We start from the raw sequence: 431550 nt of genomic DNA, 5'->3' as shown, positions 1-431550 counted from the left end.
GCTGGAGAGATTTGGAGCGAAAACAATCAGAAAACACTGGCCAGAGGTAAGATGGCCTTAACAGGTTGGGGTCTGGGAGGATCCCGGCTCCCGGGGGAGGAGGATGGTGACTCCTCCTGCATCCCTGCCCTGGACCTCCCCCAACCCTGACCAGCGGTTCAACCTCAGCCCTGCAGGCTCCAGGTGGAACTTGGAACAGCACAGACAGGAGGGTGGGAGGGAAAAGCCCATAAATCAGCAGGCGGAGTCTGGCCTGGCTGGGAGGGGAGGGGGCTGTGGGGCCGGGGACGTCAGATGCCATCAGCTCCCAGGGGACCATTAAAGTGGCCGGCTGAGCCGTGCTGCCCGGAGGGCCAGAGTGTCTGCAGAGGTCCCCGCCTCCTCTTGCCACCTGCCCTGCTGCCCAGGTCCCCTGCCTCTCTCTGTCAATTTGCTCGCTCGCTCGCTCTGTCTCTCTCCACTTCTCTTGATTCTCCTGTCTTTCCTCCTGTGTTCTGTCTGTCCACTCCCATCTCTCTCTTTGTTTTGGATGTGTTCCTTTTCTCTATATCTCTGAGGCTTTTTTCCTTTTCTCTTTTGAGCGCCTCTCTTTTTCTTTCTCTCAGCTGTCTGGGTCTTTCTGTGTCTCACTCCCAACCCCCAAGTTGCAGCAACTCGGGCATCAGAGAGCCCCGCAGTGTGTCCTGGGGAAGGCCAGACCTGCCCTCTGAGGCCATCGACCGAATTCCCTGCAGCGGCACTGGTGAGGAAGACGTCTGGGCTGGACAGCGCGCTGCAGTCTCCCGGGCGGGTGGGACAGGGCCCTGGCTTTGAAGCCGTGGCCCCAGCTCACCCCAGGACCTAGTCTGGATTAGCCACTGTCTGGGCATTTCTTCCCACTGCCCAACCCACTCAGCACCTTGGGGAGGGAATGAAGGGGTGCTGGGCGTCTGGGCCAGAGCTGGGGAATTCTCAAGACCTGATGCTCTCATGCCTGCCTCTTCCAGGCAGCCAGCTCTGACTGCACTGAGCGGAGTGTGACCCTCTAGCTAGCTATGCCCCTGCTGCCCAGCACCGTGGGTCTGGCCGGCCTGCTCCTCCTCTGGGCATGTCAAACAGTGGACGGCTTGATGATGCCCAATGCCACTCTGGCTCTGGCCAGACCTGAGGACACAGCCATGAGGCCCCCCAGTGGCCTGGGGGTGCCCCGGTACCGACGGAAGCGTCACATCTCCGCCCGGGACATGAATGCCTTATTGGATTATCACAACCACATCCGGGCCAGCGTGCACCCGCCCGCTGCCAACATGGAGTACATGGTGAGTCCCCGTGCCTGCCCCCGTGCCCATTCCAGCAAACACCAGCCCATTTGCCTTGGCCTGGAGTCATGGCCGGTTCTGCAGAGCTGGACCTTTGCCCCTCTGGCCCTGCTAGCCAGTTTCTGGGTGTTTGGGACCTAGGCAAAGGGCAGGAATAAGTCTGCCCATTGTACAGATGAGGAAACTAAGGCAAGTGCCCGGGTCCTCCAGGGAGCCAGGGGCACCCCAGGTGCACACCTCTTCCCTCCAGGTGGCTAGCTCAGCCCTACTTCCCACACAAAGACAGGGAGATGCAGAGAAGGGATTTGTCCAAGGTCCCCCAGGTGTGCCTGCTGCTAAGTTGTGATCATTTTACTTTTTAAAGATTTGTTTGCTTCAAGGGCAAAGTGAGAGGTGTGGTGGGGGAGACGGTGTGGGGGGTTGGAGAGAGAGAGAGAGAGATTTTCCATCATCTGATTCACTCCCCAAATGCCTGCAAGAGCTGAGCCTGGGGACAGGTTGAAGCCAGGAGCTAGGAACGCCATCTGGGTCTCCCTCACACGGGTGGCAGGGACTCCGTGGCAGCTCGATTGCCTTCCCAGGTGCATTAGCAGGGAGCTGGGTCAGAAGTGGAGCTGCTGGAACTCCCATCTGGGATGCCCACCTCCCAAGCAGTGCTTAACCCACCTCCCCCCCCCCCCCCCCCCCCGCACCGCCCTGCCCCAGCTTGTGCTCTTAAACAGCACAATAGCCCTGCTCAAAAACTGGCTGCACAGCGTGGGGCCAAGCTTTAAAACTATTGTGTGATTGACACACCCGGGCTACCCTGTGGGACGAGGGACCAGAGAGGCGGGATCAGGCACCCGGTGACCTCAGGCTGGGGAGGACCAGCAGCTGGACAGCAGCTGCGGAGAAGCCAGACCGGCTGCATGGAGGAGGCAACCTTGCTCTTAACCCCTGCTCCTCCTTCGGGACTATTGTCCCAAGCCAGCCTGGAGAAATTCCGTCCTCCCCAACCCCACCCCGCAACCACACACACACAAGCAGGTTTCTCCAAGGAAAGAGATTGCCCATCTGCCCCCTCTACACGCTACTCAGTAGCCAGGGAATTCGTCTCCTTGGGCAAAGGGTCAGTTCAGTTCTGCGGACACTGCCCAGGACAGGACGGAAGAAGTTCCTTCCCCCCGGTACTCACATTTGGTGGGGACAAACATGGTCCGGTCGGTGCCGTGTCATGTCATGCCAGGAGGCAGGACGGCGCTGGGGAGGGGCAGAGCCAGGAGCCAGGAAGGCAGACAGCTAGAGGTGGGGAAGTCACGTATTTGTTCATGGGCTGACTCATTCACTCATTACCATTTTTCAAACAAATGACACATTCATTCAGCAGCAGCTGTGCATGCGTGGCACTGACCCTCAGCGACTTGTCACTGGCGCCTGAAGCCAGGTGTCCCCCAGGGGACCCGGAGTGGGGTGGGGGTGGGGTCACTGATGTGGGCCTGATGATGAGCAGGCTCTTCCCTCAGTTTACCCCTCTGTAGTAGGCGGAGTCCATTCCTCTGCTTCCCCCATGCGCCACCCAGCTCTGGGGAGAAGTATGTACTGCTGTCTGCCTGGCCCCATCTCTTCCCCACGTCAGGAACAGGCACCTGAAGAAACACCCCTAGCTCTAGATACTCTTGCTCCCACAGCCCCAAGAAAGCTGGGGTCCCGTGTCACCGTCCCACCCCCTTCCCAGGATGTGACAATGAATCACTTGCTCGTTGTCTTAGTCCCTGGCTAGATTGTTGGTCTTCAGTGCCTAGAAATGTCACTCAAGGGTTGAAGGAGGATTGGAGTCCCTGGGGGAAAGGGCTTCGCTGTATCAGGCTTCTTAGTGCTGCTGGTATTTGGGGCTGGGTAGTGCTTTCCTGTGGGAGCTGTCCTGGGTATTGCAGTGTTTAGCAGTATCCCCGGACTCTACCCACTCGATGCCTGTGGTGGTCACTAGTGTTTAGCACAGCGGTTAAGATGCCTTTGATGTCCGCATCCGGTATCAGAATGCATGCCATGGAGTCCCGCCCCAGCTCTGATCCAGCTTCCTGCTAATGCACACACTGGGAGGCAGCAGGTGACAGCTTGGGCACTTGGATCCCTGTCATCCACGTGGGAGACCCAGATGGAGTTTGGGGCTCCTGGCTTCAAACTGGCCTAGTCCTGGCTGTTGCTGGAATTTGGGGAATAAACCAGCAGATGGGAGATCTCTCTATCTATACACCTTTTAAATAAATAAATAAGTTTTAAAAGATTTGCTGAATGAGCAGAGAATATCTAAGAGAATCCAGGCAGTCAGAGCTAAAAGGGAGCTAAGATTTACTTAAGTGACACTTTTTCCAGCTCTCAAACTTGGGGGATTCATACACCGAAAGATCCCAAAGCTGGCCAGTGCTGTGGCGTTGCAGGTTAAGCTGCCACCTAAAGCACTGGCACCTCATAAGGGCACCGGTTCAAGTCCCAGCTGCTCCACTTCTGATCCAGCTCCTTGCTAATGCACCTGGGAAAGCAGCAGAAGATGCCCAAGTCCTTGGGCCCCTGCACCCGTGTGGGAGACCTGGAAGAAGCTGCTGGCTCCTGGATTCAGCCTGGCCCAACCCTGGCTATTCCAGCCATTTGGGAAGTGAACCAGAGGATGGAAAATCTCTCTCTGTGTCTCTCCCTCTCTGTAACTCTGCCTTTCAAATAAATATTCAAAAAAAAAAATCTCAAGGCTTATAGGAAAGATGAGAAGCAGACTTCATGTGTGCTGACGTGGAGTAGGCCCAAGGCCACCTGTGTTGTTAGGTGAGACGAGGAAGGCACAGAACACAATGTGTTTCTACAAGGCCACAGATTGGGTCAAGTCCTTGAGAAAGGGGGTCTGCTTTGGCTCATGGCTCTAGTCCAAGGCGGAGGTGCTGTGTCCGGTGGTGGCATCCTTGCTGGCAGAGGCGGGCAGAGTAGGTCACGTGGGACCGAGCGAGCTTCCTCTCTTGGGTCTCTCTTCCCTTTCACGGCCACTAGTGGCATCATGGCAGGGCACCGCCATGACTTCATGCAATCCCTATTAGTTCCCAGAGGCCGCACATCCAAACACCACTGACACCTGACTGTGGGGGATGAGCTTCCGGTGGAATTCAGGGGCCACAAATATACAATACTGTTGGAAGAGAGCACGAGTACTGGGATTGCTTCTGGGGATGGGGTGCGGAGTAGCTGGGGAACAGGTGCAGGGGAGAGAAGAGAGACTTCCACGTCTCGTTTGTCTGTAAAATTCAATCTGTGTGTGCTTTCACATTTCAAAACTGAGTTTCAAATTAAAAAAATGTTTATTGTTAACATAAACAGACTCAGAAAATGCGATACGGTATGAAATCCATCCTCTTCCCATCATCGTGGGCTCAGTCGTTTCTAGGAACTGCTGGGGACTTTTGAACAAACATCCTAGGCTGCCACTCAAGTCGGGGGGCCTCCAGCTTGACTTCCAGTGAGGACAGAAGGAAACCAAACTTGGAGTGGAGGCCTGGATGTGAACTTGCAGCTGACCTTGAAGCCACAGCCCTCCTCTGAGCCTCAGTATTCTAATCTGCCAAGTGGGTTTGTGATAGGGGAGGAAATGCACATCTCCAGACACTGTGATGATGATGGTGGATGCTTCCCCCGGGGAGTTCACAGCACCTCTTCCCCCAGGTCTGGGATGAGCGGCTGGCCAGATCCGCGGAGGCCTGGGCCTCCCAGTGCATCTGGGCCCACGGGCCCTCACAGCTGATGAAGTACGTGGGCCAGAACCTCTCCATCCATTCCGGCCGGTGAGTGGCCCTCTGCCTGCTTTCATTCAGTCATTCAGCAAACATGCAAGGAATGCTTACTCCACACCAGGTGCTGCGCTTGGCAGTGGGTGCAAGGGAGACAAGTTCCCTGCACAAGCACGAGCCCACATTCCACGTAGAGACAGGATGCGCAGGCTGTGAGGAGTGACCGGGACACTCCCGAGGCAGGGACCAGGGTCGGGGCAGCAGGGCTGGGGCTAGGGAGAGGGGGTGGGCACGTCTGGCTCCAGCAAACCTCTCTCTGGTCTGACCTCTTCCTGCCATTCCCACTTCCAAGGCAGAACCCGGGGACCGGGCAAGGTATTTCTGCTTTTGCACCACAGTGACCTTGTCTGGGAAAGAAAGGCGTCCTTCTCTTGGGCCGGGAAGTGTGGATTCCTTAGGCCGGGGAAATGTCAAGAAGACATGGGTGAGACTGCCACCCTGTTGTCACGTCTTTGCTTCGCCGAATGAGGACGTTAGGAAAACAGCGACCTGCCCTGCCCTGCCCCCACCCGCCGTAACCCCAGGGGAGTGGGAAGACAGAAGCAAAGCTGCTTCTTTCAGCTGAGCTTGGTGGACGCTCGAGCCGTTTGCCTTTTTCTTCGCCAACAACTGGTCAGGGCATCGGGGAGCCTTCCAGGGCAGACCTTGGGCTGGGCACCCCCCCCCCAGGCCCCATCACTGCCCCTCCCTGCCGGCCCCGGGCCCTGAGCTGACACTTGAGAGGCTCACGGTGCAGAGAGTAACGGGATGCAGAGGCACCACTGGGAGTTTCCGGCGTCAGTTCTCCCAGACTGTCTCCCTTATTGGCCCTCGTGTAGGTCTGTGCCTCTGACAATTGTGTCTGATGGAAGAAGCCCCTGGGTCCCAGCCTGGGCGCTTCCGGCTGTAAGGAGGTTCTCAGGTCCACAGCCAAGGGCCTGCCTCCACCCCGTCTCACACATCAGAGGCCTCGGAGGTGGTCCCCTGAGCCCTCTTCCCTGGAGACCAGCCGCCCCGTCTCAGATGCCCGTCTCCGGCCTGGCCCTTTGCATGCTGACGACGAGTGCATGCGCTTACTGCGTGCCAGGTGTGTGCGTGCACTGAACCCACTCTCCCAGGTGACCGGCAGCACTTACCTGCAAGGAGGGCGCTACTGTCCTCATTCTCAGTGAGGAAGGGGCAGAGGTGCTCACCCCAGGTCACCCAGCAGGTTGGTGGCCAAGCAGCTTGGCCGTTCTCTGCCCACTTCTCTGGCGTTCTCGGCCTCCACAGGTTCCGCTCGGTGTTGGATCTGGTAAAGGCGTGGTCGGAGGAGAAGCGGCATTACTTGTTCCCCGCCCCGAGGGACTGCAACCCGCACTGCCCCTGGCGCTGCAGCGGCCCCGTGTGCTCCCACTACACCCAGGTACACTCCGTGTCCACCGGGGCGGGACAGAAATCAGCCCGGAAACCCCACCCCGGCTCCCTGGCCTGGCCCAGGCACCTGCTCCTGCAAAGCTGGGTGGGCATAGATTGCAGGTGGATCTCGCTCTGTTTGGAATGTCTTGCCTGCTTTCTGTTGTCTAAGGCTCCCATTATCAAAATAAGCTGACAACAGCTGTAGCGGATGCCGAGTGCTAACACGGAATATGGGGACACTTTAGGACACAGAAAACCCGATGCAGGACAAGTGGGACACTAATCAGAACAGCTGGAATCCAGGATGCTCCGGAGTCCAGCATCTTCAGAGCTTTGGAAGGGTGCCCCCAGGGGAAAGTCCCAGTCCTGACCTCCGGTGCCGGGTTACACTGCAAATGCAGGCGTGAGCAGTCGTTCCCAGACCTCTGAAGGCTCGGCGTGCCTGTTCTTTCCTGAGAGCCTATCTTCCGGCTTGGAAGATGGACTTCTCTTGGGAAATCAACACACATTCTCAGGCCACAATGAGGGGGCAGCATTTATATGCAGGCCGTGAGCCTACAAGGGAAAGTTCACCAACGCCTGTATCCTGATGAGAAAGAATGTCTTTGTCCATTTTGGCTAACACGATTCTGGTATAGAAACACAAAAATGGAGGAAATGTAGCAAATAAAACCTGGAGAACAAGGAGGCTGGTGTTGTGGTGTAGTGAGTTAAGCCGATGCCTGCGACACCAGCAGCCAAATGAGTCCTGACTGCTCCACTTCTGATCCTGCTCCCTGCTGTGGCCTGGGAAAGCAACAGAAGCTGGCCCAAGAACTTGGGCTCTGCACCCACGTGGGAGATCCAGATGAAACTCCCAGCCCCTGCCATTCTGCCATTGAAGACCATTTGGGAAGATTGATTTCTCTCTCTTCCTCTCTCTCTCTCCCTCTGTAACTCTGCCTTTCAAATTAATCTTAAAAAAAAAAAATCTAGAGAACTAGAAACCGTAAAAGAACAAATAAATGAAATTATATGTGAAAAGCAACACAGGTGCATTAAAACCACCGTATATAGGGGTGGGCTTTGTGGCCCCACTGGATCCTCCCTGTCTCTGCCTCCCCTCAACAGATGGTGTGGGCATCTTCCAACCGCCTGGGCTGCGCCATCCACACCTGCAGGAGCATCAGCGTCTGGGGCAGCACCTGGCACAGGGCTGTGTACCTGGTCTGCAACTACGCCATTAGGTAAGGGCCTGCACTGAAGCCAAGCGGCTCTGGGACGGGAGGGTGGGTCCCGAGAATTTAGACGCGACACCCCGCCTTCCTCCATCATCAGCACTCTCCGTACTGTTCAGCTTGGGGGACTTTAGAACCAATCAACCATCCTTTTCCTTACGCACATTCCAGAACCAAGTGGGAGATGGAGAGGAGCAAGGCGGGGGAGGGGCTGCATCGCTGAGAAAGCCAGCAGCAGAGGATGTGGCTAGGTGGGACCCTCTCCCAGCCAAGAGGGCTTGCAAATGGTCCGGTGCAATTTTTAAAAGTTATTTTAAAGTGCTTTTAAAATGTATTTACTTATTTTTTTGTCATTCTATTTGAAAGGCAGAGAGAGAGATGGAAATAGAGAGCTAGGGCTAGACTTGTGTGTGTGTGTGGGGGGTGGGATCTTCTGTCCCCTGTCACTCCCCTGACTGGCAGTAACAGCCAGGGCTGGATCAGGCCAAAGCTGGGAACCTGGGGAACTCAATCCAGGTCTCCCAAATGGGTGCCAAGGATGCAAGTGCTTGATCCATCGTCAGCTGCCTTCCCGGGTTGCACACCAGCAGGAAACCGGAATTGGAAGCAGAGGTGCGTTTCAAACCCCGGCAGTGTGATCTGGGATGCAGGTGTCTCGAGCGCATCCTAACCACCGTGCTGGACGCTCAGCCCCCCTCCAGTAGCTCACTGTTGAGTCAGACCCTGCACACCCGCGGCAGGCCACGCTGCACAGCCACAGGTTCTTCTGACAGGAGCAGGGCCGGCCCCTCCACACTTACTCCCAGAAATATTCAACCAGGACTGCGAGCTGCCCACGGGCAGGTAGATCCCCTAGGCAGGGGGGCAGGGTAGAAATAGCCTGCGCAGCAGCTTCCCCCAGACTGCAGCATGCTGAGAGACAGGCCGGGCGCTGGCTTCAGACACAAGTCTCTTGGAACTATGGGGAAAGGCGGATGAACATTCTCCCAACATGCAGTGTGCAAGCTCACACGAAGACAAGAACAGGTTCTAAGGCGAGACTGCCGGGGTTCAGATTTGTGATTTTACTCCACTTCTTCATGCCTGGGTCTTCATCTGCAAAAGGACCATAAAATACAAGCTCCCAAATAGCACTTGTTCAAGGGACTGTTGAGAGAATTCTGGGCAACCGCCCAGGTAACACCCCAGCCCCTCCGAGGGGGAGAAAACATGCGGCCATCGCTCCTGCCAGAGCTAGGCTGAGCCCAGCTCCTCCACACACCTGCTGAAGACCTGGAGTGGGTCCCTGTGCCTCGGCAGGCTCATTTCCCCTTTATGGTAGCAAACACTACCTGACTCACAGGGCTTGCGTGGTGCCTTGTCTGCAGTATGTGCTACTTAAATAGTGGCCGTGGACTCGAACGAGGTTATGTGTGCAGGAGGGTGGGAAATCGACCCTATGCGATTTTATATCCCTCAAATTCTTCAACTTCAGTTCCTTGTTTCTTTAAGTGGAACTTTTTCCAAGTGGCTACATGCAACAAAAAAGAATGACTTTCATTCTAACGTGCCAGGCGTCACCACCTATTCTTCCTGCCCCTAAACTCCCGAGAGCATCTTTAGAAACCTGGGGACTGTGGCATCTGGCACACATCCTGATGTCCCATGGATGCTCTGAAAGTGTTTGTTGAATGAATAAGGGAGCACTGCTGGGAAATCAGAAGGGCGTGCTTTGCACTTTGGTGGACTTTATGCGGTCATTCAACAATCACTTTTGGAGAGAAGAAGATTCTACGTCTGTCCACAAGGAGGGTTCATGTAAGGTGTGAGAAAAAAAGGCACTGGGTCTTACAAAAATTGTTAACATGGCAAGTCAGCAGTGAGATTACCAGGCAGCCATGAGCAAGAGCTGGGGGTGGGGCGGATTTAAGACTTTAAGGGGAGAAGGCAGGAGAAAACGAGAAAAAGCCATGAGCTGGGGTGGAAGAGGGTGCTGGGAGATGAGATGTGCAAGTGGAGCCAGGCGCTGCCAGGGCAGTCTGGAACTCCTGGCCCGCGGCTGGTGATGTGATCTAGAAGCCAGGGGTCCGCAAACCAGGGGCCATGGCCAAAGCTGGCCCACGGCCTGTCTTTACAAATAAAGTTTTATTGAGACGGAGGCAGGACATTCCTTTACACATTATCTGCAGCTGCCTTCACATGGCAGAGATCGTCTGGCCTGCAAGGTATAAAACACAAGGGTTCTTCAAAAAGCTCACAGCAAATGGGCTTGTAAGTTTATTTTGTGAAAAAAAAAAATGGAAACCCATGCATAGTTTTCTCATTATATGCATTTCCAGACTTTTTTTGAAGACCAGTTGTAGGCACAGATTCCAAGCAAATTTTGTACCAAAATGAACTTATCCTTTAATGCTGTTTTCCTTGAGCTTTTTGAAGTCTCTTTGTATTTACACCTGCTTCTTTACAGAACAAGCTTGCCGGTCTCTGCCTGCGTGGAAAAGGGCAGTCCCCAAAAGCTCAATGGGACAGCGATCGCACGGAAGCAGGGCCTGCCTGTAGAAAGACAGCTGGGCCGGCGCCGCAGCTCACTAGGCTAATCCTCCGCCTAGCGGCGCCGGCACACCGGGTTCTAGTCCCGGTCGGGGCGCCGGATTCTGTCCCGGTTGCCCCTCTTCCAGGCCAGCTCTCTGCTGTGGCCAGGGAGTGCAGTGGAGGATGGCCCAGGTGCTTGGGCCCTGCACCCCATGGGAGACCAGGAAAAGCACCTGGCTCCTGGCTCCTGCCATCGGATCAGCGCGGTGCGCTGGCCGCAGCGCGCCGGCCGCGGCGGCCATTGGAGGGTGAACCAAAGGCAAAGGAAGACCTTCCTCTCTGTCTCTCTCTCACTGTCCACTCTGCCTGTCAAAAAAAAAAAAAAAAAAAAAAAAAACAGACAGCTGTTAAGACAGAATTCATTTGCCATACAACCCACCGCTGAGTTTTAGAACATATAACTATATAGAGAATATGTAACTATATATAGTTATATATTTTTTCTTATTTGAAGGAGAGGAACCGAGAGATCCCTCATCTACCAGTCCACTCCCCAAATGTCCTCAAGAGCTGGGACTGGGCCAGGCAGAAGCCAGGAGCCTGGGACTCAATCCAGGTCTCCCATGCGGGTAGCAGGGACCCAAGCATACGGACTATCACCTGCTGCCTCCCAGGGGGCACCTTAGCAGGCAACTGGAGTCAGGTCATTTTCTCCAGAGGACTAAAATCACATCCCAGAAATGAGGAGGCTGATCCTGTCACCGGCTGGAGGTGGCAGACTCAGGGGGTGGGGAGAGAAGTAACCTGTTGGCCTGGCACGGTGCGGGGTGCACCCACGCGGGGCCGCCTTTGGCCTTGGCCGCCTCCCTGTGAGGACAGTGAAGAGTACAGGGCCTGGGGCCCAAAGTCATGCAGCCAGTGGGTACCGTGCTGAGACCTGGACGTCTGGGTGAAAAGTCACTGACTTCACTCTCCTGACCTCCGACCGCGGCTCCCTGGGCCTCTGTTCTCTCCCCAGGGGCAACTGGCTGGGTGAGGCACCGTACAAGATGGGGAGGCCATGTTCCGCCTGCCCCCCCAGTTACCAAGGCAGCTGCAGTAGCAACATGTGCTTCTCCGGGCTCAAGTCCAACAGGCTCCAGTGGATCTGAAGTCGCCCTGGGCCCCGGGGCACCTCCAGCTGGGCCCGACCCTGCAGGGGTCCCACCCACCTACCCAGGACAGAAGCTGGCCACAGGGCACTCACCGCCTCTTGCCTCCCAGGTTCTCTCCCGAACATCCGGCTGGATGAGAAGAGAAGCCCTTGTCTGCTTCCCTTCTTTCTCCCCTCTGGCCTCTGCATCTTTCATCAACTCCTTCTCAGAGAGCGAGCCGGGGCTGCGGGGAGCGGGCCTGCACTCTTAGGCTTCAAACTCAACAGACTTTGCCCATCCAATAAAAAGCATCTGTTATTATATCACCTTTAGCCTGGATCCCACCTTCATTTATCCCTCACAACCAGCCAATCAGGACACGCAGTTCCCTCTTTGGTTGGGCATATTCCGGGTCCAAGGTTTTTAAAAGCATGGGCACCCCACCCCCACCCTCACTGCAGGTTACTGGAGCTACTACAAGGTGCAGGCCCTTTTTACAGATGGGTACACTGAGGCTCAGCCAAGGGCGAGGCTTCGAGCTGGAGCTCAGGCTCTGACATTGCTCGTACACTTCCTGAATGCACCGGCCTGAGCGGAACCCAGCAGCAAATCCCAAAGCTGGCGGGAGGGAACTCCCCCTCCAGGCCCGCCTTGTGTGCCCTGTCCGCCTTTTGCCCCTCTCTGCCTTGCCGCCTCTCTCTCTTCCTCCCCCTGTTTTCCAGTCCGGGGCTCCGTGTTTCAGATTCTCTTTTTCTCCACTGTAATCTCATTCTCATTCCAATAAACTGTTTCCCCTCTCCCCACCCCATCCACCCAGAGATCATAACACACAAAAGTCCTTTTGTCTCTGGAGATAGTAAAATCTCCTCCCTCAGACCTTGCCCTGCAGCGGGGCGCACCCCGCCTGGCTGGAGCTGGGACGTCCAGGGTCCCAGAGTGAGCTTCTCCCCTCTTGGTCACACAGGACACCCCTCTCCCTCCTGGGGGCCCCTTGTGAAGTGCAGTGGCTCTCTCTGGTCCTCTCTCCTTCGGCTCCAGGGGAGTTAAAAGAGCAGGGGAGGGAATGGGGCGTGGGACAGCGACCAGACAAGCCTGCTGGGCCAAGTGCAGGACTCCACTTTATGGAAGAGGAAAACCGAGGCTGAGGGTGAGGACCAATTTTCACAGGCTGCAAAGAAATGAAACAGAAGAACCCGGGATTCGGAGTATTGTTCTCAGATTATCTCTCTCCGACTTTCTTTCATTGGAGGATGAGGGTAGTGCGTATTAAAAAGCCCTTTCTTATGTAAAACAAAAGTCTTGTAGAAACTTCAATGGTAATGACTCCTTGGGCCATGGTGGCTTGGGGAAGTCGCATGGCCGGGAAAGAGCAGACGCAGGATTTGAATTCCGCGTTCTCTGGCGCCCAAGCCTGTGCGGTTCCGACTGCCCCCACATCGTCCTCCTGCGTCCTGACTAGCCAGACAACGAAAAGGACAATCAGCTCAGGACGTCAGCACCTCCTCTTAATCTCACGGTATTAGTATGGCTATCTTGGGTGATAGGTGCTGCTCTTATCCCCATTCTACCATGTAAACCGAAGCTGGATTTGAACCCGCTCTGTGTGATGCAAACTCTCAGTGGTTGACCCTCTCACTCTCCTGCCTCTCGTCCAGGAAGGGAGTGATTTAGGGATTTGATGAAAACAGAGACGGTTCCGCAGTTTGTTGCATGGGATGTCCGGAAGATCCCGGGTTCGTAATTTCTGACATTGCCTTTGAGGAGAGCCCACGGTGAGGGAGCAGTGGGCCAGCGGGGCTGGTCCATGCCAGCGGGGCCCACACACTGCAGATGAGGGGTGGGTGCGAGGGTCGGCACAGGCTCCTGGCTTGTTAAAGGGAGTCTGTCGCTCTCTGCATCACAACAGTGTTTGAAGCCCCTGTAAGGCTTTAGACTTCTGAAGACTTCCAGTCGCATTTGATCACTCATTCATTCAACAACCAGGAGGGCTGTCTCTGGGGCCTGGCATTGGGGGCACAAACTTCATGAAGGGGCTGCCCGTGCGTGGCTGAGTCACCGCAGCTCTCAGTGCCCCGGTCTCACCACAGATGGGAACGCCAACAGTGTCCGCCTGGTGAGGTGGTTCCAACTGTTAAATGAATGAGTACACACACAGAAAGCACTTAGGGCAGGACCGGGCACAGGACGGGGGTCATTAACATAACTCAGGGCACAGGCTAAGACACATGAGCAAATCTGGCCCATTGCTTGTTTTTGTAAATAAAGTTTTATTGAAACACAGCCTTGCTTTTTGGTTGACCTAGTGCCTATGGCTGCTTTCTGGTTTCAGGGGCAGAGATGACAGAACACAGAGCTCACAAAGCTTAAAGTATTTACTCTGGCCCTTTACAGAAAACGTACGTGCATCCCTGAGCTGCGCGATGCTCCTGTATCTTTGCAGCTTATAATTCAAGTGGAGCAGCCAGGTACCAAACAGGAGCGGAACAGAAATACCGCATCATCACTGAATTAAGTATCACCTGGGAGGAGCACGCGTCTCACGGGAGCCCTTGAATCGGCATCAGGTGTCTTCCTGCAGAGGGGTTTCTTTGCAGACTTTCCTTTCTGAACAGTTGTAGGTGCAGAGCAAAGCTGAGTGGAAGGCACACTCAGATCGAGAGATGGCCCACACGCCTCCGCGGCCACCTTCACACAGCCTCAGCTGATGAGAAACTGGCCAGGCTCTGAGAAGGCACTGGCAGTGTGGGTGGAAAGCCGGGTCAGGGAGCTCCCGGCAGTCAGTACCAGGAATGGGGAGAGGGAGAGAGATGGCCCTGTGGCAGGTGACAGGGGCCAATTTTGGATGATAACCGGAGGCGAGGGGGAGGCACATCCAGGTTCTAACCCTGGATAACTTGATCAGATTTTCACTGGGAAAGAAAATTTTGACTGCATTAATGGAGAACAGATTGGGTGAGGGCTGAAGGCTATTTCAGTGGTCCAGGTGAGATGGCCGTGGCTTGAAGGAAGGTGGTGGCTCTGGAGACGAGGTGGATACACTTTTATGTGTAGGAGGAAACAGGGGTGTAGACCCAGGTGGGTCAGGAAAGAAGGTGAGAATCATGCAGACAGGTGAGTTGGTGGTGGGGTGAGGGAGACCTGATTTAAGGTCTCTGCTCCCGCTGTGAGGAAGGTGCAGTCTCATCTGGCTGAGAATGAGAGGGGAGAAGGTTCGAGAAGGGGCCTGGAATGGGGGTAGGGAATAAGGAGAGCAAGCAGGAGCGCGGAGTTGGTGGCCCCGGTCCGTGATGGTCCCATCTGTCCTGAGGTTGGTGATTTCCTTTGTCTCTCCAGCAGCGATTGGCTGCCCAGGTGTAGACATGAGGAAGGAAGAATACTTAGGGTCACGTAGGCTTGGGGCTTTGTCAGGAGGGAGCTGAGGGAGAAGTAAGAGAGGGATGAGGTTTATGGGCTGCAGGCTTTACACTGAGCGGGAAGGAGGAGGCAGAGAGGGGGAAGAGAGGGGCCGAGAGCAGTGGAAACCGGAGCCATCCGCGGGAGTAGAGCCCCCGGCCCCCAGCACTGCTTGAGCAGGGAAGCGGGAGAGAGTTGGTGGGCGGAGGGCCGATGCCGACTCACTCTTCTCCAGGTGGAGCCTCCCATAAGGTAGGTCTTGCTCTGAGTGAATGAAAATTTACGGAACCCACAAGCCGGAAGCTGATGGAGCCAGGGTTTCATGGGTCCAAGTGCTTCACTGCCTCTCACCTGTGCTCCCTCCAACATGATGAAGCACCCCAAAAGATTTCAGAACCCCAAATGCAGGTTGTGAGCTCCAACACCGGGACAAAAGAAATGCGGCCGTTCTGGCACGTGCCAGGTGACAGGTGTGCAAGATGCGGGCGCGGGAAGCCCCAGGTGGCCCTGCTTCTGAACACCAGGATGCAGATTTCAAGGGCGGTCCCACTCAGGAGGGGGAGGGGAGTCCCACCCATGCTCCTGCAGCCCTCCGAGCACCGGGCAGTTCCTACATGGCCTCCAAAGGAGTACCTGATGCGGATACGGCTCCTTGATTAGTCCCCAAGTCCCCGGAGGCAGGCGTGACGTCTACTTTGTTTATTTCTCTATCATGAAGTCTAGCACGGAGCCTGGCCCATGGTAGGTGTTCAAAACACGTAAATGAAAGAGGGGAGGGGGTTGTAGCTCCCAATCCCCTTCGTCTCCACCGTGAGGCTGCGGGCGAGGTACTTCGTTGTGTGCCTCCATTCCCTCATCTCAGGTTTAATCCAAACATGGCAATGCCTGCATGCAAGTCCGGCATCCAGCAGGCGCTCCATAAACTCGGCGCTCCACCCTCCTCTGCTCCTCCACCCTCCCTCAGCGTCCCCGCTTCCTGCATCAGGCCACACCCAATGGTTTGTAGCCATAAAACCCAACCCAGCTTGGACTCTCACCTTCAAGCCCCTCCTGCTACGTTCCTTCCCTGGAGTTGGGGGGCTGCTGTCCCCTACATCTGGCTCCAGTTGCCCCCTAAACTCTGAGTGCAGGACTGGGGCCCGAGTGGACCTCGGGCCTGGCCAGGGTGCTGTTGTCATGGTGACAGCGACAGTCCCCAGCCGCAGGTTCCCTAAGTGACTGGTTATTCTTTAACATATCCACCCACCTTGGGTGATTAGAAGAATCAATAAGATAACCAGGCGGTGGCAGCTGGCCGGCTCGCTGCCTCGCTGCCTTCCTGGTGCACTGGCTCTGGGTAGCCCTGTTGCTGCTGTGTGTGGGCCTCGGCTCCTCCATGCTCACTGGTCTCCAGCTTGGCCATGGTCAGTGTGAACGCACCCCTCGGGGCCCCAGTGGAGAGTCGCTATGGTGAGTGGGCCAGCAGCCACGGCTGGGGGACTGGACACGGTGGGACCCCGGTCAGGCTTGGGGCGGGGGACGTGTAGAAGACCTCTGGCTGTGGTTCTGATGGGCTCAAGCGCCTCCCTGGCTCCTCTGGAGAGTCAAGAGGCCTGAGGGTGGCCTGGGACTTAACCCCACTCTCTCCACAGCGGCGCAGCTGCTGCCTGGAGTACTGGGAGAGGCCGCCGGAGTCCCGAGGCAGGGGCTTGGCCCCTTCTGCTGCCTGGAGGCTTTCCTGGGAATGTGTCCCAGGAAGTCTTTCCAAGATTCCTTGCAGGGTGGGGGTCCAGATGCAGCTACGGGCCTTGCTGCGGGGCAGAGAACCTGGTTGGGCCTAGGTCATCTGGCCAGGGCATGGTGGAGCTGCAAATGGGACCCAAGTAGGGGAGTCCCAAGGGACCTCCCCAAGGGAGGTCATCTGTGCCCCTCCAGCCCGCGTTGATGCTGGGTGACTGAGGAGGCAGCAGAGGTGTGAAACATGGCCCACAGGGGGCGTTGGAAAGTGAGCACGCTCTCGTGTTGGATGTGTGGGACCTGGATGCAGGACTGGGACAGCGTGTCACCTCCAGGCTGGGAGGGCTCTAGTTCTAGGGCTGGAAGCCACTCCAGACTGGAGGTAGCCAAATGGCCCTCGGGAGAGGGCAGTCGGGTAAACCCAGTGCGTCGTTATGATGGGATGCCCTCTGGGGTACAGACTTGTGTGCAGACAAGGAGAGCCCTGCAGACTGCAAACAGCACACGCGGTCAGCTGGAGGGCTGTGGCGGACAGGGCCCGAGAACAGAATGGATCCCCGAATGGTGACGCATTTATGTACACACACGTTTGTGTTTGCACAGAAAATTCCGTGGGATGACCCAAAGAAACAGTGACTGTTTTGTTTCTGAGAAAGGAGATTCAAGAGAATGTTGCCGTTTTTAAGGACTAGGTAGTTTACAAACCCAATTAAATCATGGATGCAGGCACGGAGCTTAGCTTCTGGAGTGGAGCAGATCTTGGTTCGGGTTCTATGACATTAGCTGAGTCCTCAGCATGTCTGTGCCTCCCTTGCTTTCTCTCTGGAGTAGAGATGATGTTGGGACGTGTCTTTGGGTCATCGTGGATGACCACAGGAGAGCAAGGGTGTAAAGGACTCAATAAATATTACTTAATGTCATCATTAGCTGCATGCAGATGGCCAGTGAGGGGCAGAATCGGGGGCTGGCCACTGCCTCTGGTCCCAAGGTCCCTCTGGTCCTGGGAGGATGGGATGCAACGGAAAAGGCTGAAAAGGAAAAGGCCTGGGGATCCACAGTCTGTGTGACAGCTGTGTGACCTGGACCAGACACTTTCCCCTCTCTGATGCTATTTCCTCATCTGTAAAATAGAGATAGGGGAGTTAGAGGAGAGAGTAGCTGTGGCCAGAGGAAGGCTGTCCCCAACAGAGGCCTGGTAGTTTCCGGAGAAGCATGGCCTGGGTTATGAGCCCAGGCTGGAAGTGAACAAAGGCCCTCTAGTATCCTTCCTAAAGGATAATAGGATAATAACCTAACTGACAGCCTCTCCCTGTCTCCCAGGCCTACACAACATATCAGATGGCCTCCTGTCCCTTCATCCTGGCCCCTGTGCGTGCACATCGCATAGCGATTATCCAGCAAACGTTTGCTGGGATAGACAGAACAGATGGAAGCATGGAGAGATGGCAATGCAGAGGTGGATGATTGGAAACATAGACAGTGATGGATGGCTGGATGGATGGATGGAGAGATGGAGGAACGAGCAGGTGGATGGATGGATGGAGAGATGGAGGAACGAGCAGGAGGATGGATGGATGGATGAAGGAAGGTTGGATGGATGGATGGATGGATGAAGGAAGGTTGGATGGATGGACGGAAGCTCTACACCTATTATCCCATTTAATACTCACGATTGTCTGAGATGAATAATGTTGTCTCCAAGGATGGGGAGAAAACTAAGCTCAGGATTGTTTTTAAAAACCATCTGACTCCAGCCCTGACACGGTGCAGCTGTTGTTGACCCTCCTGGACAGGTTACAGGTGTCTGGACAGAGAAAGAAGGGCTCCCATGGCCAGATCTGCAGCAAACATCAACCAAAAAAAAAAAAAAAAGGGGGAAGAACAAAGAGGACTTTTGTCCTACAGAGCATTCTGTGTGTGTGTGTGTGTGTGTGTGTGTGTATGAGAGAGAGAGATTGTGGCTCAGACTCTGCTTATTTGAGAAAATAAACTTGGTTACTTGGTTAGCATCCAGGATCGGCTTCCCAAGCTGTGTGGCCTTAGAGTCACCACCTCCGTTTGAGTCTCAGATGCTTCGTTTGTAAAATGAACTGGGGAAGTCTGCTGGGAGACATTTACTTTCTGATCAAAGAAGCAAGTGCGTTGAGGGAAAAAATCCTAGACTCTCTCCTGGGCTTCTCCAATGGGGACCCCAGGAAGCATCTCCTGAGGCTCCTCTGGCCGAGGTGGGCCGGTGGGTGAGGCCCATGGTGCACAGTAGAGCCCCAGTGAGGGGTGGTGGGCATCACGAGTGTTGTGAGGATCAAATAAGCTAATACTGAGTGCTCGGCCCAGTGCCAGACAGACAGCACCCAAGAAATCTCACATGTTGTCTCATGAGTTTGTTTGTTTGTGTTTGTTTTATTTATTTATATGAAAGGCAGAGTTAGAGTGGGGGGTGGGGGTGGGAGACAGACAGATCTTCCATCCACTGGCTCACTCCCCAAATGGCTCAACAACCAGAGGTGGGTTGATCTAAAACAGGGGCTGGGAGCTTCTTTAGGATCTACCACATGGGTGCAGGGGCCCAAGCACTTGGGCCATCCTCTTCTGCTTTCCCACGTGGGTTAGCAGGAAGCTGGATCTGAAGTAGAGCAGCTGGGATTCGAACTGCTGCCCGCATGCGATGCAGGCACCGGCTTTACCTGCGAGGCCACAGTGCTGGCCCCTGTCTCGTGTTTTGAACCTTGGTAGAATAGACAGGGAGGGACAGAGCGCCCCATCCACTGGCTCACTCCCCAGATGCCCACAACATCTCGGGGGCACTAGAGCTGAACCCAAGAACAAAGAAATCAGTTGAGCTCTCGCACGTGGAGGTAGGGACTTGACCACTTGAGCCACGCTGCTGCTTCGCAGTGTGCATTGGCAGGACACCAGTCAGCTACCCGAGGCAGGTGTGGAACGCGGGCACTGCAGTGTCGGGTGCAGGCTCCCCACTGCAAGGCCAAAGCCCTGCTCTCAGCAAGGCAGTCTCGGATCGGCTGGTCTCTGACGTGGTGGCCCCCTCCCCCCAGGACTTGCCCGGCACACGTTCTACTTGGTAGTATTCTTCAATACCTTGATCAGGCAGTGGCAGGTGTGAATGGTGATGCCCCGCCCCCTACCCACACTATGAACACCGTGAGGTTGGGACAGCTGTGGGTTATTCTGCCTTGCTTGTCTCACACAGAGACGGCGCGACAGAACCATTCACTAAGCATTTGAGGGGTGAACGAGTCAAGGAAGGTTTTAAAAAACATTCCTCCGCCTGTGGCGCCGGCACACCAGGTTCTAGTCCCCGTCGGGGCACTGGATTCTGTCCCGGTTGCCCCTCTTCCAGGCCAGCTCTCTGCTGTGGCCCGGAGTGCAGTGGAGGATGGCCCAAGTGCTTGGGCCCTGCATCCCATGGGAGACCAGGAGAAGCACCTGGCTCCTGGCTTCAGATCAGCGCGGTGCGCCAGCCGCAGTGTCGCTGGGGGGTGAACCAACAGGAAAGCAAGGCCTTTCTCTCTGTCTCTCTCTCACTGTCCACTCTGCCTGTCAAAGCCCTGTGTCTCGAGATCTTCCTTCCATTCTCTCTGCCATCCTCACAGTGCGGCTGATTGCCCTAGTGCTTGGCCGTCCCAGCATCAGGAATCCCGTCGGCCCCTGAGCGTCCGGAGGTGGGGGCGGGGGAGCATTTTCCTCAATGCACCAGTTTCTTTCATCACAAAGCAATTTTCCCCCAGAAACCTCCCAGCAGACTGCCCTAGTTCAAAGGCAGGTGGGAAATCAGATGCGCGTGCAGTAGAGAGCCAAGGCTGGCCTGGCACAGCAGTGCTCTTCTCTCCGAGTTGGCACACGACTGCTCCAAACCAAAGGGACTCTCTGTTCAGGGGGCTTCTCCACCTCGGCACTGTTGGCCTTGTGCTTGGAGAGTTCCCTGTGGGCGGCTGCCCCATGCTTCTTGGCTTCTACTCACTGGAAACCAGTGACATCTCTCCCCATCAAGCATGCCAACCAAAACGTCTCCAGACGGCCAAGTACACTCCGGGGTGTTAGAGGACCAGGAACAGCTGAGGTCAGCGCTGGCCACATTGAGTAGCCTGACACTCTCAGGATGTAGTGTTTGCTCGAGGTATTAAGACCCAGCGCAGGGCCGGATTTGGAGCTGCCCCGACCCAGTGTAAGGATGCGATGTTATGATAGGCCTGCCTGTGTGCTCGCCTGACTCCGGTTTTATTTCCCTACCTTTGCTTTCCACTCCACAAGTATCCCTTGATGATTTATTTTGGCCCTTTGGTAATTTGTCTTTCCTGTAAATACCTCAAATCTCTGTCAGGGAAATGTCTGTATTTCTCTGATTCTTTTTGTTGTGCTCCGGGCTTCCAAAGGGCCTGGGGGCTTGGATGGAGGTGAAATTGAATGGATGAATGAATGAAGGGGAAGGTGCATGAGTGAATTAATGAATGGATGTGTGGGTGGATGGGTGCACGGGTGGAAGATGAACAGATGTGATGGATAGACGGGTGAGTGGTGACTGGATGGGTGGAGCAGATGGAGGGAGGGATGGATGAGACAAATGGAGTAATGGGTAACTGGGAAGAAGGGTGGATTACTGAATTATGATGGCTTGGTGAGTGTGGAGGGTAAGGAATGGGTGGGTAAGTAGATAGATGGATGGGTGGTGAGATAGGTGAGTACGGGATGAAAAGGCTGGACAGATGGGTGGGTGGGTGGAAGTAGGTGATGGAGAACTGATGCGAAGGTTGAGTGGGTAGACAGAAGGATGGATGGATAGATGGATGGGTGGATGGGATGAGTGGGATGACTTGAAATAGCAGCACCTGCAGGTGCTCAGGATTCGGCCAGTGTTCAACACTGTTCCGTCAGGGCCGTCTAGCTGTTCTAAGTGCCAGGTGGGCCTGACTCTCCCCAGGTACATAGGTCTAGTCCTTTTGACCAGTATCTTCTGCCTCGAGCCAGATCGCAGGCTGTTATCAGAGGCAGTCTGGCTAAGTGGCTCCCCCACACAAACCAGGGAGATGCCGGGCTCTTTGCCTCAGCTGTTTCTCAACTGCTTCATCCACCGAATGGACCAGGGCGGAGTGAGGATTCCGTGAGCTCAGGAAGAGGAAAACATGATATAAGCCACAAGGGCTTATCCCTGTGAAGGACAGGGAGAACCACAGTTGGGTAGGACCCCAGATGCTGGTCAGCTAGGGACCATGTCCGCTATCAGGTTGTGGCTGTCCCCACTTTTTTTTTTTTTTTTTTTTTTGGACAGGCAGAGTGGACAGTGAGAGAGAGAGACAGAGAGAAAGGTCTTCCTTTTGCCATTGGTTCACCCTCCAATGGCTGCTGCGGCTGGCGCGCTGCACCGCGCTGATCCGATGGCAGGAGCCAGGTGCTTCTCCTGGTCTCCCATGGGGTGCAAGGCCGAAGGACTTGGGCCATCCTCCACTGCACTCCCGGGCCATAGCAGAGAGCTGGCCTGGAAGAGGGGCAACCGGGACAGAATCCGGCGCCCCGACCAGCACTAGAACCCGGTGTGTCGGCACCGCAAGGCGGAGGATTAGCCTAGTGAGCCGCGGCGCCGGCCTGTCCCCACTTTTTATTCTCCAAATATAGCCTCTCCCACCTCCCCCCTACCTCCTCTCCCCGTCATCTCTCACCCTATCTCAAGGCAGTCTCCAGCCCAGAGGTTCAACGGCTCACAAACCTGGTCATACAGAGTAAGTTTTCTATCTTTTTTTTTTTTTTTAAGATATTTATTTGAAAGGCAGAGTTACAGAGAGAGACAGAGACAGAGAGATCATCTTCCATCTGCTGTTTCGCTCTCCAAATGCCCACAATGACCAGGGCTGGGTCAGGCTGAAGCCAGGAGCTTCTTCCAGGTCCCCCACGTGGGTGCAGGGGCCCAAGCCCTTGGGCCATCATCTACTGCTTTCCCAGGCCATAGCAGGGAGCTGGATCGGAAGAGGGGCAGCCTGGACATGAACCTTTGCCCATATGGGATGCTAACACTGCAGGTGGAGGCTTAGTCACTCGCTATACCACAGCACCGGCCCCAGTGGTAAACTTTCTCAAACCACCGTATTTCAAGGCTCCACTACAAACTTGGGGAATCAGAACCTGCTGGGTGAATTCCAAGAATGCATAATTTTTTATTGAGTTCCTGATGTGATTTGGGGTATGTTGTAGGTCAGCTACGGGATGGAAACCATTTTTTCACTTGGCCCTGTGTAGTACAGGGAGAAAATGCATACCCAGAATGCATCCTGTCTTTTCTTAGAAGCCTCCTGCATTCATTATTCATTGTTTGCATGTTTGTTTCTTCACCAGATGCCCACTGGAGGCTCACGGTGTGCAAGGTATTCTGCTAGCACTGGGGGAACGCAGGCCTATGAGATGTGGCTTCAGATTTGGGTTGTGCCAATCTGGTGGGGGAGCAGAGAAGCCGGCAGCAGCCAAAGACCTTGCATGGTGATACAGACAGATAGGGAACTGTAGGAATGGGGTTTAGGAGGCGGCCAGGGGCCAGGGATCTCTTGACCCTGGAGCAGCGGGCTGACGTCTAAGCTGAAACCTGAAGGTTCAGCGGAGTCAGCCAGGAAAAGAGGGGAGGGGAGTTCCCAGAGCAGGGGGTAGCGCGTGACAAGGTCTAGACCCTGCCACACGGCTCTGATTTCACCTGCACTTCACTGCTATTAATTGCATCCTTTCTTGAAAGGATCTTGGGACTTCTCTGTTCCATTAATGATTTCTCTTGTCCCTAAAGTCACCACGAGATGCTTCAGATGCAGAGCTGTGACTTCCGGGTTCTGATTCCGGTGCCTCTTGCCTTAGGGGGAGCCTTTGAGCAGGAAAGACTTTGTTTCCATTTAAGCCAGCCCGTGTAATGGGAAGGACTTTGAGTGCTTTGTTTATTTGAAAAAGAGAGACATTGGCCACAGTGTCACTAGGCTAATCCTCCGCCTGCGGCGCCGGCACACCTGGTTCTAGTCCCAGTTAGGGCACTGGATTCTGTCCCGGTTGCTCCTCTTCCAGTCCAGCTCTCTGCTATGGCCAGGGAGTGCAGTGGAGGATGGCCCAAGTGCTTGGGCCCTGCACCCCATGGGAGACCAGGAGAAGCACCTGGCTCCTGGCTTCAGATCGGTGCAGCGTGCCAGCCGTGGTGGCCATTTGGGGGGTGAACCAATGGAAGGAAGACCTTTCTCTCTGTAGCTCTCTCTCTCACTGTCTAACTTTGCCTGTCAAAAAGAGAGAGAGAGAATGAGAGAGAGAGAGAGAGAGAGAGAGAGAGATTGATTCAGAGCCATCACCTTCTGCCTCCCCGGATGTGTGTCCTCAGAGAGCTAGAGCTGGAAGCAGAGGCAGGACTCGAACCCAGGTACTCCGATATGGGATGTGGGTGTCACACTCAGGGTCTTCATTGCTGTTTTCTCCCTTTTAAACCTTACAGAAAGCCATCAAAGTGGCTAGTGCCATTTTGTAGAAAAGTCAAGGTTCAGAGTTGTTAAGTCAGTTTTCCTGCAACACACAGCGTAGGAGTGATTAAAATGTAACCTGACACCACATTGTCATTCCGCTACGCTTGTCACCCCTCATGTAGCTTTAATACTGAGGTTGGCAAACCGTTTTCTGAACAAGGCTAGACAGTAAATATTTTAGGTTTTACAGACCAGATGGGCTCCATGGCAGCTGCTTAGCTCGTGGCTGGAGCACAAAAGCAGCCACAGACAACGAGCTGATAAGTGAGTGTGGCTGAGGGCCAGCAGCGCTCTACTCGCCCCAGCAAGCAGGGCCAGATTTGGTCCAGAGGTTGCAGTTTGCTAACCTTTGCTTTAATATCGTGCATATTATTTTTTAAAAGTCTTTGAAGCCCAGCTGTTTGCTTTTAAGCAGACACTATTCCTAGAGTACAATTCAGCAGTCTTCATTAGAAATTATAACTCTGTTAACCTGTGGCTCTCCGGCCTCAGTATGCTGGACAGAATAATTTCAGCATATTTGCTGTTCTCGTAATCAGTCGATTCCTTCTATTTTCGTTTCTTGTCTGTTAAAATGATGCATGTACAGGGTCCAGCGCCGTGGCTCACTTGGTTAATTCTCCGCCTGCGGCGCCGGCATCCCATATGGGCGCCAGGTTCTGGTCCTGGTCACTCCTCTTCCAGTCCAGCTCTCTGCTGTGGCCAAGGAGGGCAGTAGAGGATGGCCCAAGTGCCTGGGCCCCTGTATCCACATGGGAGACCAGGAAGAAGCTCCTGGCTCCTGGCTCCTGGCTTCGGATCGGCACAGCACCGGCCGTAGCGGCCATTTGGAGGGTGAACCAACGGAAGGAAGACCTTTCTCTCTGTTTCCCCTTCTCCTGTCTGTAACTCTACCTGTCCAAAAAAAAAAAAAATGCATGCATGTATATTTTACTTTTAGTTACCAATTAAAATGAATTCCATATATGGTTTCACAGATGTTCCTATTATTAAGAGTTACAACAAAATAACTCCCGAGAGTCATACATATCACAGTGCTAAAATAAATCACAAACTTATGCAAATTAAGAAAATAAGCAGGAATTATTTGGGGTGGTGGCTATGAGTTGCTTGCCCATTTCTTCCCTTTTCTTAAAAAATGCATCACTTAGAAAAAAAAGCTTTTTAACGATGTATAACATTCCAAACAGAGAAGGTTGTGAATCAGACACGAAGATGACCATGGTTCTACACAAGAGTAAAGTAAAATAGCACAGGAAATACGAGAGTGCATTCCATTGCGGAGCAGTAAGGGGTGTGTGTGCGTGTGTGCGTGTGTGTGTGTAACTTCTGTATGGTTTTTGTATGTTTACGGATAAGTGCTTGTCGTTGTGATAACAGGACACATCTATAAGGTACTCACTAGGGCTGTACTCGTATTTCTGATTTTCAAAACGACCCTGGGGTATCCGTGCCACCCCCATTTTACAGATGAGTAAGTGGAGGCAGCGCGTGGCTGACCCAGGCAGCGGGGTCCCGGGGCCTGTGTTCTGAGCGCCCCTCTTGCTGCTCCGTGTACACTGTGTGTGAAGCAGGATGCATTCCTACCTAGGACCATGGCCAAAGGTTGAGAAGCTGCTGGACAGAATGTTCTCAAAGTTCTTTACAAGCTTAAAAATAGCACGCGTTTCAGTCAGCCTTCCCACAGGGCACCGGGGCTGATTTGAGGGAGTACGTGGACAAACAATTTTAAATATTTGTGAATCTGTTTTACGGTTAGAAGAATTCATAACTTGCATATGGAACCATGGATGTAAAATGTCCTTTAAGGATGAACTCATGGGCTTGTGTGTTTGGCTCTGTGGTTGACAAGCCCCTTATTGGAACCTGTCTCTGATTGGCTGGGTTCAGGCCTGGCTCTGCTCCCAGTTCCAGCTTCCCATGTGCACCCTTGGAGGCAGCAGATGGGGGTTCAAGTCCATGCGCCCCTGCCTCCTATGGGGGAGACCTGGGTTGGGTTCCCAGCTCCTGGCTTTGACTTGGCCCAGTCCCCGCAGTTCAGGCATTTGGGGAGAGAACCAGAGGATGGGAGATCTCTTTCTGCCTCTCTGTGTCTCTGCCTTTCAGATAGATAGATAAATCATTTAAACATGGACCTTTGAATTCTAAAGGAAGAACAGCATCAAGTAAATGTTTACAGATAAGCCGGCAGCGCGGCTCAATAGGTTAATCCTCTGCCTGCGGCGCCGGCATCCCATATGGATGCCGAGTTCTAGTCCTGGTTGCTCCTCTTCCAGTCTAGCTCTCTGCTGTGGCCCGGGAGGGCAGTGGAGGATGGCCCAAGTGCTTGGGCCCTGCACCCGCATGGGAGACCAGGAGAAGCACCTGGCTCCTGGCTTCGGATCAACGTGGTGCACCAGCCGGCTGCAGTGAGCCGGCCGCAGCGGCCATTGGAGGATGAACCAATGGAAAAGGAAGATCTTTCTCTCTGTCTCTCTGTCTCTTTCTCACTGTCCACTCGGTCTGTAAAAAAAAAATGTTTACAGATAAATAGAGTCCGGGGGATGGGCAGGTGTGGGGTAGACCACCAGGAGGAAGACGCGTCTGCAGCGTGGTGCAGGCACTGAACTCAGCTTCAGAAGGCACAGGCCTGGGGCTTGGCTCATGTATTTCCTGCCCCCTCCCCCTTAAAGAGTTATTTTATTTATTTGAAAGGCAGATAGAGAGAGGTCTTCCATCCACTGGTTTACTCCCCAAATGGCCGCAACAGCCAGAGCTGCACCGATCCGAAGCCAGGAACCAGGAGCTTCTTCCGGGTCTCCCATGCAGGTGCAGGGGCCCAAGGACTTGAGCCATCTTCCACTGCTATCCCAGGCCATAGCAGAGAGCTGGTTTGGAAGTGGAGCAACCGGGGCTCGAACTGGCACCCATATGGAATGCTGGCGCTGCAGGCCAGGGCATTAACCCACTGCGCCACAGCGCCAGCCCTCCTGGTTCCCCTGTATTTTAGCACTTACACAGTCCTTATTATGGGCGAGCATTGTCCTAAGCACTTCATAAAAATTAGCTCCTTTAATCCTCACAGCTGCTCCTTCAGGTCGGTATCTTCATCATACCCATCTCTCAGAGATAAGAACAAGGCTCAGTGAAGTTAAATAGCTACTCCGAAGCCACACAGCCCAGGAGAAGCAGAGCTGTGATAGGAGCCTAGGCACTGTAGGGGTGAGGGCAATACCAGCTGCTCAAACAAGCAAGCCCCAGGTGCAAGGGCAGAGTTTGTCCCCCATATACAGGTGGCCAGGGGCGAGCGGTGGGCTTTAAATCAACCACTGCCCCGATGGTGATAGGTAGAATTTCCTTTCTCGTTCTGGACTGCACACCCTCCTCTGCAACTGGGGTTAACACCCATTCTGATGGCCTCCCTGGGCGGCAGGTGGGTGCAGGAGTCACGCTGTCAGGACGGTGGGGAGTCCGATCGGGAGGTTAACTGAGATAGCGCGTCAGAGGCCTTGATCGCCGAGCACACTCCGGCAGCTGTGCATGACGGCGCTGACCATGCTGTGGTCCTGCAGAGAAAACCCACGTGTGTGGACTCTCCTGAAGCACAGACAATCCCTCCTGCTGGTGGGTGACAGGAAAAGCAACGACCAGCAGGATCTCCATGACACCCAGAGACTAGAGGAAAGCGTGGGGGTGGGGGTGGGGGATGCTAAACAGCTGGAAGTGTTGCCTCTACCTGGTGGGAACCGGAAGAGTGGGTGGCCGACACCTGCTGTTAGAAGCCTTAGAGCGTTTGACACTTCCAACTGTGCACCTGTACAACGGTGCTTCAACAGTAACGTTACAGAGGAGAAGGAAGGGTTAAACACTTTCAAACACCCTCCAGTGTCCCTGAAAACACAGGGCGTGGAGGGAACAGCAGGTGCAACGGGAAGTTCAGGGCGCACTCGTGTTCCAGGTCCCTGTAGAAAGCCTGGCTTTTTATCACACTGACAATAAAACCTGGGCTCCTCTCTCGGACCGAGGCGGCCCCACAGGCTCTGTCTCTCCTGTCCTTGTTCCTTCTGACTGCTCCATTTTAGCCACGCTGGTCTTCTTACCAGCCCGTAGTCACTCTGAGCGTGTTCCTGCCTCAGGGCCTTTGCATTTGGTATTCCTACGGCCAGCACCCCTTCCCCCACCTCAGACGCTTTCAGAGCCGATTTCTTCCCCCAAAGTACGGGTCTTAGCTGAAATGTCCTCCCCTCAGAGCGGCCTGTCTTGGCCACCCAAGTCTAACCCTGCCCCGACCCGTCCATCTCTGCCAACCCCGTTACCTGCTGCAGCTCTGAAGTTCTGTTTATCGGGACTCCGGCTGTCTCGCTCCCTGCAGCTTCCCCAGCAGGTGGAGCAGTGCTTGGCACACAGTAGGCGCTCCATAAATATTTGTGGAAGGAGCAAATACAGATGGGGACAGTCGGGTCAGTGTGTGGCGCAGCTGGATGGGCCAGTGGCGTGGGGAGGAAGCCACGGCCCGCGCTGGGCCCTGCCCTGGGTAAACAGGCCTCCCTCTGCCCAGACAGCCTCTGTTTGACCATCGTCTGCTGTGGGACTGGCCGTGGCCCCAGGATTCCCTAAGACATACTGTGGCGGCAGCAGCCACACCCCCGGGAGAGCTTGTGAAGGAGCAGGTCAAAAAGTTATCCCAACAGGCAGGAGGCCAGGCCGGAGGAGGTGGCAGGACAGGGGGGCGGTGGGAAGCGGGTAGACGGCCCTGCCCTGGGCCCAGCCAGAGGAGCTGCAGGAGGCCTTGGCACACCCTTGGGCGGCTGCCCTTGGGGCTCAGCACCAGGAGCACGGAGACCGCAGTTCTCGTCCTGACCTGCAGGGGGATCTCGGGCACGCACCTAAGATCTGCGCCTAAGTTTCCTCCCTCGTGAACCAGGGCTCAGGGCACATCAGTGGTTTTTAGACTTTAAGAAAGATTTTACTTAATTTTAATTTTTTTTTTAAAAAAAAGATTCATTTATTTGAGAGGCAGAGCAGCCGAGGGGGTGTGTGTATCAGAGAAACAGAAAGAGGGAGAGACAGACAGACAGGTATCTTTACTGGCTCACTCCTCGGGTGGTGGCTGCAACAGCCAGGTCTGGACCAGGGGAAGCCAGGAGCTTGGAACTCCATCTGGTTCTCCCATGTGGGTGGCAATTGCCCGTGGCACTTGGGCCATTGCCTGCTGCCCTCCCAGGGAACTGGTTTGGAAGTGGAGCAGCTGGGAACTGGCTTCTTTGGGATGCCCGCATCGCAGGCAGCAATTTAACCTGCTGCACCACAGCGACAGACCCAGATCCTAAAGATTTTTTTTTTTTTGACAGGCAGAGTGGACAGTGAGAGAGGGAGACAGAGAGAAAGGTCTTCCTTTGCCGTTGGTTCACCCTCCAATGGCCACTGTGGCTGGCGCACCGTGCTGATCAGAAGCCAGGAGCCAGGTGCTTCTCCTGGTCTCCCATGCGGGTGCAGGGCCCAAGCACTTGGGCCATCCTCCACTGCCCTCCCGGGCCACAGCAGAGAGCTGGCCTGGAAGAGGGGCAACTGGGACAGAATCTGGCGCCCCGACCAGGACTAGAACCCGGTGTGCCGGCGCCGCAAGGCGGAGGATTAGCCTAGTGAGCTGCGGCGCCGGCCGCTAAAATAGATTTTTCAAATGGCTTAGTGGAGGCACGGGAGGCCGCCCACCCGGGAGCCCCCTGCCCTTCGGGGTAGCCCAGGCTCCTCCGTCTCTGAGGTTCTCTAGCCTGGTTCTTCAGTTGCAAAAGGAAGCTTCTAGAACCTTGCAATCAGAGCAGACCCAGGTTCAAGACTTACGGTGTGTTCCTGGTCAATTTACTCTGCCTTTCTGAGCCTTGGTGCCCTGTCCCTGCTCTTCCTAAACAGTGCCTCCTCCTGGTGTGGTTCTTGTATGTTCAGCTCGAGCCTGGCTCCTGCCAGCCCTCACACAGCACAGCCAACGGTCAGTGCCGGTTCTTGGCTTCGCGGCTGTAGTGACTGGGAAGGGGACCCTGACCAGCCCGTTCTTGGTCTTTGCTGTGAGGTGGGGAAATATTTAACCACTCTGAACTTCACTTTCCTCCTCCATAAAACACGGTCAAAGGTTTAAAGGAGACCAGAGGTTGAGACCCAGCCCATTCTAGTTTTTGAATTGACTGCTAACCTTTACAAATTCCAACTTCCTGATTCTTTAAAAAAGAAAAAAAAAAAAGGAAGCTCTAACAACCCCGATTGCCTTATTCACAAGGCAGCCATCCCTGGGAGCCAGTTTAGGTTAAGTTGCGTTTTTAGTTGGCCGCAGTCCCCTCTCTTCCTTAGTGCCTTCCTTAGGCTTGCATGCAACGTGCTGGCTGCATTGCCTTCTTCCAGGACCTGCAAAGCTTGCTGAGATGTGAGCTGCACTACACGTGTCAGTTACTTATCCGGGCACCCTGGGCCTGGGTCTGGGCCCCTGCTTACGGGATCAAGGGGAAGCTCGTTAGCTGTGAGAGCAGTCTCCTATTTTATAGCCTTATGACTTTTTTTTTTTTTTTGAAGATTTATTTATTTATTTGAAAGTTACAGAGAGAGGGAGGGAGGGAAGTCTTCGATCCGCTGGTTTACTCCCCAGATGGCCGTAATGGCCGGAACTGCACCGATCCGAAGCCAGGAGCCTCTTCCTGGTCTCCCACGTGGGTGCAGGGCCCAAGCACTTGGGCCATCTTCCACTGCTTTCCCAGGCCATAGCAGAGAGCTGGATCAGAAGTGGAGCAGCCGGGACACGAACCGGCGCCCATATGGGATGCCGGCACTGCAGGCAGTGGCTTTACCCCCTATGCCACAGCGCTGACCCCTCCCACTAATAACTTTTTAAACAATTTATTTATTTGAGAGAGAAAGAGAGCTCCCATCTGCTGGTTCACTCCCCAGATGCCTGCAACAACCTGGGCTGGGCCAGGCCGAAGCCAGGAGCTCAGTCTGGGTCTCCCACGTGGGTGGCACCTGCTGCCTCCCAAGATGCACTGCAGCAGAAAGCTGGTGGCGGGGGTGGGGTCTGAACTTGAACTGTGGCACTCTGATGTGGAATGCCTGTGTCCCAAGCGGAGGCTCAACCGTTAGGTGGAAGCCTTGTGCCTCCGCCCCCGCCCCCATTTAGTGGCTTAAGAAACTAAGTCCAAGCTGGCGGCAGGGAGAACCAGAAGGACGGACGTGAGGACTGCAAAGGACGCCTGAGGTCTCCAGGCCTTTCCCGAGGTGAGGCCCAGAAAGTTCTGCACTTAGGTGTTTGGAAAACACTGCATTAAAGAGAGCTGCCCGCGGTTCAGTAGCAGGACAGAGCCTCCCCACCCCGCAGTGCCTTGCGTACCCCGAGGGATGCCTGTGGTGGGTGGGCCCTGAGTGGGCTCACATCCCAGAGTCCCTTCAAACCCTGCACACCTACGAAAGCTCTCGCTGCCCAGCATGGCTGGACAGTCAAACGGCACCATTAGAAAGTGTATTGAGGGGCTGGCACTGTGGTGTAGCAGGTAAAGACACCTCCTGTGGTGCCAGCATCCCATATGGGCGCCGGTTCAAGTCCCGGCTGCTCCACTTCTGATCCAGCTCCCTGCTATGACCTGGGAAAGCAGTGGAAGATGGCCTAAGCATTTGGGCCCCTGTGCCCACGTGGGAGACCCGGAAGAAACTCCTGGCTCCTGGCTTCCGATTGGCCCAGCTCTGCCACTGTGGCCATTTGTGGAGTGAACCAGCAGGTGGAAGCCCTCTCTCTTTCTGGCTCTCCTTCTGCCTTTCAAATAAATAAATAAATCTTTTTTTTTTTTTTTTTAAAGAAAGTGTATTGAAGGCCCTTGTCCCCTCCCTGAGGCCGTCCCCCTGCCACCTGCCTTGAGTCTGGTGTTTGTCATTACGAGACCTGTTTCAGACGCTGCAGACACGGCCACCCAGGCGGGCTGTGCGCATCTGGAGAGTGCGTTTAAAGGCTGCGCTACACATCTCCGTCTTCAGCAGCTCCCTCTTCTTTGCTCCCTGCCGCAGCTTTTTGGGTTTTCCCACGCTGATACACACAGCACTAGTAATCGCTCATTGTAGACGCTGGGTGTGAGTATCCTACACACGTGTGTTCCGTGTTTGACCAGGGAGTGGCACCCCATCTGTCGCGCCTTCAGCACTACTTGGGTTTCTCCAGGCCAGCCCGTGGGCGTGGGATTTGGGGACGGCGGGCTGTGAAGCCTTCCCTCTCGGGATTCTGGCAAACCGCTCGCCCTTGCGGACCAGTCAAGTGCTTAGGCGTCTGCTCGCCCATGCCTCAGAGTTTCTACCTGCATTTTCCCTGTTACTATCAGAGATGATCTTTTTCTCATTTTGGCCTCTCCCACCGCGAGCCTGTTTGTCCATATCCTTTGGCCATTTGCCTATGGCACTGTTTATGTTTTCTTATCAACTTGTAGCAGTAATTCTCTTTTTTTAAGCCTTCTTAGGGACATCTTTTATGTTTGTTTTTATCTTTTTTTAAAAAAAGATTTATTTATTTATTTGAAAGACAGTTACACAGAGAAGATAGGCAGAGAGAGAGAGAGAGGTCTTCGATCTACTGGTTCACTCCCCAATTGGCCGCAACGGCTGTAGCTGCGCCGATCCAAAGCCAGGAGCCTCTTCTGGGTCTCCCACGTGGGCACAGGGGCCCAAGGACTTGGGTCATATTCTACTGCTTTCCCAGGACATAGCAGAGAGCTGGATCTGAAGAGGAGCAGCCGGGACTAGAACTAGTGCCCATGTGGGGTTCTGGCGCTTTAGGCCAGGGCGTTAACCCACTGAGCCACAGCGCTGGCCCCTGTTTGTTTTTATCTTTAAAAAAAGTTTCCTTTAAATTTATTTATTTTTAAAGATGTATTTATTTATTTGAAAGAGTTACACAGAGAGAGGAGAGCCAGAGAGAGAGAGAGGTCTTCCATCCGCTTGTTCACTCCCCAAATGGCTGCAACAGCTGGAGCTGAGCTGATCCAAAGCCAGGAGCTTTCTCCAGGTTTTCCAGTGCGGGTACAGGGGCCCAAGGACTTGGGCCATCTTCTACTGCTTTCCCAGGCCATAGCAGAGAGCTGGATCTAAAGAGGAGTAGCTGGGACTCGAACTAGCGCCAATATGGGATGCCGCACTGCTGGCGGTGGTTTTACCCACTACACAATAGCACTGGCTCCCACACCTGGCTTTATTTTTTTTTTTTTAATTTTTATTTATTTATTTATTTTTTTTTAAGATTTATTTTATTTGAAAGTCAGAGTTACACAGAGAGAAGAGCGGGAGGGAGGGAGGGAGGGGGGGGGTCTTCCATCCACTGGTTCACTCCCCAACTGGCCGCAATGGCTGGAGCTGTGCTGATCTGGAGCCAGGAGCCTCCTCCGAGTCTCCCACGTGGGTGCAGGGGCCCGAGGACTTGGGCCATCTTCTACTGCTTTCCCAGGCCACAGCAGAGAGCTGGATCGGCAGAGGAGCAGCCGGGTCTCGAACTAGAGCCCACATGGGATGCCGGCACTGCAGGCAGCGGCCTCTCCTTCCCTTATAAAGGCTGAATACTTGGGGCTGGCACTGTGGCGTAGTGGGCAAAGCCACTGCCTGCAGTGCTGGCATCCCTTGTGGGCGCTGGTTGGTGTCCCGGCTGATTCACTTCCAATCCAGCTCTCTGCTATGGCCTGGGAAAGCAGCAGAAGATGGCCCAAGTCCTCGGGCCCCTGCACCCACGTGGGAGACCCGGAAGAAGCTCCTGGCTCCTGGCTTTGGATTGGCGCAGCTCTTGCTGTTGCAGCCATCTGGGGAGTGAACCAGCGGATGGAAGACCTTTCTCTGCCCTCTCTCTCTTTCTCTCCCCCGCCACCTTCTCTCGTAACTCTGACTTTCGAATAAATATTTAAAAAATAAATAAAGGCTGAATAGTATTCTGCCTTATGGACACAACCCATTTTATTCATTTATTTTTGTCCGCTGATGAGTGGATGCCTCTGGTGTTTCCTCGTCTTGGCACTGCGCATACTGATGCTAGCTGTGTGGTTGTACAAACACCTCTCCCACACCCCACATTCAGGCGTACCCCTAGAGGCAGGGCTGCCAGTTTGACGGCGGTGAGACACGGGCAGTTTGAGGAGGCTCCGCACGGCTTCCCGCAGCAGTCGCGCCGTTCCACATTTCCGCGGTGGCGCGTCTGGCTCCGATGCCCACGCATCCTCACCAGCACTCGTTGTTTTCTGTTCGTTGTGGTTGCTTTAGAGGATCTGTCCCGAGGGAGGCGACGCGGTAGCCCCTTGTGGTTTGGATTTGCACTTCCCCGATGACTGATGATGTTGGTTCATTTGAATATCTTCTCGGGAGAAACACCTATTCCAGAACTTTGCCCATTTTAAATCGAGTTATTTATTTTATTGTTGGGTTGTAGGGGTTCTTTATATATTCAGGACGTTAAGTCTTCAACAGATGTACAATTTTTATATACTTCCCACTATTGCTTTTTTTTTTTACTCTATTGATAGTGCTGTTTGGTGTATAAGAGCTTTTAAATTTTTTAAAGATTTATTTTATTTATTTGAAAGGCAGAGTTACAGAGAGAAAAAGAGAGACTGATCTTCTAGACACTGGTTCACTCCCCAAATGGCCACAAAGGCAGGGGCTGGGCCAGGCTAAAGCCAAGAGCCAGGAGCTTCTTCCAGGTCTCCCACATGAGTAGCAGGGGCCCAACTACTTGGGCCATCTTCTGCTTTCCCAGGTGCATTAGCAGGGAGCTGGATCAGAAGTGGAGCAGCCAGGATTTGAACTGACGCCTACATGGGATGCAGGGTTGCAGGCAACGGCTTTACCCACTGTGCTACAACGCTGACCTCAAGCTTTTAACTTTGATGTAGTCCAGTTTATCTAATTTTCATTTGGCTGCCAGTATTTTTGATATCACATCTAAGAAATCATTGTGAAATCCAATGTTTATTAAAATTTCCCCCATATTTTATGCATTTAAAATATTTTTAGTTAATTTTTGTATACAACGTAAGGAAGGAGGCAGTCCAATTTCATTATTTTTAAAACATTTATTATATTTATTTGAAAGGCAGGTTTACAGAGAGAGAGGGAGTGAGGGACAGAGTGAGATCTTCATGCTACTGATTGACTCCCCTAATGGGCACATCAGCTGGGGCTGGGCCAGGCTGAAGCCAGGATCTTGGTACTCCATCTGGGTCTCCCATGTGGGCGGCAGGGGTCCCGGGACTTGGGCCATCCTCCTCCGCTGCCTTCCCAGGTGCATTAGCAGGGAGCTGGATGGGAAGTGGAGCAACCAGGACTCGAACCAGTGCTCATGTAAGATGCCAGTCAGTGGTACGGGGGCAGCTTAAGCAGCTGCACCACAGCGCCGGCCCCCAGCCCTGTTCTCTTACACGCAGACATCCGCTTTTCCCAGCATGAGCTTGGTTCTGACAGTGCTTTGTTCCAGACTTTTACACCTGGGAGATGCTGTTTTGATTTGACCTCTGACCTATGGCTGGAACCTTCTCACCATCCACCTGGACAGGCGGTCACTGAGCTAAGCCAGTGACAGGATGCCGACCACTTACAACAGCCTTTTCTGTGACATGATTGTATCTGACAGACCAGTCTGCATTTTTTTTAAAAAGATTTATCGATTTTACTTGAAAGTCAGAGTTACACAGAGAGAGAAGGAGAGGCAGAGACAAGAGAGAGGTCTTCCATCCGCTGGTTCACTTCCCAAATGGCTTCAATGGCTGGAATTGAGCCAATCTGAAGCCAGGAGCTTCTTCCAGGTCTCCCCCGTGGATGCAGGGGCTCCAGGACTTGGGCCATCTTCCACTGCTTTCCCAGGCCACAGCAGAGAGCTGGATCGGAAATGGAGCAGCTGGGACTCGAACCAGCCCTCATACAGGATACCGGCACTGTAGGCCGGGGCTTTAACCTGCTATGCCACAGCGCTGGCCCCCAGGTCTTCATTTTAAGCCCGACTTTCCTCCCTGTGGTGCTCCTCTGTGGGTCCTAGTCGGGCCCAGGAGCCATGAGAATCCCTGGGTACTCTTTTCCCAAGGACAGCGTGGTTGGCCCTGCATTTCCACAGTGTCCACATATGCAGGTCCCAGGGACTGGAAATGTGGTTGGGCCTGGAATGGTTGTGTCTATCCCTGACAGGCACGGTCTTTTCTTTCTTGTCCTTATTCCCCAAACAATACAGTAGATCAATGACTGACACAGTGCTGGCGTGGTCTTGGGTATTACAATCTAGAGAGGAGATGAAATGCATAGGAGAGGGGCCAGTGCTGTGGTGTAGCCGGTAAACCCGCCTGCAGTGCCAGCATCCCACATGGCGCTGGTTCGAGTCCTGGCTGCTCCATTTCCAATCCAGCTAATGTGCCTGGGAAACAGCAGAGGGTGGCCCAAGTCCTTGGGCCCCTGTGCCCACATAGGAGACCCAGAAGAAGCTCCTGGCTCCCGGCTTCAGATCGGTGCAGCTCCAGCTATTGCAGCCATTTGGGGAGTGAATCAGCGGATGGAAGACCTCTCTCTCTCTCGCTCTGCTTCTGCCTCTCTGTAATTCTGCTTTTCAAATAAATAAAATTTAAAAACAACAACAAAAGTGCACAGGAGGATGTGCATGGCTGTCTGCAAATGCTACACCATTTCCATAAAGAACTTGACTTCCAAGGACTCTGTTGTCCACTACGGTCCTGGAACTGATCCCCCTCAGGTACTGCAAGATGATTCTACTTTTTTCCTTTCAAAGATTTATTTTATTTGTTTGAAAGGCAAGTTACAGGCAGAGAGAGGGAGAGATGGAGAGAAAGGTCTTCCATCTACTGGTTCACTCCCCAAATGGCTGCAATGGACAGAACTGGGAGGATCCAAAGCCAGGAGCCAGGAGCTTCTTCAGCGTTTCCCAGGCGGGTCCAGGGGCCCAAGCATTTGGTTCATCTTCCAGTTCTTTCCCAGGCCATCAGCAGGGAGCTGGATTGAAAGTGGAGAAGTTGGGACTCGAACTGGTGCCCACATGGGATGCCGGTGCCACAGGCAGAAGCTTAGCCAACTGCACCACGGTGCAGGTCCCGAGGTGACTCTACTTTGAATTCAGCAAATCGCACAGCTGCATGCCAGTGGCTGCAAGGCTGGGTGGATAAGGTTTGCCCCACTTCCTCTACAAGCAGTCCAGGAAGCGGTCCTGTTGGTGGACAGACAAGCTTGTGATTTGTAGATCAAGCAGCTGTATAGAGGGCATCACTGATACTGTCAAAGGCCATGGCCTTGACCACTGGGCCACACTGCCCCTCTTCCTTCCGAGTACCCAGCCCGGACCGTCTTCAGCGCTCCAATCATTCTTCAAGTGACAGAACTTTCTCTTCCTGCCCCCTTGGATGGAGTGTTTCTATCCCAGTGGAAACCAGACACAGTTGTCTGTATGTGGCCTTTAAGGAAGAAGGCAGAGGGCCTCCTAGCGCCTCGGACTTGTCCCTACCTCCTCGCTGATGACATAGGAGATGGGGTCAGAACTCAGGGCAGCTGCTGCTGTCACACCGCTAGGCTTTGTTGAGTCTCCTGCCACCAAGAGAGCTCCCCATCAGCACCCGTCCACTGGACTGATTTTTCATTATTATTTTTTTTTGACAGGCAGAGTGGACAGTGAGAGAGAGAGAGAGAGAAAGGTCTTCTTTTTCCATTGGTTCACCCCCCAATGGCCGCTGCGGCCTGCACACTGCACTGATCCGAAGCCAGGAGCCAGGTGCTTCTCCTGGTCTCCCATGGGGTGCAGGGCCCAAGTACTTGGGCCATCCTCCACTGCCCTCCCGGGCCACAGCAGAGAGCTGGCCTGGAAGAGGGGCAACTGGGACAGAATCCGGTGCCCCAACTGGGACTAGAACCTGGTGTGCCAGAGCCGCAGGCAGAGGATTAGCCTAGTGAGCCGCGGCGCCGGCCCACTGGACTGATTTTTAACCAGTGTGGAGAAGTTTTTCTTTCCACTGAGCTCGGACACTTCTCCAAACCGGCTTGATCCTGCCGTTGTTTTGCAGGTGACGCTGCTACAGCTGCCACCACGTGCAAGGCACGCTTCTGAACCCTTTGCACACACCACCACAAGCAATCCCACAATAACCCAACGCATCCATGCTCCTGTTGCACCTAGTCTGCAAATCAGACAACAGTCACAGAGCAGTTCGGTGCCTTGTCTAGTTCAAGTCCAGGGAGTCGGGTTCCAGAATTTGCACACTCAGCCACGATGCCTTTCCAGCCTCTGGTCCAGCAGGGAGAAGACAGCCCGACAGAACCAGCTGAGGGGCAGAGCCTTCTCCCAGGAAGCACTCGGGGCTCCTTTAGGATGGGGCGGGGCGGGGGTGCTGTGACTTCCTCCTAGCTCTGTGGCTTTTGTCCCCAGAAGAGCAGCAGGCGACAGGGGCTGTGGCTGAGCCAGGATGTGGTTCTGTGCGTCCTTTGACTGGATTCTCAGGGAAGAGGAAATGGGAAGCGGAGGAGTTCAAGGCCAGGGTCCAAGTGGGTAGGGCGCCTCCCGTGGTGCGTGGTTGTCCCTGGAGCTTCCTGGAGGGGATCCCGAGGCGGGCTCCGAGGGCCCTGCTGCAGAAGCACCTGGAGCTCGCTCTCCCTCTGTCCTCGGCCCACTGTCGAGCCTGGAGCCTGGAGCCTGGAGCCTGGAGCCTGGAGCCTGGAGGCAGGAGGCAGGACCCGGGCCTCGGCATTCTTCGTGCTGGCCACAGCGGGTGCTTAGGGATGCTGCACTTTGAGAAGCACGGGGTGACGGGAAGGAAATGTCTCGTACGCCCTGAGGCCTGATGCTGTGGGTCTCCACTGGGGGACACTTGTGAGTGTGTGCAGACGCGTGGGCTTGGGAGAAAGGGACCATCCCCTGGCACCTGGTGGGCACAGACACTGTGAGATGGCCCACGCACTGTGGTGTAGCAGCGGAAGCCGCTGTTTGCCATGCTGGCATCGTGTACGGGTGCCGGTTCGTGTCCCAGCTGCTCTGCTTCGAGTCTCTCTGCTAATGCGCCTGGGAAAGCAGTGGAAGCTGGCCCAAGTGTTTGGGCCCCTGCTGCCATGTGGGGGACCTGGATGAAGCTCCTGGCTCCGTTCTGGCCGTGTGGCCACCTGGGGAGTGAACCAGCAGATGGAAAATCTCTGTCTCTCCCTCTCTGAAAGTCTCATTGTAAATCTTAGAAAGATAGATCCAGCCCTGAAGGTTGACAATGCTGAGATCAGGAAATTCACTTAACAGTTAAGAGTTTGCAGCTCTCTGCAAGCAGGAGCACATGTAACTTGTACTCTCCGCATTTTCTGTTACTTTCCAAACTTTCTACTATAAACATGGAGTCATTTTCAGTGAATATCTACGTATGACAATCGCTTTTTTTTTTTTAATTATTTATTTATTTTTGACAGGCAGAGTGGACAGTGAGAGAGAGACAGAGAGAAAGGTCTTCCCTTTGCCGTTGGTTCACCCTCCAATGGCCACCGCGCTGATCCGATGGCAGGAGCCAGGTACTTATCCTGGTCTCCCATGGGGTGCAGGGCCCAAGCACCTGGGCCATCCTCCACTGCACTCCCTGGCCACAGCAGAGAGCTGGCCTGGAAGAGGGGCAACCGGGACAGAATCCGGCGCCCCGACCGGGACTAGAACCCGGTGTGCCGGCGCCGCAAGGCGGAGGATTAGCCTAGTGAGCCGCGGCGCCGGCCCACTGGACTGATTTTTAACCAGTGTGCCTGCTATTATCTGTCTCTCAGCAAGAACCCTTCCAGTCATCCATCCAGCAGGTACCTGTGAACCACCTGCTATTTGCTTCTCTTAAACTGTGCTAGCTGCGAGAGCGCCCTGGGCAGTGCCCCAGGCAAGGTCAGCCCCCTAATGGGGGGCGGGGAGAAGTCAGGTCCGGATAAGTGCCTGTATGATTCCTAGTTGAGAAGAAATAACTGGGTCAGCGACAGATAATAAAGGGGCGAGGGGCAGGAGGAACCCACACAAACGCCAGGATGTCCTTTAATGCAAGGTGACAAGTGCGGATCACAAGGACCTTGTTGGTTGTTTTTTTTGTTTTTGTTTTTTTTTTTTTTTTTTGCCAGCCGTGTGTGTGATATTGAATGATGGGAATATGACCAAACGCCCCTGGGTGCTGCCACGTGGAGCAAGCACAACGCCCGAGGCTTTGCTTAAAGGCCCCCAAACTTCTGGACCAGGCATTAGGAACACCGCTTCTGTGGAATGACAGCGTGGTGCTGGCCGCAGGCCCGGGTTTTTAAATCTCGTGTTCTGATTGGTTCAGCGACCATGTGCTGCTGTGTGATTGGACGGAAGTGCGCCTGCGAGTTGTGATTGGTGAGCGTGCTGAGTGGGCGCCCGTGATTGGCTGCCATTGGTGACGCCGGGGCCACCCTTTGAGTTTCTGAGCGCCAGTTCCTGCTTTGGCCACTAGGAGGCGCCCGGGAAGCGCACAGAGCCGCTTTGCGGTGCTTCCTCCTGCCCGGCGCCCTGAGGGTTGCGCCCTGCGCCCTGGGGCAACCGCCGAACAGGCGAGGGGACGATGGAGAAGTATGTCCCGGCGCCTGGCTCCCGCCAGGTGGCCACGCTTCTCTGCACAGCCCCTTGCCCCGTCTTCTGGCTCCCAGCCCCAGGAGGACATTGGCTGACCCGAGGGGTGGGGCTGTGGGTTCGTGGTCTGTGAAAGCCCAGAGTTGCCAGTCCGCCTTGTAAACTCAGCAGCCCCGCCCGCCTAGGGTCCTTCTCTCCAGGACAACAGCCCACCCTACCCCTTAGGATCCCCGGAGACCTTATCCGAAGGAGTGGCCGCCGCCCTGCGGCCAGGACCCGCCCCTGGTGGGAGAGTCCTGCACCTGCCCGCCTCTGCCCTGGGTGCCTGCTTGACATTTACTTGTGTTTTTGCTTTGTTTTTTTTTTCCTCTTGGCTTGTTTACTGTCTGTTTCCACCACTTTCCCCCCAAATGTGAGATAAACAGCTTTGTATAAGGGGATGCCTCCAAGAAGTGGAGTGCTCACTCTTAGTCGTCCCGTCTGAAATCTGAGCCGGATCCTGTGTGTGTGTGTGTACTGGACCTCAGCCCCTCGAGCCATCCTGTCCGTGTCTCAGCTGCTGTGCCCCCAGCGCCCACCGTGCACGTGGAAGGCGCGGGATAAATGCTGGGCCTGTGGCTGGGCCTGGTCGCCATCCCCTCACTCACCAGCTGGGGCCCCGGGAAACTGACACAGTCCGGTGGTGGAAGCAGACAGGCGCCTGGTGGGCATCTCTGAGTCCATGATGACGATGTGATGCTTGGAGGACTGTGAGTGGGCACAGGAGGAGCCCCCGAACCCGCCCAAGCCCGCAGGGCTGCGCAGAGAGGGTGGCTGGGGAGAGCGCCTGTGTGGAGGGTGGGCGGCGGTCAGAAAGAGGTCAGGCTCGAATGATGGCTGGTATCACTGTGCCCATTCTATAGATGAGGAAACTGAGGCCCGACCTTGGTGTACAGGAAGCAAGGGAAGAGCTGAGCTTCAAACTCGGGTCTGGCACCTTCCTCGCTGTAGATGCATCCCCACCCCCACCCCCTGAGCCTGTGCCAGTCTCAGAAAGCCACCAGGTAAAGGGTTGTAACCACGGTGCGAGGCTGAGGGAAGAGGCTGGGAAGCGAGCAGCCTCTCCCTGTGACTGGGGCTCTGCCGGTCCGGCAGGGGAGCCCTGGGCAGCCCAGGGGCTGTGGTGTGGCCCAGGCCTCAGAGACAGGGTCCGGCCGCCGTGTCGCCTGTTCCCTTTTGGGTTGGAGCTCTAGGAGGCCCTCGCTGAACCCTGCGGCTAATTCCCTCCCCTCCCAGTGGGTCCCAGACAGGTCTGCGTTTCCATGGAGACTGCCTGCCACCTTCCCTGTGGTCTCATTGTGACCAGCATTAAGGGATTAACGCCGTTGGGCAGCACACGGCGTCTCGGGTGCCAGGGTGGCAGGAGGCGCTGGCCCCAGGATGAAGCGGCCGCAGCCCGCGTGGGAGCCCGCAGCACCCGCAGGAGGATGTCGGCCTGGCGCCAGGGCGTCCCCCAGGGCCCCCCAGGTATGCTCCTGAGGCCACGGCCGCCTGCAAGGGTGGTGTGGCAGGAGAAAGACAGACCAAGGGCGGAGGCCAGGTTCTTGGGCAGCGCGGAGAACTGAGACCCTCGGCCCCTAACCCAGGATGGCCAAGGGCCCTGACGGGTTCAAGGATGTTCTGGTTCCCCTCCGCAGGTGATGGAGCCCCGTAGGATCTTTCAGGGTTCTCAAAGGCTGCCCAAGGGCCGGCTGCCTGGTCTCCCTCGTGCAGCCGGGGAAGCCGAGGCGCATGAGGGGGCGGTGACTTGCCCAGAGCCAGGCGCCCAGAGGCGGCCCTGAGCGTCTGTGAGAACCCCCTTGCTGCTGAATCCCAGGAGCCGGTCGCCTCCAGCTACGGCCGCCTCTTCCTTCCTGTCCACCGTGCTTCCCTCTGCTCCCCGCCTGGCCTACCCTGCTGTGAGCACAGCCCAAGTGACAGGCAGGCACCCCTGTGCCGCTGGGCCCTGCCACCAGGCCCTGACTGTCCCGTGCAGGGGACACCCCTCCCTGGGTCCCTATCTGGATGACTTTGGGATGGTTTTGGTCCGCACTTCAGTCTCTCTTTGGAGCTTTGGGGCCCAGACCTCGCGGGACCCCACCTGGAGGGCTCTGTGCCCACTCCAGAGTGCACCTGCTGGGCCAGGCTTCCTGGGCAGCGCCCAGCCCCTGCCCCAGGGGGCCAGGGAGCCCAAGTTCCGCTGGGCAGGTGACGCCGCGTCCCTGGGTCTCGGTTTCCTTGCAGGGGAAGGAAGGCAGTGACCCTGCCCTCCTCCAAACCCGCCCTTAGCTGTGATGGAAAAGTCGCGGGGCCACGGCAGGAAGTGGGAGCTGAGCAGCGGGCCTGGGGCGTGGGCCTGCGTGCTGCGGGGTCTGTGAAGCACCCTGGGCGGCGCCTCCCTGGCAACCATGCGTCTCAGTGGGCACCTGGTCAATATTTTGATTTGAAGCCATGGCTAGAGGACCGATTCAAAACTAAGTGAAAAAAAGTTAATAAATTATGTAAAGTAGCCAGCCACAGTCACAACCTCAAGACAAGGACAGGGGTGCAGCTGGGATGGGGACCCGTGTGCCGGGAGCTGGCTCAGGAACAGAGGCGGGGCTGGTGCAGGCCACTGAAGCCTCGTCCTGGAACCTCTCGGAAACTGCCCGAAGTGCAGGTGCCTCGCGCCCACCTGCTCACTGTTCCGTGACGGGGCCTTGGCGTCTGCATTTTTTAAGGGTCCCAGATGGTTCTGTTTCACAAACCATCAGGATTGAATATCTGCCTTATGCCAGACAAAGCATGGTAAACCGAGGCCAGGCGGGGAGATGACCTTACTCAGAGTCGCTCAGCGGCTGGGACCGCGGCAGGGGCGGGCAGCCTTTGTGCAAATAAGAAAAAGGCACCCCACTCCGGGCAGACTCATGGGCCCTGAGCTTGGCAAACGCAACAAGGGCTGAGTTCCTACCCTCGTCCACCCCGTTTGCGGCAGAATGTTTATGCCGTCAGCAACCTAAGCAACTGCACACAGTGATCCTGGCCTGAGTTGCAGGACTTCCCAGCACGTCACGTCAGTGACCTCCAGGTCAGTCTCTGGGGCCCCTCAGAGCAAGGGTGCACGGAGAGTAAGCGTGCCTTCTGCATGTGGATTCATTCCAAGGCGCAGGCCTGGCGCAGGGCTCTCCATCACTCTTCAGAGCCCACAGGGCCGGCCTGGCCCATCTCACTGCCAAGGTCACTGCTGCAGATAAAGTCAGGAACACAAACAGGACAGCTGGGTATAAACAGAAGAGCAACAGCCTCGGGCCAGATGTCACAAGCCGCCTGGCTGCAGGCAGGCCCTGCCCACACAGCCCGGGGCCTCCTGGCGCCCTTCCTGAGCCGCCTCCAGGCTGCCCTGGGTGCCCTGTAGCTTCTCCCACAATGCCCTGGTCCCTGCCCATCTCCCAGCGAGCGCCTGCAGGGTGGGTGCCTGGAAGGACAGGGTGGCCTCAGAGTTAGGAGCACTGAGGCTGGAACCGTACTGCCCAGGTTTACGTTCTGCCCGTCGCTGCTTAGCAGCTGTGTGGCTTTGGACCCACGCCTTGGCCTCTCTGTGCCTGTGGTCCGGAACACGGTGAGAAAAACGTCGCCTGCCTCGTGGAGCGGCTGAGAGGAGTGATTGATTCGCTTCCACGTCCAGGCTACGAAAGTGAGCCTGGGAGAGGTCAGCAGAGCCGGAGCAGGGCTGCTGTCCCCAGAGGCAGGACGTGGCTGGGGCGCGTTATAACGTGGAGGCTCTGGCTTGCGGCTCGTGGCTGCTGGCCACTCTCCTGTGAGGGCTGCAGGACACAAGGCCGGGCGACTGCCTGCCCCCGATGTGGCTCCCTTGGTGGTTGTCTCCTAGCCAGCCTGGGAGGGACGGGAGTGCGGCAGGCACTGTGTCACCTGCAGCCAGGTCCCAGCCAGAGGGGAGTCCGGGGATGAGTGTTTCTGCCGCCTGGCCTCCAGCTGTCCGGCTGGACGCGGGGCTGGGGCTAGAGCGGAAGATGAACAAGGCTGGTGTGGGAGCGGGCACCGCCTGCCCATGCGCTCCCTGGCTCCAAGCCTCGCTGACTGTTCTCCCGGCCCTGGCGCTGCAGGATTCTAGAATCCCCAGCTCAAAGCGGCCGCGGCGCATCCCTGTTAGGAAAGCTGCCCCCACCGCACAAAGCTGTCTTTATCTTTCTTTGGTAACAGAGCAAATTTGCCTAGGACCCGGCGCAGGGGGACAGCCAGACTGTTGACTCTTGAGCAAAACCACCCCTTTGGACAGTGGCGGGGCGGCTGCTGGCCATGTGTCCGGAGGCCAGTGGCCTCTTGCATAACCCAGGAGGCCTCCTGCCCACCCGGGCCTTTGCAGGGTTAGGGGTGAGACAAACCGCAAACTCATGCCCAGTTAATTTTTTAAGGCAAAATCAACAGGCTCAGCAATGATTAGCAGGCAGCTAAGTTCATCTTAATCAAGTCGAGGAGAGGGAGGGAGGAAGGAGGCTGGTAGAGGCCCAGGGATGGGGCCCAGTTATCAGTTAACCACATGCGTGTTGTTTCCTTCCAAAGCCACTGGCCTTCAGCCCCAAGCTCCCTCATCTTCGTCTCTGAAGCACTTCCGTGGCAACCCAGGAGCCATCAGCGGTTGAGCGAGCAAACCCCCCTCTCCATCCATGCTCCGTAGGAGAGCCGCCGTGTCGCCAGGCGGGCCACCTCATGAGGCCCCGGCTCACCGCGGAGGGGCTCTGAGCAAGTCCCTCGCCCTCTGGGGCTCAGGGAAGGGCCCACACCTATGCTCCCAGTCTCCGGTGGCACCTGCAGCCGCTGCCACTCTGCCAGGGGCCTCAGTGTCTCCATCCACCAAATGGGTGGGTTGGCTTTCCAGTCTTGAAGTTCCGTGAGGTCGTGACTTGATTAAGCCCTGACAGCTTGCACCAGGGGCCCACAGCGGGAGGGGATGAGAGCAGTGGGTTGGGGGCTCCCAGAGGAAAGGGCGCCCAGGCAGGGCGGGGGCCTACCTGCTCCCTGCTCTCGGTCCCAGCGAGCGTCCGATCCCAGCTCCAAGCCCAGGGCTGTGAGATGGGGTGCAGGGGTCCCCGTGGGGTGCGCTGCAGCCGCAGGGTCAGCCGCCCAGCAGACCCCCTCTCCCCGTCCCCAAGGCCTTGGGAGCCAAAGGAAGCAGCCAGGCCCAGGCCAGCCTCGGCCGGGTGGCTGCCAGGACTGGCGGTTGGTCAGTGGTTGGGGACCTATATTGTGAGATAGTTAGGACTTTGTCCACAAACTGGAATTTGAAATTTCAAAGGGGCGAAACTGAAGGGCCCTACCCCAGAGTGGAGATGGCTCTTGGCTTCTTTCCCCCACGACTTTTGTTCTTTGTCTTGATAAGTCCCGCTTTTTGCTGCACCGCGCCCAGGGTGGCCGGCGGGGGAGGAAGGCTAGGAGATAGCGGTGTGCTGAGCTCGGAGGGGAGGCCAGGCGCCGGCAGCCTGGCGGCCAGGTGTCTGGACGGTGCTGTCGGCCCTGCAGTGCCCCGGGACAGTGCCACGAGACAGCCACTGCCTGGCACTGGCCCTGGTCCTGCAGACAATGGGGCTGCCTGCAGGAGGTAAAGCCATCAGACTCGGGTGCAACCGACAGCCCCTCTCGTTAGGGTCGGTGTGGCCGTGAGCAAGTCCCTGCACCCCTCGGGCGTCACTTGGGTCACCTATAAAGTGAGGGTGACGACAGCCCCGTCTCCAAGGACGACACGGGGAGATGGAAGGTTCTAGAAGGTTCTTAGCACGAGCCAGAGCCCATTTCTCTACCAACACCAGCCACGGTGACACTGCCAGAGGCAAATGATGCCGTTCACAGCCACAGCTCCCTTCACCTGTGTTCGCAGCAGAACACCAGCTCCCTGCCCAGAGCTGGGGCCCCAGTGGCTGGCCGCCTAGGCCTGTCCTGCCCCTTCTCCAGGTCTCCTAGGTGAGCCTCCATTCTCCCCTGGCTACTGCTGCCCCAAGAGCCTGACAGCCCAAGAGGGAGAGGCCAGTGCTCGGTGACAACAGGGCTCTGCACCCAGGTGCTCTCCACAGCAGGGGTCCTGATTCCCGAAGATCCTGTGGCCGGCAGCTCAAGGAGCCAATGACCAGTGACAATAATCCCTGCCACTGGGCGTCCCTCTGTGTCCCCGGGGGGTTGGTTCCGGGCCCTTCCCTGGCGTCAAGTCCTTTATAGAAGCTGTCCAGTATTTCGTATTTGCGTCCACCCTGTGCACCTCGTCCTGCATACTTTAAGTCACCTCCAGGCGACTGATGATGCCTGACCGCGTGGATCGCTCGTACGCTGCCTCGGTCAGGGAGTAGTGACCGGGGGAAGAAGCCTCTGCCTGTCCAGCAACGTCCACTTTTGCTGTCCAACTATTTTCAATCTGTGGTTGGTTGAGGGTACAGATGAGGATCCTGTGGGTGTCAGGGCTGGCTGTGTCCCTGCACTGAGTTGATGGATGCCCATACCACCCCGTGAGCAAGGCAAAGCCCTCCGTTTGTGCTGAAACCGTAGCCGACAGAGGTCAAGGCCAAGGTCACACAGTTCAGTAAACTGCAGATGGGCAGTGCCTGAATCGTGTCCCAGATCTGCCTGACCTCAGGGTCTGTGGTTAATGCCCCTGGAGGGCCATGGGGGAGGGAGAGCTAAGAACCATGGAGTAGCATCTCCTGGAATCTGCCCAGCAAACTACAAGCTCGGCCCATTTTACAGAAGGAGAAACAGAGGCCTGAAATAATGACTGGCCTGAGGTCATGGAGCCAGAGGGGTGGGTGTCTGGAAGACACCATCTCGAGTGGGCGGAGGGTGTCTCTGATCACGGCGAACAAGCCGATGGGTTGCCTGTGCGGACTCGTGGCAGCACACGTCTGGGCTGTGTGTCTCGCAGGCAGTGGGGCGTGTTATGCCTTCGATCAGTCATGTATATCGTGGTTTGTGTACTCCCCACGTGCGGGCCGTCTGCCCCGTGGTTCCCATGTGTAATGGGTCCTGGCTGTGGCACGGCCTGGCTGACCTGGTTGACCACAGACCTTGTTCAATGGAGTCTGCAGTGTCATCTATAGAAAGACGCATTTTAAAAATACATTTCATTTATTTATTTTGTAAGGAGAGTGACAGAGAGGGTTCACTGGCCCAAATGGCCGCAGCAGCTGGGGCTGGGCCAAGCCAAAGCCAGGAGCCAGGAGCAAGGAACTCTCTCTGGGTCTCCCCCAGGGGACCCAAGGACTTGAGCCCTCATCCATTCCTTCCCAGGTGCATTAGCTGGATCTGTGTGGAGGAGCCAGGACGAGCTGCTGTTCTGATGTGGAATGCAGGTGCCCCAAGCCTAATGCCTAATGCCTGCCCCTGCATTGTCATTCTTGTTACCAGTTTTTTTCAGCTTTTGTCAGAGACATGTTTCTTTTGTGGGAAGCTTTCTTATATCCTTTGGGCATATTTCTATTGATGTATTTCTTTTTCTTTGCAATATGAAATGTTTCATTTAAAAAAAATTATTTGAAAGGCAGAGTTACACAGAAAGACACACACACACACACACACACACAGAGAGAGAGAGAGAGAGAGAGAGAGAATCTTCTGTCTGCTGGTTCACTCCCTAAATGGCCACAACAGCCGGGGCTGGGCCAGGCCAAAGCCAGGAGCCTCAAGCTCCATCCGGGTCTCCCATGTGGGGAGCCTCCCACGGCTGCTGGCCACTTGTCCTGAGTGCCTATCCCACAGTCAGCTCATCTGCTCCCGCCCAGCTCAGCACCGATCCCTGCACCCCTGGAGCCCGGACCAGCTGTTTCTGGGCAGGGCACACAGGAAGGCACCAGCACTGGATGGAGGCTTCCCGCGGGCCCTTGGGGATCTGAAATGAGGGCTGGAGCCTCTCTCGCTCCCTCAACAAACAACTGGGCCAGGATCATCTCCCCATTTTGCTGATGGGAAAAGTAAGGCCCTGAAAGGAGATGGGATTTAAGCAAACCCATCCAAAAAGCGACAGAGCTGGCTCCTAGCCCCAGGTCTCCTGACACAAAATCCGACTCCCCTCATCCTCCAGAACAATTGCTGCGCCCTCCCTGCCCCTGGGCAACAAACCTCTAGGCCCTCAGCTCTATCGCAGGGACATAAAGCTCAAGAGAGAGGCCGGTGCTGTGGCGTAGAAGATGAAGACACCGCCTGCAGCGCCGGCATCCCATATGGGCACCTGTTCAAGTCCCGGCTGCTCCACTTCCCATCCAGCTCTCTGCTATGGCCTGGGAAAGCAGCGGAAGATGATCCAAGTGCTTGAGCCCCTGCACCCACATGGGAGACCTGGAGGAAGTTCCTGGCTCCTGCCTTTGGCCTGGCCCAGGCCTGGCTGCTGTGGAGGGATGAACCAGTTGATGGAAGATTCTCTCACTTTCAAATAAATAAAGTGAATTTTTAAAAGTATTTATTTATTTATTTATTTGAAAGGCAGAGAGAGAGAGAGAGAGAGAGAGAGAGAGAGGTCTTCGATCTGCTGGTTCACTCCCCAGGTGGCTGCAATGGCTGGAGCTGAGCTGATCTGAAACCAGGAGCTTATTCCAGGTCTCCCACGTGGGTGCAGGTGCAAGGACTTGGGCCATCTTCTACTGCTTTCCCAGGCCACAGCAGAGAGCTGGATCAGCTGGAACTAGAACTGGTGCCCATACGGGATGCCAGTGCTGCAGGCGGAGGCTTTACCCACTAAGCCACAGCACCAGCCCCAATAAAATGAATCTTTTTTTTTTTTTAAATAAATAAGCCCACGTCCTGTCCTCCTCAGCTTTATGTGGAGAGCTTGCCCCTCACACCTCTCAGACACACACAGCCCTCGCTTGATCCCCCCCCCAATTTATTCACTTATTAATTCACACTTTCACTAATCCATCCACTGTCCACTCATTCATTCATCCAACTCACACGTGAATTCAGCCTTTCTCTAGTGCGTTCACTCGTAATCCAGCCACCTGCTCGCTCACAGATGGACTTTCCCACGAAGTCGGCCATTCTTGCCCGTGGATGTCACCACGCCCCTCCCAGCTGTCCTGTGGGCCAGCAGAGGAGTCAGGCCCCTCATCCCCAGGGATCCTTGGCCTCAGCCTCCACCCTCCATCTTGCAACTTCACAGCCCAGCTGGAGTGGGAGCCCTTGGAAGTGGCAGTGGGAAGGCAGGGAGGGTGTGAGAAGGGCAGGGTGGGCCTTGGGCAGAAGTTGTCCAGGGTTCCTTGTCCCAGACTCACGGAGAATTTCAAGACGCCAGCAGCCGAGCATGAAACCAAACCAGGGCCTTCCTGAGCACGGGCCCTGGGCATCTGCATGGCAGCACCCACAATGTAAAGGGAGGGCATGGGTGCAGGGAGGCAGAAAACGGGGTGCAGGACAGGAAGAGGGCGGCAGCAGAGGGGCGGTGTTTGCCGGGGGTGGCCCGGCGTCTGCTGGTGCCTGCTGGTGCCGTCTCGATTGTCCACAGAGAAGGGAACCGGGCTCAGAGAGGACAATCATTTACCCAGAGTCACAGTGGGCAGGGGGCAGGCGCCTGAAGGCAAAGCCAGGTCTGTGGGGCGTCTCTGCCTGCTCTGGGGGCTGGGGAGGCAGGACAGGCCGGGCCTCAACAGCAGGGACTGGCCCAGCTGTAGTGAGACCCCAGGGGGCAGGGGGAGGGGAGCTACAGGTGGCCCTGGCCCTGACAAGCTTCCGGCCCGTTCTGAAGGAAGATCGGAAGGCTGGGTGGCCAGCTGGAGTGCTCGCCGCTTTATCTTGGCAGGCGCCTTGAGACTAGAAGCCGGCCATCTAGCAGTTACTGAGTCAGGGCACCTTGGAGGTGGACTGCCAGTACCCAATTTGGGGTGACCATGGCTTGAGAGGGTGGCCGCCTTGCAGGCTGGAGAACCGACTGTTGTTGAGTTAGGGCCCCAACAGTTGTCATTAGCACCCCGGGTGTCAGTCAGAAAGCAACAAACAGCCAAATCTCTGCCGCCCCGCCCAGCCTATCCCCCAGCGGCCACTGGGCCATCGATTAACCATTAACCCCCACCCCTCCCCGCCGGAGCCTCCGCCCCGCCAGAGGCTAGGCCCAGACTCCCGCAGAACCTCCCAGAGGACAGCTTGGACAGCAGGGAGGCAGAGAGGGCCCCTGGGAGGAGGCAGTGGGAGGGCGGAGGGCGGGGGGGCCGGGCTCGCCTGGAGCCTTCGGGGTGGGCACCCTGGGCAGGGCAGGTGGCCGAGGCGTGGAGGCAGGGGGAGAATGCGCCTCTCCAAAACCCTCGTCGACATGGACATGGCCGACTACAGCGCTGCACTGGACCCGGCCTACACCACCCTGGAATTTGAGAACGTGCAGGTGTTGGCGATGGGCAATGGTAGGTGGGGGCAGGTGCGCCCAGGTGTGCCCAGGTGCGGGAGTGGCACTTTGGCCCTCAACTCTGGGGTGGGAGGAGAATGACAGAAAATGGTAGGCTGGTCCTATGGACTCACACAGGTGTTGGCAGGTACAGCAGCCAAAGGCATTGTGGGAAAGGGAAGCCCATCAAGGGCGAATTTCCAGCCAAAGTAGATCCCAGGTCTTTCTCTCAGGCCCTTCCAGTCCCCGCTGGCTCCTGGCTGCTCTGCCGGGTGTCACGGGGACAGAGGCACAATGGTGAGCTGCCTGTTGGCGTCCGGCTCCAGCAATGCAGCCCAGCACAGCCCTTTCTTGGTCTCCTTGGGCGTAGGTGCAGAGAGATGGAGAGGTATGTCCTTGTCCTTGTCCCCAGACGGTGGTGGGAGGCACACCTGCCCTTGGGGTGTCTCGGGGCCCCCATGAGGAATTGGAGTTTAGAAAAAGGGCTCTGCTAACAAAGGGGCCGACAGCCGCATGCATTGTGCGTGTGTGCGGCGGTGTACTGTCACATATGTCCATGTAAGTGCGTGTAAGGCCCCGTGCTGCATGGGCAAACGTGTGCCTGTGCGGATACATGTGCCTGTTCATGTTTCTTCGCGCACGTGCGCTCTCTCTCCAGTTGTACTTGTTCAATGGTGGGTCTGTGTGTGTTCATTTCTCCTTGGGGTGCCCACATCTTGCTTATGTGTGGGAGTGCTGTGAATGTGTGTGTGTGTGGATATTTGTACACACATGCTGTGAGTGTGGGTCATGGACGGAACAGGCTTGTGGATATGGGCGCAGTGTGTGCCCTGTGCTTTCTGGATGGGCATCCCCCGAGGGCACCTTGCCAGGTGCCTGTGTAGGTGCCTGCTGTGTGTACAGCTCCCTGTCCTGGGGGCCAGCACTGGGCTGTCCACAGTTCTGCAGAACCCAAGGGAAGGCTTTTGACATCGCCATCGGCCAAGTGAGATTCCCACCAGCTGCGCGTCTGCTTGTCTCAGCCGCCTGTGTCCATTCCGCCGTGGCTGGTGGCACATCTGTCGTGGTGGACCGTTCTCCACAAGGCAGAGGAGGAGGGGTGAGGCCTGAAAGCCAGGAAGCTCCTGTTGGAGGGGGGGGGAAGGGCCCTCATGGGGGCCGAGGTCGGCCTGCCACCCGCCTTGCTCCCGTGGCTCTGAGCCACTCGCTGGTGTCAGGAGGCCTGGAAAGCTTGCGGTCAGCTCAGCTTGGAAGAGCAGACAACGGCCAGGCCCTGCTCCTGGTCCCGGTCAGCCTGGCTGCTGCCCCCACCCCGCTCCCGTGTCGTGCACCACATCACTCCTCTCTCGGCCCCTGCTGTCTTCCGCAGCAAGGACTTCGTGACCCAGGCCTGCTGGTTGGCTGCTTTTACAAATGTCCTGGGATCACATGAGGGGTGTCCTGTGACCCTGCAGGGACAGTGTGTGCTGCCACCCTCCCTGGCCGCCGCCCAGCCCCGGGCTGCTCCCTGGGGCTGGCCTTGTCATCACTTAGAGCCCAGGAACCCTGTGCTCCTGAGGCAGAGGCCAGACCCCCCCACCTGGGGGTCCCGAAGATGAGACGCTTACGGCGCCGGGGCCAGAAATATCTGGGCTCCAGTCCAGCGTCGATCCTTCCTGCCATTTCCCTCGCTGAGCCTCAGTCTTCTTACCTGCCAAATGGGGGTGGACGGACACCTGGTTCCCAGGGCCGACCAGGAGAGAAGTCAGAGATGGTGCCTGAGTCACCCCAGTCTCGGGGCAGCTGCGGGAAGGGTTTGTGGAGAGCGGGGGCCGTGCGAAGGTGTCCCGCAGTGTTTTGTGTGCGTGTGGGGCTCCGAAGCTCCAAGGATGATCCACTCCCACCCACCCTCAAATTCCACATCATCAACAAGGGCCCTGCAGACGCCCCAACACGCGGAGCGTGGCCAGAGCGAGCCTGGGCCTTCAGCGCAGCTCCGTGTGCTAACACAGGGCAAGCCCCTCGTCCTCCCTGAGCCCCCTGCCTCGGGCCTGGACAATGGGTGACCCGCTGGCCTCGGTGGGCACAGCACCCGGCCCATCCCACCCAGGGCAGGGGAGCTCCCTCCCCAGCCTCCGCCTGGATGTCTGGGAGATGTGGGGTCAGCTCTCCCCAGGGGTCAGGGGTGGAGAGGCAGAGGGAGAAAGGGCATGGATGCGGCTTAACAATTATCCCCGTCTCCAGGAATAATTCACCCAGTGGAGGGGCCGGGCTCTGGGCACACTCGGAGCCTTAGCAGGTATTAAGCCAGGGACCACAGGAAGGCGAGGTGCTGGGGGCTGGGCATCGTATCACCCATACCAAGGCACTGCTTGCTGTGTGCCAAGCGCGAGGAGGGGGAGAGAGGAGAGAGGGAGAAAGGGAGAGGAGGTCTTCCATCCACTGGTTTACTCCCCAAGTGGCCGCAATGGCCAGAGCTGGGCTGATCCGAAGCCAGGATTCAGGAGCCTCCTTCCAGGTCTCCCACGTGGGTGCTAGGGGCCCAAGCACTTGGGCCATCTTCTGCTGCTTTCCCAGGCACATTAACAGGGAGCAGGATCGGAAGTAGAGCAGCCGGGACTCAAACCAGCGCCCACATGGGATGCCAGCGCTACAGGCAGTGGCTTTACCCTCTGGTTCTTAGCTGCACATCCCTTAGAAGTCCAGGGTTGGAGGCAGGGGTCTGAGGAAACATATGTGTGGACTCTGCTGGTGTGCACACGTGTGCTTGTCCGTGGTGTGCATCTTCTCCAGAGGGCTTATCCTGGGTGGCAGATTTGCTGCCCAGAAAGGGACTTCAGCTGCTGAAAATGTTGTGAAAATTTAAAAGCAAACAGCTGGGCCAGCCCAACTGCTCCCTTTGACAGCTAGGGAAACTGAGGCCCACGTACAGATGACTTAGTGGTGGCATCGGCACGAGGGAGCCCTGTTGCCCAAAGGGAGCTGTCCACGGCCACCAGCCTTGCCTCCCTGTTCACACATCTGTGTAGCTGCAGCGCTGGCCTCTGAGACAGGAAGTCTTTGGGAGGGGTGCCCAGTGCCTTGTGGGGTTGGCTGGGGCTGTGGGCTCGCACAGGGGTTGCCAGGTACAGTGGCCAGAGGCATTGTGGGAAAGGGAAGAATTTCCAGCCACAGTGGATCCCAGCTCTTGCCCCCAGTGAGGGTTTGTTCTTGTTGCCTGTCTTCCCTGCTCCCAGGGAGCAGCTGAAGGCCCCAGCCTGGTCACCCAGTGAGAAGTGAGTGACAGGACTCCTTCCACGAGGGAGCTGGGGGTGTGCTTGTCCCTTCCACAGCTCCTTCTGCCCAACAAGGCGTCCACAAGGTCGCATGTGCCCCAGGAGGTGGCCAGGTTTCCACACCTTCCCGGGGAAGCTGGGCCACCAGCCTCTAGCGCAGGGAGAAGCAGCCCAACACGGAAGACTGCGAAGTCAGCGTCACAGCCGTGCCACGCCACAGATGCAAAAGGCGGCCATGGTGGGAGGGAGAGCACGCTCCCTGGTCTGGCCGAGGCCCGGGCACAGTGCCCGCAAAGTGGGAGAGGGTTTCTGACGTCTTGCGCCTCCTGAGACCACTGCCTTCTCTCCCGTACAGACACATCCCCATCAGAAGGCGCCAACCTCAATGCGCCCAATAGCCTGGGTGTCAGCGCCCTGTGTGCCATCTGTGGGGACAGGGCCACGGGCAAGCACTACGGCGCCTCCAGCTGCGATGGCTGCAAGGGCTTCTTCCGCAGGAGCGTGAGGAAGAACCACATGTACTCCTGCAGGTGAGCTTCCCCCCTTGGGCCTCAGTTTCTCCAGCTGGGGAATGGACGTGCATGGGTTCGAGTCCCCCTGGGGTCTGTCTTCTCTCTGAGTGGCTCCGAGAGGCATGCAGCCTTCAAGGCCTTCAAGGCTCTCTGATTTCTTGGGCCTCATGAATCCATCTCTCCTGGGAACCCCATGCAGTGATCCCAAAGCTGCCAGCTGCCCTTCACTGAGCGTGGACCTCTGCCAGGCCCCACGCCAAGTCTCTAGGTGCCTATAATTATTTGCCCCGCTTAGCAGTGGGGAGCCACGAGGCCTAGCAGCGAGCCCAGCCTGGAACAAGTGGGAATGAGCTCCATGCCTTTCCACCTGCCCAGGGGCTCCCCAAGCCTTAGGCACCCCCTCTTTCAAATGCACCTTCCGCTCTGCTCTGGGTAACGACAATGGTGCACCCACTCCAGCTACCCATGGTGAGCCCTTGCCCAGTGTACATGCTGTGCCAGGCCCATCTGTGGCTGTCACCTGTCACACCCCTCTGTGGTGGCCACACTTATAATTCCCATCTTATGGATGAGGAAGCTGTGGCCGGGAGGGCTGGGAACTCAGCCCAGGTCACGCTGCTTGAATCAACATTGGAGTCAGGGCTACTCCTCTGGGCCCCACCCCAACTTCTGTATGGCACTGCTGTCTCCTAGCCCCATCCAGAGAGAGGCTTGTGTGGCCCGAGGATGGACTTGGAGCCAGAGCCGGGAGCCTGCTGAGGGCCCTGGGCTCCTTTAGGATGTGCCCGGATTGGCAGTGCCCTGGTACTCCAGGAGCTAAGCTTCCTGGCTCACTTGTCCCTCCAACCGGCTGAGTGACCCGAGGCCACGTGTTGCCTCTCTGAGCCCCAGTTTCCTCGTGGTTAGCAGGACAGGTGGGACTCTCTGGGGCCCCCTACAGCTGCTGGTGGGTTAGCAGGAGTACCCCCGGGGATGCAGGCGGAGGCCAGGGGCCTCGCTCTGTCCTGAGAGGGGGTCTGGAGGCTGTGTCTTCTCCATCCAACCATCCGAAGCCCTCCCCAGATTTAGCCGGCAGTGCGTGGTGGACAAAGACAAGAGGAACCAGTGCCGCTACTGCAGGCTCAAGAAGTGCTTCCGGGCTGGCATGAAGAAGGAAGGTGAGCCTCAGCCTCCCCCACTGCCCCGCCCATGCCCACGCCCACACCCACGCCGCCCACAGCCATTTACAACTGGAGCTGTACTTTATGGCTCGGCCACAGGCCCCTGGGTGACTGGCAAATGGCTGAAGGGAGGGAGGGCCTGCAAATCTGGCCATGGGGAGCGGCTGGGCTGGGTCTTGAGAACGATTCAGCGAGATAAGCTCCCACTCTCAGCTCCCCGTGCCCACCCCGGCCGTCACAGATGGGACCGGCCTGGCAGCGACAGGTGCGCCGCATTCCTTTGTCCCTGTGTGTCAGGTCACCGCCAAAGCTTTCACGTTCTAGAAAGCGGGAACAAGGTGTCAGGCTCGCTCTGTGTGGCTGAGGATGGGATGGTCAGAGCACAGCTTTTGTGAGGTCTGCTTCCAGCAGGTGCACCCCCGGGCTGAGCCTCCTCTGCCTTTGAGAGTTCAGTTCGCTCTCACGACTGACTCGCTGCAGGGCGGCCGGAATTCTCTCCGGTCCCTGCTTGTCGTGGAGGAGGGAACTGAGGCCCTCAAAGGACAGGCCGCTGGTCCAGGGCCCATGGGAAGGGCTGAGGCCGGAACCCTGAGCTCCTTGCTGCCCGGACAACAGCTCCATGCTGCCCACTGTGTGCCCTACACACCCCGGGAGCATTTAGAGCTGTTTCCAGCCCGTGCTCTGGAAGCACAAATCCTCGCTTCTTTTCAGAGTAACCCAAGTTCATTTGCAAATCTCTTCATTTCCTTCTCTCCTCTGCACACCCTTCCTGGTGCTGAGATGAGCCTTGACCCTCACTAACAGCCCGCCCTTGTGCTGTACCGGCCAAGCCTCAGTCTGGTCCTGCACAAATACCCCCCTCCCCCGCCCCCAGCCCAGCCCGGAAGCAGGAGCCTGGGACCCAGCCTCCTCCCTGCCAACCAAGGAGGCGGAGGAGGAGGAGGAAGAAGGCAAGCACAGTTTGGCAGCCTCCCCCGAACCCTCCTCTGCCTCTCAGCTCCTGCTTTCTTTGCCACCTCTCTCAGACACATTTATTTTTTTTAAATTTATTTACTTATAAGGCAGAGGGAGGGAGAGGCAGAGGGAGAGAGAGGGAGAGAGGGAAAGGGAGGGAGGGGGAGAGGGAAAAGGAGAGGAAGAGAGAGGGAAAGGGAGGGAGGGGGAGAGGGAGAGGAAGAGAGAGGGAGAGAGAGGGAGGGGGAGAGGGAGAGGAAGAGAGAGGGAGAGAAGAAGGGAGAAGGAGAGCAAGGGAGAGAGAGAGAGGGAGAGAGGGAGGGAGAGAGAAACAGGGAGGGGAAGGGGGAGGGGGGAGAGGGGGAGAGGGAGAGGGAGAGAGAGAGAGAGGAAGAGAGAAAGAGAGAGAGATATTCCATTTGCCAGTTCACTCCCCAAATGACCATAATGTCCAGGATTGGGCCAGGCCAAAGCCAGGAGCCTGGAGCTCCATCTGGGTTTCCCACGTGGGTGCCAGGGGCCTAAGCACTTGGACTAGCTTCCAGTGCTTTCCCAGGTGCATTAGCAGTGAGCTTGATCAGAAGTGGAACAGCCAGGACTCGAACCTGTGCTCTGATATGGGATGCTGGCAGCACGGGCGGCCACGTAACCTGTGGAGGCACAACACCGGTTCCCAAAACACCTTCTGTGCCTCACCCCTGCAGGGCCTCAGTCTGAGCTCATGAGTTCTGTTGGAAAACCGGAGCCTGCTGATGTTTATGAAGGAGTGCGTGGTCTCCAAGGCCCCCCTCCTGCTCCACACACCAGGACCCCCGTGCCCAGTCCTCCGGGGTCCTCCACGTGAGGCGGAGCTTTCTCCAATGGCCAACCCCCCTCCCCTTCCCTACCCACTTTCCTATGGGGCTGAGCCTCTCTCACCCACTTGTATGTCCAAGTTCAGAACCGCTTTGTAGACTGGGAAATGTTATGAATGGGGATGTGATGTGTGATGGACAGCGGAAGACACACAAAAGACTGCGACCTGCGGCCTAAGGGCCTGCGTCCTGTGGTTCTCACAGGGAGGGCTAAGGTGACGCAGAGTCTGCCGCTGTGCTCAGGAACCCTTGGGCCATCTCTGTAGCACCTGCAGCCATTCAGCCTGCTCGTTTTATGCGCTTTGGTTTGGACACAGAGCCAGGTGTTGTCCCGCGGGCACGGGCTTTGGGAGACCAAGGCTGTCGTGTTGAACTTGCAGACTTTATGATGGGCAGTTGGGAGAGGGACAGGCAGCCCACCTGAGCATATGGCCACCTACCTAGGCTGGTCCTGCGTGTGGCCAGTCCTCGTTAAACTTGCAGAGTCATTGTCACCAGTATGACTTTAGAGGACTTTCTGCCCCTCTGTGGCTCTCACTTTCCCACCCATAAAAGGGAGGGTTCGGTAATGCTGCCTGCCCACTCCATAGGTCTGGCCGTGACGCCAAGGACCTACCTGGGTGCACCTGTCCACACCGCCCACAGCGTGCATGCGTGTTTGTCCCCCAGTCCTCCACCGAGCTGAGGTACAGCTGCAGGGCCCCAGCGCCTAGAAGGGAAGTGAGCCCCAGGCACTGGGCCCTGGCTCAGCCCCGAGAAGAGCCGTTTGCTTCTTGGTGTAGGGAGGCTGGAGAGTGTGCACTAGTAAAAGGCCGGGGCTTCCACACAAGCCTGGATTACTGGGAAGGCAGCCACAGGGTCGCTTTGAGGAAGGGCCAAGGTAGCACCGTGTTCTGTGGCCGCCATGCTCAAGCCCTGGGAAGTTAGATTCCCACTGGCTCTAAGTCCTCCAGGGCCCACGCCCCCCCTCAGCCTGATGGGAAATTGCCAGAGCCAAGCAAACCTGTCCGTGGGAGCCTCTCTGGCCAGGCGAGGGGCACAGGTGTTCGTGTCTTTCTCTCGGTGGCCTTGGGAGCAGCTGGGGACTGAAACCCATAAGGACCAGAAAGTGTGAGCTGCAAGTGTAGGATTTACGGACCAGCCGGGGCTGTGAGACGTCATTGACTCTCCCCTCTCCTCACTCTACAGAGAGGGAGACTGAGGCCAGAGAGGCCATGTGCTGAGTCAGAGGTGGAGCTCAGGCCCCTAGAGCTGGGCAGGCACCAGGGAATTGAACTTGAGTGATTGGTGTGGTCTTGTGGTCTAAATCCCTGCACCATTCTCTCAACTGCAGGGAAGGGGCCGAAATTGTAGGCCATAGGGGGTTCCTGGAGGGCAAATCCTGGGGTCCCTGAGCCCAACAGCCAGCAGCCACTTCTGACCTCTAACCCGAGGCCAGGCAGACACCTGCCGTGCCTCAGCTGTCAGTCCGGGACCAAGATCCAGTTTCTAGTGTCAGAACCCCAGGCCAGAGAACAGAGCAGGTGGTGCAGGGTGCGGGCAGGTGGTGGGAGCTTCTGGTGGGTCCCGCCCCCACCCCCACCCAGGGGTTCCCTGGGAAGACAGGCTCATCTCCCGCCTCTGCCCAGCTGGTTAATATTCAATAGAAGTTACATTAGGTCCCCGACCCTGCTAATACTGAGCAAACATTTGGAAAACATCATTCCGTGACTGGGCTCGCGCCGGGCCTGATAACGCCGGCCTAGCCTTGAGCTGACGGCAGCCCCTTCCCTCCGCCCGCCTCCACCATCAGGGCCCTGGTGGGTGCAGGCAGCCGGCAAGCCCTACTGCCAGGGCCCAGGTATGGCCTGCGGGGTATGGCCTGCGGGCTCCGGAGGAGATCTCCCACCCTGGGATCCTGCCGGCTTTGGTGTAGACTAGCTGGTTTTACACTTGCATTTAACAGCATTTGAAATTGGCAGAAGGCCGAGGAGCTGGGGGTCGGGGCGAGCAGGCATGGGCAGGATGCTGGGAGGAGACAGAGCCTGTCTCGCCCTGCGCCTCTTGCACCCACTCAACAAACATTTAACGAGCACCTGCTGTGCCCCAACTCCGCCCTAGGCGCCAGGGCTTCAGCAGTGAGCAAGGTGGATGAAGGGCTGGCTCTCTGGAGCTTTCCATCTCCATAGGGAGGCAGACAGTAGAGAAATTGCCCGATAATTCTGCAAGAAATGCCTTGAAGGAAAATAAAGGAGGGGGATGGCTGGAGAGGGGGTCTGAGAGAGCAACATTCGCACAGGGACATGTGTGACGGGAAGCAGCAGCAAGCCCTGTGCGAGGGGTCAGGGAGGCGGCCTGCCTCTGCTCTCTTTGGGAAGGTCAGCACAGATGGGACCCCGGCCCCTGCTGATGGGCAAGGCCTCGGGGCAGGTGTGTCCCCCGGTCCAAGGCCTCCACCCCTGTGCAGGAATCCCTGGGCCAGTTCCGTGTCGCCAGAGCCATTTGTTTGGAAAGAAAGAGACTCATTTTAGAGACAGAGCTTGAAGACCTATAGCCTGGTCAGAGGCCCCAGCGTCCACCTCCAGGGCTGCGGGGCCGTCTCTGACCTGCTTGCCACCAGCGATGGCTGGGCCCCTCCCTCAGGGTGTCTGGAAAGTTCTTCCACACGCTGAGTTAGACTCCCTCCTCACCGCTCCCCCCAGCTAGTCCGGGCTCTGTCCTCCGGGCTGCCTCCCCCCACTCCTGCCTCTAACTGTGCCTCCTTCGCTCCAGGACAGCCTGAGGTGTCTCCTCCTGGGTCCGGCTCTCTTCTCACACCTCGTCCGCACCTGCCGGTGCCAGGCCACTCCCCGTCCCCTCCCTGCCCCCTCACCTCCCTCTGCCTCTTCACAGCCGTCCAGAATGAGCGAGACCGCATCAGCACCCGGAGATCCAGCTACGAGGACAGCAGCCTGCCCTCCATCAACGCGCTCCTGCAGGCGGAGCTCCTGTCCCAGCAGGTACCGGGGGGCCGCCCCCCACCCCCACCAGGGACCCCCCCATGCTGCGGAGGAGTCTCTCCCCCTGCTCTTCTGTCCTCCCCAGCCAGGCCCTGGGCCAGCACACAGAAGGGACCCCAGCTATCCCAGAGGGGAAGCCAAGTCCAGTGTTGCACAGCCACTTCAGTAGCAAAGACAGAATTCGAACCCAGCACTCTGGGGGTCTTTCTAGTTCATGCGACTGCCTATGTTCCACAGGCCACACAGGGGCTCTGCTCTTACAGGGGCCTGAGATCAGCCTGGCCGGGAGACCCCAGAGGAGTGTTTTAAAGGGCACAGGAAGCAAACGGGCGCTCAGCCAACCCTTTGCTGTGTGGCTCTGGGCAAATCACAGCCCCGCTCTGGGCCGTGGTGGCTTCATCCATCCGATGAAGATGGCGGCTTGTGCTCTGCTTCTCCTTGAGGGCCGAGGAGTCCGGGGGGCTCTAAGGAGCTGGCAGCGGAGGGGGCAGAGGGCACAGATGCCCAGAGGGAGCCCTCGCCCTCCCGTCTGCCCCCTTCCTCTGACGGCTGCTCAGAGCTCGGAGGACCCACAGTCCAGCTGCTTCCAGACATGGAGGCTTTCCCGGGAGGGGCTCCGTGCTGGCGACAGAGCCTGGAGGGGCCCGGCCCTCCCCAGCACCTCCCCGTCTCGCACAGATCACCTCCCCCGTCTCCGGCATCAACGGCGACATCCGCGCCAAGAAGATCGCCAGCATCGCAGACGTGTGCGAGTCCATGAAGGAGCAGCTGCTGGTGCTTGTGGAGTGGGCCAAGTACATCCCAGCTTTCTGCGAGCTGCCCCTGGATGACCAGGTGAGGCGATGGGCGGGGCCCTGCCAGCCCCCCGAGCCTTGGACCTGTGTGCCCGGAACTGCGGAATCACTTTGCAAATATTAGCTCCCTTAAGCCTTCCAGGACTCTAGGAGGCAGGTACCGTCATTCCCATCTTGCAGGTGTGGAAACTGGGGCCCAGAGAGGTTAAGTAACTCACTCAAGGTCACACAGCCAGAATCCAAGACAGCAGGGATTAGGACCAGACAGGAGAGCTCCAAAGTCCAAGCTCCTAACTCATGCCCCACACAGCTCTCCTGGGAGGGAGAATGCTGGACAGGGACTAGGGCCAGGGATCAGGAGACTTGGGCTTAAACTCTGGTCCTAAGACTGGTTCCCTAGGTGACCCTGGATAAGTCACTTCCTGTCTCTGAGCCTCCTTTCTCTCTGAAGTGGGAATGATCACATCCTCTTCAGAGTGCTTTGGGGAGGATCGAGCACATTGCTAGGACAGTGAAAAGCCTCACGACCGAGCACCCACAGGCGGCCTGCCTGCACAAATGTGTTCCCTCCCTGGGAGAGGGGAGCAGGGCTGGGCCACCCTCCCAGCTTTGGAGGAAGCTCCCAGTGTGCCTGCACAAGAGGTGGAGGGGGCAGCTAGATCTTAGCGCTTTGGAGAAGCCGGGCGGCCCGGCAGCTGCTCCGTGTCATGGGAGCTGGGCCAGCCTGTCCCGGAGTATCTACTTGTGCCCCATGGTGGGACGCTCTGTGAACCCACAGGGGTTGGATCCCTCCCTCGGTCCGGAGAGTGGTGGGGCAGGGATCTTGTCCAAGCTGCCCCTGCCCTCTCCCCTGCCCCCCGTGCTCAGGTCCCCCCTGCTGGAGGGTCTGCATTAATGTTTAATCTCTCCTGTTCCTTCCCAGGGCTCAGCAGGGCAACAGGACACCCCCAAGCTGGGCAATTGCTAACCTCGATTTCCCACCCGAACCTCCCTGGCCGGGGCTCAGAGCATTCTCAGAGGGCAGTGATGGGTGGCCGGTAACACAAGACAATCATTAACTGTCCCCCCTCCCCGCCCTGCCGCCTGCCCACCCCCAGAACAGCCGCCATGTCACAGGGTTGAACCTGGGAACCCACTGGAGGTGCACACAGAGCCCATCTTGGCTGGTGGGGGTGAGGCACACCTGGGAGACTTGGGAGCCTCGTCCTCCAAAGCACAGTCCAGTTCTGGCAAAATTGTCCCAGGAGCCAGCTTCCAAGTCAGCTCGCTTCTTGATTTGTTTTGGACATCAATCCATTGAGGCCCAAGAGGCAGGATACCATTACATAAGGGGACTGAGGCCTTGAAAGGCAGAAAGTGATAGGCCTGATGTCACGGGCAAGCTGGCCCCAGAGCCAGGATTCACACCAGGCCCTCTGTCTGGTGATTAGAGAGCCGCTGGGGCAACCAGGGGAACCTCGCACAGCGCCCGGCATCCAGCAGGTGCCCGGTAATGAGCACCCTTCGCGCGGGCCACCAGGATCTCGCCTCCATGGCTGCTGCCCATTGTTCCTCTTTCTGCCTCTCTTATGAGGTTCTAACCATGGGGGGACAGAAGGTGTGAGACGCATGGATGCAAAGACATCTTATCATTTCTTCCTTCAAATGAATATGCATTGGGTGCTTTAAAAAAATTTATTACTTGAAAGAGTTCCAGAGAGAGAGGAAGAGACAGGGCAGGGTGGGGAGGGGGATGGAAAGAGAGAGAGCGAGAGAGCTTCCATCTGCTGGTTTACTCTCCAGATGGCCACAACAGCTGGGGCTGAGCCCAGAGCTCCATCCGGGTCTCCCATGTGGGTGCAGGGGCCCGAGCACTTGGTCCATCTTCCGCTGCTTTCCCAGGCGCATTAGCAGGGAACTGGATTAGAAGTAGAGCAGCCGGGACTCAAACTGGCGTCCACATGGGATGCCCGCATTGTGGGCGAGTGGCTTTATGTGCTACGCCACAGCGCTGGCCCCGTATCGCGTGCTTTCTCTACCAGGTATCTCCCAGGCCTCAGACAAGTCCGCCCCGCTGGGGAGGCCTTCTCCGGCCTCTGCGGCTCCTGCGACTCTGCAGCCGCGTTGCTCTTCCCCGCGCAGCCTCACCTCCCTCCCTTCCTGTTCAGTCTGCTCTCCTCCGCTTGTTTCCTGCTCCGTTTTCTGTCCTCCCACAGAAGGGGAGTTCTGTGAAGCTGGAGCCCCTGTCTCTCTCTACCATGGTGTCCCCATTGTCTGAAAGCATAACTGGCACTTGGCAGGCTTGTGAAATGCGTAGCTGAAGGAGTGAACATCAGATGAGCGAGGGGAAGGAAGCTTGTTAACCCTTGGCTGGGCTTGCTACGGGGCCACAGCTCCCTAACCTGACCCCGCAGACAGGGTCCGGAGGCTACGGGCTTGGTGCTCCTGTGGGCAGCAGCCCACCCTGGGTCTTCCCACGAGCGCTGAGGCAGATGGCCCTGAAAGGGCAGGCGGTGGCTTCCGCAAGCTGCACCCCCACCTCCGACTCAGTCTGCACGGCTGCCTGGCCCCCACCTGGCCCCCACTGAGGACCGGGCTCCGCCTTTACCTTGAGCAGGGCCAGCCCGAGATCCCAGATCCTCATCTGAGGTCTTGCTGTGCTCTCCCCACTCCTAGAATCTTAGAGTCAGGTGTGTGTGTGGCGGGGCGGGGGCTCATGGTGACCCCCACACACCCGCACTCCAGAATCCCTGGGGAGCTTGTTGAATGCAGATCCCTGGGCCCGCCCCTCACCCCCAGATTCCGAACCTCTGCTAGTAGGGCCTAAGAATCTGAGTTTTCCTAATGCACCCCTCATATTTCTCCATGGGGGGGTCTATGGGTGGGAGTTTGGGCCGTCGGCATCAGTGCTTTGGGGGCTCACAGGCCTGTGGGAGAATCTGACGGGCGCCTTGGAGCCGCTGTCCTGAAGCAAGCACACCACAATGTTGCTTGCAGTTTCACCAGGCATGCTGGGAGAGCGACTGGCCCGAGGACACAGCAGTTCAAGGGCAGGGTCGCCGTGAGGTCTCCCAGCTCTGCGAGCGGGTTCTTTCCCCTTCCAGGTTTCTGCCGAGTCTTTTCCAGGTCCCTGGGTCTGCCAGTTCCGGGACTTGCCCATCCTACTGTGGTTCAGGCAGAGGAAGGTGGACGGAGTCTTAAGCGGACTTGCAGATGCCAGACCCCATCTCTCTCCTCTTCCAGGTAGCCCTGCTCAGAGCCCACGCCGGCGAGCACCTGCTGCTTGGAGCCACCAAGCGATCCATGGTGTTCAAGGACGTGCTGCTCCTGGGTGAGGAGGCCGCCTGGCCCGGCCAGGGCTCCGGGGTTGGGGGTGGGGGATGCTCAGCAGGAAGACTCCCATGGTGGCGGGCCGGGGCCAGGCAGAAGGACTGCGAATGGCCCTGCCCTGGGGCTTGCCACTGGAGGACTCCGGAACTCAGGTCTCTGCTGGATGCAAGGAAGTAGGACTGCAACAGATAGAATTCCCCGGGCATTCGAGGGAGAACACACTCGGGGTCTTCCCTGGAATTACACCTGCACTCTGGTGTTCTCTTGGAGTGGGTGCAAGAGGTGGCCAGGGATGGCGCAGACCCCAGCCCAGTGCCCTGTGCCCCGTGACGTAGTTAGCGTTTTAAATGCTATGCAGCCTCCGCTCGATGCTAAGAACTTCGCATAATACTTGACAAGCCTTGCCTCTTTTCCTACAGCAGCCCAGGTTGGGAAGTCTTATTACTTATCCCCATCTCACAGATGACAAGACTGAGGCACAGAGAGGTTAAGTAACTTACCCAGAATACACTCTGCTGTAAGTGGCAGAGCCATTTAACGAGGGCAGTCCAGTCCCAGAACCTGGTCCCTGGTGCCTCCCGTGTGGCCCTTGAATGTCATCCACCTTGTGAGGCATGCTGGGAAATGGACCCTGAGTCATGTCAGAGGAGTCCTAGAATGCCACCTTCCAGGCCCAGGCTGATGATTTTGGGCGATTTATCCTCTTGGGCCTCGCCTTCCTCATCTATAAAATGGGCATGAAATCTGCACAGATCTTCTTGGGTGGGCACCAACTACAACGCCAAATCTAGAGGAGAGGGGCCAACCAAGATCTCTGTCCCATCCCGTCTCCCTCCCCAACTGCCCAGGCAACGACTACATCATCCCTCGGCACTGCCCGGAGCTGGCGGAGATGAGCCGGGTGTCCATGCGCATTCTTGATGAGTTGGTGCTGCCCTTCCAGGAGCTACAGATAGACGACAATGAGTATGCCTGCCTCAAAGCCATCATCTTCTTCGACCCAGGTGCACCCCCACCCCTGCCCCGTCCCTGATGCTCCAGTGCCCCTGCCAGACCTCAGCCAGTTCTCAGCCTCATCTTGTTGTCATGACAACCAGGAGAGGCTTTCCTGATCACCTCTGTTTAAAGATTTATTTTTATTTATTTAAAAGAGTTACAGAGAAATGTAGAGACAGAGAGAAAGGTCTTCCATCCGCTGGTTCACTCCCCAGATGACCACAGGTGCAGGAGCTACACCGATGCAAAGCCAGGAGCCAGGAGTTTCTTCTGGGTCTCCCATGTGGGTGCAGGGGCCCAAGCACCTGGGCCATCTTCTACTGCTTTCCCAGCCGGAGAGCTGGATCACAAGTGGAGCAGCCAGGACTCGAACTGGCACCCATATGGGACTTCAATGCTTCAGGCCGGGGCTTTAACCCACTGCACCACAGCAGCGGCCCCAGTCAACTCCATTTATCGGATGAGGCAAATCAAAGCTTGTTGGGCTGGTGTGTCGAGACACGGCACCCCGACTCCACAGGCCTGGACTTTTCCTTCCCATCCTCCTCCTTTTCTTTCCCTTTTGCTTCTTTTTCTCAAAACATGTTTTAAGTCTAGTTATCTATTTGAGAGTCGTGGGCACACAGACAGATTCACTCCCCAACTGCACACAGTAGTTAAGACTGGGTTAGGGGGGCTGGCACTGTGGTGTAGTGGGTAAAGCCGCCGCCTGCAGTACTGGCATCCCATATGGGTGCCAGTTCGAGTCCTGGCTGCTCCTCTTCCAATCCAGCTCTCTGCTGTGGCCTGGGAAAGCAGTGGAAGATGGTCCAAGACCTTGGGCCCCTGCACCCATGTGGGAGACCCAGAAGAAGCTCCAGGGTCCAATGGCACTGTTCTGGCTGTTGTGACCATTTGGGGGGGCGGTGAATCAGCAGATGAAAGACCTCTGTCTCTCTCTGCCTCTGCCTCTGTAACTCTGCCTTTCAAATAAATAAATAAATCTTAAAAAAAAAAAATAAGACTGGGTTAGGGCCAAAGCCAGGAGCTGAGGATAATATCCAGGTTTCCCATGTGGGTGGCAGGGACCCGATCACTTAAGCCATCACCACTGCCTCCCAGGGTCTGCATTAGCAGGAAGCTGGAGTCAGGAGCCAGAGCCAGGAATCGAACCTAGGCCCTCAGATGTGAGACTCAGCATCTCAGCCACTAGCCCAAATACCTGTCCCCAGTTATGTGCTTTGATGCACTTTTTCTTGTCTTGCCACCTGTGGCCTTCAGTGCGCTGAGAGCCGTCCCTAGGGCCAGGGCCCTGTGTGCACAGAGCTCATCTCTAGGAATCATAGCAGTGAAGAAGATGACCCCCACTTACCACTGAATGCTCACTAATGCATCACTTTATTTTATTTTTTTTTAAGATTTTATTTATTTCAGAGGTAGAGTTACAGAGAGAGAGGTCTTCCATCCGCTGATTCACTCCCCAGATGGCTACAATGGCTGGAGCTGTGCTGATCCAAAGCCAGGAGCCAGCAGCTTCCTCTGGGTCTCCCAAGCGGGTGCAGGGGCCCAAGCACTTGGGCCATCTTCTACTGCTTTCCCAGGCCACAGCAGAAAGCTGGACCGGAAGTGGAGCAGCTGGGACTTGAACTGGTGCCCATGTGGGATACCAGCCCCACAGGCAGAGGCCTAGCCTACTATGCCACAGCACCAGCCCATAATGCACCACTTTAAACACTTTGTGTGGATCAGTTTACAACAAGATACGTGTGAGGAGGATACAGATAAGGAAAGTAAGGCACAGGGAGATTGACTTGCCCAAGGTCACACCACCAGGAAATGGCAGAGCTTGAATGTGGACTTCTGGCTCCCCATCAGTCTCTACCCGTCTATAGTCAAGCCCATGCCTTACCTACCAGAGTCTAGGAAGCCATGCTGTGCTTGCACACTCTGCTGGCTGAGACCCTGAGCTCTGGTCCAGGGCTGCTGAAGGCTCCCAAGTGACCTCGGGCCACCAGGGGTCCCTGTCTGGGAACATGGGGGCTCTGCCTCCCCAGTGCTCCAGCTGGGCCCTGACGCGCCCTCCTGTTGCAGACGCCAAGGGGCTGAGCGACCCGGGCAAGATCAAGCGGCTGCGGTCGCAGGTGCAGGTGAGCCTGGAGGACTACATCAACGACCGCCAGTACGACTCGCGCGGCCGCTTCGGCGAGCTGCTGCTGCTGCTGCCCACGCTGCAGAGCATCACCTGGCAGATGATCGAGCAGATCCAGTTCATCAAGCTCTTCGGCATGGCCAAGATTGACAACCTACTGCAGGAGATGCTGCTGGGAGGTCCGTCCTGGCCCCGGAGCGGGAGGGGAGGGGAGGGGAAGGGAGGGGAGGAGAGGGGAGGGGAGGAGGAGGGGAGAGGGAGGGGAGGAGAGGGGAAGGGGGAGGAGGACAGGGAGAGGGACGGGGAGGGGAGGGGAGGGGAGGGGAGAGGGAGGGGAGGAGAGGGATGGGGAGGGGGAGGGGAGAGGGAGGGGAGGAGAGGAGAAGGAGGAGGGGGACGGGGAGGGGGGTGGGGAGGGGAGGGGAGGGGAGAGGGAGGGGAGGGGAAGGGGAAGGGGAAGGGGACAGGGAGAGGGACGGGGAGGGGAGAGGGAGGGGAGGAGAGGGGAAGGGGGAGGGGGACAGGGAGGGGGAGGGGAGGGGAGGGGAAGGGAGGGGGACGGGGAGGGGGGTGGGGAGGGGAGGAGAGGGGGCCCCTCCTGGGACACCAGCCTCACCTGCGCTCCCTTGGCAGCTTCATCATTGCCTCACTGTGTGGCTCTGGGAAACTTGCTGAACCTGGCATGCCCTAGTTTCTCCATCAGAAAAATGGGAGCAGGGGCAATGGTCCTCGTGCGCAGGCACTGAGCCTAGCCTGTGCCAGGCACTGTTTCCAGTGCTGGAGACTTAGCAAGGAACAACATCTTTGCCTCCTGGATGTTGTATGTGTGCATGCGCAGGTGAGTGTGCAGGTGTGTTTGTGTGTGTGTATGTGTGTGTGTATGTGTAGAAAGGGTCCCGGGAACACACAATAAACAAATATAGAATAAAGAAGACAATTACAGATTTTGAAACAAACATGTAATATGGTAGAGGTCTTTTTCCTTAAAGATGTATTTATTTATTTGACAGGCGGAGTTACAGAGAGAGAGAGAGGGAGAGATAGAGAGATAGAGAGAGAGAGAGATCTTCCATCTGCTGGTTCGCTCCCCAAATGGCCACAATGGCCTGGGCTGTGCCAGGCTGAAGTCAGGAGCCAGGAGCTTCTTCCAGGTCTCCCAGGTGGGTGGCAGGGGCCCAAGCACTTGGGCCGTCTTCTGATGCTTTCCCAGGTGCATTAGCAAGGAACTGGATTGGACGTGGAGCAGCAGGGACTCGAACAGGTGCCCATTTGGGATGCTAGCATTGCAGGAGGCTGCTTAACCCTCTACATCACAATGCTGGCTGTGGTAGAATTTTAAAGCAGGCCTTAAAGGTTGGCCGAAGGAGGTTTCTCTGAAGTGTTGACTTTTGTGCTAGGACCTCATGTAAAACCAGATTTAAAAGCCAAAAGAAGAACGTACCAAGCAGAAGTGGCTAGTTCAAGGTTGTGGGGCAGGAGAAGTGTGTGTCTGGAAAGGACAAGCTGCGAGGTGGGACAGTTGGATGAGATGAAGGTGTAGATTGGGCAGAAACCAGATCACAAGCATATGGCTTTGTAGGCCATGGACTGTGGTCTCATGACAACTACAGTAAGTAGAGTGGGAATCAGCCAACCGCTCTGACTGCTGGGTAGAGAGTGACTTGTGGGAAGGGTACAGAGTGGAGCAAGAGACCCCTAAGAATGCTACTACCTCTGCTCACGGGAAGCCCCGGAGGTTGGGGCTGCGGACATGCAGTGGGCAGATGCTCTTGGTCATCTGTTGGAGGGAGAATCCTAAGGACTTATCAATCGGATGTGGGGAGGAAGAGCCGAGGATGAAGTGTAGGCTTTTGCCTTGAACAGCAGAAGCGGTGCTGGAGTAGTTTTCCAAGATGAGGAGGACAGAAGAAATGGCTTGAGGCTGGGCATGGGGAGGTGGTGAGGGTGACCCCAGAGATGGTCTTGGACTTTGGTTACCTGTGGGATGACTCTCTCTATCCAGGATGAGTTATCAAGGAGGCAGTTGAATGTACAAGTCAGTTGCTCAAACATGCAGCTTTGTGAAGTTCCAGGATCCAGGAGTCAGATAAAGAGCAGGTACCCTGGAAGGTAATGGAGGAAGACCAGCCAGGGGGAGAGGAACAAACCTGGGGGAGTTGCAGAATCTAGGAGCAGAGCAAGGTTTACATTCCACAAAGGGAGAGATAGAGAGAGGACTGGATGGAGAGGTGGAGGGGGGAGAGGAAGAGGGAGGTGTCCATGGGATTGGCAACAGGGAAGCTCTTGGCAACTGCGTTGACAGTGGTGTCAGATGGCCATGGGAATGCAGACCAGGTTGGAATGGTTACAGAGTGAGAAGGAAGGTGCAGACATGGAGCTGGAGTAGACAGCCCTGGAAACGTTTTGCTAGGAAGAGGAGCTAGGAGGGGGTTGAGGATGGCCGGAAGGGAGTGACTCTACTGATGGACCATGGAATTTCAGCCAGACTCAAGCCGAAATGAAGATGGGGTGGTGGATGGTGACGAGCAGAGGTGAGTGAGGTGAGGCACGTTTGCAGTGACGGTCCTAGATTAAGTGAGCTGGGAGGATAGGAGGTGAAATCAAAGTGAGGATGCGCAAACTCAAGGCTTTGGCGGTGACACTGTTCCTGGAGATGATGTGGCCAAAGGCAAGGCATCTCAGCTTCAGCACTGTTGATATTTGGGACTAGACAATTCTTCGTGATTGGGAGGGGGGGGACTGTCCTGTACATGGTTTAGCTGCATCTCTGGCTTCCACCCACGAGATGCTAATAGCGCCTCCCAAGTGGTCACAGCCAAAAACTGTGTTCAGGTCTGGTGAGATCGTCCCAGGTGGAGAGCCAGTGTCATGTGGCTCACTTCATCCTCACCTTGACTCTGAACATGGGCTACGGTGAGTCAGGTGTCTGTGAGACCAGGATCAGGAGCTTATGGTCTGTTGCCAGATGAACTTGGATAAGCTCATCTCCCTTTGCTTGTTAGCTCACCTGTTAAAGAACAGGGCAATAATGGTGCCCACTTTGCAAGATTTTTGTGAGGATTGGATTATGTAAAACATGAAAAGTACAATAAAAAGAAGTCCTAGGCATGTGATAGGTGCTCATTAATTATTGGTTATCACAGAAACAGCTGGACTTTAGAGGTCTCTTTTTATCTATTTATTTTATTTTATTTATTTGAAAGAGTTACAGAGAGAGGTAGAGACGGAGAGAGAGGTCCTCCATCCACTGGTTCACTTCCCAAATGGCCACAATGGCTAGAGCTGAGCCAGTCTGAAGCCAGGAGCTTCTTCCGGGTCTCCCACATGGGTGCAGGGCCCAAGGACCTGGACCATCCTCCACTGCCTTCCCAGGCACATCAGCAGGGAGCTGGATCAGAAGTGGAGCAGCCAGGACTTGAACCCGTGCCCATATGGGATGCCAGCGCTGCAGGCTGGGGCTTTAACCTGCTGTGCCACTGCACCAGCCCCCTTTCCTTGTTTCTTTCAAATCACTTTTGCCCTCTTGATTTTGGGGTCCTCTCCATGCCCCATGAAGCCCAAGTTTACTAACCCAGGAATGGGTACTCAAGACGTTGGATGGACAGGTGATGAGCCACACCTGAAGAAGATGGGGGTGCTTGGGGCCTCCAGTTGGTCCCAGCTGAGACGCTGTACCCTGATTTCTTCCTTTTCTGCCTACAGGGTCCTCCAGTGATGCACCCCACGCCCACCACCCCCTGCACCCTCACCTGATGCAGGAACACATGGGCACCAACGTCATTGTGGCCAACACGATGCCCACTCACCTCAGCAATGGACAGATGTGTGAGTGGCCCCGGCCAAGGGGGCAGGCAGGTGGGCAACTTAGGCTCTCCCTTGGGATGGGTGAGGATGGGTCCTAAGAGTCGGGGCAGGAGAGGGTTAAGGCTAGAAGGCGGCACTGGATACAGCAGACCTCTGTGCTCCAAGTAGGGAAGGGCGAGGCTGATTGGCTGTTGGGTTATTCAGTGAGGTGACTGACAACCTCCACTGAGTGAAGCCATCCACCGGGTGAGCGGATTGGGTAGGAATCATGGGGAGAGGCAGTCTGCTCATTAATTATACATAATTAATAATAATGAATAATAATTAATGGCACTTCATCATCCACTGGCTGATGATAGTTACTGGAGAGAATTCCATTAGTAACACAGTCCACTCGTGACAACTGTCCATCGAAGTGAAGCTGCCCGGCTGTGGAAGGCCATCCATTACACGGTGGGAGACAGTGCACCGCACAGGGATGTCCACTGGGTTAGAGGTGAACTCTCCCAAGAATGAGTTCATCATTGTTGAAAGCCTGTCAAAAAATAAGATTAGCAGTGGAAAGAGGAAGCCCCTGAGATGAGATGGCATTTCACCGAGGTTGTTCTTGGGGTAAAATTGTCCAGTGAATGAAGTTGGCCAATTTGGTTAGAGTTTGCTCTAAACCTGCAGTGGAGATGAAGCCAGTTAGTTTCTGTTGCTCATCTCCTAAATATCAAAGAAGTGGTATTTTTAAAGCCAGTGAGCCTTGGGTCTCATTATGTTAATTTAAGTATTAGCTAGCTTAATGTTCTCAACTTATAGAAGAGGAGACTAAGTCTCAGAGTTTATTTGCTCAGCACAGGCTGGGATCTTGAGCGATCTCTGTCTCTTTGTCCCTCCAGCCACCCCTGAGACTCCACAGCCCTCACCACCAGGTGGCTCAGGGTCCGAGCCCTACAAGCTCCTGCCGGGGGCCATCGCCACAATCGTCAAGCCTCCCTCTGCCATCCCCCAGCCAACCATCACCAAGCAAGAAGTCATCTAGCAAGCGGCCGGGGGTCGGGGGCTCTGCTGGCTCCCCCCAGCCCCCTCAGAGAGTGCCTGGTGATCACCTGGTCACATCAAAGGGAGGCATGACAGCAGGGCCAGTCCCAGAGCAGTAAGGGAAAAGGCAAAGGGCCCAAGAGTGTGGGCTGAGGGCCACAGCCCATTGCCACCCTTTAGCACCCGAGCCCTGGATGGTGGGGCTTTGACTTGGGGAGCCCTTAGCTGGAGAGTCCTCTGCTGCCTTGGACAACTTTTCCATGTTGAAGCCACTGCCTTCGCCTTCATCCACACCTCCCCCAGCTTCTTCACCCCCAAAGGTCGGCTGTCTGGGACACTATGGGACCTTGCTCCAGCGCTGCTCCCGCCTCCTCCACCGGCATCTCTGCTCTCCCAGTGTGGTCGTGGCATCCAGAAGCAGAGCCCTGTCAGATGGCAGCACCTCGCCCCTCCCCCTTCTGCTGCCCCAACCCCAGATGCCCTCTCCACCCTCCCCTATCACCGGCCTCAGCCATCCTGTCTTCCCCAAAGCCACCTCTCTGCAAGACTCAGCACCAATTCCCAAGTCATCTCAGGAACATTCCAGAAGCACTGGCTGGGACTCGGCAGAGCACAGGAAACACACCCTTCTCCTCTTCCAACTGCACGGGTGCTTCCCTTCCCTGGGCTGGGCTGGATGTTTGGAGGGGTGACCACTGTAGGCGGTCCAGAATAAGAGAACAATCGCAGGCTGACAGCTGCAACAGGACCTCAGGGGGAGACCTGGGTGGGGGGGGTGGAGACTGTCTTGGAAACTAGGACCAGGCCTTTGAGGGAGGGGAGGGCTCTGAACGGTAGCGCAGGTGAGACGGGGTATCCCAAGGGAGAGCAGCCTGGGTGAAGGCCTGGCCCCTGAGGCAGGAAGAATGGTGCTATGAGCGGAACAGGCTCTCTCGAGTCCACAGGGCAAGCTGGGGAGCAGGGGGCCTTGAGTGTCGGTCTGAGGCCAGGAGTCGTCAGGGCTGTGCACCGAGCTGGGATTTCAGAAGACGAACATGGCCGTCCTGTGGAGGTTAGAAGGTTGGGAGAAAGCAGGGAACTCAGGCAGGGTCAGGATGCAATGCCGGTGAGAGCGATGAGGCTTGTAGATGCGGAGGAAGGGGTGGGGGAGTCCTTGGGTGGGCTACGAGGCGGGAGCGTCTCCCAGGACTGTCTCCTTGCTCCTAGGCACCGTCCTAGGCAGTTGGCAGGCATCAGCTCATTGCGTTCTCCCTGTTGGCTAACCATGATTGCAGAAGATGAACCCTTAAGAGGTTAAGTGATCTTTATTGGGGGGGGGGGGGGGGGAGGCTTACACTGTAAGTAGGTGGCTGAGTCAGGACTTGAACTTGGTCCCCCTTGATCGAACAGGAGCGCTCAGAGGCCCCTCTGTCCCCACCGTGGTTGAGCTGAGGGTGGAACTGACTTCTTGATACCTTCACCAGCCTCAGAAACCAAAAGCTCACTCTTCTCAGGAGCTCCGCCCACCCCCAGCACGAAGATTGGCTTCAGGCCGCACTTACACTCACGTAGGGACCAGAATCCTGTTTGCTGCTAAGTAGGAAGGGGAATTCCCGGCTCCTCGCCCCTTTGCTGTCTCTCCCCCAAGTCAGGGCAGGCAGCAGGGATCCGGTTCCAGCAGGACAGGCCCCTATGGCCCAGCCGCCTGTGGGTGGGAGAGTTTGAATGAGTGACAGGGCCGAGGTGAGATGGCCTGGGTCTGAGGGATGCTGTGGGGTCTGTGTCATCCATGGAGCATCCTGGGAGCATCCAGCCCTGGCGCGGAGCAGATGGCACTTCATTCATACAGAATCCTGGTGGCTCTGGGGAGTCTAGAAACTGCCACTGGCTGGTGGGATAACAGGGATGTGTCCTGAAGCCGGAAGTGTGATGACATAGGACATCGAATTCTCAGGTTCTCTCGCCCAGGGGTGCCCCTTCCTAGCTTACGGGGCAGCGTGCCAGGGCCCACCGTTCACCACTGTTACTGTTCACCAAAGAGGCACAGAGAGGCACTGGGCCCTAGGCTGAAGAGGAATCCACACCCCCAGAGTGGTCAGGAGCGGCCTCCCCCGCTCCACCGAGCCAGGCTCTGGTCCCAGCAGATGCTTGCTGCTCCCGGCTCAGAGTCGCAGGCCTGCCTCAGCCACCCTCGCTCACTCCAGCGCCCCAGGAGTCGTAGCCAACTGGCTCAGACTGGCCTGCGCCCCGCCAGGGAGGCGGGGAACCCACTGCTCACTCTGGTCACCCCACTCTCGGGCTCTCCACCTCCTGGCCGCAGTCTCGGAACACGGCTGAGAATTTCCCAGGGGGCGGAGTGGGCTGCACGGCAGCCTTCAATGGGCCTGTGCTCCCACCCCACCCTTTCCAGAGAAGTCCATTTCCCTTTGCGAGCTTTATTGCCAGGCAGGAAACGAAACGTTTACTGTCTCGTTCCAAGTGGAAGACACCACACTGGAGATTTTTCCTGCCTGCGTAGTGGTCCTAACACATAAAACCTGGTGGGGGGGTGGGGGTGTAAGCATGGGCCCATTAATCCCTCCACCAAGACACCCCCTTCAGGAAGCCCCCAGAAGCTTCTAGAATCCACTCGGCTCCCGTGAGCGTGGACGCGATCAGAAACGAGTGTTCCTCAGTTTCTTGTGCTGCCCAAGCCATTGCTTTCCCGACTTTCCTGTGATCTGCCCTGAGCGAGAATTGTGAAGTCGCCATCAAGCAACTGTGGAAGTGCGCTGGTGGCGCCGGGCCGACCCATGTCTTCCCGTGGCTGTGAATGTCCTCAGGTCCCGTGCCGACCCCTGAGCCCCGTCACTGCCACCCAGTGGGGCAAAGAAGCAAAAAAGCATTTCTTACTTGTATGTTTTAACAAAGTTTGTAAGACAAAATAAATGGCACATATGTTTTCTAAGTCCTTGCATGGGTGTCCGTTCTTGCTTTCAGCTGTTTGCGATGAGGGCGAGGATGGACGAGGGTTCGGCGGGGGTGTGAAATGCTTTCACAGCCATCATTAATGTTTAGTCGTTGCGCCCGGCATGCAGGCATGGGGATTATCTCCCCTTTATAGATAAGGAAACTGAAGCCCACAGGAAGCGATTTTTCTTGAGATGCGGGCGTGCAACTCTGTCCCTGGTCTCCTGACAACAAGCGCTCTGTACGAGGGGTCTCCAAAAAGTTCGCGGAAGATGAAGAGCATGGCACCCAAATACTTACCTTTTAATTCCATTTTTCACAAACTTTTTGAGTCCTCTGGGTATGAGAAAGTGGATCCTCCTGGAGAGAGGAGAGGTGAGTGGACATTCAGGGATGAGGGCAGGGGACCCCTTGAGCTTCTCCCAAACAGAGGGGACAACAGCTCTGGCCTTGGAGCCACATGTCCTGGGGGCTAGTGTACCACTGGGCAGGCGATGCTGCCTCTCCAAGCCTCGCCTGGAAAGCAGAGGGGGCACCTCCCTCGGGGACGTCAGGACGGAACTGAATGAGACGGTAGTCACCGTGAGAGCTGCCAGACTGTGAGGAGAGAGAGGAACCGTCACACCGCCCCTTCCTAGGGAGGCGCTAACCATCAAGTTCTCCAGCCTCGAGAGCCCCCATCAGCTGCCGGCCAGGTCCCTGGGGCCACTGCTGCCTTCCCCAGCCCCTCCCTTCCAGAAACTCAGCAACACCAGGAAGTGGATCCCTCAATGTTGCAATGGACGCCTTGCCCACGCTACCGCCGGCATGGCCGAGGGGGCGGGGGCTGCAGGAGGCTATTTCAGTCCTAAATTGTGCTTAATAAATCTATATCAAAACCATAAACCCCGGGCGGCCATAAATCCCTCCGACCTTGGCTCCTCCACCTCAGCGGCCCTTTGCCCCACTTAATCTCCAATCACAGTGTGGGTGGCCAGGGCTACACATCTGCTTTCCGTTTCAGTTGCTAAACAACATAGATAACAAACAGGAAGATCCCCATTTTAGAGATGATGAAGTCGAGGTTTGGAAAGGCGAAAGAACTTGCCCAGGGCTACGCAGCTAGCGAGCCATTAGCCCAGCACCAGAGCCCAGGCTGTGTCTACCCACCCGTGTGGCCTGATGGCGAAGTGGGACTTCTGGGGATGGCGTGGTGGTGCAGTGGGCTAAGCCGTTACCTGCAACACCAGCATCCCATATCGGAGCGCCTGTTCAAGTCGCCGCTGCTCCGCTTCCGATCCAGCTCCTTGCTTTTGTGCCTGGGAAAGCAGCGGAAAATGGCCCAAGTGCGTGCACCCCTGCCACCCATGTGGGAGACCCGGATAGAGTTTCTGGCTCCTGGTTTCAGTCTGGACCAGCCCTGGCCAACACTGTGGTCATTTGGGTAGAGAACAAACAGATGGAAGATATCTCTCCCTTTCTCTTCCTCTCCCCTCTCCTCTCTCTTATCACTCTGACTTTCAAATAAATAGAATAAATCTTAAAAAAAAAAAAAAAAAAAAAAAAAAAAAAAAAAGAAGAAGGGGAAAGGCCGGAACTATGGCACAGCAGGTTAACGCCCTGGCCTGAAGCGCCGGTATCCCATATGGGCGCCAGTTTGAGTCCTGGCTGCTCCTCTTCCAATCCAGCTCTCTGCTATGGCCTAGGATAGCAATGGAAGATGGCCCAAGTATTTGGGCCCCTGCACCCATGTGGGAGACCCGGAGGAAGCTCTTGGCTCCTGGCTTCAGATTGGCACAGCTCTGGCCATTGCAGCCATCTGGGGAGTGAACCAGCAGATGGAAGACCTCTCTCTCCCTCTCTCTCCCTCTCTCTTTGCCTTTCCTTCTCTCTCTGTGTAACTCCGACTTTCAAATAAATAAAAAATCTTAAAAAACAACAACAACAAAGAATTGGGACTTCTGGGCAGGCACCTTCTTTTAGCTCCACTGCCCAAGTCATGCTACTCGAAGCTTCTCATTCTAACATCCCCAACGGAGCCCCAGGTTCAGAGTGGGGACTTGAAGTAGACAGGACCCAGGGTGACAGGGCGCTTGAAGACCCAGGGTCCCACACAGCGTGGCTGACCTGTCCCACACCACACTGGTGACACTGCCCTGCTTCCTCCTCTGCAGAATCCCCTCACCTGGGTGCATCACATTTAAATTCCAGGACACGACCTTAGGATCCCCTGCAGCTGCTGGGTGATGGTGCAGCTCAAGGCCAAATCACAATGCCAAGGACAGCACTGATGACTCTTCCTCTTGGACAAACTGCGCTGGATGCAACTGAATCCCCCACAGGCCTCCAAGGCAGTCCTTCTTGTTCTGTTCCACAAAGAGGAAATGGCTCAGAAGCAGCAAGCGGCTTCCAGGAGGACCTAGCTGAGTGACCTTGGCCTGACTCGGGGGCAAAGGGGACAGTGGAAAGGTCACCATTCGATGAATGTCGTGAGCAAAGCCCCAGGCGGAGGCACGTGGGATTACAAAGAAGCCACACCCCAGATGCTTCCCCCTGTAGCCGCAGGCCACAGCTGGAGGGGAAAGTCACAGACCAAGGAGTGAGCGAAGGCCTGCGAGCTAGCGGGGATGGGACGGAAAGGGTCGATCGAGGTCTGGGGAATGGTGTGGTGTGCACTTGGGAGGAGCGCACTCAGAGGCAAGAGTGAAGCAGAAAGGGCCGGGTTTTGGTGCAGCGGTTAAGGTGCCACATCCCGTACCTGAGTACCTGGGTTCAAGTCCAGCTTCCTGAGAGGCATCAGGTGACAGCTGAAGTCCTTGGGTCCTGTCACCCACATGGGGGAGCTGGGTAGAGTTCTGGGCTCCTGGGCCGGCGCCGTGGCTCAATAGGCTAATCCTCCGCCTTGCAGCGCCGGCACACAGGGTTCTAGTCCTGGTCAGGGCGCCGGATTCTGTCCCGGTTGCCCCTCTTCCAGGCCAGCTCTCTGCTGTGGCCCGGGAGTGCAGTGGAGGATGGCCCAAGTCCTTGGGCCCTGCACCCCATGGGAGACCAGGAGAAGTACCTGACTCCTGGCTTCAGATCAGCGTGATGTGCTGGCCGCGGCGGCCATTGGAGGGTGAACCAAAGGAAAAGGAAGACCTTTCTCTCTGTCTCTCTCTCACTGTCCACTCTGCCTGTCAAAAATTAAAAAAAAAAAAAAAAGGAAGAGACCTATCTCTCTCTCTCCCTCTCTCTCTCTCTCTCTCTCTCTGCCTCTCCTCTCCTCTCCTCTCCTCTCTCTGTGTAGCTCTGCCTTTCAAATAAATAAATAAATAATAATCTTTAAAAAAAAAAAAAAGAGTTCTGGGCTCCTGGCTTCAGCCTGGCCCAGCATTTGGGGGAGAGAACCAGCAGATAGGAGTTCTTTCTCTGTCTCCCTAATTTTAAAGAAATGAAAATAATAATAACAATAATAAAGAATGAGGCAAAGAAGGCAGAAGTGCAGAAGTGTGTTCAAGGTGGAGGAGAGGAGCACTAAGTTGGAGCCTGTGGCTGGGCGGGGGGACGGAGGCCAGAATCTCCCAACCTTTTTCTTTTTCTTTTTTTTTTTAATTTTGACAGATAGAGCTAGAGAGAGAGAGAGAGAGACAGAGAGAAAGGTCTTCCTTCCATTGGTTCACCCCCCAAATGGCCGCTACGACCGGCACTGCGCCGATCCGAAGCCAGGAGCCAGGTGCTTCCTCCTGGTCTCCCATGTGGGTGCAGGGACCCAAGGACCTGGGCCATCCTCCACTGCCCTCCCGGGCCACAGCAGAGAGCTGGCCTGGAAGAGGGGCAACCAGGACTAGAACCCAGTGCCCATATGGGATGCCAGCGCCATAGACAGAGGATTAACCAAGTGAGCCATGGCGCCGGCCCCAAGCATCTCCCAACCTTCAGCCATCGCAACGCCTCCCAGACCCCCTCTGTGCCTGAGGACCACTGTGCCTTCCAGGCATTAAAGCGTTTTTAACAGTATCTTCTTATTTGTTTTTATTTGAAAGGCAGAGAGAGAGGGGAAAAGACGGACAGGAAGATCTTCCATGCACTGGTTCGCTTGCCTCGTGCCTGCAAGAGCTAGGACTAGGCCAGGCTGGAACCAGGAGCCTGGAATCTAATCTGGGTCTCCTCCATGGGTGGCAGGGACCAAAGTAGCTGCTGTCTCTCAGGTGCACGTTAGCAGGAAGCTGGCATCAGAAGAGGAGCTGGGACTCAAACTCAGGTACTTCAGTATGGGATGTGGGTTCCCCAAGTGGCATCTTAGTCCTGTGTTAAACACCCGCCCCACTTAATTCTTTTAACCAGCTCATATGCATTCTCTTCGCATTTTAGGGCACAGGTGCAAACAGGAGACCAATATTACTTACTGTAAATACGAGGTGATTACAAAACTAAAGTGAAAAGGAACCGTATTCTTAACCTCTAGCCAGGGAGAGATGCTCCAGGGGAGGTTCTGATCTTTCTTCACGGGGCTGGTCTGCGCACAGGTGACAGGGTCCCAAATACTGGTGCCTGGAAGGTCTTCATGGGAAAAAGGAAGCCCCTGGCGGGTGGAGAGCAGAGAAGGCTGCAGGCAGGTCTGCATCTTCGCAGAGTCGCCCGGGCGGGAGTTTGGAGCAGCAGTTGGGATGCCTGCACCCCATATTACAGAGCCGAAGTTCAAGTCCCAGCACGCTCCTGACTCCAGGTTCCTGCGAATGCGCACCCTGATGGCTCCAGTAATTAGGTTCCCGTTACCCATGGGGGAGACCTGGACTATAATCCTGACTCCCTCCCAGCTCCAGCCTGGCCCAGCCCGGCCCAGCCCTGGTTGTTGTGGGCATTTGGGGAGTGAACCAGAAGATGGACGCTCCCTCTCTCTGTCTCTACCTCTGTCTCTGTCTCTATGCCTTTCAAATAAATAAAGCAAACATAGATTTAAAGGGAATGAAATCTCTCTCCTCTGTTCTGTGGAAGACAGAATGGAGGGTTCCCCCCACCCCCACCGTGAGCAGACGACCAAGGACTCACCCGTGCAGGGTCTGCACCAAGACAGCAGCAGCAGACTGGGGGAGGAACCGACTCCCAAGATGCTCGTCCACTCATCATCCGCCAAGCACCCAGCGAGTGCCTACATCGCGGTGAACGTTTGTCCGAGTCTGAGAGGTGGGGAGGGGCGAGACCAGGCAGCGCCTCCCAGGCCGTGAGGGAGAGCTTGGGGTTGATTTTAGGAGCGACGGCAAAACGAGGGAACCCAGCTCGTTGCTGAACAGGGAGGGGGATCCGATGGGCTTCAGCGTCTCCTGCCGGGAGCGAAGGCATCGCTGCAGGACAGGAGCGGAAGGTGATGAGCCCACAGGAGTCTGTGTGGTGTCGCAGCGAGGGCCAGTGGCTCTCTGAGCGGGGGCTGTGCAGCCAGGAGAGTTCTAAGGCAAGTCCCCAAGAGTCAGGCCCAGGTCTAAACACACCTGCCCTCGATTCTTCAGATTTGAGAGATGTAATTAAGGTCCCAAACCAGCTGGCTTTTTTTTTTTTAGAGAGGAGGATTATCCCAAGAGGCAGGAACTAATCAGGTGAGCCCTTAAAGGGGATTAGGCTCTTTTTGGCTAATGAAATTACAAGTTTGAGAAGGAGGCCATGTGAGGGAGTCTCAGGCGGGCTTTGGAGATGGTGGTGGGCGGCCCCAAGACAAGGAGCAAGGGCAGCTGCTAGAAGCTGAGACCGATCCCCAATAGGCAGCAAAGAAATGGGGGCCTCCATCCTACAACCAGCCGACAACACGAATGAGCTTGGATCCTTTCCTGGAACCTGGGGGTAGGAATACAGCCCAGCCGACGTCCTGATTTCAACTGGAGAAGACCCTGGGCAGAAAACTCAGTCAGACCAGAGCCTGATTCTGGCCTACAGAACCGTGAGATCACACGTGGGTGTCATTGTCAGCGATGGAAAATGAATACAGGTGGTGGTGAGAGGCGATCAGAACATAAGGGCCGCCGAGAACCTGCCATGGAGCGCCGGGAAAAGTGGGGCTACAGCTACAAAGCCCAGCGCAATATCCACGGATACGTATGCACAGTTATTGCACATCACCTACAATTTAAAAAAGGATTTTCAAAACACAGAGTCCAAGCCAGAAGCACCAAAAGGAAGCTTTAAAGTCCAGTGGGGGCAGCAGGCATGGGGCTGAGCAGCTAAGAGGCCCACGACCCATATGGTAGTGCCTGGCTTTGATGCCTGGCTCGATTCCAGCTCCCTCCTAAGCCCGAGCCTGGGGGGTGGCAGGTGACGGCTCAAGTAACTGGGCTCCAGCCACTCACGTGGGAGACTCGATTGCATTCCCAGTTCTCAACCTTCAGCTCTGGCCCTGGCCATGGAAGGCATCTGGGGAATGAATCAGCTGATGGGAGCAATTTCTCTGTTTCTCTGCCTCTAAAATAAATAAATATTTTTTTAAGTCAAACCACTACACACACACAAACACACACACACACACACACAAAGCAGCAGACCACTGACGCAAGCTGTGTGATCTCCCAGATACACTAGCTGGAATGAAAAAGCCAGAGTCAGAATTTATTCTTTAAAAAAAGGAAGGAAGGCCGGCGCCGCAGCTCACTAGGCTAATCCTCCGCCTTGCAGCGCCGGCACACAGGGTTCTAGTCCCGGTCAGGGCGCCGGATTCTGTCCCGGTTGCCCCTCTTCCAGGCCAGCTCTCTGCTGTGGCCAGGGAGTGCAGTGGAGGATGGCCCAAGTCCTTGGGCCCTGCACCCCATGGGAGACCAGGAGAAGCACCTGGCTCCTGCCTTTGGATCAGCACGATGCGCCAGCTGGGGCGGCCATTGGAGGGTGAACCAACGGCAAAAAGGAAGACCTTTCTCTCTGTCTCTCTCTCTCTTACTGTCCACTCTGCCTGTCAAAAATAAAAAATAAATAAAATAAATAAAAAATAATACAAAAAGGAAGGAAAAGAAACAGCAGAGCGTTATTAGAGCTCGCTTATGAGGGAGTCGGGCAGCAAACAGGTTCCAGGTGAGGGCTTCACTCCGGGCCCAAGAACCACAGCTGCCAGGAAGAGGAAGCAAAGCCAGCCACGCAAATGCAAGGTGGCGGCCCAAAGGGACGGACGTGGGCTCTGTTGCTGCAAGCCAGCTATGCGCAGCATGGCGGTGGCGTGGGGTAAGTGCATGGACAGTCCTCGTTAGAGGAGGGGAAGGGACTTTTCCGGGGCCACACTCAGCATGGCGGAGGCAGCGTGACAAAGTCCACGCTGGCATGTCCTGGGCACATTTGCCTGTTTGTCAAACTAGTGAACGAGTGAGCAAGCGAGTGGATGAACGCGTGTCTTCGAGCTCCAGGGCTGAGTTTCCCCAGGGCACTCACGCTGAGCATATGAGGACGTGGTATTTTTAGAGAAGTTGGGGCCATAAAACTTGTTCCATTTCTTCCCCACCCCGTGCCATGCCCTGCCCCTCCCCCCGGGGCGCTCAGATTGCTCCCCGGCCTTGGGAAGGGCTGCGTGGGCTTATCTCAGGGCGAGAGTGAAACTGTAAAGGCCTTTATGGCTTTGAGATCACGTCTGGCAGGGGCGGCGATTGTCGCCATAAACCTGAGCTGGACGAGGGCGATGCCCTGGGCCGCGAGGAGCCAGGAGACGGTTGAGTAATGCCGAGGCGGGGGCCGCGGTCAGGGCCTGTCTCAGGCTCACCTTTCACCCTCCTATAAACCCCAAGGGACAGCAGTTACTGCTAAATTTAAAAATTCCATGACACACCCTTGTTCCCATCAGGAAAATCTCTGAAGTCAGGATGTGTCTTTAAGTTGACGGCATTGCACAAAACCCTGCCGGTCTGATCAGGTGACGGCCACAGCCTCCTTGTTTGTGGCTGGCCCACTGCTTTGTGTTTCCTTGCAAACAACTTCAGGACCATTTGCGGGCAGGGCGTGGTTGTTTCCTGAAATCTCCCTTTGTCGTCTTCTGAAAAGAGCAATAAAGGGAGAGAGTATTTAGCTCAGTGGTAAAGTCCTGCTCGGACACCCCTATCCCCTACGCAAGTGCCTGGTGCATTGCATGTCTTGGCTGCACTTGCAATTCCAGAATTGCAGCTCCCTGCCACTGCACACCTCAGGAAGCAGCAGGTGGCAGCCCCAGGTCCTTGGTGTACTTGGTAGTGTGTTTTCTCTCCATGTGGTGCATAAGGTGCTAGGGCCTCTTTCGCTGGAAGCATCTTGGGTCAGCCTGTCCCATTTCACAGATGAGAAAACTGAGGCAGCAGAAGCCATGGAGCACATATGATGGAGCTGGGGCTCTGGCAGCAGATCCTGTGCTCTCTCTACATATCCAAGGCTGGGGTAGAGGAAGATTAGCCCCCAGGCCTTTCCTCCTCAGAGGTCTTGCCCCCAGCCAAACAACTCTCTTGTCCTAGGGGGCTCTGGGACCCTGTGGACTATCCTGTTGTTCAGGACTCAAGCAGGGGCGAGTGTACAGGAAGGCTTGTGCCCCCGCTGTTTCCCACTGCCCGCATCAGCAATGGCATTCCCGCTGCGGCCAAGGCCTCTCCCACCCGTGCGTGCTCCTCCTGGGTGTCCGGCACAGCCTCGGCTCTCGTCCACTGGCCTGGGACCGAGACTGACTTCAACCTTATTCGTCAGCTGGGAGACCTGAGACCCAGGAAGGCTGCCTGGCTCTTAGTCGCAGGTGGGACAGAGTCTGGAGTCTGGGGCTCGGAATCAGTGCTCCTTCATGACTCACAGAGGTCCCAGATCTGGAAGCCGGAAGGGCAGGGGCAGCAAGAGGCCCAAGGTGGGTCAGAGGAAAGACTTCCGGGTCAGAGAGACTACTGAGGCCTGAGCAAGACTTGAGGCCACAGGTTATGGCCTGGGTCTTGTCGAGACCAGCAAGTGCTGGGGCCAGCGTTGTGGTGGAGCAGGTTCGAGTCCCGGCTGCTCCACTTCTGATCCAGCTCCCTGCTAATGTGCCTGGGAAGGCAGCAGAGGGTGACCCAGGTGCTTACGCCCCTGCCACCCATGTGGGAGACCTGGATGGAGTTCCAGACTCCTGGCTTCAGCTCTGCCCAGTTCCGACTGTTGCAGCCATTTGGGGAATGAACCAGTGGGAGGAGGTTCTCCTTTCTCTCTGTCTCTCCCACTCTGTAACTCTGCCTTTCAAATAAATTAATCTTTAAAAAAAAAAAAAAAAAGAGGAGTTTGGGATAGCTGCCTTGGGGTGTAGCCACGGCCCTCCACCTCCTGGGTCCTGACTACTTACTCGGTGGTCTCCCTGTGGTCACTCCGTTCCAGCCCCTTGGTCTCCTCCCTGTCCTTGATCCACCAAAGCTGTCTACCCTGATGTTCCCTTGATCTAGAATATTCTTTCCTCTGCTCTCCCCAAGGCCACTTCTTTCTAGCTGTTCAGCTCTCTGCCCAGATGTTGCTTCTTGGAGAGTCCTCCCTGGCGGGGGTCGCTTTGTGGGCTCTGCTGCGGCTACGCCAGGCCTCCGAAAGTAGCCATGAGCAACCGGAAGTGAATGGGCGTGGCTGAGTTCCCACAGAGCTTTCTGCGCTGGAGCAGGCAGCCGGCTGCATTTGGCCATGACTGTAGCTTGCCAGCCACGGCTCTCGCGCGTTGTCCTGTTTGATTTTCTTTATGGTACTTAACAATTTATTTGTTCATCAGTTTATTGTCTTCCTCCCCTCTCTGCTCTCTAGACTGTTAACTCCATTAGCACAGTCCTGCTCAACGCTGCTGGAGTGGGCAGCCTCCAGCATGGCCCCCAGGGGTCCCTGTTCCCCGGTATTCAGCCCCCTGGGGAGGCCCCTCCCAAACTAGACAGGGCTGCTGTGCATCAGGGCTGGGATCGCGTGTGGCAATGGTGGGTGTGGCCTTTGAGGCTGACGCACGGAAGGCGTTGTGACTTCCACCTTGCTGCCCTGGATCCCTTGCTCCAGGGGAGCCAGCAGCCGTGTCATGAGAACACGCACATAGTCCAGCGATGAGAACCACACCGACAGGGGCGGAGGCCTCCCGGCACCTGCCAGTCATGGGAACGAGCCTGGAGGTGGATTTCCCGGCCCCAGTCAGAGCTCTCAGGCGATCTTGGTCCCACCCTCGTACTTCCGCTGCAACCTCACGAGCAATGCCCGGGGTTCCCAGCTGCTGTGTTTCTAATATCCTCAGAGGCTTTGATTCTGAGGGTTGGGGCTCTGTTTCCCCACGTCCATGATTCTAAAGTTCTGTGATTCTATGATTGTAGCGTCTTGTGATTCACTTACCAACACATATCTGTTCTCGGCAACTCTCCCCTGCCAGGCACAGTGCTGGTAGCTAGGGATCCAGTGAGATCACCCCTGTTTCTGCCCTCCTGTGGCTCGTGAGCCGATGGGCGCAGAGGCAAGCCCTTGGGCACGGTGAGCATTCTCTGCGGATAAGCCCAGGGGCTGAGGTCGGACGTGGGGGGCTGGGAGGGAAGTGAGCAGCAACAACTTCCCAGGGCAAAGAGGAGGAGAGGGCATTTCACCCAGAGAAGAGGGTGCTGGTGTGGACTGTGTTCCACGAGAGAGGACAGCCAGAGCAAAGGCCCTGGGGTTAGGGAGAGAGAAAGCAAGCAGCCTGTTTGGCGAACTAGGACAAGTACAGTGAGCTGATATAGAGTTGGTGGGGAAATGAAGTGTCCAGAGATTGTGGCCTGATGACAGAGGACCCAGCAAACCATGTCCAAGAGTTTGAACTTTATCCTGAGGGCAAAGGGGAGCCGTGAAGGGTTTAAGGGAGAAGAGTGACAGAGTCTGCTTGGTGATCTGGAAAGAGCCTCTGCTGCCGCGTGAGGTTTTGGAAGGAGGAGACGAGAGGAGCGGCTGGACCGAGAGCCCAGGGGAGAGAAGGCCGAGCGAGACCTTTCCCCCGTGGTATGGTGCGCACACGGGGGTGGCGAGCTCTACAGGTAACCGGTGAGAGCCCAGGACTCCCGCGGTTCACGAATCCAAGGTCTCTAATTCCGTAATTCATCACAAAATGCTGTTGACGTCACTCTGCGTTTCCCACGCTCGACCTCACTCGTGCCCCCGGCCTGCCCCTCCACACCTCAGTTTTCCTGGTTTGCAGAATGGAGTCATTAACACTTCTCACACAGGGCTGGAGTGTGGTCAGTACCTGCACAGAATGGTGGACCTCTGTGGCAGGTGTGTTTGCCACACGGCACTGCCGGGAAAGAGCTGGGTGTTGAAAGCTTAGAGGGAGCAGAGTAGAGCCTGTGGAGTCAGGGCAGGGGCTGGGGGCTGGGGGCTGGGGGAGAAGGAGCCCCGTGCTTTTCTGCTCCTGGTGATCTGGGCTGCTCTGGCTTCTGAGATTCTGCCTGGGCATCTGGTGCCCAGATTTGTGCGTTTGCTTCCAGGCACTGGTGAGCTCATGAGGTGGTTGTAGGAGTCCTCACTGCTGTAGCCAGCCAGCTCTCCCACCTCCCTCCTGGTCTTGAACTCTCCTGCGTTCAAGCTACAGACACCAGTTGGGCTCGGGCAGGATCTGGTCTTCCCTGGGCGGGTCCGAGCCAGGTCCAGTCCAGCGAAGTTGATGGAATCCAACCTACTGTCAACACTGTGCGGCTCTAGGCCATACTATAGGGCTTCCCTGTGTAGACAACTGTTCTGTTGGAACCAACAACATCACAGGTTTAGAGACAGAAACCTCACTCATCCACCCCAAGCGACAAGTGCTGTCCTGAACCACTCCCAGACCTTACCTGCGCTTCTGCACTACAGTCGCTCCCTGCCCTGGCTCAGTTTTAATTCAGTTCAATCCACAAAACATCAATCAAACAGCATATGAAGGATCTTCAAAAAGTTCGTGGAAGAGGGTGTGGCAGGTAAAGCTGCCATGGTGGCACCGGCATCCTATATGGGCGCTGGTTCAAATCCTGGCTACTCTACCGCTAATGCACCTGGGAAGGCAGCAGAGGATGGCCCAGATGCTTGGACCCCTGCACTCGCGTGGGAGACTGGGATGAAGCTCCTGGCTTCAGACCGGCCCAGCTCTGGCTGTTGTGGCCACCTGGGGCAGTGAACCAAGGCGTGGAGGATGTATCTCTCTCTTCTTCTATAATTCTGCCTTTCAAATTAATGAATCTTTTTTTTTTTTAATTCACGGAAGAAGAATATTGTGAAACTATGCATGGGGTTCAATTTGCACCAAAATAGGTTTTTGTTTTTGTTTTTGTTTTTGTTTTTGTTTTTTTTTTTGAGAACCAGAGAGTCAGAGACAGAATTCCCGTCTGCTGGCTTACTCCCTAGATGTCCACAGCAACTGGGGCTGGGGTGGTCCAGGCCAAAGCCAGGAGCCGAAGCCTCAATCCGGGTCTCCCATGTGGGTAGCAGAAACCCAAGTACCTAAACCAGCATCGCCTGCCTCCCAGAGTGCAGATAAGCAGGAAGCTAGAACCGGAGTGGAGCCAGGACCCAAACCCTTGCGTATTTTTTTTAAGATTTATTTATTTATTTGAAAGTCAGAATTACACAGAGAGGAGAGAGGGAGAGGGAGGGAGAAGGAGGGAGAGGAAGAGAGGTCTTCCATCTGCTGGTTCACTCCCCAATTGGCTGCAACGGCCAGAGCTGCACTGATCCAAAGCCAGGAGCCAGGAGCTTCCTCCGGGTCTCCCACGTGGGTGCAGGGGCCAGAGGACTTGGGCCATCTGCTTTCCCAGGCCACAGCAGAGAGCTAGATCGGGAGTGGAACAGCCAGGACTTGAACTGGTGCCCATATGGGATGCCGGCGCTTCAGGCCTGGGCATTAACCCGCTGTGCCACAGCGCTGGCCCTGACTCCTTGCATATTAATATGAGATATGGACATCCCGACAGGAGAACTTATCCTAGTATCAATCTCATTTTCTTTTTTAAAGATTTATTTATTTATTTATTTATTTGGAAGTCAGAGCCAGAGAGGGAGAGGGAGAGGGAGAGGGAGAGAGAGAGAGAGAGATAGAGATATCTTCCATCTGCTGGTTCATTCCCCAAGTGGCCACAACAGCCAGGGCTGAGCCAGGCTGAAACCACAAACCAGGAGCTTCATCTGGGTCTCCCATGTGGGTGGCAGGGCCCCAAGAACCTGGGCCATCCTCTGCTACGTTCCCAGGCCACTATGAAGGAGCTGGTTGGAAAGCAGAGCAGCCAGGACATGAACCGGCGCCCACCTGGGATGCTGGTGTTGCAGGCAGCGGCTTTATCAGTTAACGCAAAGCACCGGCCCCTGTCAGTTCCATTGTCAATGAACTTTTTGAAGTACCCTCATGACTATGGACAACCCTAGAGCTGGCAGGACCCTTGGAGATCTCCTCAGTGCTTGGAGGAGACCATGTGGGGTCCAAAGGGGTTCACCTGTAGCTACACTGTGTTCAGTGGGGGATTTGGGCTCAGAATCTGAGGCTGGAGCCTCTAACCCACTTCTTCGCACTCAGTGGAGGTGCCACTAATGTCAGCGGAATCAAGGCAAAGCAGGAGTGTAACTGACACATTCACACGCGTCTATTGCTAGCAAGCAGGTGCACTGTCCATTTCTGGAAGGTTGTGAGAGACTGACTGAGACGGCCTCCGGGAAGGAGGGCTGGGCGGCTGCGGTCAGTGTGGGAGGACGCCCTCCTTTCTGTTTTACGCCCTTTTGTACCTTCTGAATGTTTTCTTTCCACCAAGTGCACACAGAACGGAGCCAATCAATCAAACAAACCAGCACAATTCCATAAACAATTCAGCGCCAGGCTCTTTTGCAACTCCGTGCCCTTGTGCAGGCTGTGCCCTCTGGTCAAATACCCTTTCCTGACGCCTTAGTCTGTTTCCTGTGGCAATGACAAAACCCCCAGGTCTGGCTAGTTTATGTAGGTTTATGTAGGTCAGGGTTCTGGAGGCCAGAACGTTCGAGAGCACGGTGCTGGCACGTGGTGAGGGCTTCTTGCTGCATCACACCACGGCGGAGGGAGCTCACTTTGATAACAAGGCCACTCTTCTGACAACCCAGTAATCCGTGAGTCTGAATCCTCTGAATTAACCCAGAGGCCTCACGGCCCAAGCCCAGCTGCGGGTCTTGCTTCTCAACGTTGTGCTGGGGACCAAGTTTCCAACACAGGAAATGTTGGGGACACACCCAGACCACTGCACCTGGGAAAGCCTGACGCACCCCCCGAACCGTGCCCAAGTGTCCTGCCTGCTGGGGCCCATCTCCACCTCCCTGGGTGGCTCATGTCTGCTCGCCCACCACCCGACTGCACCCCACCTGCTCTGTCCCCGGGAGGCACCCATACCTTCAGACATCTTGTTGTATTTAAACCAAAGAGAGGCGCCCACGGGAGATGAAAGGCAGGAGACAGTGTCTGTGCCAGCACCGCCCGCTCTGTGTTGTCCTCACGGTGCATTCTTCGCTGGCTCCCGCCTCTCTGATCCTCAGTCTGAGAACGCTGCCCACGTCTCCCACCCCAGGTGGAGGTCCCTTGGCCTTCGCACACTGTGAAACCACTGCTTGCATTTTTTTAAAAGATTTATTTATTTGAAAGTCAAAATTACACAGAGAGGAGAGGCAGAGAGAGAGAGGTCTTCCATCCGATGGTTCACTCCCCAGTTGACTGCAACGGCCAGAGCTGCACCAATCCAAAGCCAGGATCCAGGAGCTTCCTCCGGGTCTCCCACGTGGGTGCAGGGGCCCGAGGACCCACTGGCTCCCTCTGTTGAGCCAGTGGTTCTCAGCCAGGAGCCAGCTAGCAATGCCCCGGGGCATTTTCAATTGGCAGATGGCAGAGAGGCTAGTGATGATGCTAAGCCATCCTCCCGCACCCAACAGCCCCCCACCCTCCACTCCACATCCCCACAACTGAGAATTATCCAGCCCCGCTTGTCAACGGTGCTGAGACTGAGAAACCCCAAGCCATGTCTCCGCACTTTGCCTTGACCCGAGAACTCATGGCTGGAGGTTGCCGACCTCTGCTGCCCTTTCAGCCCCGGGGTGTGGTGTCCTTGTTCACACACCGGCTTCTGGGCTCTTCTTAATGGTGAGAGACGAAAAGACCCAGTTTCCCTGTAACCAAAGTTACAAGGAAACCACAGGCGAGCAAGAAATGTGCCGAGTGAATGAACAATGGCCCCGGGGAGAGAGTGGCTGGGCAGACAAGACGGCAGGCGCTCACGGCCCACCCCTGCAGCAGGTGTAACAGGACAACTCACCACCCAAGACTGTTGGGAGGATAAACGTAATGGAAAGTCCTTAGCGTGTCGGCTAGCACGTGGTTAGCACAGCTGTCTGGAGGAAGTCGGGGAGAACAGGGAGGCTGGAGGCTGGAGGGGTGGACGCTGCCGCGCACGTGCACCCTGGGGAGACAGCAGAGGAGGACTCACGTACCTGGGTCCCTGCTACCCATGTGGGAAACCCAGATGGAATTCCTGGCTGGCTTTGGCCTGGCCCAGCCATGGCTGTTGTGGCCATTTGAGGGGTGAAACAGTGGGTGGAAGATTCTCTTTCTCTTGTAAATAAAATCAAACAAGGAGCTGTCGCTGGGCATAGTGGGGAAAGCTGCCGCCTACAGTGCTGGCATCCCATATGGGTGCTGGTTCGAGTCCCGGCTGCTCCACTTCTGATCCAGCTCTCTGCTGTGGCCTGGGAAAGCAGAAGATGGCCCAAGTCCCCGGGTCCCTGCACCCGTGTGGGAGACCCAGAAGAAGCTCCTGGCTCCGGGCTTCAGATCAGCACAGCTCCTGCCTTTGCGGCCATTTGGGGAGTGAACCATCGGATGGAAGACCTCTCTCTCTCTCTTCCTCTCTCTCTCTCTCTCTGCCTCCCTATAATTCTGCCTTTCAAATAAATGAATCTTAAAAACAAAGAAGAAAAGATGGAGACTAGGAAAGAACTCTGCCGCTAACGTGGGGCTACTTTGCAGCTCTGCGTCTTAGTTTTCACATCTGTAGAGTGGGGAGAATGTTAGGTGAGCTCGGTGCTGCACACAAGCCATGTCATGGGGGTGTTTGGGGGTTCCACAACATGCGATTGGGATATCACTTTCAAACTCAAATCCGTAATTTAATGAAAGTGAAAGTACCCACGTGCTCAATGACATGAAATGCAACCACCAGGCAGGCCTGGGGCGACCAGCTGGCCTTGTCTTACCTTGCCCAGGAATTTCCCAGTTTTCAGACTGAAAGATCTTTGTCCTGAGCCTCCTCCCACCCTCCACTGCTGCCAGTCTTGGGGACACTGGGACAGTTGGTGCCCCGCGAAAGTTGAATGATCACCAGCCCACAACATTTTCAAAGATTGTAAAGAGCTGGCATATGCTGAACAATTATTGCATGTTTTGAAGTTCTAATGGATTTACAAGCATTTGCTCCTTTAATCTCCATAAGGGCCCAGCAAGGCAAATTTTGCTGGTATTTTGTTTTACATGGCAGCACAGAGAGGCTCCCTAATTGCCTGAGGTCACACAGCTTCTGAGCTGTAGAACCAGGATTTGATTCCAGGCCATCTGGGTCCAGAGCTCCCATATTTAATCATAATTGCTACTATACATTTGGAACAGTGAATTTTAAAACATCTTTTGAAAAATGACAAGAGAGTAAGGGAAAGCTATTTAAAAGTATTTTCTGTAATCATAGTGGTGACAACAAAATTTGTGAGCTCTCAGTTACTCACTGTGAAGTTTGACCCAGTGGAGACAGCTTGAATGCTCAGCTGGGCTGCCAGATTGACCTGTTGTGGGGTAGACGTCTCTGCCGAATTAAAGGCAGAGGGAAGGACCAAACTGATTACAGGGCCCGGCAGGCAGCATTGGTGAGCGATGTTAGGGCAACAAGGCGCAGTGGGGATTGTGGCAAAATGGGAATGGGGTGGGCGTGCTGAGAGGGGGCGGTGAGGCCCAGCAAAGTCAGGTCCTCCGGGAGAAAGCGGGCATCGCCTTTAACAGCGGCAAACTCACACACAGCACATCAGAGCAGCAGGTGCAGGAAACACTACTCAAACCCAAACACAGCTCAACAGAACAGCAGGTGCAAGAAACAGAACTCACTTGTGAGCCAAACCCAGCCTCCACCCCACCCCACCCCCGCCCCCAGGTTCTCTGCCTGCCAGACGAGCCGTTCCTCACTGTCTGAGGCTGTGGCCCGGCCACACGGGGGGCTCCACACCATGAACCTCACAGTGGAAGTCACACACAAAAGTGCTACGGCAACCCTATAACCCCAAACCCAGGCAGAAGCCAGTGCTGGGGTTTGCAGGCAGGGCGGTGGTTATCCTGGGAGGGGAGGGAGGGAGTGATGGGAAAAGGGGCCGATGGAGAGCAGGGGGGTTGTGAGGGGGGAGACTGGCTGTGCTCTCTTTCTTTTTTCTTTCTCTTTTTTTAGTTTGATTTATTTATTTATTTGAAAGGCAGAGTGACAGAAGGAAAGACTTTCCATCTACTGGTTCACTCCCCAGATGTCCATAACAGCTAGGACAGGCTTTGACCAGATAGAGGCCAGGAGCCTGGAACTCCATCCAGGTCTCCCACGTGGGTGCAGGGACCCAAGCACTTGGGCCACCTTCTGCTGCCTTCCCGGGTGCAACAGCAGGGAGCTGGACTGGAAGTGGAGCAGCTGGGACACAAGCTGGCGTTCACATGGGATGCTGGCGGTGCAGGTGGTGGCTCAACCCACTGCACAGCGCCGGCCCCTGTGCTCTGTTTCTTTATCTAGGTGCCAGGGACACCATGCTGTTCTCTTAGTGACAACTCCCTGAGTGCAACACGTGGCTTTGTGCATTTCCTAGACGTGTGTTTCAAATATCCCCTAACGTTCTTTGAAGCACACATACACAGAAGCCATTATCACTTTTGTAAAAAGATTTATTTACTTATTTGAAAGAGTTACACAGAGAGAAGGAGAGGCAGAGAGAGACAGACAGACAGACAGACAGACCGACAGACAGAGAGAGGTCTTCCATCCACTGCTTCACTCCCCAGTTGGCCACAACAGCTGGAGCTGTGCTGATCTGAAGTCAGAAGCCAGGAGCTTCTTCCAGGTCTCCCATGTGGATGCAGGGGCCCAAGGACTTGGGCCATCTTCCACTGCTTTCCCAGGCCATAGCAGGGAGCTGGGTCAGAAGTGGATCAGCCGGGACTCAAACCAGCGCCCATATGGAATGCTGGCACTGCAGGTGGCAGCTTTGCCTGCTTTGCCATGGCACTGGCCCCCGCCATTACCAGTAGAGCTGTTTCTCTGGGTGAAGCAGGGTTGTGTTGGGCACTGGGAGAAGGAGAGGCCACATGCAGGAAACATGGGATGACCGCTGCACACGTGACAAGGCCGCAGCTACTCTCGGCCGCAGCGCTGTGAACCTGCGATGCTGAACAAAGGCCTCGCTCCCGTAGGCGACCGCCTTATCCCGCAACCTTGGTGTTAACGTTCGCGTCTGCATTGCTCCCTGCTTTCGTGCAGCTCTTAGGCACTGGAAGTTGTAACTTTCTACTTTATAGATGAAGCTTGCACGGAGATAGCGTTCCATGGCTGTGAGAGTACAAGAAACCGAAGGTTGAAGCTGTACATTCTTTTTTTAAAAATTTTTTTTAATTATTATTATTTGAAAGGCAGAGTTACAGAGAGAAGGAGATGAGAGAGAGAGAGAATTTCATCCACTGATTTACTCCTCAAATGGTTGCAACAGCCAGGGCTGAGTCAGGCCAAAACCAGGGGCCAGGAGCTTCATCCAGGTCTCCCATGTGGGTGGCAGGGGCCCAGGTGTGTTAGCAGGGAGCTAGACTGGAAGCAGAACAGCCGTAACTCAGCCAGGATACAACAGGTGGCAGCTTACCCAGCTGTGCCGCAGGCTCAGAATTCTGTGTGCCAGAGCAGGTGCAAAGGGCAGGACGGAGCTGGGGTGGGCACGCCTTCTCTCCAAGGCCTCTCCTTGCCCTGCAACACACGTGTGCTGAGGGCTCCCTTGTGCCGGGGGTCGCACAAATCCAACAACCACAGTGTGGTGACCTCTAGCCAGGCCAGGGTGTGAGGAGTTCCAGGGGCCCCGAGACCCTCTCTGGCCTCAACCTCACCTCCCACACAGCCAAGCTGACCACTCCTCAGCACCTCCACTCGCCCCCAAGCCCACGTGTGCATCCTTGCAGCTCTCCCAGCCCCATATGCGTCATTCTGCAGGGGGTTTCTATACGCAGAGCAGAAGCTGCCACCCCCAGCTCCGCCCTGCCCCGACTTGAAAGTGACACGTAGGTCTTCCAGAGTGGCCTCCCATGCTCGCCACCATCCCTGGGCCCGCACTGGCAGCCACACTGGTGCAGCCTCAGAGCCTTCGCTGGTTCCTCGGCCAGGACTCCCCTCACTCCCCATCACCAGGGCTGCTTCATGTGGCTCAGGTGTCAGTACAAATGTCACCTACACCCAGGAACCTGGCACACAGGGCCCTCTTGGGAGGAAGGCTGCGAAGCTGGGGATGAGGGAGCTGGCGGGGAGGGGCTTGGGCTGCGGGACACGGTGCACAGCCTGAATTCTGCACCATGGACAGCCTCAAATAAACGATTAATGGCAGCCGAAGTGTCACCTTGCGACGCAGCAGTCTTCCCTGGCCAGCGAGCGCCCCTGTAACTGCCTTGCTCGCTTGGGTTTCTTCCTCTTGACGGTGTGCAGTCTGTCTCTGTGTCAGGGGGACGAGACCAGCTTAGCTTAGCTTCCCCCTGGCACAGAGGAGGTGCTCCCAAAAGACTTAGGGAGCCAACGAGACCAGCCAGGGCTGGGCAGTCGCGTTTAGTTCCGGTGGTCTGAGAACCGGAAGAAGGCCGCTGGGCGCAGGGGTGAGGCCGGCGATGAGGCCCATTGCACAGCTGAGGAATCCCCAGCTCAGCGATCCTGGTCCAGTGGGAGGCCGGCGGGAGGCTGAGGTCAGACCCAGGTCCCAGCTGCAGACTCAGCGGGGCCTCCGGCACTGAACAGGAGGGGTCCCTCCCGCCTAAGGGACGCGCAGGGGTCAAGTGTTTCTGCGCCAGAGTTAAGTTGGCTTTTAATTCCATTTTCCACGACTTGAGGGCCAGTCCGCCTGCGCTAACTCCCGCGGTGAGCGCTATTATTCCTTCCTCATTCGGGGAAGAAACCGAGGCACAGGGATTGCAAGGGAGGTGCCCAAGGTCACAGGGCCAGGGAGCAGCCAAGGCTCCGGGCTCCGCACAGCTCTCCTCCCCAGCCCCTCGCAGCTCGGGGCTGGGGGTACAAACCCCCACCCTCTCTGCAGCGTTGGGCACCCCCCAGGAGAACCCCAGAAAACCCCAAGACCTGACTCCCCCCTAATCCTAACTAAAAGCAGAATTAGTCTTGCTTGCAAGGCTACTATGAGAAAAAAAAAGATAAAAATAATTAGAGGACTTGTACGTGATAAAAAATAATTATTGGGCTCCTGAAAAACCTCCGAGTAGATAGCGAGGGACGATAGCGGCGATTTATGGCCCTGGAGGCCCAGCCTTTGCTGCGGTGATAGGAGTCGGGGTCACGAGTACAGTCACAGGCAGAAAACTCCCAGCAGCCTCTCGCCCGCACAGCCCGGGCAGCAACCTCAGGGCCTGCAAGAAGGCCAGCGCCCAGCCCAGTGGGTGGCCATGGGTCAGCCGTCTCATCCAGTCTGGCGTCTCTTGGCACTGCCTTCCCAAACCTGTGAAGGATGAACACTGTACAGTGGCTCCTTCGTGCATTCCCAGGGCCGCGAGAGCAGGCAGGGCCAGGCAGGGCGGGGTGGACAGTGATTCATTCTTCCTGTATCCAGTGCACATTGAGGGCTGCTCTCTGCCAGGGACACCAGGGACTCACCCCAGGTCACAGAGGCTCTGGGCGGGGGGAGCCAGGGCTGCACCCTGTGTCCCCAGCTCCAAGGCCGTGGTCTCACCACCTCTAAAAAGACTTAGTGGCTTGTCCCTTTGGTGAAAGGTGGTCTACAGCTTATTCTTTAAAAATATATATAAATAATTTTTTTTAAATTTGAAAGCCAGTGTTGGCTGGTGCCACGGCTCACTAGGCTAATCCTTTCTGTCCTGGTTGCCCCTCTTCCAGGCCAGCTCTCAGCTGTGGCCCAGGAGTGCAGTGGAGGATGGCCCAAGTGCTTGGGCCCTGCACCCCATGGGAGACCAGGAGAAGCACCTGGCTCCTGCCTTCGGATCAGCATGGTGCGCCGGCCGCAGTGGCCATCGGAGGGTGAACCAACAGAAAAAAGGAAAACCTTTCTCTGTGTCTCTCTCTCTCACTGTCCACTCTGCCCGTAAAAAAAAAAAAAAAAAAAAAGGCAGTGTTACAGAGAGGGGGAGAGAGAGAGAGAGAGAGAGAGAGGTTCTCCATCTGCTGCTTCACTCTGCAAACAGCCACAATTGGGCTGGTCTGAAGCCAGGAGCCAGGAGCTTCTTCTGGGTCTCTCATATAGGTGCAGAGGCCCAAGGACTTGAGCCATCCTCCACTGCTTTCCCAGGAGCATTAGCAGGGAGCTGGATGGGGAGTGGAGCAGCCAGTACTTGAACTGGCGCCTATATGGTGCCACAGACCGTGAGTTTACCCACTATGCCACAGTACCAGCCCCGCAGCTAATTCCTAAAGGCATCAAATCCCACCTGAGAACCCTAGCATTTTTTTCTTTTTTGTAAAAACAAACAGAACCTACTTCCCACCAAAGTTCAAATGATACAGAGAAGAAAGTTCACAACACTGACATTTTACTGCCCAGACAAAATTCGACCTAAGCAGAGGTCTCAGAGCCACGTGGTCAAGAACACAGCCCTGGAGACCCCAGGGCCTGGTCCGCAGGCCAGCCTGCAGCTGCCTGTGTGGCCACTGCTCGGCTTCAGCCTCCCCCTGCAGCCCTGTGTAGCGGCGGCACCTGCCACACGGGATGGTGAGGAACGTGTCACTTCTCACGGAGGGCTGAGGACTGCACCCAACATAGGTGTCACCAAAGTAGTGTTCAGTGTGGCCCTCACATGAGACCCCATGCCTGCTTGTGCTTTTAGGACCTGATGTTTGTTTGTTCAACAGTAGACAGAGTCACTCCCCAAATGCCCCCCAACAGCTGGGGCTGGACCAGGCCAAAGCCAGGAGCAGGGAACTCCCAGGTCTCCCATGTGGGTGACAGGGACCCAGTCTCTGGAGCCATCACCGCTGTCTTCCAGGGTCTGCATTTGCAGGAAGCTAGAAACTGGAGTGGAACTTTAATATGGGGATTTGGGCGTCTTAACTGCCAGGCAGGGGCCTGCTGTGGGACCTGGCATGTTAAGATACATTCAGCGAGGTAGCGTCGGCGGCTTCCCACGACCAGAAGCAAGGTCCTGGTTTCACAGCTGAGCAGCTCGCGCATTCCGGAGCCCCCCTCCTCGCTGGTGCACCACCAGAGTGTCCCCGCTGTGTGCTCTGTCCTGCCTCCACCTCCGTGAGAGCTTTCTCAGGTCCCCAGGCCACCCCGTGACCCTGCAGCCCAGAGCGGGAGGAACCGGGGCTCCCAGGCAGCCAAACCTGGGCCTGGAGCCCCCAAGCCTGGACCCGGAGTCAGGGTTTCGTTCCCACGCTGCAGCCACCCTGCTCATTGGGACTGGAAATCAAGCACGGAGGAGTCCAAGGGGGCTTTGGAGCCAGCTGATGCGGCTTTGGATCCTGGCTCTGCCGTGGACTGGCTGCAGCTCCTCGGCCAGTCCCCTCCCCTACCAGGGGATCAGTTTCCTCATCTGTAAAATAGGGGTGCTGATATCCACCAGAGAGAGGCCACTACCTGGCCAGTGGCTGCCGTGACTGGAGCAATAATGTGTGTGTGGTGTGTGTGGGGGGGGTCCATGCTAAGTGCCTTTTGATGATATTCTATTGACTAACGAGGGACAGGTAAACACCTGGCGGCAAATGAGTGCACTTCATGACGGTCGGGACTTGGCTTCTACTCATTTTGTGACTTCAGGCTCTGAAATAGAGCCTGGCACACAGCAGATGCTCAGAAAAGTGGTGACGGAGTGACTCAAATTTAGCCAACATCAGTGGCCAACGGGCTGTGCTGCTTATAGGATACCTGGCTGTGAGCCGGTCTTTTCCTGCCTCTGAACTTCACTCTTCCCCGAGGTGTAATGGGTCTGAAGGCGGGCAGCATCTCCCGAGCGCTAACTCTGTTGGCCCAGTGCTAAGTGGTCGCTGTGAGTCTGTAGTCTGTCTTTTAAATCTCATGGCAGCCCTTGGGGTACTGTTATTAGGCCACATAAAAGTGGAATGAAATGAACGTCATGTTGTATGCTGTAACTATATATCATTTTTTTTTCAATTAAAAAAAAAGTTGAACTTGTCAAGGCACAGGGAGATTCAATTACTGGACCGAGGTCTCACAAACAGAAAGAGCCGAAGCTAGGATTCCAATGCTCCAGGCTTCTGACACCGGAGTGCACCTGCTTCACTTTTCCCCACGTTGCCTTTCTAGGAGTAACCCACCTTGTCTATCAACAGCAGGAGGAGGAAATGGGTTTTGTATGGAATATTACACAACAATGAAAAATAGTCATTGACTGATAACAGCAACGTGGGAAAATCTCACAACTATGTTGAAAGAAGCCATTCACAAAAGACTACTACAGGCCGGTGCCGTGGCTCAATAGGCTAATCCTCCACCTTGCGGCACCGGCACATCAGGTGCTAGTCCCAGTCAGGGCACCGGCTTCTGTCCCAGTTGCCCCTCTTCCAGGCCAGCTCTCTGCTATGGCCCGGGAGTGCAGTGGAGGATGGCCCAAGTGCTTGGGCCCTGCACTCGAATGGGAGACCAGGAGAAGCACCTGGCTCCTGGCTTCGGATCAGCACGATGCACCGGCTGCAGCGCACCAGCCACGGTGGCCATTGGAGGGTGAACCAACGGCAAAAGGAAGACCTTTCTCTCTGTCTCTCTCTCTCTCACTGTCCACTCTGCCTGTCAAAAAAAAAAAAAAAAAAAAAAAAAAACTACAGTTGCCTGATAAAATACTGAATATCTGGCTCAAATTGAATTTCAGATAGACAATGAATAATTATTTGAGTTTAAGTATGTTCTAGGAGAAATTCAAATTTGCCTGGTATCCTGGAGTTTTATATGCTAAACCTGGCAACTGTGAATGTGACACATGAATGGTTATGTTTATATGAAGTCCAGAAACAAAATAGGCCGCACATTTGCTGCAGTAGCTAAGGTACTGCCTGGAATACGAATCCCCTATCAGTGCCTGGGTCCAAGTCTCACCTTTGATTTTTCTTTTTTTCTTTTTTTTTTAATTTATTTATTTGAAAGAGTTACACAGAGAGGGGAGGCAGAGTGAGAGAGGTCTTCCATCTGCTGGTTCACTCCCCAGTTGACCGCAACGGCTGGAGCTGTGCTGATCTGAAGCCAGGAGCCCCTTCCAGGTCTCCCATGTGGGTGCAGGGGCCCAAGGACTTGGGCCATCTTTCACTGATTTTCCAGGCCACATCAGAGAGCTGGATCTGAAGTGGAGCAGCCAGGACTGGAACCGGCGCCCATAAGGGATGCTGGCACTGCAGGTGGCGGCCTCACCCGCTACGCCACAGCACTGGGCCCCATCAAGTCTCACCTTTGTTTCCAGTGCAGCTTCCTGTCATTGCACACCCTGGGGGGCAGCAAGTGATGACTCAAGTTCTTATGTCCCTGCTACCTATGTCGGAGACCTGGGTTTAATTCCAGGTTCCTAGCTTTGGCCTGGCCCAGTCTTAGCTGTTGCAGGCATTTGGGCATTGAACCTGTAGATGGAAGAGCAGCTCACTCGCTCGCTCTCCCTTTCAAACAAACAAGCAAGTAAAATGAGTAAGTGGTGAGAGAAGTCAGGCTGGCTGTGGTGTGGGTGGGAGGTGAGTAAAGATGATGGAGAACTTTTGCATCATGATCTCAATGGAAGTTACCTGTGTGCAAACAATTCACCAAGTGGTACACTGGTATTTTTACAGTGTATAAAATGCATTAATTATAACCTCATGAAACTATTTTTAAAGACATTGTATTTATTTGAAAGGTAGAGTGACAGAGGGAGAGACAGAGAGATCTTCCATCCGCTGGTTTACTTCCCAAACATCTTCGACAGCCAGGACCAGGCCTGATGAAATCCAGGAGCCAAGAACTCCATCCAGGTCTCCCAGGCAGGTTGCAGGGACCCAAGCACTCGGGCCATCATCTGCTGCTTCCCAGGTGCATTAGAGGGAGCTGGGTCAGAAGCAGAGGCGGGACTCCATCCCAGGCACTCCCATACAGGGTGTGGGCCTCCCAAGCAACGTGGCTTAACACACTGCACAATACTTGGCCTCATAAAAATATTTTTAAAATTCAAAAGAACAATACATTCTATGTACAAAATCTTAAGTAGTGATCTCGGATGGGGAAATGAGAAGAAGTTTGTGACTCTCAACCCATTTTAGGACTTCATGGTAAGAATTCAATAAATGGTGGCCATTGTTTAATGAGACGGCTGCAGTCATTATCACCTCCTGTTTCTATTGCAAATCGATCAGAGCGCCCTCAAGTGTCTACATTTTGTCATAGCATCTCAGTGACTGGCAGGAACATCTTTAATCCAAGTTTGAAGTTTCTATTGCAAATGGCGACACTTTTTTTTTCTTTTGCTCCAGGACCTTATTAAAAAAAAAAAAAAAAAGGTACCAAAATCCAGTCAGGTCCCAAGTCCCACTCAAACGTGCCCACAACAAGCCCCTGAGTGGTGTCACAAAGGGGAAAGCAGAAGGTAACACACAGTGTACTTCCTCCGAGTTCCAGTGCCACTGGAACAGGATCTGGCTTCACCGGAAGTCTCCACAGAACATTTGAAACTGACATTGCACGAGGTTCCAAGGGCTTCGCAGTAACTACGGTCCCACCCAGCGTTCCTGACCACTTCCTGTGTGCCAGGCTCCCTACTAAGCGGGAATTCAAAAAGCCCATGGGAAAATGGAGCTAAAAGATAAGCTTATTTAAGTGCAAAAAACTTTGAAATCTGTGCAAGCTTTTTTATACAACATGTTGTCCATGAACTCTTCAAAGACCCTTTAGATGCATGGATTTGGGAATTTCTTTGCATCCAAATAAATGTTTGTCCATAAACTTTTTGAAGTCACGTTATATAGGTCCACTTGTTCCTTTCATCTGTAAAAGGACCTGGGAAGTATATATTGTTCCATAGCCTGCTTTCCCCCCTCAGCAGTGCACTCTGGGCATCTTTCCATGTCAATAACTGTATCTGGGTCGGTAAGGACTTGATTCAAAGGCTGAGAAACAAACAGTCCACAGCCTCCGTGCAGGTGAAGATCAGTAATAGTTAACATTTATTGAGTGCTTTATTACCCGCCAGGCCCCATGCTAATTGTTTAACATGAACTGGCTCTCATTTGATCCTTGAGGCAATCCCGGGTGGCTTCAATTATTATTCAGATGAGGAGCCTGCAAAGGAGCACATCCAAGGTCAGACAGCTGCTGTCTGTGCAGAGCTGGGATTCAAAACCCAGGCGGGTCTGGCGTCTGGTGCTGAGCAGGCAGTCAGGGGCACAGGGCAGGGTCCTCCAAGGGGGGAAAGGATCCCCCAAAGAAGCCTGCAGGCAGGCAGGAGGGTGTGTGGGCCGAGGCCACCTAGCGGGCAGTTTCTCAAAAGCCGCCGTCCCCCATGGAAAGGACAGGAAGGCTTCCTGCAAAGGGTGCCACTTGGACCAGCTCCCCACCTCCGGCCAAGAAGGGAGCCACCTACCAGCCCCTAAGTGGCTTCATGTCAGGCTTACGTGGGTTCAGGTCCTGACTGTGTCACTCTCCAGGGGTTTTGTTTTTGTTTTGTTCATTTTTTTTTTTTTGGAGTTATTTATCATTTATTTGAAGGGGCAGAGTGAGGGATGGAGAGAAAGAGAGATGAAAATCTTCCAACTGCTGGTTAACTTCCCACATGGCCCTGGGCCAGTCCAAAGCCAAGAGCCAGGAACTTCATCTAGGTCTCCTGAATGGGTGCAGGGCCCCAACACTCAGACCGTCTTCCCCTGCTTTCCCAGGCGCATTAGCAGGAAGCTGGGTTGGAAGCGGAATGGTGCACTGCAATATTGGATGCAGGCATCACCAGCAGTGGCTTAATGCGCCGCACCACAACACAGCCTCTGGTTCTTTGTTTTGTTTTTCAAGCATTATTGAGGGAGCCGGCAAGCCAACCTAGCAGTTAAGCTGCCCACACCCCACACTGGAGTACCTGGGTTCCATTCCTAGCTCTGGCTACTGACTCCAGCTTCCTGCCAACCCAAACCCACGGGAGGCAGTGGTGATGGTTCAGATCATCGGTTCCTGCCATCCAGGTGAGAACATGGGTTGAGTGCCCAGCTCCCCATTTCAGGCTGGTCCAGCTCTGGCCATGCAAGGGTTTGGGCGTAACAGCTTTACTGAGGTGTAATTGAAGTACATAAACGTTCATATTTAAATTGCATAATTGGATGAGTTTCCATGAAGGCACCTACTCATGGAAGCATCCAAATGATGAAAGTCTCCATAAGCCCCTCACCCAATTCTCTCATGCCCTTTTGTATGGCACCTCCCCTCCACCCACCTGCCCGCCTCCAGGCGACTGTGGTCACTACAGATGACCGTCTTCACTGGAGATGGCTTGCACTTTCTGGGATTTTATAGGAATGGGATCGTCGGTGTATACCCTTTTCATCTGACTTCTTTCACTCAGTGTAACCTTTCTGAAATTCATCCATATTGTTGCATGTACCAATAATTTGTTCCTTTTTGTCACCAAATAGCATTGAGGTTCACAGACAGTCCCAACTTACAATTTCTTTTTTTATTAAAGATTTATTTATTTATTTGAAAGTCAAAGTTACATAGAGAAGGAGAGGCAGAGAGAGAGAGAGAGAGAGAGAGGTCTTCCATCCTCTGGTTCACTCCCCAATTGGCCACAATGGCCGGAGCTGAGCCGATCCGAAGCCAGGAGCCAGGAGCCAGGAGCTTCTTCTGGGTCTCCCAGGCGGGTGCAGGGGCCCAAGCACTTGGGCCATCTTCCACTGCTTTTCCAGGCCGTAACAGAGAGTTGGATCGGAAGCAGAGCAGCCAGAACTTGGACCATATGGGATGCCAGCACTGCAGGTGGCAGCTTTACCTGCTACACCACAGCGCAGGCCCCCCAACTTACAATTTCTTAACTTTAGATGGTTGGAAAGCATACGTGCACAATCGTTCTATTTTTCACTTTCAGTATGGTACTCAGTAACTACATGGCACGTTCAATATTTTATTATAAAACAGACTGTGTTGGATGACTTTGCTCAACTAGGGCCTGAGTGTTCTGGACATGTTGAAAGCAGGCTAGGCTAAGCTATGATGTTTGATGATTCAAATGCATCTTCAATTCATGATACTTTGAGCTTCCGGTGGGTCCATCAGTGGGAAACCACGTGGTAAGTTAGGTGGCATCTGTGTTGGCTGCAAGCTGCCCTGGAGTAAGGGAAAGCCTTCTGGGTGAAGTGACTCCTGAGGCTCAGTTCTCAGGAAACGGGGACACAGCCAGGAACGGAGCAGCGAGGGGGATGGGTGTGCTGGCCCCACAAGGGCTCACGAGGACACACGTGCTCATTCCTCTCCGGGAAGTGTCTAAAAATAGAATTCTTGGGAATCAAGTGCTTCCAGAGGCACCCACATTCCTGAGCCAAGTTCTAGAACATTCTGGAACATTCACTTCCCAGACTCATGTTGGAGAAGTCCGTCTCGCGGTGACTGGCAGGTTGAACAGACTGTGACGTAATCAAAGTGCACTGTTATTTTTGTCTCCTGATGCCCCTTCTGAATGTGTTCCATGAAGAAATACTTTCCCGACCTCTGGGCGCAAACTCACCCCCATTCTTCCTCTCGGCGAACAGACAGTTCTGTGGCCACTTCCATCCTGACCACATCCCAGTTTAGAAATCAGAACATCAGAGGCTGGCTCTGTGGCTCACTAGGCTAATCCTCCGCCTTGCAGCGCCGGCACACTGGGTTCTAGTCCCAGTCAGGGCCTCGGATTCTGTCCCGGTTGCCCCTCTTCCAGTTCAGCTCTCTGCTGTGGCCTGGGAAGGCAGTGGAGGATGGCCCAAGTGCTTGGGCCCTGCACCCCATGGGAGACCAGGAGAAGCACCTGGCTCCTGCCTCCGGATCAGCGCAGTGCACCAGCCGCGGCGCGCCGGCCGCGGTGGCCATTGGAGGGTGAACCAATGGTAAAGGAAGACCTTTCTCTCTGTGTGTCTCTCTCTCACTGTCCACTCTACCTGTCAAAACAAACAAACAAAAAAGACCCATGGGGGAGAGGCAGTCATGGGGGCGCTGGGAGGGGGGTGTCCTTTTCTACATCTCCCCTCCCCTCCCCTGCAAGAGGGGAGAGGAAGTGTCTCCCTTCAGCTGTCACCATCCTGGCTGGCTTCCAGCTGTCTTGGCCCAGCAGGCATTTATTGTGGGACACCGTTGTGGTCTCCAGGGAGATAGGCAGGGTCCCTCTCACCCTTGGGGGTGCACCTCTCCTGCTGGGGCTCCCTGCTGGGAGCCGACTCCAGCTTCTTTTTGTGTCACCCCCTTGCCCCTCCAGGAGGAACTATGGGACCGGACCCAAGCTGACCCCATGTGGGCGCACTCACGTGGGTTCTCTCTGTACACAGCAGGTCCACGGGAGACACACAAGCAGCCTTTAGCAGGAACCGCCCTGAGCGTGGACGGACAGCGCATCCACCCTGCAGCTCCTTCGCCGAGGCAGCAGGCAACCCGTTTCCCAGCCTCCAGATACCCCTGCCCTCACCAGGCCCCAGGACCCCACAGGTAACAAAAGACACGAGTTTTCAGTGACCACAGCCACATTTTAGCAGCTATAAGCTTTGGACTATGCCTTTGCAAGATGATCACTGGTTGTCAGCACAGAGCCTTCTAGAAACATTGCACCCACCTCCCTGAGCCTCAATTTTCTTGTATCCTTGGTGCAGTGACAATAGGGTTAATGCAGGACTGATAGATAGAGTGAATTCACATTCACGCTCGGATTCCAGTCGCAGACCTGCAGCTCCGTCTCTGTGCTGCCATTTCCAAGGGGCTTGTGCATCTCTGGGTCTGTTTTCTCCTCTATCAAACGGTTCCCGTGAGAGCCCCCACTCCATAGCATCTCCGTGGGGCTGGTTGAGTAAATGTGTCGTCAGGGCCTAGCGCCACGCTGGGAGTTACACATGCAGCCAAGGTGGGCTGGACAGGTTCTGTGGCTGCTGCTGATGGAGCAGGGGAGGTGGGACCCCTCCCTGCCAGGCCCTGTTTTGGAATGCTTCAGCCTGGCTGCAATCCAGGGCCCTGGGAACGGAGAGGACATGCTGTCCCTCCCAGCAGCCATGCCGATCCAGGTTAGGAAATCAGCGTATGACCCTAGAGCACAGCTGGGCATGGCTTCACCCCAGCCTGCTGGCTGCTGGCTGGCTCTGTTCTAGGTCCTGATCCCAAGGCTTGCGAGCGCAGGGTTGGCACACCAAGAAGCGCGAGTCTCTGGCTCCTCAGGCATGCCGGCTCATGGATCACAAGCTTCACGTGACCCTCGGATTGCGGTCAGGCTGTCTGGGGCTTGGCAAGCGTCAGCCCCGGTCTGCACACTTCTCAAGCCACCCCAGGCTGCAGGCCACTGGTTGGGCAACGCATGACCTCGGCCTGGCAGCCCCGGCAGGTGAGCACTGTCTGAGCGTATAGAACATTTTGTTCTTTCGAATTCCAAGAGCCAGAGGATGAACTTTTCCCAGCCTCAATTCACCCCCCTGCCCACCTCCACCCCACGCCACTTACTTAATTTGTAACTTTGGGCCAGGTCCTTCACCTCGCCGAGCTGCCCGTGTTCCCGATCATCCAGTGCAGATCAACAAGTGCCTCTGCCGGTCGGGGCAGTCGAGAGACTCAGAGAGTGACAGCCTGGCAGACATGGAGCGCGCACGCGTGCGTGTGTGTGTGTGCGTGCAAGTGCCCACGCATGCACTATGGTTTGGATGTGATTCGGTGTGTTCAGGGCAGTTGTGAGACTTGGGGAAGGAGTTATAGCCATTGCACGCACACTGGCAGGCACTCAGCGTGTGTGTGTGTGTGTGTGTGTGTGATGGCTTGGATATGGCTTAGCATGTCTCCAAGGTTCATGTGTTGAAGGTGCCAGCATGCTGGAGTAGGAGGTGATGGTGGGACCTAGTGGGAGACCCTGGGGCACTGTCCTCCAGGGAATCAACAGAAGGCATGAACAGATTTCTCATGAGCCCCATGAATTCTTGTACGAGGACTTGTTATCAACAGCAAACCAGCTCTCCCCACTCTCCGACTCCTGTCCACTGTGGGACCTCTCCTTTTCCCATGGGCTCACACCATGAGGCCTTCCCCAGAGCTGAGCAGAAGGCAGCTCTTGAACCTCCCAAATGGTGAGCTCAGTAAACCCCTTTTCTTTATAATGTGCCTCGGGCACTGTTACAGCAACAGAAAGCAGGCTAATACAGGGGTTATTATCGCCATCAGGGGCAATAGCCACCAAGTAGAAAACAGTGCAGTCTACTCACTGTAGTGACTGAGAACGCAAACACAGGAGGCAGCCAGCCTGGGCTCGCCATCTGTGTGGCCACAGGCAGCTGCTCAACAGGACTCGGATCACCAGGAACAACGCCTGGCACACAGTGATCACCTGATAATCATGAACTATGGTTAATAATAACGATAGTGATGCTGCTGGAACAGCACAGATGGGGGATTTGGATAGTGTTCACATGGAAGTCCTATTTAGTGAGCACCTACTATGTACCTGGTGCTGCTGGAACCACCATGTATGGCCATGTATGTGTACATGAATTTACACACACATGCACCCACTTAGACAGGTACTTCTGTTTTCATTGTTTAAGATTTCTATGTTATAAAAATAAAACAGGTGCAGAATCACACAAATGAAAACTATAACTTAAAAAGCTGTTTCACAGCAAACACCCTTGCAACCACCAACCAGGTCATGAAACGAAGTTTTCCAGCCTCCCCAGGAGTGCCCCTTCCAACCGCCCTGCCACGTGCTACAACCCAACCACAAACCTCCCCCGAGAATAACATCTTTTTTTTTAAATATTTGCAATGTATATTTCTTTTTTTCTTTTTTTTCCTTCCCAAAGAAACCTTTTATTTATTTAAAGAATACAAACCATGCATTTCATAAGTACAAATTTAGGAATATAGTGATTCTTCCCACCATACACTGCCCTCCCACCAACACTCCCACCCCTCCTCCTCTTCCCTCTCCCATTCTCCACTAACATCCATTTTCTATTAACTTTATACACAGAAGACAAACACTATACTAAGAGTTAAACAATTTGCACACACACACACACACAATTGTTCAACAGTCAAGACAAGTGCTATTCAAAGTCATTGCATCTTGAAGTTAATTTCACTTTTTTAGAAACTTAATTTTTTTTTTTTTGACAGGCAGAGTGGACAGAGAGAGAGAGAGAGAAACAGAGAGAAAGGTCTTTCTTTACCGTTGGTTCACTCTCCAATGGCCGCTGAGGCCGGCGCACCACACTGATCCGAAGGTAGGAGCCAGGTGCTTCTCCTAGTCTCCCATGTGGATGCAGGGCCCAAGAACCACTGCACTCCCGGGCCATAGCAGAGAGCTGGACTAGAAGAGGAATAACCGGACAGAATCCGGTGCCCCGATTGGGACTAGAATCCGGGGTGCCAGCACCGCAGGTGGAGGATTAGCCTAGTGAGCCGCGGTGCCGGCCTAGAAACTTAATTTTAACTTTAAAGAAGCACCCAAGAATGATACATCTTTTGCGAGCACTTAGACATAATTAAACTTTCTTTTTATTTGACAGAGTTAGTGAGAGAGAGAGAGACAGAGAGAAAGGTCTTCCTTCCATTGGTTCACCCCCCAAATGACCTCTACCCCCGGCGCGCTGCGCTGATCCGGAGCCAGGAGCCAGGTGCTTCCTCCTGGTCTCCCATGCGGGTGCAGGGCCCAAGCACTTGGGCCATCCTCCACTGCCTTCCCAGGCCACAGCAGAGAGCTGAACTGGAAGAGGGGCAACTGGGACAGAATCCGGCACCCCAACCGGGACCAGAACCCAGAGTACTGGTTCCGCAGGCCAAGGATTAGCCTAGTGAGCCGCGGCACTGGCCCACAAGCTTTTTACTTTAGAGAAAAGTACCTCCTCCTTTGATGGCCACTTCTTTCCACTGGGGTCTCACTCATGTGAGTGAGGTCCTTCATGTAGGACATTTTTTGCCACAGTGTCTTGGCTTTCCCTGCCTGAAATGTTCTCGTGGACTTTTCAGCCAGACCAGAATGCCTTAATGGCTGATTCTGAGGTCAAAGTGCTACTTAAAGCGATTGTTATCCTATGAGTCTGCTGTGTGGACTGCTTCCCATGTTGGAGCATTCACTCCTTTTTAATTCTATCTATTACTATTACCAGATATTTAATTCTATCCATAAGATCACTTTAACACTTAAGGTGGTATTTTTATCAACTAGCTTAAGGGGATTTGGGGTCCCACAGCACATTTTAACTGTATCCTTAGAAGTAGGAATATATGAAGAACAATACAGCTTTACAATTACAATCTTCATACACTTCACAATGACTTTAGGAACGTGGTGATTCTTCCCACTGTGCCTGCTGTCCTACCCATATTCCCACTCCTCTTCCTCTTCCCTCTCTTATTCCCACTGTTATTTTTATTGAGATCTATTTTCAATTTTATTTTTAAAAGATTTATTTATTTGTTTGAAAGTCAGAGTTACACGCAGAGAGAAGGAGAGGGGGAGGGGGAGAGGGAGGGGGAGGGAGAGGTCTTCCATCCTCTGGTTCATTCCCCAAATGGCCAGAACTGCTGGAGCTGTGCCGATCTGAAGCCAGGAGCCAGGAGCTTCCTCTGGTTCTCCCCATGCAGGGGCCCAAGCACTTGGGCCACCTTCCAGTGCTTTCCCAGGCCACAGCAAAGAGCTGGATTGAAAGTGGAGCAGCCAGGACTCGAACCAGTGCCCATATGGGATGCCAGCACTGCAGGTGGTGGCTTTACCCACTATGCTGGCCCCTTCAATTGACGTTATACACATATGTTTAACTCTATGTTAAGTAAAGAGTTCAACAAATAGTATGAAAAAAAAAATGTTCCTCAACAGTCAAGACAAGGGCTGCTCAAGTGATTGCTTCTCAAAGTGTCAATTTCACTTCTATAGATTGCCTTTTAGGTGCTCTATTAGCTATCACAGGTCAGGGAGAACATATGGTATTTGTCCCTTTGAGACTGGCTTATTTCACTAAATATGATGTTTTCCAGATTCATCCATTTTGTTGCAAATGGCCAGATTTATTTTTTTACTGCTGTATAGTATTCCATGGTGTACAGATCCTATAATTTCTTTAGCCAGTTTTCAGTTGATGGGCATTTGGGTTGATTCCATGTCTTAGCTATTGTGAATTGAGCTGCAATAAACATGGGGGTGCAGATAACACTTTCATATGCTGATTCCATTTCCCTTGGGTAAATTCCCAGGAGTGGGATGGCTGGATATATGGGAGGTCTATATTCAGATTTCTGAGGTTTCTCCATACTGTCTTCCACAGTGGCTTTATCAGTTTACATTCCCACCAACAGTGGATTAGAGCACCTTTTCCCCCACATCCTCGCCAGCATTTGTTGTTTGTTGATTTCTGCGTGAAAGCCGTTCTAACTGGGGTGAGTGAGCCTCACTGTGGATTTGATTTGCACTTCCCTGACGGCTAGTGATCCTGAACACTTTTTCATGTGTCTGTCGGCCATTTGGATTTCCTCTTTTGAAAAATGCCTGTTTAAGTCCTTTGCCCATTTCTTAACTGAGTTGTTTGTTTTGTTGTTGTTAAGTTTCTTGATCTCTTTATATATTCTGGTTATTAATCCTTTATCAGTTGCATTGTTTGCAAATAATTTCTCCCATTCTGTCGTTTGCCTCTTCACTTCCCTGAGCATTTCTTTTCTCATACGGAAGTTTCTCAATTTGGTGTAATCCCATTTGTTAATTATGGCTTTGATTTCTTGTGCCTCTGGGATTTTTTCCAAGGAATTTTTGCCTGTGCCAATGTCTTGCAAGGTTCAAAAGTAACTTCTAATCTGACTTCCATAGCAGTTACTTCTTTGTATTTCTTTATGGCTCAGTTACCTGAGTATGCATTCCCAGACTTCACAGTTTGGTCTTGCTCATTTTTCAAAGTCTTGGTAAGACTGTTAAGCCTGTTTTCATCTCCGGTTTCCCCCTGTAGCCCAGTCCTTCCCTTGCAGCTTACCTGCTGAAGATTTCAGGCTGCATGACCTGCAGAGCTGACGAACAGCTGGATTTTGCCATTGCATCCGCCCAGCACAGTACGACATGGCCCTCTGACCCTGGCATTGCCTGCAAACTAGCAACTGGATCAGACCCTGGTTCTGGTCTTTCAGCATGATGATAGATAATGCTGGAGATTACTCCTCTTTAGATGTTAGCACCCAGTGTATACAATGACTGGATGCTTTCATTCATTGCTGGTCACAACATGGCAATATTGTATCATTTTTGCTTTCATATACTACCTGTAATAATTTTAATACATTTGTTTTACTCAGTGCTGCAATCCATGTAGGAAAGGTAGGAAAAATACTTGATTATTTTCCTTTTAGGGGCTATTTACCTAGTTTTCCAGAATATATTCTTCCCATGCTATATTCAGGTGATCAATTTTTTTAAAAAGATTTATTTATTTATTTGAAAGGCAGAATTGCAGAGACAGAGACAGAGACAGAGACAGAGAGAGGGGTCTTCCATCCGCTGGTTCATTCCCCAGATGGCCACAATGGCCAGAGCTGTGCCAATCTGAAGCCAGAAGCCAGGAGCTTCCTCTGGGTTTCCCACGTGGGTGCAGGAGCCCAAGCACTTGGGCCATCTTCTACTGCTTTCCCAGGCCATAGCAGAGCTGGATCGGAAGTGGAGCAGCGGGGACTTGAACTGGCACTCATATGGGATGCTGGCCCTGCAGGCAGCAGCTTTACCCTCTACACCACAGCGCTGGCTCCCCAGTGATGAATTATTGCTTTTGCTCATCATCATCACAACTCAGAAATCCAAACATATCTGTTGAGTTTCATTTTTTTAAAAGATTTATCTATTTGAAAGTCAGAGTTACACAGAGAAGCAGAGGCAGAGAGAGAGAAAGGTCCTCCAACTGCCATCACTCCCTAGATGGCCACAATGGCCAGAGCTGTGCCAATCGGAAGCCAGGAGCTTCTTCCGGGTCTCCCACACTGGGGCAGGGGCCCAAGGACTTGAGCCGTCTTCTACTGCTTTCCCAGGCCATAGCAGAGAGCTGGATCTGAAGTGGAGCAGTGGGGGCTTGAACTGGAACCCATATGGGATGCCAGCACTGCAGGCGGCAGCTTCACCCGCTATGCCACAGCGCCAGCCCCAAGTTTCAATCATTTGCAGGTATCATTGTTGGAGTTGAAATTGACCCATTCGAAAGTTACTCCTTATTCTAGCCCCCTTCCTTATTCCCAGAACATGACCGTCCACTTTCCTGTTGCTTGCTTTGATGTGACATTTGTTTGTGTGAACATCTAGAAGGAAGCTCCACAGAGCTCTCTGTTATTATTTGCCATATTGTTAATGATGACACTCCCCACTGCAGGGGAGCTGACGTCATGGTGCTTGGGTTACGAAGCCACTTGGGACACCAGTCAGCATCCCGTGTCAAGGATCCAGCTCGACTCTCGGCTGCTGCACTTCCGGTCCAGCTCCCTGCTAACGCACTGCAAGAGCATCAGAGAATTCTCCAAGCACCTGGGCCCCTGCTCCCCATGTAGGAGACCCGGATGGGGTTCTAGGATCCTGGCTTCAGCCTGGCCCAGTTCAGGCCACAGAGGCCATTTGGGGAATGAGCCAGCAAACAGAAGCTCGCTCGCTCCCTCCCTCGCTCTCTCAGTCACACTGCCTTTTAATAAACAAATAAATAAAGTCCAATACAAAAAAAAAGAAAATACCGTGACGCGCTTTGGATCCCTGTCCCCTCCCCGCTTCGATTCAGCCCTACCGTTTCCCTACTCTGCTATTTTCCCTACACTGCTCAGTTTTGATTCCTTTGCAGCAGTTCTCCTCAGCATGGGGGCTGCCTAGACGGAGGGCTCGGTGGTCAGCTCGAGAATTCAGAAATTTAGATTCATCAACCTTTGGGGCGGCCTTAAGGCAAGCCCGCTCTGCTCTGCCCGCCCTGGACTTGGCCCACCCCTCGCTGGTTCCAGCTGGTTCTCAGACAGCTCACCCAGCCCAACGCTTCCCCCAGAGCACACGCTGCCCTCCAGGGTTCCCCTCCTAAGCTCTGTCTTCTGTTGCCACTGCACAGAGGCCAGAGGCCGGGCAGCCTGGTAGCTGCTACTGATTTGTCCTCATTCATTTGTTTTCTTGGACTTCCTGACGATAGCTTGTCACCTACTTTTGCTGCAAATGTGTTTCTGGAATTTCGTTTCGGTTTTTGTTGTTGTTATTTGTTTATTTGAGAGCCAGAGCCGGAGTTCCTACCTGCTGGTCTGTGCCTCAGATGCTCAAAATGGCTGCGGCTGGGCCAAGGCAGAAGCTGGGAGCTCAATGCAGATTTCCCAAGTGGGGTGGCAGGAGCCAAGTCACAGGAACAGCCTCCTCCACCGCTCGCGGTCTGCTTTAGCGGGAAGCTGGAGTCAGGAACGCGAGCTGAGACTGGAACCAGGCACTCTGATGCAGGTCTCAGATATGTTAACCATTAGGCTAAATGCTCACCTCCCCACCCTGCAACCCCTGTCTGTTTTCACGTGGGGAATGAAGGGGATTCAAGTCCACGCCATGGGGCAGGTGTTTGGCTTAGCCATTAAGACCTCACATCCCATAGCAGGTACCTGGACTTGACACCTGGCTCCAACTCCTGATGCCAGCTTCCTGCTAATGCTGACCCTGAGAGGCAGCGATGATGGCTCAAATAATTGAGTCACTGCCCCCCACATCCAAGATCAGATTGAGTTCCTGGCTCCTAGGTTTAGCCTCACCCAACCTTGGCTGTCGTGGGTATTTGAAGAATGAGCCAGCATATGGAAGTTTTGTCTGCCTCTCTCTCTCTCTCTCTCTCTCTCTTCCCCCACCCCATCTCAAAACAAAAAAATCCATGCTGCACATCACTTCCTCTGCCTTCTAGAATCCCCCACCTGCCAGCATATTTCACAGGAAACAGCCCCCCGGGGGAGACCCCTAGTGACAGAGGAGGGAGGCACGTGTGCAAGCACCTGCTTTTGTGCATGGCACAGGGAGGACGCCCAGGCTGATGCCTGCTGCCCAGCCTCCCCCCCACCCAGCTTCCGCCCATCACTGTCCCTTCAGGCTCTGTTCCTGACAACAAGTGATGGCAGCCATGCTAAGCGCTCATCACTTCGCCTGGGAAGAAGCGCTCAGTCCCCAGCAGCTGTTAGCACAGAATTTCGTAGTTGACAACCCCAAGGATTACAGCGGTCAACAGGTGCTCCAGTGCACCCCAGCTCGTTAGTGACACAAACCAGATTTAGGCTCAGCTCTGTCTGGTCAGATAGCAGTTCTCGGCCGGGGACAGTGTGTCCCCCAGGGCATATCTGGCAATGTCTGGATATATTTTTGTTTTTCATTGCTGTGAGCGTGGAGTGCTACTGTCATCTAGTGGGTGGAGGCCAGGGATGTCGTTAAATGTTCTCAATGTATAGGACAATATCTCTACTCCCAGCAAAGACTTATCTCAAATGTCAACAACACTGCAGTTGAGAACTATGCTCTATACCCTGGTGCCACCCTCGATAAGCCTTACCTTAGGGTCAGTGCCACTGAGGAGTCCTAGGGCCCTGCGTCACAGACCCTGCTGGTCTCCTCTGGCATGCACCCAGCGTCCTTTCCCTGGAGGTTGGCTGAAGCGAGGAGAGTGGGCTGTTTGGAGTCTTCCAGCCCAAAGCGCAGGGCCAGCTGCCCTCTGGCCACCTGCCTGCTTCAGAATGAGGTGATGCTACCCAATAACCCAGAACTTCACGACATGAGGTTCCAGGACTCTGCACCTGCCATCCCATTGAATCCTCCCAAGGACCCCCCGCCTCAACGAGGGGTCCATTCCCATCGTACACACAAGGTGGGGGGGTGTTCAGAGTTGGCTACTTCTGCGTGTCCAAAGCAGAGAAGAAGACAGAAGTTCAAATCCCGGCTTGACCTCCTAGTAGTTAGGTGACCGTGGGCCTTGCCTTGTCCTCTGAGCCTGTTTCCAGACCTGTGAACACAGGGAGGCAGTGACCTTGGGACCTGGAGTCCCACAGACTCAAGCTCAAGTCTTGAGCTCCCAGCGAGTTTCTCTGTCTGGACTTTGATTTCCTCTTCTGTGAGTGGGACAGTCCTAGCTTGTTCACGGGGTGTTGTTGGCTGTATTTCAGAGCCTACCAGCACAGTGCCTGGCGGACACAAGCATACAATGGCTGAAAAGGTGACAATCTTTTATTGTCTTCATTAATTACCTGAAAGCCTTCCAATCTCAAGATAACTCAGTTCTCTAAAATGGAGCCCGGGAGGAACAAGAAATACGGCCCTCCACTGAGGGTCGGGCCAGGACTCCTGGGCCCTCTCTGACCCGCGCCCCAGGCCGCCCTGTCCCTGAAACCAAGTTGTTCTCCTCCTGCCGGCAGCATCTGGGATTGCAGTCTGGACTCCGCACCTCCGGGAGATCCTGAGTTTGCGCGGAGGGGAGGGGCTTATCCCAGCACCCAAACCCGCGCGATTGGAACAGTTATCCTGAGCTGCCGCTTAGTAAGCTTACAGCTTACCTGGCAAAGGTGCTTCCTTTTTCTGAGTTCATTCAATTGGCTTTTTGCCGGTAAGATACTCCAGGCTTTGGGAGTTTGAATAATTTGGCCAAGGTCCCCCCAGTTGGTAGCAGGGTCACCAGGTTTTGGTAGGCTGAAGTGTGGCCCTCTTCCATTTCCTCATCCTAATATCTGGAACCTGGGAGTATCCTGGGAGGAACCTGGGTGAAGGTAAGGATGTTGCCATGGTAGGAGGTGGTCCAGGTGGGCACGGTGTAATCACAGGACTCTCTAAGAGGGAAGCTAGCGGCTCAGTCGGCGGAAACCGTGAGAGCAGAGGCAAGAAGCTGAAGTGCTTTGCGGAAGGGCCATGAGCCAAGGACTGCTGGTGGCTTCCACACGCTGAAAAAAGCAAAGAAATGGCTCCTCCTCCGAAATCCTGAGAGACAATGCGACCTAGCCAACACCTTGCTTTCAGATTTCCGACCTGCAGAACCGTAAGAGGATGCATTCGTGTTGTTCCAAGCCAGTACATGTGTAGTAATTTCTTATAGCAGTCATAGAAAACTAATGCAAAGGTTTAGCAAAAACAAACACCAGGATGCCCAGTTACGTTTAAAGTTCTGATAAACAAGTTTTAAAGTGTCAGTGTGGCCCAAATGTTGCAGGAGACGGACTTAAAAAGATGATTGTTTATATGTCACTGAGGGCTTGCTGTTTCACCCGGCAACCTCGCTGGAGCTGAGAACAGGGGTCAGAACTCAGGCCTCCCGGGCCCCCACCACCCGCCCACACTCTCGCAGGTGGCAGGAACCTCCACGTTCCTGTGGCCCTGTGGGCTACTTTCCGTCTCTCTGGGCCCCGTCTTGTCTCTGCGGCAGGGAAAGGAAGGTGTCTCAGGGCTCAGAATTCTCCTGGATACCAGAACAGCTCCCCAGGGAGGGGCTTTGTCTTCCTGCCTGGGAGCGGGACCCGGGAGACCTGCGTGAGGGGCAGCCGTGCAGGTGTGTGTGCACCTGCGCGCGCAGGGGTGGCTATGGACGGGGCTGGGACGGTCTCCCAGGCTAACACTGTCCGACCAGAGCTTCCAAAGCAGAGAACGGGCCCAGGCTACAGATGAGGAGCTAGACCAGGGAGGAATGGGGCCTTGTCCAAGGTCGCGCGGCTCTTGACAGGGTGGACTCCGGTTTGGCATCTTGGCCTTCGGGGCAGCTGCCTGGGAGGCACTCCGGCCAGTCGGTCCTGAGGTCTGCGTTTGACTGATTGCCAGTCTCCCTTTCACGAAGGCGGGACACTGCGTAAACACGCAGATTTGGCGGGCTGATGGAAGCAACGCGCGCGGCTCACGGTCGCACGTTCACAGGCAACGGCGGCTTCTCCCCTTCCTTCTCTGGGCCTCAGTTTCCCCTTCATAAACAGCTCGCCAAGCGCCTCCCGCTGTTTCTCTCAGCCAGCCCCGGCCCGCAGCGCGCAGTCGCGGGCGCCAGGTGGCGACAGAGGGCCGGCAGCGCAGCGAGGTGCCACACATGCGCACTCCGGGCGCCGACACGCCCCGCACGTCACTTCCGGCGCGAGGGGCCGGGCCGGCCGGGCAGGGAGTGTGGGTCTGTTCTGTGCGCGCTGCCAGCCGAGGCTCCCGCCGCCGATTGACCCGCGCTCCGTCCCGTAGCCGGGCCGGTGAGTGCCCACGAGCCCAGGCGTGTAGCGCGCGGGCCGAGGAGGGGGACCCCTGAGAATGGAGAAAAACCGGAAGTGGGGCCGAGGCACGGGAGACCCCAGGAAATGGGGACACCTGGGGAAGGGGTGACAACCGGAAGCGGGGGTGGTAGAAAGGCTGTCCGCGGGATGTGGGGGCTGCGGGGCTCCAGGGGAGGGGGCGTCCTGACCGGTCATTGCTGGGGAGCGAGGTGGGCGGCAGGTGATGCCCTACAAGATGCCGGGCCCCAGGTGGGGAAGATTCCCGGCTCCCGCATCAGATGGTGTTGGCCTCCCGTCGGTCCCACGGGGCTGGACGCGCCGAGGCCCCGCAGGGTGGAGGTGGTGAGGCCAGGGTGGGGCTGGATGCGACCTCGCGCTGCCTCACCTGGTGTGCCCCCGGCGCGTCGCGCCACCTGCACTCTGCCACTAGTATTCCCTGAACACTGCCCTGTGCCGGGCACTGGGGCCGACGGTGAACTTGGCAGGCAGGTGCTCTGCCCTCCTGACATCTCCATGTCAGCGAGATGGGAACAGCACTAGTGTTCTCACCCGAATTGAGAAAGCCGCGTATGCTGCCTAGCAGAGCGCTTGCTAGGCGGTAAAACAGTCCATGTTTTACCTCTCGCTTCATGGTGCCAGGCTGATGGGAGCTTCGAAAGGCCCAGAATGACATTGTTTGCTGCTGTGTCCCCAGCAGCCATGAGCCCATGCCTGACATGTTTGGTTGGTAATCAGTACCTAGTTTGATCAGAGAATGGGCGATGACAGTGACACAGAGGCGGCTCATGCAGACACTGGTCACAGTGGACTGCCATGTCTAAAAGAAATGGGAACCCAGAGCTGTGGGAAACTGCAGGGGACCCCCTGGAGCGGTCGGGGAAGGCTTCACAGAGCAAGCGCTGTTGCGGTTGGGTCTTGATGAGAGTGAGTTGTCTGGTTGGGGGCAAACGAGGGGAGGAAATCCGAGGCAGAGGTGACCAAGTGCATGAGGCTCTGGGGGAACTGGGTCGTTGGCTCCTTTAGGCTGGCAGGGGAGAAGTGCGGGATGAGGCCAGAGCAACCTTGGAGGTGAGGGCGGTAGCTCGTGGCCTCTCCCAGGTACACCCTGGCTTGGGATTGCAAGCATGTTTTGGTGATGCGTAGCAGCAGAGCCTATGGTTGTGTCCCTCACCCAGCAGACCTCTGCCAAGCAGTATTTATGGAATGCAGACTGTGGGTCTAAGGCCACGTTAGGTGCTGCGTTTAAGGTGATGAACATAGCAGACACAGATCCTGCCCGCAGATTGTCTGCGGTCATGGCGTGGGCGAGTGCGGTGCCAGAGCGCCCCGTGGCTGACTGCGTGGAGCTCGCGTCACCTCGCACCTGGATGAACTGGATTAACGAGTGCCGTAGCCTCTAGGTGCGCTCTGCTCCTGTCTTCACCGCCCCCCTTCCATTCTCAGCACAGCACAGTGATCCTTCTAAAACAGAAATCGGATCATGTCACTTCCCAAAACCCTTCAAAGTCCAGGTTCCTCCCAGCCTGCAAAGCCCTGGCCACTGGACCCCCGGGGTCTGAATTCATCGCTTGTGTTGCCCACCGTGCTCATTGGGCTGGGCCACCCTGGCCTCCTCGCGACTCCTGGGAAAGCCAGGTGTGCCCCTGCCCCCAGCTTTGCGCTCGGTCTGCCCCCAGCTGTGCAGGGCTGCTTCCTCGCTTCCAACTCTCCAGCCCCTCTCCCCAGGTACTCGCAGCCCTGTTCTCTGCACCTCGTAGTAGATGACGCTGTGTATTTTGCTTCTAGACTTGTTTCTCCCACTAGGCTCGAAGGCCTAGCCCCAGGGAGAGGCTGGGTAGATTGTAAAGGTCCGCGATGTGTGTTGAATGCTCAGGACTGCAGCGTGGCTTGGCGTGGTCGGGTGAAGAACTGGAGGAAGAGCGTGCCGGTTGGGGAAGTAGGCGTGCACAGGGCAGGATGAAACACACTTTGAGAAGGAAATGAAGGAAGCTGGGTGGGGCTGGAGGTTGAGCACAGGAGTGGAGCAGGCAGAACCGCGGTTTGGAGGCATGGCCCTGTCACTGCGGACACGGCGGACTGGGGAGAACCTGGGGACGTGCAGTCAGGACATGACAGGTGTGTGGGAGGGAGGCCCCGAGACGGTCTCTGCTCTCCTTGTTGAACTCAGAATGTCGTGTCTCGCTTTATCAGTGACAGCCACGGGCACGTGTGTGGCTTTGGAACTCGGCTGTCGTGCTGCTGCCTGATTCTTGGGACACCTCTAGCCCCTGTTTTGTTCTCGTTTTCCTCTCCGTAAGCATGTTAGAGCAGACACTCGGGTGAGGTTAGACACGCAGGAGCCCTACCAGAGGCAGCACCTGTAGGAGGAAAGGGAGGGGAGCAGACGTCGGAACGAGCTTTGGTCCTCGAGCCTGGGTTGCCTGCTAGGGGAGTCCACGTCTCACTCCCTCACTGGCCGGCAGTGACCTGTGCACAGCGTGCCCATCGGAAGGTGGATCCAGAGGATGCAGCTGGGGCCATTTGTCAGTTACATTTCCCCAGCAGCAGATCTGCCCACTGCGTTTCCATGGTGACCAGTGACTTGAGTACCTGGTAAAAAGTTCAAGCCATATAGTAAAGTCTTTGTCTCACCCTAAATGTCTGTCTGTCCATTCCTGTTTCCTAGAAGTGACCACTGGTAACAGCCTCGTATCTGCTTCCAGAAATGTTCTGTGCATTCACAAACAGAATGAGATCATTTTAAGACATGGGTGATTTTCTGTGCCCCCTTTTGCAGCCTGTTCTTTTTCCTCAACATATAAAGATCTGCCTAATTCCTTGTCATGACTGAAGAGCACTCTATTCACATGGTAATCTTATTTAACCAGTCTCCTGCTATGTCTAGTCTTTTATCCTTGTAATCAGTACTTGTACTGACCACATGGTACATATACAAGTATATGTACCAGAAAGGAGTTGCTGAGCCAAGGGGTAGCTAGGGTGTTTGAGAGGCAGAGAGTTCCCATCTCACTGCCCCAAATGCCCACAGTGGCCCAGGTTGGGCTGGGCTGGGCCGAAGTCAGGATCTAGGAACTCAGTCCAGGCCTACCTAGGCGGCAGGAACTCAGTCATTTGAGGCATCCTCACTGTCTCCCAGGATGTACATTAGAGGGCAGCTGGAAACAAGAGCAAGGACTCCATGTAGGCACTCCATGTGAGCATGTGAGACTCCAACCGCCCACCCTGGGTCTGTGGTTTTTTTTTTTTCTTTTTTAAAATTTTATTTGAAAGCGGGAGAGAGAGATCTTCCATCGGCTGGTTCACTCCCCAAATGGCTGCAATGGCCAGAACTGGGCCAATCCAAAGTCTGGAGCCAAGAGCTTCCGGGTCTCCCTCACAGATGCAGGGGCCCAAGCACTTGGGTGATCTTCTGCTGATTTCCCAGGCCATACGCAGATTGGAAGTGGAGCAGCCAGGATTTGATCTAGTGCCCATACGGGATGCCAGCACTGTCGGCTGTGGCTGTACCTGCGGCTTTACCCGCTAAGCCACAGAGCTGGCCCCAGTATGTGTTTTTTTTTTTTTAAAGATTTATTTATTTGCAAGTCAGAGTTACACACAGAAAGGAGAGGCATAGAGAGAGGTCTTTCATCCACTGTTTGACTCCCCAGTTAGCCACAATGGCTGGAACTGCACTGATCTGAAACCAGGTCTCCAATGTGAGTGCAGGGGCCCAAGGACTTTGGCCATCTTGCATTGCTTTCCCAGGTCATAGCAGAGAGCTGGACCGGAAGTGGCAGCTGGGACTTGAACCAGCGCCCATGTGGGATGCCGCACTGCAGGTGGCAGCTTTGCTCACTACGCCACAGGGCCGGCCCTTCCAGATATGTGTTTTTTTTTTTTTAAATAAAGATTTATTTATTTGAAAGAGTTTTACAGAGGAAGGAGAGGCAGAGAGAAAGGTCTTCCATCCCCTGGTTCAATCCCCAATTGTCCTCAATGGCTGGAACTGCGCCGATCCGGAGCCGGGAGCTTCTTCTGGGTTTCCCACGTAGGTGCAGGGGTCCAAGGACTTGGGCCATCTTCTACTGCTTTCCCAGGCCATAGCAGAGCTGGATCGGAAGTGGAGCAGCCAGGTCTTGAACTGGTGCCCACATGGGATGCCAGCGCTTCAGGCCAGGATGTTAACCAGCTGCGCCACAGTGCCGGCCCCAAGGATATGTGGTTTTAACTTTTGATAGGTATTGACAAGTTGCCCTCCAAAGAAGCTGTGTGAGTTTCTCCTCCACCAGCAGCAAGCACATCAGAGTGCCTGTTACTTGCTTGTACCACAGTGAATCTTCGAGTTGTTTTAATGCACCTGTATTGAATGACGAGTCATGTTGAGCGCCTGTCACAGATTTATAAGCAAGGCCGTGGCGATAAAGTGAGGAACATGCTCATCGGCCATCACTGCCTGTGTACCTGCAAGATTTTTTTAAAAAAACTTATTTTGTTTATTTGAAAGGCAGAATGACACAGAGAAAGACAGAGACAGAGGGAGAAACCTCCTCTGTTCATTGGTTCACTCCCCAAATGGCCACAACAGCCATGTCTGGGCCATGCCAAAACCCGGAACCAGGGACTCCATCCTGGTCTCCCACATGGGTGGCGGGGGCCCAGGCACTTGCGCCATCTTCCGCTGCCTTCCCATCACATTTAGAAGGGAGCTGGATCAGAAGTGGAGAAGCCAGGACTCAAACTGGCACTCCGATATGGGATGCCGGTAGCACAAGCGGCAGCTTTACCCCATTGCTCCCCAGCCCTGCCCCTTCGAGAAGATTCTGGGGGGGTTCAGATCCAGTTCAGTCTCCTGGTTGAAAGCTACTGGCCTTTGAGGGAAGTGCTGCTGCCCTGGGGTTTAAGACAAGCAGTAGTGGGCTTTAACAGCTCCTCTGGGCCTTCTCTGTTTGCAGAGACCCTGGTAGCGAATGTCCGGAGGAAGCGACTCTCAGAGAACCAGCCCGTCCGCGGCCTCCCTCTCCGAGAATGAGCTGCCTCCCGGCTACGTGTGCTCTTTGTCCGAAGAGCTGGTCGCCAAAGCCCGGGAAGAGCTGCAGGAGAAGCCGGAGTGGAGGCTGCGGGACGTGCAGGCCCTTCGGGACATGGTGCGCAAGGAGCACCCGACCCTGAGCACCTCTCTGGACGACGCCTTCCTGCTGCGCTTCCTCCGAGCCCGCAAGTTCGATTATGACCGGGCCCTGCAGCTCCTGGTCAGCTACCACAGCTGCCGCAGAAGCTGGCCGGAAGTCTTCAGTAACCTGAGGCCGTCGGCCTTGAAGGATGTCCTGGCTTCCGGCTTCCTCACTGTGCTGCCCCACACCGACCCCCGTGGCTGCCACATCGTCTTAATCCGCCCAGGTATCTTCCCGAGCTCTTGGGGCAGGGGGGCCGTGGGGGTAGAGCTGCTCTGGGTTGTGCCTGTCCGGCACCGTGTCCACTTTTCCTGTTCCCTTTTTTTACCCTTCCTTGTTTTATCAAGGCTCTTGATTGAGGGTGACGAAACCTGCTCAAGGACTTAGTGTAAGGACCTGGACGTGCCTCCCAGAACTTGCTGGGAACATGGCAGCCCTTCCCAGGCCTTAGGACCCAGCGCCGGAGTGCCCCAGGAGCTGAGACGGCTCTTCCCCGTCTCTGCCTTGGCGTCTGCCCCTGCCACACATCTCTGCTCCTCTGCCTATCTTCTTCACGCTTTTTTTCTTTTTAAATTTTTAAAAATTTACTTTCATTTTATTTGAAAAGCAGACAAGTGGAGAGAGATACAGAGATACCTTTCATCTGCTGGTTCACTCCCCAAATGCTGGCAACAGCCAAGACTAGGCCAGGCTGCAACCAGGAGTCAGGATTCCATCTGAGTCTCTCACATGGGTGGCAGGCACCTCACTATTTGCACCGTGACCCGCTGCCGCCCAGGGTATACATTAGTGTGAGTGTGTTAGTGTGAGTGTGTTAGTGTTAGTGTTAGTGTTAGGAAGCTGAATTGGAAGTGGAGCCGGGACTTGAACCGAGGCACTGCAGTGGAGAGGTATCGATGTGGGGTCTTCGCCACTGCGCCGCATGCCTGCCCCTGGCTTTTACACCTCTGTGCAGTAGGGAGTTCTGGCACCCTCGGCCCTCAGGTTCCGCCGGCCACCCAAGGAGTTCCCTCCATGCAAATCCTGGATTTGTAGAGGAGAGCGGCTGAGGACAGGACCCAAGTCTGGGGGCCAGGACCCTCTTGCCCTCCTGTGTGAGTGGGCTGCAGGCTGGGCGCCTATGCCTTGCCTCCTCTACCCTCTCCTTTGCTGTCTTAGACCACCGAAAGGACTCACTTTAGATTCAGTTTTGGGTCCTAGCACTAGTGACCAGGACCCCTTTCTTTGGCCTGTAGCCTCTAGCTGGGAGCAGCTGCCCACCAGCTCCCCACAGGGAGCATTCAGAAATGGGACACGGGGCCCGGGGGATGGTGGAACTGAGACTGCAGACCCCTCATCCCGTGCCCTTGAGCACACCGAGGGCAGCATCAGCCTAGGCGTGTTCCCCGCTCTGCCCACAGCCTCAGCATTTTCCATCGGATGGAGCTGAGGAAAAATCTGGAAGTAAGACGGCAGTGTTCGTCCGCGAGCCAGACACCAAGGACGTGCTGGCGGCCCTCCCCTGCTCTGCATGCAAATGGCTCAAAAGAGGGCAGACCCCTGCGGGTGCCTCTCTCGGCCTTGCAGCCACGCATCGCTGTTCCCGTGAGTCGCCCACCAGACCCTCTGAGGAGACGGAACCAGTCTCTCCAGCCCTGACCACATACCAGGCCCCTCCAATGACTTGACCCGCCCAGGCGCTCTCCCACGTTCAAAGGTGTTTAGTCTAAAACAAGCATTGCCATGCACGTCTCAGGAGAACCAGGGACCTAGAAGCCAGCCAGCAGGCGGGGTTTTCTGTTGTTCCTCTGTACTCAGCTCATTAGAGTATTGCAAAACAGTCAGTTGCTTCCACACCGGTTGCACCACTTTGCTTGTGAGGCCACGTTTTCCCCCCAGTTGTCTGGAGCATATCTGGATTCTCCTCACTGACAAACATTTTCTTTTTTAAAGGTTTTATTTATTTCGTTGAGAGGTAGAGTTAAAGAAAGGAGGTCTTCCATCTGCTGGTTCACTCCCCAAATGGCCACAACAGCCAGAGCTGGGCCAGTCCAAAGCCAGGAGCTTCTTCCAGGTCTCCCATGGGGGTGCTGGGGCTCAAGTACTTGGGTCGTCTTCCACTGCTTTCCTAGGCCATAGCAGAGAGCTGGATTGGAATAGGAGCAGCTGGGACTCGAACCAGCTCCATATAGGACACTGGCACTGCAGGCTGAGGCTTAGCCTATTACGCCACGGGGCCGGCCCCACTGACACAGCTTTTAAGGAGGAGGCATCCACAGGTTTTGCTCCCACCTGGGTGTCGGCTTTGCCTTTCTGTAGGCTCTTAGAGCCGTGTGGTGGGAAGGGGCGGCATCCAGCACGTTGAGGCAGAGGGCGATCAGCAGCAGCAGCAAGCGGCAAACCAGGGCTGCCTGGGACAGAGTCTTCATGGGAGTTTCGCACATATTACTCAGTCCCGTCAGGGCCAAACTGGAAGTCTTGTTTTTACTAAGGCAGGGATGCACAGGTCTTGGTGGGATTTTCTTGAGACTAGCAGTCAACACCCAAAAGTTGCCAGTTTCATCTTTTTCCCAAAGAGAAAACAAGGCTCCTTTAGGAAATGGGAGCACCCCCCCGGAAAGGGACACTTGGTGCAAAGCCTCCAGAGCGTTAGGCTCCATCCTTGTGACGCCTCCTGCGGGAGGTGCGGGAGCTGTGACTCAGCTGTGTCGCAAGCGACAGAAAGCCAGCTCAATGGACTGGAACCAAAAAGAGAGCTCGTTTGCCCACAGCACTGGAGCTTGGGCACAGGTGGATTCAGGGGCACCGGAGAGCTGTCCCTGCCTCTGCTGTCCCCAGCCTGGGCTTCACTCTCAGGCCAGCCCTGGCATCACGGGGCCCTTGAGTCTCAAGCCGACAGTCTTGCCACTGTAAGAGAGAAGAGATGTTCTATTTCCAAAGGGCCAAGGCCCCGGAATTGAGCCGCCTTGGCTCTGCGTGACCTGGCTTAGAGTCACAAGAGGATGTGATGCCAAATTGGTTCAGTTCCCTGTACTCATCCCCCCACCCCGGGAGTCAGGAGTCAAGTCCATTCTTGTCAAACTTGCTGGCTAGAATGGGGAGAAGTGGCTCCCCAGGGAGAACGAGGGTGATGTCCTAAGTAGAAGGGGGACTTCCTGATGGACAAGTGTGCAGTTGTCCCTGCAGGTAAGTGTTACCTCCTGCTCTGCTCAGAGGGAGGTGGTGCCCACAGTGAGGAAGTGACTTGGCCAAGGTCACACATCTAGAACGTTCCATCCCGCTGGTGTGTCTGGATTCACAGCTCATGCTTTGAACCTCATTCCCTGAACTGCATTTCCATTGCAGAGCGTGCTGCTGCTCCTGGAGTTCAGAACAGTAGCCACAGCTTATGGTCCCCATGTGTAACCGAAATAGGAGGAATCTCCCCTTCACTTGGAAACAGTGGTCTCAGGAGGTAAAGCTTTGATCACCACCTTGTGCATTTCTGTGACGTGCCGTCCCTCTCTCGTCACCCCAGACAGATGGATCCCCAGCAACTATCCGATTACTGAGAACATCCGCGCCATATACTTGACCTTAGAGAAGCTCATTCAGTCTGAAGAAACCCAGGTGAATGGAATTGTGATTCTTGCAGACTACAAAGGAGTGAGCTTATCGAAAGCATCTCATTTTGGCCCTTTTATAGCCAAAAAGGTGATTGGCATCCTCCAGGTATGGCCCCTGTTTGCTGCGTGCCTCTTCTGTGGTTGGTTTGGCTTCCCCGGGCCCTGTCCGTTTACCCCAGGTCTCATGAAAATGACACAAATCCCGCCTCCCACGTGTGCAAGCAGAGTAAGACAAAGTGTTAGGGGAAGGTATCTCCATGTTCTGTTTTATAGCCATTCTCATCAGGGTCTCCAGTCATTTCCAAAAGCCAGGGAGATGCCTTCCCGGGGTTTGTTTTTTGCCTGGAAGGCAGAGGAGGAGGTCTAACAAACGGAAGTGGTGCTTCTGCCCGAGGTGCCGCCTGCCCGCCTGCCTGCAAGGCCCTGGGGACCTGAGCACTGTTGGAATGCTTCACACCTCCTGGTCTGTGTTTCAGGACCCAGGTCCCCGGGAACCAGGAAGCTTCTTACATGGCTGTACCATTTAGGGGTTTGCAGAGCGCTTTTACAGTCACTGTACCCATTCAGTCCTTCAGAGAATCCTCTGAGAGATGCAAGGCGAGAACGTTTTCCTGTGGGATGGACGGAGAACCTGAGGCCTAGAGAAGATGGAGCCCGGCCCCAGTGTGACAGCTGTCATAGTTTTTGATTCCCTATTTGTTCTGACCGCCCTTGTGAACGCGGGGCACCAAGGGTACGGCGGTTCTCACTGAGTTCCACAGGTGTGTCTGCACCCCTGCTGGGCACCAGGTTTACTGTCGAAATGAATCAGTGCCCGTTTGGACTTGTCCATAAACTTGAGTTCTGGCTTTCCTTAGCTCTCAGTCTTCTGATGCTGAACACCATGTAGATTCAAGTGTCAGGGGAGAGTTTGGGTCAGTGTTTCCTAGCCCCTTTCCTGGGAGCTTCACCATAAACATTTCCACATTAAAGGCTGTTGAAAAGGCTGTAGTTAATTCCATTGATATATATTCATTTCTTTAAAAAAAAAAAAGATTTAGGCCGGCGCCGCGTCTCTCTAGGCTAATCCTCCGCCTTGCGGCGCCGGCACACCGGGTTCTAGTCCCGGTCGAGGCACCGGATTCTGTCCCGGTTGCCTCTCTTCCAGGCCAGCTCTCTGCTGTGGCCAGGGAGTGCAGTGGAGGATGGCCCAAGTGCTTGGGCCCTGCACCCCATGGGAGACCAGGAGAAGCACCTGGCTCCTGCCATCGGATCAGCGCGGTGCGCCAGCCGCAGCGCGCTGACCGTGGCGGCCATTGGAGGGTGAACCAATGGCAAAGGAAGACCTTTCTCTCTGTCTCTCTCTCTCTCACTGTCCACTCTGCCTGTCCAAAAAAAAAAAAAAAGATTTATTCATTTGAAAGAGTTACAGAGAGAGGATTATACAGAGAGAGAGAGAGATCTTCCATACACTAGTTCACTTCCCCAGATGGCTGCAATGGCCAGGGCTGGACCAGGCCGAAGCCAGGAGCCAGGAGCTTCATCCAGATACTTGGGCCATCCTCCATTGCTTTTCCGGGCCATTAGCAGGGAGCTGGAGCAGAAGTGGAGCAGCCAGGACACAAACCAGCGCCCATAGAAGATTCTGGCGTTGCAGGCAGTGGCTTTACCCATTATGCCACAATGGCAGCCCCTTCTTTATTTTTCCTTAAGTTTTTGACAGATGTTGTACGTATTTATGGAGTAACTTGACATTTTGATGTTTATATCCATTGTATCATGTCCAGTCAGGGTAAATATATCTGCTTCAAACACTTCTTTATGGTGAAAACATTCAAAATCCTACTTTCTAGGTTTTGTTTTGTTTTGTTTTGTTTTTAAGATTTTATTTATTTGAGAGGTAGAGTTACAGACAGTGAGAGAGAGACAGAGAGAAAGGTCTTCCTTCTGTTGGTTCACTCCCCAAATGGCCACAACTGCCGGAGCTGCGCCGATCTGAAGCCAGGAGCCAGGTGCTTCTCCTGGTCTCCCATGCGGGTGCAGGGCCCAAGCACCTGGGCCATCCTCCACTGCCCTCCTGGGCCACAGCAGAGAGCTGGCCTGGAAGAGGAGCAAAAGGGACTAGAACCCGGCACGCACATGGGATGCTGGCACCACAGGTGGAGGATTAACTCAGTGCACCACGGCACCGGCCCCTAGGGTTTTTTGTTTGTTTGTTTGTTTGTTTGATAGAAAAATGTACTGTGTTTTCTGTGGTGAGTGCTATGCAGCGGAGCCCAGAGCTGCTGTCGGTCGGTCACTGCCCGTCCATCTCCCTCGCCAGGCTCCGGCAGCCACCCTGAGACTTCTCTCCTCTCGCAGGTTGCCTTTTTCAGGCTCCACCTGTGCACGAGCAGGGTGTGTCTTTTCTGTGCTTGGCTTGTTTCACCGTTTGACCATGTCTCTCCGTCAGACGTCTCCTACCCATTTACCTGCCAGAAACCCCTTTCTGCATTGCCTGCTGACGTCCCGAGGGAGACGCCCTGGGCAACCCTGATGTGGAAGGCCTGATCATGCCAGAGCGGCCCAGAGCCCAAGATCATTTTCCACTTGCTCGCCTGCCTCTCTTCCAAGCCAGCCTTGGGGCCCAGGAGAGCCTCGTTCCCCGAGGGTGTGGGCTGTCTCCGAGGAGAACTGGACCCAACTTACAGTGGAGATCTCGGTGGGGGCGGGAGAATGGCAAGGGGAGAGTTCTCAGGTTCTCCCCAAGCTCTAACCCCTCCCTCCTTCCCCTCAGGATGGTTTCCCCATTCGGATAAAGGCGGTCCACGTAGTGAACGAACCGCGAATATTTAAAGGCATTTTTGCCATCATCAAACCGTTTCTGAAGGAGAAAATAGCAAACAGAGTAAGTACTGAGCAGACTTGAGTTTCTCCCTCTGTACTGTTTTAGCCCTGAGACTGCTCATTTGGAGAGCAGAAGGTTCTAGATAAAAACACGAAGAATTCTTTTTGTGAGGAGAAGACAAAGTGAGTAAGAACGTACTGTTTGCTAGCAAAGAGAGCAGAATTGAGATGTGGGTAAGGGCGTCCCTGCTTTGTAATCACATAGCCTTTTTTTCCTAAGAGGGTGTGGCAAAGAGGAGCAAAAGCTCATCGCTGGGCAGGAAGTTTAAGAACTATGGTAACTCCTCACGACAGCACCCGGGGGCTCCGAGGGCCGTGTGAGCCTTGGGTCTGCCTCGCTCGCCTCCGTTCAGGGTTCCCCTCGCCCAGCGCTGCTGGCTGAGCTGCAGGGGTGCCCTTTCCTCTGCTTCCCAGGCCTGGGAACCTTGCGTCACTGCAAGAACCGGGCCTTGGATTTCATCCTCTTTGTCAAGAGGTAGCAGAGTGAGATCGAGATAGTCCCAAGGTTATAAGTGCTGGAATTTATAATCCAGATTCCCTGAAGATTTGGATTTATCAGCTCGGGGATGGAACCCAGGATCTGTGCTTTTAAAATCTCCCTGGGTAATTGTGATGCACAGCTAGGTCTGTGAATCACGTGGGCTCCTGTTTGTAGCTTTGACCAAAGCCGGCCCGTGGACAGGCATTTGTATCCGTGAATTGTGGCCCATGATGCTGTTCATTTGTCCCTTTGTATGTTCATCCATCCAAAAATACTTTATCAGCTAGTAGGTGCACGATGAACAAGATACCCAAACCCTGCCCCAGGGGTGCTCCCAGTGTAGAGATGGCCGATAGCCCCCAGACGGGGCGGGGGGCAGAGGAGGAGTCGGAGTAACAGGACCAGATTGTGATGGGCCTTGTGGGCCATAGGCCGGCCTCAAGCTCCTCACGTGTGAGCCGGGAGCCATGGCGGTTCTAGGTGGAGGGTGGCGTGATCTGACTGACAGCGAGAGCTGTTTGCGGTGGGGCTCTGGTGGGAAGTCAGGGGGACGTGAGGGCAGCACGGTACCATTCGGGTGGTTGCAAAGTACTTGGATCCTGGATATATTTCACACGTCCAGCCAAGGAAGACGTGCAGTAAAGGGAAAAGAGGATCTAGGATACTGCTGTAAACCTGTGGGGCTGAGAAGCGAGACGGTGGCGCTGCCACCCTGTCGTTCTCCAGACACTGGAGCTCGTCCCGGGACGCAGAGCGCTGCCTTGGGGATTCGTTTAAGCATGCGTATGTTCGTTTGCTTCCCCTCTAGTTCTTCCTGCACGGGTCTGACCTGAACTCTCTCCACACAAACCTCCCAAGGAGCGTTCTCCCCGGGGAGTACGGGGGCACGGCTGGAGAGCTGGACACTGCCGCCTGGAACACGCTGCTGCTGGCCTCGGAGGACGACTTTGTCAGAGAGTTCTGCCAGCCTGTCCCTGCCTGCAACAGCGTCGAGGGTCCGGCGCTGCTGCCCGAGGGGCTGGCTGCCGACGCGCAGTGTGACGACGCCGTGCGAGCTGGGAAGTCCCAGCTGTACGCCTGCTATTAGCCAGCGCCCTGCGAGCGCCGCCGTCTTCCAGTCCTCTCCCTTTGCTCTGGAGACACACGAGGAGAACAGCAGGTGCCAAGGATTCGGTCGCACTCCTTGTACTTAGTGTTGGAACAGCCCGCAGAGCTTTGACAGCCCATCACGGATGAAACTTCGCTTACTTGAGTTTCTCCGTGTAAGACGTGGGACATGTTCCCAGTGATCTCCAGGTGTTTGGAATCTTGGTTTGCAACTCTTAATCTGCAAGCCGTGTCTGGTTCCATGCCTCTCTGAAGCGAGACAGATCAGGGCCTGAGGCACTGTGAGCCCATTTTGCAGGAGAAAACCACCCACCTGGCCAATGTGGTCAGGCCTGCACGATGGCCAGTTGGAAAGCTTTGGCTTTGGGACTTTGTGTCGTCCTCGTGGACCTCAACTGTTGCTCATCAGGAAATGAATTCCAAGGTCCAGGCCCCAGTTGCTGTCACTGGGTTTGGAAGGGACCTTCACCTAATCATGCAAGCTGCAGGACGTAATCAGCACTTCGCCGTGAACTTGGGAAGCCAGAGACTGGCGCTCCTCTGGAGTTCATTGGCTGACCCTAGTAATAGAAACCTGGATTTTCCCAAACCCATAAACGCTTACCCCGGTTCTCAAAAGACTGAGTCAGGGTCCTAGAAGTACATGTTTTTACTCCCCCCTAAAGCACTGGATTCCAAGTCTGTGTAGCTAGATTTCTGGCCCAGGAATCAGACCTGGGCCCCAGTGTGAATGTAACACACGGCCTTCTGTGGGCTCAGCTTTCTTGTGGGTAGAACAAGGCCTGGATGAAAGGTACAGCCAGGGCTCTGGCTGCTGAGGTTCTGGGATTTGGTTTAGCTCCTGAATGTTCAGATTTTGCCTGGAAAGATGACTGTCCAGAGACAAGCGATTGGATCCTGTTTGCCTGTGGATTTCAGGAGGGATTGCCACCATTTGGCCCTGCCTTCAGGGAAAATAGTGTGTGTGTTCCCGGGACCCTGCTGCCTACTACCTTCATAGAGTGCTGGTTCAACTTTAAAAGGATGACTTTCGTGAGGCCGGTGGAGGCCGCCAGGATCTTGCATGGCCTTGTAAGCCTGGCTGCGGTGGGCACACAGTGCTTGAGATTTTAAGTTTTGGTCCCTGGAAGTGAACACAGGGGCAGGTTCTGGCTGGCTCATTTCCGGGGCGCCAGCTCTCCCAGACTCGCGGGAGTTTCTCTCCAGGGTGGAAGGACCCTGCATTTTGGCACTTTAGACCCTCGCTGTCAAGATGCTGGCCTCAGCCCCAGCATCAATTAGGTGGTCCATGAGATGGCTTTCGACCTGTTGCCCTTCCCCTTCATTCCATGTGTCCGTGTAGCCAGCGCTACCCGTGTGTGTGTGTACATTCTCTGTGCATCTGTTAGACGAAACGCCGGAGGAGACAGCTGTGGAGAGCAGGGCTCTCAAGTTCAAAGGCCAGCCTGTTGTTAATGAAGCCGTTCATCTTTAGAGCACTTTTACAAAGGTCTGGAGAAGCTGCTGGTGGGAATTAGTTTATTTACCTCATTAATGCCAATTCTAGGGAAAGTTCTTTTCACAGCCACAGATACTAACCCTGGATCCTCTAGGATCTGGGTAGAGCTGCAAATGCCAAAACACACACCTCTGGTTGCCTGTATTTCCCCCCCAACGGGGATGTGACCTGCATGGCTGTAAGGCCCAAGGACGGCAAGGATGGCTGAAGCCGAGGGTCCGGAACCCAACGACCTGGGCCCAGGAAATGGTTAGAAGCTTTCTTAGGGCCCATAGAGGGAGGAGAGGAGAAACAAAAAAACCCCACAGAAACAGTGAGACGGAGAGAAGAATGACTCAGTCAGCTCCACCAGTTCCTGAGGTTTAAGTTCGACCCCACATTCCTGGCCAGTGGCCGGTGGCTCTTGGCCGTGTGACCTCGCATCGTGATGGCCACGCTTTGCAGAACGTCTCAGGCAGACAGCGCGCTGTCCGTTTCCCGGCGGAGAAGCTGTGTCTTGCGGCTTCTGCAGAGGAGTCCGCCAGGTTTGTCAGCCTCGCCGAGCTGCCTGCTTCGCTTTGCCTCCAAAGAGAGCCCTGAGCCGTGGCATCTCGGGAGGCTCGGGCCAAGCTGCAAACCAGGACATCACTGGGTGCCCAAGGAGGCGGCCTCTGCGCGGCCTCACCGGGGCATTTGTGTGGTTGCCCCAGCAGGGCCAGGAGTGCACGGGATTCTTAGTAGTGGGGAGCAAACCGGGCAACGCTGAGAGCTCGGAAGTGTTTTCCTTCAGGCCAAAGCTCCAGCCGATTCGCAAACCTGCAAATTAACTCTCCCCTAAATCCAGGGCAGTACAGCGCTGGGGACGGAGGGAGTGAGGAGACCGAGTTCAGCTCCACCTTGCTCTGTGCTCTGAATGAGTGACTTCACACTCTTGACGCATATACAATAAAGGGCTCTGCACCCTGGGCTCTGCGCCCCCTGTCCTGACACTTCATTGGCTTTACTGCTTCAGGGACACTGCTCCGTTTTTACAGGTGCCTTCCCTCACCCCCCAATTTGGGTTGTTACTTAGGCCATCTAGGTCTGGATGAACTGACACCTAAAGCTTTCAAATCGGTCCACAGGTTCAGGTATCTGGTTGTTTTCCTCCGCCTCTTCCCCCATGTCCCACAGAGCATTCTGGGAAGTTGTGTTTCTTCCTAGAAACCACATCTGCTTCCATGGGGAGGGGAGGGGCTGGGCAGAACCTATGGAAGTGCCCACAAGTGCGACCCTGGCTCCACATCTGGAGCTTCTCGCTCTTGCGAAGATGGCTTTGATACCCTGCACCTTGCTTTCACAAGGGAGCACTTGTTCTAGGGTTATCAGTGCGCAGGTTACGAGACACTGTTCCTGGTCAGGGCGCGAAGAGGTATCGATTGAGCCTCTCCCCATTCTTCTGGGTGGGTGGCAGCTTTAAATGCCACCGAGCCTCACGTCCGTCATGGGCGTTAGTACGTGGTGACATCCTTCTGAGACCCATCTGAAAGTTTTCAGCTGTGAAAGCTGCTTTTATTGGGCGCAAGGTCGGCAGAGCTCACGGTGTGCACGTGGCCTTCCTGGGCCCAGGGGAGGGTGGAGATCGCCCACAGAAGCGTGCTGGCTGCTGGGGAAAGAACAGCTGAGAAAGCCTCTCGGAACGGGGATCTGTTCGTGTTGCAAATCTAAAGGAGGGTCCTTTCGGCTCTCTGGCCTCTGAGAAGCTGCTGGAAGGGCAGGAGATGAACGTGAGCTGGGCAGAGGTCCTCCTAACGGGAGCTGGCTTCGTGGGACGGCACAGCCCCGACTCTGGCAGTGTCGGCGGCCGGTGTGCATTCTCGCAAATGCGCCTGGGCTTCCTGGCATAGCAGGTAGGAACCTGTCCCAAGTGAGATACTTGACCTTCCTCGGTGGCCAGGAACCTCTGAGGGCACTCTCTGACGGGGTGGGAGCCGGGCGAATCCCCTGGCCAGCTGGGGGCACCATTTTCCGCCTCTGGCCTCATTCCTTGCTTCAAACTGAAATTCAGTTTGGTTCTGAGCTTAGGGACGTGTGTGGACTCATCTACTTCAGTGTTTGTTTTGACCAAAGGTTTATTTTTCTAGTGCATTTTCTAAGTCAAAGTGGTGAAAATCTATGTCAATTTTAGTATGCATGACTGGGTCTCAATAAAAACTGCTGTTAAGGTTGAATGTGTGTGGAGTTCTTTGTGACAAGGACAGTGTGTATAGAAGTTCCAAGGTGCATTCCTCCCGGGCCTGGGCAGAGCCTTCCTCCCGGCGAGCCGGGAGGGCCACGGTGGCAGCGTGGCACGTGCCGTACGTGGCAGGCTGCTTCCCCAGGTTGTGTGCAGTAGACTAAGGGAGAATGGACCAGCTACACCCAGTGGTAGGGAAGGAAGAGGAGGGACTCTTTATTACAGAACGAAAAGGCACCAGAAACTGGCTTATGGTCTGGCTTCTTCGAAATTACACGGCAGTGGTCCTTCACCTCGGAAACCCAGAGGTACCTGAACAATTCTCCAGAGTCCAAGCTTGCTTCTAGAGCCACTGGGATGTGGCTTCGATCGACTCCGGTTGTCGCCGGCGTGCGGTTTCTCCACTGGTCCCATCTGTTTCGATAGCAGCACACACTGCCCCAGAGTAGGCCATAAAAGCTAGGTGCCCGTGGCAGGTCCGGCGTGTGGCAGTGAGTCCGGAGAGCCCCTCTGCCACTCACTGTTGCCTCTCAGTGACACAAGAGGTAGGTCCTGGACTTGTGGAACTCAGGCCTGGCCTGCCTGTGGTGTCAGGAAAAGCAGAGCTCACAGCAGTGCGCTTTCTCAGCGCCTACCTCCAGGAGGGCTGCTCGGGCACACCTGCCACGGACGGCAGCACGAGCGTCATGGAACTGCGTGCGAGCCGGGGAGGAGGAAGATCCTCGGGGCGTCACTTTTACGAGGATTTTTATTTTACCAGCAGTTCATGTTCTTACCTGACCTCGTGCCTCGTACGAGAATCCAGCGACAGTGAAATCCTAGCTAGTGCCTTCAGGTGACCAACATTCCTTTTGAGAGAGGGCTGTGTAGGGAGCCAGAGAACTCCCTTACATGCCCCTAAGCAGTCTGTCTTCCTTATGGACCGAGACACAACGAGGCCTGGGTTCGAGGCCTGGGTTCCTGTCTCTGCTTTGCCTCTTACTAAGCAATCATAGGCAAGTCATTTGCCTCTCAAAGCCTCAGTTTGAGCAATGAAGTTGGGAAAGATAAGATAATCACCACCTTCAGGGTGGAGGGGATGGCTGCTCACTGCCTATGACATGCAGTGGTTTATATGGTATCAACAAGGAGGGCTTCAAAAAGTTCATGGAAAATGTGTATCAGAAAAACCTAGGGCCCAGCATTCTGGTGTAGTGGGTTAGGCCACTGCTTGCAATACCAGCATCCCACATCGGAGCGCTGGTTCAAGTCTTGGCTGCTCTGCTTTCGATCCAGCTTCCTGTTAACGTGCTCATGAAAGCAGCAGATGGCCCAAGTGCTTGGGCCCCTGCCAACCACGTGGGAGACCTGGATGGAGTTCCTCATGTGGCCATTTGGGGAGTGAGCCAGCAGATGGAAGATTATAAAGATTTATTTATTTGTTTAAGAGGCAGAGTTACAGAGACAGAGAAGTCTTCCATCTGCTGGTTCACTCCCCAAACAGCCTCAACAGCTGGAGCTGGGCCAATCTGAAGCCAGGAGCCAGAAGCTTCTCTGGGTCTCCTACATAGGTACAGGTGCCCGAGCACTTGGGCCATCTTCCACTGCATTCCCAGGCCATCAGCAGGGAACTGAATTGGAAGTGGAACAGCACTCAAACTGGTGCCCATATGGAATGCCAGTGCCGCAGGCAGAGGCCTAACCTACTGTGCCACAGCGCTGGCCCCAGATCTGATTCTTCCTCTTTCTGCCTTTCAGATAAATATATAATTTTTAAAACCTATGGTTTAAAAAAAAATTTAAACCAAAATAAACATGTCCTCTAATTCCATTTTTATGAATTTTTGTCAGATTACTTGTTCTGGACGTGAGGACAAAGGCATCGTGTGGCTTGAGTTCTTCAGCAGTTATTAGGCCATCACTGATGAGCTGGCTGATTTGGCTGCCTAGGTGCCAGGACAAACAGGCCAGCAGGAATGCAGAAGAGAACAGGTGCCCAAGGAATGAGCACCTGGTATCTGCTGTCAGTTTGCAGAAAGCCAACGCATGACTCACACTGACGCCACTGAATAACCACTCTAGGCAGATGTGTAAAGAAAAACACAATCAAGGACTTGTAATGGAGCTAAAGCTGCCCTGCCTTACATCAGACCCAAGTTCTGGTTTGGCCCAGAATATCAAAAGCTGCACTGAGAACCTAGTCAGTGGCCATTCTTTGGGAGAGCCTGAGTATCAAGAGAAAGTTGTATTTCCTACCCAAGTACTACCTGGCAAGCCCAACCCAGAAAGTAACCTAACCCAGCAGGATCAGGCTTCCCAGCCTTCTCCCAGCTGTTACTAGGTTAAAGTGGCTGAAGAATTCCTAGAGCAAGCGAGCGACCTCTGCGCCAGGCCTCCAGCCACAGTCCCAGGAGATGCACAGGCCTGTCCATCGTGACAAAACACCAGGTGATTCAACGCAAGAGGTGACACCATGGCATTTGATGACTCACAAATTATGCCCTGCTTTGAAGTATGGTCCTGGGCTTGCTCACATGCTGGCATTATTTATGTTTATGCATAATTCAGCACTCGTGTGTATAATTCTCTTGAGTACAGCCAGGAAGACTTATGCTTAGGATATGACCAAGCACAGCACTGACACTGCTCCCCACCACCGACTGTTAAAGAGTATTATTTCAAATTAATATCCAGGTTGTCATGAGAAAAAGTAAAAATTTTATTGGACTTTGTTACACTTATTTTACAGGTTAGTATTGCTTCTGTTTGAATTACATAAGGCGGAAGGAGGGCACTGTAATGTTTTTGAGTCTCAGGACCTTTAAAGCGCTTAACCTGGTTCCTCCTCTTGTAGGCATCTCATTTCCAATGACAAGAGAAGAGTTAACCCTGTCTGCCCCTCCAATCTCTTGCAACCTTATCTTCCTACCTTGACATAAGCCACTGATTCCAACAACCCGTATCAAACCCCGCGTCCATACTACCTTTGCCCCACCCATAAAGCCTGTCCCCTTTATGTTCACCTGTTTAATTCTGTACAAATATCTAAAAAAAAAAAACCCGCCGGATTCTGGCTGAACATCTCTGACCTCTGCATATCATCTTGCCTCAGAGAGATGAGCAGCTACTGTCAGAGTGCTCAGAATGGATCGAGCACTTTGCCCAATAACCTTACTCTCTATGCAACCTTCCATACTAGGCACTGACCCTGGGGTGCGGAGAGGTAGCGTCACTTGCCCGAGGTCAGTAAAGCTTGGTGAGTGCTCAAAAATCAGCCAGCCAGTTTGACAGCAGAAAATGGCAAAGTCGGATGCAAACCCAGTCTGACGCCCAGGTTACTAACCGTTCTACAGGGACCACCTCCCTTCTAACACAGCCTGTTCTTGGTGTTTCCCACGTAAATAAGTGGAACTGCCATCCACTGCCTCCCCCGTACATAATTAACTGCCAGGGTTAAAATTCTAAGGACTAAGTGGCTCTCGGCTGTCAGTTTCTCTCCATCCCCATTTCTGCTTCTCTGTTTCAAATATCGGATCGACCTTGGTATTCTGTAAGTCCATTCTCTTGGTCAGCCAGTGACTGAAGACGCAGTCTGCTCCTGCAGGCTGCCTTCAGTGCAAGGTCCAGACTCTTCGGTGGGGCTCACAAAGGCCTTCGTGGCTCAGCCCCTGCGCACCTCTCCCAGTCTGGCTCCAGGGAACATCGTCCACCCTCTCTCTCCCATCTCTCTCTCGGGCTCCTCCCAACAGCCTTGGCTCCGACGCCGCTTTCTCCAGGGAGCCTGCGGTGCTATCCGCCACTCCCAGGAGCTCTCCTTGGAGTTCTCTGCAGTCCCTAGAGCACAGCTCCACACGGCCAGGCTCCAGCTGCCTGTCGGCTTGTTCTCACTCTGCTCTAGACTCAAGTCCAAGATGGAGGACCCGGGGTGTGCCACGTTTAAAGCTGCAGCCCAAACCTCAAAGCCTGGTGCAGAAGAGACACTCAGGAAATCTTTGGTGAAAAACAATATTTTGTTCCACCTCCTTGTATGCTGCCTCTCGTGAATACATTTTTTTGACAATGCCTTGTCTCTCACCTACCGAAGTGCCTCCCAGAAGGTATTCAGGACAATTTCTGAAACGAGTGCAAGACTTTGCCCCCCAGTCAGACTGGAAGTTCTAGAAGAAACAGGAGCACCCTGGCTAGAAGCTTGACAAACCTGACTGTCCGCATGACCAAGAATGGCTGCCAGCTCCTCACAGCTGCAAAGAAAGGGCCTTAAAAGCTTAATGTCTATTTTAATCAAACACCTTTATAGTGCAAATGTAATAGTCACATGCATTTCACGTTTAACATACTCATAACAAGATCATTACATAGAATTGCAGTGTTTTCCCAAGTGAATCTTCATTTTAATCAAATCTACAAAGCATTTATTGAAATTAAAATATCCAGCAAAGCTACAGACTTGAATCAAGCAGCATCAATGCTGTAGTATTAAAAAAGTAAATAAAAAACTCACAATGTAGAAGCAGTGGCCACATCAGCAACCGTGCTTTTGGGGAAAGACCCAGACCCGATCCTTCCCCCAGAGCTGTGACACTACACCTCTGCAGAGTGCAAGTACTGACCAGAGTGCTTGTCTCCCAGAAGCAAGGCCTCTCACAGAGGAAGACGTCATATCAACACGTTTTGTTGGTTTTTTGTTTGTTTGTTTCTTAAGGATACTGCAATAGAAATATATTAATGATGGCCTCAAATATCCAACATTTTTCTATCTTAAATCTTAAACCAAAGTTGTAGGAACCTATAGATCTTTATAAAGAGCTCTCTTCACAGCACAGCTGTAGTTCACTTTAAATCACAAAAACATTCCTTTTGTGCTATATCCTTATAAATCAACATCATATACATATAACGAACATTTCCAATCCCGCATCACGCATTAGTCAATCTTGCCTTGTGATAGAAACCCGGATTCAGTCAAACTTGCCAAGCGTTCACTAAATATTTTAGTTGAAGCAAACTTAAAAGGGCTGTGAGTTTTCAGCAAAGGAGACCTTTATGAACTCCAGTGGGGTCCACGGCACTCAGGTTCAGCTGAAGTCCCGACTGGTGAGGAAAATGGGAGCCACAAGGGTCCAGACGTAAAGGATGAGGCACACCCAACTGGAGATGATTTTGACCCACACAGCCGGCCAGTTGCTGGTCACATTCTGGAAATTTGCATCGGGGCTAAGAAAATAAGAGTCAGGAAAAGGAGTCTGTTATCAATTTCCTGCACCCTGCCAGCCACAGCCAAGAAATCACCCAGTGCAACCTGCCTGGCACTGCTTCCCAGTGAGGTTCTAGAGGGGCCCTGGGGAAGCTGCTAATTTCAGTTCTTAGAGCAAGGGACTAAGTGCCTCGCAGGTGACTGCCTCCTTCTCGAGAGAATGGAAGACCCTGACTATTCTCTGGGCAAGGGTTTTCAGGAACATCTGCCTATTCTAGTTATTGGTAAACGCCTAGGCCAAAATGGCCCCCCTGGAATTCTCCTTCCTTAGCACACTACTACTTTGACAAGACCATCTCTAAGCACAGAAAATCAGTAAACAGAAGAGGGCTCTGATTGCTGTCTGCCATGATTTTTTTTCCTCTTGGTCAACTCAAGTCCAGTGACTTCCACTACGAAGAATTCCAATTGGGTTTCACATGTAAGAGGAGAAAAAGTCCCAAGTATTTCAGAAAAGAGCACTGGACACAGCTTCAGCATGTGGGTAAGGGAAGGGGTTCAGGACAGTGGACAGGGAGGGATTTGACAGGAGTCCAACAGGACAGGTGTCCATTAGTTTCATCACCGTCGCTCACCTGTACCAGCTGGTCAGGGTCATCATGATGTACAAGGAAGCCAAGCAGAGCATCAAGTGGAAGAAGGAGTAGCTGTACTGCACTCCCTCCTTCTCATTGTCTATAGCCCGCCGAGGCTGTCCATCTTCTTCATCGCCCGCTCCATTGGTAGCTGTATCGCCGAGGATCACGCTGTCACTTCCCGACAGAGTCAGCTTGTTCACTTGGCTATTGGTGGAAGTGCGGATGCTGGAACATGATCCCCAGGAAAACAAATCAGAAAGGGGCAATGAAAACGAACCGCTGCCCCTGGCTTGTCTACATGAAGGGTCCTTCTTTCTTTTTTTAAGCCAGCTTTTTTAAAAGGCTTACTTACTTGAAAGGTAGAACTGAGAGAGGGGGAGAGAAACAGAACTTCGGTAACAGTTCAGGGCTGGGCCAGGACAAATCCAGGAGCCAGCAAATCCATCCTGGTCTCCCAAAAGGGTAGCAGGTACCCAAGTCTTTGGACCATCAGATACATTAGCAGGGAGCTGGCTTGGAAACAGAGCAGCTGGAACTTGAACCAACACTCTGATAGGGGATTAGCCAAAACACTTTTGAAAAAGGACAAATATGGAAGACTCACACATCTGTTTCAAAACTTACTACAGAGGTATAGTCATCAAAACAGTGTGGCACTGGCATAAGGACAGACAGACAAATCGATGAAAACAGAACTGAGCGTCCAGAAACAAATAAGGACGTTATGATCGACTGACTTTTGACAAGGATGCTAGGACAATTCAATGGGGAAAGAACTGTCTGTTACAAATGGTACAGGGGCAATTGGATATCCACATGCAAAAAAACCTGTTGGACTCCTACCTCAAACCACATGAAGAGGTCATCACGTCCATGGACAATGTGCACTATGAAAAAACTACTCAGGGGACTTCAAAAAAATTGCATAAAATAAGCATCTTTGGTTTCTACTTTTCCATGGACTTTTTGAAGTCCTTCTGTACAGTTTTATAGTTAACTGTTACTTATAATGATCAGGAACTACAAATTTTTTAAAAGCATAATTTTCAGGGCTACTAGTCTTGGTCATCTAGGGTCAAGTGAGGATTTTATCCTCCTATAGAAGGAAAAGGAGTCTGTAAGATTAGGAGAAATTACTTGCTGACCTTTATAAAACATTCTCAGCTGGGTCTGAGATAAAGTACTTGCAATTAACTGAGCTAAGTCTTTTTTTTTTTTAATTTCTCACTTCATTTTGAAAGCAAAATCACTTCTTCACGTTATTATTAACTTTCATGAGAACCTTATCCTAAGTACTTTTTAACTTACCTAGAGTATAGAAGGCATAAAACGAAGACTAGCAGCCCCCCAATGTTCTCCAAGTCCAGGAAATGCCCACGCCTTGATGGTGGAGCAGGCGTGGGGGCCACGGTCGTTGAGTTTCCAGGAGCCAGGGTTGGTGCGGCTATGTGTGTGATGATGCTCAGCAGGCTGGGGTTGCAGGAACGATCTGAAAGTGGGACATTCTTCAGCCCTGTCACAGCTTATCTTGCTCCAAGAGGGAGCTGAGGGGCTGCGTACACACCACTCAGGCATCACACGGAACAGAGCAACGAGACACTTAAAAGACCCTGACACTCGGCAGTCAGTAACATACCAGGCACTTCAAAAGTTCATGTTAACATGGAATTAAAAAGTGAAAACTTATAAATTCACAGGTGTTCATAATACATATTCCCACAAACATTCTGAAGACCCTGTGTATCATAACTAGTATATCAAACTTCATAAATGTCAATCTTATTTTACGAGTTTTATAGTTTAAGTGATCAATCTTTTTAGTTCTCTCGTGCCAAGGCTTTAAGCACACGAGCTTCACCCTAGTTTTGCTTTCACATAATTCCTTAAGAAAATAAAAATTGTCATGGGGGAGGATGTGCCACCACAGAATATCCTTTTGAGAAATGATCTACAATAACTACAAAAGTTCTTCAGGAGTTTCAAAAGCCCCGTTAGGTGGACTCAGACTGTCTACAAGACTGCAGCCCTCAGGCTGTCTCTGTGAACTGTGAACAGGCACAGAGAATAAAACGCAAAAGGTAGGTATCAGCAAAGCTACAGTGAACAGCATAGTATACGTTTCAGTAAGTTTCTGTTTATTTTATATTTGCTCCAGCTCTGTTTTCTGTACCCACAAATGGGGTAATTTCCTACTCTTTTCATCCAATGCATCTGGCTCCTGCCATTTCTTTTTTTTTTTTTTTTTTTTTTTTTTTTTTTTTTTGACAGCCAGAGTGGACAGTGAGAGAGAGAGACAGAGAGAAAGGTCTTCCTTTGCTGTTGGTTCACCCTCCAATGGCCGCTGCGGCCAGCACCACACCAATCCGAAGCCAGGAGCCAGGTGCTTCTCCTGGTCTCCCATGGGGTGCAGGGCCCAAGGACCTGGGCCATCCTCCACTGCACTCCCGGGCCACAGCAGAGAGCTGGCCTGGAAGAGGGGCAACCGGGATAGAATCCGGCGCCCCAACCGGGACTAGAACCCGGTGTGCCGGCACCGCAAGGCGGAGGATTAGCCTATTGAGCCACGGCGCCGGCCTTCCTGCCATTTCTTACCAGGCTCATTGGACATGGCGGACCACGTGAGGTACATGGTGTAGAGGGTAATGATGGAGGACTGCAGGAGGCCGGAGCGAGGCTGGTGTTCCTAGGAGTCAAAGGAGAACAACGCTGCAGGTATTGTGAGGGCTGACTTCCTTCCTGCCTTTTTTTTTTTTAAAAAAAAAGATTTATTTATTTATTTGAAAGGCAGAGTTACAGAGAGGCAGAGACAGAAAGAGAGGTAGAGACAGAGAGAGACTCTTCCATCAGCTGGTTCACTCCCCAGATGGCTGCAACGGCTGGAGCTGGGCCGATCCAAAGCCAAGAGCCAGGAGCTTCTTCCGGGTCTTCCACGTGGGTGCAGGGGCCCAAGGACTTGGGCCATTTTCTACTGCTTTCCCAGGCCACAGCAGAGAGCTGGATCGGAAGTGGAGCAGCCAGGACTAGAACCAGTGCCCATATGGATGCTGGCACTGCAGGGCTGATTTTCTAAAACTCCGTCTTCCCTGGGACTCCGTGAAGTGTTGGTGACTGAGAACCTTCTGGATCTGCTTGACGCTGACAGAGGACACCTTTCTATCTGAGTTAGCTTGCAAGCAAACCAAAAGGACAAAGCACGTACTACTGATTCTCAAGGCGTTTCATCATCCTGGAAAGTCTCTGACTGACATAAAAGCTCTGATTTTTAGTTCCCTGATATAAAAAAGTATAGCTCAGCTCTGCCACTAACTAGTTAGATAACTTTTTTGAGACTCCAGTTTTCTCCCTTTTAAAAAGATAAGGTAAGGGGCCAACGTTGTGGCACAGCAGGTAAAGTTGCTGCCTGTGACACTGGCATCCCATGTGGGTACTGGTTCGAGTCCCAGCTGCTCCACTTCCAATCCAGCTCCCTGCTAGCGGCCTGGGAAAAACAGCAGAAGATGGCCCAAGTGTTTGGGCCCCTGCCACCCACATGGAGACCCAGAAGAAGCTCCTGGCTTTGGTCTGACCCAGTCCTGGTCACTGTGGTCATCTGGGGAGTGAACCAGCATATGGAAGATCAAACTCTCTCTCTCTCTCTCTCTCTGTAACTCTTTCAAAATAAGTAAATAAATCTTTTTTAAAAAATAAGGATATGTGATATCCGAATGTTCTTTCCTAATTCATTATCTAAAATACCATGAATTTTTACCATATGGCATTTAAGATGAAACTCAGACGCTTTAGTTTTTTTTAAAATAGTAAAACCCTTCTAGTTAAACAGCAAAAACGTTTCTAGTTTAATTCTCTTAACAAATCTCAGCTTATGACACATTAGAATCATTGCCATGATCTAAACACTTCTATAAGAATTAAATTCTCCTGTCACCTAGGGTTTTCTTTTTAATGGTGAGGAAATTAGTCATTTCATTAAAATACAGGCATTACCACTCAGTGGCACATTAGATATTTAGTAAATATAATTATGAAGACTTTAATATGAGAAAGTGGAAAAATTCAAAGACTCATGTACAAGCTTCCCAGGTTAGAAGCTTTGCATGAATTCTTTCACAGAAGAAAGAAGCAGGGGCCAACCATACCTGAATTTTCGGAAGGATTGATATAACCGAAACCACAACACAAAGGATCAGATTAATACTGATGAAGAACTTGTTTTCTGTGCAGTCATCTGGTTTGGTGTAGTACGTGTAGAGCAGCCCCACAGACACGATTGACAGGATGTAAAAAAGGCTTGTAACAGACAGTAAAGCTGGGAAAAGAGAAACCAGGAGCAATGTCACAATTCTATTCACTTACATGGAATTTCTTCTACTCCACATAAAAATGAAGAAGCAGCATTCCACTGTTATGGTGATCAATACAGTATATATTACATAGCAAAATTTCACCCCCAAGATCAAAGTTTCAGGCTGTGTTACAGTGAATCAATGTTAAATTCCCAAATCCACTAAGCAACTGAACTTACTTCCAAGATTACTTTATTTGATTTCACGTATTGAATAGCTAGATATTTGAGCATCATGGCTGTTACTTGCTATGTAATTCATACTTTAAGCTTCTGTTAGAAAAAAGAGATGATTCCTGGTCTTCAAAATGGCCTGGTCCACAGCAAGCTATGTGGCAGGATGGTGTTACGGGAAAACAAAACATGCATTTTTCATGGCAGTTTTCCTCTGCAGCTGCTGGCTACCTAAATTCATTTTCCATCAAAATCAATCAGACTATATCCCTGAGATGGCAAAGTGGCTTATCTGCTACTTTCAAATACCTAAGGAAGTGTTCCTTTCCATTCACATGGAAAATGAATGATTAGCTGTGTAACTCTGAAAATAGAACACATGAAACAGAGCACACAGTACACCAAGACACAGTACAATAATCTGGAGTTCAGTTAACTCATGTTCAGGACAGACTTACTTGAGAAAACTACTTCCTACTTAATGGATTTTGCATGTTTAAAATTAAAATTTTTATAGTAACTTGCTAGCACAGTTCCTAATGTTTTTCTGTCTGAGTATACAAGATTTATAAGTACACTTACTCGAAAGGATGGTCAATCTACAACTCATTATTAAATTCTTGTAAAGTTGTGTAACCCTAAATGAATTATAGAAAACAGAAGTAAATAGGCAAAAAAATAAAAGGTAGAAAGTAAAGGAGGCTGGCGCCGCAGCTTACTAGGCTAATCCTCCGCCTTGTGGCGCCGGCACATCGGGGTCTAGTCCCGGTCGGGGCACCGGATTCTGCCCCGGTTGCCCCTCTTCCAGGCCAGCTCTCTGCTGTGGCCAGGGAGTGCAATGGAGGATGGCCCAAGTGCTTGGGCCCTGCACCCCATGGGAGACCAGGAGAAGCACCTGGCTCCTGCCATCGGATCAGCATGGTGTGCCGGCCGCAGCGCGCTGGCCGCAGCGGCCATTGGAGGGTGAACCAACGGCAAAAGGAAGAACTATCTCGCTGTCTCTCTCTCACTGTCCACTCTGCCTGTCAAAAAAAAAAAAAGAAAAAAAATAAAGTAAAGGAGAAGTTTGAGGATTCCCAACTCATAATGATAAATGACAGATACTATTTTTAAAACTCTTTGTTGAAAGAAATAGTCACCATTTTCAATTTAAGTGTCCGAAAATGGGGCAAAGGTTAAATAAATTGTTATACCATGCCTTGGAATAATAAGTAATTGTATGGAATGGAATACCATGCAGATGTTAAATGAATAAGATCATGGAACAATAATCCTCTTTTAATTTAATTACAGAAATGTGTCTGCACACAAATACATAAAGGGGTGGTAATAGTGGCCACATTTAGGAAAGAAAAATGGACTGCAGGTGGGTAGGGATTTGCATTTTTTTATTTATAAATTTCTATCACTGTGTTTATAGTAAATATAGCATTCTTTTTCATATATATTTTAAATAAGCTAAATAAAAATGAAACTGGGCATTTTGATAGTATGTACTAAAAGCATTTAAAACATTCCTACTTTGACCCTTCTGCTTCAGAAATTTAGCCCAAGGAAATAATCAAATGTGTGCTCAAATAAATATTATTAGCTATTTATTACTGGACCATAAACCAAAATATAGTCATGAGTTTCTTCTAAGTGTAAAAAAAAGCCAAACTAAAATATTCAAATTATAATACATTTAAAAATAAACATATTGTACAGATTTTTCAGCAATCCTTGTTTTTCCTTTTGTAGACATATATGCACTTAGAAGACTAGAAGAATAAATATATACCAACTTGTTAAAAGTGAGTAAGAATTATTAGGTGTTGGATTACGGGAGAATTTTTCTTTCTGGCTTTTTTTTTCCAAGTTTTTGACACAGAGTTATCTATTATTTTTATAACGGGAAGGGGCTGGAGGTGAAGGAACTCAGTTTTTAAAATGAAGTGCAGCTGGGTCATTGTCCCTAATGGGTCCTACCCGTGATTCCATAGGCTCTGCGTCCTATTCGCAGTAGGAACCGACCACTGGAGGTGCGGAGCCACACTGAAGGAAGCCGTCAGGACTGCTCACCCCCATCTGATGCAATGTGGGCAGCTGTCCTGTAGGCCCCATCTGAGTTCTGTGTGCATAAAACCAAAACTATGCCACTACCTCCAGGGATGCATCTAACTCAGAAACTGACTCAGCTGGGAAACAGCAGTTTTTAAAAGGCAGCTCCACACTGGAAATATTTACTGATAAATCAATGGCGATCTCATTGAACACTGTGCTTAAGGCAGCAGGATGGCTCTCGGAGGTGAGTTTAGATACCTACCGGCATACCAGACCCTTGGGTTTCCTTCTTCCGTACGATTTACCCATGATTCATTCCAAGAGTGAGCCATGTCTACCAGGAGCACCAGCTGGATGAGGATGAAGAAAGCGGCTCCTCCCGTGCCAACAATAAACCAGACTACAAATCAAAAGGATAGAGTTATTCTTTCCCATAGAAGCAGCATTTCAGAAATCTAGTGTCCAACATTCTGAACAGATTTCAATTCAAATAAGAGACAGGGAGTAAAGATACTCCATCTCTACCAGTACAGCAAGATTATTACAATTCCAACTCAAAGGCTTCTCTGAGAATGTTCTGTTGGGTTTCAGATCGCCTAAATGATACTGTAAGTCTTTTCCTTTACTTTTAAAGGGGAAAAGAAAAAAACTGCAGTGGAAAGCCTGCTGTCCCTTGCCAACATGTTAAGGAAGCAGGTTAAAACAGGGATGATAGGGCCGGCGCCGCGGCTCACTAGGCTAATCCTCTGCCTTGCGGCACCAGCACACCGGGTTCTAGTCCCGGTCGGGGCGCCGGATTCTGTCCCGGTTGCTCCTCTTCCAGGCCAGCTCTCTGCTGTGGCCAGGGAGTGCAGTGGAGGATGGCCCAAGTGCTTGGGCCCTGCACCCCATGGGAGACCAGGAGAAGCACCTGGCTCCTGCCATCGGATCAGCGCGGTGTGCCGGCTGCGGCGGCCATTGGAGGGTGAACCAATGGCAAAGGAAGACCTTTCTCTCTCTGTCTCTCTCTCTCTCACTGTCCACTCTGCCTGTCAAAAAAAAAAAAAAAAAAAAAAAAAAAAAAAAAAAAAAACCAAAGCACAGGGATGATGGAGCATGAGAGCTCCAAGGCCCCCTGCTGACAAGCTCTCTAACTTCATTTTGCCAAGAGAGAAAGTAAACTGTTTTAAAATATTGGCAAAATACATTAAGTCCATCACAACTGTATGGTTCGAGAAAAGTTCAGAAATGGGCTGAATGCCTTCTGGCTTTAATCAGTCACCATCTGAACATTAATACCAAGTCACGTAACTGATGTCATCTTATCGAACTGCCAGCTCTGCCTAACGAGCAATGCAATGTAGCTGAGGCACTCATGCGGGGGGCGTGTTATCCTATAATGAAGCCTGCACGAGGCAGCCATACCTGAGGCGAAATAGCCCCCAGGAATGTAGAAGGATCCAACCATGATGCCAACAATGGCGGCAATTTTGAAGAACCAAAACCTAGTAAAATACAAACATGCATTTACAAATGCTAATTTTCATCCTTACACTGAGAAACATGAACTTCTGAAATATAGAACTAAAGCTTGAACAGCATTTTCAACAGGCTTGTCTGGGCTTATTTCTTCATTCAACACAAGGCTGCTTCATTCACTCAGCATTTCATTGAAGTAATATTAGCACAGGGAATAAGTCATTCACATTCATAATGAGAGAAACACCAAAACTTAAGTCTCCCTACTCTTGGCATGCAGAAGTAGGCATTTCCCGAGTTCCCAGGAGTTCTAACGCATTAGTTGTACAGAGTCACTGACTATTCTCACCAAAGCCTTCCTGTACTACACAGGACATAAGTATCTGGCCCACAATCTATAGCTCATTACTGACAAATCCAGGACCAAAGCTGATTTTCAGGCCAGAATCTGTAATGACTGCCTGTTCTGCAAAGTGGGAAGAATGAGGCTTTGGAGATGCCAGCTCCAGCCCTCTCTGGCTGAGAGGTCTCAGCTGACTTCTTTAACCTCTCTGAAATTCAGTTACTCCATGTGCACAAAGGGAATTGTAAGATGCCTAACGTTTACAAATTCCCTTCAGCCTTCAAACAAGAACTATATGCACTGGGGGAGAGAAGCAGGAAATAACAGAATACCTAAATTAGTGACTCATATATTATCTTTTTTTTTTTTGTATGCTGTTTAACTATATCAGGTACACGTCTATATTTAAACAGAAAGGAAAATATCCATGAGTGTGTATGTATCCGTGTGTGTGTGTGGTGCCTAGCACAGCATCTAACTTATTTGACAGGTATTCAATAAAAATTTAGGTACTTGAAACAAATGTTATTTAAAAAAAAAAAAAAAAAAAAAAGAGGGGCTAGCACTGTGGTGCAGAGGGTTAAGCCACTGCCAGTGATGCTGGCATCCTGGCTTCAGCCTGGCCCAGTCCCAGCTGTTGTGGCTATTTGGGGAGTGAACCAGTGGAACCAGTGGACGGAAGATCTCTCTGTCTCTCCTTCTGTAACTCTTCCAAATAAATAAATAAATCTTTAAAAAAGCAGGGGGCTCCTGGAAATGATACTGAAACAATTTCATTTGTATAATACATCAGAAATATATCTGGGCCACTGACTTATATACTCTATACCTTCCATCAGATCAGCAACATTAACTGCTGGAGGCGAGTCACAGCCTAATATAAATTAATAATTCATCTTACGTACCCGTTGTGTACTGCTGCTCTGGGATCTTTACTTGTTTTTACTTTTAACATAAGCAGAAAAAAGGCAAAGAAAAAGATGGCCAAGGCAAAGTTGATCCGATAAACAGCTTTATAACCAACCAGGACATCACAATCTTTATCCGCCTTTATTTCAGTCATCTTTATTTGGAATCCTCCTTCACAGAATCCAGGAATCTAGAAAAAAGTAATTTCAATGTCATTGGAACACCCACATTTAATCAGAGATTTGGGGCAGGCATTGGTTGTAGTGGTTAAGACACCTCTTGGGAGGCCGTCATTCCATACTGAAGTGTCTGGGTTCAAATCCCAGTTCCGCCCCCAATTCCAGCTTCTTGATGATGTGCACGTTGAGAGGCAGCAGGTGAGGGTTCAAGCAGGTGGGTCTCTCTGCTATCCATGTGGGAGATCCCCAGTGAGCTCCTGGCTGCAGCACGTCAGCCACAGCTGCTATGGGCATTTGAGGAGTGAACCACCAGATGGGAGATCTGTCTTGTCTTTCTTTCTCTCCCCATCTCTCTGTCTTTCAAATAAATTTTTAAAAATTTAAAAACTTTATAATCAGACATTCTATTCCATTACAGGAAAGCAGAGTAATAAAACTGACCACTTTAGCAACTGCAAGATTGATGGGTCAGGTTTTCTTCTGTCTTCCACATTCACTGTCTTGTTACCAGACTGTGTAAACACTTGGCATTTAAAAATCAGAAGTGCTCTTCTTTCTCTCTTTGCCGATGAGGTTATCTCCCATATTCCCAAGTTTTCCAGCTACAAACAACTCCTTCCCACAGTGAAGGACTTTTTTTGGTTTAGATGCTTACATCTTTTTTTTTTTTTTTTTTTTTTTGACAGGCAGAGTGGACAGTGAGAGAGAGACAGAGAGAGAAAGGTCTTCCTTTGCCGCTGGTTCACCCTCCAATGGCCGCCGCTGCAGCCGGCGCACCGCGCTGATCCTGGCAGGAGCCAGGAGCCAGGTGCTTTTCCTGGTCTCCCATGGGGTGCAGGGCCCAAGCACCTGGGCCATCCTCCACTGCACTCCCTGGCCATAGCAGAGAGCTGGCCTGGAAGAGGGGCAACCGGGACAGAATCCGGCGCCCCAACCGGGACTAGAACCCGGTGTGCCGGCGCCGCAAGGTGGAGGATTAGCCTATTGAGCCACGGCGCCGGCTTAGATGCTTACATCTTTAACCTTTAATGCTTTGGGTCCACTCTTCTAAACTGTTTTCTCTTCAGTTGTTAGGCAAAACCCTGAAGATGTGTGTTCTGTACACATTTATTGCTAGAAAAGGACTAATATCTTTATATTTTAGTGTCCAGATGATATCCCAAAAATCATTCAAAAACCCAAAATTACAATGACCTTTATTGAGTATAACGGTATGAATAAGTATTACCAAAATATTGTGAGCGATAATAGAATCACCAGTACAGGAGTCAGAAGGGTTCTGTTACTTCTACTCACCTTCTTCAGCTGGGCTTCCATCCCATCCACCAGCATGATACAGGACACAATCGTGCCCAGGAAGAGGATCAAGGCGTAGATGAGACGAGTCACAGTGGAATTCTTACTGTTGGGACAGCAGCTGCACAGCAGGCACGACGCACCGCTGCAGAGGCACGGGACCTGCGAGAACACGCGGACCACCTGAGCATAAGCTAAGGCAGCCACACTTTGACAGTTTTAACTGAGACAACCGTGGGCTGTGGAGTCAGTATTATTTCTGCTCCTTTACCTCTGCAAGTTACATAATCTAACCCTATTTCTGCAAAGTAGACTAAATAATAGAATTTTCTTTGATCAGACTGTGCTGTTAACTGATCATTCAACACAGTGCCTAACACACAGTAAGAGCCCAATAAACATCATATTCACATACAAAGCATACTTAATGTTAAAGCAATGAGAAAAATAAAAAAACCTACTTCTACTTGCTGTTTACTGAGAATTCTAGTTACCAAAGTTGATCTTATAGCATAAAGCAGCATTACATAGAACCCCTCTTATAAATAATGATGGGAAGAGTGATTTACCTCCATTCTAGGGTAACCTGGGTGTTTCTCAGACGGTTAAACACAGAATCATCATATGATCTAGCTATGCAACTAAGTGTATACCTTACAGCCACCTCAATGAAACAGCTGCTCTAACAGAGCCATATGGATGAATACAAGAATGTCCACCGCCGCATTCTATATAATCTCTGGAAGTAGAGATGACCCACACGTCCATCAGCTGCTAAGCACACAAGGTACAAGTAAAATGCGGCATCTCCACACGATGGGTCATCCAGCTCTATAAAGGAAGCTGCACTTTTACCCTCAAAAACATCACGCTAAGTGAAAGCAGCAACACAGAAGGTCATGTATTAGCCCACTTCTATAAAATACAAACTGAAAAGCCCAGAGACAGAAGCCTAGGGGCTGGGGGGAAAGAGGGGATGGAGAGTGACTGCTCAGGGGGCATGGGGTTTCTCTTTGGGGTGATGAAAATGTTCTGCAATTAGATGTGATGACAGCCAAACACTGAATGGACTAAATGCTGCTGGATTATTCCTGTTAAAATGGTTAATTGTATGAATTTAAAACATAGAACCTGGCTCACTGGTCAGCTACAATCTGTTCATCACCCTGGGGGAGACAGGTGATAATTTCAAACGTTCTTATACAGGGTTAGGGAATTTCTCAAATTCCTTTTTCTTAAAAAAAAAAAAAGATTTATTTATTTGAGAGACAAGGCCGGCGCTGCAGCTCACTTGGCTAATCCTTCGCCTGCAGCGCCAGCACCCCAGGTTCTAGTCCCGGTCGGGGTGCTGGATTCTGTCCCGGTTGCCCCTCTTCCAGGCCAGCTCTCTGCTGTGGCCCGGGAGTGCAGTGGAGGATGGCCCAAGTGCTTGGGTCCCTGCACCCGCATGGGAGACTAGGAGGAAGCACCTGGCTCCTGGCTTCGGATTGGTGTGGCTCCGGCCATAGCGGTCATTTGGGGGGTGAACCAACGGAAGGAAGACCTTTCTCTCTATCTCTCTCCCTCTCAATGTCTAACACTGTCTGTCCAAAAAGAAGGGCAAGAGTTAGAGAGAAAGAGGGGAAGAGAAAGAGCTGTTAGATTCACTGGTTCACTCCCCATGTGGTGACAACAGCCAGGGCGGAGCTGCGACCAGCACTCCTGGGATGCTGGCGTCACAGGTGACAGCTTAACCCACTGGGCCACGACATCGGCCCCCTCAACTGCTTTGACAGGTGAGGTTACCAAGTCACATTACAAGGACAGACTAATTCAGAATCAGCAGAGGCGGAAGTAAACAATGTATGACTAGTTTTAATAATAGGGCCCCAGTGGCTGGCGCCGTGGCTCACTAGGCTAATCCTCCTTGCGGCGCCGGCACACCAGGTTCTAGTCCCAGTCAAGGCACCGGATTCTGTCCCGGTTGCCCCTCTTCCAGGCAGCTCTCTGCTGTGGCCCAGGAGTGCAGTGGAGGATGGCCCAAGTCCTTGGGCCCTGCACTCCATGGGAGACCAGGAGAAGCACCTGGCTCCTGCCATTGGATCAGAGCAGTGCGCCAGCTGCAGCGGCCATTGGAGGGCGAATCAACGGCAAAGGAAGACCTTTCTCTCTGTCTCTCTCTCTCACTGTCCACTCTGCCTGTAAAAAAAAAAAAAAAAAGGGGCCCCAGTAATCTACTCTGTGGCCCCTGGGGTTAATTTTACCTTGATTTTCTATGGTTTGGGGTAGGCTGCTAAGCTTCTTAAAAGCTTAGCTTTCTATCTAGAAAATAAGCATAACACCACCTACCTGAACAGGGTCACTGTATGAAAAATGAGGTGGTATCAGCAATATAAAGCACTAGCATAATGCCTGACATAGAAAGGGCTCCATACATCATAATAGCCGTTATTATTTGCATTTGCAGCAGCAAGGAGAGACTGGCTAGCCAGAAAAGTCTCCAATTCTTAACTAAAATGAGGCAAAGGCCAAATTGGAAGTCTGTATCTGGAAACGGAATTTCAAGTGTTTTACAGCCAAAAACAATGCTTCGGGTTTATTTCATCCACCCACTCACACTCCTAGCTTTCCAGCCACTTTTTCATAGTCATTGCCTACTGTCCATTACCAGTTAAACTGTGTCTCTCCAAAATTCACATTGAGCACTAATTCCCAGTAATTCATACTGTGACTTTATTTGGAAACAGGATCATTGCAGACATGATCAGCCAAGATGAACACTAGTGGCCTAGTGTAGGCTCCTAAGCCAATATGACTAGTGTTTTTCTAAAAAGGGGAACTGGGTCCCAGACTGGCAGCAGAGGGCAAACCCAGGTGATGACAAGGCAGAGACCTACAAGTCAGGGGATGTCAAAGATAGGTAACCAGAAGCCAGGGAGAGGCAGCAACAGATTCTCCCTCAGCACGCCTGGGAGGGAACCCAGCCTAGTCTCCAGAACTGAGACAATACATTCCTGCTTAAGACACCCAATCTGTAGCACTTTGTTACAGAGCTCTAACAAACTACTACACCCACTTACTTGTCTCTAACTGTTGTAAATACCTTGAGGAAGAGACCGCCTTTACAGAGTTTTGATTTTGTGTTGTTTTTTTTTTTGTTTTGGTTTGGTTTTTTTTTTTAAGATTTGTTTATTTTTTTGAAAGGAAGAGTTAGAGAGGCAGGGGGAGGGGTAGGGGGAGGGGGAGAGAGAGAGAGAGATCGATCTTACATCCACTGGCCATTCCCCAAACAGCCACAATGTCCAGAGCTGGGGTGATCAGGAGCCAGGAGCTTCCTCTGGGTCTCCCATGCGGGTGCAGGGGCCCAAGGACTTGGGCCATCTTCTACTTCTTTCCCAGGCCATAGCAGAGAGCTGGATCAGAAGAGGAGCAGCTGGGACTTGAACCAGCACCCACTGGGCCACAACACCAGCCCCCTCAATTGTTTTGACAGCGCCAGCCCCTTGTACAGTTTTATCTTTCGTACCTTTTCACAGCTGGTAATCAGTAAATGTCCGTGCAACATGCCTGTTCTATGTTTTACGTCACTTCTCCATTTCAGTAAGAACACCTCCATTCCTCAGTTGCTGGGGCCAGAATCCTGGAGTCATCCTGGATGCCTTCCCCTTTTCCAATCTGCCAGCACATCTTCTATCCTCCAACTGCACGCAGAATCTGACCCCTTTCACAGCATCCTTGGCTCTCATCTCAGTCCAAACCACTGCTGTAACACTCCCCTGGATGAACCGCATTAGCTCCTATCCCACTGCTGTGAACCTCTGAGATCGCACAGGACAATTTTCAGCTGAAGAGATTTGCGATTGAATAGCTGCAGGGGAGAAACATACCTCACTGAGCTGCCACATCAGCCTAAAACCTGGGGCTTCCGGGACAGGAGGGAGCCATAAACCCCCTCCCCAGGTGGGTTTTAAGGCCATCAAAGACAAAAGGCCTCCAACCTGCATAAACAGGCATGATCACAATCTTATCTCCCTTCATTCTCCTAAAAACACAGTTGTTTTCCCTGAAGAAACCTGCTGGTCTTCCCATGGACGCCCACTTCCTCTTCTTGGGCAGGGGAATGCTCCACACTCCAACCGCCCCTCATACTCATCACTGAGCCCTCCTGTCATGTGTGTCTTGCACACTTAAGTGAAGTTTTTCTCTTGTTAACCTTTTATCAGTTTAATTTGCAGGCCCTCAGAAACTGACTCCAAGAGGGTAGACGAAAAAGTTTTCCTTTTCTATACAGCATTACCCTTACTTTTCAACCATCTATTCTCCACAGCAACCACAGAATTAATCTTGCTAAAAAGATCAGGGGTGGGCCTTGGGCCAGCTGTTGACACCCACATCCCCTAAGGCAGTGCCTGGGTTTAATAACCACTCTGTCTCCTGACTGCAACTTCCTGCTAATGCAAACCCTGGGAGGCAGCAGACACAACTCAAGTAACTGTGTCCCTCCAAAACTTATGAGGAGGTGGTGCTGTGGTCTTCTGGGGAGTGAACCCGTGGATGGGAGCTCTAACTCTCAAATAAATAAACAGAAATTGAATAAAAAATGCACTAGCACTAGCACTCCTCTTTCAAACTCTGCAGTGGATTCTCATATTACTTAAATAGTAAAAGCCAAAGTCTTCCAAAACCTGTAAGACCATACAGTAGGTGCCAATGCTATGGTGTAGCGGGTAAAGCCTCCGCCTGCAGTGCCGGCATCCCACATGGGCACTGGTTCGAGTCCCAGCTGCTCCACTCCCGATCCAGAATCAATGGGAAGAACTAGACCCATTTCCCCTATAAACCCTAGTGTGAATACAGTCTGTGCGCTCAGCTCTCAGCTTTCTGCTGAACTGCCCACCTGACCTGCCAGGTGCATTCTCTCATTAAAAAAAATGTGTTTCCTACCTTAGGTCAAGGCCAAAAAAATCAGACTAGCTCTCCTAAATGACAATTGAAGATTAACAATTTTAAAGGGTGGGAAATGCACTCTGTCTCTAAGAAACAGTAGTGGAATGAGCTGAGGCTGAATTCCTGGTTAATCACAAAAGTTGGGAAATCAGGAAACAAGACTTCAAGGAATCATACTTCTCTGAGGCAGGTATAGGAAGAAGATCCACATACTCCCTTTCACAGAGCCTACATTTTCCTTGCCAGTTAATACAGTGATTTAATTCATTTACTCACTCTATACTCACAAGAGCTCTGGAGAGGAGGCATGCTGGGGTATTTACCTTCAGGGATAAATGCGGGAAGTAAGCCCACCCAGGACCACCTACCACAAAGGACTCAGCAAACACAAAGCAGGCAGAGAGAGGCTTTTTCTGATTCCTGGTCAGACACTGAAAGCAGGCACCACCTCGGAAACTCAGCTCTTTGGGGGCAGGTGATGTAGGGGTTGTCACCGCCTGCCATGCGGGTATCCCACATGTTGTGGTTCCCAGCTGCTCCACTCCAGATCCAGTTCCCTGCTGTGGCCTGGGAAAGCACAGATGGCCCAAGCGCCCCTGCCACCCACCTGGGAGACCCACAGGAAGTTCCTGGCGTTGGCCTGGCCCAGGGCTGGCCCTTGTGGCCATCTGGGAAGTGAACCAGCGAATGGAAGACCTCTGTTTCTCCCCCTCTCTCTGTAACTCTGACTTTCAAAATAAATAACTAAATCTTTAAAAAAATAATAATAATTTCAGCTCTTTTTATCCCAGTTCTCCAATGACAGAGCATCATAGTAGGTCCAAGCTAGACCCCGACAGCACCTAGGTGGGATGGGGCAAGAGAGGAGTGGGTGCCCAGACCAGCTGCTGGGCAGACAGGAGAGAACAGAGGACTTACACTCTGCAAATCATCTCATCCCGCGGGAAAGTCAAAGGACATCTCTTAGAATTGATTAGTGCATCCAGTGGCGGGAACAGACCTACTAAAGGTGGTTGGATGGCTCTGGGGTTGATGCCTTTTGAATTGATTGGCCGAAGCCTAGGGTCCCAGCTGCTGGGGTGCACGTGCCGAACTGCAGGGTCTCGGGTAGCTATCAATCACCTTATCTGCACAAGCGGGTGCAGGAGGGGAGGGGGGAGGAGGTTAAGGCCGGGTGAGGCAAGGGTTTCATAGTTTTGGTTCCTTATCTGTACCTGGAGCACACAGTTTTAGCCTTGGGGGGAAAGGAGGTTAAGACCTGTAATTTTAAGCTCAATTCTTCAGTAAGAGAGGAGTGGGTGCCCAGACCAGCTGCTGGGCAGACAGGAGAGAAAAGAGGACCTACACTCTGCTAACAGCAAGGCCGGCACACTTCCAGGAACTGAGACACCAGAGCACTCTGTAACAAGCACCCAGTGGCCGCAGATTACCGAATTACTGAAGGTTACAAAGATAACAAGTGGCGGGGCAGGCACCAGCACCCCACATGGACAGAGGGTCAGTCTTGGCTGCTCCACTTCCGATCCAGCTTCCTGCTATGGCCTGGGAAAGCAGCGGAAGATGGCCCAAGTCCTTGGGCCCCTGCACCACATAGGAGAGCTGGGTGGAGTTCCAGGCTCCTGGCTTCCGCCTGGCTCGGCCTGGCCATTGGGACCATTTGGGGAGTGAACCAGTGGATGGAAGAGCACTCTCCCGCTGGCGCTCTCTCTGCCTCTCTCTGTAACTCTAGACTTTCAAATAAATAAATAAATCTTAAAAAAAAAAAAAAGATAACAAGTGGTGCCGCTAAAAGCAAACTCAGCAGTTGACTTATTTTGGCATCTTTGCGACTCTATCCGAGGGGCTACCGAGGCCTGGTATCACGGCCTTACACTAAGGCTAACCTAAGTCTTTTGTGGAAATGCACCACTGGGTCATTTCTCACACAGAGGGCCCCAAATGTACAGCCCATGGCTTCCCAGCTCCGAATAATAATCCACAGGACCTTTCCCTCGCATCAAAACGGCTCCTCAGCCACACAGCCCGAGCTATGGGGGCAGACGGGAGTCAAGCCAACCAGAACTAAATGACGCCATCTGAAGGGGTGCTAGGAGATGAACGCAGCAGACCCCGCCCCAGGAGCTGTCATTCCTCCGACCCACCCCGGCTCCAGAGGAACCCAGAGTCTGGAAGGTTCGCGGGGGCGGGGCAATCGGAACTGTAAACAATGGCAGCCTGGCTTCCTACGTTTCTCCCCGAACCCGGAAGGAGAGCCGCCTGATCCCGGCCCCTGGGCGTCGCGGCCCGGGGCCCACGCCTCCCGAGACGGTCACAGCAGGGCCCGCCTCAGTCTCCCATCCCCCGGGGCCTGTGGGGCCGAGGATCGCTAGGGTCTAGGTTTGGGGTCTCCATCGCCCTTGTCCTTACACCGCGGGCCCGGCCAGGACACCACTCCGAACTCACCCAGCTGGCGAGGGAGCAGATGCCCAGCACAGCCCCCATGGTGACGCTGCTGTTGGAGGTGACCTGTCCGGAGGCTTCCTGCGCGGTGGTAACTGCCAGCTGAGGCGTCGCCCCAGAAACGCGACGGTTCCCCGGGCCGGAAATACGGCCCACCCCTCCCTGGACGTGGGGCGTACGTCATCGCGCGGCCCCGCCCACCACCCCTTCCGTGGCGGCCGAGAGGGCACCTGTCATTGGTGGAGGAGGGCGTGGGCGGGGCTAAGCCAGCCTCGGGTTGCGGGAGCTGGGAAGGCTGCATTCCTTATCTGTTTTGTGTTCACTGGCAGCTCATTATTTGCAGAGACCTAGGGGGTACGCGGAGGCTCAGATCTGCCATCACAGAATTTGTGATCTGCTTAAGAGGAGATATAAATGCACCATCCTGTAGCGTGATAAGTACTGTGAGGAAGTATTATGGGGGTAATACCCTCTCAATAAGAGAATAGTTATTGCCTATCGTGTAAGAGGAAAGTGATTTAGCTGGGGAGTAGTCTTGGCAGAATCTCTAAATAATTCACATATAATTTGAGAACTGACGGATGAGTCCTCTAATCAAGGAAAGATGGGCATTGTTTTTCCTAAAATGTGGGATGTACTCCATTTGGGCTAACTGAAAGGACTTTAAGTAACACTGAAAGGTAGCGTGGCGGCGTCCTGTTTCAAACCAGCAGGCCAGTCCTCTGAGGCCGGCATGAGGACTTCTGATAGCTGGTACTTGGGCCATTGGCACCCACGTGGGAGACCCAGACTGAGTCCCAGGCTCCTGGTTTCCACCTGGGTTGCAACCATTTGGGGAGTGACGCAGTGGGTAGAAGATGTGTGTGTGTGTGTGTCCCTCTCCCTCTGTAATTCTGCCTTTCAAATCTTTTTTTAAAAAAAGATTCTAAAAATAAATTATCGAAAGACAAAGAGAAAGACATCTCTCTCATCTGAGGTTCACTTCCCAAAGGCTGGCAACAGCCAGGGAAGCCAGGAGCCTGGACTCAGTCTGGCTCTCCCACGTGGGTGGCAGGAACCCAACTACTTGAGCCACCTCCTGATGCCTCCCAGGGTGCAGGTTAGCAGGAGGCTGGAACCAGGAACAAAGTCAGGACGCAAACACAGGCCCTCCAATAAGGGATGCGGGAGTCCCAGGTAGCAGCTTAACCACTGCACCAAATGCCCTCCCTGCTTCCCCCCCCCCTTTTTTTTTTAAGATTTATTTTTTTATTCGAAAGAGTTACACAGAGAGAGGAGAGGCAGAGAGAGAGGTCTTCCATCCAATTGGCCACAGCAGCTGGAGCTGGGCCAATCTGAAGCCAGGAGCCAGGAGCTTCTTCCGGGTCTCCCACATGGGTACAGGGACCCAAGGATTTGGGCCATCTTCTACTGCTTTCCCAGGCTATAGCAGAGAGCTGGATCGGAAGTGGAACAGCCAGGTCTTGAACCAGTGCCCATATGGGATACCAGTGCTTCAGGCCAGGGTGTTAACCCACCGTGCCACAGCACTGGCCCCCCTGCTTCTCTTTTTAACAGAGTGAAGGCTTCATTTTTTGAAACTTTCCAACAGGCAATGGCATCTACAGTTTGGCAGCCTTGTTTTGTTTGGAGGCATGTGTATGTTTGCAGTGATTCTACCAAACAATGCTATTTTTTCATTTAAGTAGTAAAATAAATTTTTAAATAAATTTATGTAAAAGTTGAGAATTTGACGTTAGCACCGTGGTGTACCAGGTTAAGCTGCCGTCTGCAACAGCAGCAGCCCATATGAGCACCAGTTCAAGTCCCATACACTCCACTTCCAAACCAGCTCCCTGCTAATGCTCCTGGGAAAGCAGCAGAAGATAGTCCAAGTACTTGGGCTTCTGCTACCAGCAATGGAGTTCTTGGCTCCTGATTTTGGCCTGGCCCAGCCACAGTAATTGTAGCCATTTGGGGAGTGAACTAGTGGTTGGAAGATCTCTTTCTCTCTGTGACTCTACCTTTAAAAATTGAGTTTGTTTAAAGAAAAAAAATTGAAAAATTTTTACTAACACAGTAGTATAAGTGAAATGAAGACACAACAAAAATGAGGGCGATCTTATACAAATAACTAATGTAGGGAAATACTTACCTGTGAACAGAAGGACCTGCAGAGTCTGGAAGCCTAGATGAGGCTCGGGAAAGCCTTAGGAAGAGACTCTAAACCAATGTTTCCAAAAATGGACAACGGATCAAAGTGAAATGATTTTTTTTCAAGGTCACAGAAAGGGTTTCTGGTGGAAGGAAGAGAATTACTCAAACTTCCTAATTGCTACTCAGCCCTTCTCCCACCTCTCACGCCCACCTCCACCCCTCCCCAAGTCAGATTACTTCAGGATCACTGATTGCTTCTTCCTATCTGGATACAGCCTGACTGGACTGATGGCAGTTCAGACTATGACCAAGCCTGTTGATCAAATTCCACCGGGAACACGCCTGTAGTCAAAAGGAACTGGGTTTATTCACTGTATTTCACATAACGCAGACACTCTGAGGTGCCTTGGCGAGATACTGGGAGGAGCCTATTTTTGGATTTGGGTTTGTGCCGGACAGCTCTAGATAGTCTGAGGAAGTAGCGACCATTTTGGATCGGACACGGTCAAGAAGTGGGACAGTTCTGTGAGCAGGCATCTGAATTGTTCCCAGCAGGTGGAGGATTGAAGCAGGACTGGATTTGTCACTGGAAAAGAAGGTGGCCCCACTCAGGCTAGTCAGAAGAGGAGGAAGCTGAGGCCTATTTGTGGTGCCGGGGTAGCTGTGTTTCTGATTCCAACTACAGAGCTGGCTGGTACTTATTTCCATTCGGTGAACATTGTTTACATTCAGAACGGGGGTCTAGCAGCCAGCTGCACAGGTTTTCATTTGCTCACCTGCAAACATTTCATCCCTGAATACAACATCCCACCCACCTCTTGGTGTTTCTAACTCTAAAAGATTAAATGTGTCTCCCCTTGCAGTCGCCTGCTTTTTGTTACTTTAAATAAAATAACAGAGAGAAGCTTTTTGGGAAAGAAAAGGTTTATTTCAGCTTAAAGCTTAGAGAAAACAGTTCAGGATTGGGCAGCCCAAGGTCTAGCATCTGTGGAGGCGGGTCACAGCAGGTGCAGAGGCACGGCCACATGTGAGTGGAGAAGCAGAGAGAGAAAACCTGGGTCACACTTGAACTCAAAATTATACCCAACCTTCTTTGGAGAACCACCCTCCAAGGGCATACCCCCAGTGACCCAAACACGTCCCACTAGAACCATGTCCCAGACACCATAATTAGGTCACGTCTCCACCCTTGATCCACTAACCATTAAGACATCAGAGTTTAAACATGTTGTATGAGTTTTGGTGACACAAGTCCTGTTATGCCCATAACACCTCTCATTGGCAAAGTGGAGAAGAGCAGATCCTGCGATCGTCCACTGCCACTTCCCACTCGTGCAGGGACCCCTCACAACAGTTCTTCCAAGAAAGGGAACATACTGCCCCCCCAAGGCAGCTCCTCATCACGTGCGCATGTTCTTACTCAAAACTTCTCCTCATATAGTATATTTTTTTAATTTTTAAAGTAATGAAGTTTCCTTTTTTATGATTTATTTATTTATTTGAAAGTTAGAGTTACACAGAGAGAAGGAGGGGCAGAGAGAGAGAGAGAGAGAGAGAGAGAGAGAGGTCTTCCACCCATGGTTCACTCCCCAGATGGCCGCAACGGCTGGAGCTGTGTCAATCTGAAGCCAGGAGCTTCTTCCAGGTCTCCCACGCGGGCACAGGTGTCGCTCCCCCTCTTCGTGGAGGAACGACACTAAACCCTGCCTAGGCTTCATATCCGAGTCACGGCACCATTATGTCACTCCCCGTCTTCGTGGAGGAACGACACAGGACCCTGCGCTGTTCTTTCATCTGCTCGGCCCTCCCCGGGTTTGCTGCTGGTTCTTCCCGGGTTGGCTACCGTCCCTTCCACCTCCGTGGAAGGGCGGTTCCCCCTGCCACATTCCCCACTTCCGCGGGGGAGCGGCACACCGCCGGCCGGCTCTCTCGGGGGCTGCACAGGTGTTCCTTCAGCTAGATGTTCCCCTTAGATGTTCCCGGTGCATGCCGTCTCTCTCCTCCTTTATAGTCCTCCTCCGCCAATCCCAACTCGGCTGCCCACACGCCGAGTACGCTGCTCTCCTCCAATCAGGAGCAGGTCCTACAGTTTATTGGTTGAACTGGAGGCAGCTGTGTAGAAGCTGTTTTCTCCTCTCCCAGCGCCATATTGTGGGAGAGCAGATGCATAGAATAAGTCTTAATTCCAGTAACTCAGTCCAGTCCGGGTTGCTCCCCACACACAGGGGCCCAAGGACTTGGGCCATCTTCTACTGCTTTCCCAGGCCATAGCAGAGAGCTGGATTGGAAGTGGAGCTACCGGGTCTCGAATCAGCACCCATATGGGATGCCAGTGCTTCAGGCCAGGGTGTTAACCCACTGAGCCACAGTGCTGGCCCCTCATATAGTATTTGAAAAGGTAATACATGAACTTTGTTTAAACAAAACCGTGAGCATATAGTAATTTGATCAATGCATATTGTATTCAGGTGTCAAAAAAATCACAACGTACCTTCTGTTATGTACAATTATCACATTGATCTAAAAAAAAAATAGGGAGTCAGTGAATAACATCACAGTACCTGGATTCAGTTCTTGGCTCTGGCTCCAGACTCCAGCTAATGCAAACCTTGGGAGGCAGCAGTGAAGGCTCCAGGAATCGGATTCCAATCACCCACATGGGAGACCTGGACTGAGCTCCTCCCAGCTGCCTTTGGTCCTGGCACAGCCCCAGCTGCTGTAAGTATTTAGGGAGTGATCCAGCAGATGAGAGTGCGCTCTCTCTTCCTCTCACATAAATAAACACTTTTTAAAAATTAAAAACAGCATACAGTGAAGATGAAGAAGTGTTCTTCTCGTCCCCCCCTCATCCGTCTCCCAGACGACCTTGCAGAGTGTGTTTGTGCATATGCCAGCATTGTGTGTCTTCTCTATCACTTCTTTTAAACGTGATGGCATCCCAACCACATGGTGTTGCACATTGCTTTTGTATTCAGTTATTCATTCATGCAATAAATATTTACCAAGCTCTATGTGCCAGGCACTGTTGTGAATGATGAGAAAACAGCAGGGAACAAAACAAAGTGCCTGCCGTGGAGGAGCTTATGGTGCAGTGCAAAGAGACAAGCCGTCAACAAGTGCAGAGCTGCCAGACACGGACACCAGCTGGGGGAGGAGTAAACAGTTTAGAGTAGGCAGGGCAGGTCTTCTGGATCGCAGGACATTGGACTAGAGAACAAAGAAGTGAGGGTGCAGGACAAAAAGTTATCTGCAGAAGGAATGGCTGCAATACAGACCAACAAGAGCAAAAGCCCTGAGTTGGAAGCCTGCTTGACTTTGAAAGTTTTTACAAACCCAGCGTGGCAGGAGCATGGACAAGGGAGATAACGCGGAGAGGGAGGCTGCAGGCAGTTCACTTAGGAAGCTGTTAACTGGGACAGCCTGGATGTTATTTGAAATGTGATGGCTTTGAGCAAGGGGAAGGTGTAAAAATAAACAGGAGCATCACTATGAAAGCAACACTGAACTTTCAAAACCAACTTGGGAGGTCCTTCAGGGAGCAGGACCTACGCACTGTGAACTGTGGTCCCCACCTGGAACAACCGGATAATGACACTGTCCGGAGACTCCAGATGCTTGTCACAAGGTGACCGGACCCTGGATGTATGGACAGTTTCCAGTAGGCAAATACATTCTTTATCTTCTGGTCATGCGAGCCCGGTCTTTCTCAAAAAGATTCCCACCAAAGGATTTTTACCACTTAGTGATAAATCAATACTGCTTGACAGGATCAGCTCCCACTTCCCTGCCTTCCTCGCAACACTCATTCCCAGCTATCTGAGTCTGTATCTCCCAACTTGCAATTCCTGAGACCTCCTCCCCTTTGCAATTTTACAATTTCTGAGCTTGAGTTGATCAATAAAGGATATGATCCTTTTCACATTTTAAAAGATCATTCTCGGGGCAGCCGCTGTGACTAGTAAGCTAAGCCTCTGCCTGTGACGCCAAGCATCCCATATGGGCGCCGGTTTGTGTCCTGGCTGCTCCTCTTCCGATCCAGCTCTCTGCTTATAGGCTGGGAAAGCAGTAGAAGATGGCCCAAGTGCCTGAGCTCCTGCACTCGCGTGGGAGATCTGGAAGAAGCTCCTGGCTTCGGATCAGCGCAGCTCCGGCCATCGTGGCCGTTTGGGGAGTGAGCCAGGGATGGAAGAAGTTTCTCTCTGCCTCTCCCTCCCTCTGTCTATAACTCTACTTCTCAAAAAAAATATAATCTTAAAAAAAAAAAAAAAAGATCATTCTGGCTGCTGGTTGGAGTACAGACTGGGCAGGGGTGGGTAGGGCTGGGGACAGAACACTAGCAAAGGCAGGACTGGTTAGGAGACTTGCTACACACCTTGCAGCCAGGTCTGTACAGACTGCATCCACTTCAGTCCCTCTTAGTTCCGGCTACAGTAACCTACCTTGCGGCTGTATCATAATGTACGTACTCAGTTCCCTGCTGGTGGACATTCAGGCTGTTCTCAACCATTTCCTTTTACAAACAACTAAGTAGTGCATCTCCTTTGTGCTCAGGTCCCACCTCCTATGCAGGATGATTCCAAGAAGTCTAACTGCTGATCATATATCAAACCACTTCCCAAACTGAAATTAAATTTGGTGATCTAATTCTCGCCCAGAGAAACAGGTTTATTCACTCTCTGCCACATCAGCCTTTCAGAGATTGGGAGGGGGAGGAAACTTTAAATTAAAGGAGACTTTAATTACTCCCAGTCGAACAAGCCACCACCTGAAGCTGTCTCTTCCTCAAACAGTCCCCATCGCGGGCTCTAGAGAGATAAACTGAGGCACGGGCAGCCTCCGAGTCTGCGCTCTGGTCCCGCCATCCCTGCCCCCTCTCCACCCACCTGCCTAAGCGCCGGCCCGCAGACCCAGCCCGCACACCTCACCGCTTAGGACCGCGATTCCCACTTCCGCCCACCCTGCGGCCGCGGAAGCAGACGCCGATCTCCCTTGTCCCATCCGAGCCGCCGTAGCGCTGGCGCCGCGGGAGCTCGGCAGCTCCGGTCGCCAAGGCAACGGCTCCGCGGCTGGCGGCGGGTGCCGGGCGGCCCCGGGGAGGCGCTGCAGGCCGGCGGCCCCGGCGCGGCGAGGTGGCGAGAGGCAGGTGAGCAGGGGCTGAGCGGGCGCAGGGGACGAGGGGCTGGGGCCGCGGGCTGCACCTTCGTCCCCGGGGCCTCGGCCGCGCCGCGGGTGGCGCCCCCGATACCCTTTGACCCCGCCCTACGTTTGGTGGGAGTGCGTTTTGGATCGTTTTACTGTGTGTGTGGACGTTGGCCTCATTCGAAAGTCTCCTAAAAAGAGACGAGAGCGTTCTAACGGGGAGGGGGGTGGTGGTGGTCGTGGAGTCACCCGAAACTGCCGCAAATGTACGTGTGGGTGCGACCCCGCGGGGACCCGAGAGGACCGGCTGCTTCGCGCGCCGCCTTGCGCCCCTGCAGCGTGGGGTTAGCGGCCGCACCTGCTCGGTGCATACTTGAGCCCTTGTAGGTGAGCTCTCAGCACCGGGCGGCTTTTTTTTTTTTTTCCTCTGCTGCCACGAGGAACTTCGTTGCGCGTTTGTCGTGAGCCAGGGTCCTGGCTGCTGGCCACGGGTAGAAAGTGAGTGAATGAGAAGTGCGTGTCCGCAGGGCCGTGCGGGGGAGACCCTGTGGTCTGCGTGGGGCTCTGGGCGGGCGGGGGACAGTCATGCACAGAGCGGTCACCCGCATTGCCAGAGATCCCAACAGAAGGTGCTGGCCGGGGAGAGGTGCCCGGGGTGGCGGTGGCGGTGGCGGGGTATGGCCGCAGCCCCTCGCAGGACGCGCGGGCTTCCTGGGCAGCTGTAGCATTCAAGGCTTTGCTGTAGGGCGGACTCTGCGGGCTGGAAGTGGCCTGGCCGGCCGACGTTTGAGAGTCCAGCAGATGGCCTTCCCGAAAGCGTGCGTGTTGAAGTTTTGAGGAGTTGGGACGTGATCCTGGAGGCAGAGGGAGGTGTGTTGCGTGTGCGTTTGATTTGTATTTGTGGTGTCAGAAAAGACTGGCTTTGTTGTTCTTGATCTCATCGCTCTTCCCATCTGTTTTGCACTTAAAAGCGTTCACTTACGGCAGGGATGGGGAACACACTGCTTTTTTTTTACCAAGGGCCACTTGAGTATAACATTCGCTGGCCACGTTTGGGGGCCACGCTAAATTGTCAGCTTAAGAATCAGCCTGCTGTATAGATGTATGGGATTTCGAGTGTCTCCTGTGGTTGCCTTGAAAGGCCAGACCAAATGAATTCGTGGGCCGTATATAGCCTGTGGGCTGGGCATTCGGCTTCCCTGATGGACGGTGATGCCCCTACCACCACCACCACAATTGAGCATCTTCTATGTGCCAGGCCCTGTGATGATGGAGGTAGTGAGGGAAGAGTCCCCAGCCATCGTAGGAAAGAATGCACCCAGCGTGATGACAGTGTGATAGGATTTGTGAAAGAAGGCGCACGGCAAGGCTGACCCCAGCCAGTTTGGGGCTTCAGCCAGGGTCTTGATAAAACTCCAGAGGGAGCAGTATGCGTTAGCTGCTTTTGGTGGGGAGCTGGGGCCGGAGGTGTCACGTGCCAGATGTTCAGACGTGCATTCGCGGAGGTGGAAGCAGCCCACTGCAGCTGGAACTTAAAGATGAACACAGTCAGGCATCCAGACAGGCAGCTTATGAAAAGTCCAGACCGCTCAGGACCACTGCACTGGATGGTCTTGGAAGAAGTCACTGAGGCCACACCAGGAAGAGGAGGCCAGAGATCTAGGAGGGAAGCCGGCAGGGCACAGCGGCGAAGGCCAGAGGAGCTCCATTGAGGAGGGTGAGCGTGTTGCTTGGATAAATAATGGTCGGGGCCGCTTGGGACTGCGTTGGACAGATTTCGTGAAATGGTGGGGGCGGAATCTCTAATCCCGGCTGCTTCCGAAGGTTCAGTGTAAATGCCTCAGCCGGCTGAGTTAGGAGTGGGATGTGAGAAAGGTGCCGTGTAGGCAGCTCAGAGAAGTTCGGCTGGGGGGGGGGGTGAGGGCTGGAGAGCTATTGGGGAATAGGTGAGGCTGCATTGAAGCGAGAGAGAGATTAAAGATGCTGGCAAAGAGCCAGTAGAGGGGACGGAGAGACACAGGAGAGAGCGTTTCCGAGCAGGCGCGAGTGGAGAAGCTCCCGGATCTGCTTCCTTCTAGATTGCGAAAAGGCGGGATGCAAGGCGGTCGCTGAAAGCAGGCATACTGACGTGAGCTCGGACACCCATCAAGGAGAGATTAAGCCTGTGCTGTCACGTTTCCATTATCGCCAGATAGCAGGCGTCTGTGGAGCTAGTGTGGTGCCAAGCACATTTTGTACACTAATCTCAATGAATAATATGCTATTTATAACAACCCTGCGAGGTGGGTTCTGCCATGAGTCCCCACTCTGTGGACGAGGAAGCCGACGAAAAAGGCCCATCCTAGATGACAAGATGACAGAGTGTTTGGATCCTGGTCTGCCTAAAGCTTTTTTTTTTTTTTAAGATTTATTTATTTATTTGAAAGAGTTACAGAGAGAAAGGGAGACACAGAGAGAGAGACAGACAGACAGACAGACACTGAGAGATTTTCCATCCGATGGTTCACTCCCCAGCTGGCTACAAAGCTGGGTCTGGGCCAGGCCAAAGCCAGAAGCCAAGAGCTTCTTCCAGGTCTCTGACACAGGTGGCAGGGGCCCAAGGACTTGGGTCATCTTCCACTGTTTTTCACAAGCCATTAGCAGGGAGCTGGATTGGAAGTGGAGCAGCTGGGACAGAAACCAGCGCCCATACGGGATGTGGGAGGCAGCTTTACCCCCATGCCGCAATGATGGCACCACACTGCCCACCTCCCACCTGCCCCAAGCCAGCTCTCACACTATGTGGCCAGGCTGGGCACATCTATTTTTGTTTCTAAGTATTTATTTTTTTCCCAAGTGTTTTTTTTTTTCTTTCTTTTTCTTTTTTTTTTGACAGGCAGAGTGGACAGTGAGAGAGAGAGACAGAGAGAAAGGTCTTCCTTTTGCCGTTGGTTCACCCTCCAATGGCCGCTGCAGCCAGCACACTGCAGCCGGTGCACTGCACTGATCCGAAGGCAGGAGCCAGGTGCCCCTCCTGGTCTCCCATGGGGTGCAGGGCCCAAGCACTTGGGCCATCCTCCACTGCACTCCTGGGCCACAGCAGAGAGCTGGCCTGGAAGAGGGGCAACCGGGACAGAATCCGGCGCCCCGACCGGGACTAGAACCCGGTGTGCTGGCGCCGTAGTTGGAGGATTAGCCTATTAAGCCACGGCGCCGGCCTGGTTTTGTTTTTAAAGTAGTCTCTCATCTGTATGCCATGTTTTTAAAATTTTTTTAATTCATTTTCCTTCTGTTTGAAAAGGAGAGAGAGAGAGAGAGAGAGAGAGAGAGAGAGAGATATCTTCCATGTGCTGATTCACAGTCCAAATGCCTAAAACAGCCAGGGCTGGGCAAGGCAAAAGCCAGAAGCCCAGAACTCACTCTGGGTCCCCCACATGGGTGGCAGGGACCCAGGACTTGAGCCATCGCTTGCTGCCTGCCTGGGTTCACTTTAGTAGGAAGCTGGATCAGAAGCAGGGGAGCCAGGACTTGAACCAGGCACTCCCGTATCAGACATAAGGGCCCTCAGCAGCAGCTTTGCTTGCTGTGCCCAGCACCTGCCCCTGCTTGTTTCAAGTGTGTACATACATTTCTTATGGAAAATGTGTCTAAGTAGTATTTCTTTAATGTTTTTTAAATTGGTAAAGTATGAAAGAACTTCAAAAGTTTGTGGAAAATTGGGCCGGCGCCGCGGCTCACTAGGCTAATCCTCCGCCTAGCGGCGCCGGCACACCGGGTTCTAGTCCCGGTCGGGGCGCCGGATTCTGTCCCGGTTGCCCCTCTTCCAGGCCAGCCCTCTGCTGTGGCCAGGGAGTGCAGTGGAGGATGGCCCAGGTGCTTGGGCCCTGCACCCCATGGGAGACCAGGAAAAGCACCTGACTCCTGGCTCCTGCCATCGGATCAGCGCGGTACGCCGGCCGCAGCACGCCGGCCGCGGCGGCCATTGGAGGGTGAACCAACGGCAAAGGAAGACCTTTCTCTCTGTCTCTCTCTCTCACTGTCCACTCTGCCTGTCAAAAAAAAAATAAAAAAAAAAAAAAAAAAAGTTTGTGGAAAATTGGGACTAAAAGATGTTTTGGTGCAAACATGTTAATCCTTGCATTTGAAACGTCTTCCAAAAGCTCATGGTAGATGTGTATTATGAAAAAATTATACAAAAAATTTATCATCTCCACTATTTGTAAGTATGCAGTTCTGTAGTCTGCTCACATTGCTATGCAACAGGCTCTGGAACTTTTTCATCTTGAGAGGTTTTGAACTCTGTTTAACAAACAAATTCCCACTTCCCTACCCCTCCAGAGCCTGGCAGCCACCTTCCACTTTCTCTTGCTCTGAGCCCAAGTATTTTAGACCCCTCGCGAAAGCGGAATTGTGCAGTGTTTGTCTCCTGTGGCTGCTGATGTCACTGAGAACAGTGTCCTCGAGGGTGAATACTATTCCATTTCGTGTTTGTGGCACCTTTTGTGAATCCCTTCATTGTTGACAGGCATTTGGGTTGCTTCCGTCTTCTGGCCACTGTGAATAACGCTACCGTGAAACCTGAGTGTGCCAGAAAGGCGAGCTCTTTATGTATGTACTGTGAGATCGTGGGGACATGTTTGTTCCTTTACCCATTGCCTTATTTTTTATGGGCATGGATTTCTTTTCTATGAGTGTGTGAACATACATAGCTTGCATAATCAGAAAAAGCAATCAGAATGTATCCTGTTTAGGGGGCCGGGGAGCGAAGGTGAGAAAAGGCAGTGGCCGCAGGAGTGGAACAGAGGGCAGATCTGAGAGACCTGAGATTCAGAAACAACTGGACTGGCACTCGGGGTAAGGGGGGGAGATGAGGCCTGGAGCAGGGAGGGGCGTCCTCTGGCAGGACTGGGACAGCACTGGAGAGCCCTCTGCATCTTTGCTCAGCAGTGAGTTTTCCCAGGAGGTAGAAAGAAGCCATTGAAAGGAAATAACTTAATCATATTTGCATATGGAAAGATTACGCAGGTTCCCTCCAACCCGTTCTACAAGCTGAAGCTAGACAGCACCCAGTGCCTCCATGGGTTACTTAGACGTGAACCTCTGCTAATTCCCTTTGGAGATGAAACCCTGTTGCTGAAAGATGCGTATCGACTCTTCTAATGCACCTAGAATATTTTGAGCATCTTAATTTAGATTACAGCAATGCCCATTGTGTTCAGTTTCATCTCAACAAGAGACTCCTGTAAATTTACTTTCTACCTTTAGGAGGGGGAGTATGAATAATTGGGAAAATAAACAAATATAAACAACACAACCTCAAGGACTTCAATTTATTGAACGGACCTTTGATACTTTCCTTTTGAGAGAAAGGAGCTGATATAAAATACAATGTCACATTAAGGAATTATTACAGAAAAAAATTATTGGACTCTGAATGATATAAAATACAATGTCACATTAAGGAATTTACAGAAAAAAAATATTGGACTCTGAATGAATGCAGCCCATCACTTTTTTTTTTTTTTGGGATAGGCGGAGTGGACAGTGAGAGAGACAGAGAGAAAGGTCTTCCTTTGCTGTTGGTTCACCCTCCAGTGGCTGCTGTGGCCGGCACACTGCGCTGATCCGAAGGCAGGAGCCAGGTGCTTCTCCTGGTCTCCCACGGGGTGCAGGGCCCAAGCACTTGGGCCATCCTCCACTGCCCTCCCGGGCCACAGCAGAGAGCTGGCCTGGAAGAGGGGCAACCAGGACAGAATCCGGTGCCCCGACTGGGACTAGAACCCCATGTGCCTGCGCCACAGGCGGAGGATTAGCCTATTGAGCCGTGGCGCCAGCCAGCCCATCACCCTTATCTAATCCCTTAAACCTGTAATCTCTCTCTGCTTCCCTAGTGTTACAGAGTGGGGGAGCTAAGGATTGTGCTTTTTAGTTGATAACAGCTAAGTCTCCAAAAGATATAAATCTGTGATCTCATTTCAGTCCTCCCAACAATTTGATGACATAGAGATTTTCAGATTAAGATTATTAAAAATCCGAGCATTCAAGAGACTCCTTCCAGATCCTAAATCTAGTATGTCCTAGAGTTTGAATCCAGGCTTTATTTTATTCTTTTTTTTTTTTTTTTTTTTGACAGGCAGAGTTAGACAGTGAGAGAGAGACAGAGAGAAAGGTCTTCCTTCTGTTGGTTCACCCCCCAAATGGCCGCCACAGCTGGAGCTGCACTGATCTGAAGCCAGGAGCCAGGTACTTCCTCCTGGTCTCCCATGCAGGTGCAGGGGCCCAAGCACTTGGGCCATCCTCCACTGCCCTCCTGGGCCACAGCAGAGAGCTGGACTGGAAGAGGAGCAACCAGGACTAGAACCTGGCGCCCATATGGGATGCCGGCACCACAGGTGGAGGATTAACCGAATGAGCCATGGTGCCAGCCCCTGATTTTATTATTATACTAGCCTTTTGTTAGATAAAATTATAAACATGCAAAAGTAGGGAAGATTATACAGAAATACGTATATGCTCATTCCCCAGCTTTAAGTTTATCAGCATATGGTCAGTTTTATTTAATCTGTACTCTACTCTCTCCTGCCTTAGATTGTTAATTATTAGTAAGCAAGCCCTAAACATGTCACCCATAAATACTTCAGTATGCATGCATATTTAAGAGGAAAAGAGTTTGTCTCCTTATTTTCACAGTATCATTATGATTCCTAAGAAGTGAATAGTAGTAATTCCTGAATATTACCTTATATCTATTTGGTATTCACATTCCTTAACAATTTCATAATTTTTAAGAAAGATTTATTTATTTACTTGAAAGTCAGAGTTACACACAGAGAGGAGAGGCAGGGAGAGAGAGAGAGAGAGAGAGAGAGGTCTTCCATCTGCTGCTTCGCTCCCCAATTGGCTGCAACAGCCAGAGCTGCGCATATCAGAAGCCAGGAGCTTCTTTGGGGTCTCCCACGCAGGTACAGGGGCCCAAGGACTTGGACCATCTTCCACCATTTTCCTAGGCCATAGCAGAGAGCTGGATCAGAAGTGGAGCTGCTGGGACTCGAACCGGCACTCATATGGAATGCCTGCACTGCAGGTGGTGGCTTTACCTGCTATGCCACAACACCAGCCCCCATAATTTTTTTAACAGTTGGTTTGTTTGAATTAGGATTCAAGCAAAACCTCCATATTACATATGATTGGTGATCTCTTGACTCTCTTATTCAATAGAAACTTCTTCTCTTCCACACCTCCCTTGCTATTTATTTGTTGAAAAAAAAATTAGGTCATTTGCCCTTACAGCTTTTCACATTGCAGATGTGACAGATTGTATACCTTTAATGTGTTCCTCTGTTCTCTCCTTTTTTAAAACAACTATTTACTTGAAAAGCAAAGCAACACAGAGAGATCTTCCATTTTCTGGTTCATTCCCAGTAGACCACAGTTGGGCTGGGCAAGGCTGAAGCCTAGAGCCAGGAACTCCATCTGGATCTCCCACATGGGTGGCAGGGTCCCAAGTGTTTGGGCCATCATCTACTGCTTATTTTATTTTATTTTTTAGCCATTATACTTTACGGGTGGTTCTGTACACTTCCTGTTATGTCACGTCAGAGGGCAGTTGGGTCTTGTTACTCTTTGTGTGATACTGTGATTGATCATTGAGGTCTTCTTAGAACGCTTAGCGTGATTCAGCCTTTAGAACCTTCTCTTCAGTCTTTTACAGAATGGCTTTAGCTGCTATTGATGATTATTGCCTAGATCTATTATTTCATTAAAAGTTAAAAAGTGAATCCAGGTCTTCTGATGCCAAGTCATGTTGAATAACACTGTCATCTAATGGACGGAGTCCTTTACATACTGTTATGTATTCTCCATTCTGGTCAGTGGAGAGAAATCCTTCAATTAGTAGCTCTTGTCTGTTAAAAAGGAGCCAGAACCTGTAGCTTTGTCCAACACTGGCTGCTTTCCTGGGTTGGTCTTGGGTAATTGCAGAAGCACTCAATGAAAGGGTTGCCTGTGTCGATGTTTTTCAAGCTGTTGGGTATTGCACATTAGTAGGTTGAGGAATCATTCGTGGGAGGGGTTCCAGTATTTTTTAAAATAACAGCAACAAAAAAATCAGAGTGCATGTGATAGAGTAAAAATAAGCTTTGTTTTTTAAATATTTTTGTTTTTTTTCTGCTATATTTATGTATGAGTATTGTATAAAGTATACTTTATACAATATATGAAATGATTTTTTTAAGATTTTTTTTTTTATTTGAGAGGTAGAATTACAGACAGAGGGAGAGAGAAACAGAGAGAAGCCTTCCATCTGCTGGTTCACTCCCCAGACGTCTGCAACGGACAGAGCTGGGCTGATCCAAAGCCACGCAGCACTTGGGCCATCTTCTACTGCTTTCGCAGGCCATAGCAGAGAGCTGGATTGGAAGAGGAGCAGCCGGGATCGTGAACTGGCGCCCATATGGTATGCAGTGCCCCAGGTGGAGGCTTAGCCCACAACGCCCCAGTGCTAGCCCCTATATGAAATAATTTTATACACAAAGCAGGGTTTTATGGTTTGGTTTTCCATTTGAGGCATGTCAGCATTCAGGGTTTTAGATTTTGGAACGTGTTGGATTTTGCTTTTTCAGATGAGGAATGGTCAACCTGTAACTGGTTGGGAGGGGAAAGATGTTAGGGCTGGGCAGGAATGAGTAGGGGGAGAAGCAGACTCAGCCCTTGGCCGGCTCCTGGGGCGTGGGGCTCCGGTGGAGGGAAAGCAGAGCTCCCGTGCACAGGGCGGTAACCTGAGTGGCCCTAGTACTGCTCCCGTCCTAGGGCGCTTTAGGACGTGAGCAGGTCGGGTATTTAGCGGCGCCAGTGGCAGGAATGAGGGACTAGGGAATACTGGTTTTGGACTGCAGAGCAAGTTAACATTTTAAAGCTGTAGAAGTTAGAGTTTGGAGAGGGTGAGTTGCTCAGAATCAACCGGTAAGTGAGGAAGCCAAATTTCAAGACTTTACCATATCCTGAAAATATTCTGAATGTTCTGTTATGAATGAGTCCCTTAGTAATTTTTAAAGACTTATTTATTTGAAAGAGTTGCACAGAGAGAGGAGAGGAAGAGGGAGGGAGAGAGAACCATCCACTGGTTCACTCCCCAAATGGCTGCAATGGGCGGAACTGGGCCGATCCAAAGCCAGGAGCCAGAAGTTCTTCCGGGTCTCCCACAGGGGTGCAGGGGCCCAAGGACTTGGGCCATCTTCTACTGTTTTCCCAGGCCATAGCAGAGAGCTGGATTGGAAGTGGAGCCACCGGGACTTGAACTGGCGCCCACATGGGATGCCAACACAGCAGGTGGCGGCTTTACCTGCTAAGTCACAGTGCCAGCCTCCATTTTAATTTTTATCAAAGCAATAAAACTTAAAATTCTATGCTCTAACATTCTCTTTTTGGGGATCTCTACTGCCTGGAGAATACCAGTATCATATACATGTATCATTTACGAATGTAACTTATGGGGGTGGGTGATGACCAAATGGTTAAGCTGTCTGTTGGGATGCCCACACCCCATATTGCAGTGCCTGGGTTCAAGCCTCCGCTCTGCTCGTGATTCCAACTTACTGCTGATGCACACCCTGGGAAGCAGCAAGTGATGGCTCACGTGGTTGAATCCCTGCCACCCACATGGGAGCCCGGGGTTGGGTCTACTTCAACCTTGGCTGTCACAGGTATCTGGGGAGTAAACGAGCAAATGGAAGTGCTCTGTCTAGCTGTTTCTCACTTTCCAAAAAATAATAAAATTTAAAATATATACAACTTGTAAGTTTTCATAAACAATTTACTATGTTATTTATTTGTACGGAGACAGATTAGATTGGTGGTGTAGTTTTTTAAGTGATTCTGCATGGGCAGTGTACTTTGAGGCTAGAGTGTGTTTTTATTTGGATATTTGTGCCTAAGCATAGCATTCTGCTACTTACTTACTGTATTTTACTACATAAAAGAATAAATACATATTGTTATGTTTAAAATTATTTATTTATTTGAGAGGCAGACAGAGAGATAGGGCACCTAGCCCTCAATTCACTTCCCAGATGGACTAGAGCTGAAGCTGGGAGCCAGGAGTACAATCCAAGTGTCCCATATGGGTGGCAGGAATTCAGTTACTTGATCTGCCACTGCTGCCTCCCAGGGTCTGCATTGGCAGGAAGCTGGAACCAGGAGCTGGATTGGGCATCAATCCTGGGCACCCTGATACGGGATGAGGCCGTGGTGACTGCTTGGCTGAACACCCACTCTTGTATTATTTTGTTAGTTTTTCTGAAACATAATATCTGCCTCCCTGTGGGATTTTTAAAAAATTATTTGTTTGAAAGGCAGAGCAATTCAGAGAGGAGGGGAGAGACAGAGACAGAGATCTTCCATCTACTGGTTCACTCCCCAGATGGCCTCAGCAGCCTGGATTGGGCCAGGCCAAAGCCAGGAGCCTAGAACTCCTTCCAGGTCTCCCACATGAGTGGCAGGGGCCCAGGTACTTAGGAGGCCATTTTCTGCTGCTTTTCTCAGACACATTAGCAGCTGGATCAGAAGTGGTGCATCCAGGATTCAAACTAGTACTCTGGTGTGGAATGCTGGCGTTGCAAACAGTCCTTTAATCCACTGCCCCTTCCTGTGGTTTTTAAGTTAAAAAATGGAGCTTTATATCCTTTATATCTTTTCACTGTTGGTTATTTTCTTATATGTAACCTGTTAAAGCTGCAGGCACCAGGATTGAAGAAAACGGAACTTAACTTTAAATGGTATTTCCAGTGTGGCTAATTAGATGCGTAGCTTCCCCATGGCTTCAGGGTCATTTTTCTTTGTTAGGTAATACTTGGAAAGTGCTGGAACTCATAGGAATGCAGAGTTTTTTTTTTAAAAGATTTATTTATTTATTTGAAAGAGTTACACAGAGAGAGGAAAGGCAGAGAGAGGGGTCTTCCATCCAATGGTTTACTCCCCAATTGGCTGCAATGGCCGGAGCTGCACCAATCTGAAGCCAGGAGCCAGGAGCTTCTTCCAGGTCTCCCACACAGGTGCAGGGGCCCAAGGACTTGGGCCATCTTCTGTTTTCCCAGGCCATAGCAGAGAGCTGGATTGGAAGTGGAGCAGCCAGGCCTTGAACCGGCGCCCATATAGGATGCCGGTGCTTCAGACGAGGGCATTAATCCGCTGCGCCACAGCGCCAGCCCCAGGAATGCAGAATTTTATAATGGGAAGACCAAGAACCTGGTTTTCAGGTGGACCAGGGTAACCTTGGGCAAGGTCTGGGAGTCTAGGTTCCCTTATCTGTAAAATGTTGTTTGAGGGTCTTTTGAAAGTTACCCATTGTAAAACTTGGCCACTAGAGGGGCCTAATCAATCTGAGTTATCTTCCTTGCTCCTAATCATGACTCCACAGATTTACCTGCTTCATACTTAGCACCAAAAACATCTAATGCTAATTTTCAATGTCATTTAAACATAACACCATTCTCTTGTGGCATAAGGTGTAACTTTTAGTGGTTTTGATCTCTGCATGTTACATGTGGTACATACTGAGTGTGGTAGCCATATTTTCTAAACTCCAAATTGGTGCTCATGGTGTGATGAGTATAATACACCTAGAGGGTCAAGAGAATATTTTGGAGTGGGTAGTGCAGTCTCAAGGAAATTTTTTATGTGTCCCTCAGAAAGCAGTACAAAGTCATGGTTAGGAATAAGGCACTGGAGCCCTTTGGACATGAATTCAAGTCTTGGTCAAGCCCTTTCTGCTTTCATGTACAGGTACTTAACCTGCGTTTTAGAGTTTAGTGTCTTCATTTTTATAAGAGTTCTAATTTCTTGTGAGAATCATGTGTAATAAAGGGCTCAGTGTAGGCTTGGTGGTAGCAAGTACTAGAGCTATAAGCATTTATTATGAGGCCTTTGGAACATGCATGTTTATTTAGTAACCTATTTTACAAAGGCCTGGGCAAAAAGTTGCTTAAAATAACTCAATATTTGGGAATTTACTATATGATAACTTCTTTTTTTTAATTATTTATTTATTTATTTATTTGACAGGCAGAGTAGACAGTGAGAGAGAGAGACAGAGAGAGAAAGGTCTTCCTTTTGCCGTTGGTTCACCCTCCAATGGCCGCCGCTGCAGCCGGTGCACCGCGCTGATCCGATGGCAGGAGCCAGGAGCCAGGTGCTTTTCCTGGTCTCCCATGGGGTGCAGGGCCCAAGCACCTGGGCCATCCTCCACTGCACTCCCTGGCCATAGCAGAGAGCTGGCCTGGAAGAGGGGCAACCGGGACAGAATCCGGCGCCCCAACCGGGACTAGAACCCGGTGTGCCGGCGCCGCAAGGTGGAGGATTAGCCTATTGAGCCACGGCGCCGGCCCAATATGATAACTTCTTTATCAGGGTTGGTATGGAAATGACACAGAAATATTTTTGAAGACAGTGTCCAGCTTCGTGTGCCCACTGGGAAGACCTGACTTCTTGCCTTCTCAAGATAGTTGAATAACTCCTAGCACCTACTCATTGCTTCTAGGATGATCACCCTGTAATGTGAATATCTGGGGGCTCATGAAAGTTGCATTTGTCCTACATCGGTACGACAGACTTCAAGGTTAACTGAGTCCACTGTCACAGACTTCTGTTCCTAATTTCTCTTGGTTGTCCCCTTCCCAAAGTACTGGTCTCAGCCTCAGGCTGGCAGCCAGGAGCTGCAGCCATTCTGGGCCCCAGATCCATGTATGGCATCTGGAGAAAGGACAGAAAGATCATCTCTTCCTCTGTTCTCCTAAAAGTGAGACTTCTTCTCCTAAGTCCCAGAAAGCTAACTCTAGAATCTCACTGGCCTGGACTCAGTCATGTGCCCATTCCTGAACCAGTTCCTGGTTCTGTGCTCTGAGTGGGCAGTCGAGTCCACTGCTGGCGTGGCAGTTTCACGGGGCCGCTGAGCAGTCTGAATCTGTCTCTCTGCTACTCCATCCTCATCACGTAGCCTGCACTCACAGTCACCGTGTAGTCACAGCTGGCTTCCAGGTGTTCAGCCAAAACAGTCCTTGTGGCAGGAAAACATAGAGAAGGGAATGGCAAAAGATACCCCTTAAAGTTCCTTAAGTCCCAACCAACACATTTAGTTTACATCTCATTGTCCATTGTTACCTGTGAAGGAGGCAGGCAATGTGGTTTCTTAGTTGGACAGGTTGCTGTCCCCAGGCAGAACCGGGTTTCTGTTGCTACAGAAGAGAGGGAGGATGATTATAGGCCCGGCAGCATGCAGTGCCCATCACAGGAGGTTGCCAGCAGTGTCTCCTGCCCTCTCCATTTGGAAGAAACAAGTTTTTATGCAAAAAAACTTCAAAATTTCACGGAAAATAGAATTGAAAGATAAATTTTGCAAAAATAACTTTTTAAAAATCCATGTATATATGAAGGGCCTTCAAGAAGCTTATGGACGTAGACATTTAGCCTAGTGGTTAATAAAATGCTCACGATAGAAACCTGGGCTTCATTCTTTGTCTAGAGGCAGAGAGAGAAAGGTCCCGTCCGCTGGTTCCCCTCCCTGCATAACCACAGTGGCTGTGGTGGGGCTAGGCTGGGCCAGGCTACAGCCTGGAGCTGGGAACTCAATCCAGATTTCCTACCGGTGGCAGAAACCCAATTATTTGAGCCATCACCACTGCCTCCTAGGGATGCTTTAGCAAGAAACTAAAATCATGAACTGGAGCTGGGAATTGAACCCAGGTACTCCAGTGCAGGACTTGGGCATCAGAACCAGTATCTTAATCACCAGATTGCCACCCACTCCTACAAAAAAATTTAATTTCATGAAAAATGTGTATTATGAAAACACCGTGCATGAATTTCAATTTTTTGCACCAAAATATATTTATCTTTTTACTTTCCACTAACCTGTTGAAGTCCCCTTATATGTTTAATTTCTTCCTATTCATTATTTTTAATAAAAATGGGATCATATCTTACATAGTGTTTCTTAATCCATGTTTCTTATGGAACAGCTCATGAGTATTTTTCATATCAGTTAATATGCAGAAGCATATGAACCAGTCTCTGCAGATGCTGGGTTAATAGATCCTCTCCATTCTCATTATAAGTCTTAGTATGTAATTCTCGTGGCCCGCTGAGCTTTCTCTGCTAGCTTCTAGCCACATATGGCTATTTAAATCAAAATCAAATTGAATGAACAATTCTGTGTCTCAGGCCCAGTAACCAGATATGAGCAGTGGTTGCTGTTAGACGGCCCACATGTGGAACATTTCCGTCACAGCAGAAACTTCTTTTTTTTTTTTTAATTTTTATTTATTTATTTGAGTTAGAGAGAGACAGAGAGAAAGGTCTTCCTTCTGTTGGTTCACCCCCCAAATGGCCGCTACGCCAATCCGAAGCCAGGAGCCAGGTGCTTCCTCCTGGTCTTCCATGCAGGTACAGGCGCCCAAACGCTTGGGCCATCCTCCACTGCCTTCCCAGGCCACAGCAGAGAGCTGGACTGGAAGAGGAGCAACCGGGACTAGAACCCAGTGCCCATGTGGGATGCCGGCACTGCAGGCGGAGGATTAGCCAAGTGAGCCACGGTGCCAGCCCCATCACAGCAGAAACTGCTACGGGCACGTGCCGCTTTAGAGCGCCAACACTTCAGCTCTCACCTGGTTGACCTTAGGGCATGGTGGTTAAAGTCACCACCCTGGAACTGGACAACGTGAGTGTGAGTTCTTATCCTGCATTTACACGTTGTGTGACCTTAGGCAAGCTACTTAACCTCAGCTTGCCTCAGTTTCCTTATTTGTAAAGTGGTGGTCACAGTGTAATGTGGATTTTAATACCTGTCATGGTATTGATGATGATGATGAAAAGTCAGCTGGATTTGTTCCCCAGCCTGTTTGAATTTACTTATTGTAATTGCTAAATAAATGTAATTGCTAATGAAATATGAGGGCAAAAATGAAAGAAAGACACTGTTTTTGTGAAAAATAAGTTGAAAGTTTGAAAGGCCTGATAAGGCTTTAAAAAAAAATCTACTCAGGGCCAGCACTTTGGTGCAACTGGTAAAGCCACAGCTTCTAGTACCAGCGTCCCTTATGGGTGCCAGTTCAAGTCTCAGCTGCTCCACTTCCAATCCAGCTCCCTGTTAATGTTCCTGGGAAAGCATTGGAAGATGGCCCAAGTGCTTGAACCCCTGTATCCGTGTGGGAGACCCAAAAGAAACTCCTGGCCCCCATCTTCAGCCATTGTGGCCATTTGGAGAGTGAACCAGCGGATGGAGGACTTTTCTCTCTCCCTCTCTGATTCTGCCTTTCAAATAAATAAATAAATAACTCTTGAAAAAGTTTTAAACCTAATTTCTTTTAAATCATTTTATATATATAGTTATATATGGGGATATACAGTGGGGATTTGTTTGCAAGAAGATGTTTGTAAATGCACAAGATGTTGCATATATATGCATTACTATGCCTCATTTGAAATTAATAACATCACCAAGCTCTATTGTTGGATGTTTGTTAGTTTTTTGTTTTAACTATTATAAATGGTGCTCTGCCTGGCTCCTGGCTCCTGCCATCGGATCAGCGCGGTGCGCCGGCCGCAGCGCGCCGGCCGCGGCGGCCATTGGAGGGTGAACCAACGGCAAAGGAAGACCTTTCTCTCTGTCTCTCTCTCTCACTGTCCACTCTGCCTGTCAAAAAAAAAAAAAATAATAAAAAAAAAAATAAATGGTGCTCTGATGAGCTGCCTTCCAGTTAAATCTTCTCTAATTCATAAGTTTTGATCCAGAGAATTCAGGAGAACTCCCCTCACCAGGAGGCCTGGATTTCAGTCTGGGAACCATTATAATCCCATGGAAGAGGACATGGGTGTTTCATTCTTAATTTTGTTTTTGAATTTAGTTCCTTCTGTGGACCACTCAAATGTTAAAGAATGTTTAATAGATTAAAAAAGTTTGGAGTGTGCCAGGCAGTTCAGTGAAGTGGAATTTGTTCTGATGTGATTTTTTTTTTCCAATTCACATAGCACTTTGTTTGAACTTTTCATATTAGTTCTTGGAAATAGCCCTCCTCCATAATTACTTCTGCATTCATTTTGTGTCTGCTGCTGATCGCTTAGCTTGTTGCAAATGCATCCTGTGCTGGCCCTGTGCATGGCCTGCCACATGCCGGGTGCGGCACTTCTGTCTGTGCAGTGGGCGTATGGATCCATGTCACTCCCTTCTCTCATTACATAGCCATCTTCAGTAACACTTGCTTTGGATTCACTGTTAGCGGAAGCAAGTCTTCCACCCTCTTCCATAGATCGGAGTCCATGTCAGAGCAGAAATTGTTAAGTGTTTGTAAGGTAATTTCAAACATAAATGGGTGAAATAGCATGAAGAAACTCCTATTACCTATCACTCAGCTTCAACACTTATCTGTATCTTAGAACAAATATTGGGGGGCTGGCACTGCGACTTAGTAGGCTAAGCCTCTGCCTGTGGTGCCGGTATCCATATGGAGTCCCGGCTGCTCTTCTTCCGATCCTGTTCTCTGCTTGTGGCCTGAGAAAGCAGTGGAAGATGGCCCAAGTGCTTAGGCCCCTGCACCCATGTGGGAGACCCGGAAGAAGCTCCTGGCTTCAGATCAGCCCAGCTGTAGCTGGTGTGGTCATTTGGGGAGTGAACCAGCAGATGGAAGACCTTTCTCTCTGTCTGTATTTCTCTCTTTAATTCTGCCTCTCAAATAAATAAAACTTAAAAAAAAAAAAGCTGGAAAGACAATAGAAAATATCAGTAAAACTAAGATATTTTTTAAAAAAAGAACAAATATTGATCTGAGGTGGATGTGGAGATAACATAGGACTTTGCAGAATCTGTTTTGATTTTGTGGCGAGAGAAGCAGAACAGTACTGTATGGCGGGCAGGGAAGAGAAAGAGGAGGCTGGTGGTTCAAACACAAACCTGCCACCTTTATTCTAGGGGCGAGGGGAGGTTTCATGAGTCACGTTCGAGTGCAAAGAGCAATGCCCAGCTTGTGGTGGGTGCAGCTTATGTGGCTGCTGCTGCCACTGCCGTAACCATCACCACGCACAGCTCGAGGGAACCCAGGGTGCTTGCACGGAGACACCAGCCTTCCAGAGCTGCAGTGTCTTCACCTGAGAAATGGGACTAGGAACAGCGTGTCATGCCACAGAAGGAGCGAAATAATGTCTGTGTTCTGATAAGTTACCATGAATCACAATATTCCAGAGACGTTCTGGTCTGAAGGGACCATGGGTGTGCAGGCTTTGTGGGAGTCAAGCCAGTTCCTTGTAGGGATTCTGAGCCTGAGACTTGATGACATTCACCCCCAGGGTCAGCCTCGCAGATAAACATTATAGCACAGGGAGCTTCATTTCCATGTACAAAAATGTCTGTTTCTAAAGCATGCAAACAGCCTTCCTTATCCATTTATGTACTGGACCCGAAATACTTACCAGCCAAGTTGATAAAGGGCTAAAAATAGCTTTCCTAAGAAGCCATTTGCTGGAGATTAATGTTGGAAAAACTTTGTAGCAGAATCTGACCATCTTTGAAATACAAGCTCCCTTTATTTGTGTAGATTTTTCTCCTAAAGTTTGTCCAGCTCCTAATTAAAGATAACTCTGCACTCTGCAGATCACTTAGCCACTTGCCCAAACTCAGAATTTCTCTAGAAAATCAGCTTTCTTTTGAATGAAGACTAAGTTTTAAACAGTTTGCCTTAGTCTCAGAACTGCAAAGAATTCTGAATATGCAGAGTATTCATCCAAACCATACATACACATAGCTGTCTGAGATAAGACTTAGGTACTGTGGGAAGAGAAATGGAGTATCCCTGACGGCTAGCGTAAGTTTCCGCAGTGTTTGTTTGGACAGGACAATCAGCTGCCACATCCCTGGCAAGAAAGCTCCATAAACCTGGGGCAGAGAGTCGGTGTCCTGGACTTCCGTTTTCAAGAAGTTTTAAAACTTTAAAATGATCATTTGCCATTTAGGTTTGATTTTTGGTGTTTCACTTAGTAAAAACCTGGCCTCAGCATTTGTAATTTATATCCCCTTGTACATTTACAAACAGCTTCATCCAAACAGACAAAATCCCCACTCTATACCCCCAAATAACAAAAACAAACAAATGCAAGATACAGTTTATCTCAAAGAGCAGTGTCCTAATGCCACCAGCTGACCCCCATGACTTACAAATTCTTAGTTCTCTTTCCCATAGACTGTTCTATTTCAGTGTCTTACTGCACAGTCTCTTTTTTTTTTAATTATTCTGCATGGAATTCCAGTGTATTCTGTTGACTTCTTTCCAGAGGATCCAGCGCAAATCATTTCGAGTGGTCATTGAGCCAATGTTGTTTCACAATTACTCCTAATTTAAACTTCCATTTGAGAAGGTTTACAAGTTAAACTTTTTTTATATATATATAATTACAAGAACCCTTTGCTTTTCTCTGATTTTTTTCTGTGGTGAAAAAGAAGTCAGAACTGGCTCTAAATCTACTTCTTGATCTTTCTTGATAGTAATTTAAAAGTGAAATTTGGAACTCATTTTAACTTATGAAGAAATGGGGGGATTGTATCTAGTGCCCAAGTTGTACCTGTTTTTATGTACTGAAACTTTAGGATCATTATTACTTTATTATAATTTTTACTCATTTAATTTTTTTGAAAGGCACACACACACCCAGAGAGAGAGAGAGGTTTTTCACTTGTTGGTTACTCCCCAAATGCTCACAGCAGCCAGGCTGGGCCAGGCTGAAGCCAGGAGCCTGGAACTCAGTCTGGGTCTCCCACATGGGTGCAGGGACCCAAGCATCATCTTCCGCTTCCAGGGGTGCGCATTAGGAAGGAGCTGGATTTGGAGTGAAGCTGGGACACGGACCAGGCACTCTGCTATGGGATGTGGGTACCCTAAGCAGGCGCTTAATCACTATGCCAAACACCCACCACCCTGCATCCATTTTGTTCTTTGATTTAAACATATACTAGGAGGAATTTGGAGACCACCTGAAGGAAAGGACTCTGGTTTAGAATTCTGCCCTGTGATCACATCACATTGCTCCTTCCAGCAGGGAATCCAGGCAGAGTGGGAGGGAGAGGAAGACACGCGGAATGTGGTAGTCACTGGGGATGGGTATGTTCAGGGGAGGCACCATGTGCCCCAGATCACACTGAAGTGTTCCCTGGCCGCTGACGATCACGCGGCACACGCGGCTCAGCATTCTTTGGGCGCCCTCAGATTTATGTGAGCACCGAAGATGCTGTCAAGTGAAGTGTTTTGGGCAAAGCGTTGGGTCAAGTTTTATGTGAGGCAGGGTTAAAAATAAGGGTCAGTCCTTCAGACGCCAATTGCAACAGACTAGATCAGAGAAAGATTTCACCATTGTCTTCTGCAAGACAGTGTGAGAATCCTATGAAAATCAATAGCAAAGGAAGATCTAGCCTTTGTCTTTAAGGAGCTTGAAGTCTGTTTAGAAAGGTACCTTCAGGTTGAGAGGTGTGTCCTATGTTACAGGGAGAAGGACCCCAGAAGAGGACAGCCAAGTGACAAGACTCACAAAGCAGCTGGTTCTTGACCAGCATCCTGAAGGAGGAATAGAGTTAGGGAGGAGGAAAGAGAAAAAGGTGTTCAGGTGGGATGGGAGGTTCAGAGGTCGGAGGCCTAAGTCGGATCTGATGGGATAGAGGGAACGGGTCTGTGTGGAAGGCAGTAGTGTGAACACGACTCTTGGTCAGAGTTTCTAAGCTTTCTGCTCGTAGAGATCAGTCTGGGTGGTGCAGGGGTGACTACTTCCAGGGTGTGCTGAGAATAGCCATGATTTCAGCAGTGCCTTCTGTGAGCCAGGCCAGGCTGTAAGCAGCTGCTTCCATCTAGTAATTCATTTAATCCCTGTACCAACTATGTGGGCTTGGCATTACTGTTATTTCCATGTGACAGATGGGGACACTGGGCACAGGGAGGGGAAAGTAACTTTGCTAAGATTGTAGAGCCCAGGACATCTGTTATGACCTCTCCCATGGCAAGGACCAGATGGATTTTCCCCTGCAGCTTTGAGACAGAAAAAACTGAAAGAGTACAATGAACATCTGTGTCAGTTGTTAACGTGTTGCCACATGTGTTTCAACTTGTTGTTGACTGGAAGTGTATTAGGGACATCATTATTCACCCCTGAGTCCAAAAACAGAGCATCTCCATCTTACCTGATAGGTGCATTCCTGGAAGACACGTTGCCTCTTAGACCATGCAGACATGCTTTGTTCCGTGTAAAAGGAGTTAAGTTCTAGGCTCAGGTCTTTGTAAAGAGATTTTTCACTATGTGAATGTCTTGGTTTTTGAAAGCTAAGCAGGATAAGAGACAGTGGTTGTCTCCGTAAGACGGCTTCACAGGTTGCTGGCTCTGTAACTCCTGGTGCCACCTACTAAATGTCCACTTGAATGAGGACAAGCAGTCAGATCCTGTGACACCCAAGAATGCCCCACCAGGGCCTGCGTTGTGGCTGCCACAGTGCCCACATCCCATATCAGAGTGCTGGTTTTTGAGTTCCAGCTCCCCTTCCAATCCAGCTCCCTGCTAATGTGCCTGAGAAGGCAGCAGAAGATGGCCCAAATCCTTGGGTCCCTGCCACCCACATGGAAAATCTGGATGGAGCTCTGAGCTCCTGGTTTCAGAGGCCATTTGAAGAGTGAACCATCAGATGGATCCAGCATGCACTCAGTCTCTCTCGCCCTTCCCTTCTCCTCTCCCCATCCCTCCTTGTTCTCTCCCTGCCCCTCCCTTTCCCCTTCAATTAAATAAATCTTAAAAAAAAAAAAAAAAAAAAAAAAAAAAAACCCTTCCATCCCCCACACTTCCAGAAAGCCCTCTAGCAAACAGCCTGTGGAGTGTCATTGGCTTCTCCAGTGCCCTAATGAAGGAGCCATAGGTTAGATGGAAAGAAAGTGCACACTTGCAGGACCCTTATTATAGTGATTCAGTGTTGAGGTAATGAAGGTGGTAGAACTTACCACCTATAATGTTCCTTTTATTGGAGAACCACACATGATCTAGATTTACATGCATATATTCATTTATTTAATTATACTCTCCCACACCACCATCACTTTGATCCTGAAATGCTGTATGGCAGGTCTTGATTTGTCTCCCCATATATTTGAAACAGCTAGGAAATAACTATGATTTCCTGTGCTTTCAAGGGACTTGAAGCAGACTTGAGGCCCACACCAGTATTAAGTCTGTCTGTACTGCTTTGTTCCATCCTGTTTTGCAAGGGGTGCTGAAGAGTTCATCTGACATAGATCATTCTCGCACTCCGCAGCGCTCTACTTTTCACCATTGCCTGTCAAAGTCTTTTTGTCAGAATTCTCTCCAATGCCACTGCATTCACAAGTCTTCCTTGGAGCCTGCAGCAGGATATAATCTAAATCCCATAGAATATTCCATCTTACGACACCACGGTCTGCCTTAGCTTATGTTTGCTTGTGTGTTTCCCTGTCTTCCACATATTTCAGCAGTACTTCGCTGGACAATTCCCATGGGACAGGTCTTGTTCAGGATTTTGGAAATAAATCCCTTCTAGATGGACTCATTTGTTTCTTTGTCAGTAATTTGAATGGCAGGATGAGTGTTGTGGCTCAGTGGGTTAAGCCACTGTGTAAGCCACCTCTCAGATCACAGTGCCAATTTGAGCCCTACTGCTGTGCTTCTGATAAAACTTCCTGATGCTGCACCCTGGGAGGAAGCAGATGATGGCCCAAGTAGTTGGGTCTGTGCCACTCACATGGAAGACCTGGACAGAGCTGACCTAGCCCCAGCCTTGGCTGTTATGTGCATTTGGAGAAGTGAACCAGCAGATGGAAGATTCTCTCTCTCCCTTTCATTCTCCCTTCCGCCCTCCCTCACCTCCCAGCCCCTTCCCTCTCTGGTCACTCTGACTTGCAAATAAATAAATATGTATTTTTAAAAATAATTGAAGTGGCCCCTTCCTCCCTCGTAGCCCCTGTGGCACCTGGTGTACTGCCTTGCATGTAGTGATTCATACCAATGGCTGGGTTCAGTTTGGAGTACAGGGAAACAAGTAAGCGTTTCCAAGTCACATCTGAGTTCAACTCCGGGCGCTGCCGCTCTGCAACCCTGGATAAATCACTAAACCTCCGTCACCGTCAGCTTCCTTATCTATAAAATGTCGGCAATAATATTCATCTTACAGGATTGCTGTAAAGTTTGAAAATAAATTGTATGAAGTGACTGGCACACAGTAGGTCTGCATGAAGTGGTAGGTGTTGTAAGAGAAGCTCGCTCATTCCTTTAGGCCACTTGTGTGAGCAGTGGGAGCATTTAGGATCTTAATTGTCTTAAAGAAACGCTGACTTAGTCTTGGGGCTTCTCCAAGGAGGAGCAGGCTCTGGCAAGTCTGGCCTGCTGCTGCTGAACTGCTCCCTTTCTGGAGTCAAGGATCTGAGACTCCGTGTTGGAGCTACTTATATAATGTATACCACCTGTTGTTTGTGTATTTTTAGCAATGGGAGTCGAGTAATCCTAAGCCTGTCTAAAAGAGCAAACTGTTTACCAGAGCAGAGCTTTCTTCTTAACACTGACTCACACTGACTCATCCTTCTCATTTGCCTTTCCACCACCTCCTAACAACCTTGCAAGGAAGAGGATTTTTAAGGAATTCAATTGACTTACTTTTTAAAAAATGTCAGAGATGGGGCCGGCGCTGTGGCACAGTAGGTTAATGCCCTGGCCTGAAGCACTGGCATCCCATATAGTGCCAGTTCGAGACCCGGCTACTCCAATTCCAATCCAGCTCTCTGCTATGGCCTGGGAAAGCAGTAGAAGATGGCCCAAGTCTTTGGGCCCCTGCACCCGCGTGGGAGACCTGGAAGAAGCTCCTGGCTCCTAGCTTCGGATTGGCACAGCTCCGGCCATTGAGGCCAATTGGGGAGTGAACCAGCAGATGGAAGACCTCTCTCTCTCTCTCTCTCTCTCTCTCTCTCTGCCTCTCCTCTGTGTAACTCTGACTTTCAAATAAAAGTAAATAAATCTTTTTTAAAAATGTCAGAGATGGAGACAGCTAGAGATCTTCCATCAGCTGGTTCACTTCCAAATGCCTGCAACAGCCAGGGTTGGGCCAGGGCAAAGTCAGGAGTCTGGAATTCCATCTGAAGTCCCCATGTGGGTGGCAGGGACCAGAATACTTGAGCCATCGCCTGCCGCCTCCAGGATGTGCATCAGCAGGGAGCTGGAATCGGGGGCAGAGCTGAGACTTGAACCCAGGCACTCTGGTGTGGAAGGTAGGTGTCTAGAGTGGCACCTTGCCAGACGCCTTCCCACTGTGTTTCTTTCCTTCCAGTGAGTCTTGAAGTGTTGTGTTCCATCATAGGAAAGGCTGAAGTTTCTGTGGCCTGCGTGACCAGCACCATAGCCAGACATCTACTGTAAAACCTGCTCTAGGCAAACCAGTTCCATTGGCTGAGAGATGAGACAGGTGCCTGAAGTGTACACGTTATGAATAAACACGGGACTGCTGTTGAGACACCAGCATCCCATAAGAACATGGTTCAAGTACTGCTGCTGCTCCACTTCCGATCCAGCTCCCTGCTAATGCGTCTGGGATAGCAGAGGAAGATGGCCCAAGTGTGTATGCCCTACCACCCACATGGGAGACCCAGATGGAGTTCCAGACTCCTGGCTTCCACCTGGCCCAGCCTGGGTTGCTGTTGCCGTCCCGGGAGTGAACCAACATATAGAAGACCTCTCTGTCTCTCCCATCTCTCTGTAACTCTTTTTTTTAAAAAGATTTATTTATTTATTTGAAAGTCAGAGTTACACAGAGAGAAGAGAGGCAGAGAGAGAGAGAGAGGTCTTCCGTCCGTTGGTTCACTCCCCAATTGGTAGCAACAGCCGGAGCTAAGCCAATCCGAAGCCAGGAGCCAGGAGCTTTCACCGCGTCTTCCCATACAGGTGCAGGGGCCCAAGGACTTGGGCCATCTGCTGCTGCTTTCCCAGGCCACAGCAAAGAGCTGGATCGGAAGTGGAGCAGCCAGGACTTTAACTGGCACCCATATGGGATGCTGGCACTGCAGGTGGCAGCTTTACCTGCTATGCCACAGCACCAGCCCCTGTAACTCTTTCAAATAAATAAAATAAATAACTCTTTCAAGTTAAAAAATGATCTTTAAAAAAACACATGTTGCTCTTTGTATTTTCATCATTTAAGTTCTGTTAAACCTGGAAATTTTCCTCTTCTGAGATAGGAAACCCAAACAGAATTAGAGCCAGAGCTTTGATGCCTTCACAGATGGATTTGAGATGACACACAGAATTTAGACAGCATATTATAATCAGCTAAGTGGGGAAGGTTTATAGATGAGAATGACTTGTATATATACTATGCCTTCATTCGACATTGATTAAACGAGTATCCCCTGATCCTCTGAGATATGCCAGGTGCTAGAGTTACAATGAGTAGTAGATGCTCGGTGCCCACTGTCGTGGACCTCACACTCTAGTGCGCCTTTGTATAAATGCTAAGGGGGTACCTGAACATGTGAACATGTGCTTTTGCATGAGGGGGAAGGAAGGAAGGAAGGCTTCCTGGAGGAAGCACCCAAGCTGAGACCAGTGGGATGAGAGGAGGTGGCTAGGAGAAAGGAGTTAGGGCTCAGCCAGCATGACTGAGGAGTTACCAGGCTGTACAAGCCGCGAGTGTGAAGGCATGGGCGTACGGGCAGAGCTCGTCTTGGAGGAGCTGAGAGATGTTCCAGTGGCTGACAGGACCGTGTGGGGAAGAGTTTGGCACAAGGTAAATTTTGGAGAAATTTGAGGGGCTACACCAGAGCATTGTAGGTCAGTTAATTCGCTAGCTAGCTAGCTCAGGTAAATCTTACATATTCTAAAATGCTCGTGACAAATACAAGCACCTCATTAAAAGTTAGGACTTTCAACTTGATACTGGGAGCAATTGGATGCCAATCGATCGCTAGCCAAGAACTGGGGGTGGGAGAGCCACATCAGTGGGACAGGGCAGGAATTGGTAGGTGATAATTTGCTGGTGAGCCTGACTTGAGAACAGGCCAGGATCTTGGGTTTCTTAGGATGTTTTTAGAGGACCAACTCCTAAGTGATTTGTAGGATCCTAAGTGACTCAAAAGCCTGGGTTTTCAAGGTCTCCCTGGAAGGACTTCCATGGCGCCTGCATTTTGAATAAAGAATTATCCTCAATGTTTCTAATTAGGAAATCGTTTAATTGCTTTAAAAACAAATGAGGAGACATGAATGTTTTGAGAGATCTAGGTCTATTCTTCACCTCCTTTTTTTCCTTTTTAAAAAACTTGCGTAGAAGGTTAACCCTCGCCTACGGTGTCAGCATCCCATATGGGCACCGGTTGGAGTCCCAGCTGCTTCATTTTTTTTTTTTTTAGTATTTATTTATTTATTTATTTGAAAGGCAGGGTTAGAGAGAGGCAGAGAGAGAGAGAGAGAGAGGTCTTCCATTCGCTGATTCACTCCCCAGATGACTGCAACAGCCGGAGCTAAGCCGATCCGAAGCCAAGATCCAGGAGCTTCTTCCAGGTTTCCCACACAAGTGCAGGGACCCAAGGACTTGGGCCATCTTCTGCTGCTATTCCAGGCTATAGAGAGCTGGATTGGAAGTGGAGCAGCCGGAACTTGAACTGGTTCCCATATGGGATGCCAGCCCTGCAGATGGCAGCTTTACCTGCTATGCCACAGCGCAAGCCCCTGCTTCACTTTTGATCCAGCTCTCTGCTAACAGCCTGGGAAAGCAGAAGAAGATGGCTCATGTTCTTGGGCTCCTGCACCCACATGGGAGACCCGGAAGAAGCTCCAGGCCCCTGGCTTCAGATAGGCCCAGCTCTGGCCACTGCGGCCATTTGGGGAGTGAACCAGCAGATGGAAGAACTCTCTGTCTCTCTCCTCCTCTCTATCTGTAACTCTGTGTCTCACATAAATAAATAAATCTTTAAAAAAAAAAAAAAACTTGGAGTAGTGCTTAAAAATAGTTTACTGCCAAAACACCCCCAAATAGATCTACAGCAAATTTTTAAATTTGTTTCTCCAAAGCTTTCCAGGTCCGTATAGGTTTTGTATAAGTTTATAAATTTTTGTACACATTAGCCTTAATCTAAATCTTTGTAAGTACCCAAACTGCCTTGTCTCTTTCCGTGACTGTTTGGAGATATCATCGTGTTGGTTTTAGGCAAATTAAGGAGCTGTTTAGGCCCACGTGATTTAAGCTCCTCCACAGTTCTTAGTGATGTTGAAGAATTCCTTCTGAAAGGCATCCTGCTCACGCTCTGCAATTGTTTCTTTCTCTTAGTCCTCCCACTGTGTGTGTGTGTGTGTGTGTGTGTGTGGTGGCATCCTAGTTGAGAAGTGAGCCAGCAGATGGAAGACCTCCTTTCTCTCTCTGCCTCTCCTTTTCTCTGTGTAACTCTGACTTTCAGATAAATAAATCAATCATTAACAAAATTCCTATCACCCAATATATTTACTTTACTTTTGTATATGTTTAGATACACAAATACTAGCGTATTGTAATTGCCTACAGTTTTTACTACGATAACATACAGTTTTGTAGCCTGGGAGCAGTAGGTTATGCCAGGTAGCCTTCCTGTGGAATAAGCTGTGTCATCTAGGTTTGTGAATAACCGGTATTCACACGATGATGAAATCACCTGTTACATTTTTTCCAGAACATACCTGTTAAGCAGCACAAAAGAGAAAGCAGGAAAGGCTGTAGAAACAAAACCCAAAACAATAAAGATTACAGAAAAGGAGGCAGTCTAAAAACTGACAAAGCATTCTTCTTTTAAAAAAGATCTATTATTTATTTTATTTGAAAAACAGAGTTAGAGAGGAGGAGAAATGGAAAGAGAGAGACCCTCTGTCCGCTGGTTCACTCCCCAAGTGGGCCAGGCCGAAGCCAGGAGCCCAGGCCTCCTCCAGATCTTCTGTGGGGAGCAACTCGGACTAGACTAAGTTGCTGGAATTAAGACTTATTCTATGCATCTGCTCTCCCACAATATGGCGCTGAAAGGGAGTAAACAACTTCTACGCTGCTGCCTCTCGCCAACTTGACTGATAAGCTGCAGGAGCTGATCCTGCTCCTGATTGGAGGAGAGCAGCGTGCTCGGCGTGTGGGTAGCAGAGTTGGGATTGGTGGAAGAGGACTATAAAGGAGGAGAGAGACAACATGCACCAGGAACATCCGGATAACATCTGAGCAGCCCCCGAGAGAGCCGGCCGGCGGTGTGCCGCTCCCCCGCGGAAGTGGGGAAAGTGGCAGGGGGAGCCGCCCCTCCACGGAGGTGGAGGGGTCAGCAGCCAACCCGGGAAGGACCAGCAGCAAACCCGGGAAGGGCCAGCAGCAAAAGAACAGCGCAGGGTCCTGTGTCGTTCCTCCGCGAATGGGGGAGGACAGTCTTCCACAAGGGCGCATGCTTGGGCCATCGTCTGCCACTTTCCCAGGTGCGTTAGCAGGAGCTGGATTGGAAGTGAAGCAGCACCCGTGTGGCAGCAAAGGCTTAACTTGCTACACCGCAGTGCCAGCTCTGAAAACATTCATCCTAAAAAGGCAGCAAAGGGACAGCAAAGTAGTTCTAAGAAAATGAAGGGGAAGACATAATGAGGAACAGAGATTAATGAAGTGGAAAGTAAATACAGAAACACAATACAGACTGTCCATGATGCCAAAAATTGGTTCTTGGAAGAGATTTTAAAATATAACACTGTGATGAATTTGATCTAGAAAGGGGAATTAGGAAAGGGGGGGCACAGATAATCAATGTCATGAATGAAAAGAGGGGATTGTGTCATCATCAACAAAACAATAGGATATTATGAACAGCCGGTGCCGCTGCTCACTAGGCTAATCCTCCGCCTTGCGGCGCCGGCACACCAGGTTCTAGTCCGGGTCGAGGCGCTGGATTCTGTCCCGGTTGCCCCTCTTCCAGGCCAGCTCTCTGCTATGGCCAGGGAGTGCAGTGGAGGATGGCCCAAGTGCTTGGGCCCTGCACCCCATGGGAGACCAGGAGAAGCACCTGGCTCCTGCCATTGGATCAGCGCAGCGCGCCTGCCGCAGTGCGCCAGCTGTGGCGGCCATTGGAGGGTGAACCAACAGCAAAGGAAGACCTTTCTCTCTGTCTCTCTCTCTCACTGTCCACTCTGCCTGTCAAAAAAAAAAAAAAAAATCTTAATTTTATTTAGAAGCTCTCTTAAATTGTGGCATTGTATGGGTCACGGTGAATTCTAGCCATTGTTTTATGATTATTTTTAGAGGGCCCTCCTTTCTGATTTTTTTAAAACTAATCCCAAATCCATCTCAGACAGTGGTCTTTCTGTAATTTTTCCTCACTATTTATTTTTTAAATTGTAACTAGGCTATGAGCACAGTAAGACGCATACCTTCCTAATCATGGTTTCAATTCCTGCCATTGTCCTGGACATAAATGCATAGCTTCACCTCTCCAACATTTGAGACTTAGTCTAAGATAAGTGAGAGCTGGTGTTGTAGTACAGCGGGTTAGGCTGCAGCTTGGGACGCCCAAATCCCTTATCAGAGTGCCAGTTTGGGTCTTGGCTACCCTGCTTCTGATCCAGCTTCCTGCTAATGCATCCTGGGAGTCGCAGGTGATGGCTCAAGTGCTTGGTCCCTACCACCCATGTGGAGACCAGATAGAGTTTTGGGTTCTCGGCTTTACCCTGACCCAGCCTGGCTGTTGCAGGCATTTGGAGAGTGAACCAGCAGGTGGAAGATTTTTCATTCTCATTCTCATTCTCATTCTCATTCTCATTCTCATTCTCTCTCTCTCTCTCTCTCTGTCACTCTGCCTTTCAAGTATATAAACATAAGTAAATAAACTTTTTTTTTTTTAGAAGTATAGAAAAGATGGGGCCGGTGCTTGTGGCACAGCAGGTTAAGCTGCTGTCTGTAGTGCTGATATCCTATGTGGGCACCAGTTCGAATCCCAGCTGCTCCACTTCTGATCCAGCACCCTATTAATTTGCCTGGGAAGTCAGCGGGGGATGGCCCAATGCTTGGTCCCTTGCACCCGTGTGGGAGGCTCAGATGAACTTCCTGGCCCCTGGATTCGGCCTGGACCAGTCCCTGCCGTTGCAACCATTTGGGGAGTGAACCAGCAGATGGAGGATCTCTCTCTCTCTCTCTCTCTCTCTCCCTCCCTCTCCCTCTCTCTCATTCTGACTTATAAATAAATAAAATAAATCTTTAAAAGTACACAAAAGGGCCAGCGCCGCGGCTCACTAGGCTAATCCTCCACCTTGCGGCGCCGGCACACCGGGTTCTAGTCCCGGTCGGGGCGCCGGATTCTGTCCTGGTTGCCCCTCTTCCAGGCCAGCTCTCTGCTGTGGCCAGGGAGTGCAGTGGAGGATGGCCCAAATACTTGGGCCCTGCACCCGCATGGGAGACCAGGAGAAGCACCTGACTCCTGGCTGCGGATCAGTGTGGTGCGCTGGCCGCAGTGGTCATTGGGGGGGTGAACCAATGGAAAAGGAAGACTTTTCTCTCTGTCTCTCTCTCTCTCACTGTCCACTGTCAAAAATAAAATGTTAAAAAATTTAAAAAAAAAATAAAAGTACACAAAAGATAGATTGTGGGTAAATGATAGTGACTTTGACAGACACTTAAGAAACGATTTTAAAACATTATTTTTGAGTTACTTATCTCACCCCTCTACCTAAAGCAGTAGTTTTCATCTGTTTGTGTTTTTTCTATGTCTGTTAATCTGCACTCATTTAAGTACCTTCTGTTTGTGTGAATGGGGTTGTGTATTGGTCAGGATTCTTAGCAGCAAATGACAGAGTCCACTCTAGCTAAGCTAGAAAGATGGCTTGGAGAGTCTCCAGCAAGATGAGAAATCTGGGCTTGGGTGTTACACAGATGGAAACAAAGTAACAAGGGATGGAGTTTGCCTGAGAGATGCAACCACACCAAGGGGGACTGTTCTAGAGAGAACATCGCTGCTGCTGTTGCTCACTTCTTCACGGGGTGGTATTACGTATTGGACATCAGAAACTTTGCTTCAGAACAGTCTAGAACATGGGCTTACAGTTTTCTTTAAACTTCTCTATTGCTTTTAGATGTGGTCAGCCCAGTTTATAATCCATGTGCCTTTATGCTCTGTAGCAACAACCACTGAGTTTAAAATAGTCTTGCCTTCAATTTGTTCTTCATGTCAAGTGATCATAGGTGATTATTTTAAAATTTTTTTCACCATCTCGGGGATCAGCTATCAGCATTCATTCTGTAATGCAGGGATCATGCTACTGTAGCCCATGGGCCAAATACAGCCCTCCGCCTGTTTTTGTAAATTAAGTTTTATTGGCATACAGCCCTGTTGCCTTGTTTACACATTGTCTTGTTGCTTTTGTATTGCAAGGCACAGTTGAGTAGTTGCAATAGAGACAAAATGGCCTGCAAAACCTGAAGTGTTTACCAACCTCTGTTCTTTGTCAAAAATCTGTTTATTTGAGAGGCAGAGGCCGAGGGGGTAGTCAGAGAGCAAGCAAACCAGCAGGCTTCCACTTGCTGATTCATTTACCCCAAGCACAATGGCTGGGACTGGGCTAGGCTGAAATTGAGAGCTGGGAATGTAATTTCTGTCTTCCATATGGGTGGCAGGAACTCAGTCACCTGCTGCCTCCCCTGGTCCACACTGGCAAGAACATAGAATCAGAAGCCAAGGCTGGGCACTGAATCCAGGCACTCCCATGTGGAACATGAGTGTCTTAATCAATAGACTAAATGCCTGCCACCCAGTTCTAATGCTAACTGAATTCCCCCTGGATTTTAAATCCAGCAGAGTAGATAGTTCAGTTTCTTTCCAAAAATTTTAACTGCGAGTCACAATAATATGTACAATTTATATTGTGACCCAGTATGTATAATACTCATACATGCACACACCCAATATATAAAAATTAAACAACATTAATACTACTTAGTGTTTGCAGTACACTATGAAATAGTCTCTTCTGTTTAGTCTATTTGGTTTCATTTTTAAAAAATACCCTACTAGTCCTAGGATAGACAGTGGGTGGCACAGTGGGTTAAACTACTTGAAATGCCAGTATCCCATATCCAGTGCCAGTTTAAGTCCTGGCTAACCTGCTTTCAATCCAGCTCCCTGCTGATGAGTCTGGAAAAGCAGCAGAAGATGGCTGAAGTGCTTACGCTTGGGTCCCTGCCACCCATGTGGGAGACCCCAGAGGACTACTGGCTTCTGGCTTTGGCCTGGGGGCCATTTGAGGAGTGAACCAGCAGATGGAAGATTGATTCACTCACCTCCCCATGCTGTGTGTGTGTGTGTGTGTGTGTGTGAGTGTGTGGGTGTGTCTGTCTTCCTCCCTCTCTCCCTCTGTTGCTCTGCCTTTCAAATACATATATATATATACATATATACACATATATATGTGTGTATATATGTGTAAACACACACACATATTTTAAATATACTAGTCCCAGTCTACTAGACTGATTTGATGAACTGCCAATCAGTCTTATCCCATAGGTACATGAGGAGGCTTGTTCATTCGTGAGTTATCCAAGCTGTGTTCCATTTCCTTAGAAATCTTACCTGCAGTCACTTCTGGTTCTGACTGCTCAAACTGTCAGTGTTCTCGGGTACTGATGAGGTATTTACTACAGCTAGTTTAAGCAGAAAAGCATTTGTTAAGAAAAATTTAGGGGGCTTACAGAATCTCCTGGAGGTCTAGAGAACTGAGCCCAGGTGCTACTGACTGAGAGCCAACCAGCCAGTGGAATACAGGTCGGGGAAGACTATCAACGCCGTGGGACTTTCCTAGAGAAATTCCTATTGAGTCATTGCTCAGCATCTGTGACACTAGGGCCCGGCCACCAGAAACTCCATGAGAACTACATGTCTCTGCCACGGTGCCCATCCAAAGACCCAGTCCCTCTTCACAGTTTGCTTCCGCCTGGTCATTTGGAACCTTGGCCACATCAGACCCCCAGTTGCTAGGGAGCACAGCGTTTTCCCCAAGCTTAAACAGTACTGGAAGGCAGTCCAGAGGGAGGTGTAAGGGGTGCTGAGTGAGCCAATCTACTCTCTCTGTCATCTACATCTCATGTCATAATGACACGACCACTCAGCCTGGGCTAATAAGGACGTGACTCTTGAACTGGCTCCTAAGGGACTGCAGGGGGCTTTTCTGGGTGCGTAAGCCAAGACTCTTCCATGCAGAGGAAGGAATGTGTGCAAGGACATAGACGCATGACCGTCTTGGTGATGGGCTGGGCTGACTAGTGATTATTCCAGAATACTAGGGTCTGGAGTACCTATAACGGAACGATTACAGTGAAACTGTTGGTGGTATTCTAGGTGGCATGGGCTGCCATATAAAGGACCACAGACTATGTGGCTTTAACAACTGAAATTCTTTTTCTCAGCGTTCTGGAGGTTAGAAGTCCTAGATCAAGCTGTTAATAGGTTTGGTTGCTCCTGGAGCCTCTCTTCTTGGCTTACATTGGCTGCCTTCTTGCTGTGTCTTCTTGGTCTGTGTGCTAACCACAATTTATATATAAACCAGTCATGCTGGATTAGCATCCATTTACATGAGCTTAGTGGCCTTGTTAAAGGCCCTGTCTCCACTCAGTCTCATTCTGAGGTGTGGGGACTTTACCATGGGAATTTGGAGGGAATATAACTCAGCCCATGACAGGTGGATCGAGACCAGATTGTGAATATCTTGAATGCTGCAGTGAGGATTTGTTCATTATCTGTAGGCAAACTTTTTCAGCAGTGGAGACATACAATAGTGTAAATAAGTATAATAATTCAGTCTATATAGTATAGTTAATGTTCTATTAAATTTTTATTTGAGTTTTTTCAGCAAACATAACTACACGAAAACTTTAGGTTTAATGTGATTATTTTGTAAGTGTTCAATCTCTATAATGCTATAATTAATTGTTCCAAAATAATAGAACACTTAAATCAAATTTAACAAATTAAAAACATAATTTGAAATTGTCTAATGTTCTCAAGTTAAGAATTTTAAAAATGTGTATAGCAGGATGGGCATATGGCCTTGCATTAAGATGCCTGCATCCCATATATCTGCATCCCGTATTAGAGTGGCTGGATTTGATTTCTGACTTCACTCCCATTTCTGCCTGCCTAAGAGTCAGATCTTGCAAGGCAGTGGATGATGACTCAAGTTGAGTCCCCACTACCCAAAGGGAGACCTGAGTTGATTTGTAGCCCTGGCTATTGCAATTATTTGGGGATGAACCAGTGCATAGGAGTCCTGTCTCTCTCTCTCTCTCTCTCTCTCTCTCTCTCTCTCTCTCTCTCTCTCTCCTGTCAAATAAAATAAACAAATAAAAATATTAAATGAATAGTCAAATATAATTTCAAATTCTATCAGTTTCATGGTCAGAAATGTCTGTTTTTTTTTTTTTTTTTTCATAATATATCTTCTTTTTTAAGAAATATTTAGGGGCTGGCACTGTGGCACAGTGGATTAACACCCTGGCCTGCAGTGCCAGCATCCCATATGGCTGCCGGTTCAAGTTCCGGCCACTCCACTTCTGATCCAGCTCTCTACTATGGCCTGGGAAAGCAGTGGAAGATGGCTCAAGTCCTTGGGCCCCTGCACCCATGTGTGAGACCCGGAAGAGGCTCCTGGTTCCTGGCTTTGGTCAGCATAGTTCCTGCCGTTGCGGCCAGTTGGGGAATGAACCATCGGATGGAAGACCTCTCTATTTCTCTCTCTCTCTCTCTCCCCTTCTCTCTCCCACTCCCCCTCTCCCTCTCCTCTCTGTGTAACGCTGACTTTGAAATACACAGATAAGTCTTTTAAAAAAGAAAATATTTATGTATTTATTTGAAAGGCAAAGTTAGAGATCTTCCACATGCTGGGTCACTCCCCAAATGGTTGAAAAGACTGCGGTTGGGCAAGCCAAAGCCCAAAGCCCAAAGCCTGGAACTCCATCTGGGTCTCCTGTGTGAGTGGCAGGAGCCAAGCACTCGGGCCATCCTCTGCTGCTTTCCCAGGCCATTAGTAGGGAGCTGGATCAGAAGTGGGGCAGCCGGGACATGAACCTGCAGCCATTTGAGATGCTAACATTGAAAGCAGTGGCCGCAACACCAGCCCTGATTTTCAAAAATTTTTTGCATCAGAATAAGTTTATCTTTTAATTACATTTCTCCACAAAGTTTCTGAAGTACTCTTGTATGGTGTCTTTATTAAGATTCGGGACAGTCAGCCCCTTCAGTCAAAAATTCAGCGCTGGAGTCCAAAGAAATCATTGGTTCTGTTTCTGGAATTATTTTAACCTTATTCTTGCCTTTTGTTCTGATAATTGTCCCTCGTAGTCTTCAACTTCGGGTGATGGCGTCTCTGGTTCACAGAAGGTTCTCTTAGAAATCCAGTAAACTCTTTGCCATACGTCTGGATACTCTTGGGATGTAGCGAGAAACTAATGGGTGGTGACAAGTAATTGAGAGACCAGAGTTTTCCTTGTCAGTGGAGTCAGTAAATCACCCAGATGGTATCTGCAAATACACAGTTTGTAGTTAGATACAAGCACTGTATGGGCCAGGGCCTGGTGTTGTGGTGCAGCCTGCAAAGCTGGCTTCCCATATGGGCACCAGTTTGAATCCTGGCTGCTACCCCTCCTATCCAGCTCCTTGCTTATGTGCCTGGGACAGCAACAGCGCACAGCACGGCCCAAATGCTTGTGCTCCTGCCACCCCACAGGGGAGACCCAGATGGAGCTCCTGCCTCCTGGTTATGACCATTTAGGGAGTGAACCAACGGATAAAAGTTCTCTTTCTCTTTGTCTCTCCCTCTCTCTGTCAATCTGCCTTTCAAATAAAAAAAATCTTAAATAAAATAAAAAGACCTTATCCCTCTTTCTAGTTAGAAAAATAAAAAAGGATTTTAAAGGCTATAATTCAGGTCTGACTCTCTTCCTCTTTTCTTCTTTGAAAGGCAGTAAGTCCAGTACACACACACGTCTTCTGGCTGTTACTCCCTGTCTTACAAGGCTCCTCTACCAGGGGCTGCACCTGATGGAGACGTCCCAGTGTTGTCCCGTCTGATTTTCTGTTTTCAAACTCCCCTTTTTAATAACCTTTTTAGTCTGCTTCCTCTGGTTGGTCTAACAGGTGTATCCAGTGTGCTGGTGTTCTCTTTCTAATCTTTGTGCTTAAATTTACATTCCAGTGTATCACCTTTCTTTCCGTTTTTCTTATTGAATCTTTTTTTTTTCTTTGAAAGATTTATTTTATTTATTTGAAACAGTTACAGAGAGAGGTAGATACAGAGGGAGAGAGGTCTTCCATCCACTGGTTCACTCCCTAAATGGCTGCAGTGGCTGGAGCTGAGCCAGGAGCCAGGAGCTTCATCTGAATCTCTCACGTGGGTGCAGGGGCCCAAGCACTTGGGCCATCCTCCACTGCCTTCCCAGGTGCATTAGCAGGGAGCAAGATCAGAAGGGGAGCAGCTAGGACTCAAACAGGTGCCCATATTGGATGCGGGCACCACAGGCCAAGGCTTTAACCCACTGCTCCACAGTGCGGGCCCCTATATTGGATCTTTTAATGTAGCTGTAAATATCTGCAGTTTTCTTGTCTCAGCCTGAAGCCTTTGTCCTGCCCAAAGGAGAGGGGAGCGCCCCTTTTCTCTTCTGCACATCTCCTCTTAGACACCACTCTGCTTCAGCCTTGGAAGTTTTTCCTGGCTGCGAGTTCCCATCTGTGGGGACAGCAGCGTCGCAGCAGCTCTCTAGTGAATGGTCTGTGCTGTGATTCATTCGGATCCAAGTGACCTCTAGTTCTTTCACGGACTGGTAGTCTTGTTCTTGATCCTCTCTCTCGTGATATTTGAAATGTACTGGATGTACGGTCCTCATCGAGCTGCCAGGAGCAATGCGGTCCATCCCAGGAAATGGGAAGAAAGCTCCGGGTGTCTCAGTCTCTGTGACCATCTCATCAGAAGTTTCTGCGAAAGGGCTTTCCTGGGTCTGGAGCCCAGAGGCTGCTCGGGGAGCAGAGTCCTGCCTGTACCCTGCACCGTCTCTACCTCACTTCTCTAAAAAACCCGACTTTTCTTGTGTTTTGTTTTCCAGGGACTTTGTGCTCCTCTCTTGATCTTCTTCGCTGTCCTTGGCTTGTCTTGGTCACTTCTGACGTGGCTTGCATCACGGCTGAGGTGCACCAGCAAAGCACAGAGCTCACTGCCTCCCACTTGCAGGTGCAGCTCCAAGGGCTTCCCCCCTGCTTCTCATCGAGGCCTCTGTGTGCTTGGTTTTGTGCTGGGCACTGCAGCTTCTGGGCGAGGCCAGGGCAGTAGAGGGCAGGAGGGCTGTCAGGCAGACGATGTGTTTGATATTCTGATTGTTTCTGTAATAACTAACTCTTCTATAAATGTCTCTTATGTAAAAGTCAGAGTATGCACATATTTGTAGCATTTAGTATATGTTGTCCAAAGGAACTGAAACATTAACAGTATTTTTTCTTTTTGTAGAAATAATACCGTGTTTTTATTATAAAAATAATCTTCATGATATATTATCACCCTGTGCTACCACCCAGAAATATTATTGATTAATAGTTTCTTATGTTTTTTCTATGCAAAATACTATTTTCCCTTTTGCAATTGTGAGCCCCAAAAATGTGTACCTTAACATTCAAATGAGACTTTTTCATGCCGTTAGATATTCTTCTCTAGTAACACTGACTCTGTGATATTGCATCCTAAAGATATGCTGTGGTTCATGTAGCCACTTCATGATTGTGTCTTTTAGGGGTTTTCCTTAGTGCTTTACTGTTTGAAACAGTGCTGAATTGAACAGCTTTGAGTCAAGTGTTCATACAGACAATCTTAATGATTTCTTTAGGTTAAATTCTTAGGAATGAAAGGACTCAGTCAAAGGGCAGATACTTTATTTTTTTAAAGATTTATTTTATTTATTTGAAAGAGTTAGAGAGAGACGCAGAGAAGAGAGAGAGGTCCTCCATCCACTGGTTCACTCCCCAGACGGCCACAACGGCCGGAGCTGCACCAGTCAGGAGCCAGGAGCTTCTTCTGGGTCTCCCACGCAGGCATAGGGGCCCAAGGACTTGGGCCATCCTCCATTGCTATCCCAGGCCACAGCAGAGAGCTGGATCGGAAGAGCAGCAGCTGGGACTAGAACCGGCGCCCATATGGAATGCCGGCACTTCAGGCCAGGGCTTTAACCTGCTGCACCACAGCGCCGGCCCCTGGGCAGATACTTTAAAAAAAAAAAAGATAAACTTTATTTTTAAGCCAGTTTTAGATTCACAGCAAAATTGATGGAAAACTACAGAGTGTGTCCATACGCACCCTGTTCGGGTAACTTTTAGGGACCTCAAGCTGGCCTTCAGGAAGGTTGTGGTGGTCTCTGTTCTCACCTACATTCCGCCTCCCTATCCCCACAACACTGGGTATTATCATTGAAAAGAAATCCTAGCTAAAGCTCACCTAGTCCAGTCTTCAGAAGACAATTTTCTCCCTTCTGAAATCCCTATTTATGTTATTCATCCCATTGTTATTGATTGTGGCTGGTGATAGCTGAGTTCTGCCCATCTTTCTTTGTTTTCCAACTTAATAAAAATCCTAAAAGTCATACATGTATGAAAAATGAATATTCAGAAAGAACAGAAAGTACAAAGAAACAAGTCTCTCTCTCCACCCGCCCTCCCAAGGCCTTCCCATAAAAGCGACTTGTTTTTCAGTTTACTGGTTTTATATTTGTGATGGTCACCTTCCAGACTCTAAAAAAAATGCACAGATGTGAATTTTCTTCCCCATTTGTCTTTTTTGACAGTCACTTCAGTAAGCAACTCTGCAGTGTTAGAATTGAGATGTCTCTGGAGCTCTGATACTTGCTTTTCTTGCTGGATTTGTGCTTCTTGTGTGGCCTCAGAAAACCGCTCCTGCTGCCTCTGAAGCTCATCCCTGCATTTGGCGTGATTGCCAGGGTGAGGGTGTTTGGGGGAGGAGGGCTCCAGGCTGCTGAGTTGCATCACATTCGCCCGGAAGTGGCAGGCCCACCCCGTCATTCTGAACCTCTCTACTCCTCTGTGAGAAAGGAAGACATGGCACTCCTCCGCTTCCTCCACCTCCTGTACCTCATAGTTACAGTTTGTTAAAGCAAAAAGATCTGTTTTGTTTTGAGTTTGTTTAATGTAGTCACGGGGGGAAGTCAAAAGTCAACAGGAAGAGCAGGCTGGCTCTTTGACAATGGCATCAGTGTGCTGGCCTCTGTGCTCAGTATTCATGTCAGTCATTTCCACCTGTTGTTTCATGTGCAGTTGGTAGGTACTGGCGCCCAAGGAGCAAGTTGAGGGGTGAGGTGCATCTGATCCCGCCGAGTTGTAGCTGTCTGTTGTGTTTTTTACTTCTCTCAGTTGACTGTTTACTCTGTACAGAGATCACATTGCATCCATCTTTATACCTTCAGGATCCTGTGTATCAGGTCCCCCAAAATGTTTGTGCATGAATGAATTTTGCTTCTTATGCCTTGTGTATAAACTCTGGTTATACAATGGCTTGTGATACGCATTGTCAGCAGCAAGCAATGACTGTGTTGCAATTTCCCTAGGGCAGGAGTGCTTGAACTTGGTCTGTAGACCTGTAATGGATCCCAGGATGGCCTTCAGGCACTCCCAAATCCCCTGCAAGTATATTCATCTCAAGATTTTCTGCAGAGAAGGATCTTAGCTTTCATTAGATAATTTCATTAGGTATATGTGAGCTCAAATGAGTAGGAATCACTACACCAATATAAAAAGCTGTTCAGTAGGGTGAAGTAGCCAACTTTTTATATATATATATATATATATATATATATATATATATATGTATATATATATATAATGTATCAATTATTCCTTGATCCACTTGATAGATAAAATATACATGACTCATATGTCTCAGCACTTTAAGATCCAGATCACATCAGCTTGACCCCTTGTTTCAGACCCTCTGGGAGTCCAAAGTTTCCCCAAGATCCTGTAGAATCTTTAGGAGGGAAAGGGTTATATAAGGGGCTCATGGTTATATAAGGCCCTCTGTGCCTTCTGTTTCAGTCTGTCAGTCCAGAATTGAAATTCACTCCTATACTTGGTTTTCCTCAAGAATAAAGAATATACTCACAAAAGACATTTACAAACCTTATCGGTTGGGCATTTGGCCATAAAGTTTCTGGTTGGGGGATACCTACATCCCAAACTGGAGTGCCTGGGTTTGGCTCCACTCCCAATTCCAGCTTCCTGTTAATGCCCCCTTGGAGGCAGCAGATGATAGCCCAACTGCTTGGGCCCCTGTCACCCGTGTGGAAGACCTTGGCTTTGTCTCAGCCCAGCCCTGGCCATCGAAGGCATTTGGGGCGTGGGCCAACAGATGTGAGTGAGAAGCTCACTTGCTGTCTCTGTCTTTGTCTCTTTCTCTTTCTCTCCGTCTGCCTTGCAAATAAATAAATATTTTTTAAAAGATTTTTTTTTTATTTACTTGAAAGTTAGAGTTACACAGAGAGACTAGGCAGAGAGAGAGAGAGAGAGGTCTTCCATCTGCTGGTTCACTCCCTAATTGGCCACAACAGCCGGAGCTGTGCCAATGAGGAGCCCAGAGCTTCTTCTGTGTCTTCCACTTGGGCATGGGGACCCAAGGACTTGGCCATCTTCTACTGCTTTCCCAGGCCATAGCAGAGAGCTGGATCGGAAGTGGAACAGCCAGGACTTGAACCAGCGCCCATACAGGATGCTGGCACTGCAGGCGGTGGCCTTACCCACTACACCCCAGCGCCAGCCCCAATAAATAATTTTTTAAAAGATTTATTGTATTTATTTGATAGTTATGGAGAGAGGTAGACAGAGAGAGATCTTTCATCCACTGGTTCACTCCCTAAATGGCTACAATAGCCAGAGTTGAGCCGATCTGAAGCCAGGAGCCAGGAGCTTCCTATGGGTCTCCCATGCAGGTACAGGGGCCCAGGGACTTGGGCCATCTTCTGCTTTCCTGGGCCATAGCAGAGAGCTAGGACTTGAACCAGCACCCATATGGGATGCTGGCGCTTCAGGCTGGGGCTTTAACTTGCTGCACTACAGTGCCAGCCCCAAGTAAATAAATTTTAAGAAGGCATTATCGGGCTGGCACCATAGCACGGTGGGTTAATGCTCCGCCTGTGGCGCCGGCATCCCATATGGGTGCCAGTTCGAGTCCTCGCTGTTCCACTTCCAGTCTAGCTCTCTGCTGTGGCCTGGGAAAGCAGTAGAAGATGGGCCAGGTCCTTGGGCCCCTGCACCCATGTGGGAGACCAGGAAGAAGCGCCTGGCTCCTGGCTTCGGATCGACGTAGCTCCAGCTGTTGCGACCATTTGGTCAGTGAACTTACGGAAGGAAGACTCTCTCTCTCTCACTCTCACTCTCACTATCTGTAACTCTACCTTTCAAGTAAATAAATAAATGAAATATTTTTTAAAAAGGCATTATCAGCTTTGATAGATCACAGATTTATCCCTGGCATCCTAGTTCTTCTTTCTGTGTGGTGCAGAGCTCTTTAGCAACTGCCAGTTTGTGTGTGTGGTGTTTTGCATAGGTCAGCCCAGAGGCGTCAGCTGCTAAAAGTCCATCCATGTGAGGGGAGCCTCTCTTTAGGAGGCAGAGAGGATTATATGAACTTTTTTCCTGTTTGTTATACATTTTATTTATTTTCACTTTATTTAAAAGGCACAAAGAGCTTTTCCATGTGCTAGTTCAGTCCCTAAATGCCTGCAGCAGCTGAAGCTGGGTCAGGCCAGAGCCAGGGCCCCAGAACTCCGTCCAGGTCTCCTGCAAGAGCACCAGGGACCCAAGTACTGCCCTCCCTGCTGCCTTCCAGAGTACACAGCGCCAGGGTACTGGATCAGAAGTGGAGGAGCCAGACACTTCAGTACAGGATGTGGGCACTCCAAGTGGTGACTTACCACTGCTCCAAACACCTGCCCCTATGTGTGTGTGTGTATGTGTATATATATTTAATTTATTTATTTTGAAAGTCATAGTTATAGTGAGAAAGAGAGAGACAGAGATATCTTCCATTTGCTGGTTCACTCCCCAGGTGGCTGCAATGGCCAGGGCTGGGCCAGCCTGAAGCCAGAAACTAGGGGCTTCATTTGGGTCTCTCACGTGGGTGGCAGGGGTCCAAACACTTGGGCCATCTTCTGCTGCTTTTCCCAGGCCACTAGCAGGGAGCTGGATCAGAAGTGGAACAGCCAGGACACAAACCAGTGCACATATGGGATGCTGGTGTCACAGACAGCGGTTTTACCTGCTATGCCACAGTGCCACCCCAGTGCTATGTTTTTGTTTTTTGTTTTTTATTTGATTTGATTCATTTTATTTATTTGAAAGGCAGAGTCACAGAGAGAGAAAGGAAGAGACACCCAGAGAGAGAGAGAGAGAGCCTCCATCTGCTGGTTCACTCTGCAAATGGCCACAACAGTCAGGACTGGGTGAGACAGAAGCCAGGAGCCAGGAGCTTCTGGGTCTCCCAAGTGGGTGTGGGGTCCCAAGCACTTGGGCCATCTGCTGCTGCTTTCTCAGGTGCATTAGCAGGGAGCTGGACTGGAAGTGGAGCAGTGGGGCCTCGAACTGGTGCCCACATGGGATGCCGGTGCTCCAGGCAGCAGCCTAACCTGTGACGCCACACACCAGCCCCCAGCGCTGTGTTTTTATTAAGAAACTCTGTTACTTCACTGTCAGTGTCAGCCCTTGTCATGGACCCTGTCAGCACAGTGACAGTCTTGTTCATACATGGAACGAAAGAGGAGGAGCCCTTTACTTTGAGATCTACTAACTAGTTTTCATCACTGTCCCATAAATTGAGTTTCCTCCTCTAAATTTCTTTGGTTTTATTAATCTTTTTTAAAAAGGATTTATTTTATTTATTTGAAGGGCAGAGTTACAGAGCCAAAGGGAGAGAGGGATCTTCTATCTGCCACTTCACTCCCCAGATAACTGCCGCAGTCTGCGCTGGGCCGGACCAAAGCCAGGTGCCGGAACTCTAAGTCTCCTACATGGGTGGCAGAAGTACAAACGCTTGGACCATCTTCCACTGCCTTCCCAGGTGCATTGGCAGGGCTCTGGATTGAAAGTGAAGCACCACTCTTATGGGATGCTGGCATTGCAGGCTGTGGCTTAACCTACAGTGCCACGATGCTGGCCCTCGTTTTATGTTTAATGAATATAACATTAATGTGCATTTTATAAAAATTAGAACAACATGGAATTAGGCAGTTTAATGACACTCTTTCTTTAAACCCACTGTCCAGGAATAGCCTCTGTGAACAACTTGGTGTCTTGTATGGCCTTTCATAGCTTTGAATGTATGTGGCAACAGCAGCCAAACTGCCTGTGATCCAGGTCATGGGCATTGGCTCATTAAGTCCTCGCAGAGCTGCTTGAGAGGGGGTGGGGGCTGTTCACCATAAAGTAAGCTCGAGGCTTTTGGCTGACCAGGGACTCGCCTAGGCTTGTTGCTAATATTTGCTGTTATAAGCAATGTGCAGTTGCTGAGATGTCTCTAACTGGGTGTTCTTGTCTGATTATCTCTGTGTGATAAATTTCCACAAATAGAATTCCTTGGTGTGCACGTTTGAACTTTTGGTTCATGCTGAGAGGAATGGTTAAAAGCTTGGGCTTTGTAGTCACACGCAGCAGTAGTGTCCAACATGTAGGAAAAATGCAATGCAAGACCAGGGCCTGCTCTGCAGAGCTGGCATTTGAGTGTAGGACAGGGATGTGGGGTAGCAGCGAAACGAATGAGGGAGCAAGAAAAGTAGTGGTCTGTGCAGCTATGGAAAGAAAATGACATGAGAGATGCATCGTTCGGTTGGATGGGTCACGGGAGTGCTGCTGAAACAGGGATACTTGAGCTTCAAGTCTGAGTGACAAGAATGTTCTTACGTCCTTGGAATTCCCAGAAATGGGATCATGGGCTCAAAGACGCATACGTTAAAAATTTTAGTGTAGTATTGACAAAGTGACCTGCAAAGCAGCCGAAAATCATTTACATTCTCTGCACATACAGAAATGCATGAGTCCGTCACGCAGCAGAACTTTTCTCCTGATAGTAAAACATAGAGCTGCTGAGGGCAGGCACTTTGGCTCAATGGGAAGGACACACCAGGATGCCCACATTCCAAATCGGAGTCCGGCTTAAGGCCTGCCTCAGCTTCCAGTTCCGGTTACCTACTAATGCTCCTGCGAGGCAACAGAAGCTGGCTCAAGAACTTGGGTTCTGCTGCCCATGTGGGAGACCCAGATGAGTTCCTGGCTCCTGGCTTCAGTCTGGCCCAGCCCTGGCTGTTGCATTAGAGGGGTAAACTAGTGGATGGAAGATATCTCTCCATCTCCATGTCTGTCTGTCTGTCTGTCTCTTGCTCTCTCTCTCTTTCTCTGTTTGCCCTTCAAATAAAATGAAAATGAGCAAATAGAAATAAAAGTGGGGTCATCAAAAGTTGTCATAGGGACTTTTCCATTTGTCTTCTAATGGCCTTCATTAGCCAGGGAAAAGATAAGAAAACAAGTCAGCTCCTTTGAGGAATCCGTTCTGTTCCCTCTCCCTGAACAGTCCACCACCACCCATTACCCCCAGAAACCCTTTTCCTCCTGCATGGACCTTTTTCTCTGTGCCCGTTCCTGCCTGCGTTGTGTGATCAGACTGGAAGCCTGCAGCATTTTAGCCAGAGTTCATGTTGGTTAACAACCACTTTTCCATCTTTAGAATTAGGTAATGCCTGGCTCTGGGGAGGTGCCGACCAGCATCGCTATTGCTGTGAAAACAAGGCAGCTTTAGAGGTAGGCTGGTTTTTCTAAACAGCTCGTTGTCAGGGCTGTGACACCTTCTGTGAGTTAAAACCCTGCAGAAGGCTCTGCACATCTTCTTGTTACAGTCAAGCCCTCTCCTGTGTGGGACGCGCTAGGGCAGGGCCATTGGTGAAGACCGCACACTGCGACTGCTGCTGCCCGGAGCCGGTGGGTACTAAGCCCTGTGTTGCTTGTTTGGCATGTGTATGTTCGCGTACCGTTTGTGGTCTCTGCCGAGAGCTCTGTGTCGTCCTCTGAGCTGTGCTGGGAGAAGTGTGTTCTGCGCGTTCTCGAGCGGAGGTCAGCAGCATTACGGTGCAGTTACGCTACACAGCTCGTGCAGTACGGCTTTGTCCCTTTATGCAAAAGCTGTGTATTTTTGATAGAACAGACATGTATTAGAATTTAATTTCTGATTCAAGCCTAAAAGAGAATGCTCCGTACTTCAGACTCATAGACAAATAGATTGAGTCACTTGTTCTTAAATGTGATTTCTCTTTATAATCTTTTTTAAACTTAGCAAATCAAATGAGACATCCCGAGGGCAATGTGTGTGAGCAAGGGGCCCGGGGTGGTGTGGGGAGAGAATGTGTTTGGTGAAATTGTCCAGGAGCAAAGCACCGCTCACTTGAAGCCCAGAGATTTGTCATCCAAATATGTGCAGATTGCTGGTGCTATAAATAGTTTGAACTCAAGTAAACAGCCTCTTCCCCCAAGCTGCTGCGTGGCCATTATTCAGACGCCAGCCCAGGCTGGGGCGCAGCATCTCACACCAGGCTCAAGGCACTTGGGCTGCCTCTCTACCTGGGAGACATGAGCTCTCAGAGGGTCCCCCGCTTCGGCTCCCCCTGCCCCAGCCTGTTGTACAGCTTTGTCAACTCGCCTCTGTTCTAGAGCAGCACAGAGCTGAGATTCCTGGCACTATTTAAAGCCCTGGAGCCACATGGCCAACGCGTGAAGACTGAGCAGGCACAGACGTTCGCTTTTCGGGCAGAAGCACGCACAGCTCATCTGTGTCTTTGGAGCCAGGAAGAGCGGTGCTGGTTGTCAGAACTGCGCCGCGCCGCCCGTGCCAGCGCTGATCTGCTGTACGCCAGGCGGGCAGGCTGCTGGCATTCGGGGAGCCCTTTTGAGGACTCACACGAAATGTTGACAGTAGAGCAAGTGAGGACATTCCACGGTTTATTACTCTATTTCCTTTGGAAAAAATATGTCTGGTTTTTCTTTTTAAATTCCTGCTTCAGCTGCGTTCACTTACAGTGACTCTTAGGTCAGCTGCCTGTGGGAGGTTCTGAATAACTGGGCATTCTGATGTTGAGGAGGGGACACATGATAAGGTGTGGTAGTGGGAATACTAGATTAAGAGTCAGCAAGCCTGGGACTGGTGTTGCGGCGTAGCAGCAGTTAGGCATTGCCTGTGCTGCCAACATTCTATATGGGTGCTGGTTCAAGTCCCAGCTGCTCTGCTTCTAATGCAACTCCCTGCTAATGCATCCAGGAAAGCAGCAGAAGATGGCCCAAGTATTTGGGCCCCTGCACCCACACAGGAGACCCGGAAGAAACTCCAGGCTCCAGGCTTCGGCCTGGCCCAGCCCTGGCTGTTGTGGGCATTTAGGGAGTGAACCAGCAGATAGAAGATCTCTCTTTCTCTGTCTTTGTCTCTCCCTCTCTCTGTGTAACTCTGCCTTTCAAATTAAAATAAATCTTTAAAGAAAAAAGTCAGGAAACCTGGATTCCTGGGCAAATTGCCTGCCTTTTCTTAACTTTAGTTTTTTCATTTTCCAAGTGAGGGTAGACTGTCTCTCCTGCTGCATGGGGTGGATGAGAAATTTTATGTCAAAGTACTTCTGGATTAGTACTTGGGGATGGGGGAGGACAGGTTGGGTAGGGAAAGGAGTTTGGCATTAGAGTCTCGCTGGCCTGGCCTTCGCTGACTTCATGTTTCAGCCTCGGTGTTTTCGTCTGAAAGATGAGGATAGCAGTCCCTTCCGGCCAGGAGTGTTCTGAGAACGTGTGCTAGCATAAAGCCTTGACAGACCGACAGCAGTGAAATGGCAGTGATGGTAATTATTACACTTAATGTGGAGGTACTCCCCTCGGGGATTTGGGATTCCAGACCTTCAGAAACATTCAATTTGAAGGTGTTGGGATTAGCTAAGGGCCCTACCAAAAGCTGATTACTAATAATCTGATAATAAACTAATAAACTGATAATAATGACTTTTTAGAATCAAATAATACTTGAGCTTGGTTGAAAGAAGAAAAAAAGTCTTGAGTCCAGAAAGGCTCCCACCTCCTTACCTCTTGCCCCGAGGCAGTCGACTTATTTTCTGCATTTACTTCTTTTGCTGGTTCCCTCTAATATCACCTCTATTTTTTGGGGGGGGGGAATTTATTTTATTTATTTGAAAGGCAGAGTTGCAGAGGGAGAAGGAGAGACAGAGAGAGAGAGATCCTCCATCTGCTGGTCCACGCCCCAGATGGCCACATTGGCAGGGGCTGGGCCAGGCTGAAGTCAGGAGCCCAGCTGCGGTCAGGTCTCCCCTGTGTGTTCAGGGACCCAAGCACTCGGGCCATCTCCTACTGCTTTCCGAGCGCATTAGCAGGGAGCCGGATTGAAGTGCAGCAGCCGGCACTGGAACCAGTCCTTGTATGGGATGCCGGTGTCCAAGGCGGAGGCGTAACCTGCTGTGCCACAGTGCCGGCCCCTCTATTTGTTTTCTGAAATTTTTTTCCCACAATGGCGTCTGCATTAGTTTTGCTTAGTTCTTCTCACAGTCAATATCATTGAAAACTCAAAAGCAGCTCACCCCCTTGCTCATGCTTTTTTATCTTCCGCCCAGTCTTCTTCCCAAGAGCACACACCGCAGGTTCTGGTCACTGTTGAATCCGGTGTTTTTCTCCAGATAGCTAGTTAGTATTCTGTGTAGCCGTCTCTGTTTTCTTAAAAGGATTGTGATGTTTCAAACATGTGTAAAACTGGAGATTCTGTAATGAGCCCTCACCTGCCGTTACCCAGCTCCCAGATCGGCAGCCTGGGACCAGTCCCGTTTCATCGGCTCCTGTTGCCACTTTCCTCCTGCTACTAGGTAATTCTGGAGTAAGTTCTAGACAGACCGTTCATCAATAACTACTTCTTAAAAAGAGATTTATTTATTTAATTTAAAGGCAGATTTACAGAGTGGGGAGGTGGGTGGGCGAAGAGGTCTTCCATTCGCTGGTTCACTCTCCAAATGGCTGCAACGGCCGGAGCTGGGCCAATCCGAAGCCAGGAGTGAGGAGCTTCTTCTGGGTCTCCCTTGTGGATAGCAGGGGCCCAACAGCTTGAGTCATCTGCTGCTGCTTTGCAGGTGCATAAGCAGGGAGCTGGATCAGAACTGGAGCCTCTGGGACTCGAACCTGTGCCCATCAGTAACTACCTGCTCTGCCATAACACTGGCCCTATCAATAACTACTTAATAAGGACTGCCCTTGTTTAGATACAACTGCACTACTCCTATAACCCATGAAATTATTAATAATTAACCCCTCGTTATTAACAAAAATTTCCAATCAATGAAATTTTTTTCTCTAATCAGATCCAAACAAGTACCACACGTTTTTCCTAACTTGTCAGTGGAGGTGTTGCCTGCTGACTTGTCGAATGGCTGTGAGGCTTTCATTCCTTTGTGAGCGCACAACCGCCCTCATGCTCCCTTTCCTCCAAGGATCACAGTTTCTAGTAAAAGTTGTATTCAATATTTTACAGTTGTGGGATTATAAATATTATTTAATTCAGAGCCAGTAGCATCCTAATTATTTTTCTTTTCTGTATGACTTTGTTTTTCCCAGACTTCAGTAATAGCCTGGTGTTTGTTTGCTTGGTTTTCCTGGTTCCTCGTTGCTTAGCCTTTCCACACGTCACTGTATGCAGACCTGTGGGGAGTCTGTCACTTGGGTTTTCCTGGAGCCTTTGTCCTCCTCCTCTAATCAGCCAGGTTCTTTCCAGGCTAGAGGCTCCGCTGAGCCCAGAGCTGCCCTCGTCATCCTGGCATTCCTTTCACCTCTGTCACGGTAGTGCCCTGTTTTCTGACTACTGCTTTTTCCTAACTTTAAACCGTCATTTAGGGGAAACAGATTCTCCAGGAACTTACTGAGAAAATAGTGCATGAGAAATCAATTGTTCCAAGTCCTTGCATAGCTAAAAATACCTTTATCTTGCCCAGTTAAGCATAGAATTCTTGGTTCCAAATAATTTTCCTTTAGGACTTTCCTATTGTCTTCAGTACTGGGGCTAAGAAGTCTGATACCAATCTGATTCTTTTCTTCTGAAACAGGCTGTTGTCCCTCGGGAAGCCTTTTGAATTGTTTTCTTCTGAATTCTGGAAGGTTAGAAGGCAGTCTAGCTACATTCCTACTCAGCACTTTTCAGATTTCTCAGTTCAAATATTCAGATCTCCCCATTAGCTCTTAGAAGATTTCCTTGTTTCTTAGATGTATTTTTTTTCTGAAATTTTTATTTAATCTGATGTTAGACTTCCTAGATTATTGCTTTATAACAAGATCCTTTTTTATCCTATGAATATTTTTCCCTTATATTTTGAAAGATGTCTTATCTTCTAGTCTTTCTACTGGATTGTTAATTTCAGAATTCATATTGTTAATTTCTAAGAGCTTGTTTTGTTTTTTGAAGATAATATAATTTATCAGTTTATTAAGCAAAATAGGATGTTAATTGCATCAGGTTGTATGGCATCAAAGATTTTTTTAGTAAGCTTTTATTTAATAAATATAAATTTCATAGGTACAGCTTTTGGATTGTAGCAATTCTTCCCCCCATACCCACCCTCCCACACCCACTCCCGTCCCACCTCCTACGCCCTCTCCAATCCCATTCTTCATTAAGATTCACTTTTAATTATCTTTATATACAGAAGACCAACTCTATACTAAGTAAAGATTTCAACAGTTTGTACCCACACAGACACTCAAAGTATAAATTACGACTTGAAGACAAGTTTTACAGTTAATTCTCACAGTACCACTAGAGATCCTACATGGGGAACAAGTATACAGTGACTCCCATTGTTGATTTAACAATTGACACTCTTATTTATGACATCAGTAATCACCCGAGGCTCTTGTCATGAGCTGCCAAGGCTATGGAAGCCTTTTGAGTCCACAAACTCCATCATTATTTAGACAGGGCCATAAGCAAAGTGCAAGTTCTCTCCTCCCTTCAGAGAAAAGTACCTCCTTCTTTGATGGCCCCTTCTTTCCACTGGGGTCTCATTCACAGAGATCTTTCATGTAGGTCATTTTTTGCCACCATTTTGGCTTTCCACGCCTGAAATGCTCTTGTGGGCTTTTTAGCCAGATCCAAATGCCTTAAGGGCTGATTCTGAGGCCAGAGTAGGAGCTTGTTTTTTGTTTGTTTGTTTGTTTGTTTGTTTTGACAGGCAGAGTGGACAGTGAGAGAGAGAGAGACAGAGAGAAAGGTCTTCCTTTGCCGTTGGTTCACCCTCCAATGGCTGCTGCAGCCAGCGCACCGCGCTGATCCAATGGCAGGAGCCAGGTGCTTCTCCTGGTCTCCCATGGGGTGCAGGGCCCATGCACTTGGGCCATCCTCCACTACACTCCTGGGCCACAGCAGAGAGCTAGCCTGGAAGAGGGGCAACTGGGACAGACTCCGGTGCCCCAACTGGGACTAGAACCTGGTGTGCCGGCGCCGCAGGCGGAGGATTAGCCTAGTGAGCCGTGGCGCCGGCACAGAGCTTGTTTTTAATCAATTTATTTCTTTATGTTTTATGGACAGATATCTTCAAAATCTCTGAAAACTAAAGAATTTTTTAAAAAAACTTCTTGTGTGAATTTTCTTTTTCTCCGTAGGGTCTGTTTCCTTTTTGTTTTAGTCTTGGCCACGCTGTAGGTTTTCTTCTAATGCCCTGTGATGCTCCTCCTGGCCGTTCACGTTTGGTAATGAAAGACTCCTTCCAGGGGCGAGGCCTTGCTTTCCTGTGGAAGGGCTTGGTTTTCCCACAGGCCTCTCCCTGCCTGGGGAGCTGCTGGAAGCTCCCTGCACCAAGTGGCAGGGTGCACTTTGCTGTGGGGCACATGAACTGGGGCCTCAAATGTCAGAGGAAGCCAGCCAGGGTCACTACCTGTGCTTTCTACAGAGCTTCCAGGCCTCCTGTGCACTCTGGGTGTGGGGGCTGAAGCCCCGGCACCGGACCTTCAACGAGGTCAACAGCGTCGCCCTGCTTCACTGACGGCTCTGAGCCTGAGTGCCTACAACAGTACCTGGCACAGAACAGGAAACCCAGTAGTATTTTCTACACATGCACACGCACATGCACACACACACACACACACACGCACACACACAGTAGCCCAGGCCTGGAGGAAATCAATAGCATGCTTTAAAACAAAAAAGAGCCATGTCTTTTTGTGTCCTTTCTCCTAAGTCCTGTCTCCATATCTGCCCTCTCCAGACCAGGGCTCCCTGGGGCCCCACACAGCCACTTGCGTTGGGGCTTTCTTGTCCCTGTGCTCTGAACTTCAGCTTCCCTATGCCTTTGGGCTTCTGTGACTCTCTCCTGTCCCTCAGGAGTTATTTAACATGAACTCCGTTACTCTGTAATGATCCTCTCCAAGAGGGAAAACAGTTTCTGGTTTGGAAGACATGGCTCTTTTTTGTTTTAAAGCATGTTATCGTTTTATTCCAAGCCTGGACTATGTGTGTATGTGGGGGTGGGGGGTGCACACATGCATGTGTGTGTGCGTGTGTGTGTTTAGAAAATACTATTGGGTTTCCTGTTCTGTACCAGGTACTGTTGTAGGCACACAGGATCAGATCCATCAGTAAAGCAGGGAGACATGTTGTTGACCTCATGGAGCTTAAAGTCCAGGAGGGCAACACACAGTTTGTACTGACAGTGATGTGTGTTAAGGATTGTGAAGAAGGGAGAACATGGGACCAGCACAGCAGGGGGAGCTAAGGTGACTCAGAAGGCATCCCTAAGAAGTGACCTTGAATTTGAGATCTGATGACCGAGCAGGAGTTGAACAAAACAAGAAGGAAGAAGAAGACAGTGTTGCAGCCTTCCAGGGTGTGCATTTTTTGGGTGCAGGCTCTCTGGAGTCAGGCCTCCTGGCTCCTGCCAGCTGTCCGTCAGACACACTGCATCAGCGGTTTCTGGAGGCCAGGAAGTAGCCTCAGAACCCGGCACCTGACTGTAAACCACTAGGTGTACTCTGAAGCCAACGTTACGTACATTCAGCAGACGTGGCAGCGGGGGTGGGGGGGGGGGTTGGTTCTTCTCCACTCCCTGCCCCTGCGAAGTAACAAAGGTTTCTGACTTCAAAACCATCTTGAGCAGAGCATAAGTGTGGTTCCTCCTGTGGGGCGCTGCACTAGGAGGTTAACTGGTTGTTTCTGGGTAGTGGGATAATGAATGATTTTCCTCCCTGTCCTCCTGTTCTGTGTATTTGCTCTTTTATAACATACACTCCTTGTAATTGGAAAGAAAACAAAATCTACTCTGATTTATGAATCTCCGTGAGTATGCTTCCCAGTTGACCAGAAAAAGCAAGGCCGGGCTGACTGTGGCAGAGTGAGGAAGTGGGGACATCGCGACGGCAGGGACCTGCCCTTGACGGCTGAGGAGCTGACTGCAGTTCACAGCAGCAGTTTGTGCTGGAAAGCGAGTCATGGTGGCCAGAATCAATTAATTCACACGCTCCATCCAACAGATCCTCTTCAGGTACTAGCTGAACGAATCACTGGGCTCATCTGTGTCTGGACTTTCCCCATGTGTCGAGTGGCGGTAAAATCATGCCTACCGCATCAGGATCGCTGTGGGATTAGAGATGACTTATATAAAGCAGTTAGAACATTACCTGCGAATGGTTCACACTCAGTAGAAGTTTGGGTTTGTTTATGATGTCCTTATTTAAATAAGCGCCTCAATACTTACAAAATGCTGCTAACTTAGACACAGATCTTTTCCTTAAGATCAGATGCTAGCAGAGGCATAAGACCTGCCCAGAACTAAATAGATATCTCAAAGGAGAAAGGGATATGTTTCTTTAGTTTTTTAAATATTTATTTAAATCTGATTGAAAGGCAGAGTGACAGAGAGCGAGAGATCGTCTGTCCATTGGTTCACTCCCCAAATACCCGCAGCAGCTAGGCCAAAGCCAGGAGCCCAGAACTCCAACCAGGTCTCCCAGATAGGGGGTGGGCTGCTTGCTCAGGCATATTACGGGAAGCTGGATCAGAAGAGGAGCAGGCAGCAGTATGGGATGCAATATGGGATGTGGGCACTGCAACCCCTGCCCCAGGGATATGTTTCGTAAGAGAGACACGTGAGGAATAAGGACGTTCAGAGGTAGGGAAGACCTGGTCCGGGTGGGGTGGGGGAGGGGGGACAACAGGGCTGTCTGTGCGCACACACGCAGCCTGCCTCCTGCGCCCTGGGACTGTCTGAAGCACAGCCCACGTTTCTTGTGGGAAAGCCCTTTCAGTTCCGACGCAGCCCGGCCCCAGGCAGCCCTGAGCCTGAGCAGCCTGGGCAGCTTCGCCTGCGTCTTTGTCGCAGCTGGAAGGTGTGAATGGTAACGTGTCCTGTGCCTGACGGCTGTGAGGGTTCTGCAGAGCGGTGTTCGTGACGTGCTTGGCACAGTGCGGGGGCCCAGTCCACAGTGTGTGTCCACTGCTGTCCCTGGTCATCCAGAAGGAGCGTGCCTGTGCTCACGGATCCCGCCACAACTGTGGGGTTGTTCGTCCGTGAGGCAAGCGTTACTGAGTACGTGTCCTGGAGGAAAATGGTGTATGGTACTGTTGTGTTTATGAATGGGCTCGTTACCATTGTTTTTGTTCAAATAATACGATTCAGAGCATCAGGTGTAAGGTGGCCCGGGTCCGTTTCCTGTCGCCCACTGCGCAGCTGGAGTAAAGGCGCGGCCACACGTCGGCCCGGCCTGTGGTCCCTGCGGCTTGCCCGACGGCGCTCAGCGAACATGCTCTTCTCCCTTCTGGGGAGGACAGGGCCTTCTTTGTGTCGTCGTCACATCATCAGGGCAGAGGACGTGAAATTGTCAGGATCAGAAAGTAGTGTCCTGCTGTGAAGACTGGGCAGCGGGGTGTTGTGAGGATTTGTGAATTTACAGCGTGTGCCAACTCACACGAGAGCCCCACAGGACCAGCGGAGAGCCAGACCTCTCAGCGGGAGACTGCCGCCCGCCCCCCCCCCCGCCCCGCGGTTCCCAGCTTGATGCGCTTTTTACTCCCTGCCAGTCCTGCATACACCGACTTGAAAAGCCTTCACCTTGGTAGAGAAGCGCCTGTGCTTGGACCTTCCCTGGGAAGCGTCAGAGTTTCTGAGAACAGATTGAAGTGCTCGTTAAGTCACAAACTGCCGTGGCCTTGCCCCTCCTGGAGGGAGCTGCTTTCTCAGCAGACTCGGCCCTGACTGCCGTCCCCAGCCCAGCAGCGTTGGCGGCTTCAGATCTGCTCCTTTGGGACAGGCAGCGAAGTGGGACTTGCATCAGGCACGCGTGTGTTGCTGGCAAAGAAGGTAGGCACCCACTCCACCCAGTGGCAGACGTGTCTCCACCCTCAGGCTGGGCAGAGTCACGCTTTAGAGAGAGATCTCTGGTACTGGGGGCGGGGTGCTGACCTAGTTAGGGGTTCAGAGACTCCATTTCTAACTCAGGCCCTTTCATTTTGAGCTGTGTGACCCGGGGCAAGTCACTTCTGTGTTTCGTTTTCCTGTCCAAGAAAGATTGGGTACTTAATTCTAAGGGTGTTAGGAGAATCAGGTGAGGTTATGTGCAGTTATTAACATCTCTTCAGCACTTCGTATGTGCCACTTTCAGTCCCCTTACCTGTGGTGTTTAAGTCTCACAGTCATAGAAGCAATACTGTGGCCTGTTTTGTAGCTTAAAAACTGAAATTCAGAGAAACTAAGTCACACAGGACACAGATCTTCATCTCCAGCTTGTGAGATGTTCCCCCCCGCATGCCGCATTGCTTCCCACGGGACACACAGGTGGGGAGAGAGGTTTTGTGCGTCTTCACCACCAGGCACTCCACGGAGAAATGACGATTATTCCACGCGGGCCCCTAAGGACAGTTCCGTTCTTATCCTTGTCCTTTTCAGTCTGGTAGTGATGCTGCCGCTCTTGGTGTCCCCCGGGACTCCTCCTCTCCCAGAGAAATAGTTCAGCTCCACTGCCCAGGGGCCTAAAGGAGCTGGGCAGAGCCTTGTGTCTTGGGCTGTGGCCTCTCTCCCGCAGGGTTCTGCCCGCCCTCAAGCCTGTAGTTGGGTAGTTTCTAGTAAAAGGCCTTCTAAGGCATTTGTTGATGAGCTCCTCGGGCACTGGGATTTCTGAAGTGGGAAACTGCAAGGCTGTTTTGTTGATGGGGAAGGTGGGGTCCCGAGAGGGAGCTGCCTTGGTGGAGGCCATTCATCCAGCTGGGGATTGACCAGGTCGCGTCCAGTACCCCACGCAGCAGAGCTGTGCCCTTTCCAAGCCTTTCCTGTGGGCCCAAGGACAGGCTCACACGCCATGCCCGGCCTGTGCCTAGGAAACTTATGGAGGAATTTAACTACTTGGAAGTTGCACAGAAAGAAGAGACGGAGGTGGGGTGGCGTGGGGTGGGGTGTCGATCTCCTCTTATATTATTATGTCGTGTGTTCAGCACCAGAGAAATGAGTTAAAGCACAGCTGAGCAAACTAGATGGCCCACAGCCAGCAGTAACAGAGGCACAGGGGTTTACGCTGGGAGCCGGGCTCGGTGAGCAGATAGGAAGCCTTTTGTCACTGGGGCTGCAGGGTAGAAAATTGAAGGAAGGATGTTAGGCAATTGTGACAGGCCTGGGTTGCAGTTACAGCCCCCGGCTCATTGTCCAAGGGAAATGGATCTGCCCCGTGGACGGAGAAGTGGAAACTGAGCAAGTGAGTTGAGTGGTTGACATCATCAGGCCGAGTGTTGGGTTACAACAAATGGGGACTTAGTTGGCCCGAGACGTGGGAAACACCCTCTAAAACCTCGAAGTGCTTTTCATTTGGGAGACACGGGGGGAGGGAGAAAGGGCGAGAGAGGATCCTCCCGCAGCGCAGGCAGCCTGCTGATCCTGACTCCTGCTTTCTGACATCTGTCTCCTCTTGGGCTTTGAGGAAAGTGCTCTTGTAAGTAAAAGTTAACTCGCTCCGCGGAGCTCTCTGGAGAGCTCACTCTCCAGCCTGCTGGTCACACAATGTCTATTTTTATGTTGTAATATATGCGAGCTTGGTCTGGAACAGCCCAGGGCTAGAGCTGGGGCTTCAGGAGTCACAGCTGGGCTTCCTTCAGCTGCTGTTTGACTTTCTTACCAAAGAACTTTGACAGAGCACCCAGAGCCTCAGAGCAGCTCCTTGCCCCAAATAGAGGGCAAGAAATAAATCCTGCCTGGGAGGCGGTGCCTGTAAAACCCCGCTTTTTTTCTGATTGCAAACATCTTACAGAAAGTCTTAAACATTCTAGAAAGAAGTGTCTCTGAAAGTGGAGATGACTGATAACCTTGCTCGCACGGGTGCAGGGTTGCTGTGCTAAGCTTCTGTTAGAGGTGGGGTTAGGTCTCAGAGTCGCCACAGATGACCCCAGTGCTCTGGTGGCTGGGTGGTGGGGTCTCCGAGACAGAGGGAGGGTTGGAGATCTTTAACTTTGGCTCTGATCTTTTTATTGCTTCCTTTTAAAAAAATTGTGCTGTTTATGCCTAGAAAATAAACAGAACACCTAAGCTCCTAGGCATTTGTTTGTTGCTGTTTTCAGGATTTTCAGCTAAGCTACTCTGTGCATAGAGAAAGGGAAGGGCCCTTCCTGGTGGGTCCCCGAGCTGAGGGCTCTCCCAAGGCTGGAGAAGTAGCCTGCGCATGCTGGGACCCACCTCCCGTTAGCAGGTTCATGGTGTTTGAGAAGTGCTAGTTAATGGAGAAAGATTTCTGCTTTAAAAAAGCAAAAGCTACTGTGTATCAGAAGGGCCACCCAAGAAAACTAGGTAACCTTGAGCAAGTGTTTCACCCTCTCTGGATCTGTTTCTTCCTTTGTACCTAAATGGGGAGACAACTTCGATGTTTCCAAATTTAGCTTGATGTGAATTCTGTATTTCTTTCCCCTTGGGGACTCCTGTGGCTTCAGAGATTTCAGTTTCTCAGAGTGGCTACAAACTGGTGACTTGTTAAGTTCAGTTTTTGAAAAAGACAAGAAGCAGACGGCATTATTAAGTTACTTGTAAGTTTTAGTGATTTTTTTTCAGGTTTAGTGTTTCTGAAGAATGAGAAAAAGTCTTAGCGGGGTGTGTGTGCGCACGTGTGTGTGTGTACCTGCATGTACCAGCAGGCACACTTGAACAGAGAGGAGAGAATACGACTGAGCACTCGGGCAGTGACAGGCCCTGTGTTCTGTTCTGCCATTTCCATCACACTGGGTGGTCAGCATTCTCACTCCCTAACCTCGCTCACTGCGGGCCCCTGTCCACTACATGCTGCCACATGGTTCTGAGCGCCTTCCTAGTGTTCACCTAAAGTGTACATAATTATTGGTAAAACTTCCATTCCCTGTGTCTCCCCTGACCGGGTGCCCCCTGTGTGTGTGTGTGTCCTGCCCATCACATGGCCCGTGGTCAAGTGGAAAGCCTGAAACACGGGTACACAGGAATACAGCTCACCCAATTTTCACCGCAGGCCCGCCGCCTCACTCCTAGTTTGGCAAGAGATTGGCCTCCCTGCTCGCTTCTTTGAACCCAAGCCTAGCTACACTGCTGCAGGGGAAGGTGACCACAGCCAAGGCACAAAGAACAGCAGAAGTCAGAGCTTGGATTTTGTGTTTCCCAGGTCCCAGGGCTTGACGGTTTAAGGGATGTTTGTCTCTAAGGGCTTCCCAGCCCCCTGCTGTGTGGAACCAGCCACTGGCACGGGCAGTGGGAACCCCGGGCTTCCTCCTGTCTCACTCCAGGCCCCCAGTCTTGAGACTTTGGATAATGAAGGAAGTCATCCCTGTTCCTAAGGTGGTGGTGAGGGGGTGATGTTCTCTAAGGAAGTGGCCTGGACTTTGTGGTCCCTGCTAGGAGGCAAGGAATGGCAATGTGGTGAAATGCCTCATAGCCCCCAGTGCAGACCCTCGTGGACCCCAGGAGGGCGACTGGTTCCTCATTTGTGCTGAGTCAGTGTGCTTTTGCTGATACACCTCTCCTTAGCCCTCCACGCGGGCAGTGAGCTGAGGGCATGGTGGAGGGTGGAGGTGGTTTCTAGAGAGACCGCTGTGTCCAGAACTCTTACTTGGCTTTTGCATCTTGGAATGTGGGTCATGCAGAGGGCTGGGCACCTTGGATATGCTGACTCCTTTTAATCTTTGCAGAAATGATGTAAGACACAGAGAGGTGACGTGACTGTGCAGGGTCTCAGTGCTAGAGCCGCTGTGACTAAGGAGTGATGGGGGTCCTGTTGCACCGTACCTCTTCCCCACAGCACCTCCCTGGACCTCGGTTTCTCCAGCTACCAAATGAGGACGATTGACTAGAGGCGGAAGTCAGAGTCGGATTTTGTTTTTCACTTGCGTGCCCTGAGGTGTGTCTTCCTAGGTGTATTATGCTCTCTAGCCTCCTGCCTGGCCCCTGGCCCCTGAGGGCATTTGGGGTCCAGAGTGTGTCAGTGTAGACACACTGAATCTAGGACTCAGCGAGAGATGAGAGATTAGCGAGGAGAGCAGGTAAGAAGAGCTCTGCCCTCATCACCTCCTGGCTGGGAAATCGCGGGCACAAGTCACACCGCCTCCCAGAGCCACAACTGTCCCCACTTTACAGAGGCACCCGGGGATGAGACGGCATGTGGCCCGTGACGCACCTCCTCGGTACAAACATATGTGCTCAGGTTTAGCTGCTTTACAGTTTCCAGAGAGAGAATGTTAGCCAGGTACACAAGTCGTAGGTGCTCAGTCGTGGGATGGCATTTGTCTGAACAACCTGAAGTCTCTGACCTTATGAGTTTGAAGTCACCTGTGATGGACTCTGGAGCTGCTGTGTCGACTCTTGACCAAGCCTCAGTGCTGCTTCCTGTCATCACCCAGTTGGTGAAACTGAACCTTAAACCAGCCAGCCAGTGCTAAGGTCAAAAGCAGAAATGGGTGCTCCTCCTGGGTCCAAAGGACCCAGCCCAGCCACTTAAGGAAGAAACTGGTAACAGGTGCTGTGTGTGACAAGAAGCTGAGCTCACCGAATGAACCTTGAGGGTTGTCACAAGGGACCAGATGTGATGCCTAAGTGGAGACAGGGGAGAAAACTTAAAATTTTTGGGAACAGATTGTTAATCCTGACCTGTGGCTGAGCTCACTGCCTCCTGGAAGCCCATCGGAAATGCTTTATGAGAACTTTGAGCCCATGGTTCCTTGGGAAGTTGTAGTCAACTGCAATGCTGAATTTTTTTTTTTGAAAGAATATTTTTGTTTTCTTTTGAGAGGCAGAGACAGAAATTGTCCATCTACTGGTTTACTCCCCACATGTCCACAACAGCTGGGGTTGGGCCAGGCCAAAGCTGAGAGCTTGGAACTCAGTCCAGGCCCCCTGTATGGATGACAGGGGCCTAACTACTTGAGCCAGCAAGTGCTGCCTCCCAGGGTCTGCCTTAGGAGAAAGCTGGAATTGGGAGTCGGAGCAAGGACTCAAACCCAGACATTCCAATAAGGAACCCCCAGCATCCTAAGTGGGGGCTTAAATGCTAGGCCACACGCTTACCCCTGAGTGATTCTGCATTGCAGATCAGAATGTATCTGCTCAGCTGGCACTGTGGCGCAGCAGGTTAACACCCTGGCCTGAGGCGCCCACATCCCACATGGGCACTGGTTTGAGCCCTGGCTGCTCCACTTCTGATGCAGCTCTCTGCTGTGGCTTGAGAAAACAGTACAGGATGGCCCAAGTCCTTGGGCGCCTGTACCCGCGTGAGACACCGGAGGAGGCTCCTGGCTCCTGGCTTCGGATTGGCACAGCTTCAGCTGTTGTGGCCAGATGGGGAGTGAACCAGCGGATGGAAGACCTCTCTCTCTCTCTCTCTCTCTCTCTCTCTCTCTCTGACTTTCAGATAAATAAATAAATCTTTAAAAAAAATCTGCTCTTGCTGAGGAAGCCTGCATTCTCTAACTTTAAAGGAAGCCTCTTTTTTTTTTTTTTTTTTTAAAGATTTGTTTATTTGAAAGTCAAGAGTTACACAGAGCAGAAGCAGAGAAAGAGAGCGGTCTTCCATCTGCTGGTTCGCTCCCCAGTTGACCGCAATGGCTGGAGCTGTGCCAATCCAAAGCCAGGAACAAGGAGCTTCTTCCAGGTCTCCCACAAGGGTGCAGGGGCCCAAGGACTTGGGCCATCTTCTACTGCTTTCCCAGGCCATAGCAGAGCTGGATCGGAAGTGGAGCAGCTGGGAGTCGAACTGGCACCCATATGGGATGCCAGCACTGCAGAAGGCAGCGGCTTTACCCGCTGTGCCACAGCGCTGGCCCCGGAAACCTCTTTAATCTTGCGAGATATTGCTGGCTTCAACTTGGTGCTCCAGAGCTGAGTAGTAGACCCTCAGGACACTAAAGAAATTAAGTATTTCGAGGTCTGTACATTCTTACTGTGTTCCAGAGACCTAGGTCAGTGATTAGGTTCTGTCCTTTATGGGTGCGGTCTGACCAGCTAGTGAACGTCTGGAGAGGACCTTGTCCTGCTAAGCACTGGGCTAGACGGACAGGGTGATTAAAGATGCAGCCCCTGGTACTGTTGAATTCTCTGCACGGGGGAGGGTAGGCGAGTGGATGAATCATTGCAGTGGCAAGTAGAGAGTGCTCTCAGAGAAATCCGTGAGCAGGAGTGCTCCAGAGTGCCAGTCAGTGGGGGTCGGCTCAGGCGCCGGCCTTGGTCTTGAGCTGGCTGGTCATTCCCACTCCTCCCACCCGCCTCTCCCATTCCTGACACTCAAAGCTGGCCGACCTCTGCATGGGGAGCCACTGCGAGCAGCCCCCTGCTGAAGCTCTCTTCCTAGCACCCTCCTGTCGCCCGTGGCCTCAGGACTGAAAAGCGCTCTAACAGAATAGAGATACTGAGAAGGCCTGGAACAGAATCCCAAGGTGCAGTAAGGAAGCAGCATAGGGCTGGGTGATTCTGTCTGAAATCATGGCTGGATTTTCTGTTGGTTTGTTTTTATAACATTTATTGTGGTTTTTCTTGATTATAAAATTAGAACCTGTTCAAGGAAGGAAGGCTAGACAGTACAGAGAAACATACTTAAAATAAGTCCCCACTCAGTGATTTCCCTTCTCTGGTTTTTGGATAAGGGCCTGTCTCCCCATCCCCCACCCACGCACGCCACCGCATTTCCAGTTTAGCTCTAACTTCAGTGTCTCCTGGGCAGAGCCTCATGTTGGTCTGCATCCCATCCGATGCTGGCTTGCCGTGCTGCGGTCTGCTGGGAAGGAGAAGCTCCATCTGGGACTGGTTAGGGGCTGCAGCCTTCATTTCTGTCCACTGTTAAGAACTCTGGGGTGTTAGGCATTTTACAGGGTGCTGTGGGAAATGGTGCTCAGTGTGGTAGGAAAAACAAGACTTGGGTGACCACCAGGTATGATCATGTGCCCCAAGGGAGGTGGGTACAATGCCACAGAAAGCGCAAGAAGGTGGAGGAGCAGTTCCTGAGCCCTCAGTTCACGTCAATCAATTTCTCATGTATTCAGCTGGTATACATTGGTCACCTAATATCTGCCAGGCACTGGGCAAGGTGATAGGTGGATGATGTTAAATACCATAGGCATGACCCTATGACAAGGACAGATGGTGGTGGTGTGAAGTCGGTAAACTGGGTGAGTAAAGAGGAGACTGTGGTGTGGTTGTGGGGCTTCCTTCTTGACATGGTGCTTAGCCTGAGGTGCAGAGCCAATTCTTGTGAGAACCAAGGGAGAGAGGGAGAAGAGGGGTGCTGCGAAGCGGAAGAATATTGCAGGCAGGGTGAGTTATCTGGGGGAACAGGCTCAAGACAAGAAGGCGTGCAGAGGTTGGAGCAATTCAAAAGCCATCGGTGTGGCTAAAGCACAGAGGGAGAGGGAAAAGAAAGATGGGCGAAGCTTAGGGTTAGGGGAGGGGAAGAGGAGTGGGCAGGGCCCGAGGATACAGGCTTTTGTGATTGGTATTTGCTGTTGGAAAGTGCATCAGAAGGCAGGAGTGGGAGCAGAACAAAGGTACTGCTGCAAAACGTGCTTTGTAAAACAGGAAGACCTGTAGGAATCAGGAGTATTGTTATTTCAATGAAACCTTTGTTATCAGTAAAGTAGAATTAAAAGCTGGGGCTGGGGACCTGCACTGTGAGTAGTAGATAAAGCCACCGCCTACAGTGCCAACATCCTATATGGGTGCTGGTTTGAGACCCAGCTGCTCTACTTCAATCCAGCTCTCTGCTATGGCCTGGGAAAGCAGTAGAAGATGACCCAAGTGCTTAGGCCCCTGCACCCATGTGGGAGACCCAGAAGCAGCTCCTGGCTTTGGATCAGCCCAGCTCTGGCCATAGCGACCATTTGGGGAGTGAACCAATGGATGGAAGACCTCTCTCTCTCTCTCTCTGTCTCTCACCTCTGTAATTCTTCCTTTCAAATAAATATTAAGAAAAAAATAAAGCTAGGGCTGGCATGTTGGCTTAGTGGGTAAAGCTACCACCTGTGACATTGGCATCTCATATGGGTGCTGGTTCATTTCCTGGTTGCTCCACTTCTGATCCAGCTCCCTGCAAATGGCTGGGCAAAGCAGCAGAGAATGGCCCAAGTGTTTGGGTGCCTGCCACCCATGTGAGACCCTGATGGGACTCCTGGCTCCTGGACATTGTGGCCACTTGGGAAGTGAACCAGCAAATGGAAGACCTCTGTCCCTCCCTCCCTGTAACTCTTTCAAATAAATAAATAAATTTTAAAGATTTATTTATTTATTTGAAAGTCAGAGTTACACAGAGAGAGGAGAGGCAGAGAGACACAAAGAGAGAGAGAGAGGTCTTTCATTCGCTGGTTCACTCCCCAATTGGACACAATGGCCGGAGCTGCTCCAATCTGAAGCCAGGAGCCAGAAGCGTCTTCCGGGTATCCCATGTGGGTGCAGGGGCCCAAGGACATGGGCCAACTTCTGCTTTCCCAGGCCGTAGCAGAGAACTGGATTGGAAGTGGAGCAGCCGGGTCTCGAACCAGCGCCCATACGGGATGCCTGCGCTTCAGGCCAGGGTGTTAACCTGCTGCGCCACAGCACCACCCCCAATAAATATATATTTTAAAAAGTTAAAAGCAGAGACAGATATTGGCCTAGCAGTTAAGGTGCTAGTTAAGATACCTACACCCATTTCAAAGTTCCCAGGTTCAATACCCATTTTTGGTTCCTGGTTCAAGCTGCTGCCTGCTAATGCAGACCCTAGGAGTCATTGGTGATGGCGTGAGTAATTGGGTTCCTGCCACCACATAAGAGACTGGAATCTGGCTCCTGGCTTCAACCCTTGGCTCACCCCAGTCATCATCTGGAGTGAACCAGCAAATGGGAGCTCTCTACCTGTTCCTCTTTCTTTTCTTTTCTTTCCCTTCCTCCCTTCCTCCCTCCCTGCTTTCCTCCTTCCCTCCCTCCCTCTCAGGTACATTTTAAAAAAAGCCTTGAAGCATTCCACCAGGGGAGGGTGGAAGGCGCCCTCCTGGTAGCTGTGAAGTGGCACATCCAGCAGAGGCGGTGTCCCTTAGAGCCTGTTGGGAATGCTCTCCTGCTTTTCCCCTGTATGTCATCATTGCCTTTCTCCTCCCATTAAGGGATTCCCAGAACACCTTACTTCACTTGCCTGGACTCCTGGCCCCTGCGCTAGAGACGCCAGAGCCCCTGCTTGGAGACAGGAAGACGCTGCGGCTGGCGGGGCTGTTTCCCAGTCGCTCCCAAGAGAGGAGAGAATTGGCTTTGGAGGGAATGAAGGGGGTCAGAAAACAGCCCGGAGTCAGCCCCCACACCATCTGAACACTGAGCAGTTTCAAACAACAGCTATAGGCTTTCTTTTGGACTTGAAAGGGGGAAATTTTTTTTTTAAGTAAGGATTTTTTTTCACCTTTTAAAAAATAAAAGTCATAAATGCTTAGGAAATAAATTACTTTTTCTCCCATGAGCTTTTTTCCCCTTGCTTCCGACTATAGAACAGCATGTTGGAAGGCCTGTTCTATTTTCTTTTAAAGATTTATTTATTTATTTACCTACTTACTTACTTAATTACTTTACTTGCAGAGAGAGGCGGGGGAGAGACAAAATGGGGAGAGTGGAGATCAGTCTTCCATCCACTGGCTTACACGCTGGGCCAAACTGAAGCCAGGAGCCAGGACCTCCAGCTTGAACTCCTTTGTGGGTGGCAAGGACCGTCCTCCCCTGCCTTCCCAGGTGCATTAGCAGGAAGCTTGATCAAAAGCAGAGCAGCTGGGACTGGAATCAGCTGCTGCGATGTGGAAAGCCAGTGTCACAAATGGCAGCTTAACCTGCCGCACCACAATACTCTTCTATTTTAATCCCCCCAAAATTAAGGACAATAATAAATGTATCCTATTATTCCATATAAAAGTAAATAGGTAGGGATGGGCAGTGTGGCTCAGCAGCTTAAGCCATCTCTTGGGATGTTGGAATGTCTGGATCAAGTCCCACCTGCTTTTTTTTTTTTTTAAGATTTATTTATTTTTTTATTTGAAAGGCAGAGTTAGGAAGAGACAGAGAGCTCTTCCATCTGCTGGTTCACTCTACAAATAGCCCCAGCAGCTGGGGCTGAGCCAGGTGGAAGCCAGGAGCTTCATCTTGGTCCTCCATGTAGGTGGCAAGGGCCTAAGTATTTGGGTCATCTTCCACTGCTTTCCCAGGCCATTATCAGGGAGCCGGATTGGAAATGGAGCAGCCAGGACTCAAACTGTCACTCATATGGGATGCCAGTGCTGCAGGTGATGGCCTAACCCTCTGTGCCAGAGCACTGTCTTCCTGCTAATGCACTCAGAAGGTAGTGGGTGATGACTCAAGTACTGGGGTCCTCCCCAGCACACGTGAGAAACCCAGGATGAATTCCAGGCTCTTGGCTTCAGCTGGGCCCATCCTCTGTTGTTGGAGGCATCTGGGGGCAAACCAGTAGATGGCAGATGTTTTTGTCCCTCTTCCTCTCTCTGTCACTCTGCCTTTCTAAATAAATAAATAATTTTTAAAAGTAGTGTCTGGCATAGGTTACTAGTGTTCTGTCTTTGCTCTCATATGTTTATATTTCTGTGGTATTATTTTCACTTATTGATTTTTCCCTTAAGTAATAAATGTGTGCCTTGTCCCTAAGCCAACAGTTCGAAGCTACGTAGGGAAAGCTGTAACCTCTCTCCTCCCTCCTACTCCCTCTTCCATCCTTATTAGACAGGCTGTGTTATCCGTGTGCTGTCTGTCTGTCCTTCCATACATTTTCAAAGCTGCTATTTAAATGCATGTAGGGTTTAGGGTGTGTGTGACTGTTTTGTCACAAGCGGAATCCTATTTGATCCATTCCCTTGCAGTTTATTTTTCTCACTAGAAGGCACATCATGGGTAGGTATAGACCTAACTTCGTCTTGTAAACAACTTCTGGCCTGTACATTGAGGAGTGCCACCATGTACTCAGCCGTTTCTCTTCTGACAGAAAGCCGAGTTACAGGTGCTAGGTTTGGCCGTGGTCTGTCCCCGGGCAGCAGCCTGGAGTGCTGGGCCCGGGAGTGGATTCACTGTCTCCAGGGTGGGCTGTTGGGGAACAGCTCCTCCCTGCCCTCCACTCACTTTCCTCCCCTTCTGCTCTGCTGTGAGGCCCTCAGTGGAAACTGAGCCGATGCTGGGCCACACTCCTGGACATTCAGGTCCCTGAGCCAGAAGAAACCTTTGATTTATAAATGACTCCATCTGGGTGTTCTGTTACAGTAACAGCAAACGGGCTGACACTGGGGCATTTTTCCCCACTAGAAACATCATTGCGTGAAACATATTTAGATCCATATCCTTTTCTACTAGTACTTTTATTTTTATAGGTCATATTTTCAAAATTAATATTTCCGGGTCAAAGAATATTTGTATTTCACATTTTAATAGATATTATACTACTTTTTTTTTTAAATGCACTTATGTATTTGAAAGGCAGAATAACAAACAGGGAGGGAGGAAGAGAGAGAGAGAGAGAATATCTTCCATCTCTGATTTACTCCCCAAATAGTCACAACAGCCGGGGCCGATGGCAAAGCCAGGAACTCGCACTCCATCCTGGTCTCCCATGTGGCTTGCGTCTTCCACTGCTTTTCCAGGTGCATTATCAGGGAGCTGGATTGGAAGCAGCAGCCGGAACTCCGACCAGTGCTCTGATATGGGATGTTGTTACTGCAGGTGGCGCGTTAACCCACTGTGCCGTAATAATGCCGGCTTTACAACGTTATATATACCAGCAATACAGGAGTACTCCCTAAATCTTTACCAGTATCCAGTGTCCTCTCCCTTCTTCAACTTCCTGCCTCTTTCCATCCCGTCTCCCTCCCTCCCTCCCTCTCTTGATTTATTTTATCTCTGATCTATTAGGGGAAGATGTTGCCTTCCAGTTGCTTGCGTTGTGTATTCTCACTTCTGGTGAGAGTGAATGTTGCTTCGTGTTACCTATTTCACTGTCCTCGTCTGTGAATTACCTCTACCTCTGTTTCTCATGGGTTGTTCACCTTTTTCTCAAGTGGTTTTAGGAGCTCTTTATGTTTTCTGTATTAATGATTTCATATGTGTTGATAATTTTCCTAATGTATCATTTTCTTATTCCTTGTTATATAACACAGAATTTTTCTTGTAAAATGAATGCCTGTTCTTTTTCTCTTCAGAGGGTCAGGATTTCTTCCTTGTTTAGGAATAACGTCTCCACCCCAAAGTTATATAAATCTTTTCCTAAAATGTCCTAATAATACTTTTATTGCCTTAATTAATTTAATCCAGAACCGTGAATCCCTTTGCAATTTATGTTTACATCCAGTAAGAGATGGTGGTCGTGTATTGTTCTGAGTGTGACAACACCGTTTCCTGAATAAATCTTCATTTCTCTTTTGCATTGAAATCCCTCTTTTTAAAAAAGAAGCTCCTTTATTTACTTATTTCTAGACTTATTATAGTCCACAAACCTATTTGTTCTCATGTTAACACCTTGTTTCTATAGTACATTTTTAAATCCCCCATTTTTCATCATTTTCTTGATGTTTTCCTGGCTAGTTTCTTGGACATTTATTATTCTATATAAATTATAATTGTATTCATTCCTCTCCTTCAAAATAAACCAGTTGGTGTTCATATTGAAATCTCATGAAAATTATGTAATGGTTTAGGAAGGATTGACATTTTTTGATAATTAGGCTTTTCTGCACAAAAATATGCTAACTGGTTTGGCACATATGCAGTCTATTTCTACTTTTGTTATTCTTATACTTAAAATTTTAACATAATATCATGGGTATGTTACCTGAAATAAAATGGCATTCCTGTTTTTGTCCTAAAGTGCTCCTGTACATCTGGGTATACTGTCTTACATAAACAGTGCTTCTGTGTTTGTCCTGGATAATTGAGGAAATTCACAGTTTGACTCTACTCCGTCATCCTCAATATCTTTATTATTGAATATTTAATATCATCCAATTTGGTTTCATCTCTGATTAGTTTTATTCAAACAGCGCTGCTTTAAATTTACCAAATGCTTGCAAATTTATTTGCTCACTGTTGATTGTAAATTTTCACTTTCTGTAGTCAGCGTCCTTTCTATTGGAGAGTGAGTCTGAGGTCTGTGATGGTATACTTGCCCAATCTTTGTTTGAAAATGTTTTTTGCCTTCCCTCCTGATCTTTTCTCTGGAGATGGAATGTTACATGGACAGCATGTCATGATTAGGAAAGTTGTACATGCCTTTAAGTTTACAGTCAAAACAGAGATCGTGTACGCGGGGACATTCTGTCACTCCCTATATGTATGGTAACAGTCTATCATTTCATTCCCTACAATCTCATTTAGTCCCAGAGAGAACCTTTGCTTACAATTTATTGTTTGTCATTTTCTACATACAAGGAGTCTTCTAAGCGTTCATGGAAAATGGGTATTATGGAAAAAGTGCATGTAGTTTTCAAATGCTTTTGCACCAAAATAAACATATTTTCCCCCATCCTCCTCCAGCTCTCTTGGAAAAGTTTAAAATTATATTTCTATTTTTTTAAGAAATAAAACACTTTTTAATCAGATTTTCCCATGGACTTTTTAAACTATACTCATATCCTTAAAATTTTTTAAAGTGCAAAGTGCGTACACCTTTAAAAGTGTGTATGTATACAAATGCTGGACTTTCTCTAATCATAAATTCATATGCACACTTCTTGGACCATCTATGCAGTTTTACAGTAATTATCAAACGTGTGCATGTTCCCCTATCAGTACAATGAAGCCTTCCTCATTGTTTGCAGTAGCTGTATAACTTCTTGTGCTGATACACTGTAATTCTTGTTCTGTTGACACAGATGTAAAACATTTCCTTTTTCTCTGCTGTTATGCAATGTGCTCACTGATTGTCCTGTTTATGGGAATACGTCTGTAGCATAAATTCCTTAATGTCTCACAGAATGGATTTTGTTGACTTGCCCTCCCAGATCGCTTCAGTTGACAACCCTGGAGTATGTCTGATGTTTTTTTTCTTCTAATTCCTTAGAATTTCCGCACTGATTGATCAACCGTGAAGAATCTGAGGAGATGCAAGCCGGAGAAAGAACTTAAACCAGGTGGGCAGCCACAGCCCTCGTTGCTACCATAGCGCCAGCAATTTTTGCCTAAATATCTGTTTCTTTCTGTCTGAAGGAAGAAGTGAAATAGGTTCCGAATGAAATTAGAGAGGAATTTTGGGCCCCAGGAAGCTAAGGCAGGATGGTTCTTTTCGGAAGTTTTGTGACGTCACGCTGCAGCTCCACGGTCCTTGCGTCAGAAGGGGATCCAGGGGGCTCCTGAGCCGCACACTTAGCAGGTGGCGTCACACACAGGAGTTAGTATCCAATTCTGGGTGTGATGCCGGCCTTTCTGCCTCCCGAGTGTTTGTGGTAAAGCTGTTTGCAGAAAGACTTAACTAAGTGGCGGGGCCAGGACTGGAACCCAAGGCTCTGCTGAGACTAGAGTCAGCGCTCACCTTCATCTTGGTCATCCTCACTCCTTACTGCTGCCTCTGACGGGGAGACAAAGACTCAGAAAAAGCCCAGTGTGTTTCCTTTCATCTCACAACCACCTGAGAGTCGGGATTGTCGTCTCTGTCTCACAGGTGAAGAAAGGAAGGGTCAGAGACGTTATTCAGCTGGTGGTGTGGGGGCCTGGTCCGGAGCCCACCTGCCTTCTCTGTCCCCGCCTGCCCCCGGCTGCCTCCACTCGGACCTGGCACAGGGTCCTAAGCCTTAGTTTTTCTGTCTGAATCCTAGAGGTCCTGGGGTCTGGGGAGCCCCTCAGCTCCTCGCGCTCCCTCCCCTGGCTCCCCTGCCTGAGTTTTCCTGTTCCCTGCTGGCAGAGGGAGGGTCTCACGTGGCAGGAAGCTGCCTTGAGGTTGGAACTCCCCGGCCGTTATCAGCGAGTCTTCTGGGCTTTGCCCTCCAGTAGCTTCTCAAGCCACCAGCTTGCGTCCTGTTCTGACCCGGGCCCCTGGGAATCCCCTGGCTGCAGATGGTCACAGCGGCTGGGACGAGGCAGTCTGTTCCCGGGACTGTTTCTCTGGCCAAAGCCGGGGGTGGGGGTGGGGATGGGGGTGGGGGTGGTGTTGGCAGGCCTCCAGAGGGCTGTGTCCAGCTGCTGTGGGAGCGTCCAGCCCAGCGCCTGTGAGCTCTGTGAATGCTGGGGTCTTGAACCAGGGGCTTCTGGCTAGGCCTTCTGGATTCAAACCCCCACCCCCGTCATCATGTGCGTACGTGAATGCACTTTGCTGAGCCGAGGGCCTGCGAGTTCCTTCTGCTCTCAAATGTCTGTGACCTTTGGAATTTCGGAAGCAGTGGTCTAGAGAGACTGCAGGGTGTGTGGGCCACTGTGTCCCCTTGGCTCCAGCCTCCAAGATGTCAGGAGGCCTCTCTGGGCCCTCAAGGGATCCTGTTTAGGGATAAGTTGCCCAGTACCAAGTGCACCGAACACACATGTTTTCTGGTTTCTGGTCCAGACTCAGGAGAGCTGCCGTGGGCAGCGACACCGACAGCGGGGAGCAGTGTTGAGAGCGCGTGCTCGGTGTGGCTCCCCTCACAAGAACAGCAGTTGGTGCATTACACACGTTGCCTTTTCTAATCCACACAGTGCCCCAGTGAGCCTGGTCTACGGCTTTACATACGGAGACGCTGAGACACGGAGTGACCCCCTGAGAGCCCACAGCCTATAGTGAGTAGGTGGTGTGTGGCGTGAGTATGTGTGCTTAGCTGCCAAGGCGTCAGTTGAAAGTGAGCTTCAGGGAAGATATGTAGCGCAGACGGCCCTGTGTGTTGTGACCCAGAGACCACTGCTGTGTGGCGGCTGATAGGAAATACTGCATTCGCAGCAGGTACCCCGAGTCAGCAGAGGGTGGTGGCTGAGGCAGCAGTGCAGCACGGGAGATCCCCACCCCCCACTGTAATTCAGGTATGTGGGTTTGTTTCTTACGGCTTTATTGAAATAGACTTCACACACCATACAGTTTCCCCATTCAAAGTGTGGCCTTTCGTATACGTAGTCAGAGCTGTGTGTCCATCACCGCAATCAGTTTGAGAACTGATTTTCTATAGCCACATCCCTCAGCCAGCACCCTCCCACCCCTCCCTCCTCTGTAGCCCTAGGCAATGGCTAATCAACTTTCTACCTCCAGATACTTAGGAGTACTTAAGTATTAGAGTACCAGTACCAGTGTGGGAATCTTGGTGTCTGGAGTCCTTTTCTGGAGTAACTAGACAAATGAAATTTGACTTGAATGTGCTATTTTTTTGTTTGCTTGGTTTTGCTTTTTATTTGAAAGTCAGAGTTACAGAGAGAGAGAGAGAGAGAGAGAGAGAGAGAGAAAGTCTTCCATCCACTGGTTCACTCCCCAACTGGCCACAGTGGCTGGAGCTATGCCGATCCAAAGCCAGGAGTCAGGTACTTCCTCCTGGTCTCCCACGCGGGTGTCTGCGCCCAAGCACTTGGACAATCCTCCACTGCCTTCCCAGGCCATAGCAGAGAGCTGGATCAGAAGTGGGGCTGCCAGGTCTCGAACCAGCGCCCATATGGGATGCCATTGCTGCAGGCAGAGGCTTAACCCGCTACACCACAGCACCAGCCCCTTGAATATACTGTTTAAAAGGCTTTATTTGGGGCCAGTGCCGTGGCTCACTTGGCTAATCCTCCACCTGCAGCGCCGGCATCCCATATGGGCGCCGGGTTCTAGTCCCTGTTGCTCCTCTTCCAGTCCAGCTCTCTGCTGTGGCCCAGGAAGGCAGTGGAGGATGGCCCAAGTGCTTGGGTGCCTGCACCTACGTGGGAGACCAGGAGGAAGCACCTGACTCCTGGCTTTGGATCCGCATAGCTCTGGCTGTAGAGGCCATTTCGGGGGTGAACCAATGGAAGGAAGACCTTTCTTTCTGTCTCTCTGTCTAACTCTATCTGTCAAAATAAATAAATTTTTAAAAAGGCTTTATTTGCTACGAAGCTGCAAGCATGGGTCTGATATGCTTAGGTTTGGGGTTTTCATGCCCAGGAGACAGTAATTCCCACCCATCAGCTTCTCCTGTCAAATAGGCCTTTTCAGTGCATGGCTATTAATTATAATGATGATGTGGGAGCCACATTTCTCCTTTGCAGTCAGACCTGGGGCTGCTCTGCACGGAATCGCCTTTCTGTCGTCTGAATCCCTGGTCGACTTCTCTCCTGTCTTGCTGTAGTTGTGGACAGAAAGGGCTCTCGGGAACACACCAACCCATTAGTCCCTCCAGAATGGCAGGCACCCGGAGGACACATAACTGGGTGCTCTCCTGAGCCGTCTCACGTTGCACGTCATACCAGTCACGTGTCTCCCCTGACTCACAGATTCATTCCTCTAGGAAGCATTTAAAAGGCATTCACACTGAGCACTGTGCTGGGTGCTCAGCGAATCACTCCAGGTTCTCAGCGACTGTTATTACAGTGCAGAGTTCATGGCTGTTGGAGCTGAGAAAAGCCGGAGGGCCAGGGAGTTTGGTAACAGAACCGTCCTCTGATAGAGAGGAGACAGGCACAGCATCCATGCTGGGCACTGTTGCGGCACACTAAAGGAGTGGAGCTGCAAGCCCAAGTCCCGAGTCGCCAGCTGATGGAAGGCCCCGGGTGGCGCACAGCACTCAGGCTTCGGTGATGCAGTGCCTTGAAGACGTGCCTTCAGGATCACCGCCGGAGACAGGGTGTACTTAGTACAGACAAGAGCGTGACTGAAGGAGAGAAAGAACGTCCTGTGATTCTCAGTGCCAGAGCACAGCCAGCAGGTGCTGTGGCTGGGCGGGGACGGGATGAACCCCGAGCACTTCCCTCCTGCTGCCGCGGCTCCTTGCAGCTCACCTTTCCCAGGAGCCCCTGCTGCCTCTGTTTCCCCAGCTGAAGGAAGCGCTGTCCTGGAGGCCAGGCTCCCGCGCAGGCACCCTGTGCGTCAGAGCATCTGATGATGCAGGGCTGCTCTGAAGCCTGCGTGAGCCAACGCGGGGATGCAGCCCCCTAAGTGGTAGCCATTCTGATCTTATTTTTAGTGAATTTTAGCTAAAATTGCTATTTTATTTTAAATTGCCAGTGTTATTATTTATTTGGTGAAGAAAAGGGACTCAGTATTTTAATGACTTTTGAGACATCTACATTTGAGAATGTAGATATCCTTAAGTTCTTACTTTGTTGGTTAGTGGATTGGTTGATCGATCAATTCTTTTTTTAAAGATTTATTTATTTACTTGAGAGGCATAGTTGCAGACAGAGAGAGGGAGAGACAGAAAGAAAGGTCTTCCATCCGCTGGTTCACTCCCCCAAATGGCCACCACAGCCTGAGCTGAACTGATCAGAAGCCAGGAGCCAAGAGTTTCTTCTGGGTCCCCAACATGGGTGGCAGGGGACCAAGTACTTGGGCCATCTTCCACTGCTTTCCCAGGCCATCAGCAGGAGCTGGATCAGAAGTGGAGCAGCTGGGACTTGAACCAGCAACCATATGGGATGCCAGCACCAGCCCTTAATCAGTTCACTTATGTTCTTCTGTTTCTTGAGCTGGGGGCCAGCAGTCCTGTGAAGACCGAGTCCCTGGGGGTGGGAGTGGAGGCCTAGAACACCAGGGGTCCTGTGTGGACTGTGTCCGTGTGGCCCAGAAGTGCAGGCGACATTCACAGCTGCTCCAGGAAGGGTGGGCCCTGACTTGGAGGTGTTACTCTTCCAGGTTCCAGGAGGGGCTGTCGTTTAATGAGTATTTACCCACGTGTTGTTTTCTGGAGTCTGGACTCTGCCTCTGCCGTGAAGCGGGAAGAGTGGAAGGAGAACTTGGTTTCTCCTTCAGTTGAGACAGGAGGACCCCAACTCCTGCTGGCATTGCCCATGAGTCCCCAGTGTGTGCTTGGGAGCAGCATGTGCAGAGACCCCCTCTCAGCCTCCCAGGCTTTCACTCACCCCTACACTAGAGAGAAGCCCCTAAAATTAGAACAGAAGGGAGGCACAGCATGTTCATTGGGAAATGCCAGTGAAAATGGTAACATCAGAATCAGTGCCGAGCCAAAGCCTGCCCTTGTCCACCAGCACCCTAGAAAGCTCCCGGCTGCGTTCCGCCCTTGCTCTCCCTGCTCCCCAGCCCTGTGGCCTCCATGATACTCTTGCTGGATACCAGGCGTCCCCCGGCCCCCCATCGCTGCCTTCCGGCCCTGCATCAGTGTCCCGTCTGAGCAGCTCCTGCCCTCTCACTAGCCAGTCTCACCCTCCTGTCCCGCCTCTGCAGCACTTGTGCAACCTGACACTCACTCTGTTAGTTACTCCACTAGAATGCGAGCTTCCTGGGGGTGGAGCCTTTTAGTTGGCTGCTGAGTCCCAGTGCCTGCTGGACAATAAGAGTAACCAGAAAGGAAGGAGGCCCCAGGGGTGACTTCCTTCAAATTAGTGACCTTGTAGAAGTCACCGCCTCCCGAGCACCCTCTGCCTTGCACAGCCATCAGCTACCAAGGTTTTTAAAGATTTATATGCAAAGCGGTCCCTAAACTTTTTTCTTTCATCCCATGTGTAGGCTGTGGTGGACAGTTACAGAGGCAGACAAGGGCAAGGACCGTCTGCCGAGGGGCATCCACTCCCCGCTCCCCAGCCCGCCAGCCTGCCGCTGGGGGAGGCAGGGGGAACAGTGTGTGAGTGTCCCCAGGGATTCTGGTTTGTGCCCCTCATGCCCCACTGCCACTAATTAACAACAATGAGTGTGGGCGTCCATGTCTGTAATCAGACTGTGAACTTCCCGCAGGGGCAGGAAGGCGGCTGTTTGTATATTTGTGGCATCTTGTCCCAAGCCTGGTACACACTGAGTGATCAGTAAAGCTTTGTTGAGTGAATGAGTATTATAGAGAGATTTACTTCTTTTCATTCTCTACAGTGTATTTTGGCGATGCTTTTCATAGAATTCTAGAGAGAGTGGAGGGGCAGCCCAGAGCTGGCAGTGACACTACCGTGTGCTGGTTACCACTGCACAGCTCCTCAGCCCAGTGCTCGGTGGTTTCAAATGGCAATCGTGCCTTCTCTCATGCCTCTGTGGGTCAGGAGTTTGGGGGAAACTTGGCTGCATAGCTCTGACGTGGAGCTTTGCCACAGTCCAAGGTAGATAGGGCGGCTGCAGGTGGGTGGAGTGGCTGGGGCTGGCTACATCGCTCCATGCCGGCTTGAGGCCTCTCCCTGTGGTCATCGCATGGGCTTGTATGGACTTCCTCATGGCGTGGCAGCCCCAAATTGCCTATGTGCAGCTCAGAGCTCCAGAGGCAAGTGTCCAGGAGCAAGCCAGCTGACCCCAAGACCAGGCACTGAAGAGGGTTCCCGTTGGACTACACCTATCGATAGGAGTGCTGTCCAAGAACCGACGGTTTCAAGGCCACCAGAGCCATGTGCAGTTTACCCCTTCATTCCATCCACATGCAAGGCCCCTGAGGTTGGAGGGCAGAACCTTGCCCAGAGGCACGCAGCCTGGCATTGGTGGCGCTGGAGCTGAGCCCAGCCGCAGGCCTTTGGCAGGCCTGATTGGAAGTGCTCTCACCTCTCTTCCTGGCCCTCCCTTCTCTCTGGGAACCTCTCTTGGCAGTGAGCCCTCTCCAGCGTTAGACTGTGCACACCCAGCCCGAGGCCCACAGGCACCCAGTGTGCCTGACATGCAGTGTGCCTGGCCACCGAGTGGTACCAGCAGGAGGCCCACGGGCACCCAGTGTGCCTGACACTGAGCGGTTACCCAGCAAGACCATTCTAGTTCTTTCCCAAGACCTCTGTGGAAGCACAGGCTCTCGTGGAGTGCAGAGTTTGTGTCCTGCGTGCGGTCTCCAGCTCCGGTGCTACATAACGGAGTCGCACTGCCCTGCCTCAGGATAGGCTATATCCTGTCTGTATCTGTATCCTATATCCTGCTGAATGGGTGAGAGTTTATTGCCCTAAATAATTGTTTTTACTATTGCTGTGAAGTTAGATACCAAAAGATAGAATTTGGGAGCAGGTATCAGAGTCAACCCAGCGTCACTGAAAAGATTCAAAAGATTTTTTTACTTCCAGCTGAAAATCCAAATCAGACTTTTGCTTAAGCACGGGTAAAATGCATCTGGGTACATGGTTTAGCCAGACTGTGGATTTTCATGAGACTTCTGCTCTCTTGTCTTTCCTTTAGAACTAGTCTATAATGGGGGTGGGGACAGGGAGAAGGGAGAGCAGAAAGGGAGTAGATGCATGGACACTATTGACCAGACCCTCACTGTGTGCCAGGCTGCTGCTAATCCATGCCCGTGCCTTAGCGTCAGTAGTCCAGGCTCACCCTGCTCCACACTCTTGGGTACACGACCTCGGGCAAGCTGAGCCTTGCCGAGCCTCAGCTGCGGCCTCTGTAAAGCAGCCATGATGACACTTTCCATTTTGTAGAGTTACTGGAATGTAAGTTTTCTGTAAAATGCTCAGCACAGTCTGGCATGCAGAAAGGGCTGTAAGCACTGGCTGTGATTCGTCCCCACGACCACCTATTACAGCACTTGTGAGCACTCCTGTTTCCCAGAAGAGGCCTTGACGGTCTGGTGCAGGTGTAGAGGAAAAATAGAGACTGCACAGCCCTGGCTGTGTGTGCCATGTGACAGGATGGTGCCCTGGCCGTGTGTGCCGTGTGACAGGATGGTGCCCTGGCCGTGTGTACCATGTGACACGATGGTGCCCTGGCTGTGTGTGCTGTGTGACACAATGGTGCCCTGGCCCTGTGTGCCATGTGACAGGATGGTGCCCTGGCTGTGTGTACCATGTGACACGATGGTGCCCTGGCCGTGTGTGCTGTGTGACACAATGGTGCCCTGGCCCTGTGTGCCATGTGACAGGATGGTGCCCTGGCTGTGTGTACCATGTGACACGATGGTGCCCTGGCCGTGTGTGCTGTGTGACACAATGGTGCCCTGGCCCTGTGTGCCATGTGACAGGATGGTGCCCTGGCCCTGTGTGCCATGTGACAGGATGGTGCCCTGGCTGTGTGTACCATGTGACAGGATGGTGCCCTGGCCGTGTGTGCCGTGTGACAGGATGGTGCCCTGGCCATGTGTGCCGTGTGACAGGATGGTGCCCTGGCTGTGTGTGCCGTGTGACACGATGGTGCCCTGGCTGTGTGTACCGTGTGACAGGATGGTGCCTGGCTGTGTGCCATGTGACAGGATGGTGCCCTGGCTGTGTGTGCCGTGTGACAGGATGGTACCCTGGCCGTGTGTGCCGTGTGATGGGATGGTGTGTACAGGAGAACTCTGCAGGCTTCCAGCCCTGCTCGGCCCCTGGAGCAGGTTCCAGAGCAGGAGATTTCGCAGAGCCAGGCCAGGAATCCACTGCTGAGGCTCTGTGGAGAGCAGGGTGACGGGGAACGTTGCCCGCAGAGGGGACAGCACCGCAGGCCTTGAGCTCAGGAAGAACCTAGCTCCGCTGAGGCATGGGAGAGGCGACTGTAGCAGAGCAGCTGGGCCAGGGAGAGACTGGGCCGAGAGGAAGTGTCGCAGAGGAAGGCAGGGCCAGGTCAGGGCAAGACTTCAGGGGCGGACACAGGCGTGGGGGCTCCGCTAGATGTGGCATGGAAGGCAGCCACGGTGGATGGAGCAGGGGTCCTGTGACCCAGTTTCCGCATCGAGAGCGTCTCCTGGCTGCTGTGTAGAAGGTGGGCTGGAGGTGAGAGGGGAGCAGGACTGCCGTGAGGGGCTCTGCCTGGGGGCCGGGTGAGACGCACCGGGACCTGGTGGGCGGTGCGTGTGGAGGAGGGGCCGGGTGAGACCCACCGGGACCTGGTGGGCGATGCGTGTGGAGGAGGGGCCAGGTGAGACGCACGGGGACCTGGTGGGCGATGCGTGTGGAGGAGGGGCCAGGTGAGACGCACCGGGACCTGGTGGGCGGTGCGTGTGGAGGAGGGACCAGGTGAGACGCACGGGGACCTGGTGGGCGATGCGTGTGGAGGAGGGGCCAGGTGAGACGCACCGGGACCTGGTGGGCGATGCGTGTGGAGGAGGTCAGGGCAAATCCAAGTTGTTTTGCCATAGGATGACACTGGTGGTGGATTGTTTGGGGGTGGGGAAGGAGGAGGCTCACAGATGGCTTCAGGTGCCCAGCCTGAGCCTGCACAGCCTATGGGACGGTGGGGCCTCCTCCGAGCAGGGGAAGGCTGGAGGGGAGCTGGCATGGGGCGGTTTGCGAGGCTGGTGGGAGAGCCGTGGTAAGCAGGTGGATCACACAGCCAGAGCTCTCCTCGGGGCCTTGGGGCTGTTTGGGGGCCGTCAGCAGGTACTACTTAGGGGAAGGGACGAGAACCTCTGGGGAGCAGGACTCCCCACACTCCCTCCCAAAGCCTGTCTCCTCCGTCTGCACCCAGTGCAGGGGTCAGGGCCCAGGCTGTCTGCCCTGGCGGGAGACAGGCTCCTCTCCAGTGCCCCTGCCCTGGGTGTGCCCCTGCCCTGGGCGTGCCCCGGGCACCGGAGCCTCCACACATGGCTGCAGGCAGCAGCCCTGCCCTCTCCAGGCTCTGGGAGTGTGCTCAGCGTGGAGCCTTGCCTCTTCTGCTCCCCTCGGCACTGCCTGGTTCTTGGGTTCCCGTCACAGAGAGAGGCCGTTGCCCTTTGAGTCTGGGGAGTGCCCGCTCAGTAGGCCCTGGCATTGCCATCGGGTTTCCACAGCCCTTTCTTTGTCCAGGAAGACTTGGAGAGCGTTTGACCCACCCCTGACGAGTCCTGTCTCCTGGGACCAAGTCCCGCTTCTGTGCTCATGTCCTCTGCAAAGCCTGCTTGTTTTTTGTGTGATTTCTGCAAATATTGAATTTTTTAGAAAGAAAAAACAACAGGAAATGACCTTTCTAGTATATTTGGAAAGCAGCTTGTAGTTGTAACGGAATCTGCCTGAGCAATGAAGACTCACAGCCACCGACGGGAACGGCCCGTGGCGCTCTCGGCAGAGCCGGGGCCTCTTCAGTTTACAAAGCTGGGGGCGGGGAGAGCATCACAAACCCCGGGGAGAAGTGGCTTCCTGTGGGGAGACCTGACTGCCCGAGCAGGCACCTGCAGGCGCCACAGCCTCTGACCTGGGGCTGCTCTCTGCCATCCCGGGCATCCAGGCCCCACAAAGGTGCCAAGGCTGCCTGAGAATCAGGGAGAGACAGCTTCACTCTCTAGCACCCCGGGACTCGAGCTGAGATAGGAGATCGTCGATCGCTCTCGGTCTCGCCTTGTCTGCTGGCTCTGCCCGGATCTCCCTTTATTGGCCTTTCTCTGTAGGTTTCAGCCCAAAGTCACCTCCTTAGGACCTTTCCCTAACCATCTGACCTCGGACAGCCCGTCTGCCTGCAGCGAACCCTCTCCTGTTCTTGCCTAGCACATAGCGCCACCTGTGCCGATCCATTCCTTGACTGGCTCAATGCTTTTTCTCTCGTATCAGGTCCTAAGTGACTTCTTTAGCATCTAATGTGTGCGCCACACCTGGCACAATCCTGGGATTTAGAAGGCGCTCAGTGAACAGTGAGTGACCTGCTAGGACTGGAGGAGACTTTGTGGTCATATTTCAACCTTCATGCTGCAGATGGGGGGAGGGAGCTGGGAACCAAGAAGGGACCCTTTGTCGGGTCACACGCTGCATGCCGGTGGAGCCGGTCTTGCAGCCGCCGCCGTTACGACACAGGCTCTTTCTACCTGAGAATGTAGAGCATCTTCTATTATTTACTCAAATTCATTAAATATTCATTAAACTTCAACCATGTGCTAGGCCTGTCTACTGTAGCAGTGCACATGAGCCAGGGGCCCGACGCTTGTGGAAGTAGAAGTTTGGGCCTCTGTAGCAAGCAACAACAGCAGAGTTTATTGAAATGTCAAAAGGGAAATTTTACCTTGTCCCCTGCAGAGGGCCGGTGCTAGTGATTTACTGATTGCACGCCTCCCATGCCCCTGTGACTTCCAGACTGTGTGTGCGGCTTCGAGGCGTTGGATCTTCACGACAGCTCCGAGCTGCCCGTGTCGCTGCTGGGACTCCTGCACTTAGGCCTTCCACACACCACGCACCCACCCTTAGATGTGTGGTTCTCTCTGGGACTCATGGCCCCGGGCTGGGGGTCGGGGGGAGGAACGTGGTCTGGGAGAAGGAGCTCTGGACCAGGGTTGGGAACCCTGCTTTGAGGAACCATGGCCCAGGTGAGCTCTGGGATCTCCTTCATTGAGATTGTTACAAACTTCTCATGAACTGGAACTGGATCTTGGACTTTTCTGTCTCCAGAACAGTAAGAAGTCCCTGATTTGTACAGATGACCCCGTCTCGGGTGCTGGGTCGTAGTAGCACAAAACGGCCGAGCCGTCTTAACTCACCTCTGTGGAGGGCAGCCTGACAATCCTAGTGCAGTTTTAAAATTCAGGTCCTCAGATGTGGCCGTTCTGCTTTTGTGGAAACATCTCCGAAGTCCTTCAGTGGGGAAGTCATTGAATTGGTGAGACCTCAGGATAGCAAGCGGCCAAAACAAGAATGTTTGGTGCTTTAGGGACTCTGGGTTTGTGTCCAGTGTTTGGTATAATCCGAGCGGGGGTGGCTTCAGGGTGATCGGGAAGTGTTTCTAGATTTAAAAGACCACGATGGAAGAAGGATGGCAGGGGATTGGTGGTGCCACAGGATTCGCTGCACTCCTTACTGGCGCCCTGCTCACACCTGGGAAGCAGTGGCTGATGGCCTCCAGATAGGGTTCAGGTGTTGAAGGAGGTGGCTTAACCTGCTATGTATGCTACAGCAGCCCCTTCTTTAAGTATCTTTTTGAATTTGTACCTTATTAGAAAGAACAAGAGAGAGATGGACAGAGATCTTCCATCTGCTGGCCCACTCCCCAAATGCACCCTCCCCAGCTGCCAGGGCTGGGCCAGGCAGAGGCTAGGAGCCCAGACCCAACCCTGGTCTCCCGCACGGGTGGCAGGGACTCAAGTACCTTCTGTACCATTTAAGTGTTATAATATTGCAAATATATTCAAAAATGAAGTTAAAAATCAAATGAATACTTTCCCTGTAAAAAAATTAGAAAAAAATCACTCATAATTGATGTGTAATTATCATTGGAATTGTTTTCCATTTAACAACAGGTATACGTGTCTTTAAAAAATATTCATCCCTAATTTTGATGCCTGAAACTTCACTTGAATATGGCTTTGTCAAACGCGTCCACGTTTCTGCATTGCCCATTGGAATGAGATATCGTGCACTGACTTGGTGGAAAACGCAGGGTTCCTGCCCCACTGAGCCTCCCCACAGAGGCCTGACGCCCACGGCGGTGGGTCTGAGGATGGCCATTGTCTGCCGTGATTCCCCCTTGTGCTGATTTTAAAGAGCAGAGGGTGAGTAGAGACGAATACAGATGTGGGAGAACAGTGAAGCCGGAGCGCGCCTGGGAGAGGAGAAACCCCAGGCTCACCTTCGGGTCCTGCGCCCTGAGCGCTGGCACAGCCAGAGCGTGTTGGCTCCGCTGATGTTTTCCAGGACTGGCCTTTGAGCTTGGCACAGTTCTCTCCCCGTGCCAGGAGTGTCAGCTGCCAGCACTGGGCAGTGTATGAGACCCGACAGAGCAAAGGTGAGGGCAGAGTCCCCGGGAGGCCGTTCAGCGGGAAGCCCCGCAGGGTGCCCGGAGGCCTGGCCAGCCGGCGCGCTCTTCAAAGGCAGGCGGGGGGGGGGGTGTGTGTGTGTGTGTGTGTGTGTGTGAGACAGAAGGACAGAGAAGAACTTAATTCAGTGGGCGCTCAGGGAGCTGGGACTGAGCAGCCCCCTGTGCTGGCTCAGGGGCCAGGGTGAGGCCTTGCAGTGTGGGTGACGAGGTCCAGACGGAAACCCCTGTTGTCTCTGTCTCGGAAGGATGAGAAGGGAGGGAGCGGTGGCGCTGGTAGGCGGTGCGGCCAGTCAGGGGCAGTGCACCAGGGTGTGGTTGGGAACCTGCCTCTGGAGCTGCCGTGGGACATGAGCGCTCGCACTTCCGGACTTGGCAGCGCGCCTCGTGGCCGTCCTGCCTCAGTGACTGCGGCGGGCCGTGCCCCTCTTCTGACGCCTCCAGCAGTCTCCCTGCTTTCAGCAGGAGTAGGAACCACCTCTGGAACGCTTTCAGCCGAGCACAGAGCCTGGTTAGGGCAACTGCTCTCGAGGCAGCCACTGTAGGCTGGGTGCGCCATCTTCTGGAGATAGAGGGAATTGCCTTGGGGTTTGGCCCCACCTTTATTTTACAGGTAGGGAAACGGTCCCAGAGAAGGACAGGGTCTTGCCCCAAGGGTCAGTGGCTGAGCTGTTTTTTTGTTTAATTTTTATTTTTGTTTGAAAGGGAACACGAGCTGGCAAGCTATTTCCTGTCCACTGGTTCACTCCCCAGATGGTTGCAGTGGTTGGGGTTGGGCCAAGCCAAAACCAGGAACCAGAAACTCCATCCTGGTCTTCACGTGGGTGGTCCACATCTGCTGCTTTCCCAGGTGTGTTAGTAGGCAGCAGCCAAAACTCAAACCTGCCCTCGGATATGGGATGCCGGCGACATAAGCGGGGCTTAACCTGCCGTGCCCCAAAGCCAGCCCCGGGAATTGGGGTTTGAGGTCACGTGGACTCATCTTTTCCTCTCTACTCCAGGATACCTCCTTGTCTCCCTGTCTGATCTTTAAATGCCCCTATATATTTTTTTAATTTTTATTCATTTGAAAGCAAGAGAGAGAGGTCTTGCCATCCACTGGTTTGCTGCCCAGATGCCACGACAGCTAGGGCTGAGCCAGGCCAAAGCCAGGAGCCCAGAATTCCATCTGGGTCTCCCACATGGGTGGCAGGGATCCTAGGACTTGAGCCTCGCTTTGCTGCCTCCCATGCTTGTTAGCAGGAAGCTGAATCAGAGGCAGAGGTAAGAGTTGATCCCAGGCACTCTACTTTGGGGTGCAGGCATCCCAGGCAGTGGCTTGACCTGTGCCACAACACCCACTGCCCCCAATTCATTCTCGAGGTGTCTCCTCTGAGCTAGGTATTGTGGAGGCCGTGGACCCAGCCTCCATACGGTCAGCCCTTCCCTGTACACGTAGGTGCATACACCCAGCGCTTACCGAGCCCCACCCTGGGTGCTCCGCGGGTACTTCCTGCCCACATCAGTTACCTTCCGAAAGCGTTACACAATAATTGGGCTTATCAAAACCTCAAGCATTACAAAAACAGACATTGAAAGTGAAAGTTCCTCTTACAAAGAACCATGGTTGACAAGGTTGACTTGTGGGGCTTTTTCAGATTTTTAAAGATTCATTTATTTGGAAGGCAGAAATAGAAGGAGGGAGGGAGGGAGAGAGAGTGACATCTGTCTTCATCTGCTGGTTCATTCTCCAAATGGCCATAAGGGCTGGAGCGGGGCCGATCCAAAGCTAAGAGCCAGAAGCGTCTTCCAGGTCTCCCATGTGGATACAAGGCCCAAGGACTTGGACCGTCATCCTCTGCTTTCCCAGGTGCATTAGCAGGGAGCTGGATTGGAAAGTGGAGCAGCCAGGACTTGAACCATTGCCCATATGGGATGCCGACATTGCAGGAGGAAGCTTAACCTTCTACACCACAGCACTGGCCCCAGATTTTTTTCATGTATCTACTTTCTTTCTCCCCCAGAAAGTGAGTTTTATTTGAGGTGCTGTCGGTAGCCTGCATCTTTCAATCAGGTGAGCTCAGACGTCTCGCTATACCGACGGAGGCACATCGAGCTCATCTGTTTGAAGCATGCTTCACAGTTCCTGAAATGCCCAGCTCGATGGGTAGTGAGTGGCGTTACTGTTACTGACTGGTCCGGTACACCCCACCCCACTACAGCGGGCACTGGGTGTTCCTGGGCCATCTGCCCCGGACGGTGAGCCCTCCCGTGCTCAGACCGTCCTTTCCACTCCCTGATCAGGGGTGCAGGCAGCCCCTGCCCATGAGGTGACTGTGGTTTAATTGGCTTCAGAAAACCACAGGGGTAGGTGTTCAGCACAGGGGTTAAGATGCTGCTTGGGACGCCCATGTCCCACATTAGAGTGTCTGGGTTGAAATTGTGGATCCACTCCTGATTTCAGCTTCCTGGAATGGGAAGGTCCCCAGGGAGGCAGCAGGTGCTAGCTTAAGTAGCTGGGTCCCTGTCACCCATGTGGGAGACTCAAGGGTTGAGTTCTGACTCCTGACTTCTGTCTGACTCAGCCCTCGCTTCTTCAGGCTTTTGGGGGAACCAGTCAGTGGCTAGAAGAGCGCTCGCTCGCTCTCTCTCTGCCTTTCAAATAAAATTTTTTAAGATTTATTTATTTGAAAGACAGTTACAGAAAGAGGTAGAAAGAGAGGTCTTTTTTGTTTTGTTTTGTTTTGTTTTAATTTATTTTTAAGGAATACAAATTTCATAAGTACAACTTTAGGAATATAGTTATTCTTCCCACCCTCTTCCTCCTCCCTCTCCCCTTGCCAGTCCCATTCTCCATTAAGATAGATTTTCAATTAATTTTGTACTCAGAAGACCAACTCTATACTAAATAAACATTTCAACAATTTGCACACACACACACACACACACACATAGACAGACACACAGAAAAAAACTGAGAACTAGTTATACAGTTAACTCTCATATTACAACTCCTTGAAAACAGAGATCCTGCATTGGCAGTTAGTGCACAGTGACTCTTGTTAATTTAACAATTGGCACTCTTATGTATGATGTCAGTGACCACCCAAGACTCCTGACATGAGCTGCCCAGGCTATGGAAGCCTTTTGAGTCCACAAACTCTGTCAGTATTTGGACAAGGCCATAAGCAAAGTGGAAGTTCTCTCCTCCCTTTAGAGAAAAGTACATCCCTCTTTGATGGCCCCTTCTTTCTGCTGGGGTCTCACTCACAGAGACCCTTCATATAGAACATTTTTTGCCACAGTGTCTTGGCTTTCCATGCCAGAAATGCTCTCATTGGCTTTCCAGCCAGACCAAGAAGCCTTAAGGGCTGATTCTGAGGTCAGAGTGTTACTTAAAGCGATTGTCATTCTATGAGTCTACTGTGTGGACTGCTTCCCATATTGGAATATACTCCCTTTTTAATTCTATTATTATTACCAGGCACTTGATCCTATTTATATGATCACTTTTTTTTTTATTTGTCAGAGTTATAGACAGAGAGAGAGAGAGAGAGAGAGAGAGAGAGAGAGAGACGGAGAGAAAGGTCTTCCTTCCATTAGTTCACTCCCCAAATGGCCACTATGACCGGCACTGTGCCTATCCAAAGCCAGGAGCCAGGTGCTTCCTCCTGGTCTCCCATGTGGGTGCAGGGGCCATCCTCTACTGCCTTCCCGGGCCACAGCAGAGAGCTGGACTGGAAGAGGAGCAACTGGGACTAGAACCCAGTGCCCATATGGGATGCCAGCCGCTGCAGGTGGAGGATTAACCAAGTGAGCCACAGCGCCAGCCCTAATAAGAAAACTTTAACACTTAATCCTATCTATATGTTCACTTTAACACTTAATATGATCACTTTAACAATTAAGATGGCATTTTTACCACCAAGCTTAATGGGATTTAGAGTCCCATGACAAGTTTTTAAACTATACCCTTATAAGTAAGTCCATAGGAATGTATGCAGAACTATACAGCTTTACAGTTACAAAATTCCTCCTCTCTCTTTTATTTCCACTCTTATTTTTTGCTGAGATCTATTTTCAGTTGACTTTATACACATATTATTAACTCTGTTAAGTAAAAAGTACAACGAATACTATAAAGGAAAAAAAAACAAAACAAAACAAAAAACTGTTTCTTGACTTTCAAGACAAAGGCAGCTCAAATCATCCCTTCTCAAAGTGTCAATTTCACTTCTACCGATTTTGTTTTAGGTGCTCTATTAGTTATCACAGATCGGGGAGAATATATAGTATTTGTCTCTTTGGGACTGGTTTATTTCACTAAGTATGATGTTTTTCCAGATTCATCCATTTTGCTGTAAATGACCGGATTGCATTTTTTTTTTACTGCTGTGTAGTATTCCATGGTGTACACAATCCATAGTTTCTTTATCCAGTCTTTGGTTGATGGGCATGTAGGTTGATTCCATGTCTTAGCTATTGTGAATTAAGCTGCAGTAAACATGAGGATACAGATAACTCTTTCATATGCTGATTTTACTTCCCTTGGGTAAATTCCCAGGAATGGTTTGGCTGGGTCATGTAATAGATCTGTATTCAAATTTTAGAGGTATCTCCTAACTGTCTTCCATAGTGGCTTTACCAGTTTACATTCCCACTAACAGTGGATTAGTGTACCTTTTCCCCCACATCCTCACCAGCATTTGTTATTTGTTGATTTCTGTATGAAAGCTATTCCAACTAGGGTGAAGTGAAACCTCATTGTGGTTTTGATTTGCATTTCCCTGACAGCTCGTCATCCTGAGCATTTTTTCATGTGTCTGCTGGCCATTTGAATATCCTCTTTTGAAAAATTTCTGTTTAAGACCTTTGTCCATCTCTTAACTGGGTTGTTTTGTTGTTTTGGAGTTCCTTGATCTGTTTGTATATTCTGGTTACTAACCCTTTATCAGCTGTATAGTTTGCAAATAATCTCTCCCATTCTGTCAGTTGCCTCTTCACTTTCCTGAGTGTTTGTTTTGCCATATAGAAACTTCTCAATTTGATGTAATCCTGTTTGTTAATTTTGGTTTTGACTGCCTGTGCCTCTGGGGTCTTCTCCAAGAACTCTGCCTATGCCAGCATCTTACAGGATTTCCCCAATGTTCTCTGATAATTTGATGGTGTCAGGTTGTAGATTTAGATCTTTATCCATGTTGAGTGGATTTTTGCGTAAAGTGTAAGGTAGGGGTCTTGCTTCATACCTCTGCATGTGGAAATCTAGTTTTCCCAGCACCATTTGTTAAAATGACTGTCCTTGCTCCAAGGATTGGTTTTAGCTCCTTGGTCAAATATAAGTTGGTTGTAGATGTTCAGATTAATTTCCAGTGTCTCTATTCTGTTCCATTGGTCTATCCATCTGTTTTTGCAATAGTACCAGGATGTTTTCATAACTTCCTTGTAGTATGTCTTGAAATCTGGTATTGTGATGCCTGCGGCTTTGTTTTTATTGTATAAGATTGCTTTAGCTATTCGAGGTCTCCTGTGCCTCCATATGAATTTCAGCATCATTTTTTCTAGATCTGAGAAGAATGTCCTTGGTATTTTGATTGGTATTACATTGAATCTGTAGATTGCTTTTAGAAGCATGGACATTTTGATGATATTGATTCTTCCAATCCATGAACATGGAAGATTTTTCCATTTTTTGGTATTCTATGTCTTTCTTTAATGTTTTGTAATTCTTATTGTAGAAGTCTTTGACCTCCTTGATTAAATTTATTCCAAGATATTTGATTTTTTTTTTTTTGGTAGCTACTATGAATGGGATTGATCTTAGAAACTCAGTCTTAGGGGCCAGCACTGTGGCACAGTGGCTTAATGCCCTGGCCTCCTGGCCTGAAGCGCCAGCATCCCATATGGGCGCCGGTTCTAGTCCTGGCTGCTCCTCTTCCGATCCAGCTCTCTGGGATAGAAATAGAATATGGCCCAAGTCCTTGGGCCCCTGCACCCGCGTGAGAGACCCGGGAGAAACTCCTGGCTCCTGGCTTCGGATTGGCGCAGCTCCAGCCATTGCAGCCATCTGGAGAGTGAACCAACAGATGGAGGACCTCTCTCTCTCTCTCTCTCTGCTCTCTCTCTCTCTCTCTCTCTCTCTCTGCCCTTCCTCTCTGTGTAACTCTTTCAAATAAATAAATCTTTAAAAAAGAAACTCAATCTTAACTTTGGTATTGTCTGTGTATACAAAGGCTGTTGATTTTTGTGTACTGATTTTATATCCTGCTACTTTACCAAACTCTTCTATGAGTTCCAGTAGTCTCTTAGTGGAGACTTTTGGATTCCCTATATATACAATCATGTCATCTGCAAATAGGGATAATTTGACTTCCTCCTTCCCAATTTGTATCCCTTTGATTTCTTTTTCTTGCCTAATGGCTCTGGCTAAAACTTCCAGAACTATATTGAATAGCAGTGGTGAGAGTGGGCATTCTTGTCTGGTTCTGGATCTCAATGGGAATGCTTCCAACTTTTCTCCATTCAGTATGACACTGGCCATGGGTTTGTCATTAATTGCATTGATTGTGTTGAGGAATGTTCCTTCAATACCCAATTTGCTTAGTGTTTTCATCATGAAAGGGTATTGTATTTTATCAAATGCTTTCTCTGCATCTGTTGAGATAATCATATGGCTTTTGTTCAGCAGTTTGTTAATGTGATGCTATCACATTGATTGATTTGCAAATGTTGAACCATCCCTGCATACCAAAGATATGTATAAGTAGATTATAAGTAGATAAATCCTACTTGCTGTGGGTGGATGATCTTTCTGATGTGTTGTTGGATTCGATTGGCTAGAATTTTTTTCTTTTTTTAAAAAAGATTTATTTATTTATTTGAAAGGCAAAGATACAGAGAGGCAGAAGCAGAAACAGAGACAGATATTCCATCCGCTGGTTCACTCCCCAGATGGCCTCATTGGCCAGAACTGGGCCAATCTGAAGCCAGGAGCCAGGAGCTTCTTCTGGGTCTCCCATGTGGGTGCAGGGGCCCAAGCACTTGGGCCATCTTCCACTGTTTTCCCAGGCCATAGCAGAGAGTTGCTGAACTCCTTCACCCACAAGGCTATGGCAGCTTGCAGCAAAGGCTGTTCCAGAAAGAGCATCCACGTCACCCAGTTCTTAGCCAAAGATGGGAGCTCTCTGAAGACAGCCAGACAGGTGGCAGGGTGCCCATACAATCGATCCAAAACCCCAGGGCTTAGGCTCCCTAAGAATTCCTGCAGATTCCTGCATTGTAGATGCACCCGGTTCAGTCCACCCCTAGAAGGGGCACTCTCCATCACCACTCTGTGCCGACCCCCCTCACTGGCCCCGAGTCTCCAGCCGTCGCTTAAACGGAGCCAGTGTCCCGGAGATGGAGGAAAGGATGGTGAGGAAATGAGAGAAAAAGATGGAAAGCAACAAGGGATTTCACAGCAGCCCAGAATGGGGAAAACAGAAGAGAAGGAAAGGAAGAGATTGGCTAGAATTTTATTGAGGATTTTTGCATCTATGAAATTTTTTTGCATCTATGAAATTGGTCTGTAATTCTTTCTCTGTTACATCTTTTTTAGGTTTAGGAATTAAGGTGATGCTGGCTTTGTAGAAAGAATTTGGGAGGATTCCCTACCTTTCAATTGTTTTGAATAACTTCAAAAGAATTGGAGTTAGTTCTTTAAATGTCAGGTAGAATTCAGCAGTGACTACATCCATTCCTGGGCTTTGCTTTGCAGGGAGGCCCTTTATTACTGATTCAGTTTCCATCTTGGTTACAGGTCTGTTTAAGTTTTCTGTGTCTTCATGGTTCAATTTAGGTAGGTTGTATGTGTCCAGGAATCTATTTCTTCTAGGCTTCCCAGTTTGTTGGCATACAGCTCTTTGTAGTAATTCCTGATGACTCTTTTTATTTCTGTGGGGCCTGTTACATTTCCTTTTTTATCTCTAGTTTTATTGATTTGGGTCTTCTCTCTCCTTTTTTTTGGTTAGTTGGCCAATGGTCTGTCAATTTTATTTATTTTTTTCAAAAAACCAGATCTTCGTTTTGCTGATCTTTTGTATTTTTTCATTCAATTTTGTTTTCTTTAATTTTAATTCTTTTCTCCTACTAGTTTTGAGTTTGGTTTGCTGTTGTTTTTCTAGATCCTTGGGGTGCATTGATAGCTCATTTATTTGGTGCCTTTCTAATTTCTTGATTTAGGCACCAATTGCTATAAAATTTCCTCTTAATACTGCTTTTGCTGTATCCCATAAATTTTGATATGTTGTGTTGTCATCTTTACTTGTTTCCAGGAATTTTTTGATTTCTCTTTTGAGTTCTTCCATGACCCACTGTTCTCTCAGGAGCATGTTGTTCAGTCTCCATGTGTTTGCATATGCTCTGGGGATTCCTGAGTTGCAGATTTCCATCTTCACTCCATTTTGGTCCAAGATGATTTAGATTTTTTGAATTTGCTGAGACTTGCTTTATGGCCTAGCATGTGGTCAATTCTAGAGAAAGTTCCTTGCACTGGTGAGTAGAATGTGTATTCTGCAACTGTAGGATAAAAAGTTCCATAGATATCTGTTAGGTCCATTTGGTCTATAGTGTCGATTAAATCTGCTGTTCCCTTTCTGATTTTCTGTCTGGTTGATGTGTCCATTGCTTAGAGTGGAGTAAAAAAGTCCCCCAATACTATTGTATTGGAGTCTATGTCTCCCTTTAGATCCCTTAACAATTCTTTTAAATAGCCAGGTACCCGGAAATTAGGTGCATATATGTTTATAGTAGTTACATCATCCTGTTGATCCCTTAATCATATATAGTACCCTTCTTTGTCTCTTTTTAACAATTTTTGTGTTAAAGTCTATTTTGTCTGATTTTAGGACAGCTACACCAGCTCTTTTTTTGTTTCTGTTGGCACAGAATATCTTTTTCCATCTTTTCACTTTCAGTGTGTGTGCATCTTTGTTGGTGCAATGTGTTTCTTGTAGGCAGCAAATAGATGGGTTTTGTTTTTTAATCCATTCAGCCAGTCTTTGTCTTTTAACTGGGGAGTTGAGGCCATTTACATTCAAGGTTGACTTTTTTTTTTTTTTTTTTTTTTTTTGACAGAGTGGACAGTGAGAGAGAGAGACAGAGAGAAAGGTCTTCCTTTTGCCATTGGTTCACTCTTCAATGGCCGCTGTGGCCAGCACACCGCGCTGATCCGATGGCAGGAGCCAGGTACTTATCCTGGTCTCCCATGCGGGTACAGGGCCCAAGCACTTGGGCCATCCTCCACTGCCTTCCCTGGCCACAGCAGAGAGCTGGACTGGAAGAGGGGCAACCGGGACAGAATCCAGTGCCCCAATCAGGACTAGAACCTGGTGTGCCGGTGCTGCAGGCGGAGGATTAGCCAAGTGAGCCGTAGCACCAGCCAAGGTTGACTATTGATAAGTAATGACTTTGCCCTGCCATTTTTTGTTGTTGTTGTTGTTGTACAGGCAGAGTGGACAGTGAGAGAGACAGAGAGAAAGGTCTTCCTTTGCCGTTGGTTCACCCTCCAATGGCCGCCACGGCTGGCACGCTGCAGCCGGCGCACCGCGCCGATCCAAAGGCAGGAGCCAGGTGCTTCTCCTGGTCTCCCATGGGGTGCAGGGCCCAAGCACTTGGGCCATGCTCCACTGCACTCCCTGGCCACAGCAGAGAGCAGGCCTGGAAGAGGAGCAACCAGGACAGAATCCAGGCCCCCGACCGGGACTAGAACCCAGTGTGCTGGTGCTGCAAGGTGGAAGATTAGCCTATTGAGCTGCGGCGCTAGCCTGCCCTGCCATTTTTCCAAAGACATTCCTAATTTATTCTTTGAGCTTCCCTTGATCTTTTACTGAGGGATTTTCTTCCTTTACCTTCTTTCTTATTGATGACCATGGTTCTGTGTTTCTCTGCAACACATCCTTAAGCATCTTTTGCAGGGCTGGATGGGTGGTGACAAATACTGTTATGGAAGGTCATTATTTCACCTTCATTCGTAAGAGCTTCGTAGGGGATAATATTCTGGGGTGACAGTTTTTTTCTCCTAAGACTTGGACTGTATCTCGCTATTCTCTCCTAGCCCGTAGGGTTTCTGATGAGAAGTCCACTGTGAGTCTCATTGGAGATCTTCTGGAAGTAATCTGGTGTTTCTCTCGTGCACATTTTAGAATCTTCTCTCCATGTTTACTGTGGTGAGTTTGATTACTATGTGTTGTGGGGAAGATCTTTTCTGGTCATGTCTATTAGTTCTTTGTGCTTCCTGTACTTGGATGTCCCTTTCTTTCTCCAAATTAGGGAAGTTTTCTGTTATTATTTCACTAATAAAGCCTTCTAATCCTTCAGGAACTCCTAGAATCCATGTTGGGTTGTTTGATAGTATCCTATAGATTCCCAATAGTGTTTTATAGTTTTCTAATTTCTTGTTTTTGGTTTGACTATATAATTTCCTGTGTTTTGTCTTCTAAGTCCAATATGCTTCACATATTCTTTTGCTAAGGCTTTCCACTGCATTTTTTTTAATTTGTTTTGTTGAATTCTTCATTTCATTTTGATTTCTCTTTAAGATCTCAAATGCATAGGGGAAATTTTCTTTCATGTCCTGTATGGATTTCAGTAGTTCATGCATTTGCTTCTGGTTATTTCTGTGTAATCTTACCAGTTTTTTGAATTCCATTTCTTGCATTTCTTCCATCTCATCATCTTCACAATCTAGTATTGAACGTGTTGTGTTCTTTTGGGGGAGTCATGTTGTCTTCCTTATTCTTGTTTCTTGAATTGGTGCCTTGTTGTTGTATTTGTGGAGGTGCTTGTCGGCTTTCTTTCTTTTTTCTGCTATGGTGGCTTTTATCTTTGTACTATCCCTCTGTAGTGGAATGTCTGTTTTCAGTGAATAGGTAGAGGCTTGTATTGGGTGTGGCCAGGGAGCTCTGTTCAGTTCTCCAAGGTGAAGGGCATGCCTAAGGTGACATACCCAGGTTTGGCGTGGTAAATATCCTTTTTTTTATTTATTTTTTATTTTTTATTTTTTATTTATTTTTTTTTTTTTGACAGGCAGAGTGGACAGTGAGAGAGAGACAGAGAGAAAGGTCTTCCTTTGCCGTTGGTTCACCCTCCAATGGCCGCCGCGGCTGGCGCGCTGCGGCCAGCGCACTGCGCTGATCCGATGGCAGGAGCCAGGAGCCAGGTGCTTATCCTGGTCTCCCATGGGGTGCAGGGCCCAAGCACCTGGGCCATCCTCCACTGCACTCCCTGGCCACAGCAGAGGGCTGGCCTGGAAGAGGGGCAACCGGGACAGAATCCGGCGCCCCGACCGGGACTAGAACCCGGTGTGCCGGCACCGCTAGGTGGAGGATTAGCCTAGTGAGCCGCGGCGCTGGCCTTATTTTTTATTTTTTGACAGGCAGAGTGGACAGTGAGAGAGAGAGACAGAGAGAAAGGTCTTCCTTTGCCGTTGGTTCGCCCTCCAATGGCCGCCGCGGCCGGTGCGCTGCGGCCGGCGCACCGCGCTGATCCGATGGCAGGAGCCAGGAGCCAGGTGCTTTTTCCTGGTCTCCCATGGGGTGCAGGGCCCAAGCACCTGGGCCATCCTCCACTGCACTCCCTGGCCACAGCAGAGAGCTGGCCTGGAAGAGGGGCAACCGGGACAGAATCCGGCGCCCTGACCGGGACTAGAACCCGGTGTGCCGGCGCCGCTAGGCGGAGGATTAGCCTAGTGAGCCGCGGCGCCGGCCCCCCCTTTTTTTTTTTTTTTTTTAATCAGAAGGGAAGTTTATTCTGCTCAGCTGAGTGCCTCACCTCAAAGGAGGCCAGTACCTGAGCACTAGCCCCAGTAGGCATATTTGTCCACTCTGGCCTAAGACCACACAAAGTCCTCAGTGTCAGCTCAGATTCCCCAGCAGTGTCCCTCACCAGGTAACCAGGAAGCCCTGAGTGTATGGAGTCTCCCACAGTGACTGCCCAGACTCCCATCCACACTGTGAATCCTCCCACACAGCCTCAGTTTTTTTCATAGTCTCAGCGCAGAAGCCTCCCACAGTCACAAGCTCCCAGCCCCTGTTACTTCTCCCCACCAGAGTCAGGAGCCTCCACTCAGCTGCTTGCTGGGCCCAGGCACAAGCTGATGCAGCTGTTACGTATGTCCAAAATGGCGCCTGCTCTATGGGCTTGTTACAGGACACCATTGTAAAGTGATCAGGGAGAGAAATGTGTCCCTCCTCTTTTTTTTCTCCTCTAGTTTGGCAGGTACATTATCCCTCCAGGCTCCAAGCCGGGTTCCCTCGAGGCTCCTGCAGCTCTAGCATCAGTGGTTTGGGCTGCTGCAGTTTGGTCTCCCTTTCCAATGCTGGTGCGCAGGCTGTCATCTGCACAGTGTCTCTAATTACTGTAGCATTTCTTCTGCCATTTTCTCCCTAACTCTTCCCTGAGACTGTACTCACTCCACTTTTTTTAAACTATCTTCTCCTGGACTAGAGCAGTAGGCTCCCTCCCTACGCCGCCATCTTGGAACTCCTTGAGAGAGAGGTCTTATATCTGGTTGTTCACTCCTCAAATGGCTGCAGTGGCTGGAGCTGAGCTGATCAGAAGCCAGGAGCCTCCTCCAGGTCTCCCATGTGGATGCAAAGGCCCAAGGACTTGGGCCATCCTCTGCTGCTTTCCCAGGTACATTATCAGGGAGCTGGATTGGAAGTGGAGCAGCCAGGACTTGAACTAGCGCCCATGTGGGATGCTGGTGCTGCAGGCTGGGGCTTTAACCTGCTGTGCCGGCTCCCTTTCAAGTACATTTTTTAAAAGGAAAATCATAATTCTCAATGATCCTAGCATCCCCCTTCAGAGCAGCCTTTCAGTAATATAACAGCTGTGTCCTCTTGTTGGTGAGGCTGCAGATAAATGGACAGACTTGTGTGCTGATGGTGGGAATGCAACTGGAACAGTCAGTTATGGGGCGGGATGGTAATGATCTTCAGTCCCCTGGTTCAATCCCCAGACGGCTGCAACAGCCTGGGCTGGGCCAGGCTGAAGGCAGGGTGTCAGGGGCCCAAGCACCTGGGCCATCCTCTCCTGATTCTCCCAGGCCATCAGCAAGGAGCTGGACCAGAAGTAGAACAGATGAGACACAAACCTACGCCCATATGCGGTAGCTTTACCTGCTGTGCCACGATGCTGGGCCCTGAATTTGATTTTATTTTTTTAATTGAAAGGCAGAGTTAGAAAGATCTTTCATGTGCTGGTTCACTCCCCAAATGTCTACAACAGCTGGAGCCGAGCTGATCCGAAGCCAGGTGCTTCTTTCAGGTCTCCCACATGGGTGCAGAGGCCCAAACACTTGGGCCATCTTCCATTGCTTTCCCTGGCACATTGGCAGGGAGCAGCCTGGATGCAAGCCAGGGTCCGTATGGGATGCCGGCACTGCAGGCAGTGGCTTTATGTGCTATGCCACAGCACCAGCCCCAATTTAAAATTCTTTTAATCCTAGTTCTCATCATTATACCACTGTGCCAACTTGGAAATGTGTCAGAAGTCTAAAAATTGTCTCACCAGGAATTCTACTACTTTGAAGATACTCTAAGGAAATAACCAGGAATCAGTACAAAGATTTTTTTTTTTTTTTTTGAGATTTATTTGCAAGTCAGTTACACAGAGAGGAGGAGAGTGGTTTTCCATCTGCTGGTTCTCTCTCCAATTGGCTGTGACTGCCAGAGCTGTGCCAGTCAGGAGCCAGGAGCTTCTTCCAGGTCTCCCACGCGGGTGCAGGGGCTCAAGGGCTTGGGCTATCTTCCACCGCTTTCCTAGGCCACAGCAGAGAGCTAGATCTGAAGTGGAGCAGCCGGGACTTGAACTGGTGCCTGTATGGGATGCTGGCACTGCAGGCGGCGGCTTTACCCTCTACGCCACAGCCCCAGCCTCCAAAGATTTCTTAAGATTCATTTTATATGAAATGTTTGGAAGAGTTAGAGGGAGAGAGCAATCTTCCATATGCTATGCTTTTATCACTCCCCAGATGGCCCCAAGGGCTGAGGCTGGGCTTGGCTAAACACAGGAGCTTCATCCGGGTCTCCCACATGAGTGCAGGGGTCCAAGAATGTGGGCCATCTTCCACTGGTTCAGCAACAGGGAGCTGGATCGGAAGTGGAGCAACCAGGACTCAAACCAGCACCCAGAGGGGATGCCAGCACTGTAGACAGTGGTTTAGTCCACTGTGACACAACACTGCACCAGTGGGTGAGCACAGAGATTTCTACAGAAACCTAGTGCTCTCAGGCAAGCCCATGTTCATTTCTAGGGGGCCGATCAAATCAGTCATTGTTTTCCCAAGTATGCAGATAGACGAATCATGGTGCCCTGTTCCAGAGTAGGGTGTGAAATACAGTGTAGGTGGGGACTTCAGAGAGTCCATGGAAAATAGAAATAAGATCACGCAACTTGAGTGAACTTCGAAGTTTCAACAGCCAGGTCTTCCGTCAACTGGAAGATTAGTAGGGAGCGGGACCCAGGCACTGTGATACGGGATAGAGGCATCCCGAGCAGTGATGGCACCGCCGTGCCAGACGCCATCTTGAAGCCCCATAGTAAGTCTCCATGGGCGTGGTTTTCTCCCCAGGCTGTCAGCCACTGTCGCTGTAGGAACAGCGTCTCTCTCCTCTCTGCTCTTGCCTGCCTATCCACCCCCACCCCCACCCTCGCAGGAAAGCTCAGGCCGGGCCCAAGAGAGCTGCAGTCCCCAGCCCTGCTCCATTCTGGGACCCTCCTCCGTCAGTCCTCTTCCCCGTGGCCCACACTTAACTCCCCACTGCCTGCACACAGTCCTCCACATGGCATCCGGAATCCATCCTGCCTGCTTGCCCCAGCAGGTCACTGGGGGCGGGGCCTCCCTCCTCTGGCCATTCCCATCGCTGTAGTCTTCTTCCCCTCTCTCTGTAACGCCCTTCAGCCTTGGGTCTCAGCTCAGATGGCACCTCTGACCCCAGCCACAGTTGGTCTAGCCCGGGCTCCTCCATCCACCACGCTCTTCCTGCCCTGCCCTCATTCGCTAGGTTTTGCTGCCCCTAGTAGGCCGCAGCTGTGAGCACAGGGCCCGTGGCGCTGGCTCAGGAGTGGCCGCGTGTTCTGGGCGATGGTGACAGTGCTCTCTGGGTTTGTTTGTCCTCTGAGTGTGCCAGGGTTTCTGCTCAGGCACCAGAAGATCCCCAACTGCGTCTCGCCTGCGGGGCGCTCTGCGCTCACCTCTGCCCCCGTCCCGTCCCTGCAGGCCTGCGGAGCGATGCGACAGGCGTGATGGAGGTCGAGTCCTCCTACTCGGACTTCATCTCCTGCGACCGCACGGGCCGCCGGAACGCAGTCCCCGACATCCAGGGCGACTCGGAGGCTGTGAGCGTGAGGAAGCTGGCTGGAGCCATGGGCGAGCTGGCCCTCGAGGGCACAGGTCAGAGGCCACAGGGGCCGCCTGGGGGTGGCTGGAGAGACCGCGGGGCTGCAGGTCGGAGGGCGCCAGGTGTCTCAGCCGAGGAGTCACTTGCTTGACTAGGAGCCCAACAGGTGCTGTGTTCCTGGCCGAGGAAGTGTGTAGGGGGAACGCAGCACCCGCCAGCCTGGAGTCCCCCCAGACACCAGCTACTGCTGCCAGAGGCCCCTGCGCCCTGCACCCCCCAGGCTGTGACTGTCACGTGGCCCCCACCTGCCTGGCAGCTGTCTGGTGTTCTGGGAGGACCTGGACCCTGTTTTCCCCATATAACCCTAGTGCAAAGCCCTGGCTTGAAAGGACTGGGTGGGGACAGGGCATGCCCCTCACCCCCACCTTATATAGGGACAAGCTGCAAGCCACAGGAGCCAGGCGATTTGCCTGTTGCAGGCACAGTAGTCTCCACCCTCCACCCTCATCTTCCTCCCCTGTGCCCTCTCTCCCTGCTCCCATCAAGCCCTGTACGTTCTGGAAAGGCCCTATTGGTCCTTAACACAGCCGCCTGTGGTTCTCGCTTCGCTCCGCCCCTTCACCCCCGCTACCGCAAGGGGCATGCCACCCCTCCCCCCCAACCTCTAGTGCAGGGTCTGGGTCCCGTGCCCTCGGTGCCTGGTGGTGTTGGGCACATGGGAGAGAGGCCTGGTTGCCAACTGACTGCATGACCAGCAGCCCAGCTGTGCCGCCGGGCACACTGCCATGGTGCTCTCCAGGCGCTGTCCCCACCCTCGGCTCCAGCAAACTCGGTCTTATCTCCTTCCACCCTAGCACTGGCCCCGGGCCCTCAGGAGGTTGACTTGGGACCCGTGGCATGTGGGTCCTCTGGGTCCGTGGCTTTTGCCCGCCAGGGGAGAGTCTGGGCAGGAGTGACAGGCCTCAGCAGAGGGAATGCAGAGTTCCAGGCGCCACCCCAAACATTCCGACCTCACAGCCCTGGGAGCCCCTATCTTAGCTGCCTGGAAGGCTGTGGCTGGTCCTGTGGAAGCCTCGCCAAGCACGCTGTGCAGGGTCCTGCAGGGACCACGTGTGCTTCCTTCCTTTGCCTGACGGTGAAACAGGCAAGGCCCCCAGAGGGTGGCAGAAGGAACGGCCCGAGGGCCTGCCCATGGCCGAGGGGCCAGGCTGGCCAGGAGGAAGCCTCGCCCTGGCGAGGTGACCACACACAGGCCCGCGGCTGCGGGGCCGGGCGTTGGGGGGATGTCACCGTCCTCTCTAGCTCAGGAAGCAGAGTGCATGGGCTGAAGGGGCTCACGCAGGGCCCCTCGGGGAGGGCGTGGCAGAGCTCACTTGGCAGCTTGCAGAGTTCCTGCTTGCTGGGGCGGTACGCTGCATCTGGGTGGACCCTAACCAGAGACTGCTGCTTCCTGGGAGGAGGTGCTAGGTGGGGGAGGGGGCACTCCCTCCAGTTCACCTCCTGGTCTGCCCAGCCACCTGCTCCCACACGGCCCTGCGCCTGTGAGCACCCATTGGGCACTTGGCATTGGCTGGCTTGCTCTAGGGCACCCACCCCCAGCCTAAGTGTTACACTACCGACACTGTGTACATTCCCCTGGGAAAACACAGACCAGATTGAGTTCCCTTGGGCCACCACTGCCCAGCCTCATCCCGTCCTGCTCCCTGGGCTTAGCCAATCACCCCCCCACCCCACCCCATGTCTCTGTGCCTAGAGAAACCTGTCCCTCTCTCGCTTTTCCAGCAGGCCAGGGGGAGGTGAGCACCGCAGACAAGGAGGCCAGCAGCCAGCCCGAAAGCAGCGACGGCACCGCTTCAGCTTGAGCCTGACCTTGTCCAAGGAGGCTGGAAGAGAGAACCACTGTCCCGCCCGGAACAGGAGCCCTGGCCGGCAGCCTCCTCTCTGAGCCCCATGCCCCAGGCCAGACTGAACGACCCCTGAGGCCTCTGGGTCCCCCCCACCCCCGGGGACGCCCTCTGGCGGCAGCCCCAGGCTCCGCCTTCCCAGCACCTCCTCACTGAGCCTAGGTACGCTCCCCAGACACTGCCGCCCCAGGATGTCACTCAGTGGGTGCCCTGTTCAGGGGCTGGGCCTGCCCCCGCTCCCCCAGATCGCCCTCTTGGGCAGGGACCTCGTCCCGACACCAACCCCCCTCTGGAGCTCCAACCAGGTCAACACCTCCCTTTTTTAAAAAAAACACTTTTAACCTTTTTAAAACCTTTAAACCTTTTTCAGCAGACTGGGTGGGTACTGACCGTGGATTCACTTTTGTAAAGCCTTTTTAAGCTAAACTCCGCTCTCCACGCAGCCCCGAGGCCCCTGGGAGCCTCACAAGCCCTTTTTCAGGGAAAGGATTTTGGCTCAAAACCACATGCATCTGTCTTGACCCCTCTGCCCACATCAGTGATGCTCAGGCCCCAGGAAATAAACGCTGGTGTCCGTGTGACCTGCTGAGGCTCCTGTCTCCTTGCAGCAGCCAATGCGGGGGCTGCTCTGGCCGAGCGCGCTGCTGGCTCAGGAACCCCCAAGGGAGGGCTTCCCTCTGAGCCCTGGGGCGTGAGGGGCTCGCCCGGCCTCACAGCCCCCGCCACCCGAGCTCTCCGGGGCCCCGCTCTGCCCAGTCTCACCACCCCCCATGCCAGCCCAGCCACCTGCGATCACAGCACACGTGACACCAGCCACCGGCCCCTTTATTGAGTACCAGGTGTCAGCTTGAGTTGCCTTGGGCAGCGCTTCCATCCCCGCCACTGGCAAGAGCCCTGGTCCCCAGCCCAGGACGATCCAAGGAGAGATGCAGCCACGCCGAGGTATGTGTGTGCACGAAGCGGGCACTGGCATCCGGAGCCTTGGCAGCGGCCCTTGAACTCAGACTTCCTGGAAGGAATGAGGCGGGGTCGCTGCTGAAGACCCCACCCCCAGGGCGGGAGCTCATAGAGGTGCCGTGGCCTCTTCAGGGGTCCTGCCCTGCTTGTCCTGTCAGAGAGGCAAGGATCAGTACGCGTGACAAAGTTCCAAAGCCAGCAAGGAGCCCTGCCACAGCTGGCGAGACTGAGGCTTTGGCAAGGGAATGCCTTGCCAAGGCCACACAGCAAGGAGACCTGGGCCCACCTGCCCTTGGCTCTGGGCAGCCTTTGGGACCCGCCCCAGCCCAGCCTCTCAGCCTCAGAAAATACACACGGCGCGGTCACCAGGGGCTCAGCACTATGGTGGATGCTGCCCAGGGTGGGGGGCGCGTGCCGACGTCGCGCAGGAACGTACCCGCAGAGGCCGGCGGGGGCAGCCCATAGGCTTTGTAGAGCTGGTCAAGAAGCTCCTGCTTCTCGTCTTCGGGAAGGAAGCTGGACTTGGCCGCGTTGATGTTCTGGAAAGGGCGGGGCGTGGGCGGGACGTGGGTGGGGCCACGTCACCGCGGGTGAGGGAAGGGACGGGCTGAGGGCGCACGGCAGTGAGTGCTGGAGCAGCGACCCTGAGGGTCTGTGGTCTGAATGCGGCCCCACAGGACACAGGGATGGGGAGGAAGTGGGAGAGCCTTTGAGAGAGCATGGGAGACTCCGGGGCTGGCTGGCCTGCGAGCTGGGAGTGGCCTACAGGGCGTATTGGAGATTTCATGGCTGGACACACCCTCCTGGGGCGGGGCGACAGTCTCCATGGCTTCTTTGAGGGTGGAACAGCTGGCCCGAGGTCCAGAGGTCAGCACAGAACACGTGTGGGGAGGCTCCTTGCTTGTGTCAAGGCAGACCTGGGCCCCACTTCTGCGGGTTCCAGGGCCCAGGGGCAAGGCCAACCCAGCTCACACCCACTCACCAGCCTCTGGAACTCCTCCTCAGTAAAGCCCATGTCCCGTTTGGTCATCTGGTAATCTGTGTCCAGGGTGGACTTGAAGATGAGCGGGTCATCTGTGTTGAGTGAGTAGTTCGCCTGGTCCTTCTTGAACCTGGGTGAGGAGCGAGGGGAGAGAGGGCAGAAGCTGTGAGCGCGTGGCACGTCAGCCCTGCCCTCCTCTGATGCCCTTGGCAACCTGGCCAGGCCTGAAAGGTCTGATCTGGTCCAGAGGAGGAATCAGGTTCCGAGAGCTCAGGTGACTTGTCTAGGTCAGGGAGGTAGCAACTCGAAACTCGGACCCGTCCGGCCAGTCCAGAGCCAGCCAAGAAAGCAAGTGCCTTCACGGCCAGTATTCTGGGAGAGGTGGCGGCACCTGCCCCAGCCACTCCTCAGTGCCCCTGGGACCCGACCCGGCCCTGCCAGTACACCGTGGAAACTGCTCGTGGGCTGAGCCCCGGCCGCCTCTTCCCTAGCTCTGGCTTCACTTGGGTCCGGCGCCTGCTCTGACCCAGCGGATTGCTCCCGAGACCCCTGCCCTAGATCTCTGGTCACACCTTCGGCTTTCCTCTGCCTGTCCCGGAAAGGTCACTGTCCAGGATTCTGCCTTTCCTAGGGCCACTGCTTCTCCAACCCCCAGAGCCGTGCAGCCCATGGCAGCCTCGAGCCCCCCTTGTCAGCAGGACGTCAAAGCCCAAGCAGCCAGAGCAGGGCAGGTCTGTCCACAGTCGCCCAAGTTCTTGCTATCATCCTGTGTCAAGGGACAGCAGCTCTGCCCTCCTGAGGCCACCACCAGCGCTCAGTCACGGGACAGAAGACTCCTGGCTCATTAGATTGTAGGGGGGTGGGCAATACCTAGAGGTGCAGGAGGGAGCACGTGGGGGCAGAAAGGACCATCTTCCTATGCCCAGGAGGCAAAGGTGGGGGACCAGAGTGGCAGGTCGTCTGCTCGGTTGGGGGCTGGGTGACCTCGGTCAGGTCCCAGTACCTCAGAGCTTCGGGTTCCCCGCTCACGAGGACAGCACTGCCTGCTCCCCGGGGAGTCAGAGGGCGCTTATCTAAGACCCAGCACCGCTGGTGCCCCATCCCTGAGTGTGCTTCCCATCCCTGGCTTTCCCGGAACAAAACTGAATGGGCCACAGAGGCCAGACCTCACCGGACCACCGCGTGCTCCGTGTCCGGCGTCCAGGCACCAGTGAGGTAGCTGGACCAGGGGCAGACCTGAAAGAGCAGGTGGGTGGCTGGCACGACAGCCCCAGGCCGTGCCGACCCCTTCCCGTGTCCCGGGGCTTGGGCAACCAGCGTCGGGGCCAACCTTGCTTCCTGAACCACCAGGACTTCTGTGCCCTGCTGCCCCCCTACCCCGCCGCCTGTCTGCCTCTGCCCAGGGAGGTGCAGGGCAGCCAAGGACAGTGCCCGCCCGCCCGCTGCTGGTCGCCGCACCTCGAAGTGCATGTTTTGCTGCAGCAGCCTGCTGTAAAGAGCCTCGTCCTCCAGGGTGTGGTAGCCATGGCCCAGCCTCTCTGTCTTGAGGACGTCCACGGCCTGTGGAGAAGCAGGGGGGAGGCAAGCGGGAGGCAGGAGACGGGGGAGGCAGGAAGAAGGGGCCTGCGGCCGGCCAGCTCCTCACCTGCTGCACCACCTCGGGTTTGCCCACCTCCCCGGCGTGGACAGTGCGGTGGACACCACTCCTCACGGCCTCCTGCAAGGGGAAGGGCCAGGTGAGGGGCGTTCCGGCCGCCTGGGAGCATCCTCCCGACCCACGAGTCACGCCTTTTCCTTGCCACATCATCACCCGAGGAGTAGCTGTCATTTACTGCGGCTCCACAGGCCAGGCACTGGGTGGAATGGTTTCGACACGTCGTCTAATGTTTCTAACCCTGGTGCTAGCCATTTTATGGGGGCAGAGCTCAGGGGAGTTGGGCAACGTAACCAAGCTGGAACAGCCAGCATGGGACACTGCCCACGGAGACCTGGGCAGTGAGGGCCCCCTCTTCCGCCCCCACCCCCCACCCCGACGCAGTGCATCACGGAGCCGGAGGGACCTCTGCAAGGTCTGTCTGACAGAGGAAGCGGGCGGGCGGACAGGCCCAGAGACCTCCCCAAGGTCACACAGCACACCAGAGGCCAATGCCGGCTGGAACACAGGACCGCGGCCACCATGTGGGGCTTTTCATACCCATTCCAAGCCCCCAGGCCAACCAAGGCACACATGGGAACTCGGGGCCTCCAACTCCCTGGTCCCTGTGACACCTCCCAGCTGTGGGTGGGAGACGGACTCCCACCTCCCCCCAGACCCACCTCGTAGGCCTGCACGTGTCCTGGGAAGAGGCTGCTGTCCGTGATGGTCTCATCCCCTGCCAGGTCGATGGCCACCACGGTCTGCTGCCGGTACTTCTTACACAGCTCCACCACCTCCGGGGACCAGGCTGGGCAAGGCACCCGCCAGGGCTGTCAGCACACCCCACCACACGCACCCCTACCCGCGACGTGAGGCACTGCGGCCAGACCACACGTGCCTCAGTTTACCCCTAATGAATGGGAGCGCTGAAGAGGGGCATGGCAAGGCTGTGCTGTCCCACTGGACGCCCACAGGTACCCTGGGGCAGGGGGCAGTGAGGCCAGGGAGGGCCTGCCCAGTAATGCAAAGCAGAGCGGGTCTCATCGCCTGTCACTGCCTCCTACACAGTAGAGGTAAGGAGGGAGAAATGACCCAGGCTTTGGCCCAGTCAGGCAGCTTCCTGACATCCTGCCTCAGTTCCCTCATCTGTCAGACGGGAATCGGCAAAGGCAGTCCCGCCACACACAGGGGACGGCACGCGCACAGCACCTGCACAGAGCAAGCCCCGGGTGGGCACTGGGACCCGGTCTAGAGAGGGGCCTGACTCGCCCAATGCCGCACTAGGGGGCACCTCGCCAGGGAGCTCAAGGCCTACAGAGACCCCTCCCATCCCAGAGGCCAGGATGTGCCTGGCCCATAGGGCCTCGGGCGCCTTTGGTTTTGACCCAGTCTCCTGCTGAGCAAAATGTGTCGCCCAGAAGCTCCGAGTCTGCCCCCGGGGCCCCAGAATCCTGCTGGTGGGCTGACGGGACACAGCAGGGCACAGACGCCGGGAGGCCCAGGCCCAGGCCCGGCCGCCGTCCTACTCACTGGGCTGGTGGCGCATGCAGCACAGGATGGACCGGACCTTGACCCCGAAGTCTCGCTCCCCCTCCTGCAGGCCCTGGTTCACCAGCGCCACCACCTCGTCCGGAGTGAGGTCCCCTCTGTGAGGGGAGGAGCAGGGCTGGGCCTAAGGACCCCTCCCCCCACTCCCTGAGCGCTGACAGAGGAGCCCCCAGCCCCCAGAGCTTGTTTCCAGGCCTCGCATGACAGCCGCCTGGGCAAGGGCCAAGCCCAAGTCTTGCGGGTCTCCCCAGGGTCTGTCACTCACTCGGCCTGGTTCCAGGGGATCGGCTGCACCTTGGAGTTGGCCAGCAGGTGCGGGCTGTAGCGCACCTCCACGTATACCACCTTCTCCTTGGCCTTCATCTCTACAAACTCGTAGGCGATCCTTTTGATGGCCTCCCGCGAGCCCCTGGGGAGGGAAGAGCGAGCTTGGGGACAGCTCCTTGGTCCCTTGGGAGCTCCAGGAGCAGACGAGGCTGCCTCTAACTGCAGATCCAACCAGCTTCCGGCCCCCAGCCCTGGGCACACACATCCTGCCAGCGGTCCTCACACAGTGCGTGCAGCTCTGGCCTCTCACCCTGGTGGTCTCTCTGACCGCTGTCCCTGGCGCCACGCTTGCCCCTGTAATGCCATTCACACAGCAGCTGGCAGAGGCTCCCTAGATAGTCCATCAAGGCACACTGCTCCACCGCCTGAGCCCCAGCGGCCTCCCACCGCACAGAGGGAAACCCCCACTCCATGGCCTGCAGGAGCCAGCCCCTGGCCAGCATCCCTCAGTGTCCTCCTGGCACTCACCCCAAGACAATCAGCTGCCTTTCCGTCCCAGGACAGCCCAGCTTGTCCCCACATTGGGCCTTTGTGATGGCAGCCCCTGCCCCGAGCCCACGCCCTTCCCCCGTTGGTCCTCCACTGTCCCCTCTATGCAGGTGTGACCCAAGCTAGCCAGTCACCTCTCTGCCACCTGCGTCGGGTCACTGTGAGGACGGGTGAGTCACACCCGACCCTCACCTGGGCCAGCGCCTGGAGCAGCCGCTGCTGGCATCGCAGCTGTGACAACGCGCACTGGCCCAGGGCCTGGCGTGCATCACAGAGAGAAGACCGGACGCTTACGAGAACACATGAGGGAGGAGTGGCCCTGCCCGCAGAAGTCAGCTGCTGGCACCAGCGAGCTGCTGTAGCGCCAAGAGGATGAGGATGGGCAGGCCCTGCCTGCATCCCTGGCCTCCGCCTGCTGCGGGTGAGCTGTCTCCGAGGCACAAGAGCGCTCACCCTGCCTGCAGGTGCCTGGCCGCCCCGCTGGCCCCCGCCACTGGGGAGCTGTGCGTGCCACACTGGGGTTGCGCCGTCCAGGCACCAGGGGTACAGCAAACAGGTCGATGAGATCCCTGCCCAGAAGCCCACAGGCCAGCAAGAGGCAGGCAGGGCAGGCAAAGAAGTGAAACCACACGAGACACTTCCACCAAGTCCATGGAGAAAGGACTCGAAAGACGAGGTGACAGTTGGCGCAAAAACACTGGCTCCATGCACAGCCTGTCCTAAGGCAGGAAAGTTTTCCACGCACTTTTTGAAGCAGGTCAGATGGAAGAAGTACCGCAGACCATGGCCAAGGAGAGGCTGCTGCGATTTTGAATATGGGAAGGGAAGGAGTTTGGAGCAGAGAGGAAGCAGGCGAGGCGCAGCCCTGCAAGCAGAGGCCCTGAGCTGGGGGTGCCTGGTGTCCAGGGAGGCGGCAGAGGGGCGTGGCAGCAAGTGCAGGCCCGGAGCCCAAGGCTGGGGTCCTCAGCTTTTACCCTAAGGGAGACACTGCAGAGCTTGGGTTTGGGGACTGACTGAGCAGAGGGACATAGAAGCAGAGATGCGCTTCTGTCCCCAGTTCACTCCGCAAGTGCCCTCAGTGGCCACAGCTCGGGGCCGGAAGCAATCCAGGTCTCCCATGTGCGTGGCAGGAACCCAATTCCTTGAGCATCACTGCTCCCCAGATCGGCCTGAGCAGGAAGCTGGGGTCAGGAACCAGAGCAGGGAATCCAGGCCAAGGGCTGCCACGTGGGACCCAGTCCCGGGCTGGGTTGAAGGGGCCGTGGCCAATTCTTTCTGCACGCTCCCATCCCTGCTCTGGGCCTCGACAGTCCCTAGCAGAGGCTTCCCCGACCCAGACAGGAAAACGGTGCCTTGGAGCCTGAGCCTCCCCGTCTCCCCACGCCACAGCCAGGCTCTCCCTGCTCTGCGACACGAAGCCCTGAACCAGGGACAGGAGCCCCACCTGCACCTGCATGCGTGCCGTGCATGCCTTCAGGAAGACGGAACGCACGTGTGCCTGAATGTCCGCTCCCCAGGGGCCAGGCTGAGGGCAGCAGCTTCCATTAAGAAGCCAGCAGCCTGGGCCACTTCTTCCTCCCCAGGCCTCCTCACACCGGCCCTGCCACGTACCCAGCCAGTGGCCTCTGTCTCACTCAAACACCCTCCTGAACAGCATCACACTCTCCTCTTCTCTTGAAGCCTGGCCCACCCTTCCTCCTCCAGGCAGTCTTCCCTGACTGCATCCAGCTCCTCTGCTTCTTCCTCCTCCCCCAACCACCTCCCAAACCTCACATCGCCTGAGCTCCCATAGCCCTGACTGCCAGGCCCCAGTTCTTGCCTGCTTTGGGGAACCGGGCCTTGCACCAAGAAGCTGGAGGTGGCATCTGGTGAGAGTTGGCTCGGCCCTGGCCAGCTCCGTGGTCCCTGGCAGGCGTTCACTTCCCTGAGCCTCTACCTCAGCCTCTGCCTAGGAGGACTGTGTGCACCTGGCCCACGGTCGGCAGCCACAGTAGGCGAGTGGGAGTCCATCAGCCGAGCGGCGCTGTGTTCTAGGCCTGAAGGAGATCCTACCCTGAAGCAGTGGGAGCGTGAAAGGTAACACACAAGTCACCACCTGGCTGTCCGGCGGCAGCAGCCACTCCACAGCTCCAGGCTGCTCGCTGAGCACAGTGCTGGGTCCCTTCCAAACGCCACCCATGTGCCCACTATACAGATGAGCCAACTGAGGCCTGGAGAGGGCGACTGGGCAGGCATGACAGGTCCTGAAGGTCTGACAGGACAGGATCTGTGATCTTAACGCATATTCTGCTACTTCTCTGTGAGAACGCTTCTAAAGGTTTGCAGGAAATGAAATTAAAAGATTGTCTTTGACACCAAATTTTGAAGTCCATGCAAAGTTCTTTCAGTAACACCCACTTTTCATGAAAGTTTGAAGAGCCCGCTTATAGATTAAGATTTTGAGCATCAAAATATACTTAGCGGGGCCGGCACTATGGCACCAGTATCCCATATAGACACCAGTCCAGGTCCTGGCTGCTCCTCTTCTGATCCAGCTCTCTGCTATGGCCTGGGAAAGCAGTAGAAAATGGCCCAAGTCCTTGGGCCCCTGCACCCATGTAGAAGACCCAGAAGAAGCTCCTGGCTTCACATTGGCACAGCTCCGGCCATTGCAGCCAATTGGGGAGTGAACCAGCAATGGAAGACCTCTCTGTCTCTCCCTCTTTCTGTCTGTAACTCTGCCTCTCAAATAAATAAATCCTTTAAAAAATAAACACTTTTTGGGGCTGGCACTGTGGTGTAGCGAGTAAAGCTGCTGCCTACAGTGCCAGCATCCCATATGGGTGCTGGTTTGCATCCCGGCTGCTCCACTTCCAATCCAGCTCTCTGCTGCAGCCTGGGAAAGCAGTAGAAGATGGCCCAAGTCCTTGGGCCCCTGCACCTGTGTGGGAGACCCGGAAGAAGCTCCTGGCTCCTGGCTTCAAATCGACGCAGCTCCAGCCATTGCAGCCATTTGGAGAGTGAACCAATGGATGGAAGACCTCTCTCTCTCCCTCTCTGCCTCTCCTTCTCTCTGTAACTCTGCCTTTCAAATAAATAAGTAAATCTTAAAAATAAGGACTTGAAGAGCATTTCTTTTAAAAAATATAAACACCTTTAAAATTTTTTTCTTATTTACTTTATTTTGAAAGGAAGAAAGAGTTACCGTCTGCTGGTTCACTCCCCAAATGCCTGCAACAGCCATGCTGCATGCACTAGGCCAAAGCCAGGAACTGGAAGCTCCATCCGGGTCTCCCACATGGTGGCAGGGCCCTAACCAGGGAGCCCGTTTGCAGCAGGAAGCTCTAGCACCGGGAGTGGAGCTGGGACTCAGGCCCAGGCACTCTGAGATCGGTGTCCCGAGCAGTGCCTTAACCACTGTGCCAGACACCAGCCTGGAACCTATCTTTTAATTCCGTGTTCCATGAACCTGTTGAATTACCCGCGCAGCGGTCACGGCCACTTCATTGCACATCACACCCTGTTTGCAGAAGGGAAAACCAAGGCCTAAAGGCACTGGAGAGACTTCCTGCGCAGGTGGGCAGCAGAACTGGGACCTCAGAGCACGCACCGCACACCCTTCAGGCTGGAGTTGGGGGCCATCACGGGGCTTGCGGCGCCCAGGCCCTGAGTGGGGGGCACTCACGCGATGGCAGGCATGTAGTAGTCAAACTTGGCCAGGAAGCCAGGGAGCGAGAGTGGCTGGTCCATGCCGATGACTTTCTGCAGCTCCTCCACCGTGTCGGCCGGCAGCGGGATGCCTCTTTTCCTGGGCACGAAACAGTAGGTGCGCTGTCAGCCAGGGCAGGCTGGAGCAGACCAGGGGCTGCATCTCTCCACCCCGCTCCCTCCCTTGGACAGAGGCAAAAACCAAGGCCCGGGGCATTGGGAAGCAGGACTGGAACTTTGCAGCATTGTCTGTTTCCAAGTCGCCTAAGTCAGCAAACTTCAGGGGAGTAAACACCGGCTGGCGTCTGTGCAACACACTCACATACGCAATCTCTCCCTCCCCTCCCCGGGGCGGGGTGGGGGGTGGACAGGGCGAGTGCCAGGGCCAGCCCCCTACTTCCTCCTCAGCCCCAGGAGCAGGCAGAGGCCAGGGTCACCAGGGGCGGACCCCGCAGCATCACAATTCCCGGGGCAGGCTCAGCACCAGGACGTCCTCCTCTGCCCCGGTCTGGCCAGCACATCAGAGCAGCTTGTCCCACAGCGTGCTGGGAGAGGGCAGGACGCAGACTCCCAGGTACCTCTGGTGACTTAGCGTCCAGCTCAGAGCGTTCTGCCCACAGCCCCTGCACAGGCCACGTACGGCACAGCCTGCTGACAACAGCTAGCTCAGAGCCTCTGTCCCCCTGCGAGGGTCTCTGCCTCCCCTCCTGGCTGCAGGGAGCAGGCCTCAGAGTGGCTTCCTCCCTTCTGCACATCCCCTACCCCCTTCCCCTGTGTGTGTGTGTGGGGGGGGGTCACCCTGGGCCTCAGTTTCCCCACTTTTAAGATAAGAAACAGCTAAAGAAATGCGGGGAGAAAAGAGGCCAAGGCACTTGGGAAATAAGCAACACAGGGAACAAAGCAGAACTGGGTATGACCCACCTGAAACAAACCCCTCAAGGAGGCGAGAAGACGCCACGTCCTCACTACAAGGACGTCCCTTTGGAGTGGGGACATTCACGAGTATGGAAAGGCGACAGGCAGGGTGTAAGGAAGGCAGGGGAGAGGGAGGGGTGAGGAGGCCTGCAGAGAGGAGAACAAAGGGAAGAAGGTGAAGACAGGAGCAGCAGTTCAGAGACCAAGAAGCATAAATCGGAAGCTGGGCACTGGCTCATCCGAAAGTCAAGGACAAAAGTTCGAAAGGAGAAGACCTCCGGAGAACCAGACGTGCGAATGAGTGGTATTTCGATCATTTCCCAGCTTCTGTTATTAAAATACAACACTTCCCTCCGTCAACACCTGTGCCCCGAGTGCCCTGGTGCGCCTCCTTCTCCACCAGGGAGCCCTGGAGGGACCACAAAGGGCCCCAGGTGCCACTCTGGAGCCCCACGGGGGAGAAGGGGCCCCCACTGCCATCCCAGCACTGAGGCCAGGTGCTCAGCGCCTGCCGGCTCCTGCTTCCGGGCCATCCACTGCTGGCCAGCTCACCCCAAGGCCACCCCCAGGGGCCCCACCTAGCACTGCGCTGTCCAAGAGCCTGCAGGGGAAACGGGCCACCCCCGCTGGGTTCTATGACAATTGCTCTGACTATAGCGCCACACACACAGCAGACTGGGAGGCCAGTGTGAAGGCCTAGGGACCAGTCAGGAGGCCATTGTCACAGTCAGGTGAGGGACATGGTGGCTCAGAGCAGGGCAGAGACGTGAAGGAGATGGCGGCCAGATTCAGATGAGCTTTGGAGAGAAGCTGGGGCCATGTAGGACACTGAGAAAACCTAGGAGCCCTTGGAAAAGGCAGAGTCGCAGGAGCTGGAGCTGAAGACGTGGGCGAGGACAGCCAATGGGGGCAGGCCCGACCCAGGGACAGACGGGGGCCTCTGGGTTGGGCCTAGGGCTCCCTGCTCCTTCCCACCCCAGTCACCTCCCACCCATCCCCCAGCACATATAGGCCACTGGTATCTGAGTGCCCCTGCCTGCTGACTCCGGGTCAAACTCCAGCTGCACCTGCCACGCATCCTTCTCCAGGGCCAGCCAGGGTGGCAACTGAGAGCCAGGAAGTCAGCTAATCTGCACCCCCGCTGTCCCCTGCCTCGGCACTCCCACTAATGAGCGCTTGATGACCCCATGACAGGCAGCACTTCGATTAGATGCTATCGGTATCCCACCTGGGTGACCTCATTAGGGGCCCTGGGGCAACCTTGTCATTCAGATCGGCAAAGGACAGGCGAAGATAAGCCAAGAGCCACACGGTTCTAATATTAATAACAGCATCATTAAGTGCTGACTATGCAGCCGCTGATGTGTGCAAGGCCCTGAGCGAAGCGTTTTATGGGCACGGCGGGAACCCGCAGGGTAACGGTCAGGGGCACAGTCTCTGGGCCAACCCTGCCAGCTGCTAACCTCTGCCCTATGCTTGCTAAGCCCATGACTCCACCTGCCACGTCAGTCTCATCTGTGAGACAGGGCAGTGAGATCACCTGCCCCCCCACGTGCTTACGTTTCCCAGCTGAGCGGAAAGTAAACCAACAGCTACTTCCAAGGGCAGAGCTGGGCACTGGCACCCCCACCCCACCCACTCTGTCCCCAGGAGCAGGGGCCTGCACGACCAAGGGGCTTCTGGCATAGAGCAGCATGTTCAAGTCGGGGTGCAGGGCTGAACTTCAAGACACAGAGGGAGAGCCCCCTCTGCATACAAGCGAGGCCCCCCTGCTGCACACAAGCTGAACATGGGGCATGCAGGGAAGAACTGGGACTGCATGGTGGGGCGGGAGGTGCCCCTACCTCCCAGGGCGGCTCTGCGGGAAGGCCCTGTTCATACCCTCATACTCTGGAGGCCAAGGTTACAGAAAAACTGATGCATTCAGATTCAAAGCCAGGTCCACAGGGCTCCCCAGCCCTGCTCTTAGGCGCTCCACGAGAGGAGCCCCTGAGAAACTGAGTTCTGGCCAGGGAGAGGTGCCCCTCCCACCATGCCCCCAGCCAGAGCTGGGGAGGCAGGAAGCATGAGGGGGTGTGGGCCCACGGAAGTCACTTGTCCATGACTCCTGGCAGGCCATCACCGTGGTGATCCAGTGACCGTTGCCGGGGGGGGGGGGGGGGACACGGCCCCAGGTTCAGCTCCAGGTTCTGCCAAGAATTGCATCCTGTGCTCAGGGCAGCTGCTTTCTCTCCCCGAGCCGTCCCCACAGCAGAAGGGACAGGCACCCCTCCTCCAGGTGAGGAAAGATTCAAGGATGGAGCCCAGGGCATGGCCCCGCACCGGGAGATGCCCCTGCACCTGCCAGTCAGAAACGAGCAGCTGACCCAGCCCCAGGAGCGACCTTTACTCATCCCCCCATACGACAGTGTGCATTGGCCACACGAGTCTGGGGGACAGGTCACTCAGGCCTGGTCAGCAGGCAGTGGGTCCCCACGTCCCCACAGATCACCCTCTGGCTGGGGACTGGCTTCGTTCCACAGGGATACAGGAGGGAGCAGGGAGGGGCCCTCTGGCAGAGCTGTGGACACTGCCCAAATCCTGGGGAGGACCACGGGCTGGCAGTGGACTTACCTGCCATAGAACAAGATGGTTTCAGGCTTGATGGCTCCATCCAGGTGGACGTGGAGTTCCACCTGCAAGAGGGCAGAGGGAAAAGAGAAAAACACCCATGAGTGCCCGAGCATGTCAGAGTGTCAGAGCATGGACGCTAACGCTCACCACGGCAACCTGCCCACCGTTCCCCATTCGCACCACACACTCTTCACACGGGCCCAAGGGTCGAGCCCTCACCTGTGGGGTTGGCTCAGTGGAGATCTCTACCTCTTTCACAGTAGAGGACCCTGGGGCTCAGAGAGGTTAACTGTCTTGTCCAAGGTCAAACAGTAAGCAGGTAACGGAAGCAGGACTCCATCCTAGGGTATGTGTTCCTAACCACAGCTGGGGAGTGGCAGGAAGAGAATTCTAACCCAGGCCCCACCCGAAGCTTGTGTCTCAACTACAAGAACTGCTGAGCCCAGGCCACCACAGACAGCTCCCATACTCAGCCACTTTACTGAACCAAACCCAACTTTTTTCAAAGTGTTTTTTTTTTTTTTTAAGTTATATGTATTTGAAAGAGAGATGTCTTCCAGCTGCTGGTTCACTCCATAAATGTCCACAACAGCCAGGGCTGAGCCAGGCCAAAGCCAGGGACCAGGAACTCCAACTGGGTCTCCCACGTGGGCAGCAGGGACCCAAGTGCCTGAACCATCAACTGCTGCCTCCCCAGGTGGGCAGCGGCAGGAAGCTGGATTGGAAGTGGAGGGGGGACTCCATCCCAGGTGCTGGACATGGGATGCAGGTGTCCCCTGGCAGCAGCCCAGCCCCCGCGCCACAGAGTCTGCCGACCGCCAGTCTAACTTTCAAAGCATGGGCTGACCACAGACTTTCTAGGCAGGGGGACTCCGAGGGCACTTCCAGCTCCGCCTTCGCCAGCAGGTGCCACGGAAGCACGGCTCGTCTTTCCAGCACGCTAGGGAGGGCACCCGTCCTTGGCCTCCTGTGGTCGCCTGCCCCGTGCTGAGCCGTACCTGGGATGCCTGCACGTCACCAGCTGTCAGAGCAGACAGCCCATCTGACTTGGCTCCCAGCTCTGCCCGTGCAATCTCAGACCAGACACGACCTCTCCAAGTCTCAGTGTCCTCAACTGAAAAACTAGAATTTTTGGCCTCCTTGACCAAAAAGGAATTTTAAGGAATAAAAAAAAAAAATCAGGGTGGGGTGGGCACCTGGCCCAGCAGTTAAGCCATGGTTGGGACTCCTGCACCCCTCCTCAGAGTGCCTGGGTCTGAGTCGCAGCTCTGCTCCGGATTCCAGCCTCCTGCTCATGCGCACCCTGGGAGGCGGCAGGTGATGGCGCAAGGGTTTGGATCCCTGTCACCTTCGCAGGAGACCCAGATTAAGTTCCGATCTCCCGACTTCAGCCTGGCCCTGCCCCAGTTACTGCAACTATTGTGGGTATTTGGGGAGTAAAACCAGCAGATGGAAGTTCTGTCTTTGTCTCTCAAAAATAAAAATTTAGAAAGAAAATGCAGGTGCACACCTGTGGCCTCAGGAAAGCAGCCGGTAGGAAAAGCCCAACAGGCACTAGAGACAGTGAGAAAAGGGTTGGGCCTTTTGCCTGTTACAGATCATGAACTTTTTGCAGGCCAGAGGGAGAGCCAGAACACCCTGAACTTGGAGACCTAGACGAGGAGTGGCGGCCCCAGCCAGGGAGAGGGCAGCCAGGAGGCTGCTGGCCCCAGAGCATCCTCCAGGCGACACAAGCTACTCCCGCAGAGGAAGCCCAGCCCTCCCACCCGCTGCTCTCTCGAGTCCTCCAGCTGCCCAGGGCCAGGGCAGAGCATGCACCCGGGTCTGGGGCCAATGTAGTTTTTGGGTCCCCTGACAGAATGAGTTCAATTCCCACTCCGCTAAAGGTTAATTGGGTTCTCAAAATACACTCAGCATTAGCAACGCTGGCGCCCAGCCCAGGGAACGCCACCCAGCTGGGCGACCTCCGGCAAGTGACCTCACCTCTCTGAGCCTCCAGCTGCTCAGCCTTAACCCCCTCAGGGCTGGAATCCCACAACTGCATTCACTCCCTGGATGACCTCAAGGGAGTCACTCTTTTTCTGTGCCTCAGTATTCTCACCTGTCAATGGGGAGAACAGCATACCTTCCTCCCAAGACCTCGTGGAGGTCCACCACGTCATGTATATGGCGTACTTGGCACACAGATGCTAAACAAGACTTTCCATTTGACCCCAAAAAATTATATATACACACACATATATACACACACATACATATTGGGCACCTGCTGAGTGCTAGGGATGCAGAGCTAAGCAAAAGGAACAAAGTCCATTCCCGTGGCACCTACTGTCGAGCTGGGTGAGAGGTGTCAGCCAATGTTGGATCAGCAGATGTACAGTCTGCCAAAGAGGGTACAAGACAAGAGAATGGAACCCAACCAACAGACCCGCAGGGCTTCCCAGAGAAGGCAGAGCTCAGGCTACAATCTGAAGGAGGAGGAAGACAGCACAACCAGGCAAGGGTGAGGAGGGAGGCAGGTAGAACATTCCAGGAGGCAGAACAGCATGTGCAAAAGCTGAGAGGCAGGAGACAGGGGTGTGGGGGCGGGGAGGAACTGGAGCGTGAGTTCAGAGAAGAGAGGGGGGCCCTGAGCCTGGGGAGGCTACGAGGCAGGACCACCCAGACAAACCTTTGCAGCCTCAAGGAGCCAGACTTGAGCCTGAGCGCACAGAAAAGCCGTTCCAGGGTGTGGAGCAGGTGAGAGAGATGACTCATAGCGAGACAGGTTCGAGGGTGCCGCCGCCATGTGTGAGAGAGAGGACCGTGGCTTGGACCAGGCACAGGAAGTGGGTGAAGGGCAAGCAAGTGGGCAGGAGGTGGTGAGGCTAGCACTTCAGGCTTGGCCCGGGTGGGAGCGGTTCCCACCAGCTGAGACAGCCCCGGGAGAGGGATTAGCGTGGGGTGCGGATGGGGGAGCGAGGTCTCAGTGATGTTGACCAGAAAGACCCAGCAGAAATGGAAGGAGGCAGTGGGATGCCAGCATCAGCAAGCAGGACGTGGAAGGTGACAGCTGTGTGGTCTTGAATGAGTCACCGAGGGAGGAAGCGTCCAGGGAGGGGAGGAAGGGACCAGGGGCGAAGCTGTGCCAGCACCACACTTGGTGGCTCTGACAGAGGTGGCAGGAGCAGCGCCGTGGTACGCAGGAAGCCAGGCCATCAGCGGGCAAGGAACAGCAGCAGTCCACTGGCTGGCGTGGGGGGCTGGGCCGTGAACCCCGAAAGCTCCCTCTAACCCCTGGAACCTGGGAATATCACTTTCTATGGCAAAGGCCTCCTGTCAAACACCTGGGAGGGAGCACACCTTGGGGGTCCTCCGCGTCACAGGTGTCCTTCTCGGATGGGGACAGACACCCTTGGAGGCAGCGCAGCAGCGATGGCGCCGCAAGCTCCGCAGTGCCCCATGCCGCCAGCAGCTGCGAGAAGCCAGCGATGGACTCTGGCCCGGGCCTCGGGTGGGCTCGCGGCCCTGCTGGCACCTTGGTCTCCTCCAGAACGTGGAGGGAATGGGCGCCTGGCGCCTGAAGCCTCCTCGCAGGTGGTAATGACCACATCACCACAGGAAGCGCACACAGGGGCCCTGCTGGAGGTCAAGGGCAGCCAAGCAAAACCCCCGCCATCAGTGAAGAACCCAGGCCCAGGGACCTGGGAGGAGCGGATCTGCCAGGGAATGCTGCCCCCACCCCAGCTCTGGGGGTGGTCCAGGCAGGGTATTTTTTAAGCCTGCCTTTTTGTTGTGCACTCAAGGTTGAAAACCCACCCTAGAGGAAGCACCTGGAGGCTACCACAGTGGTGGAGGGGGTGGGAGGCACAGTCCCTCGGGGATAAGCTGCAGGTGAGGGTGGCCCTGCAGGGAGCCTGGTGGAGAGAGGGGTCCACAGGAGGTGCAGCAGGAGGGCCGGGCGTGTGGAGGCTCACAGGGAGGGGCTGGTTGAGAGAGAAGTGTTGCACCAGGTTACTAGGAAGGGAGGGAGGGAGTTTAGAGACAAAACCAGGAGCCCTGAAGAGCAGAAAACCAGGCAGCGGATCATGTTGGCAGTCACTAGGGGCTGTGGCATTCTTATGCGCGCGGTCTGCCTGGCTACTTCGGGCTGAAGCGTTCCAATGCCAAGGCCAGGCCCCCAGAGCCCTCTCTCCCCAGGCAATGCAGCGCAGCGAGGGACCAGCGTGTGAGCAGGGCTCCGGGCCCCTCCACTTAGCAGGGCCAGATGTCACCACAGCACAGGCCGGCCTCTCGTGCCGGTCCGTGAACAAACACCTTTCGGAGCTCAGTGTGCCCCCGAGGGCTGGGGCGAGAAGCAGACGAGGATACAGGAGGCGGGATGCACAAGGAGTTTGCGTTAAAGAGCGGGGATGCAGCAGGAGGAGCGGAGGGCGGTTCAAGGCGGGGGAACGGTGCTGGCCAAGTGTTTGCAGCAGGAATCAGCAGGGAACAGAGAACGCGGTTAAGGGCGAGGATGGAGCAGAGAGGAGCGGGGAGATGCAGGCCACGTTTCTCCGGCTTTCCACGGAAGCACAATGCACGGGGAGCTGCCTCAGAATCGACTTTCCCAGCCGTGGTGCGGGTGCAGGCTGGAGGGAAACCAGGACAGGAGGAGGCTGCGGGCAGTGCAGATGGGCAACGAGGACCGAGGGGGAGGCCTTGCCGGGCTCCAGACACAGGGGCTGCCCCGTGCCTGGACAGAGGCGCTCAGAGTGCCCGGCAGGGGACAGCCCCTCCAGGAAGAGCATCTCGGCAGAGTCAGCGTGGCCGCCAGGACCTGCAGCTCTTCGCCCCGGGCCGCTGGGAAAGCTGCCCAGACACGCTTCAGGGGAGGAGCCAAGGCGAGAGCCAACTCCGCAGGAGGCCTCCCAGGGGACTTTCCAGGAAGCTGCAGCAGCCATGGAGGAGCTGCTGCACCCCGACGATCGAGGGGTGTGGGGGGAGGGGGACCCTGCGCTCCTGGCACTGTTGGGGGGGTTGGAGGAGGAGGGGAGGGTGGGAAGGGGCTGTCTGAGGCCTCCTGGGGCTAAACCACCCACAAGCAGATGGTGCCTGCTGCTCACCCCCACAAGGCAGGGACCTCGCTCCTCTTACAAGTAAGGAGGCTGCCTTCAGAAGTCTCAGAGAGACCCAGTAGTGTCGGAGTCAAAATTTAAACTCGTGTCCGATTCCTGACCTCCCAACCACTGTGCCTCACTGCCTCTGCAGTGAATGGGACAGCGACAGCCACCTGTCCCAAGCGCTCCCTTCACCTTGACTCCAGCCCAGGCACCCTTTAGCCCGTGCTGCACACAGGGGAAGGACTTGCCAGCTAAGCTCACAGAAGTTCACGGACCTGCCCAGGGTTACACAGGATGCGGGCAGCAGAGCCAGGCTGAAACCAATCCTTGTCTCTAAGCTCAAGTCCACCCGGCCTCGTGGCCCTGCCTGGCCTCCCTGGAATCTCACATCCCTTCCACCTTGCTTGTCCTGTCCTTGCTCTCGGTGCCTCTGGCTCACGGCTGGCCCGGCAGCATCTGTCAGAAGGGCGGGGATGCTCCCAGAGCCTCCAACACCAACAGGTACTGGCTAAGCCCCCCACCCCCACCCCAGGCACCACAGAGCCACTGAGGGGATGTCCTCCGCCTTCCTTCAAGAGATGCCCGGCAGCCAGGTAAGGCTCCAGCAGGTGCATGCATACCCTGAGGGGTCACCTGAGGACACCCCGAGTCATCTGCTATGTTGCATTCCTGAGCCAGATACTCCAAGATCTCACTCACAGGCACACCTGCAGGGCCCACCTTTTGCATACTCCCCATGGACCCCTCACCCCACCCCACCCCCACCGCCCCCCACTGCCTGGGGCTCCCTTCTGTTCCCCCCACACACACTGACTTTCCATGCTCAGCCACTGAGCACACCTGCAGCCCCCACTGGCAGCTTCCCAAGAGCAGGGACCTTGCCAGGGTCTAGCACAGCGCTTGGGACCGCAAAACACACATGTGTGTCCAATGACCAAATGATTGCTTTCTCCTCTCTCTGCTGGGAGGAAGGGGCTGATCTCCCTCCCCGGGCCTGGCAGGAAGCGCAGACTGGGACACAGCATCCAGGATTGCCCAACCAGCCCCAGCTCCTGGGAGCCATGGCCATGACCGGCTTAAGCAGCAAGGGCTCCTTTCACTTCCTAGTGCTGCTCTCGGCAATGCACTGGGTGGCTCCAGGGCGGGGGTCAGTGCTGTGTGCCCCACGACCTCTCAGCAGGCTCCTACAGCTCCAAGGCTCGAAGTGGACTCCAGCTAGTGCCCAAGTTCAAACTCCTCCCCATGCTCCCTCCTGGTTACCAGAACTATGGAGGCTACCTCCCCACCCCCACACCATCCTAGGGCCTCAGAACGCTAAGCACAGCATGAGCCTGCCTCCCATGCCCACTCAAACCCCACTCCAGGCCTCCCCTGTCCAAGGCCAGCTTTGCAGTCCTACCTCCCCCACCCCAGGCACCCCTCAGGACACCCGGGCAGGTGCACGCGTCCCTTCTGGCCACAGGGCCCCATGCCTCCTTTAGGCTGGAGGAGGACTCCGGATGCCTTCCAGGCCCCCTGTGTGACCACAGACGACTTCCCCTCTGCAGCCCTGGCTTCCTCTTCAGCCAACAAAATGCTCCCAGGCAACCCGATCTCCCTGGGGCCCCACCCCCTCCAACTGCCACACCAGTCAAGATGGGCAAGGCTGCTCTTCCCCAGGGGTGGGAGGGCGGGGCTCTGCTAACAGGTGGCTCTGGTAACTGAAAGGCAGGCACCAAGAAAACCCAGAGCGGTGCATCTGGAGGCTTTGTGTCTGGGAGACAAGAAGTGAGAGGATGCGACCGGGGTCCCAGGGAGGAAACAGCAGAGGGCCTGCTGGGCCTGTCCGGTCAGCCTATCCCTTCCCCCAGGAGCCCAGAACAGCCCATCTTCCAGGAGCAAGCTCAGGCTCAGGCCCTGTCCAACCCGAAGCCCCCAGGGATTCTACCCCAGGCCAGCTGAAGCTCAAGGCCCAGGTGGTCCCAACTCTCTCTGTGTGTGAAAAAGCAGGAGAAATTGGCAGAGCAGGTAATAGCATCCGCTGCGACTTCAGGTGGATCTGGGTTCAAGTCTAGCTCTGTCGCTTTCCGGCTGTGTGACTGTCAGGTTCCTATTCCTGACTCTGTTTCCCCATATGTAAATGAAGATAATAACCGCACCATTGTCAGCAGGCTGCTGTGAGCATCGGCTGAGTCAACAGGTGCACAGCAGTTGTAACAGCGGTGTTGCAGAGTCAACGTGCGAATTTAAGAAGGAAAAAGCACACTGGGGATGCACCCCTAGGCCCCTGTGCAGCAGGAAGGGCTGGTTCAGAAACGACACCATCAGGCGCCAGTACGGTGGCGCAGTGGGCTAGGCTGCTGCCTGGGACACCAGCATTCCATAGGGAGTGTGGGTTCAGGTCCACTTCCGAGCCAGCTCCCAGTACTGTGCCTGGAACAAATGATGATCCAAGTGCTTGGGCCCCTGTTACCCATACGGGAGACCTGGATGGGGTTCCTGGCTCCTGGCTCAGGCCTGGCCCAGCCCAGCTTTTGGGGCCATTTGAGGAATGAGCCAGCAGATGGAAAATCTTTCTCTCTGAAAAGCACTCTGCCTTTCAAATAAATAAGTTAAATGTGAAAAATAAAAAGAGAGAGAGAGAGAGAGAGGAAACAAAAAACAAGATACTCTGCCATCCATCCTGGGCCAACCCCTCGCCAGCCCCCAGCTTCGAGGCTCTGGGATTTGGTGCAGAATTGGGCAAGTCCCTCACCTACCTAGGCTTCAGCTGCTCCACCTGCACCATCAAGCCACACAGAAGATTTTGCGAGTTCTATCACGGGGGCACCCGGCACTCAGAGCCACTCAAAGGACGGCCATTGGTATTCCCATGACAGGCACGGGGGCAGCATTCCCTCCAAGGCAGGAGTGTGCAGCTCGGCCAGCAGGGACATAGACATAGAAGGGCTACCCTCTGCCCTTCTTCCTGCCTCCTCCAGTGCCTAGTAGGTGCTCTAGAAGCATTGTAGGAATGACTCAATCAAGTCCAGGAGGCGCTAGCCCAGGGCCTTGCTGGGGAGGGGGAGGGGTGTGTGTGTGTGTGTGTGTGTCAGTGCTAGCTTCTCAGTATCTCCCACCACCCTGCCCCCAGGCCTTCTACATCAGTCTAGACATCAGGGGGCAGAGGATCTGAGCGGACATTTGAATCCGAAGCACTCCTCCCTCCTCTGACTTCTTGTGGCAGGCCGGTGCCTGGGGAAGTCGCCGGAGGCTCCCGTCCTGGGGATGCCTGCGCCTGGCCACTGCTGCCTCCACCCCAAGGCAGCTGCAGAAGTGGCTCAGGAAAGATGGTGAGGGGCACGGGACTGAAGCCAGCCTGCCCCGGGCTCAAACCCCAACTTGGCCACCTCCCGCTTGTGTCATCTTGAGCCTAGTTAACCTCTCTGTGCCTGTTTCTTCATCTATAAAATGGGAGATGACAGCTTCCTCACGGGGTCACTGCAGGGTCAAATGAACTAACGCCGTTGACGCGTTCAGGTCAGTGCCTGGCACAGGGCGGCTGACACCAGAAGCTTCTCCAGCCCCTAAGAGTGGTTCTCTGCCCCACCCACAGGAAGGCAGGAAGCCGGCCCTGGGGTTCACACTGCCTCCCCGCTCGCCACAGGCGACTCCCCACCTCTTCGCCCAAGCATCCCACAAACAGGTGGTACCCATTCCCCAGGTATGGAAGCTGAGGCCCAGAGGGAGGAAATGACCTAGCAGCATGAATCAGATGAGAGGATTGGGTGAGGCCAAAACAGGGCAGATAAAAACATTAGTGCCCAGAACTGCAAGTGCTGCAGATGGGAAACCTAGTGTTTATCTCCCTAACCCCATTTCACCCCCAGTCCAGAGGCTTCTCCTACTGCCTGCGGCTCGCACCAGGGAGAGGCTCCACAGTCTGTTTGGGCACAGGGAAGCCAAAACATCAAAAAAGAAGAAAAATAAAAAGCCTTCAAAGCAAAGAGGTGCTAATGAGCATTAAGCAGGGAGTACGCCCCGGGCTGCAGACGAGAGGAGGCAGGGCGTGGGTGGGGGCAAGAGGGCTGGCCAGGGGCAGGAGGGCTGGCCGCAGAGCCAGGCAGCCGGGTTCACACCATCATCTCACACCTGTTTCCCAGAGGGTACGTTGAGGCCGAGGGCAGCTGACGCCTCTTCCCACTGCCATCTCACCCTTTTGGCCATTCACTCTGCCCGGAACACCTGGCCCTTCCCTCCCTGGAGAAAGTCTGGCTCCCAAGCAGGACCCATGAGCCCAGATCCGCGCCCCCCAAGCCCAACACACCGAGCAGCCTCAAGGGGGCTCCCCCATGAGGCCAGTGGCGGGAGCTGGACCCTGAGTGAACCCTACAGGGGCCCAGGCAGCCTTTCTGCCCAGCATGGCGAGAGGCGTGCCGGCTCCCCTCCCTCCCTGTTTGGCATGGCTCATGGCTCTTCCCGCCGGTGCATCCACAAACCAGGACTCCCGGGCGCTCCCAGCAGCCTAACGAATCTAAAATTGCTCCATTCCCGGAGAGCTCCTCACCGGCCCGCCACAACACCAGGTGCCCGCTAGCTTAGCCGTGGGAACCCCTTCCAAGTCCCCTGCGCGGGCTTCCACAGCTGCTTGCTACCGCGGTGCCAGGATACCCAACTGACAGATGGCGAAGCCGACACTCGGAGGAGCCGGGTCAGGGACAGAGCAGCACCCCTGAGCCGGCCTGAGACTTCTGGACCCTCACTGTCCCTCGCTCAGCGGCCCGGAGGCCGGCCAAGGCTTGGGCCGAGCCCAGACAGCGGCTGCAGAAGCCCCGCTCCGCCTCTGGGGTGCGGACCCGCAGGGCTGGCCCCTCCCGAAGCCCCCGGCCGCGCTCACTTTGGGCTTGTCGAAGGCGGGCATCTGGGTCATGGTGCCAAGCGTGCGCCCCGGCGCTGCTCCGTCCACCCGAGGCCGCTGGATCTCGCTGGGTCGGTGGCCGGTCCGCTCGCTCCGGGGCCCTCGGCGGCCGCGGCCCGCCACGCTCCTCTTAACCGGGCCGGGCCCGCCTCCAGCCCCGCCCCCGGCCGAGCCCCGCCCCCGGCCGAGCCCCCGCCCCGCCGACTCGGCCCGGGCAGAGCATTTCCTGGAATCGCCGACCCCGGGACCGCGCGGGCTGGGGCCCCTCGAAAGCTCGCGCCCTGGGACGCCGGGCGGAGCCACCGGTGGGCTCGGGGCGCCCGCCGCCTCTCCGGGCTCGGCCTCTCTCCCGGCGCCTCCAGGCACCTTCCCGCTCCCGCCGCCCTCTGGGCGCCCACGGTGTGCCAGGCCCCAGCCCGCGCGGGGAGCCTCGGAGACTTGTGCGCTAGCTGGGCCCGACGGGCGCTGTAGCAGAATCCACAGCACAAAGTGTGATCGGGGAGCTTTCAGAGGGCGGCAGCCCGGGAGGAGGAACATTCTGAATGAATGGGAGTGAAAGGAGACACCGAAACCCCCTCTTACGCATGGACCCTGGAGACACCTGCCCTGGTACAGGCAGATCCCTGTACAGTGCGCACAACAGCGCTGGCCCTAGTAACAAGAACACTGGCAACACACACACACACGCATACGCACGGCACGCGCCATCTACCCAGAGCCTGCAGGCAGAGTGTCAGGTAGAAGTTAGAAATTAGCCTGCGTGTGAGAGAGAAGCCTCGGACAACAACGCACCTGCGAGGGAAGAATGAAGCCGCCTCCAGCAGCCTGGGAAGCTCAAGCTCACCGTGGAAGCAGCCCAGGATTCTGCACTACAAAGTCCTGCCCGTACCCTGGTAACTTCACAGGTGGTCCCAGACTCCCCTCAAGGCAGGCACCCTAGGAGGATCCTCTCTGCCGGGTGGGCTACCCAGCCTGATAGCAATGGGCAATAAAACCTTGGGAGGAATCTCTCCTATTTCACCCCAGCAAACCCTTTGCCTTGGAGAAGGAGCAAGAGAACTATGGGAAGAACTGGACCCCCTCCTCCCTTCTAAGCCCCAATCTTTCCTGAGATGCCTGCCTGGTTGATGATTTCTCTCGGCTCAGCTCTCTCCGTTCTTTGCAGAGATGCCCGCCTGGCCTGTCGGGAGTTTTCTCACCGTTAAACCATGTAACCTTGCTCACCCCACTCTCAATGGCTAGGCACAGTTTCAGTTCCGTCTGGAGAGAGGTCCATCCATTCTGATGGATGCCCGATCCCCTTAAACCTTGCTCCCTTGCTCACCACTGCTATCTCATGTCTGAATTTGTTCTTGCACAAGACAAGATTCTCTTACATTTCCCCTAACAAGGGATGATCACACAGCGGAATATTACTCAGCAGTGAAAGGAACTGAACTTGAGCTTCAGGCCAGAGCAGGTCCACTTCAGGAGCTACACCAAGTGAGAACTACAGTGCAGGAAAGCACGTGTGCCACGGGCTCCTGGTAAAATGTCTTAGACACGTGCCCTCGCAGCAGGCATTGAGACCGGGGGAAGAAGATGGGCACAGATGGGACAAGAGTGGGCACGGAGGGGGAGGAGCCAACAGGTGCATTCAGGTGTTGGGAAAGGTTCCAGTACTGGGCTGTGATATGTCTCTGTTCATTCCATTACAAGTATGTGAACAAACTCATCAATAAGAAAGAGGGATGAGCCAGGGGATGTGCTGAGGTTTGGTCTTTGACCTAGAAGCTCTGGGGAATCTGTGGAGGATTTGTTTTGTTTTGTTTTAACTGATTGATTTATTTGAGAGGCAGAGTTAGAGAGGGGGGAGGGGGAGAGGGAGGGAGAGCTTTCTTTCATCTGCTGGTTCACTTCTCAACTGGCTGCAATGACCTGGCTGCAAAAGCCAGGAGCTTCTTCTGGGTCTCCCATGTGGGCCCAAGGCTTGGGCCATCCTCTGCTGCTTTCCTGGGTACATTAGCAGGGTGGATGGAAAGTGGAGCAGCAGGGACTTGAACCATCACCCATATGGGATGCCGGTGTTGCAGACTGCAGGTTAGCCACAGAGCTGGCTTCGGTGGGGAGTTTTAAGTAGAGGCAAGACAGGGTCAGACTTTGATTTGGAAAAAAGTGGGGTCTCCAGCTGCTGAGAGTGTGCTCCAGGAACCACCAGGAGTGGTTAGGACAGACTCGGACCCTGTCCCAGAGCTACTGAGCCGTCCCAGAACCTGCGCCTTCATGGGGTGCCCTGGCAGCTGATGTGCGTGTGGCTGTTTGAGGAGCTGAGCTCCGGCTGTATGGGAAGACAGGGGCCCAAGGGAGGGTGGGAGACCCAGGAGAAGCAACTGATCCAGGAGGACAGTGGTGGTGACAGGAGGAGCTAAAGTCAGCCAGGCTGGAGATGGGGCCTGAGGGACAGAGTGGCTCAAAAAGGCTCCTGGTGACGTTGGTCAGAAGGTCAGAGTGCTTCTGCGCGATCCTCTGCTGGCCGTCTCATCGCTCAGGGTCATGGTCACCGCTGCTGCCTGTGCCCCTGGTGCTCTGCGCAGCCTCCTCTTGAGTCTTGCCAGCCCTCCTGCCTGGGGACACTGCTCCTCCCTCTGACAGAGGGAGACGCTGTGCTCAGGGGCTGTCAGTGGCAACGCTGGAATTTGCATTTGGATCTGACTCTAAAACCTTCACTGGCCATGGGTGACCATGTCCCAGCCTCTATTGTGACATTTACTCCCTCTCCAGTCCCGGCACTTGCAGGCATTTCCAGAAAACACACGTCATTACAAGTCAACGACGGTCCATTGAGAACCACAGTTCTTTGCTGTTTTTCCCATGCAGGGTGGGGTCTAATTTTCCTCCCCTTGCATTTGTTTGGCTGATAGCACCTGCTGGGAGCAGCATTCCTGGACATCTGAGCTGGAGTGTGCTTCCTTCGGGGCCTCCTGAACCTTCCAGGGACGCCGAGCTGCTGGAGAGCATCCTTAGAGCTCACAGGCAGCCACCAAGTTCAACAGCAGCCGAGCCAGTCGTTCAGCCATCCCCACGAGGACACAAACCATGTTAGCAAAGCCACACTGGGCTCTCCAGACCAGCTGCTGGCCGGAAGCCCGCCTTCAGTCACAGCCAAGGGGAACAGAAGAGTTAGCAGTTGAGCCCACTCCAAATTGTGATAGCTAATAGAAGGGTGCTATTTCAAGCCACTGCGTTTGTGCATAGGTGGATTGTTGTACAACACTAGGTAACAGGAATACTGGCTGCTTACCTGCCCAGCCCTCCAGCGTGATGCCTTAACCTGGCCACAGACACAGGACACAGCTGCCCTGTGTGCTGCCAGGCTTCAGTTTGCCCTGCCACGGGCACCTTCCCTCTCTCACACCAGCTCTGCCCAAAACCACTCTCAGTGCCTGGCACCAGCACACTCTCTTGCCCTCCACGTCTCATTGGTCTGGTCAGTAGGGGGCAGAAGGGAGAGCCCCAGCTGTTTGTTCCTCCCTGAGCCCTCCCCTGCAGTGGGCTGGCTTACCTTGACCAAGGTCAAGGCTCCTGGCAGGCTGTCCTCACCCCACTGTCCCTCCCTCTCCAGGTTCCCCGCTGCCTCGTTCCTGAAGGACAGTGGCGCCTTGGGTTGTTAGCCCCCAAGCACTGCACCACCCCTTGTTGCCTTCCCTAAACTGGACTCTCCGGGCTGGGGCTGGGGTTTCCCTCCAAGCAAAGCCCAAGATAAGCGATTTGAGCACACGTGAAGGGGACTGCAGAAACGAGACAGAGGAGGGCAATGGGGCAGGTCCACACAGGGCACCTGGAGCTCGGTCCCCCCGGGGCACTCGGAGGTGATGGAGAACCTGCAGGAGGCGGGGGGCTGGAGGGGGAGACAAGGTGGCACGCACTCAAGTGTTAGCAATAGGTAGGTATTGCCAGAGTCGATGCTGTGGTCACAGCTACACCTGCACACACTGTTGTAGCTAATTCTGCTATTAAACTCCCCTGGATTACGCAGATAGAGTGCATCACTTGCTCTCGGCTGGGCCCCTTGGCGATCTGTACTGGTCTTGGGCTTCGCCACAGCAGCCCATGGTGGGTGAGGGTCTACAGAGGAAGGGTGGAGGAGGGGTGGAGAGAGAGAGCATCCCCCAAATTCCCTATCCATCTTGTCCCTCATGTGTTAAGACACCAGAGATACATGCTCAAACGTGGGTGGGGGAATTCTCACTCTCATAACCTTCCGGGAAAACTCAAGATCAGATTCCAGCCAACCACAGATGAATGACAATAGAGAACTGAGGGATCTTGATCTGAAAGACTCCTGGTCAGGACTGCTATCTCCAGATAAACAAAGAATGGGGTGGGGACATTGGCAACTTAGTGGAACTGTTGCAGTTGAGGAGGCGGAAAGATACATGCTGACACAAATCCGGCTTTCAAGGCATCTGCGCTGGTTAGGGACACCCTGGCTACTGTAGCACAAAGTGTTACAAGCAACTTGCCTCTTGGTGCTTTCGGAGTCCAGCGGAGTCTTCAACATGCAGGTCTCCAGGTTGCCCAGGTGTCCTTCACCCTCATTCCAGCCTCGTTCCAGCCAGTCGGGTGGGGAAGAGAGAATTAAGAGTGTGAGGTTGCGGGGAGGGGGGAAGCCAGGCTCAGAGCGGCACACATCGCCGCAGTCCGCGGTCACGCAGTCCGCGGTCACATCTAGTTGCTGGAGAGCCCGGGAAATGTAGCCCCACAGCACCCAGCACATCTGGAGTGGGAATGAGCGCTCCCTTCCCACAAGACTTCTTATCTTCCTGGTGTCAAAGCGACGCGCCTTTTCCAGCCAGGTAGCTGGATTCTATTTTTTCCTGATCTCCAACCCTATCCCAGGACCAGGTATAGAACAGGAGCTTGGAGGATAATGGGTAATCCGGGTCATTTTTCTCAAACTCCCAGGCCCATGCAAAGCCTCCAGGCCTTTGACAGGTCTTGTTCAGCCCCATTGGAATAAGGATGGACAGGCAACACCCAAGGGCAAGGATTTCTGTCCTAGACAACCCCCACGCATACACATTCGTACAAAACATGAGCCACAACAGCTCCTGTTTATTGAACACCTACTGTTTGATGCCCACCGAGACCTCATCTAGTCCTCCCAGTGACCCTGCGAGCGAGGCACGGTGCTTGGCCCCATCACTGCGAGAGGAGCTGGGGCTGTAAGCAGACACAGCTGACAGGCGAAGCTGGGGTTGGGTGTGAGTATGTAGACCTCAGAGCCTGTGCACTTGACCTCTGCAGCTGTCCAGGAGAAGGCAGGTTAGGCTGGACATCAGCCAGGACTTGGGAAGGAGCCCTGGGTTTGCATCCTGGCTAGGCTCTGGCTGTGTGACTGTGGGCAGTATTGCTCATTAGCCCAGCACAGTTCCCTAGGTCAGCTCTTCACCAGGCCCTGTTTTGTGTGGAAGAAAACCCCTTTCTTCCTGTTCTTCAGTTGCTCAAAGTGCGGCCAGGGAACAAGCCCTGCCAGTCGGAAACAATGTGTCCTCCGTCATCAAGTATTTCCTCGTCCTGGGTGGGAGTGTCTTCCTCTGCGAAGCCCTGAGCAAGGCCTTGGGAAGTCAATGATGCTGAGTCAGACCCTAACACAGCAGGCGTGCAATGCAGATGACCTGCATCTCATCTCGCTGCTCAGCTCTGGGGCTTGGGGAAAATTCTTTGAGCCTTAATTTGCTCATCTGTGGAGTGGGGATACTACACATAGAGAGAGTTCACAGAAAAGTGAGATTTAAAAGGTAAGTTTACTCTGTTGCAAAATCTTTTGAAATCCATGCCTAGTTTTTTTTCATAATACATGTTTTCCATGGTCCTGTCTCACCTCTAAGGTACACACCTACTTGTCAAGGGCAGTGCTTTCTCTGCACCCAGACAGGACCAGACAGGTTCAGACAGGTGGATATGAGTCCCTGGGATGGCTCATTCCTGAGAAGTCGGTTTGGGCTTTAATGAGTTAAAATTCAAAGTTAAGGTGCCTTTGCTGTGGCCTAGAGGGTATAGCCCCCACCTGTAGTGCCTGCATCCCATAGGGGCACCAGATTTGAGTCCTGGCTGTTCCACTTTCGATCCAGCTCTCTGCTATGGCCTGGGAAAGCAGTAGAAGGTGGCCCAAGTCCTTGGGCCCCTGCACCCACATGGGAGACCCAGAAGAAGCTCCCAGCTCCAGCTGTTACGACCATTTGGGAAGTGAACTAGCGGATGGAAGACCTCTCTCTCTCTCTCTCTCTCTCTCTCTGTAAATCTACCTTTCAAATAAATAAACAAATCTTTTTTTAAAAAAAAAATTCAAAGGTAGGGATGAGAGCCACTCATTTCTAAACGGGGATATCAGAGGAGACCCCCACAACCCTATTTTTTACAATAGGGTTCAATGTCAACGCTCCCAGGGGAAGCCTGGCAGAGCCCCACTTGTCCTTGGAAACTTCTTCAGAAGGCACCAGTTGAAGACAAACTCGGCCCCTTGGCAAGTGGATGTGTCAGCATTTTCTCCAGGGGTCCCTGCTGAGTCTTGGGGACCCTGTCACAGGTTGAGACACTGCATTCCATGGACAGTAGACCTAGACTCCCCCCAATAGGCCATGGTCCTCACTGGGAGACTGAAAACTGGGGTCCCAAGCACCCCGGTTTCCTGAAAACTTTCCTGGGATGCAGGTGTCTAGTGCTAAAACCACAGCAGTGCCAGGGAAGACTGCGATGGCTGCCACCCTGTGAGAATGGCTGTGACAGCAGACTAACCCCCCCCACACACCCTCCTGGGCCATGCATAGTGGTACAAGGTTGTTCCCTCCTGCTCATCTCCCCCCCCCCCCCAACACCCAGCCTCGTACTGGCAGGGGGAGGCAGACAGCAAGAGCTTCAGAGTAGGCTCGGGACCACCCCATCTCCAACCGCATGTGCTCTGTGGCTCTGGGCAGGCCATGTCGCCTCCCTCGGCCTCAGATTCCTCATCTACAGAAAGGAAAAAGTAATAACAGCAAGCTGCACCCCAGAGGCTTATTGTAAGGAGTGAGATCACAGATGCCAAGCCCTTAGCAGGGTGCCTGTCACCGAGCCAGCTACCCAGCCAGGCCACAGCCCTGCCATGGAAGCCCTGTGTCTCAGCCCCAGGAACACTTCAGGGGTTAGCAAGATTGGGGCCTTACCAAGCATGGGCCTGGGTGAACACCCCAGAATGAATTACGTGGACATTTCTGTAGAACATAATGCGTGTGAATACTCAAACACCTGTTCCGGTCAGGTTTTTGCCACTGGATAGGTTTTGGTGCCGAACTTTCATTATTGGCCCTGAAGGTGTGCACTTGACCTGGGCAAGGGTTTGCTGTTATTACTGTGCCACGTGACTGCTGCTCAGGCGACTCGGAGCTTCTGTGTGCAAGGCCCCTGCGGCCCCCGCAGCTTTCTAGAAGGGCATCCGTTCTGCAGCAGTAGCTCCAAGCGACTGTGAAGGCTGAGGGAGGGCCCTTCCCTTTCTCCTCTCCCTCTTTCCAATGTGGTGGCAGTGGCTGGGGGAGGGGTGCGTTGCAAATTCAAGTCCTCAGGGCCTTCCCCAGCCTGATGGGGAGGGGTGAGCAGTGATAAGTGGGCCTCCCTCTGGTCAAGCCTAAGTGGGGTGGGGGCTCCAAGTGGGTGCCCCCGTCTGGCCAGGGGAGATAGTGGAGCCCAAGGAGGCTTCCTGTCTCCTGTAGCAGCCCCAGGACACCCCCAGGCACCTCCATGGCAGAACCGGGGGCCTCCGAGGGAATCCCAAGGGCTGTGTATCTTCTGAGCAGTGTGGAAACACAGAAGAGAACAGGGAGGAGGAAGGGGAGGAGGAAGAGGAGGAGGAGGAAGAGGAGGAGGAGGAAGAGGAGGAGGAGCCCTCCCTGCAGCCACCATAGCTCCACAGATGGTTTCGAGATTTGATGGGAGGGAGGGAAAACTGGTCCCTGCTTATTGTGAGTGAGAATGATCAGGGACGTGCAAGGACCTGGCTGAGGATGGGGCTCTGGCCCCTTGGGGTCGGGAGCCTTGTTTCACCTCCTGGGCATTTCCAAGCCCCTGTGAAGGGTGGGATCGAGAGGGGTCCTGGTTCCCACCTCCTCTGTTGAACTCCTCCACCGCCAGGGTGTCCCTTCCCCCCTCGGCCCCCACCTCTCCCTCCACCCCAGAAAGACCCTCAGCCATGAGTGTCTCCCTTTGTCCTCCCTCCCTCCTCAAGCCTGCTCTGCTCACGGGTCAGAAACAGCCCGAGAAAGAGCAGCGGAGTAGCAGTTAGGAGGCCTCAGTCCAAGTTTGAGTTCTGCCCCTGACACGGGTGACCTTGAACTGGCCCCTTGGCCACTCTGTGCCTCAGTTTCCCCTTATATTTGAGAGGGGAAGAGAACTTGAGCAGGAGCTGCAAACCAGATCATCCTGGGAATCGGGCAGATCGCTGTCAGGGATGACGCGAGCTCAACACTGCCAGCCACGGTGTCTGGCCCTGCAGCGAAGATGCCGCTCTGGATGCCCGCCTACCCTATCGGAGTGCCCGGCCTTGAGTCCAGGCTCTGCCCCCGATTCCAGCTCCTGCCAGTGCAGCCGAGAGGCAGCAGGTGATGGCTTAAGTACTTAGGTCCTTGCTGCAGCCATGGAAGCAGCAGACTGAATTTCAGGCTTCCAGCTTCTGCCTGGCCCAGCCCTGGTGTTGCAGGCATTTGAGAAGTAAACTAGTAGATGGGAGACCTCTATCTCTTTGCCTCTGCCTTTCAAATAAATTAATTGGTTAAAAAAATCTAATGCCAGCCAGGCTGAGGGGGACACTGCCACACACTCTGGCTCATGAGCCTGCCCTTGCCAGGGTTCTCAAGTTTTGATACAAGCTGTATTGGTCAGCATAGGCTGCTGTAACAAACAGTCCCAGGGCTCAGGGTTTATTGTCCTGTTTCTGCCATTAATCCAATCTCTTGATTTATTAAGCCACAGCAGATGCCAGCCAGGGAGAAAGGACCTGTCCTGGGCCAAGTGTCTGAGCCCCAAGCAGCAAGGCTGGGTACCAGCTGCGAAAGCTGCCAAAGGTTCTAAAAAAGCCAGAGTGGGATGACGGCTCAGTGGAAATGGGTGAAAGGAGGGCGCACGTTATTGATGCTGAACCTACCTGGGCCCCAGGTAAGGCCTGGGATCACAGGAAGCGGGAGAGCCTCAGACAGGTCAGTCCACGGGAGACGCAGACTTGGCCTCTGCATTGGTTGGGGCTGCAGGCACCTAGGGGGTGGGGCAGGATGGAGTGAGTGTTAACATCCATTCAAGAACCTGAAACAATCTTTTGTTCTTTGCAGTTTATAGCTTGTTACTCATTAACTTCCCAGTCTCTCCTCCTCTGCACCCTCTCCAGCCACTTGGAATTAAATCAGGACACCTGAGAGTCTCTAGTCACCACCACCCAGCATGGGCCAGGGGGGGCTCCACGTGGCCATAGAAGAGCCCCTGCTCCTTTGGCTTTGTGGCTTTGCCAGCTCCAGAGGCCTAGGACTCCTCTCCTGGGACCCTGCAACTGGCAGGACCCAGGGAAGGGGCATGGAGCACTGGGAGAGAAGTTTCAGGGGCCGGACAGGAAGGGGTGCATTTTACATGTGCCCACATCCCATTGGCTGGAATGTGGTCCCATGGATCCAGCAAACTGCAAGGGAGGCTGGGAAATAGAGTCCAGCTGTGTGGCAGGAAGCAAAGGGAGGGGTTGATAAAAGCGCACCTATCTCTGCCACAGCTGAGATTTGATGCGACATCTTCTAGCCACTAACTATTGGCAATCAATTCAAATTTTAAAATGGTATGGTGTGGATTTTTTAAAATATTTATTTATTTATTTATTTGAAAGTCAGAGTTACACAGAGAGGAGAGGCAGAGAGAGAGAGAGGTCTTCCATCCGCTGGTTCACTCCCCAAATGGCTGCGATGACCAGAGCTATGCCAATCCGAAGCCAGGAACCAGGAGCTTCTTTGGGTCTCCTACGTAGGTGCAGGGGCCCAAGGACTTGGGCCATCTTCTACTGCTTTCCCAGGCCACAGCAGAGAGCTGGATTGGAAGTGGAGCAGCCGGGTCTCGAACCGGCGCCCATATGGGATGTCGGCGCTTCAGGCCAGGTGTTAACCCACTGCGCCACAGCAATGGCCCTCATGTGTGGATTATAATGCACCTATTGGTGAGTCATCAAGGTCACACTTAACAGTTTGTGACCCCTGCGTTGGATGCCCCCCAAAACTGGCTGGAGGGATTGCTCTAGAGCCCCCAAAACTGGGTCAGCTCACCTGGTACACAGCAAGCCAATCACTACCCCTGCCCCCTGGGTGTGGGGGTGGAAGTAAGTAGGTGCTCATTTTGCAATGCACAGAGCAAGGACTCAGGCAGCTCTCACTCCATTTCTGGACTCCCTCAGGGATTAAGAGCAGTGCATCTTATAGGTCAGAAAGGGGGTTAAGAGGTCGGCATTGTGGCACAGAGGGTTAAGCTGCCACCTGTGGCACTGGCATCCCACGTGAGCCCTGGTTCCAGTCCCAGGTGCTCCACTTCCAATCCAGTTCCCTGCTAATGTGCCTGGGAACACAGTGGAAGATGGCCCAAGCACTTGGGCCCCTGCCACACATATTGGAGACCCAGATGGAGTTCTAGGCTCCTGACTTTGGCCTGGCCCAGCCCTGGCTGTTGCAGCCATTTTGGCGAGCAAACCCACAGATGGAAGATCTCTCTGTGTCTCCCTCTGTCTGTCACGCTGCCTTTCAAATAAATCCAATCTTTTTTTTTTTTTAAGTTTTTTTATTTATCTATTTGACAGAAAGAGTTAGTGAGGGAGAGAGACAGAGAGAAAGGTCTTCCCTCCATTGGTTCACCTTCCAAATGGCCACCACAGCCAGCGCTGCACCGATCCGAAGCCAGGAGCCAGGTGTCTCCTCCCGGTCTCCCACATTGGTGCAGGCACCCAAACATTTGGGCCATCCTCCACTGCCCTCCCAGGCCACAGCAGAGAGCTGGACTGGAAGAGGAGCAACTTGGACCAGAACCTGGCACCCATATGGGATGCCGACGCTGCAGGTGGAGGATTAACCAAGTGAGCCATGGCGCCAACCCCTCAATGTGTTTTTAAAGATTGAATTGAGAATCCAGCTCTCAGCTGTGGCCTGGGAAGGCAGTGGAGGATGGCCCAAGTGTTTGGGTGCCTGCTCCTGCGTGGGAGACTGGGAGGCGGCACCTGGCTCCTGGCTTTGGATCAGCGCAGCGCTGGCTGTGGTGGCCATTTGGAAGGTGAACAAATGGAGGGAAGACCTTTCTCTCTGTCTCTCTCCCTCACTGTCTATAACTCTGTCAAATAAATTTAAAAGAAAAAAAAAAGAAAAAACATTGAGCAGTCCTGGCCGGTCCACAGTGCTCGCGGCCCTGGGTTGGTCAGTGACACAGCTGCTATACTCTTCTAAAGCCACGGTGGCAGCCAAGTGGGCTCTGCCTGTCTGGCGGGAGCAGGAGGGCTGGTTCTCAGTCGGTGTAATGAGGCTTTGCAGTTCCTGCAACATGTGGAAGCGCACTCTGACGCAGGGTGTCAGCCATGGCCATGAGCTTGGGGCTCCGAGTCTCGCCATCGTGACTCAGTGATCCTGACTGCCACATCACTCCCTTAATTCAGTGAGTTAATCTTTAGTAAGGGGCTGACTTTCAACACCTGCCTCCCCCCCAACAGTGAAGACAAAGGAACAGCAAACTAAGGGAGGGAGTCTGGGTCTGGGGCCTGATAACATTGACAACAATGGCGCCAGGGACCAGGGCTCAGCTGCAGCCTCAGCCTCATCGCACCCAAACATTAGAGAATTTACAGGTGGGTGAGGTGGCTGCTCTCAGGTGCTCGCGTGTTCACATAGTCACTCAACAAACATCCACTGCCCTCCTGCTCCATGCCAAGCCCTATGACAAGTGGCAGGGACAGGAGCTGAGCGCCGGCTACAGCCACATGGTTCCCCAGCAGAGCGCATACTGTTTCTCCCCTGGGGGAGAAGAGCGCCTGTGATTTGAAGACTCAATTTCCCTGTGCACAGTGTTACATTTTAACCGAGGAGAATGACGTCTCGTGTGGTAATTCCAGGCTGAGCCTCAGTCCCCGCGTGCAGGAGGTGGGGTCACGGCAGCCACCTGATGGGGCTGTTGGGAAACAGGGAAACACAGAAAACCCTGGCTCGCTGGCGAGGCGTGACCGCCCTGGTCTCAGCTGCCCGTGGGAGCTGGGGCCATCCCACGCATTCTCAGCCAACACCTACTGAGTGTGGCCCTGCCCAGGCCCCCGGGCACTGGGGACGGGCAGAGAGGAAGGCCTGGCCTCTCAGGAGGAAGTCACAGAGCTGGGCAGCAGGAAGGCACGAGGAGGGAGGGAGCCGTGACCAACACGTCATAACAAACACGCCCATCTTCTCCCGTGGACATCCGGAGGGGCCTGGGATGAGCCCGGGGGTGTGGCTGAGAGTGGGGCTGGCACAGGTACGGCCCACCTGGGGCGGGGAGGGGAGCCTACAGCTCAGGCCTCCCTTGGCGAGATGAAGCCCCACCTGCTGATGCTGAGCCCTGGCCAGAGCTCTCTTTTTCTCTGCCGAGAGGCATTGAATACTTACGACATCATTTGCGGTCCATACAAGATGGTCAACCTAAAAATTAGCCTGCTACAGATCGCTGGGTTCCGAGGCCCGCCTGCACTCGCCTGGGCAGGCAGCATTAATCCTGCATGGCGCAGGCAACAGCCCATTTACGGACGAGGGCCTGGAGGTCCAGAGAGGCAAAGCGGACTTGCAGGATGTTCCGCAGCCAGCAGAGTTCACCCCCAGGCTCACTCCCCCGCTCCTCCACACGAGCGGACGGCCGGGGGCACCTGCTGCAGGGCTCCGAGCAGCGCCTGGGCTTCCCGATGGGTGAGGGATGAGGGGCAGGCCATGGAGAACTCGGGGTGGCTGTTTGGCACGCTGGTTAAGGCACTACTTGGGATGCCCACATCCCATATTGGAGTACCTGGTTCAAGCGCTGGCCCCTCTGCTTCTAACCCAGTTTTCTGCCACTGTGTACCCAGAAGGCACCCTTGATGGGTCAAGTTCTTGGGTCCCTGCCCTCCCCCCAACCCATGGATGACCTGGACAGAGTTCCTGGCTCCTGGGTTCCACCTGACCCATGATGGAAGAGCTTTGTCTCTCCGCCTTTCCAAGAAAATTTAAAAAAAAATTTTTTTTATATAAAATGAAGTTTTTTGTCTGAGCCTGGGAAGCTGGAGGTTGTTCTTTTGTTTGTTCATTCGCTCTTTGCAGGTTGGTTCCCTGGCCGCCTGCCTCAGCCTCCCCAGCCTACGAGGTCCTGTGATCCGAAGTCTCTGGACGGTACACAAGGATGGAGACATCGTGGCCTCCAGCTTCCAGGGGCCGGTGGGGGGTGTATGGGGGGGGCAGCTGAGTTGTCCTGGAAGAAGTGATGTCTGGGGGAGGTGCACGCGTCCAGGAACTGCTGACTGCCTCCACTGGGGGAGGGGCGAGGCTGCACCCTGGAAGTTCCCCGACCTCCTGTGGCAGTCAGAGCTTCAGCCCCAGTCCCCTCATGTGCCAGGCACCTTCCCACGGGTGGGAGGAGGCCGAGCCGTGCACGCTCGGGGTCACGTGCTGGGGCGGGGTGGGATGTGCCAATGAAGGCAGCTCAACTGTGACGGACAGAATGCTGCCTCTTGCCTCTCCAACCTCCCGTCTGCCAGGCCCCTTCCTTTCGGTACTGCAGGAGGGGCCATGTGCTGCGGGGCCAGCTCAGGAGATCTGGATCTGAAAGAAGAGACTGGCAGCAAACTAGCTAACAGGTGGCATTGGTGCAAATATCTTTTTTTAAGGTTTTCTTTATTTGTTTTCATTTTAGTTGAAAGCCAGAGATAGAGACAAGAGAGAACAGAGATCTTCATCTGCTGGTTCGCTCTCCAAATGCCTCCAACTGGCCAGGCTGAGCCAGGCTAAAACCAGGAGCCCAGGACTTCATCCGGGTCTCTCCTGTAGGTGGCAGGCACCCAACTAGGTGAGCCATCATCTGCTGCCTCCTGGGCGGCATGTGAGCGGGAAGCGGGATTGGAAGCAGAGGAGCCAGGACTCAGCCCAGGAAGTGTATGTGGGAGGCGGGTGTTCCACGGTGCCTTAGCCACGGTAGCAAACCCCTGTGTCCCGCCGAAGCACCTTTTAAGTGTTCATGGACGCACGAAAAGTCCTGAAATCTTACAGCTCCTGTACGACAGAAACTTAATAGAGGTTTATTTCTCCTAAATGTGGCAGCAACCCTAAAGCTTTATGACACCACCAGTAATGAGTGTGATGCTGAAGAGACTTTTCTGAGCTATGAAGAGCAAAAAGTCAGGGTCAACTGTGCTGGAAAAGTGGCTTAGTCAGCGCGTTATTCTCGCTAAAGAAGATGACCTCACAAAAGTAAAAGAACCAAGGGAGGGCCATGCAATTGTTACAGAGACGTTTCACACTAGTGTAACTACCTATGCAAATTTTAATTTATGTAACTCCTTACCATAGGTGTAACGGAAGTAGTACCTAAATGTTATGTTTATTATGTTATTAGGGAAATTGACATGTTGAATGGCATACTATGTTGTTATTATGTTATGAACGCTTGGTTATGTGGCCAATTAGAGCAGGGATTCTTGGAACCCATATGGAGAGAGACCAAGGCCAAAGACGGGAAGTGACAAGTCATTCCCTCCACTTCCCAGCAGCGCAAGAATCTTCCCCAACAGCTGCACATACCTCCAGGGACAGGGAACTCACCTATTCCCCAAGTCCTACAGCTTCCTGGGTCAAAACACTGGCTGTGGGAAGTCCTGCTAGGTGGCTACCCACTGCTGCCCTTCCTCTTCACCTCCCGATCGCCCAGTGCCCAGTGCTTCTTCCTATCTCATGGGAGCCCCTGCAGACACTTAAGGCAAAGTTCAAGCCTCTTGTTCTTGCCCTGAACGACCTGGCTTTCTTCAAAGATTCCTCTTCCAAAGCCTTTCTCGTCACCATCTCAAAGATTTCCCAGCCACCCAGCCACTGATGGTGATGGCGATGGCAATGGTGATGACGGCGGCTAACAAGCAGTAAGTGCTTACTACGCCCAAGGCCCTGTGCTGGGTGCTAAACACACTGCTCTTTACATCAATCCTAGGAAATCAGTGAAAAATTATGAAGCCCAGTTTACAGATGAGGAAACTGAAGTTCGAAGAGATTCAATAATCTGCCTGGGTTACACAGCATGTGGGTAGTAGAATTGGACTCTCTCCCTTGCTTTTCATCACCACACTAAACAGCTGGGAGGAGGGAATTCCAGTTTGCACGTGAGAATAATACCAACTTGACCTGTAATCAGTGTGGTCAACTCATCAGGAAGTTCTGATAGTCCGAATTGTGTGCCAAATAACCAACGTTTCAAAGGGCACCCAGCGGGAGTTGACAGAATCAAGGGGACAAGCAGAAGTCCCAGTAACACTCGCAGGTTTTTTAAAAACAACACACAGTTTTAGTTTTAGGTGTGGCAAACACACATAACATAGGAAGTACCACCCTAACCATTGCTAAGGGTACAGTTCACTCATGTTGGATCCATTCTCATCGTAGGGTAACCGATCCCCAGAACTTCTTCCTCTTGCAAAAATAAACTCTAGGGTGCCTGTCTGGCGCTGTGTTAATACACCACTTGGGGCTGGCGCCGCGGCTCACTAGGCTAATCCTCCGCCTTGCGGCGCCGGCACACGGGGTTCTAGTCCCGGTCGGGGCGCCGGATTCTGTCCCGGTTGCCCCTCTTCCAGGCCAGCTCTCTGCTGTGGCCAGGGAGTGCAGTGGAGGATGGCCCAAGTGCTTGGGCCCTGCACCCCATGGGAGACCAGGAGAAGCACCTGGCTCCTGCCATTGGATCAGCGCGGTGCGCCGGCTGCAGTGGCCACTGGAGGGTGAACCAACGGCAAAAGGAAGACCTTTCTCTCTGTGTCTCTCTCTATCCACTCTGCCTGTCAAAAAAAAAGACACCACTTGGGACTTGGGATACCTGCCCTGAGTGTCTGGGTTCCAGTCCTGGCTCTGCACCTGATTGATTCCAGCTTCCTGCTAAGGTGCATCCCGGGGGGCAGCAGGTGCGGCTCAAGGAGATGGGTCCATGCCACCCACGTGGGAGTCTGGACTGAGTTCCTGACTCCTAGCGTCAGCCTGGCTCAGTCTGGCTGCTGTGAGCATGTGTGGGAGTGACCCAGTGGACAGGAGATCTGCGTATCTTGTCTATCTCCGTCTCTGCCTCATCAAATGACTCCTCATTCGCCCCCGGCAAAGCCCCTGGCAACCACGGCTCTGTCTCTGTGAGCCTCACTGCCCTGGGGGCCCGGGCGAGCGGAGCTGCGCTGCGTTTGTCTCTCGGTGACTGGCTTATTTCACCCGGCACAGTGCCCGCAGGGTCCACCCATGTTATGACATGTGTCACAATTTCCTTCTTTTCAGAGGCTGAATACCAGTTCCTGGTATGCCGGGCGTCTGGGTGCTTTCCAACTTCTGGCTACTGTGAACATAACTTTACAAATAACAGCAGCTGGAGATTTTCATACCTCTTCCTCGATCATTGAGCGATTAGTCCAAATAGCAAGTCAGTAAAAACACAATGACCTGCCAGCTGCCCTGTTGCCCTGACTGACATAAATCATCCATTCCGGGGCTGGCGCTATGGCACATCGGGTTAAAGCCCTGGCCTGAACTGCTGGCATCCCACATGGGTGCCGGTTCTGGTCCCGGCTGCTCCTCTTCCAATCCAGGTCTCTGCTGTGGCCTGGGAAGGCAGTGGAAGATGGTCCAAGTCCTTGGGCCCCTGTACCCACGTGGGAGACCCGGAAGAGGCTCCTAGCTCCTGGCTCCTGGTTCCTGATTGGCGCAGCTCTGGCCGTTGCGGCCAACTGGGGAGTGAACCAGAGGATGGAAGACCTCTCTCTCTGTCTCTACCTCTCTCTGTAACTCTGTCTTTAAAATAAATAAAATAAATCTTTAAAAAAAATAAATCATTCATTCCATCAAACACCTGCAAACACACATTCTCTCCAAGTTTGAGTGACATCTGTACTGGGCTGGAGCGCATTTCCAAACACTGGAATCCCAGAGTAGGTCCTCTAACCACAGGGCCATGGAATTGGGCATCAATGACAGTATTTAGGAAAAAAAAAAAAAACCCACATGCCTTGAAATTAAGCTATGTATTTATAAATAACCCATGCATCCAAGAAGAGATGCCTAGGGACAACAGAAAAGATTTCAAACTGTTACTAGAGAAGCAAAGGGTCCTTGTCTTCATGCAAGAAAGAATTCAGGCGTGAGACAGAGAGCAGTAGAAAGCAGCATAGCAAGGTTTATTAGGGTAGGGACGTCCGTAAGAACGGATGGGCACCTCTCCAGACAGGACCTGAGAGAGAGTGTGCAGTTCCCATGTAGGCTGTGTTTTTTAAGCCGATGGGTCTTGCCTTCCTGCCTCTTCTCCTCCTTCTCCCTAACAAAGGACTTGTTGGATGTAAATATGAAAAATTGCTTTCTGAGTTTTTCCCCCGAGTTGTCAGACAGGGGAAGCCTGGCTGGCATCGCCCCGCCTTAGAGGAAGGATGGTTATCGGGTAGAAGGGGCAGGACCCCCTGGAAGGTCAGGATCTGGGCAGGACACTTGAAGTGCAGATACTGGGCTGCACCTGGAGGGTTATCGGGATGACTTCGAGATGCGGATGCTGGACCGCTGTAATGTCAATTCCTTAGGCCTTTGTCACACACACAGAAGCTCATTTCTGACTTCCTACCTAACAAATCCCATTTGCAGGATGGGCCCAAGATAGTCCTCGGAGTGGCTTGAGCTGTAGGTGCTTATTTGGAAAAGCAGAAATATCCCGTCAGGCCTTCCTGGAGACACTCAAACACCCTGCCTGGTAAAGCCACTGCCTGTGACATCGGCATCCCTTATGGGCAGCAGTTAGAGTCCTCACGGCTCCACTTCCGGTCCAGCTCTCTGCTATGGCCTGGGAAAGCAGTAGAAGGTGGCCTAAGTGATTGGGCCCCTGCACCCACATGGGAAACCTGGCAGAAGCTCCTGGCTCCTGGCTTTAGACTGGCCCAGCTCTGGCTGTTGTGGCCATTTGGGGAGTGAACCAGCAATGGAAGATAACTCTCTCTCTCTGTGTCTCTGCCTCTCTCCGTCTACTCTTTCAATTAAATAAATAAGTCTTAAAAACAACAAAACATCCTGCACCCAATCCCATTTGCCTCAGCTAGGGGGAGTGTTTCCAAGGAAGAATCCCAGCTGATTAATTTTACGTACCAGGTAGCGAGACTACGACACGTGTAGACGCTGCTCTAAGCGCTTTGTAGATGTGTGGCCACTGGCACCCGCTGACTGTGAAGGAAAGCACTCGCCCCCAGGAGCACCGGCCAGCCCCCTCCCAGGCTGACGCCACACATGCGGAGACTCGGCTTTCCCAGACAACAAGGCATTGCGCTTGGGGCCGGGAAGTGGAGAGCCTGCCAGAGTTTCCAGGCTGCGGGGCTGCCCTCCGGGCTGTAGATTTGCCAACCCCACAAGTGTGTGAGCTGATCCACCGAATAAAAATCTCTCCCGTGTACGCACACGAATCCATCTACGCTTGAATATACACGCACACCAGCGTGCACCCTGTGGATCTGCTCTGGGCTCAGTTTCGCTTGAGAACGCTGATCAGGTCTGTCTTGATGAGTCAGCCCCGACGTCTGACCCCTTCCTACTGGCAAGGCCCACCCGCTTGATATTATCAACCAAGCAGAGGCTTGTGTTCCTGGTGGCAGGAGGATGACAGAGGAGTACTGGGGCAAGCTGGTGAGGAGCTTAGTCCCTGCAGGGCAAAATCCAGCCACTCAGTGCAGAGAGAGGGCCCCAAGTGTGGCCTCGCTGACTGTGTGACACTCTCCTTATCTAGATCCTGTTTTCTTATCTGTAAAATGAGAGTTAGACAGATTTTTTAAAAACAAGAACTCCTTTTTTTTTTCTCTCATTAAAAAAATTTAAACAAAAACAAATGCCTGCCATGGCTGGGAGTGGAGAACTCAGTCCGGGTCTCCCATGTGGGTGGCAGAGACCCAAGTACTTGAACTGAAGGGTTAAAAAGTTAAAAGCCGCTTCCCCCCCCAACCTCCTCTGGTGAACTTTCCTGACCTTGTTAGATTTGCTCTGCATAGCCATTAGTCAGTAAATTACCCCAATGTGAGCGTAACCTCAGTTTCACCTAAGTGAGATAGAAGAAGTCACCATATATCTCTGCCTCCTGGACCCCTGACTCCACCATGTGTCCCTTATCGCCATTTGGCTGCATTCCTAGGTATCACTCCCTGTATTCATAAATCAACTGGTTGTAAAATCACTTAACTTGTATCAATTGTTTACTCTATACCACTGTCTGCTCTATGCAATGATTGATTTTCTTTGTTTCAATGTGTATAAAAACCCCAACCCAAGACTATTCGAGGCCGCTCGCCTGTACTGGGACGGGGGCCCCGACATGTCGGAACATCAATAAACTTTACCCTTTGTTAATTACATGAGAGAAGGTCTCTTGGAGCGTTTTTGGGGTGGCAAGAGCAATTCAACTCTAATTCGACTGTAACAGAACCATCACCTGCTGCCTCCCAGAGTACACATGAGCAGGAGGCTGGAATCAGAGGCAGAGCAGGACTCGCACCCAGGCACTCTGATGTGGGGTGCAGGTGTCCAACCACCATCTTAACTGCCATACCAAACGCCCGCCCCAAGACGACTTTTTAAAATTCTGCTGTTCTTTCTAATCCGGAACCTACCCGAATGATCAGAATTCTGGATCTTGCCAGATGAGGGACGCAGACCTATTACTCTCCCTCTTCCTCAGTTCTCTCTAGAGGGGCGTGGCAAATGGCCCACTTGTTGGGGTGCAGTGCAGCTGAAACTCAACACGGAGTTGGGAAACGCTGTGGCAGAGGGCTCTGGCTTTGGACGTCGGCCAGACTTGACTATGAGTCCCACACCTACCACTGCGCTTGGTGCCCTTGGCACTCCACTTCACCTGTCTCAGCCCCAGCTTCCTCACCTACTACGGGAAGACATGGACGGCTGGGAGGATTGACTGCAACCCTGGGTGTCCAGTGCCGGTGGATCCTGGGCGCCTGCTGAACACTAGGCCTCCCTTCTCTGAATCCCCTGGCTCTGCTGTTGAAGCCTCAGTTTCCTTTCGAACCCCGCATACTGCTTTAATTTGCTATCAGCAACCTGCCAGACAAATCTACAGAGTGCCTATCTGCTTTTCCCCTGGGGAAACGGGAGTTAAAAGGCCCTGCAGTGCAGCGCAGATGAGGCCGGGACAGGCTGCACTTGCCACTAAGTACTCAGGGCCCAGGGGAAAAGTCAGAAAGGCAGAAGGAGCGCCTTATTTGGAGCCTCTGCATCCACCATGCCCGGAGCTCCTCCTGGGCAGAAAGCAAGTCACGTTTGTGGCCAACAGAGAGACCCATAAGGGGAAAGGTGGCAGCGCTGCCCCAGGAAGGCCAGAGAAGCGGTCACTGCACGCGCCTGGCCCCACAGAGGTCCCGCTCAGCCCCAGCTGCCCCTGCTAATGGGCAGCTGCACCTGCTAGCAGGGATCTCTGGGCAGGCTCTGCCAAGCCTAGCAGGCCCCAGCCTGGGGCAAAGTGGGAAACAGCCTGCCTTTGTGTCTGCTCTGGCCCCGGCTCTCCTTCCTGGCACATCAGGAAGCCGGGTCCCCAGCTCTCCATGCCGCTATAATAACAGCCATTCACATCTGCTCTGCCTGGCATGGTTCACCAGACAGGCTCCTCCCCCTGCCCCATGGGACACTCAGGATGGCCTGGCAGGGAGGGTGGGGAGGGGAGCCAGAGACCAGGCAGATGGCAGCCTCCACTTTATGGGTGAGGCAGCCAGGGCCAGCCAGGGCCAGGTGCTTAGGCTGCCTTCGCTGCCAGCTCTGAGCTCCTAGGGTGGAACACTGGGTCTCCATCGTCTGCTCATTCGGTGCAGGCAGAGAACACAGCAAAAGCCAGGTTCTGAAGGCAGAAATGTGGGCGGACCCCTTAGAAGGCCCGAAAGACGGGGACAGAGGCAGTGGGGAGGTTGCAGGGGAGCCACTGGAGAAGAGACAGGGGCCATGTTGCTAGGTAGGACGTTCAAAAGGAGCCTGAGTGTGTGCTAGGGGCCTAAAGACCAGCACCTACCGCAGGGGGCTCCAGAAGCCCCAGACTTTGCACTTCAAAGTCCTGCTCAGACCCTGATAACCTCCCAGGTGTCACCCCCCCCCCAAGCTCCCAGGAGAATTCTCTCCCCTCCGGACCAAATCTGTCACCTGATAACAATAAAACTTTCTCAGACACACCCTAAGGGAAGCCCCTCTGCTGGGGGGAGGGACAACACATCTGGAGCAGAATTTGCTAATTTTCACCTAAAAAACCCTTCCACCAGGGCTCCCCATCCTTTGGGGAGGGGGTGAAGAGACTCCCTTAAAAACCCGGACTCCAGACAAAGACTGCATTCTGCTCTCTGCTGAGCCACCTGCCCGACCCGCTCAGGTGGATTCTCGCCTCTCCATGCAACCATGTAACCTCCTCTCCCCCAGTCTGAGAGACCGGGTGCTCTCTCTGTCCCTTCCATTCTGACGGATGCCCTGTCCCTAATAAAGCCTTATCACTCTGCTCTCTGTTTCACGCCTGAATTCTTTCTTGCATGAAAACAAGAACCCCATGGCTTCCACGGCTCTTTTCTCTGGTGACAATATCACAAGGCCCTGCAGCCCGTGGGAAGGAGCCTGGCTCCTGTTCCAGTTGCCAGAAAGCCACTGTGGGCAGATGCCGAGAACCCAACAGCCTGCAAGACTGGCCTGGCCTCTTCCTGAGTCCAGTGTCAGAGGCAGACAGGGGAACGGCCAGTCGCAGAGTGGGACCACTGCCCCGACCGACCGGGGACCCACGAGGCTGTGAGAGCACAGCCCAGGGCCTGCCTCAGCCTGTGGTCCCCAGGGGAGGAGACCTGAAGGGCAAAAGCCTGGGGCTTCCGGGACCACAGGAGCTTGAATGTGGGGAGGTTGTAAGAGGAGGGGAGGGGGAGGCAGGCCTGCTGCTCTCACTTATAAACATCCCCGGAAGGATTTTTAAGGCTGTACATGTCACATCGTAGCCAATGCCCCAGGGTTGGACATTTCATTTCCTTCTGGTTTCTCCCTGTTATAAACAACGCCATGATGAACATCTTCACCCGTTACTCTTGAGCGCATGTGTTACTTTGTGATTGGTGATGCTGGTGTTGCCGCCTCCTGGTCATGGGGAGCTGCTTCCCCAACTTGTCCAGTATGGAAACAGAAAAGTGCGAAACAGTACCAGAGGGAAAGCCACTTTATCTTCCAGAACCGGCAAAGGCTGTCCCACAGCTGCCTCATGTGGGGCCTGTGGGGGAGGGTCCCTGCCGCCCCGGCCCTTATCTGTGACATACCAGCCCCTAGAGCACACGGTGGGGGTCGCTTTGGGATTGCTCCCCCACCTCTGAGCCCACAGTGGGGAGGGGAAAGGTCTCTGGGGGGGGGGGAGGTCTATGGCTGGCTAATATTTCCCACACCCTTACCCCTTACCCCTCCCTTGGATCTGTTCTGAATCGTGCTTTCTCACGTTTTGTGTCCCTGCCCCACCCCCTTCCAGGAATGGAATTCTGCTGGAATTTGCCCAACACCATTCTTTTTCCCTAACCCTGCCTCAGGGGCCCTCAGTCCCTACTACATTCTACACTGGGAAATCTGGACAGGAAGCAGGGGCTGACTGGCTGCTTTCCAAACACATCCCAGGGCCCTGGGACAGACCTCAGCTCTGTTTCTCCTTGAACAGTTGGGAAGATGCTGGGAGAGGCTTAAGGGAGAGATAAAGAGCTCTGACCTTGAGCTGGCCCTGTCCAGCTGGCCCAGGCCAGATAATGGGCAGGGAAGACAGCAACCCTGGAACCTGGGCCCCACGTGTCCTGCCAACTGTGTTTGTCTGTCCAGCCGGCCTGGAGCACCTGCCCTGGGTGCCTGCCAAGGAGGCAACAGGAGCATTCACACTGAGCATGGAGGTGGGGGGGTGTTGGTGCAGGTGAGACACCGTGGAACACCACAGCCCATGCTACAGTGCCTGGTTTGAGTCTTGGCTCTGCTTCTGATTCCAGCTTCCTGCTCATGTGCACCCTGGTGGGCAGCAGGTGACGGCTCAAGTAGCTGGGTCCCAGCCACCCATGTTGAAGACCAAGACTGAGCTCCAGGACCCTAGCTTTGGCCTGGCCCAGTCCTGGCTATTGCTGAAACTGAACCACAGGATAGAAGACGGGACTCCTCTCTCTCTCTCTTTGCAATTCCAAATAAATGAAAATAGACTTCTTAAAATTTAATTTTAGAAAAAAAATCAAACCTGGACCTGGTTTCCAGTCACAGCTCTGCCACTAAAGAATTGCGTGACCTTGGGCTACTGGAGTCTCAGCGCCCTTGTCTGACAAGTCGGGAAGAACCCACCGCAGTTGCCGTGAACGGCGAGTGAGATGGAGGAGCAGCCGGCTCACCGCCAGCGCTCCCAGTGAACGATGGTGTCACCGTGGGCCTCCATCTTTTAAAAAAAGTTACTTCAACAGTGTGACGGAGATAAAAGGCACGTGTCCTGTGACTCACCCACTCAAGGTGCAGAGTTCGCCAGTTTTAGGGAGCTGCCAACTCAGCTCCCATCTCTGGGATTTGCCCGCTCTGGGCATTTCACATTCACGTATCGTATCCTAGGTGGTCTTCTGTGTCTTTCTCTCTCAGCATACTGTGTCCGAAACTCACTAAAGGGGCCGGCGCCTTGGCATAGCAGGTTAAGTTTTGGCCTGCAGTGCTGGCATCCCATATGGGCACTGGTTCGAGTTCCAGCTGCTCCTCTTCAGATCCAATTCCCTACTATGGCCTGGGAAAGCAGAAGATGGCCCAAGTCCTTGGGCCCCTGTTCCCGCGTGGGAGACCACGGGTGGGGAAATTCCTGGCTCCTGGCTTTGGATTGGCCCAGTCCTGGCCATTGCAGCAGCTGGGGAGTGAACCAGCAGATGGAAGACCTCTCTCTCTCTCTCTCTCTTTCCCTCTCTCTCTGTAACTCTGCCTCCCACCCCCCCCCCCCCAACAAAAAGCACCAGATGGTAGCACTTCTTTCTGCAAAACAATGGCTCCTAGACCTCCTAGCCGGCAGCCATTCATCTGCTGAGGGACCTCCAGCTGTCTCCACCTCTTGGGAGCTATGCTGTCCTGAGCCTTCCTCGTGGACAGCTTTCATTTCTCTTGGGTGAACACTGAGGTCACAGGGTTGCTCAGCATTGACCATTTTTGCAGAATGACCAGACCGCTTCCCAAAGCAGCTGCACCCACTGGACATTTCCAGCCGCAGCTCTGGGAGCTCCCAGCCCCCCAGTCCTTCAACACTTGCACAGTCCCTGCCCCCGCCCCCATGCGGCGCTGCCACGTTGTGGTTTTGGTTTGCATTTCATTGGCAGCTAATTCCCATCTTCTCCCGTGGAATCCAGGAGCAGACAAATCTTGGAATACTCCATTCCCAAGGTGGAAACACTAATGCATGGGGGGAGGGGAGGGAAAGGTTTTTCCCAGGCCTTGGGTCAATCCTGATTTTCTTCTATTATCTCTAATACTTATAAAGAATGGTGATCACACGGAAAATGTCAATGACAAGCGAGTAAAAGCAGGATGAACAAATACTTAGTCATCATAGCTAATACGTGCTTATTAATACATCCAACCGTACTTTTTAAATTATTTTGATCTAATTTTTTTCCTTATTAATTTTATTTATTTGAAAGGTAGAGAGAGAGAGAGAGAAAAAGCGCTCCTTTGGTTCACTCCAGAAATGCCTACAACATTGGGTTGGGCCAAACTGAAGCCAGGAGCCTGGAACTCAGCCGGGGTGTCCCCAACATGAGTGGCAGGGACCCAGGTACTCGAGCCAGCACCTGCTGCCTCCGAAGGTGCTGTGTGACCCTGCACGGTGTGCCATGCTCCATGCAAGCTCAGGAACAAGGCTGGAAAAGGCAGGAACTGTGAAACCCCTGCTGTCGCTCCCCGTGGAGGAACGACACAAGACCCTGCGCTGTTCTTTTGTCTGCTCGGCCCTCCCCGGGTTTGCTGCTGGTTCTTCCCGGGTTGGCTACCGTCCCTTCCACCTCCGTGGAAGGGCGGTTCCCCCTGCCACATTCCCCACTTCCGCGGGGGAGCGGCACACCGCCGGCCGGCTCTCTCGGGGGCTGCACAGGTGTTTCTCAGGTGTTCCCCTTAGATGTTCCTGGTGCATGCCGTCTCTCTCCTCCTTTATAGTCCTCTTCCACCAATCCCAACTCTGCTACCCACACGCCGAGTACGCTGCTCTCCAATCAGGAGTAAGTCCTACAGTTTATTGGTTGAACTGGAGGCAGCTGTGTAGAAGCTGTTTCCCTTCTCAGCACCATATTGTGGGAGAGCAGATGCATAGAATAAGTCTTAATTCCAGTAACTTAGTCTAGTCCAAGTTGCTCCCAGTTGCTCCCCACACCCTGCTGGTGTTGGGAGCGGGGGTTCTGGGTGACAGACCCCCCACCATCCCCCACTTCTGTTTCCTAAACTCTACTCTGGTGCATTTGCGATGACAACTGCGGGCCTACGAAGGAGAGGAGAAATATTTCTTGAGCCAGTGCCTTTCAAGCTCTTATTCTGCGGAGCTTCTACACCACCCCCAGGGAGATTCACGGACAAGAAAAGCAAGGACGGGCAAGGTGGGGGCGGGGTGGGGCGGGGCGGGGGAGTGAAGAGGATGAGAGTCACCCTCCACAGCCCCACCCGGAGGCCCAGCGGTCAGGGGCCGGCTGCCTGGATTCAACGCTGTGGCTGTGCTGGTTTTGTTTTGTTTGTTTGTTTGTTTGTTTGTTTTTTGACAGGCAGAGTGGACAGTGAGAGAGAGAGATAGAGAGAAAGGTCTTCCTTTGCCGTTGGTTCACCCTCCAATGGCCGCCGTGGACGGCGCACTGCAGCCGGTGCACCGCGCTGATCCGATGGCTGTGCTGTTTTTGACGACGCAGCGTGGGAAGGGACAGGCACTGAGTGGGAACAATTTCCTCGGGACCCAGAGCCCTCTGGCCCGGGCCCTGCACCCTGCCACCTCCTTAAACTTCAATTTGCTTATTTGTAAGTTTTGCACAAAACATCCTTTTGATCACTAAACTAGCAGCCGATGAGGACCTACTATGTGCTAGGCGCCTGCGAGGCACAGGGAATACAGTGTCAAGCAGCATCGATGTGGCTGGGCCTGGCCTGGAGCCCACAGAAGTTAGGGGAAGGGTGAAATGAACGCATCTGGCGCACAGTAGGCACTCAAGCAGTGTCGCTGCCTTCCTTCCCTGCCTTGGTAAAGGCCATTTAACTCCAGAGCCTGGAACAGAGCGGGCGCTGAGGCGGGGAGTGCACTGGCATCCCGACCCTGACCCCGACCCCCCACCAGCTTCCTTTCTACTCATCTAAGCTCAGATTGGGGCTGGCCCTGGGAAAGGCACGCAGTAAAACGCTCGAGTGAATGAATTCATTACATTTGTGATCAGCAGGAAAAATCTAGTTACACTGTAGCTGATTGACAGCAGCACAACTCAATCACAGCTGGGCTCTGCTCAACATTTTATAGAAAAGGAAAAAGAAATCTGAGAGGCCGAGGCACTTGCCCAAGGTCACACAGAAAGAAATGCCAAGAGCTGGCTCCAGACCCCGGAGCGCCTTGGCCCACACTGTCCTGAGCAGTGGGACGCAGCCTGGAAAGGACCTGGGCGCCTTGGGCGTGCGGGCCGGGTGCCTTTCCATCTGTGGGAGCTCGGGGTTCAGGGATCCCTTATGGGCCAGCAGCCGCCCACCCCTCCAGGGGCAGCCAGGACACTCACCAAGGCTGGGGAGCCTCTTCCTGCTACCAGAGGGGGAGTCTCAGGTGGAGGGCAGAGCTCTCGATGGCAGGTCCGGGGTGTGTGTGCCCTCTGGTGGACAGAGAGCCAAGCTTGGATTGAAATCGGCGGTTGCTGCTGGTCCGCAGTCACAGGCAGCTCCTCCATGCAGGCCCTCTGCCGCTTCTTAGGGACAGTCGGAGGCTTGGGAAAAAGCTCTCCCCGAGGTCACACAGCCAGTGGTGGCGGCCCTTGGTTGCACAGAGATGCAGATTTCCCACGGGGCTGGGGTGCCTGGGGACCACTCTCCGGCACGACCCTCTGCCCCCAGGCCGTTGGAGGCCCCTGAAGTGCACCCACAGGCCCACTTCCTGCAAAGTAGCTAAACTATAGCGTCCAGGCTGCAGCTGGCCGCCAACTCGGGGTCTCACTCCCCCAGCCCGAGCCTTCACAAAGCAGCTCAAAAACGTATTCACAAGTCAGCCCTGTGCTTCACACACTGTGCTGGGTGAGTGAGTGACAGACAGAGGAGCCAGTGAAGCAGCTTGAAGCTTGAAGGGAGGCAGGAGTTTAGAGAGTGCGTCTCCTGTGGACTCAGGATCCCCTCCACAGACGGACCAAGCTGAGGCCAGCGGTGACCCTGTATGCCAGGACGAGGTGCAGGGCTCCCTGGGCAGGCAGTGAGGCGCGCTGGGAGGCATCAGAGCAGAGGATGGATTTGAGCCAAATAGCAGTTGGGGCTCAGGTGGTCATTGGGGGCCTCCCTGGGGGGACCTCAGGGAGAAGCACGGTTGCTCCTACCTGGGGTGTCCATGGATGCCCAGGAGGGGGGTCTAGAAGCCTCGGTGGGAGTTGAGTGTAGATTTGCTCAGTAGTCTAGGGGGTGCCCAGCCCGCTGTGGGCTGCCCGACGGAGTGTGGGATCAAACCCATGGGAGTCCCAGCACTGCAGCACACAGATCCGCCGGCTCGAAAGTGAGGTGGCCATTTAAAGCAGAGGAAGCCGAGGTCTAGACGCTGGCCCAGCGGTAGCAGGAGTCTCCTTTGCTCTCTTGCTCCCCCCTGGTGCTTGCTGAGCGGCGACCCCCCAGCTGCCAAGCATCCAGCACCTGTTCTGTTCCACACCCCTTGCTAAGCGTCTTCACGTCTCATCACGTGATGGTACCTCCAGCAACTGAGAGTGAGTGGAATGGTTTACAGAAGAGGCAGGGCGGGGATCCCAGGCAGGTGCAGTCACTCACCCAGGACCATGCCCAGCAGGAACTGGTAGAAAAGAGGTTAAACCCAGCCCCCTCCTGCCGGGCAGCCTCACTTGGTCCACCTCCAGGAGGACAAAGTCGGATTCGCCAGCAGGGGGCGATGTAGCCTCAAAGATAGCCGTGTTCCCGGGCCTCTAGCCCTACGGCTCTCCCAGCTGGCCATGGTCCTGCGGCTGCCAGATTCCCAAACATCTGACCTGCATGCCCACCAGAAAAGGCAGTGCCGTGGCTTTCAAATGAGTTAAGATGCTCAGCTTCCCTGCCAATAAGAGAAACATAGGCTAAAGCCACACCAGCTGAGCAGCCCCGGGAGGTGGGCGCGTGGAGCACCCCCTCATACATGGCCGCCCACCGGCAGGATTCAAACTTGATGGAAGCCCGGTGGGAGGTAATCTGGCAAGTTCCATCACAACAAACGATGCACCTGCCTCCAACAGCAATCCCAATCCCTGCCTAAAGCTGTGGGCGGAGCCTGCACCGCTCGAGCTGGAGGCACCGCCAGCCATGAGGGGTGACTGGGTGCTGGAAGCATAAAATATTTACAGGTTTTTGTTACATGAAAAATGTAAAATAACGCCTCTTTCATATTGGTGATGTTGAAATGGTAACAGTTTGGGTAGAATGGGCCAAATACTTTTTAAAGTTGATTCTACCCGTTCCTTTTTACTTTTTTAAACATGGCTGCTGGAAAATTTAAAATCATGGAAATGGCTTGCATGTTTGGCTATGTTTTATTGTTGGTCAAATATACATAGCATAAAATTCATGTTTTCCCATGATTTCTAGTTTTCTTATTTAATGTTAATTGAGAGGCAGAGCGACAGACCAACAGAGATCTTCCATCTGCTGCTTCAGGTACTGAAACGACCACCACAGCCAGGGTTGGGGGCCAAAGGCAGGAGCCGGGACGCAACGCAGGTCTCCCACGTGGGCGGCAGAGGCCCAGGTGCTTTGGCCATCACTTGCTGCAGCCCAGGGCGCACGTTAGCAGGAAATTGGATCAGAAGCAGATGATCCGGGACTCACACAAGGCATTCTGCGATGGGATGTGGGCGTCCTGAGCCGTGGCTTAACCACTGCACCGAACACCTGCCCCGCTTCCTGTTCTGTGTGGTAAAGCGCACACAGCATAAAATGCACGAGGCACATTCACACTGCTGGACACCATCGCCAGGACGTCTTCCTCTCGCAAAACTCAAACTCTGTGCTCATCAAGAAACCGTTTCCCACCCCAGAGCCCCTGGAAAGCACGGCTCTCCTTTCTGCCGGGATTAACATTCCTTGTCTAGAAGAACGTCTGTGGAATTATCAGTTTCTGCTCTGTGTGCCTGCTTATCTAGGCTAAGGTCAATCCACAGCGTAACACTTTTTTTTTTTTTAATTGTATTTGTTTATTTGAGAGGCAGAACTAAGATAGAGGGAGAGACAAAGAGAGAGAGGTCTTTCATCTGCTGGTTCACTCCCCACATGGCCGCAATGGTCAGGGCTGTGCTGATCCGAAGTCAGGAGCCTGGAGCTTCTTCTGGGTCTCCCACGTGGGTGCAGGGGCCCAAGGACTTGGGCCGTCTTCTACTGCTTTCCCAGGCCATCAGCAGGGAAGTGGATGGGAAGAGGAGCAGCGGGGACATGAACCTGCGCCCATGTGGGTTGCTGCACTGCAGGTGGAGGCTTCACCTACTGCACCGTAGTGCCCCTTCCTTTTTTAAGACTGAAGAAGATTCCATTAGGGATGGTGCTTGGCTGAGCAGTCAAGGCCTGGGGTGAGACGCCTGGATCCCTCACCAGAGTGCCCGTGTTAGATTTCCGGCCCTGGAGCCCGGCTGCAGCTTCCTGCCCATGCACTCTAGAGAGCAGCAGGTAACGCGGAAGTGCTTGGGTCTCTCCACCCACATAGAGCCCCTGCACTGGGCTCCCGGCTCCAGCGCAGCCCAGTGCTGGCTGCTGCAGGCCTCTGGGGAGGGAAGCAGTAGATGAAGGTTCCATCTCTCTGCCTCGTGAACAATATTTTTTAAATGTCTCACTGTATAATCAAAAAGTTCATGGAAAAAAACTTATTCTGGTGCAAAACAAATTTAAATCCAGGCACTGGGTTTTCCTAGCATACATTTCTATGAACTTTTTTTTAAAAAAGATTTATTTATTTATTTATTTGAAAGTTAGAAAAGGAGAGGCAGAGAGAGAGGTCTTCCATCCGCTTGTTCACTCCCCAGTTGGCCACAATGGCGGAGCTGCGCCGATCTGAAGCCAGGAGACAAGAGCTTCTTCTGGGTCTCCCATATGGGTGCAGGGGCCCAAGCACTTGGGGCGCCTTCTGCTGCTTTCCCAGGCCATAGCAGAGAGCTGGATCAAAAGCGGAGCAGCTGGAACTTGAACTGGCGGGCACTGTAGGCAGTGGCTTTATCCACCACACCACAACGCCGGCCCCTCCATAAACTTTTGCTTCTCCATTCATCCACTGATGAACACTTGGGTTGCTTCCACCTCTTGGCTACTGTGAATACTTGTGTACAAATATCTGTTCAAGTCCATTCACCAACTCTTTTGTGTACATCATCTTATATTTTAGTAGACAGCACTGTACTAGACACACTATTTAAAATACCCTCAATCCAGGAACTACCCAAGTGCACACCAGCAGCAGGATGGACAAGGAGACTGTGGCATATTCATACCCGGGAATGCTGCAGTACAATGGAAGTGAGTGAGCAGCTACATAGAGCAGTGTGGACGAAATTCACAGCTAAAACGCGGAGCCAAAGAAGTCACTCACGCAGCAGTCATGTGAACGATTCCACTGACACAAGGTCAAAAGGGTAACACTCGGCCCGGATGTTGGAAGCCAGGATGTCGGTGCTCCACCCTCTGGGCCCCGCTTCGGGCGCGTGATCGTTGCGCGGAGATTCACCGCGCCAGACACTGCAGCCGCAGCCAGGTTTTGAAGGCATGTCAATTTCTGTAGGAAGTTCCCAAAACACGCTTTGATTCCGCAGTCCCACTTTGTGAAATTAAACGACAGATACAACGAAGTGTGTATGAGATCAGCGATTGGAGCTGTTACCGTGCAAAAGACTGGAGACACATCCATCACCTTACACCTCCTAGGATGGCTACTATTGAAAGAAAAGAGGGGAGGGCAGGGTTGCGGTGCCACTTGCAACACTGGCTTCCCACAGGAGCGCCAGTTCAAGTCCCAGTTGCTCCACTTCCGATCCAGCTTCCTGCTGATGCACTTGGAAAGCAGCGGAGGATGGCCCAAGTGCTTGGGCCTCTGCACCCACATGGGAGACCCAGATGGAGTTCCAGGTTCCCAGCTTTGTCCTGGCCAATGTGGCTGTTTGGGGAGTGAACCAGCAGAAGGAAGATCTCTCTCTCCTTTTCTCTCTGTAACTCTTTCAAGAAAATAAACCTTAAAAATGAAGTGTGGCAGAGAATATCGAGACAATAGGACCATTGCACACTAAGAGTAGGAGCGTAAACTTGGATAAACAGGATGCATGGTTGAACACAGTGTGCTGTGGCCACGTGCAGGACCACGGCTCAGCCTTACGGCAGGGGCCACACTGACACCTGGTGCACCTGGAGGACATGCCACTCAGGGAAGCAGCCGGACGCTGATGGAACAAAGACATTGCCTCAGCCATTCTCGCTCATTGCCTGGAAGATAGGTAAACACTGGATGTACTCCTCGCCCTTGAACCTCAGTTGGGTCTCATACCCTCTTGCCTTCAAACCCCACCTGTGGGGAGCAACTCGGACTAGACTAAGTTACTGGAATTAAGACTTATTCTATGCATCTGCTCTCCCACAATATGGCGCTGAGAAGGGAAACAGCTTCTACACAGCTGCCTCCAGTTCAACCAATAAACTGTAGGACCTGCTCCTGATTGGAGGAGAGCAGCGTACTCGGTGTGTGGGTAGCAGAGTTGGGATTGGCGGAAGAGGACTATAAAGGAGGAGAGAGACAACATGCACCAGGAACATCTAAGGGGGAACATCTGAAGGAACACCTGTGCAGCCCCCGAGAGAGCCGGCCGGCGGTGTGCCGCTCCCCCGCGGAAGTGGGGAATGTGGCAGGGGGAACCGCCCTTCCACGGAGGTGGAAGGGTCGGTAGCCAACCCGGGAAGGACCAGCAGCCAACCCGGGAAGGACCAGCAGCAAACCCGGGGAGGGCCGAGCAGACGAAAGAACAGCGCAGGGTCCTGTGTCGTTCCTCCACGAAGAGGGGGAGCGACACCCACCCACCACGGCCACCTGAAAGACCAGTTCCAGGAATTCCTCTGCACCTGCTGCCTCCTACCCCACCCCCATCCCTGGCCTGGCCGCTGGGGGGTAGGGGCCTTCTGCCCCATGTTCCATCATCTGCGTGCTGCCAGCTGGTCACCCACCTCCGCGAATTTATTTTCTCTGAATAAATTCGGTCCAGCTGTAAATTCGTACACTGCCTTCTCTCTTCTGCGCCTCTTTTCCTAGCAGACACCAGAGGTCAAAGGCTGCAGGGTTGCACTTGGATGAGGTCTGGGGTTGGGGCCCAGTTCCCGGAGACAGGCAGGAGCAGGGTGGCACCAGAGGTGGGAGGGGCAGGAATGGGGACTTAGTGCGAGATGGAAAGAGCCCTGGAGACGACGTGGTGATGGCTGCACGACCGTGTGATTGTGCTTAATGCCACGGAACTGCCCACTTAAACGTGCTCCCCAGGTGGCCCGTATGGGTGTATATGCAAAGACGGAAGACAGGCCATACACAGAACACTGTGTAAGGGATGCCTCCCAGAGCTGAAACACAGCCAAGTGAGCGACCGGAGATACTGCAGAGGGAAGAAGCGAAATTCCAGTACACGGGGTTGGGGGGAGGGGCTGGGGCTGGGCTTCTGCAGGCGGAGCGGCTGCTTCCCAGGAAGAGGCTGCAGGGGGCGCTCCTGCCTTCCAGATGCTGGGCGGGGACCTGGGTGGGTTTTGCGATCGGATGTGGTTGTGGGAAGCCAGCAGCGGTCCGGGTTGGGTCCTGTCTGGCAGGGCAGAGGAGGCAGAGGGGCGGCAGCAGCAAGAAGTTGGGGTGGGGAGCAGAAAGGAACGGTAAGGGAGCCCCAGGAGGAGCGGTGCCGGCCAAGGCCAAGGGTGAGGGGGACCTGCACGGCGGCCATCTCTGCGGAGCCCCCAGCGGTGTCCCACGACAGAGGGACAGTTGGCAGTCTACCAGGTACAGAGAGCTGGCAGCCAGCCAGGATGGTGGCAGCCAGGGGAGACCCTCCCTCTCTGTCCTGGACTCCTGCAGGGAGGGGAGGGGCAGTAGAGAAAGGGTGGCCCTGCCCCTCCCCTCAACCTGCTGGAACCCAGAGAGCAGAGAAGGTTCAAGCGCACATCAGGCCAGGTTCTGACTTCTGAAGTGACCGCAGGACAGTCTGAGAGAGGGAGGGGGCGGGGGAGAGAGGCTGCACGACTTCCTGGGGCCTGGGCGCAGAGCGAGCGCCGGGTCGTTTCTGCCACGTCCTGTTGACCATAGGGGAGTCCCCAGGCCAACCCTACGTGGTGGAGCGGGGGCAAAGAGGCCAGGAAACAGGAAAGGCTGGGGGCCGGGACCCACCTTCAGAATCGGCTCCCAAAGGCCTAGCCTCACCAGCAGGCGGCTGGAGGCGCAGTCACTGTGTGTCCAGGCAGAAGTGAGTCTAGAGAGCTCGCCGGTCCCAGCCGTCTCTGCAGGTCCCCGAGCTGAGACTCATTTATGTCAAGGCCTGCTGTGGGCTCAGCCCAGCTGGGTGGCCCAAGGGCTTCAGCGACAGAGGTCCTGATTCCCCAGCTCTGGGCAATGACCCACTTTCGTTCTCGCGATCTCTGTTTACTCATCTGCAAAATGGGTGCACCAGTAATGATCATAATCTCTCACGGATGTGGTGGTGATCAAAGCACTTTATCAATTCACTGACGTCTCAGACTTTGCAAAGCATCAGATGATGCTGTCCCCGTGCTCCGAGGGGTTGCATAATTAGAGGAGGCAAGAATTCTAGACGTGCTCCCAGCTGGTGAGCCTGTGGAGGCCGCGTTAGCGGAGGTGCAGTTGGGGCAGGCGGTGCACGGTGCCTGCTGAGGTGTGAGGCCGGCACGCACGTGGGAGAAACGCCCCGAGGAGCCCAGGCTGGCCAGGCTGAGGGTGACGCACACTTGCGTGCTTGTTTCTTGGCAAGAGGGCTTTGAAAAAGGAAAAATATATCAAGAATGAGAGATTGAAAACAGATTATTGGGAAGAAAAGTATTCCAGGCGCGAGACGACTGTCTGCCCTTCCCCAGCAGTGATGCAAGCCCGGCTGGAGGGCGGGGTCTCTCTCGGGGCGGCCGAGGCTCACCCCGCTCCCGCGTGGGGGCCACATGCTGCCCGACAGCAGGCCCTAGGCCACGCCAAGCACCTCCACGCTCCTCAAAGTCTCCCCTCTAGGTGCGTCCTCTTCTTGTGCCCATTTCCCGGATGAGAAAGCTGACTCCCAGAGGCTCACTGGCTTGCCTGCAGCCCCACTGCCGGTCACAGCCGAGTGTGCCTGAGTCCACGGTCGCATCCTGGGCATGGGGTGTAGACAGAGCAGGTGGAGGTCGCGCATGGCAAGGGAGGGTGTTAGACGGTGCGGTGGTTGGGTGCCTGCCTCTGCAGTTGGATTTGGGGGCCTCGCCCATCCTGACTTATGCAAACCAGGGTGAACCGAGTCACCGGGCCCGGGCAATGTTCAGCGTGGCCATCTTCCTCTTAAGCGGCGCTGATTTTTAGATGTTGGCAAAATACTCCTAACATAAAATTCCCCCTCCTAGCATTCTGAAATGTATGCATCAGTGACATCGAGTGCGGCCACTCGATTGTGCCACTGCCACACCATCCATTCAGGGAACACTTCCCATCTTGCAAAACTCACACTCTCCTCCTGTTCCGCAGTAGCTCCCAGGTCTCCCAGCCCTGCTCCTAGCTATGCAGCCTCTGCCCCCACGAGCTGGACGGTGCTACAGAGCGGCCTCGTGCGTGGAGGCGGGACCGCACACCTCGGGTGTCTTCATGACCGGCTTGTGACACCCAGCGTGCATCCCCGCAATTCACCCAGGTTGTCAGGATTCCCTTCTGTTTCAAGGCTGTGTCATCTTCCTGTGTGGGGACAGACCGCACCGAGCTCATCGGCCCCTGTGTCAGAGGGGCCTCGGGGAGCCCTCCCCTGTTTGGCTACTGGGAATAACACCATGAGCAATACTGCTGGCTGTGCAAATGTCCTGGGCAGCTGCTGGAACAAGGGTGGCCCCAGGCTTGGCCACAGGCCGGCTGTGCAGCCTTGCTCGTGTTGCTTCCCTCTCTGGTCCTCCCTTGCCTCACCTGCACAGCCTGCAGGAGCATGTAGAAGGCCGGTGGGAGCGCTCCCGGCACGGGAAAGCCACCAGGGATTGTCACTGCTGTTACTCGTTGGGCCAAGGGCAGTCATTTCCCAAAGGCGTGAGTCACCCCCGGTGGAATTCTAGGCGTCAGGAGGGGCGTTCTGGGCAGCAGCCCGCATTCCACAGAGCCTGAGCCTGAGCCTTTGGGGGAGCTACACCCTCCCTCCTGGGCCACTGGCCGCCGTGCTGTCAGAGTCACGGGGTTCTCGGGGTGGAGCCTCCAGTCTCAGGCTCAGAGCAGGCGGTGCACTTGTCCAGAGCCACACAGCCAGTGGAGCAGTGGAATCAGAGAGAATGGCGTGGTGGTGGGCCACATGTCCCAGTGGGCGGGTGGGACTGCGCCCTTCGCACAGAGACTGGTCTAAGAGCCTTTGGACTCACAGTCCTCCAGCCGTATTCCACAATCCTGATGACCGCAAGACGGCCAGTGGTCACGGTCACAGCCAGGGCCCCTACCAGCCGAGCCCTGGCCAAGTCGCAGGTGCACAGCGGAGCACCAGCGTTCGGCGCCCCCTCAGCTGGTTTTTAGGAAGGGCGTGCACTTTGGCCAGGGTCAGTCACGCCAGCTGCTCCAACACACGGCTCCACAATGTAAGCGGCTTCTTTCTCACCCCGCGGTGCCGCCAGCCTGCCATGTGCGGCCACTGTGGCCTGGGACTCCCCCCCACCCCAATTCCTGGCTCTGCTCTCCCTGTTCTCCGGGTCCTCTCCGACCCACAGGCACAGGGGGACAAGCGCCAGGGTGCTGGGAGGGAAATGGGCATAGGCCAGACCTGAAAGTGCCACAGTCATTTCTGCTCATATCTCATTGGCCAGAACTCAGTCACGTGGTCGCATCTCACCGCAAAGGAGGCTGGGAAGTGTAACCTGGCTGTGTGCCCAGAAAGGAGAGAAGATGGTGGCTGTTGGTGGGCACTGGATCTTCCACAATGTGACCCAATTCTGGCCAATGAGGCAAAAAGGAAAGTTAGCTGAGTAGGGGAGCGGTGTGGAGAAGCCCTGGGCTCCATTATAAAGTGTGGGAGAAGTCCCCTTATTCTTTCATTTTAAGTGGTGTGATGGTGTGTGTGATATCTGGAAATTTGGCAACCGTGTTGAGACCATGAGGGATAAAGCCTGAGGGCTAAAACCAATACACAGAAGGTGCTGGAGCCTAAATACAAGTCTCAGGTGACATCCTTGAGCCTCCGAATGAGCCCGTCCTGGAGCTCCTCGGCCCCCGGATTGCTTGCCCACCGGTCCTTATTGAGGGAATCAGGATCAGTCTGGCCTTCTACTGCCTACAGCCTCCTAACTGGCTGGCACTCAGGTTTGAATGCGGCAAAGCTGCTCTGGATGCGGGGATGTTAGGGGAGGCAGGGAGATGGAGGCTGAGACCATTCGAATGCAAAGTGAGCAGCTAGGACCTGCCAGATCCTTGCTGCGCAGAGCACACACTGGGTAAAACGCTGGCGCCGGATCTCAGCTCCAGCACCTCGCCAGCCAGGCGGCCTGGGCAAGGTCCCTGCACCTCACCGAGCCCAGCTTTCTCCATGACTTTCTCCATGACTGCAGCTGGGGCAGCAATAAATGCTCTCGCTGACGGCCAGAGGATCGACTGCTTGATTTGGGTCAAGCGCTTAGCGCACGATCATGAAACAAGAGCTTAAAAAGTCCTGAGCAGGGGCCGGCACTGTGGCACAGTGGGCTAAGCCACTGCCTAGGGTGCCGGCATCCCATGTGGGCACCGGTCTGTGTCCTGGCTGCTCCACTTCCAATCCAGCTCTTTGCTGTGGCCTGGAAAAGCAGTGGAAGATGGCCCAAGTGCTTGGGCCCCTGCACCTGTGTGGGAGGCCTGGAAGAAGCTCCTGGCTCCGCATTGACCCAGCTCCGGCTGTTGTAGCCATTTGGGGAGTGAACCAGTGGATGGAATACCTTTCTCTCTGTCTCTCCCCCCTCAAGGTTATGCAGCCCAAGGACGTACACATAATAGGAGCCTGGAATTGAATCCAGGTCTCACTGAACACCTACTATCCCATCAGACGCACCAGCAATCCAGCACGGCAGATGTTATGGGTACCGCTGCTGTTGTGGTTATTCCCCTGGGAACATGGAGGGCCCCACTGCTCAGCAAGGTGACAAGGCTTGCCTCTGGGCAGGGTCAAGGGGCAGAACTGGAATCCAGGCCCTTTATCCTTTCCAATACTTTCAAGCCTCCCTCCCGGGGATCCGCAGACGTTGGAGTGGAACTTCAGAGCTGTCCAGGGGCTCCTGAAGTCATTTCCCGCTCCTGGCCACCAGCCCAGCCCAGCTCCAAGGCCACCCCCCACCCGGGACAGTGACGGAGACCTGGAGTGGGGAGCTCCTGAGAACGAGAAAGCCTGACCCACTTTGCAAAGCAGAGCTGTGGAGCGATGTGAGTGGGTCCAGGAGGGCCCAGGCTGCCAGGGGACGCGATGAGCCCCCTCGCCCCGGGAGGGGACGAGCAGAGGCTGGTGGCCACCTTCGAAGAAGGTTCCAGAGGCAGTTCCTGCATGGAAAGTGATCCTGGGTCCTTAGGCCATTCAGGTCTGGAAATCTGTGGCTGCAAGAGTCTCATTCTCTCATATTCTAACCTAAGATTGCTCTACATTAAAAGCCTGAGAGGACCGGCACAGTGGTGTAGGGGCTAAGCTTCTGCCTGTGGCACCGGCATCCCAAACGGGCACCGGTTCTGATCCCAGCTGCTCCTTTTCTGATCCAGCTCTCTGCTGTGGCCTGGGAAAGCAGTAGAAGATGGCCCAAATGCTTGGGCCCCTGCACCATGTGGGAGACCCAGAAGAAGCTCCTGGCTTTGGATCAGCTCAGCTCCAGCAGTTGCGGCCATTTGGGAAGTGAACCAGTGGATGGAAGACCTCTCTCTCTGTGTAACTCTACCTCTCAAATAAATAAATAAAATCTTAAAAAAAAAAATCCTGGGAGCCCCAGGCTGCATGAGCCGCCCCCCCCCCTTCCCAGCAGCTGTGCCGCGTTCAGGCGGGGACACTGCAGTGCACCTGCTGACCCAGGGCAGCGTGGGTCAAAGTGGAGAACACATTTTTGGGTTTCATGAGACTCCCTCCCGGAGAGAGCATTCCCGAGCTCTCGGGCAGAGTGAATACTGCACGCACGTGAGCAAGGCCCTCTGACCCTGCTGCTGCCTCTAGGGCTGTTCCCTGCCAGTTTCTGCCTCCCCCGGCTTGGTCCACTCGGAGCTCTAACAACAGACCTCGGACTGCAGAAATGCGAGGCTGGATGCCCGGGAGCGAAGTGCTGGAAGATTCCGGGGCTGGTGCAGCCTGCTCCTCACAGGCAATCCCCCCCCTTTTAAGATTTATTTACTTATTTGAAAGCCAGAGTTACACAGAGAGAGAAGAGGCAGAGAGAGAGGGAGAGGTCTTCCATCCGCTGGTTCACTCCCCAATTGGCCACAACAGTTGGAGCTGTGTCGATCTGAAGCCAGGAGCCAGGAGCTTCTTCTGGGTCTCCACATGGGTGTAGGAGCCGAAGGACTTGGTTCATCTTCTACTGCTTTTCCAGGGCATAGCAAAGAGCTGGATCGGAAGTAGAGCAGCTGGGTCTTGAACTGGCGCCCATATTGGATGCCGGCACTGCAGGCCAGGGTGTTAACCTGCTGTGCCACAGCACCGGCCCCAAACAGGCAGCCCCTTCTATGTGGTTAACGTAAATGAGCTTTTGGCGCCTCTTTTACAAGGCACGGATCCCACTCTCGAGGGCAGAGCCCCTGGGACCTCCTCACCTCCCAAAGACCCCCCCTCCCAATACCATCCTGGGGTGGGGGGAGGAGACACAAATGCATGGTTTCCACTTGAAATCCCGCCCCTGCCTGCAGCCATGGCCAATGAAATGGTAGCAGACGCGAAGGGTAGCTCGCACCTCACGTTGGTTTTAGAGTGGGAGAGACTCTCACTCCTGCCCTCTGCGGCATGTTTGGGCGGCGTTTGCTGCATCAGCCTGGATCCTGGAGTGGGCACCCGTGGCAGGGCCACAGGGACGCGCAGTGCAGGGATGGAGAGACAAGCTGGGGCCCCGGCCTGTCCTGGAGCCTGCCTTACCTTGACCCAAACCCCCTCCCTGTCCCGCCTCCTTCCTCCCAGCTAAGAAAGCTGGGAAGAGACAGGAGCAGAGGCGACGAGTGAGCGAATTTTGGACTTTGCAGGCCCATGGACCATGTGTGTTAGGGGGAGAGGGGGAACCCAAATGGATCAAGATGGATTTTCTGCGCATGTGTGGGACGGGGCAGCATAAGAGCAGATCCAAACCAGGTCACTGAGTTCAAGCTGACAGCTGCACCTGCTGCGTCTAATGCCAAGATCCCAGTCTCCAGAGTCTCAGGCTCCGGGTGATGCTTTCGCTGGGCAGAAGGCTGGTCTCCCCTCCCTGAAGTCCGCTGTCCCGGGGCCTTCCCTGACTCCCATCTCCCACGAGCTCCCTCCACCTGAGTCTTCTCCATGTTTCATCAAAGTACATGAAAATCTCAAACGTTCAGAAACATCAGTGGGCAGACCACATGCCACGGCCAGAGATCTTCAAAAACACTTCACGGAAAACACGTAACGTGAAAAAACTATGCCTGGACTTCAGAATTTTTTACACCCCAATAAATGCATCTTTCAGTCCATTTCCATGAGCCATTGGAAGTACTCTTGTGCATTTAACAACTGTTACCATCATACCATATTTGCTTCATCCTTTGGTGCCAGTGTTTTATTTATTTATTTATTTATTTTTTTTTTTTTGACAGGCAGAGTGGACAGTGAGAGAGAGACAGAGAGAGAAAGGTCTTCCTTTTTGCCGTTGGTTCACCCTCCAATGGCCGCCGTGGCCGGCGCACCGCGCTGATCCGATGGCAGGAGCCAGGAGCCAGGTGCTTTTCCTGGTCTCCCATGGGGTGCAGGGCCCAAGCACCTGGGCCATCCTCCACTGCACTCCCTGGCCATAGCAGAGAGCTGGCCTGGAAGAGGGGCAACCGGGACAGAATCCGGCGCCCTGACCGGGACTAGAACCCGGTGTGCCGGCGCTGCAAGGTGGAGGATTAGCCTATTGAGCCACGGCGCCGGCTCTATTTATTTTTTTTAAGGATTTATTTTATTTACTTGAAAGACAGAGTTACAGAGGGAGGTAGAGAGCTTCTGTCAGGTCTCCCACACAGGTGCAGGGGCCCAAGTACTTGGCCCATCTTCTACTGCTTTCCCAGGCCACAGCAGAGAGCTGGATCAGAAGGAGCAGCCAGGACTCGAACCAGTGCCCATATGGGATGCTGGCGCTTCAGGCCAGGGCTTTAACCCACTGTGCCACAGCGCTGGCCCCGGTTCCAGTGTTTTCTGAAACGAACAGTATTCGCCACACGGGAGGGTAGGGAGTCGAGTCTGCTTCACTGTATGACTCGCTGCCAGGAAGTCTGTAGTTATTCACTGAGTGGATCTCACCAAGTCCTCGTGGCCACCGAGGCCGTAGCAACTATTAGCATTATCGCCATTGTACAGAAGAAGAAACTGAAGCACATGGGATCAGACACAATGGGTCAGACAGGCTGCGTGCAGAGCCATGCATCCCCTGTACCGTGGCTCCCCAGGGGACTTTACCCACCATCTCTGTCCACCGGGCCCACCTAACACCATCTACAGAGGAGACGGGCGGGCGGGAGAGGAAGAGGAAGCAAGGGCTGCCCCACCTGGGGTCTCCACACCTGGGCTCTTCCCTCCTGCCCTGGGGCGGAGAGAGAATGCCCCCTCCCAGTCAGGGTCAGGTGACCTCTGGGATTTGCGGTGAGAAGAGATTCCCTCTGGGGAATGTGAGGGCTGATCCTGTGTCCCCAGGCTTAACACCCACCCCCACACCACCACCGAGCCCAGGAAGCACCTCCCCCCCCCCCCCCCCGCAGAGGCCCACTCTCCCAGTGCCCAGGCAGCCAGAGGAGGATGGCTCTAGACAGCTCTCCGATCGTTGGAACTGTGGGGATCTGGGTGGGGCCCCCAGCCCCAGGCAGATAGCTCCTCCAGGTCCTGGAACACCAGGCTCTAAAACCAAAAACACCCGTGGCCAGCGTCTTCCTACCCAGCTGCATGACGTTGAACAGGTGCCCACTCTGTAGAAACCTCAGTTTGCACATCTGTCGGATGGGGCTAGTTACCACGTGGGGCTGGTCCTAGGGTGAGGCGCACCAGTGGCCCAGGGCACAGCATTTAAGGAGGCTTTCCCTCTGGGAGGCTGCACCTGCTCGGGCTTGGGGCAGTGAGCGCCTCCTTGGATTCACACCTGGCTCCTGGCTGCCGCCCTCACCTGAGCCCAGGCTCCCACAGTTGTGAGAAGGAAGTGAGATACGGAAAATGGAATGAAAATGGGCCAGACAATTTGAAATTGGTGCATAATTTTTCCTAACTTGCTTTTCTCACGAACTTTTTGTACGCATGGGTTTCAAGCATCTTTGCAACAAAATAAAGGTATCTTTTTATTCCATCGTCGGGCGCTTTCTGAAGCCCCATCATGGAGCCAGCCAGGGACACAGCAGGAGTCCAAACTCGGGCCTTCTGCCTCCAGAATCCATGGCTCCATGCCTCCCGCGTGATGGGGGCGCTTTCCCAGGGGAGTTCAGAAGCAGCCTGGTCCCGCTCCCAGCCCGCACGGCTGTCCCGGGAGGCCCACTGCCCACTGGCCTTCCGTCCTTTTCCCAGGTGGGCCGTGGGGGCAAACGAGGCCCCAGCTGCAGCCTTCGGTGGCTCCTGCCAAGCTGGCACTTGGGGCCTGGGGGTGGGGCAGGGGTCCCAGCCCAGCAGCTGGGCCGACCTCAGGGCCCTAGTTTCCGTAAACACCGCAGCGAGCCAAGCCCACGTGGTCGGGCCGTGGGCCGCTGGCCGAGAGGGGCCGAGGTTTGGCTGACCCTGAGCGGTTTGCTCCAACACGGCCACTTCCACCCCCTCGGCCTGGCTGGGCTTCCAGTAACGCAATGTTTTTTCTGGGGCTCCTAGGGTGGGATGCTGGGCACGGGCCCCTCCTCCCCCTAGGGTGAGTTGGAGTTGGCTCCAGCTTGAACGGGCTGAGCCGGAAGCAGAGGGTGTGGCTGGAGCCTGCCCTGCTGGTCCCTTGTGGGGGCCTGGGGGTAGGGAAACAGCTTCTGCAGACAGAGCCAGGCCCTCAGAGACCGAAGGGAAGCTCTTAGCTACTGTCGCCACCCCTTCCTGCAGAGCGCCGAGGGGCACAGGTGGATGCCACAGGAATATGCCACCTGCCACCATCCCGGAAGCACCCTGGGACAGAGGCCCAGAGAGGTGAGGTGACTGGCCTAAGGTCACACAGCAAGTAAACGACAGGTCCAGCTCTGGGACCGAGTCCCCCCTTTGTCTCTGAAGCAACTCCACGTTGCTGAGCGAATGCGCCACCCAGCCGAGGGAGCTGTCGGGGCTGGACACGCAGCCTCACGGAAGGGAGAGGAGCGGGCTGAGGGCCTGAGCTTTGTCCTCCACCCTGCGGGACCGCTGGAGCCGGGAGAGGAGGAGAGGAGCAAAGGAACTGCCGTGTGACTTGGGCTCGGTCCCTTCCGCCTCCGGGCCTCTGCCCCTCTCTGGAGACCCTGGGACAGGGAGGGCTGGCCGCTGGGGACGTGGGGACTGCTCCAGCCGAGGGCCCCACCGTCTGCGTCGTCTTGGGCTTCTTTCCAGTGTCGGGGTGTGGTCTGGGGCTTGCTTGTGTTGACAGGGGTCTGTGAGGCTGTGATGAACAGGGCACAGGCGCCCCCGACTTGGGGACTGGCTGGTGACTCACCCCCTTCTCAGAACATCCTGTTGTCCCATGACTGGGAGCCCCCGGGGTGGCTCCAAACCAAGTCCCCCTGACCACCACCACCACCCCCATCCTTAACACACACGGGGAATGGCAACAATTAACTCTGTCCTTGGGCCAAGCCACATGTTCACGTGGGCACTGGTTTTGCTGACCACATGTGACCTCAGAGCTGGAAGAGTCCCAGCAGGCAGAGAGGGCGTCCTGTCCCATCGCAGCTGTGCACCGAGGCCCAGAGAGGCTAGGACAGTTGCCTGAAGTCACACAGCGCAGAGAGCAAGGAGCTGGGGCCTGACGCCCAACTCAGCACTTTGCTAGCTCTCCAGGCAGTCCTGGGACCAGCCCGAGGCCCAGGGTCCTCGGGGCCTCCTCTGGGGCCTCTGCCGCTTCAGCCCACCCTTCATCCACGGGGCTCCTGACAGCTCCTGCCCCTGTGCCACTGCCCGGTCTGTCCTCTCCTGCCCTGTGTTTCGGCTGCCTCCCTGCCTGGGCAGTGCCTACTCCTGTTTCCAGACTCAGCCCAGGTGCTACCTCCTCCACGAAGCTTTCTGAAGCCACCTCCCTTCTCAGCCAGGCTGTGCAGGGGGCCCCTCCTCTTTGGTCCCAGGACCTGGCACTTCTCATTGTGCTACAGTCATCTCTTCCTTTGCCTCCATCTCCCCCTGCTGTCTGTGAGCTCATGGTGGACAGGACCTGTTTTGCTATTCTTTATTTGGCAGTAGGACGTGACCCCTACATTCAGGGTTGTTGAATAAATGCATGAATGGACGGATAAGCGGATCCTGGAAGAACAGATAAATGGGTTGATGGATGGACAGGTGAATGGGTGGGTGGATAAAAGACAAAGGGGGATGGACGTGAGGTGCAGTGGTTAAGATGCTGCTTGGGGGGCGGTGCCATGGCATAGCGGGTAAAGCCGCAGGCTGCAGTGCCAGCATTCCATATGGGCACCTGTTCAAATCCCGGCTGCTCCATTTCTGATCCAGCTCTCTGCTGTGGCCTGGGAAAGCAGTGGAGGATGGCCCAAGTCCTTGGGCCCCTGCACCCGCGTGGGAGACCAGGAGAAGCTCCTGGCTCCTGGCTTCGGAATGGTGCAGCTCGGCCATTTCAGTCATCTAGGGACTGAACCAGCAGATGGAAGTCTCTCCCTCTCCCTCTCCCTCTCTCCCTCTCTCCCTCTCTCCCTCTCTCCCTCTCTCCCCCTCTCCCCCTCTCCCCCTCTCCCCCTCTCTCTCCCTGCCTCTGCCTCTCTGTAACTCTGCCTTTCAAATAAATAAAATTTTTTTTTAAATAAGATGCCGCTTGGGACTCCCAAACTCCATATCAGGGCACCTGGTTCATGCTCCAGCTCCTCTGCTTCTGACCCAGCGTCCTGCCAGTGCACACCATGGAAAGCGGCAGGCCGTGGCTCAAGTTCTTGGGTCCCTGCCCCACATGTGGGAGACTTGGATAGGGTTCTGGGCTCCTGGCTTTGGCCTGGCCCAGCCCTGGCTGTTGCGGGCATTTGGGGCATGAACCACTAGATGGAAGATGTGTGTGTGTGTGTGTGTGTGTGTGTGTCTATGCCTTAATATAAAATAAAAATAAACAATAGATGAAAGAATGGACAAACAAGGATGCCTGGATGGAAGGGCAGATGGATTAGACAGACACCTACAGGGATGCAGACGGTGAGAGAGAAGTCCCTGGAGACCGGGCATCCTGGCTGAGGGAAGATGGAATGAGACTGTTGTCTACCTCCTCCAAGGAATGTCTGGCCAAGAGCATAACCCCTGCTCCTGATGCCTGGTCCCTCCTGACCAACTGTTTCCAACTCAGTGGGGCCCCCTGAGCTTTGGAAATCAGTCCGACATCGGAGAGCCTAGGAGCAGCGCCCCCAACCTCCGACGTCCTGGGAATCTGCATTCCTGAGGCTCTCACGCCAGTCCAGAGCTGCTTCTTTCAGGAGCTCTCAAATATCTGGAGTTGGGGCTGGCGCTGTGGCGTAAGGGGTAACACCACCACCAGCAGCGCCAGCATCCCATATGGGTGCCAGTTCACGTCCCAGCTGCTCCACTTCCAATCCAGCTCCCTGCTAATGAGCCTGGGGAAAGCAGCAGAAGATGGCCCAAGTGCCTGGGCCTCTGCCACCCACATGGGAGACCCAGATGAAGCTCCTGGCTCCCGGCTTCCGCCTGGCTCTGTGCTGGCTGTTGCAGCCATGTGAGGAGTGAACCAGCAGATGGAAGAACGATCTCACTCTGTCTCTCCCTCTCTCTCTGTAACTCTGACTTTCAAAATAAACAAATAAATTTCTTTAAAAAATAAAATATGGAATTCACCCCTTTCCCATTTTACAGATGAGGAGGTTGAGGCCAAGGAACTTGCTCAAGGATGCGCAGCCACAGAGTTGGGATCACAGCTTGAATCCTCCAATTCACTTATTCATGTGTCAACAAATCTGCAGCCAACACCTATCATGCCGGGGTCAGTGCCCTCTCCCTGGCCTGCCCAGCCCTCATGCCACTTCCGGAGCCCTTCCCATGTGCTGCTGTGACCTCCCCAGCTCTCTAGTGGGCTTATCCTGGGCCTCACTGGCTCCTCGGAACAACCCCCTCGCCCAGCAATGAGGCCACGTCACAGCCCAAGGGCACCGCGCACCGTGTGCGGGGCAGTCTCATGCATGTATTGTGAGCTGCATATTCTGCCCTGCGCCCTTGGTGGGGACCATGCCAGTCCCCGCACGCTCAAGCTTGCCAGCTCGAACCGGGGGCCAAGTGAATGTTAAGCTGTTGAAGTCCCACAGCAGCCCCAGGGGGAGCCATCACATGGCACCTGGGATCTTGAGAGCAAGAGCAGATCTTGAATTCCTGCCCAAACCAGGGCAGAGAGGCCAGAGAAAAGCCCCTGGGGGCTGGACACTGGCAGGCCAGTGGAAAAGAAGGCAATTTCTCATTTGCCCCTCCCATCATGGCAGAGGCAGGGGACGGGGTGGGGCCGTTTGAAGGTGCCAGTCAGATGGAGCCTGGAGTTTGCGGACAGCAGCCCAAACCCACGCAAGCCATGGCCATTTTCCCGGTGCCTTCCACGGGCCTTCCCTGACACAGGTGACATCGCTGAAGACAGGCAACAAATCGGTGTCCTAAGGGCCAAGATAAGGCTGGGTGCGTGGGGCAGAAAAGTTTCTGGGCACACGTCAGAGCATTAGGGGACGGGAGAAGAACGTGGAAGATGAACAGAGCCAAGGGCCGCTTCCAGGAGGCAGCTGACTGAGTAGACCCCTGGGAAGATGGACCGTGGGAAGAGGTGAAAGCGAATGAGTGACATGAAACAGAGCAGAAAGGGGGGCAGCATGGACTTGGAGAACGAAACAGCGCCCTCGGCTCCCATCTGTAAACACCTGGGGGATGCGTAAATCCCCAGACAGGTGCAAAATGCCACAAGTTGAGCCCAAAAGGAGACGGAGATTTGAACAGGTAACTGAAGATCACAGCACTTGGTGCTCTTTTCGGCAAATTCCAATGAACTTCATGGAGCAGTTCATTCCGATCTTACACGAGTTGCTTTAAAAATAAAAACAGCCCAACCAAGCCTATCCTGTCAGTGTTCCCTTTATCACAACGGCCAGGAGAAAGCAAACAAGCCGGGACGTCCACAGGCTTTGAGCGAGGTTAGGACAGCGACACGACATCACCGGCAGAAAGGGCTTATCCCAGGGAAACAGCGACACCACGACGTTCCCCCGCGCCGTCCACTGAAGCCCTGGATCAAGAGATCCAGCGAGACAATGGAAAGCTTCTGATCAGAGCCTTATGTGTGTGCGACTTCCACACCTTCTCAGGAAACGACAGCCGGGAGAAGTTCCTTAATCTGATGGGATGTGGGCACCAAAGACCTTGAGAAGATACCCTTAGTGGAGAAACCGCGTATGCACACCTTTGAAGGTCAGGAACGCGACAAAACGCTGGTGATTACTGCTCCGTTCAACCCGCAGTGCCGCGGCTGCGCATTTGGCATAGTGGTTACAGTGCCAGTTCAGACACCCACATCCCACATACAAGTGTCTGGATTCAATTCCACGCTCTGGCTCCCAACTCCAGCTCCTGCTAATGCAGACCCTGGGGGGCAGCAGGTGATGGCTCAGTGGCTGGGACCCTGCCAGCCACGTGGGAGACCTGGATGGAGCCCCTGGCACAGGGCTTTGACCCCTAGCTGGCTGTGGTGGGCATCTGAGGAGTGAACCAGTGGATAGGCACTCTCTCTCTCCCTCTGGATCTCAAATGCACATCTATACTGTATAATAGCATGTGACAATCAACTGAAAAATGCACCTATTTCCTTATTTGAAAAGTGGAGAGAGAGAGAGAGAGAGAGAGAGAGAGAGAGAGAGAGAGAGAGAAAGAAAGAAAGAAAGAAAGAAAGAAAGAAAGAAAGAAAGAAAGAAAGAAAGAAAGAAAGAAAGAAAGAAAGAATCTTCCATGTACTGGTTCACTTCCCAAATGACTCCAAGAGCCAGGGCTGGCTGAGCCAGACTGAAGCCAGGAGCCAGGAACTCCATCCTGGTCTCCCACATGGGTGGCAGGGCCCACGCACATTAGCAGGGAGCTGGATGGGAAGAACAATGGAGACAAGAGCCCAGACGCCCCCACATGGGACGCGGGGTCCTAAGAGGGCTTATCCCGCTGTGCACACATCTGCCGCGCACCAGCACTGTGCGAGCTTGGGTTTCCTTTTGGCCAAGCGAAGGGCAGCTGTGCCGGGTGTACTTGGGGCTGAGGCTAAAGCCTCAAGGGTTCCCTGGACACTTGGGTCTCCGCAGTGCCAAGGGACGCAGCCGCAAGTGAGCAGCCAGGGAGCTGCGTCCCTGCCGCAGCCGCCAGCGCCCGGCCTCCGCTGCCCACACCCTCCCATCCTTGGTGACCGAGAGAAATGCACACTCAGGGCCCCAGGAACTTGAGCCACCAGCAGCCTCCTCCAACCCTGCCGCTCAGCCGAGGGCTTCCCTTCCATCGCAGGGATCAGTGCGTGTCTCTCAGCCTCATCCGCGCCTCCCAGCCTCTCCTGTCTGCCTCCAGCCTCAGAGAAAGGAGCGGCTGAACACCGTTCCCCAGCAGAGGTGAGAACAGCGGTACCTGGGGGGTGGCCAGCGTAGTTTGAGGAGGGGCGTGAGAAGCCTCCTGTAGCGGTCTGCACGCATGGTCCTGCACGGCAGTCCAGGAAGGACCCTCAGGCTGCACACCTAACGCTAGTGCACGGCCAGCACTTTTCTGGATGTGTGGTACCCCTCAATTTAAAATAATACGGTCACACAGAGCGCCAGGGCAGCAGCAACAACAAACAACAGACAGGACACTTAGGTTTCGGAGTCTCAGGGACCCGCATGGGACACCACCTCCTATCTGTGTGAGACTTTCAGCAAGTTACCTTACCCCTCTGAACCTCACTTTTCAAAAAAATTGAGGTGTGTATTGTGGCAATTTGGGGGGCCAGTGCTGTGGTGTAGCAGGTAAAGCCTCCGCCTGCAGTGCCAGCATCCCAAATGGGCGCCAGTTCGAGACTTGGCTGCTCCACTTCCAATCCAGCTCTCTGCTATGGCCTGGGAAAGCAGCAGAAGATGGCCCAAGTCCTTGGGCCCCTGCACCCACGTGGGAGACCCAGAAGAAGCTCCTGGCTCCTGGCTTCAGATTGGCGCAGCTCCAGCCATTGTGGCCAACTGGGGAGTGAACCATCAGATAGAGGACCTCTCTCTCTCTCTGCCTCTCCTTTCTCTGTGTAACTCTTTCAAATAAATAAATCTTTTTTAAAAATTGCCAATTTGGATGGAGCTCATGGTTTGGGAGGTCAGGCTGCCCCGGACACCTGCGTCTCCTATCAGAGTAGCTCGTTCAAGTCGTGGCTACTTCCCATTTCCCATCCAGCTTCCTGCTAATGTGCACTGGAGGCAATGGATGATGGCCAAAGTACTTGAGTTCCTGGCTCTTGACTTGGGCCTGGCCTACCCTTGGCTGTTGTGGGCATTTGGGGAGTGAACCAGCAGGTGCAAGATCTCTTTCTCCCTCCCCTCTCTCTTGTCACTCCAGATTTCCAATAAATAATTTTTTTATAATGCCAATTGTCATAATTAGTACTTAGCATAAGTTCTGGCTCTATTTGGGTGCTCAGTGCAGGACCATTTCCTCCCTACCTCCCTTCCTTTCTTTCTTTCAAGATTTTTTTATTTATCTATTTGGGAGGTAGAGTTACGACAGAAAGAGGGAAAGACAGAGAGAAATGTCTTCCATCCTCTGGTTTACTCCCCAAATGGCCGCAACAGCCAGAGCTGGGCCAATCCTCAGCCAGGAAACAGGAGCTTCTTCCAGGTCTTCCACACACGTGCAGGGGCCCAAGCACTTGGGCCATCTTCCACGGCTTTCCCAGGCCATAGCAGGGAGCTAGATCCAAAGAGGAGCAGCTGGGATTCAACCGGTGCCCATATGGGTTGCCGGTGCAGCAGGGGAGGCTTAACATACTATGCCACAGTGCCAGCTCCCTTGATCACTTTCATTGTTGGGAAAACCAGTAGTCTGGCAAGGACCAGGAATGGGGCGTGGTCTTCCTTGGGTGCAGACTAGAAAGGAAGCGTGGAGTGAAATGTATGTGTTTCATTTCATGCTTATGGTTGAAAGTCATTTTGTTGTATGAAGGAGGGGGTTATTGAAAAACCACCCAATTTGGGGGTGGAACACAGGAGGCACGCCTCTGCCTAACGCATCACCACGAAAAACAGCCACAGACCCTCCGGGGCTGCGGGCCTCGCCTGGCTCCTCCTGCCTTGGAGATCAAGTCCCGCACCCACCTTGAGCTGCCTTCCTCTCCCTCAGCACTGCAGCCACAAGGGAACCTCCTCCAGGCTGGGAAATCCCAGCCTGGCCCCTATGTCAAGTCCCTCTTCTTCCTTTCTGGAACTTTCTGCCGTCCAGTTCCGTCACTGTCACTGTTCTGGGTGCTGGTGAGGTGATGGACGGCCAGAGCCTCCCCAACCTGGTTTATCACTTGGCCAGATTCCACAGGCAAAGCCCACATCTTTCTGTGCCCAGACCCGCAGGGGCTGTGACACTGGAGGAGTCCCCACAGTCTGGGTGCTATGGGTTTGTGAGGGTCTTGCCTCCAAACACTGCACCATTCCCCGTGACTCCCAGAACAGGCAGGACTCTCCCTCTGTGCCCACATCCGGGCATTTCTTGGTTCTCTGCAACGGTGCCTCCTCCAAGGGCTTCCCCTCACTGATTGGTTTGAACAACTGTCCTAGGTATTCCCAGGAAGTCCACCAGTTTTCTCCATGTGGTCTCCCCTTCTGGGTCCAATCCCAAGGTCAAGGTTGTATCTCTAGCCCCTGCAGAGAAGGCATCAGTGTTGGCTGAATTAAAGACATCAAACTCGGTTTGGCCAAGTCATGCAGCAGCGCCCAGTGAGCGCTGGCACACAGTAGGTCCACAGCTCACTGGGGCTCGTCCACCATGGGACACCTTCCAGAGCCCAGGGAGCTGGCCACACCAAGAGCACACAGGCAGCCCAGGGACGTTCTGCTCTGGGTCACACCCACCTCTGGGCAGCTGCCAATCTCCCCGCCAGAAACCACAGACCCAGCTGAGGCTGCCCGGAGTCCAGGCCCGGGGCTCGGGAGGCCTTGGGTCAGCTCGCACAGGGGGTGTTTGCTGGGTGCTTCCGGTATGTGCAGCCATGCCGGGGGTGGGCGGGGGTCTGAGGCCAGGCTGCAGCGGCCATGGTAGCAGCCTGTGCTAAGGCCCTCTTGGGCTGGGAGGAGCTACAGAAGCTCCTGACAGCCTGTCACAGGCCCCTGGGGCTGGCACTGGCTCGGGCTTCATACACACAGGCACGAGCACACACACACACACACACACACAGGCACCCCTTGGGGGCTACACAGTCCCACGTTCAGGTAAGTGAGCCCATCCCTGGGACCATGAGAAAGGGGAGAGGAGCAAATGCCAGCATGAGCATGAGTGTGTGTTGGGGGGGGGAGGGAGAGAGGGAGAGAGAGAATGTGTGCCTGGGAGTGACCTCACAGCCGCCAGAACATAAACACACGCAGGCCCTGCTTCCCAGGCTCACAGCTGGCTGCGGGGACTCACTGACATGAGACGCACATCACAGACGCACCTGCTGGCCTTCTTCCTCTGCCTCCTCCCGCAGGTAAGGGGCCCTGGGCTCGGAGACATGCAGCTGACTTATTCAGTGTGGTGGGAAGGGGGGTGGGAAGCCCCAGCCCAGGACCCCCCGGCAGAGCTCCCGCAAGGCCCCGTGTTGGGCACAGTCCAGCCCCTGAGCCCGAGCCAGGCTTCCCTCCCTGGCACCTGGACAGCTGCCTCCAGCCAGCTCAGCTGTGTGACCCCTGGGCAGCCCCTCTTCCTCTCTGAGCCTTAGCGTCTTCCTCAGCTGAATGCGTGGATGCCCACGAAGGCTTTGTAAAGATGGGGAAAAGTCATCGAGAGTGAGTTCTCTAGCCCGGCCCTGGAACGTGACAGATTTCAACAGAGGGTTTAACGACCGTGCCTCCCCCGCCCAGCCCCCTGCTCAGCACGGCGGGCAGCCTCACTAGGACTCAGCCGTGACTCGCCTGCCTGCTCCGAGCCAGCACTGGGCTGGATGCGGGCGTCTCATTGAGTGGGAAGGGCATGAGAGCTGTGGGATTCTAGTGACTCGCAGAGCCTGGCTGGGAGGGACAGGAGCAAAGGGTTAATCCTCGGGTTTGGCCGGGACAGTTATCCAAGGGCTGCGGAATGTCCCCCGGCACACAACAGCCCCGTAAGGCATCATTCGTCCCAGTTCTCGGCCATGCAAGGCTCAGAGACGGTGAGCACCTTGCCTAAAGCCATACAGCAAAGCCACACCACAGTGATAGTGGAGGGGCAGGGTGGAGCACAGGGTAGTCGCGGGTGTGTGCTGGGGCGCTCCAGTCCGTGCCTCTCCCATCCCCACAGCCCGAGCCACAGCTGCTTGGTTGCACCTTCCCTCGGCAAACGCTGCATTCCCAGCCCCGTGGGACCAGCCCCCTACAAGCCGTGAACTCACAACAGGATCCCCTCACTCCCACGACCTGGGCATCCATGCAAGGGAAACCTGAGCACTCTGCTGCCTGCCAGTTCTGAGGCTTGTTCTCAGGGGCACGGGGCGGACGTGGTGCCAGGGTGGTGGCATGGGGAGCTGGGGCTCTGTGAGGGGAAGGGATGGACCCAGAGTGATGAGTGACCCACGGCAAGCCATCCTAGACACACAGCAGTGAGCCCAGTGGGACAGCTCCTCCCTGCCCCGGGAGCCAGGCAGCAGCCTGCAAAGGCTCCCAGGGACGTGGTCATCATGGACATGCAAAGCCCCCACGCTCCTCCGGGAATTCCAAGTCTTCCCAGAAGGCTGTGGGCTGCTGGACTCAGGACTGAGGACAGAGAGACCTGAGCACACGGCCAGTGGTGAGCTCGTTTAATCTCCATCATTACCCAGAGATAGGTGGTCTCCACTGCACCGGACAGGGGAGCAAGTGAGCTCCAGGTTCGCGTGCCGGGCACCTAAGCCACGTGGTCCAGGTCACAGGGCAGTCAGCGGTAGAACTCGGATCTCTCGTCCCTGCCACAGAGCCCTGCCTCCAGTGACCTAACAAGGCTCCAGGTAGACAGAGCACAAAATGACAAGCACAGGGCGCCTGGGAAAGATGTGGAGACAGAGGCCAGAGAGGACACATCCTTGCTTGGCTGTGCCAAGACACCCTCCCCGATGGCTTGCTACCATTCTCAAGCAAATAGGTAAACTGAGGCAGTGGCTAAGCTCGCACCAGAGCTCCCTAGAGGATGGGGGGCATAGTAATTAAGGATGTGGGTCTTGACTCATGTGAACTTGGATTCTGCTCCTGGTCCCACCTCTTCCTGGCTGTCTACTATACTTCTGTGGGCCTCAGCTCCTCATCTGTAAAGTGGACACAATGCTGGAGCCCCACGCTGGAGGGCACAAGGAGATAGCACACGAAAGGGCTGGCACACGGTGTGCATGGGGTGCGACCTGTGGTGCCTGTCAGCTGTCATGGTTGATGTCATCCCCAGCTCCTGCTGGGCACCAGGACCTGCCGTGCCAGAGCAAGCCGAGCCGGCCCCATAGAGGGAGCCCTGGGGAGAAACCAGGTGCACAGAAGGCCCGTGTCCAGGTGGGAGGGGCTGAGCAGTGGTTCTGGTCGGAGGCCCCCACTGCCCACGCACCAAGGGAGCTGGGCCTGTGGTTTGGAAGGGACCCCACGTCCAGCCATTTCTCCTCGGATCAGCTCGTATGAGTCACCTTGGGGCTTGGTTAGGTGCAGGTTCAGGGCCGATGCTGTGTCTTCAGCAAGTTCCGGGGGTGCTGTGCTGCCTGTCCTGGCTTCCTGGGGAGGGGCGAGGCTCCGCCCCTCCTCTAGAACCTGGAGTTCCAGCAGGGCTGGCTCAGGTAGGGCCCTGGGCCCTAAGCCTGTGCCACCCACCAGCCAGTTTGGGGCGGCCCCTGCTGGTCAGGGTGAGAGCTGCAGGCAACTGAAAGATTTGCAAAGCTGGGGGGCACTCGGGATGGGAGAGGGTGGGGACCAGGGCAAAAGGGTCGTTGCCCACTTTGGGTCACACAGGAGATGGGAAATCATTGGTTTCATTTTCCTAAACGCATTGTCTTCCCTCCTCTAGACAAAACCTGTACCATGCCACCATCCCACCCCCCACGGGCCCAGGGTCCTACAGAAGGGAGATGGGTCCCCAGAGAAGGGGCCGCTGGGAATATCTTGAGTGATGCTACTGCTCGTCCTTACCTTCAAACAGACACGCAGCGGGCCATGGCCCCTGTTTTGTGGCTTGTTTCTTTGTCATGGGCTGGGGGGCGGGGGCCTCCCTGACTTGGGCTTTGCCCATTGCAGGAAGAGTGCCCTCCCACTTGGCATCTTGGGTCCCCGCTGGGGAGGCCAGACTTGGGGCTCTGCAGACCCTGACTCTCAGCAAGCCCCGCCCCCTCTCTGCAGCTCAGTCCCCCCAGGGACACAGCAGGGGGCGGGAGGTAACCAGGCAGAGGCCTTGAAAATCCAGCTGTGCTCCCACAGTCCCTGGGCAGCTGGCTAAGAATAGATTCCAGTGGTTATGCACCTGCATCCCATCCTGGAGAGCCAGGGTTCCAGTCCTGGCTCCCGCTCCTGACTCCAGCTTCCTGCTAATGCAGGCCCCAGGAGGCAGCAGATTATACTTCGAGTGGCGGGGTCCCTGCCACCCATGTGGGAGACCTGGGGACCTGCACTGAGTTCTGGGCTCCTGGCTTTGGTCTGTTCCAGCCCTAGCTGTTGCAGGCATTTGGGGAGTCAACCAGCTCATGAAAGGTTCTCATTCTCTCTCTCTCCCTCTCTCTCTCTCTCTCTCTAAGATTTATTTATTTTACTTGAGAGTCAGAGTTTCACAGAGAGAGGAGAGGCAGAGAGAGGAAGAGAGAGGCCCTCCATCCAATGGTTCACTCCCCAGTTGGCCGCAACGGCCTGAACTCCACCAATCAGAAGCCAGGAGCTTCCTCCAGGTCTCCCAAGCAGGTGCAGGGGCCCAAGGACTTGGCCATCTTCTACTGCTTTCCCAGACCATAGCAGAAAGCTGGATTGGAAGTAGAGAAGCCAGGACTAGAACCAGTGCCCATATAGGATGCCAGCACTTCAGGCCAGGACGTTAACCCACTGTACCACAGCGCCGGGCCCAGATTCTCATTCTCTCTTTCTCTTTCTCTCTCTCTCCCTCCCTCCCTCCTTCAAATAAATAAGTCAATAAAATCTAAAAGGCACAGAGTCCAGGGTCCCACCTCCAGGACATCTGATTTGGTGAGGCCCCAGGGGGTTGCATTTTACCGAGTTTCCTGGCTGACATGACGCCCACCAGGGCTGGAAACACGTGTGCTTTTTTCTAAAGACCAAAACCACCCCTGGCATGTTGGACAAGGTCACGTCTCCCGGGGAACATCCACAGGCTGGAAATTCGTGCCTTGCTCTCGGCCATTTTTATTTGGGGTTTGTTGCTTTTGCCCTTCTGTGAGCTCCAAGGGGGCCAGGGCTGAGCCCTGTGCAATTATCAACCCCGATGACCATCAGTGCTCAACACACCCAATGCCTGCTGCGCGCCAAGCCACGGGCAAAGGGTTTGAGGTGCATCATTTCATGTCCCCCTCAAAAAAGGCCTCTGGGTTAGCTACCAGTATTGTCCCATTTTACAGAGGAGAAAGCTGAGGCTCACCACAACTCTGGCCCAGAGCCCTGACTCGTGACCACAATGCCACACTGCCTCTTGGGGAGTGCCGTGCAGCTGCTGCGGTTTAAGGCCAGGCCTGCGCGACTCTGAGGCCAAGATCTGGACCCGACACTGCCCAGGCTGGCAGAGGGGCGATGCGCTGTGAGGGTCTCTCACTGTCCACCTTGAAAGCCCACAGCTGAGTGAGGTCTCCGTCTCTGCAGGTGTCTACCCAGCTGTGCCCGACACCGTGCGCCTGCCCCTGGCCGCCTCCCAGATGCCCGCCGGGGGTGCCGCTGGTGCCCGATGGCTGTGGCTGCTGCCGGGTATGTGCACGGCGGCTGGGGGAGCCCTGTGACCACCTCCACGTCTGCGACTCCAGCCAGGGCCTGGTTTGCCAGCCCGGGACGGGCCCCGGCGGCCGGGGGGCCACGTGCCTCTGTAAGCAGGTTTGCGGGACCCCCGAGGGTGTGTGCGGGAGGTCGAGGCCACGGGGTCTTGAATCAGGGAGCAGCCCTGCCCTCTCCACCTCCTTTCACCCTCTGCTGCAGTCCACTGCCCCTTCCACCCCAGGCTCACAGCTTCCTAGGCCCATTGCTCGCATGGCCTCCCCCGGCTCCCACCCAAACCCAACCACCAAAGCCAAGCTCGAACACCTCCCCTGAGAAGCCCTCCCAGATTCTTCAAACCAGACGGCATCATCTCCACCTGGGGCCCTCACAACACTTTGGGGGAAAAAATAGTACAGCCCCGTAGTTAGGGCAAAGCATCAGGCACTGTGACCAGTGCTTCCCGCAGCAGCCACGTGGTTCTCCCAAGCCCCCACAGCACCAGCACTTTCAGAGTCATTTCCCGAGTTGGGGAACTGAGACTCAGGGACACAGGTGTCACATGCCACTCTGTCTTCCTGGAAGGCCCCAGGCTGTCGTCTGAATCCTGGGTTTGCTGTTTCTCCATGACCTTGAACATGAGACCCTTCTCACCACCCTTCTCGGCTTTGGCATCCTCTGATGCCTTGGGCAGGGTCTTGCAGCCTTGTCCAGGGACCCTCGGGGCTGTCCTGTCCATGGTGGACTCCCTGAGCCCCGCCCACTGGAAGCCAGCTGCAGCCCTCCCTGTCACCAAGTTGTGACAGCTCTGCCCTCAGACATGGCTGAAGGTTCCCAGGAGCGACAGCACCCCCAGTGGAGGACCACTGCTTTAACCAAGTTGAAAGAGGCGAAAGGTGGTGTTTCTAAATAATCAGCACATAGAGTAATTCAACTCTTTCATCTCTGTGCCTGTTGCCATAAAAATAATGAGAGACTGGGACCCATGAGACATTGGCAATGACATCTATAAAAAGACCTTTGTTAGAAATCACAGCAACACGGACAGCTATCCAGAGCAAATCCTGGGTAGGCGCCTCCTGTCGGGCGAGGGTGGGAAGACACCGGGGCCGTTCGTGGACTCAGGGTCACTGCTGCCCACAGCACAGGGACACAGCAGCGGGGCTGTGGCTGAGCCCGGCCTCGATTGCAGGAGCGCTGGTGGATTCTATCACCACACACTCGCTCCGCACTTCCTGTGTGCCACTCACCAAGGGCTTCGCCAACATCACCCCGTCACCTCCCCACAACCACAGGAGGCAGGTTCCCGTGCCACCTCCCGGGTGCCAACTGCCAAGGGAGGCAGGGAGAGGTTAAGTGATCTGCCCCACCCCCAGCTCGGTCTGGCTGAGCGGGATCTGAACTCAGGGCCTGGCTGCACGTGGGTGTGTGAGTGACAGAGCAGTGGGGATCGCCTGTGCCTTCTCCAAGGGGCTGGTCTCCTTCCATCCCAAGTCGGACTTCGAACACCTGCAGGCCAAGGACTTACTTGGTCCCAGGTCCCTGCTGCACCTTGCAAGCCCTTGTGAGGCAACACGGCAAGTGGTTAATGATTTGAGCTGAATTTAGGGGCTGGGCACTGGTGAGCCCTGCAGATGGGCTGGGTCAAGACCTGGGACTCCAGAGGGCGCGGACTGCCCCAAGCCTCCTGTACCCCGACTTGGTCCACGCCGGCTCTCTATGGGGCAAATCCACAGTCACAGGATGAGTGAGTTGCAGGACGAGGTCCTGGTCCCCCACGTCCCGAGCCAGTCCACGCTCAGAGCATCGCCAGCCTTCCCTGCAGCTGTTCTCGACACCCTTCTCTCTCACCGACCGCACCCTCTCCACTGCCAAATTCTTCACACTATCTCCAGAATCTTCTACACCCCAGCCCCTCCACGGCTGCCCCCCTGGTCTGAGCACCATCATCATTTGCTTGGGTTTTGTGTGGCCTGGACCTGACTCCCTGCTTCAGCCTCTGCTTCCAGACTGTTCACAACACAGCTGTTAGGGCTCCCGTGTGACACGAGTCAGATCCCGTCTCCCCTCTGCCCCGAAGCCTGCTAAGGCTCCCACATTCTCACAGTGGCCCACAGGACTTGCTCCTGCTTCCTCTCTGAGCTCCTCTACCTGCTTGCCTCTGACCCCACTCTCTGCTCCAGCCACACTGACCTCCTTAAAAACTCCTAGCATGTGCCCACCCCAGGACCTTTGCACTGGCTGTTCCCAGTACCAGTGTTGTTTCCCTCCAGATTTCTGCAGGGCCGGGTCCCTCCCCTCCATTCCAACTTTGCTCAGTGAGGCCCTCCTGGTCACTAGGTATAATAACAAGCCCCTCCCCCCAGCTGAGCTCACCGCCTGGCATAACAAATTCCACTGTTTATGGTGGTTAGTCCAGCAGAGTGGAGGCTTCCATGAGGCAGGGTTTCTGTTTTGTTCAGGCCTACACACCAGTGCCCAGAACAGTGCCCGGCCCCCAGCAGGCACTCGGTAAGTATTCGCTGAAGAGTTGTCGAGGGGCCCACAGCAGCAGGAAGCATTTCTTGAGCACACACTGCGTGCAAGTCCATCACACGCAGCTCAGTTTGTCCACGGCACCCAGTGGGTCCTATTGTTCCCATCTCACAGGTGAGAAAATTCATCCCAGCAGTTAGCTTGCCTGCCTGAGGTCACACCATTTGCAAGTAGCTGAAGGTTTAAAAAAAAATGCCCTGTTGCTCTACCACTGCAAGGGATGCCCAGAGGGGAGGCACAGGAGTCACCAGCTCGCATGACAACCGTGCTCTGGCCTGGGAGAGGCCGTGGGGACCCTGCGAGGCATCATCAGGGGAGGCTGCTCCCAAGGGACTCTGTGCTGGAGGGCCAGGGGAGGTGCCAGGAAGCCTTGAGAAAAGGACCACCCATTCTGAACCATCCCTCTGCTTAGGGACCCGCAGGTCCCAGGGCTGTCACCAGGAGGCGGCCTGGGAGACCTGGGCGTTGCTGGGCCACTGATGGGGGTAGTGGTGCAGCAGCTCCTGTGGCCTCACGGGAAAACAGTAGCCACGTGGTCCAGGCGCAAGGGTCAGGGATCTGGAGCTAAAGGGCTAGGACCTGAAAGAGGCCAGGACAGGGAGCCGCCCCTGGTCCCGTGCCCCCAGGGAGCTGCCCCTGGTCCCGTGCCCCCAGGGAGCCGCCCCTGGTCCCATGCCCCCAGGGAGCTGTCCCTGGTCCTGTGTCCCCAGGGAGCCGCCCCGGGCCTGTAACCACCCCCCCAACCCAGGAAGAACACGTACAGCCTACTCCCGCTCACTGATCATCTGCTCTGTATGGGGTTGAGAGCAAAGCCTGTAAGTCCCCTGCCCACTGGGTCCTCCCGCTCCCCTGCGAGGAACCCCGAAGAGCTGGACGGTGGGGACCTAGGGTGCAGGCCCGAGCATGCGTGTCCCAGAACCCTGCATGGGCTGGCGGGGTGGCAGAGCTGTCTGAGGGTGTTCTCGGGAGACCTGGGACAAACTGCTTCCTACTGAGTGCTTTTCCCAGACCTGTCAGTCACCACCCAGGTCTCCAGGGAGCACCTCCCCCCAACATGCACATACACACACAGAGCACACCACACACACCACACACACACCCCCACACCACACACACAGAGCACACCACACACACACCACACCACTCACACGTACACACCACACTCCCCACACACACACCACACCACACACACATGTACACACCACACTCCCCACACACACCCACACCCCCCACACCACACACATACAACCACACATCACACACACATATACACACCACACTCCCCACACACACCACACACACATACACACCACTCCCCACACACACCCACACCCCCCACACCACACACATACAACCACACATCACACACACACACCACACATATCTCACGTACACTCCCCCACATACACACACACAGAGCACACCACACACACATGTACACACCACACTCCCCACACACACCCCCACCACACACATACAACCACATCACACACATACACACCACACTCCCCACACACACCACACACACAGCACACCACACACATATGCACACCACTCCCCACACACACCCACATCCCCCACACCACACACATACAACCACACATCACACACACACACCACACACATATCTCATATATACTCCCCCACATATACACACACAGCACACCACACACACATATACACACACACTCCCCACACATACCCATACCACACACACAACCACACATCACACACACACACCACACACATATCTCACGTACCACATACACTCCCCCACATACACACACACAGCACACCACACATACCACACACACATATACACACCACACTCCCCACACACACCACACCACAAACATACAACCACACATCACACACACACAACACACACATATCTCACATACTACATACACTCCCCCCCACAGCACACCCCACACACACCCACACCACACACACATAACCACACATCACACACACACACACCACACACATATCTCATGTATACTCCCCCACATACACACACACAGCACACCACACACACATATACACACCACACTCCCCACACATACCCACACCCCCCATACCACACACACACAACCACACATCACACACACACCACACACATATCTCACGTACCACATACACTCCCCCCCCACAGCACACCACACACACATACGTACATCACCCCCATACCACACCTGCACACATAACACATACACACACACCACATACACTCCCCCACATACATACACACCACACACACGTACACACATACATACCACATGCACAGCACACTACACATCCACACTACACCATGCACACATACCACACACACATATACAACCACATACACTCCTCCACATACATACCACACACATGCACACATGCATACCACACATCACACACTACACTCCCCCACATACAACCACACACATGTACACACATACATACTACACACAGCACACTACACATCCACATATCACACACCCACACCATGCACACATACCACACACACGCTATACTCCCCCACATACATAAGCACCACACACGTACACACACATACCCACAATATACTCCCCCAACATACACACCCTACACACCACACACATGTACACACACTACACTCCCCCACATATGCATAACACACATGTATACATACTATACACACACTACACCCCCACACATACACGCACACACACACTATACTCCCCTACATACATATGCAGCACACACATGTACACACACTATACTCCCCCATATGCATACACACCACACACATGTACACACACATACCACACAATATACTCCCCCCACACACTACACACATGTACACATACTACACTCCCCCACATATGCATAACACACATGTATACATACTATACACACACTACACCCCCACACATATATGCACACACACCACACTATACTCCCCCACATACATATGCAGCACACACATGTACACACACTATACTCCCCCCACACATACACACCACACACATGTAAACACACATACTACACACACTACACTCCCCTGAATACGTATGCACCACACATATGTACACACACTTCCCCACATATATACGCACCACCCACATGTAAACACACACTACACTCCCCCACATATGCACCACACACATATATACATACTACACTCCCACACATATACACCACACACGTATGCACACATACTACACACACTATACCACACACACACCATACACATGTACACACACAACACTCCCCCACATACATACACATCACTCACATGTACACACACATCACATATACCACATACACTCCCCCGCATACACACACCACACACATACTCCCCCACATACAAACACACAGCATACCACACACACATATACACATACCAATACATACTCGCATACATGCCATACACATGTACACACACTACACTCCCCCATATACACACACATGTACACATATCACACACTACACTCCCCCCACACATACACACCACACACATGTACACACATGTACACACAATACACTCCCCACATACACACCACACACATTCACACCACACACATACATACATGTACACACACACACGCTCCTTGGCCTGCCCTGCCTGAGCAGCTTGCACGCCCTTCCCCAGGGCGCCTCCCTCGCCCTGTCTTGGAGCCGGGCGCCGGGACATCCGTGCCCCGCTGGCCTCCAGCCTCACTCCTGTCCGGGGGCAGCGTGGCTGGCCCGCGGGAGCGGCACAGTCAACACCTCCGGAACACGAGGAGGCCCAGCTATTGCATCAGTGTCATGCACTGAGCCCCATGCCACGCACGCATTCAGGGGCATCTCCTGGGGGTCTGAGGGCCCCCCCAGGCTCTGGGCTGGCACGAGTGATGGCTAGACGCACACTGTGGCCCCAGCCCCCAAGGAGGTCCTGCCCATCGGGGAAGCGCCAGTCACGCCCGAGGCACGAAGGCTGCAGCTACACGGGTATGCCGAGCTCCGAGCCAGACACCGCTACGCGTTTTCCACGTGAGCCTGGATCTGCTCTCAAACAGCAGAGTAGCGAGGACCTGGCTCTCGGAGGCCTCCTCCACCTGGATTCGTTATCCACGTGATTTCATCCGGTCTGCACCGCCCTGTGAAGTATAGACCACTGCACACATGCCCCATATGCAGATGAGACCAAGGCAAGAGAAAGTGAAACCCTTTGGCTAAAGTTCACAGGGAGCCAAGAGCAGGCCCCGAGCTCAGCCGGGGCCAGTCCTCCCGAAGCTGTGCCAGGATCCAGGACGCCAGCTGTCTCCGTGCTGGGCTGGGCAGCCTGGGAGCGGGGTGGGTGTGGTGCCTCCCGCTGGGCCTGGCTCAGAGGCTGTGCTGGGTCAAGCCAGGCGGGGAGGGGGTCACCAATGGACTCTGGTTTCCCCCTCAGTCGCAGAGGAGGCTGGGAGCTGTGAGGTGAACGGCCGCCTGTACCGGGACGGGGACACCTTCCAACCGCACTGCAGAACCCTCTGTCGCTGTGAGGACGGCGGCTTCACCTGCGTGCCACTGTGCAACGAGGACGTGCGGCTGCCCAGCTGGGACTGCCCCCACCCCATGCGGGTGGAGGTCCCGGGCAAGTGCTGCCCCGAGTGGGTGTGCGACCAGGGAGGGGGGCTGAGGACCCAGCCCCTCCCAGCCCGAGGTGAGTGTGGGACTGGCGGGGACAAGGGTGGGACTGGCTTGGGGGTGGGGGCATGGGCTGCCTGGGGAGGGAGAGAGGTGGGCATCGGGCCAGGAGTTGGGGACGCAGGAGCGGGGAAGCGGCTGTGGCTAAGGACGGAGTTAAGACCCTGGAGTCTCCAAGCCTCAGAAGCTACAAGCAGCAGGCATTTCAATATCGAAAGCCAAAGCCTGAACAACTAGGATGAAAAGCAGGTGGCGGAGTGGGGAGGGGCAGGGAGGGGCAGATACTGAACCAAGTCCTTGCAGTCGCCAGCAGGCGGTCGGCTCCATCCCTGGTCACCCCTGGTCAGAATGCGTAGCGCATCGCCCAGGCTTTGAACCCTGCGAGGCAGACACCTCTGGGATGTGGGCGGGGGGTGGGCAGAGATGCAGAAAAAGCAGCTGCCTCCCAGCACCAGCTCTGCAGCCCTAGACATCTGGCTGTTGTCATACTGCTTTTTAAGATGCATGATTATATGAATGGGGCTTGTTTGAAAAGAAGGGCTCAGCTCCGTGAACGGTGCTGCCGCACGAGGGCAGGAGAGTGTGGTGGGTTGAGAGTACGGAGTCGGCGCCGGCTCTAAACCCGGCTGCAACCCTTCCTCGCTGTGTGAGTCAGGGCAGGCTGCTTCACTTCTGTGACTCAGTTTCTCCAGTGTAAAATGATGAAGTCGTGAGAACTCACAAATCAAGCAGTGCCCAGGGTGCAGAGCTATCTTAGGTGGGGCTGTGACTGTGCCTGGGATGGAACCTGTTACATTTGCCTAATGCAGAAAATGCCCGCGAGGTCCCCTTGGGCATAAAAAGGAGGAGACACTGTATTTCCAATGTGATCACCCCGTATGTGTCCCCAGGTGTGTGCACACGGGTAGACGTGCACACACTGCCAGCTCCTCGGTTCTGCTTCTCACAGATTCAATCCTCTGTAGACTGAAAATATTGAAAGGCACCAGGAGACTTTTTCTTGCCATTGTCCCTAAACAATACAGCGTGTGTGCGATTTAGATAGTTTTACGTTGTCTTTTGGTATCGCAAGGAAGCCAGAGCTGATTGGTTTAAAGTGGATGGGAGGTTGCATGCAGCCACACACAAGCCTCTCCACCTAGAGACGGAGCAGGGTGGATTTGGGAATCTGGGGGGTCGGGGTGGGGTGGGGGGCTGGCTCTGGAGCTGATCCCCGGGGTGCCAAGGGGCAGGGAGGAGGGCTTCCCAGGCAGAGGGATTCTTTTTTGGCAGTGGGGAGGAGGCTGTCCTGTACATCGTGGATTGTCTAGCAGCACTCCCTGGCCTCTATTTCTCCCAACTGCAACAAGAAGAAATGTCGCCACACATGGCCACATGTCCCCCTGGGGGCAAAGCTGCCCCTAAGTGAGAGCCATTGGGTTACCCAGAGAGAAGGGCGGAAAAACATTAGCAAGGGGAAGGTGACGTGGACTTGGGGAAAAGCCAGGCCGTGGGGACTTCGCCGCCTGAGTCCAGGCACGGTTTGGGAATTTTTATCATCCTTAACCACCGGGTCACAGCGCCACTGCACACAGGCGGGCGCCCCCTGCTGGTAAGATGCGCATGTCAGAGGAGCCGTGGGGGGACAGAAGCGAGGCAGCTCGCCGGTACAGACCACCAGCACTCGTGGGTGCTCCCGAGCTCCCGGCACTGCGCCACACACTTCACATCCACTATTCAGTCCCGACAACAGACCCACAGGACATTTACATACGAAACCGAAGCCCAGGGAGCAACTTGACCCAGACGGCGGGCCCGCCGGCAGGTGGTTTGAGTGGCTGGGAAGCACTAACCTCACCGAGCTGACCCCCTTCCTCTTCCCGCAGGACCCCAGTTTTCCGGCCTCGTCGCCCCCCCGGCCCCCAGTGTTCCCTGCCCAGAATGGAGCACGGCCTGGGGCCCCTGCTCCACCACCTGTGGGCTGGGCGTGGCCACCCGGGTGTCCAACCAGAACCGCTTCTGCCGCCTGGAGACCCAGCGCCGCCTGTGCCTGCCTGGGCCCTGCCCACCCGCCTGGGGCCGCAGTCCACGGAGCACTGCCGTCTAGAGCCGGCTGGGAATGGACACGTGGTGCCCACTGTGTCCAGCAGGTGGCTGACAGCAGCAATCCCGCTAGGATCCGCCACGCAGGGCCAGTAGGACAAGGACATTCTCCAGCTGCCTGGTCCTGGTCCCTCTGGACTCGGATGCGGCAGGGGTGCATCCCCAAGGCCCCCTTCCCCTCACTCAGCCCGGGAGACTGGCCAAGGCTCCCCGGGGCTTCTGGTCCGTTCCCAGCCTACAGCCAGCCTTAACGGAACACGCAACTTCCCCTGGGCGGAGGTGGCGCGGCCGTGTTCTTAATGACCAGGCTGCGGGTGGACCAGCGAGCAGGGGCTTGTGGGTCTCCTGCAGCAGCCTGCTTCTCCCCCCGGGGGTTGTGCAAAATCATCCCTGATAGAGAACTACATTTAAACTGCATTGTCCGCCTTAGGCTGTGTGAGAAATCTTCCCCACCAGGGGCAGAATTCGGGGCTGGCTTCTTTCTGAACCCCAGGAGGTAAAACCTTGTGGGAATGAGTGTGACACGAACACCTGCACCTTGGACAGATCAGCCGTCTCCACAGAGGGGAGGCTGCCCCCTGGGGGCCGGGAACAGCCTGAAATAAACCAAGTCAAGTGAGGATTTCTGGTTGCATGTCTCATGCTTTGTTGCCTAAAGAAAAATTTAAAAAAGGAAAAAAAAAAACCGGAAAAATAACCCAACACCTACAACCCTACATCATCCTGCGTGGTCTAGCTGTGTTTGTTGAAAAATAAAAAGCATGTTGCCATGAGGAGCCAGCCAGGAAATTAGGAAACACTCGTGGTGTTTAAACAGGGACTCTGTCTTATTAAATTAATTTTATTGAGGCGTAATTCACACACGTCGGGGGCTCCTGATTGAAGGAGTCTTTGCAAATGGACACACCCTGGAAAGGACTCCTCAGTCAAGGCACAGAGCTTCCCTGACCTCGGAACACGCGCCTCCTATCAAGGCAGCCGCGTCTCTGACTTCTATCACCATAGATGAGCTTTGCTGGTTTCTGAACGCCACATACGTAGAGCCACGTAGAATGAGCGACCACTTTAGGTCAGCGAAATAAAAGAGAAGGAATTTGGCGCTGGTGTTGGCTTAGCTGTTAACATGCCCGTATCTCACATAAGAAGGTCTGGGTTCGAATCCTGCCTCCTTTCCCAGTTCCAGCTTCCTGTTAATGAGCATCGTGGAGGCAGCAGGTGGTGGTTCAAGTACTTGGGTTCCTGCCACCTGTGTGGGAGACCTGGATGGAGTCCTGAGACCCTGGCTTCAGGCTGGCCCAGCCCTGGCGGTTGGGGGCAGTTAGGGAGTGAACCAGTGGATGAGAGAGCTGCTTCTCTTTGGCTTTCAAATAAATAAAAATAAGCAAATACAAATTTTTAAAAGAGGGCATTTAATGGGCGGGGCACTAGTCCCCCAGCTGAGTGGCCGCACAGGCATCTGGGTGACAAGCTGACGGCAGCCCCCTCAGGGAGGGGGAGGGCGCCCCCCCCCCAGCTGCAGCCACAGCAGGGCCACCTGCAGTCAGAGGTGGGAGAGACCCCCCCACACACGCTGTCACTAAGGCGCCTGCTCCTGGCCCCCAGCCCTTGCCTCAGGCACCCCATCTTCCAGGATCCCAGGCAGAGAGCTGGAGCCACCTGGTGGCCAGAAAACCCCTGCACGGCAGCTGGAACCAGCCCTAGCCCAGGGACAGGAAAGGCTGGGGAAGCCATCTGCTCCGAAGCCCGGTGGCTGCTGGACAGCTCTGGGAACTTGGACTTGGCCACTGAGCTCAACGCCATCAGAATCCTGTATTCCAGAGTCCTTGTTGGAATGCTCTCCGTGACTCTGATCGCAAGAGCAGAGAAGGGAAGGGAAGGCAGGCGAGGCGAGGGGAAGGAAGTGTGCAGACGGTCAGGACCAAAACAGAGCCACTCACACCAAGCCCAGACAGCCAGATGCCAGGGGGTTACGACAGAGGGAGGGGAGCTCACGCACAGGTGCCTGGCCACCAGAACAAGCACCGGAGACTCTGTGGACCCTCTATCTGCACAAAACACACCGCGCCCTCCCCAGCCCGCGCCTCTGCAGGGACGCACACCCAGCTACAGGCGGGCTTGTGGGTGCACAGCCTCCCGGCTGCCTCCACTGCTCCCCCGGCCAGGGCCGCCTCAGGCTCTGCCCAGATGACAGCAGTCGCTTCCTGCTCTCCCCTTGCTCCTAACAAGACTCTGCTGTACATGGCAAGTCAGGTCACGTCTCTCATTTTCACCCCAAGAAAAGCAGAGGCTTCTATCCGCAGCCACCTCTCTGCTGCCCTCACCTCCTACCGACACACAATGCTCCAGCCTCCTTGCTGTTTCGCCAACAAACCAGACATGCTTGACCCCAGGGCCTTTGCACTGGCTGTTCCCTCCATCTGACATCATCTTCCCCCAGGCACCCACATAGCTCATCCCCTTGATCCTATTCCCCTTTGGCTCACAAACTCCATTACCCTGGAACCCACCCTGGCCGCCTCATCCCGTGCCCCCTGTGCCACTCTCAATCTTCTCCTAGAGCCCACAGCACCTTGTCACACACTACATGGCTCATTCAGCTGTTGCCACGTGATTTGCTGCCTCACTCTTAGGTGCTGGGAGTTCTTTCTTCCGCTTTGCTCTGGGATGGATCCCGGGGACCACCAGGATACAACCAAGCCTTGTGATTACTGAGTGACAAAATCATTTGTCTTGCATGGGAGAAAACATATGTAAGCCAGACAGCGATAAAGGGCTAATATGCAAATTATATAAGGAACTTAAACAACTGAACAGCAAGAAAACAATGAATCTGATTTTTTAAAGACCTGGGCAGCTGATGCAGACCCTGAGAGGCAGCAGTGCCAGCTCGGTATCTGGGTTCCCGCCAGCCTATGCGAGACTCGAGTTGCATTCCTGGCTCCCCGCCTTGGTCCAGCGCAGCCATTAGGGGCAGCTGGGGAGTGAGCCAGCAGGTGGGACCTCTCTCTCTCCCTGTGTCTTTCTCTCTGTGGTTTTTAAGGGCAAAAGATGCAGCAGGCATTGAGCACAGCAACTCCAATGCTGCTCGGGACGCCTTCATCCCAAACGGGAGTGCCACGATTCCAGTCCCAGCTCCACGCCCAATTCCAGCTTCCTGCTAATGTGCCCCCAGGAGGCAACAGCTGATGGCTCAAGGTCCCCACCATTCATGTGCGAGACCTGGATTGAGCTCCTGGCTCCTGCTTAGAGCCAGTGTTATGGCAGGCAGATCGGAACTCGGCCATCTGTCTGTCTGTCTGTCTCTGCTTTTTAAATCACTGCTCAAAGCATACATACAAATGACCAGCAGGCTTGTGAAAAAGTGCTGACTCTCACTGGTCATCAGAGAAATGCAAACGAACACCACAAAAAAAAAAAATCAAAGAGCTCCTGTTGCCCAAAAGGCAGAGGTGTGTGAGTGTCAGCAAAGATGTGCAGGAAAGCGAGCCCTGGGCACTGCTGTGCAAGGCAAGGCAGTGCAGCCATCCCGGAAATCAGCCCCGACGTCCAGGTGCACCGTGGACTCGGCACGTGTGGAGATCGCCCCAGAGGCAGAGACATGGGGGATTCTGTCATGTGTGACAACACGGACGGAACACGCGGTCACTCAATGGTGAAACAAGACAGCCACCAAAAGACAGACACGGCACCATGTCACCTCCGCGTGGCACCCGAACCAACCGAACCCACGAGCTCACGGCGCAGGGAGTGGACAGGGCCAGCTTCGGTTGGGCAAGAGGAGTGGGCTGTCGGAGCTCTGTCGCACGGCTTGGTCACCGCGGTTAATGGCGATGCGTTGTGTGCAGTCCTTCGGCAGCAGTAAGAGGATCTGTTTCCTTTCTTTTTTTTTTTTTTTTTTTTTTGACAGGCAGAGTGGACAGTGAGAGAGAGAGACAGAGAGAAAGGTCTTCCTTTGCCGTTGGTTCACCCTCCAATGGCCGCCGCGGCCGGCGCGCTATGGCTGGCGCACCGCGCTGATCTGATGGCAGGAGCCAGGTGCTTCTCCTGGTCTCCCATGGGGTGCAGGGCCCAAGCACTTGGGCCATCCTCCACTGCACTCCCGGGCCACAGCAGAGAGCTGGCCTGGAAGAGGGGCAACTGGGACAGAATCTGGCGCCCCGACCGGGACTAGAACCCGGTGTGCCGGCGCCGCAACACGGAGGATTAGCCTAGTGAGCCGCGGCGCCGGCCGAAGGATCCATTTCAAACGCTCTCAAAACCAAAAATAAATGTCTGGGGCGGCAGATTAGTTAAGTAGCTCTATCTAATCATTCCACAGTTCATACACCTAGAATCACACTTTCGTACCCCATAAATACGTACAGTGTGTCAATTTACAATAGAATACACCCATCTTTCCTGCCCGAGAGGCTTACTTAGCGAAGTAAATATGGAGCCGAAAAACTGGGTTGTTTCTTCACAGAATTCCCTGGGGGCCAGGTCTGCGGGCTCAGACTCAGTTCTCAAAGACCAGAAGCATCAGCCAGGGCCAGGGCACCTGACAAAATGAATGTGTCTTGTGCCTATTCCCAGACGTAGAGAAACCTAGAGGAAGGACCCGGACATCTGAGCTGTAACCTGCACCTCGCAGAAAGATCTAAGAGTAAGATGACCTGGGCGCGTGCGAATTCTGGAGGGTGGAAGAGAGGACACAGTGGTGGGTGCTGCCCCCTAGTGGCAGTTCAGCACACAAACAGCCCGGAGGCCGCCGACCCCATTGCCGCCCACCCCGTTTCCCGGATGTAGAAATAGGGTCCCAGCCAAGGGAAGGGACTTGCCCAAGGCCTCAGCGGGAGACCGGGAGAGGGCCAGGCCTACAGTTCTCTGTGTCTTTTCTGAGCGTATTACTTGAGCTGATGCCCGTAAGAACCACCGCCCAGCCCCGTGCAGGGGCTCCATTTGTCCCCAGTCAGCTCCTGCCTCTCATTGGCCACAAGGATCTTTCTCGGGGACACTCACGGCCCTGTCGCTCTGAGTTGCCCTCCGGTGGGGCCCAGACTCTTCCCAGGACGTGGGCAACTGGGGCTCCCTGCTCTGGCCAGCTCCCCACCTCCAGGCCTCTGTCTGGGCCTCATTTTCCCCAACCTGTTCCCATGGGTGACACCAGTTACTTGTCACGAGTCCCATCCCCCGTCTCCCTGGAGCTAGCCCTCCAGGGCCCTGGCCCTGGTCCCTGTCACCTGCAGGGGGCTCCAAGCCTGCCACCCCCACATCCCCCTCCCCTCTTCTCGTAGACCACGCCCACCAGGACCTGCACACCCTGGTCCTTCCCCAGGGCTGCACAGGGCGCAGGCCCCAGCCCACACCCTTCCAGACACTGCAGTACAAAAGCCCGGAGGACTGGCAGCCTCCTGGGAGGCGCCCCTCCCTCTGCCTGGGAAAGGGGAGGCCGACGGCCACCGCATGCCCATGGCCAAAATATGGACTAGGGTCAGAGGTACACTCCTGCTGGCGCCGCGGCTAAACTAATCCTATGCCTACAGTGCCGGCACCCCGGGTTCTAGTCCCGGTTGCTCCTCTTCCAGTCCAGCTCTCTGCTGTGGCCTGGGAAGGCAGTGGAGGATGGCCCAAGTGCTTGGGTCCTGCACCTGCATAGGAGACCAGGAGGAAGCACCTGGCTCCTGGCTTCAGATTTGTGCAGTGCGCCGGCCGTAGCAGCTATTTGGGGGCTGAACCAACGGAAGGAAGACCTTTCTCTCTCCCTCTTTCTCACTGTCTAACTCTGCCTGTCAAAAAACAGAACAAAACCAAAAAAAAGAGGTACACTCCCAGGGCTGGAGTCGCATTCTAGCTTGTTCTAGGGAATGTATCTTGTGCCCCTTCCGCAGGGAGAACTCCGGGCAGGGGCCAATGCTCCGGAGTGGAGAGGCACTGGCAGAGTCCCCGGGAGCCTGTCAAACCCCGACTGCTGGGCCTCCACCGCGCCGATGCACCAGGTCTGGAGCAGAGCTCCAAAGTGTCCATTTCTGCGGGACCACACACCAGAATCCACTATCCTAGGGAATTCTGGGGCCTAGGACAAAGAAGCCCGGGTCCTGGCATGGCCCTGTGGACCACAGCTGCCCTGCCGACCTGTGTGGCTCAGCTTGGGAAAAGACTCTTCCTTCCCTCTGTCACTTCTGCTGGGCGTCTGTCACACTGGCCTAACCTTCCACCCTGACGTAGCTGGGTTTCCGTCACTTGCCACCTGGAGTCCTCATAGTTTCTCTGGTTTTCTCGGCTTTTCCCCTAAACCCCATTTGTTCATCCTGCCTTGGTCCTGGCCAAGACTCTAGAAGGGCTCTGCGTAGGCAGCAAGCCCCAGGAAGGGGCCGAGGAGTGGAGCCGCCCACTCGCCTCCTCTTCTGTGAACACTGAGATGATGAGTCCACCGACTGCCGGGGCCCCCTGAATATCAGGCCCAGCCTTTGAACATAGCATCCACCCGTCTGGAGACAGCCCACACACCCGCCCCCTCGTGGGTGGGCTCCACTTGCGCTGTTTCCCTGGCTGTGGGTGGAGGCAGAGGGGGTGGGGAACACGCGTGGGCTCAGGGTCTGGCTGCTTGTGGGACAGCATCATCTTTTCTTCTAACACGTGTTAGAGGGACCGCTATCCCGCGTGGTCAGCTAGGGACCCGGGCTCATTCTTCCTGTGGCTCTGCCATCCCCTAAACCGAGTTCCTATCCTGCAGAAAACAGACCCTGGGCAACTGTGTGTATGGAATTCAGGGATTCATGAACTTGAAAGGAAAAATACGACCTCTTTATGTACACTAATCTCTGACATGCAACACCACCGTCTGTTATGCACCGGACAATAAATAAAGCCGTAATACTTATGTGCTGCCAATGGCAGTCACATTGGAGCTACTGCGGACATCTCAAGATACTGTATGTGCTGTCACTACGGGGACATCTCGGGAGTTGGACAGCTCTCCTTGTCCCAAAGGTTTCTGAAGAGGCTGAGCTCACACCTTCACAGTTTGTGACTGCACCCTGATACTTTGTTTCCTTTGTAACTTCACTTGTTCTAATTCATCCATTTCAAGTTAATCTCAGAGAAGAAAACCATGTGGCTCATGGTTTCATGAAGAAAAGCAAGGGAGCCGGTCTTAGGGCTTGGAAGTCCTCCCCGGGGTCCTCTTCCTGCATGGTGTGGTCTGAGTGACTCGCGTGTTGTCCCCTCCCTCCCCGGGGATTCGAGGTCTCCCGCGTCTGGATTCAGACTGGGTGGAGAAGCTCACCTGCGTCTCAAGGCCCTGGCTAGCAGTAACCCTCCCGGTGCTGCTCAGATGCCACTGGCTCAGTCCCATGATCGTCCCTGAATGCAAGGGATGCTGGGAAGTGTAGTATCCGGCTGCGCAGGTATCTTGCAGAGACAGCTCCACACTGTGGAGTATTTGTCAGAGTTACAAGGAAAATTTTTTTTTTTTTTTACTGGCAGAGTGGACAATGAGAGACAGAGAGAGAGAGAGAGAGAGAGAGAGAGAGAAAGGTCTTCCTTTTGCCGTTGGTTCACCCTCCAATGGCCACCGCGGCTGGCGCGCTGCAGCTGGCGCATCACGCTGATCCGATGGCAGGAGCCAAGTGCTTCTCCTGGTCTCCCATGGGGTGCAGGGCCCAAGCGCTTGGGCCATTCTCCACTGCACTCCCAGGCCACAGCAGAGAGCTGGCCTGGAAGAGGGGCAACCGGGACAGAATTCGGCGCCCCGACCGGGACTAGAACCCGGTGTGCCGGTGCCGCAAGGCGGAGGATTAGCCTGTTGAGCCTCGGCGCCGGCCACTCTCTTTACCAATCTGTTTGACCAGCTCAGCCGGCTAACTAGCGCTGTCCATTCTGTCTGAATGCAACACTCCTGCCACCGGCCTGATGATGCTCACGGCGGCCTCTCTCTGGCATCCCTGCCGCCTCTGGCTAGCTGTCACCAAATAGCATGCTTGAGACCCTGTGTGCCAGCCGCGTTCCTTATTGTACTGTTATCACTGAATTCGATATACCATACGCTGATGAAATATGGGCACAAAAGGAAGAGGCCTATAAAGACTAGTTGCTTTAAAAAAAAATGTTAAATTTGGTATGGAAGAAACAAGTACAAATAAGATCTGGACAAGGTAACCATTGAGAATGGAGGGGTATTTGCACTCAAACTGCCACATAGGGTCTTCAGTCCCTGCTCCAGCTTTAAAAAAAGAAAACTTGATTTTTTTTGAAAGGGAGAGAGAGAGAGAGAGAGAAACAATCCCATCTGCTGGTTCAGTAATCAAATACTTGTAATGGGGGCCGGCGCTGTGGCACAGCGGGTTAACGCTCTGGCCTGAAGCGGCAGCATCCCATGTGGGCACCGGTTCTAATCCCAGCTGCTCCACTTCCAATCCAGCTCTCTGCTATGGCCTGGGAAAGCAGTAGAAGATGGCCCAAGTCCTTGGGCTCCTACACTCACGTGGGAGACTAAAAGAAGCTCCTGGCTCCTGGCTCCGGATCAGTGCAGCTCCGGCCATTGCAGCCAGTTGGGGAGTGAGCCATCAGATGGAAGACAGACAGACCTACCTACCTACCTACCTACCTACCTTCCTTCCTTCCTTCCTTCCTTCCTTCCTTCCTACCTACCTTCCTTCCTTCCTTCCTCCCTCCCTCCCTCCCTCCCTCCCTTTCTCTCTCCCTTTCTCTCTCTCTCTCTCTCTCTCTCTCTCTTTTTCTCTTTCTCTCTCTCTGCCTCTCCTCTGTGTAACTTTAACTTTCAAATAAATAAATAAAAATACTTGTAATGGCCAGGGCTGGACCAGGCAAATGCTGGGAGCCAGGAAAGAATCCAGCTCAGGACTGCCATGTGGGCGGGAGGAACCGAATTACCTGGGCCTCATCACTGCATTAGCAGGAAGCTGGAGCCAGGAGCCAGAGCTGGGAATGACACCAGGCACTCCAGTGTGGATGTGGGCAGCTCAGCGAGTGTCTTAACTGCTAGGCTCAATGCCTGCTCTCTTGTTCCACTTTCAATAAAGCAGATGTAGAACTAAGAACATCGATTCTGGGGCCAGCGCTATGACGTAGTGCGTTAAGCCACCACCCGTGTCATCGACATCCCACATGGGTGCCGGTTCAAGTCCTGGCTGCTCCATTTCCAATCTAGCTGCTAAAGCTTCTCTAACTGTCCAACCAGTGGTCCCAACGAGCTGGATACGTGAGCCTTGACAGGATTCCTCCTCCTCCCCCATTTTACGGTGACTAGATCGAGGCCCAGGATGACAGCGGGTTGGAGCCAAGGCTCAGCACCAGCCAGCCTTGTTGCAAACTCTGTGCTCTTTCCCCTCTCCACCCAGTCCTGCTTTCCGCTAACAGAGGTGCCCTGCACCTGGGCTGTCCAAAGCAGCAGCCAGAAGCCACAGGCGCTACCCAGCGCTTGCCATGAATGTGTAAATGTAGCTTAATCCGAGTGAGAATGACCGTTACCATAAATGGCCACCTGTGGCGAGCAGCTCCCAGGCTGCACAGCACAGCGCTGCTTGCTTCTCTTGAACGTCTCTGCCTTGGCCGCCTCGAGCCACTGGTGCCTCCTTAAATACAAGCCCCGCTCCTCTTGATGCCAACGTAACTATGGGGACTGGGGAACTGAGGGCCTGGCCTCTAGCTGCAGCAGCTGAGCCAACTGCTTTCTGGGCCAGCACCAGCCCAGCTCCCAGCAGCAGGAAGTGCCGCCATCAACAGCCAGAGTCCAGCAGATGTGCCACCCCGGGGAAGCCCAGCTTTGGACAAACTGCCACAGCCTCCCATGCCCCACCTTCCTCTTCTGCAGAGTGGCCCCGCCGTGAGGAGTAAATGAATGATGCCTCTCGAACCCTCGGAGTGCCCCTCAGTGCAGACCAAAGGAGCAGAGGAGGAACATGGACTTGGCAATGCGGAGGGAAGAGTCGTCCCCCGACCCCGCCCCGTGGGGATGCTGACACTGTAGACCAGGGCTTTAACCCACTGCACCACAGCACTGGCTCCCTTGAAGAGAGTCTTTTAAAAAAGCGTTCCATTAAGAAAATTCTCAATTGCACAAGAAAGTAGTGAGAACGGTTGAATAAGCTCCTGTGCACCGATCAGTCAGATTTTTAAATTATTAGCCGAGTAAAGGCAGTCAGAGCATCATTAATCCAAAGACATCCAAAGGCTGCAGGGACGTTCAGCAGCTTGGACGAAATGGTCACAGAGGCGTGGGAGGACTCCAGCCCCAGCTGGGACCCAACCCTCAGAGACGGGTTCATGTTCAGACAGCTGTTATTCACCCCCAGATGAGATCCTTCTCAGCCCGGAACAGTGGGGCCCCCAAGCGGGGCTTGGCTCAGGTGCTTGTCCGGTGATACTCAAGGTTCCATCTCCCCGTGTCCCCCCAACCCTCTGGTTCGTCTTCCAGTGCTCAGAACATTCTAGGAGGTCCCCGAATCCCACCAAGACCGTTCTTTAAATAAGAAAGAGGCTGCTTTTCATTCCTTGCAATCCAGATCCCTGAATGATAACCAGGCTTCAGAAATACCACTGCTGCCATCTCCAGGGAGCTGGTACCATTCAAACCCTGGTTTGTTCAAACGACCTGCTCTTTCAGGGAAGAGACCAGAGCGACCTTAGCAGGGAAAAGGCTAGCACCCTCCGGCCTTCTGGAAAATTACTGAGCTACATTCTAAGTATAAAAATCAATCCCTTAGGGGTCCAGCAGGCCTGGGGACCCTGCAGGGTGGAGAGGGGAAGAAGAAATGAATTGGGTGGAGAGAGTGCTCACGGTTGCTGGGCGCTGCTCAGGTGGGACGGCTCTGCACACTGTTAGGCAGAGGCAAGGAATTGAAGCTTAGAGATAAGTCACTTCCCAAGGCAGAACCTGGTCTGGCTCAACGAGAAGCCCATGTTCTTTAAAAAAAAATTGTTTAATTTATTTGAAAGGCAGAGAGACAGAGAGATAACTCCTATTTGCTGGTTCACTCGCCAGATGCCTGCAATAGGCATAGTTTGGCCAGGCCAAAGCCAGGAGCGAGAAATTCCGTGCAGGTCTCCCACATAGGTGGCAGGGACCCAAGCTGAGCCATCACCTGATGTTCGCAGGGTGCGCATCAGCAGGTAAGCGGAACAGGGAGTGGAGCTGGGGCCCCAACATGGGGTGTGGGCGTCCCAAGGGCTTCCGTGGCCACAATGCCAGATGCCACCTCTCCAATTTCCTTCTCTACCACGGTGGCCTTAGATGAGTTTTCTCGCTCACTCCCTCCCATTCTGAGCCTCAGTTTCTTCTCGCTGACAAGGTCCTGGCAAGGCCTGCCTGACTCGGGAAGTTTTCCGAAGGGCCAAGGCTCACAAGGGACAAGAAGTTCTTCGAAGGGCGTCTAGGCCCAGCCGGGGACTGGGACTCTCTTTTGTGCTATCCTGAGAGCTGGCAACCCTGGGGCTCCGGAAGACGAAAATCCAAGGCCCCATTGAGGGCTCCCAGGTCTGTCTCCGGCATCGCAGGGCAGAGGAAAATCACCAGGTTCCCAAGGAGGAAGGAGGGGCAGAGGCCGAGGGAGGGGGCGCTGCGGCGGGGGCACCTTGAGGTGTTGCTGTTTTTGGTGACTGCTCAGCTGACGGCTTTGCGAGCTGAGAACACACATCCACAAACTCTAACCTCCTCTGGCTTAAAATAGAACCACTGAACCCAAAATGCCAAGCGCAGGGCAGAGTCACCTGCCTGGCAGGGCCAGACAGTTCCCCCGTGACCCTGACAATTCCCACTCGCTGCAGGCACACTTGAAAGCGCCTCTCAGCTGCGTGTCACAGGATCCTCACAAGGGTGGCAGAACACGCCAGTCCAGGAGCCTTAGCCCCATCTCAGAGACGCGCAAAGTGAGGGCCAGAGAAGCCGCGGGAGGGTGACAAAGCCAGCAGCATCTTCCTGGCGAGGATCAGGGCCTTGGGAGCCAGGTGGCCTGAGTTCAAGGCCTGGCTCGGCCACAGCCTGGCTGTGGGGACCAGCGAGTCAAGTGCCTTCTCTGCCATTCTGTTTCTAGGACAGTAATGGGCAGGCTCTGTGAGTGACAGCAGCTTCAGCCTTGCCCCTGTTCCCAGAAAAAGAATCCTCGGGGTCAGTGCTGTGGTGTAGCGGGTAAAGCCGCCGCCTGCAGTGCCGGCATCCCATACGGATGTTGGTTCGAGTCCTGGCTGCTCCACTTCTGATCCAGCTCTCTGCTATGGCCCAGGAAAGCAGAGGATGGCCCAAATCCTTGGGCCCCTGGACCCACATGGGAGACCTGGAAGGGGCTCCTGGCTTCAGATTGGCGCAGCTCCAGCCCCTGAAGCCATTTGGGGAGCAGGCCAGTGGATGGAAGATCTCTCTCTCTCTCTCTGCCTCTCTATAACTCTGCCTTTCATATCGACAAATAAATCTTAAAAAAAAAAAAAATCCTCAGGCAGACAGGGAGGAGAAGCATCGAGGGGGCACCTGTGGGGGGGGGGGGGCAGCTGAACGTGGCACTCCATAGCCCTACGCTCCACAGTGCAGTCCTACGAGGGAGGCCTCACTGTTACCCATGTCTCAGATGGGGAAAACCAAGGGAAGCAGAAGCGTTCAGTCCAGTTAGAAAGTGGAGGAGATGGGATTCGAACCCAGGTCTCATGGGCCCATCCATGTTCATGACCAGGCCCTCACTAACTCTGCCCTGAGTGGGCCCTGCCTTCCCCCTAGAACAGGCTGCCGCCCCAGCCCCAGGGTCCCAACAGCCTATCTCGGGCCCTTCTTGGGTGGAGGTCCTTGGTGCCCCACTGCGAGGCTCCAGCCCAGGTTCCTGCTCTTCTGACGGCTGTGCGAAAACCAGAGAAGCAAACTTGCTGACGCCGTTGGTAAAGCAAGCAGAGGCAGCAGCGCCAGCACTCGCCAGCAGTGTCCTGCCTCTGGGCACTGAGCTCTCCTCCTCTCCTTGGGTGAAGAAGGGGCCCTCAGCCCCGTCTCCCAGGGAGCCCATCAGGGTGGGTACAGGCTGGCATCCTTACAGGCCTGCGCACCCACACACGTGTGGTTTCTGGAATCATGCCTAAGGAGTCTAGGCGAGTCCTGCAGGTCAAGAGCTGCTCCCCGGGCCTCTCGTCTCCCGGCCCACGACATCCTCACAAGACGGTTATCAGGTTCCTGCTGCTGCTGTGATAAACCGTCAGAAATGAGCATCATCTTCCACGTCTGTAGCATGGGGCTCTACACAGGTCTCCCTGGGCGAAAAATCAGGGGCTGGCAGGACTCGCTCCCTTCTGGCTGCTTGCCTTTTCCAGACGCCAGAAGTCACCCGCTTTCCCCACCCTGTGTCCCCTTCCCCCACCCTCGGCACCAGCAGCGTTAGGCAGAGTCCGTCTGTTGCTGCCTCCCTCTTCCAATTACAAAGACCCCCCCCCCACACACACACACAATCACATTGGACCCACCCAGAGTGTCCAGGATGACCTCTGGTCCTGAGGTCAGCTAATTAGCAAGCTTCACTCCTGCTGTGACCTTGGTTCCCCTTTGCGATGAAACCCAACAGTCCCAGGGATAGGGCAGGGCAACTTCCAGGAGTACTTTTCTGCCTACCACAGCCTGTTATGAGACAGGGACTTTTTAACCCCATTGGAACTGATGGGGAAACTGAGGCACCTCAGGTTCACGCACAGTAAGCAGCATGGACTGTGAGCCTACCCAGCTGGGGTCCAGAGTCCATGCACATCAATTCCACCTGCCCCGGCTACTCATTTGTCCCCAGCCGTCAGGCACATGCTCTGTGCTGGGTCCAGGTGCTGGGGGACAGAGGGGAGACCAAAATTGGATCCCAGTCTTCAAGGAGGAACCCAGATATGGAATTGGAGAATTACACTACAGTGGGAGGAATGCAAGATGGCAGGAGCCCAGAGGCCTCCAGGAGCCCAGAGGAGGCCAGCTGGGGAGGAGGAGTCGGGAAAGGAGATATGGAAGGAGGCTGAGTGAGGGTGGCTTTGACCAGCTGTGTCTCCCACAGAAAGCTGTTGGGATGATGAAATGCGCTAAGACATGTTAAGTGCTACAGCTGGTGCTGGCCTCGGGCAAGCACGCGATTACTGCGGCTGTTGAATGGGCTGGGGAGAAGGCTGAAGCCAATCAGGGGTTGATGCAAGGAGTGGGAATTTTAGCATGGCCGGAGCAAAACAGTGCCAAGGGCCTGTGGGGGAGAAGCTGGAGCTGCCTTGGCAGAGGGGGCTGGGGGTGGGGGGACATGACGCAAGCCAAGACTGCAGCAGAGAACTGGGAAGGCTGGGAGCCCCATAGCTGAGGTGAGGCTGCCTGCGGCTCTGCCCGCATCTCCTGGCAGACCTGCCCGGGGCTCTGAAAGGGGCATCAGCTGGGTGCTGGGGTCAGGAGTAGACCCCTCAAAGGGTACGAGTCAATAGAAGGACCCCCGGATACCCAGCTGATCAGCCCAAGGACCAGGAGCCACCCTGAGTCCTGTCCTACGCCACCAGCAATTCCTACTGCTCCACCAACCTGGGTTTCCGTAGCTGCAGTGACAGAAGATCCCTGGCTCTCAGCGGCTCAAAACATGGAAGCTCCGAATGGGCGGTCCTGACGGTGGCCACCTGCCATGTGTCATCCAGGCGCCCAAGCTCCTTCCACCTCCTTGGGGCTCTGCCCTTGTACTGAAGACTAGGTCTGGGCAGTGGCCTGCAGGTGTGGAGAGCACACATCCCATTGGCTGCAACTTGGTCACAGGGCCCCTTCCAAGGCCACACTGCCGACTATGCACCCAGCTCGGCCTCCCAAACTATCCCAGGTGCCCTCACTTCTCTCCAGCTCCAGTACCAGGCATGCCCCCAGCCCAGGCCACCCTCGGAGGGCACTGGAAGCACTTTCTCTTTCCACAAGCCCTTTGAAAGAGAGGAGAGGGGAGGGGGGAAGGAAGAAGAGAGGAGAGGGGAGGGGAGGGGAGGGGAGGGGAGTGAGAAAGCAGGAAAGAAATAGATCATTGATGTGTGTGCGGGTCCTTCCATGACTTTCAGGTGTGAAGAATACCCCAAACGAGAGCCTGTGAAGACCCCGTGTGAGGCCGCCTGTCCTGCTCCCCTCCCCACCCCACCCCACCGCCCCTCCGGTTCTCTGGGCTCCTGCCAGCTGGTTTCCCCGCTGTTCCCAGCGGCTGCGCCAAACTTCCCTCGGCTTTCACGCGGCTTCTGGCGCTGGAGTCTCTCTCCCCAGCCCGGTTCCTCGGTGGCTTCCGAGCGGGCGGCGCGTTTTGCTCCGCGAGGCCTGTGGGCGGCCACCCCTCCTGCCGGGGAGATCCCCGTGCGGACCCCGTTTCGTCTGCACCAGAAAGACCTGGCTACAAATGGGCCCGAGGTCCCAGGACCCGTTGGGGTGGGGACAGAATGCCTGGGACCTTCGCTCCGGATGTCGCCGTTAGCTGACCCAGGGCGGGTAAACAAAGGCAGACGGGCGCGAGCCGGCAGCGAGGCATTGGCTGAGAAGCCCTCCGGGGCTTCCCCGCGCCCCGGCCCCGCCTCTGGGCGCCCTCGCAGCGCCGCGCCCCTCCCTCTCCCGCCGCGCGGGGCCGGGGCTTGCGGGGGCGGAGCGCGCGGGCGGCCGAGGGAGCCCGCGCCGCCGTCGGGGCGTATGGAGCGGATCCGCCGCGGCCCGCAGCCCGGGCGCGGGTCCCCGGACGCCGGCATGAGGACGCAGAGCGTGCGCGCGGCGGCGCTCACTGGGTGCATCCTGTCCTACCTGCTGGTGGGCGCCGCGGTATTCGACGCGCTCGAGTCAGAGGCGGAGAGCGGCCGCCGGCGGCTGCTGGCCCAGAAGCGGGGCGAGTTCCGCAGAAAGTACGGCTTCTCGGCCGAGGACTACCGCGAGCTGGAGCGCCTGGCGCTGCAGGCCGAGCCGCACCGCGCCGGCCGCCAGTGGCAGTTCGCGGGCTCCTTCTACTTCGCCATCACCGTCATCACGACCATCGGTGAGCCGCGCTCAGTCCCACCTCCGCCCCTGCAGAGCTGGGCTGCCCGTCCACGCAGGCAGGGCCGGGCGCAATCAGCAGTGCTCCGCAGACGCCCCGGGGGCAGGGGGCGGGGGGCGGGGGGCGAAGGGGCGGAGGCAGCGGGGCTGCGAGAGCAGGTGGCCGGAGTTGCTTGGCCCTCGCGGTGTGACCCCAGACGCGTTGCTAACCCTCCCTGAGCCACAGGGCGGGACGATCGCCAAGGAGAGAATTCATGGAGGAAGTTGTAGCGCAGGGCCCAACTCAGGGACAAACGACAAAGAGGGACGGACTTTAGTTTCACAGCAGTTATGGGCCCGAGGCTGTCGCGGCCAGCACCGTGCGGCCGGTGCCTGGGGTGTAGCGAGCCTCTGTTAATACCGGGCGAGGAAGACTGATTACCGCGAGCTTGGGGCCTCGCCCTGCGGGAGCCACAGCAACTCCGCGGCCGCGGCTGGCCCGCCAGCTGTCGCCGCGCCTGCTGTCCCGCAGGTACCTGGTGAGCCACAGCTGGGGGAGTCGGGATCCGGACAGAGGCCGGCTCTGCAGGGCTCCCGGCTAGCGCCGGCCCCGCCCCCTGGGCTCCGGACCCAGCGGGAAGCGCTTGCATTGGAGAAAGTTTCTCAGCCAGGCTCTTGCAAGGCCGGGGTGAACCGATGGTTCGGCGGCCCCGTCCTCCAGGCACCCAGACTGGAGCTCTGCGCTCCAGGCGGCCGTCTTCTCCTGCAGCTGACCCTACCTCTCTGAGCCCTGCTCTCCGCAAAGACCGAACCCACTCGTTCCCACCTCGCCAGGTGGGTGCCAGGGCTGAATGAGATCAAGCTAAAATGACCGGCCCAGTGCCTGAGGCGGAGGAAGCATTGTGCATTAGGTGCCGGTCGCAGCCCCCTCCTCCTGTCTGGCACCCTTGCTTCTGGGTTCAGCCCAGGGCTTTCTGTGCTGCCTGGGGTGGGACCCCTTGCACTTCTTCTCCCCCCCCCCCCGCATTCTCCCAGGCCTCCCGCCTGGGTCAGGTCTCCTTTCCTGGCTGTTCCCCTCTGACACCCATCTGGGGAGCTTTTCCTTTTCGGGCCAGCAGGGGCGCCCCCACCCACCGTGCTCTGGGGTCGGTCAGTTGGAGCTGCAGTCTTGCTGAGAGCCAGCTGCATAGCCCAGGACCTCGGAGAGGCAGCCAGAAGGGAGGATGGTGGTTCATGTCGGAGGACCGGAGCCCGGTTTCCTCATCTGCGACACGGAGCCAATGAGATTATCCCATATAGTCACGGGGCGGGGGGTTGAATAGGATAACCCATGCAGCGTACCTAGCGTATGACAGTCATCACTCTCTGGCAGACCCTGGCATCACAAAGCAGCCCTGGCCAGCTACCAGCCCTTTCACAGCGAACCCTTCCTCCCATACAGCAACTGGCAGCCACGCACCTGTGCCCTGGCCCTGCCATTTCAGTGGGACCAGGCAGCGTGTGGCTTTTTTTGGTTTCTTCCGTGCAGCATTTTATGTCTGGGACCCACTCCTTTCTGTCCCCTCCTCCCAAGTTCCCTGTGTTGGAGCGTAGTGCAGGCTGTGCACCCCCCAGGCACGGGGCCGGCCTTGGGGCTGTTTACAATCCGGTTGGTTGTGAATCACCACGCAAGGTGTAAGGACAGGGAGTGGGAACGACTTGGTTGGAACGGGTGCGGGCAGACTGGCGGCCGGGCTCCGGCGCGTTGAGGATGCAGTCGGAGCTCACTGCAGCCCCTCCACTCCCCCGCACAGGCTACGGCCACGCCGCGCCGGGCACGGACTCGGGCAAGGTCTTCTGCATGTTCTATGCGCTGCTGGGCATCCCGCTGACGCTTGTCACCTTCCAGAGCCTGGGCGAGTGGCTGAACACACAGGTGCAGCGCGTCCTGCTGGCGGCCAAGCGCTGCCTGGGCCTGCGGCGGGAGCGCGTCTCGGCGGAGACCGTGGCGGCGGCCGGGCTGCTAGTGTGCGTCGCCACCCTGGCCCTCGGCGCCGCCGCCTTCGCGCACTTCGAGGGCTGGACCTTCTTCCACGCCTACTACTACTGCTTCATCACCCTCACCACCATCGGCTTCGGAGACTTCGTGGCGCTGCAGAGCGATGAGGCGCTGCAGAGGAAGCTGCCCTACGTGGCTTTCAGCTTCTTCTACATCCTCCTGGGGCTCACGGTCATCGGCGCCTTCCTCAACCTCGTGGTCCTGCGCTTCCTCGCCGCCAGCACCGATCCACCCGAACGTGCCGCTCGCCGCGCGGGCCCGCTCCGTCTGGGGGCGCCCGCGAGCCGGCCCCGCTGCCCAGCCCGCGCCCGAGGTTCCCGCTGCGTCCACCGGCTAGAGACCGGAGCCCGCGACAACCCGAGCTTCTCGCCTCCCTCGAGTCCTGGGGCCGAGCGCGGCAGCCGGGCAGACAGACCCCGGGCCAGGCGAAAGTCCGTCTGATGGCCTGACCCCCAGGCTGCGCTCACTCCAGTGTGGAGGGTCTGACTTCAGCCATCAGTGCGCCTCCCATCCCGGGCTTGGAGAGGGGTGACAGGCCGTGGCAGTCCCCTTGCTCCTCTCCAGAGACGCATTACAGTTGCATCATAAGCAAAAGCCGTACCCTACAGTCGCACGGTGGGTGTAGATCCCTTGTAGTCCAAGCTCTAAGAAGGCTGGCCCTGACATCAGCACTTGGGGGGGCGGGCAGCAGAGAGGGTGGCCATTTTGTTCCGTTGTGAGGCGGCCAGTTTTCTGCTGTCCGGCTACTGCACACCTTCCAACAACAGAATCCTTGCTGGGGGAGCACAGGGCAAGAGATGGGTGGAGGGGCACTGTGGTGGGTCCAGCAAGCGGGCCGGTCGCGGCTCTGCAGAGACCACTGCCTCTCATCCCCCTGGCCCAACATGAGGGGCAGAACTGGCCCAGGTGTGAGTGACCCCCGCCCCACCCTGGAAAGCTGAAGCTCCTTTGCCCTGACCATACTGGCTTTGCCACGAGGGCGCCCTGCGGGCACGGATCTCACTGGCGCCACCTGGGTGCTGGGGGATGCGCTCTCTTCTGGTTCCCACCATCACCTGTGTCCTCTGGCCTCAGTTTCCCCATCTGTAAGATGACGGAGTTCATCCAGCACCCTGGGCCTCTCTGTACAGGCCCCTGCGGGCCATCCCAGCAGCACTCAGCCGCCTGGGCAGAACTATTTCCACATGAAGGAAGAGCAAGCCAAGTTAGAAAAGCCAAAAACTTTAATTTTCAACATGAGCTACATGGGCATGAACACAATGCAGTGTGACCCACTCCAGCCCAGGGGTCCCAGAAACCCCCCCTCCCCCAAGGCCTGGGTGGCACCTGCTCCTGGAGCTGGCGAGTGGGGAAGGTGGGGGCTGGAGACGCCCCAGCCTGAGGACCCAGGCTCTTGCCTTCCTGCCCGCCCTCCAGGGGACGGCCGTGGAGTGAAAGGGCTTCAGAGGCGGTGTCCGTGGCCCCAGGTACAAGCCTCCAGTCTGTCCTCCCAGGATGCTGGGTGAGGGTCCGAGCCAGGTGAGCTCGTGGACGGGCACGCTTTCTGTCCACACTCTTGGCAGACACAGGCCCCTCAGAGGCCTGGGGGTCACTACAGGGGGACGGGGCCTGGCACAGCAGTGCTACTCAATAAATAAACGCAGGTGACCTTGCCGATGCAACAGCTGTGCCTCCGAAGGGAGGGGACTCTGTGCTGTGTCTGAGCCCACAATGCCCCAGGAGCTCCTGGCTCATGGGGCTGGATGGGGACTCCCCGGACAAAGGGCACCGCCTGAGCTGCCCGCCTTGTTGCCTCCTGGCGTAGAAGAGCAAGCTCTGGGTGCCGGGGGACCAAGTTCTAGCCCTGGCTCAGCTGCTCGCTCACCTGGGGGCGAGCAGTCCCCCCTCCCAAGACCTCGGATTCCTGCTCTGTAAAATGGGGCAGAAACAGAAACACAGGCCTCCGCCTGCCAGCAGGGTCAAAGGGCACTGCAGGTAAAAGCCCTCCCAGAAGGCCAGGTCTCTCAGATCCACAAGTCTGGGGAGCGATCCCTAAGATGAGAAGTACCACCGCCCCTGCTCCTTCCAGTCCCCGCCACGGACCGGTGCTTAAAGAAACACACACAAAAAACTCTCCCTGTGGTTGGTGTTGGAGACATTATGGCGGCTGGAGGAGGGGGTGGGGACCCCCATGCAGGCAGTAAGGCCTTAATCAAATCCAGCACACCCTCAGTCAGCTGGGGCAGGGCCCCTGGAGAGCTTGGTCTCCCTGGCAACCATTCCCCACACCCCCCACGCCCAGAAAAGTAACCTGCCCAGAGATGGAACCAACAGGGCTGGCTGTGCAGCCGGGCTCCCAGGTCGGAAACACTGATCATGGCACACGTGTCCTGGGCAAGGGTCTCCTGCTGCAGGGCAGGAGACGCCCTAGGGAGCTCCTAGTTCTGCCCCTTTGGCTCATCTGCTTGGCGGGAGTGGGGTCCTCGGCCAAGTCACTTCTGTTCCCGGGCCTCGGTCTCCTAACTTCTCAGATGGGCCATGATGTGTCCTTAGATGGCTCCAAAGAGGGAGGAGGGAGCATGGCGAGTGACCCGCCTCAGCCTGTCCTGGCTCCAGCCCAGCCTCTGCTGGGAGATGGCAGCCCAGGCTGGTGGTGCCAGAGCACGCAGGGACCCCAAGGGGCGGCTCTCCCCTTGCCGAGTCTTGGTCTCCTCCTCTGTAAAATGGGATTGAGTGATGGCTCCCGAGGCCCCTTCCCTCCAGGATAAAAAGGGGATTCTGGAGGACGAACGTGGAGATGGCTCCCCCGAGATGGAAAGAAGCATCACTCTCGGAGACCCCGGGCCCCAGAAAGGCCCCAGCCCCATCCTCTCTGCTCCTCTCCAGGTGGTGGCCTTTGGGCCCCAAAGGATCAGACAGCGGCTGGGCTCAAAGGCCCGCAAAGCTAACAATGAAAACAGCCACTGCCCCACCCCAGGCCCCATCCCTTGGTGAGGGCACAGTGGCTCCCGCACCCAGTGGTCACAGCCCCTTGTGGGGGAGGGGCACGTGCTCACAACAAGGATATGAAGAAGAAACAGGGCTCCAGCCCCCACCCCACCCCTCCAGGAGGTAGGGGAGATGTCACAGAACAAACAAGAAAGTCACTGAGGGGGCCCTCGGAGGCCGCCCCCAGGGTGTTATTGCTTTAGAGCACATCCTCTCTCTGGCAAAGGCTGTGCAGACTTGGGGGGGGGGGGGGGGCAAGGCAGCCCTGAGCTCCTCCGCCCCCTGCTGGAACAGCCAAGCTCTGCCTCATCTCTACAAAGAGCCCCCTTGAACAACCACAGCTGACGGCCAGGGAAAGGTGCTCTCCTGGCTCAAAATACTCCAAATGGTGAGTAATAAACAGTGAGAACTCGCGTGGGTGAAACCCAAAGGGGCGAGGGACGGACCCCGGGCCTCTGAAGCAAGTCCATCCACAGCCCTGCCCCCAGCCCAGTCCCGGGAAGCTCCGAAGCCCTCTGGCATAAAAGGCGCTTCTCCACCCACCCTCCCGGCCCAGCACAGGTGGCTCCATGGAGTGCATCCAAGTGGATCCGAACTTGGCAGCACCCCAGGCTCAACCAGGCAGTGGAGAGGAATCACCCGGTGGGACAGGGAACAGGGTGGATCCAAACAGCCCAGTGTCCTCCATGGACAACAGCGCCCTCTTGTGGAGACCAGGCCCCTTGGTAAAGCCCAGGGCAACCCTCAGCAATGCCTCTTAAAGAAAATCAGTACCAAGGGTAATAAATCAGAACATCTGAGTATAATGGGTAGCTCCAGCTACTACCCTACAGGGCAGGGGGCAGGAAGAGAGGGGAGGGGCAGAGGGGCCGGCCTCCAGGGAGCCAGGCTGCCTGCCGGATCCCGGCCCAAGCCAATGCCGAGAAGATGGCCCCCTGGAATGTACTTGGGTCTCCCCTCCACCCCAGCCTGGGACTCTAAAGACTACATATGAGCTAAGAACAGGCCTTGAACACTACCTCTACCCAGCTAACCTGGACTACGCCCTACACAGCAGGGACTAGGTACAGAGGAGAGGAGGCCACTGGGTACCTCCAGGGTGGTCGCAGAAATGTGCTGCTATGAAGAGGGGCCGCCTGCATCCTCCCTCGCATGCAAAAGGGCTCCCGCTGCCCCAGGGAGGGCGGGGCCAGGAAGGCAGCTGTGAGGGCCTCCTGGATAAGGGACCCCCGATTCTAACCACAGCCCTCCTTGCCCTCTCCCTCCCCTACCACCCACCACCTTTCCTTGAGCCAAGGTTAACTGAGGCCGGGCAGTGGGTTCTGCCCTCAGCACAGGATGGATGGTTTAAAAAGACTAAAATAGATGGGGGGGCTCTATTACCTCCCCAGACCCCCAGCCTGCAGGCAGAGGGGTAGACAAGATGACCTCATCCAATACAGATGGGTTTTCCTAGGTGGGAAACCCTTCCCTTGGCACCACCAGACCCACTCCCAGCTCTCCCCAGCCTCCCCTTCCAATCCACCCCCGCAGTGCAGACGTGGTGAGCTGCCTGCACCCTGGGTTCTGGAAACTCAGGGCCACTCTGCTTTGCCAGTCTCCACCAGAAGACACACGACACGGTTCTTCCCAGCTTGCTGCGGTTCCATGGAGCAAGGCACCCCTCGGGCCTCTGCCAGGCTCTGGGCGCTTCCTCTTTTCCTTCAGTCCCTGCTGGGCCCCAGTTCCCAGAGCCACTGGAAAAGGGGCAGGCAGGAGGGGACGGACAGATGGACTCGGACAGGCTGCGGCAAAACTCCTTCCACAGGCAGGCAGAGGGAGGCCCGAGCTCCTCTTCACGCGGGGGGCTCTGGGCCCCTGGGAGCTGGCTCCGGATCCTTGCAAAGCTGCCCCATCGCTCTGGGGCAGGAGTAGCTGCCTGAACCCGGTGCCGCAGGAAAGACACTTGCTGGTAATTGGCACCATGGAGATGGCCGGCTGGGTTCTGGACTTGGCTCCGGGCAGCGAGCTTCCAAGGAGGCGAAGAGGGGGCGGGGCTGGACAGGGCTGGGGCAGGAGAGCGTGTGCTTTGCCACCTCAGTCTTTTCCGTCTTCCAACTGCAGCCACGTCCACCAGGTCAAGAACGGGCCAAGTCAAAAGTGCAGCCAATCCCACAGGGAGAGGGAAGGTCTCGGGGGCAGGAGGCAAGGGGGTGAGGAGGGGCCCGGGGCGGGGCAGGTCTCCCTGTCTGCTCCCCCACACGGCGGGAGAGAGCCCCGTCCTCCTCTCTTCAATGTGCCCCTGGGCCTGGGGTCCCAGGTCAGGGCCGGGTCATCTCCAGGCCTTCTTGGGAAGCCCCTCCCCTTCCCCCGGCATTAAGATCGCTCGCCACAGGGCCCCACGGTGCTCTCCAGGGACAACTGAGACGCCTGCCGCAGCAGGGGGCCTGTGGCCGGGTCCACCATGGAGGAGGTGGGAAAGAGCTTGTACCAGCCCACAGCCAGGGTGCTCAAGTCCAGCTCCTCCAGCAGCACGCGGGCCACTCCCATGAACTGCTTCCGCTCCATCCGCCCGTAGTTGCCCCACACGATCACCTGCGGGGCAGGAGACACAGCGGTTGGAATCCTGCCAGTGCCAGTCACAAGCCTGCAGCAAGCAGAGCCCGGCTCAGCCCCAGGCGCAAGGCACCTGAGTGCCGCGGGGTCGTCCTCCTTCAAATCTGACGTCCGTTCCAGCCCCCAGGGCCCTGCTCCTGCGGGCTGAGGTCACCAGCTTCCTGCCTCCGCTCCCAGCCTCTCCGTGTTCCAACCTCCACTTGCCCCATCTCCGGGAGCTGGCCCTAGTCCTCAGCTTCCAGGCACCCCTCCCCCGCCAGCGGACAGGGTCACAAAGAGGCCAGCACAGCAAACACAGGCTGGCTTCTGCCTTCTCCCGTCCTGCCTTCCTCCCTTCTTGGCCAACACCCTCTTGGGGCTGCCCGCGGGAAGGGCTTGTGGCTGCAGGACCTTTGCTGTTTGCTACCCCTGTCCCCCTCTTCGAAGTGGGCTGGCTCACCATCCAGCAGAGCCGAGAGCGCAGCCCTCAGACTCAGACCCACACAGGCGCCACTCTCAGCTCTGCTGCTTGCGTACTCAGATCTGGGACCTCATCTGCAAGTGCAATGATCCCAGCTCAGCTCACCCTGCAGCTGGGGAACTGAGGATGGGACCTGAGGCCCTCCTCGGCACACAGAGCTGGCGTCATTGTTGACTGTGTGTCAGGAACTGTCCATGCTAACAACCCTCAAAAAGTGATCAATCCCATTTCAGATGTTTAGACTGAGGCTCAGAGACTATTTTTTTTTTTGATAGGCAGAGTGGACAGTGAGAGAGAGAGACAGAGAGACAGAGAGAAAGGTCTTCCTTTGCTGTTGGTTCACCCTCCAATGGCCGCCGCGGCCGGCGCGCTGCAGTCGGTGCACCGTGCTGATCCGAAGGCAGGAGCCAGGTGCTTCCTCCTGGTCTCCCATGGGGTGCAGGGCCCAAGCACTTGGGCCATCCTCCACTGCCTTCCCGGGCCACAGCAGAGAGCTGGCCTGGAAGAGGGGCAACCGGGACAGAATCCGGCACCCCGACCGGGACTAGAACCCGGGGTGCCGGCGCCGCTAGGTGGAGGATTAGCCTAGTGAGCCACGGCGCCGGCCTCAGAGACTATTAAACTATTTGCCCTCCAAGCCACCGAGGTAGCTGGGCAGGGGCCCACTTCTGCTGTAGGGATGGCGTCGTGGGCTGAGCACCATTCTCCCCAGACGCAGAGGTGCCAGGCCTAAGCCCCAGCACACGACTGCAGAGCAATGTTTGCAGACAGGGCCTTTAAGGATGTGGTGAAGTTGAAATGAGGCTGAAGGGTGTGATGCGTGTCCCTGTGAGGGGAGGGGACCTGGACGCACACACAAGCAGGGGCGTCACTCAGGGCCAGTCCTTCCCGCCCTGCGTTGGTCACAGCACCCAGCAGCAAGGGTCCCACCCCCACCCACTCCACATCCCTTGTACAGATGCACCCCGAGGATTTCCTAGAAGTCTGGGCCAGAACACACAGACTTTTGTCCGTGGGGCCCAGTGTGGTCTCCCGGTTATTTTAAATGATCTCCAAGTGCCTCCAGACGAGTGTGGTCCCTGCAAACATTTGGGCAGTAACAGAGACATCGCCTCCACAGCGGCACAGAGCCCGCCAGGACCGCCCACGTGAGGCAGGTGCCCTGCCACAGGCACTCACTGGGCTCCCGGTGGTGTCCTCCTTCCTATTCTGTCCCCTTTTCCAGAAAACACTGTTGAGACCCACCAAACTCACCCTGGGTGTCACCCATAGGGTGCAAAACTCAGCTCTAGAGGGGACCTGGGCCTCCCAGTTTAGCAAAAGTCCCACCTTCGTGGTACCCTGGGATACCCTGACTGGTGGATGCTAGGACTGAGGTGCAAGCCCCAGGCGTCCAAGGGGCAGCTCTGACAGTAGGCGCAGGGCTGCTGTGGGCACTCAAGCCAACCCTGCCCACCCCTGATGGGCAGCTGCTCCTGGCTTGAGGCTCGAGAGACCAGGGAGCTGGTGCTGTGGCACAGCGGGGAAAGCAGTGGAAGATGGCCCAAGTCCTTGGGCCCATGCACCTGTGTGGGAGACCGGAGTAGGGGCAGCTCTTGGCTCCTGGCTTCAAATCAGCTCAGCTCTGATCATCTGGGGGAGTGAACCAGCAGATAGAAGATCTCCCCCCATAACTCTGCCTTTCAGGTAAATAATCTTAAAAAAAAAAAAAAAAAGCTTGAGCGACCACGAGAGTCCTCCTAATGGCTGGAACCAAACCTTCCCCAGGTCCGCAGGCTGTCATGCCTGTGTCTTCAGTTTCTAGAAGTGGATGACAGTGATGATGATGATGATGATGGTGGTGGTGGTGGTGCTAGTGATGGCTGGCATTGGTACAGAACTTATTACAGAAACAAACCTACAAGAACTTTTCTGGCCCACAGCAGAGCTCTCCGTCATAGCCATGGCATCAGGTATGTCCCATTAATACCCCCACTTCACAGATGGAGAGGCTGACGCTCCAAAAGGTTTTCAAAAGAACACAGTCAGCTACGGCACTCAGGTCAACCACGGCGCTCCATCTCCTCCAGGCGAGGCTCTCCGGGGCCCCTCCCTGCCACTCTGGCACACTCGTGTGCACACATGCACACCCATGTGTGCCAGTGGCTCTCACCTGCAGGACTTTGCCCTGGGGACTCTCAGGGAACAGCAGCACCTGGTTGTACAGGGGGTCCAGCGACTTGCGAGCGACTTTGGTCTTCTTCTTGGCAATGCAGACGCCATTCTCGAGCAGGTAGGCCTTGATGTAGGCGGCTGCGGGCAGAGGCCGGCGGCGCACAGGTTAGTCTGGCTCCTTAGACGGTGCACAAAGGGTGCCCACCCACTGCTGGGGACTGGAGTGCCTCTAGGGCGCTGGGGAGGAGCAGCAGGGCCAAGTGGGGGTGGCTGGCAGGCAGAGCCAGAGCGGGGTGGTCCTGCCTCTCTTGCTGCTCACTCTCCACTCATCTGTCTCCTCTCGCAGCCCACGACTCGCCCACACCTGCTCTGCCTTCATCATCCACGTGCTGACCCGCTCCCTGCACACTTGCTAAGCATCCACTGTACGCCAAGCACCCTACTAAGCACTGGGGTGTAATGATGGACAGGAAAGACAATCCCAGCCTTCTAAGGGCCTAGTCCAGTGGGGCAGACCAACAAGTTCAATAGAAAAATCTCACCTGGGTCCCCAAGCAAACCTTAACACACTGGAGTTGAGCAGAGGGGGTTCCCCAAAGTTGGACCCAATTTTCTCCCTTCTAGAGCCTGGATGCCCCTTGGGATGTCTTTGCTGACCTCTCCCTGGCCTTCAGTGGGGGAGGGCAGCCCCCTTACCTGGCAGTGTCTTGGAGCCTGGCTTGGCTGTCAGTCCCCTGGCCTGGATGATGTCCACTTCCAGCTGGCCGTTCCGCTCCTGCAAGCCGATCTCCACATCCCCTGGGAGAGCCCCAAGACAGGAGACTGGGAAAGGGCTCAGGAGCTCGGGCAAGGACTCAGCACTCCTCGTGGCTTCAGGACGAGACCCCCGCCCCAGCCCCCACCCCCGCCCCCAGCCCAAAGCCAGACAGAACCAACTCCCTCGCCAAGGCCAAGGGCCCTGCTGGGGCTGCAGAGTGTGCACCAGGCTCCAGGCTCACAGGCAGAGGGGATGAGGGACAGGACTCTAGGGGACGCCCCCACCCCAGCCATCTGCAACAGATCTAGGGGCACTCACCCATGGGCGTGGTGGCCAGGGTCTGGCGGCCCACAAACTGCGCTGGCCCCATGCTGCCCAGGAAGTCACTGAACTGGGCGTCTGATGCTAGGCACACTCCCCCATAGTTGAGGCTGCAAGAAGAAATGAGACAACCGGCGTTCCCGGGGGCCCACGGGTCAGCGGGAGAGGTTGAACAACCTCTGACGCCTCCCTCTGGGTCTCAGGCAGCTTTGCTGGCTGTGACAGCACCTTCAGCCTGAGCACAGGGCAGGCTGGCCACAGCTGGGTGGGATAACGTGGCTGGGTGTCCGGCATGGACCCCCAGGGCTGCCCATAGACTTAACAGGCTTGAGGCATCCTGACTGGCTCCCGGCCCTCCCCCTCCTTTCCTGCTGCTCGTGTTTCCTGGGGTCGCCTGATCGTCTACTTCCACTTCAATCTTTGCGCCAGGGTCTGCTTCTGGAAAAAGTGAAAGCAAGACCAAAGCGCAGCAGGTATGTACACGCAGGCAGCCCCACTTCTGAGTCCATCATTTCAACAATTCTGCGACCGTGTTTCTTGTGTAGAGACAGCATGGGAAAAAAAGTCACCTAGGTGTCTGGGAACTGAAATGTGCACCCCACCCCTGCCTCGTTTTTACAAAACCATAGACATTCTCTCTCACTTTTTTAAAAGATTTATTTATTTGAAAGGCAGAGTTACAGAGAGGGAGAGACAGAGACAGAAATCTCCCACCCACTGATTTACTTCCTAAATGGCTACAACAGCCAGGACTGGGCCAGACCAAAGCCAGGTGCCCGCAACTCCATCTGGGTCCCCCATGTGGGTGGCAGGGCCCGAGCACTTGGGCCATCTTCCACTGCTTTCTCAGGTGAATTAGTAGGGAGCTGGAGAAGAGGTAGAGCAGCTGGGACTCAAACTGGCGCCCATATAGGATGCCAGCATCGCAAGTGGCGGCTTAACCCAAGGTACCACAATGTCAGCCCTACCATAGCCTCTTCTTCTTTTTTTTTTTTTTCAAGATTTATTTATTTATTTGAAAGTTAGAGTTATACAGAGAGAGGAGGAGAGGCAGAGATTAGAGAGAGGTCTTCCATCTGCTGGTTCACTCCCCAGTTGTCTGCAACAGAGCTGCGCCGATCCAAAGCCAGGAGCCCAGGGGCTTCTTCCTGGTTTCCCACGTAGGCAGGAGCCCAAGGACTTGGGCCATCCTCTACTGCTTTCCCAGACCATAGCAGAGAGCTGGATTGGAAGTGGAGCAGCCAGGACTAGAACCAGCACCCATATGGGATGCCGGCACTGCAGGCGGCGGCTTTATCCGCTAGGCCACAGCTCCTGCCCCAACCATAGCCTCTTAATTAACATCACTGAGGCTAAGACTAGACTCCCTGAGAGCTGGTGACATGGCCTTGCCTCTGTACCCTGGGTCTCTTTTTCCACCACGCCCTCTGGCTATCTGGGAGTATCCGGGTTCCTGATGCCAGAGAAATGGCGGGGCTTCCTGGGCTCCAAGGCATGGGGGTAAGCCCTACCCCCCAGGCACTGCAAGGCCTTCCCGAGCTGGAAATGGAAAGTTTCCTCCAACTCGGCATTGTCTGCCCCTGCGATCCTGCTGGGACTGTGAGCAGACAAAGGGGAACTGGCAAGCCTGGTAATTAGCGGTAATTGTTTCTAATATCTGGGCGGCTGCCTGATTTCCCATCCCAGGGTGCCTCGCCAGCTGCCAAGGAACGGGGTTGATGCCCCAGAAACCCTGAACGAGCTAAGCACAGGCTCCACGGGACAGGAGGAAGGAGGCAAAAGTGGTGGCTGGCCCTGCTGGCCAGAGGTCCCACAGACTCCACCCCGGGGTCTTCACTGGAGCAGGAAGGAAGGTGGAGGCTCCAAAGTCAGTCACACCAGTTCCACACTGCTTGCTGTGTGCCCTTTGACAAGTAGTTGCTGTCTCTGAGCTTCCATTAGTGTTCTCAGTGCACACGTGATCACTCAACCCTATAGACGCCAGCCAGGACAATCATTGAGTTAGCCAGTGCCCGCCTGGGCAGTGCAGTGTCAAAGCTCTCTGCTCGTAGGATCTCTTAGCCAAGGAGTATGAAAGAGCTTTCTGGTGGCAGGTGTTCAGCAGATGCCGACTTCCCATATCGGGTGCCTGGGTTCAATGTCAATACCTGGCTCTTGAGGTTTCTGACTACAGCCTCCTGCCAATGCAGACCCTGGGAAGCAACAGTGATGGACCAAGTCATTGGGTTTCTGCCATCCAGGTGGGAGACCCTGGCACTGTAGGCATTTGGGGAGTGAACCAGTAGAAGAGAGCAATCTCTCTGTAAGGAGTGAGAAAGATAGAGATGGAGAGATGGAGAGATAGAGAGAGAGAGAGAGAGAGAAAGGAACGAGCTTATTGCTGAATTAAGTACCACATGTATAGGAACTCGACAAATTTTCTCTGGCAAACCCTCTAGTTGGTCTTACACTGGGAAAATAGAAGACAGTGGCTAAGACTGGGCTTTTACAGACCCTGTGTACCTTGGACAGCGGCATCTTCCTCACATATACAACAGGAACAGACAGTAACTGCCTTGCAGAAGTGCTGGAGAGAGGCCATGAGATACCGGTGGCCAGGCGCTCAGCACACAGGGAACAAGTGAACTTCAAAAATTTCGTGCAGAAATGAAACTAAAAGACACTTGTTTCGGAGCAGTTTTGAAATCCATGTCGTTTTCTCATGGCAGGCACCTCCCATGAACTCTTCCAAGAGCTCTGTCTGCTGAATGAGTAACGGGGGACACGCATGGCCTCCGGTGCCCGCAGTGTGCCTGGGAGAGCCTCCTCTCCTCCCTGGGGTTTCCACAGTGGATTTGACTCCAGACCAGTAAGGAGGGGCAGCACCCAAACGCCTGAGACCAAGTCTAGGTCCTCTGGAGGGCGACGGGGGCAGGGCTGCAGCAGGCGGCTCTTCCGGGGGACAGGAGCCCCGCTGGCAGAAGCAGAGCCCTGAGACAAGATTACAGTGTGTGCTCTGCCAGCCTTTTATTTTATGTTAATGGCGAAATGAGATTTCCTGCATCTCAGATCCTGTTAGCTTTATTTGTCTTATTAGTAATCTTTGAGCATGGCTGGGCCCCTGGATTCGCTGAGTTCCCAATGGTTAAAGAAGTAACTGGGGGCCAGCGCCGCGGCTCACTGGGCTAATCCTCTGCCTGAGGCACCGGCACACCGGGTTCTAGTCCCGGTCGGGGCGCCGGATTCTGTCCCGGTTGCCCCTCTTCCAGGCCAGCTCTCTGCTGTGGCCCGGGAGTGCAGTGGAGGATGGCCCAGGTGCTTGGGCCCTGCACCCCATGGGAGACTAGGAGAAGCACCTGGCTCCTGGCTTCGATCAGCGTGATGCGCCGGCCGCAGCGGCCACTGGAGGGTGAACCAACGGCAAAAAGGAAGACCTCTCTGTCTCTCTCACTGTCCACTCTGCCTGTCAAAAAAAAATAAAATAAAAAGAAGTAACTGGGTTATTCAGGGGCTTGCTGCCATTCTCTGTTCCAGGTGGATGGCCAGTCTCAAAGGCATTAGAAATTAAAGGGTCGCACGGGCCGCAGGGTGGCTCTGGGTGATGTGTTTCAGAAAGGTTTAGCAGCTCATGGGCTCTCTGTCCAGCCCATCCATTCACGGCCTGCCCTCGATGTGTCCATCCATCCGTCTACCTTGCCTCGCCTCTCCACTTTGTGCAGCCTACAGTGTAAACAATGGTGCTTTTGGGTGAAATATGCAGCCCTCCAAATGATGGTATCGTGCATAATTCTGCAACAAAGATCTGAGCTGGGGCTGGCATCGTGCTGCAGCTTGTGACACTCCAGCAGCCCTTATGGGACTGGTTCAAGTCCCAGCTACTCCACTTCCAATCCAGCTCCCTGCCAATGCGCCCAGGAAAGCACCGGGAGATGTCTCAAGTGCTTAGGTCCCTGCCACTCATGTGGGAGACTGGGGTGGAGTTCCAAGCTCCTGGCTTCAGTGTGGCCCTGCCTAGCCACTGAGGGCATTTGGGGAGTAAACCAGCAGATGGAAGATCCCTCTCTGTCTCTCCTCTTATCCATCCCTCTTACTCTGCCTGCCAAATAAATAAATCTTTCATTTAAAAGTCAGAGCTTATGGAGAAAACGGCATCAAAGTCACATTTTTAGGAAAAAAAAAAGAGGCATGTAGTGTAAGTGCTAGCAGTTTTATACACATTGTGGGTTGCTGTGAAGCAGGAAGGGGGAGGGGGAGTTGTGCTGCCAGGTATGGGTGGGCGTGGCTCCCAAGCACATGGGGAACTAAGGGCGCACTCATGAGGCATTGGGTATTTCTATGCAGTGTGGTTTTCTGCGTTTTCCCTGCATTTCTCGTGGGTGAAACCACGCCTGGGCGGCCAAATGCGGACTCATGTTAGTGTTCAAACTGTCCTGCTGGAACAAATTCACGTGTTCAAAACAAGCAGTGCAGCAGAGCCAGCATGCACGGTGTCCCTCGAACCTGACATTTGCAAACCTGGCCCCCTCCGTGAGTGTGGCTCCTGGGCAGGAAGCCTGGGATCCAATTACTCATCAAGAACTTGTCATGAACCAAGCGCTGAGCTATCACGGCTAACGCATCGTGCACCCCCATTGCACAGGACGGGAAGCCAAGGCACAGAACTGCTGAGTATTAATCGGTGGGGATCACTCGGCTAGGAAGGAGCAGCCCTGGAACTGGAACCCCAGCCGCCTGGCTGCAGAGGTCAACTTCTTAACCATTTCATTGTATCGTCTCTGTGTGCTCCCAGGGCAGGGCAGAGCGATCTGCAGTCAGGCAGGCCTGGCTTTGAACCCTGATTGCACCACTCACTGGTTGTGCACGGAGAACTCTCTGAGCCTCAGTTTCCCTTTAGGAACACGTAACAATGAGATACTCCCCGGGGCTGCTGTATTAAATGAGATAAACCCCTCAGGACAGAGTCTGGCTCAAATGCTCAACAAATACTGCCTATAAAACACAACAAAACAAGCCCCATCTCCTAGCCCCGGGCCAAGTTACTCCCTACATGATTCCGCTCACCAGCAGGGGTGTGGAGGGGAGGGGGCTCTGACCGCCCCCCGACACACACACACACACACACTGGTGACTGGGGAAACAGCCTTGGCAGGCGGGCGACCCTGACTCTGGGAGGCAGTGGCCCTGCCAAGGACTCACCCACTGCTTCCCTGGGCTGTGGGCACCATGACCCAGACACCCAGGGAGCACAACGTCGATGACCCAGAAGCCTCAGAACAACACAGGGCAAAGAGGAGCAGGTGGGTTGCCAGAGAGGATGCTAAGACGCTGGGTGAAGGGGTCTGGGGTGGGGCAGGAAGGAGGGGAATGTGTACCTGCTTCTGCTCATCCCTGTCATTACCCATCAAAACGGGCAGAGCACCCCCTGTGAGCCAGCTGGGCAGGCCCTGAACTCAGCATCTACTGGGACACACAGGCACACGTGGGATGAGTACAGGGCGCTGGGGTGGGGGAGGCCCAGGGGGCTGTGGAAGCCAGCGATCTGGCAGAGGAACAGCACAGGTCTGCCCACGCCCAGGGCAGGCATTGCTAATCAACTTCAGCACCCCTGCCAAGCCTGGACTTGGCTCCAGAATCCTTCTCAACACAGCACTGTAGGGAGCCACTATCAATTAGCTGGAATTGGCATATGAGGTAAAGCTTACGCGCCAGTTCTTAGCAGAGATCTGGAGGAGGAGTGAGTCAGAGGGTAAGGAGGAGGGAGGGGTAGAGAGGGGCTGCCAGGTGGAGGGAGTGATGGGTGCAAAGACCTAGATGTGAGACACAGTGAGGCGGGTCAGGGCACCCGGGGAGGTCAGAGGAAGTGAGTGCTGAGGGACAGACGACGGAGCTCGGATCAGAGCGGAGACTTCTGGGCATCCCAGCGAGGGGACCCTGCACGACAGATGAGTGGCCTCCCTCGGGGCGTGAGGCCGGAGGGAACCAGAGGGATTCAACTGGTAAGTCTTCAAAATGAATATAATTATTTTATTTTTATTTATTTGAAAGGTGGAGGGAGAGAGTGGGGGGAGAAAGAGAGAGACAGAGAGAGAGAGATCAGTCTTCCATACACTAGTTTACGCCCTAAGTGCCCACAACAGCGGGGCAGGGCCAGCCAGGAGCCAGGAACTCCATTCGGGTCTCCCACATGGATACTTGGGCGATCCCCGGCTGCCTCCCAGGGTGCACATTAGTAGGAAGCTGGACTGGAAGCTTAGGCAGAATTCAACCCCAGTCACTCTGATACAGAATGTCCACAGCTTAACCTGTTGTGCCCACAACACCCACCAGATTCAAGAGCGATAATTAAGAACAAAATGGCGGGGCCGGCGCTGTGGCACAGCGGGATAAAGCTCTGGCCTGAAGCGCCGGCATCCCATATGGGCACTGGTTCTAGTCCTGGCTGCTCTTCTTCCAATCCAGCTCTCTGCCATGGCCTGGGAAAGCAGTAGAAGATGGCCCAAGTCCCTGGGCCCCTGTACCCTGTGGGAGACCTGGAAGAAGCTCCTGGTTCCTGTCTTTGGATCAGCACAGCTCTGGCTGTTGTGGCCATCTGGGGAGTGAACCAGCGGGTGGAAGACCTCTCTCTCTCTCTGTGTCTACCTCTCTCTGTAACTAAATAAATAAAATAACAGAACATGAGAGAGGAGAACCAACTGGAAGAAGCCCGAGGTTTCTGGTACGCAGACAGTCCATTCCAGCCTGCTCCCCACACACACCACCACCACCGCCATCACCGACCGGATCAGTGCTCGCTGACTTCCACCTGCCAGCATCTGCATCCCTGTGCCTTGGTTTCTCTGGCCCCTAAAGAACTTCTGTGGCCTCCGGAGCTCACTGCACTTCAGAATGAGCCAGACAGTTAGTGGGGAGCAGGCACCAGCCAGGAACCTAAGAGAGCTGAGGTGTAAACACCCAGCTCCCGCCTCCTCGGAGGATGACCCTTGGGCTCCTGAGCGCCCGTCAGGATGAAGCTCTGTCTGCCCACACGAATGGCTGGCTTGGTGCTGTACCGGACGCCTCCCCTGCCCTCTCACACACTCCTGTCCTTATGTTCTGGAATCATCTCCCGAGGGAATGGCCTGCGCTCAAAATGGTTCTGGGCAAACCCCAGTTAAGGCGGTCACCAGGGAGCATCTCAGGATTGGGGGTGAGAGTGTGTGTGACCGGGGAGCTCCTGTTTCCCAGTCCTTTCTCAAGGGACTTGAGCGAGATAGGCCTGCTCTGTTGCCATGGCAGCTTGCCTGGATGCCCCTCTATGCTTGACATACAGAAGCCCTTCCCCAGGCTCAGGATAAACAGGACCTACCAAACAGGATGAGGCTGGCAGGGGGAAAAGACAGAGAGACTCTGGGTCCTGGATGGCATCATCTAACCACGAACCATCCCGGAAGTCCATCTCCAGACATCTTGCTGGATACGACTGACACCAGAAGGAAGGGCAGACTCCAAGCGCCTGGACTTGAATCCCACCTTGGCCACTTACTGGCTGTGTGACCTCGAGCAAATCACTTGCTCTCTCTGGGCTTCTATTTCCTCATCTGTAAAATGGGGAGATGAACACTACCCCCGTCAGGTTTAGAACTAAAGAGCTGATACAGGCAAAAGCTCTTGGCTCAGTGCCTGCACTTAGTGTCCTCCACAGGTGTTAGCTGGTCATTATGACCTCAGTGCACACACACACCATGTGGGGATCTTGTTAAGATGCAAATGGTCTGGGAGAGAGCCCGAGACTGCGATTCTAACAAGCTCTCGAGGTATGCCAAGGCTGCTGGACTGTGGACCATCCTTTGAGGCCAAGTCTTAAAGCCACGGACTGTGGGTATTATGTAACCTGCAGGCATCCTCACTGACACACTAGTCCAACCCACATGCACTCCTTCTGCACCTGGGACCCTGCTGGGCGCGTGGCATCTCCAGAGTCTTCCGCATCTCTCACCGTGCTGCAAGCCGCTTGGTCAGTGCCCTGGAGGGGAAGTTCATGGAGGGCAGGGCCTCCAAGGTGCCCAGCCCAACCACCTGGCACCCTGGAGGTACTCAAGCACACGTACTGGAATGGACATCTACGTGGGGGCACCTCTGTGTCCACTCGCAAGGGGGCACAAGCCAGCGAGTCAGTGCCTGGACGGACAGACCCAGCAGCACCAAGGGCTGCAGCCTTGCAGGGGCTGTTCAAGCCGGGCTGGCAGAAGCTCAGGGTAGGGGAGAGGGGGCAACAGGCACACCCCTTCCCATTTCCGAAGTGGCATCGGGATCCAATCAGTGCCCCAAATACCTACAGAGCAAGGAGGCGGCTGGCCACGGCTCAAGGTCCCCAACACCTATCCTTTCGGGTCCATTCCCTGTCCAGGTGCTGGGCTGGTGGCAGCAGCTTCCTGGGCTCCAGCAAGACTCAGGCCTGCTCAGGAAGGTAAGAAGGCCCCTCCACACAACACGGCTAGCCTCAGCATCCTCCAGACCCTGGGCTCCTTCCTCAGTTTGGCTCAAAACACTGGCTACAAGTCTTTCCAGACTCCGCACCATCACAGCCAGCATTGATTCAGTACTTCCCCGCTAAGCACTTAATAGATACAACTGTATCTGGGTGGCTCACTGTAGCTGTCAGAATGGAATTGATTGCAAGCAACAAAATACCCAACTGACAGTGGCTTGAATCACAACAGACAAGATAATAATAGTCAACGACACTGTCCTGAGAGCCCTTCCATACACAGGATGCTAGACGGGAAGTTTCAGATCTCAGGGGGCTCTGGATTGTGCAGCATCTGCATGTACACAGCGAGGCGACCTGGAGATGGGACCCAAGACTAGACAGGAACTTCATTTACGCTTCATACACAGACACCTCATACACATAGGCTGAGGGTCATTTTACACGGGATTTTCTGTGCGCCTGCACACTCTGCCCTGTCACATGAGGTCAGGTGTGGAATTTTCCACTGGTGGCATCCTAGGGACCCTCAAAAAGTTGCCGATTCTGCTGCCTTTCAGATTTGGATCTGTGGGTGAGGGATGCTCATCCGTTCAGTCCAGGCTCACAGCTGCATGAGTGGTCTCCGTGATCACCAGCCCTGTCTGCGAACGGAAAAACTAGGCTCGGAGCAGGGAAGTAGCTTCCCCAAAGCCACACTAAGAAACACACAAGAGGGGCCGGTGCTGTGGCGCGGCAGCTTAAGCCACTGCCTGCAATGCCGGCATCCCACATGGGCGCTTGTTCAAGTTCCGGCTCCTTTACTTCCAATCCGGTTCCCTGCTGATGCGCCTGGGAAGGCAGCAGAAGATGGTCCAAGTGCTGGGGCCCCTGCCACCCACATGGGAGACCTGGATGGAGCTCCTGGCTCCTGGCTTTGGCCTGGCCCAGCCCTGTCACAGGCATCTGGGGAGTGAATCAGCGAACAGAAAATCTTCTCTCTGCTGTTCTGCCTTTCAAATAAATAAATAAATCTAAAAAGAAAACACTGGCTCCCTTCCTCCTCCTCCTCCTCCTCCCCTCCCTTCCGCCTGTGCTCCTCCTCTTCTCACCCACCGGAAAGTCTCACTAGGAGTCGGGCGGAACCGCAGCATCTGCCAAGCAAGGCCATCCAGGAGGCAGGAGATGCTCAGCTTAGGAGGGGCTGGGGGTGGATGCGGCTTGCAGCCAGCAGGAGCGCCCGGCTGGGAGGCAGGGCCAGAAATGAGGAGAGCAAGGGGAGGGAGCGGAGACCCAGGCCCAGCCTGCACAGGCTGGCGGCCGCCCTTGGACAAGCCCCTTAGCCAGTGCTGTCCGATGCAACTTTCTGTGATGACGGATGGCTTCTGTTTTCTGTGCCATCCAGGGTGGTCGCCACTAGCCATGAACCTCCAAGCACCTGAAACGTGGCTAGTGTGACAGAGCCACACAGTATGTGACCTTACTCAGTTTTCATCAGTTTCCATTTAAATACTGCATTGGACAGTGTGATACTTAACTTTCCAAGGCTCAGCCTCCACGTGTGTGTGACAAGGATCGTGACCTCCCACCCACCCCCGCCTCTGAGGATTGCTGGGACCCTGAAGTGATGTGAGGCCGTGGACTATGCCTCGGCTGGGTCAGGACTGCTGGGTCCCACACCAGGCCACGCTGTGTGACTCGGGGCAAGTTCCTTAACTTCTCTGAACAATAAGGAAATTGCTTCAGATCAAAGTTTTATTTCCAGGGACCCACAGGTGCATTTTAGGGGAATCTGGGCACCGCTGGTGTTAGGAGAAGAGAGTTTGCGTAGCTGTGTGTGTGAGAACGTGTATGCATGATTAGGGTGTGCATGTTTGTGAGTGTTTATTGGGGGAACTTGGACTCACAGCTTCCCCTAAATTCTCAAGGGTGTCCATAAAAATGAAAAATGCCTAGTTTAGATGACTGGACAGCTTTCAAACATGAGCTCTACTTGGAGGGGCTCATTCAGCAGCCTGGAGGCAGGGCCCTCAGTCTGCATTTGTCACGAGCTGCCCTGGGCTGTGGCTGCAGCCAGGGAGATGCTGGGAGGAGTCAGGCAGCGCTCAGGTTCTGGGGCTGGAGGGGCAGGCTGTGGCTTCCCCAAGCTGTGATGTATACGTCTGAGAACTGGCTGGGACCTCGGAAACAAAGCAAGTAAAGCAGAAACCACGAAGACGCTGAGATACCCAGCTGCCTCCCTGCCACACTTGTAAAGATGGGCACGGTCTGGGGGCCCTGAGCCAACGCCCCTGCCAGCCGGGACTGCCCCAGGGCTCCTAGGGGTTGGGGCGGTGCAGCTCCCCCATCCCTGCACCAAGAAGCCAGCAAGAGCCAGGAGGCTGAGGGGCAGGTGCGGGCCGCATACTCACTTGCCCTCCGAGCCATAGCTGTTCATGCTCTCCTCGATGGACTCGTGGCTGGCCTGGCGCAGCGTCCGGCTGGGCATCTCCACAGCCAGGCCTGTCTCTGTGCTCCTCTGGATGGCCCCCTTCAGCCTCCGGCTGTCCCCTGCGGGGCAAAGAGGCCGAGAGAGATTGAGGAAAGAGACGTGGCAGGGGGACAGAGAGACAAGTCATCGGCTTAGCATTTCCGTGGTAGGCGATGGTCCAGCTTCGGTCCCCTCCTGAGCCCACCCACCTCCCCACCCCATATTACAGGCTGCACCCTTGGCACCCCTGTCCCCCGGGGCAGTCCTGCCATCCACACCCACCAGATAACCAGCACCATACGCGTTTGGTTAAAGGTGGATTCCTTCACAAGCACTCTTTCTCCACCTGTGACTTCATGCTCCCCTACACCCTCCTCCAAATCATTTCTCCCCCTCTTCGGCCTCTATTCATCAAGCACCCACTACGTGTCAGACTGTCAAAGGCTCTGCGTGGATTTAGACCAGAGCGTCTCAACCTCAGCACAAAGGGCACGTTGGCAGGCACACTCGCTTGCTGGGGGCCATCCGGGGCAGCGCAGTCTCCCAGTGTCCCTGGCTTCCAGCCACTGGACACCGGTAGCACAGCTCAGGGCAGCTGTGGCGGTCAACAACAGCTCCAAGCATTGCTGAATCCCTCCCAGGGGCTTCCATCCTGTGGACGGACGCCATCTTACCCACCCCTGGCCCTGCTGAAACAGCAGCCTCTCCTGCCTGTCCGGACCACTCCACCTTACCCGGGCCTTCCTGCCCACTCCTGGCCCTGCTCACCTCCTGCCCCTCCACCCTCAGGCCCTGTTTTCCTTGTCATCCCAACACAGCATCCTTTATCATCCCAACACAGCATGCGGTGCTGGCCGGCTTCCTCCATGCCGAAGGCACATCAACTCCATGGGGACACAGATTTTTGTTCACTGTTGAAGTGTCAGCAGCAGACCAGGGGAGCCTCCTTAGATGCTCAGTTAGTAACTGCAATAGACGAGTGTCCGCCCCCAGAACAGTCCCAACCCTCCCAGCCACCCAGGAGTGGGTGCCACTGTCCCCCTCGCTTAGTGCCAACAAGAGACACAGAGAGGTAAAGGACTTGTCGGCTCACTGCCCATAGCCCGGTGAGCCAAGCTTTGCATATCCCACCCAATGGGACTGCGGGCTCTGTAAAGGGAGGAGTCTTTCCCTTGACCCCACAAAGTCTAGGGTGGCCTGGTATACCTCAGGGACTGCTTCAATGTCACCAAATGACCCACTGGGGAAAGCAGCCCCACTCAAGCCTCCCACCACCCCCACCCCACTTCTGCCAGGTGTGCTCCAGCAAGAAGACAGGGAGTTGGGTCTGTGTGCCAGGCCTTCCCCTCACTCCCAGGGAGGATAGTGTCACAGTCCTCCCTGACTCGAAGGTTCACACGCACACATGCACTTGCACACGTGTGTGGAGACAGAAACACACACACAGGAATATCCACGCGAAGACACAGTGTGGCAGTACACGTTAGTGTCCCCACTCCTGCACTAGCAGGTCTCATACCTGCCATTCTGTATGTTTCTGCGGGTAACCAGGTGCGTGCATCCAAACGTGTGCCAGACACTCACACAGTCACACCTCTGCAAGAACCAGATGCCCCCCCCCGACACACAGGAAGGCCCGAGAGAATTGCCATGCGGCATTTGTGTGTGTGGCACCCTGTGTGCCTCTGAACACGTGGGAGAGCGCGCGTGCCCCTGTCGCCACTCCATTCTGCCATTTGTTCCTTCTCGGACTTGCTGCTGCAGCTGCACCCCGCCCCGACGCTATTACTGTGATTTTCTGTGCACAGCAGGGACAGGGACAGAGAAAGACCTGGAAACACACACCTGTTCAGAAACACGGGTTCACCGGCCCAGGAAGCTGTCCCTCCACACATGCGTGTGCACACACAGGTCCAGTCACATGCACAGGGACAAACCCCCCCACAACACGGGGGACACGGAGCCCCGACGTGGGGCAGGCTGCAGACACCTGCCTGGGTTTCTGACCCGCTGCAGCGTCCTGTGTCAGAGCTGTACACCGGCGTCTCCACCCACAGGGCTGACACATTTCTCCCGGAAGAGTGGGGAGCAAAGCATGACAAACAGCTCAGTCCCCAGGGGCTGCGGAGGAGGCTGGAGGGATACACTTCACACCTGTGTGGCATTCTGCACCTCCAGGCCCCCAGGGGCCGTGCAGCGGCCCTGACTCTACACGCAGGTGAGCCTGGCTTCCCAGCTGGACTTCCCAGGTAATGTCTCTCCTGGCTGGGCAACCAGACAGCGGGACCTCGGGCAGGATGGGTGACACCTTCCCACGGAGCTGCTGAAAGGGCGTTTAGCACAGTGCCTGGCACACAGTAGGTGCTAAACAAAAGGAGTGACAGCCACTATAGAGAAAGACCTGATGCTCCCCAAATCTGCCCTCACCAACCGCCTTGCTAATGCCCTCAGGGACACACGCGTCTCCTGACATGCCAGCTTCTCCAACCTGGGGACCAGGACTGTGCCCAACCACACCAACAATGCTCACTGTCTAACCTCGGCCCCCGTGCCCATCCGCTGGTCACCTCTGCTGACTCCTGGTCCCCACAGTAACTGTTCCAATGCTTCCCACCTCCAACCCCTTAATCCATCCATCCAGGCAGATGACTTTTCTCCTACCTGGTTGAAGAGATAAGTTCTCTTTGCTTTGCTCTGCCTCTGTTCTACACTGCTCCAACCTCAGACCTCCCAATCTGTCCCTTGGCCCCTTCCTCCCTCAGAAGGGAAGGAATCCTGATCCTCCTCCTCCTCCTCCTCCTCCTGGCCCACGCTGACCTCTTCAGTTCTTTCCCCTCCTCTCCCCCAGTTGTCCTCTCCAGGCTTTGCCTGGGCCACCTCTGTCTTCTGCCTCTTTCTACCACTCTAGGGCCACCCTCTGGGGGATGTGCCCAGGAACACCCCTCACTCTCACCTTCTGCCTCTCGTTTCCCACCCCACCCCCAGTCTCCCCTGCAGGCACTTCCTTCATATATCACATGAACCCCAACTCCATCTCAGGGTCTGCTTTGCAGAAGCCTGACTTAGGCTGGCACCCTAAGTAAGTCAAAGGTCAAAAGCCTTCGCACAGGTGGGGTTCCAGTATCTCCAAGGAAACACCATTCCTGCCATGGGACATGGGGGTGCCAGGGCTGTGGTGTGGAGGATGCAGGCACGGAGAAAGGGTCGTCCCTTCCAAGCACAGGGGTGGGGCGGTGAGAGGCCCCTCCAGCAGGGTTCTTGGGACTCCCTTCTAGAGACTTGGGGCTTGAGTCCTTTATTAATAAGGGCAGCGAGACTGCCCTCAAGGCTGGCCACTCTAACTATAATAAATTGAGATGACCTTTTTTTCCACTACCTATTCATACTTTCTGCACCCAAAATTCAAACTGTGCAGCTTCTATTTTCTCCTACAGAGCCCCAAGTCCCTTCTCTTTTCACTTGTGCAGAGTATATGTGGGAGTGAGGGAGGCGGGGGCTGGAGGAAGAGGCAGAATGTATGGCCAGCTGGAGCCCTGCCAGAGGCAGCAGTGTCCTGGGGGACCAAGGCCATTGTGGGCCAAAATGTGTCTGAAGCTGGGGCACAAGAGTGGCACGGTCCCTCCTCTGTGGGCTCATGGTCCCGATGGGAAGGCTGACACAAAACAGATGATCACACTGATTAGTCACAAACGTGTTAAGGGCTTGGAAAAGCAAGTGAAAGATGGAATGACAAAACTCATGTTGGGGCCAGCAGGGAGGGGGACTAACTTAGGCTACTGAGTATTTCATCCTCTGAACTGGCATCACTTCTCACCCCTCCTTCTTGGAGGTCTGTGATCCTGAATTCTGATGGGTCTGCTACCTCTCTGACCTCTGTCTTAGTGCTCCCTGGGCGCGCTCCCTTTCTCTCCCTCTCTCTCCCCACCTCCATCCTCCTTCTTGGTGATTTCATTCCCTCACATAGCCTCAGGACCAACCCTATACTCAGGTCCTACACGCAGGTCTATAGCCCTTAATTCTGACCAGAGCAAGACCTGCATATATCCGCATTCTGGACATCACTGCCTGGAAGAGGAGAAGGCTCCTTGAATTCTACACGGTCCCAGGCAAACCCTATCGCCAGCTCCACGTCCCCTGAACAGCTGCTTCTGGTTTTCACTGCAAAATTTCCAGCCACCTGTACTCAACACCTTCTGAGATCTCACTGACTTCTCTCTCTCATTAGATGCCAGGTTTTAGAAACTCTTTTGTCCTTGATATGTCTTAGATCCTACATCTTTTCCCTTCTTGTTTATGGTCACAGCCAACCACCAGAACTACCTCGAGCTTCAGCTATCTTTTTTTTTTTATGATAGATACATTTATTTACTTCTTTGAAAGACTTACACAGAGAAGGAGAGGCGGGAGGGGAGGTGGTCTTCCATCTGCTGGTTCACTCCCTAATTGGCTGCAATGGCTACAGCTGTGCCAGGAGCCAGGCGCTTCTTCTGGGTCTCCCACGCAGGTGCAGGGGCCCAAGGACTTGGGCCATCTTCTACTGCTTTCCCAGGCCATAACAGAGAGCGGGATCGGAAGTGGAGCAGCCGGAACTCAAACCAGCACCCATATGGGATGCTGGCACTGTAGGCGACGGCTTTACCCGCTACACCACAGCGCTGGCCCTGAGCTTCAGCTCTCTTAACAGCCTCCTAACTGGTCTCTCTCTTTCCAACTCACTTGCCCCGTGAGCCATTAACTGATTAAATTACCACTTCAGCTCAATATATTCCACTTTTACTAACTCATTCTACACAAATAGTCACAAAAGCACACAAAGATATGCAAGAAGGGGTGCTCCACAGTACTGTTTATGCCAATGAAGTGTTGAAATTAACTGTTCATTAACATGGGACCAGTTAACTGAATAGCACATTCCCCACAATGAAACACTGCAGCTGTGGGAGGAGACCCATCTTCCCCACCTCCATCTGCAATGGCATGGAAAGATTCTCTCAACCGACTGTTCAGTTAGAAAAGCATGTTGTTGCAGGGCAGTATGTAAAATGTGATGCCATTTTTGTAGAGCTATACATAGCATACACATAAATATAGCTTTATCTTTATATTTATGCATATGCACAGAAAAATCTGGAAGGATAAGAGCCAAACTGTTAATGGTGAATAACCATAGGGAGAAAGATGGCTAGAGGAGGTGTATGGGAGATCATTTTTTGTTACTTTACATCTGATTATAAGCTACAGATGGTGGAATGCACAGAGCTTATGGGTATAGCTCGATGGGTTTTACTAAGCACACTCACCCACCCAGCATGCAGAAACAGCAGTGCAAGGACCCCCAAAGATCTCTTGCAACCTGTCCTCCAGTCGCTGTCTTGCTCACGAGGGTAGCCCTGTGCTATCTGTAATACCAGCTATTCGTTTTGCCTGGTTTTGAGCTGTATGTCAAGAACACGTCTTTCTCTTGTTTTGGCCTGCCTTTTTCTGCTCAACAGTTTGCTGATGACTTGAGATGCCCCACATTGTGAGTAGCTGTGGACTGTTTATTATCAGTGCTACATGGCATCCTACTGTCTGAATATACCACAGTCTAGCCGACCAGAGTACTAATGATGAGCCTTGGAGTTTTCTTCCCTCCAGTTTGAGGCTATCAGAACTAGCTGCTGTGATCATTTCAATGCATGAATTTTGGTCTGTGCCTGACTCTCTCAGAAATACATGTAGGAGCAGAACTGCTGGGTCACAAGGGTAGGCATTTGTTCAGTCTTAGCAGACGCTCCCGAATGGGTTTCCGAGGTAGTTGTACCAATTTACACTTCAACCAGCATACTGCGAAGGTTTTATTTCTCTTTGGTATGCTCCCATGTCATCTGAATTTTTTACAGTTACATATATTAATTCTACAATGTGAATGAAAGTGAAGTGTGAATTCATAAATAAGTCACAGCTTCAATCATGCCTTGATCTTACTTAATTTCTGAGAAGGGTTCCCCATTGCCTGCCAACGGAAGTGGAACCTCTGCACCCAGACATCCAGAACTCCCCACCCTCTGACTCCTTCACCCAGCCTGGCCAGGCACCTCAGGGCCCCATATGCCACCCAAGCCACTTCCTCAGCCTGATGCCCTCTCCTGTCCCTCCCTCCCTTCCTCGTCTCCTCTATCAGAACTCTAACCACCCCCAAAGAATTCAGCTTTAAATAAGATGTAGAGTGAACCAGGCACTCTCCACCTCAGCTTCCCCACCCACGTGGCTAACAGCACCAAACTCTTAAGATTGTCCTGCCTATTAAATGTAACAATGAGGCAACATAGTCATGTAATTACATTTATACTCAGGACATCCTAGGTGAGCTGTGGCACATAGCACTCAGTGAAGGTGGCTTTTATTAATGTGAATTTGCCGTTGTGCCAGATGCCATGCCAAGCATTTCATATAGGCACCATCTCACTTAACTGTCATGATAAACCAGGAGACAGCAGTGTTGTGGTGCAGCAATGCCAGTGCCCCATTTTGTATCTGATCCAGCTTCCTACTATTGCATCTAGGAGACAGTGGATGATGACCCAAGTGCTTAGGGCTCCTGCTACCCATTTGAAAGATTCAAATGTAGTTCCTGGCTCCTGGCTTTGGCTAGCCCAACTCTGGCTACTGCAGGCATTTGGGGAATGAATCAGGGGATGAAAGATCTCTTTCTCTCTACCTTCATCTTTTTTTTATTTTTATTTTTTGACAGGCAGAGTGGACAGTGAGAGAGAGAGACAGAGAGAAAGGTCTTCCTTTGCCATTGGTTCACCCTCCAATGGCCGCCGTGGCCTGCGCACTGCGCTGATCCGATGGCAGGAGCCAGGTACTTCTTCTGTCTCCCATGGGGTGCAGGGCCCAAGGACTTGGGCCATCCTCCACTGCACTCCCTGGCCACAGCAGAGAGCTGGCCTGGAAGAGGGGCAACCGGGACAGAATCCGGCGCCCCGACCGGGACTAGAACCCAGTGTGCCGGCGCCGCTAGGCGGAGGATTAGCCTATTGAGCCACGGCGCCGGCCACCTTCATCTTAATATCTGCCTTTAAAAAATAATTTTTTTTATAAAAAGGTTATTGGGCCGGCACCGCGGCTCAATAGGCTAATCCTCCGCCTGTGGCGCCAGCACCCCGGGTTCTAACCCGTCGGGGAGCCGGATTCTGTCCCGGTTTCTCCTCTTCCAGTCCAGCTCTCTGCTGTGGCCCGGGAGTGCAGTGGAGGATGGATCAAGTCTTTGTGCCTTGCACCTGCATGGGAGACCAGGAGAAGCACCTGGCTCCTGGCTTTGGATCAGCATGGTGCACCAGCCGCAGCGCACTGGCCACAGTGGCCACTGCGGGGTGAACCAATGGAAAAAAGGAAGACCTTTCTGTCTGTCTGTCTCTCTCACTGTCCACTCTGCCTGTTTTTTTTTTTTTTTAAAAAAAAAGGTTAATGGGGGCCAGGGCCAGTGTTATAATGTGGCAGGTAAAGTTATCACCTGCAGTGCTGGCATCCCATATGGCGCTGTTCAAGTCTCGGCTGCTCCACTTCCAATCCAGCTCTCTGCTATGGCCTGGGAGAGCAGCAGAAGATGGCCCAAGTGCTTGGGCCCCTGCACCCATGTGGGAGACCTTGAGGAAGCTTCTGGTGTTGGATCAGCCCAGCTCCGGCTGTTGCAGTCATTTGGGGAGTGAACCAGCAGATGGAAAGTTGATCCCTCCCTCCCTCCCTCCCTCCCTCTCCCTCTGCCTCTGCCTCTTTGTAATTCTTTCAAATAAATAGAGAAATCCTTTTTTAAAAAGGTAAATTAACTTTCCCAAAACTATACACAGCTATCAGTGGCAGAGCTAAAGTCAAATCCTGGAACGTCTGCCTCCAAAGCTGCTAAGTTAAACCAATCAAAGCTCTATCACAGAATTCAACTGCCATCTTTGCCACTAAGACTTCCCCAATCTGCCACGTAAGTCCCAGGGGCACCAGCCCATTGCACCATGAAACAGTTCTGTGAACCCAACTGGTGCTTACAGTGCCCCTCCCTCTCATGCACTTCCATTCAGCACCCAGGACAGCACCCACAGTGCCTGTGCCCACTAGAATGGATGTGATTGAACTGGCTGGAGGATGTGTCCCCTAGGAAAACACAATTTCTCCCACCAAGGCAACAAGTAAATCTTGGTTGGCTATTTATACCTGAATACAAATGTGTTTAATGTACCTTCTCACAAAAGCAAATGTTCACAGGGAGCCGGATAATCAGATGACAGTGATAAATTATGAGAGCTGATATCATACATTTAGCATTTACCCTGTCCCCAAAACACTATTATACACATAGTTGAACCCCATCATAACACTGAGAGGTTAATATTATTGTCCCAATGTTACAACAAAGAAAGGCTCAGGGTAGTTCGACAACACATCCAACATAACACCAGACAAGACAGAGCCAGCTGTGAGATCCAATTCTGTGCAGCCACAGATCCTAGAGGTCCCAGCAGTGTGGTGCTGGGAGGGAGAGGAGGAGGAGAACACATCTCTCACCTTGACATTTGTTGAAGGTGAATATTATACACAGAGCCTGAAGCTGAGAGAGGTAAAGTGACTTGCTCTGGGACCAGTGTCATGGCACAACAAAGTGCCACCATCCCATATCAGAGCACCCCTTTGAGTCCTGCTATTCTACTTCTGAGCCAGCTCCCTACTAGTGTGCCTGGGAAGGCACTGGATGATGGCCCAGGTGCTTGGGCCCCTGATGCCCATGTAGGAAACCAGGATGGAGTTCCTGGCTCCTGGCTTCGGCTAGGCACAACCCTGGCCAGTAGGGCCACTTGGGGAATGAACCGGCAAATGGAAGGTCTCTGTCTCTGTGCTTCCCTCTCTCTGCTGCTCTTTCAGATCAATCAATAAATTAATGTTTAAAAAAAAAAACATGACTTGCTGCAGGTATCCCTGTTCTAAAACCCCTAACCACGTCACTGACAGTGACGGGTACCATCTCTCTGCATGGCCCACTCCAACTTCATATCACAGCCTGCGAAACCCCCTCCACACAAGAACTTGGGGTGTCTGAGTTATTCTAAGTCTTTGACAGGAACCCTAAGGCCCCTGGCATTGCTTCCCCTTCCCACAGCAACTGCTACTTCAGACAAATGACCTGGAGGCTGTTGCCTCTTCTCCCTCCATGCCAACCTCTCACTGACCTAATTATTCCTGGTGACTTCAGTTGTGCATGCTTCCCTCACCCAAGTCTTGAAATCCTTCTGCAAACTGGGGCCCGATCATCTGCAGGCACTCAGGAAGTGCCTCAAAGCTCTGAAGTCACAGCCTGGCTGTGTCCCCAAGGACAGGTGGAGGAAGCACAAACTTCGATTACTTCCATGAGGGCCCCAACCGCCCCGGTCTTCTCCTTGGGCCCGCAAATCTACCTTCCCTTAAAATCAAAGAAGAGGTGTGGACATTTGGTGCAGGGGTTAAGACGCCGCTTGAGATGCCCACATCCACATCAAAGTGCCCGGGTTCTAGTCCCGGCCTCACGCCCTGTTCCCCACTTCCTGCTAATGTGCATCCTGGGAGGCAGCAGGCAGTGGCCTGAATACTTGCCACTTACACAGGAGACCTGGACTGAGTTCCCAGCTCCTGGCTTCAGCTTAGCCCAGCCCTGGCTGTTGCAGGAATTTGGGCAAGTGAACTAGTGAATGGAAGATCTCTTTCTGCCCATCTGTGTCTATCTCTCTGCCTTTCTAATAAATCAAAAACAAAAACTTTAGTTTAAAAAAAATTCAGGCCCCCTGATTAACAGCCTGTCTGTTCCTTCTCCCAGCTGATAGGCAGGCACCAATTTTTGCAGAACATCTTCAGGAGACAACGAGAACAACAGCACCCCCGTCTGGGCTGTAAACCCCACCCCAGCCCCATTATTAGTTTTATGGTCTTGAGCGTTTACATAGCCTCCCCATGCCTCAGTTTCCCCCTCTATGCTCACCCTGCAACCTACCTCCATGGCGTCCTTCTTCGCCAGCTCTTCAGGCTGTGCCTATGCAACTTTCTCAACTTCAACCCAGAGCTCATCTCTCTGATTAAACACCTTCAAGGGCATCCACTTCTTGCAGAATAAATTCCTAAGGCCTTGTCATATACTGCCTCCCTCCCCCAATCCCACTCTGCATTTTCAGCCTTGTTTTCCCCGCTTTACCCCAGTGTGCTCTACATTATATTTACACAGAAGAATTCCAAGCATTCCATGTGGCTAACAAATCCCCACATTTCTTATCTATCATCCTGCCTATGAAAACCTCAGCATCCTCTTCTATTCTGCAGAAAGTTTTTAAAAGCAACTGCTTGGGAGCTGGCACTGTGGCATAGCGGGTAAAGCCGCCATCTATGGTGCTGGCATCCCATATCAGTGCCAGTTCAAGTCCCGGCTACTCCACTTCTGATCCAGCTCTCTGCTATGGCCTGGGAAAACAGGAGAAGATGGCCCAAGTCCTTGGGCTCCTGAACCAGCGTGGGAGACCTGGAATAAGTTCCTAGCTCCTAGCTTCAGATCAGCCCAGTTCCATTCATTGCAGTCATTCAGGGAGTGAACCAGTGGATGGAAGACTTCTCTCTCTCTCTCTCTCTGCCTCTGCCTCTCTGTAACTCTTTCAAATAAATAAATCTTTTTTAAAAAAAGGTAACTGCTTATAGAATTATACACACAGAAAGTGCACAGTCATATAGTGCACAGCCACACGTGTATAGCTCAATGGGTAGTACAGTGGGCACTCAGCTGTGGACCCAGCATGCAGATCAGGAGACAGAACATTAGCAATGCCCAGGCGCCTTGTGCCCATTTCCAGTCATTTCTCCACCAACAGTAGCATCATCCTGACTTCCGATAGCACAGACTGGTTTGGTCTATTTCATACATTTTAAACTTTATTTTTTTAAAAAACGTGCTTATTTGAGAGACAGAGGAACAGAGTTCCCACACACTAGTTAATTCCCAATTTAAATGCCTGTAATGGCTGGGGCTGGGCCAAGGCTGCAGCCAGGAGCTGGAAATGTAACCCAGGTGTTCCACATAGGTGGCAGGAACCCAGTCGTTTGAGCCATCGCCACTGTTCCTCAAGGCCTCACTGGCAGGAGGCTGGAATCATGAGCTAGAGCTGGGAATGAACTGAGGGACTCCACCGTGCTGGCACCTGCCTAATTTCTTAAGGATATTGCTGCCTGCTAATGGATAATCTAATGTGCTAACCTCTGAAGTCCACATCATGCCTTAGTCCATTTAAAAAGCACTTCAAATGCAGATCCAATGGCCCAGCAGTTTCACTCCTAGATATGTACTCAGAAGAACAGTGCACAAATTGTCACCAAAAGACACAGACAAGAATGAGTTTGGCAGAGCTACTTGCAATATTCCCATACTGAAGACTACCCACATGCTCTCAACAGCAGAATGGATGGAAATTACTTTGATATATTCACATAATGTACTATGATAAAGCCATGAGAATGAATGAGCCACAATGAAAGAATCAAGGTAGGTAAACCTTACAAACCTAATGTTGAGTGAAAGAAGCCAGACGCTAAAGAATGTATAGTAGGTGGCTCTATAAAAGTAAGCAGGGAGCAGATGTGGGATATTCAGGGGAGGAGGATGGTGGAAAGACTGTTTCTTTACTGTCTATCTGGCTTACATTTCGATTCCCCAAATGTTACATTTGTTAAGCGGATGTATGGAGAGCAGACAGCCCCAGGACAAGAGAAAAGCAAGGAAAGCCTAGTGCACGGCTGGCAGTCAGCAATGCCAGCTATTATTATTAACCTCTAAAGGGCCAATGGTCAAACATTCATTGACATCGCCTACAATAAACTGTCATTATTTCATAGATTCTACAAGAAGTGCTTTTAAACATTGCTGAAATTAAGAAACAAATGAGAACTCATATCATGTCACAGTTAAATTCTGACAGGTTTTAGCCGTCTTGATGAGACATAAAATAAATCTGTGACTCACAACTGAAGGCCTCTTAAATACTATAAAGTGTACAAGCCACAGCCAGAGGGCTGTGGGAACTGTCCGTGGTGCTGACCAGGCTCAGTGTACTGGCCAGCCTTGGGCAGGAGCAGGGCTCACAAGGAGAGGAGAAATAGGAGGCATCCCCTTCCTGAATTGGCTTTTAAACCACACTTCCATCCTAGGGGTCTTACTGGTGTCTGACACTCCACCCTCTAAGAATCACTATTTCCCACCAAGACCAGAACTTTACTGAGTTCAACTAGAGCCTACGAAAGTGTTTCACAACCATCACTTCATTTAAACCTCACAGCTCCAGTGAAGATAAACATCGTCTACACTTACAGGAGACAAAGCTGAAGCATGGAGGTTAATTAGCCTATCCACAATGCCAAAGCTGTTAACTGGGGATCCTGATCTTGGCTCAACACAGTCCAAAGGATAATTTTGTCCCTTTAGGATGCATGATGCTGGGGGGAGGAACAAAGGCCTCAGATTGTTTTCCAGGAGGATTTGAAGGGGAAAGGGGGGAGATCATAGACAAAGATGAAATGGTGGAAGCAAGGAAGACAAAGTACATATACAGATTTGAGAACTGGAGAGGAAGAGGGAAGACTGGGAAGCACCAACTGAGCAAGGCATGGGACTGTGCTTTGTAACTCTCAGGGTTCTGTGTCATTCCAACTTACTCAATAAAATATACACTTAGTGAGCCCATTTCCAATGCCATGCTTTTCTTGAATTTGAATAAGACACAATCTTTGTCCTTAAGGAGCTACCTTAAGGTAACAGAGAGAAGACAGTACAGGTAAGTAGTTATCATTCATTCAACAAACTCTACTTATTTCTTATTCCCTGCCAGAGCCTGTGCTGGAGACTCACAACACAGATAATGAAACCCAGACCTTGTGGAAGCTCTCAGTCTACTAGAAGAGGCAGACAAGTAAAAGGGCAATTATAACACAAGATGTCATAATTACAACATAGCAAGGGCACAAATGTACATAGACTATTAAGAGCTGAGGAGGAGGGTAATGAATACAGCACTGGAGACAGAAGCAGGGTCTGGCTTGTAAGAATCGTTTCAATGCTGAATTATACTTGATTGCAAATAAAATCATAAGATTCCATTGCATAAGCAAGTGTCAGCTTCCGGAACAACAGAAGGTTATGTTGACAAACGGAGGATGTGCAGGGAAAAGATGAAACTTTGAAACCAAAATGTGAACTGAGGATGCAAAGTTCTGGATGCAGAGTGAATGCACTCAGCATAGGGGTAGATGTTACATCAAACAGTGGGGGTAGCCGGGAGAGTCATTTTCTCTGCTCCAGTCAATGGCAGGGAGACTTCCCAGAGAAGGGAGTCACTGGAAGGAAGATATGAAGTTTCCACACATGGCTGCCTTTCCCCAGGAAGCCATCTCCACCAGGACTGGGGACAAACTGAGTGAGTTCTGGAAGACGCTGAGTTGTGGGCAAAGGGAGGAATCGAGGTCCCCATCTGGCACCGGGAAGCTTCAGTATCCACACAAAATTCAAGACTTCCAGGATTTGCCCCAAACCCATACTACAAGTCTGATGTCATGCACAAACCAGGTGCTCCATCTACACCAGATTACTCATCATCCACCAAACAGCCCACGTACTTCCGTCTTCTTAAGAGCACAGGCTCTAGAGCCAGAATAGCTGGGGCTGGGCCTCGAAGCATCCCTCTGCTGAGCAAACACAACAAAGTTAGCGAACCTTTCTAAGCCTCAGTTTCCTCGTGAAATAGAAATAGTAAGAGAAACCACCGTGCAAACCGCTGCAAGAATTAAACTCTTCCCAGCTAAAGCTGTAGCAATCAATGGCCCCCAAACCTCAGTGGCTTACAGGACAAAGGCTTACTTCTTGCTCACATTAAACATCCTTTATGAGTTAGCTGTGTCTACCCCATGAACTCCTCTGAGCCCTGCGTGAAGGAGCAAGCCCACCTTAGGACGTGCTGTTCTTGTGGCAGAGGGGAACAGGAATGACCAGGAGCTTTTCCAGCTGCCGAACTTTGCTCTATTTCAAACTTCTAAAAAATGTACAACAAAAATATGGTCCCTAATAATGAAAAAGGCCAAGACTGCAAGGGAGATGGGGAATCAGTTTGCCCAAGGCCCCACCGCAAGTAAGTGGTGGAGGGACAGGATGCAAAACAAATCTATCCCATCCACACAGAGTGGGACACAAATGTTCATGGCAGAATTAATCATAATAGTCAAGAAGAGGAAACAACTCAAATGTTATTTGTGGTGGAACGGATGAGCAAGTTGTGGTACCTAAATGCAATGGGATATTATTCTGTTACAAAGAGGAATGAAGTACTGACACGTGCTAAACATATACAAACCTTGACATTATGCCAAGCTAAAAAGCCGGTCAAAAATGACCACGTATTCTATGACTTTTTATGAAACAACCATCACAGACAAATCCAGAGAGACACACAGCAGATGAACGGTTGTCAGGGGCCAAAGTGAGAGGGAATGAGAAGTGACTGCTGATGGGTTTCTTCTGGGGGTAACAAAACGGTCTACAGTTGGTTGTGGTGATGACTGTACCACCCTGAATACACTAAATCCACAGAACTACACAGTTTACACAGAACTGTATGGTATGTGAATCTAAGATCTGCCTGTCTATCCGCTATCCATATATCTATCCACCTGTCTGTCCGTCCATCCATCCATCTATCCTTCAGCCACCCATCCATCCAACCACCTGCCCACATTTCCAATGCATCTACTGTTGTCTCCCGGGCCTGGCTCCTTACCCCTATTCTGTGTGGACCCTGAGAGTGCAGTGTGAGGCGCAGATTTTGGTCAGGGGCAGCAGAGGGCTCCAGCTCAGCAAGAGGCCACCGTGTGAGGTCTGCCGCAAAGGCTGGACAAGCTGTGCAGTCTGGACCCTGGACATGTCACCTTCAGCACACACACATGCACTGGTAGCCCCAGTGAGGCCCATGTATAAAAACAAGCAGTGGGCACACAGGCAGTGGGGATGTAGGGGAGAGGATGAGGCTGGGGGTGATGAAACACCTTCCTCCCAGCTCCACCAGGGCAAACCTGTGTCCCAGGCTCCTTAACCGACATACATCCATCTTCCTTCAGAACCTACGAGACCAGCTGGGTCCACCTGGCACAGCACTCACCAAAGCAAACTCACCTTGGACGAGAAGTTCTCAGCACCAGGCAGCTTTAAGCAGCACATCCCTTGTGGCTCAGCTCAGCTCATCCACATCCCACGGCTGCTTAAAACCCAGTCCCTCTCTACACTGTTCTGCAGGATGGCAGCTACCCTGTGCCCAGCAAGTCTTCCCGACAAGAGCCTCCCACATACCTGCTGAATGCATGCCGGGTCTCCCACTCCTTGGAGAGGAAACCACCCTTTGTCTCCTGACCATTTAAACACACACGTCCCTTGACTTGCCTTAGCAGAGTCGAGAGCAGCTGGGCCTCATCTGGGTGGGCCTTGGTTTCTTTGCACTCCTGCAAAGGAGGGCACGGACCCTGTCTCTGTAGATTTGTGAGGGTACCTGGCACTCAGCAGGGGGCTTCACACAGAAACCAAGGGCCTAATGAATTCCAGCCTTTCTCAAACTTCAACAACCAAGCAGATTCTGTACCCACCCCACCCCACCTCCCAGGCAGGGCCTGAAATTCTGCCTGTTGATACTGCTGGTGTGCGGTCTACATACTGAGCAGTAAGACTTAAGCCCAGCCCCCTCACTCTCGTCTGATTTCTTTGCCTTTCTTTTTGGTCCTGCAAGCAGTATCTTGAGTGTTGATGAAAGCTACTCTTTCCTTCCTTAGAGAAGGACCTACTTGCACACACACACCACCATATGTTGCAGAAAAGATGGGAGTCTGCAGTCCACGGGTTGCAAACCATTCTTTTGCACATACAAACCTTAGTTTTGGTGGAAAAGAGGATGTGATAGGGCAGCAAGGGGGGCAGGAGGAGGAGCCTCAGTAAGGAGTCAGGACTCCTGGGTCTGCTCCCAGCTCCATTATCAACTTTCTGTGTGACACCAGACCCAGTTTCTTTTTTTTTTTTTTTTTTTTTTTTTTTTTGACAGGCAGAGTGGACAGTGAGAGAGAGAGACAGAGAGAGAAAGGTCTTCCTTTGCCGCTGGTTCACCCTCCAATGGCTGCCGCTGCAGCCGGCGCACCGCGCTGATCCTGGCAGGAGCCAGGAGCCAGGTGCTTTTCCTGGTCTCCCATGGGGTGCAGGGCCCAAGCACCTGGGCCATCCTCCACTGCACTCCCTGGCCATAGCAGAGAGCTGGCCTGGAAGAGGGGCAACCGGGACAGAATCCGGCGCCCCGACCGGGACTAGAACCCGGTGTGCCGGCGCCGCAAGGTGGAGGATTAGCCTATTGAGCCACGGCGCCCAGACCCAGTTTCTACCCCTCTGAGCTTCAGTTTTCCCACCATGAGGGACTGGACAGATTGGGGATGATAAATAGGTTTTCTCTTTTTCGCCAACTCTGGTAGCTGCTGCCTGAAATACCCTGTGTTGAGAATTCTTAGACTGTGTCTGCACTTGGCAGAAAAGGGTGTCATGATTGATTGGTGATGCCTGCCATGGTCCCCAAAAGGGGGGGGAGGCTTGATTGATTGGTGATGCCTGCCAAGGTCCCAGGCCTGGGGGGCCATGGGCTTCCTGCCAGATGTCAGCCTATCCCAGAGAGCCCTTCCAGATGTGACATTCGACAGCTCACTTTCAGTCCTGCTGGGTCAGGGAAAGAGAAGTCAGTGTTTGTTCTTAAGGGGACAGGAAGGGGTAATTCCCAGCAGCCCCCTTTGAGAAGAGGGAGCAGAATCCCTGCTTGGTGGCAAAAAAGGATAGCATGTCCTTGCACTCCCATCCTTGGCTATTTTTAACTTCAAGGACAGAGGCTCAGGCAGAGGCAGAAGGGTCACCCCACTTCCTGAGAGGGAGGAAGTCACTGCCCTCCCATCATTCCCAAGTTGCTCCATGGTTGGCCAAGGGAGGGGCAAGACAAGCCGCCAAGGCACTGAAGGGTCCCCAGCTCCGAGCGACTCTCCCACCGCTCCATCCCCCCGGCTCTAGGCAGGGCCAGTCCCCCTCCTTGACACGCAGACCCCTGTGCCAGAGTCTCTTCTGCTGCACCCTGAGATTGTTCGTGCACTCACGCGGTCCACGTCCACATGCCAGTCCTTACACTTGGGCTGAGAACGCAGCATCAAGTAAGACAGATGGGGTGGCAGTGGTCCTCGACAGTCACGCCCTTTCAGTCCAGGGTCACTGACAGCACCCAGGATGGCGCAGGACCCTGCAGGGTCACTGAGAAGGGTGTGGAAGAGGATGGCGCTGTGGTCATCACGTGTGCCCGAGGGATGGCCTTGTTCATCTTTCTATCCTAGGACCTAAGAGCCAACCTGGCACAGAGCAGTGTTCGGGGAGTATTGTTTTGGTTGAAACTATTACACAGGAGGCATCTTAGGGACTTTGAGAATGCTACAGTAGCCATCTCAGGCTAGGTGAGACTCACTCATTCATTCATCTACAAAGTCTTTTTAAGCACCTTCTGCATGTCCAGGGCTGTTTGAGGCTAACGCACCAGAGCAGGGAACAAAAGAAAGAAAAGCAGACTGCCCTCCTGGAGCTCCATCCCAGAGAGGCAAATGTCAGCTGAGACAAAGAAGAAGAGATAGAGAGAGTGCCAGAAAGCGACGTGTGGAGGGATGGCATTTCTTTTGTAAACAGGTGGTCAGGGAGGCCTCGCTAGGGTATGTGGGTAAAGACACAAACCATGTAGACGGGTGTCTGGGGAGAGCACTCCCAACACAGGGACCAGCAGCCGCAAGGCCCTGTGGCAGCTGATGTCTTTTATGCTGAATGGACACCAAGGCATCCAGAGAGGCTGGGGCAAAACAGGCAAGAGGGGATGGCACGCGATGAGGGCCCAGACAATGTGCAGGTGGGGGCTGGCAGGCTCTGGGAGCCAGACACTCCCTGCGCCCGAGCCTGGTGTACAGTGGCTGGAAACCATGGTAACAAGGATGACGACGATGATGATAAACACAGCCAGCTCTCACTCGCCCGGGCGCCAGGTGCTATGCTACACAACTAACATGGGCTTGCTTATGTAATCCCCACAGCAAGCTGTGAAACAGCTCCTCTATTATTCCCATTTTACAGATGAGGAGGTCCAAGTTCAAAAGGTCTGTGCGGCTTGGAGGTGGCAGGGCTGGGATAGGACGGCTTCCAGTTCTGGATCCCAGCCAGTCCTGTTCCACACGGACCAGGAGCGCCAGCTTGCTCTCTCCCAGACTTCTTGAGCCTTTTGGACTCTTTTGAAAATGTGTTAAGTGCCGTTTTTCCCCAGGGAAAGATTCTGGTTTTCCCAAGGGAAAACAAAACACGCAGAAGCACAAGGACATAATTTCATGAGGTTCAAGGTTAGAAAATTCAGTCCTGAAAGTAAGCATTTAAGAACACATGGAGCCGAAACAAGAATTGTCAGAGCTTTCCAGAGCGGTAAGAAGGGAACGTGGCTGTCTGCAGTGGCAGCCACACTGCTACAATTTGCTATGAGCCTCCTGGAAACAGGCACTGGTGGAGTCATAGCTCACTGACACCTCAGTCTAACCCTGGGAGGTCCCTGAGAGCATGCTCCCATTGCAAATGAGGGAACGGAAGCACAGAGGGGTCAAGCGACTGGCCCGAGGACACAGAGCAGGCACGTGGCTGAGCTGGCTCGACCTCAGCTCTAGCTGACCCCAGGCCTCAGTGCGCACTGCAAACAGGTTCTTTTTCTCTCATCATCCCTTCTTCATCTTCCCTGGAAGGGGAAGAAACTGGATCAAGGTCTCGCAGCTCGGGGCATTCAGAGCTGGAGCTGGAGCCGTGCTGCCCAGTAGGGACACCACTTGCCCCATGTGACCACTCACAGTAATCAAACGTCTTAACAGATAAGAATGCAGTCCTCGGCTGCACGAACCACCTCTCAAGAGGTCTCTCCATGCTCCGTGTGCACACCTCCCTCCCTGCAGATGTTCCTATCAGGCAGCACTGATCTAGAACTTGATCTCTTGCCTCCCAACCTAGGGTTTTTCCACTTTCAGGGCTTCTGGATATTAGACTTGTCTGCTAAATGCAGTGACCCACCAAGAAGAGATGCGAATCGGTCGGCTGAGGCTGTGCTAGACAAAGAGCTCAGAGAAACGCATCTAGTGGGGAAGCTTCAGTTGACATCTACACAGAGAAAAAAGACACAGAGCTTGGGATCCACCTTACCAGCATGTGTCGGATACAGGGATTCTCTTTAGGGTAACACTTCTCTCTTCCTCGTTAGGGTTTGAGATTTCTTTACCATGGGACAGGACCTTCCACCCAGCAAAGAGACACAGCAGGCTGATGGCCACTTCCCCCGGGAGACAGAACAGGGTGCCCAAGCTCCTGCTTACTTTCCCAGGATGGGAAGGAAGCTGAGAGCGGGGTGGGGGTGGGGTTCTATAGCCAAGCGTGGACCCAACAAATCCAGTGGGGCCTGGACTTGGAGAAGCCAAGCTAGGGGCACAGGCAGAGACTCAGGGCGGAGTGAAGGCTGCAGGAGAGGACAGAGTAGGCTGCACCTGCAGCGGTCAGAGCAGCTCTGAGCACCCAGCCCACAGGATGCCTTAGTGCCTGTAAGGTGTTCCGGGGTGGCATGATCAGACCCTCCTGCAGGAACACCACGCGAGGAGGAAGCGAGGGCCACACAGTTGTCGCTCAATGGCCTGGCACAGAAGGCTGAGGAAGCCCCTTTGCCCTGCACGTAACTGTCTGCGCCTCTCTCCCTCGCTCCCTCCACGTAGCGGGTGCTGTAAAAGTCTGCTGGAGGTGGGGAAAGAGACACATGTGAGGTGGAAGACACGCAATTCAACACCCTTCCCAACTCCAACCAGCTGGGCGGGCTCCAGCCTCCCTGACCTCCGTCTTCCTGTCAGCAAAATGTGGGCATCTCTGCTCCCTATTGGACCAGCACCGTAAAGATCTAACAGCACCATTAACGACAACTGTCACCCAGCGAGCACCCCCTCGTCTGCAGTAGGCCTGGGAATGCATTAAACACTCAGCACAAACTGCTTCGATGTCGAATTCCCATGCGAACATCTCACACAGCCGTAACAACAACAGTGAGTGATATGAAGGGGGTGCCTTCCTACTGCGTCGGCCCAGCTCATAGGGTCCTTCCAGGGGTGAGCACTGGCACCACCTCCATGGACAGACAGGACACTGAGCCACGGGGAGCTTTGTCATTTGTTTACGATCAGCTGGCAGCAGAGCACAGAAGCGGGAGGGGCGCTCAGCCCAGGTCTGTCTCACTTCACCACGCGTGCACCTGTTTGTCTCCAAATGCAGTCAGGACTCTGACCACAGTGGTCTGTACCCATGGGGTCAGCAGGGCCCTCCCTGTGCCGGGCACAGAGAAGCAGGGCCTGCTGCAGTTGTGAGCGTCTCCCATCACTACTAAGCCCCCATTGCACCCGGATGACGGCTCCCCAGATGGAAGCCGGAATCGGCACAGCGAGATCCGAGTGTGGCTGAACATTGGAATCACCTGGGAAGCATGAGCAGTAATAGATTTCCTGGTTCCACCGGAGACTTCTAATTGAGGGGGCTGAGGCTCAGTCCGCTGGGGCCAGCATTGTGGCGTACTGGGTAAAGCAGCCACCTGCGATGCCAGCATCCGTATGTCCCAGCTGCTCCACTTCCAATCCGGCTCCCCATTAATGACCTTGGAAAGCAGTGGAGGATGGCCCAAGTGTTTGAGCCCCAGTACCCACGTGGGAGACCTGGAAGAAACTCCTGGCTTCAGCCTGGCCCAGCCCTAGCTGTTGCAGCCATTTAGGGGAGTGAACCAGCAGCTGGAAGCTCGCTCGCTCGCGCTCTCTCTCTCTCCCTTCCTCTCTCTCCCCCCACCTTCTGTAACTCTGCCTTTCAAATAAATAAAAATAAATCTTTAAAGAAAAGTCTGTGCCGAGCAGGTGGAGAAGCGCAGACTAGTACGAGGCTGAGCACCCTCCTCCCAGAGACTGCTGGATTCCAGAGGCCACGGGAGCCACCAAAGCACCCAGGACATGCTCCCCTGCAACATGCAGGCTGCTCGATTTTAGCAGAGGCTTGCTTGGGCCAGCACTGTGCCAGGGGCGACCCCGTGGTCCTGCAGACTCCTCTCAGGCACCTCCTCCCTGGGTTCCTTTCTCCTCCTCCAGGAAGCTCTCCCTGATTCCCAGAGCCTTCTTTGGGCTTTCTCAACAGGTAAGAGCCTCATTTGAAGAATGTCTTCACACCTACCCTCCACCCCAACCTAGGCTAAGGCAGCACCAGTGTCTCCCTGCAGCCTGAGCACCCAGCACCCAGGGCCCGGCCAGGTGTAGGTGCTCACTGCACGCTTGCCCTGCTCCATGAAAGATGGGCAGAGGAAGCAGCGGGGCACTTGAGCTCGGCAGGAAGGAAGTAATCCAGGTCACCAGGTTGGGAGGAGACAGAACCTACAAATCCTCCCCACCACTGCTCAGAGGCGGCCTGGGCTATTTATAGCTCACAAGCCTTCTGCTTCTTGCATTTAAATGCCGGGCCAGGCATGGAAAAAAAAATCCTGGGGAGGTCTGTCGGCTTTAAAATTTATTAACTTATGTTTTCACAAGAACAGGGGCAGCAAAGAGGAGCCGAATGAGCCGTGGCTATGGGGGGGAGCCTCCCCGAGCTGTTCCAAGTCTGGGTGCACACAAACCCCACACAGCTGCAGACCGGATCCCAGAGACCCCAGTGTCCCCGTGGAGGCCAGGCCGGGAAGGTCATTTTAAGGTCATTTTCAAATGGCAGCTTCAGTTTACAAAATAGCATCACAGCAGGGTTCTGCTGTGGTTGAAGCATGTGTTCCCACATGTGCACACATGTGAAGACACATGTGCACACACATGTGCACAGACACACACTCCCTAGGGAAAGAGCCCTGGGATTAAACCATCAACTTCTGGATTACAGAATTGTAGTTTTTAATGTTTCTGTGTGTGTGCTTTCTCTTTATCTTCCTCAAATTTCCACTCTGGGTACATCCAGTACAGACCAAGGGGGGCTGACCCATAGGAACCGGCTCTGCCATTTGTTGGCTCTGTGTGGCCTTGGGGAAGTTCCTGAAGCTTCTCCCCCTCACAGAGGGGATCGCTGGACCCTTCTCAGAGGTCTCCTCTGCTGGTTGTGCCAGGTACCATGCTCGGACTCTTAAATCTTAGCCTAGCATCTGGAACATGGTAAGTGCTCATGACGTGCTCAACCAGTAGCACACTATTTAAAATTTTTATCTGAGAGACAGGAAATGAAAGAGATCGAGAGATCGAGATCCTGTATACTGGTGCACTCCCCAACTGCCTACCACAGCTGGGGTTGGGGCTGGGTGAGGCCAGAGCCCAGAACCAGAAACGCAACACCAGTCTCCCCCTTGGGGGGCTGCAATCCAGTTTCTTGAGCCATCACTGCTGCCTCCCAGGGTCCCCATCAGCAGGTCGCTGGAGTGAGGAGTCAGAGCTGGGCTCCGAACCCAGCACCTGGTGTGGGACGCAAGCCCGTCAGCACCGGCGTCCCAACCACTAGGCTCAACGCCCGCCCCCCTCCAGTGCTTCCGGAAGCTACACTCCTCTCCCACTCGGGGTGTGGAAGGAGCGCTGAGCCACGCCCTCTCAGAGGCCTGCCTCCCAGCTCCACCCACCAGGCGCAGAGCAATGACTCGCTCTGCGCTCAGTCTTCTGGCTTTTTTCTTCTTTTCTTTCTTTCTTATCTTTCTTTTCTTTCTTTCTTTTTTTGACAGGCAGGGTGGACAGAGAGAGAAAGGTCCTCCTTTGCCGTTGGTTCACCCTCCAATAGCCGCCACGGCCGGCGCGCTGCAGCCAGTGCACCGCGCCAATCTGAAGCAAGGAGCCAGGTACTTATCCTGGTCTCCCATGGGGTGCAGGGCCCAAGTACTTGGCCCATCCTCCACTGCCTTCCCGGGCCACAGCAGAGAGCTGGCCTGGAAGAGGGGCAACCGGGACAGATTCCGGCACCCCGATCAGGACTAGAACCCGGTGTGCCGACGCTGCTAGGTGGAGGATTAGCCTAGTGAGCCGCGGCGCCGGCCTGCTCTGGTCTTCAGTAGGCGCTGGTCCTGGCCGAGGCTCCAGGGCCTTTCCCAGCCTACCTGCCCCTCTCCGGGTTCTCCTTCCTCCCTGTACCCACATCCTAAATTTAGTGCCTATTTTTCCACCACAGACATTAATTAAACTCAGGAGTCCCCTGCTGACCACAGGCTCCGCCGTGGCCTGGGGCACGTTGCCTCCCAGCCTGGTAGACAGCAGTCAGCACGGGCCCTATTCTGCTACCCTTCCTTCTGGGACGAGGGCAGCCTGGGTGCTGCATCTCAGCACCTGGCATGCGGCAAATGCCTCCTGACCTCATCAAGAACGCCTTAAAAACGAATAAAACAGTGCAGAGCCTTGGCTAGGCTCGCAGATTCCAGCGCCAGGCAGGTCTGTGTGTGTACTTATTGCTGAAGGCCCTAGGCCAAAGGCGCCCCAGCCTCTCTGAGCCTCAGCTTGTTCCTCCGTGCAATGGGTATGACGACTGTTATACGTTCCTCACAGTCTGACACTGCAACAGCATAATCCAGGTTAGAGGCCCAGAGTACCTGATGCAAACGAAACAAAATAAACAGTAGCTACCGTGAGAGGCTGAATATTTAACATGTAAAATGGCTTAATGGGGCCAGCGTCGCGGCTCACTTGGCTAATCCTCCGCCTGCGGCGCCAGTACCCTGGGTTCTAGTCCCAATTGGGGCACCGGTTCTGTCCCGGTTGCTCTTCTTCCAGTCCAGCTCTCTGCTGTGGCCCGGGAAGGCAGTGGAGGATGGCCCAAGTGCTTGGGCCCGGCACCGGCATGGGAGACCAGGAGGAAGCACCTGGCTCCTGGCTTCAGATCAGATTGGCACAGCGTGCCGGCTGTGGCCACCATTTCGGGGGTGAACCAATGGAAGGAAGACCTTTCTCTCTGTCTCTCTCACTAACTCTACCTGTCAAAAAAAAACAAAAACAAAAACAAAAAAAAACAAAAAAGGCTTAATGGTTATCGCGGGATCCCAGGGTGTCAGCACTCTCCCCTCAGGTCTCGCCCATGGCTCTCTCCACGAACTCACAGCCACGCTGCTGTTGGCACAAAGGTGTCCAGGTGTGGGCAGGCGCTGGGCCAGGCCTTGCAGCCATGGGCACCAGAGAAGGGGCGCTCTTTCTAAAGTCCCCTCCCTTAGGAGGAGCCGACTTTCAACTCTGCCACCAGGCACGGGGGCCATCGAGGCAAAAGGTGTCGCATGCTGCATGGCTGACCAGACCAAGGACATGCACCCATCAGGGGAGGTCCTCTCCCATACCAGGGACCATCAGGGGAGGTCCTCTCTCAGACCAGGGACATGGGCCCATCAGGGGAGGTCCTCTCTCAGACCAGGGACACGGGCCCATCAGGGGAGGTCCTCTCTCAGACCAGGGACACGGGCCTATCAGGGTAGGTCCTCTCCCAGACCAGGGACACAGGCCAATCAGGGGAGGTCCTCTCCCAGACCAGGGACATGTGTCCATCGGGGGAGTTCCTCTCAGACCAGGGACACGGGCTCATCAGGGGAGGCTCAGTGTAGTATGGCTTTCTCACCTCAGAAGGACACAGCACTGCTGCCCCAACACCCCCGCCACTATCATGGGGCCCAAGGCAGGAGTACACGCAGAAGCTGTCCCACTTGGCTAAATACTGAAGTCATGAATCAGGCTATTAAATAAAATATGCCCTATCCTCCTATTCTGACACATATGCCTCCATAATGACCTTGAAGGCCAGGCCACATACAAATTTAGAACCTCTGAGCACCACGGCATGCCATTCTCACCCCACGAACAGTGTCTCTGGGGCCACGCATCTGGGCACTAGTGGTGGACAGAGTCACTCCCAGGAGGGTGAACCCAGAGAAGGGGTCTGGGCACCCCAGGAAGCTGACTCAGGGCCACTAGGACAGGGACCCCAGGGTCCCCAGGGCACAGCCCCCTGCCAGGAGGGATCTGGCTGGACACAGGCTCACAACCCTGGAGCTGGAGCTTTCTGTCCTAGAGTGAGGACAGGAACAAGGCCACGTCCACCACGCACTGAGCACGCCACGAGAAAACTCAAGAGACCCAGACCCAGTGGACTGTTTGGGGCACCATGGCCCGATTTCCACCAAACCCCTTCACAAATCAACAGATCTGCCAGGAGTCGGGGAGGGCGTGGTGGGAGCTTCTCTCCCTTTCCTCGCTGGCAAGGCCCAGAGGTAGAGACTCAGTTCTCTGGACAGCCCAGGGCACCTGTCGGCCCAGTCTCGACTCCAGGCCTCCTCCGGACCCTGCTCCTGGCTCCCAGCCAGGGCGGGACTCGACGATTCTTTAAGCCCCAACCTTAACTAAAGAGTGGTTTTCTTTTATTTTTTTATTTTAATTTTTTTTTAAGATTTAGATATTCACCTCTGGTGAGAAATTATGGGTTTCAAGAGTTCTTGACAAAGAGCTTCATTCCAGGAACGTAAAGCCGGCATTTTAAATTTGGTTCTTATTCACTGCTGGAAAGTATTAGAATGAAGATTACAAATTTAATAATGCAACACAGCCGGAACTGGCCCGGCCTCGTCTCCGGGAGAGGAATTTGTTCCTGCCTTCACACCAGCACTCCCAGCCTCCCAGCGTCACCAGGCCAGCCTGGGGACACGCTCTTGACTTCTGTCCCCCGCACGCTGGCCCACACAGCCCGCCTGACACCAAGCGCGTCACCACCGTGGTTGAGGACTGTCTGCTGGCATGGCCGGATCTGGGGGAGCACCCCTGGGCCTCTTGGCTCCATCTTTCCTGCCTGCAGCCTGAGGGGACTTTGAAGATTTGCAGACCCCAAATCTGAGTCTGCCACAACCCTGCTGAAAACCCAACAGGGACTTCAGCTGTCCTTAAGGGCAAGGAAGGTCCCGTTCTGCCATCTCACCAACTACTCGCTCCTTTCCTTGGGCTTCCAAACACCCACGTCCCCTTCCCACCTCAGGGCCTTTGCACGGCTGCTGACACTAACAAGAGCTAATATTTACTGGGCACTGGCTATGTTCCAGGTACTGTGCTAAGGACTCATGGGTACCCTCTTACCTCTACCCTGTGAGGCAGGCAATAGAGACAAGTGGTTAGGCTTGGACTGCAGCGCCAGACAGCTGGACTGGAATCTTTGCTGTGTGATTGTGGGCAAAACCTTCCCGTGTCAGCTTCCTGGACGACACACTAAGGATGGAGACAGCACCTACCTCCCAGAGCAGCTGGCAGTCTCAGAGGCGAGGGGTCTCATGTAAGTAGTGTTAACGACCCTGGGCCCCTTCCAAGGAGAGACAGGGGCACCGCTGTGTGGCTGTGTGGGAAATGTGGTGGCGGCCACACAACGACCAGCGGGAGTGTGGTCTCCACACCCTGAAATCCTCAGTTTTTACCATGTGTGGATAATAGGAAATTTGGAAAATATTCCCCCATCCAATATACTATGCATAATTCTGTATTCGTAGTTAGTATTTCCATCCGTGGAGGGAAGGGAGCGGCAGCAAGCGCCAATCACACAGGCAGAATCCAGGACTCAACCCTCCGTACCAGTCACGCTCTCCAAGCCTGTGCTGTCTGCCTCGGGGCATCCTGACTCACCCCACCCCCTGCCGCCCCTGTGTTCCTTTGGTCACCTCAGCCTGCCCCGGTCTCAGCTTAGCTGCCTGGCCCCGGCCCCCCAGCCAGCTCTCTTTGCTGTGGCCTCTCCTTGCACCCTGCTCTTGTCCTCCATGGCACACAGAGTAGTGATCAGATTAGTACTTGTTCCTTTGGGGTGTCTGGTGCCCAGCCTTCTCCCCTCCAGACTGGACACTCCGTGAGGGCAAAGACCAGGCCTGAATTAGTTGACAGAAAAGGGCCTGGCCACGAGCAGCCTCTGGCGGAAGAAAGGGAGACAGGGAGAGGGGGCACTTGGAGATTCAGCTCTGCTTCTCCCTAACGGTACCCCTGGGGGGGATGCACACGGGTCACCTTGTGCACCCCTGACCTGCGTGGCAGAGGAAAAGCTGACACAGCCACCCTGAGCAAGCACTGGAGAGGGCAATGCAAAACATCGTGAGAACACCCAGGAGCAACGATCGGCTCCACTCGGGAGCAGACAGGGGTGCTTCTCAGAGGAGGTGGCACTGCAGGCCTGGAGGAGAAGGACGGGGACGAGCGCTCCAGCCCGGAGAACGGCCCAAGGGGAGGCAGCGAGCAGAAACTCACAACCACCAAGCGTGAAGCCGCCTGTCGCCTGGGAAGGCTGGACCGGGAGGCTGGATAATCTGGCGCTTTCCGAAACTTGTTCCTCCTGCCACCTTCTCTCCAGCACACTCTCCCCAGAGCCCCGGACTTCCCTCCCACATCCCCTGCCCTGGGGGAACCTCCTCCTGCCAGCACCTGCATTTCTTTGCCCGTGGTCACCCCCTATGGCAGACGGGAGACAACAGGCACCAACCAACTCTCCCCTCCCAACCCAGCAGCCCTCAACCAACGACTGATGGGAGATGGGGTATCCACACCCCAGCTCCCTCCCTCCAGGGTGGGAAAATGGAGGTGCAAGTCCTGAAGCCGTAACCCTGTCTTGCTGCCTATTCTCATAAATAAAGTTTTATTAGAACTCAGCCTCACCCGTTCATTTACATATCGTCTGTGCCTGCTTTCTCACTACAACTGCGTGATTAAGAAGTTGCAACAGAGACCGTATGGTCTGCAAAGACTAAAATACCGGCTGTCTGGCCCTACACAGATGCCTGCCCAGCTTGTTCGCCACGGTCCCCCGAAAGTCCCCAACGAGACAATGCTCCAGGGTCCGCACGTGGGGCCGCCTGCCTGATGCCCTGCTTCCTGGCTTCTTTCTCTGCCTCACTTTCTCATTCCCCTCCTGGGGTTTCATCTGTCACCTTCGTGACCCACGTGGACCATGGACAATCGCCATTCAACTGTGCTGACTTACAAAAATGGCAGTTTCATGGGGCTCCACCTGATACTTGCCCTTGAGTCCTTGTTTTAGGGTCTGCTTCTGGGGAAATCCAAACTAGGACAGGAGGTGACATCACTGTGCCCATTTTACAGGGGAGCCCCTATTTGACACTATCCCCTGCACAAACATCGCCCCCCTCAGCAAAGGCCGGGAGAGCTTCGATTCTGGAGCCCTTACCCGCCCCTGAGCCACAGCCTTGGCTCGTCCATAACAGGTGCAGTATCATGAAGACATGCGGGTTGCCCACTGCTTTTACAAGCCAGTGAATAAACTAAGGTCCGAACAGAAGAACGACTTGTTCCTAGTCACCAGTGGCAGAAACAGGAGCCAGAATCCAATTTTCTTACGACAAATCCAAGGTTCATCCCACATCAGCTCCCCCCGAGCCCCCAACTCAGGGGGCCTGTTGGGGTTCCCACCCACCTCTCCAGACACTGGACCTCTGCTCACCGTCCTCGGGTGAGATCAAGCAGATGAAAGGGCTCTGTCAGACACAAAGGAGTTTCTGATTGCAGTGTGCAAAGTAGAAAGTCAGAAGAGGCACCCTTCAAAGAGGGACTTGGACGGAAGCCCACACAGCCACTCCAGGTACACATGTATATTCATGGCACACAGCAACCGCACTGCAGAATGCTGGGAAGCCCTTGGGGCTGCAGTCAGGCCTGGGTGGAGGCCGACACCACCCCTCGGCAGCTTTGTGACCGCAGCTTGGCCGAGTCCAGCCCGAGGCTCAGTGTCTCCATCCTGCCTCATGTGGTGGCCATGTCCACCTCGCAGGAAGGTGGTGAGGGTGACCCGCGAGGAGGGCTGGATATTGCTCCTTGTGGAGCTGAGGAGCCCAGACAGGAGATGGCTGGAGCCGGCTGCTGCCTTGGCCAGACCCACCCTCACTGCCTGCCTTTTTCTAAAATTTATTTATTGGCACCAGCGCTGTGGCATAGCGAGTAAAGCCGCTGTCTGCAAGTCCCAGCATTCCATATGGGCACTGGTTTGAGTCCCAGCTGCTCCACCTCCAATCCAGCTCTCTGCTATGGCCTAGGAGAGCAGTAGAAGATGGCCCAAGTCCTTGGGTCCCTGAACCCACGTGGGAGACCGAAAGAAGCTCCTGGCTTTGGATTGGCCCAGCTCCGGCCATTACGGCTATCTGGGGAGTGAACCAGTGGATGGAAGACTTCTTTCTCTTTCTCTCTGTCTCTCTCTCTCTCTCTAACTCTACCTTGCAAATAAATAAATCTTTAAAAAATAAATAAAATTTATTTATTTATTTGAAAGTCAGAGTTACGGGGTTGGCGGGGGAGATCTTCCATCTGCTGGTTTACTCTCCAACAGCTGCAGCAGCCAGAGTTTGGCCAGTCCAAAGCCAGGAGCCTGGAACTCCATCCAGATCTCCCACAAGGATAGGAGGGGCCCAAGAACTTGGGCATCTTCCTCTGCTTTCCCCAGGCAATTAGTAGTGAACTGAATTGGCAGTGGTTCAGCCAGGACACAAACCGGGGCCCATGTGGGATGCCGGCATCACAGGCGGAGGTTTTCACCCACAATGCCATAGCATCAGCCCCACCAGACCCCTTTAACCAAGCAAGTCACCCATCCACAGCCGCTGTGAGTGTCTGCTGGTACCAGCTCCTAGCGGCCCTGTCACTGCTGAACTGCCCTGATACAGGAGCACAGAAGAGGAAGCCATCCACCCCCAAGGGCCCTCCAAGGACAGGCTGAGGCCTGACTGCAGCTGAGAGCCCACAGCTGGCTACTGCTCTTCCTGCCCGTCCCACGCCCGTCATTCTAGCAGGTTTCACCCGAGGGCATGCCACAGGCCACGGCTTGCCCAGATATGTGTCCTAGGCCAAGACCATGGGCATAGGTGGGGGCTTCAAAGTTCATGAAAACTGTGTATTATGAGAAAACCACGCACGGGTCTCAGCATTGTTTAGAACAAGCTCATCTTCTAATTCTGCCTTCCACAAGCATTCTGAAGCACCCTCAGGCAAACTCACCCACCTTCTGCAGTCTTCTCAGGTTGACACAACTGCAGGCCAAATTCTCCCGGGCTGGAGGTACCCGCCTTGTTCCTCTCGGTGCCTGGCTGCCCAGGTGGGGGCCTGCTGCCAGGACTCAGTACGCCCATCAGAAGTAGAGCCAGATGGCCAGGCCTGGGTGGCCCCTAGGGGGGCCCAGGCAGGTGAACAATGTCTCCCATGACATTTGCTGAAGCATTAGCTCGTTTCCATTACAGGCCTGGATCAGGGCCATGTCCTCACACCCATGCCCAGGGTGACTCCAGGTGGCATTTACCAAGGACTGAAGAGCTAGAGATACCAGTGAAGACCTAAAGAGCCTCAGGTGCCAGCAAGGATGGGGCTGGCCACGTGGGACAGCTCAGGGGAAGGGGAAAGGCCCTGAGCTGGGACCCTGGAGGCACCATGAGGGTGTTCCTGTCTTTGACCTGCTGTGAGGTTCTCAGCAAATCAGCATTCTCTCTGGGCCTCAACTTAGAACGGATGACTCAGAGAGACTGTCAACTTCGAGGTGCTAACACAGTACCAGCTACTGCCTTTTTTTTTTTTTTTTTTTTTTTAAGATTTATTTATTTGAAAGGCAGAGTTACAGAGAGGCAGAGGCAGAGAGAGAGAGAGAGAGAGGTCTTCCATCCACTGGTTCACTCCTCAAATAAACACAACGGCTGGAGCTGGGCCAATCTAAAGCCAGGAACATCTTCTGGGTCTCCCACACGGGTGCAGGGGCCCAAGGACTTGGGCCATCTTCTACTGCTTTCCCAGGCCATAGCAGAGAGCCGGATGGGAAGTGGAGCAGCCGGGACTCAAACTGACACCCGTATGGGATGCCAGCACTGCAGGCGCTGACTTTACCCGCTATGCCACAGCACCGAACACACTTTGTGTACCAGGTTCCCAACAAAGTACTTCCAAGTATTTATTCACTTCCTCTCCCCAATGCCTTTGAGGAAAGAAGGGGCTAGTAGAAGCCCATTTTGCAGATGAGTAAACAAGCTCAGAGAAGTAACAGGTACATGGTCACAAAGGCAAGAAGTGGCAGAGCCAGGATGCATCCCGAGGCCACCTGGATGTGCAGTTTGTAACACGGCCCCACAATGCTGTATGTGCACAGTACAGCTTAAGTTCTTAGGAACCCCCATGGTGCCTGGCACAGGGCCTGGACTGGTGCTAAGCACACGTGCTGAACAGGAATTTGACAACAACAAAAAAAAAACACTGGTAGCCTAGAGGCCTCTTTGGGTTTGTGGGAGTGGGAGTGGGACTGGGTGGCTGAGGTGGGAGGGAGGCTGACGTTGCCTGGATGTCCTTTCATGCTAGTTGGTTCACTCCCAAATGACCACAAGGGTTGGGGCTGGGCCAGGCTAAACCAGGAGCCTGAAATCCATCCAGGTCTCCCATGTGGGTGCAGGGGTCCAAGTACTTGGGCATCTTCCACTGCTTTCTCAGGTGCATTAGCAGGGAGCTGGATAGGAAGTGGAGCAGCTGGGAGTGGAACTGGCACTCATATGGGATGCCAGTGTCACAAACAGAGGCTTAACCTGCTGCACCACAAGCCCAGCCCTCAGACTATGTTTCTTTATAAGGTTTCCTGCCTCAGGCTGACTAATCCAATATAGAACCTCAAGAATAGCATTGTAGAGGGTTGTGAGAGCTGCAAACAGTGAGTGGACAGAGAGTCAGAGGACGCAGGTCCCCAGACACCTCTTATCAGAGATGTTGTGTGTGTTTAAAATGCTGTAGCAGGGCCGGTGCTGTGGCAGAGAAGGTGGGGCCACCGTCTGCAGTGCCGGCATCCTGTGTGGGTGCCAGTTCAAGTCCCGGCTGCTTCACTTCCGATCCCAGTCTCTGCTGTGGCCTGGGAAAGCAGTGGTGGATGACCTAGGTCTTGGACCTCTGTATCTGCATGGGAGGTCCAGAGGCAGCTCCTGGCTCCTGGCTTCTGGCTTCAGATCAGCCATTTGGGGAGTGAACCAACAGATGGCAGACCTCTTTCTGTAACTCTGCCTTTCAAGTGAATAGATACATCTTTAAAAAATAAAATAAAATGCTGCAGCATCTGCACATAATATATAATCCAAAAAATACTGATTTTTAAAAATTATTCAATGGCCAAATTAACCAAAGATCAGCCAGATGGAAACTTAAGAGGGGGTGAGGAGGATGGAGTCGAGGTGCAGTGGGCTAAGCTGCCCCTCGCAACACTGGCATCCCACACTGGAGCACTGGTTTGAGTCCTGGCTGCTCCACTTCTTGTCTAGCTCGCTAATGCTCCTAAGAAAGCAGTGGAAGAGGCCCAAGTGCTTGGTCTCCTGATACCCACGTGGGAGACCTGGATGGAGTCCTAGACTCCCGGCTTTGGCCTGGCCCAGGTCTGGCTATTGCAGACATTTGGGGAGTGAACCAGCAGACAGATGATCTCTCTCTCCCTCTCTCTCTCTGCCTTCCAAATAAAGAAATTAAAAAAGAAAGAAAGAAAGAAACTCTGGCAGGAAGAAATGTTCTACAGAGGAAAAAATGGCTATTTCGGGGCAGGAGTGGAGCAGGAAGTCCGGGGTGGGGATGCGGGTGCTGGACAGGGATGCCCCCTTCTCTGGGAGACTCTAGTTTTACCTAAACCAGGTCCAGGGGATTCTCCCTCTGCAGGTGGGGAAACTGAGACCCAAAGAGACAGAGAAGCAGCCGTAGGAGACAGGAAGAATCGGTATCCGCAGGGGGTTCTCCGGGCAGACAGTGTCTACCACAAATCCGGCGTGGAGCCACGCACTGCCCACCAGCCCACCCTTCCTCACCCAGAGTGCAAATGACATCATTTGCAGGAGGCCTTTGGACAACCGGGAAGATGCCTGCTTCCGCTTTGCAAGGCCTTCTGTGTGCTGGAAATCCCTCGTCTCAAAGTCTCCCCGTATGGCTGCCTCCTGCTCCACTTTCCACAGTCAGCAGACATGGCGGACAAGGGCACGGGTGCCAAGCCAGGATCCCCGCTTGGTGGTTCTCGGGAGTCCGCCCTCACGGGCAGCGTGTCCCATCAGATTAGGATACGTTCCCTCTGGAAACCACTTTTACACGTCTGTCTTCAGGTTCTAAGGCTGATGGGGCTGGATGGGAATCTGAACACACCTTAAGATCCATTCCCCTGCCCCCAACCCAGGCCAGACCCCAACCTTCCCCAGGAAATCACCAGCAAGCCCCTCAAACATCCAAATAAACAGACTCGGGCCAAGGCCCAAGGCACCTCCCAGCAGCTCGCCCCTTTACACGCCCGATTCCTTTGACTTCTTCCCGTTACAGGCTCGCCCACAAAGGAACTTCCTGATTTCAGTACACAAGCCAATCTCTTCCCAACGCCTGGAAGGGACTGCCTGTTCCCTCCCGGAAGAGGTGCTCAGAATTCCCAGAGCTGCCTAAGTCCAGTATTCAATAAAAGGATATCATGACCTCGGGCGTTACTCAGGTCAACTCATGTAGCATTTATACGTTGACTTCCCAGAGCATTGGGGTCCTGCTCATTGGACAGCTGCAAAGCAGGCAGCAGCCAAGACTCACGGACTAAGAAACCATGTGATGGGGGATGGGGGATGTGATGGGGGATGGCGCGGTCATATTGCCAGTCAAGCTACTGGCAATCCCATATGGACGTCGGTTCCAGTCCTGGTTGCTCCATTTCTGATCCAGCTCACTGCTAATGCACCTGGGAAAGCAGTGGAAGATGGCCCAAGTCCTTGGGCCCCTGGCACTCATGTGAGAGACCCTGATGGAGTTCCTAGCTCCTGGCTTTGGCCTGGCCCAGCCCTTGCCATTGCCACCATTTGGGGAGTGAACCAGCAGATGGAAGCTCTTTCTCTGTGTGTAACTGCCTTTCAAATAAATAAACGCATTTTTTAAAAAAAGCAGCAGCAGCACTCCGTCTCATTTGTCTTCATCCCTGAGGACACCCTAATTCCATCTGTCCAGCTCTGGGCCAAGTGCACATTGTATATCCTGTTATTTGCTCCTCACAATAACCCTTTGAAATATTTACAATAATTATGCCCCCATTTAAAAGATGAGAAAATTGAGCCCCAGAGAGCTGAAGAAACTTGCCCAAGGTCATGCAATTTTCAGGCAGAATGAAAATTCAGGTCTGCAGGAACCCAAAGCCATGTTCTTCCTGTCCCTTGGTGGAAGCCGCCCATGCTTGTGCACAGCTCTGCCAGCCAGGTAAGGTGCATCGAGGGAACAAGGGCAGATGGGGCCCCTGTGCCAATTCCATGACCCCTTCCAGCTACGGAGCGAAAGGAAGCCACATTGTGCACTTACAGGCACAGCCACCTGGACCAAAGAACAAAGAGCCGGGGACTCTGGAGGCTCGAGTGCCCGGCCTCCCCCCAGCTCCACCCAGCTGGGAGTCTTGTCTTTCCTTCTCCGGTCCTCAGTTTCCCCACCAGGCACTCCTCCTTCCATTTGTCTTCAGGGCTGAGACGACCTGGCCCTGCTTACTCCTCTGACTCCACCTCCCCTCGGCCACTTCCCTGAGCTAACTGCTCTGCTTTCTCTTCCCCGAGACCCGAACTCGCACCAACCTCAGGGCCGCTGCACAGCTGTTCCTTCTTCTCCCTGGCTCTTGCCAGTTAGGTGTCAACTCACACATCGCCTCCCCAGGGAGCCTCCCCTGACTACCTCACTTAACACTAGCTCCCCACTTAAGGCAGGCTGAAATTATTTTCTGTCCATGCCTACTTGTTTACTGTCCCTCTCCCCCAGCCCAGCTCACAACTCCATGAAAGCTGAAGCCACATCTGATTCGCTTCCCAGTATATAACCTTGGCATCTAGAGCACTGGTTAGCACGGAGCAGCTAATTCGCTATTCATTGGATAAATACACGCCAGAGAAGAAAACCTGAACTCAGAGGCCAGTTCTGGACCCTTACCATGTGACCTTGGCAAGCCACTTTGCCTCTCTGAGTCTCAGCTTCCCTTCTTGCCCCCTTAAGGGACCGGACGGAAGCGCTGTCCAAGGTCCTTCCGCGACTGCCGGTGCTGGAAAGCCACACCTGGAACCTGCCCAGTTGGTCCAGCCACAGAAGGCAGCTGGCCAGCGGCCCAGCAGCAGCTGCCCTCGCCCTACCTCCACCTGTGTCCCTGCCCAGCCGCGCAGTCATCTCACTCCCCCGCCACAGAAGCTGTTAATGAAGTGCGCACTGCTAAATGCAGTTACAATTACGGGGGCTAAGAATAAGGCGCTGACATCAGCCTCTTCAGTTTCCGAGTGAATCAGAAGGGGAGGGGGGAGGAAGGAGACGGGGGGGGGGGGCGGTGCTCTGGAGCTGTCAAGTGGAAATAGCACAGCGTTAAATATAATCCAGCAGTGGCCTACATCGGTCTGGAGAAGCAGGTGATAGCTGGGCCCCCAGGGCCAGGGCAGACAACTGGATTCTTCAAGGAGGCCAGGCAGCCACAGCAGCTGCCTGCCGGCTGAGGGTGGGGGGCTATCCCGGAACTCACGGCCAGGAAGGCGCCCCAACAGGCTGAGGGGGATAGCAGGGGGAATGGATCTTGGTGGAGCACACTGGAATTGGAACAGGCCCCCTGCACCACAGCCCTTGTCACCCCCCACTGTGACAGCACAAGCACAGCTCCCAGGGATGCACAGCCTGCTCCCACCCAGGATTTCAGTTCATGCCCAGAGGCCTCGAGTCACACACTCCAGGGTTGGATTTTCTACCGTGCAATCCCGAGAAAGTCATTAAACTACTCCAAGTCACCTGACTTTCCTCATCAGTGAAATGGGTACATCTGCAATAGTAGCTGCCCCTTCAAGATGCTACAGGATTCCGCAGGAACATGCAAAGCCCTGAGAGTGGCCCAGTGGTCACCTTGTGTTTACAAACCTAAGCTATACTCAGACCAAGGCAATTAGCCCTTTTTGCCAGGTGAGTCTCAGAAGGTTAGGGACTCGCTGGAGGCCACAGGGCCAGAATGGAGTCAAATGCAAGCTGGTTTTCACCTTTCCACCACAGTGAGACAGTGAAACTGACATGGACCCCAGGGTGTGTGCCTGGAGCGGCGGGGGAGGGGGGTCCAGGATTAAAGCGGAAGACATGCCGCACATTTGGGCGCAAAACTCTCCAAAAGTGGTGCCCTTCTGACAATTTTTAAAAGATAGGCCCAGGTGACAGCTGTCAAGGTGGAAGGCAGGCCTGGGGACATGCGAGGAGGTCGGCTGAGGGTGAAGGCTCCGCACACTCTGCCCCAGCTCGGCCCACAGGTGGAACTGGCTCTGTGTCTGGGACTGGAGCAGGTGGCGGGGGGAGGGGCAGAGCCGCCTCCTCAAAGGGAAACAAGGTGGATGGACCCCTCCTTCCCCTTTCTCACCAAACAGATCCAGGTGGGCCTCTGGCAGCTGCAAAGCAAGGAAGCCAGAGCCAAGAGCCTAGGAGCTTGGGGCAAGGGAAGGGGCGAGAAGGACCAACATGCTCCTCTCATGGCATCAGAGAGCCCCACGGGTGTGGATATGTCCGAATGGAGGAAGGGGGGAATCCTTAGACTCCTGGCTCTTCTGAGATATTCCTTTAATGATCATTTAAAATAAGGTGGTTTGGCTCTACACTGTCCCTCCCGCCCCCTTAACTTGAACCACAGTAATAACTGATTTGATTCTCTACCGTGCTCTGGTTGTACACATCTAGAAAGTTCTGTCCTGCTCCCAGAGACATAAAGGAGATGCAGCACTTGGTGGTTAAACTGGAGAGGGTGAGGAGAAGGAGGACAGGAAGTGGCCGGGGTGGGGGGAGGGTGAGAATGGGAGCCAAGGATTCAAAGCATCAACCTGGCGCCTCCCTGAGCAGGGCCTCCCCTTCACCCAGCCAGCCCAGCCCCCTTCTCACTCCCACCACCCGGAGAAGGAGGGGGAGGGCAGGACAGTTCCCTCCCCAGGAAAAGCTCAGGTCCTATTTCAAGGACAAAAGTTAGCACTTGGTCTGGGAAAGAAAGCTCCGGCAAATGGAGTAGATTTGGAAGGGGTTGGGAGAGAAGATTCCAGGGCGGTTGTTCCAGGTGCCTGGGGGTGGGGACAGGAACCGGAACTCTGATTCCCCCCCCCCCCCAACAGGATGTGTCTGGCAGGATCCGGAGAGCTCTGAACCCAGAAGTAACTCAGACAACCCCCTCCCAGTTCCCCTGTATCCAAGTGGGGGGTGGTGGTTATGATGCTAGCTTGTCTGTCCCACCCACCTTGCTCCCTACCATCAGATTTAGTCTAGGCGGAAGAAGGCGGTGCCATGAAGGGCTTTCCAGCCCAGAGATGTGGCCCAAACCGCTAGGAAAGGGACCGGTAGCTGGCTGGTGTTGCCATGGCAACTTCCTCCCTGCGCTGGATAGAGCATCCATCCTATGGGCAAATCGGAGCTGACTGCTCCAGCTCCTCCGCCCTTCTCCTGGGCGGGTGGGGGAGAACTGGACGCTGAAACCACTTGGTCAGGCGCAGGAACGCCATCCTCAATTCCAGACCCCAATGCGACACCTCCCTTCGGAACTGCTGGACCCTGGAGACCCTCCAGCCCCTCAGCTCTGCCCCCAGGCACAGTGGCAGAGTTGGGACTGCAGATGTGGCACCAATGAACAGGTCAGGAAGAGCAGGGGAACGGGGACCAGGCAGCACGGATGCTCCCACCCTCATCTGTCATGCAAATTCCTCACCTCCCCAGCCCCATCTTTAAACCACTTCAAGGAAGGAGGGCCCAGTTCCACCTTAGTAACTACAATACAATAAAATTAGTCTATTAAGAGTCAAAAGCTAATATTTTGAGAAAGAATTGGGTTTTTCACCTCCACAAACCCACAGTCATGGTCAGAAACATCTCTTCCTTTGTAATAAGGCAGATAACAGCTAAGGTGTGTAGAGAGCCTACCTCACGCCAGGTGCGATACTAAGCCCCTTGCACAGTTCAAACAGCATAATAATTAAAAACACAGACGCTTAAGTCCCATTGCCCAGCTTAAATCCCATCTCGTCCACCTCCTGGTTGACTGACCTTGAACAAATCCCATGTCTGTCCCTCAATTTCCACACCTGAAAAGCGGATGTGAACAGGATATCCATTTTCTAGGGCTGCTCTGAAGAGCAACGTAAGACAGCGCACTGCAAGTGCCCAGGAAGATGTCTAGCAGGAGGCAACTGTTTCTTAAGGGTTGACCTTACGTGGCCTGGGCTCTTATTTTCTTCCTCATACAGATGAAAAAGCTGGGGTCACACCTCTAACTCCTCCCCACCCCAACTCCCCCAACTGCAAACCCAGTAACCATGAGGCTGAGCCACAAAGACACAGACACAAAGATTCTGTCTCCGCCCCCCACCCCCCCATCCCCTCTCTCAAAGGCTGCAGTGTCCCTGGGCAGAGACAAGAGCAACATTGTGAGTTCCGGGGAGAAATGCTAAGGACCTGGGGTGAACAGCATCCTGGGCCTGGGGGCAGCTAGAAAGGGTGGGGAGGGTTGGGCCCCATCCTCTGCCCAGCCCAAGGGCCAAGGTGCCCAAGTCCCAAGCAGGAAGGGGCTCTGCCCCCATGAAGGCTAATGACAATAAGTCTCCTCACATCCTCTCTCCAGGAAGTGGCTGGAGGGTGGCACAGAAGCCCTGAACATGGCTCTGGCTCCATGTAGTTGATGAGAAGGCTCTGACATGAGTTGGAAGCAGCAACAAGGGACCGGTCACCTGTGTGACAGACAGATACTAAGAGGACCAGAGGAGGGGGCGGGGAAGAGGCAGGTGCCCTGAGGCCTGTGTGGCAGCCTCCCTCCACAGCTGTCCCCTCCAGCACCTGAGACTTTCCCAGCCACTCTCAGAAATTAGTTCAACATGGTGCTATTCTGAAAGGATGAAACCAAAAGATTTCTTTTATGAGAAAATTAATGACTTTGAAAAGAACAAGAGAAATTCAACACCAAGACATTTCCTACTTCCAACTTTCACCAGGCGCTCATTAGTCTTCTGGAAATGACTTGACTTTCTCCCTTCCCTTCTCAAACCCCAAGCATCCCTCATGATGAGCAGTGAGCCTGAGAAGCCCAAAGCAAACTCTTGGCTGGCAGGCACTCCTGGAGGCCTCACCTAGGCACAATGAGACCTGGCTTCACTTTTTTTTTATTATTAAGATTTATTTATTTACTTGAGAGGCAGAGTTACAGACAGAGAGAGGGACAGGCAGAGAGAGAGAAAGGTCTTCCAGCCACTGGTTCACTCCCTAAATGTCTGCAATAGCCCAGGCCATCAGTAGGGAGCTGGATCGGGAAGTGGAACAGCCGGGACTTGAACCGGCGCCCACATGGGATGCAGGCACCGCAGGCAGAAGCTTAACCTACTATGCCTCAATGCCGGCCTCTCTTTCGGCTTTTTAAAACTCTTTCAGAGGGAGGGCTACCGGCTACTGGAAAGAGAACCAGAAACCCGATTTCAGACTCAGCTCTGTGCCTGCCTCCCTGGATGACCTTGGGTTACAAACACACACCACACACTGTGGCTGCAGTCACTCACACTCTCCCAGTCACACACACCCTTACCTTTGGGGGGGGGGGGGCAAAAAGGCTTGGACAAGATGACTTCCAGGTCTCTTCCAAGTGAAATGCAAGAATCTAGAGAAATCCACTGAGAAAAACCATTGGCAGACCCTTGGAAACCTCTCTAATGTTGCGGGAAGCTATCTGCTCCCACTTGAGCCACCTGCAGCCTGCAGTAATGACCAAGGTATCGCACCCATGACATGGAGCATGAGTTTAGACAAAAAACAAACCGTGCCTGCCTCCCATGCTCCTGCCCGCCTGGTCCCTGAGACCCGAGTGGCCTGCTAAACTTCAGGAGCGCTGTCAGATGACAAGTGACAGGTGGGAGCCAGCTCACTTGAGCTGGTGAGGTTTCCTCTCCCTGACCTCCGTGCTAACCTGATTTCCTGTCTCCACTATCCTCCAGTGGAGCCCCCATACCTCCTCACCTTGCCTTGCCCAAAATAATAATACAACCTCCCCACGCTACACGGAGGAGGAGTTAAGCCTCTGAACCTGTCATTTTCTCTGTGAGATGGTGATTCTGTAAAATGGCTCTGCATTCACAATCTTCACCCCCAACTCCAGGTCCAGAGCGGCACGATCAACCGCGGCGGATGAGGCCTTGAGCGGCTCGCACCTGCTTCTCCTTCCCTTCCCCCACAGGCTGGAGCTCCTGACCCCTGGTTGTTAGCGGACCAGGGTGGACCGTGAGAAACCAGCCAGGTGGCAGCCTTTCCTCCCCTCCAGGAGGGAGGTGCTGGGTGCGCCAACTCTGCACATGGCACACCTACCGCCTGCCAACAAACTTCCTTCCTTCACTTGTCTCCAGCTGGAGCGCCACAACATGCGCCTCTGTCGTCCTCTGCTTTACCCTCTAATAGACCTCACATAGCCAGGCTGGCCAGACAAGAGCCCCTGCACGCAGGGATGAGCCCCCTAACACTGCAGGCCAACTTTTGTGGATGGTGCTCACACGCATTTTTAGGGGCGACAGCCCCCACTGTCAGCGGAGCCTTGAAGCCATTTTTCCTCCCTACCACCTCTACTGCTCTCCCTCTTGCCCCCTCCCATCTGTGGCTCCCAGCACACTTTTTAAAGCCAGGCACTGCCGTGCCCATTTCACAGATGAGGAAATCAAGGCTCTAGGCTGGCATGGCTAGCCCAAGGTCACAGCTCCTAAAGACAGAATGAAGGCTGGGACCTGACTCTGCCTCCCCATCCAGCACTCTCCATGGAACTCTCCCCACAAGCCCTCTGGCCACCCCACCTGTTGGAGGATTTGCTACCTCCCCCCAAAGATCCTGAACTCTGTGGGTCCCTCCGTCCCATCCCAGAATCCCAACGAGTAGCTTTCTCGCTCTCCGGGCTCTGGCTGAGGTCGCCTGCAGGCCTGGGAGCAGGAGACTGGAGCCGCGGGACCGAGGCAGGGCTCAGCCCACCCAGAAGGGGTTACTCCAGGGACAGGAGCACCTGAGGTCGGGCACACACCGACACCGGCGGGCGGCGGCGGCGGCGCGCAAGTGTGGAGTTGGCGCCGCCCTGCACCTCCCTCCTGTTCGAGAGGAAGGGCCGCCACCTGGCCGGTTTCTCGCTGTCCGCCCCATTCCGCTAACAACCAGGGGTCTGTGGGGGAAGGGGAGGAGAAACAAACGGGGCGCTCAAGGTCGTGGGCCCCCAGGCGAGGGTCTCGGGCAGGGAGCCTCTGGATGCAGCCAAGACAAAGATGGAGAGATAGGGACCGCGCGCCACCTCCAATGGCGGGGGGCGCGTCGGAGCCCCGGAGTGAGGCGGCCAAAACCCCCGAGGCTGAAGAGCCAACGGACAGGACACCCAGGGAGGGTGGCAGGTCGGACCCAGGGATGAGGCAGGGGACATCCAGTAGGGGCAGGTGAGCAGGGAGAGCTGGATCCAGGCGACCCAAAGGGCCCACCTGCGGGAAAGGGGTGACTGCAGACGATCGAGGTGTCTCCGGGGAAAGGGTAGAAGGCAGCGTATACTGGAGACTCTGGGGTCCCCAGGATGGGGAAGGAGACCCTGGGGGGCGCCTCCCTGAGCAGGGTTGGGGGTGGGGAGAAGAGAGCGGCCACCTCTAAGGGCGCGCCGGGTCGGGGAAGGGGGCCCCCGGGTCTAGACCCCGACACAGCCCCGCGGTCGGGGGCCGGGCCGCGCGCTTACCCGCGTCCTCGTCATCAAAGGAGTTCATGCACGGGAAGTAGATGGCGAGCGCCTCGAAGGAGGCGGACAGGCTGAGGCGGCTCTGCGAGCGCTCCATGCCGGCGCCGGCGCCGGGCGCCTCGGCCGCGGCCGCGGCGGCGGGCGGCTTGGGCAGCTTGGCCGCCCCATTCTTGACGCGGAGTACGGCGCGCGGCGTGGTGGCGGCGGCCCGGGAGCGGGCCGGGGCTCCGCGGCGGGGCTGGCGAGCGCAGCGGGGCCAGCGGGCGGACCGCAGACAGGCCGGGAGCTGGCGGCGCGCGGAGCCCGAGCTGCGCTGTGCTCCCGGCGGCGGCGGCGCGGTGGCGGCGGCGGCGGCGGCGGCGCAGCGCGCTCTGGCCCGCGGCGCCCCCCGCAGGCCGCGAGGGGCGGGCTCGGAGCTGCGCGCCGCAGCCAATCGGCGCCGCCCGGGGGAGGGGGCGCAGCCTGCGGGGCGTGGGAGCCTGGGGCTGGGGGTGGTGGGGGCGGGCGCTGCGTCCACTCCTCGCCGCCCTCCGCAGGGGCCTGTGCGCGGGCCGCGAGGGATCGCGGGGCGAGGCTGTTTGCGCCCGGGTCCTGTGTCCCCCACGCTCAGCCCTCGGACTCGTCACAGATAGATGCAGGAGTCAGTCACCGGTGCGGACAGGCCTCACCCGGAGACAGCCG

At 53.8% G+C, this 431550-nt stretch overlaps 9 protein-coding genes and 5 long non-coding RNA genes across 92 annotated transcripts; 7 read left to right on the top strand and 7 right to left on the bottom strand.

Annotated features, from left to right (window-relative positions):
- The first annotated feature begins 352 nt into the window (after nucleotides 1–352).
- On the top strand, nucleotides 353–11449 carry R3HDML (R3H domain containing like). Its single transcript, XM_002721070.6, has 5 exons — nucleotides 353–1298; nucleotides 4980–5098; nucleotides 6356–6488; nucleotides 7592–7707; nucleotides 11228–11449. Exons 1-5 carry the CDS (start codon nucleotides 1035–1037, stop codon nucleotides 11358–11360), a joined length of 765 nt encoding a protein of 254 aa, XP_002721116.1. The 5' UTR covers nucleotides 353–1034; the 3' UTR covers nucleotides 11361–11449.
- On the bottom strand, nucleotides 5102–12094 carry LOC127490950 (uncharacterized). Its single transcript, XR_016216563.1, has 4 exons — nucleotides 11456–12094; nucleotides 6853–8793; nucleotides 6220–6374; nucleotides 5102–5497 (listed from the first exon to the last, which is right to left on the bottom strand). It is a non-coding gene; the product is annotated as an uncharacterized LOC127490950 (long non-coding RNA).
- A 2421-nt stretch (nucleotides 12095–14515) lies between these two features.
- HNF4A (hepatocyte nuclear factor 4 alpha) lies at nucleotides 14516–75548 on the top strand. 9 transcript variants are annotated; one of them, XM_089307967.1, is made up of 11 exons: nucleotides 14516–14649; nucleotides 54463–54637; nucleotides 55682–55776; nucleotides 60459–60565; nucleotides 61244–61399; nucleotides 64582–64669; nucleotides 65517–65672; nucleotides 67735–67971; nucleotides 68803–68952; nucleotides 71495–71647; nucleotides 72481–73259. In XM_089307967.1, exons 2-11 carry the CDS (start codon nucleotides 54624–54626, stop codon nucleotides 72621–72623), a joined length of 1299 nt encoding a protein of 432 aa, XP_089164093.1. In that variant the 5' UTR covers nucleotides 14516–14649; nucleotides 54463–54623; the 3' UTR covers nucleotides 72624–73259. The 9 variants fall into 9 exon arrangements, with proteins under 9 accessions (XP_089164093.1, XP_089164094.1, XP_089164091.1 ...); XM_089307968.1 differs by lacking the exon at nucleotides 14516–14649 and adding an exon at nucleotides 14728–14987; XM_089307965.1 differs by lacking the exon at nucleotides 14516–14649 and adding an exon at nucleotides 15268–15476.
- Nucleotides 48974–50485, bottom strand: LOC149123352 (uncharacterized). The gene is made up of 3 exons (XR_016216562.1): nucleotides 49754–50485; nucleotides 49434–49558; nucleotides 48974–49170 (listed from the first exon to the last, which is right to left on the bottom strand). It is a non-coding gene; the product is annotated as an uncharacterized LOC149123352 (long non-coding RNA).
- LOC149123351 (uncharacterized) lies at nucleotides 73937–81031 on the bottom strand. 4 transcript variants are annotated; one of them, XR_016216561.1, is made up of 5 exons: nucleotides 80558–81031; nucleotides 79915–80238; nucleotides 77715–77895; nucleotides 76768–76848; nucleotides 73937–75910 (listed from the first exon to the last, which is right to left on the bottom strand). It is a non-coding gene; the product is annotated as an uncharacterized LOC149123351 (long non-coding RNA). The 4 variants fall into 4 exon arrangements; XR_016216558.1 differs by having other exon boundaries at nucleotides 79915–80090; XR_016216559.1 differs by having other exon boundaries at nucleotides 79968–80090.
- A 1484-nt stretch (nucleotides 81032–82515) lies between these two features.
- On the top strand, nucleotides 82516–112527 carry LOC149123350 (uncharacterized). Of its 8 annotated transcripts, XR_016216551.1 has the most exons (6): nucleotides 82516–82702; nucleotides 105142–105298; nucleotides 105949–106178; nucleotides 107957–108063; nucleotides 110104–110215; nucleotides 112174–112527. It is a non-coding gene; the product is annotated as an uncharacterized LOC149123350 (long non-coding RNA). The 8 variants fall into 8 exon arrangements; XR_016216555.1 differs by lacking the exon at nucleotides 110104–110215 and having other exon boundaries at nucleotides 82518–82702; nucleotides 112174–112526; XR_016216554.1 differs by lacking the exon at nucleotides 105949–106178 and having other exon boundaries at nucleotides 82521–82702; nucleotides 112174–112525.
- Nucleotides 112528–116859: 4332 nt separating this feature from the next.
- Nucleotides 116860–133887, top strand: TTPAL (alpha tocopherol transfer protein like). 5 transcript variants are annotated; one of them, XM_008274472.5, is made up of 6 exons: nucleotides 116863–116989; nucleotides 118293–118410; nucleotides 121945–122389; nucleotides 125660–125853; nucleotides 128503–128613; nucleotides 129902–133887. In XM_008274472.5, the coding sequence occupies exons 3-6, from the start codon at nucleotides 121960–121962 to the stop codon at nucleotides 130178–130180; spliced, it is 1014 nt and encodes a 337-aa protein (XP_008272694.2). In that variant the 5' UTR covers nucleotides 116863–116989; nucleotides 118293–118410; nucleotides 121945–121959; the 3' UTR covers nucleotides 130181–133887. The 5 variants fall into 5 exon arrangements, with proteins under 5 accessions (XP_017206080.2, XP_008272692.2, XP_008272694.2 ...); XM_017350591.4 differs by lacking the exon at nucleotides 118293–118410 and having other exon boundaries at nucleotides 116860–116989; nucleotides 125660–125751; XM_008274470.5 differs by lacking the exon at nucleotides 118293–118410 and having other exon boundaries at nucleotides 116860–116989.
- Nucleotides 133888–138142: 4255 nt separating this feature from the next.
- On the bottom strand, nucleotides 138143–157959 carry SERINC3 (serine incorporator 3). The gene is made up of 10 exons (XM_002721072.6): nucleotides 157816–157959; nucleotides 150448–150609; nucleotides 148969–149162; nucleotides 147667–147746; nucleotides 146525–146662; nucleotides 143840–144009; nucleotides 142296–142386; nucleotides 141012–141192; nucleotides 139701–139928; nucleotides 138143–139085 (listed from the first exon to the last, which is right to left on the bottom strand). The coding sequence occupies exons 1-10, from the start codon at nucleotides 157852–157854 to the stop codon at nucleotides 138947–138949; spliced, it is 1422 nt and encodes a 473-aa protein (XP_002721118.2). The 5' UTR covers nucleotides 157855–157959; the 3' UTR covers nucleotides 138143–138946.
- A 2895-nt stretch (nucleotides 157960–160854) lies between these two features.
- LOC138844290 (uncharacterized) lies at nucleotides 160855–164917 on the bottom strand. 5 transcript variants are annotated; one of them, XR_016216546.1, is made up of 4 exons: nucleotides 164832–164917; nucleotides 163521–163584; nucleotides 162510–162732; nucleotides 160855–160933 (listed from the first exon to the last, which is right to left on the bottom strand). It is a non-coding gene; the product is annotated as an uncharacterized LOC138844290 (long non-coding RNA). The 5 variants fall into 5 exon arrangements; XR_016216549.1 differs by having other exon boundaries at nucleotides 162510–162664; XR_011379874.2 differs by having other exon boundaries at nucleotides 163521–163649; nucleotides 164832–164913.
- Nucleotides 164918–164950: 33 nt separating this feature from the next.
- On the top strand, nucleotides 164951–263123 carry PKIG (cAMP-dependent protein kinase inhibitor gamma). Of its 50 annotated transcripts, XM_070051789.2 has the most exons (7): nucleotides 165069–165091; nucleotides 173326–173521; nucleotides 232686–232755; nucleotides 234290–234370; nucleotides 255352–255463; nucleotides 260518–260691; nucleotides 262421–263123. In XM_070051789.2, the coding sequence occupies exons 6-7, from the start codon at nucleotides 260544–260546 to the stop codon at nucleotides 262498–262500; spliced, it is 228 nt and encodes a 75-aa protein (XP_069907890.2). In that variant the 5' UTR covers nucleotides 165069–165091; nucleotides 173326–173521; nucleotides 232686–232755; nucleotides 234290–234370; nucleotides 255352–255463; nucleotides 260518–260543; the 3' UTR covers nucleotides 262501–263123. The 50 variants fall into 50 exon arrangements, with proteins under 50 accessions (XP_069907898.2, XP_051700978.3, XP_069907909.2 ...); XM_070051797.2 differs by lacking the exon at nucleotides 173326–173521 and having other exon boundaries at nucleotides 164951–165091; nucleotides 262424–263123; XM_051845018.3 differs by lacking the exon at nucleotides 173326–173521 and having other exon boundaries at nucleotides 164951–165091.
- Nucleotides 263124–263346: 223 nt separating this feature from the next.
- On the bottom strand, nucleotides 263347–285757 carry ADA (adenosine deaminase). Its single transcript, XM_002721061.6, has 12 exons — nucleotides 285633–285757; nucleotides 275697–275758; nucleotides 272146–272268; nucleotides 267931–268074; nucleotides 267648–267763; nucleotides 266798–266925; nucleotides 266127–266198; nucleotides 265940–266041; nucleotides 265653–265717; nucleotides 264482–264611; nucleotides 263936–264038; nucleotides 263347–263650 (listed from the first exon to the last, which is right to left on the bottom strand). The coding sequence occupies exons 1-12, from the start codon at nucleotides 285663–285665 to the stop codon at nucleotides 263628–263630; spliced, it is 1101 nt and encodes a 366-aa protein (XP_002721107.4). The 5' UTR covers nucleotides 285666–285757; the 3' UTR covers nucleotides 263347–263627.
- A 42696-nt stretch (nucleotides 285758–328453) lies between these two features.
- On the top strand, nucleotides 328454–351540 carry CCN5 (cellular communication network factor 5). Of its 3 annotated transcripts, none has more exons than XM_089307090.1 (5): nucleotides 328454–328584; nucleotides 337181–337267; nucleotides 341556–341772; nucleotides 348598–348852; nucleotides 350702–351540. In XM_089307090.1, exons 1-5 carry the CDS (start codon nucleotides 328522–328524, stop codon nucleotides 350920–350922), a joined length of 843 nt encoding a protein of 280 aa, XP_089163216.1. In that variant the 5' UTR covers nucleotides 328454–328521; the 3' UTR covers nucleotides 350923–351540. The 3 variants fall into 3 exon arrangements, with proteins under 3 accessions (XP_089163216.1, XP_051700974.1, XP_051700973.3); XM_051845014.3 differs by lacking the exon at nucleotides 328454–328584 and adding an exon at nucleotides 336721–336781; XM_051845013.3 differs by lacking the exon at nucleotides 328454–328584 and adding an exon at nucleotides 336791–337013.
- Nucleotides 351541–366054: 14514 nt separating this feature from the next.
- Nucleotides 366055–370445, top strand: KCNK15 (potassium two pore domain channel subfamily K member 15). Of its 2 annotated transcripts, XM_089307950.1 has the most exons (3): nucleotides 366055–366877; nucleotides 367577–367689; nucleotides 368649–368862. In XM_089307950.1, the coding sequence occupies exons 1-3, from the start codon at nucleotides 366319–366321 to the stop codon at nucleotides 368724–368726; spliced, it is 750 nt and encodes a 249-aa protein (XP_089164076.1). In that variant the 5' UTR covers nucleotides 366055–366318; the 3' UTR covers nucleotides 368727–368862. The 2 variants fall into 2 exon arrangements, with proteins under 2 accessions (XP_089164076.1, XP_008272975.5); XM_008274753.5 differs by lacking the exon at nucleotides 367577–367689 and having other exon boundaries at nucleotides 366059–366877; nucleotides 368649–370445.
- RIMS4 (regulating synaptic membrane exocytosis 4) lies at nucleotides 369360–431241 on the bottom strand. The gene is made up of 6 exons (XM_051845011.3): nucleotides 430870–431241; nucleotides 388984–389122; nucleotides 378145–378257; nucleotides 377766–377867; nucleotides 377068–377207; nucleotides 369360–374434 (listed from the first exon to the last, which is right to left on the bottom strand). Exons 1-6 carry the CDS (start codon nucleotides 430964–430966, stop codon nucleotides 374216–374218), a joined length of 810 nt encoding a protein of 269 aa, XP_051700971.1. The 5' UTR covers nucleotides 430967–431241; the 3' UTR covers nucleotides 369360–374215.
- Nucleotides 431242–431550: the final 309 nt, after the last annotated feature.

Source organism: Oryctolagus cuniculus, chromosome 11 (genome assembly GCF_051225735.1).
Source record: "Oryctolagus cuniculus isolate XC-2025 breed Fujian yellow rabbit chromosome 11, ASM5122573v1, whole genome shotgun sequence".
Lineage (NCBI taxonomy): Eukaryota > Metazoa > Chordata > Mammalia > Lagomorpha > Leporidae > Oryctolagus > Oryctolagus cuniculus.
This window is presented reverse-complemented; position numbering and strand designations above follow the sequence as displayed.

Bases quoted from the DNA above. Each gene is read 5' to 3' on its own strand.
- ADA (XM_002721061.6), bottom strand. From the start codon at position 285,665: ATGACCCAGATGCCCGCCTTCGACAAGCCCAAA. The intron at 267,764-267,930 runs GTGAGTGACAGA...CTCCCCTCACAG, and splicing joins ATCCCCTGGAACCAGGCCGA to AGGGGACCTCACTCCGGACG. The intron at 266,199-266,797 runs GTGGGTCTGGGG...TTCCCCTTGCAG, and splicing joins GACACGTGCAGGCCTACGAG to GAGGCCGTGAGGAGTGGTGT.
- SERINC3 (XM_002721072.6), bottom strand. From the start codon at position 157,854: ATGGGGGCTGTGCTGGGCATCTGCTCCCTCGCCAGCTGG. The intron at 142,387-143,839 runs GTATGGTTGGCC...TTTGACTCCTAG, and splicing joins CAATCCTTCCGAAAATTCAG to GAACACCAGCCTCGCTCCGG. The intron at 141,193-142,295 runs GTAAGAAATGGC...TCCCACTTTCAG, and splicing joins CGCCATGTCCAATGAGCCTG to ATCGTTCCTGCAACCCCAGC.
- KCNK15 (XM_008274753.5), top strand. From the start codon at position 366,319: ATGTCGCCGTTAGCTGACCCAGGGCGGGTAAACAAAGGCAGACGGGCG. The intron at 366,878-368,648 runs GTGAGCCGCGCT...TCCCCCGCACAG, and splicing joins CACCGTCATCACGACCATCG to GCTACGGCCACGCCGCGCCG.
- RIMS4 (XM_051845011.3), bottom strand. From the start codon at position 430,966: ATGGAGCGCTCGCAGAGCCGCCTCAGCCTGTCCGCCTCCTTCGAGGCG. The intron at 389,123-430,869 runs GTAAGCGCGCGG...TTTGCCCCGCAG, and splicing joins CTTTGATGACGAGGACGCGG to GGGACAGCCGGAGGCTGAAG. The intron at 374,435-377,067 runs GTGAGAGCCACT...CCTGCCCCGCAG, and splicing joins CCCAGGGCAAAGTCCTGCAG to GTGATCGTGTGGGGCAACTA.
- TTPAL (XM_008274470.5), top strand. From the start codon at position 121,960: ATGTCCGGAGGAAGCGACTCTCAGAGAACCAGCCCGTCCGCGGCCTCC. The intron at 122,390-125,659 runs GTATCTTCCCGA...TCGTCACCCCAG, and splicing joins CATCGTCTTAATCCGCCCAG to ACAGATGGATCCCCAGCAAC. The intron at 125,854-128,502 runs GTATGGCCCCTG...CCTTCCCCTCAG, and splicing joins AGGTGATTGGCATCCTCCAG to GATGGTTTCCCCATTCGGAT.
- PKIG (XM_089307951.1), top strand. From the start codon at position 241,616: ATGCGTGTGGAGGAGGGGCCAG. The intron at 241,638-260,517 runs GTGAGACGCACC...CCGTCCCTGCAG, and splicing joins GCGTGTGGAGGAGGGGCCAG to GCCTGCGGAGCGATGCGACA. The intron at 260,692-262,420 runs GTCAGAGGCCAC...TCGCTTTTCCAG, and splicing joins GCTGGCCCTCGAGGGCACAG to CAGGCCAGGGGGAGGTGAGC.
- CCN5 (XM_051845013.3), top strand. From the start codon at position 336,837: ATGGTAGCAGCCTGTGCTAAGGCCCTCTTGGGCTGGGAGGAGCTACAG. The intron at 337,014-337,180 runs GTAAGTGAGCCC...CCTGCTTCCCAG, and splicing joins CTACACAGTCCCACGTTCAG to GCTCACAGCTGGCTGCGGGG. The intron at 348,853-350,701 runs GTGAGTGTGGGA...CTCTTCCCGCAG, and splicing joins CCAGCCCCTCCCAGCCCGAG to GACCCCAGTTTTCCGGCCTC.
- HNF4A (XM_051845025.3), top strand. From the start codon at position 50,758: ATGCGCCTCTCCAAAACCCTCGTCGACATGGACATGGCCGACTACAGC. The intron at 50,873-54,462 runs GTAGGTGGGGGC...TCTCCCGTACAG, and splicing joins GGTGTTGGCGATGGGCAATG to ACACATCCCCATCAGAAGGC. The intron at 65,673-67,734 runs GTGCACCCCCAC...CTCCTGTTGCAG, and splicing joins CATCATCTTCTTCGACCCAG to ACGCCAAGGGGCTGAGCGAC.
- R3HDML (XM_002721070.6), top strand. From the start codon at position 1,035: ATGCCCCTGCTGCCCAGCACCGTGGGTCTGGCCGGCCTGCTCCTCCTC. The intron at 1,299-4,979 runs GTGAGTCCCCGT...CTCTTCCCCCAG, and splicing joins CTGCCAACATGGAGTACATG to GTCTGGGATGAGCGGCTGGC. The intron at 5,099-6,355 runs GTGAGTGGCCCT...CGGCCTCCACAG, and splicing joins CTCTCCATCCATTCCGGCCG to GTTCCGCTCGGTGTTGGATC.